The sequence below is a fragment of the Coturnix japonica genome, chromosome 4 (genome assembly GCF_054131305.1).
Source record: "Coturnix japonica strain WE chromosome 4, WE-NBRP24, whole genome shotgun sequence".
NCBI classification, from domain to species: Eukaryota; Metazoa; Chordata; class Aves; order Galliformes; family Phasianidae; genus Coturnix; species Coturnix japonica.
Genome location: NC_140666.1, coordinates 7,882,379 through 8,459,094, shown reverse-complemented (window position 1 = coordinate 8,459,094; position 576,716 = coordinate 7,882,379). Strand labels below are relative to the sequence as shown.

Genomic DNA, 576,716 nt, shown 5'->3' with positions numbered 1-576,716 from the left:
CTGACTGCAGAATCCTGTAGGCACATCCCTGTATCTGTTTTCATCTCACGTAACAGTTTCTCCCACAGGGAGAGTGGTAGCGACCCATCTATGGAGCTTGGACTTCACGACTTAGCTATTTCTAATTCTAGTTTTGTTACCAACATGGTTGATCTGTGGAACTCTATATTATTTTCACTAACTTCAGGATACAGGGAATTCCTGTTTGCATTTGTGTGTCCCCTTCCTACCCCCCTCCCTCCCTTTTATTTTAGACCAAGTTTTCTTCTACTACTATACTAGCATTGTGATGTTGGCAAAATCTGCTTGTTAAAAAAGAAGAATGAAGCCCTGAGTCACTGGTCAGAACTATTCCATATGGTGAGGATTGTATAAATTCACACAAAATGATTTTACTGTCCAAGTCACATATATTGCCAATAATTTCTGAACTCTGACATAAAATACACAAGTGTTTTATTGACTGTAGTCCTATAATTTATGCCAAGCTCAGTCAGTATTCTCCCATTTTAATGTTTCATAACCAAATAAATATCTGTAAGCAGGGCAGACAGAATGTTGACTATGTGCCACTGAAAAGATGTAAAGAATGAATTCTGAAAGCTCTTTTACCCAGGGTTACTTACTGGGAGTTAGTGATGATGGAGAATGGTGTGACCTGATGCTTCCTTTACCACATGGCAGTAGTGCCCCAACTCTCTATGCATATTTCCTAACACAAACTGTGTTCTGGCTTTATATGTCAGAGAGACTGTATGCTGTACACCTTGCTCAGAGCAATTCCTGTTGAGATTGAAGGAAGATATACAAAGGGTTAAAGACCAGCATATGGACTCCTTCAATCTGCATGTATTAAAGCAGCATACTTTTGTGATAGATATTCTTAAATTTAAGAACTAGTGACATTGGAGAATGAGTGAATGGCTTGCAATGAAGTAGTGTGTGTAGAAGTGTAGTCTTTTAGAACTGATTTACAGTCCTGAAATAGATGGGGGTTAGTCCTAGCTGTTCTTATTTCACTATTGCTTTCTCAGGTTCTTTATTTCTTGGGGATCTCTAGAGTTCTAGACTGGAGCATGCTTAAGAATGCACCATTTCCTAATTTTGTATGACAGTTTAGTATTATTGCTTTTGTTTTAAACTACTCTCTTGTGCCCTTGTGTTGAACAAGGTTTTGTTATTTTAAAAAAGGAAAAAAAAATGTATATGACATACTGTATTTCTGTCGATCACGTATTACTGTTTATAAATCTGTTTGCACATCCTTTCTGAAGTTCAGTCATATGAAAAGCGAGTTTTGGTTGAGAAACAGTCAAACTCTTCCAATGAGACAAAAAATTCATGTTGTACATTAAAGGGTGTTCAGGGCAGAGGGATGGAGAGAAGCATCATCTTTCTTGGGGAAGTAGTAATCTGTTATCTGGCAGGCAGTTCTCTAGGGAAAGCTGAAGAGCTCTTCTGGTGACAGCCTTGGTGCTTTCCTCTCAGACAGCTTTCCTGAGAGACTTCAGAGACAATATCGATTCCTTGCTATGTCAGAGGAGGCAGCTGTCTGAAGAGCAATTTTTACTACAAAACTATGGTATTTCTGCAAAAATGGCCACTTCATTTGTACCTGAAGTTCTTTCAGGATGTTTCTTCACTTAAATTCATTCATATTCAGGTTAAATTATCTTAATAGCCACAAAGAAACCCTTGTCACATATGCCAAGAGGCTGTTTTAACCTTGAATCCTTTAGAAGACTTTTATATTTCTAACCCATGGTTTGGTCTCTGTCATTCCCTTTCCACATATATGCAAGTGGCAACAAAATCCCAGGATTTGCTGTAGTTGATTTCTGGGGTCCTTCCCCAGTTTTTCATCTACCCTGAATGGTGTAGTCGTGTTCTTCTGCAGCCAAATGGGAAAGAGTTCACAAGCATCTCCCTATCCCCACCACCCTATTTATGCTCACGTGAAAAGGATGAAAACATTTTACTGTGTAAAATGGCTTTACTATAAAAAATATTCATTTACTAAAACTTGACTGCCAAGGACTCCATTATGTATAAAGAAAATGGAAGCCAAATTCTAATAATTGCGCTTAATGAATTTAACTTTGGCTTCCTAAACAGTGCACGTGGCTTCAAGTTCCATTACCTGCTTTTAAACGAATAGCTGCTGGTGTGCTGTGCTGGGCACCAGGCTATTTAAGAAGGCAGGGCTGTACGAGCAGATCAAATGAAGAACAGAAGGTGCTTTTGCTTATTTTATGGTTTGCTATGTCCCTCGAAGTAGAGTTTTCTTTTAGCTTTTAGGTGTTTTAACGATACCTGGAGTGTTTAAATGGTTTCTGTGTTAATATATTTTGTTCCTCTGGCCGGGATTAACCTGTTAACTTCTCTGTACGATATTTTTAAATAAAATTTTCTTTTACGTCGCTCTTTCTTTTCCGCACGGATAAGCGGAGGTAGCGTCTCTGATACTAACCGCTCAGTGTGTGGCTGGCGCTGCGGTCCTCACCGCTACCCCCTGCTGAACGGAATCCGGTACTGCAGGTGCTGCCGTACATGCAGAAGAGGCGGGAAGCGAGCGGATGGACGGACTCCGTGGCAGCCGTGGGAAAGACCCCCGTTCATCGTCCCGTGTCTCCACTTACCCCCGTGCTGCGCCGCGTTGGAAAATCACATTTCCCACAATGGCCTGAAACCAATTTTGTTGACGGGCTGCTGGATACCCAGAGAGGTACAGGCACCACACACATACAAGTGAGCGCTCACCGTATGTGATAGTTCTGATAGCACCACAGAGGTTCTCAGTGTGCCCCTGAATGCCCCGTGTGGCCGGTGAGCTCTGGGAGCAGTCCTGAGTAGCTGTAGGAACCGCTGTGTGATCGGTGCCCTCATAGCAATGTTCCCCAATGGTGATCTGAATTACCCTACAGCTCGAAGTAGATGTCAAAGATTCACACCCAATGTGCTGGAGCAATTTCTGATGCTGAATCCACGAACACAAGTCCAGGTTGCATTCAGGAGTTATTCCAGGATGAGGAACTATTATTCAATAGTAGCACCACGTTCTGATTGGTCTGTCTGCAAAGGACAGGAAGCACTGATGCTCACAGTTTAATTGGGCTGAAAAGACCTGGAAGCAGAACCACGATCTGATTGGTTTGGTTATAAAGGTTGGGAAGCTATGTCAGGCTCTGGCTGGCTGTGCTGAAAAGGGTGTTGTGATATGCTTTGCTTGGATTGGTTGGGCTGTAAAGGGCAGGATGCAGCATTTTGCTCTGATTGGTTGGCCTAAAAAAGTCTGTTCTCTGGTACATTAGTCTGAAAAAGCCCAAAAACGATGTCATGCTCTGATTATTTGGGCTGAAAACGGCAGAATGCAGCAATGTGCTCTGATTGGTTGGGCTGAAAACAGCATAAAGCTGGACTGCACTAGTATTGGTTGGGCTGTTCTGCCCTCTGATTGGTGGGATTAAAAAAAGGAGGGAACTAGAGTCGTGCTCTGATTTGTTGTGCTGAGATTGACAGGAAGCTCTGTGTCATGGTTTAATAATTTTGTAATTTTGCTATCAGTATTCCACATCATAACATCATATAAAGCATGAATAATTTTACTGAATCTGCAACTTACAGAAGAAGACTACATCTCCCAGAGAACAACACGATAGGTCACGGGACCTGGACTCTATATTAACTTAGTCACAGAACAGACTGACGTCTTTCGAGTTCTGGCGTTCAGGGGAGTGTGTGGGAGCCTTCAGCCGTTCGCCTAGATTCACAGTAGGCCTCTCGGTTACGGGACTCATTCTCTCTCCTATTTTGCTTGATTCGTTAGCTCAATTTTCAATTATATTGTATTATATTGTGTTATCCTGTATTTCGATATAGTATTTAGCAAATAAGTGCGCCTCCTTAGATCGTTGCCGCTGTTTTCTTTTCCTAATTAACTTTTTTTCCTTTCGGCCTAGGACCCCTCCGGGGCCCACGGCCCCCTGTCATGGACGCAGGTGGATTTTTCGTTCAAACCGTGACACTCTGATGCACTCTGATTGGTTGGTTAGAAAAGAGCGCTATGTTGCTGTGCACTATGATTGTTTGGGCTGACAGCGGTGGGAGGTGGTAAAGTGCTACGATTGGTGGACCCAAAAAGGCCAGGATTGACTGCATTCTGATTGACTGGGCTGGAAAGGGAAAAAAGTCTTGCTGTCCTCTGATTGGTTGGGCTGAAAGATAGTGAGATCTGATAATGTTCTCTGATTAGCAGGGATAAAAAGAGGTGGGATGTAGCGCTGTACTCTGATTGAGCTGAAGGGAGGGGTGTGGGGTGGAAATGGGATATGTCAGTGCTTTCTGATTGGTAGATCTGAAAAGGGCAGAAAGCTATTCTGCACGATGATTTGTTGGGCTGAAGGTGGGGGAGAAGGGGGTAGGATCTGCAATGCTGAGGGATGGAATGTGGCACTGTGATCTGATTGGCTGAGTTGAAATAGGGCTGGATGTAGTGCTCTGCTGTTATTGGCTGGGCTGACAAGAGGTAGGAAGTAGTGCTACACTCTGATTGGTTGATCAGAAAAAGCCTGGAAGGTGTGCTATGCTCAGACTGGTAGTGGTGAAAAAGGTAGGGGGTAAATGGAAAGTTTTGTATTCAGTCAGTTACAGCACTGTGATCGGACCCTGCCAGAAGGAGCTGCCATAACAAGTGGTCTAACAGGGTAGAGCTCTGGTGGCTGGAAAACTCCAAGTGCTGTATAGAAAAAGCAACATAGTAGAACTAAGAAGTGTGTGTGCGTGACACCATACCATAAACAGACGGACACTCCATACTATAAAGATCTATATACAACAAGTTGTCTTCCCCCCTCCCCAACCCCACAGTATTTTGTATCTTGCATCTCCAGATGCAGCAGGAGCGAAGAAGGGCAGTCAAAAAGCTGCAGCAGATCCTGGTGGGCCTGTACAACTCTTGGCTGTCTTGCAAGAGGCAAGGTTTTCCATCTGTGAATTTAAGTGGAAAACCACTGTTTTCATTCATCTTTATGGAAATAACAATTGTCCACACAAAACTGCAGTTATGCGCAATGCCTGCCTACAGATGCATAGATGTGTTAGGGTCTAAAACTACCCATTTTATTGCATTAAAAAACCAAACCAAACCAAACCAAACCAAACCAAACCAAACCAAACCAAACCAAACCAAACCAAACCAAACCAAACCAAAAGAACCACACACACACACACACACACACAAAACAAAACAAAACAAAAAAACCAAAAAAACAAACAACATGGAGTGCAAGAAAGACATTTGTAAACAAATACATTAAAATATGAACAAGACAGAGGCTGAGAGAACATCATCCTGTGCTTTTGGCCAACATGAGGACAGCTCCCAGCACCAAGCCTCGGCCTGAATGAGATCTTCAGACACCCTTATCTATCCATATGTGAGCAGGTGTTTCTTCAGTCTTACCTAGTACTGAGAATGACTGTCTCATGTTTGCTTCACCAGTGTGATTCCCGTGTTTAATTTCCTATTGTGTTTGCAGGAGTTCTGGAGTAACACTGGATTAGGTCTTGCCTTGGTTACAAACTGTTCTAGTTGCTGATGTTCTCATAAGGAATGGCAGTAGTTACTGGAAAGGTGCTTTTTGAGCCAGTTGTGCACTGTGATTGGGTTCTGCTGGAAGAGGCTGCCTTATCTAAAACTCTGTCAGGGCGGAGCTGAGTTGGTTGACAAATATCCTGTGTTGTAGAGAAATGTTGTTGATAAACCAGCACCATAGTAGGACTGAGTGCAAAAAGGGTGTGCTGTCCCTGTACTGCATGAACACTCCATACCACAAAGGTCTCTGTGCGGAAAGTTGTGGGTTTTTGTTGTTGTTGTATCTTGTATTTGATGTATAGATACAGTGAGATATGTATGTCTAGATACAGTTTGTGTACACTCAGAGTTGCCTTGCTCTCTCTCTTACATCTGTTGTGAGTCACTAAACCCCTGACTGCCCAGGTCACCTGTCTCCTTGTGTCTGATGAATTTTCCTTAGGAATTACTAAAGCAGTACATGGCAGAGATATCAGCCGTACCCTGAGTGCCTTGTGCTCCATGGATTCACACCAGAATGTGTGGAGACATAGCAGCGAGAGCTGGCAGAACTCAAGAGAAGAAAAATGACAGTGGGTAAACCTGAAATAGCCAGCTGTTAGTGTAATAAATTCAAGATTATTGCATGTAGAATGGAAACCAAAGGGAAAAGTCTTTTGCGTTATGGGTGTCTTGTTGTTGGAATCTTGTGTTATTGAAAGCTGAGGCTGCAGCATAATCTGAATTCTTTATTTAAAAATTAATTAATTAATTAAAAATACGCAGGGGAAAATAAAAAGTTAACAGTAAAACATTCTCCATGTGTGTTGTGCTTAGGTAGTTCTTGTAGTTCACTGGGATCTCAGGCATTCCTTCTCTTGCTTAGAGGAAGGCACTCTGTGTATGTATTCCCTTGCAGTAACATTTGTATATGGGAAAGGTAGACATGTCTGCTTTCGACACACTGCTGTTTCTGCTTTTAGAAGGCAGTGGCAGTGAATGGGTGAGAGGAGGATGCCATTATCATAACTGGTAGACCAAAGAGGGAGGATGGGATGAACTGGCTGAATTTGTACAAAATGGCACAGCTGTCATGGGGAGGACACTTAGGTAGAATACATGCTCGTCATGGGTAGAGTACGTGCTCTTCTTCTCTTATGATGAAGTTGCCACATATAGCAGAAATGCTCAGTCATGGCCTGAAGCAGTGATGGAGCCACCTGGTGGGAAGGCAGAGCCAACCCAGGGAAGCTCAAGTGCATGCAGTGTCATTGTATGACTGGAAGGGATCGAGCCAGGATCCACCCCTTCCCAGACCTCATTTAAGAGTTGGCAGGGGAGATAAGGCTATCTTGCTGGAGATTCCTGCTTACCTGAGGCCTTCTAAGGGTAAGAACCTTTTTTTCCCTTTGTTTCTGTGTCCACATCTGCTCCCTTTGGGCTTATCCTCACTTGCTGAAGCCTAGGACTTTGCCACCCTGCTCTTATTGCTGTGTTTCTCCTCAAGTTATCGCATTGCACCACCATTTCAGTCCTTATTGCAACTTTAAGAGATGGTGTTTCACCACAATAGAGATGTTAACAAGCTTTGTACCTCATTTTGCTACCTTTGCACATGAAAACTGCTGTGTCTTGTTGCAGTAAACTTGTTCTGTTGCTTAAGGGGTGCAGGGTTGTGCTGTTGCTGTTTGTTGTCAGGCAACTTACATATTGAGCTCCATAGAGAAGTCACTGTGTAACATCCCTGATTATGAAGCTTCATGCTTACTGTCTAGGCTAGTACAGTGTAATGTAAGTAGGTCACATGAATATCAATACTTACCCCAGAAATGAAAAATACACTCTTAGGTATCACTCTTCATCCTTGCAAAACTATGGTTTTCTTCCCAAACTAACGCTTTTCATCCCTACAAATAGCACTTTCTTCCTAAATTACTGGTTTTATCCCCAAAAGAAGACACATTCTCTTTAAAATTATGCTTTGTAACAAATTATGAGTCATTGATTCCAGAATATCTGTCTTCCCCTACAAAATAATGACATTAACATAAGAATTATCCATTTCAGACAAATTTCCGATGTATTTCGCACTAATATCAAATTTTGCACCAGAAAAATATGTGTTCTCTCTTAGGTATCACTCTTGAATCTTGCAAAAAATTCATTTTCTTACCAATACAAAGCTTTTCATCATTACAAGTAGCATTTTCTACCCAAAAAAGTGGATTTCATCCCCAATAGAAATCCTTTTCTCTACAAATGGTCCCTTGTAGCAACATATGAAACACTGTTATTGGAATACCTCTTTCCCTCTTCAAAATAAGGACATTTCCAACAGAAATATCGATTTCTGACAAATTTTAGAAGAATGTCACACAAATATCAGTACCTATCCCAGAAATAAAGTTCTCTCCTAAGAATCATTGTTTATCCTTGCAAAAACATGGATTTCTCACCAAAACAATGCTTTTTATCCCTTTAAAATAGTGTTGTTTACCAGAAATACTGGTTTTCATCCCTAGAAGAAGACATTTTCTAAACAAAATGAAGCTTTTTAGCCAAATATGACACATTGTTTCCAGAATACCTTTTCTCTTCTACAAATTGAGGACATTACTAACAGAAATACCTTTGCTCCTCTACAAAATAAGGACATTTCCAACAGATATATACCTTTCTGACAGATTTGAGAAAAATTTCACAGGAATATCATTACTTATACCAGAAATAAAAAGGTCTCTCTTAGGTACCACTCTTTACCCTTGCAAAAATATGGTTTTCTTACCAAAATAATGTTTTTCATCTATACAAACAGCATTTTCTAAACAGAAAGGTGGTTTTCATCACCAAAAGAAATGGATTTCTCTACAAAATTATCGTTTGTAGCCAAATAGGACACATTGTTTCCAGATAAACTCTTTTCATCTAAAAAAGAATGACATTTCCAACAGAAATATCCATTTCTGACAAATTTTAGAAGTTGGTCACATGAATATCAATACTTATCCCAGAAATGAAAAGTACACTCTTAGGTATCACTCTTCATCCTTGCAAAACTATGGTTTTCTTCCCAAACTAACGCTTTCCATCCCTAGAAATAGCACTTTCTTCCTAAATTACTGGTTTTATCCCCAAAAGAAGACACATTCTCTTTAAAATGATGCTTTGTAACAAATTATGACTCACTGATTCAAGAATATCTGTCTTCCCCTACAAAATAATGACATTAACATAAGAATTATCCATTTCAGACAAATTTCCAATGTATTTCGCACTATCAATATCAAGATTTACACCAGAAAAATATGTGTTCTCTCTTAGGTATCACTCTTGAATCTTGCAAAAAATTCATTTTCTTACCAATACAAAGCTTTTCATCATTACAAGTAGCATTTTCTACCCAAAAAAGTGGATTTCATCCCCAATAGAAATCCTTTTCTCTACAAATGGTCCCTTGTAGCAACATATGAAACACTGTTATTGGAATACCTCTTTCCCTCTTCAAAATAAGGACATTTCCAACAGAAATATCGATTTCTGACAAATTTTAGAAGAATGTCACACAAATATCAGTACCTATCTCAGAAATAAAAAGTTCTCTCCTAAGAATCATTGTTTATCCTTGCAAAAACATGGATTTCTCACCAAAACAATGCTTTTTATCCCTTTAAAATAGCGTTGTTTCCCAGAAACACTGGTTTTCATCCCCAGAAGAAGACATTTTCTAAACAAAATGAAGCTTTGTAGCCAAATATGACACATTGTTTCCAGAATACCTTTTCTCTTCTACAAATTGAGGACATTACTAACAGAAATACCTTTGCTCCTCTACAAAATAAGGACATTTCCAACAGATATATACCTTTCTGACAGATTTGAGAAAAATTTCACAGGAATATCAATACTTATACCAGAAATAAAAAGGTCTCTCTTAGGTACCACTCTTTACCCTTGCAAAAATATGGTTTTCTTACCAAAATAATGTTTTTCATCTCTACAAACAGCATTTTCTAAACATAAAGGTGGTTTTCATCACCAAAAGAAATGGATTTCTCTACAAAATTATCGTTTGTAGCCAAATATGACACATTGTTTCCAGATAAACTCTTTTCATCTAAAAAAGAATGACATTTCCAACAGAAATATCCATTTCTGACAAATTTTAGAAGTTGGTCACATGAATATCAATACTTATCCCAGAAATGAAAAGTACACTCTTAGGTATCACTCTTCATCCTTGCAAAACTATGGTTTTCTTCCCAAACTAACGCTTTTCATCCCTACAAATAGCACTTTCTTCCTAAATTACTGGTTTTATCCCCAAAAGAAGACACATTCTCTTTAAAATTATGCTTTGTAACAAATTATGAGTCATTGATTCCAGAATATCTGTCTTCCCCTACAAAATAATGACATTAACATAAGAATTATCCATTTCAGACAAATTTCCGATGTATTTCGCACTAATATCAAATTTTGCACCAGAAAAATATGTGTTCTCTCTTAGGTATCACTCTTGAATCTTGCAAAAAATTCATTTTCTTACCAATACAAAGCTTTTCATCATTGCAAGTAGCATTTTCTACCCAAAAAAGTGGATTTCATCCCCAATAGAAATCCTTTTCTCTACAAATGGTCCCTTGTAGCAACATATGAAACACTGTTATTGGAATACCTCTTTCCCTCTTCAAAATAAGGACATTTCCAACAGAAATATCGATTTCTGACAAATTTTAGAAGAATGTCACACAAATATCAGTACCTATCCCAGAAATAAAGTTCTCTCCTAAGAATCATTGTTTATCCTTGCAAAAACATGGATTTCTCACCAAAACAATGCTTTTTATCCCTTTAAAATAGCGTTGTTTCCCAGAAATACTGGTTTTCATCCCCAGAAGAAGACATTTTCTCTACAAAATGAAGCATTTTAGCCAAATATGACACATTGTTTCCAGAATACCTTTTCTCTTCTACAAATTGAGGACATTACTAACAGAAATACCTTTGCTCCTCTACAAAATAAGGACATTTCCAACAGATATATACCTTTCTGACAGATTTGAGAAAAATTTCACAGGAATATCAATACTTATACCAGAAATAAAAAGGTCTCTCTTAGGTACCACTCTTTACCCTTGCAAAAATATGGTTTTCTTACCAAAATAATGTTTTTCAACTATACAAACAGCATTTTCTAAACATAAAGGTGGTTTTCATCACCAAAAGAAATGGATTTCTCTACAAAATTATCATTTGTAGCCAAATATGACACATTGTTTCCAGATAAACTCTTTTCATCTAAAAAAGAATGACATTTCCAACAGAAATATCCATTTCTGACAAATTTTAGAAGTTGGTCACATGAATATCAATACTTATCCCAGAAATGAAAAGTACACTCTTAGGTATCACTCTTCATCCTTGCAAAACTATGGTTTTCTTCCCAAACTAAGGCTTTCCATCCCTAGAAATAGCACTTTCTTCCTAAATTACTGGTTTTATCCCCAAAAGAAGACACATTCTCTTTAAAATTATGCTTTGTAACAAATTATGAGTCATTGATTCCAGAATATCTGTCTTCCCCTACAAAATAATGACATTAACATAAGAATTATCCATTTCAGACAAATTTCCAATGTATTTCGCACTACTATCAAGATTTACACCAGAAAAATATGTGTTCTCTCTTAGGTATCACTCTTGAATCTTGCAAAAAATTCATTTTCTTACCAATACAAAGCTTTTCATCATTACAAGTAGCATTTTCTACCCAAAAAAGTGGTTTTCGTCCTTAATAGAAATCCTTTTCTCTACAAATGGTCCCTTGTAGCAACATATGAAACACTGTTATTGGAATACCTCTTTCCCTCTTCAAAATAAGGACATTTCCAACAGAAATAGCGATTTCTGACAAATTTTAGAAGAATGTCACACAAATATCAGTACCTATCCCAGAAATAAAAAGTTCTCTCCTAAGAATCATTCTTTATCCTTGCAAAAACATGGATTTCTCACCAAAACAATGCTTTTTATCCCTTTAAAATAGCGTTGTTTCCAAGAAATACTGGTTTTCATCCCCAGAAGAAGACATTTTCTCAACAAAATGAAGCTTTGTAGCCAAATATGACACATTGTTTCCAGAATACCTTTTCTCTTCTACAAATTGAGGACATTACTAACAGAAATACCTTTGCTCCTCTACAAAATAAGGACATTTCCAACAGATATATACCTTTCTGACAGATTTGAGAAAAATTTCACAGGAATATCATTACTTATACCAGAAATAAAAAGGTCTCTCTTAGGTACCACTCTTTACCCTTGCAAAAATATGGTTTTCTTACCAAAATAATGTTTTTCATCTATACAAACAGCATTTTCTAAACAGAAAGGTGGTTTTCATCACCAAAAGAAATGGATTTCTCTACAAAATTATCGTTTGTAGCCAAATAGGACACATTGTTTCCAGATAAACTCTTTTCATCTAAAAAAGAATGACATTTCCAACAGAAATATCCATTTCTGACAAATTTTAGAAGTTGGTCACATGAATATCAATACTTATCCCAGAAATGAAAAGTACACTCTTAGGTATCACTCTTCATCCTTGCAAAACTATGGTTTTCTTCCCAAACTAACGCTTTTCATCCCTACAAATAGCACTTTCTTCCTAAATTACTGGTTTTATCCCCAAAAGAAGACACATTCTCTTTAAAATGATGCTTTGTAACAAATTATGAGTCATTGATTCCAGAATATCTGTCTTCCCCTACAAAATAATGACATTAACATAAGAATTATCCATTTCAGACAAATTTCCAATGTATTTCGCACTATCAATATCAAGATTTACACCAGAAAAATATGTGTTCTCTCTTAGGTATCACTCTTGAATCTTGCAAAAAATTCATTTTCTTACCAATACAAAGCTTTTCATCATTACAAGTAGCATTTTCTACCCAAAAAAGTGGATTTCATCCCCAATAGAAATCCTTTTCTCTACAAATGGTCCCTTGTAGCAACATATGAAACACTGTTATTGGAATACCTCTTTCCCTCTTCAAAATAAGGACATTTCCAACAGAAATATCGATTTCTGACAAATTTTAGAAGAATGTCACACAAATATCAGTACCTATCCCAGAAATAAAAAGTTCTCTCCTATGAATCATTGTTTATCCTTGCAAAAACATGGATTTCTCACCAAAATAATGCTTTTTATCCCTTTAAAATAGCATTGTTTCCCAGAAATACTGGTTTTCATCCCCAGAAGAAGACATTTTCTCTACAAAATGAAGCATTTTAGCCAAATATGACACATTGTTTCCAGAATACCTTTTCTCTTCTACAAATTGAGGACATTACTAACAGAAATACCTTTGCTCCTCTACAAAATAAGGACATTTCCAACAGATATATACCTTTCTGACAGATTTGAGAAAAATTTCACAGGAATATCAATACTTATACCAGAAATAAAAAGGTCTCTCTTAGGTACCACTCTTTACCCTTGCAAAAATATGGTTTTCTTACCAAAATAATGTCTTTCATCTCTACAAATAGCATTTTCTAAACATAAAGGTGGTTTTCATCACCAAAAGAAATGGATTTCTCTACAAAATTATCGTTTGTAGCCAAATATGACACACTGTTTCCAGAATAACTCTTTTCATCTAAAAAAGAATGACATTTCCAACAGAAATATCCATTTCTGACAAATTTTAGAAGTTGGTCACATGAATATCAATACTTATCCCAGAAATGAAAAGTACACTCTTAGGTATCACTCTTCATCCTTGCAAAACTATGGTTTTCTTCCCAAACTAAGGCTTTCCATCCCTAGAAATAGCACTTTCTTCCTAAATTACTGGTTTTATCCCCAAAAGAAGACACATTCTCTTTAAAATTATGCTTTGTAACAAATTATGAGTCATTGATTCCAGAATATCTGTCTTCCCCTACAAAATAATGACATTAACATAAGAATTATCCATTTCAGACAAATTTCCAATGTATTTCGCACTATCAATATCAAGATTTACACCAGAAAAATATGTGTTCTCTCTTAGGTATCACTCTTGAATCTTGCAAAAAATTCATTTTCTTACCAATACAAAGCTTTTCATCATTACAAGTAGCATTTTCTACCCAAAAAAGTGGATTTCATCCCCAATAGAAATCCTTTTCTCTACAAATGGTCCCTTGTAGCAACATATGAAACACTGTTATTGGAATACCTCTTTCCCTCTTCAAAATAAGGACATTTCCAACAGAAATATCGATTTCTGACAAATTTTAGAAGAATGTCACACAAATATCAGTACCTATCTCAGAAATAAAAAGTTCTCTCCTAAGAATCATTGTTTATCCTTGCAAAAACATGGATTTCTCACCAAAACAATGCTTTTTATCCCTTTAAAATAGCGTTGTTTCCCAGAAATACTGGTTTTCATCCCCAGAAGAAGACATTTTCTCTACAAAATGAAGCATTTTAGCCAAATATGACACATTGTTTCCAGAATACCTTTTCTCTTCTACAAATTGAGGACATTACTAACAGAAATACCTTTGCTCCTCTACAAAATAAGGACATTTCCAACAGATATATACCTTTCTGACAGATTTGAGAAAAATTTCACAGGAATATCAATACTTATACCAGAAATAAAAAGGTCTCTCTTAGGTACCACTCTTTACCCTTGCAAAATTATGGTTTTCTTACCAAAATAATGTTTTTCATCTCTACAAACAGCATTTTCTAAACATAAAGGTGGTTTTCATCACCAAAAGAAATGGATTTCTCTACAAAATTATCGTTTGTAGCCAAATATGACACATTGTTTCCAGATAAACTCTTTTCATCTAAAAAAGAATGACATTTCCAACAGAAATATCCATTTCTGACAAATTTTAGAAGTTGGTCACATGAATATCAATACTTATCCCAGAAATGAAAAGTACACTCTTAGGTATCACTCTTCATCCTTGCAAAACTATGGTTTTCTTCCCAAACTAACGCTTTTCATCCCTACAAATAGCACTTTCTTCCTAAATTACTGGTTTTATCCCCAAAAGAAGACACATTCTCTTTAAAATTATGCTTTGTAACAAATTATGAGTCATTGATTCCAGAATATCTGTCTTCCCCTACAAAATAATGACATTAACATAAGAATTATCCATTTCAGACAAATTTCCGATGTATTTCGCACTAATATCAAATTTTGCACCAGAAAAATATGTGTTCTCTCTTAGGTATCACTCTTGAATCTTGCAAAAAATTCATTTTCTTACCAATACAAAGCTTTTCATCATTACAAGTAGCATTTTCTACCCAAAAAAGTGGATTTCATCCCCAATAGAAATCCTTTTCTCTACAAATGGTCCCTTGTAGCAACATATGAAACACTGTTATTGGAATACCTCTTTCCCTCTTCAAAATAAGGACATTTCCAACAGAAATATCGATTTCTGACAAATTTTAGAAGAATGTCACACAAATATCAGTACCTATCCCAGAAATAAAGTTCTCTCCTAAGAATCATTGTTTATCCTTGCAAAAACATGGATTTCTCACCAAAACAATGCTTTTTATCCCTTTAAAATAGCGTTGTTTCCCAGAAATACTGGTTTTCATCCCTAGAAGAAGACATTTTCTAAACAAAATGAAGCTTTGTAGCCAAATATGACACATTGTTTCCAGAATACCTTTTCTCTTCTACAAATTGAGGACATTACTAACAGAAATACCTTTGCTCCTCTACAAAATAAGGACATTTCCAACAGATATATACCTTTCTGACAGATTTGAGAAAAATTTCACAGGAATATCAATACTTATACCAGAAATAAAAAGGTCTCTCTTAGGTACCACTCTTTACCCTTGCAAAAATATGGTTTTCATACCAAAATAATGTCTTTCATCTCTACAAATAGCATTTTCTAAACATAAAGGTGGTTTTCATCACCAAAAGAAATGGATTTCTCTACAAAATTATCGTTTGTAGCCAAATATGACACATTGTTTCCAGATAAACTCTTTTCATCTAAAAAAGAATGACATTTCCAACAGAAATATCCATTTCTGACAAATTTTAGAAGTTGGTCACATGAATATCAATACTTATCCCAGAAATGAAAAGTACACTCTTAGGTATCATTCTTCATCCTTGCAAAACTATGGTTTTCTTCCCAAAGTAAGGCTTTCCATCCCTAGAAATAACACTTTCTTCCTAAATTACTGGTTTTATCCCCAAAAGAAGACACATTCTCTTTAAAATTATGCTTTGTAACAAATTATGAGTCATTGATTCCAGAATATCTGTCTTCCCCTACAAAATAATGACATTAACATAAGAATTATCCATTTCAGACAAATTTCCGATGTATTTCGCACTACTATCAAGATTTACACCAGAAAAATATGTGTTCTCTCTTAGGTATCACTCTTGAATCTTGCAAAAAATTCATTTTCTTACCAATACAAAGCTTTTCATCATTACAAGTAGCATTTTCTACCCAAAAAAGTGGATTTCACCCCCAATAGAAATCCTTTTCTCTACAAATGGTCCCTTGTAGCAACATATGAAACACTGTTATTGGAATACCTCTTTCCCTCTTCAAAATAAGGACATTTCCAACAGAAATATCGATTTCTGACAAATTTTAGAAGAATGTCACACAAATATCAGTACCTATCTCAGAAATAAAAAGTTCTCTCCTAAGAATCATTGTTTATCCTTGCAAAAACATGGATTTCTCACCAAAACAATGCTTTTTATCCCTTTAAAATAGCGTTGTTTCCCAGAAATACTGGTTTTCATCCCTAGAAGAAAACATTTTCTAAACAAAATGAAGCTTTTTAGCCAAATATGACACATTGTTTCCATAATACCTTTTCTCTTCTACAAATTGAGGACATTACTAACAGAAATACCTTTGCTCCTCTACAAAACAAGGACATTTCCAACAGATATATACCTTTCTGACAGATTTGAGAAAAATTTCACAGGAATATCAATACTTATACCAGAAATAAAAAGGTCTCTCTTAGGTACCACTCTTTACCCTTGCAAAAATATGGTTTTCTTACCAAAATAATGTTTTTCATCTCTACAAACAGCATTTTCTAAACATAAAGGTGGTTTTCATCACCAAAAGAAATGGATTTCTCTACAAAATTATCGTTTGTAGCCAAATATGACACATTGTTTCCAGATAAACTCTTTTCATCTAAAAAAGAATGACATTTCCAACAGAAATATCCATTTCTGACAAATTTTAGAAGTTGGTCACATGAATATCAATACTTATCCCAGAAATGAAAAGTACACTCTTAGGTATCACTCTTCATCCTTGCAAAACTATGGTTTTCTTCCCAAACTAACGCTTTTCATCCCTACAAATAGCACTTTCTTCCTAAATTACTGGTTTTATCCCCAAAAGAAGACACATTCTCTTTAAAATTATGCTTTGTAACAAATTATGAGTCATTGATTCCAGAATATCTGTCTTCCCCTACAAAATAATGACATTAACATAAGAATTATCCATTTCAGACAAATTTCCGATGTATTTCGCACTAATATCAAATTTTGCACCAGAAAAATATGTGTTCTCTCTTAGGTATCACTCTTGAATCTTGCAAAAAATTCATTTTCTTACCAATACAAAGCTTTTCATCATTACAAGTAGCATTTTCTACCCAAAAAAGTGGAATTCATCCCCAATAGAAATCCTTTTCTCTACAAATGGTCCCTTGTAGCAACATATGAAACACTGTTATTGGAATACCTCTTTCCCTCTTCAAAATAAGGACATTTCCAACAGAAATATCGATTTCTGACAAATTTTAGAAGAATGTCACACAAATATCAGTACCTATCCCAGAAATAAAGTTCTCTCCTAAGAATCATTGTTTATCCTTGCAAAAACATGGATTTCTCACCAAAACAATGCTTTTTATCCCTTTAAAATAGCGTTGTTTCCCAGAAATACTGGTTTTCATCCCTAGAAGAAGACATTTTCTAAACAAAATGAAGCTTTTTAGCCAAATATGACACATTGTTTCCAGAATACCTTTTCTCTTCTACAAATTGAGGACATTACTAACAGAAATACCTTTGCTCCTCTACAAAATAAGGACATTTCCAACAGATATATACCTTTCTGACAGATTTGAGAAAAATTTCACAGGAATATCAATACTTATACCAGAAATAAAAAGGTCTCTCTTAGGTACCACTCTTTACCCTTGCAAAAATATGGTTTTCATACCAAAATAATGTCTTTCATCTCTACAAACAGCATTTTCTAAACATAAAGGTGGTTTTCATCACCAAAAGAAATGGATTTCTCTACAAAATTATCGTTTGTAGCCAAATATGACACATTGTTTCCAGAATAACTCTTTTCATCTAAAAAAGAATGACATTTCCAACAGAAATATCCATTTCTGACAAATTTTAGAAGTAGGTCACATGAATATCAATACTTATCCCAGAAATGAAAAGTACACTCTTAGGTATCACTCTTCATCCTTGCAAAACTCTGGTTTTCTTCCCAAACTAATGCTTTTCATCCCTACAAATAGCAATTTCTCCCTAAATTACTGGTTTTCATCCCCAAAAGAAGACACATTCTCTTTAAAATGATGCTTTGTAACAAATTATGACTCACTGATTCCAGAATATCTGTCTTCCCCTACAAAATAATGACATTAACATAAGGATTATCCATTTCAGACAAATTTCCCATGTATTTCACACTAATATCAAGACTTACACCAGAAAAAAATGTGTTCTCTCTTAGGTATCACTCTTGAATCTTGCAAAAAATTCATTTTCTTACCAATACAAAGCTTTTCATCATTACAAGTAGCATTTTCTACCCAAAAAAGTGGTTTTCATCCCCAACAGAAATCCTTTGCTCTACAAATGGTCCCTTGTAGCAACATATGAAACACTGTTATTGGAATACCTCTTTCCCTCTTCAACATAAGGACATTTCCAACAGAAATAGCGATTTCTGACAAATTTTAGAAGAATGTCACACAAATACCTATCCCAGAAATAAAAAGTTCTCTCCTAAGAATCATTCCTTATCCTTGCAAAAACATGGATTTCTCGCCAAAATAATGCTTTTTATCCCTTTAAAATAGCGTTGTTTCCCAGAAATACTGGTTTTCATCCCCAGAAGAAGACATTTTCTCTACAAAATTATTGCTTGTAGCCAAATATGACACACTGATTCCAGAATAACTCTTTTCATCTAAAAAAGAATGACATTTCCAACAGAAATATCGATTTCTGACAAATTTTAGAAGTTGGTCACATGAATATCAATACTTATCCCAGAAATGAAAAGTACACTCTTAGGTATCACTCTTCATCCTTGCAAAACTATGGTTTTCTTCCCAAACTAAGGCTTTTCATCCCTACAAATAGCACTTTCTTCCTAAATTACTGGTTTTATCCCCAAAAGAAGACACATTCTCTTTAAAATGATGCTTTGTTACAAATTATGACTCATTGATTCCAGAATATCTGTCTTCCCCTACAAAATAATGACATTAACATAAGAATTATCCATTTCAGACAAATTTCCGATGTATTTCGCACTAATATCAATATTTACACCAGAAAAATATGTGTTCTCTCTTAGGTATCACTCTTGAATCTTGCAAAAAATTCATTTTCTTCCCAATACAAAGCTTTTCATCATTACAAGTAGCATTTTCTACCCAAAAAAGTGGTTTTCATCCCCAATAGAAATCCTTTTCGCTACAAATGGTCCCTTGTAGTAACATATGAAACACTGTTATTGGAATACCTCTTTCCCTCTTCAAAATAAGGACATTTCCAACAGAAGTAGCGATTTCTGACAAATTTTAGAAGAATGTCACACAAATATCAGTACCTATCCCAGAAATAAAAAGTTCTCTCCTAAGAATCATTCTTTATCCTTGCAAAAACATGGATTTCTCACCAAAATAATGCATTTTATCCCTTTAAAATAGCGTTGTTTCCCAGAAATACTGGTTTTCATCCCCAGAAGAAGACATTTTCTCTGCAAAATTATCGTTAGTAGCCAAATATGACTCACTGTTTCCAGAATAACTCTTTTCATCTAAAAAAGAATGACATTTCCAACAGAAATATCCATTTCTGACAAATTTTAGAAGTTGGTCACATGAATATCAATACTTATCCCAGAAATGAAAAGTACACTCTTAGGTATCACTTCATCATTGCAAAACTATGGTTTTCTTCCCAAACTAAGGCTTTCCATCCCTAGAAATAGCACTTTCTTCCTAAATTACTGGTTTTATCCCCAAAAGAAGACACATTCTCTTTAAAATTATGCTTTGTAACAAATTATGACTCATTGATTCCAGAATATCTGTCTTCCCCTACAAAATAATGACATTAACATAAGAATTATCCATTTCAGACAAATTTCCGATGTATTTCGCACTACTATCAAGATTTACACCAGAAAAATATGTGTTCTCTCTTAGGTATCACTCTTGAATCTTGCAAAAAATTCATTTTCTTACCAATACAAAGCTTTTCATCATTACAAGTAGCATTTTCTACCCAAAAAAGTGGTTTTCGTCCTTAATAGAAATCCTTTTCTCTACAAATGGTCCCTTGTAGCAACATATGAAACACTGTTATTGGAATACCTCTTTCCCTCTTCAACATAAGGACATTTCCAACAGAAATAGCAATTTCTGACAAATTTTAGAAGAATGTCACACAAATATCAGTACCTATCCCAGAAATAAAAAGTTCTCTCCTAAGAATCATTCTTTATCCTTGCAAAAACATGGATTTCTCACCAAAACAATGCTTTTTATCCCTTTAAAATAGCGTTGTTTCCAAGAAATACTGGTTTTCATCCCCAGAAGAAGACATTTTCTCAACAAAATGAAGCTTTTTAGCCAAATATGACTCATTGTTTCCAGAATACCTTTTCTCTTCTACAAATTGAGGACATTACTAACAGAAATTCCTTTGCTCCTCTACAAAATAAGGACATTTCCAACAGATATATACCTTTCTGACAGATTTGAGAAAAATTTCACAGGAATATCAATACTTATACCAGAAATAAAAAGGTCTCTCTTAGGTACCACTCTTTACCCTTGCAAAAATATGGTTTTCTTACCAAAATAATGTTTTTCATCTATACAAACAGCATTTTCTAAACAGAAAGGTGGTTTTCATCACCAAAAGAAATGGATTTCTCTACAAAATTATCGTTTGTAGCCAAATATGACACATTGTTTCCAGAATAACTCTTTTCATCTAAAAAAGAATGACATTTCCAACAGAAATATCCATTTCTGACAAATTTTAGAAGTAGGTCACATGAATATCAATACTTATCCCAGAAATGAAAAGTACACTCTTAGGTATCACTCTTCATCCTTGCAAAACTATGGATTTCTTCCCAAATGAATGCTTTTCATCCCTACAAATAGCAATTTCTCCCTAAATTACTGGTTTTCATCCCCAAAAGAAGACACATTCTCTTTAAAATGATGCTTTGTAACAAATTATGACTCACTGATTCCAGAATATCTGTCTTCCCCTACAAAATAATGACATTAACATAAGGATTATCCATTTCAGACTAATTTCCCATGTATTTCACACTAATATCAAGACTTACACCAGAAAAAAATGTGTTCTCTCTTAGGTATCACTCTTGAATCTTGCAAAAAATTCATTTTCTTACCAATACAAAGCTTTTCATCATTGCAAGTAGCATTTTCTACCCAAAAAAGTGGTTTTCATCCCCAACAGAAATCCTTTGCTCTACAAATGGTCCCGTGTAGCAACATATGAAACACTGTTATTGGAATACCTCTTTCCCTCTTCAACATAAGGACATTTCCAACAGAAATATCGATTTCTGTCAAATTTTAGAAGAATGTCACACAAATACCTATCCCAGAAATAAAAAGTTCTCTCCTAAGAATCATTCCTTATCCTTGCAAAAACATGGATTTCTCACCAAAATAATGCTTTTTATCCCTTTAAAATAGCGTTGTTTCCCAGAAATACTGGTTTTCATCCCCAGAAGAAGACATTTTCTCTACAAAATTATTGCTTGTAGCCAAATATGACACACTGATTCCAGAATAACTCTTTTCATCTAAAGAAGAATGACATTTCCAACAGAAATATCCATTTCTGACAAATTTTAGAAGTAGGTCACGTGAATATCAATACTTATCCCAGAAATGAAAAGTACACTCTTAGGTATCACTCTTCATCCTTGCAAAACTATGGTTTTCTTCCCAAACTAACGCTTTTCATCCCTACAAATAGCACTTTCTTCCTAAATTACTGGTTTTATCCCCAAAAGAAGACACATTCTCTTTAAAATGATGCTTTGTAACAAATTATGACTCATTGATTCCAGAATATCTGTCTTCCCCTACAAAATAATGACATTAACATAAGAATTATCCATTTCAGACAAATTTCCGATGTATTTCGCACTAATATCAATATTTACACCAGAAAAATATGTGTTCTCACTTAGGTATCACTCTTGAATCTTGCAAAAAATTCATTTTCTTCCCAATACAAAGCTTTTCATCATTACAAGTAGCATTTTCTACCCAAAAAAGTGGTTTTCATCCCCAATAGAAATCCTTTTCGCTACAAATGGTCCCTTGTAGTAACATATGAAACACTGTTATTGGAATACCTCTTTCCCTCTTCAAAATAAGGACATTTCCAACAGAAGTAGCGATTTCTGACAAATTTTAGAAGAATGTCACACAAATATCAGTACCTATACCAGAAATAAAAAGTTCTCTCCTAAGAATCATTCTTTATCCTTGCAAAAACATGGATTTCTCACCAAAATAATGCATTTTATCCCTTTAAAATAGCGTTGTTTCCCAGAAATACTGGTTTTCATCCCCAGAAGAAGACATTTTCTCTGCAAAATTATCGTTAGTAGCCAAATATGACTCACTGTTTCCAGAATAACTCTTTTCATCTAAAAAAGAATGACATTTCCAACAGAAATATCGATTTCTGACAAATTTTAGAAGTAGGTCACATGAATATCAATACTTAACCCAGAAATGAAAAGTACACTCTTAGGTATCACTCTTCATCCTTGCAAAACTATGGATTTCTTCCCAAATGAATGCTTTTCATCCCTACAAATAGCACTTTCTCCCTAAATTACTGGTTTTCATCCCCAGAAGAAGACACATTCTCTTTAAAATGATGCTTTGTAACAAATTATGACTCATTGATTCCAGAATATCTGTCTTCCCCTACTAAATAATGACATTAACATAAGAATTATCCATTTCAGAAAAATTTCCAATGTATTTCGCACTACTATCAAGATTCACACCAGAAAAAAATGTGTTCTATCTTAGGTATCACTCTTGAATCTTGCAAAAAATTCATTTTCTTCCCAATAGAAAGCTTTTCATCATTACAAGTAGCATTTTCTACCCAAAAAAGTGGTTTTCATCCCCAATAGAAATCCTTTTCTCTACAAATGGTCCCTTGTAGCAACATATGAAACACTGTTATTGGAATACCTCTTTCCCTCTACAAAATAAGGACATTTCCAACAGAAATATCGATTTCTGACAAATTTTTGAAGTAGGTCACATGGATATCAATACTTATCCCAGAAATGAAAAGTACACTCTTAGGTATCGTTCTTCATCCTTGTAAAACTATGGTTTTCTTCCCAAACGAATGATTTTCATCCCTAGAAATAGCACTTTCTCCCTAAATTACTGCTTTTCATCCCCAAAAGAAGACATATTCTCCTTAAAATGATGCTTTGTAACAAATTATGACTCATTGATTCCAGAATATCTGTCTTCCCCTACAAAATAATGACATTAACATAAGAATTATCCATTTCAGACAAATTTCCAATGTATTTCGCACTAATATCAAGACTTACACCAGAAAATATGTCTTCTCTCTTAGGTATCACTCTTGAATCTTGCAAAAAATTCATTTTCTTACCAATACAAAGCTTTTCATCATTACAAGTAGCATTTTCTACCAAAAAAAGTGGATTTCATCCCCAATAGAAATCCTTTTCTCTACAAATGGTCCCTTGTAGCAACATATGAAACACTGTTATTGGAATACCTCTTTCCCTCTTCAAAATAAGGACATTTCCAACAGAAATATCGATTTCTGACAAATTTTAGAAGAATGTCACACAAATATCAGTACCTATCCCAGAAATAAAGTTCTCTCCTAAGAATCATTGTTTATCCTTGCAAAAACATGGATTTCTCACCAAAATAATGCTTTTTATCCCTTTAAAATAGCGTTGTTTCCCAGAAATACTGGTTTTCATCCCCAGAAGAAGACATTTTCTAAACAAAATGCAGCTTTTTAGCCAAATATGACACATTGTTTCCAGAATACCTTTTCTCTTCTACAAATTGAGGACATTACTAACAGAAATACCTTTGCTCCTCTACAAAATAAGGACATTTCCAACAGATATATACCTTTCTGACAGATTTGAGAAAAATTTCACAGGAATATCAATACTTATACCAGAAATAAAAAGGTCTCTCTTAGGTACCACTCTTTACCCTTGCAAAAATATGGTTTTCTTACCAAAATAATGTTTTTCATCTCTACAAACAGCATTTTCTAAACATAAAGGTGGTTTTCATCACCAAAAGAAATGGATTTCTCTACAAAATTATCGTTTGTAGCCAAATATGACACATTGTTTCCAGATAAACTCTTTTCATCTAAAAAAGAATGACATTTCCAACAGAAATATCCATTTCTGACAAATTTTAGAAGTTGGTCACATGAATATCAATACTTATCCCAGAAATGAAAAGTACACTCTTAGGTATCACTCTTCATCCTTGCAAAACTATGGTTTTCTTCCCAAACTAACGCTTTTCATCCCTACAAATAGCACTTTCTTCCTAAATTACTGGTTTTATCCCCAAAAGAAGACACATTCTCTTTAAAATTATGCTTTGTAACAAATTATGAGTCATTGATTCCAGAATATCTGTCTTCCCCTACAAAATAATGACATTAACATAAGAATTATCCATTTCAGACAAATTTCCGATGTATTTCGCACTAATATCAAATTTTGCACCAGAAAAATATGTGTTCTCTCTTAGGTATCACTCTTGAATCTTGCAAAAAATTCATTTTCTTACCAATACAAAGCTTTTCATCATTGCAAGTAGCATTTTCTACCCAAAAAAGTGGATTTCATCCCCAATAGAAATCCTTTTCTCTACAAATGGTCCCTTGTAGCAACATATGAAACACTGTTATTGGAATACCTCTTTCCCTCTTCAAAATAAGGACATTTCCAACAGAAATATCGATTTCTGACAAATTTTAGAAGAATGTCACACAAATATCAGTACCTATCCCAGAAATAAAGTTCTCTCCTAAGAATCATTGTTTATCCTTGCAAAAACATGGATTTCTCACCAAAATAATGCATTTTATCCCTTTAAAATAGCGTTGTTTCCCAGAAATACTGGTTTTCATCCCCAGAAGAAGACATTTTCTCTGCAAAATTATCGTTAGTAGCCAAATATGACTCACTGTTTCCAGAATAACTCTTTTCATCTAAAAAAGAATGACATTTCCAACAGAAATATCCATTTCTGACAAATTTTAGAAGTTGGTCACATGAATATCAATACTTATCCCAGAAATGAAAAGTACACTCTTAGGTATCACTTCATCATTGCAAAACTATGGTTTTCTTCCCAAACTAAGGCTTTCCATCCCTAGAAATAGCACTTTCTTCCTAAATTACTGGTTTTATCCCCAAAAGAAGACACATTCTCTTTAAAATTATGCTTTGTAACAAATTATGACTCATTGATTCCAGAATATCTGTCTTCCCCTACAAAATAATGACATTAACATAAGAATTATCCATTTCAGACAAATTTCCGATGTATTTCGCACTAATATCAAGATTTACACCAGAAAAATATGTGTTCTCTCTTAGGTATCACTCTTGAATCTTGCAAAAAATTCATCTTCTTACCAATACAAAGCTTTTCTTCATTACAAGTAGCATTTTCTACCCAAAAAAGTGGTTTTCGTCCTTAATAGAAATCCTTTTCTCTACAAATGGTCCCTTGTAGCAACATATGAAACACTGTTATTGGAATACCTCTTTCCCTCTTCAACATAAGGACATTTCCAACAGAAATAGCAATTTCTGACAAATTTTAGAAGAATGTCACACAAATATCAGTACCTATCCCAGAAATAAAAAGTTCTCTCCTAAGAATCATTCTTTATCCTTGCAAAAACATGGATTTCTCACCAAAACAATGCTTTTTATCCCTTTAAAATAGCGTTGTTTCCAAGAAATACTGGTTTTCATCCCCAGAAGAAGACAATTTCTCAACAAAATGAAGCTTTTTAGCCAAATATGACTCATTGTTTCCAGAATACCTTTTCTCTTCTACAAATTGAGGACATTACTAACAGAAATTCCTTTGCTCCTCTACAAAATAAGGACATTTCCAACAGATATATAGCTTTCTGACAGATTTGAGAAAAATTTCACAGGAATATCAATACTTATACCAGAAATAAAAAGGTCTCTCTTAGGTACCACTCTTTACCCTTGCAAAAATATGGTTTTCTTACCAAAATAATGTTTTTCATCTATACAAACAGCATTTTCTAAACAGAAAGGTGGTTTTCATCACCAAAAGAAATGGATTTCTCTACAAAATTATCGTTTGTAGCCAAATATGACACATTGTTTCCAGAATAACTCTTTTCATCTAAAAAAGAATGACATTTCCAACAGAAATATCCATTTCTGACAAATTTTAGAAGTAGGTCACATGAATATCAATACTTATCCCAGAAATGAAAAGTACACTCTTAGGTATCACTCTTCATCCTTGCAAAACTATGGATTTCTTCCCAAATGAATGCTTTTCATCCCTACAAATAGCAATTTCTCCCTAAATTACTGGTTTTCATCCCCAAAAGAAGACACATTCTCTTTAAAATGATGCTTTGTAACAAATTATGACTCACTGATTCCAGAATATCTGTCTTCCCCTACAAAATAATGACATTAACATAAGGATTATCCATTTCAGACTAATTTCCCATGTATTTCACACTAATATCAAGACTTACACCAGAAAAAAATGTGTTCTCTCTTAGGTATCACTCTTGAATCTTGCAAAAAATTCATTTTCTTACCAATACAAAGCTTTTCATCATTACAAGTAGCATTTTCTACCCAAAAAAGTGGTTTTCATCCCCAACAGAAATCCTTTGCTCTACAAATGGTCCCGTGTAGCAACATATGAAACACTGTTATTGGAATACCTCTTTCCCTCTTCAACATAAGGACATTTCCAACAGAAATATCGATTTCTGTCAAATTTTAGAAGAATGTCACACAAATACCTATCCCAGAAATAAAAAGTTCTCTCCTAAGAATCATTCCTTATCCTTGCAAAAACATGGATTTCTCACCAAAATAATGCTTTTTATCCCTTTAAAATAGCGTTGTTTCCCAGAAATACTGGTTTTCATCCCCAGAAGAAGACATTTTCTCTACAAAATTATTGCTTGTAGCCAAATATGACACACTGATTCCAGAATAACTCTTTTCATCTAAAAAAGAATGACATTTCCAACAGAAATATCGATTTCTGACAAATTTTAGAAGTTGGTCACATGAATATCAATACTTATCCCAGAAATGAAAAGTACACTCTTAGGTATCACTCTTCATCCTTGCAAAACTATGGTTTTCTTCCCAAACTAACGCTTTTCATCCCTACAAATAGCACTTTCTTCCTAAATTACTGGTTTTATCCCCAAAAGAAGACACATTCTCTTTAAAATGATGCTTTGTAACAAATTATGACTCATTGATTCCAGAATATCTGTCTTCCCCTACAAAATAATGACATTAACATAAGAATTATCCATTTCAGACAAATTTCCGATGTATTTCGCACTAATATCAATATTTACACCAGAAAAATATGTGTTCTCACTTAGGTATCACTCTTGAATCTTGCAAAAAATTCATTTTCTTCCCAATACAAAGCTTTTCATCATTACAAGTAGCATTTTCTACCCAAAAAAGTGGTTTTCATCCCCAATAGAAATCCTTTTCTCTACAAATGGTCCCTTGTAGTAACATATGAAACACTGTTATTGGAATACCTCTTTCCCTCTTCAAAATAAGGACATTTCCAACAGAAGTAGCGATTTCTGACAAATTTTAGAAGAATGTCACACAAATATCAGTACCTATACCAGAAATAAAAAGTTCTCTCCTAAGAATCATTCTTTATCCTTGCAAAAACATGGATTTCTCACCAAAATAATGCATTTTATCCCTTTAAAATAGCGTTGTTTCCCAGAAATACTGGTTTTCATCCCCAGAAGAAGACATTTTCTCTGCAAAATTATCGTTAGTAGCCAAATATGACTCACTGTTTCCAGAATAACTCTTTTCATCTAAAAAAGAATGACATTTCCAACAGAAATATCGATTTCTGACAAATTTTAGAAGTAGGTCACATGAATATCAATACTTAACCCAGAAATGAAAAGTACACTCTTAGGTATCACTCTTCATCCTTGCAAAACTATGGATTTCTTCCCAAATGAATGCTTTTCATCCCTACAAATAGCACTTTCTCCCTAAATTACTGGTTTTCATCCCCAGAAGAAGACACATTCTCTTTAAAATGATGCTTTGTAACAAATTATGACTCATTGATTCCAGAATATCTGTCTTCCCCTACTAAATAATGACATTAACATAAGAATTATCCATTTCAGAAAAATTTCCAATGTATTTCGCACTACTATCAAGATTCACACCAGAAAAAAATGTGTTCTATCTTAGGTATCACTCTTGAATCTTGCAAAAAATTCATTTTCTTCCAAATAGAAAGCTTTTCATCATTACAAGTAGCATTTTCTACCCAAAAAAGTGGTTTTCATCCCCAATAGAAATCCTTTTCTCTACAAATGGTCCCTTGTAGCAACATATGAAACACTGTTATTGGAATACCTCTTTCCCTCTACAAAATAAGGACATTTCCAACAGAAATATCGATTTCTGACAAATTTTTGAAGTAGGTCACATGGATATCAATACTTATCCCAGAAATGAAAAGTACACTCTTAGGTATCGTTCTTCATCCTTGTAAAACTATGGTTTTCTTCCCAAACGAATGATTTTCATCCCTAGAAATAGCACTTTCTCCCTAAATTACTGCTTTTCATCCCCAAAAGAAGACATATTCTCCTTAAAATGATGCTTTGTAACAAATTATGACTCATTGATTCCAGAATATCTGTCTTCCCCTACAAAATAATGACATTAACATAAGAATTATCCATTTCAGACAAATTTCCAATGTATTTCGCACTAATATCAAGACTTACACCAGAAAATATGTCTTCTCTCTTAGGTATCACTCTTGAATCTTGCAAAAAATTCATGTTCTTACCAAGACAAAGCTTTTCATCATTACAAGTAGCATTTTCTACCCAAAAAAGTGGTTTTCATCCCCAACAGAAATCCTTTTCTCTACAAATGGTCCCTTGTAGCAACATATGAAACACTGTTATTGGAATACCTCTTTCCCTCTTCAATATAAGGACATTTCCAACAGAAATATCGATTTCTGACAAATTTTACAAGAATGTCACACAAATATCAGTACCTATCACAGAAATAAAAAGTTCTCTCCGAAGAATGATTCTTTATCCTTGCAAAAACATGGATTTCTCACCAAAATAATGCTTTTTATCCCTTTAAAATAGCGTTGTTTCCCAGAAATACTGGTTTTCATCACCAAACGAAATGGATTTCTCTACAAAATTATCGTTTGTAGCCAAATATGATACATTGTTTCCACAATAACTCTTTTCATCTAAAAAAGAATGACATTTCCAACAGAAATATCCATTTCTGACAAATTGTAGAAGTAGGGCACGTGAATATCAATACTTATCCCAGAAATGAAAAGTACACGCTTAGGTATCACTCTTCATCCTTGCAAAACTATGGTTTTCTTCCCAAACTAATGATTTTCATCCCTACAAATAGCACTTTCTCCCTAAATTACTGGTTTTCATCCCCAAAAGAAGACACATTCTCTTTAAAATGATGCTTTGTAACAAATTATGACTCATTGATTCCAGAATATCTGTCTTCCCCTACAAAATAATGACATTAACATAAGAATTATCCATTTCAGACAAATTTCCAATGTATTTCGCACTAATATCAAGACTTACACCAGAAAATATGTCTTCTCTCTTAGGTATCACTCTTGAATCTTGCAAAAAATTCATTTTCTTATCAAGACAAAGGTTTTCATCATTACAAGTAGCATTTTCTACCCAGAAAAGTGGTTTTCATCCCCATTAGAAATCCTTTTCTCTACAAATGGTCCCTTGTAGCAACATATGAAACACTGTTATTGGAATACCTCTTTCCCTCTTCAACGTAAGGACATTTCCAACAGAAATATCGATTTCTGACAAATTTTACAAGAATGTCACACAAATATCAGTACCTATCCCAGAAATAAAAAGTTCTCTCCTAAGAATCATTCTTTATCCTTGCAAAAACATGGATTTCTCACCAAAATAATGCTTTTTATCCCTTTAAAATAGCGTTGTTTCCCAGAAATACTGGTTTTCATCCCCAGAAGAAGACATTTTCACTACAAAATGAAGCTTTTTAGCCAAATACGACACATTGTTTCCAGAATACCTTTTCTCTTCTACAAATTGAGGACATTACTAACAGAAATACCTTTGCTCCTCTACAAAATAAGGACATTTCCAACAGATATATACCTTTCTGACAGATTTGAGAAAAATTTCACAGGAATATCAATACTTATACCAGAAATAAAAAGGTCTCTCTTAGGTACCACTCTTTACCCTTGCAAAAATATGGTTTTCTTACCAAAATAATGTTTTTCATCTCTACAAACAGCATTTTCTAAACATAAAGGTGGTTTTCATCACCAAAAGAAATGGATTTCTCTACAAAATTACCATTTGTAGCCAAATATGACACATTGTTTCCAGAATAACTCTTTTCATTTAAAAAAGAATGACATTTCCAACAGAAATATCCATTTCTGACAAATTTTAGAAGTAGGTCACATGAATATCAATACTTATCCCAGAAATGAAAAGTACACTCTTAGGTATCACTCTTCATCCTTGCAAAGCTATGGTTTTCTTCCCAAACTAACGCTTTTCATCCCTACAAATAGCACTTTCTCCCTAAATTACTGGTTTTCATCCCTAAAAGAAGACACATTCTCTTTAAAATGATGCTTTGTAACAAATTATGACTCATTGATTCCAGAATATCTGTCTTCCCCTACAAAATAATGACATTAACATAAGAATTATCCATTTCAGACAAATTTCCGATGTATTTCGCACTAATATCAAATTTTGCACCAGAAAAATATGTGTTCTCTCTTAATTATCACTCTTGAATCTTGCAAAAAATTCATTTTCTTACCAAGACAAAGCTTTTCATCATTACAAGTAGCATTTTCTACCCAAAAAAGTGGTTTTCATCCACAACAGAAATCCTTTTCTCTACAAATGGTCCCTTGTAGCAACATATGAAACACTGTTATTGGAATACCTCTTTCCCTCTTCTAAATAAGGACATTTCCAACAGAAATAGCGATTTCTGACAAATTTTACAAGAATGTCACACAAATATCAGTACCTACCCCAGAAATAAAAAGTTCTCTCCTAAGAATCATTCTTTATCCTTGCAAAAACATGGATTTCTCACCAAAATAATGCATTTTATCCCTTTAAAATAGCGTTGTTTCCCAGAAATACTGGTTTTCATACCCAGAAGAAGACATTTTCTCTACAAAATTATAGTTTGTAGCCAAATATAACACATTGTTTCCAGAATAACTCTTTTCATCTAAAAAAGAATGACATTTCCAACAGAAATATTGATTTCTGACAAATTTTAGAAGTAGGTCACGTGAATATCAATACTTATCCCAGAAATGAAAAGTACACTCTTAGGTATCACTCTTCATCCTTGCAAAACTATGGTTTTCTTCCCAAACTAATGCTTTTCATCCCTACAAATAGCACTTTCTCCCTAAATTACTGGTTTTCATCCCCAAAAGAAGACACATTCTCTTTAAAATGATGCTTTGTAACAAATTATGACTCATTGATTCCAGAATATCTGTCTTCCCCTACAAAATAATGACATTAACATAAGAATTATCCATTTCAGACAAATTTCCAATGTATTTTGCACTAATATCAAGACTTACACCAGAAAATATGTGTTCTCTCTTAGGTATCACTCTTGAATCTTGCAAAAAATTCATTTTCTTACCAATACAAAGCTTTTCATCATTACAAGTAGCATTTTCTACCCAAAAAAGTGGTTTTCATCCCCAATAGAAATACTTTTCTCTACAAATGGTCCCTTGTAGCAACATATGAAACACTGTTATTGGAATACCTCTTTCCCTCTTCAACATAAGGACATTTCCAACAGAAATATCGATTTCTGACAAATTTTAGAAGAATGTTACCCAAATATCAGTACCTATCCCAGAAATAAAAAGTTCTCTCCTAAGAATCATTCTTTATCCTTGCAAAAACATGGATTTCTCACCAAAATAATGCTTTTTATCCCTTTAAAATAGCGTTGTTTCCCAGAAATACTGGTTTTCATCACCAAACGAAATGGATTTCTCTACAAAATTATCATTTGTAGCCAAATATGACACATTGTTTCCAGATAAACTCTTTTCATCTAAAAAAGAATGACATTTCCAACAGAAATATCCATTTCTGACAAATTTTAGAAGTAGGTCACGTGAATATCAATACTTATCCCAGAAATGAAAAGTACACTCTTAGGTATCACTCTTCATCCTTGCAAAACTATGGTTTTCTTCCCAAACTAATGATTTTCATCCCTACAAATAGCACTTTCTCCCTAAATTACTGGTTTTCATCCCCAAAAGAAGACACATTCTCTTTAAAATTATGCTTTGTAACAAATTATGACTCATTGATTCCAGAATATCTGTCTTCCCCTACAAAATAATGACATTAACATAAGAATTATCCATTTCAGACAAATTTCCAATGTATTTTGCACTAATATCAAGACTTACACCAGAAAATATGTCTTCACTCTTAGGTATCACTCTTGAATCTTGCAAAAAATTCATTTTCTTACCAAGACAAATCTTTTCATCATTACAAGTAGCATTTTCTACCCAAAAAAGTGGTTTTCATCACAAATAGAAATACTTTTCTCTACAAATGGTCCCTTGTAGCAACATATGAAACACTGTTATTGGAATACCTCTTTCCCTCTTCAACATAAGGACATTTCCAACAGAAATATCGATTTCTGACAAATTTTAGAAGAATGTTACCCAAATATCAGTACCTATCCCAGAAATAAAAAGTTCTCTCCTAAGAATCATTCTTTATCCTTGCAAAAACATGGATTTTTCACCAAAATAATGCATTTTATCCCTTTAAAATAGCGTTGTTTCCCAGAAATACTGGTTTTCATCACCAAACGAAATGGATTTCACTACAAAATTATCGTTTGTAGCCACATATGATACATTGTTTCCACAATAACTCTTTTCATCTAAAGAAGAATGACATTTCCAACAGAAATATCCATTTCTGACAAATTTTAGAAGTAGGTCACGTGAATATCAATACTTATCCCAGAAATGAAAAGTACACTCTTAGGTATCACTCTTCATCCTTGCAAAACTATGGTTTTCTTCCCAAACTAATGATTTTCATCCCTACAAATAGCACTTTCTCCCTAAATTACTGGTTTTCATCCCCAAAAGAAGACACATTCTCTTTAAAATGATGCTTTGTAACAAATTATGACTCATTGATTCCAGAATATCTGTCTTCCCCTACAAAATAATGACATTAACATAAGAATTATCCATTTCAGACAAATTTCCAATGTATTTCGCACTAATATCAAGACTTACACCAGAAAATATGTCTTCTCTCTTAGGTATCACTCTTGAATCTTGCAAAAAATTCATTTTCTTACCAAGACAAATCTTTTCATCATTACAAGTAGCATTTTCTACCCAAAAAAGTGGTTTTCATTCCCAACAGAAATCCTTTTCTCTACAAATGGTCCCTTGTAGCAACATATGAAACACTGTTATTGGAATACCTCTTTCCCTCTTCAATATAAGGACATTTCCAACAGAAATAGCGATTTCTGACAAATTTTAGAAGAATGTCACACAAATATCTGTACCTATCTCAGAAATAAAAAGTTCTCTCCTAAGAATCATTCTTTATCCTTGCAAAAACATGGATTTCTCACCAAAATAATGCTTTTTATCCCTTTAAAATAGCGTTGTTTCCCAGAAATACTGGTTTTCATCCCCAGAAGAAGACATTTTCTCTACAAAATTATCGTTTGTTATCAAATATGACACATTGTTTCCAGAATAACTCTTTTCATCTAAAAAAGAATGAAATTTCCAACAGAAATATCCATTTCTGACAAATTGTAGAAGTAGGTCACGTGAATATCAATACTTGTCAGAGAAATGGAAAGTACACTCTTAGGTATCACTCTTCATCCTTGCAAAACTATGGTTTTCTTCCCAAACTAATGATTTTCATCCATACAAATAGCACTTTCTCCCTAAATTACTGGTTTTCATCCCCAAAAGAAGACACATTCTCTTTAAAATGATGCTTTGTAACAAATTATGACTCACTGATTCCAGAATATCTGTCTTCCCCTACAAAATAATGACATTAACATAAGAATTATCCATTTCAGACAAATTTCTGATGTATTTCGCACTAATATCAAGACTTACACCAGAAAATATGTCTTCTCTCTTAGGTATCACTCTTGAATCTTACAAAAAATTCATTTTCTTACCAAGACAAAGCTTTTCATCATTACAAGTAGCATTTTCTACCCAAAAAAGTGGTTTTCATCCCCACTAGAAATCCTTTTCTCTACAAATGGTCCCTTGTAGCAACATATGAAACACTGTTATTGGAATACCTCTTTCCCTCTTCAATATAAGGACATTTCCAACAGAAATATCGATTTCTGACAAATTTTAGAAGAATGTCACACAAATATCAGTACCTATCCCAGAAATAAAAAGTTCTCTCCTAAGAATCATTCTTTATCCTTGCAAAAACATGGATTTCTCACCAAAATAATGCTTTTTATCCCTTTAAAATAGCGTTGTTTCCCAGAAATACTGGTTTTCATCACCAAACGAAATGGATTTCTCTACAAAATTATCATTTGTAGCCAAATATGACACATTGTTTCCAGATAAACTCATTTCATCTAAAAAAGAATGACATTTCCAACAGAAATATCCATTTCTGACAAATTTTAGAAGTAGGTCACGTGAATATCAATACTTATCCCAGAAATGAAAAGTACACTCTTAGGTATCACTCTTCATCCTTGCAAAACTATGGTTTTCTTCCCAAACTAATGATTTTCATCCCTACAAATAGCACTTTCTCCCTAAATTACTGGTTTTCATCCCCAAAAGAAGACACATTCTCTTTAAAATGATGCTTTGTAACAAATTATGACTCATTGATTCCAGAATATCTGTCTTCCCCTACAAAATAATGACATTAACATAAGAATTATCCATTTCAGACAAATTTCCAATGTATTTTGCACTAATATCAAGACTTACACCAGAAAATATGTCTTCACTCTTAGGTATCACTCTTGAATCTTGCAAAAAATTAATTTTCTTACCAATACAAAGCTTTTCATCATTACAAGTAGCATTTTCTACCCAAAAAAGTGGTTTTCATACCCAACAGAAATCCTTTTCTCTACAAATGGTCCCTTGTAGCAACATATGAAACACTGTTATTGGAATACCTCTTTCCCTCTTCAACATAAGGACATTTCCAACAGAAATATCGATTTCTGACAAATTTTAGAAGAATGTTACACAAATATCAGTACCTATACCAGAAATAAAAAGTTCTCTCCTAAGAATCATTCTTTATCCTTGCAAAAACATGGATTTCTCACCAAAATAATGCTTTTTATCCCTTTAAAATAGCGTTGTTTCCCAGAAATACTGGTTTTCATCACCAAACGAAATGGATTTCTCTACAAAATTATCGTTTGTAGCCAAATATGATACATTGTTTCCACAATAACTCTTTTCATCTAAAGAAGAATGACATTTCCAACAGAAATATCCATTTCTGACAAATTTTAGAAGTAGGTCACGTGAATATCAATACTTATCCCAGAAATGAAAAGTACACTCTTAGGTATCACTCTTCATCCTTGCAAAACTATGGTTTTCTTCCCAAACTAATGATTTTCATCCCTACAAATAGCACTTTCTCCCTAAATTACTGGTTTTCATCCCCAAAAGAAGACACATTCTCTTTAAAATGATGCTTTGTAACAAATTATGACTCACTGATTCCAGAATATCTGTCTTCCCCTACAAAATAATGACATTAACATAAGAATTATCCATTTCAGACAAATTTCTGATGTATTTCGCACTAATATCAAGACTTACACCAGAAAATATGTCTTCTCTCTTAGGTATCACTCTTGAATCTTGCAAAAAATTCATTTTCTTACCAAGACAAAGCTTTTCATCATTACAAGTAGCATTTTCTACCCAAAAAAGTGTTTTTCATCCCCAACAGAAATCCTTTTCTCTACAAATGGTCCCTTGTAGCAACATATGAAACACTGTTATTGGAATACCTCTTTCCCTCTTCAATATAAGGACATTTCCAACAGAAATATCGATTTCTGACAAATTTTAGAAGAATGTCACACAAATATCAGTACCTATCCCAGAAATAAAAAGTTCTCTCCTAAGAATCATTCTTTATCCTTGCAAAAACATGGATTTCTCACCAAAATAATGCTTTTTATCCCTTTAAAATAGCGTTGTTTCCCAGAAATACTGGTTTTCATCACCAAACGAAATGGATTTCTCTACAAAATTATTATTTGTAGCCAAATATGACACATTGTTTCCAGATAAACTCTTTTCATCTAAAAAAGAATGACATTTCCAACAGAAATATCCATTTCTGACAAATTTTAGAAGTAGGTCACGTGAATATCAATACTTATCCCAGAAATGAAAAGTACACTCTTAGGTATCACTCTTCATCCTTGCAAAACTATGGTTTTCTTCCCAAACTAATGATTTTCATCCCTACAAATAGCACTTTCTCCCTAAATTACTGGTTTTCATCCCCAAAAGAAGACACATTCTCTTTAAAATGATACTTTGTAACAAATTATGACTCATTGATTCCAGAATATCTGTCTTCCCCTACAAAATAATGACATTAACATAAGAATTATCCATTTCAGACAAATTTCCCATGTATTTCGCACTAATATCAAGACTTACACCAGAAAATACGTCTTCTCTCTTTGGTATCACTCTTGAATCTTGCAAAAAATTAATTTTCTTCCCAAGACAAAGCTTTTCATCATTACAAGTAGCATTTTCTACCCAAAAAAGTGGTTTTCATCCCCATTAGAAATCCTTTTCTCTACAAATGGTCCCTTGTAGCAACATATGAAACACTGTTATTGGAATACCTCTTTCCCTCTTCAACATAAGGACATTTCCAACAGAAATATCGATTTCTGACAAATTTTAGAAGAATGTTATACAAATATCAGTACCTATACCAGAAATAAAAAGTTCTCTCCTAAGAATCATTCTTTATCCTTGCAAAAACATGGATTTCTCACCAAAATAATGCTTTTTATCCCTTTAAAATAGCGTTGTTTCCCAGAAATACTGGTTTTCATCCCCAGAAGAAGACATTTTCTCTACATAATTATCGTTTGTAGCCAAATATGACACATTGTTTCCAGATAAACTCTTTTCATCTAAAAAAGAATGACATTTCCAACAGAAATATCCATTTCTGACAAATTTTAGAAGTAGGTCACATGAATATCAATACTTATCCCAGAAATGAAAAGTACACTCTTAGGTATCACTCTTCATCCTTGCAAAACTATGGTTTTCTTCCCAAACTAATGCTTTTCATCCCTACAAATAACACTTTCTCCCTAAATTACTGGTTTTCATCCCCAAAAGAAGACACATTCTCTTTAAAATGATGCTTTGTAACAAATTATGACTCATTGATTCCAGAATATCTGTCTTCCCCTACAAAATAATGACATTAACATAAGAATTATCCATTTCAGACAAATTTCCAATGTATTTCACACTAATATCAGGATTTACACCAGAAAAATATGTGTTCTCTCTTAGGTATCACTCTTGAATCTTGCAAAAAATTCATTTTCTTACCAATACAAAGCTTTTCATCATTACAAGTAGCATTTTCTACCCAAAAAATTGGTTTTCATCCCCAATAGAAATACTTTTCTCTACAAATGGTCCCTTGTAGCAACATATGAAACACTGTTATTGGAATACCTCTTTCCCTCTTCAACATAAGGACATTTCCAACAGAAATAGCGATTTCTGACAAATTTTAGAAGAATGTCACACAAATATCAGTACCTATCCCAGAAATAAAAAGTTCTCTCCTAAGAATCATTCTTTATCCTTGCAAAAACATGGATTTCTCACCAAAATAATGCTTTTTATCCCTTTAAAATAGCGTTGTTTCCCAGAAATACTGGTTTTCATCACCAAACGAAATGGATTTCTCTACAAAATTATTGTTTGTAGCCAAATATGACACATTGTTTCCAGATAAACTCTTTTCATCTAAAAAAGAATGACATTTCCAACAGAAATATCCATTTCTGACAAATTTTAGAAGTAGGTCACGTGAATATCAATACTTATCCCAGAAATGAAAAGTACACTCTTAGGTATCACTCTTCATCCTTGCAAAACTATGGTTTTCTTCCCAAACTAATGATTTTCATCCCTACAAATAGCACTTTCTCCCTAAATTACTGGTTTTCATCCCCAAAAGAAGACACATTCTCTTTAAAATGATGCTTTGTAACAAATTATGACTCATTGATTCCAGAATATCTGTCTTCCCCTACAAAATAATGACATTAACATAAGAATTATCCATTTCAGACAAATTTCCCATGTATTTTGCACTAATATCAAGACTTACACCAGAAAATACGTCTTCTCTCTTTGGTATCACTCTTGAATCTTGCAAAAAATTCATTTTCTTACCAAGACAAAGCTTTTCATCATTACAAGTAGCATTTTCTACCCAAAAAAGTGGTTTTCATCCCCATTAGAAATCCTTTTCTCTACAAATGGTCCCTTGTAGCAACATATGAAACACTGTTATTGGAATACCTCTTTCCCTCTTCAATATAAGGACATTTCCAACAGAAATAGCGATTTCTGACAAATTTTAGAAGAATGTCACACAAATATCAGTACCTATCCCAGAAATAAAAAGTTCTCTCCTAAGAATCATTCTTTATCCTTCCAAAAACATGGATTTCTCACCAAAATAATGCTTTTTATCCCTTTAAAATAGCGTTGTTTCCCAGAAATACTGGTTTTCATCCCCAGATGAAGACATTTTCTCTACATAATTATCGTTTGTAGCCAAATATGACACATTGTTTCCAGAATAACTCTTTTCATTTAAAAAAAATGACATTTCTAACAGAAATATCCATTTCTGACAAATTTTAGAAGTAGGTCACATGAATATCAATACTTATCCCAGAAATGAAAAGTACACTCTTAGCTATCACTCTTCATCCTTGCAAAACTATGGTTTTCTTCCCAAACTAATGCTTTTCATCCCTACAAATAGCACTTTCTCCCTAAATTACTGGTTTTCATCCCCAAAAGAAGACACATTCTCTTTAAAATGATGCTTTGTAACAAATTATGACTCATTGATTCCAGAATATCTGTCTTCCCCTACAAAATAATGACATTAACATAAGAATTATCCATTTCAGACAAATTTCCAATGTATTTCGCACTAATATCAAGACTTACACCAGAAAATATGTCTTCTCTCTTAGGTATCACTCTTGAATCTTGCAAAAAATTCATTTTCTTACCAATACAAAGCTTTTCATCATTACAAGTAGCATTTTCTACCCAAAAAAGTGGTTTTCATCCCCAACAGAAATCCTTTTCTCTACAAATGGTCCCTTGTAGCAACATATGAAACACTGTTATTGGAATACCTCTTTCCCTCTTCAATATAAGGACATTTCTAACAGAAATATCGATTTCTGACAAATTTCAGAAGAATGTTACACAAATATCAGTACCTATCCCAGAAATAAAACGTTCTCTCCTAAGAATCATTCTTTATCCTTGCAAAAACATGGATTTCTCACCAAAATAATGCTTTTTATCCCTTTAAAATAGCGTTGTTTCCCAGAAATACTGGTTTTCATCACCAAACGAAATGGATTTCTCTACAAAATTATTGTTTGTAGCCAAATATGACACATTGTTTCCAGATAAACTCTTTTCATCTAAAAAAGAATGACATTTCCAACAGAAATATCCATTTCTGACAAATTTTAGAAGTAGGTCACGTGAATATCAATACTTATCCCAGAAATGAAAAGTACACTCTTAGGTATCACTCTTCATCCTTGCAAAACTATGGTTTTCTTCCCAAACTAATGATTTTCATCCCTACAAATAGCACTTTCTCCCTAAATTACTGGTTTTCATCCCCAAAAGAAGACACATTCTCTTTAAAATGATGCTTTGTAACAAATTATGACTCATTGATTCCAGAATATCTGTCTTCCCCTACAAAATAATGACATTAACATAAGAATTATCCATTTCAGACAAATTTCCAATGTATTTCGCACTAATATCAAGACTTACACCAGAAAATACATCTTCTCTCTTAGGTATCACTCTTGAATCTTGCAAAAAATTCATTTTCTTACCAAGACAAATCTTTTCATCATTACAAGTAGCATTTTCTACCCAAAAAAGTGGTTTTCATCCCCAATAGAAATACTTTTCTCTACAAATGGTCCCTTGTAGCAACATATGAAACACTGTTATTGGAATACCTCTTTCCCTCTTCAACATAAGGACATTTCCAACAGAAATAGCGATTTCTGACAAATTTTAGAAGAATGTCACACAAATATCAGTACCTATCCCAGAAATAAAAAGTTCTCTCCTAAGAATCATTCTTTATCCTTGCAAAAACATGGATTTCTCACCAAAATAATGCTTTTTATCCCTTTAAAATAGCGTTGTTTCCCAGAAATACTGGTTTTCATCACCAAACGAAATGGATTTCTCTACAAAATTATTGTTTGTAGCCAAATATGACACATTGTTTCCAGATAAACTCTTTTCATCTAAAAAAGAATGACATTTCCAACAGAAATATCCATTTCTGACAAATTTTAGAAGTAGGTCACGTGAATATCAATACTTATCCCAGAAATGAAAAGTACACTCTTAGGTATCACTCTTCATCCTTGCAAAACTATGGTTTTCTTCCCAAACTAATGATTTTCATCCCTACAAATAGCACTTTCTCCCTAAATTACTGGTTTTCATCCCCAAAAGAAGACACATTCTCTTTAAAATGATGCTTTGTAACAAATTATGACTCATTGATTCCAGAATATATGTCTTCCCCTACAAAATAATGACATTAACATAAGAATTATCCATTTCAGACAAATTTCCCATGTATTTTGCACTAATATCAAGACTTACACCAGAAAATACGTCTTCTCTCTTTGGTATCACTCTTGAATCTTGCAAAAAATTCATTTTCTTACCAAGACAAAGCTTTTCATCATTACAAGTAGCATTTTCTACCCAAAAAAGTGGTTTTCATCCCCATTAGAAATCCTTTTCTCTACAAATGGTCCCTTGTAGCAACATATGAAACACTGTTATTGGAATACCTCTTTCCCTCTTCAATATAAGGACATTTCCAACAGAAATAGCGATTTCTGACAAATTTTAGAAGAATGTCACACAAATATCAGTACCTATCCCAGAAATAAAAAGTTCTCTCCTAAGAATCATTCTTTATCCTTCCAAAAACATGGATTTCTCACCAAAATAATGCTTTTTATCCCTTTAAAATAGCGTTGTTTCCCAGAAATACTGGTTTTCATCCCCAGATGAAGACATTTTCTCTACATAATTATCGTTTGTAGCCAAATATGACACATTGTTTCCAGAATAACTCTTTTCATTTAAAAAAAATGACATTTCTAACAGAAATATCCATTTCTGACAAATTTTAGAAGTAGGTCACATGAATATCAATACTTATCCCAGAAATGAAAAGTACACTCTTAGCTATCACTCTTCATCCTTGCAAAACTATGGTTTTCTTCCCAAACTAATGCTTTTCATCCCTACAAATAGCACTTTCTCCCTAAATTACTGGTTTTCATCCCCAAAAGAAGACACATTCTCTTTAAAATGATGCTTTGTAACAAATTATGACTCATTGATTCCAGAATATCTGTCTTCCCCTTCAAAATAATGACATTAACATAAGAATTATCCATTTCAGACAAATTTCCAATGTATTTCGCACTAATATCAAGACTTACACCAGAAAATATGTCTTCTCTCTTAGGTATCACTCTTGAATCTTGCAAAAAATTCATTTTCTTACCAATACAAAGCTTTTCATCATTACAAGTAGCATTTTCTACCCAAAAAAGTGGTTTTCATCCCCAACAGAAATCCTTTTCTCTACAAATGGTCCCTTGTAGCAACATATGAAACACTGTTATTGGAATACCTCTTTCCCTCTTCAATATAAGGACATTTCTAACAGAAATATCGATTTCTGACAAATTTCAGAAGAATGTTACACAAATATCAGTACCTATCCCAGAAATAAAACGTTCTCTCCTAAGAATCATTCTTTATCCTTGCAAAAACATGGATTTCTCACCAAAATAATGCTTTTTATCCCTTTAAAATAGCGTTGTTTCCCAGAAATACTGGTTTTCATCACCAAACGAAATGGATTTCTCTACAAAATTATTGTTTGTAGCCAAATATGACACATTGTTTCCAGATAAACTCTTTTCATCTAAAAAAGAATGACATTTCCAACAGAAATATCCATTTCTGACAAATTTTAGAAGTAGGTCACGTGAATATCAATACTTATCCCAGAAATGAAAAGTACACTCTTAGGTATCACTCTTCATCCTTGCAAAACTATGGTTTTCTTCCCAAACTAATGATTTTCATCCCTACAAATAGCACTTTCTCCCTAAATTACTGGTTTTCATCCCCAAAAGAAGACACATTCTCTTTAAAATTATGCTTTGTAACAAATTATGACTCATTGATTCCAGAATATCTGTCTTCCCCTACAAAATAATGACATTAACATAAGAATTATCCATTTCAGACAAATTTCCAATGTATTTCGCACTAATATCAAGACTTACACCAGAAAATACGTCTTCTCTCTTAGGTATCACTCTTGAATCTTGCAAAAAATTCATTTTCTTACCAAGACAAATCTTTTCATCATTACAAGTAGCATTTTCTACCCAAAAAAGTGGTTTTCATCCCCATTAGAAATCCTTTTCTCTACAAATGGTCCCTTGTAGCAACATATGAAACACTGTTATTGGAATACCTCTTTCCCTCTTCAATATAAGGACATTTCCAACAGAAATATCGATTTCTGACAAATTTTAGAAGAATGTTACACAAATATCAGTACCTATCCCAGAAATAAAAAGTTCTCTCCTAAGAATCATTCTTTATCCTTGCAAAAACATGGATTTCTCACCAAAATAATGCTTTTTATCCCTTTAAAATAGCGTTGTTTCCCAGAAATACTGGTTTTCATCCCCAGAAGAAGACATTTTCTTTACAAAATTATCGTTTGTAGCCAAATATGACACATTGTTTCCAGAATAACTCTTTTCATCTAAAAAAGAATGACATTTCCAACAGAAATATCCATTTCTGACAAATTTTAGAAGTAGGTCACGTGAATATCAATACTTATCCCAGAAATGAAAAGTACACTCTTAGGTATCACTCTTCATCCTTGCAAAACTATGGTTTTCTTCCCAAACTAATGCTTTTCATCCCTACAAATAGCACTTTCTCCCTAAATTACTGGTTTTCATCCCCAAAAGAAGACACATTCTCTTTAAAATGATGCTTTGTAACAAATTATGACTCACTGATTCCAGAATATCTGTCTTCCCCTACAAAATAATGACATTAACATAAGAATTATCCATTTCAGACAAATTTCCGATGTATTTCGCACTAATATCAAGACTTACACCAGAAAATATGTCTTCTCTCTTAGGTATCACTCTTGAATCTTGCAAAAAATTCATTTTCTTATTAATACAAAGCTTTTCATCATTACAAGTAGCATTTTCTACCCAAAAAAGTGGTTTTCATACCCAACAGAAATCCTTTTCTCTACAAATGGTCCCTTGTAGCAACATATGAAACACTGTTATTGGAATACCTCTTTCCCTCTTCAACATAAGGACATTTCCAACAGAAATAGCGATTTCTGACAAATTTTAGAAGAATGTCACACAAATATCAGTACCTATCCCAGAAATAAAAAGTTCTCTCCTAAGAATCATTCTTTATCCTTGCAAAAACATGGATTTCTCACCAAAATAATGCTTTTTATCCCTTTAAAATAGCGTTGTTTCCCAGAAATACTGGTTTTCATCACCAAACGAAATGGATTTCTCTACAAAATTAACTTTTGTAGCCAAATATGACACATTGTTTCCAGATAAACTCTTTTCATCTAAAAAAGAATGACATTTCCAACAGAAATATCCATTTCTGACAAATTTTAGAAGTAGGTCACGTGAATATCAATACTTATCCCAGAAATGAAAAGTACACTCTTAGGTATCACTCTTTATCATTGCAAAACTATGGTTTTCTTCCCAAACTAATGATTTTCATCCCTACAAATAGCACTTTCTCCCTAAATTACTGGTTTTCATCCCCAAAAGAAGACACATTCTCTTTAAAATTATGCTTTGTAACAAATTATGACTCATTGATTCCAGAATATCTGTCTTCCCCTACAAAATAATGACATTAACATAAGAATTATCCATTTCAGACAAATTTCCGATGTATTTCGCACTACTATCAAGATTTACACCAGAAAAATATGTGTTCTCTCTTAGGTATCACTCTTGAATCTTGCAAAAAATTCATTTTCTTACCAATACAAAGCTTTTCATCATTACAAGTAGCATTTTCTACCCAAAAAAGTGGTTTTCATCCCCATTAGAAATCCTTTTCTCTACAAATGGTCCCTTGTAGCAACATATGAAACACTGTTATTGGAATACCTCTTTCCCTCTTCTAAATAAGGACATTTCCAACAGAAATAGCGATTTCTGACAAATTTTAGAAGAATGTCACACAAATATCAGTACCTATCCCAGAAATAAAAAGTTCTCTCCTAAGAATCATTCTTTATCCTTGCAAAAACATGGATTTCTCACCAAAATAATGCTTTTTATCCCTTTAAAATAGCGTTGTTTCCCAGAAATACTGGTTTTCATCCCCAGAAGAAGACATTTTCTTTACAAAATTATCGTTTGTAGCCAAATATGACACATTGTTTCCAGAATAACACTTTTCATCTAAAAAAGAATGACATTTCCAACAGAAATATCCATTTCTGACAAATTTTAGAAGTAGGTCACGTGAATATCAATACTTATCCCAGAAATGAAAAGTACACTCTTAGGTATCACTCTTCATCCTTGCAAAACTATGGTTTTCTTCCCAAACTAATGATTTTCATCCCTACAAATAGCACTTTCTCCCTAAATTACTGGTTTTCATCCCCAAAAGAAGACACATTCTCTTTAAAATGATGCTTTGTAACAAATTATGACTCACTGATTCCAGAATATCTGTCTTCCCCTACAAAATAATGACATTAACATAAGAATTATCCATTTCAGACAAATTTCCGATGTATTTCGCACTAATATCAAGACTTACACCAGAAAATATGTCTTCTCTCTTAGGTATCACTCTTGAATCTTGCAAAAAATTCATTTTCTTATTAATACAAAGCTTTTCATCATTACAAGTAGCATTTTCTACCCAAAAAAGTGGTTTTCATACCCAACAGAAATCCTTTTCTCTACAAATGGTCCCTTGTAGCAACATATGAAACACTGTTATTGGAATACCTCTTTCCCTCTTCAACATAGGGACATTTCCAACAGAAATAGCGATTTCTGACAAATTTTAGAAGAATGTCACACAAATATCAGTACCTATCCCAGAAATAAAAAGTTCTCTCCTAAGAATCATTCTTTATCCTTGCAAAAACATGGATTTCTCACCAAAATAATGCTTTTTATCTCTTTAAAATAGCATTGTTTCCCAGAAATACTGGTTTTCATCACCAAACGAAATGGATTTCTCTACAAAATTATCTTTTGTAGCCAAATATGACACATTGTTTCCAGAATAACTCTTTTCATCTAAAAAAGAATGACATTTCCAACAGAAATATCCATTTCTGACAAATGTTAGAAGTAGGTCACGTGAATATCAATACTTATCCCAGAAATGAAAAGTACACTCTTAGGTATCACTCTTCATCCTTGCAAAACTATGGTTTTCTTCCCAAACTAATGATTTTCATCCCTACAAATAGCACTTTCTCCCTAAATTACTGGTTTTCATCCCCAAAAGAAGACACATTCTCTTTAAAATGATGCTTTGTAACAAATTATGACTCACTGATTCCAGAATATCTGTCTTCCCCTACAAAATAATGACATTAACATAAGAATTATCCATTTCAGACAAATTTCCGATGTATTTCGCACTAATATCAAGACTTACACCAGAAAATATGTCTTCTCTCTTAGGTATCACTCTTGAATCTTGCAAAAAATTCATTTTCTTATTAATACAAAGCTTTTCATCATTACAAGTAGCATTTTCTACCCAAAAAAGTGGTTTTCATACCCAACAGAAATCCTTTTCTCTACAAATGGTCCCTTGTAGCAACATATGAAACACTGTTATTGGAATACCTCTTTCCCTCTTCAACATAGGGACATTTCCAACAGAAATAGCGATTTCTGACAAATTTTAGAAGAATGTCACACAAATATCAGTACCTATCCCAGAAATAAAAAGTTCTCTCCTAAGAATCATTCTTTATCCTTGCAAAAACATGGATTTCTCACCAAAATAATGCTTTTTATCCCTTTAAAATAGCATTGTTTCCCAGAAATACTGGTTTTCATCACCAAACGAAATGGATTTCTCTACAAAATTATCTTTTGTAGCCAAATATGACACATTGTTTCCAGACAAACTCTTTTCATCTAAAAAAGAATGACATTTCCAACAGAAATATCCATTTCTGACAAATTTTAGAAGTAGGTCACGTGAATATCAATACTTATCCCAGAAATGATAAGTACACTCTTAGGTATCACTCTTCATCCTTGCAAAACTATGGTTTTCTTCCCAAACTAATGATTTTCATCCCTACAAATAGCACTTTCTCCCTAAATTACTGGTTTTCATCCCCAAAAGAAGACACATTCTCTTTAAAATGATGCTTTGTAACAAATTATGACTCACTGATTCCAGAATATCTGTCTTCCCCTACAAAATAATGACATTAACATAAGAATTATCCATTTCAGACAAATTTCCGATGTATTTCGCACTAATATCAAGACTTACACCAGAAAATATGTCTTCTCTCTTAGGTATCACTCTTGAATCTTGCAAAAAATTCATTTTCTTATTAATACAAAGCTTTTCATCATTACAAGTAGCATTTTCTACCCAAAAAAGTGGTTTTCATACCCAACAGAAATCCTTTTCTCTACAAATGGTCCCTTGTAGCAACATATGAAACACTGTTATTGGAATACCTCTTTCCCTCTTCAACATAGGGACATTTCCAACAGAAATAGCGATTTCTGACAAATTTTAGAAGAATGTCACACAAATATCAGTACCTATCCCAGAAATAAAATGTTCTCTCCTAAGAATCATTCTTTATCCTTGCAAAAACATGGCTTTCTCACCAAAATAATGCTTTTTATCCCTTTAAAATAGCATTGTTTCCCAGAAATACTGGTTTTCATCACCAAACGAAATGGATTTCTCTACAAAATTATCTTTTGTAGACAAATATGACACATTCTTTCCAGACAAACTCTTTTCATCTAAAAAAGAATGACATTTCCAACAGAAATATCCATTTCTGACAAATTTTAGAAGTTGGTCACATGAATATCAATACTTATCCCAGAAATGAAAAGTACACTCTTAGGTATCACTCTTCATCCTTGCAAAACTATGGTTTTCTTCCCAAACTAATGCTTTTCATCCCTACAAATAGCACTTTCTCCCTAAATTACTGGTTTTCATCCCCAAAAGAAGACACATTCTCTTTAAAATGATGCTTTGTAACAAATTATGACTCACTGATTCCAGAATATCTGTCTTCCCCTACAAAATAATGACATTAACATAAGAATTATCCATTTCAGACAAATTTCCAATGTATTTCGCACTAATATCAAGACTTACACCAGAAAATATGTCTTCTCTCTTAGGTATCACTCTTGAATCTTGCAAAAAATTCATTTTCTTACCAATACAAAGCTTTTCATCATTACAAGTAGCATTTTCTACCCAAAAAAGTGGTTTTCATCCCCATTAGAAATCCTTTTCTCTACAAATGGTCCCTTGTAGCAACATATGAAACACTGTTATTGGAATACCTCTTTCCCTCTTCAATATAAGGACATTTCCAACAGAAATATCGATTTCTGACAAATTTTAGAAGAATGTTACACAAATATCAGTACCTATCCCAGAAATAAAAAGTTCTCTCCTAAGAATCATTCTTTATCCTTGCAAAAACATGGATTTCTCACCAAAATAATGCTTTTTATCCCTTTAAAATAGCGTTGTTTCCCAGAAATACTGGTTTTCATCCCCAGAAGAAGACATTTTCTTTACAAAATTATCGTTTGTAGCCAAATATGACACATTGTTTCCAGATAAACTCTTTTCATCTAAAAAAGAATGACATTTCCAACAGAAATATCCATTTCTGACAAATTTTAGAAGTAGGTCACGTGAATATCAATACTTATCCCAGAAATGAAAAGTACACTCTTAGGTATCACTCTTCATCCTTGCAAAACTATGGTTTTCTTCCCAAACTAATGCTTTTCATCCCTACAAATAGCACTTTCTCCCTAAATTACTGGTTTTCATCCCCAAAAGAAGACACATTCTCTTTAAAATGATGCTTTGTAACAAATTATGACTCATTGATTCCAGAATATCTGTCTTCCCCTACAAAATAATGACATTAACATAAGAATTATCCATTTCAGACAAATTTCCAATGTATTTCGCACTAATATCAAGACTTACACCAGAAAATATGTCTTCTCTCTTAGGTATCACTCTTGAATCTTGCAAAAAATTCATTTTCTTACCAATACAAAGCTTTTCATCATTACAAGTAGCATTTTCTACCCAAAAAAGTGGTTTTCATACCCAACAGAAATCCTTTTCTCTACAAATGGTCCCTTGTAGCAACATATGAAACACTGTTATTGGAATACCTCTTTCCCTCTTCAATATAAGGACATTTCCAACAGAAATATCGATTTCTGACAAATTTTAGAAGAATGTTACACAAATATCAGTACCTATCCCAGAAATAAAAAGTTCTCTCCTAAGAATCATTCTTTATCCTTGCAAAAACATGGATTTCTCACCAAAATAATGATTTTTATCCCTTTAAAATAGCGTTGTTTCCCAGAAATATTGGTTTTCATCCCCAGAAGAAGACATTTTCTTTACAAAATTATCGTTTGTAGCCAAATATGACACATTGTTTCCAGATAAACTCTTTTCATCTAAAAAAGAATGACATTTCCAACAGAAATATCCATTTCTGACAAATTTTAGAAGTAGGTCACGTGAATATCAATACTTATCCCAGAAATGAAAAGTACACTCTTCGGTATCTCTCTTCATCCTTGCAAAACTATGGTTTTCTTCCCAAACTAATGATTTTCATCCCTACAAATAGCACTTTCTCCCTAAATTACTGGTTTTCATCCCCAAAAGAAGACACATTCTCTTTAAAATGATGCTTTGTAACAAATCATGACTCATTGATTCCAGAATATCTGTCTTCCCCTACAAAATAATGACATTAACATAAGAATTATCCATTTCAGACAAATTTCCAATGTATTTCGCACTAATATCAAGACTTACACCAGAAAATATGTCTTCTCTCTTAGGTATCACTCTTGAATCTTGCAAAAAATTCATTTTCTTACCAATACAAACCTTTTCATCATTACAAGTAGCATTTTCTACCCAAAAATTGGTTTTCATCCCCAACAGAAATCCTTTTCTCTACAAATGGTCCCTTGTAGCAACATATGAAACACTGTTATTGGAATACCTCTTTCCCTCTTCAATATAAGGACATTTCCAACAGAAATAGCGATTTCTGACAAATTTTAGAAGAATGTTACACAAATATCAGTACCTATCCCAGAAATAAAAAGTTCTCTCCTAAGAATCATTCTTTATCCTTGCAAAAACATGGATTTCTCACCAAAATAATGCTTTTTATCCCTTTAAAATAGCGTTGTTTCCCAGAAATACTGGTTTTCATCACCAAACGAAATGGATTTCTCTACAAAATTATCGTTTGTAGACAAATATGACACATTGTTTCCAGATAAACTCTTTTCATTTAAAAAAGAATGACATTTCCAACAGAAATATCCATTTCTGACAAATTTTAGAAGTAGGTCACATGAATATCAATACTTATCAGAGAAATGGAAAGTACACTCTTAGGTATCACTGTTCATCCTTGCAAAACTATGGTTTTCTTCCCAAACTAATGATTTTCATCCCTACAAATAGCACTTTCTCCCTAAATTACTGGTTTTCATCCCCAAAAGAAGACACATTCTCTTTAAAATGATGCTTTGTAACAAATTATGACTCACTGATTCCAGAATATCTGTCTTCCCCTACAAAATAATGACATTAACATAAGAATTATCCATTTCAGACAAATTTCCAATGTATTTCGCACTAATATCAAGACTTACACCAGAAAATACGTCTTCTCTCTTAGGTATCACTCTTGAATCTTGCAAAAAATTCATTTTCTTACCAATACAAAGCTTTTCATCATTACAAGTAGCATTTTCTACCCAAAAAAGTGGTTTTCATCCCCAACAGAAATCCTTTTCTCTACAAATGGTCCCTTGTAGCAACATATGAAACACTGTTATTGGAATACCTCTTTCCCTCTTCAATATAAGGACATTTCCAACAGAAATAGCGATTTCTGACAAATTTTAGAAGAATGTCACACAAATATCAGTACCTATCCCAGAAATAAAAAGTTCTCTCCTAAGAATCATTCTTTATCCTTGCAAAAACATGGATTTCTCACCAAAATAATGCTTTTTATCCCTTTAAAATAGCGTTGTTTCCCAGAAATACTGGTTTTCATCCCCAGAAGAAGACATTTTCTTTACAAAATAATCGTTTGTAGCCAAATATGACACATTGTTTCCAGATAAACTCTTTTCATTTAAAAAAGAATGACATTTCCAACAGAAATATCCATTTCTGACAAATTTTAGAAGTAGGTCACATGAATATCAATACTTATCAGAGAAATGGAAAGTACACTCTTAGGTATCACTCTTCATCCTTGCAAAACTATGGTTTTCTTCCCAAACTAATGATTTTCATCCCTACAAATAGCACTTTCTCCCTAAATTACTGGTTTTCATCCCCAAAAGAAGACACATTCTCTTTAAAATGATGCTTTGTAACAAATTATGACTCATTGATTCCAGAATATCTGTCTTCCCCTACAAAATAATGACATTAACATAAGAATTATCCATTTCAGACAAATTTCCAATGTATTTCGCACTAATATCAAGATTTACACCAGAAAATATGTCTTCTCTCTTAGGTATCACTCTTGAATCTTGCAAAAAATTCATTTTCTTACCAATACAAAGCTTTTCATCATTACAAGTAGCATTTTCTACCCAAAAATTGGTTTTCATCCCCAACAGAAATCCTTTTCTCTACAAATGGTCCCTTGTAGCAACATATGAAACACTGTTATTGGAATACCTCTTTCCCTCTTCAATATAAGGACATTTCCAACAGAAATAGCGATTTCTGACAAATTTTAGAAGAATGTTACACAAATATCAGTACCTATTCCAGAAATAAAAAGTTCTCTCCTAAGAATCATTCTTTATCCTTGCAAAAACATGGATTTCTCACCAAAATAATGCTTTTTATCCCTTTAAAATAGCGTTGTTTCCCAGAAATACTGGTTTTCATCACCAAACGAAATGGATTTCTCTACAAAATTATTGTTTGTAGCCAAATATGAACATTGTTTCGAGATAAACTCTTTTCATCTAAAAAAGAATGACATTTCCAACAGAAATATCCATTTCTGACAAATTTTAGAAGTAGGTCACGTGAATATCAATACTTATCCCAGAAATGAAAAGTACACTCTTAGGTATCACTCTTCATCCTTGCAAAACTATGGTTTTCTTCCCAAACTAATGATTTTCATCCCTACAAATAGCACTTTCTCCCTAAATTACTGGTTTTCATCCCCAAAAGAAGACACATTCTCTTTAAAATGATGCTTTGTAACAAATTATGACTCATTGATTCCAGAATATCTGTCTTCCCCTACAAAATAATGACATTAACATAAGAATTATCCATTTCAGACAAATTTCCAATGTATTTCGCACTAATATCAAGACTTACACCAGAAAGTACGTCTTCTCTCTTTGGTATCACTCTTGAATCTTGCAAAAAATTCATTTTCTTACCAAGACAAATCTTTTCATCATTACAAGTAGCATTTTCTACCCAAAAAAGTGGTTTTCATCCCCACTAGAAATCCTTTTCTCTACAAATGGTCACTTGTAGCAACATATGAAACACTGTTATTGGAATACCTCTTTCCCTCTTCAACATAAGGACATTTCCAACAGAAATAGCGATTTCTGACAAATTTTAGAAGAATGTCACACAAATATCAGTACCTATCCCAGAAATAAAAAGTTCTCTCCTAAGAATCATTCTTTATCCTTGCAAAAACATGGATTTCTCACCAAAATAATGCTTTTTATCCCTTTAAAATAGCGTTGTTTCCCAGAAATACTGGTTTTCATCCCCAGAAGAAGACATTTTCTTTACAAAATTATCGTTTGTAGACAAATATGACACATTGTTTCCAGATAAACTCTTTTCATTTAAAAAAGAATGACATTTCCAACAGAAATATCCATTTCTGACAAATTTTAGAAGTAGGTCACATGAATATCAATACTTATCCCAGAAATGAAAAGTACACTCTTAGGTATCACTGTTCATCCTTGCAAAACTATGGTTTTCTTCCCAAACTAATGATTTTCATCCCTACAAATAGCACTTTCTCCCTAAATTACTGGTTTTCATCCCCAAAAGAAGACACATTCTCTTTAAAATGATGCTTTGTAACAAATTATGACTCATTGATTCCAGAATATCTGTCTTCCCCTACAAAATAATGACATTAACATAAGAATTATCCATTTCAGACAAATTTCCAATGTATTTCGCACTAATATCAAGACTTACACCAGAAAGTACGTCTTCTCTCTTAGGTATCACTCTTGAATCTTGCAAAAAATTCATTTTCTTACCAATACAAAGCTTTTCATCATTACAAGTAGCATTTTCTACCCAAAAAAGTGGTTTTCATCACCATTAGAAATCCTTTTCTCTACAAATGGTCCCTTGTAGCAACATATGAAACACTGTTATTGGAATACCTCTTTCCCTCTTCAACATAAGGACATTTCCAACAGAAATAGCGATTTCTGACAAATTTTAGAAGAATGTCACACAAATATCAGTACCTATCCCAGAAATAAAAAGTTCTCTCCTAAGAATCATTCTTTATCCTTGCAAAAACATGGATTTCTCACCAAAATAATGCTTTTTATCCCTTTAAAATAGCGTTGTTTCCCAGAAATACTGGTTTTCATCCCCAGAAGAAGACATTTTCTTTACAAAATAATCATTTGTAGCCAAATATGACACATTGTTTCCAGATAAACTCTTTTCATTTAAAAAAGAATGACATTTCCAACAGAAATATCCATTTCTGACAAATTTTAGAAGTAGGTCACATGAATATCAATACTTATCAGAGAAATGAAAAGTACACTCTTAGGTATCACTCTTCATCCTTGCAAAACTATGGTTTTCTTCCCAAACTAATGATTTTCATCCCTACAAATAGCACTTTCTCCCTAAATTACTGGTTTTCATCCCCAAAAGAAGACACATTCTCTTTAAAATGATGCTTTTTAACAAATTATGACTCATTGATTCCAGAATATCTGTCTTCCCCTACAAAATAATGACATTAACATAAGAATAATCCATTTCAGACAAATATCCAATGTATTTCGCACTAATATCAAGACTTACACCAGAAAATATGTCTTCTCTCTTAGGTATCACTCTTGAATCTTGCAACAAATTCATTTTCTTACCAATACAAAGCTTTTCATCATTACAAGTAGCATTTTCTACCCAAAAAAGTGGTTTTCATCCCCAACAGAAATCCTTTTCTCTACAAATGGTCCCTTGTAGCAACATATGAAACACTGTTATTGGAATACCTCTTTCCCTCTTCAATATAAGGACATTTCCAACAGAAATAGCGATTTCTGACAAATTTTAGAAGAATGTCACACAAATATCAGTACCTATCCCAGAAATAAAAAGTTCTCTCCTAAGAATCATTCTTTATCCTTGCAAAAACATGGATTTCTCACCAAAATAATGCTTTTTATCCCTTTAAAATAGCGTTGTTTCCCAGAAATACTGGTTTTCATCACCAAACGAAATGGATTTCTCTACAAAATTACCATTTGTAGCCAAATATGACACATTGTTTCCAGATAAACTCTTTTCATCTAAAAAAGAATGACATTTCCAACAGAAATATCCATTTCTGACAAATTTTAGAAGTAGGTCACGTGAATATCAATACTTATCCCAGAAATGAAAAGTACACTCTTAGGTATCACTCTTCATCCTTGCAAAACTATGGTTTTCTTCCCAAACTAATGGTTTTCATCCCTACAAATAGCACTTTCTCCCTAAATTACTGGTTTTCATCCCCAAAAGAAGACACATTCTCTTTAAAATGATGCTTTGTAACAAATTATGACTCATTGATTCCAGAATATCTGTCTTCCCCTACAAAATAATGACATTAACATAAGAATTATCCATTTCAGACAAATTTCCAATGTATTTCGCACTAATATCAAGACTTACACCAGAAATTTTGTCTTCTCTCTTAGGTATCACTCTTGAATCTTGCAAAAAATTCATTTTCTTACCAAGACAAAGCTTTTCATCATTACAAGTAGCATTTTCTACCCAAAAATTGGTTTTCATCCCCAACAGATATCCTTTTCTCTACAAATGGTCCCTTGTAGCAACATATGAAACACTGTTATTGGAATACCTCTTTCCCTCTTCAATATAAGGACATTTCCAACAGAAATAGCGATTTCTGACAAATTTTAGAAGAATGTTACACAAATATCAGTACCTATCCCAGAAATAAAAAGTTCTCTCCTAAGAATCATTCTTTATCCTTTCAAAAACATGGATTTCTCACCAAAATAATGCTTTTTATCCCTTTAAAATAGCGTTGTTTCCCAGAAATACTGGTTTTCATCACCAAACGAAATGGATTTCTCTACAAAATTATTGTTTGTAGCCAAATATGACACATTGTTTCCAGATAAACTCTTTTCATTTAAAAAAGAATGACATTTCCAACAGAAATATCCATTTCTGACAAATTTTAGAAGTAGGTCACATGAATATCAATACTTATCAGAGAAATGAAAAGTACACTCTTAGGTATCACTCTTCATCCTTGCAAAACTATGGTTTTCTTCCCAAACTAATGATTTTCATCCCTACAAATAGCACTTTCTCCCTAAATTACTGGTTTTCATCCCCAAAAGAAGACACATTCTCTTTAAAATGATGCTTTGTAACAAATTATGACTTATTGATTCCAGAATATCTGTCTTCCCCTACAAAATAATGACATTAACATAAGAATTATCCATTTCAGACAAATTTCCAATGTATTTCGCACTAATATCAAGACTTACACCAGAAAATACGTCTTCTCTCTTAGGTATCACTCTTGAATCTTGCAAAAAATTCATTTTCTTACCAATACAAAGCTTTTCATCATTACAAGTAGCATTTTCTACCCAAAAATTGGTTTTCATCCCCAACAGAAATCCTTTTCTCTACAAATGGTCCCTTGTAGCAACATATGAAACACTGTTATTGGAATACCTCTTTCCCTCTTAAATATAAGGACATTTCCAACAGAAATAGCGATTTCTGACAAATTTTAGAAGAATGTTACACAAATATCAGTACCTATCCCAGAAATAAAAAGTTCTCTCCTAAGAATCATTCTTTATCCTTGCAAAAACATGGATTTCTCACCAAAATAATGCTTTTTATCCCTTTAAAATAGCGTTGTTTCCCAGAAATACTGGTTTTCATCCCCAGAAGAAGACATTTTCTTTACAAAATTATCGTTGGTAGCCAAATATGACACATTGTTTCCAGATAAACTCTTTTCATTTAAAAAAGAATGACATTTCCAACAGAAATATCCATTTCTGACAAATTTTAGAAGTAGGTCACATGAATATCAATACTTATCAGAGAAATGGAAAGTACACTCTTAGGTATCACTCTTCATCCTTGCAAAACTATGGTTTTCTTCCCAAACTAATGATTTTCATCCCTACAAATAGCACTTTCTCCCTAAATTACTGGTTTTCATCCCCAAAAGAAGACACATTCTCTTTAAAATGATGCTTTGTAACAAATTATGACTCATTGATTCCAGAATATCTGTCTTCCCCTACAAAATAATGACATTAACATAAGAATTATCCATTTCAGACAAATTTCCCATGTATTTCGCACTAATATCAAGACTTACACCGGAAAATACGTCTTCTCTCTTTGGTATCACTCTTGAATCTTGCAAAAAATTCATTTTCTTACCAATACAAAGCTTTTCATCATTACAAGTAGCATTTTCTACCCAAAAAAGTGGTTTTCATCCCCATTAGAAATTCTTTTCTCTACAAATGGTCCCTTGTAGCAACATATGAAACACTGTTATTGGAATACCTCTTTCCCTCTTCAACATAAGGACATTTCCAACAGAAATAGCGATTTCTGACAAATTTTAGAAGAATGTCACACAAATATCAGTACCTATCCCAGAAATAAAAAGTTCTCTCCTAAGAATCATTCTTTATCCTTGCAAAAACATGGATTTCTCACCAAAATAATGCTTTTTATCCCTTTAAAATAGCGTTGTTTCCCAGAAATACTGGTTTTCATCCCCAGAAGAAGACATTTTCTTTACAAAATTATCGTTGGTAGCCAAATATGACACATTGTTTCCAGATAAACTCTTTTCATTTAAAAAAGAATGACATTTCCAACAGAAATATCCATTTCTGACAAATTTTAGAAGTAGGTCACATGAATATCAATACTTATCAGAGAAATGGAAAGTACACTCTTAGGTATCACTCTTCATCCTTGCAAAACTATGGTTTTCTTCCCAAACGAATGATTTTCATCCCTACAAATAGCACTTTCTCCCTAAATTACTGGTTTTCATCCCCAAAAGAAGACACATTCTCTTTAAAATGATGCTTTGTAACAAATTATGACTTATTGATTCCAGAATATCTGTCTTCCCCTACAAAATAATGACATTAACATAAGAATTATCCATTTCAGACAAATTTCCAATGTATTTCGCACTAATATCAAGACTTACACCAGAAAATACGTCTTCTCTCTTAGGTATCACTCTTGAATCTTGCAAAAAATTCATTTTCTTACCAATACAAAGCTTTTCATCATTACAAGTAGCATTTTCTACCCAAAAATTGGTTTTCATCCCCAACAGAAATCCTTTTCTCTACAAATGGTCCCTTGTAGCAACATATGAAACACTGTTATTGGAATACCTCTTTCCCTCTTAAATATAAGGACATTTCCAACAGAAATAGCGATTTCTGACAAATTTTAGAAGAATGTTACACAAATATCAGTACCTATCCCAGAAATAAAAAGTTCTCTCCTAAGAATCATTCTTTATCCTTGCAAAAACATGGATTTCTCACCAAAATAATGCTTTTTATCCCTTTAAAATAGCGTTGTTTCCCAGAAATACTGGTTTTCATCCCCAGAAGAAGACATTTTCTTTACAAAATTATCGTTGGTAGCCAAATATGACACATTGTTTCCAGATAAACTCTTTTCATTTAAAAAAGAATGACATTTCCAACAGAAATATCCATTTCTGACAAATTTTAGAAGTAGGTCACATGAATATCAATACTTATCAGAGAAATGGAAAGTACACTCTTAGGTATCACTCTTCATCCTTGCAAAACTATGGTTTTCTTCCCAAACTAATGATTTTCATCCCTACAAATAGCACTTTCTCCCTAAATTACTGGTTTTCATCCCCAAAAGAAGACACATTCTCTTTAAAATGATGCTTTGTAACAAATTATGACTCATTGATTCCAGAATATCTGTCTTCCCCTACAAAATAATGACATTAACATAAGAATTATCCATTTCAGACAAATTTCCCATGTATTTCGCACTAATATCAAGACTTACACCGGAAAATACGTCTTCTCTCTTTGGTATCACTCTTGAATCTTGCAAAAAATTCATTTTCTTACCAATACAAAGCTTTTCATCATTACAAGTAGCATTTTCTACCCAAAAAAGTGGTTTTCATCCCCATTAGAAATTCTTTTCTCTACAAATGGTCCCTTGTAGCAACATATGAAACACTGTTATTGGAATACCTCTTTCCCTCTTCAACATAAGGACATTTCCAACAGAAATAGCGATTTCTGACAAATTTTAGAAGAATGTCACACAAATATCAGTACCTATCCCAGAAATAAAAAGTTCTCTCCTAAGAATCATTCTTTATCCTTGCAAAAACATGGATTTCTCACCAAAATAATGCTTTTTATCCCTTTAAAATAGCGTTGTTTCCCAGAAATACTGGTTTTCATCCCCAGAAGAAGACATTTTCTTTACAAAATTATCGTTGGTAGCCAAATATGACACATTGTTTCCAGATAAACTCTTTTCATTTAAAAAAGAATGACATTTCCAACAGAAATATCCATTTCTGACAAATTTTAGAAGTAGGTCACATGAATATCAATACTTATCAGAGAAATGGAAAGTACACTCTTAGGTATCACTCTTCATCCTTGCAAAACTATGGTTTTCTTCCCAAACGAATGATTTTCATCCCTACAAATAGCACTTTCTCCCTAAATTACTGGTTTTCATCCCCAAAAGAAGACACATTCTCTTTAAAATGATGCTTTGTAACAAATTATGACTCATTGATTCCAGAATATCTGTCTTCCCCTACAAAATAATGACATTAACATAAGAATTATCCATTTCAGACAAATTTCCAATGTATTTCGCACTAATATCAAGACTTACACCAGAAAATATGTCTTCTCTCTTAGGTATCACTCTTGAATCTTGCAAAAAATTCATTTTCTTACCAAGACAAAGCTTTTCATCATTACAAGTAGCATTTTCTACCCAAAAATTGGTTTTCATCCCCAACAGAAATCCTTTTCTCTACAACTGGTCCCTTGTAGCAACATATGAAACACTGTTATTGGAATACCTCTTTCCCTCTTCAATATAAGGACATTTCCAACAGAAATAGCGATTTCTGACAAATTTTAGAAGAATGTTACACAAATATCAGTACCTATCCCAGAAATAAAAAGTTCTCTCCTAAGAATCATTCTTTATCCTTGCAAAAACATGGATTTCTCACCAAAATAATGCTTTTTATCCCTTTAAAATAGCGTTGTTTCCCAGAAATACTGGTTTTCATCACCAAACGAAATGGATTTCTCTACAAAATTATTGTTTGTAGCAAAATATTGTTTCCAGATAAACTCTTTTCATCTAAAAAAGAATGACATTTCCAACAGAAATATCCATTTCTGACAAATTTTAGAAGTAGGTCACGTGAATATCAATACTTATCCCAGAAATGAAAAGTACACTCTTAGGTATCACTCTTCATCCTTGCAAAACTATGGTTTTCTTCCCAAACTAATGCTTTTCATCCCTACAAATAGCACTTTCTCCCTAAATTACTGGTTTTCATCCCCAAAAGAAGACACATTCTCTTTAAAATGATGCTTTGTAACAAATTATGACTCACTGATTCCAGAATATCTGTCTTCCCCTACAAAATAATGACATTAACATAAGAATTATCCATTTCAGACAAATTTCCCATGTATTTCGCACTAATATCAAGACTTACACCGGAAAATACGTCTTCTCTCTTTGGTATCACTCTTGAATCTTGCAAAAAATTCATTTAATTACCAAGACAAAGCTTTTCATCATTACAAGTAGCATTTTCTACCCAAAAATTGGTTTTCATCCCCAACAGATATCCTTTTCTCTACAAATGGTCCCTTGTAGCAACATATGAAACACTGTTATTGGAATACCTCTTTCCCTCTTCAACATAAGGACATTTCCAACAGAAATAGCGATTTCTGACAAATTTTAGAAGAATGTCACACAAATATCAGTACCTATCCCAGAAATAAAAAGTTCTCTCCTAAGAATCATTCTTTATCCTTGCAAAAACATGGATTTCTCACCAAAATAATGCTTTTTATCCCTTTAAAATAGCGTTGTTTCCCAGAAATACTGGTTTTCATCACCAAACGAAATGGATTTCTCTACAAAATTATTGTTTGTAGCCAAATATGACACATTGTTTCCAGATAAACTCTTTTCATCTAAAAAAGAATGACATTTCCAACAGAAATATCCATTTCTGACAAATTTTAGAAGTAGGTCACGTGAATATCAATACTTATCCCAGAAATGAAAAGTACACTCTTAGGTATCACTCTTCATCCTTGCAAAACTATGGTTTTCTTCCCAAACTAATGCTTTTCATCCCTACAAATAGCACTTTCTCCCTAAATTACTGGTTTTCATCCCCAAAAGAAGACACATTCTCTTTAAAATGATGCTTTGTAACAAATTATGACTCATTGATTCCAGAATATCTGTCTTCCCCTACAAAATAATGACATTAACATAAGAATTATCCATTTCAGACAAATTTCCAATGTATTTCGCACTAATATCAAGACTTACACCAGAAAATATGTCTTCTCTCTTAGGTATCACTCTTGAATCTTGCAAAAAATTCATTTTCTTACCAAGACAAAGCTTTTCATCATTACAAGTAGCATTTTCTACCCAAAAATTGGTTTTCATCCCCAACAGAAATCCTTTTCTCTACAACTGGTCCCTTGTAGCAACATATGAAACACTGTTATTGGAATACCTCTTTCCCTCTTCAATATAAGGACATTTCCAACAGAAATAGCGATTTCTGACAAATTTTAGAAGAATGTTACACGAATATCAGTACCTATCCCAGAAATAAAAAGTTCTCTCCTAAGAATCATTCTTTATCCTTGCAAAAACATGGATTTCTCACCAAAATAATGCTTTTTATCCCTTTAAAATAGCGTTGTTTCCCAGAAATACTGGTTTTCATCACCAAACGAAATGGATTTCTCTATAAAATTATCATTTGTAGCCAAATATGACACATTGTTTCCAGATAAACTCTTTTCATCTAAAAATGAATGACATTTCCAACAGAAATTATCCATTTCTGACAAATTTTAGAAGTAGGTCACGTGAATATCAATACTTATCCCAGAAATGAAAAGTACACTCTTAGGTATCACTCTTCATCCTTGCAAAACTATGGTTTTCTTCCCAAACTAATGGTTTTCATCCCTACAAATAGCACTTTCTCCCTAAATTACTGGTTTTCATCCCCAAAAGAAGACACATTCTCTTTAAAATGATGCTTTGTAACAAATTATGACTCATTGATTCCAGAATATCTGTCTTCCCCTACAAAATAATGACATTAACATAAGAATTATCCATTTCAGACAAATTTCCCATGTATTTCGCACTAATATCAAGACTTACACCAGAAAATACGTCTTCTCTCTTTGGTATCACTCTTGAATCTTGCAAAAAATTCATTTTCTTACCAATACAAAGCTTTTCATCATTACAAGTAGCATTTTCTACCCAAAAAAGTGGTTTTCATCCCCATTAGAAATTCTTTTCTCTACAATTGGTCCCTTGTAGCAACATATGAAACACTGTTATTGGAATACCTCTTTCCCTCTTCAACATAAGGACATTTCCAACAGAAATAGCGATTTCTGACAAATTTTAGAAGAATGTCACACAAATATCAGTACCTATCCAAGAAATAAAAAGTTCTCTCCTAAGAATCATTCTTTATCCTTGCAAAAACATGGATTTCTCACCAAAATAATGCTTTTTATCCCTTTAAAATAGCGTTGTTTCCCAGAAATACTGGTTTTCATCACCAAACAAAATGGATTTCTCTACAAAATTATCGTTGGTAGCCAAATATGACACATTGTTTCCAGATAAACTCTTTTCATTTAAAAAAGAATGACATTTCCAACAGAAATATCCATTTCTGACAAATTTTAGAAGTAGGTCACATGAATATCAATACTTATCAGAGAAATGAAAAGTAAACTCTTAGGTATCACTCTTCATCCTTGCAAAACTATGGTTTTCTTCCCAAACTAATGATTTTCATCCCTACAAATAGCACTTTCTCCCTAAATTACTGGTTTTCATCCCCAAAAGAAGACACATTCTCTTTAAAATGATGCTTTGTAACAAATTATGACTCATTGATTCCAGAATATCTGTCTTCCCCTACAAAATAATGACATTAACATAAGAATTATCCATTTCAGACAAATTTCCAATGTATTTCGCACTAATATCAAGACTTACACCAGAAAATACGTCTTCTCTCTTAGGTATCACTCTTGAATCTTGCAAAAAATTCATTTTCTTACCAATACAAAGCTTTTCATCATTACAAGTAGCATTTTCTACCCAAAAAAGTGGTTTTCATCACCATTAGAAATCCTTTTCTCTACAAATGGTCCCTTGTAGCAACATATGAAACACTGTTATTGGAATACCTCTTTCCCTCTTCAACATAAGGACATTTCCAACAGAAATATCGATTTCTGACAAATTTTAGAAGAATGTCACACAAATATCAGTACCTATCCCAGAAATAAAAAGTTCTCTCCTAAGAATCATTCTTTATCCTTGCAAAAAAAGGGATATCTCACCAAAATAATGCTTTTTATCCCTTTAAAATAGCGTTGTTTCCCAGAAATACTGGTTTTCATCACCAAATGAAACGGATTTCTCTACAAAATTATCTTTTGTAGCCAAATATGACTCATTGTTTCCAGATAAACTCTTTTCATCTAAAAAAGTATGACATTTCCAACAGAAATATCCATTTCTGACAAATTTTAGAAGTAGGTCACGTGAATATCAATACTTATCCCAGAAATGAAAAGTACACTCTTAGGTATCACTCTTCATCCTTGCAAAACTATGGTTTTCTTCCCAAACTAATGGTTTTCATCCCTACAAATAGCACTTTCTCCCTAAATTACTGGTTTTCATCCCCAAAAGAAGACACATTCTCTTTAAAATGATGCTTTGTAACAAATTATGACTCATTGATTCCAGAATATCTGTCTTCCCCTACAAAATAATGACATTAACATAAGAATTATCCATTTCAGACAAATTTCCCATGTATTTCGCACTAATATCAAGACTTACACCAGAAAATACGTCTTCTCTCTTTGGTATCACTCTTGAATCTTGCAAAAAATTCATTTTCTTACCAATACAAAGCTTTTCATCATTACAAGTAGCATTTTCTACCCAAAAAAGTGGTTTTCATCCCCATTAGAAATTCTTATCTCTAGAAATGGTCCCTTGTAGCAACATATGAAACACTGTTATTGGAATACCTCTTTCCCTCTTCAACATAAGGACATTTCCAACAGAAATAGCGATTTCTGACAAATTTTAGGAGAATGTCACACAAATATCAGTACCTATCCCAGAAATAAAAAGTTCTCTCCTAAGAATCATTCTTTATCCTTGCAAAAACATGGATTTCTCACCAAAATAATGCTTTTTATCCCTTTAAAATAGCGTTGTTTCCCAGAAATACTGGTTTTCATCCCCAGAAGAAGACATTTTCTTTACAAAATTATCGTTTGTAGACAAATATGACACATTGTTTCCAGATAAACTCTTTTCATTTAAAAAAGAATGACATTTCCAACAGAAATATCCATTTCTGACAAATTTTAGAAGTAGGTCACATGAATATCAATACTTATCAGAGAAATGGAAAGTACACTCTTAGGTATCACTCTTCATCCTTGCAAAACTATGGTTTTCTTCCCAAACTAATGATTTTCATCCCTACAAATAGCACTTTCTCCCTAAATTACTGGTTTTCATCCCCAAAAGAAGACACATTCTCTTTAAAATGATGCTTTGTAACAAATTATGACTCATTGATTCCAGAATATCTGTCTTCCCCTACAAAATAATGACATTAACATAAGAATTATCCATTTCAGACAAATTTCCCATGTATTTCGCACTAATATCAAGACTTACACCGGAAAATACGTCTTCTCTCTTTGGTATCACTCTTGAATCTTGCAAAAAATTCATTTTCTTACCAATACAAAGCTTTTCATCATTACAAGTAGCATTTTCTACCCAAAAAAGTGGTTTTCATCTCCATTAGAAATTCTTTTCTCTACAAATGGTCCCTTGTAGCAACATATGAAACACTGTTATTGGAATACCTCTTTCCCTCTTCAACATAAGGACATTTCCAACAGAAATATCGATTTCTGACAAATTTTAGAAGAATGTCACACAAATATCAGTACCTATCCCAGAAATAAAAAGTTCTCTCCTAAGAATCATTCTTTATCCTTGCAAAAACATGGATTTCTCACCAAAATAATGCTTTTTATCCCTTTAAAATAGCATTGTTTCCCAGAAATACTGGTTTTCATCACCAAATGAAACGGATTTCTCTACAAAATTATCTTTTGTAGCCAAATATGACTCATTGTTTCCAGATAAACTCTTTTCATCTAAAAAAGTATGACATTTCCAACAGAAATATCCATTTCTGACAAATTTTAGAAGTAGGTCACGTGAATATCAATACTTATCCCAGAAATGAAAAGTACACTCTTAGGTATCACTCTTCATCCTTGCAAAACTATGGTTTTCTTCCCAAACTAATGCTTTTCATCCCTACAAATAGCACTTTCTCCCTAAATTACTGGTTTTCATCCCCAAAAGAAGACACATTCTCTTTAAAATGATGCTTTGTAACAAATTATGACTCATTGATTCCAGAATATCTGTCTTCCCCTACAAAATAATGACATTAACATAAGAATTATCCATTTCAGACAAATTTCCCATGTATTTCGCACTAATATCAAGACTTACACCAGAAAATACGTCTTCTCTCTTTGGTATCACTCTTGAATCTTGCAAAAAATTCATTTTCTTACCAATACTAAGCTTTTCATCATTACAAGTAGCATTTTCTACCCAAAAAAGTGGTTTTCATCCCCATTAGAAATCCTTTTCTCTACAAATGGTCCCTTGTAGCAACATATGAAACACTGTTATTGGAATACCTCTTTCCCTCTTCTAAATAAGGACATTTCCAACAGAAATATCGATTTCTGACAAATTTTACAAGAATGTCACACAAATATCAGTACCTATCCCAGAAAAAAAAATTCTCTCCTAAGAATCATTCTTTATCCTTGCAAAAACATGGATTTCTCACCAAAATAATGCTTTTTATCCCTTTAAAATAGCATTGTTTCCCAGAAATACTGGTTTTCATCCCCAGAAGAAGACATTTTCTCTACATAATTATCGTTTGTAGCCAAATATGACACATTGTTTCCAGATAAACTCTTTTCATCTAAAAAAGAACGACATTTCCAACAGAAATATCCATTTCTGACAAATTTTAGAAGTAGGTCACATGAATATCAATACTTATCCCAGAAATGAAAAGTACACTCTTAGGTATCACTCTTCATCCTTGCAAAACTATGGTTTTCTTCCCAAACTAATGATTTTCATCCCTACAAATAGCACTTTCTCCCTAAATTACTGGTTTTCATCCCCAAAAGAAGACACATTCTCTTTAAAATGATGCTTTGTAACAAATTATGACTCATTGATTCCAGAATATCTGTCTTCCCCTACAAAATAATGACATTAACATAAGAATTATCCATTTCAGACAAATTTCCAATGTATTTCGCACTAATATCAAGACTTACACCAGAAAATATGTCTTCTCTCTTAGGTATCACTCTTGAATTTTGCAAAAAATTCATTTTCTTACCAATACAAAGCTTTTCATCATTACAAGTAGCATTTTCTACCCAAAAAAGTGGTTTTCATCCCCATTAGAAATCCTTTTCTCTACAAATGGTCCCTTGTAGCAACATATGAAACACTGTTATTGGAATACCTCTTTCCCTCTTCAACATAAGGACATTTCCAACAGAAATATCGATTTCTGACAAATTTTAGAAGAATGTCACACAAATATCAGTACCTATCCCAGAAATAAAAAGTTCTCTCCTAAGAATCATTCTTTATCCTTGCAAAAACATGGATTTCTCACCAAAATAATGCTTTTTATCCCTTTAAAATAGCGTTGTTTCCCAGAAATACTGGTTTTCATCCCCAGAAGAAGACATTTTCTCTACAAAATGATGCTATTTAGCCAAATATGACACATTGTTTCCAGAATACCTTTTCTCTTCTACAAATTGAGGACATTACTAACAGAAATACCTTTGCTCCTCTACAAAATAAGGACATTTCCAACAGATATATACCTTTCTGACAGATTTGAGAAAAATTTCACAGGAATATCAATAATTATACCAGAAATAAAAAGGTCTCTCTTAAGTACCACTCTTTACCCTTGCAAAAATATGGTTTTCTTACCAGAATAATGTTTTTCATCTCTACAAACAGCATTTTCTAAACATAAAGGTGGTTTTCATCACAAAAAGAAATGGATTTCTCTACAAAATTATCGTTTGTAGCCAAATATGACACATTGTTTCCAGAATAACTCTTTTCATCTAAAAAAGAATGACATTTCCAACAGAAATATCCATTTCTGACAAATTTTAGATGTAGGTCACGTGAATATCAATACTTATCCCAGAAATGAAAAGTACACTCTTAGGTATCACTCTTCATCCTTGCAAAACTATGGTTTTCTTCCCAAACTAATGATTTTCATCCCTACAAATAGCACTTTCTCCCTAAATTACTGGTTTTCATCCCCAAAAGAAGACACATTCTCTTTAAAATGATGCTTTGTAACAAATTATGACTCATTGATTCCAGAATATCTGTCTTCCCCTACAAAATAATGACATTAACATAAGAATTATCCATTTCAGACAAATTTCCGATGTATTTCCCACTAATATCAAGACTTACACCGGAGAAAAATGTCTTCTCTCTTAGGTATCACTCTTGAATCTTGCAAAAAATTCATTTTCTTACCAAGACAAAGCTTTTCATCAATACAAGTAGCATTTTCTACCCAAAAAAGTGGTTTTCATACCCAACAGAAATCCTTTTCTCTACAAATAGTCCCTTGTAGCAACATATGAAACACTGTTATTGGAATACCTCTTTCCCTCTTCAACATAAGGACATTTCCAACAGAAATAGCGATTTCTGACAAATTTTAGAAGAATGTCACACAAATATCTGTACCTATCTCAGAAATAAAAAGTTCTCTCCTAAGAATCATTCCTTATCCTTGCAAAAACATGGATTTCTCACCAAAATAATGCATTTTATCCCTTTAAAATAGCATTGTTTCCCAGAAATACTGGTTTTCATCACCAAACGAAACGGATTTCTCTACAAAATTATCTTTTGTAGCCAAATATGACTCATTGTTTCCAGATAAACTCTTTTCATCTAAAAAAGAATGACATTTCCAACAGAAATATCCATTTCTGACAAATTTTAGAAGTAGGTCACGTGAATATCAATACTTATCCCAGAAATGAAAAGTACACTGTTAGGTATCACTCTTCATCCTTGCAAAACTATGGTTTTCTTCCCAAACTAATGGTTTTCATCCCTACAAATAGCACTTTCTCCCTAAATTACTGGTTTTCATCCCCAAAAGAAGACACATTCTCTTTAAAATGATGCTTTGTAACAAATTATGACTCATTGATTCCAGAATATCTGTCTTCCCCTACAAAATAATGACATTAACATAAGAATTATCCATTTCAGACAAATTTCCCATGTATTTCGCACTAATATCAAGACTTACACCAGAAAATACGTCTTCTCTCTTTGGTATCACTCTTGAATCTTGCAAAAAATTAATTTTCTTACCAATACAAAGCTTTTCATCATTACAAGTAGCATTTTCTACCCAAAAAAGTGGTTTTCATCCCCATTAGAAATCCTTTTCTCTACAAATGGTCCCTTGTAGCAACATATGAAACACTGTTATTGGAATACCTCTTTCCCTCTTCTAAATAAGGACATTTCCAACAGAAATATCGATTTCTGACAAATTTTACAAGAATGTCACACAAATATCAGTACCTATCCCAGAAAAAAAAATTCTCTCCTAAGAATCATTCTTTATCCTTGCAAAAACATGGATTTCTCACCAAAATAATGCTTTTTATCCCTTTAAAATAGCGTTGTTTCCCAGAAATACTGGTTTTCATCCCCAGAAGAAGACATTTTCTCTACATAATTATCGTTTGTAGCCAAATATGACACATTGTTTCCAGATAAACTCTTTTCATCTAAAAAAGAATGACATTTCCAACAGAAATATCCATTTCTGACAAATTTTAGAAGTAGGTCACATGAATATCAATACTTATCCCAGAAATGAAAAGTACACTCTTAGGTATCACTCTTCATCCTTGCAAAACTATGGTTTTCTTCCCAAACTAATGATTTTCATCCCTACAAATAGCACTTTCTCCCTAAATTACTGGTTTTCATCCCCAAAAGAAGACACATTCTCTTTAAAATGATGCTTTGTAACAAATTATGACTCATTGATTCCAGAATATCTGTCTTCCCCTACAAAATAATGACATTAACATAAGAATTATCCATTTCAGACAAATTTCCAATGTATTTCGCACTAATATCAAGACTTACACCAGAAAATACGTCTTCTCTCCTAGGTATCACTCTTGAATTTTGCAAAAAATTCATTTTCTTACCAATACAAAGCTTTTCATCATTACAAGTAGCATTTTCTACCCAAAAAAGTGGTTTTCATCCCCATTAGAAATCCTTTTCTCTACAAATGGTCCCTTGTAGCAACATATGAAACACTGTTATTGGAATACCTCTTTCCCTCTTCAACATAAGGACATTTCCAACAGAAATATCGATTTCTGACAGATTTTAGAAGAATGTCACCCAAATATCAGTACCTATCCCAGAAATAAAAAGTTCTCTCCTAAGAATCATTCTTTATCCTTGCAAAAACATGGATTTCTCACCAAAATAATGCTTTTTATCCCTTTAAAATAGCGTTGTTTCCCAGAAATACTGGTTTTCATCCCCAGAAGAAGACATTTTCTCTACATAATTATCGTTTGTAGCCAAATATGACACATTGTTTCCAGATAAACTCTTTTCATCTAAAAAAGAATGACATTTCCAACAGAAATATCCATTTCTGACAAATTTTAGAAGTAGGTCACATGAATATCAATACTTATCCCAGAAATGAAAAGTACACTCTTAGGTATCACTCTTCATCCTTGCAAAACTATGGTTTTCTTCCCAAACTAATGATTTTCATCCCTACAAATAGCACTTTCTCCCTAAATTACTGGTTTTCATCCCCAAAAGAAGACACATTCTCTTTAAAATGATGCTTTGTAACAAATTATGACTCATTGATTCCAGAATATCTGTCTTCCCCTACAAAATAATGACATTAACATAAGAATTATCCATTTCAGACAAATTTCCAATGTATTTCGCACTAATATCAAGACTTACACCAGAAAATATGTCTTCTCTCTTAGGTATCACTCTTGAATTTTGCAAAAAATTCATTTTCTTACCAATACAAAGCTTTTCATCATTACAAGTAGCATTTTCTACCCAAAAAAGTGGTTTTCATCCCCATTAGAAATCCTTTTCTCTACAAATGGTCCCTTGTAGCAACATATGAAAAACTGTTATTGGAATACCTCTTTCCCTCTTCAACATAAGGATATTTCCAACAGAAATATCGATTTCTGACAAATTTTAGAAGAATGTCACCCAAATATCAGTACCTATCCCAGAAATAAAAAGTTCTCTCCTAAGAATCATTCTTTATCCTTGCAAAAACATGGATTTCTCACCAAAATAATGCATTTTATCCCTTTAAAATAGCGTTGTTTCCCAGAAATACTGGTTTTCATCCCCAGAAGAAGACATTTTCTCTACAAAATGATGCTATTTAGCCAAATATGACACATTGTTTCCAGAATACCTTTTCTCTTCTACAAATTGAGGACATTACTAACAGAAATACCTTTGCTCCTCTACAAAATAAGGACATTTCCAACAGATATATACCTTTCTGACAGATTTGAGAAAAATTTCACAGGAATATCAATAATTATACCAGAAATAAAAAGGTCTCTCTTAAGTACCACTCTTTACCCTTGCAAAAATATGGTTTTCTTACCAAAATAATGTTTTTCATCTCTACAAACAGCATTTTCTAAACATAAAGGTGGTTTTCATCACCAAAAGAAATGGATTTCTCTACAAAATTATCGTTTGTAGCCAAATATGACACATTGTTTCCAGAATAACTCTTTTCATCTAAAAAAGAATGACATTTCCAACAGAAATATCCATTTCTGACAAATTTTAGATGTAGGTCACGTGAATATCAATACTTATCCCAGAAATGAAAAGTACACTCTTAGGTATCACTCTTCATCCTTGCAAAACTATGGTTTTCTTCCCAAACTAATGATTTTCATCCCTACAAATAGCACTTTCTCCCTAAATTACTGGTTTTCATCCCCAAAAGAAGACACATTCTCTTTAAAATGATGCTTTGTAACAAATTATGACTCATTGATTCCAGAATATCTGTCTTCCCCTACAAAATAATGACATTAACATAAGAATTATCCATTTCAGACAAATTTCCCATGAATTTCCCACTAATATCAAGACTTACACCGGAGAAAAATGTCTTCTCTCTTAGGTATCACTCTTGAATCTTGCAAAAAATTCATTTTCTTACCAAGACAAAGCTTTTCATCAATACAAGTAGCATTTTCTACCCAAAAAAGTGGTTTTCATACCCAACAGAAATCCTTTTCTCTACAAATGGTCCCTTGTAGCAACATATGAAACACTGTTATTGGAATACCTCTTTCCCTCTTCAACATAAGGACATTTCCAACAGAAATAGCGATTTCTGACAAATTTTAGAAGAATGTCACACAAATATCAGTACCTATCCCAGAAATAAAAAGTTCTCTCCTAAGAATCATTCTTTATCCTTGCAAAAACATGGATTTCTCACCAAAATAATGCATTTTATCCCTTTAAAATAGCGTTGTTTCCCAGAAATACTCGTTTTCATCACCAAACGAAATGGATTTCTCTACATAATTATCGTTTGTAGCCAAATATGACACATTGTTTCCAGATAAACTCTTTTCATTTAAAAAAAATGACATTTCCAACAGAAATATCCATTTCTGACAAATTTTAGAAGTAGGTCACGTGAATATCAATACTTATCCCAGAAATGAAAAGTACACTGTTAGGTATCACTCTTCATCCTTGCAAAACTATGGTTTTCTTCCCAAACTAATGATTTTCATCCCTACAAATAGCACTTTCTCCCTAAATTACTGGTTTTCATCCCCAAAAGAAGACACATTCTCTTTAAAATGATGCTTTGTAACAAATTATGACTCATTGATTCCAGAATATCTGTCTTCCCCTACAAAATAATGACATTAACATAAGAATTATCCATTTCAGACAAATTTCCAATGTATTTCGCACTAATATCAAGACTTACACCAGAAAATATGTCTTCTCTCTTAGGTATCACTCTTGAATTTTGCAAAAAATTCATTTTCTTACCAATACAAAGCTTTTCATCATTACAAGTAGCATTTTCTACCCAAAAAAGTGGTTTTCATCCCCATTAGAAATCCTTTTCTCTACAAATGGTCCCTTGTAGCAACATATGAAACACTGTTATTGGAATACCTCTTTCCCTCTTCAACATAAGGACATTTCCAACAGAAATATCGATTTCTGACAGATTTTAGAAGAATGTCACCCAAATATCAGTACCTATCCCAGAAATAAAAAGTTCTCTCCTAAGAATCATTCTTTATCCTTGCAAAAACATGGATTTCTCACCAAAATAATGCATTTTATCCCTTTAAAATAGCGTTGTTTCCCAGAAATACTGGTTTTCATCCCCAGAAGAAGACATTTTCTCTACAAAATGATGCTATTTAGCCAAATATGACACATTGTTTCCAGAATACCTTTTCTCTTCTACAAATTGAGGACATTACTAACAGAAATACCTTTGCTCCTCTACAAAATAAGGACATTTCCAACAGATATATACCTTTCTGACAGATTTGAGAAAATTTTCACAGGAATATCAATAATTATACCAGAAATAAAAAGGTCTCTCTTAAGTACCACTCTTTACCCTTGCAAAAATATGGTTTTCTTACCAAAATAATGTTTTTCATCTCTACAAACAGCATTTTCTAAACATAAAGGTGGTTTTCATCACCAAAAGAAATGGATTTCTCTACAAAATTATTGTTTGTAGCCAAATATGACAGATTGTTTCCAGATAAACTCTTTTCATCTAAAAAAGAATGACATTTCCAACAGAAATATCCATTTCTGACAAATTTTAGATGTAGGTCACGTGAATATCAATACTTATCCCAGAAATGAAAAGTACACTCTTAGGTATCACTCTTCATCCTTGCAAAACTATGGTTTTCTTCCCAAACTAATGATTTTCATCCCTACAAATAGCACTTTCTCCCTAAATTACTGGTTTTCATCCCCAAAAGAAGACACATTCTCTTTAAAATGATGCTTTGTAACAAATTATGACTCATTGATTCCAGAATATCTGTCTTCCCCTACAAAATAATGACATTAACATAAGAATTATCCATTTCAGACAAATTTCCGATGTATTTCCCACTAATATCAAGACTTACACCGGAGAAAAATGTCTTCTCTCTTAGGTATCACTCTTGAATCTTGCAAAAAATTCATTTTCTTACCAAGACAAAGCTTTTCATCAATACAAGTAGCATTTTCTACCCAAAAAAGTGGTTTTCATACCCAACAGAAATCCTTTTCTCTACAAATGGTCCCTTGTAGCAACATATGAAACACTGTTATTGGAATACCTCTTTCCCTCTTCAACATAAGGACATTTCCAACAGAAATAGCGATTTCTGACAAATTTTAGAAGAATGTCACACAAATATCAGTACCTATCCCAGAAATAAAAAGTTCTCTCCTAAGAATCATTCTTTATCCTTGCAAAAACATGGATTTCTCACCAAAATAATGCATTTTATCCCTTTAAAATAGCGTTGTTTCCCAGAAATACTCGTTTTCATCACCAAACGAAATGGATTTCTCTACATAATTATCGTTTGTAGCCAAATATGACACATTGTTTCCAGATAAACTCTTTTCATTTAAAAAAAATGACACTTCCAACAGAAATATCCATTTCTGACAAAGTTTAGAAGTAGGTCACGTGAATATCAATACTTATCCCAGAAATGAAAAGTACACTGTTAGGTATCACTCTTCATCCTTGCAAAACTATGGTTTTCTTCCCAAACTAATGATTTTCATCCCTACAAATAGCACTTTCTCCCTAAATTACTGGTTTTCATCCCCAAAAGAAGACACATTCTCTTTAAAATGATGCTTTGTAACAAATTATGACTCATTGATTCCAGAATATCTGTCTTCCCCTACAAAATAATGACATTAACATAAGAATTATCCATTTCAGACAAATTTCCAATGTATTTCGCACTAATATCAAGACTTACACCAGAAAATATGTCTTCTCTCTTAGGTATCACTCTTGAATTTTGCAAAAAATTCATTTTCTTCCCAAGACAAAGCTTTTCATCATTACAAGTAGCATTTTCTACCCAAAAAAGTGGTTTTCATCCCCAACAGAAATCCTTTTCTCTACAAATGGTCCCTTGTAGCAACATATGAAACACTGTTATTGGAATACCTCTTTCCCTCTTCAACATAAGGACATTTCCAACAGAAATAGCGATTTCTGACAAATTTTAGGAGAATGTCACACAAATATCAGTACCTATCCCAGAAATAAAAAGTTCTCTCCTAAGAATCATTCTTTATCCTTGCAAAAACATGGATTTCTCACCAAAATAATGCTTTTTATCCCTTTAAAATAGCATTGTTTCTCAGAAATACTGGTTTACATCCCCAGAAGAAGACATTTTCTCTACAAAATGATGCTATTTAGCCAAATATGACACATTGTTTCCAGAATACCTTTTCTCTTCTACAAATTGAGGACATTACTAACAGAAATACCTTTGCTCCTCTACAAAATAAGGACATTTCCAACAGATATATACCTTTCTGACAGATTTGAGAAAAATTTCACAGGAATATCAATAATTATACCAGAAATAAAAAGGTCTCTCTTAAGTACCACTCTTTACCCTTGCAAAAATATGGTTTTCTTACCAAAATAATGTTTTTCATCTCTACAAACAGCATTTTCTAAACATAAAGGTGGTTTTCATCACCAAAAGAAATGGATTTCTCTACAAAATTATCGTTTGTAGCCAAATATGACAGATTGTTTCCAGATAAACTCTTTTCATCTAAAAAAGAATGACATTTCCAACAGAAATATCCATTTCTGACAAATTTTAGATGTAGGTCACGTGAATATCAATACTTATCCCAGAAATGAAAAGTACACTCTTAGGTATCACTCTTCATCCTTGCAAAACTATGGTTTTCTTCCCAAACTAATGATTTTCATCCCTACAAATAGCACTTTCTCCCTAAATTACTGGTTTTCATCCCCAAAAGAAGACACATTCTCTTTAAAATGATGCTTTGTAACAAATTATGACTCATTGATTCCAGAATATCTGTCTTCCCCTACAAAATAATGACATTAACATAAGAATTATCCATTTCAGACAAATTTCCGATGTATTTCGCAGTAATATCAAGACTTACACCGGAGAAAAATTTCTTCTCTCTTAGGTATCACTCTTGAATCTTGCAAAAAATTCATTTTCTTACCAAGACAAAGCTTTTCATCAATACAAGTAGCATTTTCTACCCAAAAAAGTGGTTTTCATCCCCAATAGAAATCCTTTTCTCTACAAATGGTCCCTTGTAGCAACATATGAAACACTGTTATTGGAATACCTCTTTCCCTCTTCAACATAAGGACATTTCCAACAGAAATAGCGATTTCTGACAAATTTTAGAAGAATGTCACACAAATATCAGTACCTATACCAGAAATAAAAAGTTCTCTCCTAAGAATCATTCTTTATCCTTGCAAAAACATGGATTTCTCACCAAAATAATGCATTTTATCCCTTTAAAATAGCGTTGTTTCCCAGAAATACTGGTTTTCATCACCAAACGAAATGGATTTCTCTACATAATTATCGTTTGTAGCCAAATATGACACATTGTTTCCAGATAAACTCTTTTCATCTAAAAAAGAACGACATTTCCAACAGAAATATCCATTTCTGACAAATTTTAGATGTAGGTCACGTGAATATCAATACTTATCCCAGAAATGAAAAGTACACTGTTAGGTATCACTCTTCATCCTTGCAAAACTATGGTTTTCTTCCCAAACTAATGATTTTCATCCCTACAAATAGCACTTTCTCCCTAAATTACTGGTTTTCATCCCCAAAAGAAGACACATTCTCTTTAAAATGATGCTTTGTAACAAATTATGACTCATTGATTCCAGAATATCTGTCTTCCCCTACAAAATAATGACATTAACATAAGAATTATCCATTTCAGACAAATTTCCAATGTATTTCGCACTAATATCAAGACTTACACCAGAAAATATGTCTTCTCTCTTAGGTATCACTCTTGAATTTTGCAAAAAATTCATTTTCTTACCAATACAAAGCTTTTCATCATTACAAGTAGCATTTTCTACCCAAAAAAGTGGTTTTCATCCCCATTAGAAATCCTTTTCTCTACAAATGGTCCCTTGTAGCAACATATGAAACACTGTTATTGGAATACCTCTTTCCCTCTTCAACATAAGGACATTTCCAACAGAAATATCGATTTCTGACAGATTTTAGAAGAATGTCACCCAAATATCAGTACCTATCCCAGAAATAAAAAGTTCTCTCCTAAGAATCATTCTTTATCCTTGCAAAAACATGGATTTCTCACCAAAATAATGCATTTTATCCCTTTAAAATAGCGTTGTTTCCCAGAAATACTGGTTTTCATCCCCAGAAGAAGACATTTTCTCTACAAAATGATGCTATTTAGCCAAATATGACACATTGTTTCCAGAATACCTTTTCTCTTCTACAAATTGAGGACATTACTAACAGAAATACCTTTGCTCCTCTACAAAATAAGGACATTTCCAACAGATATATACCTTTCTGACAGATTTGAGAAAAATTTCACAGGAATATCAATAATTATACCAGAAATAAAAAGGTCTCTCTTAAGTACCACTCTTTACCCTTGCAAAAATATGGTTTTCTTACCAAAATAATGTTTTTCATCTCTACAAACAGCATTTTCTAAACATAAAGGTGGTTTTCATCACCAAAAGAAATGGATTTCTCTACAAAATTATCGTTTGTAGCCAAATATGACAGATTGTTTCCAGATAAACTCTTTTCATCTAAAAAAGAATGACATTTCCAACAGAAATATCCATTTCTGACAAATTTTAGATGTAGGTCACGTGAATATCAATACTTATCCCAGAAATGAAAAGTACACTGTTAGGTATCACTCTTCATCCTTGCAAAACTATGGTTTTCTTCCCAAACTAATGATTTTCATCCCTACAAATAGCACTTTCTCCCTAAATTACTGGTTTTCATCCCCAAAAGAAGACACATTCTCTTTAAAATGATGCTTTGTAACAAATTATGACTCATTGATTCCAGAATATCTGTCTTCCCCTACAAAATAATGACATTAACATAAGAATTATCCATTTCAGACAAATTTCCGATGTATTTCGCAGTAATATCAAGACTTACACCGGAGAAAAATTTCTTCTCTCTTAGGTATCACTCTTGAATCTTGCAAAAAATTCATTTTCTTACCAAGACAAAGCTTTTCATCAATACAAGTAGCATTTTCTACCCAAAAAAGTGGTTTTCATCCCCAATAGAAATCCTTTTCTCTACAAATGGTCCCTTGTAGCAACATATGAAACACTGTTATTGGAATACCTCTTTCCCTCTTCAACATAAGGACATTTCCAACAGAAATAGCGATTTCTGACAAATTTTAGAAGAATGTCACACAAATATCAGTACCTATACCAGAAATAAAAAGTTCTCTCCTAAGAATCATTCTTTATCCTTGCAAAAACATGGATTTCTCACCAAAATAATGCATTTTATCCCTTTAAAATAGCGTTGTTTCCCAGAAATACTGGTTTTCATCACCAAACGAAATGGATTTCTCTACATAATTATCGTTTGTAGCCAAATATGACACATTGTTTCCAGATAAACTCTTTTCATCTAAAAAAGAACGACATTTCCAACAGAAATATCCATTTCTGACAAATTTTAGATGTAGGTCACGTGAATATCAATACTTATCCCAGAAATGAAAAGTACACTGTTAGGTATCACTCTTCATCCTTGCAAAACTATGGTTTTCTTCCCAAACTAATGATTTTCATCCCTACAAATAGCACTTTCTCCCTAAATTACTGGTTTTCATCCCCAAAAGAAGACACATTCTCTTTAAAATGATGCTTTGTAACAAATTATGACTCATTGATTCCAGAATATCTGTCTTCCCCTACAAAATAATGACATTAACATAAGAATTATCCATTTCAGACAAATTTCCAATGTATTTCGCACTAATATCAAGACTTACACCAGAAAATATGTCTTCTCTCTTAGGTATCACTCTTGAATTTTGCAAAAAATTCATTTTCTTACCAATACAAAGCTTTTCATCATTACAAGTAGCATTTTCTACCCAAAAAAGTGGTTTTCATCCCCATTAGAAATCCTTTTCTCTACAAATGGTCCCTTGTAGCAACATATGAAACAATGTTATTGGAATACCTCTTTCCCTCTTCAACATAAGGACATTTCCAACAGAAATATCGATTTCTGACAGATTTTAGAAGAATGTCACCCAAATATCAGTACCTATCCCAGAAATAAAAAGTTCTCTCCTAAGAATCATTCTTTATCCTTGCAAAAACATGGATTTCTCACCAAAATAATGCATTTTATCCCTTTAAAATAGCGTTGTTTCCCAGAAATACTGGTTTTCATCCCCAGAAGAAGACATTTTCTCTACAAAATGATGCTATTTAGCCAAATATGACACATTGTTTCCAGAATACCTTTTCTCTTCTACAAATTGAGGACATTACTAACAGAAATACCTTTGCTCCTCTACAAAATAAGGACATTTCCAACAGATATATACCTTTCTGACAGATTTGAGAAAAATTTCACAGGAATATCAATAATTATACCAGAAATAAAAAGGTCTCTCTTAAGTACCACTCTTTACCCTTGCAAAAATATGGTTTTCTTACCAAAATAATGTTTTTCATCTCTACAAACAGCATTTTCTAAACATAAAGGTGGTTTTCATCACCAAAAGAAATGGATTTCTCTACAAAATTATCGTTTGTAGCCAAATATGACAGATTGTTTCCAGATAAACTCTTTTCATCTAAAAAAGAATGACATTTCCAACAGAAATATCCATTTCTGACAAATTTTAGATGTAGGTCACGTGAATATCAATACTTATCCCAGAAATGAAAAGTACACTCTTAGGTATCACTCTTCATCCTTGCAAAACTATGGTTTTCTTCCCAAACTAATGATTTTCATCCCTACAAATAGCACTTTCTCCCTAAATTACTGGTTTTCATCCCCAAAAGAAGACACATTCTCTTTAAAATGATGCTTTGTAACAAATTATGACTCATTGATTCCAGAATATCTGTCTTCCCCTACAAAATAATGACATTAACATAAGAATTATCCATTTCAGACAAATTTCCGATGTATTTCCCACTAATATCAAGACTTACACCGGAGAAAAATGTCTTCTCTCTTAGGTATCACTCTTGAATCTTGCAAAAAATTCATTTTCTTACCAAGACAAAGCTTTTCATCAATACAAGTAGCATTTTCTACCCAAAAAAGTGGTTTTCATACCCAACAGAAATCCTTTTCTCTACAAATGGTCCCTTGTAGCAACATATGAAACACTGTTATTGGAATACCTCTTTCCCTCTTCAACATAAGGACATTTCCAACAGAAATAGCGATTTCTGACAAATTTTAGAAGAATGTCACACAAATATCAGTACCTATCCCAGAAATAAAAAGTTCTCTCCTAAGAATCATTCTTTATCCTTGCAAAAACATAGATTTCTCACCAAAATAATGCATTTTATCCCTTTAAAATAGCGTTGTTTCCCAGAAATACTGGTTTTCATCACCAAACGAAATGGATTTCTCTACATAATTATCGTTTGTAGCCAAATATGACACATTGTTTCCAGATAAACTCTTTTCATTTAAAAAAAATGACATTTCCAACAGAAATATCCATTTCTGACAAATTTTAGAAGTAGGTCACGTGAATATCAATACTTATCCCAGAAATGAAAAGTACACTGTTAGGTATCACTCTTCATCCTTGCAAAACTATGGTTTTCTTCCCAAACTAATGATTTTCATCCCTACAAATAGCACTTTCTCCCTAAATTACTGGTTTTCATCCCCAAAAGAAGACACATTCTCTTTAAAATGATGCTTTGTAACAAATTATGACTCATTGATTCCAGAATATCTGTCTTCCCCTACAAAATAATGACATTAACATAAGAATTATCCATTTCAGACAAATTTCCAATGTATTTCGCACTAATATCAAGACTTACACCAGAAAATATGTCTTCTCTCTTAGGTATCACTCTTGAATCTTGCAAAAAATTCATTTTCTTACCAAGACAAAGCTTTTCATCATTACAAGTAGCATTTTCTACCCAAAAAAGTGGTTTTCATCCCCAACAGAAATCCTTTTCTCTACAAATGGTCCCTTGTAGCAACATATGAAACACTGTTATTGGAATACCTCTTTCCCTCTTCAACATAAGGACATTTCCAACAGAAATATCGATTTCTGACAAATTTTAGAAGAATGTCACACAAATATCAGTACCTATCCCAGAAATAAAAAGTTCTCTCCTAAGAATCATTCTTTATCCTTGCAAAAACATGGATTTCTCACCAAAATAATGCTTTTTATCCCTTTAAAATAGCATTGTTTCTCAGAAATACTGGTTTTCATCCCCAGAAGAAGACATTTTCTCTACAAAATGATGCTATTTAGCCAAATATGACACATTGTTTCCAGAATAACTTTTCTCTTCTACAAATTGAGGACATTACTAACAGAAATACCTTTGCTCCTCTACAAAATAAGGACATTTCAAACAGATATATACCTTTCTGACAGATTTGAGAAAAATTTCACAGGAATATCAATAATTATACCAGAAATAAAAAGGTCTCTCTTAAGTACCACTCTTTACCCTTGCAAAAATATGGTTTTCTTACCAAAATAATGTTTTTCATCTCTACAAACAGCATTTTCTAAACATAAAGGTGGTTTTCATCACCAAAAGAAATTGATTTCTCTACAAAATTATCGTTTGTAGCCAAATATGACACATTGTTTCCAGATAAACTCTTTTCATCTAAAAAAGAATGACATTTCCAACAGAAATATCCATTTCTGACAAATTTTAGATGTAGGTCACGTGAATATCAATACTTATCCCAGAAATGAAAAGTACACTCTTAGGTATCACTCTTCATCCTTGCATAACTATGGTTTTCTTCCCAAACTAATGATTTTCATCCCTACAAATAGCACTTTCTCCCTAAATTACTGGTTTTCATCCCCAAAAGAAGACACATTCTCTTTAAAATGATGCTTTGTAACAAATTATGACTCATTGATTCCAGAATATCTGTCTTCCCCTACAAAATAATGAAATTAACATAGGAATTATCCATTTCAGACAAATTTCCAATGTATTTCGCACTAATATCAAGACTTACACCAGAAAATATGTCTTCTCTCTTAGGTATCACTCTTGAATTTTGCAAAAAATTCATTTTCTTACCAATACAAAGCTTTTCATCATTACAAGTAGCATTTTCTACCCAAAAAAGTGGTTTTCATCCCCAACAGAAATCCTTTTCTGTACAAATGGTCCCTTGTAGCAACATATGAAACACTGTTATTGGAATACCTCTTTCCCTCTTCAACATAAGGACATTTCCAACAGAAATATCGATTTCTGACAGATTTTAGAAGAATGTCACCCAAATATCAGTACCTATCCCAGAAATAAAAAGTTCTCTCCTAAGAATCATTCTTTATCCTTGCAAAAACATGGATTTCTCACCAAAATAATGCATTTTATCCCTTTAAAATAGCGTTGTTTCCCAGAAATACTGGTTTTCATCCCCAGAAGAAGACATTTTCTCTACAAAATGATGCTATTTAGCCAAATATGACACATTGTTTCCAGAATACCTTTTCTCTTCTACAAATTGAGGACATTACTAACAGAAATACCTTTGCTCCTCTACAAAATAAGGACATTTCCAACAGATATATACCTTTCTGACAGATTTGAGAAAAATTTCACAGGAATATCAATAATTATACCAGAAATAAAAAGGTCTCTCTTAAGTACCACTCTTTACCCTTGCAAAAATATGGTTTTCTTACCAAAATAATGTTTTTCATCTCTACAAACAGCATTTTCTAAACATAAAGGTGGTTTTCATCACCAAAAGAAATGGATTTCTCTACAAAATTATCGTTTGTAGCCAAATATGACAGATTGTTTCCAGATAAACTCTTTTCATCTAAAAAAGAATGACATTACCAACAGAAATATCCATTTCTGACAAATTTTAGATGTAGGTCACGTGAATATCAATACTTATCCCAGAAATGAAAAGTACACTCTTAGGTATCACTCTTCATCCTTGCAAAACTATGGTTTTCTTCCCAAACTAATGGTTTTCATCCCTACAAATAGCACTTTCTCCCTAAATTACTGGTTTTCATCCCCAAAAGAAGACACATTCTCTTTAAAATGATGCTTTGTAACAAATTATGACTCATTGATTCCAGAATATCTGTCTTCCCCTACAAAATAATGACATTAACATAAGAATTATCCATTTCAGACAAATTTCCGATGTATTTCCCACTAATATCAAGACTTACACCAGAAAATATGTCTTCTCTCTTAGGTATCACTCTTGAATTTTGCAAAAAATTAATTTTCTTACCAATACAAAGCTTTTCATCATTACAAGTAGCATTTTCTACCCAAAAAAGTGGTTTTCATCCCCATTAGAAATCCTTTTCTCTACAAATGGTCCCTTGTAGCAACATATGAAACACTGTTATTGGAATACCTCTTTCCCTCTTCAACATAAGGACATTTCCAACAGAAATATCGATTTCTGACAGATTTTAGAAGAATGTCACCCGAATATCAGTACCTATCCCAGAAATAAAAAGTTCTCTCCTAAGAATCATTCTTTATCCTTGCAAAAAAAGGGATATCTCACCAAAATAATGCTTTTTATCCCTTTAAAATAGCGTTGTTTCCCAGAAATACTGGTTTTCATCCCCAGAAGAAGACATTTTCTCTACAAAATGATGCTATTTAGCCAAATATGACACATTGTTTCCAGAATACCTTTTCTCTTCTACAAATTGAGGACATTACTAACAGAAATACCTTTGCTCCTCTACAAAATAAGGACATTTCCAACAGATATATACCTTTCTGACAGATTTGAGAAAAATTTCACAGGAATATCAATAATTATACCAGAAATAAAAAGGTCTCTCTTAAGTACCACTCTTTACCCTTGCAAAAATATGGTTTTCTTACCAAAATAATGTTTTTCTTCTCTACAAACAGCATTTTCTAAACAGAAAGGTGGTTTTCATCACAAAAAGAAATTGATTTCTCTACAAAATTATCGTTTGTAGCCAAATATGACACATTGTTTCCAGATAAACTCTTTTCATTTAAAAAAAATGACATTTCCAACAGAAATATCCATTTCTGACAAATTTTAGAAGTAGGTCACGTGAATATCAATACTTATCCCAGAAAGGAAAAGTACACTCTTAGGTATCACTCTTCATCCTTGCAAAACTATGGTTTTCTTCCCAAACTAATGCTTTTCATCCCTACAAATAGCACTTTCTCCCTAAATTACTGGTTTTCATCCCCAAAAGAAGACACATTCTCTTTAAAATGATGCTTTGTAACAAATTATGACTCATTGATTCCAGAATATCTGTCTTCCCCTACAAAATAATGACATTAACATAAGAATTATCCATTTCAGACAAATTTCCAATGTATTTCGCACTAATATCAAGACTTACACCAGAAAATATGTCTTCTCTCCTAGGTATCACTCTTGAATTTTGCAAAAAATTCATTTTCTTACCAATACAAACCTTTTCATCATTACAAGTAGCATTTTCTACCCAAAAAAGTGTTTTTCATACCCAACAGAAATCCTTTTCTCTACAAATGGTCCCTTGTAGCAACATATGAAACACTGTTATTGGAATACCTCTTTCCCTCTTCAACATAAGGACATTTCAAACAAAAATATCGATTTCTGACAAATTTTAGAAGAATGTCACACAAATATCAGTACCTATCCCAGAAATAAAAAGTTCTCTCCTAAGAATCATTCTTTATCCTTGCAAAAACATGGATTTCTCACCAAAATAATACTTTTTATCCCCTAAAATAGCGTTGTTTCCCAGAAATACTGGTTTTCATCACCAAACGAAATGGATTTCTCTACAAAATTATCGTTTGTAGCCAAATATGACACATTGTTTCCAGATAAACTCTTTTCATTTAAAAAAAATGACATTTCCAACAGAAATATCCATTTCTGACAAATTTTAGAAGTAGGTCACGTGAATATCAATACTTATCCCAGAAATGAAAAGTACACTCTTAGGTATCACTCTTCATCCTTGCAAAACTATGGTTTTCTTCCCAAACTAATGATTTTCATCCCTACAAATAGCACTTTCTCCCTAAATTACTGGTTTTCATCCCCAAAAGAAGACACATTCTCTTTAAAATGATGCTTTGTAACAAATTATGACTCATTGATTCCAGAATATCTGTCTTCCCCTACAAAATAATGACATTAACATAAGAATTATCCATTTCAGACAAATTTCCAATGTATTTCGCACTAATATCAAGACTTACACCAGAAAATACGTCTTCTCTCTTAGGTATCACTCTTGAATCTTGCAAAAAATTAATTTTCTTACCAATACAAAGCTTTTCATCATTACAAGTAGCATTTTCTACCCAAAAAAGTGGTTTTCATCCCCATTAGAAATCCTTTTCTCTACAAATGGTCCCTTGTAGCAACATATGAAACACTGTTATTGGAATACCTCTTTCCCTCTTCAACATAAGGACATTTCCAACAGAAATAGCGATTTCTGACAAATTTTAGAAGAATGTCACCCAAATATCAGTACCTATCCCAGAAATAAAAAGTTCTCTCCTAAGAATCATTCTTTATCCTTGCAAAAACATGGATTTCTCACCAAAATAATGCTTTTTATCCCTTTAAAATAGCGTTGTTTCCCAGAAATACTGGTTTTCATCCCCAGAAGAAGACATTTTCTTTACAAAATTATCGTTTGTAGCCAAATATGACACATTGTTTCCAGATAAACTCTTTTCATTTAAAAAAAATGACATTTCCAACAGAAATATCCATTTCTGACAAATTTTAGAAGTAGGTCACGTGAATATCAATACTTATCCCAGAAATGAAAAGTACACTGTTAGGTATCACTCTTCATCCTTGCAAAACTATGGTTTTCTTCCCAAACTAATGATTTTCATCCCTACAAATAGCACTTTCTCCCTAAATTACTGGTTTTCATCCCCAAAAGAAGACACATTCTCTTTAAAATGATGCTTTGTAACAAATTATGACTCATTGATTCCAGAATATCTGTCTTCCCCTACAAAATAATGACATTAACATAAGAATTATCCATTTCAGACAAATTTCCAATGTATTTCGCACTAATATCAAGACTTACACCAGAAAATATGTCTTCTCTCTTAGGTATCACTCTTGAATCTTGCAAAAAATTCATTTTCTTCCCAAGACAAAGCTTTTCATCATTACAAGTAGCATTTTCTACCCAAAAAAGTGGTTTTCATCCCCAACAGAAATCCTTTTCTCTACAAATGGTCCCTTGTAGCAACATATGAAACACTGTTATTGGAATACCTCTTTCCCTCTTCAACATAAGGACATTTCCAACAGAAATATCGATTTCTGACAAATTTTAGAAGAATGTCACACAAATATCAGTACCTATCCCAGAAATAAAAAGTTCTCTCCTAAGAATCATTCTTTATCCTTGCAAAAACATGGATTTCTCACCAAAATAATGCTTTTTATCCCTTTAAAATAGCATTGTTTCTCAGAAATACTGGTTTTCATCCCCAGAAGAAGACATTTTCTCTACAAAATGATGCTATTTAGCCAAATATGACACATTGTTTCCAGAATACCTTTTCTCTTCTACAAATTGAGGACATTACTAACAGAAATACCTTTGCTCCTCTACAAAATAAGGACATTTCAAACAGATATATACCTTTCTGACAGATTTGAGAAAAATTTCACAGGAATATCAATAATTATACCAGAAATAAAAAGGTCTCTCTTAAGTACCACTCTTTACCCTTGCAAAAATATGGTTTTCTTACCAAAATAATGTTTTTCATCTCTACAAACAGCATTTTCTAAACATAAAGGTGGTTTTCATCACCAAAAGAAATTGATTTCTCTACAAAATTATCGTTTGTAGCCAAATATGACACATTGTTTCCAGATAAACTCTTTTCATCTAAAAAAGAATGACATTTCCAACAGAAATATCCATTTCTGACAAATTTTAGATGTAGGTCACGTGAATATCAATACTTATCCCAGAAATGAAAAGTACACTCTTAGGTATCACTCTTCATCCTTGCATAACTATGGTTTTCTTCCCAAACTAATGATTTTCATCCCTACAAATAGCACTTTCTCCCTAAATTACTGGTTTTCATCCCCAAAAGAAGACACATTCTCTTTAAAATGATGCTTTGTAACAAATTATGACTCATTGATTCCAGAATATCTGTCTTCCCCTACAAAATAATGAAATTAACATAGGAATTATCCATTTCAGACAAATTTCCAATGTATTTCGCACTAATATCAAGACTTACACCAGAAAATATGTCTTCTCTCTTAGGTATCACTCTTGAATTTTGCAAAAAATTCATTTTCTTACCAATACAAAGCTTTTCATCATTACAAGTAGCATTTTCTACCCAAAAAAGTGGTTTTCATCCCCAACAGAAATCCTTTTCTGTACAAATGGTCCCTTGTAGCAACATATGAAACACTGTTATTGGAATACCTCTTTCCCTCTTCAACATAAGGACATTTCCAACAGAAATATCGATTTCTGACAGATTTTAGAAGAATGTCACCCAAATATCAGTACCTATCCCAGAAATAAAAAGTTCTCTCCTAAGAATCATTCTTTATCCTTGCAAAAACATGGATTTCTCACCAAAATAATGCATTTTATCCCTTTAAAATAGCGTTGTTTCCCAGAAATACTGGTTTTCATCCCCAGAAGAAGACATTTTCTCTACAAAATGATGCTATTTAGCCAAATATGACACATTGTTTCCAGAATACCTTTTCTCTTCTACAAATTGAGGACATTACTAACAGAAATACCTTTGCTCCTCTACAAAATAAGGACATTTCCAACAGATATATACCTTTCTGACAGATTTGAGAAAAATTTCACAGGAATATCAATAATTATACCAGAAATAAAAAGGTCTCTCTTAAGTACCACTCTTTACCCTTGCAAAAATATGGTTTTCTTACCAAAATAATGTTTTTCATCTCTACAAACAGCATTTTCTAAACATAAAGGTGGTTTTCATCACCAAAAGAAATGGATTTCTCTACAAAATTATCGTTTGTAGCCAAATATGACAGATTGTTTCCAGATAAACTCTTTTCATCTAAAAAAGAATGACATTTCCAACAGAAATATCCATTTCTGACAAATTTTAGATGTAGGTCACGTGAATATCAATACTTATCCCAGAAATGAAAAGTACACTCTTAGGTATCACTCTTCATCCTTGCAAAACTATGGTTTTCTTCCCAAACTAATGGTTTTCATCCCTACAAATAGCACTTTCTCCCTAAATTACTGGTTTTCATCCCCAAAAGAAGACACATTCTCTTTAAAATGATGCTTTGTAACAAATTATGACTCATTGATTCCAGAATATCTGTCTTCCCCTACAAAATAATGACATTAACATAAGAATTATCCATTTCAGACAAATTTCCGATGTATTTCCCACTAATATCAAGACTTACACCAGAAAATATGTCTTCTCTCTTAGGTATCACTCTTGAATTTTGCAAAAAATTCATTTTCTTACCAATACAAAGCTTTTCATCATTACAAGTGGCATTTTCTACCCAAAAAAGTGGTTTTCATCCCCATTAGAAATCCTTTTCTCTACAAATGGTCCCTTGTAGCAACATATGAAACACTGTTATTGGAATACCTCTTTCCCTCTTCAACATAAGGACATTTCCAACAGAAATATCGATTTCTGACAGATTTTAGAAGAATGTCACCCGAATATCAGTACCTATCCCAGAAATAAAAAGTTCTCTCCTAAGAATCATTCTTTATCCTTGCAAAAAAAGGGATATCTCACCAAAATAATGCTTTTTATCCCTTTAAAATAGCGTTGTTTCCCAGAAATACTGGTTTTCATCCCCAGAAGAAGACATTTTCTCTACAAAATGATGCTATTTAGCCAAATATGACACATTGTTTCCAGAATACCTTTTCTCTTCTACAAATTGAGGACATTACTAACAGAAATACCTTTGCTCCTCTACAAAATAAGGACATTTCCAACAGATATATACCTTTCTGACAGATTTGAGAAAAATTTCACAGGAATATCAATAATTATACCAGAAATAAAAAGGTCTCTCTTAAGTACCACTCTTTACCCTTGCAAAAATATGGTTTTCTTACCAAAATAATGTTTTTCTTCTCTACAAACAGCATTTTCTAAACAGAAAGGTGGTTTTCATCACAAAAAGAAATTGATTTCTCTACAAAATTATCGTTTGTAGCCAAATATGACACATTGTTTCCAGATAAACTCTTTTCATTTAAAAAAAATGACATTTCCAACAGAAATATCCATTTCTGACAAATTTTAGAAGTAGGTCACGTGAATATCAATACTTATCCCAGAAATGAAAAGTACACTCTTAGGTATCACTCTTCATCCTTGCAAAACTATGGTTTTCTTCCCAAACTAATGCTTTTCATCCCTACAAATAGCACTTTCTCCCTAAATTACTGGTTTTCATCCCCAAAAGAAGACACATTCTCTTTAAAATGATGCTTTGTAACAAATTATGACTCATTGATTCCAGAATATCTGTCTTCCCCTACAAAATAATGACATTAACATAAGAATTATCCATTTCAGACAAATTTCCAATGTATTTCGCACTAATATCAAGACTTACACCAGAAAATATGTCTTCTCTCCTAGGTATCACTCTTGAATTTTGCAAAAAATTCATTTTCTTACCAATACAAACCTTTTCATCATTACAAGTAGCATTTTCTACCCAAAAAAGTGTTTTTCATACCCAACAGAAATCCTTTTCTCTACAAATGGTCCCTTGTAGCAACATATGAAACACTGTTATTGGAATACCTCTTTCCCTCTTCAACATAAGGACATTTCAAACAAAAATATCGATTTCTGACAAATTTTAGAAGAATGTCACACAAATATCAGTACCTATCCCAGAAATAAAAAGTTCTCTCCTAAGAATCATTCTTTATCCTTGCAAAAACATGGATTTCTCACCAAAATAATGCTTTTTATCCCCTTAAAATAGCGTTGTTTCCCAGAAATACTGGTTTTCATCACCAAACGAAATGGATTTCTCTACAAAATTATTGTTTGTAGCCAAATATGACACATTGTTTCCAGATAAACTCTTTTCATTTAAAAAAAATGACATTTCCAACAGAAATATCCATTTCTGACAAATTTTAGAAGTAGGTCACGTGAATATCAATACTTATCCCAGAAATGAAAAGTACACTCTTAGGTATCACTCTTCATCCTTGCAAAACTATGGTTTTCTTCCCAAACTAATGATTTTCATCCCTACAAATAGCACTTTCTCCCTAAATTACTGGTTTTCATCCCCAAAAGAAGACACATTCTCTTTAAAATGATGCTTTGTAACAAATTATGACTCATTGATTCCAGAATATCTGTCTTCCCCTACAAAATAATGACATTAACATAAGAATTATCCATTTCAGACAAATTTCCAATGTATTTCGCACTAATATCAAGACTTACACCAGAAAATACGTCTTCTCTCTTAGGTATCACTCTTGAATCTTGCAAAAAATTAATTTTCTTACCAATACAAAGCTTTTCATCATTACAAGTAGCATTTTCTACCCAAAAAAGTGGTTTTCATCCCCATTAGAAATCCTTTTCTCTACAAATGGTCCCTTGTAGCAACATATGAAACACTGTTATTGGAATACCTCTTTCCCTCTTCAACATAAGGACATTTCCAACAGAAATAGCGATTTCTGACAAATTTTAGAAGAATGTCACCCAAATATCAGTACCTATCCCAGAAATAAAAAGTTCTCTCCTAAGAATCATTCTTTATCCTTGCAAAAACATGGATTTCTCACCAAAATAATGCTTTTTATCCCTTTAAAATAGCGTTGTTTCCCAGAAATACTGGTTTTCATCCCCAGAAGAAGACATTTTCTTTACAAAATTATCGTTTGTAGCCAAATATGACACATTGTTTCCAGATAAACTCTTTTCATTTAAAAAAAATGACATTTCCAACAGAAATATCCATTTCTGACAAATTTTAGAAGTAGGTCACGTGAATATCAATACTTATCCCAGAAATGAAAAGTACACTCTTAGGTATCACTCTTCATCCTTGCAAAACTATGGTTTTCTTCCCAAACTAATGATTTTCATCCCTACAAATAGCACTTTCTCCCTAAATTACTGGTTTTCATCCCCAAAAGAAGACACATTCTCTTTAAAATGATGCTTTGTAACAAATTATGACTCATTGATTCCAGAATATCTGTCTTCCCCTACAAAATAATGACATTAACATAAGAATTATCCATTTCAGACAAATTTCCAATGTATTTCGCACTAATATCAAGACTTACACCAGAAAATATGTCTTCTCTCTTAGGTATCACTCTTGAATCTTGCAAAAAATTCATTTTCTTACCAATACAAACCTTTTCATCATTACAAGTAGCATTTTCTACCCAAAAAAGTGTTTTTCATACCCAACAGAAATCCTTTTCTCTACAAATGGTCCCTTGTAGCAACATATGAAACACTGTTATTGGAATACCTCTTTCCCTCTTCAACATAAGGACATTTCAAACAAAAATATCGATTTCTGACAAATTTTAGAAGAATGTCACACAAATATCAGTACCTATCCCAGAAATAAAAAGTTCTCTCCTAAGAATCATTCCTTATCCTTGCAAAAACATGGATTTCTCACCAAAATAATGCTTTTTATCCCCTTAAAATAGCGTTGTTTCCCAGAAATACTGGTTTTCATCCCCAGAAGAAGACATTTTCTCTACGAAATGATGCTATTTAGCCAAATATGACACATTGTTTCCAGAATATCTTTTCTCTTCTACATATTGAGGACATTACTAACAGAAATACCTTTGCTCCTCTACAAAATAAGGACATTTCCAACAGATATATACCTTTCTGACAGATTTGAGAAAAATTTCACAGGAATATCAATAATTATACCAGAAATAAAAAGGTCTCTCTTAAGTACCACTCTTTACCCTTGCAAAAATATGGTTTTCTTACCAAAATAATGTTTTTCATCTCTACAAACAGCATTTTCTAAACATAAAGGTGGTTTTCATCACCAAAAGAAATGGATTTCTCTACAAAATTATCGTTTGTAGCCAAATATGACAGATTGTTTCCAGATAAACTCTTTTCATCTAAAAAAGAATGACATTTCCAACAGAAATATCCATTTCTGACAAATTTTAGAAGTAGGTTACGTGAATATCAATACTTATCCCAGAAATGAAAAGTACACTCTTAGGTATCACTCTTCATCCTTGCAAAACTATGGTTTTCTTCCCAAACTAATGATTTTCATCCCTACAAATAGCACTTTCTCCCTAAATTACTGGTTTTCATCCCCAAAAGAAGACACATTCTCTTTAAAATGATGCTTTGTAACAAATTATGACTCATTGATTCCAGAATATCTGTCTTCCCCTACAAAATAATGACATTAACATAAGAATTATCCATTTCAGACAAATTTCCAATGTATTTCGCACTAATATCAAGACTTACACCAGAAAATATGTCTTCTCTCTTAGGTATCACTCTTGAATCTTGCAAAAAATTCATTTTCTTACCAATACAAAGCTTTTCATCATTACAAGTAGCATTTTCTACCCAAAAAAGTGGTTTTCATCCCCAACAGAAATCCTTTTCTCTACAAATGGTCCCTTGTAGCAACATATGAAACACTGTTATTGGAATACCTCTTTCCCTCTTCAACATAAGGACATTTCCAACAGAAATAGCGATTTCTGACAAATTTTAGAAGAATGTTACACAAATATCAGTACCTATCCCAGAAATAAAAAGTTCTCTCCTAAGAATCATTCTTTATCCTTGCAAAAACATGGATTTCTCACCAAAATAATGCTTTTTATCCCTTTAAAATAGCGTTGTTTCCCAGAAATACTGGTTTTCATCACCAAACGAAATGGATTTCTCTACAAAATTATTGTTTGTAGCCAAATATGACACATTGTTTCCAGATAAACTCTTTTCATTTAAAAAAAATGACATTTCCAACAGAAATATCCATTTCTGAAAATTTTAGAAGTAGGTCACGTGAATATCAATACTTATCCCAGAAATGAAAAGTACACTCTTAGGTATCACTCTTCATCCTTGCAAAACTATGGTTTTCTTCCCAAACTAATGATTTTCATCCCTACAAATAGCACTTTCTCCCTAAATTACTGGTTTTCATCCCCAAAAGAAGACACATTCTCTTTAAAATGATGCTTTGTAACAAATTATGACTCATTGATTCCAGAATATCTGTCTTCCCCTACAAAATAATGACATTAACATAAGAATTATCCATTTCAGACAAATTTCCAATGTATTTCTCACTAATATCAAGACTTACACCAGAAAATATGTCTTCTCTCTTAGGTATCACTCTTGAATCTTGCAAAAAATTCATTTTCTTACCAATACAAAGCTTTTCATCATTACAAGTAGCATTTTCTACCCAAAAAAGTGTTTTTCATACCCAACAGAAATCCTTTTCTCTACAAATGGTCCCTTGTAGCAACATATGAAACACTGTTATTGGAATACCTCTTTCCCTCTTCAACATAAGGACATTTCAAACAAAAATATCGATTTCTGACAAATTTTAGAAGAATGTCACACAAATATCAGTACCTATCCCAGAAATAAAAAGTTCTCTCCTAAGAATCATTCTTTATCCTTGCAAAAACATGGATTTCTCACCAAAATAATGCTTTTTATCCCCTTAAAATAGCGTTGTTTCCCAGAAATACTGGTTTTCATCACCAAACGAAATCGATTTCTCTACAAAATTATTGTTTGTAGCCAAATATGACACATTGTTTCCAGATAAACTCTTTTCATTTAAAAAAAATGACATTTCCAACAGAAATATCCATTTCTGACAAATTTTAGAAGTAGGTCACGTGAATATCAATACTTATCCCAGAAATGAAAAGTACACTCTTAGGTATCACTCTTCATCCTTGCAAAACTATGGTTTTCTTCCCAAACTAATGATTTTCATCCCTACAAATAGCACTTTCTCCCTAAATTACTGGTTTTCATCCCCAAAAGAAGACACATTCTCTTTAAAATGATGCTTTGTAACAAATTATGACTCATTGATTCCAGAATATCTGTCTTCCCCTACAAAATAATGACATTAACATAAGAATTATCCATTTCAGACAAATTTCCGATGTATTTCGCACTAATATCAAGACTTACACCAGAAAATATGTCTTCTCTCTTAGGTATCACTCTTGAATCTTGCAAAAAATTCATTTTCTTACCAAGACAAAGCTTTTCATCATTACAAGTAGCATTTTCTACCCAAAAAAGTGGTTTTCATCCCCAACAGAAATCCTTTTCTCTACAAATGGTCCCTTGTAGCAACATATGAAACACTGTTATTGGAATACCTCTTTCCCTCTTCAACATAAGGACATTTCCAACAGAAATAGCGATTTCTGACAAATTTTAGAAGAATGTTACACAAATATCAGTACCTATCCCAGAAATAAAAAGTTCTCTCCTAAGAATCATTCTTTATCCTTGCAAAAACATGGATTTCTCACCAAAATAATGCTTTTTATCCCTTTAAAATAGCGTTGTTTCCCAGAAATACTGGTTTTCATCACCAAACGAAATGGATTTCTCTACAAAATTATTGTTTGTAGCCAAATATGACACATTGCTTCCAGATAAACTCTTTTCATCTAAAAAAGAATGTCATTTCCAACAGAAATATCCATTTCTGACAAATTTTAGAAGTAGGTCACGTGAATATCAATACTTATCCCAGAAATGAAAAGTACACTCTTAGGTATCACTCTTCATCCTTGCAAAACTATGGTTTTCTTCCCAAACTAATGATTTTCATCCCTACAAATAGCACTTTCTCCCTAAATTACTGGTTTTCATCCCCAAAAGAAGACACATTCTCTTTAAAATGATGCTTTGTAACAAATTATGACTCATTGATTCCAGAATATCTGTCTTCCCCTACAAAATAATGACATTAACATAAGAATTATCCATTTCAGACAAATTTCCCATGTATTTCGCACTAATATCAAGACTTACACCAGAAAATACGTCTTCTCTCTTAGGTATCACTCTTGAATCTTGCAAAAAATTAATTTTCTTACCAATACAAAGCTTTTCATCATTACAAGTAGCATTTTCTACCCAAAAAAGTGGTTTTCATCCCCATTAGAAATCCTTTTCTCTACAAATGGTCCCTTGTAGCAACATATGAAACACTGTTATTGGAATACCTCTTTCCCTCTTCAACATAAGGACATTTCCAACAGAAATAGCGATTTCTGACAAATTTTAGAAGAATGTCACCCAAATATCAGTACCTATCCCAGAAATAAAAAGTTCTCTCCTAAGAATCATTCTTTATCCTTGCAAAAACATGGATTTCTCACCAAAATAATGCTTTTTATCCCTTTAAAATAGCGTTGTTTCCCAGAAATACTGGTTTTCATCCCCAGAAGAAGACATTTTCTTTACAAAATTATCGTTTGTAGCCAAATATGACACATTGTTTCCAGATAAACTCTTTTCATCTAAAAAAGAATGACATTTCCAACAGAAATATCCATTTCTGACAAATTTTAGATGTAGGTCACGTGAATATCAATACTTATCCCAGAAATGAAAAGTACACTCTTAGGTATCACTCTTCATCCTTGCATAACTATGGTTTTCTTCCCAAACTAATGATTTTCATCCCTACAAATAGCACTTTCTCCCTAAATTACTGGTTTTCATCCCCAAAAGAAGACACATTCTCTTTAAAATGATGCTTTGTAACAAATTATGACTCATTGATTCCAGAATATCTGTCTTCCCCTACAAAATAATGACATTAACATAAGAATTATCCATTTCAGACAAATTTCCAATGTATTTCGCACTAATATCAAGACTTACACCAGAAAATATGTCTTCTCTCTTAGGTATCACTCTTGAATCTTGCAAAAAATTCATTTTCTTACCAATACAAAGCTTTTCATCATTACAAGTAGCATTTTCTACCCAAAAAAGTGGTTTTCATACCCAACAGAAATCCTTTTCTCTACAAATGGTCCCTTGTAGCAACATATGAAACACTGTTATTGGAATACCTCTTTCCCTCTTCAACATAAGGACATTTCCAACAGAAATAGCGATTTCTGACAAATTTTAGAAGAATGTTACACAAATATCAGTACCTATCCCAGAAATAAAAAGTTCTCTCCTAAGAATCATTCTTTATCCTTGCAAAAACATGGATTTCTCACCAAAATAATGCTTTTTATCCCTTTAAAATAGCGTTGTTTCCCAGAAATACTGGTTTTCATCACCAAACGAAATGGATTTCTCTACAAAATTAACTTTTGTAGCCAAATATGACACATTGTTTCCAGATAAACTCTTTTCATTTAAAAAAAATGACATTTCCAACAGAAATATCCATTTCTGAAAATTTTAGAAGTAGGTCACGTGAATATCAATACTTATCCCAGAAATGAAAAGTACACTCTTAGGTATCACTCTTCATCCTTGCAAAACTATGGTTTTCTTCCCAAACTAATGATTTTCATCCCTACAAATAGCACTTTCTCCCTAAATTACTGGTTTTCATCCCCAAAAGAAGACACATTCTCTTTAAAATGATGCTTTGTAACAAATTATGACTCATTGATTCCAGAATATCTGTCTTCCCCTACAAAATAATGACATTAACATAAGAATTATCCATTTCAGACAAATTTCCAATGTATTTCGCACTAATATCAAGACTTACACCAGAAAATATGTCTTCTCTCTTAGGTATCACTCTTGAATCTTGCAAAAAATTCATTTTCTTACCAAGACAAAGCTTTTCATCATTACAAGTAGCATTTTCTACCCAAAAAAGTGGTTTTCATCCCCAACAGAAATCCTTTTCTCTACAAATGGTCCCTTGTAGCAACATATGAAACACTGTTATTGGAATACCTCTTTCCCTCTTCAACATAAGGACATTTCCAACAGAAATAGCGATTTCTGACAAATTTTAGAAGAATGTTACACAAATATCAGTACCTATCCCAGAAATAAAAAGTTCTCTCCTAAGAATCATTCTTTATCCTTGCAAAAACATGGATTTCTCACCAAAATAATGCTTTTTATCCCTTTAAAATAGCGTTGTTTCCCAGAAATACTGGTTTTCATCACCAAACGAAATGGATTTCTCTACAAAATTATTGTTTGTAGCCAAATATGACACATTGCTTCCAGATAAACTCTTTTCATTTAAAAAAAATGACATTTCCAACAGAAATATCCATTTCTGAAAATTTTAGAAGTAGGTCACGTGAATATCAATACTTATCCCAGAAATGAAAAGTACACTCTTAGGTATCACTCTTCATCCTTGCAAAACTATGGTTTTCTTCCCAAACTAATGATTTTCATCCCTACAAATAGCACTTTCTCCCTAAATTACTGGTTTTCATCCCCAAAAGAAGACACATTCTCTTTAAAATGATGCTTTGTAACAAATTATGACTCATTGATTCCAGAATATCTGTCTTCCCCTACAAAATAATGACATTAACATAAGAATTATCCATTTCAGACAAATTTCCAATGTATTTCGCACTAATATCAAGACTTACACCAGAAAATATGTCTTCTCTCTTAGGTATCACTCTTGAATCTTGCAAAAAATTCATTTTCTTACCAATACAAAGCTTTTCATCATTACAAGTAGCATTTTCTACCCAAAAAAGTGGTTTTCATACCCAACAGAAATCCTTTTCTCTACAAATGGTCCCTTGTAGCAACATATGAAACACTGTTATTGGAATACCTCTTTCCCTCTTCAACATAAGGACATTTCCAACAGAAATAGCGATTTCTGACAAATTTTAGAAGAATGTCACACAAATATCAGTACCTATCCCAGAAATAAAAAGTTCTCTCCTAAGAATCATTCTTTATCCTTGCAAAAACATGGATTTCTCACCAAAATAATGCTTTTTATCCCTTTAAAATAGCGTTGTTTCCCAGAAATACTGGTTTTCATCACCAAACGAAATGGATTTCTCTACAAAATTATCGTTTGTAGCCAAATATGACACATTGCTTCCAGATAAAATCTTTTCATCTAAAAAAGAATGACATTTCCAACAGAAATATCCATTTCTGACAAATTTTAGAAGTAGGTCACGTGAATATCAATACTTATCCCAGAAATGAAAAGTACACTCTTAGGTATCACTCTTCATCCTTGCAAAACTATGGTTTTCTTCCCAAACTAATGCTTTTCATCCCTACAAATAGCACTTTCTCCCTAAATTACTGGTTTTCATCCCCAAAAGAAGACACATTCTCTTTAAAATGATGCTTTGTAACAAATTATGACTCATTGATTCCAGAATATCTGTCTTCCCCTACAAAATAATGACATTAACATAAGAATTATCCATTTCAGACAAATTTCCAATGTATTTCGCACTAATATCAAGACTTACACCAGAAAATACGTCTTCTCTCTTAGGTATCACTCTTGAATCTTGCAAAAAATTCATTTTCTTACCAATACAAAGCTTTTCATCATTACAAGTAGCATTTTCTACCCAAAAAAGTGGTTTTCATACCCAACAGAAATCCTTTTCTCTACAAATGGTCCCTTGTAGCAACATATGAAACACTGTTATTGGAATACCTCTTTCCCTCTTCAACATAAGGACATTTCCAACAGAAATAGCGATTTCTGACAAATTTTAGAAGAATGTTACACAAATATCAGTACCTATCCCAGAAATAAAAAGTTCTCTCCTAAGAATCATTCTTTATCCTTGCAAAAACATGGATTTCTCACCAAAATAATGCTTTTTATCCCTTTAAAATAGCGTTGTTTCCCAGAAATACTGGTTTTCATCTCCAGAAGAAGACATTTTCTTTACAAAATTATCGTTTGTAGCCAAATATGACACATTGTTTCCAGATAAACTTTTTTCATTTAAAAAAGAATGATATTTCCAACAGAAATATCCATTTCTGACAAATTTTAGAAGTAGGTCACATGAATATCAATACTTATCAGAGAAATGAAAAGTACACTCTTAGGTATCACTCTTCATCCTTGCAAAACTATGGTTTTCTTCCCAAACTAATGATTTTCATCCCTACAAATAGCACTTTCTCCCTAAATTACTGGTTTTCATCCCCAAAAGAAGACACATTCTCTTTAAAATGATGCTTTGTAACAAATTATGACTCATTGATTCCAGAATATCTGTCTTCCCCTACAAAATAATGACATTAACATAAGAATTATCCATTTCAGACAAATTTCCAATGTATTTCGCACTAATATCAAGACTTACACCAGAAAATATGTCTTCTCTCTTAGGTATCACTCTTGAATCTTGCAAAAAATTCATTTTCTTACCAATACAAAGCTTTTCATCATTACAAGTAGCATTTTCTACCCAAAAAAGTGGTTTTCATCCCCAACAGAAATCCTTTTCTCTACAAATGGTCCCTTGTAGCAACATATGAAACACTGTTATTGGAATACCTCTTTCCCTCTTCAATATAAGGACATTTCCAACAGAAATATCGATTTCTGACAAATTTTAGAAGAATGTTACACAAATATCAGTACCTATCCCAGAAATAAAAAGTTCTCTCCTAAGAATCATTCTTTATCCTTGCAAAAACATGGATTTCTCACCAAAATAATGCTTTTTATCCCTTTAAAATAGCGTTGTTTCCCAGAAATACTGGTTTTCATCACCAAACGAAATGGATTTCTCTACAAAATTATCGTTTGTAGCCAAATATGACACATTGTTTCCAGATAAACTCTTTTCATCTAAAAAAGAATGTCATTTCCAACAGAAATATCCATTTCTGACAAATTTTAGAAGTAGGTCACGTGAATATCAATACTTATCCCAGAAATGAAAAGTACACTCTTAGGTATCACTCTTCATCCTTGCAAAACTATGGTTTTCTTCACAAACTAATGCTTTTCATCCCAACAAATAGCACTTTCTCCCTAAATTACTGGTTTTCATCCCCAAAAGAAGACACATTCTCTTTAAAATGATGCTTTGTAACAAATTATGACTCATTGATTCCAGAATATCTGTCTTTCCCTACAAAATAATGACATTAACATAAGAATTATCCATTTCAGACAAATTTCCAATGTATTTCGCACTAATATCAAGACTTACACCAGAAAATACGTCTTCTCTCTTAGGTATCACTCTTGAATCTTGCAAAAAATTAATTTTCTTACCAATACAAAGCTTTTCATCATTACAAGTAGCATTTTCTACCCAAAAAAGTGGTTTTCATACCCAACAGAAATCCTTTTCTCTACAAATGGTCCCTTGTAGCAACATATGAAACACTGTTATTGGAATACCTCTTTCCCTCTTCAACATAAGGACATTTCCAACAGAAATAGCGATTTCTGACAAATTTTAGAAGAATGTTACACAAATATCAGTACCTATCCCAGAAATAAAAAGTTCTCTCCTAAGAATCATTCTTTATCCTTGCAAAAACATGGATTTCTCACCAAAATAATGATTTTATCACTTTAAAATAGCGTTGTTTCCCAGAAATACTGGTTTTCATCACCAAAAGAAATGGATTTCTCTACAAAATTATTGTTTGTAGCCAAATATGACACATTGCTTCCAGAATACCATTTCTCTTCTACAAATTAAGGACATTACTAACAGAAATACCTTTGCTCCTATACAAAATAAGGACATTTCCAACAGATATATACCTTTCTGACAGATTTGAGAAAAATTTCACAGGAATATCAATACTTATACCAGAAATAAAAAGGTCTCTCTTAGGTACCACTCTTTACCCTTGCAAAAATATGGTTTTCTTACCAAAATAATGTTTTTCATCTCTACAAACAGCATTTTCTAAGCATAAAGGTGGTTTTCATCACCAAAAGAAATTGATTTCTCTACAAAATTATCGTTTGTAGCCAAATAGGACACATTGTTTCCAGATAAACTCTTTTCATCTAAAAAAGAATGACATTTCCAACAGAAATATCCATTTCTGACAAATTTTAGAAGTAGGTCACGTGAATATCAATACTTATCCCAGAAAGGAAAAGTACACTCTTAGGTATCACTCTTCATCCTTGCAAAACTATGGTTTTCTTCCCAAACTAATGATTTTCATCCCTACAAATAGCACTTTCTCCCTAAATTACTGGTTTTCATCCCCAAAAGAAGACACATTCTCTTTAAAATGATGCTTTGTAACAAATTATGACTCATTGATTCCAGAATATCTGTCTTCCCCTACAAAATAATGACATTAACATAAGAATTATCCATTTCAGACAAATTTCCCATGTATTTCACACTAATATCAAGAATTAAACCAGAAAAAATAGTCTTCTCTCTTAGGTATCACTCTTGAATCTTGCAAAAAATTCATTTTCTTCCCAATACAAAGCTTTTCATCATTACAAGTAGCATTTTCTACCCAAAAAAGTGGTTTTCATCCCCAATAGAAATCCTTTTCTCTACAAATGGTCCCTTGTAGCAACATATGAAACACTGTTATTGGAATACCTCTTTCCCTCTTCAAAATAAGCACATTTCCAACAGAAATATCGATTTCTGATAAATTTTAGAAAAATGTTACACAAATATCAGTACCTATCCCAGAAATAAAAAGTTCTCTCCTAAGAATCATTCTTTATCCTTGCAATAACATGGATTTCTCACCAAAATAATGCTTTTTATCTCTTTCAAATAGTGTTGTTTACCAGAAATACTGGTTTTCATCCCCAGAAGAAGACATTTTCTCTACAAAATGAAGCTTTGTAGCCAAATATGACACATTGTTTTCAGAATACCTTTTCTCTTCTAAAAATTGAGGACATTACTAACAGAAATACCTTTGCTCCTCTACAAAATAAGGACATTTCCAACAGATATATACCTTTCTGACAGATTTGAGAAAAATTTCACAGGAATATCAATAATTATACCAGAAATAAAAAGGTCTCTCTTAGGTACCACTCTTTACCCTTGCAAAAATATGGTTTTCTTACCAAAATAATGTTTTTCATCTCTACAAACAGCATTTTCTAAACATAAAGGTGGTTTTCATCAGCAAAAGAAATGGATTTCTCTACAAAATTATCGTTTGTAGCCAAATATGACACATTGCTTCCAGATAAACTCTTTTCATCTAAAAAAGAATGACATTTCCAACAGAAATATCCATTTCTGACAAATTTTAGAAGTAGGTCACGTGAATATCAATACTTATCCCAGAAATGAAAAGTACACTCTTAGGCATCACTCTTCATCCTTGCAAAACTATGGTTTTCTTCCCAAACTAATGATTTTCATCCCTACAAATAGCACTTTCTCCCTAAATTACTGGTTTTCATCCCCAAAAGAAGACACATTCTCTTTAAAATGATGCTTTGTAACAAATTATGACTCATTGATTCCAGAATATCTGTCTTCCCCTACAAAATAATGACATTAACATAAGAATTATCCATTTCAGACAAATTTCCCATGTATTTCACACTAATATCAAGAATTAAACCAGAAAAAATAGTCTTCTCTCTTAGGTATCACTCTTGAATCTTGCAAAAAATTCATTTTCTTCCCAATACAAAGCTTTTCATCATTACAAGTAGCATTTTCTACCCAAAAAAGTGGTTTTCATCCCCAATAGAAATCCTTTTCTCTACAAATGGTCCCTTGTAGCAACATATGAAACACTGTTATTGGAATACCTCTTTCCCTCTTCAAAATAAGCACATTTCCAACAGAAATATCGATTTCTGATAAATTTTAGAAAAATGTTACACAAATATCAGTACCTATCCCAGAAATAAAAAGTTCTCTCCTAAGAATCATTCTTTATCCTTGCAATAACATGGATTTCTCACCAAAATAATGCTTTTTATCTCTTTCAAATAGTGTTGTTTACCAGAAATACTGGTTTTCATCCCCAGAAGAAGACATTTTCTCTACAAAATGAAGCTTTGTAGCCAAATATGACACATTGTTTCCAGAATACCTTTTCTCTTCTAAAAATTGAGGACATTACTAACAGAAATACCTGTGCTTTTCTACAAAATAAGGACATTTCCAACAGATATATACCTTTCTGACAGATTTGAGAAAAATTTCACAGGAATATCAATACTTATACCAGAAATAAAAAGATCTCTCTTATGTACCACTATTTACCCTTGCAAAAATATGGTTTTCTTACCAAAATAATGTTTTTCATCTTTACAAACAGCATTTTCTAAACATAAAGGTGGTTTTCATCACCAAAAGAAATGGATTTCTCTACAAAATTATTGTTTGTAGCCAAATATGACACATTGTTTCCAGATAAACTCTTTTCATCTAAAAAAGAATGACATTTCCAACAGAAATATCCATTTCTGACAAATTTTAGAAGTAGGTCACGTGAATATCAATACTTATCCCAGAAATGAAAAGTACACTCTTAGGTATCACTCTTCATCCTTGCAAAACTATGGTTTTCTTCCCAAACTAATGCTTTTCATCCCTACAAATAGCACTTTCTCCCTAAATTACTGGTTTTCATCCCCAAAAGAAGACACATTCTCTTTAAAATGATGCTTTGTAACAAATTACGACTCATTGATTCCAGAATATCTGTCTTCCCCTACAAAATAATGACATTAACATAAGAATTATCCATTTCAGACAAATTTCCCATGTATTTCACACTAATATCAAGACTTACACCAGAAAAAAATGTCTTCTCTCTTAGGTATCACTCTTGAATCTTGCAAAATATTCATTTTCTTCCCAATACAGAGCTTTTCATCATTACAAGTAGCATTTTCTACCCAAAAAAGTGGTTTTCATCCCCATTAGAAATCCTTTTCTCTACAAATGGTACCTTGTAGCAACATATGAAACACTGTTATTGGAATACCTCTTTCCCTCTTCAACATAAGGACATTTCCAACAGAAATATCGATTTCTGACAAATTTTAGAAGAATGTCACACAAATATCAGTACCTATCCCAGAAAGAAAAAGTTCTCTCCTAAGAATCATTCTTTATCCTTGCAAAAAAAGGGATTTCTCACCAAAATAATGCATTTTATCCCTTAAAAATAGCGTTGTTTCCCAGAAATACTGGTTTTCATCACCAAAAGAAATGGATTTCTGTACAAAATTATCGTTCGTAGCCAAATATGACACATTGTTTCCAGATAAACTCTTTTCATTTAAAAAAGAATGACATTTCCAACAGAAATATCCATTTCTGACAAATTTTAAAAGTAGGTCACATGAATATCAATACTTATCAGAGAAATGAAAAGTACACTCTTAGGTATCACTCTTCATCCTTGCAAAACTGTGGTTTTCTTCCCAAACTAATGATTTTCATCCATACAAATAGCACTTTCTCCCTAAATTACTGGTTTTCATCCCCAAAAGAAGACACATTCTCTTTAAAATGATGCTTTGTAACAAATTATGACTCATTGATTCCAGAATATCTGTCTTCCCCTACAAAATAATGACATTAACATAAGAATTATCCATTTCAGACAAATTTCCGATGTATTTCACACTAATATCAAGACTTACACCAGAAAAAAATGTCTTCTCTCTTAGGTATCACTCTTGAATCTTGCAAAAAATTCATTTTCTTACCAAGACAAAGCTTTTCATCATTACAAGTAGCATTTTCTACCCAAAAAAGTGGTTTTCATCCCCAATAGAAATCCTTTTCTCTACAAATGGTCCCTTGTAGCAACATATGACACACTGTTATTGGAATACCTCTTTCCCTCTTCAACATAAGGACATTTCCAACAGAAATAGCGATTTCTGACAAATTTTAGAAGAATGTCACACAAATATCAGTACCTATCCCAGAAATAAAAAGTTCTCTCCTAAGAATCATTCTTTATCCTTGCTAAAAAAGGGATTTCTCACCAAAGTAATGCATTTTATCCCTTAAAAATAGCGTTGTTTCCCAGAAATACTGGTTTTCATCACCAAAAGAAATGGATTTCTCTACAAAATTATCGTTTGTAGCCAAATATGACACATTGTTTCCAGATAAACTCTTTTCATCTAAAAAAGAATGATATTTCCAACAGAAATATCCATTTCTGACAAATTTTAGAAGTAGGTCACGTGAATATCAATACTTATCCCAGAAATGAAAAGTACACTCTTAGGTATCACTCTTCATCCTTGCAAAACTATGGTTTTCTTCCCAAACTAATGCTTTTCATCCCTACAAATAGCACTTTCTCCCTAAATTACTGGTTTTCATCCAAAAAAGAAGACACATTCTCTTTAAAATGATGCTTTGTAACAAATTATGACTCATTGATTCCAGAATATCTGTCTTCCCCTACAAAATAATGACATTAACATAAGAATTATCCATTTCAGACAAATTTCCGATGTATTTCACACTAATATCAAGACTTACACCGGAAAAAAATGTCTTCTCTCTTAGGTATCACTCTTGAATCTTGCAAAAAATTCATTTTCTTCCCAAGACAAAGCTTTTCATCATTACAAGTTATATTTTCTACCCAAAAAAGTGGTTTTCATCCCCAATAGAAATCCTTTTCTCTACAAATGGTCCCCTGTAGCAACATATGAAACACTGTTATTGGAATACCTCTTTCCCTCTTCAAAATAAGCACATTTCCAACAGAAATATAGATTTCTGACAAATTTTAGAAGAATGTCACCCAAATATCAGTACCTATCCCAGAAATAAAAAGTTCTCTCCTAAGAATCATTCTTTATCCTTGCAAAAAAGGGATTTCTCACCAAAATAATGCATTTTATCCCTTTAAAATAGCGTTGTTTCCCAGATATACTGGTTTTCATCCCCAGAAGAATAGATTTTCTCTACAAAATGAAGCTTTGTAGCCAAATATGACACATTGCTTCCAGAATAGCTTTTCTCTTCTACAAAATGAGGACATTACTAACAGAAATACCTGTGCTCCTCTACAAAATAAGGACATTTCCAACAGATATATACCTTTCTGACAGATTTGAGAAAAATTTCACAGGAATATCAATACTTATACCAGAAATAAAAAGGTCTCTCTTAGGTACCACTATTTACCCTTGCAAAAATATGGTTTTCTTACCAAAATAATGTTTTTCATCTCTACAAACAGCATTTTCTAAACATAAAGGTGGTTTTCATCCCCAAAAGAAATGGATTTCTCTACAAAATTATTGTTTGTAGCCAAATATGACACATTGTTTCCAGATAAACTCTTTTCATCTAAAAAAGAATGACATTTCCAACAGAAATATCCATTTCTGACAAATTTTAGAAGTAGGTCACGTGAATATCAATACTTATCCCAGAAATGAAAAGTACACTCTTAGGTATCACTCTTCATCCTTGCAAAACTATGGTTTTCTTCCCAAACTAATGCTTTTCATCCCTACAAATAGCACTTTCTCCCTAAATTACTGGTTTTCATCCCCAAAAGAAGACACATTCTCTTTAAAATGATGCTTTGTAACAAATTACGACTCATTGATTCCAGAATATCTGTCTTCCCCTACAAAATAATGACATTAACATAAGAATTATCCATTTCAGACAAATTTCCGATGTATTTCACACTAATATCAAGACTTACACCGGAAAAAAATGTCTTCTCTCTTAGGTATCACTCTTGAATCTTGCAAAAAATTCATTTTCTTACCAATACAGAGCTTTTCATCATTACAAGTAGCATTTTCTACCCAAAAAAGTGGTTTTCATCCCCAGTAGAAATCTTTTTCTCTACAAATGGTCCCTTGTAGCAACATATGAAACACTGTTATTGGAATACCTCTTTCCCTGTTCAACATATGGACATTTCCAACAGAAATATCGATTTCTGACAAATTTTAGAAGAATGTCACCCGAATATCAGTACCTATCCCAGAAATAAAAAGTTCTCTCCTAAGAATCATTCTTTATCCTTGCAAAAAAAGGGATTTCTCACCAAAAAAAAGCATTTTATCCCTTTAAAATAGCGTTGTTTCCCAGAAATACTGGTTTTCATCCCCAGAAGAAGACATTTTCTCTACAAAATGAAGCTTTGTAGCCAAATATGACACATTGTTTCCAGAATACCTTTTCTCTTCTAAAAATTGAGGACATTACTAACAGAAATACCTTTGCTCCTATACAAAATAAGGACATTTCCAATAGATATATACCTTTCTGACAGATTTGAGAAAAATTTCACAGGAATATCAATACTTATACCAGAAATAAAAAGATCTCTCTTATGTACCACTCTTTACCCTTGCAAAAATATGGTTTTCTTACCAAAATAATGTTTTTCATCTTTACAAACAGCATTTTCTAAACATAAAGGTGGTTTTCATCCCCAAAATAAATGGATTTCTCTACAAAATTATCGTTTGTAGCCAAATAGGACACATTGTTTCCAGATAAACTCTTTTCATCTAAAAAAGAATGACATTTCCAACAGAAATATCCATTTCTGACAAATTTTAGAAGTAGGTCACGTGAATATCAATACTTATCCCAGAAATGAAAAGTACACTCTTAGGTATCACTCTTCATCCTTGCAAAACTATGGTTTTCTTCCCAAACTAATGCTTTTCATCCCTACAAATAGCACTTTCTCCCTAAATTACTGGTTTTCATCCCCAAAAGAAGACACATTCTCTTTAAAATGATGCTTTGTAACAAATTATGACTCATTGATTCCAGAATATCTGTCTTCCCCTACAAAATAATGACATTAACATAAGAATTATCCATTTCAGACAAATTACCGATGTATTTCACACTAATATCAAGACTTACACCAGAAAAAAATGTCTTCTCTCTTAGGTATCACTCTTGAATCTTGCAAAAAATTCATTTTCTTACCAAGACAAAGCTTTTCATCATTACAAGTAGCATTTCCTACCAAAAAAGTGGTTTTCATCCCCAATAGAAATCCTTTTCTCTACAAATGGTCCCTTGTAGCAACATATGAAACACTGTTATTGGAATACGTCTTTCCCCCTTCAACATAAGGACATTTCCAACAGAAATAGCGATTTCTGACAAATTTTAGAAGAATGTTACACAAATATCAGTACCTATCCCAGAAATAAAAAGTTCTCTCCTAAGAATCATTCTTTATCCTTGCAAAAACATGGATTTCTCACCAAAATAATGCATTTTATCCCTTTAAAATAGCGTTGTTTCCCAGAAATACTGGTTTTCATCACCAAACGAAATGGATTTCTCTACAAAATTATCGTTTGTAGCCAAATATGACACATTGTTTCCAGATAAACTCTTTTCATCTAAAAAAGAATGACATTTCCAACAGAAATATCCATTTCTGACAAATTTTAGAAGTAGGTCACGTGAATATCAATACTTATCCCAGAAATGAAAAGTACACTCTTAGGTATCACTCTTCATCCTTGCAAAACTATGGTTTTCTTCCCAAACTAATGATTTTCATCCCTACAAATAGCACTTTCTCCCTAAATTACTGGTTTTCATCCCCAAACGAAGACACATTCTCTTTAAAATGATGCTTTGTAACAAATTATGACTCATTGATTCCAGAATATCTGTCTTCCCCTACAGAATAATGACATTAACATAAGAATTATCCATTTCAGACAAATTTCCAATGTATTTCGCACTAATATCAAGACTTACACCAGAAAATATGTCTTCTCTCTTAGGTATCACTCTTGAATCTTGCAAAAAATTCATTTTCTTACCAAGACAAAGCTTTTCATCATTACAAGTAGCATTTTCTACCCAAAAAAGTGGTTTTCATCCCCAATAGAAATCCTTTTCTCTACAAATGGTCCCTTGTAGCAACATATGAAACACTGTTATTGGAATACCTCTCTCCCTCTTCAAAATAAGGACATTTCCAACAGAAATATTGATTTCTGACAGATTTTAGAAGAATGTTACACAAATATCAGTACCTATCCCAGAAATAAAAAGTTCTCTCCTAAGAATCATTCTTTATCCTTGCAAAAACATGGATTTCTCACCAAAATAATGCTTTTTATCCCTTTAAAATAGCGTTGTTTCCCAGAAATACTGGTTTTCATCCCCAGAAGAAGACATTTTCTCTACAAAATGAAGCTTTGTAGCCAAATATGACACATTGTTTCCAGAATACCTTTTCTCTTCTACACATTGAGGACATTACTAACAGAAATACCTGTGCTCCTCTACAAAATAAGGACATTTCCAACAGATATATACCTTTCTGACAGATTTGAGAAAAATTTCACAGGAATATCAATACTTATACCAGAAATAAAAAGATCTCTCTTATGTACCTCTCTTTACCCTTGCAAAAATATGGTTTTCTTACCAAAATAATGCTTTTCATCTCTAGAAACAGCATTTTCTAAACATAAAGGTGGTTTTCATCACCAAAAGAAATGGATTTCTCTACAAAATTATCGTTTGTAGCCAAATAGGACACATTGTTTCCAGATAAACTCTTTTCATCTAAAAAAGAATGACATTTCCAACAGAAATATCCATTTCTGACAAATTTTAGAAGTAGGTCACGTGAATATCAATACTTATCCCAGAAATGAAAAGTACACTCTTAGGTATCACTCTTCATCCTTGCAAAACTATGGTTTTCTTCCCAAACTAATGCTTTTCATCCCTACAAATAGCACTTTCTCCCTAAATTACTGGTTTTCATCCCCAAAAGAAGACACATTCTCTTTAAAATGATGCTTTGTAACAAATTATGACTCACTGATTCCAGAATATCTGTCTTCCCCTACAAAATAATGACATTAACATAAGAATTATCCATTTCAGAAAATTTCCGATGTATTTCACACTAATATCAAGACTTACACCAGAAAAAAATGTCTTCTCTCTTAGGTATCACTCTTGAATCTTGAAAAAAATTCATTTTCTTACCAAGACAAAGCTTTTCATCATTACAAGTAGCATTTTCTACCCAAAAAAGTGGTTTTCATCCCCAGTAGAAATCCTTTTCTCTACAAATGGTCCCTTGTAGCAACATATGAAACATTGTTATTGGAATACCTCTTTCCCTCTTCAACATAAGGACATTTCCAACAGAAATATCGATTTCTGACAGATTTTAGAAGAATGTCACACAAATATCAGTACCTATCCCAGAAATAAAAAGTTCTCTCCTAAGAATCATTCCTTATCCTTGCAAAAACATGGATTTCTCACCAAAATAATGCTTTTTATCCCTATAAAATAGCGTTGTTTCCCAGAAATACTGGTTTTCATCCCCAGAAGAAGACATTTTCTCTACAAAATGAAGCTTTTTAGCCAAATATGACACATTGTTTCCAGAATACCTTTTCTCTTCTACAAATTGAGGACATTACTAACAGAAATACCTTTGCTCCTCTACAAAATAAGGACATTTCCAACAGATTTATACCTTTCTGACAGATTTGAGAAAAATTTCACAGGAATATCAATAATTATACCAGAAATAAAAAGGTCTCTCTTAAGTACCACTCTTTACCCTTGCAAAAATATGGTTTTCTTACCAAAATAATGTTTTTCATCTCTACAAACAGCATTTTCTAAGCATAAAGGTGGTTTTCATCACCAAAAGAAATGGATTTCTCTACAAAATTATCGTTTGTAGCCAAATATGACACATTGTTTCCAGATAAACTCTTTTCATCTAAAAAAGAATGACATTTCCAACAGAAATATCCATTTCTGACAAATTTTAGAAGTAGGTCACGTGAATATCAATACTTATCCCAGAAAGGAAAAGTACACTCTTAGGTATCACTCTTCATCCTTGCAAAACTCTGGTTTTCTTCCCAAACTAATGCTTTTCATCCCTACAAATAGCACTTTTTCCCTAAATTACTGGTTTTCATCCCCAAAAGAAGACACATTCTCTTTAAAATGATGCATTGTAACAAATTATGACTCATTGATTCCAGAATATCTGTCTTCCCCTACAAAATAATGACATTAACATAAGAATTATCCATTTCAGACAAATTTCCGATGTATTTCACACTAATATCAAGACTTACACCAAAAAAAAATGTTATCTCTCTTAGGTATCACTATTGAATCTTGCAAAAAATTCATTTTCTTACCAAGACAAAGCTTTTCATCATTACAAGTAGCATTTTCTACCCAAAAAAGTGGTTTTCATCCCCAATAGAAATCCTTTTCTCTACAAATGGTCCCTTGTAGCAACATATGAAACACTGTTATTGGAATACCTCTTTCCCTCTTCAACATAAGGACATTTCAAACAAAAATATCGATTTCTGACAAATTTTAGAAGAATGTTACACAAATATCAGTACCTATCCCAGAAATAAAAAGTTCTCTCCTAAGAATCATTCTTTATCCTTGCAAAAAAAGGGATTTCTCACCAAAATAATGCTTTTTATCCCTTTAAAATAGCGTTGTTTCCCAGAAATACTGGTTTTCATCACCAAAAGAAATGGATTTCTCTACAAAATTATCGTTTGTAGCCAAATAGGACACATTGTTTCCAGATAAACTCTTTTCATCTAAAAAAGAATGACATTTCCAACAGAAATATCCATTTCTGACAAATTTTAGAAGTAGGTCACGTGAATATCAATACTTATCCCAGAAATGAAAAGTACACTCTTAGGTATCACTCTTCATCCTTGCAAAACTATGGTTTTCTTCCCAAACTAATGATTTTCATCCCTACAAATAGCACTTTCTCCCTAAATTACTGGTTTTCATCCCAAAAGAAGACACATTCTCTTTAAAATGATGCTTTGTAACAAATTATGACTCATTGATTCCAGAATATCTGTCTTCCCCTACAAAATAATGACATTAACATAAGAATTATCCAATTCAGACAAATTTCCGATGTATTTCACACTAATATCAAGACTTACACCGGAAAAAAAATGTCTTCTCTCTTAGATATCACTCTTGAATCTTGCAAAAAATTCATTTTCTTACCAAGACAAAGCTTTTCATCATTACAAGTAGCATTTTCTACCCAAAAAAGTGGTTTTCATCCCCAGTAGAAATCCTTTTCTCTACAAATGGTCCCTTGTAGCAACATATGAAACACTGTTATTGGAATACCTCTTTCCCTCTTCAACATAAGGACATTTCCAACAGAAATATTGATTTCTGACAGATTTTAGAAGAATGTTACACAAATATCAGTACCTATCCCAGAAATAAAAGGTTCTCTCCTAAGAATCATTCTTTATCCTTGCAAAAACATGGATTTCTCACCAAAATAATGCTTTTTATCCCTTTAAAATAGCGTTGTTTCCCAGAAATACTGGTTTTCATCACCAAAAGAAATGGATTTCTCTACAAAATTATCGTTTGTAGCCAAATAGGACACATTGTTTCCAGATAAACTCTTTTCATCTAAAAAAGAATGACATTTCCAACAGAAATATCCATTTCTGACAAATTTTAGAAGTAGGTCACGTGAATATCAATACTTATCCCAGAAATGAAAAGTACACTCTTAGGTATCACTCTTCATCCTTGCAAAACTATGGTTTTCTTCCCAAACTAATGCTTTTCATCCCTACAAATAGCACTTTCTCCCTAAATTACTGGTTTTCATCCCAAAAGAAGACACATTCTCTTTAAAATGATGCTTTGTAACAAATTATGACTCATTGATTCCAGAATATCTGTCTTCCCCTACAAAATAATGACATTAACATAAGAATTATCCAATTCAGACAAATTTCCGATGTATTTCACACTAATATCAAGACTTACACCGGAAAAAAATGTCTTCTCTCTTAGATATCACTCTTGAATCTTGCAAAAAATTCATTTTCTTCCCAAGACAAAGCTTTTCATCATTACAAGTAGCATTTTCTACCCAAAAAAGTGGTTTTCATCCCCAGTAGAAATCCTTTTCTCTACAAATGGTCCCTTGTAGCAACATATGAAACACTGTTATTGGAATACCTCTTTCCCTCTTCAACATAAGGACATTTCCAACAGAAATATTGATTTCTGACAGATTTTAGAAGAATGTTACACAAATATCAGTACCTATCCCAGAAATAAAAGGTTCTCTCCTAAGAATCATTCTTTATCCTTGCAAAAACATGGATTTCTCACCAAAATAATGCTTTTTATCCCTTTAAAATAGCGTTGTTTCCCAGAAATACTGGTTTTCATCACCAAAAGAAATGGATTTCTCTACAAAATTATCGTTTGTAGCCAAATAGGACACATTGTTTCCAGATAAACTCTTTTCATCTAAAAAAGAATGACATTTCCAACAGAAATATCCATTTCTGACAAATTTTAGAAGTAGGTCACGTGAATATCAATACTTATCCCAGAAATGAAAAGTACACTCTTAGGTATCACTCTTCATCCTTGCAAAACTATGGTTTTCTTCCCAAACTAATGCTTTTCATCCCTACAAATAGCACTTTCTCCCTAAATTACTGGTTTTCATCCCCTGAAGAAGACACATTCTCTTTAAAATGATGAATTGTAACAAATTATGACTCATTGATTCCAGAATATCTGTCTTCCCCTACAAAATAATGACATTAACATAAGAATTATCCATTTCAGACAAATTTCCGATGTATTTCACACTAATATCAAGACTTACACCAGAAAAAAATGTCTTCTCTCTTAGGTATCACTCTTGAATCTGGCAAAAAATTCATTTTCTTACCAAGACAAAGCTTTTCATCATTACAAGTAGCATTTTTTACCTAAAAAATTGGTTTTCATCACCAATAGAAATCCTTTTCTCTACAAATGGTCCCTTGTAGCAACATATGAAACACTGTTATTGGAATACCTCTTTCCCTCTTCAACATAAGGACATTTCCAACAGAAATATCGATTTCTGACAGATTTTAGATGAATGTCACACAAATATCAGTACCTATCACAGAAATAAAAAGTTCTCTCCTAAGAATCATTCTTTATCCTTGCAAAAACATGGATTTCTCACCAAAATAATGCTTTTTATCCCTTTAAAATAGCGTTGTTTCCCAGAAATACTGGTTTTCATACCCAGAAGAAGACATTTTCTCTACAAAATAAAGCTTTGTAGCCAAATATGACACATTGTTTCCAGATAAACTCTTTTCATCTAAAAAAGAATGACATTTCCAACAGAAATATCCATTTCTGACAAATTTTAGAAGTAGGTCACATGAATATCAATACTTATCCCAGAAATGAAAAGTACACTCTTAGGTATCACTCCTCATCCTTGCAAAACTATGGGTTTCTTCCCAAACTAATTATTTTCATCCCTACAAATAGCACTTTCTCCCTAAATTACTGGTTTTCATCCCCAAAAGAAGACACATTCTCTTTAAAATGATGCTTTGTAACAAATTATGACTCATTGATTCCAGAATATCTGTCTTCCCCTACAAAATAATGACATTAACATAAGAATTATCCATTTCAGACAAATTTCCAATGTATTTCGCACTAATATCAAGACTTACATCAGAAAATATGTCTTCTCTCTTAGGTATCACTCTTGAATCTTGCAAAAAATTCATTTTCTTCCCAAGACAAAGCTTTTCATCATTACAAGTAGCATTTTCTACCCAAAAAAGTGGTTTTCATCCCCAGTAGAAATCCTTTTCTCTACAAATGGTCCCTTGTAGCAACATATGAAACACTGTTATTGGAATACCTCTTTCCCTCTTCAAAATAAGGACATTTCCAACAGAAATATTGATTTCTGACAGATTTTAGAAGAATGTTACACAAATATCAGTACCTATCCCAGAAATAAAAAGTTCTCTCCTAAGAATCATTCTTTATCCTTGCAAAAACATGGATTTCTCACCAAAATAATGCTTTTTATCCCTTTAAAATAGCGTTGTTTCCCAGAAATACTGGTTTTCATCCCCAGAAGACATTTTCTCTACAAAATGAAGCTTTGTAGCCAAATATGACACATTGTTTCCAGAATACCTTTTCTCTTCTACAAATTGAGGACATTACTAACAGAAATACCTGTGCTCCTCTACAAAATAAGGACATTTCCAACAGATATGTACCTTTCTGACAGATTTGAGAAAAATTTCACAGGAATATCAATACTTATACCAGAAATAAAAAGATCTCTCTTATGTACCTCTCTTTACCCTTGCAAAAATATGGTTTTCTTACCAAAATAATGTTTTTCATCTCTACAAACAGCATTTTCTAAACATAAATGTGGTTTTCATCACCAAAAGAAATGGATTTCTCTACAAAATTATCGTTTGTAGCCAAATAGGACACATTGTTTCCAGATAAACTCTTTTCATCTAAAAAAGAATGACATTTCCAACAGAAATATCCATTTCTGACAAATTTTAGAAGTAGGTCACGTGAATATCAATACTTATCCCAGAAAGGAAAAGTACACTCTTAGGTATCACTCTTCATCCTTGCAAAACTATGGTTTTCTTCCCAAACTAATGCTTTTCATCCCTACAAATAGCACTTTCTCCATAAATTACTGGTTTTCATCCCCAAAAGAAGACACATTCTCTTTAAAATGATGCTTTGTAACAAATTATGACTCAATGATTCCAGAATATCTGTCTTCCCCTACAAAAAAATGACATTAACATAAGAATTATCCATTTCAGACAAATTTCCGATGTATTTCACACTAATATCAAGACTTACACCAGAAAAAAATGTCTTCTCTCTTAGGTATCACTCTTGAATCTTGCAAAAAATTCATTTTCTTCCCAAGACAAAGCTTTTCATCATTACAAGTAGCATTTTCTCCCCAAAAAAGTGGTTTTCATCCCCAATAGAAATCCTTTTCTCTACAAATGGTCCCTTGTAGCAACATATGAAACACTGTTATTGGAATACCTCTTTCCCTCTTCAACATAAGGACATTTCCAACAGAAATATTGATTTCTGACAGATTTTAGAAGAATGTTACACAAATATCAGTACCTATCCCAGAACTAAAAGGTTCTCTCCTAAGAATCATTCTTTATCCTTGCAAAAACATGGATTTCTCACCAAAATAATGCTTTTTATCCCTTTAAAATAGCGTTGTTTCCCAGAAATACTGGTTTTCATCACCAAAAGAAATGGATTTCTCTACAAAATTATCGTTTGTAGCCAAATAGGACACATTGTTTCCAGAATAACTCTTTTCATCTAAAAAAGAATGACATTTCCAACAGAAATATCCATTTCTGAAAAATTTTAGAAGTAGGTCACATGAATATCAATACTTATCCCAGAAATGAAAAGTACACTCTTAGGTATCACTCCTCATCCTTGCAAAACTATGGGTTTCTTCCCAAACTAATGATTTTCATCCCTACAAATAGCACTTTCTCCCTAAATTACTGGTTTTCATCCCCAAAAGAAGACACATTCTCTTTAAAATGATGCTTTGTAACAAATTATGACTCATTGATTCCAGAATATCTGTCTTCCCCTACAAAATAATGACATTAACATAAGAATTATTCATTTCAGACAAATTTCCGATGTATTTCACACTAATATCAAGACTTACACAAGAAAAAAATGTCTTCTCTCTTAGGTATCAAACTTGAATCTTGCAAAAAATTCATTTTCTTAACAAGACAAAGCTTTTCATCATTACAAGTAGCATTTTCTACCCAAAAAAGTGGTTTTCATCCCCAATAGAAATCCTTTTCTCTACAAATGGTCCCTTGTAGCAACATATGAAACACTGTTATTGGAATACCTCTTTCCCTCTTCAACATAAGGACATTTCCAACAGAAATATCGATTTCTGACAGATTTTAGAAGAATGTCACACAAATATCAGTACCTATCCCAGAAATAAAAAGTTCTCTCCTAAGAATCATTCTTTATCCTTGCAAAAAAAGGGATTTCTCACCAAAATAATGCTTTTTATCCCTTTAAAATAGCGTTGTTTCCCAGAAATACTGGTTTTCATCACCAAAAGAAATGGATTTCTCTACAAAATTATCGTTTGTAGCCAAATAGGACACATTGTTTCCAGATAAACTCTTTTCATCTAAAAAAGAATGACATTTCCAACAGAAATATCCATTTCTGACAAATTTTAGAAGTAGGTCACGTGAATATCAATACTTATCCCAGAAATGAAAAGTACACTCTTAGGTATCACTCTTCATCCTTGCAAAACTATGGTTTTCTTCCCAAACTAATGCTTTTCATCCCTACAAATAGCACTTTCTCCCTAAATTACTGGTTTTCATCCCCAAAAGAAGACACATTCTCTTTAAAATGATGCTTTGTAACAAATTATGACTCACTGATTCCAGAATATCTGTCTTCCCCTACAAAATAATGACATTAACATAAGAATTATCCATTTCAGACAAATTTCCGATGTATTTCACACTAATATCAAGACTTACACCAGAAAAAAATGTCTTCTCTCTTAGGTATCACTCTTGAATCTTGAAAAAAATTCATTTTCTTACCAAGACAAAGCTTTTCATCATTACAAGTAGCATTTTCTACCCAAAAAAGTGGTTTTCATCCCCAATAGAAATCCTTTTCTCTACAAATGGTCCCTTGTAGCAACATATGAAACACTGTTATTGGAATACCTCTTTCCCTCTTCAACATAAGGACATTTCCAACAGAAATATTGATTTCTGACAGATTTTAGAAGAATGTTACACAAATATCAGTACCTATCCCAGAACTAAAAGGTTCTCTCCTAAGAATCATTCTTTATCCTTGCAAAAACATGGATTTCTCACCAAAATAATGCTTTTTATCCCTTTAAAATAGCGTTGTTTCCCAGAAATACTGGTTTTCATCACCAAAAGAAATGGATTTCTCTACAAAATTATCGTTTGTAGCCAAATAGGAAACATTGTTTCCAGAATAACTCTTTTCATCTAAAAAAGAATGACATTTCCAACAGAAATATCCATTTCTGAAAAATTTTAGAAGTAGGTCACATGAATATCAATACTTATCCCAGAAATGAAAAGTACACTCTTAGGTATCACTCCTCATCCTTGCAAAACTATGGGTTTCTTCCCAAACTAATGATTTTCATCCCTACAAATAGCACTTTCTCCCTAAATTACTGGTTTTCATCCCCAAAAGAAGACACATTCTCTTTAAAATGATGCTTTGTAACAAATTATGACTCATTGATTCCAGAATATCTGTCTTCCCCTACAAAATAATGACATTAACATAAGAATTATTCATTTCAGACAAATTTCCGATGTATTTCACACTAATATCAAGACTTACACAAGAAAAAAATGTCTTCTCTCTTAGGTATCAAACTTGAATCTTGCAAAAAATTCATTTTCTTAACAAGACAAAGCTTTTCATCATTACAAGTAGCATTTTCTACCCAAAAAAGTGGTTTTCATCCCCAATAGAAATCCTTTTCTCTACAAATGGTCCCTTGTAGCAACATATGAAACACTGTTATTGGAATACCTCTTTCCCTCTTCAACATAAGGACATTTCCAACAGAAATATCGATTTCTGACAGATTTTAGAAGAATGTCACACAAATATCAGTACCTATCCCAGAAATAAAAAGTTCTCTCCTAAGAATCATTCTTTATCCTTGCAAAAACATGGATTTCTCACCAAAATAATGCTTTTTATCCCTATAAAATAGCGTTGTTTCCCAGAAATACTGGTTTTCATCCCCAGAAGAAGACATTTTCTCTACAAAATGAAGCTTTTTAGCCAAATATGACACATTGTTTCCAGAATACCTTTTCTCTTCTACAAATTGAGGACATTACTAACAGAAATACCTTTGCTCCTCTACAAAATAAGGACATTTCCAACAGATATATACCTTTCTGACAGATTTGAGAAAAATTTCACAGGAATATCAATAATTATACCAGAAATAAAAAGGTCTCTCTTAAGTACCACTCTTTACCCTTGCAAAAATATGGTTTTCTTACCAAAATAATGTTTTTCATCTCTACAAACAGCATTTTCTAAGCATAAAGGTGGTTTTCATCACCAAACGAAATGGATTTCTCTACAAAATTATCGTTTGTAGCCAAATAGGACACATTGTTTCCAGATAAACTCTTTTCATCTAAAAAAGAATGACATTTCCAACAGAAATATCCATTTCTGACAAATTTTAGAAGTAGGTCACGTGAATATCAATACTTATCCCAGAAATGAAAAGTACACTCTTAGGTATCACTCTTCATCCTTGCAAAACTATGGTTTTCTTCCCAAACTAATGCTTTTCATCCCTACAAATAGCACTTTCTCCCTAAATTACTGGTTTTCATCCCCAAAAGAAGACACATTCTCTTTAAAATGATGCTTTGTAACAAATTATGACTCATTGATTCCAGAATATCTGTCTTCCCCTACAAAATAATGACATTAACATAAGAATTATCCATTTCAGACAAATTTCCGATGTATTTCACACTAATATCAAGACTTACACCGGAAAAAAATGTCTTCTCTCTTAGGTATCACTCTTGAATCTTGCAAAAAATTCATTTTCTTCCCAAGACAAAGCTTTTCATCATTACAAGTAGCATTTTCTACCCAAAAAAGTGGTTTTCATCCCCAATAGAAATCCTTTTCTCTACAAATGGTCCCTTGTAGCAACATATGAAACACTGTTATTGGAATACCTCTTTCCCTCTTCAACATAAGGACATTTCAAACAGAAATAGCGATTTCTGACAGATTTTAGAAGAATGTCACACAAATATCAGTACCTATCCCAGAAATAAAAAGTTCTCTCCTAAGATTCATTCTTTATCCTTGCAAAAACATGGATTTCTCACCAAAATAATGCATTTTATCCCTTTAAAATAGCGTTGTTTCCCAGAAATACTGGTTTTCATCACCAAAAGAAATGGATTTCTCTACAAAATTATCGTTTGTAGCCAAATATGACACATTGTTTCCAGATAAACTCTTTTCATCTAAAAAAGAATGACATTTCCAACAGAAATATCCATTTCTGACAAATTTTAGAAGTAGGTCACGTGAATATCAATACTTATCCCAGAAATGAAAAGTACACTCTTAGGTATCACTCTTCATCCTTGCAAAACTATGGTTTTCTTCCCAAACTAATGCTTTTCATCCCTACAAATAGCACTTTCTCCCTAAATTACTGGTTTTCATCCCAAAAGAAGACACATTCTCTTTAAAATGATGCTTTGTAACAAATTATGACTCATTGATTCCAGAATATCTGTCTTCCCCTACAAAATAATGACATTAACATAAGAATTATCCATTTCAGACAAATTTCCGATGTATTTCACACTAATATCAAGACTTACACCAGAAAAAAATGTCTTCTCTCTTAGGTATCACTCTTGAATCTTGCAAAAAATTCATTTTCTTCCCAAGACAAAGCTTTTCATCATTACAAGTAGCATTTTCTACCCAAAAAAGTGGTTTTCATCCCCAATAGAAATCCTTTTCTCTACAAATGGTCCCTTGTAGCAACATATGAAACACTGTTTTTGGAATACCTCTTTCCCTCTTCAACATAAGGACATTTCCAACAGAAATAGCGATTTCTGACAGATTTTAGAAGAATGTCACACAAATATCAGTACCTATCCCAGAAATAAAAAGTTCTATCCTAAGATTCATTCTTTATCCTTGCAAAAACATGGATTTCTCACCAAAATAATGCATTTTATCCCTTTAAAATAGCGTTGTTTCCCAGAAATACTGGTTTTCATCACCAAAAGAAATGGATTTCTCTACAAAATTATCGTTTGTAGCCAAATATGACACATTGTTTCCAGATAAACTCTTTTCATCTAAAAAAGAATGACATTTCCAACAGAAATATCCATTTCTGACAAATTTTAGAAGTAGGTCACGTGAATATCAATACTTCTCCCAGAAATGAAAAGTACACTCTTAGGTATCACTCTTCATCCTTGCAAAACTATGGTTTTCTTCCCAAACTAATGCTTTTCATCCCTACAAATAGCACTTTCTCCCTAAATTACTGGTTTTCATCCCCAAAAGAAGACACATTCTCTTTAAAATGATGCATTGTAACAAATTATGACTCATTGATTCCAGAATATCTGTCTTCCCCTACAAAATAATGACATTAACATAAGAATTATCCATTTCAGACAAATTTCCGATGTATTTCACACTAATATCAAGACTTACACCGGAAAAAAATGTTATCTCTCTTAGGTATCACTATTGAATCTTGCAAAAAATTCATTTTCTTCCCAAGACAAAGCTTTTCATCATTACAAGTAGCATTTTCTACCCAAAAAAGTGGTTTTCATCCCCAATAGAAATCCTTTTCTCTACAAATGGTCCCTTGTAGCAACATATGAAACACTGTTATTGGAATACCTCTTTCCCTCTTCAACATAAGGACATTTCAAACAAAAATATCGATTTCTGACAAATTTTAGAAGAATGTTACACAAATATCAGTACCTATCCCAGAAATAAAAAGTTCTCTCCTAAGAATCATTCTTTATCCTTGCAAAAACATGGATTTCTCACCAAAATAATGCTTTTTATCCCTTTAAAATAGCGTTGTTTCCCAGAAATACTGGTTTTCATCACCAAAAGAAATGGATTTCTCTACAAAATTATCGTTTGTAGCCAAATATGACACATTGTTTCCAGATAAACTCTTTTCATCTAAAAAAGAATGACATTTCCAACAGAAATATCCATTTCTGACAAATTTTAGAAGTAGGTCACGTGAATATCAATACTTATCCCAGAAATGAAAAGTACACTCTTAGGTATCACTCTTCATCCTTGCAAAACTATGGTTTTCTTCCCAAACTAATGCTTTTCATCCCTACAAATAGCACTTTCTCCCTAAATTACTGGTTTTCATCCCAAAAGAAGACACATTCTCTTTAAAATGATGCTTTGTAACAAATTATGACTCATTGATTCCAGAATATCTGTCTTCCCCTACAAAATAATGACATTAACATAAGAATTATCCATTTCAGACAAATTTCCGATGTATTTCACACTAATATCAAGACTTACACCAGAAAAAAAATGTCTTCTCTCTTAGGTATCACTCTTGAATCTTGCAAAAAATTCATTTTCTTCCCAAGACAAAGCTTTTCATCATTACAAGTAGCATTTTCTACCCAAAAAAGTGGTTTTCATCCCCAATAGAAATCCTTTTCTCTACAAATGGTCCCTTGTAGCAACATATGAAACACTGTTATTGGAATACCTCTTTCCCTCTTCAACATAAGGACATTTCCAACAGAAATAGCGATTTCTGACAGATTTTAGAAGAATGTCACACAAATATCAGTACCTATCCCAGAAATAAAAAGTTCTATCCTAAGATTCATTCTTTATCCTTGCAAAAACATGGATTTCTCACCAAATTAATGCTTTTTATCCCTTTAAAATAGCGTTGTTTCCCAGAAATACTGGTTTTCATCACCAAAAGAAATGGATTTCTCTACAAAATTATCGTTTGTAGCCAAATATGACACATTGTTTCCAGATAAACTCTTTTCATCTAAAAAAGAATGACATTTCCAACAGAAATATCCATTTCTGACAAATTTTAGAAGTAGGTCACGTGAATATCAATACTTATCCCAGAAAGGAAAAGTACACTCTTAGGTATCACTCTTCATCCTTGCAAAACTCTGGTTTTCTTCCCAAACTAATGCTTTTCATCCCTACAAATAGCACTTTCTCCCTAAATTACTGGTTTTCATCCCCAAAAGAAGACACATTCTCTTTAAAATGATGCTTTGTAACAAATTATGACTCATTGATTCCAGAATATCTGTCTTCCCCTACAAAATAATGACATTAACATAAGAATTATCCATTTCAGACAAATTTCTGATGTATTTCACACTAATATCAAGACTTACACCGGAAAAAAATGTCTTCTCTCTTAGGTATCACTCTTGAATCTTGCAAAAAATTCATTTTCTTACCAAGACAAAGCTTTTCATCATTACAAGTAGCATTTTCTACCCAAAAAAGTGGTTTTCATCCCCAATAGAAATCCTTTTCTCTACAAATGGTCCCTTGTAGCAACATATGAAACACTGTTATTGGAATACCTCTTTCCCTCTTCAACATAAGGACATTTCAAACAGAAATAGCGATTTCTGACAGATTTTAGAAGAATGTCACACAAATATCAGTACCTATCCCAGAAATAAAAAGTTCTCTCCTAAGATTCATTCTTTATCCTTGCAAAAACATGGATTTCTCACCAAAATAATGCATTTTATCCCTTTAAAATAGCGTTGTTTCCCAGAAATACTGGTTTTCATCACCAAAAGAAATGGATTTCTCTACAAAATTATCGTTTGTAGCCAAATAGGACACATTGTTTCCAGATAAACTCTTTTCATCTAAAAAAGAATGACATTTCCAACAGAAATATCCATTTCTGACAAATTTTAGAAGTAGGTCACGTGAATATCAATACTTATCAGAGAAATGAAAAGTACACTCTTAGGTATCACTCTTCATCCTTGCAAAACTCTGGTTTTCTTCCCAAACTAATGCTTTTCATCCCTACAAATAGCACTTTCTCCCTAAATTACTGGTTTTCATCCCCAAAAGAAGACACATTCTCTTTAAAATAATGCTTTGTAACAAATTATGAGTCACTGATTCCAGAATATCTGTCTTCCCCTACAAAATAATGACATTAACATAAGAATTATCCATTTCAGACAAATTTCCGATGTATTTCACACTAATATCAAGACTTACACCGGAAAAAAATGTTATCTCTCTTAGGTATCACTCTTGAATCTTGCAAAAAATTCATTTTCTTACCAAGACAATGCTTTTCATCATTACAAGTAGCATTTTCTACCCAAAAAAGTGGTTTTCATCCCCAATAGAAATCCTTTTCTCTACAAATGGTCCCTTGTAGCAACATATGAAACACTGTTATTGGAATACCTCTTGCCCTCTTCAACATAAGGACATTTCAAACAGAAATAGCGATTTCTGACAGATTTTAGAAGAATGTCACACAAATATCAGTACCTATCCCAGAAATAAAAAGTTCTCTCCTAAGAATCATTCTTTATCCTTGCAAAAAAAGGGATTTCTCACCAAAATAATGCTTTTTATCCCTTTAAAATAGCGTTGTTTCCCAGAAATACTGGTTTTCATCACCAAAAGAAATGGATTTCTCTACAAAATTATCGTTTGTAGCCAAATAGGACACATTGTTTCCAGATAAACTCTTTTCATCTAAAAAAGAATGACATTTCCAACAGAAATATCCATTTCTGACAAATTTTAGAAGTAGGTCACATGAATATCAATACTTATCCCAGAAATGAAAAGTACACTCTTAGGTATCACTCTTCATCATTGCAAAACTCTGGTTTTCTTCCCAAACTAATGCTTTTCATCCCTACAAATAGCACTTTCTCCCTAAATTACTGGTTTTCATCCCCAAAAGAAGACACATTCTCTTTAAAATGATGCTTTGTAACAAATTATGACTCATTGATTCCAGAATATCTGTCTTCCCCTACAAAATAATGACATTAACATAAGAATTATCCATTTCAGACAAATTTCCGATGTATTTCACACTAATATCAAGACTTACACCAAAAAAATTGTCTTCTCTCTTAGGTATCACTCTTGAATCTAGCAAAAAATTCATTTTCTTCCCAAGACAAAGCTTTTCATCATTACAAGTAGCATTTTCTACCCAAAAAAGTGGTTTTCATCCCCAATAGAAATCCTTTTCTCTACAAATGGTCCCTTGTAGCAACATATGAAACACTGTTATTGGAATACCTCTTTCCCTCTTCAACATAAGGAAAATTCCAACAGAAATATCGATTTCTGACAGATTTTAGAAGAATGTTACACAAATATCAGTACCTATCCCAGAAATAAAAGGTGCTCTCCTAAGAATCATTCTTTATCCTTGCAAAAACATGGATTTCTCACCAAAATAATGCTTTTTATCCCTTTAAAATAGCGTTGTTTCCCAGAAATACTGGTTTTCATCACCAAAAGAAATGGATTTCTCTACAAAATTATCGTTTGTAGCCAAATAGGACACATTGTTTCCAGATAAACTCTTTTCATCTAAAAAAGAATGACATTTCCAACAGAAATATCCATTTCTGACAAATTTTAGAAGTAGGTCACGTGAATATCAATACTTATCCCAGAAATGAAAAGTACACTCTTAGGTACCACTCTTCATCCTTGCAAAACTATGGTTTTCTTCCCAAACTAATGCTTTTCATCCCTACAAATAGCACTTTCTCCCTAAATTACTGGTTTTCATCCCCAAAAGAAGACACATTCTCTTTAAAATGATGCTTTGTAACAAATTATGACTCATTGATTCCAGAATATCTGTCTTCCCCTACAAAATAATGACATTAACATAAGAATTATCCATTTCAGACAAATTTCCGATGTATTTCACACTAATATCAAGACTTACACCAAAAAAAAACTGTCTTCTCCCTTAGGTATCACTCTTGAATCTTGGAAAATATTCATTTTCTTCCCAATACAGAGCTTTTCATCATTACAAGTAGCATTTTCTACCCAAAAAAGTGGTTTTCATCCCCAATAGAAATCCTTTTCTCTACAAATGGTCCCTTGTAGCAACATATGAAACACTGTTATTGGAATACCTCTTTCCCTCTTCAACATAAGGACATTTCCAACAGAAATAGCGATTTCTGACAGATTTTAGAAGAATGTCACACAAATATCAGTACCTATCCCAGAAATAAAAAGTTCTCTCCTAAGAATCATTCTTTATCCTTGCAAAAACATGGATTTCTCACCAAAATAATGCTTTTTATCCCTTTAAAATAGCGTTGATTCCCAGAAATACTGGTTTTCATCACCAAAAGAAATGGATTTCTCTACAAAATTATCGTTTGTAGCCAAATAGGACACATTGTTTCCAGATAAACTCTTTTCATCTAAAAAAGAATGACATTTCCAACAGAAATATCCATTTCTGACAAATTTTAGAAGTAGGTCACGTGAATATCAATACTTATCCCAGAAATGAAAAGTACACTCTTAGGTATCACTCTTCATCCTTGCAAAACTATGGTTTTCTTCCCAAACTAATGCTTTTCATCCCTACAAATAGCACTTTCTCCCTAAATTACTGGTTTTCATCCCCAAAAGAAGACACATTCTCTTTAAAATGATGCTTTGTAACAAATTATGACTCATTGATTCCAGAATATCTGTCTTCCCCTACAAAATAATGACATTAACATAAGAATTATGCATTTCAGACAAATTTCCGATGTATTTCACACTAATATCAAGACTTACACCAGAAAAAAATGTCTTCTCCCTTAGGTATCACTCTTGAATCTTGCAAAAAATTCATTTTCATACCAAGACAAACCTTTTCATCATTACAAGTAGCATTTTCTACCCAAAAAAGTGGTTTTCATCCCCAATAGAAATCCTTTTCTCTACAAATGGTCCCTTGTAGCAACATATGAAACACTGTTATTGGAATACTTCTTTCCCTCTTCAACATAAGGACATTTCCAACAGAAATAGCGATTTCTGACAGATTTTAGAAGAATGTCACACAAATATCAGTACCTATCCCAGAAATAAAAAGTTCTCTCCTAAGAATCATTCTTTATCCTTGCAAAAACATGGATTTCTCACCAAAATAATGCATTTTTATCCCTTTAAAATAGCGTTGTTTCCCAGAAATACTGGTTTTCATCACCAAAAGAAATGGATTTCTCTACAAAATTATCGTTTGTAGCCAAATAGGACATATTGTTTCCAGATAAACTCTTTTCATCTAAAAAAGAATGACATTTCCAACAGAAATATCCATTTCTGACAAATTTTAGAAGTAGGTCACGTGAATATCAATACTTATCCCAGAAATGAAAAGTACACTCTTAGGTATCACTCTTCATCCTTGCAAAACTATGGTTTTCTTCCCAAACTAATGCTTTTCATCCCTACAAATAGCACTTTCTCCCTAAATTACTGGTTTTCATCCCCAAAAGAAGAAACATTCTCTTTAAAATGATGCTTTGTAACAAATTATGACTCATTGATTCCAGAATATCTGTCTTCCCCTACAAAATAATGACATTAACATAAGAATTATCCATTTCAGACAAATTTCCGATGTATTCCACACTAATATCAAGACTTACACCAGAAAAAATGTCTTCTCCCTTAGGTATCACTCTTGAATCTTGCAAAAAATTCATTTTCTTCCCAAGACAAAGCTTTTCATCATTACAAGTAGCATTTTCTACCCAAAAAAGTGGTTTTCATCCCCAATAGAAATCCTTTTCTCTACAAATGGTCCCTTGTAGCAACATATGAAACACTGTTATTGGAATACTTCTTTCCCTCTTCAACATAAGGACATTTCCAACAGAAATAGCGATTTCTGACAGATTTTAGAAGAATGTCACACAAATATCAGTACCTATCCCAGAAATAAAAAGTTCTCTCCTAAGAATCATTCTTTATCCTTGCAAAAACATGGATTTCTCACCAAAATAATGCATTTTTATCCCTTTAAAATAGCGTTGTTTCCCAGAAATACTGGTTTTCATCACCAAAAGAAATGGATTTCTCTACAAAATTATCGTTTGTAGCCAAATAGGACATATTGTTTCCAGATAAACTCTTTTCATCTAAAAAAGAATGACATTTCCAACAGAAATATCCATTTCTGACAAATTTTAGAAGTAGGTCACGTGAATATCAATACTTATCCCAGAAATGAAAAGTACACTCTTAGGTATCACTCTTCATCCTTGCAAAACTATGGTTTTCTTCCCAAACTAATGCTTTTCATCCCTACAAATAGCACTTTCTCCCTAAATTACTGGTTTTCATCCCCAAAAGAAGACACATTCTCTTTAAAATGATGCTTTGTAACAAATTATGAGTCACTGATTCCAGAATATCTGTCTTCCCCTACAAAATAATGACATTAACATAAGAATTATCCATTTCAGACGAATTTCCAATGTATTGCACATAATATCAAGACTTACACCAGAAAAAACTGTTTTCTCCCTTAGGTATCACTCTTGAATCTTGCAAAAAATTCATTTTCTTACCAAGACAATGCTTTTCGTCATTACAAGTAGCATTTTCTACCCAAAAAAGTGGTTTTCATCCCCAATAGAAATCCTTTTCTCTACAAATGGTCCCTTGTAGCAACATATGAAACACTGTTATTGGAATACCTCTTTCCCTCTTCAACATAAGGACATTTCCAACAGAAATAGCGATTTCTGACAGATTTTAGAAGAATGTCACACAAATATCAGTACCTATCCCAGAAATAAAAAGTTCTCTCCTAAGATTCATTCTTTATCCTTGCAAAAACATGGATTTCTCACCAAAATAATGCATTTTATCCCTTTAAAATAGCGTTGTTTCCCAGAAATACTGGTTTTCATCACCAAAAGAAATGGATTTCTCTACAAAATTATCGTTTGTAGCCAAATAGGACACATTGTTTCCAGATAAACTCTTTTCATCTAAAAAAGAATGACATTTCTAACAGAAATATCCATTTCTGACAAATTTTAGAAGTAGGTCACGTGAATATCAATACTTATCCCAGAAATGAAAAGTACACTCTTAGGTATCACTCTTCATCATTGCAAAACTCTGGTTTTCTTCCCAAACTAATGCTTTTCATCCCTACAAATAGCACTTTCTCCCTAAATTACTGGTTTTCATCCCCAAAAGAAGACACATTCTCTTTAAAATGATGCTTTGTAACAAATTATGACTCATTGATTCCAGAATATCTGTCTTCCCCTACAAAATAATGACATTAACATAAGAATTATCCATTTCAGACAAATTTCCGATGTATTTCACACTAATATCAAGACTTACACCAAAAAAATTGTCTTCTCTCTTAGGTATCACTCTTGAATCTAGCAAAAAATTCATTTTCTTCCCAAGACAAAGCTTTTCATCATTACAAGTAGCATTTTCTACCCAAAAAAGTGGTTTTCATCCCCAATAGAAATCCTTTTCTCTACAAATGGTCCCTTGTAGCAACATATGAAACACTGTTATTGGAATACCTCTTTCCCTCTTCAACATAAGGACATTTCCAACAGAAATATCGATTTCTGACAGATTTTAGAAGAATGTTACACAAATATCAGTACCTATCCCAGAAATAAAAGGTGCTCTCCTAAGAATCATTCTTTATCCTTGCAAAAACATGGATTTCTCACCAAAATAATGCATTTTATCCCTTTAAAATAGCGTTGTTTCCCAGAAATACTGGTTTTCATCACCAAAAGAAATGGATTTCTCTACAAAATTATCGTTTGTAGCCAAATAGGACACATTGTTTCCAGATAAACTCTTTTCATCTAAAAAAGAATGACATTTCCAACAGAAATATCCATTTCTGACAAATTTTAGAAGTAGGTCACGTGAATATCAATACTTATCCCAGAAATGAAAAGTACACTCTTAGGTATCACTCTTCATCCTTGCAAAACTATGGTTTTCTTCCCAAACTAATGATTTTCATCCCTACAAATAGCACTTTCTCCCTAAATTACTGGTTTTCATCCCCAAAAGAAGACACATTCTCTTTAAAATGATGCTTTGTAACAAATTATGACTCATTGATTCCAGAATATCTGTCTTCCCCTACAAAATAATGACATTAACATAAGAATTATCCATTTCAGACAAATTTCCGATGTATTTCACACTAATATCAAGACTTACACCAAAAAAAAACTGTCTTCTCCCTTAGGTATCACTCTTGAATCTTGCAAAAAATTCATTTTCTTACCAAGACAATGCTTTTCATCATTACAAGTAGCATTTTCTACCCAAAAAAGTGGTTTTCATCCCCAATAGAAATCCTTTTCTCTACAAATGGTCCCTTGTAGCAACATATGAAACACTGTTATTGGAATACCTCTTTCCCTCTTCAACATAAGGACATTTCAAACAGAAATAGCGATTTCTGACAGATTTTAGAAGAATGTCACACAAATATCAGTACCTATCCCAGAAATAAAAAGTTCTCTCCTAAGATTCATTCTTTATCCTTGCAAAAACATGGACTTCTCACCAAAATAATGCTTTTTATCCCTTTAAAATAGCATTGTTTCCCAGAAATACTGGTTTTCATCACCAAAAGAAATGGATTTCTCTACAAAATTATCGTTTGTAGCCAAATAGGACACATTGTTTCCAGATAAACTCTTTTCATCTAAAAAAGAATGACATTTCCAACAGAAATATCCATTTCTGACAAATTTTAGAAGTAGGTCACGTGAATATCAATACTTATCCCAGAAGTGAAAAGTACACTCTTAGGTATCACTCTTCATCCTTGCAAAACTATGGTTTTCTTCCCAAACTAATGCTTTTCATCCCTACAAATAGCACTTTCTCCCTAAATTACTGGTTTTCATCCCCAAAAGAAGACACATTCTCTTTAAAATGATGCTTTGTAACAAATTATGACTCATTGATTCCAGAATATCTGTCTTCCCCTACAAAATAATGACATTAACATAAGAATTATCCATTTCAGACAAATTTCCGATGTATTTCACACTAATATCAAGACTTACACCAGAAAAAAATGTCTTCTCCCTTAGGTATCACTCTTGAATCTTGCAAAAAATTCATTTTCTTCCCAATACAAAGCTTTTCATCATTACAAGTAGCATTTTCTACCCAAAAAAGTGGTTTTCATCCCCAATAGAAATCCTTTTCTCTACAAATGGTCCCTTGTAGCAACATATGAAACACTGTTATTGGAATACTTCTTTCCCTCTTCAACATAAGGACATTTCCAACAGAAATAGCGATTTCTGACAGATTTTAGAAGAATGTCACACAAATATCAGTACCTATCCCAGAAATAAAAAGTTCTCTCCTAAGAATCATTCTTTATCCTTGCAAAAACATGGATTTCTCACCAAAATAATGCATTTTTATCCCTTTAAAATAGCGTTGTTTCCCAGAAATACTGGTTTTCATCACCAAAAGAAATGGATTTCTCTACAAAATTATCGTTTGTAGCCAAATAGGACATATTGTTTCCAGATAAACTCTTTTCATCTAAAAAAGAATGACATTTCCAACAGAAATATACATTTCTGACAAATTTTAGAAGTAGTTCACGTGAATATCAATACTTATCCCAGAAATGAAAAGTACACTCTTAGGTATCACTCTTCATCCTTGCAAAACTCTGGTTTTCTTCCCAAACTAATGCTTTTCATCCCTACAAATAGCACTTTCTCCCTAAATTACTGGTTTTCATCCCCAAAAGAAGACACATTCTCTTTAAAATGATGCTTTGTAACAAATTATGAGTCACTGATTCCAGAATATCTGTCTTCCCCTACAAAATAATGACATTAACATAAGAATTATCCATTTCAGACGAATTTCCAATGTATTTCACACTAATATCAAGACTTACACCAGAAAAAACTGTTTTCTCCCTTAGGTATCACTCTTGAATCTTGCAAAAAATTCATTTTCTTACCAAGACAATGCTTTTCATCATTACAAGTAGCATTTTCTACCCAAAAAAGCGGTTTTCATCCCCAATAGAAATCCTTTTCTCTACAAATGGTCCCTTGTAGCAACATATGAAACACTGTTATTGGAATACCTCTTTCCCTCTTCAACATAAGGACATTTCCAACAGAAATAGCGATTTCTGACAGATTTTAGAAGAATGTCACACAAATATCAGTACCTATCCCAGAAATAAAAAGTTCTCTCCTAAGATTCATTCTTTATCCTTGCAAAAACATGGATTTCTCACCAAAATAATGCATTTTATCCTATTAAAATAGCGTTGATTCCCAGAAATACTGGTTTTCATCACCAAAAGAAATGGATTTCTCTACAAAATTATCGTTTGTAGCCAAATAGGACACATTGTTTCCAGATAAACTCTTTTCATCTAAAAAAGAATGACATTTCCAACAGAAATATCCATTTCTGAAAAATTTTAGAAGTAGGTCACGTGAATATCAATACTTATCCCAGAAATGAAAAGTACACTCTTAGGTATCACTCTTCATCCTTGCAAAACTATGGTTTTCTTCCCAAACTAATGCTTTTCATCCCTACAAATAGCACTTTCTCCCTAAATTACTGGTTTTCATCCCCAAAAGAAGACACATTCTCTTTAAAATGATGCTTTGTAACAAATTATGACTCATTGATTCCAGAATATCTGTCTTCCCCTACAAAATAATGACATTAACATAAGAATTATCCATTTCAGACAAATTTCCGATGTATTTCACACTAATATCAAGACTTACACCAGAAAAAAATGTCTTCTCTCTTAGGTATCACTCTTGAATCTAGCAAAAAATTCATTTTCTTCCCAATACAAAGCTTTTCATCATTACAAGTAGCATTTTCTACCCAAAAAAGTGGTTTTCATCCCCAATAGAAATCCTTTTCTCTACAAATGGTCCCTTGTAGCAACATATGAAACACTGTTATTGGAATACTTCTTTCCCTCTTCAACATAAGGACATTTCCAACAGAAATAGCGATTTCTGACAGATTTTAGAAGAATGTCACACAAATATCAGTACCTATCCCAGAAATAAAAAGTTCTCTCCTAAGAATCATTCTTTATCCTTGCAAAAACATGGATTTCTCACAAAAATAATGCATTTTTATCCCTTTAAAATAGCGTTGTTTCCCAGAAATACTGGTTTTCATCACCAGAAGAAATGGATTTCTCTACAAAATTATCGTTTGTAGCCAAATAGGACATATTGTTTCCAGATAAACTCTTTTCATCTAAAAAAGAATGACATTTCCAACAGAAATATCCATTTCTGACAAATTTTAGAAGTAGGTCACGTGAATATCAATACTTATCCCAGAAATGAAAAGTACACTCTTAGGTATCACTCTTCATCCTTGCAAAACTATGGTTTTCTTCCCAAACTAATGCTTTTCATCCCTACAAATAGCACTTTCTCCCTAAATTACTGGTTTTCATCCCCAAAAGAAGACACATTCTCTTTAAAATGATGCTTTGTAACAAATTATGAGTCACTGATTCCAGAATATCTGTCTTCCCCTACAAAATAATGACATTAACATAAGAATTATCCATTTCAGATGAATTTCCAATGTATTGCACACTAATATCAAGACTTACACCAGAAAAAACTGTTTTCTCCCTTAGGTATCACTCTTGAATCTTGCAAAAAATTCATTTTCTTACCAAGACAATGCTTTTCGTCATTACAAGTAGCATTTTCTACCCAAAAAATTGGTTTTCATCCCCAATAGTAATCCTTTTCTCTACAAATGGTCCCTTGTAGCAACATATGAAACACTGTTATTGGAATACCTCTTTCCCTCTTCAACATAAGGACATTTCCAACAGAAATAGCGATTTCTGACAGATTTTAGAAGAATGTCACACAAATATCAGTACCTATCCCAGAAATAAAAAGTTCTCTCCTATGATTCATTCTTTATCCTTGCAAAAACATGGATTTCTCACCAAAATAATGCATTTTATCCCTTTAAAATAGCGTTGATTCCCAGAAATACTGGTTTTCATCACCAAAAGAAATGGATTTCTCTACAAAATTATCGTTTGTAGCCAAATAGGACACATTGTTTCCAGATAAACTCTTTTCATCTAAAAAAGAATGACATTTCCAACAGAAATATCCATTTCTGACAAATTTTAGAAGTAGGTCACGTGAATATCAATACTTATCCCAGAAATGAAAAGTACACTCTTAGGTATCACTCTTCATCCTTGCAAAACTATGGTTTTCTTCCCAAACTAATGCTTTTCATCCCTACAAATAGCACTTTCTCCCTAAATTACTGGTTTTCATCCCCAAAAGAAGACACATTCTCTTTAAAATGATGCTTTGTAACAAATTATGACTCATTGATTCCAGAATATCTGTCTTCCCCTACAAAATAATGACATTAACATAAGAATTATCCATTTCAGACAAATTTCCGATGTATTTCACACTAATATCAAGACTTACACCAGAAAAAAATGTCTTCTCCCTTAGGTATCACTCTTGAATCTTGCAAAAAATTCATTTTCTTCCCAAGACAAAGCTTTTCATCATTACAAGTAGCATTTTCTACCCAAAAAAGTGGTTTTCATCCCCAATAGAAATCCTTTTCTCTACAAATGGTCCCTTGTAGCAACATATGAAACACTGTTATTGGAATACTTCTTTCCCTCTTCAACATAAGGACATTTCCAACAGAAATAGCGATTTCTGACAGATTTTAGAAGAATGTCACACAAATATCAGTACCTATCCCAGAAATAAAAAGTTCTCTCCTAAGAATCATTCTTTATCCTTGCAAAAACATGGATTTCTCACCAAAATAATGCTTTTTATCCCTTTAAAATAGCGTTGTTTCCCAGAAATACTGGTTTTCATCACCAAAAGAAATGGATTTCTCTACAAAATTATCGTTTGTAGCCAAATAGGACACATTGTTTCCAGATAAACTCTTTTCATCTAAAAAAGAATGACATTTCCAACAGAAATATCCATTTCTGACAAATTTTAGAAGTAGGTCACGTGAATATCAATACTTATCCCAGAAATGAAAAGTACACTCTTAGGTATCACTCTTCATCCTTGCAAAACTATGGTTTTCTTCCCAAACTAATGCTTTTCATCCCTACAAATAGCACTTTCTCCCTAAATTACTGGTTTTCATCCCCAAAAGAAGACACATTCTCTTTAAAATGATGCTTTGTAACAAATTATGAGTCACTGATTCCAGAATATCTGTCTTCCCCTACAAAATAATGACATTAACATAAGAATTATCCATTTCAGACGAATTTCCAATGTATTGCACACTAATATCAAGACTTACACCAGAAAAAACTGTTTTCTCCCTTAGGTATCACTCTTGAATCTTGCAAAAAATTCATTTTCTTACCAAGACAATGCTTTTCGTCATTACAAGTAGCATTTTCTACCCAAAAAAGTGGTTTTCATCCCCAATAGAAATCCTTTTCTCTACAAATGGTCCCTTGTAGCAACATATGAAACACTGTTATTGGAATACCTCTTTCCCTCTTCAACATAAGGACATTTCCAACAGAAATAGCGATTTCTGACAGATTTTAAAAGAATGTCACACAAATATCAGTACCTATCCCAGAAATAAAAAGTTCTCTCCTAAGATTCATTCTTTATCCTTGCAAAAACATGGATTTCTCACCAAAATAATGCATTTTATCCCTTTAAAATAGCGTTGTTTCCCAGAAATACTGGTTTTCATCACCAAAAGAAATGGATTTCTCTACAAAATTATCGTTTGTAGCCAAATAGGACACATTGTTTCCAGAATAACTCTTTTCATCTAAAAAAGAATGACATTTCTAACAGAAATATCCATTTCTGACAAATTTTAGAAGTAGGTCACGTGAATATCAATACTTATCCCAGAAATGAAAAGTACACTCTTAGGTATCACTCTTCATCCTTGCAAAACTATGGTTTTCTTCCCAAACTAATGATTTTCATCCCTACAAATAGCACTTTCTCCCTAAATTACTGGTTTTCATCCCCAAAAGAAGACACATTCTCTTTAAAATAATGCTTTGTAACAAATTATGACTCATTGATTCCAGAATATCTGTCTTCCCCTACAAAATAATGACATTAACATAAGAATTATCCATTTCAGACGAATTTCCGATGTATTTCACACTAATATCAAGACTTGCACCGGAAAAAAATGTTATCTCTCTTAGGTATCACTCTTGAATCTTGCAAAAAATTCATTTTCTTACGAAGACAAAGCTTTTCATCATTACAAGTAGCATTTTCTACCCAAAAAAGTGGTTTTCATCCCCAATAGAAATCCTTTTCTCTACAAATGGTCCCTTGTAGCAACATATGAAACACTGTTATTGGAATACCTCTTTCCCTCTTCAACATAAGGACATTTCAAACAGAAATAGCGATTTCTGACAGATTTTAGAAGAATGTCACACAAATATCAGTACCTATCCCAGAAATAAAAAGTTCTCTCCTAAGATTCATTCTTTATCCTTGCAAAAACATGGATTTCTCACCAAAATAATGCATTTTATCCCTTTAAAATAGCGTTGTTTCCCAGAAATACTGGTTTTCATCACCAAAAGAAATGGATTTCTCTACAAAATTATCGTTTGTAGCCAAATAGGACACATTGTTTCCAGATAAACTCTTTTCATCTAAAAAAGAATGACATTTCCAACAGAAATATCCATTTCTGACAAATTTTAGAAGTAGGTCACGTGAATATCAATACTTATCCCAGAAATGAAAAGTACACTCTTAGGTATCACTCTTCATCATTGCAAAACTCTGGTTTTCTTCCCAAACTAATGCTTTTCATCCCTACAAATAGCACTTTCTCCCTAAATTACTGGTTTTCATCCCCAAAAGAAGACACATTCTCTTTAAAATGATGCTTTGTAACAAATTATGACTCATTGATTCCAGAATATCTGTCTTCCCCTACAAAATAATGACATTAACATAAGAATTATCCATTTCAGACAAATTTCCGATGTATTTCACACTAATATCAAGACTTACACCAAAAAAATTGTCTTCTCTCTTAGGTATCACTCTTGAATCTAGCAAAAAATTCATTTTCTTCCCAAGACAAAGCTTTTCATCATTACAAGTCGCATTTTCTACCCAAAAAAGTGGTTTTCATCCCCAATAGAAATCCTTTTCTCTACAAATGGTCCCTTGTAGCAACATATGAAACACTGTTATTGGAATACCTCTTTCCCTCTTCAACATAAGGACATTTCCAACAGAAATATCGATTTCTGACAGATTTTAGAAGAATGTTACACAAATATCAGTACCTATCCCAGAAATAAAAGGTGCTCTCCTAAGAATCATTCTTTATCCTTGCAAAAACATGGATTTCTCACCAAAATAATGCATTTTATCCTATTAAAATAGCGTTGATTCCCAGAAATACTGGTTTTCATCACCAAAAGAAATGGATTTCTCTACAAAATTATCGTTTGTAGCCAAATAGGACACATTGTTTCCAGATAAACTCTTTTCATCTAAAAAAGAATGACATTTCCAACAGAAATATCCATTTCTGACAAATTTTAGAAGTAGGTCACGTGAATATCAATACTTATCCCAGAAATGAAAAGTACACTCTTAGGTATCACTCTTCATCCTTGCAAAACTATGGTTTTCTTCCCAAACTAATGCTTTTCATCCCTACAAATAGCACTTTCTCCCTAAATTACTGGTTTTCATCCCCAAAAGAAGACACATTCTCTTTAAAATGATGCTTTGTAACAAATTATGACTCATTGATTCCAGAATATCTGTCTTCCCCTACAAAATAATGACATTAACATAAGAATTATCCATTTCAGACAAATTTCCGATGTATTTCACACTAATATCAAGACTTACACCAAAAAAAAACTGTCTTCTCCCATAGGTATCACTCTTGAATCTTGCAAAAAATTCATTTTCTTACCAAGACAATGCTTTTCATCATTACAAGTAGCATTTTCTACCCAAAAAAGTGGTTTTCATCCCCAATAGAAATCCTTTTCTCTACAAATGGTCCCTTGTAGCAACATATGAAACACTGTTATTGGAATACCTCTTTCCCTCTTCAACATAAGGACATTTCCAACAGAAATATCGATTTCTGACAGATTTTAGAAGAATGTCACACAAATATCAGTACCTATCCCAGAAATAAAAAGTTCTCTCCTAAGAATCATTCTTTATCCTTGCAAAAACATGGATTTCTCACAAAAATAATGCATTTTTATCCCTTTAAAATAGCGTTGTTTCCCAGAAATACTGGTTTTCATCACCAAAAGAAATGGATTTCTCTACAAAATTATCGTTTGTAGCCAAATAGGACATATTGTTTCCAGATAAACTCTTTTCATCTAAAAAAGAATGACATTTCCAACAGAAATATCCATTTCTGACAAATTTTAGAAGTAGGTCACGTGAATATCAATACTTATCCCAGAAATGAAAAGTACACTCTTAGGTATCACTCTTCATCCTTGCAAAACTATGGTTTTCTTCCCAAACTAATGCTTTTCATCCCTACAAATAGCACTTTCTCCCTAAATTACTGGTTTTCATCCCCAAAAGAAGACACATTCTCTTTAAAATGATGCTTTGTAACAAATTATGAGTCACTGATTCCAGAATATCTGTCTTCCCCTACAAAATAATGACATTAACATAAGAATTATCCATTTCAGACGAATTTCCGATGTATTTCACACTAATATCAAGACTTACACCAGAAAAAACTGTTTTCTCCCTTAGGTATCACTCTTGAATCTTGCAAAAAATTCATTTTCTTACCAAGACAATGCTTTTCGTCATTACAAGTAGCATTTTCTACCCAAAAAAGTGGTTTTCATACCCAATAGTAATCCTTTTCTCTACAAATGGTCCCTTGTAGCAACATATGAAACACTGTTATTGGAATACCTCTTTCCCTCTTCAACATAAGGACATTTCCAACAGAAATAGCGATTTCTGACAGATTTTAGAAGAATGTCACACAAATATCAGTACCTATCCCAGAAATAAAAAGTTCTCTCCTAAGATTCATTCTTTATCCTTGCAAAAACATGGATTTCTCACCAAAATAATGCATTTTATCCCTTTAAAATAGCGTTGATTCCCAGAAATACTGGTTTTCATCACCAAAAGAAATGGATTTCTCTACAAAATTATCGTTTGTAGCCAAATATGACACATTGTTTCCAGAATAACACGTTTCTTCAAAAAAAGAATGACATTTCCAACAGAAATATCCATTTCTGACAAATTTTAGAAGTAGGTCACGTGAATATCAATACTTATCCCAGAAATGAAAAGTACACTCTTAGGTATCACTCTTCATCCTTGCAAAACTATGGTTTTCTTCCCAAACTAATTCTTTTCATCCCTACAAATAGCACTTTCTCCCTAAATTACTGGTTTTCATCCCCAAAAGAAGACACATTCTCTTTAAAATGATGCTTTGTAACAAATTATGACTCATTGATTCCAGAATATCTGTCTTCCCCTACAAAATAATGACATTAACATAAGAATTATCCATTTCAGACAAATTTCCGATGTATTTCACACTAAGATCAAGACTTACACCAGAAAAAAATGTCTTCTCCCTTAGGTATCACTCTTGAATCTTGCAAAAAATTCATTTTCTTCCCAAGACAAAGCTTTTCATCATTACAAGTAGCATTTTCTACCCAAAAAAGTGGTTTTCATCCCCAATAGAAATCCTTTTCTCTACAAATGGTCCCTTGTAGCAACATATGAAACACTGTTATTGGAATACTTCTTTCCCTCTTCAACATAAGGACATTTCCAACAGAAATAGCGATTTCTGACAGATTTTAGAAGAATGTCACACAAATATCAGTACCTATCCCAGAAATAAAAAGTTCTCTCCTAAGAATCATTCTTTATCCTTGCAAAAACATGGATTTCTCACAAAAATAATGCATTTTTATCCCTTTAAAATAGCGTTGTTTCCCAGAAATACTGGTTTTCATCACCAAAAGAAATGGATTTCTCTACAAAATTATCGTTTGTAGCCAAATAGGACATATTGTTTCCAGATAAACTCTTTTCATCTAAAAAAGAATGACATTTCCAACAGAAATATCCATTTCTGACAAATTTTAGAAGTAGGTCACGTGAATATCAATACTTATCCCAGAAATGAAAAGTACACTCTTAGGTATCACTCTTCATCCTTGCAAAACTATGGTTTTCTTCCCAAACTAATGCTTTTCATCCCTACAAATAGCACTTTCTCCCTAAATTACTGGTTTTCATCCCCAAAAGAAGACACATTCTCTTTAAAATGATGCTTTGTAACAAATTATGAGTCACTGATTCCAGAATATCTGTCTTCCCCTCCAAAATAATGACATTAACATAAGAATTATCCATTTCAGACGAATTTCCAATGTATTGCACACTAATATCAAGACTTACACCAGAAAAAACTGTTTTCTCCCTTAGGTATCACTCTTGAATCTTGCAAAAAATTCATTTTCTTACCAAGACAATGCTTTTCGTCATTACAAGTAGCATTTTCTACCCAAAAAAGTGGTTTTCATCCCCAATAGTAATCCTTTTCTCTACAAATGGTCCCTTGTAGCAACATATGAAACACTGTTATTGGAATACCTCTTTCCCTCTTCAACATAAGGACATTTCCAACAGAAATAGCGATTTCTGACAGATTTTACAAGAATGTCACACAAATATCAGTACCTATCCCAGAAATAAAAAGTTCTCTCCTAAGATTCATTCTTTATCCTTGCAAAAACATGGATTTCTCACCAAAATAATGCATTTTATCCCTTTAAAATAGCGTTGATTCCCAGAAATACTGGTTTTCATCACCAAAAGAAATGGATTTCTCTACAAAATTATCGTTTGTAGCCAAATAGGACACATTGTTTCCAGATAAACTCTTTTCATCTAAAAAAGAATGACATTTCCAACAGAAATATCCATTTCTGACAAATTTTAGAAGTAGGTCACGTGAATATCAATACTTATCCCAGAAATGAAAAGTACACTCTTAGGTATCACTCTTCATCCTTGCAAAACTATGGTTTTCTTCCCAAACTAATGCTTTTCATCCCTACAAATAGCACTTTCTCCCTAAATTACTGGTTTTCATCCCCAAAAGAAGACACATTCTCTTTAAAATGATGCTTTGTAACAAATTATGAGTCACTGATTCCAGAATATCTGTCTTCCCCTACAAAATAATGACATTAACATAAGAATTATCCATTTCAGACAAATTTCCGATGTATTTCACACTAATATCAAGACTTACACCAGAAATGAATGACTTCTCTCTTAGGTATCACTCTTGAATCTTGCAAAAAATTCATTTTCTTCCCAAGACAAAGCTTTTCATCATTACAAGTAGCATTTTCTACCCAAAATAGTGGTTTTCATCCCCAATAGAAATCCTTTTCTCTACAAATGGTCCATTGTAGCAACATATGAAACACTGTTATTGGAATACCTCTTTCCCTCTTCAACATAAGGACATTTCCAACAGAAATAGCGATTTCTGACAGATTTTAGAAGAATGTCACACAAATATCAGTACCTATCCCAGAAATAAAAAGTTCTCTCCTAATATTCATTCTTTATCCTTGCAAAAACATGGATTTCTCACCAAAATAATGCATTTTATCCCTTTAAAATAGCGTTGTTTCCCAGAAATACTGGTTTTCATCACCAAAAGAAATGGATTTCTCTACAAAATTATCGTTTGTAGCCAAATAGGACACATTGTTTCCAGATAAACTCTTTTCATCTAAAAAAGAATGACATTTCCAACAGAAATATCCATTTCTGACAAATTTTAGAAGTAGGTCACGTGAATATCAATACTTATCCCAGAAATGAAAAGTACACTCTTAGGCATCACTCTTCATCATTGCAAAACTCTGGTTTTCTTCCCAAACTAATGCTTTTCATCCCTACAAATAGCACTTTCTCCCTAAATTACTGGTTTTCATCCCCAGAAGAAGACACATTCTCTTTAAAATGATGCTTTGTAACAAATTATGACTCATTGATTCCAGAATATCTGTCTTCCCCTACAAAATAATGACATTAACATAAGAATTATCCATTTCAGACAAATTTCCGATGTATTTCACACTAATATCAAGACTTACACCAAAAAAAAATGTCTTCTCTCTTAGGTATCACTCTTGAATCTTGCAAAAAATTCATTTTCTTCCCAAGACAAAGCTTTTCATCATTACAAGTAGCATTTTCTACCCAAAAAAGTGGTTTTCATCCCCAATAGAAATCCTTTTCTCTACAAATGGTCCCTTGTAGCAACATATGAAACACTGTTATTGGAATACCTCTTTCCCTCTTCAACATAAGGACATTTCCAACAGAAATATCGATTTCTGACAAATTTTAGAAGAATGTTACACAAATATCAGTACCTATCCCAGAAATAAAAAGTTCTCTCCTAAGAATCATTCTTTATCCTTGCAAAAACATGGATTTCTTACCAAAATAACGCATTTTATCCCTTTAAAATAGCGTTGTTTCCCAGAAATACTGGTTTTCATCACCAAAAGAAATGGATTTCTCTACAAAATTATCGTTTGTAGCCAAATAGGACTCATTGTTTCCAGATAAACTCTTTTCATCTAAAAAAGAATGACATTTCCAACAGAAATATCCATTTCTGACAAATTTTAGAAGTAGGTCACGTGAATATCAATACTTATCCCAGAAATGAAAAGTACACTCTTAGGCATCACTCTTCATCCTTGCAAAACTATGGTTTTCTTCCCAAACTAATGCTTTTCATCCCTACAAATAGCACTTTCTCCCTAAATTACTGGTTTTCATCCCCAAAAGAAGACACATTCTCTTTAAAATGATGCTTTGTAACAAATTATGACTCATTGATTCCAGAATATCTGTCTTCCCCTACAAAATAATGACATTAACATAAGAATTATCCATTTCAGACAAATTTCCGATGTATTTCACACTAATATCAAGACTTACACCGGAAAAAAATGTCTTCTCTCTTAGATATCACTCTTGAATCTTGCAAAAAATTCATTTTCTTCCCAAGACAAAGCTTTTCATCATTACAAGTAGCATTTTCTACCCAAAATAGTGGTTTTCATCCCCAATAGAAATCCTTTTCTCTACAAATGGTCCCTTGTAGCAACATATGAAACACTGTTATTGGAATACCTCTTTCCCTCTTCAACATAAGGACATTTCCAACAGAAATAGCGATTTCTGACAGATTTTAGAAGAATGTCACACAAATATCAGTACCTATCCCAGAAATAAAAAGTTCTCTCCTAATATTCATTCTTTATCCTTGCAAAAACATGGATTTCTCACCAAAATAATGCATTTTATCCCTTTAAAATAGCGTTGTTTCCCAGAAATACTGGTTTTCATAACCAAAAGAAATGGATTTCTCTACAAAATTATCGTTTGTAGCCAAATAGGACACATTGTTTCCAGATAAACTCTTTTCATCTAAAAAAGAATGACATTTCCAACAGAAATATCCATTTCTGACAAATTTTAGAAGTAGGTCACGTGAATATCAATACTTATCCCAGAAATGAAAAGTACACTCTTAGGCATCACTCTTCATCATTGCAAAACTCTGGTTTTCTTCCCAAACTAATGCTTTTCATCCCTACAAATAGCACTTTCTCCCTAAATTACTGGTTTTCATCCCCAGAAGAAGACACATTCTCTTTAAAATGATGCTTTGTAACAAATTATGACTCATTGATTCCAGAATATCTGTCTTCCCCTACAAAATAATGACATTAACATAAGAATTATCCATTTCAGACAAATTTCCGATGTATTTCACACTAATATCAAGACTTACACCAAAAAAAAATGTCTTCTCTCTTAGGTATCACTCTTGAATCTTGCAAAAAATTCATTTTCTTCCCAAGACAAAGCTTTTCATCATTACAAGTAGCATTTTCTACCCAAAAAAGTGGTTTTCATCCCCAATAGAAATCCTTTTCTCTACAAATGGTCCCTTGTAGCAACATATGAAACACTGTTATTGGAATACCTCTTGCCCTCTTCAACATAAGGACATTTCCAACAGAAATAGCGATTTCTGACAAATTTTAGAAGAATGTTACACAAATATCAGTACCTATCCCAGAAATAAAAAGTTCTCTCCTATGAATCATTCTTTATCCTTGCAAAAACATGGATTTCTCACAAAAATAATGCATTTTATCCCTTTAAAATAGCGTTGTTTCCCAGAAATACTGGTTTTCATCACCAAAAGAAATGGATTTCTCTACAAAATTATCGTTTGTAGCCAAATAGGACACATTGTTTCCAGATAAACTCTTTTCATCTAAAAAAGAATGACATTTCCAACAGAAATATCCATTTCTGACAAATTTTAGAAGTAGGTCACGTGAATATCAATACTTATCCCAGAAATGAAAAGTACACTCTTAGGTATCACTCTTCATCCTTGCAAAACTATGGTTTTCTTCCCAAACTAATGCTTTTCATCCCTACAAATAGCACTTTCTCCCTAAATTACTGGTTTTCATCCCCAAAAGAAGACACATTCTCTTTAAAATGATGCTTTGTAACAAATTATGAGTCACTGATTCCAGAATATCTGTCTTCCCCTACAAAATAATGACATTAACATAAGAATTATCCATTTCAGACAAATTTCCGATGTATTTCACACTAATATCAAGACTTACACCAGAAATGAATGACTTCTCTCTTAGGTATCACTCTTGAATCTTGCAAAAAATTCATTTTCTTCCCAATACAAAGCTTTTCATCATTACAAGTAGCATTTTCTACCCAAAAAAGTGGTTTTCATCCCCAATAGAAATCCTTTTCTCTACAAATGGTCCCTTGTAGCAACATATGAAACACTGTTATTGGAATACCTCTTTCCCTCTTCAACATAAGGACATTTCCAACAGAAATAGCGATTTCTGACAGATTTTAGAAGAATGTCACACAAATATCAGTACCTATCCCAGAAATAAAAAGTTCTCTCCTAAGAATCATTCTTTATCCTTGCAAAAACATGGATTTCTCACCAAAATAATGCATTTTATCCCTTTAAAATAGCGTTGTTTCCCAGAAATACTGGTTTTCATCACCAAAAGAAATGGATTTCTCTACAAAATTATCGTTTGTAGCCAAATAGGACACATTGTTTCCAGATAAACTCTTTTCATCTAAAAAAGAATGACATTTTCAACAGATATACCAATTTCTGACAAATTTTAGAAGTAGGTCACGTGAATATCAATACTTATCCCAGAAATGAAAAGTACACTCTTAGGTATCACTCTTCATCATTGCAAAACTCTGGTTTTCTTCCCAAACTAATGCTTTTCATCCCTACAAATAGCACTTTCTCCCTAAATTACTGGTTTTCATCCCCAAAAGAAGACACATTCTCTTTAAAATGATGCTTTGTAACAAATTATGACTCATTGATTCCAGAATATCTGTCTTCCCCTACAAAATAATGACATTAACATAAGAATTATCCATTTCAGACAAATTTCCGATGTATTTCACACTAATATCAAGACTTACACCAAAAAAAAATGTCTTCTCTCTTAGGTATCACTCTTGAATCTTGCAAAAAATTCATTTTCGTCCCAAGACAAAGCTTTTCATCATTACAAGTAGCATTTTCTACCCAAAAAAGTGGTTTTCATCCCCAATAGAAATCCTTTTCTCTACAAATGCTCCCTTGTAGCAACATATGAAACACTGTTATTGGAATACCTCTTTCCCTCTTCAACATAAGGACATTTCCAACAGAAATAGCGATTTCTGACAGATTTTAGAAGAATGTCACACAAATATCAGTACCTATCCCAGAAATAAAAAGTTCTCTCCTAAGATTCAATCTTTATCCTTGCAAAAACATGGATTTCTCACCAAAATAATGCATTTTATCCCTTTAAAATAGCGTTGTTTCCCAGAAATACTGGTTTTCATCACCAAAAGAAATGGATTTCTCTACAAAATTATCGTTTGTAGCCAAATAGGACACATTGTTTCCAGAATAACTCTTTTCATCTAAAAAAGAATGACATTTCCAACAGAAATATCCATTTCTGACAAATTTTAGAAGTAGGTCACGTGAATATCAATACTTATCCCAGAAATGAAAAGTACAATCTTAGGCATCACTCTTCATCATTGCAAAACTCTGGTTTTCTTCCCAAACTAATGATTTTCATCCCTACAAATAGCACTTTCTCCCTAAATTACTGGTTTTCATCCCCAAAAGAAGACACATTCTCTTTAAAATGATGCTTTGTAACAAATTATGACTCATTGATTCCAGAATATCTGTCTTCCCCTACAAAATAATGACATTAACATAAGAATTATCCATTTCAGACAAATTTCCGATGTATTTCACACTAATATCAAGACTTACACCAAAATAAAATGTCTTCTCTCTTAGGTATCACTCTTGAATCTTGCAAAAAATTCATTTTCTTCCCAAGACAAAGCTTTTCATCATTACAAGTAGCATTTTCTCCCCAAAAAAGTGGTTTTCATCCCCAATAGAAATCCTTTTCTCTACAAATGGTCCCTTGTAGCAACATATGAAACACTGTTATTGGAATACCTCTTTCCCTCTTCAACATAAGGACATTTCCAACAGAAATATCGATTTCTGACAAATTTTAGAAGAATGTTACACAAATATCAGTACCTATCCCAGAAATAAAAAGTTCTCTCCTAAGAATCATTCTTTATCCTTGCAAAAACATGGATTTCTCACCAAAATAATGCATTTTATCCCTTTAAAATAGCGTTGTTTCCCAGAAATACTGGTTTTCATCACCAAAAGAAATGGATTTCTCTACAAAATTATCGTTTGTAGCCAAATAGGACACATTGTTTCCAGATAAACTCTTTTCATCTAAAAAAGAATGACATTTCCAACAGAAATATCCATTTCTGACAAATTTTAGAAGTAGGTCACGTGAATATCAATACTTATCCCAGAAATGAAAAGTACACTCTTAGGTATCACTCTTCATCCTTGCAAAACTATGGTTTTCTTCCCAAACTAATGCTTTTCATCCCTACAAATAGCACTTTCTCCCTAAATTACTGGTTTTCATCCCCAAAAGAAGACACATTCTCTTTAAAATGATGCTTTGTAACAAATTATGACTCATTGATTCCAGAATATCTGTCTTCCCCTACAAAATAATGACATTAACATAAGAATTATCCATTTCAGACAAATTTCCGATGTATTTCACACTAATATCAAGACTTACACCAGAAAAAAATGTCTTCTCTCTTAGGTATCACTCTTGAATCTTGCAAAAAATTCATTTTCTTCCCAAGACAAAGCTTTTCATCATTACAAGTAGCATTTTCTACCCAAAAAAGTGGTTTTCATCCCCAATAGAAATCCTTTTCTCTACAAATGGTCCCTTGTAGCAACATATGAAACACTGTTATTGGAATACCTCTTTCCCTCTTCAACATAAGGACATTTCCAACAGAAATAGCGATTTCTGACAGATTTTAGAAGAATGTCACACAAATATCAGTACCTATCCCAGAAATAAAAAGTTCTCTCCTAAGAATCATTCTTTATCCTTGCATAAAAAGGGATTTCTCACCAAAATAATGCATTTTTATCCCTTTAAAATAGCGTTGTTTCCCAGAAATACTGGTTTTCATCACCAAAAGAAATGGATTTCTCTACAAAATTATCGTTTGTAGCCAAATAGGACACATTGTTTCCAGATAAACTCTTTTCATCTAAAAAAGAATGACATTTCCAACAGAAATATCCATTTCTGACAAATTTTAGAAGTAGGTCACGTGAATATCAATACTTATCCCAGAAATGAAAAGTACACTCTTAGGTATCACTCTTCATCCTTGCAAAACTATGGTTTTCTTCCCAAACTAATGCTTTTCATCCCTACAAATAGCACTTTCTCCCTAAATTACTGGTTTTCATCCCCAAAAGAAGACACATTCTCTTTAAAATGATGCTTTGTAACAAATTATGACTCATTGATTCCAGAATATCTGTCTTCCCCTACAAAATAATGACATTAACATAAGAATTATCCATTTCAGACAAATTTCCGATGTATTTCACACTAATATCAAGACTTACACCAGAAAAAAATGTCTTCTCTCTTAGGTATCACTCTTGAATCTTGCAAAAAATTCATTTTCTTCCCAAGACAAAGCTTTTCATCATTACAAGTAGCATTTTCTACCCAAAAAAGTGGTTTTCATCCCCAATAGAAATCCTTTTCTCTACAAATGGTCCCTTGTAGCAACATATGAAACACTGTTATTGGAATACCTCTTTCCCTCTTCAACATAAGGACATTTCCAACAGAAATAGCGATTTCTGACAGATTTTAGAAGAATGTCACACAAATATCAGTACCTATCCCAGAAATAAAAAGTTCTCTCCTAAGAATCATTCTTTATCCTTGCAAAAACATGGATTTCTCACCAAAATAATGCATTTTATCCCTTTAAAATAGCGTTGTTTCCCAGAAATACTGGTTTTCATCACCAAAAGAAATGGATTTCTCTACAAAATTATCGTTTGTAGCCAAATAGGACACATTGTTTCCAGATAAACTCTTTTCATCTAAAAAAGAATGACATTTCCAACAGAAATATCCATTTCTGACAAATTTTAGAAGTAGGTCACGTGAATATCAATACTTATCCCAGAAATGAAAAGTACACTCTTAGGTATCACTCTTCATCCTTGCAAAACTCTGGTTTTCTTCCCAAACTAATGCTTTTCATCCCTACAAATAGCACTTTCTCCCTAAATTACTGGTTTTCATCCCCAAAAGAAGACACATTCTCTTTAAAATGATGCTTTGTAACAAATTATGACTCATTGATTCCAGAATATCTGTCTTCCCCTACAAAATAATGACATTAACATAAGAATTATCCATTTCAGACAAATTTCCGATGTATTTCACACTAATATCAAGACTTACACCAAAAAAAAATGTCTTCTCTCTTAGGTGTCACTCTTGAATCTTGCAAAAAATTCATTTTCTTCCCAAGACAAAGCTTTTCATCATTACAAGTAGCATTTTCTACCCAAAAAAGTGGTTTTCATCACCAATAGAAATCCTTTTCTCTACAAATGGTCCCTTGTAGCAACATATGAAACACTGTTATTGGAATACCTCTTTCCCTCTTCAACATAAGGACATTTCCAACAGAAATATCGATTTCTGACAGATTTTAGAAGAATGTCACACAAATATCAGTACCTATCCCAGAAATAAAAAGTTCTCTCCTAAGAATCATTCTTTATCCTTGCAAAAACATGGATTTCTCACCAAAATAATGCATTTTATCCCTTTAAAATAGCGTTGTTTCCCAGAAATACTGGTTTTCATCACCAAAAGAAATGGATTTCTCTACAAAATTATCGTTTGTAGCCAAATAGGACACATTGTTTCCAGATAAACTCTTTTCATCTAAAAAAGAATGACATTTCCAACAGAAATATCCATTTCTGACAAATTTTAGAAGTAGATCACATGAATATCAATACTTATCCCAGAAATGAAAAGTACACTCCTAGGTATCACTCTTCATCCTTGCAAAACTATGGTTTTCTTCCCCAACTAATGCTTTTCATCCCTACAAATAGCACTTTCTCCCTATATTACTGGTTTTCATCCCCAAAAGAAGACACATTCTTTTTAAAATGATGCTTTGTAACAAATTATGACTCATTGATTCCAGAATATCTGTCTTCCCCTACAAAATAATGACATTAACATAAGAATTATCCATTTCAGACAAATTTCCGATGTATTTCACACTAATATCAAGACTTACACCAGAAAAAAATGTCTTCTCTCTTAGGTATCACTCTTGAATCTTGCAAAAAATTCATTTTCTTACCCAGACAAAGCTTTTCATCATTACAAGTAGCATTTTCTACCCAAAAAAGTGGTTTTCATCCCCAATAGAAATCCTTTTCTCTACAAATGGTCCCTTGTAGCAACATATGAAACACTGTTATTGGAATACCTCTTTCCCTCTTCAACATAAGGACATTTCCAACAGAAATAGCGATTTCTGACAGATTTTAGAAGAATGTCACACAAATATCAGTACCTATCCCAGAAATAAAAAGTTCTCTCCTAAGAATCATTCTTTATCCTTGCAAAAAAAGGGATTTCTCACCAAAATAATCCATTTTATCCCTTTAAAATAGCGTTGTTTCCCAGAAATACTGGTTGTCATCACCTAAAGAAATGGAATTCTCTACAAAGTTATCGTTTGTAGCCAAATATGACACATTGTTTCCAGATAAACTCTTTTCATCTAAAAAAGAATGACATTTCTAACAGAAATATCCATTTCTGACAAATTTTAGAAGTAGGTCACGTGAATATCAATACTTATCCCAGAAATGAAAAGTACACTCTTAGGCATCACTCTTCATCCTTGCAAAACTATGGTTTTCTTCCCAAACTAATGCTTTTCATCCCTACAAATAGCACTTTCTCCCTAAATTACTGGTTTTCATCCCAAAAGAAGACACATTCTCTTTAAAATGATGCTTTGTTACAAATTATGACTCATTGATTCCAGAATATCTGTCTTCCCCTACAAAATAATGACATTAACATAAGAATTATCCATTTCAGACAAATTTCCGATGTATTTCACACTAATATCAAGACTTACACCAGAAAAAAATGTCTTCTCTCTTAGGTATCACTCTTGAATCTTGCAAAAAATTCATTTTCTTCCCAAGACAAAGCTATTCATCATTACAAGTAGCATTTTCTACCCAAAAAAGTGGTTTTCATCCCCAATAGAAATCCTTTTCTCTACAAATGGTCCCTTGTAGCAACATATGAAACACTGTTATTGGAATACCTCTTTCCCTCTTCAACATAAGGACATTTCCAACAGAAATAGCGATTTATGACAGATTTTAGAAGAATGTCACACAAATATCAGTACCTATCCCAGAAATAAAAAGTTCTCTCCTAAGAATCATTCTTTATCCTTGCAAAAACATGGATTTCTCACCAAAATAATGCATTTTATCCCTTTAAAATAGCGTTGTTTCCCAGAAATACTGGTTTTCATCACCAAAAGAAATGGATTTCTCTACAAAATTATCGTTTGTAGCCAAATAGGACACATTGTTTCCAGATAAACTCTTTTCATCTAAAAAAGAATGACATTTCCAACAGAAATATCCATTTCTGACAAATTTTAGAAGTAGGTCACGTGAATATCAATACTTATCCCAGAAATGAAAAGTACACTCTTAGGTTATCACTCTTCAACCTTGCAAAACTATGGTTTTCTTCCCAAACTAATGCTTTTCATCCCTACAAATAGCACTTTCTCCCTAAATTACTGGTTTTCATCCCCAAAAGAAGACACATTCTCTTTAAAATGATGCTTTGTAACAAATTATGACTCATTGATTCCAGAATATCTGTCTTCCCCTACAAAATAATGACATTAACATAAGAATTATCCATTTCAGACAAATTTCCGATGTATTTCACACTAATATCAAGACTTACACCGGAAAAAAATGTCTTCTCTCTTAGGTATCACTCTTGAATCTTGCAAAAAATTCATTTTCTTACGAAGACAAAGCTTTTCATCATTACAAGTAGCATTTTCTACCCAAAAAAGTGGTTTTCATCCCCAATAGAAATCCTTTTCTCTACAAATGGTCCCTTGTAGCAACATATGAAACACTGTTATTGGAATACCTCTTTCCCTCTTCAACATAAGGACATTTCCAACAGAAATAGCGATTTATGACAGATTTTAGAAGAATGTCACACAAATATCAGTACCTATCCCAGAAATAAAAAGTTCTCTCCTAAGAATCATTCTTTATCCTTGCAAAAACATGGATTTCTCACCAAAATAATGCATTTTATCCCTTTAAAATAGCGTTGTTTCCCAGAAATACTGGTTTTCATCACCAAAAGAAATGGATTTCTCTACAAAATTATCGTTTGTAGCCAAATAGGACACATTGTTTCCAGATAAACTCTTTTCATCTAAAAAAGAATGACATTTCCAACAGAAATATCCATTTCTGACAAATTTTAGAAGTAGGTCACGTGAATATCAATACTTATCCCAGAAATGAAAAGTACACTCTTAGGTTATCACTCTTCAACCTTGCAAAACTATGGTTTTCTTCCCAAACTAATGCTTTTCAACCCTACAAATAGCACTTTCTCCCTAAATTACTGGTTTTCATCCCCAAAAGAAGACACATTCTCTTTAAAATGATGCTTTGTAACAAATTATGACTCATTGATTCCAGAATATCTGTCTTCCCCTACAAAATAATGACATTAACATAAGAATTATCCATTTCAGACAAATTTCCGATGTATTTCACACTAATATCAAGACTTACACCGGAAAAAAATGTCTTCTCTCTTAGGTATCACTCTTGAATCTTGCAAAAAATTCATTTTCGTCCCAAGACAAAGATTTTCATCATTACAAGTAGCCTTTTCTACCCAAAAAAGTGGTTTTCATCCCCAATAGAAATCCTTTTCTCTACAAATGGTCCCTTGTAGCAACATATGAAACACTGTTATTGGAATACCTCTTTCCCTCTTCAACATAAGGACATTTCCAACAGAAATAGCGATTTATGACAGATTTTAGAAGAATGTCACACAAATATCAGTACCTATCCCAGAAATAAAAAGTTCTCTCCTAAGAATCATTCTTTATCCTTGCAAAAACATGGATTTCTCACCAAAATAATGCATTTTATCCCTTTAAAATAGCGTTGTTTCCCAGAAATACTGGTTTTCATCCCCAGAAGAAGACATTTTCTCTACAAAATGAAGCTTTTTAGCCAAATATGACACATTGTTTCCAGAATACCTTTTCTCTTCTACAAATTGAGGACATTACTAACAGAAATACCTTTGCTCCTCTACAAAATAAGGACATTTCCAACAGATATATACCTTTCTAACAGATTTGAGAAAAATTTCACAGGAATATCACTACTTATACCAGAAATAAAAAGGTCTCCCTTAGGTACCACTCTTTACCCTTGCAAAAATATGGTTTTCTTACCAAAATAATGTTTTTCAGCTCTACAAACAGCATTTTCTAAACATAAAGGTGGTTTTCATCACCAAAAGAAATGGATTTCTCTAAAAAATTATTGTTTGTACACAAATATGACACATTGTTTCCAGAATAACTCTTTTAATCTAAAAAAGAATGACATTTCCAACAGAAATATCCATTTCTGACAAATTTTAGAAGTAGGTCACGTGAATATCAATACTTATCCCAGAAATGAAAAGTACACTCTTAGGTATCACTCTTCATCCTTGCAAAACTATGGTTTTCTTCCCAAACTAATGCTTTTCATCCCTATAAATAGCACTTTCTCCCTAAATTACTGGTTTTCATCCCCAAAAGAAGACACATTCTCTTTAAAATGATGCTTTGTAACAAATTATGACTCATTGATTCCAGAATATCTGTCTTCCCCTACAAAATAATGACATTAACATAAGAATTATCCATTTCAGACAAATTTCCGATGTATTTCACACTAATATCAAGACTTACACCAAAAAAAAATGTCTTCTCTCTTAGGTATCACTCTTGAATCTTGCAAAAAATTCATTTTCGTCCCAAGACAAAGATTTTCATCATTACAAGTAGCATTTTCTACCCAAAAAAGTGGTTTTCATCCCCAATAGAAATCCTTTTCTCTACAAATGGTCCCTTGTAGCAACATATGAAACACTGTTATTGGAATACCTCTTTCCCTCTTCAACATAAGGACATTTCCAACAGAAATAGCGATTTATGACAGATTTTAGAAGAATGTCACACAAATATCAGTACCTATCCCAGAAATAAAAAGTTCTCTCCTAAGAATCATTCTTTATCCTTGCAAAAACATGGATTTCTCACCAAAATAATGCATTTTATCCCTTTAAAATAGCGTTGTTTCCCAGAAATACTGGTTTTCATCACCAAAAGAAATGGATTTCTCTACAAAATTATCGTTTGTAGCCAAATAGGACACATTGTTTCCAGATAAACTCTTTTCATCTAAAAAAGAATGACATTTCCAACAGAAATATCTATTTCTGACAAATTTTAGAAGTAGGTCACGTGAATATCAATACTTATCCCAGAAATGAAAAGTACACTCTTAGGTTATCACTCTTCAACCTTGCAAAACTATGGTTTTCTTCCCAAACTAATGCTTTTCATCCCTACAAATAGCACTTTCTCCCTAAATTACTGGTTTTCATCCCCAAAAGAAGACACATTCTCTTTAAAATGATGCTTTGTAACAAATTATGACTCATTGATTCCAGAATATCTGTCTTCCCCTACAAAATAATGACATTAACATAAGAATTATCCATTTCAGACAAATTTCCGATGTATTTCACACTAATATCAAGACTTACACCAAAAAAAAATGTCTTCTCTCTTAGGTATCACTCTTGAATCTTGCAAAAAATTCATTTTCGTCCCAAGACAAAGATTTTCATCATTACAAGTAGCATTTTCTACCCAAAAAAGTGGTTTTCATTCCCAATAGAATTCCTTTTCTCTACAAATGGTCCCTTGTAGCAACATATGAAACACTGTTATTGGAATACCTCTTTCCCTCTTCAACATAAGGACATTTCCAACAGAAATAGCGATTTATGACAGATTTTAGAAGAATGTCACACAAATATCAGTACCTATCCCAGAAATAAAAAGTTCTCTCCTAAGAATCATTCTTTATCCTTGCAAAAACATGGATTTCTCACCAAAATAATGCATTTTATCCCTTTAAAATAGCGTTGTTTCCCAGAAATACTGGTTTTCATCCCCAGAAGAAGACATTTTCTCTACAAAATGAAGCTTTTTAGCCAAATATGACACATTGTTTCCAGAATACCTTTTCTCTTCTACAAATTGAGGACATTACTAACAGAAATACCTTTGCTCCTCTACAAAATAAGGACATTTCCAACAGATATATACCTTTCTAACAGATTTGAGAAAAATTTCACAGGAATATCACTACTTATACCAGAAATAAAAAGGTCTCCCTTAGGTACCACTCTTTACCCTTGCAAAAATATGGTTTTCTTACCAAAATAATGTTTTTCAGCTCTACAAACAGCATTTTCTAAACATAAAGGTGGTTTTCATCACCAAAAGAAATGGATTTCTCTAAAAAATTATTGTTTGTACACAAATATGACACATTGTTTCCAGAATAACTCTTTTCATCTAAAAAAGAATGACATTTCCAACAGAAATATCCATTTCTGACAAATTTTAGAAGTAGGTCACGTGAATATCAATACTTATCCCAGAAATGAAAAGTACACTCTTAGGTATCACTCTTCATCCTTGCAAAACTATGGTTTTCTTCCCAAACTAATGCTTTTCATCCCTATAAATAGCACTTTCTCCCTAAATTACTGGTTTTCATCCCCAAAAGAAGACACATTCTCTTTAAAATGATGCTTTGTAACAAATTATGACTCATTGATTCCAGAATATCTGTCTTCCCCTACAAAATAATGACATTAACATAAGAATTATCCATTTCAGACAAATTTCCGATGTATTTCACACTAATATCAAGACTTTCACCGGAAAAAAATGTCTTCTCTCTTAGGTATCACTCTTGAATCTTGCAAAAAATTCATTTTCTTACCGAGACAAAGCTTTTCATCATTACAAGTAGCATTTTCTACCCAAAAAAGTGGTTTTCATTCCCAATAGAATTCCTTTTCTCTACAAATGGTCCCTTGTAGCAACATATGAAACACTGTTATTGGAATACCTCTTTCCCTCTTCAACATAAGGACATTTCCAACAGAAATAGCGATTTCTGACAAATTTTAGAAGAATGTCACACAAATATCAGTACCTATCCCAGAAATAAAAAGTTCTCTCCTAAGAATCATTCTTTATCCTTGCAAAAAAAGGGATTTCTCACCAAAATAATGCATTTTATCCCTTTAAAATAGCGTTGTTTCCCAGAAATACTGGTTTTCATCACCAAAAGAAGTGGATTTCTCTACAAAATTATCGTTTGTAGCCAAATAGGACACATTGTTTCCAGAATAACTCTTTTCATCTATAAAAGAATGACATTTCCAACAGAAATATCCATTTCTGACAAATTTTAGAAGTAGGTCACGTGAATATCAATACTTATCCCAGAAATGAAAAGTACACTCTTAGGTATCACTCTTCACCATTACAAAACTCTGGTTTTCTTCCCAAACTAATGCTTTTCATCCCTACAAATAGCACTTTCTCCCTAAATTACTGGTTTTCATCCCCAAAAGAAGACACATTCTCTTTAAAATGATGCTTGGTAACAAATTATGACTCATTGATTCCAGAATATCTGTCTTCCCCTACAAAATAATGATATTAACATAAGAATTATCCATTTCAGACAAATTTCCGATGTATTTCACACTAATATCAAGACTTACACCGGAAAAAAATGTCTTCTCTCTTAGGTATCACTCTTGAATCTTGCAAAAAATTCATTTTCTTCCCAAGACAAAGCTTTTCATCATTACAAGTAGCATTTTCTACCCAAAAAAGTGGTTTTCATCCCCAATAGAAATCCTTTTCTCTACAAATGGTCCCTTGTAGCAACATATGAAACACTGTTATTGGAATACCTCTTTCCCTCTTCAACATAAGGACATTTCCAACAGAAATATCGATTTCTGAGAGATTTTACAAGAATGTCACACAAATATCAGTACCTATCCCAGAAATAAAAAGTTCTCTCCTAAGATTCAATCTTTATCCTTGCAAAAACATGGATTTCTCACCAAAATAATGCATTTTATCCCTTTAAAATAGCGTTGTTTCCCAGAAATACTGGTTTTCATCACCAAACGAAATGGATTTCTCTACAAAATTATCGTTTGTAGCCAAATAGGACACATTGTTTCCAGATAAACTCTTTTCATCTAAAAAAGAATGACATTTCCAACAGAAATATCCATTTCTGACAAATTTTAGAAGTAGGTCACGTGAATATCAATACTTATCCCAGAAATGAAAAGTACACTCTTAGGTATCACTCTTCATCCTTGCAAAACTATGGTTTTCTTCCCCAACTAATGCTTTTCATCCCTACAAATAGCACTTTCTCCCTAAATTACTGGTTTTCATCCCCAAAAGAAGACACATTCTTTTTAAAATGATGCTTTGTAACAAATTATGACTCATTGATTCCAGAATATCTGTCTTCCCCTACAAAATAATGACATTAACATAAGAATTATCCATTTCAGACAAATTTCCGATGTATTTCACACTAATATCAAGACTTACACCAGGAAAAAATGTCTTCTCTCTTAGGTATCACTCTTGAATCTTGCAAAAAATTCATTTTCTTACCCAGACAAAGCCTTTCATCATTACAAGTAGCATTTTCTACCCAAAAAAGTGGTTTTCATCCCCAATAGAAATCCTTTTCTCTACAAATGGTCCCTTGTAGCAACATATGAAACACTGTTATTGGAATACCTCTTTCCCTCTTCAACATAAGGACATTTCCAACAGAAATAGCGATTTATGACAGATTTTAGAAGAATGTCACACAAATATCAGTACCTATCCCAGAAATAAAAAGTTCTCTCCTAAGAATCATTCTTTATCCTTGCAAAAACATGGATTTCTCACCAAAATAATGCATTTTATCCCTTTAAAATAGCGTTGTTTCCCAGAAATACTGGTTTTCATCACCAAAAGAAATGGATTTCTCTACAAAATTATCGTTTGTAGCCAAATAGGACACATTGTTTCCAGATAAACTCTTTTCATCTAAAAAAGAATGACATTTCCAACAGAAATATCCATTTCTGACAAATTTTAGAAGTAGGTCACGTGAATATCAATACTTATCCCAGAAATGAAAAGTACACTCTTAGGTTATCACTCTTCAACCTTGCAAAACTATGGTTTTCTTCCCAAACTAATGCTTTTCAACCCTACAAATAGCACTTTCTCCCTAAATTACTGGTTTTCATCCCCAAAAGAAGACACATTCTCTTTAAAATGATGCTTTGTAACAAATTATGACTCATTGATTCCAGAATATCTGTCTTCCCCTACAAAATAATGACATTAACATAAGAATTATCCATTTCAGACAAATTTCCGATGTATTTCACACTAATATCAAGACTTACACCGGAAAAAAATGTCTTCTCTCTTAGGTATCACTCTTGAATCTTGCAAAAAATTCATTTTCGTCCCAAGACAAAGCTTTTCATCATTACAAGTAGCATTTTCTACCCAAAAAAGTGGTTTTCATCCCCAATAGAAATCCTTTTCTCTACAAATGGTCCCTTGTAGCAACATATGAAACACTGTTATTGGAATACCTCTTTCCCTCTTCAACATAAGGACATTTCCAACAGAAATAGCGATTTATGACAGATTTTAGAAGAATGTCACACAAATATCAGTACCTATCCCAGAAATAAAAAGTTCTCTCCTAAGAATCATTCTTTATCCTTGCAAAAACATGGATTTCTCACCAAAATAATGCATTTTATCCCTTTAAAATAGCGTTGTTTCCCAGAAATGCTGGTTTTCATCCCCAGAAGAAGACATTTTCTCTACAAAATGAAGCTTTTTAGCCAAATATGACACATTGTTTCCAGAATACCTTTTCTCTTCTACAAATTGAGGACATTACTAACAGAAATACCTTTGCTCCTCTACAAAATAAGGACATTTCCAACAGATATATACCTTTCTAACAGATTTGAGAAAAATTTCACAGGAATATCACTACTTATACCAGAAATAAAAAGGTCTCCCTTAGGTACCACTCTTTACCCTTGCAAAAATATGGTTTTCTTACCAAAATAATGTTTTTCAGCTCTACAAACAGCATTTTCTAAACATAAAGGTGGTTTTCATCAGCAAAAGAAATGGATTTCTCTAAAAAATTATTGTTTGTACACAAATATGACACATTGTTTCCAGAATAACTCTTTTAATCTAAAAAAGAATGACATTTCCAACAGAAATATCCATTTCTGACAAATTTTAGAAGTAGGTCACGTGAATATCAATACTTATCCCAGAAATGAAAAGTACACTCTTAGGTATCACTCTTCATCCTTGCAAAACTATGGTTTTCTTCCCAAACTAATGCTTTTCATCCCTATAAATAGCACTTTCTCCCTAAATTACTGGTTTTCATCCCCAAAAGAAGACACATTCTCTTTAAAATGATGCTTTGTAACAAATTATGACTCATTGATTCCAGAATATCTGTCTTCCCCTACAAAATAATGACATTAACATAAGAATTATCCATTTCAGACAAATTTCCGATGTATTTCACACTAATATCAAGACTTACACCAAAAAAAAATGTCTTCTCTCTTAGGTATCACTCTTGAATCTTGCAAAAAATTCATTTTCGTCCCAAGACAAAGATTTTCATCATTACAAGTAGCATTTTCTACCCAAAAAAGTGGTTTTCATCCCCAATAGAAATCCTTTTCTCTACAAATGGTCCCTTGTAGCAACATATGAAACACTGTTATTGGAATACCTCTTTCCCTCTTCAACATAAGGACATTTCCAACAGAAATAGCGATTTATGACAGATTTTAGAAGAATGTCACACAAATATCAGTACCTATCCCAGAAATAAAAAGTTCTCTCCTAAGAATCATTCTTTATCCTTGCAAAAACATGGATTTCTCACCAAAATAATGCATTTTATCCCTTTAAAATAGCGTTGTTTCCCAGAAATACTGGTTTTCATCACCAAAAGAAATGGATTTCTCTACAAAATTATCGTTTGTAGCCAAATAGGACACATTGTTTCCAGATAAACTCTTTTCATCTAAAAAAGAATGACATTTCCAACAGAAATATCCATTTCTGACAAATTTTAGAAGTAGGTCACGTGAATATCAATACTTATCCCAGAAATGAATAGTACACTCTTAAGTTATCACTCTTCAACCTTGCAAAACTATGGTTTTCTTCCCAAACTAATGCTTTTCATCCCTACAAATAGCACTTTCTCCCTAAATTACTGGTTTTCATCCCCAAAAGAAGACACATTCTCTTTAAAATGATGCTTTGTAACAAATTATGACTCATTGATTCCAGAATATCTGTCTTCCCCTACAAAATAATGACATTAACATAAGAATTATCCATTTCAGACAAATTTCCGATGTATTTCACACTAATATCAAGACTTACACCGGAAAAAAATGTCTTCTCTCTTAGGTATCACTCTTGAATCTTGCAAAAAATTCATTTTCGTCCCAAGACAAAGATTTTCATCATTACAAGTAGCATTTTCTACCCAAAAAAGTGGTTTTCATCCCCAATAGAAATCCTTTTCTCTACAAATGGTCCCTTGTAGCAACATATGAAACACTGTTATTGGAATACCTCTTTCCCTCTTCAACATAAGGACATTTCCAACAGAAATAGCGATTTATGACAGATTTTAGAAGAATGTCACACAAATATCAGTACCTATCCCAGAAATAAAAAGTTCTCTCCTAAGAATCATTCTTTATCCTTGCAAAAACATGGATTTCTCACCAAAATAATGCATTTTATCCCTTTAAAATAGCGTTGTTTCCCAGAAATACTGGTTTTCATCCCCAGAAGAAGACATTTTCTCTACAAAATGAAGCTTTTTAGCCAAATATGACACATTGTTTCCAGAATACCTTTTCTCTTCTACAAATTGAGGACATTACTAACAGAAATACCTTTGCTCCTCTACAAAATAAGGACATTTCCAACAGATATATACCTTTCTAACAGATTTGAGAAAAATTTCACAGGAATATCACTACTTATACCAGAAATAAAAAGGTCTCCCTTAGGTACCACTCTTTACCCTTGCAAAAATATGGTTTTCTTACCAAAATAATGTTTTTCAGCTCTACAAACAGCATTTTCTAAACATAAAGGTGGTTTTCATCACCAAAAGAAATGGATTTCTCTAAAAAATTATTGTTTGTACACAAATATGACACATTGTTTCCAGAATAACTCTTTTCATCTAAAAAAGAATGACATTTCCAACAGAAATATCCATTTCTGACAAATTTTAGAAGTAGGTCACGTGAATATCAATACTTATCCCAGAAATGAAAAGTACACTCTTAGGTATCACTCTTCATCCTTGCAAAACTATGGTTTTCTTCCCAAACTAATGCTTTTCATCCCTAGAAATAGCACTTTCTCCCTAAATTACTGGTTTTCATCCCCAAAAGAAGACACATTCTCTTTAAAATGATGCTTTGTAACAAATTATGACTCATTGATTCCAGAATATCTGTCTTCCCCTACAAAATAATGACATTAACATAAGAATTATCCATTTCAGACAAATTTCCGATGTATTTCACACTAATATCAAGACTTTCACCGGAAAAAAATGTCTTCTCTCTTAGGTATCACTCTTGAATCTTGCAAAAAATTCATTTTCATACCAAGACAAAGATTTTCATCATTACAAGTAGCATTTTCTACCCAAAAAAGTGGTTTTCATCCCCAGTAGAAATCCTTTTCTCTACAAATGGTCCCTTCTAGCAACATATGAAACACTGTTATTGGAATACCTCTTTCCCTCTTCAACATAAGGACATTTCCAACAGAAATAGCGATTTCTGACAAATTTTAGAAGAATGTCACACAAATATCAGTACCTATCCCAGAAATAAAAAGTTCTCTCCTAAGAATCATTCTTTATCCTTGCAAAAAAAGGGATTTCTCACCAAAATAATGCATTTTATCCCTTTAAAATAGCGTTGTTTCCCAGAAATACTGGTTTTCATCACCAAAAGAAGTGGATTTCTCTACAAAATTATCGTTTGTAGCCAAATAGGACACATTGTTTCCAGAATAACTCTTTTCATCTATAAAAGAATGACATTTCCAACAGAAATATCCATTTCTGACAAATTTTAGAAGTAGGTCACGTGAATATCAATACTTATCCCAGAAATGAAAAGTACACTCTTAGGTATCACTCTTCACCATTACAAAACTCTGGTTTTCTTCCCAAACTAATGCTTTTCATCCCTACAAATAGCACTTTCTCCCTAAATTACTGGTTTTCATCCCCAAAAGAAGACACATTCTCTTTAAAATGATGCTTGGTAACAAATTATGACTCATTGATTCCAGAATATCTGTCTTCCCCTACAAAATAATGATATTAACATAAGAATTATCCATTTCAGACAAATTTCCGATGTATTTCACACTAATATCAAGACTTACACCGGAAAAAAATGTCTTCTCTCTTAGGTATCACTCTTGAATCTTGCAAAAAATTCATTTTCTTCCCAAGACAAAGCTTTTCATCATTACAAGTAGCATTTTCTACCCAAAAAAGTGGTTTTCATCCCCAATAGAAATCCTTTTCTCTACAAATGGTCCCTTGTAGCAACATATGAAACACTGTTATTGGAATACCTCTTTCCCTCTTCAACATAAGGACATTTCCAACAGAAATATCGATTTCTGAGAGATTTTACAAGAATGTCACACAAATATCAGTACCTATCCCAGAAATAAAAAGTTCTCTCCTAAGATTCAATCTTTATCCTTGCAAAAACATGGATTTCTCACCAAAATAATGCATTTTATCCCTTTAAAATAGCGTTGTTTCCCAGAAATACTGGTTTTCATCACCAAACGAAATGGATTTCTCTACAAAATTATCGTTTGTAGCCAAATAGGACACATTGTTTCCAGATAAACTCTTTTCATCTAAAAAAGAATGACATTTCCAACAGAAATATCCATTTCTGACAAATTTTAGAAGTAGGTCACGTGAATATCAATACTTATCCCAGAAATGAAAAGTACACTCTTAGGTATCACTCTTCATCCTTGCAAAACTATGGTTTTCTTCCCCAACTAATGCTTTTCATCCCTACAAATAGCACTTTCTCCCTATATTACTGGTTTTCATCCCCAAAAGAAGACACATTCTTTTTAAAATGATGCTTTGTAACAAATTATGACTCATTGATTCCAGAATATCTGTCTTCCCCTACAAAATAGTGACATTAACATAAGAATTATCCATTTCAGACGAATTCCCGATGTATTTCACACTAATATCAAGACTTACACCAGAAAAAAATGTCTTCTCCCTTAGGTATCACTCTTCAATCTTGCAAAAAATTCATTTTCATACCAAGACAAAGATTTTCATCATTACAAGTAGCATTTTCTACCCAAAAAAGTGGTTTTCATCCCCAGTAGAAATCCTTTTCTCTACAAATGGTCCCTTCTAGCAACATATGAAACACTGTTATTGGAATACCTCTTTCCCTCTTCAACATAAGGACATTTCCAACAGAAATAGCGATTTCTGACAAATTTTAGAAGAATGTCACACAAATATCAGTACCTATCCCAGAAATAAAAAGTTCTCTCCTAAGAATCATTCTTTATCCTTGCAAAAAAAGGGATTTCTCACCAAAATAATGCATTTTATCCCTTTAAAATAGCGTTGTTTCCCAGAAATACTGGTTTTCATCACCAAAAGAAGTGGATTTCTCTACAAAATTATCGTTTGTAGCCAAATAGGACACATTGTTTCCAGAATAACTCTTTTCATCTATAAAAGAATGACATTTCCAACAGAAATATCCATTTCTGACAAATTTTAGAAGTAGGTCACGTGAATATCAATACTTATCCCAGAAATGAAAAGTACACTCTTAGGTATCACTCTTCACCATTACAAAACTCTGGTTTTCTTCCCAAACTAATGCTTTTCATCCCTACAAATAGCACTTTCTCCCTAAATTACTGGTTTTCATCCCCAAAAGAAGACACATTCTCTTTAAAATGATGCTTGGTAACAAATTATGACTCATTGATTCCAGAATATCTGTCTTCCCCTACAAAATAATGATATTAACATAAGAATTATCCATTTCAGACAAATTTCCGATGTATTTCACACTAATATCAAGACTTACACCGGAAAAAAATGTCTTCTCTCTTAGGTATCACTCTTGAATCTTGCAAAAAATTCATTTTCTTCCCAAGACAAAGCTTTTCATCATTACAAGTAGCATTTTCTACCCAAAAAAGTGGTTTTCATCCCCAATAGAAATCCTTTTCTCTACAAATGGTCCCTTGTAGCAACATATGAAACACTGTTATTGGAATACTTCTTTCCCTCTTCAACATAAGGACATTTCCAACAGAAATATCGATTTCTGAGAGATTTTACAAGAATGTCACACAAATATCAGTACCTATCCCAGAAATAAAAAGTTCTCTCCTAAGATTCAATCTTTATCCTTGCAAAAACATGGATTTCTCACCAAAATAATGCATTTTATCCCTTTAAAATAGCGTTGTTTCCCAGAAATACTGGTTTTCATCACCAAACGAAATGGATTTCTCTACAAAATTATCGTTTGTAGCCAAATAGGACACATTGTTTCCAGATAAACTCTTTTCATCTAAAAAAGAATGACATTTCCAACAGAAATATCCATTTCTGACAAATTTTAGAAGTAGGTCACGTGAATATCAATACTTATCCCAGAAATGAAAAGTACACTCTTAGGTATCACTCTTCATCCTTGCAAAACTATGGTTTTCTTCCCCAACTAATGCTTTTCATCCCTACAAATAGCACTTTCTCCCTATATTACTGGTTTTCATCCCCAAAAGAAGACACATTCTTTTTAAAATGATGCTTTGTAACAAATTATGACTCATTGATTCCAGAATATCTGTCTTCCCCTACAAAATAGTGACATTAACATAAGAATTATCCATTTCAGACGAATTCCCGATGTATTTCACACTAATATCAAGACTTACACCAGAAAAAAATGTCTTCTCCCTTAGGTATCACTCTTCAATCTTGCAAAAAATTCATTTTCTTCACAAGACAAAGCTTTTCATCATTACAAGTAGCATTTTCTACCCAAAAAAGTGGTTTTCATCTACAATAGAAATCCTTTTCTCTACAAATGGTCCCTTGTAGCAACATATGAAACACTGTTATTGGAATACCTCTTTCCCTCTTCAACATAAGGACATTTCCAACAGAAATAGCGATTTCTGACAGATTTTAGAAGAATGTCACACAAATATCAGTACCTATCCCAGAAATAAAAAGTTCTCTCCTAAGAATCATTCTTTATCCTTGCAAAAACATGGATTTCTCACCAAAATAATGCATTTTATCCCTTTAAAATAGTGTTGTTTCCCAGAAATACTGGTTTTCATCACCAAAAGAAATGGATTTCTCTACAAAATTATAGTTTGTAGCCAAATATGACACATTGTTTCCAGCATAACTCTATTCATCTAAAAAAGAATGACATTTCAAACAGAAATATCCATTTCTGACAAATTTTAGAAGTAGGTCACGTGAATATCAATACTTATCCCAGAAATGAAAAGTACACTCTTAGGTATCACTCTTCATCCTTGCAAAACTATGGTTTTCTTCCCAAACTAATGCTTTTCATCCCTACAAATAGCACTTTCTCCCTAAATTACTGGTTTTCATCCCCAAAAGAAGACACATTCTCTTTAAAATGATGCTTTGTAACAAATTATGACTCATTGATTCCAGAATATCTGTCTTCCCCTACAAAATAATGACATTAACATAAGAATTATCCATTTCAGACAAATTTCCGATGTATTTCACACTAATATCAAGACTTTCACCGGAAAAAAATGTCTTCTCTCTTAGGTATCACTCTTGAATCTTGCAAAAAATTCATTTTCATACCAAGACAAAGATTTTCATCATTACAAGTAGCATTTTCTACCCAAAAAAGTGGTTTTCATCCCCAGTAGAAATCCTTTTCTCTACAAATGGTCCCTTGTAGCAACATATGAAACACTGTTATTGGAATACCTCTTTCCCTCTTCAACATAAGGACATTTCCAACAGAAATAGCGATTTCTGACAAATTTTAGAAGAATGTCACACAAATATCAGTACCTATCCCAGAAATAAAAAGTTCTCTCCTAAGAATCATTCTTTATCCTTGCAAAAAAAGGGATTTCTCACCAAAATAATGCATTTTATCCCTTTAAAATAGCGTTGTTTCCCAGAAATACTGGTTTTCATCACCAAAAGAAGTGGATTTCTCTACAAAATTATCGTTTGTAGCCAAATAGGACACATTGTTTCCAGAATAACTCTTTTCATCTATAAAAGAATGACATTTCCAACAGAAATATCCATTTCTGACAAATTTTAGAAGTAGGTCACGTGAATATCAATACTTATCCCAGAAATGAAAAGTACACTCTTAGGTATCACTCTTCACCATTACAAAACTCTGGTTTTCTTCCCAAACTAATGCTTTTCATCCCTACAAATAGCACTTTCTCCCTAAATTACTGGTTTTCATCCCCAAAAGAAGACACATTCTCTTTAAAATGATGCTTGGTAACAAATTATGACTCATTGATTCCAGAATATCTGTCTTCCCCTACAAAATAATGATATTAACATAAGAATTATCCATTTCAGACAAATTTCCGATGTATTTCACACTAATATCAAGACTTACACCGGAAAAAAATGTCTTCTCTCTTAGGTATCACTCTTGAATCTTGCAAAAAATTCATTTTCTTCCCAAGACAAAGCTTTTCATCATTACAAGTAGCATTTTCTACCCAAAAAAGTGGTTTTCATCCCCAATAGAAATCCTTTTCTCTACAAATGGTCCCTTGTAGCAACATATGAAACACTGTTATTGGAATACCTCTTTCCCTCTTCAACATAAGGACATTTCCAACAGAAATATCGATTTCTGAGAGATTTTACAAGAATGTCACACAAATATCAGTACCTATCCCAGAAATAAAAAGTTCTCTCCTAAGAATCATTCTTTATCCTTGCAAAAACATGGATTTCTCACCAAAATAATGCATTTTATCCCTTTAAAATAGTGTTGTTTCCCACAAATACTGGTTTTCATCACCAAAAGAAGTGGATTTCTCTACAAAATTATCGTTTGTAGCCAAATATGACACATTGTTTCCAGCATAACTCTATTCATCTAAAAAAGAATGACATTTCCAACAGAAATATCCATTTCTGACAAATTTTAGAAGTAGGTCACGTGAATATCAATACTTATCCCAGAAATGAAAAGTACACTCTTAGGTATCACTCTTCATCCTTGCAAAACTATGGTTTTCTTCCCAAACTAATGCTTTTCATCCCTACAAATAGCACTTTCTCCCTAAATTACTGGTTTTCATCCCCAAAAGAAGACACATTCTCTTTAAAATGATGCTTTGTAACAAATTATGACTCATTGATTCCAGAATATCTGTCTTCCCCTACAAAATAGTGACATTAACATAAGAATTATCCATTTCAGACGAATTCCCGATGTATTTCACACTAATATCAAGACTTACACCAGAAAAAAATGTCTTCTCCCTTAGGTATCACTCTTCAATCTTGCAAAAAATTCATTTTCTTCACAAGACAAAGCTTTTCATCATTACAAGTAGCATTTTCTACCCAAAAAAGTGGTTTTCATCCCCAATAGAAATCCTTTTCTCTACAAATGGTCCCTTGTAGCAACATATGAAACACTATTATTGGAATACCTCTTTCCCTCTTCAACATAAGGACATTTCCAACAGAAATAGCGATTTCTGACAAATTTTAGAAGAATGTCACACAAATATCAGTACCTATCCCAGAAATAAAAAGTTCTCTCCTAAGAATCATTCTTTATCCTTGCAAAAACATGGATTTCTCACCAAAATAATGCTTTTTATCCCTTTAAAATAGTGTTGTTTCCCAGAAATACTGGTTTTCATCACCAAAAGAAATGGATTTCTCTACAAAATTATCGTTTGTAGCCAAATATGACACATTGTTTCCAGATAAACTCTTTTCATCTAAAAAAGAATGACATTTCCAACAGAAATATCCATTTCTGACAAATTTTAGAAGTAGGTCACGTGAATATCAATACTTATCCCAGAAATGAAAAGTACACTCTTAGGTATCACTCTTCATCTTTGCAAAACTATGGTTTTCTTCCCAAACTAATGCTTTTCATCCCTACAAATAGCACTTTCTCCCTAAATTACTGGTTTTCATCCCCAAAAGAAGACACATTCTCTTTAAAATGATGCTTTGTAACAAATTATGACTCATTGATTCCAGAATATCTGTCTTCCCCTACAAAATAATGACATTAACATAAGAATTATCCATTTCAGACAAATTTCCGATGTATTTCACACTAACATCAAGACTTACACCAGAAAAAAATGTCTTCTCTCTTAGGTATCACTCTTGAATCTTGCAAAAAATTCATTTTCTTCCCAAGACAAAGCTTTTCATCATTACAAGTAGCATTTTCTACCCAAAAAAGTGGTTTTCATCCCCAATAGAAATCCTTTTCTCTACAAATGGTCCCTTGTAGCAACATATGAAACACTGTTATTGGAATACCTCTTTCCCTCTTCAACATAAGGACATTTCCAACAGAAATAGCGATTTCTGACAAATTTTAGAAGAATGTCACACAAATATCAGTACCTATCCCAGAAATAAAAAGTTCTCTCCTAAGAATCATTCTTTATCCTTGCAAAAACATGGTGTTCTCACCAAAATAATGCTTTTTATCCCTTTAAAATAGCGTTGTTTCCCAGAAATACAGGTTTTCATCCCCAGAAGAAGACATTTTCTCTACAAAATGAAGCTTTTTAGCCAAATACGACACACTGTTTCCAGAATACCTTTTCTCTTCTACAAATTGAGGACATTACTAACAGAAATACCTTTGCTCCTCTACAAAATAAGGACATTTCCAACAGATATATACCTTTCTGACAGATTTGAGAAAAATTTCACAGGAATATCAATACTTACACCAGAAATAAAAAGGTCTCTCTTAGGTACCACTATTTACCCTTGCAAAAATATGGTTTTCTTACCAAAATAATGTTTTTCATCTCTACAAACAGCATTTTCTAAACATAAAGGTGGTTTTCATCACCAAAAGAAATGGATTTCTCTACAAAATTATCGTTTGTAGCCAAATATGACACATTGTTTCCAGATAAACTCTTTTCATCTAAAAAAGAATGACATTTCCAACAGAAATATCTATTTCTGACAAATTTTAGAAGTAGGTCACGTGAATATCAATACTTATCCCAGAAATAAAAAGTACACTCTTAGGTATCACTCTTCATCTTTGCAAAACTATGGTTTTCTTCCCAAACTAATGCTTTTCATCCCTACAAATAGCACTTTCTCCCTAAATTACTGGTTTTCATCACCAAAAGAAATGGATTTCTCTACAAAATTATCGTTTGTAGCCAAATATGACACATTGTTTCCAGATAAACTCTTTTCATCTAAAAAAGAATGACATTTCCAACAGAAATATCCATTTCTGACAAATTTTAGAAGTAGGTCACGTGAATATCAATACTTATCCCAGAAATGAAAAGTACACTCTTAGGTATCACTCTTCATCTTTGCAAAACTATGGTTTTCTTCCCAAACTAATGCTTTTCATCCCTAGAAATAGCACTTTCTCCCTAAATTACTGGTTTTCATCCCCAAAAGAAGACACATTCTCTTTAAAATGATGCTTTGTAACAAATTATGACTCATTGATTCCAGAATATCTGTCTTCCCCTACAAAATAATGACATTAACATAAGAATTATCCATTTCAGACAAATTTCCGATGTATTTCACACTAACATCAAGACTTACACCAGAAAAAAATGTCTTCTCTCTTAGGTATCACTCTTGAATCTTGCAAAAAATTCCTTTTCTTACCAATACAAAGCTTTTCATCATTACAAGTAGCATTTTCTACCCAAAAAAGTGGTTTTCATCCCCAATAGAAATCCTTTTCTCTACAAATGGTCCCTTGTAGCAACATATGAAACACTGTTATTGGAATACCTCTTTCCCTCTTCAACATAAGGACATTTCCAACAGAAATAGCGATTTCTGACAAATTTTAGAAGAATGTCACACAAATATCAGTACCTATCCCAGAAATAAAAAGTTCTCTCCTAAGAATCATTCTTTATCCTTGCAAAAACATGGTGTTCTCACCAAAATAATGCTTTTTATCCCTTTAAAATAGCGTTGTTTCCCAGAAATACAGGTTTTCATCCCCAGAAGAAGACATTTTCTCTACAAAATGAAGCTTTTTAGCCAAATACGACACACTGTTTCCAGAATACCTTTTCTCTTCTACAAATTGAGGACATTACTAACAGAAATACCTTTGCTCCTCTACAAAATAAGGACATTTCCAACAGATATATACCTTTCTGACAGATTTGTGAAAAATTTCACAGGAATATCAATACTTACACCAGAAATAAAAAGGTCTCTCTTAGGTACCACTATTTACCCTTGCAAAAATATGGTTTTCTTACCAAAATAATGTTTTTCATCTCTACAAACAGCATTTTCTAAACATACAGGTGGTTTTCATCACCAAAAGAAATGGATTTCTCTACAAAATTATCGTTTGTAGCCAAATATGACACATTGTTTCCAGATAAACTCTTTTCATATAAAAAAGAATGACATTTCCAACAGAAATATCCATTTCTGACAAATTTTAGAAGTAGGTCACGTGAATATCAATACTTATCCCAGAAATGAAAAGTACACTCTTAGGTATCACTCTTCATCTTTGCAAAACTATGGTTTTCTTCCCAAACTAATGCTTTTCATCCCTACAAATAGCACTTTCTCCCTAAATTACTGGTTTTCATCCCCAAAAGAAGACACATTCTCTTTAAAATGATGCTTTGTAACAAATTATGACTCATTGATTCCACAATATCTGTCTTCCCCTACAAAATAATGACATTAACATAAGAATTATCCATTTCAGACGAATTCCCGTTGTATTTCACACTAATATCAAGACTTACACCAGAAAAAAATGTCTTCTCTCTTAGGTATCACTCTTGAATCTTGCAAAAAATTCATTTTCTTACCAAGACAAAGCTTTTCATCATTACAAGTAGCATTTTCTACCCAAAAAAGTGGTTTTCATCCCCAATAGAAATCCTTTTCTCTACAAATGGTCCCTTGTAGCAACATATGAAACACTGTTATTGGAATACGTCTTTCCCCCTTCAACATAAGGACATTTCCAACAGAAATAGCGATTTCTGACAAATTTTAGAAGAATGTCACACAAATATCTGTACCTATCCCAGAAATATAAAGTTCTCTCCTAAGAATCATTCTTTATCCTTGCTAAAACATGGATTTCTCACCAAAATAATGCTTTTTATCCCTTTAAAATAGTGTTGTTTCCCAGAAATACTGGTTTTCATCAACAAAAGAAATGGATTTCTCTACAAAATTATCGTTTGTAGCCAAATATGACACATTGTTTCCAGCATAACTCTATTCATCTAATAAAGAATGACATTTCCAACAGAAATATCCATTTCTGACAAATTTTAGAAGTAGGTCACGTGAATATCAATACTTATCGCAGAAATGAAAAGTACACTCTTAGGTATCACTCTTCATCCTTGCAAAACTATGGTTTTCTTCCCAAACTAATGCTTTTCATCCCTAGAAATAGCACTTTCTCCCTAAATTACTGGTTTTCATCCCCAAAAGAAGACACATTCTCTTTAAAATGATGCTTTGTAACAAATTATGACTCATTGATTCCAGAATATCTGTCTTCCCCTACAAAATAATGACATTAACATAAGAATTATCCATTTCAGACAAATTTCCGATGTATTTCACACTAATATCAAGACTTACACCAGAAAAAAATGTCTTCTCTCTTAGGTATCACTCTTGAATCTTGCAAAAAATTCGTTTTCTTCCCAAGACAAAGCTTTTCATCATTACAAGTAGAATTTTCTACCCAAAAAAGTGGTTTTCATCCCCAATAGAAATCCTTTTCTCTACAAATGGTCCCTTCTAGCAACATATGAAACACTGTTATTGGAATACCTCTTTCCCTCTTCAACATAAGGACATTTCCAACAGAAATAGTGATTTCTGACAAATTTTAGAAGAATGACACACAAATATCAGTACCTATCCCAGAAATAAAAAGTTCTCTCCTAAGAATCATTCTTTATCCTTGCAAAAACATGGATTTCTCACCAAAATAATGCATTTTATCCCTTTAAAATAGTGTTGTTTCCCAGAAATACTGGTTTTCATCACCAAAAGAAATGGATTTCTCTACAAAATTATCGTTTGTAGCCAAATATGACACATTGTTTCCAGATAAACTCTTTTCATCTAAAAAAGAATGACATTTCCAACAGAAATATCCATTTCTGACAAATTTTAGAAGTAGGTCACGTGAATATCAATACTTATCCCAGAAATGAAAAGTACACTCTTAGGTATCACTCTTCATCTTTGCAAAACTATGGTTTTCTTCCCAAACTAATGCTTTTCATCCCTAGAAATAGCACTTTCTCCCTAAATTACTGGTTTTCATCCCCAAAAGAAGACACATTCTCTTTAAAATGATGCTTTGTAACAAATTATGACTCATTGATTCCAGAATATCTGTCTTCCCCTACAAAATAATGACATTAACATAAGAATTATCCATTTCAGACAAATTTCCGATGTATTTCACACTAACATCAAGACTTACACCAGAAAAAAATGTCTTCTCTCTTAGGTATCACTCTTGAATCTTGCAAAAAATTCCTTTTCTTACCAATACAAAGCTTTTCATCATTACAAGTAGCATTTTCTACCCAAAAAAGTGGTTTTCATCCCCAATAGAAATCCTTTTCTCTACAAATGGTCCCTTGTAGCAACATATGAAACACTGTTATTGGAATACCTCTTTCCCTCTTCAACATAAGGACATTTCCAACAGAAATAGCGATTTCTGACAAATTTTAGAAGAATGTCACACAAATATCAGTACCTATCCCAGAAATATAAAGTTCTCTCCTAAGAATCATTCTTTATCCTTGCTAAAACATGGATTTCTCACCAAAATAATGCTTTTTATCCCGTTTAAAATAGTGTTGTTTCCCAGAAATACTGGTTTTCATCACCAAAAGAAATGGATTTCTCTACAAAATTATCGTTTGTAGCCAAATATGACACATTGTTTCCAGCATAACTCTATTCATCTAAAAAAGAATGACATTTCCAACAGAAATATCCATTTCTGACAAATTTTAGAAGTAGGTCACGTGAATATCAATACTTATCCCAGAAATGAAAAGTACACTCTTAGGTATCACTCTTCATCTTTGCAAAACTATGGTTTTCTTCCCAAACTAATGCTTTTCATCCCTACAAATAGCACTTTCTCCCTAAATTACTGGTTTTCATCCCCAAAAGAAGACACATTCTCTTTAAAATGATGCTTTGTAACAAATTATGACTCATTGATTCCACAATATCTGTCTTCCCCTACAAAATAATGACATTAACATAAGAATTATCCATTTCAGACGAATTCCCGTTGTATTTCACACTAATATCAAGACTTACACCAGAAAAAAATGTCTTCTCTCTTAGGTATCACTCTTGAATCTTGCAAAAAATTCATTTTCTTCCCAAGACAAAGCTTTTCATCATTACAAGTAGCATTTTCTACCCAAAAAAGTGGTTTTCATCCCCAATAGAAATCCTTTTCTCTACAAATGGTCCCTTGTAGCAACATATGAAACACTGTTATTGGAATACGTCTTTCCCCCTTCAACATAAGGACATTTCCAACAGAAATATCGATTTCTGACAAATTTTAGAAGAATGTCACACAAATATCAGTACCTATCCCAGAAATATAAAGTTCTCTCCTAAGAATCATTCTTTATCCTTGCTAAAACATGGATTTCTCACCAAAATAATGCTTTTTATCCCCTTAAAATAGTGTTGTTTCCCAGAAATACTGGTTTTCATCAACAAAAGAAATGGATTTCTCTACAAAATTATCGTTTGTAGCCAAATATGACACATTGTTTCCAGCATAACTCTATTCATCTAATAAAGAATGACATTTCCAACAGAAATATCCATTTCTGACAAATTTTAGAAGTAGGTCACGTGAATATCAATACTTATCCCAGAAATGAAAAGTACACTCTTAGGTATCACTCTTCATCCTTGCAAAACTATGGTTTTCTTCCCAAACTAATGCTTTTCATCCCTAGAAATAGCACTTTCTCCCTAAATTACTGGTTTTCATCCCCAAAAGAAGACACATTCTCTTTAAAATGATGCTTTGTAACAAATTATGACTCATTGATTCCAGAATATCTGTCTTCCCCTACAAAATAATGACATTAACATAAGAATTATCCATTTCAGACAAATTTCCGATGTATTTCACACTAATATCAAGACTTACACCAGAAAAAAATGTCTTCTCTCTTAGGTATCACTCTTGAATCTTGCAAAAAATTCCTTTTCTTACCAAGACAAAGCTTTTCATCATTACAAGTAGAATTTTCTACCCAAAAAAGTGGTTTTCATCCCCAATAGAAATCCTTTTCTCTACAAATCGTCCCTTCTAGCAACATATGAAACACTGTTATTGGAATACCTCTTTCACTCTTCAACATAAGGACATTTCCAACAGAAATAGTGATTTCTGACAAATTTTAGAAGAATGACACACAAATATCAGTACCTATCCCAGAAATAAAAAGTTCTCTCCTAAGAATCATTCTTTATCCTTGCAAAAACATGGATTTCTCACCAAAATAATGCATTTTATCCCTTTAAAATAGTGTTGTTTCCCAGAAATACTGGTTTTCATCACCAAAAGAAATGGATTTCTCTACAAAATTATCGTTTGTAGCCAAATATGACACATTGTTTCCAGATAAACTCTTTTCATCTAAAAAAGAATGACATTTCCAACAGAAATATCCATTTCTGACAAATTTTAGAAGTAGGTCACGTGAATATCAATACTTATCCCAGAAATGAAAAGTACACTCTTAGGTATCACTCTTCATCTTTGCAAAACTATGGTTTTCTTCCTAAACTAATGCTTTTCATCCCTACAAATAGCACTTTCTCCCTAAATTACTGGTTTTCATCCCCAAAAGAAGACACATTCTCTTTAAAATGATGCTTTGTAACAAATTATGACTCATTGATTCCAGAATATCTGTCTTCCCCTACAAAATAATGACATTAACATAAGAATTATCCATTTCAGACAAATTTCCGATGTATTTCACACTAATATCAAGACTTACACCAGAAAAAAATGTCTTCTCTCTTAGGTATCACTCTTGAATCTTGCAAAAAATTCCTTTTCTTACCAAGACAAAGCTTTTCATCATTACAAGTAGCATTTTCTACCCAAAAAAGTGGTTTTCATCCCCAATAGAAATCCTTTTCTCTACAAATGGTCCCTTGTAGCAACATATGAAACACTGTTATTGGAATACCTCTTCCCTCTTCAACATAAGGACATTTCCAACAGAAATAGCGATTTCTGACAAATTTTAGAAGAATGTCACACAAATATCAGTACCTATCCCAGAAATATAAAGTTCTCTCCTAAGAATCATTCTTTAACCTTGCAAAAACATGGATTTCTCACCAAAATAATGCATTTTATCCCTTAAAAATACTGTTGTTTCCCAGAAATACTGGTTTTCATCACCAAAAGAAATGTATTTCTCTACAAAATTAGCGTTTGTAGCCAAATATGACACATTGTTTCCAGCATAACTCTATTCATCTAAAAAAGAATGACATTTCCAACAGAAATATCCATTTCTGACAAATTTTAGAAGTAGGTCACGTGAATATCAATACTTATCCCAGAAATGTAAAGTACACTCTTAGGTATCACTCTTCATCCTTGCAAAACTATGGTTTTCTTCCCAAACTAATGCTTTTCATCCCTACAAATAGCAATTTCTCCCTAAATTACTGGTTTTCATCCCCAAAAGAAGACACATTCTCTTTAAAATGATGCTTTGTAACAAATTATGACTCATTGATTCCAGAATAACTGTCTTCCCCTACAAAATAATGACATTAACATAAGAATTATCCATTTCAGACAAATTTCCGATGTATTTCACACTAATATCAAGACTTACACCAGAAAAAAATGTCTTCTCTCTTAGGTATCACTCTTGAATCTTGCAAAAAATTCATTTTCTTACCAAGACAAAGCTTTTCATCATTACAAGTAGCATTTTCTACCCAAAAAAGTGGTTTTCATCCCCAATAGAAATCCTTTTCTCTACAAATGGTCCCTTGTAGCAACATATGAAACACTGTTATTGGAATACCTCTTTCCCTCTTCAACATAAGGACATTTCCAACAGAAATAGCGATTTCTGACAAATTTTAGAAGAATGTCACACAAATATCAGTACCTATCCCAGAAATAAAAAGTTCTCTCCTAAGAATCATTCTTTATCCTTGCAAAAACATGGATTTCTCACCAAAATAATGCATTTTATCCCTTTAAAATAGCGTTGTTTCCCAGATATACAGGTTTTCATCCCCAGAAGAAGACATTTTCTCTACAAAATGAAGCTTTTTAGCCAAATACGACACATTGTTTCCAGAATACCTTTTCTCTTCTACAAATTGAGGACATTACTAACAGAAATACCTTTGCTCCTCTATAAAATAAGGACATTTCCAACAGATATATACCTTTCTGACAGATTTCAGAAAAATTTCACAGGAATATCAATACTTATACCAGAAATAAAAAGGTCTCTCTTAGGTACCACTCTTTACCCTTGCAAAAATATGGTTTTCTTACCAAAATAATGTTTTCCATCTCTACAAACAGCATTTTCTAAACATAAAGGTGGTTTTCATCACCAAAAGAAATGGATTTCTCTACAAAATTAGCGTTTGTAGCTAAATAGGACACATTGTTTCCAGAATAACTCTTTCCATCTAAAAAAGAATGACATTTCCAACAGAAATACCCATTTCTGACAAATTTTAGAAGTAGGTCACGTGAATATCAATACTTATCCCAGAAATGAAAAGTACACTCTTAGGTATCACTCTTCATCCTTGCAAAACTATGGTTTTCTTCCCAAACTAATGCTTTTCATCCCTACAAATAGCAATTTCTCCCTAAATTACTGGTTTTCATCCCCAAAAGAAGACACATTCTCTTTAAAATGATGCTTTGTAACAAATTATGACTCATTGATTCCAGAATATCTGTCTTCCCCTACAAAATAATGACATTAACATAAGAATTATCCATTTCAGACAAATTTCCGATGTATTTCACACTAATATCAAGACTTACACCAGAAAAAAATGTCTTCCCTCTTAGGTATCACTCTTGAATCTTGCAAAAAATTCCTTTTCTTACCAAGACAAAGCTTTTCATCATTACAAGTAGCATTTTCTACCCAAAAAAGTGGTTTTCATCCCCAATAGAAATCCTTTTCTCTACAAATGGTCCCTTGTAGCAACATATGAAACACTGTTATTGGAATACCTCTTTCCCTCTTCAACATAAGGACATTTCCAACAGAAATATCGATTTCTGACAAATTTTAGAAGAATGTCACACAAATATCAGTACCTATCCCAGAAATAAAAAGTTCTCTCCTAAGAATCATTCTTTATCCTTGCAAAAACATGGATTTCTCACCAAAATAATGCTTTTTATCTCTTTGAAATAGCGTTGTTTCCCAGAAATACAGGTTTTCATCCCCAGAAGAAGACATTTTCTCTACAAAATGAAGCTTTTTAGCCAAATACGACACATTGTTTCCAGAATACCATTTCTCTTCTACAAATTGAGGACATTACTAACAGAAATACCTTTGCTCCTCTACAAAATAAGGACATTTCCAACAGATATATACCTTTCTGACATATTTCAGAAAAATTTCACAGGAATATCACTACTTATACCAGAAATAAAAAGGTCTCTCTTAGGTACCACTCTTTACCCTTGCAAAAATATGGTTTTCTTACCAAAATAATGTTTTTCATCTCTACAAACAGCATTTTCTAAACATAAAGGTGGTTTTCATCATCAAAAGAAATGGATTTCTCTACAAAATTATCGTTTGTAGCCAAATATGAAACATTGTTTCCAGATAAACTCTTTTCATCTAAAAAAGAATGACATTTCCAACAGAAATATCTATTTCTAACAAATTTTAGAAGTAGGTCACGTGAATATTGATACTTATCCCAGAAATGAAAAGTACACTCTTAGGTATCACTCTTCATCCTTGCAAAACTATGGTTTTCTTCCCAAACTAATGCTTTTCATCCCTACAAATAGCACTTTCTCCCTAAATTACTGGTTTTCATCCCCAAAAGAAGACACATTCTCTTTAAAATGATGCTTTGTAACAAATTATGACTCATTGATTCCAGAATATCTGTCTTCCCCTACAAAATAATGACATTAACATAAGAATTATCCATTTCAGACAAATTTCCGATGTATTTCACACTAATATCAAGACTTACACCGGAAAAAAATGTCTTCTCTCTTAGGTATCACTCTTGAATCTTGAAAAAAATTCATTTTCTTACCAATACAAAGCTTTTCATCATTACAAGTAGCATTTTCTACCCAAAAAAGTGGTTTTCATCCCCAATAGAAATCCTTTTCTCTACAAATGGTCCCTTCTAGCAACATATGAAACACTGTTATTGGAATACCTCTTTCCCTCTTCAACATAAGGACATTTCCAACAGAAATAGCGATTTCTGACAAATTTTAGAAGAATGTCACACAAATATCAGTACCTATCCCAGAAATAAAAAGTTCTCTCCTAAGAATCATTCTTTATCCTTGCAAAAACATGGATTTCTCACCAAAATAATGATTTTTATCCCTTTAAAATAGCGTTGTTTCCCAGAAATACAGGTTTTCATCCCCAGAAGAAGACATTTTCTCTACAAAATGAAGCTTTATAGCCAAATACGACACATTGTTTCCAGAATACGTTTACTCTTCTACAAATTGAGGATATTACTAACAGAAATACCTTTGCTCCTCTATAAAATAAGGACATTTCCAACAGATATATACCTTTCTGACATATTTCAGAAAAATTTCACAGGAATATCAATACTTATACCAGAAATAAAAAGGTCTCTCTTAGGTACCACTCTTTACCCTTGCAAAAATATGGTTTTCTTACAAAAATAATGTTTTTCATCTCTGCAAACAGCATTTTCTAAACATAAAGGTGGTTTTCATCACCAAAAGAAATGGATTTCTCTACAAAATTATCGTTTGTAGCCAAATATGACACATTGTTTCCAGATAAACTCTTTTCATCTAAAAAAGAATGACATTTCCAACAGAAATATCTATTTCTGACAAATTTTAGAAGTAGGTCACGTGAATATCAATACTTATCCCAGAAATGAAAAGTACACTCTTAGGTATCACTCTTCATCCTTGCAAAACTATGGTTTTCTTCCCAAACTAATGCTTTTCATCCCTACAAATAGCACTTTCTCCCTAAATTACTGGTTTTCATCCCCAAAAGAAGACACATTCTCTTTAAAATGATGCTTTGTAACAAATTATGACTCATTGATTCCAGAATATCTGTCTTCCCCTACAAAATAGTGACATTAACATAAGAATTATCCATTTCAGACGAATTCCCGATGTATTTCACACTAATATCAAGACTTACACCAGAAAAAAATGTCTTCTCCCTTAGGTATCACTCTTGAATCTTGCAAAAAATTCATTTTCTTCCCAAGACAAAGCTTTTCATCATTACAAGTAGCATTTTCTACCCAAAAAAGTGGTTTTCATCCCCAATAGAAATCCTTTTCTCTACAAATGGTCCCTTCTAGCAACATATGAAACACTGTTATTGGAATACCTCTTTCCCTCTTCAACATAAGGACATTTCCAACAGAAATAGCGATTTCTGACAAATTTTAGAAGAATGTCACACAAATATCAGTACCTATCCCAGAAATAAAAAGTTCTCTCCTAAGAATCATTCTTTATCCTTGCAAAAACATGGATTTCTCACCAAAATAATGCTTTTTATCCCTTTAAAATAGCGTTGTTTCCCAGAAATACTGGTTTTCATCACCAAAAGAAATGGATTTCTCTACAAAATTATCGTTTGTAGCCAAATATGACACATTGTTTCCAGATAAACTCTTTTCATCTAAAAAAGAATGACATTTCCAACAGAAATATCTATTTCTGACAAATTTTAGAAGTAGGTCACGTGAATATCAATACTTATCCCAGAAATGTAAAGTACACTCTTAGGTATCACTCTTCATCCTTGCAAAACTATGGTTTTCTTCCCAAACTAATGCTTTTCATCCCTACAAATAGCAATTTCTCCCTAAATTACTGGTTTTCATCCCCAAAAGAAGACACATTCTCTTTAAAATGATGCTTTGTAACAAATTATGACTCATTGATTCCAGAATAACTGTCTTCCCCTACAAAATAATGACATTAACATAAGAATTATCCATTTCAGACAAATTTCCGATGTATTTCACACTAATATCAAGACTTACACCGGAAAAAAATGTCTTCTCTCTTAGATATCACTCTTGAATTTTGAAAAAAATTCATTTTCTTACCAATACAAAGCTTTTCATCATTATAAGTAGCATTTTCTACCCAAAAAAGTGGTTTTCATCCCCAATAGAAATCCTTTTCTCTACAAATGGTCCCTTGTAGCAACATATGAAACACTGTTATTGGAATACCTCTTTCCCTCTTCAACATAAGGACATTTCCAACAGAAATAGCGATTTCTGACAAATTTTAGAAGAATGTCACACAAATATCAGTACCTATCCCAGAAATAAAAAGTTCTCTCCTAAGAATCATTCTTTATCCTTGCAAATAAAGGGATTTCTCACCAAAATAATGCATTTTATCCCTTTAAAATAGCGTTGTTTCCCAGAAATACAGGTTTTCATCCCCAGAAGAAGACATTTTCTCTACAAAATGAAGCTTTGTAGCCAAATAAGACACATTGTTTCCAGAATACCTTTTCTCTTCTACAAATTGAGGACATTACTAACAGAAATACCTTTGCTCCTCTACAAAATAAGGACATTTCCAACAGATATATACCTTTCTGACATATTTCAGAAAAATTTCACAGGAATATCAATACTTATACCAGAAATAAAAAGGTCTCTCTTAGGTACCACTCTTTACCCTTGCAAAAATATGGTTTTCTTACCAAAATAATGTTTTTCATCTCTACAAACAGCATTTTCTAAACATAAAGGTGGTTTTCATCATCAAAAGAAATGGATTTCTCTACAAAATTATCGTTTGTAGCCAAATATGACACATTGTTTCCAGATAAACACTTTTCATTTAAAAAAGAATGACATTTCCAACAGAAATATCTATTTCTGACAAATTTTAGAAGTAGGTCACGTGAATATCAATACTTATCCCAGAAATGAAAAGTACACTCTTAGGTATCACTCTCCATCCTTGCAAAACTATGGTTTTCTTCCCAAACTAATGCTATTCATCCCTAGAAATAGCACTTTCTCCCTAAATTACTGGTTTTCATCCCCAAAAGAAGACACATTCTCTTTAAAATGATGCTTTGTAACAAATTATGACTCATTGATTCCAGAATATCTGTCTTCCCCTACAAAATAATGACATTAACATAAGAATTATCCATTTCAGACAAATTTCCGATGTATTTCACACTAATATCAAGACTTACACCGGAAAAAAATGTCTTCTCTCTTAGGTATCACTCTTGAATCTTGAAAAAAATTCATTTTCTTCCCAATACAAAGCTTTTCATCATTACAAGTAGCATTTTCTACCCAAAAAAGTGGTTTTCATCCCCAATAGAAATCCTTTTCTCTACAAATGGTCCCTTGTAGCAACATATGAAACACTGTTATTGGAATACCTCTTTCCCTCTTCAACATAAGGACATTTCCAACAGAAATAGCGAATTCTGACAAATTTTAGAAGAATGTCACACAAATATCAGTACCTATCCCAGAAATAAAAAGTTCTCTCCTAAGAATCATTCTTTATCCTTGCAAAAACATGGATTTCTCACCAAAATAATGCTTTTTATCCCTTTAAAGTAGTGTTGTTTCCCAGAAATACTGGTTTTCATCACCAAAAGAAATGGATTTCTCTACAAAATTATCGTTTGTAGCCAAATATGACACATTGTTTCCAGATAAACTATTTTCATCTAAAAAAGAATGACATTTCCAACAGAAATATCTATTTCTGACAAATTTTAGAAGTAGGTCACGTGAATATCAATACTTATCCCAGAAATGTAAAGTACACTCTTAGGTATCACTCTTCATCCTTGCAAAACTATGGTTTTCTTCCCAAACTAATGCTTTTCATCCCTACAAATAGCACTTTCTCCCTAAATTACTGGTTTTCATCCCCAAAAGAAGACACATTCTCTTTAAAATGATGCTTTGTAACAAATTATGACTCATTGATTCCAGAATATCTGTCTTCCCCTACAAAATAATGACATTAACATAAGAATTATCCATTTCAGACAAATTTCCGATGTATTTCACACTAATATCAAGACTTACACCGGAAAAAGATGTCTTCTCTCTTAGGTATCACTATTGAATCTTGCAAAAAATTCATTTTCTTCCCAAGACAAAGCTTTTCATCATTATAAGTAGCATTTTCTACCCAAAAAAGTGGTTTTCATCCCCAATAGAAATCCTTTTCTCTACAAATGGTCCCTTGTATCAACATATGAAACACTGTTATTGGAATACCTCTTTCCCTCTTCAACATAAGGACATTTCCAACAGAAATAGCGGTTTCTGACAAATTTTAGAAGAATGTCACACAAATATCAGTACCTATCCCAGAAATAAAAAGTTCTCTCCTAAGAATCATTCTTTATCCTTGCAAAAACATGGATTTCTCACCAAAATAATGCATTTTATCCCTTTAAAATAGCGTTGTTTCCCAGAAATACAGGTTTTCATCCCCAGAAGAAGACATTTTCTCTACAAAATTAAGCTTTGAAGCCAAATACGACACATTGTTTCCAGAATACCTTTTCTCTTCTACAAATTGAGGACATTACTAACAGAAATACCTTTGCTCCTCTACAAAATAAGGACATTTCCAACAGATATATACCTTTCTGACAGATTTAAGAAAAATTTCACAGGAATATCAATACTTATACCAGAAATAAGAAGGTCTATCCTAGGTACCACTCTTTACCCTTGCAAAAATATGGTTTTCTTACCAAAATAATGTTTTTCATCTCTACAAACAGCATTTTCTAAACATAAAGGTGGTTTTCATCACCAAAAGGAATGGATTTCTCTACAAAATTATCGTTTTTAGCCAAATATGACACATTGTTTCCAGAATAACTCTTTTCATCTAAAAAAGAATGACATTTCCAACAGAAATATCCATTTCTGACAAATTTTAGAAGTAGGTCACGTGAATATCAATACTTATCCCAGAAATGAAAAGTACACTCTTAGGTATCACTCTTCATCCTTGCAAAACTATGGTTTTCTTCCCAAACTAATGCTTTTCATCCCTAGAAATAGCACTTTCTCCCTAAATTACTGGTTTTCATCCCCAAAAGAAGACACGTTCTCTTTAAAATGATGCTTTGTAACAAATTATGACTCATTGATTCCAGAATATCTGTCTTCCCCTACAAAATAATGACATTAACATAAGAATTATCCATTTCAGACAAATTTCCGATGTATTTCACACTAATATCAAGACTTACACCAGAAAAAAATGTCTTCTCTCTTAGGTATCACTCTTGAATCTTGCAAAAAATTCATTTTCTTCACAAGACAAAGCTTTTCATCATTACAAGTAGCATTTTCTACCCAAAAAAGTGGTTTTCATCCCCAATAGAAATCCTTTTCTCTACAAATGGTCCCTTCTAGCAACATATGAAACACTGTTATTGGAATACCTCTTTCCCTCTTCAACATAAGGACATTTCCAACAGAAATAGCGATTCCTGACAAATTTTAGAAGAATGTTACACAAATATCAGTACCTATCCCAGAAATAAAAAGTTCTCTCCTAAGAATCATTCTTTATCCTTGCAAAAACATGGATTTCTCACCAAAATAATGCTTTTTATCCCTTTAAAATAGCGTTGTTTCCCAGAAATACTGGTTTTCATCACCAAAAGAAATGGATTTCTCTACAAAATTATCGTTTATAGCCAAATATGACACATTGTTTCCAGCATAACTCTTTTCATCTAAAAATGAATGACATTTCCAACAGAAATATCCATTTCTGACAAATTTTAGAAGTAGGTCACGTGAATATCAATACTTATCCCAGAAATGAAAAGTACACTCTTAGGTATCACTCTTCATCCTTGCAAAACTGTGGTTTTCTTCCCAAACTAATGCTTTTCATCCCTACAAATAGCACTTTCTCCCTAAATTACTGGTTTTCATCCCCAAAAGAAGACACATTCTCTTTAAAATGATGCTTTGTAACAAATTATGACTCATTGATTCCAGAATATCTGTCTTCCCCTACAAAATTATGACATTAACATAAGAATTATCCATTTCAGACAAATTTCCGATGTATTTCACACTAATATCAAGACTTACACCGGAACAAAATGTCTTCTCTCTTAGGTATCACTCTTGAATCTTGCAAAAAATTCATTTTCTTACCAAGACAAAGCTTTTCATCATTACAAGTAGCATTTTCTACCCAAAAAAGTGGTTTTCATCCCCAATAGAAATCCTTTTCTCTACAAATGGTCCCTTCTAGCAACATATGAAACACTGTTATGGGAATAGCTCTTTCCCTCTTCAACATAAGGACATTTCCAACAGAAATAGCGATTTCTGACAAATTTTAGAAGAATGTTACACAAATATCAGTACCTATCCCAGAAATAAAAAATTCTCTCCTAAGAATCATTCTTTATCCTTGCAAAAACATGGATTTCTCACCAAAATAATGATTTTTATCCCTTTAAAATAGTGTTGTTTCCCAGAAATACTGGTTTTCATCACCAAAAGAAATGGATTTCTCTACAAAATTATCGTTTGTAGCCAAATATGACACATTGTTTCCAGAATTACTCGTTTCATCTAAAAAAGAATGACATTTCCAACAGAAATATCCATTTCTGACAAATTTTAGAAGTAGGTCACGTGAATATCAATCCTTATCCCAGAAATGAAAAGTACACTCTTAGGTATCACTCTTCATCCTTGCAAAACTATGGTTTTCTTCCCAAACTAATGCTTTTCATCCCTACAAATAGCACTTTCTCCCTAAATTACTGGTTTTCATCCCCAAAAGAAGACACATCACATTCTCTTTAAAATGATGCTTTGTAACAAATTATGACTCACTGATTCCAGAATATCTGTCTTCCCCTACAAAATAATGACATTAACATAAGAATTATCCATTTCAGACAAATTTCCGATGTATTTCACACTAATATCAAGACTTACACCAGAAAAAAATGTCTTCTCTCTTAGGTATCACTCTTGAATCTTGCAAAAAATTCATTTTCTTACCAAGACAAAGCTTTTCATCATTACAAGTAGCATTTTCTACCCAAAAAAGTGGTTTTCATCCCCAATAGAAATCCTTTTCTCTACAAATGGTCCCTTCTGGCAACATATGAAACACTGTTATTGGAATACCTCTTTCCCTCTTCAACATAAGGACATTTCCAACAGAAATAGCGATTTCTGACAAATTTTAGAAGAATGTCACACAAATATCAGTACCTATCCCAGAAATAAAAAGTTCTCTCCTAAGAATCATTCTTTATCCTTGCAAAAACATGGATTTCTCACCAAAATAATGCTTTTTATCTCTTTAAAATAGCGTTGTTTCCCAGAAATACTGGTTTTCATCCCCAGAAGAAGACATTTTCTCTACAAAATGAAGCTTTTTAGCCAAATACGACACATTGTTTCCAGAATACCTTTTCTCTTCTACAAATTGAGGACATTACTAACAGAAATAACTTTGCTCCTCTACAAAATAAGGACATTTCCAACAGATATATACCTTTCTGACAGATTTGAGAAAAATTTCACAGGAATATCAATACTTATACCAGAAATAAAAAGGTCTCTCTTAGGTACCACTCTTTACCCTTGCAAAAATATGGTTTTCTTACCAAAATAGTGTTTTTCATCTCTACAAACAGCATTTTCTAAACATAAAGGTGGTTTTCATCACCAAAAGAAATGGATTTCTCTACAAAATTATCGTTTGTAGCCAAATACGACACATTGTTTCCAGCATAACTCTATTCATCTAAAAAAGAATGACATTTCCAACAGAAATATCCATTTCTGACAAATTTTAGAAGCAGGTCACGTGAATATCAATACTTATCCCAGAAATGAAAAGTACACTCTTAGGTATCACTCTTCATCCTTGCAAAACTATGGTTTTCTTCCCAAACTAATGCTTTTCATCCCTACAAACAGAACTTTCTCCCTAAATTACTGGTTTTCATCCCCAAAAGAAGACACATTCTCTTTAAAATGATGCTTTGTAACAAATTATGACTCATTCATTCCAGAATATCTGTCTTCCCCTACAAAATAATGACATTAACATAAGAATTATCCATTTCAGACAAATTTCCGATGTATTTCACACTAATATCAAGACTTACACCAGAAAAAAATGTCTTCTCTCTTAGGTATCACTCTTGAATCTTGCAAAAAATTCATTTTCTTACCAAGACAAAGCTTTTCATCATTACAAGTAGAATTTTCTACCCAAAAAAGTGGTTTTCATCCCCAATAGAAATCCTTTTCTCTACAAATGGTCCCTTCTAGCAACATATGAAACACTGTTATTGGAATACCTCTTTCCCTCTTCAACATAAGGACATTTCCAACAGAAATAGCGATTTCTGACAAATTTTAGAAGAATGTTACACAAATGTCAGTACCTATCCCAGAAATAAAAAGTTCTCTCCTAAGAATCATTCTTTATCCTTGCAAAAACATGGATTTCTCACCAAAATAATGCTTTTTATCCCTTTAAAATAGCGTTGTTTCCCAGAAATACTGGTTTTCATCACCAAAAGAAATGGATTTCTCTACAAAATTATCGTTTATAGCCAAATATGACACATTGTTTCCAGAATAACTCTTTTCATCTAAAAATGAATGACATTTCCAACAGAAATATCCATTTCTGACAAATTTTAGAAGTAGGTCACGTGTATATCAATACTTATCCCAGAAATGAAAAGTACACTCTTAGGTATCACTCTTCATCCTTGCAAAACTATGGTTTTCTTCCCAAACTAATGCTTTTCATCCCTACAAATAGCACTTTCTCCCTAAATTACTGGTTTTCATCCCCAAAAGAAGACACATTCTCTTTAAAATGATGCTTTGTAACAAATTATGACTCATTGATTCCAGAATATCTGTCTTCCCCTACAAAATTATGACATTAACATAAGAATTATCCATTTCAGACAAATTTCCGATGTATTTCACACTAATATCAAGACTTACACAGGAAGAAAATGTCTTCTCTCTTAGGTATCACTCTTGAATCTTGCAAAAAATTCATTTTCTTACCAAGACAAAGCTTTTCATCATTACAAGTAGCATTTTCTACCCAAAAAAGTGGTTTTCATCCCCAATAGAAATCCTTTTCTCTACAAATGGTCCCTTGTAGCAACATATGAAACACTGTTATTGGAATACCACTTTCCCTCTTCAACATAAGGACATTTCCAACAGAAATAGCGATTTCTGACAAATTTTAGAAGAATGTCACACAAATATCAGTACCTATCCCAGAAATAAAAAGTTCTCTCCTAAGAATCATTCTTTATCCTTGCAAAAACATGGATTTCTCACCAAAATAATGCTTTTTATCCCTTTAAAATAGCGTTGTTTCCCAGAAATACTGGTTTTCATCACCAAAAGAAATGGATTTCTCTACAAAATTATCGTTTGTAGCCAAATATGACACATTGTTTCCAGATAAACTCTTTTCATCTAAAAAAGAATGACATTTCCAACAGAAATATCTATTTCTGACAAATTTTAGAAGTAGGTCACGTGAATATCAATACTTATCCCAGAAATGTAAAGTACACTCTTAGGTATCACTCTTCATCCTTGCAAAACTATGGTTTTCTTCCCAAACTAATGCTTTTCATCCCTACAAATAGCAATTTCTCCCTAAATTACTGGTTTTCATCCCCAAAAGAAGACACATTCTCTTTAAAATGATGCTTTGTAACAAATTATGACTCATTGATTCCAGAATAACTGTCTTCCCCTACAAAATAATGACATTAACATAAGAATTATCCATTTCAGACAAATTTCCGATGTATTTCACACTAATATCAAGACTTACACCAGAAAAAAATGTCTTCTCTCTTAGGTATCACTCTTGAATCTTGCAAAAAATTCATTTTCTTACCAAGACAAAGCTTTTCATCATTACAAGTAGCATTTTCTACCCAAAAAAGTGGTTTTCATCCCCAATAGAAATCCTTTTCTCTACAAATGGTCCCTTGTAGCAACATATGAAACACTGTTATTGGAATAGCTCTTTCCCTCTTCAACATAAGGACATTTCCAACAGAAATAGCGATTTCTGACAAATTTTAGAAGAATGTCACACAAATATCAGTACCTATCCCAGAAATAAAAAGTTCTCTCCTAAGAATCATTCTTTATCCTGGCAAATAAAGGGATTTCTCACCAAAATAATGCATTTTATCCCTTTAAAATAGCGTTGTTTCCCAGAAATACAGGTTTTCATCCCCAGAAGAAGACATTTTCTCTACAAAATGAAGCTTTGTAGCCAAATAAGACACATTGTTTCCAGAATACCTTTTCTCTTCTACAAATTGAGGACATTACTAACAGAAATACCTTTGCTCCCCTACAAAATAAGGACATTTCCAACAGATATATACCTTTCTGACAGATTTGAGAAAAATTTCACAGGAATATCAATACTTATACCAGAAATAAAAAGGTCTCTCTTAGGTACCACTCTTTACCCTTGCAAAAATATGGTTTTCTTACCAAAATAATGTTTTTCATCTCTACAAACAGCATTTTCTAAACATAAAGGTGGTTTTCATCACCAAAAGAAATGGATTTCTCTACGAAATTATCGTTTGTAGCCAAATACGACACATTGTTTCCAGAATAACTCTTTTCATCTAAAAAAGAATGACATTCCCAACAGAAATATCCATTTCTGACAAATTTTAGAAGTAGGTCACGTGAATATCAATACTTATCCCAGAAATGAAAAGTACACTCTTAGGTATCACTCTTCATCCTTGCAAAACTATGGTTTTCTTCCCCACCTAATGATTTTCATCCCTACAAATAGCACTTTCTCCCTAAATTACTGGTTTTCATCCCCAAAAGAAGACACATTCTCTTTAAAATGATGCTTTGTAACAAATTATGACTCATTGATTCCAGAGTATCTCTCTTCCCCTACAAAATAATGACATTAACATAAGAATTATCCATTTCAGACAAATTTCCGATGCATTTCACACTAATATCAAGACTTACACCTGAAAAAAATGTCTTCTCTCTTAGGTATCACTCTTGAATCTTTCAAAAAATTCATTTTCTTCCCAATACAAAGCTTTTCATCATTACAAGTAGCATTTTCTACCCAAAAAAGTGGTTTTCATTCCCAATAGAAATCCTTTTCTCTACAAATGGTCCCTTGTAGCAACATATGAAACACTGTTATTGGAATACCTCTTTCCCTCTTCAACATAAGGACATTTCCAACAGAAATAGCGATTTCTGACAAATTTTAGAAGAATGTCACACAAATATCAGTACCTATCCCAGAAATAAAAAGTTCTCTCCTAAGAATCATTCTTTATCCTTGCAAAAACATGGATTTCTCACCAAAATAATGCATTTTATCCCTTTAAAATAGCTTTGTTTCCCAGAAATACAGGTTTTCATCTTCAGAAGAAGACATTTTCTCTACAAAATGAAGCTTTTTATCCAAATACGACACATTGTTTCCAGAATACCTTTTCTCTTCTACAAATTGAGGACATTACTAACAGAAATACCTTTGCTCCTCTACAAAATAAGGACATTTCCAACAGATATATACCTTTCTGACAGATTTGAGAAAAATTTCACAGGAATATCAATACTTATACCAGAAATAAAAAGGTCTCTCTTAGGTACCACTCTTTACCCTTGCAAAAATATGGTTTTCTTACCAAAATAATGTTTTTCATCTCTACAAACAGCATTTTCTAAACATAAAGGTGGTTTTCATCACCAAAAGAAATGGATTTCTCTATGAAATTATCGTTTGTAGCCAAATAGGACACATTGTTTCCAGATAAACTCTTTTCATCTAAAAAAGAATGACATTTCCAACAGAAATATCCATTTCTGACAAATTTTAGAAGTAGGTCACGTGAATATCAATACTTATCCCAGAAATGAAAAGTACACTCTTAGGTATCACTCTTCATCCTTGCAAAACTATGGTTTTCTTCCCAAACTAATGCTTTTCATCCCTACAAATAGCACTTTCTCCCTAAATTACTGGTTTTCATCCCCAAAAGAAGACACATTCTCTTTAAAATGATGCTTTGTAACAAATTATGACTCATTGATTCCAGAATATCTGTCTTCCCCTACAAAATAATGACATTAACATAAGAATTATCCATTTCAGACAAATTTCCGATGCATTTCACACTAATATCAAGACTTACACCTGAAAAAAAATGTCTTCTCTCTTAGGTATCACTCTTGAATCTTGCAAAAAATTCATTTTCTTCCCAATACAAAGCTTTTCATCATTACAAGTAGCATTTTCTACCCAAAAAAGTGGTTTTCATCCCCAATAGAAATCCTTTTCTTTACATATGATCACTTGTAGCAACATATGAAACACTGTTATTGGAATACCTCTTTCCCTCTTCAACATAAGGACATTTCCAACAGAAATAGCGATTTCTGACAAATTTTAGAAGAATGTCACCCAAATATCAGTACCTATCCCAGAAATAAAAAGTTCTCTCCTAAGAATCATTCTTTATCCTTGCAAAAACATGGATTTCTCACCAAAATAATGCATTTTATCCCTTTAAAATAGATTTGTTTCCCAGAAATACAGGTTTTCATCTTCAGAAGAAGACATTTTCTCTACAAAATGAAGCTTTTTAGCCAAATACGACACATTGTTTCCAGAATAACTTTTCTCTTCTACAAATTGAGGACATTACTAACAGAAATACCTTTGCTCCTCTACAAAATAAGGACATTTCCAACAGATATATACCTTTCTGACAGATTTGAGAAAAATTTCACAGGAATATCAATACTTATACCAGAAATAAAAAGGTCTCTCTTAGGTACCACTCTTTACCCTTGCAAAAATATGGTTTTCTTACCAAAATAATGTTTTTCATCTCTACAAACAGCATTTTCTAAACATAAAGGTGGTTTTCATCACCAAAAGAAATGGAATTCTCTATGAAATTATCGTTTGTAGCCAAATATGACACATTGTTTCCAGATAAACTCTTTTCATCTAAAAAAGAATGACATTTCCAACAGAAATATCCATTTCTGACAAATTTTAGAAGTAGGTCACATGAATATCAATACTTATCCCAGAAATGAAAAGTACACTCTTAGGTATCACTCTTCATCCTTGCAAAACTATGGTTTTCTTCCCAAACTAATGCTTTTCATCCCTACAAATAGCACTTTCTCCCTAAATTACTGGTTTTCATCCCCAAAAGAAGACACATTCTCTTTAAAATGATGCTTTGTAACAAATTATGACTCATTGATTCCAGAATATCTGTCTTCCCCTACAAAATAATGACATTAACATAAGAATTATCCATTTCAGACAAATTTCCGATGTATTTCACACTAATATCAAGACTTACACCAGAAAAAAATGTCTTCTCTCTTAGGTATCACTCTTGAATCTTGCAAAAAATTCATTTTCTTCCCAAGACAAAGCTTTTCATCATTACAAGTAGCATTTTCTACCCAAAAAAGTGGTTTTCATCCCCAATAGAAATCCTTTTCTCTACAAATGGTCCCTTCTAGCAACATATGAAACACTGTTATTGGAATACCTCTTTCCCTCTTCAACATAAGGACATTTCCAACAGAAATAGCGATTTCTGACAAATTTTAGAAGAATGTCACACAAATATCAGTACCTATCCCAGAAATAAAAAGTTCTCTCCTAAGAATCATTCTTTATCCTTGCAAAAACATGGATTTCTCACCAAAATAATGCTTTTTATCCCTTTAAAATAGCTTTGTTTCCCAGAAGTACAGGTTTTCATCTTCAGAAGAAGACATTTTCTCTACAAAATGAAGCTTTTTAGCCAAATACGACACATTGTTTCCAGAATACCTTTTCTCTTCTACAAATTGAGGACATTACTAACAGAAATACCTTTGCTCCTCTACAAAATAAGGACATTTCCAACAGATATATACCTTTCTGACAGATTTGAGAAAAATTTCACAGGAATATCAATACTTATACCAGAAATAAAAAGGTCTCTCTTAGGTACCACTCTTTACCCTTGCAAAAATATGGTTTTCTTACCAAAATAATGTTTTTCATCTCTACAAACAGCATTTTCTAAACATAAAGGTGGTTTTCATCACCAAAAAAATGGATTTCTCTATGAAATTATCGTTTGTAGCCAAATATGACACATTGTTTCCAGATAAACTCTTTTCATCTAAAAAAGAATGACATTTCCAACAGAAATATCCATTTCTGACAAATTTTAGAAGTAGGTCACGTGAATATCAATACTTATCCCAGAAATGAAAAGTACACTCTTAGGTATCACTCTTCATCCTTGCAAAACTATGGTTTTCTTCCCAAACTAATGCTTTTCATCCCTACAAATAGCACTTTCTCCCTAAATTACTGGTTTTCATCCCCAAAAGAAGACACATTCTCTTTAAAATGATGCTTTGTAACAAATTATGACTCATTGATTCCAGAATATCTGTCTTCCCCTACAAAATAATGACATTAACATAAGAATTATCCATTTCAGACAAATTTCCGATGTATTTCACACTAATATCAAGACTTACACCAGAAAAAAATGTCTTCTCTCTTAGGTATCACTCTTGAATCTTGCAAAAAATTCATTTTCTTACCAAGACAAAGCTTTTCATCATTACAAGTAGCATTTTCTACCCAAAAAAGTGGTTTTCATCCCCAATAGAAATCCTTTTCTCTACAAATGGTCCCTTGTAGCAACATATGAAACACTGTTATTGGAATACCTCTTTCCCTCTTCAACATAAGGACATTTCCAACAGAAATAGCGATTTCTGACAAATTTTAGAAGAATGTCACCCAAATATCAGTACCTATCCCAGAAATAAAAAGTTCTCTCCTAAGAATCATTCTTTATCCTTGCAAAAACATGGATTTCTCACCAAAATAATGCATTTTATCCCTTTAAAATAGCTTTGTTTCCCAGAAATACAGGTTTTCATCTTCAGAAGAAGACATTTTCTCTACAAAATGAAGCTTTTTAGCCAAATACGACACACTGTTTCCAGAATACCTTTTCTCTTCTACAAATTGAGGACATTACTAACAGAAATACCTTTGCTCCTCTACAAAATAAGGACATTTCCAACAGATATATACCTTTCTGACAGATTTCAGAAAAATTTCACAGGAATATCAATACTTATACCAGAAATAAAAAGGTCTCTCTTAGGTACCACTCTTTACCCTTGCAAAAATATGGTTTTCTTACCAAAATAGTGTTTTTCATCTCTACAAACAGCATTTTCTAAACATAAAGGTGGTTTTCATCACCAAAAGAAATGGATTTCTCTACAAAATTATCGTTTGTAGCCAAATATGACACATTGTTTCCAGATAAACTCTTTTCATCTAAAAAAGAATGACATTTCCAACAGAAATATCCATTTCTGACAAATTTTAGAAGTAGGTCACGTGAATATCAATACTTATCCCAGAAATGAAAAGTACACTCTTAGGTATCACTCTTCATCCTTGCAAAACTATGGTTTTCTTCCCAAACTAATGCTTTTCATCCCTACAAATAGCACTTTCTCCCTAAATTACTGGTTTTCATCCCCAAAAGAAGACACATTCTCTTTAAAATGATGCTTTGTAACAAATTATGACTCATTGATTCCAGAATATCTGTCTTCCCCTACAAAATAATGACATTAACATAAGAATTATCCATTTCAGACAAATTTCCGATGTATTTCACACTAATATCATGACTTACACCGGAAAAAAATGTCTTCTCTCTTAGGTATCACTCTTGAATCTTGCAAAAAATTCATTTTCTTACCAAGACAAAGCTTTTCATCATTACAAGTAGCATTTTCTACCCAAAAAAGTGGTTTTCATTCCCAATAGAAATCCTTTTCTCTACAAATGGTCCCTTGTAGCAACATATGAAACACTGTTATTGGAATACCTCTTTCCCTCTTCAACATAAGGACATTTCCAACAGAAATATCGATTTCTGACAAATTTTAGAAGAATGTCACACAAATATCAGTACCTATCCCAGAAATAAAAAATTCTCTCCTAAGAATCATTCTTTATCCTTGCAAAAACATGGATTTCTCACCAAAATAATGCATTTTATCCCTTTAAAATAGCGTTGTTTCCCAGAAATACAGGTTTTCATCTTCAGAAGAAGACATTTTCTCTACAAAATGAAGCTTTTAGCCAAATACGACACATTGTTTCCAGAATACCTTTTCTCTTCTACAAATTGAGGACATTACTAACAGAAATACCTTTGCTCCTCTACAAAATAAGGACATTTCCAACAGATATATACCTTTCTGACAGATTTGAGAAAAATTTCACAGGAATATCAATACTTATACCAGAAATAAAAAGGTCTCTCTTAGGTACCACTCTTTACCCTTGCAAAAATATGGTTTTCTTACCAAAATAATGTTTTTCATCTCTACAAACAGCATTTTCTAAACATAAAGGTGGTTTTCATCACCAAAAGAAATGGATTTCTCTACAAAATTATCGTTTGTAGCCAAATATGACACATTGTTTCCAGATAAACTCTTTTCATCTAGAAAAGAATGACATTTCCAAAAGAAATATCCATTTCTGACAGATTTTAGAAGTAGGTCACGTGAATATCAATACTTATCCCAGAAATGAAAAGTACACTCTTAGGTATCACTCTTCATCCTTGCAAAACTATGGTTTTCTTCCCAAACTAATGCTTTTCATCCCTACAAATAGCACTTTCTCCCTAAATTACTGGTTTTCATCCCCAAAAGAAGACACATTCTCTTTAAAATGATGCTTTGTAACAAATTATGACTCATTGATTCCAGAATATCTGTCTTCCCCTACAAAATTATGACATTAACATAAGAATTATCCATTTCAGACAAATTTCCGATGTATTTCACACTAATATCAAGACTTACACCAGAAAAAAATGTCTTCTCTCTTAGGTATCACTCTTGAATCTTGCAAAAAATTCATTTTCTTACCAAGACAAAGCTTTTCATCATTACAAGTAGCATTTTCTACCCAAAAAAGTGGTTTTCATCCCCAATAGAAATCCTTTTCTCTACAAATGGTCCCTTGTAGCAACATATGAAACACTGTTATTGGAATACCTCTTTCCCTCTTCAACATAAGGACATTTCCAACAGAAATAGAGATTTCTGACAAATTTTAGAAGAATGTCACACAAATATCAGTACCTATCCCAGAAATAAAAAGTTCTCTCCTAAGAATCATTCTTTATCCTTGCAAAAACATGGATTTCTCACCAAAATAATGCATTTTATCCCTTTAAAATAGCGTTGTTTCCCAGAAATACAGGTTTTCATCCCCAGAAGAAGACATTTTCTCTACAAAATGAAGCTTTTTAGCCAAATACGACACACTGTTTCCAGAATACCTTTTCTCTTCTACAAATTGAGGACATTACTAACAGAAATACCTTTGCTCCTCTACAAAATAAGGACATTTCCAACAGATATATACCTTTCTGACAGATTTGAGAAAAATTTCACAGGAATATCAATACTTATACCAGAAATAAAAAGGTCTCTCTTAGGTACCACTCTTAACCCTTGCAAAAATATGGTTTTCTTACCAAAATAATGTTTTTCATCTCTACAAACAGCATTTTCTAAACATAAAGGTGGTTTTCATCACCAAAAGAAATGGATTTCTCTACAAAATTAGCGTTTGTAGCCAAATATGACACATTGTTTCCAGATAAACTCTTTTCATCTAAAAAAGAATGACATTCCCAACAGAAATATCCGTTTCTGACAAATTTTAGAAGTAGGTCACGTGAATATCAATACTTATCCCAGAAATGAAAAGTACACTCTTAGGTATCACTCTTCATCCTTGCAAAACTATGGTTTTCTTCCCAAACTAATGCTTTTCATCCCTACAAATAGCACTTTCTCCCTAAATTACTGGTTTTCATCCCCAAAAGAAGACACATTCTCTTTAAAATGATGCTTTGTAACAAATTATGACTCATTGATTCCAGAATATCTGTCTTCCCCTACAAAATAATGACATTAACATAAGAATTATCCATTTCAGACGAATTCCCGATGTATTTCACACTAATATCAAGACTTACACCGGAAAAAAATGTCTTCTCTCTTAGGTATCACTCTTGAATCTTGCAAAAAATTCATTTTCTTCACAAGACAGAGCTTTTCATCATTACAAGTAGCATTTTCTACCCAAAAAAGTGGTTTTCATCCCCAATAGAAATCCTTTTCTCTACAAATGGTCCCTTGTAGCAACATATGAAACACTGTTATTGGAATACCTCTTTCCCTCTTCAACATAAGGACATTTCCAACAGAAATAGCGATTTCTGACAAATTTTAGAAGAATGTCACACAAATATCAGTACCTATCCCAGAAATAAAAAGTTCTCTCCTAAGAATCATTCTTTATCCTTGCAAAAACATGGATTTCTCACCAAAATAATGCTTTTTATCCCTTTAAAATAGCGTTGTTTCCCAGAAATACTGGTTTTCATCACCAAAAGAAATGGATTTCTCTACAAAATTATCGTTTGTAGCCAAATATGACACATTGTTTCCAGATAAACTCTTTTCATCTAGAAAAGAATGACATTTCCAACAGAAATATCCATTTCTGACAAATTTTAGAAGTAGGTCACGTGAATATCAATACTTATCCCAGAAATGAAAAGTACACTCTTAGGTATCACTCTTCATCCTTGCAAAACTATGGTTTTCTTCCCAAACTAATGCTTTTCATCCCTACAAATAGCACTTTCTCCCTAAATTACTGGTTTTCATCCCCAAAAGAAGACACATTCTCTTTAAAATGATGCTTTGTAACAAATTATGACTCACTGATTCCAGAATATCTGTCTTCCCCTACAAAATAATGACATTAACATAAGAATTATCCATTTCAGACAAATTTCCGATGTATTTCACACTAATATCAAGACTTACACCAGAAAAAAATGTCTTCTCTCTTAGGTATCACTCTTGAATCTTGCAAAAAATTCATTTTCTTCACAAGACAAAGCTTTTCATCATTACAAGTAGCATTTTCTACCCAAAAAAGTGGTTTTCATCCCCAATAGAAATCCTTTTCTCTACAAATGGTCCCTTCTAGCAACATATGAAACACTGTTATTGGAATACCTCTTTCCCTCTTCAACATAAGGACATTTCCAACAGAAATAGAGATTTCTGACAAATTTTAGAAGAATGTCACACAAATATCAGTACCTATCCCAGAAATAAAAAGTTCTCTCCTAAGAATCATTCTTTATCCTTGCAAAAACATGGATTTCTCACCAAAATAATGCATTTTATCCCTTTAAAATAGCGTTGTTTCCCAGAAATACAGGTTTTCATCCCCAGAAGAAGACATTTTCTCTACAAAATGAAGCTTTTTAGCCAAATACGACACACTGTTTCCAGAATACCTTTTCTCTTCTACAAATTGAGGACATTACTAACAGAAATACCTTTGCTCCTCTACAAAATAAGGACATTTCCAACAGATATATACCTTTCTGACAGATTTGAGAAAAATTTCACAGGAATATCAATACTTATACCAGAAATAAAAAGGTCTCTCTTAGGTACCACTCTTTACCCTTGCAAAAATATGGTTTTCTTACCAAAATAATGTTTTTCATCTCTACAAACAGCATTTTCTAAACATAAAGGTGGTTTTCATCACCAAAAGAAATGGATTTCTCTACAAAATTATCGTTTGTAGCCAAATAGGACACATTGTTTCCAGATAAACTCTTTTCATCTAAAAAAGAATGACATTCCCAACAGAAATATCCGTTTCTGACAAATTTTAGAAGTAGGTCACGTGAATATCAATACTTATCCCAGAAATGAAAAGTACACTCTTAGGTATCACTCTTCATCCTTGCAAAACTATGGTTTTCTTCCCAAACTAATGCTTTTCATCCCTACAAATAGCACTTTCTCCCTAAATTACTGGTTTTCATCCCCAAAAGAAGACACATTCTCTTTAAAATGATGCTTTGTAACAAATTATGACTCATTGATTCCAGAATATCTGTCTTCCCCTACAAAATAATGACATTAACATAAGAATTATCCATTTCAGACGAATTCCCGATGTATTTCACACTAATATCAAGACTTACACCGGAAAAAAATGTCTTCTCTCTTAGGTATCACTCTTGAATCTTGCAAAAAATTCATTTTCTTCCCAAGACAAAGCTTTTCATCATTACAAGTAGCATTTTCTACCCAAAAAAGTGGTTTTCATCCCCAATAGAAATCCTTTTCTCTACAAATGGTCCCTTCTAGCAACATATGAAACACTGTTATTGGAATACCTCTTTCCCTCTTCAACATAAGGACATTTCCAACAGAAATAGCGATTTCTGACAAATTTTAGAAGAATGTCACACAAATATCAGTACCTATCCAAGAAATAAAAAGTTCTCTCCTAAGAATCATTCTTTATCCTTGCAAAAAAAGGGATTTCTCACCAAAATAATGAAATTTATCCCTTTAAAATAGCGTTGTTTCCCAGAAATAATGGTTTTCATCACCAAAAGAAATGGATTTCTCTACAAAATTATCGTTTGTAGCCAAATATGACACATTGTTTCCAGATAAACTCTTTTCATCTAGAAAAGAATGACATTTCCAACAGAAATATCCATTTCTGACAAATTTTAGAAGTAGGTCACGTGAATATCAATACTTATCCCAGAAATGAAAAGTACACTCTTAGGTATCACTCTTCATCCTTGCAAAACTATGGTTTTCTTCCCAAACTAATGCTTTTCATCCCTACAAATAGCACTTTCTCCCTAAATTACTGGTTTTCATCCCCAAAAGAAGACACATTCTCTTTAAAATGATGCTTTGTAACAAATTATGACTCATTGATTCCAGAATATCTGTCTTCCCCTACAAAATAATGACATTAACATAAGAATTATCCATTTCAGACAAATTTCCGATGTATTTCACACTAATATCAAGACTTACACCGGAAAAAAATGTCTTCTCTCTTAGGTATCACTCTTGAATCTTGCAAAAAATTCATTTTCTTCCCAAGACAAAGCTTTTCATCATTACAAGTAGCATTTTCTACCCAAAAAAGTGGTTTTCATCCCCAATAGAAATCCTTTTCTCTACAAATGGTCCCTTGTAGCAACATATGAAACACTGTTATTGGAATACCTCTTTCCCTCTTCAACATAAGGACATTTCCAACAGAAATAGAGATTTCTGACAAATTTTAGAAGAATGTCACACAAATATCAGTACCTATCCCAGAAATAAAAAGTTCTCTCCTAAGAATCATTCTTTATCCTTGCAAAAACATGGATTTCTCACCAAAATAATGCATTTTATCCCTTTAAAATAGCGTTGTTTCCCAGAAATACAGGTTTTCATCCCCAGAAGAAGACATTTTCTCTACAAAATGAAGCTTTTTAGCCAAATACGACACACTGTTTCCAGAATACCTTTTCTCTTCTACAAATTGAGGACATTACTAACAGAAATACCTTTGCTCCTCTACAAAAAAAAGGACATTTCCAACAGATATATACCTTTCTGACAGATTTGAGAAAAATTTCACAGGAATATCAATACTTATACCAGAAATAAAAAGGTCTCTCTTAGGTACCACTCTTTACCCTTGCAAAAATATGGTTTTCTTACCAAAATAATGTTTTTCATCTCTACAAACAGCATTTTCTAAACATAAAGGTGGTTTTCATCACCAAAAGAAATGGATTTCTCTACAAAATTATCGTTTGTAGCCAAATATGACACATTGTTTCCAGATAAACTCTTTTCATCTAAAAAAGAATGACATTCCCAACAGAAATATCCGTTTCTGACAAATTTTAGAAGTAGGTCACGTGAATATCAATACTTATCCCAGAAATGAAAAGTACACTCTTAGGTATCACTCTTCATCCTTGCAAAACTATGGTTTTCTTCCCAAACTAATGCTTTTCATCCCTACAAATAGCACTTTCTCCCTAAATTACTGGTTTTCATCCCCAAAAGAAGACACATTCTCTTTAAAATGATGCTTTGTAACAAATTATGACTCACTGATTCCAGAATATCTGTCTTCCCCTACAAAATAATGACATTAACATAAGAATTATCCATTTCAGACAAATTTCCGATGTATTTCACACTAATATCAAGACTTACACCAGAAAAAATGTCTTCTCTCTTAGGTATCACTCTTGAATCTTGCAAAAAATTCATTTTCTTCACAAGACAAAGCTTTTCATCATTACAAGTAGCATTTTCTACCCAAAAAAGTGGTTTTCATCCCCAATAGAAATCCTTTTCTCTACAAATGGTCCCTTCTAGCAACATATGAAACACTGTTATTGGAATACCTCTTTCCCTCTTCAACATAAGGACATTTCCAACAGAAATAGAGATTTCTGACAAATTTTAGAAGAATGTCACACAAATATCAGTACCTATCCCAGAAATAAAAAGTTCTCTCCTAAGAATCATTCTTTATCCTTGCAAAAACATGGATTTCTCACCAAAATAATGCATTTTATCCCTTTAAAATAGCGTTGTTTCCCAGAAATACAGGTTTTCATCCCCAGAAGAAGACATTTTCTCTACAAAATGAAGCTTTTTAGCCAAATACGACACACTGTTTCCAGAATACCTTTTCTCTTCTACAAATTGAGGACATTACTAACAGAAATACCTTTGCTCCTCTACAAAATAAGGACATTTCCAACAGATATATACCTTTCTGACAGATTTGAGAAAAATTTCACAGGAATATCAATACTTATACCAGAAATAAAAAGGTCTCTCTTAGGTACCACTCTTTACCCTTGCAAAAATATGGTTTTCTTACCAAAATAATGTTTTTCATCTCTACAAACAGCATTTTCTAAACATAAAGGTGGTTTTCATCACCAAAAGAAATGGATTTCTCTACAAAATTATCGTTTGTAGCCAAATATGACACATTGTTTCCAGAATAACTCTTTTCATCTAAAAAAGAATGACATTCCCAACAGAAATATCCGTTTCTGACAAATTTTAGAAGTACGTCACGTGAATATCAATACTTATCCCAGAAATGAAAAGTACACTCTTAGGTATCACTCTTCATCCTTGCAAAACTATGGTTTTCTTCCCAAACTAATGCTTTTCATCCCTACAAATAGCACTTTCTCCCTAAATTACTGGTTTTCATCCCCAAAAGAAGACACATTCTCTTTAAAATGATGCTTTGTAACAAATTATGACTCATTGATTCCAGAATATCTGTCTTCCCCTACAAAATAATGACATTAACATAAGAATTATCCATTTCAGACAAATTTCCGATGTATTTCACACTAATATCAAGACTTACACCGGAAAAAAATGTCTTCTCTCTTAGGTATCACTCTTGAATCTTGCAAAAAATTCATTTTCTTACCAAGACAAAGCTTTTCATCATTACAAGTAGCATTTTCTACCCAAAAAAGTGGTTTTCATCCCCAATAGAAATCCTTTTCTCTACAAATGGTCCCTTCTAGCAACATATGAAACACTGTTATTGGAATACCTCTTTCCCTCTTCAACATAAGGACATTTCCAACAGAAATAGCGATTTCTGACAAATTTTAGAAGAATGTCACACAAATATCAGTACCTATCCCAGAAATAAAAAGTTCTCTCCTAAGAATCATTCTTTATCCTTGCAAAAACATGGATTTCTCACCAAAATAATGCTTTTTATCCCTTTAAAATAGCGTTGTTTCCCAGAAATACAGGTTTCATCCCCAGAAGAAGACATTTTCTCTACAAAATGAAGCTTTTTAGCCAAATACGAAACATTGATTCCAGAATACCTTTTCTCTTCTACAAATTGAGGACATTACTAACAGAAATACCTTTGCTCCTCTACAAAATAAGGACATTTCCAACAGATATATACCTTTCTGACAGATTTGAGAAAAATTTCACAGGAATATCAATACTTATACCAGAAATAAAAAGGTCTCTCTTAGGTATCACTCTTTACCCTTGCAAAAATATGGTTTTCTTACCAAAATAATGTTTTTCATCTCTACAAACAGCATTTTCTAAACATAAAGGTGGTTTTCATCACCAAAAGAAATGGATTTCTCTACAAAATTATCGTTTGTAGCCATATATGACACATTGTTTCCAGAATAACTCTTTTCATCTAAAAAAGAATGACATTCCCAACAGAAATATCCGTTTCTGACAAATTTTAGAAGTAGGTCACGTGAATATCAATACTTATCCCAGAAATGAAAAGTACACTCTTAGGTATCACTCTTCATCCTTGCAAAACTATGGTTTTCTTCCCAAACTAATGCTTTTCATCCCTACAAATAGCACTTTCTCCCTAAATTACTGGTTTTCATCCCCAAAAGAAGACACATTCTCTTTAAAATGATGCTTTGTAACAAATTATGACTCATTGATTCCAGAATATCTGTCTTCCCCTACAAAATAATGACATTAACATAAGAATTATCCATTTCAGACGAATTCCCGATGTATTTCACACTAATATCAAGACTTACACCGGAAAAAAATGTCTTCTCTCTTAGGTATCACTCTTGAATCTTGCAAAAAATTCATTTTCTTCACAAGACAGAGCTTTTCATCATTACAAGTAGCATTTTCTACCCAAAAAAGTGGTTTTCATCCCCAATAGAAATCCTTTTCTCTACAAATGATCCCTTGTAGCAACATATGAAACACTGTTATTGGAATACCTCTTTCCCTCTTCAACATAAGGACATTTCCAACAGAAATAGCGATTTCTGACAAATTTTAGAAGAATGTCACACAAATATCAGTACCTATCCCAGAAATAAAAAGTTCTCTCCTAAGAATCATTCTTTATCCTTGCAAAAACATGGATTTCTCACCAAAATAATGCTTTTTATCCCTTTAAAATAGCGTTGTTTCCCAGAAATACTGGTTTTCATCACCAAAAGAAATGGATTTCTCTACAAAATTATCGTTTGTAGCCAAATATGACACATTGTTTCCAGATAAACTCTTTTCATCTAGAAAAGAATGACATTTCCAACAGAAATATCCATTTCTGACAAATTTTAGAAGTAGGTCACGTGAATATCAATACTTATCCCAGAAATGAAAAGTACACTCTTAGGTATCACTCTTCATCCTTGCAAAACTATGGTTTTCTTCCCAAACTAATGCTTTTCATCCCTACAAATAGCACTTTCTCCCTAAATTACTGGTTTTCATCCCCAAAAGAAGACACATTCTCTTTAAAATGATGCTTTGTAACAAATTATGACTCACTGATTCCAGAATATCTGTCTTCCCCTACAAAATAATGACATTAACATAAGAATTATCCATTTCAGACAAATTTCCGATGTATTTCACACTAATATCAAGACTTACACCAGAAAAAAATGTCTTCTCTCTTAGGTATCACTCTTGAATCTTGCAAAAAATTCATTTTCTTCACAAGACAAAGCTTTTCATCATTACAAGTAGCATTTTCTACCCAAAAAAGTGGTTTTCATCCCCAATAGAAATCCTTTTCTCTACAAATGGTCCCTTCTAGCAACATATGAAACACTGTTATTGGAATACCTCTTTCCCTCTTCAACATAAGGACATTTCCAACAGAAATAGAGATTTCTGACAAATTTTAGAAGAATGTCACACAAATATCAGTACCTATCCCAGAAATAAAAAGTTCTCTCCTAAGAATCATTCTTTATCCTTGCAAAAACATGGATTTCTCACCAAAATAATGCATTTTATCCCTTTAAAATAGCGTTGTTTCCCAGAAATACAGGTTTTCATCCCCAGAAGAAGACATTTTCTCTACAAAATGAAGCTTTTTAGCCAAATACGACACACTGTTTCCAGAATACCTTTTCTCTTCTACAAATTGAGGACATTACTAACAGAAATACCTTTGCTCCTCTACAAAATAAGGACATTTCCAACAGATATATACCTTTCTGACAGATTTGAGAAAAATTTCACAGGAATATCAATACTTATACCAGAAATAAAAAGGTCTCTCTTAGGTACCACTCTTTACCCTTGCAAAAATATGGTTTTCTTACCAAAATAATGTTTTTCATCTCTACAAACAGCATTTTCTAAACATAAAGGTGGTTTTCATCACCAAAAGAAATGGATTTCTCTACAAAATTATCGTTTGTAGCCAAATAGGACACATTGTTTCCAGATAAACTCTTTTCATCTAAAAAAGAATGACATTCCCAACAGAAATATCCGTTTCTGACAAATTTTAGAAGTAGGTCACGTGAATATCAATACTTATCCCAGAAATGAAAAGTACACTCTTAGGTATCACTCTTCATCCTTGCAAAACTATGGTTTTCTTCCCAAACTAATGCTTTTCATCCCTACAAATAGCACTTTCTCCCTAAATTACTGGTTTTCATCCCCAAAAGAAGACACATTCTCTTTAAAATGATGCTTTGTAACAAATTATGACTCATTGATTCCAGAATATCTGTCTTCCCCTACAAAATAATGACATTAACATAAGAATTATCCATTTCAGACAAATTTCCGATGTATTTCACACTAATATCATGACTTACACCGGAAAAAAATGTCTTCTCTCTTAGGTATCACTCTTGAATCTTGCAAAAAATTCATTTTCTTACCAAGACAAAGCTTTTCATCATTACAAGTAGCATTTTCTACCCAAAAAAGTGGTTTTCATCCCCAATAGAAATCCTTTTCTCTACAAATGGTCCCTTCTAGCAACATATGAAACACTGTTATTGGAATACCTCTTTCCCTCTTCAACATAAGGACATTTCCAACAGAAATAGCGATTTCTGACAAATTTTAGAAGAATGTCACACAAATATCAGTACCTATCCCAGAAATAAAAAGTTCTCTCCTAAGAATCATTCTTTATCCTTGCAAAAACATGGATTTCTCACCAAAATAATGCTTTTTATCCCTTTAAAATAGCGTTGTTTCCCAGAAATACAGGTTTCATCCCCAGAAGAAGACATTTTCTCTACAAAATGAAGCTTTTTAGCCAAATACGAAACATTGATTCCAGAATACCTTTTCTCTTCTACAAATTGAGGACATTACTAACAGAAATACCTTTGCTCCTCTACAAAATAAGGACATTTCCAACAGATATATACCTTTCTGACAGATTTGAGAAAAATTTCACAGGAATATCAATACTTATACCAGAAATAAAAAGGTCTCTCTTAGGTATCACTCTTTACCCTTGCAAAAATATGGTTTTCTTACCAAAATAATGTTTTTCATCTCTACAAACAGCATTTTCTAAACATAAAGGTGGTTTTCATCACCAAAAGAAATGGATTTCTCTACAAAATTATCGTTTGTAGCCATATATGACACATTGTTTCCAGAATAACTCTTTTCATCTAAAAAAGAATGACATTCCCAACAGAAATATCCGTTTCTGACAAATTTTAGAAGTAGGTCACGTGAATATCAATACTTATCCCAGAAATGAAAAGTACACTCTTAGGTATCACTCTTCATCCTTGCAAAACTATGGTTTTCTTCCCAAACTAATGCTTTTCATCCCTACAAATAGCACTTTCTCCCTAAATTACTGTTTTTCATCCCCAAAAGAAGACACATTCTCTTTAAAATGATGCTTTGTAACAAATTATGACTCATTGATTCCAGAATATCTGTCTTCCCCTACAAAATAATGACATTAACATAAGAATTATCCATTTCAGACAAATTTCCGATGTATTTCACACTAATATCAAGACTTACACCAGAAAAAAATGTCTTCTCTCTTAGGTATCACTCTTGAATCTTGCAAAAAATTCATTTTCTTCCCAATACAAAGCTTTTCATCATTACAAGTAGCATTTTCTACCCAAAAAGTGGTTTTCATCCCCAATAGAAATCCTTTTCTCTACAAATGGTCCCTTGTAGCAACATATGAAACGCTGTTATTGGAATACCTCTTTCCCTCTTAAACATAAGGACATTTCCAACAGAAATAGCGATTTCTGACAAATTTTAGAAGAATGTTACACAAATATCAGTACCTATCCCAGAAATAAAAAGTTCTCTCCTAAGAATCATTCTTTATCCTTGCAAAAACATGGATTTCTCACCAAAATAATGCATTTTATCCCTTTAAAATAGAGTTGTTTCCCAGAAATACAGGTTTTCATCCCCAGAAGAAGACATTTTCTCTACAAAATGAAGCTTTTTAGCCAAATACGACACACTGTTTCCAGAATACCTTTTCTCTTCTACAAATTGAGGACATTACTAACAGAAATACCTTTGCTCCTCTACAAAATAAGGACATTTCCAACAGATATATACCTTTCTGACAGATTTGAGAAAAATTTCACAGGAATATCAATACTTATACCAGAAATAAAAAGGTCTCTCTTAGGTACCACTCTTTACCCTTGCAAAAATATGGTTTTCTTACCAAAATAATGTTTTTCATCTCTACAAACAGCATTTTCTAAACATAAAGGTGGTTTTCATCACCAAAAGAAATGGATTTCTCTACAAAATCATCGTTTGTAGCCAAATATGACACATTGTTTCCAGATAAACTCTTTTCATCTAAAAAAGAATGACATTCCCAACAGAAATATCCGTTTCTGACAAATTTTAGAAGTAGGTCACGTGAATATCAATACTTATCCCAGAAATGAAAAGTACACTCTTAGGTATCACTCTTCATCCTTGCAAAACTATGGTTTTCTTCCCAAACTAATGCTTTTCATCCCTACAAATAGCACTTTCTCCCTAAATTACTGGTTTTCATCCCCAAAAGAAGACACATTCTCTTTAAAATGATGCTTTGTAACAAATTATGACTCATTGATTCCAGAATATCTGTCTTCCCCTACAAAATAATGACATTAACATAAGAATTATCCATTTCAGACGAATTCCCGATGTATTTCACACTAATATCAAGACTTACACCGGAAAAAAATGTCTTCTCTCTTAGGTATCACTCTTGAATCTTGCAAAAAATTCATTTTCTTCCCAAGACAAAGCTTTTCATCATTACAAGTAGCATTTTCTACCCAAAAAAGTGGTTTTCATCCCCAATAGAAATCCTTTTCTCTACAAATGGTCCCTTCTAGCAACATATGAAACACTGTTATTGGAATACCTCTTTCCCTCTTCAACATAAGGACATTTCCAACAGAAATAGCGATTTCTGACAAATTTTAGAAGAATGTCACACAAATATCAGTACCTATCCCAGAAATAAAAAGTTCTCTCCTAAGAATCATTCTTTATCCTTGCAAAAACATGGATTTCTCACCAAAATAATGCTTTTTATCCCTTTAAAATAGCGTTGTTTCCCAGAAATACAGGTTTTCATCCCCAGAAGAAGACATTTTCTCTACAAAATGAAGCTTTTTAGCCAAATACGACACATTGTTTCCAGAATACCTTTTCTCTTCTACAAATTGAGGACATTACTAACAGAAATACCTTTGCTCCTCTACAAAATAAGGACATTTCCAACAGATATATACCTTTCTGACAGATTTCAGAAAAATTTCACAGGAATATCAATACTTATACCAGAAATAAAAAGGTCTCTCTTAGGTACCACTCTTTACCCTTGCAAAAATATGGTTTTCTTACCAAAATAATGTTTTCCATCTCTACAAACAGCATTTTCTAAACATAAAGGTGGTTTTCATCACCAAAAGAAATGGATTTCTCTACAAAATTATCGTTTGTAGCCAAATATGACACATTGTTTCCAGATAAACACTTTTCATCTAAAAATGAATGACATTTCCAACAGAAATATCCGTTTCTGACAAATTTTAGAAGTAGGTCACGTGAATATCAATACTTATCCCAGAAATGAAAAGTACACTCTTAGGTATCACTCTTCATCCTTGCAAAACTATGGTTTTCTTCCCAAACTAATGCTTTTCATCCCTACAAATAGCACTTTCTCCATAAATTACTGGTTTTCATCCCCAAAAGAAGACACATTCTCTTTAAAATGATGCTTTGTAACAAATTATGACTCATTGATTCCAGAATATCTGTCTTCCCCTACAAAATAATGACATTAACATAAGAATTATCCATTTCAGACAAATTTCCGATGTATTTCACACTAATATCAAGACTTACACCAGAAAAAAATGTCTTCTCTCTTAGGTATCACTCTTGAATCTTGCAAAAAATTCATTTTCTTACCAAGACAAAGCTTTTCATCATTACAAGTAGCATTTTCTACCCAAAAAAGTGGTTTTCATCCCCAATAGAAATCCTTTTCTCTACAAATGGTCCCTTGTAGCAACATATGAAACGCTGTTATTGGAATACCTCTTTCCCTCTTCAACATAAGGACATTTCCAACAGAAATATGGATTTCTGATGAATTTTAGAAGAATGTCACACAAATATCAGTACCTATCCCAGAAATAAAAAGTTCTCTCCTAAGAATCATTCTTTATCCTTGCAAAAAAAGGGATTTCTCACCAAAATAATGCATTTTATCCCTTTAAAAAAGCATTGTTTCCCAGAAATACTGGTTTTCATCCCCAGAAGAAGACATTTTCTCTACAAAATGAAGCTTTTTAGCCAAATACGACACACTGTTTCCAGAATACCTTTTCTCTTCTGCAAATTGAGGACATTACTAACAGAAATACCTTTGCTCCTCTACAAAATAAGGACATTTCCAACAGATATATACCTTTCTGACAGATTTCAGAAAAAATTTCACAGGAATATCAATACTTTTACCAGAAATAAAAAGGTCTCTCTTACGTACCACTCTTTACCCTTGCAAAAATATGGTTTTCTTACCAAAATACTGTTTTCCATCTCTACAAACAGCATTTTCTAAACAGAAAGGTGGTTTTTATCACCAAAAGAAATGGATTTCTCTACAAAATTATCGTTTGTAGCCAAATATGACACATTGTTTCCAGAATAACTCTTTTCATCTAAAAAAGAATGACATTTCCAACAGAAATATCCATTTCTGACAAATTTTAGAAGTAGGTCACGTGAATATCAATACTTATCCCAGAAATGAAAAGTACACTCTTAGGTATCACTCTTCATCCTTGCAAAACTATGGTTTTCTTCCCAAACTAATGCTTTTCATCCCTACAAATAGCACTTTCTCCCTAAATTACTGGTTTTCATCCCCAAAAGAAGACACATTCTCTTTAAAATGATGCTTTGTAACAAATTATGACTCATTGATTCCAGAATATCTGTCTTCCCCTACAAAATAATGACATTAACATAAGAATTATCCATTTCAGACAAATTTCCGATGTATTTCACACTAATATCAAGACTTACACCAGAAGAAAATGTCTTCTCTCTTAGGTATCACTCTTGAATCTTGCAAAAAATTCATTTTCTTCACAAGACAAAGCTTTTCATCATTACAAGTAGCATTTTCTACCCAAAAAAGTGGTTTTCATCCCCAATAGAAATCCTTTTCTCTACAAATGGTCCCTTCTAGCAACATATGAAACACTGTTATTGGAATACCTCTTTCCCTCTTCAACATAAGGACATTTCCAACAGAAATAGCGATTTCTGACAAATTTTAGAAGAATGTCACACAAATATCAGTACCTATCCCAGAAATAAAAAGTTCTCTCCTAAGAATCATTCTTTATCCTTGCAAAAACATGGATTTCTCACCAAAATAATGCATTTTATCCCTTTAAAATAGCGTTGTTTCCCAGAAATACTGGTTTTCATCACCAAAAGAAATGGATTTCTCTACAAAATTATCGTTTGTAGCCAAATAGGACACATTGTTTCCAGAATAAATCTTTTCATCTAAAAAAGAATGACATTTCCAACAGAAATATCCATTTCTGACAAATTTTAGAAGTAGGTCACGTGAATATCAATACTTATCCCAGAAATGAAAAGTACACTCTTAGGTATCACTCTTCATCCTTGCAAAACTATGGTTTTCTTCCCAAACTAATGCTTTTCATCCCTAGAAATAGCACTTTCTCCCTAAATTACTGGTTTTCATCCCCAAAAGAAGACACATTCTCTTTAAAATGATGCTTTGTAACAAATTATGACTCATTGATTCCAGAATATCTGTCTTCCCCTACAAAATAATGACATTAACATAAGAATTATCCATTTCAGACAAATTTCCTATGTATTTCACACTAATATCAAGACTTACACCAGAAAAAATTGTCTTCTCTCTTAGGTATCACTCTTGAATCTTGCAAAAAATTCATTTTCTTCCCAAGACAAAGCTTTTCATCGTTACAAGTAGCATTTTCTACCCAAAAAAGTGGTTTTCATCCCCAATAGAAATCCTTTTCTCTACAAATGGTCCCTTGTAGCAACATATGAAACACTGTTATTGGAATACCTCTTTCCCTCTTCAACATAAGGACATTTCCAACAGAAATATCGATTTCTGATAAATTTTAGAAGAATGTAACACAAATATCAGTACCTATCCCAGAAATAAAAAGTTCTCTCCTAAGAATCATTCTTTATCCTTGCAAAAACATGGATTTCTCACCAAAATAATGCATTTTATCCCTTTAAAATAGTGTTGTTTCCCAGAAATACTGGTTTTCATCACCAAAAGAAATGGATTTCTCTACAAAATTATCGTTTGTAGCCAAATATGACACATTGTTTCCAGAATAACTCTTTTCATCTAAAAAAAAATTACATTTCCAACAGAATTATCCATTTCTGACAAATTTTAGAAGTAGGTCACGTGAATATCAATACTTATCCCAGAAATGAAAAGTACACTCTTAGGTAGCACTCTTCATCCTTGCAAAACTATGGTTTTCTTCCCAAACTAATGCTTTTCATCCCTACAAATAGCACTTTCTCCCTAAATTACTGGTTTTCATCCCCAGAAGAAGACACATTCTCTTTAAAATGATGCTTTGTAACAAATTATGACTCATTGATTCCAGAATATCTGTCTTCCCCTACAAAATAATGACATTAACATAAGAATTATCCATTTCAGACAAATTTCCGATGTATTTCACACTAATATCAAGACTTACACCAGAAAAAAATGTCTTCTCTCTTAGGTATCACTCTTGAATCTTGCAAAAAATTAATTTTCTTCACAAGACAAAGCTTTTCATCATTACAAGTAGCATTTTCTACCCAAAAAAGTGGTTTTCATCCCCAATAGAAATCCTTTTCTCTACAAATGGTCCCTTGTAGCAACATATGAAACACTGTTATAGGAATACCTCTTTCCCTCTTCAACATAAGGACATTTCCAACAGAAATAGCGATTTCTGACAGATTTTAGAAGAATGTCACACAAATATCAGTACCTATCCCAGAAATAAAAAGTTCTCTCCTAAGAATCATTCTTTATCCTTGCAAAAAAAGGGATTTCTCACCAAAATAATGCATTTTATCCCTTTAAAATAGCGTTGTTTCCCAGAAATACTGGTTTTCATCACCAAAAGAAATGGATTTCTCTACAAAATTATCGTTTGTAGCCAAATATGACACATTGTTTCCAGAATAACTCTTTTCATCTAAAAAAGAATGACATTTCCAACAGAAATATCCATTTCTGACAAATTTTAGAAGTAGGTCACGTGAATATCAATACTTATCCCAGAAATGAAAAGTACACTCTTAGGTAGCACTCTTCATCCTTGCAAAACTATGGTTTTCTTCCCAAACTAATGCTTTTCATCCCTACAAATAGCACTTTCTCCCTAAATTACTGGTTTTCATCCCCAAAAGAAGACACATTCTCTTTAAAATGATGCTTTGTAACAAATTATGACTCATTGATTCCAGAATATCTATCTTCCCCTACAAAATAATGACATTAACATAAGAATTATCCATTTCAGACAAATTTCCTATGTATTTCACACTAATATCAAGACTTACACCAGAAAAAAATGTCTTCTCTCTTAGGTATCACTCTTGAATCTTGCAAAAAATTCATTTTCTTACCAAGACAAAGCTTTTCATCATTACAAGTAGCATTTTCTACCCAAAAAAGTGGTTTTCATCCCCAATAGAAATCCTTTTCTCTACAAATGGTCCCTTGTAGCAACATATGAAACACTGTTATTGGAATACCTCTTTCCCTCTTCAACATAAGGACATTTCCAACAGAAATAGCGATTTCTGACAAATTTTAGAAGAATGTCACACAAATATCAGTACCTATCCCAGAAATAAAAAGTTCTCTCCTAAGAATCATTCTTTATCCTTGCAAAAAAAGGGATTTCTCACCAAAATAATGCATTTTATCCCTTTAAAATAGTGTTGTTTCCCAGAAATACTGGTTTTCATCACCAAAAGAAATGGATTTCTCTACAAAATTATCGTTTGTAGCCAAATATGACACATTGTTTCCAGAATTACTCGTTTCATCTAAAAAAGAATGACATTTCCAACAGAAATATCCATTTCTGACAAATTTTAGAAGTAGGTCACGTGAATATCAATCCTTATCCCAGAAATGAAAAGTACACTCTTAGGTATCACTCTTCATCCTTGCAAAACTATGGTTTTCTTCCCAAACTAATGCTTTTCATCCCTACAAATAGCACTTTCTCCCTAAATTACTGGTTTTCATCCCCAAAAGAAGACACATTCTCTTCAAAATGATGCTTTGTAACAAATTATGACTCATTGATTCCAGAATATCTGTCTTCCCCTACAAAATAATGACATTAACATAAGAATTATCCATTTCAGACAAATTTCCGATGTATTTCACACTAATATCAAGACTTACACCAGAAAAAAATGTCTTCTCTCTTAGGTATCACTCTTGAATCTTGCAAAAAATTCATTTTCTTACCAAGACAAAGCTTTTCATCATTACAAGTAGCATTTTCCACCCAAAAAAGTGGTTTTCATCCCCAATAGAAATCCTTTTCTCTACAAATGGTCCCTTGTAGCAACATATGAAACACTGTTATTGGAATACCTCTTTCCCTCTTCAACATAAGGACATTTCCAACAGAAATAGCGATTTCTGACAAATTTTAGAAGAATGTCACACAAATATCAGTACCTATCCCAGAAATAAAAAGTTCTCTCCTAAGAATCATTCTTTATCCTTGCAAAAAAAGGGATTTCTCACCAAAATAATGCATTTTATCCCTTTAAAATAGTGTTGTTTCCCAGAAATACTGGTTTTCATCACCAAAAGAAATGGATTTCTCTACAAAATTATCGTTTGTAGCCAAATATGACACATTGTTTCCAGAATAACTCTTTTCATCTAAAAAAGAATGACATTTCCAACAGAAATATCCATTTCTGACAAATTTTAGAAGTAGGTCACGTGAATATCAATACTTATCCCAGAAATGAAAAGTACACTCTTAGGTATCACTCTTCATCCTTGCAAAACTATGGTTTTCTTCCCAAACTAATGCTTTTCATCCCTACAAATAGCACTTTCTCCCTAAATTACTGGTTTTCATCCCCAAAAGAAGACACATTCTCTTTAAAATGATGCTTTGTAACAAATTATGACTCATTGATTCCAGAATATCTGTCTTCCCCTACAAAATAATGACATTAACATAAGAATTATCCATTTCAGACAAATTTCCTATGTATTTCACACTAATATCAAGACTTACACCAGAAAAAAATGTCTTCTCTCTTAGGTATCACTCTTGAATCTTGCAAAAAATTCATTTTCTTCCCAAGACAAAGATTTTCATCATTACAAGTAGCATTTTCTACCCAAAAAAGTGGTTTTCATCCCCAATAGAAATCCTTTTCTCTACAAATGGTCCCTTCTAGCAACATATGAAACACTGTTATTGGAATACCTCTTTCCCTCTTCAACATAAGGACATTTCCAACAGAAATAGCGATTTCTGACAAATTTTAGAAGAATGTCACACAAATATCAGTATCAATCCCAGAAATAAAAAGTTCTCTCCTAAGAATCATTCTTTATCCTTGCAAAAAAAGGGATTTCTCACCAAAATAATGCATTTTATCCCTTTAAAATAGTGTTGTTTCCCAGAAATACTGGTTTTCCTCACCAAAAGAAATGGATTTCTCTACAAAATTATCGTTTGTAGCCAAATATGACACATTGTTTCCAGAATAACTCTTTTCATCTAAAAAAGAATGACATTTCCAACAGAAATATCCATTTCTGACAAATTTTAGAAGTAGGTCACGTGAATATCAATCCTTATCCCAGAAATGAAAAGTACACTCTTAGGTATCACTCTTCATCCTTGCAAAACTATGGTTTTCTTCCCAAACTAATGCTTTTCATCCCTACAAATAGCACTTTCTCCCTAAATTACTGGTTTTCATCCCCAGAAGAAGACACATTCTCTTTAAAATGATGCTTTGTAACAAATTATGACTCATTGATTCCAGAATATCTGTCTTCCCCTACAAAATAATGACATTAACATAAGAATTATCCATTTCAGACAAATTCCCGATGTATTTCACACTAATATCAAGACTTACACCAGAAAAAAATGTCTTCTCTCTTAGGTATCACTCTTGAATCTTGCAAAAAATTCATTTTCTTCACAAGACAAAGCTTTTCATCATTACAAGTAGCATTTTCTACCCAAAAAAGTGGTTTTCATCCCCAATAGAAATCCTTTTCTCTACAAATGGTCCCTTTTAGCAACATATGAAACACTGTTATTGGAATACCTATTTCCCTCTTCAACATAAGGACATTTCCAACAGAAATAGCGATTTCTGACAAATTTTAGAAGAATGTTACACAAATATCAGTACCTATCCCAGAAATAAAAAGTTCTCTCCTAAGAATCATTCTTTATCCTTGCAAAAACATGGATTTCTCACCAAAATAATGCTTTTTATCCCTTTAAAATAGCGTTGTTTCCCAGAAATACAGGTTTTCATCCCCAGAAGAAGACATTTTCTCTACAAAATGAAGCTTTTTAGCCAAATACGACACACTGTTTCCAGAATACCTTTTCTCTTCTACAAATTGAGGACATTACTAACAGAAATACCTTTGCTCCTCTACAAAATAAGGACATTTCCAACAGATATATACCTTTATGACAGATTTGAGAAAAATTTCACAGGAATATCAATACTTATACCAGAAATAAAAAGGTCTCTCTTAGGTACCACTCTTTACCCTTGCAAAAATATGGTTTTCTTACCAAAATACTGTTTTTCATCTCTACAAACAGCATTTTCTAAACATAAAGGTGGTTTTCATCACCAAAAGAAATGGATTTCTCTACAAAATTATCGTTTGTAGCCAAATATGACACATTGTTTCCAGATAAACTCTTTTCATCTAAAAAAGAATGACATTTCCAACAGAAATACCCATTTCTGACAAATTTTAGAAGTAGGTCACGTGAATATCAATACTTATCCCAGAAATGAAAAGTACACTCTTAGGTATCACTCTTCATCCTTGCAAAACTATGGTTTTCTTCCCAAACTAATGCTTTTCATCCCTACAAATAGCACTTTCTCCCTAAATTACTGGTTTTCATCCCCAGAAGAAGACACATTCTCTTTAAAATGATGCTTTGTAACAAATTATGACTCATTGATTCCAGTATATCTGTCTTCCCCTACAAAATTATGACATTAACATAAGAATTATCCATTTCAGACAAATTTCCGATGTATTTCACACTAATATCAAGACTTACACCAGAAAAAAATGTCTTCTCTCTTAGGTATCACTCTTGAATCTTGCAAAAAATTCATTTTCTTCCCAAGACAAAGCTTTTCATCATTACAAGTAGCATTTTCTACCCAAAAAAGTGGTTTTCATCCCCAATAGAAATCCTTTTCTCTACAAATGGTCCCTTGTAGCAACATATGAAACACTGTTATTGGAATACCTCTTTCCCTCTTCAACATAAGGACATTTCCAACAGAAATAGCGATTTCTGACAAATTTTAGAAGAATGTTACCCAAATATCAGTACCTATCCCAGAAATAAAAAGTTCTCTCCTAAGAATCATTCTTTATCCTTGCAAAAACATGGATTTCTCACCAAAATAATGCTTTTTATCCCTTTAAAATAGCGTTGTTTCCCAGAAATACTGGTTTTCATCCCCAGAAGAAGACATTTTCTCTACAAAATGAAGCTTTTTAGCCAAATACGACACACTGTTTCCAGAATACCTTTTCTCTTCTACAAATTGAGGACATTACTAACAGAAATACCTTTGCTCCTCTACAAAATAAGGACATTTCCAACAGATATATACCTTTCTGACAGATTTCAGAAAAATTTCACAGGAATATCAATACTTATACCAGAAATAAAAAGGTCTCTCTTAGGTACCACTCTTTACCCTTGCAAAAATATGGTTTTCTTACCAAAATAATGTTTTTCATCTCTACAAACAGCATTTTCTAAACATAAAGGTGGTTTTCATCACCAAAAGAAATGGATTTCTCTACAAAATTATCGTTTGTAGCCAAATATGACACATTGTTTCCAGAGAAACTCTTTTCATCTAAAAAAGAATGACATTTCCAACAGAAATACCCATTTCCGACAAATTTTAGAAGTAGGTCACGTGAATATCAATACTTATCGCAGAAATGAAAAGTACACTCTTAGGTATCACTCTTCATCCTTGCAAAACTATGGTTTTCTTCCCAAACTAATGCTTTTCATCCATACAAATAGCACTTTCTCCCTAAATTACTGGTTTTCATCCCCAAAAGAAGACACATTCTCTTTAAAATGATGCTTTGTAACAAATTATGACTCATTGATTCCAGAATATCTGTCTTCCCCTACAAAATAATGACATTAACTTAAGAATTATCCATTTCAGACAAATTTCCTATGTATTTCACACTAATATCAAGACTTACACCAGAAAAAAATGTCTTCTCTCTTAGGTATCACTCTTGAATCTTGCAAAAAATTCATTTTCTTCCCAAGACAAAGCTTTTCATCATTACAAGTAGCATTTTCTACCCAAAAAAGTGGTTTTCATCCCCAATAGAAATCCTTTTCTCTACAAATGGTCCCTTGTAGCAACATATGAAACACTGTTATTGGAATACCTCTTTCCCTCTTCAACATAAGGACATTTCCAACAGAAATAGCGATTTCTGACAAATTTTAGAAGAATGTCACACAAATATCAGTACCTATCCCAGAAATAAAAAGTTCTCTCCTAAGAATCATTCTTTATCCTTGCAAAAACATGGATTTCTCACCAAAATAATGCTTTTTATCCCTTTAAAATAGCGTTGTTTCCCAGAAATACTGGCTTTCATCCCCAGAAGAAGACATTTTCTCTACAAAATGAAGCTTTTTAGCCAAATACGACACATTGTTTCCAGAATACCTTTTCTCTTCTACAAATTGAGGACTTTACTAACAGAAATACCTTTGCTCCTCTACAAAATAAGGACATTTCCAACAGATATATACCTTTCTGACAGATTTGAGAAAAATTTCACAGGAATATCAATACTTATACCAGAAATAAAAAGGTCTCTCTTAGGTACCACTCTTTACCCTTGCAAAAATATGGTTTTCTTACCAAAATACTGTTTTTCATCTCTACAAACAGCATTTTCTAAACATAAAGGTGGTTTTCATCACCAAAAGAAATGGATTTCTCTACAAAATTATCGTTTGTAGCCAAATATGACACATTGTTTCCAGAATAACTCTTTTCATCTAAAAAAGAATGACATTTCCAACAGAAATACCCATTTCTGACAAATTTTAGAAGTAGGTCACGTGAATATCAATACTTATCCCAGAAATGAAAAGTACACTCTTAGGTATCACTCTTCATCCTTGCAAAACTATGGTTTTCTTCCCAAACTAATGCTTTTCATCCCTACAAATAGCACTTTCTCCCTAAATTACTGGTTTTCATCCCCAGAAGAAGACACATTCTCTTTAAAATGATGCTTTGTAACAAATTATGACTCATTGATTCCAGAATATCTGTCTTCCCCTACAAAATAATGACATTAACATAAGAATTATCCATTTCAGACAAATTTCCGATGTATTTCACACTAATATCAAGGCTTACACCAGAAAAAAATGTCTTCTCTCGTAGGTATCACTCTTGAATCTTGCAAAAAATTCATTTTCTTCCCAAGACAAAGCTTTTCATCATTACAAGTAGCATTTTCTACCCAAAAAAGTGGTTTTCATCCCCAATAGAAATCCTTTTCTCTACAAATGGTCCCTTGTAGCAACATATGAAACACTGTTATTGGAATACCTCTTTCCCTCTTCAACATAAGGACATTTCCAACAGAAATAGCGATTTCTGACAAATTTTAGAAGAATGTCACACAAATATCAGTACCTATCCCAGAAATAAAAAGTTCTCTCCTAAGAATCATTCTTTATCCTTGCAAAAACATGGATTTCTCACCAAAATAATGCTTTTTATCCCTTTAAAATAGCGTTGTTTCCCAGAAATACTGGTTTTCATCACCAAAAGAAATGGATTTCTCTACAAAATTATCGTTTGTAGCCAAATATGACACATTGTTTCCAGAATAACTCTTTTCATCTAAAAAAGAATGACATTTCCAACAGAAATATCCATTTCTGACAAATTTTAGAAGTAGGTCACGTGAATATCAATACTTATCCCAGAAATGAAAAGTACACTCTTAGGTATCACTCTTCATCCTTGCAAAACTATGGTTTTCTTCCCAAACTAATGCTTTTCATCCCTACAAATAGCACTTTCTCCCTAAATTACTGGTTTTCATCCCCAGAAGAAGACACATTCTCTTTAAAATGATGCTTTGTAACAAATTATGACTCATTGATTCCAGAATATCTGTCTTCCCCTACAAAATAATGACATTAACATAAGAATTATCCATTTCAGACAAATTTCCGATGTATTTCACACTAATATCAAGACTTACACCAGAAAAAAATGTCTTCTCTCTTAGGTATCACTCTTGAATCTTGCAAAAAATTCATTTTCTTCCCAAGACAAAGCTTTTCATCATTACAAGTAGCATTTTCTACCCAAAAAAATGGTTTTCATCCCCAATAGAAATCCTTTTCTCTACAAATGGTCCCTTGTAGCAACATATGAAACACTGTTATTGGAATACCTCTTTCCCTCTTCAACATAAGGACATTTCCAACAGAAATAGCGATTTCTGACAAATTTTAGAAGAATGTTACACAAATATCAGTACCTATCCCAGAAATAAAAAGTTCTCTCCTAAGAATCATTCTTTATCCTTGCAAAAACATGGATTTCTCACCAAAATAATGCTTTTTATCCCTTTAAAATAGCGTTGTTTCCCAGAAATACTGGCTTTCATCCCCAGAAGAAGACATTTTCTCTACAAAATGAAGCTTTTTAGCCAAATACGACACATTGTTTCCAGAATACCTTTTCTCTTCTACAAATTGAGGACTTTACTAACAGAAATACCTTTGCTCCTCTACAAAATAAGGACATTTCCAACAGATATATACCTTTCTGACAGATTTGAGAAAAATTTCACAGGAATATCAATACTTATACCAGAAATAAAAAGGTCTCTCTTAGGTACCACTCTTTACCCTTGCAAAAATATGGTTTTCTTACCAAAATACTGTTTTTCATCTCTACAAACAGCATTTTCTAAACATAAAGGTGGTTTTCATCACCAAAAGAAATGGATTTCTCTACAAAATTATCGTTTGTAGCCAAATATGACACATTGTTTCCAGAATAACTCTTTTCATCTAAAAAAGAATGACATTTCCAACAGAAATACCCATTTCTGACAAATTTTAGAAGTAGGTCACGTGAATATCAATACTTATCCCAGAAATGAAAAGTACACTCTTAGGTATCACTCTTCATCCTTGCAAAACTATGGTTTTCTTCCCAAACTAATGCTTTTCATCCCTACAAATAGAACTTTCTCCCTAAATTACTGGTTTTCATCCCCAGAAGAAGACACATTCTCTTTAAAATGATGCTTTGTAACAAATTATGACTCATTGATTCCAGAATATCTGTCTTCCCCTACAAAATAATGACATTAACATAAGAATTATCCATTTCAGACAAATTTCCGATGTATTTCACACTAATATCAAGACTTACACCAGAAAAAAATGTCTTCTCTCGTAGGTATCACTCTTGAATCTTGCAAAAAATTCATTTTCTTCCCAAGACAAAGCTTTTCATCATTACAAGTAGCATTTTCTACCCAAAAAAGTGGTTTTCATCCCCAATAGAAATCCTTTTCTCTACAAATGGTCCCTTGTAGCAACATATGAAACACTGTTATTGGAATACCTCTTTCCCTCTTCAACATAAGGACATTTCCAACAGAAATAGCGATTTCTGACAAATTTTAGAAGAATGTCACACAAATATCAGTACCTATCCCAGAAATAAAAAGTTCTCTCCTAAGAATCATTCTTTATCCTTGCAAAAACATGGATTTCTCACCAAAATAATGCTTTTTATCCCTTTAAAATAGCGTTGTTTCCCAGAAATACTGGTTTTCATCCCCAGAAGAAGACATTTTCTCTACAAAATGAAGCTTTTTAGCCAAATACGACACATTGTTTCCAGAATACCTTTTCTCTTCTACAAATTGAGGACATTACTAACAGAAATACCTTTGCTCCTCTACAAAATAAGGACATTTCCAACAGATATACACCTTTCTGACAGATTTGAGAAAAATTTCACAGGAATATCAATACTTATACCAGAAATAAAAAGGTCTCTCTTAGGTACCACTCCTTACCCTTGCAAAAATATGGTTTTCTTACCAAAATAATGTTTTTCATCTCTACAAACAGCATTTTCTAAACATAAAGGTGGTTTTCATCACCAAAAGAAATGGATTTCTCTACAAAATTATCGTTTGTAGCCAAATATGACACATTGTTTCCAGATAAACTCTTTTCATCTAAAAAAGAATGACATTTCCAACAGAAATACCCATTTCTGACAAATTTTAGAAGTAGGTCACGTGAATATCAATACTTATCCCAGAAATGAAAAGTACACTCTTAGGTATCACTCTTCATCCTTGCAAAACTATGGTTTTCTTCCCAAACTAATGCTTTTCATCCCTACAAATAGCACTTTCTCCCTAAATTACTGGTTTTCATCCCCAAAAGAAGACACATTCTCTTTATAATGATGCTTTGTAACAAATTATGACTCATTGATTCCAGAATATCTATCTTCCCCAACAAAATAATGACATTAACATAAGAATTATCCATTTCAGACAAATTTCCGATGTATTTCACACTAATATCAAGACTTACACCAGAAAAAAATGTCTTCTCTCTTAGGTATCACTCTTGAATCTTGCAAAAAATTCATTTTCTTACCAAGAGAAAGCTTTTCATCATTACAAGTAGCATTTTCTACCCAAAAAAGTGGTTTTCATCCCCAATAGAAATCCTTTTCTCTACAAATGGTCCCTTGTAGCAACATATGAAACACTGTTATTGGAATACCTCTTTCCCTCTTCAACATAAGGACATTTCCAACAGAAATAGCGATTTCTGACAAATTTTAGAAGAATATCACACAAATATCAGTACCTATCCCAGAAATAAAAAGTTCTCTCCTAAGAATCATTCTTTATCCTTGCAAAAAAAGGGATTTCTCACCAAAATAATGCATTTTATCCCTTTAAAATAGCGTTGTTTCCCAGAAATACAGATTTTCATCCCCAGAAGAAGACATTTTCTCTACAAAATGAAGCTTTTTAGCCAAATACGACACATTGTTTCCAGAATACCTTTTCTCTTCTACAAATTGAGGACATTACTAACAGAAATACATTTGCTCCTCTACAAAATAAGGACATTTCCAACAGATATATACCTTTCTGACAGATTTAAGAAAAATTTCACAGGAATATCAATACTTATACCAGAAATAAAAAGGTCTCTCTTAGGTACCACTCTTTACCCTTCCAAAATACGGTTTTCTTACCAAAATAATGTTTTTCATCTCTACAAACAGCAGTTTCTAAACATAAAGGTGGTTTTCATCACCAAAAGAAATGGATTTCTCTACAAAATTATCGTTTGTAGCCAAATATGACACATTGTTTCCAGAATAACTCTTTTCATCTAAAAAAGAATGACATTTCCAACAGAAATATCCATTTCTGACAAATTTTAGAAGTAGGTCACGTGAATATCAATACTTATCCCAGAAATGAAAAGTACACTCTTAGGTATCACTCTTCATCCTTGCAAAACTATGGTTTTCTTCCCAAACTAATGCTTTTCATCCCTACAAATAGCACTTTCTCCCTAAATTACTGGTTTTCATCCCCAAAAGAAGACACATTCTCTTTAAAATGATGCTTTGTAACAAATTATGACTCATTGATTCCAGAATATCTGTCTTCCCCTACAAAATAATGACATTAACATAAGAATTATCCATTTCAGACAAATTTCCGATGTATTTCACACTAATATCAAGACTTACACCAGAAAAAAATGTCTTCTCTCTTAGGTATCACTCTTGAATCTTGCAAAAAATTCATTTTCTTACCAAGACAAAGCTTTTCATCATTACAAGTAGCATTTTCTACACAAAAAAAGTGGTTTTCATCCCCAATAGAAATCCTTTTCTCTACAAATGGTCCCTTGTAGCAACATATGAAACACTGTTATTGGAATACCTCTTTCCCTCTTCAACATAAGGACATTTCCAACAGAAATAGCGATTTCTGACAAATTTTAGAAGAATGTCACACAAATATCAGTACCTATCCCAGAAATAAAAAGTTCTCTCCTAAGAATCATTCTTTATCCTTGCAAAAACATGGATTTCTCACCAAAATAATGCTTTTTATCTCTTTAAAATAGCGTTGTTTCCCAGAAATACTGGTTTTCATCCCCAGAAGAAGACATTTTCTCTACAAAATGAAGCTTTTTAGCCAAATACGACACATTGTTTCCAGAATACCTTTTCTCTTCTACAAATTGAGGACATTACTAACAGAAATACCTTTGCTCCTCTACAAAATAAGGACATTTCCAACAGATATATACCTTTCTGACAGATTTGAGAAAAATTTCACAGGAATATCAATACTTATACCAGAAATAAAAAGGTCTCTCTTACGTACCACTCTTTACCCTTGCAAAAATATGGTTTTCTTACCAAAATACTGTTTTTCATCTCTACAAACAGCATTTTCTAAACATAAAGGTGGTTTTCATCACCAAAAGAAATGGATTTCTCTACAAAATTATCGTTTGTAGCCAAATATGACACATTGTTTCCAGAATAACTCTTTTCATCTAAAAAAGAATGACATTTCCAACAGAAATACCCATTTCTGACAAATTTTAGAAGTAGGTCACGTGAATATCAATACTTATCCCAGAAATGAAAAGTACACTCTTAGGTATCACTCTTCATCCTTGCAAAACTATGGTTTTCTTCCCAAACTAATGCTTTTCATCCATAGAAATATCACTTTCTCTGTAAATTACTGGTTTTCATCCCCAAAAGAAGACACATTCTCTTTAAAATGATGCTTTGTAACAAATTATGACTCATTGATTCCAGAATATCTGTCTTCCCCTACAAAATAATGACATTAACATAAGAATTATCCATTTCAGACAAATTTCCGATGTATTTCACACTAATATCAAGACTTACACCAGAAAAAAATGTCTTCTCTCTTAGGTATCACTCTTGAATCTTGCAAAAAATTCATTTTCTTACCAAGACAAAGCTTTTCATCATTACAAGTAGCATTTTCTACCCAAAAAAGTGGTTTTCATCCCCAATAGAAATCCTTTTCTCTACAAATGGTCCCTTCTAGCAACATATGAAACACTGTTATTGGAATACCTCTTTCCCTCTTCAACATAAGGACATTTCCAACAGAAATAGCGATTTCTGACAAATTTTAGAAGAATGTCACACAAATATCAGTACCTATCCCAGAAATAAAAAGTTCTCTCCTAAGAATCATTCTTTATCCTTGCAAAAAAAGGGATTTCTCACCAAAATAATGCTTTTTATCCCTTTAAAATAGTGTTGTTTCCCAGAAATACTGGTTTTCATCACCAAAAGAAATGGATTTCTCTACAAAATTATCGTTTGTAGCCAAATATGACACATTGTTTCCAGATAAACTCTATTCATCTAAAAAAGAATGACATTTCCGACAGAAATACCCATTTCTGACAAATTTTAGAAGTAGGTCACGTGAATATCAATACTTATCCCAGAAATGAAAAGTACACTCTTAGGTATCACTCTTCATCCTTGCAAAACTATGGTTTTCTTCCCAAACTAATGCTTTTCATCCCTACAAATAGCACTTTCTCCCTAAATTACTGGTTTTCATCCCCAAAAGAAGACACATTCTCTTTATAATGATGCTTTGTAACAAATTATGACTCATTGATTCCAGAATATCTATCTTCCCCTACAAAATAATGACATTAACATAAGAATTATCCATTTCAGACAAATTTCCGATGTATTTCACACTAATATCAAGACTTACACCAGAAAAAAATGTCTTCTCTCTTAGGTATCACTCTTGAATCTTGCAAAAAATTCATTTTCTTACCAAGACAAAGATTTTCATCATTACAAGTAGCATTTTCTACCCAAAAAAGTGGTTTTCATCCCCAATAGAAATCCTTTTCTCTACAAATGGTCCCTAGTAGCAACATATGAAACACTGTTATTGGAATACCTCTTTCCCTCTTCAACATAAGGACATTTCCAACAGAAATAGCGATTTCTGACAAATTTTAGAAGAATGTTACACAAATATCAGTACCTATCCCAGAAATAAAAAGTTCTCTCCTAAGAATCATTCTTTATCCTTGCAAAAAAAAGGATTTCTCACCAAAATAATGCATTTTATCCCTTTAAAATAGCGTTGTTTCCCAGAAATACAGATTTTCATCCCCAGAAGAAGACATTTTCTCTACAAAATGAAGCTTTTTAGCCTAATACGACACATTGTTTCCAGAATACCTTTTCTCTTCTACAAATTGAGGACATTACTAACAGAAATACCTTTGCTCCTCTACAAAATAAGGACATTTCCAACAGATATATACCTTTCTGACAGATTTAAGAAAAATTTCACAGGAATATCAATACTTATACCAGAAATAAAAAGGTCTCTCTTAGGTACCACTCTTTACCCTTCCAAAATACGGTTTTCTTACCAAAATAATGTTTTTCATCTCTACAAACAGCATTTTCTAAACATAAAGGTGGTTTTCATCACCAAAAGAAATGGATTTCTCTACAAAATTATCGTTTGTAGCCAAATATGACACATTGTTTCCAGAATAACTCTTTTCATCTAAAAAAGAATGACATTTCCAACAGAAATACCCATTTCTGACAAATTTTAGAAGTAGGTCACGTGAATATCAATACTTATCCCAGAAATGAAAAGTACACTCTTAGGTATCACTCTTCATCCTTGCAAAACTATGGTTTTCTTCCCAAACTAATGCTTTTCATCCCTACAAATAGCACTTTCTCCCTAAATTACTGGTTTTCATCCCCAAAAGAAGACACATTCTCTTTATAATGATGCTTTGTAACAAATTATGACTCATTGATTCCAGAATATCTATCTTCCCCAACAAAATAATGACATTAACATAAGAATTATCCATTTCAGACAAATTTCCGATGTATTTCACACTAATATCAAGACTTACACCAGAAAAAAATGTCTTCTCTCTTAGGTATCACTCTTGAATCTTGCAAAAAATTCATTTTCTTACCAAGACAAAGCTTTTCATCATTACAAGTAGCATTTTCTACCCAAAAAAGTGGTTTTCATCCCCAATAGAAATCCTTTTCTCTACAAATGGTCCCTTCTAGCAACATATGAAACACTGTTATTGGAATACCTCTTTCCCTCTTCAACATAAGGACATTTCCAACAGAAATAGCGATTTCTGACAAATTTTAGAAGAATGTCACACAAATATCAGTACCTATCCCAGAAATAAAAAGTTCTCTCCTAAGAATCATTCTTTATCCTTGCAAAAACATGGATTTCTCACCAAAATAATGCTTTTTATCTCTTTAAAATAGCGTTGTTTCCCAGAAATACTGGTTTTCATCCCCAGAAGAAGACATTTTCTCTACAAAATGAAGCTTTTTAGCCAAATACGACACATTGTTTCCAGAATACCTTTTCTCTTCTACAAATTGAGGACATTACTAACAGAAATACCTTTGCTCCTCTACAAAATAAGGACATTTCCAACAGATATATACCTTTCTGACAGATTTGAGAAAAATTTCACAGGAATATCAATACTTATACCAGAAATAAAAAGGTCTCTCTTACGTACCACTCTTTACCCTTGCAAAAATATGGTTTTCTTACCAAAATACTGTTTTTCATCTCTACAAAAAGCATTTTCTAAACATAAAGGTGGTTTTCATCACCAAAAGAAATGGATTTCTCTACAAAATTATCGTTTGTAGCCAAATATGACACATTGTTTCCAGAATAACTCTTTTCATCTAAAAAAGAATGACATTTCCAACAGAAATACCCATTTCTGACAAATTTTAGAAGTAGGTCACGTGAATATCAATACTTATCCCAGAAATGAAAAGTACACTCTTAGGTATCACTCTTCATCCTTGCAAAACTATGGTTTTCTTCCCAAACTAATGCTTTTCATCCATAGAAATATCACTTTCTCTGTAAATTACTGGTTTTCATCCCCAAAAGAAGACACATTCTCTTTAAAATGATGCTTTGTAACAAATTATGACTCATTGATTCCAGAATATCTGTCTTCCCCTACAAAATAATGACATTAACATAAGAATTATCCAATTCAGACAAATTTCCGATGTATTTCACACTAATATCAAGACTTACACCAGAAAAAAATGTCTTCTCTCTTAGGTATCACTCTTGAATCTTGCAAAAAATTCATTTTCTTACCAAGACAAAGCTTTTCATCATTACAAGTAGCATTTTCTACCCAAAAAAGTGGTTTTCATCCCCAATAGAAATCCTTTTCTCTACAAATGGTCCCTTCTAGCAACATATGAAACACTGTTATTGGAATACCTCTTTCCCTCTTCAACATAAGGACATTTCCAACAGAAATAGCGATTTCTGACAAATTTTAGAAGAATGTCACACAAATATCAGTACCTATCCCAGAAATAAAAACTTCTCTCCTAAGAATCATTCTTTATCCTTGCAAAAAAAGGGATTTCTCACCAAAATAATGCTTTTTATCCCTTTAAAATAGTGTTGTTTCCCAGAAATACTGGTTTTCATCACCAAAAGAAATGGATTTCTCTACAAAATTATCGTTTGTAGCCAAATATGACACATTGTTTCCAGATAAACTCTTTTCATCTAAAAAAGAATGACATTTCCGACAGAAATACCCATTTCTGACAAATTTTAGAAGTAGGTCACGTGAATATCAATACTTATCCCAGAAATGAAAAGTACACTCTTAGGTATCACTCTTCATCCTTGCAAAACTATGGTTTTCTTCCCAAACTAATGCTTTTCATCCCTACAAATAGCACTTTCTCCCTAAATTACTGGTTTTCATCCCCAAAAGAAGACACATTCTCTTTATAATGATGCTTTGTAACAAATTATGACTCATTGATTCCAGAATATCTATCTTCCCCTACAAAATAATGACATTAACATAAGAATTATCCATTTCAGACAAATTTCCGATGTATTTCACACTAATATCAAGACTTACACCAGAAAAAAATGTCTTCTCTCTTAGGTATCACTCTTGAATCTTGCAAAAAATTCATTTTCTTACCAAGACAAAGATTTTCATCATTACAAGTAGCATTTTCTACACAAAAAAGTGGTTTTCATCCCCAATAGAAATCCTTTTCTCTACAAATGGTCCCTAGTAGCAACATATGAAACACTGTTATTGGAATACCTCTTTCCCTCTTCAACATAAGGACATTTCCAACAGAAATAGCGATTTCTGACAAATTTTAGAAGAATGTTACACAAATATCAGTACCTATCCCAGAAATAAAAAGTTCTCTCCTAAGAATCATTCTTTATCCTTGCAAAAAAAAGGATTTCTCACCAAAATAATGCTTTTTATCCCTTTAAAATAGCGTTGTTTCCCAGAAATACAGATTTTCATCCCCAGAAGAAGACATTTTCTCTACAAAATGAAGCTTTTTAGCCTAATACGACACATTGTTTCCAGAATACCTTTTCTCTTCTACAAATTGAGGACATTACTAACAGAAATACCTTTGCTCCTCTACAAAATAAGGACATTTCCAACAGATATATACCTTTCTGACAGATTTAAGAAAAATTTCACAGGAATATCAATACTTATACCAGAAATAAAAAGGTCTCTCTTAGGTACCACTCTTTACCCTTCCAAAATACGGTTTTCTTACCAAAATAATGTTTTTCATCTCTACAAACAGCATTTTCTAAACATAAAGGTGGTTTTCATCACCAAAAGAAATGGATTTCTCTACAAAATTATCGTTTGTAGCCAAATATGACACATTGTTTCCAGAATAACTCTTTTCATCTAAAAAAGAATGACATTTCCAACAGAAATACCCATTTCTGACAAATTTTAGAAGTAGGTCACGTGAATATCAATACTTATCCCAGAAATGAAAAGTACACTCTTAGGTATCACTCTTCATCCTTGCAAAACTATGGTTTTCTTCCCAAACTAATGCTTTTCATCCCTACAAATAGCACTTTCTCCCTAAATTACTGGTTTTCATCCCCAAAAGAAGACACATTCTCTTTAAAATGATGCTTTGTAACAAATTATGACTCATTGATTCCAGAATATCTGTCTTCCCCTACAAAATAATGACATTAACATAAGAATTATCCATTTCAGACAAATTTCCGATGTATTTCACACTAATATCAAGACTTACACCAGAAAAAAATGTCTTCTCTCTTAGGTATCACTCTTGAATCTTGCAAAAAATTCATTTTCTTACCAAGACAAAGCTTTTCATCATTACAAGTAGCATTTTCTACCCAAAAAAGTGGTTTTCATCCCCAATAGAAATCCTTTTCTCTACAAATGGTCCCTTCTAGCAACATATGAAACACTGTTATTGGAATACCTCTTTCCCTCTTCAACATAAGGACATTTCCAACAGAAATAGCGATTTCTGACAAATTTTAGAAGAATGTCACACAAATATCAGTACCTATCCCAGAAATAAAAAGTTCTCTCCTAAGAATCATTCTTTATCCTTGCAAAAACATGGATTTCTCACCAAAATAATGCTTTTTATCTCTTTAAAATAGCGTTGTTTCCCAGAAATACTGGTTTTCATCCCCAGAAGAAGACATTTTCTCTACAAAATGAAGCTTTTTAGCCAAATACGACACATTGTTTCCAGAATACCTTTTCTCTTCTACAAATTGAGGACATTACTAACAGAAATACCTTTGCTCCTCTACAAAATAAGGACATTTCCAACAGATATATACCTTTCTGACAGATTTGAGAAAAATTTCACAGGAATATCAATACTTATACCAGAAATAAAAAGGTCTCTCTTACGTACCACTCTTTACCCTTGCAAAAATATGGTTTTCTTACCAAAATACTGTTTTTCATCTCTACAAACAGCATTTTCTAAACATAAAGGTGGTTTTCATCACCAAAAGAAATGGATTTCTCTACAAAATTATCGTTTGTAGCCAAATATGACACATTGTTTCCAGATAAACTCTTTTCATCTAAAAAAGAATGACATTTCCAACAGAAATACCCATTTCTGACAAATTTTAGAAGTAGGTCACGTGAATATCAATACTTATCCCAGAAATGAAAAGTACACTCTTAGGTATCACTCTTCATCCTTGCAAAACTATGGTTTTCTTCCCAAACTAATGCTTTTCATCCCTACAAATAGCACTTTCTCCCTAAATTACTGGTTTTCATCCCTAAAAGAAGACACATTCTCTTTAAAATGATGCTTTGTAACAAATTATGACTCATTGATTCCAGAATATCTGTCTTCCCCTACAAAATAATGACATTAACATAAGAATTATCCATTTCAGACAAATTTCCGATGTATTTCACACTAATATCAAGACTTACACCAGAAAAAAATGTCTTCTCTCTTAGGTATCACTCTTGAATCTTGCAAAAAATTCATTTTCTTACCAAGACAAAGCTTTTCATCATTACAAGTAGCATTTTCTACCCAAAAAAGTGGTTTTCATCCCCAATAGAAATCCTTTTCTCTACAAATGGTCCCTTCTAGCAACATATGAAACACTGTTATTGGAATACCTCTTTCCCTCTTCAACATAAGGACATTTCCAACAGAAATAGCGATTTCTGACAAATTTTAGAAGAATGTCACACAAATATCAGTACCTATCCCAGAAATAAAAAGTTCTCTCCTAAGAATCATTCTTTATCCTTGCAAAAACATGGATTTCTCACCAAAATAATGCTTTTTATCTCTTTAAAATAGCGTTGTTTCCCAGAAATACTGGTTTTCATCACCAAAAGAAATGGATTTCTCTACAAAATTATCGTTTGTAGCCAAATATGACACATTGTTTCCAGATAAACTCTTTTCATCTAAAAAAGAATGACATTTCCGACAGAAATCCCCATTTCTGACAAATTTTAGAAGTAGGTCACGTGAATATCAATACTTATCCCAGAAATGAAAAGTACACTCTTAGGTATCACTCTTCATCCTTGCAAAACTATGGTTTTCTTCCCAAACTAATGCTTTTCATCCCTACAAATAGCACTTTCTCCCTAAATTACTGGTTTTCATCCCCAAAAGAAGACACATTCTCTTTATAATGATGCTTTGTAACAAATTATGACTCATTGATTCCAGAATATCTATCTTCCCCTACAAAATAATGACATTAACATAAGAATTATCCATTGCAGACAAATTTCCGATGTATTTCACACTAATATCAAGACTTACACCAGAAAAAAATGTCTTCTCTCTTAGGTATCACTCTTGAATCTTGCAAAAAATTCATTTTCTTACCAAGACAAAGATTTTCATCATTACAAGTAGCATTTTCTACCCAAAAAAGTGGTTTTCATCCCCAATAGAAATCCTTTTCTCTACAAATGGTCCCTTCTAGCAACATATGAAACACTGTTATTGGAATACCTCTTTCCCTCTTCAACATAAGGACATTTCCAACAGAAATAGCGATTTCTGACAAATTTTAGAAGAATGTTACACAAATATCAGTACCTATCCCAGAAATAAAAAGTTCTCTCCTAAGAATCATTCTTTATCCTTGCAAAAAAAAGGATTTCTCACCAAAATAATGCATTTTATCCCTTTAAAATAGCGTTGTTTCCCAGAAATACAGATTTTCATCCCCAGAAGAAGACATTTTCTCTACAAAATGAAGCTTTTTAGCCAAATACGACACATTGTTTCCAGAATACCTTTTCTCTTCTACAAATTGAGGACATTACTAACAGAAATACCTTTGCTCCTCTACAAAATAAGGACATTTCCAACAGATATATACCTTTCTGACAGATTTAAGAAAAATTTCACAGGAATATCAATACTTATACCAGAAATAAAAAGGTCTCTCTTAGGTACCACTCTTTACCCTTCCAAAATACGGTTTTCTTACCAAAATAATGTTTTTCATCTCTACAAACAGCATTTTCTAAACATAAAGGTGGTTTTCATCACCAAAAGAAATGGATTTCTCTACAAAATTATCGTTTGTAGCCAAATATGACACATTGTTTCCAGATAAACTCTTTTCATCTAAAAAAGAATGACATTTCCAACAGAAATACCCATTTCTGACAAATTTTAGAAGTAGGTCACGTGAATATCAATACTTATCCCAGAAATGAAAAGTACACTCTTAGGTATCACTCTTCATCCTTGCAAAACTATGGTTTTCTTCCCAAACTAATGCTTTTCATCCATAGAAATATCACTTTCTCTGTAAATTACTGGTTTTCATCCCCAAAAGAAGACACATTCTCTTTAAAATGATGCTTTGTAACAAATTATGACTCATTGATTCCAGAATATCTGTCTTCCCCTACAAAATAATGACATTAACATAAGAATTATCCATTTCAGACAAATTTCCGATGTATTTCACACTAATATCAAGACTTACACCAGAAAAAAATGTCTTCTCTCTTAGGTATCACTCTTGAATCTTGCAAAAAATTCATTTTCTTACCAAGACAAAGCTTTTCATCATTACAAGTAGCATTTTCTACCCAAAAAAGTGGTTTTCATCCCCAATAGAAATCCTTTTCTCTACAAATGGTCCCTTCTAGCAACATATGAAACACTGTTATTGGAATACCTCTTTCCCTCTTCAACATAAGGACATTTCCAACAGAAATAGCGATTTCTGACAAATTTTAGAAGAATGTCACACAAATATCAGTACCTATCCCAGAAATAAAAAGTTCTCTCCTAAGAATCATTCTTTATCCTTGCAAAAACATGGATTTCTCACCAAAATAATGCTTTTTATCTCTTTAAAATAGCGTTGTTTCCCAGAAATACTGGTTTTCATCCCCAGAAGAAGACATTTGCTCTACAAAATGAAGCTTTTTAGCCAAATACGACACACTGTTTCCAGAATACCTTTTCTCTTCTACAAATTGAGGACATTACTAACAGAAATACCTTTGCTCCTCTACAAAATAAGGACATTTCCAACAGATATATACCTTTCTGACAGATTTAAGAAAAATTTCACAGGAATATCAATACTTATACCAGAAATAAAAAGGTCTCTCTTAGGTACCACTCTTTACCCTTCCAAAATACGGTTTTCTTACCAAAATAATGTTTTTCATCTCTACAAACAGCATTTTCTAAACATAAAGGTGGTTTTCATCACCAAAAGAAATGGATTTCTCTACAAAATTATCGTTTGTAGCCAAATATGACACATTGTTTCCAGAATAACTCTTTTCATCTAAAAAAGAATGACATTTCCAACAGAAATACCCATTTCTGACAAATTTTAGAAGTAGGTCACGTGAATATCAATACTTATCCCAGAAATGAAAAGTACACTCTTAGGTATCACTCTTCATCCTTGCAAAACTATGGTTTTCTTCCCAAACTAATGCTTTTCATCCCTACAAATAGCACTTTCTCCCTAAATTACTGGTTTTCATCCCCAAAAGAAGACACATTCTCTTTATAATGATGCTTTGTAACAAATTATGACTCATTGATTCCAGAATATCTGTCTTCCCCTACAAAATAATGACATTAACATAAGAATTATCCATTTCAGAGAAATTTCCGATGTATTTCACACTAATATCAAGACTTACACCAGAAAAAAATGTCTTCTCTCTTAGGTATCACTCTTGAATCTTGCAAAAAATTCATTTTCTTACCAAGACAAAGCTTTTCATCATTACAAGTAGCATTTTCTACCCAAAAAAGTGGTTTTCATCCCCAATAGAAATCCTTTTCTCTACAAATGGTCCCTTCTAGCAACATATGAAACACTGTTATTGGAATACCTCTTTCCCTCTTCAACATAAGGACATTTCCAACAGAAATAGCGATTTCTGACAAATTTTAGAAGAATGTCACACAAATATCAGTACCTATCCCAGAAATAAAAAGTTCTCTCCTAAGAATCATTCTTTATCCTTGCAAAAACATGGATTTCTCACCAAAATAATGCTTTTTATCTCTTTAAAATAGCGTTGTTTCCCAGAAATACTGGTTTTCATCCCCAGAAGAAGACATTTTCTCTACAAAATGAAGCTTTTTAGCCAAATACGACACATTGTTTCCAGAATAACTTTTCTCTTCTACAAATTGAGGACATTACTAACAGAAATACCTTTGCTCCTCTACAAAATAAGGACATTTCCAACAGATATATACCTTTCTGACAGATTTGAGAAAAATTTCACAGGAATATCAATACTTATACCAGAAATAAAAAGGTCTCTCTTACGTACCACTCTTTACCCTTGCAAAAATATGGTTTTCTTACCAAAATACTGTTTTTCATCTCTACAAACAGCATTTTCTAAACATAAAGGTGGTTTTCATCACCAAAAGAAATGGATTTCTCTACAAAATTATCGTTTGTAGCCAAATATGACACATTGTTTCCAGATAAACTCTTTTCATCTAATAAAGAATGACATTTCCAACAGAAATACCCATTTCTGACAAATTTTAGAAGTAGGTCACGTGAATATCAATACTTATCCCAGAAATGAAAAGTACACTCTTAGGTATCACTCTTCATCCTTGCAAAACTATGGTTTTCTTCCCAAACTAATGCTTTTCATCCCTACAAATAGCACTTTCTCCCTAAATTACTGGTTTTCATCCCCAAAAGAAGACACATTCTCTTTAAAATGATGCTTTGTAACAAATTATGACTCATTGATTCCAGAATATCTGTCTTCCCCTACAAAATAATGACATTAACATAAGAATTATCCATTTCAGACAAATTTCCGATGTATTTCACACTAATATCAAGACTTACACCAGAAAAAAATGTCTTCTCTCTTAGGTATCACTCTTGAATCTTGCAAAAAATTCATTTTCTTCCCAAGACAAAGCTTTTCATCATTACAAGTAGCATTTTCTACCCAAAAAAGTGGTTTTCATCCCCAATAGAAATCCTTTTCTCTACAAATGGTCCCTTCTAGCAACATATGAAACACTGTTATTGGAATACCTCTTTCCCTCTTCAACATAAGGACATTTCCAACAGAAATAGCGATTTCTGACAAATTTTAGAAGAATGTCACACAAATATCAGTACCTATCCCAGAAATAAAAAGTTCTCTCCTAAGAATCATTCTTTATCCTTGCAAAAACATGGATTTCTCACCAAAATAATGCTTTTCATCTCTTTAAAATAGCGTTGTTTCCCAGAAATACTGGTTTTCATCACCAAAAGAAATGGATTTCTCTACAAAATTATCGTTTGTAGCCAAATATGACACATTGTTTCCAGATAAACTCTTTTCATCTAAAAAAGAATGACATTTCCGACAGAAATCCCCATTTCTGACAAATTTTAGAAGTAGGTCACGTGAATATCAATACTTATCCCAGAAATGAAAAGTACACTCTTAGGTATCACTCTTCATCCTTGCAAAACTATGGTTTTCTTCCCAAACTAATGCTTTTCATCCCTACAAATAGCACTTTCTCCCTAAATTACTGGTTTTCATCCCCAAAAGAAGACACATTCTCTTTATAATGATGCTTTGTAACAAATTATGACTCATTGATTCCAGAATATCTATCTTCCCCTACAAAATAATGACATTAACATAAGAATTATCCATTTCAGACAAATTCCCGATGTATTTCACACTAAGATCAAGACTTACACCAGAAAAAAATGTCTTCTCTCTTAGGTATCACTCTTGAATCTTGCAAAAAATTCATTTTCTTACCAAGACAAAGATTTTCATCATTACAAGTAGCATTTTCTACCCAAAAAAGTGGTTTTCATCCCCAATAGAAATCCTTTTCTCTACAAATGGTCCCTAGTAGCAACATATGAAACACTGTTATTGGAATACCTCTTTCCCTCTTCAACATAAGGACATTTCCAACAGAAATAGCGATTTCTGACAAATTTTAGAAGAATGTTACACAAATATCAGTACCTATCCCAGAAATAAAAAGTTCTCTCCTAAGAATCATTCTTTATCCTTGCAAAAAAAAGGATTTCTCACCAAAATAATGCATTTTATCCCTTTAAAATAGCGTTGTTTCCCAGAAATACAGATTTTCATCCCCAGAAGAAGACATTTTCTCTACAAAATGAAGCTTTTTAGCCAAATACGACACATTGTTTCCAGAATACCTTTTCTCTTCTACAAATTGAGGACATTACTAACAGAAATACCTTTGCTCCTCTACAAAATAAGGACATTTCCAACAGATATATACCTTTCTGACAGATTTAAGAAAAATTTCACAGGAATATCAATACTTATACCAGAAATAAAAAGGTCTCTCTTAGGTACCACTCTTTACCCTTCCAAAATACGGTTTTCTTACCAAAATAATGTTTTTCATCTCTACAAACAGCATTTTCTAAACATAAAGGTGGTTTTCATCACCAAAAGAAATGGATTTCTCTACAAAATTATCGTTTGTAGCCAAATATGACACATTGTTTCCAGATAAACTCTTTTCATCTAAAAAAGAATGACATTTCCAACAGAAATACCCATTTCTGACAAATTTTAGAAGTAGGTCACGTGAATATCAATACTTATCCCAGAAATGAAAAGTACACTCTTAGGTATCACTCTTCATCCTTGCAAAACTATGGTTTTCTTCCCAAACTAATGCTTTTCATCCATAGAAATATCACTTTCTCTGTAAATTACTGGTTTTCATCCCCAAAAGAAGACACATTCTCTTTAAAATGATGCTTTGTAACAAATTATGACTCATTGATTCCAGAATATCTGTCTTCCCCTACAAAATAATGACATTAACATAAGAATTATCCATTTCAGACAAATTTCCGATGTATTTCACACTAATATCAAGACTTACACCGGAAAAAAATGTCTTCTCTCTTAGGTATCACTCTTGAATCTTGCAAAAAATTCATTTTCTTCCCAAGACAAAGCTTTTCATCATTACAAGTAGCATTTTCTACCCAAAAAAGTGGTTTTCATCCCCAATAGAAATCCTTTTCTCTAGAAATGGTCCCTTGTAGAAACATATGAAACACTGTTATTTGAATACCTCTTTCCCTCTTCAACGTAAGGACATTTCCAACAGAAATAGCGATTTCTGACAAATTTTAGAAGAATGTCACACAAATATCAGTACCTATCCCAGAAATAAAAAGTTCTCTCCTAAGAATCATTCTTTATCCTTGCAAAAACATGGATTTCTCACCAAAATAATGCTTTTTATCTCTTTAAAATAGCGTTGTTTCCCAGAAAGACAGGTTTTCATCCCCAGAAGAAGACATTTTCTCTACAAAATGAAGCTTTTTAGCCAAATACGACACATTGTTTCCAGAATACCTTTTCTCTTCTACAAATTGAGGACATTACTAACAGAAATACCTTTGCTCCTCTACAAAATAAGGACATTTCCAACAGATATATACCTTTCTGACAGATTTGAGAAAAATTTCACAGGAATATCAATACTTACACCAGAAATAAAAAGGTCTCTCTTAGGTACCACTCTTTACCCTTGCAAAAATATGGTTTTCTTACCAAAATAATGTTTTTCATCTCTACAAACAGCATTTTCTAAACATAAAGGTGGTTTTCATCATCAAAAGAAATGGATTTCACTACAAAATTAGCGTTTGTAGCCAAATATGACACATTGTTTCCAGATAAACTCTTTTCATCTAAAAAAGAATGACATTTCCAACAGAAATATCGATTTCTGACAAATTTTAGAAGTAGGTCACGTGAATATCAATACTTATCCCAGAAATGAAAAGTACACTCTTAGGTATCACTCTTCATCCTTGCAAAACTCTGCTTTTCTTCCCAAACTAATGCTTTTCATCCCTACAAATAGCACTTTCTCCCTAAATTACTGGTTTTCATCCCCAAAAGAAGACACATTCTCTTTAAAATGATGCTTTGTAACAAATTATGACTCATTGATTCCAGAATATCTGTCTTCCCCTACAAAATAATGACATTAACATAAGAATTATCCATTTCAGACAAATTTCCGATGTATTTCACACTAATATCAAGACTTACACCGGAAAAAAATGTCTTCTCTCTTAGGTATCACTCTTGAATCTTGCAAAAAATTCATTTTCTTCCCAAGACAAAGCTTTTCATCATTACAAGTAGCATTTTCTACCCAAAAAAGTGGTTTTCATCCCCAATAGAAATCCTTTTCTCTACAAATGGTCCCTTCTAGCAACATATGAAACACTGTTATTGGAATACCTCTTTCCCTCTTCAACATAAGGACATTTCCAACAGAAATAGCGATTTCTGACAAATTTTAGAAGAATGTCACACAAATATCAGTACCTATCCCAGAAATAAAAAGTTCTCTCCTAAGAATCATTCTTTATCCTTGCAAAAACATGGATTTCTCACCAAAATAATGCTTTTTATCCCTTTAAAATAGGGTTGTTTCCCAGAAATACTGGTTTTCATCACCAAAAGAAATGGATTTCTCTACAAAATTATCGTTTGTAGCCAAATATGACACATTGTTTCCAGATAAACTCTTTTCATCTAAAAAAGAATGACATTTCCAACAGAAATATCCATTTCTGACAAATTTTAGAAGTAGGTCACGTGAATATCAATACTTATCCCAGAAATGAAAAGTACACTCTTAGGTATCACTCTTCATCCCTGCAAAACTATGGTTTTCTTCCCAAACTAATGCTTTTCATCCCTAGAAATAGCACTTTCTCCCTAAATTACTGGTTTTCATCCCCAAAAGAAGACACATTCTCTTTAAAATGATGCTTTGTAACAAATTATGACTCATTGATTCCAGAATATCTGTCTTCCCCTACAAAATAATGACATTAACATAAGAATTATCCATTTCAGACAAATTTCCGATGCATTTCACACTAATATCAAGACTTACACCAGAAGAAAATGTCTTCTCTCTTAGGTATCACTCTTGAATCTTGCAAAAAATTCATTTTCTTACCAAGACAAAGCTTTTCATCATTACAAGTAGCATTTTCTACCCAAAAAAGTGGTTTTCATCCCCAATAGAAATCCTTTTCTCTACAAATGGTCCCTTCTAGCAACATATGAAACACTGTTATTGGAATACCTCTTTCCCTCTTCAACATAAGGACATTTCCAACAGAAATAGCGATTTCTGACAAATTTTAGAAGAATGTCACACAAATATCAGTACCTATCCCAGAAATAAAAAATTCTCTCATAAGCATCATTCTTTATCCTTGCAAAAACATGGATTTCTCACCAAAATAATGCTTTTTATCCCTTTAAAATAGCGTTGTTTCCCAGAAATTCTGGTTTTCATCACCAAAAGAAATGGATTTCTCTACAAAATTATCATTTGTAGCCAAATATGACACATTGTTTCCAGATAAACTCTTTTCATCTAAAAAAGAATGACATTTCCAACAGAAATATCTATTTCTGACAAATTTTAGAAGTAGGTCACGTGAATATCAATACTTATCCCAGAAATGAAAAGTACACTCTTAGGTATCACTCTTCATCCTTGCAAAACTATGGTTTTCTTCCCAAACTAATGCTTTTCATCCCTACAAATAGCACTTTCTCCCTAAATTACTGGTTTTCATCCCCAAAAGAAGACACATTCTCTTTAAAATGATGCTTTGTAACAAATTATGACTCATTGATTCCAGAATATCTTTCTTCCCCTACAAAATAATGACATTAACATAAGAATTATCCATTTCAGACAAATTTCCGATGTATTTCACACTAATATCAAGACTTACACCAGAAAAAAATGTCTTCTCTCTTAGGTATCACTCTTGAATCTTGCAAAAAATTCATTTTCTTACCAAGACAAAGCTTTTCATCATTACAAGTAGCATTTTCTACCCAAAAGAGTGGTTTTCATCCCCAATAGAAATCCTTTTCTCTACAAATGGTCCCTTCTAGCAACATATGAAACACTGTTATTGGAATACCTCTTTCCCTCTTCAACATAAGGACATTTCCAACAGAAATAGCGATTTCTGACAAATTTTAGAAGAATGTCACACAAATATTAGTACCTATCCCAGAAATAAAAAGTTCTCTCCTAAGAATCATTCTTTATCCTTGCAAAAACATGGATTTCTCACCAAAATAATGCTTTTTATCTCTTTAAAATAGCGTTGTTTCCCAGAAATACAGGTTTTCATCCCCAGAAGAAGACATTTTCTCTACAAAATGAAGCTTTTTAGCCAAATACGACACACTGTTTCCAGAATACCTTTTCTCTTCTACAAATTGAGGACATTACTAACAGAAATACCTTTGCTCCTCTACAAAATAAGGACATTTCCAACAGATATATACCTTTCTGACAGATTTGAGAAAAATTTCACAGGAATATCAATACTTATACCAGAAATAAAAAGGTCTCTCTTAGGTACCACTCTTTACCATTGCAAAAATATGGTTTTCTTACCAAAATAACGTTTTTTATCTTTACAAACAGCATTTTCTAAACATAAAGGTGGTTTTCATCACCAAAAGAAATGGATTTCTCTACAAAATTATCGTTTGTAGCCAAATATGACACATTGTTTCCAGAATAACTCTTTTCATTTAAAAAAGAATGACATTTCAAACAGAAATATCCATTTCTGACAAATTTTAGAAGTAGGTCACGTGAATATCAATACTTATCCCAGAAATGAAAAGTACACTCTTAGGTATCACTCTTCATCCTTGCAAAACTATGGTTTTCTTCCCAAACTAATGCTTTTCATCCCTACAAATAGCACTTTCTCCCTAAATTACTGGTTTTCATCCCCAAAAGAAGACACATTCTCTTCAAAATGATGCTTTGTAACAAATTATGACTCATTGATTCCAGAATATCTGTCTTCCCCTACAAAATAATGACATTAACATAAGAATTATCCATTTCAGACAAATTTCCCATGCATTTCACACTAATATCAAGACTTACACCAGAAGAAAATGTCTTCTCTCTTAGGTATCACTCTTGAATCTTGCAAAAAATTCATTTTCTTACCAAGACAAAGCTTTTCATCATTACAAGTAGCATTTTCTACCCAAAAAAGTGGTTTTCATCCCCAATAGAAATCCTTTTCTCTACAAATGGTCCCTTGTAGCAACATATGAAACACTGTTATTGGAATACCTCTTTCCCTCTTCAACATAAGGACATTTCCAACAGAAATAGCGATTTCTGACAAATTTTAGAAGAATGTCACACAAATATCAGTACCTATACCAGAAATAAAAACTTCTCTCATAAGAATCATTTTTTATCCTTGCAAAAACATGGATTTCTCACCAAAATAATGCTTTTTATCCCTTTAAAATAGCGTTGTTTCCCAGAAATACTGGTTTTCATCACCAAAAGAAATGGATTTCTCTACAAAATTATCGTTTGTAGCCAAATATGACACATTGTTTCCAGATAAACTCTTTTCATCTAAAAAAGAATGACATTTCCAACAGAAATATCTATTTCTGACAAATTTTAGAAGTAGGTCACGTGAATATCAATACTTATCCCAGAAATGAAAAGTACACTCTTAGGTATCACTCTTCATCCTTGCAAAACTATGGTTTTCTTCCCAAACTAATGCTTTTCATCCCTACAAATAGCACTTTCTCCCTAAATTACTGGTTTTCATCCCCAAAAGAAGACACATTCTCTTTAAAATGATGCTTTGTAACAAATTATGACTCATTGATTCCAGAATATCTTTCTTCCCCTACAAAATAATGACATTAACATAAGAATTATCCATTTCAGACAAATTTCCGATGTATTTCACACTAATATCAAGACTTACACCAGAAAAAAATGTCTTCTCTCTTAGGTATCACTCTTGAATCTTGCAAAAAATTCATTTTCTTACCAAGACAAAGCTTTTCATCATTACAAGTAGCATTTTCTACCCAAAAGAGTGGTTTTCATCCCCAATAGAAATCCTTTTCTCTACAAATGGTCCCTTCTAGCAACATATGAAACACTGTTATTGGAATACCTCTTTCCCTCTTCAACATAAGGACATTTCCAACAGAAATAGCGATTTCTGACAAATTTTAGAAGAATGTCACACAAATATTAGTACCTATCCCAGAAATAAAAAGTTCTCTCCTAAGAATCATTCTTTATCCTTGCAAAAACATGGATTTCTCACCAAAATAATGCTTTTTATCTCTTTAAAATAGCGTTGTTTCCCAGAAATACAGGTTTTCATCCCCAGAAGAAGACATTTTCTCTACAAAATGAAGCTTTTTAGCCAAATACGACACACTGTTTCCAGAATACCTTTTCTCTTCTACAAATTGAGGACATTACTAACAGAAATACCTTTGCTCCTCTACAAAATAAGGACATTTCCAACAGATATATACCTTTCTGACCGATTTGAGAAAAATTTCACAGGAATATCAATACTTATACCAGAAATAAAAAGGTCTCTCTTAGGTACCACTCTTTACCATTGCAAAAATATGGTTTTCTTACCAAAATAACGTTTTTTATCTTTACAAACAGCATTTTCTAAACATAAAGGTGGTTTTCATCACCAAAAGAAATGGATTTCTCTACAAAATTATCGTTTGTAGCCAAATATGACACATTGTTTCCAGATAAACTCTTTTCATCTAAAAAAGAATGACATTTCCAACAGAAATATCCATTTCTGACAGATTTTAGAAGTAGGTCACGTGAATATCAATACTTATCCCAGAAATGAAAAGTACACTCTTAGGTATCACTCTTCATCCTTGCAAAACTATGGTTTTCTTCCCAAACTAATGCTTTTCATCCCTACAAATAGCACTTTCTCCCTAAATTAATGGTTTTCATCCCCAAAAGAAGACACATTCTCTTTAAAATGATGCTTTGTAACAAATTATGACTCATTGATTCCAGAATATCTGTCTTCCCCTACAAAATAATGACATTAACATAAGAATTATCCATTTCAGACAAATTTCCCATGCATTTCACACTAATATCAAGACTTACACCAGAAGAAAATGTCTTCTCTCTTAGGTATCACTCTTGAATCTTGCAAAAAATTCATTTTCTTACCAAGACAAAGCTTTTCATCATTACAAGTAGCATTTTCTACCCAAAAAAGTGGTTTTCATCCCCAATAGAAATCCTTTTCTCTACAAATGGTCCCTTGTAGCAACATATGAAACACTGTTATTGGAATACCTCTTTCCCTCTTCAACATAAGGACATTTCCAACAGAAATAGCGATTTCTGACAAATTTTAGAAGAATGTTACACAAATATCAGTACCTATACCAGAAATAAAAACTTCTCTCATAAGAATCATTTTTTATCCTTGCAAAAACATGGATTTCTCACCAAAATAATGCTTTTTATCCCTTTAAAATAGCGTTGTTTCCCAGAAATACTGGTTTTCATCACCAAAAGAAATGGATTTCTCTACAAAATTATCGTTTGTAGCCAAATATGACACATTGTTTCCAGATAAACTCTTTTCATCTAAAAAAGAATGACATTTCCAACAGAAATATCTATTTCTGACAAATTTTAGAAGTAGGTCACGTGAATATCAATACTTATCCCAGAAATGAAAAGTACACTCTTAGGTATCACTCTTCATCCTTGCAAAACTATGGTTTTCTTCCCAAACTAATGCTTTTCATCCCTACAAATAGCACTTTCTCCCTAAATTACTGGTTTTCATCCCCAAAAGATAACACATTCTCTTTAAAATGATGCTTTGTAACAAATTATGACTCATTGATTCCAGAATATCTGTCTTCCCCTACAAAATAATGACATTAACATAAGAATTATCCATTTCAGACAAATTTCCGATGTATTTCACACTAATATCAAGACTTACACCAGAAGAAAATGTCTTCTCTCTTAGGTATCACTCTTGAATCTTGCAAAAAATTCATTTTCTTACCAAGACAAAGCTTTTCATCATTACAAGTAGCATTTTCTACCCAAAAAAGTGGTTTTCATCCCCAATAGAAATCCTTTTCTCTACAAATGGTCCCTTGTAGCAACATATGAAACACTGTTATTGGAATACCTCTTTCCCTCTTCAACATAAGGACATTTCCGACAGAAATAGCGATTTCTGACAAATTTTAGAAGAATGTCACACAAATATCAGTACCTATCCCAGAAATAAAAAGTTCTCTCCTAAGAATCATTCTTTATCCTTGCAAAAACATGGATTTCTCACTAAAATAATGCATTTTATCCCTTTAAAATAGTGTTGTTTCCCAGAAATACTGGTTTTCATCACCAAAAGATATGGATTTCTCTACAAAATTATCGTTTGTAGCCAAATATGACACATTGTTTCCAGAATAACTCTTTTCATCTAAAAAAGAATGACATTTCCAACAGAAATATCCATTTCTGACAAATTTTAGAAGTAGGTCACGTGAATATCAATACTTACCCCAGAAATGAAAAGTACACTCTTAGGTATCACTCTTCATCCTTGCAAAACTATGGTTTTCTTCCCAAACTAATGCTTTTCATCCCTACAAATAGCACTTTCTCCCTAAATTACTGGTTTTCATCCCCAAAAGAAGACACATTCTCTTTAAAATGATGCTTTGTAACAAATTATGACTCATTGATTCCAGAATATCTGTCTTCCCCTACAAAATAATGACATTAACATAAGAATTATCCATTTCAGACAAATTTCCGATGTATTTCACACTAATATCAAGACTTACACCAGAAAAAAATGTCTTCTCTCTTAGGTATCACTCTTGAATCTTGCAAAAAATTCATTTTCTTACCAAGACAAAGCTTTTCATCATTACAAGTAGCATTTTCTACCCAAAAAAGTGGTTTTCATCCCCAATAGAAATCCTTTTCTCTACAAATGGTCCCTTGTAGCAACATATGAAACACTGTTATTGGAATACCTCTTTCCCTCTTCAACATAAGGACATTTCCAACAGAAATAGCGATTTCTGACAAATTTTAGAAGAATGTCACACAAATATCAGTACCTATCCCAGAAATAAAAAGTTCTCTCCTAAGAATCATTCTTTATCCTTGCAAAAAAAGGGATTTCTCACCAAAATAATGCATTTTATCCCTTTAAAATAGCGTTGTTTCCCAGAAATACTGGTTTTCATCCCCAGAAGAAGACATTTTCTCTACAAAATGAAGCTTTTTAGCCAAATAAGACACATTGTTTCCAGAATACCTTTTCTCTTCTACAAATTGAGGACATTACTAACAGAAATACCTTTGCTCCTCTACAAAATAAGGACATTTCCAACAGATATATACCTTTCTGACAGATTTGAGAAAAATTTCACAGGAATATCAATACTTATACCAGAAATAAAAAGGTCTCTCTTACGTACCACTCTTTACCCTTGCAAAAATATGGTTTTCTTACCAAAATAATGTTTTTCATCTCTAGAAACAGCATTTTCTAAACATAAAGGTGGTTTTCATCACCAAAAGAAATGGATTTCTCTACAAAATTATCGTTTGTAGCCAAATATGACACATTGTTTCCAGAATAACTCTTTTCATCTAAAAAAGAATGACATTTCCAACAGAAATATCCATTTCTGACAAATTTTAGAAGTAGGTCACGTGAATATCAATACTTATCCCAGAAATGAAAAGTACACTCTTAGGTATCACTCTTCATCCTTGCAAAACTATGGTTTTCTTCCCAAACTAATGCTTTTCATCCCTACAAATAGCACTTTCTCCCTAAATTACTGGTTTTCATCCCCAAAAGAAGACACATTCTCTTTAAAATGATGCTTTGTAACAAATTATGACTCATTGATTCCAGAATATCTGTCTTCCCCTACAAAATAATGACATTAACATAAGAATTATCCATTTCAGACAAATTTCCGATGTATTTCACACTAATATCAAGACTTACACCAGAAAAAAATGTCTTCTCTCTTAGGTATCACTCTTGAATCTTGCAAAAAATTCATTTTCTTCCCGAGACAAAGCTTTTCATCATTACAAGTAGCATTTTCTACCCAAAAAAGTGGTTTTCATCCCCAATAGAAATCCTTTTCTCTACAAATGGTCCCTTCTAGCAACATATGAAACACTGTTATTGGAATACCTCTTTCCCTCTTCAACATAAGGACATTTCCAACAGAAATAGCGATTTCTGACAAATTTTAGAAGAATGTCACACAAATATCAGTACCTATCCCAGAAATAAAAAGTTCTCTCCTAAGAATCATTCTTTATCCTTGCAAAAACATGGATTTCTCACCAAAATAATGCTTTTTATCCCTTTAAAATAGCGTTGTTTCCCAGAAATACTGGTTTTCATCCCCAGAAGAAGACATTTTCTCTACAAAATGAAGCTTTTTAGCCAAATACGACACACTGTTTCCAGAATACCTTTTCTCTTCTACAAATTGAGGACATTACTAACAGAAATACCTTTGCTCCTCTACAAAATAAGGACATTTCCAACAGATATATACCTTTCTGACAGATTTGAGAAAAATTTCACAGGAATATCAATACTTATACCAGAAATAAAAAGGTCTCTCTTAGGTACCACTCTTTACCCTTGCAAAAATATGGTTTTCTTACCAAAATAATGTTTTTCATCTCTACAAACAGCATTTTCTAAACATAAAGGTGGTTTTCATCACCAAAAGAAATGGATTTCTCTACGAAATTATCGTTTGTAGCCAAATATGACACATTGTTTCCAGAATAACTCTTTTCATCTAAAAAAGAATGACATTTCCAACAGAAATATCCATTTCTGACAAATTTTAGAAGTAGGTCACGTGAATATCAATACTTATCCCAGAAATGAAAAGTACACTCTTAGGTATCACTCTTCATCCTTGCAAAACTATGGTTTTCTTCCCAAACTAATGCTTTTCATCCCTAGAAATAGCACTTTCTCCCTAAATTACTGGTTTTCATCCCCAAAAGAAGACACATTCTCTTTAAAATGATGCTTTGTAACAAATTATGACTCATTGATTCCAGAATATCTGTCTTCCCCTACAAAATAATGACATTAACATAAGAATTATCCATTTCAGACAAATTTCCCATGCATTTCACACTAATATCAAGACTTACACCAGAAGAAAATGTCTTCTCTCTTAGGTATCACTCTTGAATCTTGCAAAAAATTCATTTTCTTCCCGAGACAAAGCTTTTCATCATTACAAGTAGCATTTTCTACCCAAAAAAGTGGTTTTCATCCCCAATAGAAATCCTTTTCTCTACAAATGGTCCCTTGTAGCAACATATGAAACACTGTTATTGGAATACCTCTTTCCCTCTTCAACATAAGGACATTTCCAACAGAAATAGCGATTTCTGACAAATTTTAGAAGAATGTCACACAAATATCAGTACCTATCCCAGAAATAAAAAGTTCTCTCCTAAGAATCATTCTTTATCCTTGCAAAAACATGGATTTCTCACCAAAATAATGCTTTTTATCCCTTTAAAATAGCTTTGTTTCCCAGAAATACTGGTTTTCATCCCCAGAAGAAGACATTTTCTCTACAAAATGAAGCTTTTTAGTCAAATACGACACACTGTTTCCAGAATACCTTTTCTCTTCTACAAATTGAGGACATTACTAACAGAAATACCTTTGCTCCTCTACAAAATAAGGACATTTCCAACAGATATATACCTTTCTGACAGATTTGAGAAAAATTTCACAGGAATATCAATACTTATACCAGAAATAAAAAGGTCTCTCTTAGGTACCACTCTTTACCCTTGCAAAAATATGGTTTTCTTACCAAAATAATGTTTTTCATCTCTACAAACAGCATTTTCTAAACATAAAGGTGGTTTTCATCACCAAAAGAAATGGATTTCTTTACAAAATTATCGTTTGTAGCCAAATATGACACATTGTTTCCAGAGAAACTCTTTTCATCTAAAAAAGAATGACATTTCCAACAGAAATATCCATTTCTGACAAATTTTAGAAGTAGGTCACGTGAATATCAATACTTATCCCAGAAATGAAAAGTACACTCTTAGGTATCACTCTTCATCCTTGCAAAACTATGGTTTTCTTCCCAAACTAATGCTTTTCATCCCTAGAAATAGCACTTTCTCCCTAAATTACTGGTTTTCATCCCCAAAAGAAGACACATTCTCTTTAAAATGATGCTTTGTAACAAATTATGACTCATAGATTCCAGAATATCTGTCTTCCCCTACAAATTAATGACATTACATAAGAATTATCCATTTCAGAAAAATTTCCGATGTATTTCACACTAATATCAGGACTTACACCAGAAAAAAATGTCTTCTCTCTTAGGTATCACTCTTGAATCTTGCAAAAAATTCATTTTCTTACCAAGACAAAGCTTTTCATCATTACAAGTAGCATTTTCTACCCAAAAAAGTGGTTTTCATCCCCAATAGAAATCCTTTTCTCTACAAATGGTCCCTTCTAGCAACATATGAAACACTGTTATTGGAATACCTCTTTCCCTCTTCAACATAAGGACATTTCCAACAGAAATAGCGATTTCTGACAAATTTTAGAAGAATGTCACACAAATATCAGTACCTATCCCAGAAATAAAAAGTTCTCTCCTAAGAATCATTCTTTATCCTTGCAAAAACATGGATTTCTCACCAAAATAATGCTTTTTATCTCTTTAAAATAGCGTTGTTTCTCAGAAATACAGGTTTTCATCCCCAGAAGAAGACATTTTCTCTACAAAATGAAGCTTTTTAGCCAAATACGACACACTGTTTCCAGAATACCTTTTCTCTTCTACAAATTGAGGACATTACTAACAGAAATACCTTTGCTCCTCTACAAAATAAGGACATTTCCAACAGATATATACCTTTCTGACAGATTTGAGAAAAATTTCACAGGAATATCAATACTTATACCAGAAATAAAAAGGTCTCTCTTAGGTACCACTCTTTACCCTTGCAAAAATATGGTTTTCTTACCAAAATAATGTTTTTCATCTCTACAAACAGCATTTTCTAAACATAAAGGTGGTTTTCATCACCAAAAGAAATGGATTTCTCTACAAAATTATCGTTTGTAGCCAAATATGACACATTGTTTCCAGAATAACTCTTTTCATCTAAAAAAGAATGACATTTCCAACAGAAATATCCATTTCTGACAAATTTTAGAAGTAGGTCACGTGAATATCAATACTTATCCCAGAAATGAAAAGTACACTCTTAGGTATCACTCTTCATCCTTGCAAAACTATGGTTTTCTTCCCAAACTAATGCTTTTCATCCCTACAAATAGCACTTTCTCCCTAAATTACTGGTTTTCATCCCCAAAAGAAGACACATTCTCTTTAAAATGATGCTTTGTAACAAATTATGACTCATTGATTCCAGAATATCTGTCTTCCCCTACAAAATAATGACATTAACATAAGAATTATCCATTTCAGACAAATTTCCGATGTATTTCACACTAATATCAAGACTTACACCAGAAAAAAATGTCTACTCTCTTAGGTATCACTCTTGAATCTTGCAAAAAATTCATTTTCTTCCCGAGACAAAGCTTTTCATCATTACAAGTAGCATTTTCTACCCAAAAAAGTGGTTTTCATCCCCAATAGAAATCCTTTTCTCTACAAATGGTCCCTTGTAGCAACATATGAAACACTGTTATTGGAATACCTCTTTCCCTCTTCAACATAAGGACATTTCCAACAGAAATAGCGATTTCTGACAAATTTTAGAAGAATGTCACACAAATATCAGTACCTATCCCAGAAATAAAAAGTTCTCTCCTAAGAATCATTCTTTATCCTTGCAAAAACATGGATTTCTCACCAAAATAATGCTTTTTATCCCTTTAAAATAGCGTTGTTTCCCAGAAATACTGGTTTTCATCCCCAGAAGAAGACATTTTCTCTACAAAATGAAGCTTTTTAGCCAAATACGACACACTGTTTCCAGAATACCTTTTCTCTTCTACAAATTGAGGACATTACTAACAGAAATACCTTTGCTCCTCTACAAAATAAGGACATTTCCAACAGATATATACCTTTCTGACAGATTTGAGAAAAATTTCACAGGAATATCAATACTTATACCAGAAATAAAAAGGTCTCTCTTAGGTACCACTCTTTACCCTTGCAAAAATATGGTTTTCTTACCAAAATAATGTTTTTCATCTCTACAAACAGCATTTTCTAAACATAAAGGTGGTTTTCATCACCAAAAGAAATGGATTTCTCTACAAAATTATCGTTTGTAGCCAAATATGACACATTGTTTCCAGAATAACTCTTTTCATCTAAAAAAGAATGACATTTCCAACAGAAATATCCATTTCTGACAAATTTTAGAAGTAGGTCACGTGAATATCAATACTTATCCCAGAAATGAAAAGTACACTCTTAGGTATCACTCTTCATCCTTGCAAAACTATGGTTTTCTTCCCAAACTAATGCTTTTCATCCCTACAAATAGCACTTTCTCCCTAAATTTCTGGTTTTCATCCCCAAAAGAAGACACATTCTCTTTAAAATGATGCTTTGTAACAAATTATGACTCATTGATTCCAGAATATCTGTCTTCCCCTACAAAATAATGACATTAACATAAGAATTATCCATTTCAGACAAATTTCCGATGTATTTCACACTAAGATCAAGACTTACACCAGAAAAAAATGTCTTCTCTCTTAGGTATCACTCTTGAATCTTGCAAAAAATTCATTTTCTTCCCAAGACAAAGCTTTTCATCATTACAAGTAGCATTTTCTACCCAAAAAAGTGGTTTTCATCCCCAATAGAAATCCTTTTCTCTACAAATGGTCCCTTGTAGCAACATATGAAACACTGTTATTGGAATACCTCTTTCCCTCTTCAACATAAGGACATTTCCAACAGAAATAGCGATTTCTGACAAATTTTAGAAGAATGTCACACAAATATCAGTACCTATCCCAGAAATAAAAAGTTCTCTCCTAAGAATCATTCTTTATCCTTGCAAAAACATGGATTTCTCACCAAAATAATGCTTTTTATCCCTTTAAAATAGCGTTGTTTCCCAGAAATACTGGTTTTCATCCCCAGAAGAAGACATTTTCTCTACAAAATGAAGCTTTTTAGCCAAATACGACACACTGTTTCCGGAATACCTTTTCTCTTCTACAAATTGAGGACATTACTAACAGAAATACCTTTGCTCCTCTACAAAATAAGGACATTTCCAACAGATATATACCTTTCTGACAGATTTGAGAAAAATTTCACAGGAATATCAATACTTATACCAGAAATAAAAAGGTCTCTCTTATGTACCACTATTTACCCTTGCAAAAATATGGTTTTCTTACCAAAATAATGTTTTTCATCTCTACAAACAGCATTTTCTAAACATAAAGGTGGTTTTCATCACCAAAAGAAATGGATTTCTCTACAAAATTATCGTTTGTAGCCAAATATGACACATTGTTTCCAGAGAAACTCTTTTCATCTAAAAAAGAATGACATTTCCAACAGAAATATCCATTTCTGACAAATTTTAGAAGTAGGTCACGTGAATATCAATACTTATCCCAGAAATGAAAAGTACACTCTTAGGTATCACTCTTCATCCTTGCAAAACTATGGTTTTCTTCCCAAACTAATGCTTTTCATCCCTACAAATAGCACTTTCTCCCTAAATTACTGGTTTTCATCCCCAAAAGAAGACACATTCTCTTTAAAATGATGCTTTGTAACAAATTATGACTCATTGATTCCAGAATATCTGTCTTCCCCTACAAAATAATGACATTAACATAAGAATTATCCATTTCAGACAAATTCCCGATGTATTTCACACTAATATCAAGACTTACACCTGAAAAAAATGTCTTCTCTCTTAGGTATCACTCTTGAATCTTGCAAAAAATTCATTTTCTTACCAAGACAAAGCTTTTCATCATTACAAGTAGCATTTTCTACCCAAAAAAGTGGTTTTCATCCCCAATAGAAATCCTTTTCTCTACAAATGGTCCCTTCTAGCAACATATGAAACACTGTTATTGGAATACCTCTTTCCCTCTTCAACATAAGGACATTTCCAAAAGAAATAGCGATTTCTGACAAATTTTAGAAGAATGTCACACAAATATCAGTATATCCCAGAAATAAAAAGTTCTCTCCTAAGAATCATTCTTTATCCTTGCAAAAACATGGATTTCTCACCAAAATAATGCTTTTTATCCCTTTAAAATAGCGTTGTTTCCCAGAAATACTGGTTTTCATCCCCAGAAGAAGACATTTTCTCTACAAAATGAAGCTTTTTAGCCAAATACGACACACTGTTTCCGGAATACCTTTTCTCTTCTACAAATTGAGGACATTACTAACAGAAATACCTTTGCTCCTCTACAAAATAAGGACATTTCCAACAGATATATACCTTTCTGACAGATTTGAGAAAAATTTCACAGGAATATCAATACTTATACCAGAAATAAAAAGGTCTCTCTTATGTACCACTATTTACCCTTGCAAAAATATGGTTTTCTTACCAAAATAATGTTTTTCATCTCTACAAACAGCATTTTCTAAACATAAAGGTGGTTTTCATCACCAAAAGAAATGGATTTCTCTACAAAATTATCGTTTGTAGCCAAATATGACACATTGTTTCCAGAGAAACTCTTTTCATCTAAAAAAGAATGACATTTCCAACAGAAATATCCATTTCTGACAAATTTTAGAAGTAGGTCACGTGAATATCAATACTTATCCCAGAAATGAAAAGTACACTCTTAGGTATCACTCTTCATCCTTGCAAAACTATGGTTTTCTTCCCAAACTAATGCTTTTCATCCCTACAAATAGCACTTTCTCCCTAAATTACTGGTTTTCATCCCCAAAAGAAGACACATTCTCTTTAAAATGATGCTTTGTAACAAATTATGACTCATTGATTCCAGAATATCTGTCTTCCCCTACAAAATAATGACATTAACATAAGAATTATCCATTTCAGACAAATTCCCGATGTATTTCACACTAATATCAAGACTTACACCAGAAAAAAATGTCTTCTCTCTTAGGTATCACTCTTGAATCTTGCAAAAAATTCATTTTCTTACCAAGACAAAGCTTTTCATCATTACAAGTAGCATTTTCTACCCAAAAAAGTGGTTTTCATCCCCAATAGAAATCCTTTTCTCTACAAATGGTCCCTTCTAGCAACATATGAAACACTGTTATTGGAATACCTCTTTCCCTCTTCAACATAAGGACATTTCCAAAAGAAATAGCGATTTCTGACAAATTTTAGAAGAATGTCACACAAATATCAGTATATCCCAGAAATAAAAAGTTCTCTCCTAAGAATCATTCTTTATCCTTGCAAAAACATGGATTTCTCACCGAAATAATGCTTTTTATCTCTTTAAAATAGCGTTGTTTCTCAGAAATACAGGTTTTCATCCCCAGAAGAAGACATTTTCTCTACAAAATGAAGCTTTTTAGCCAAATACGACACACTGTTTCCAGAATACCTTTTCTCTTCTACAAATTGAGGACATTACTAACAGAAATACCTTTGCTCCTCTACAAAATAAGGACATTTCCAACAGATATATACCTTTCTGACAGATTTGAGAAAAATTTCACAGGAATATCAATACTTATACCAGAAATAAAAAGGTCTCTCTTAGGTACCACTCTTTACCCTTGCAAAAATATGGTTTTCTTACCAAAATAATGTTTTTCATCTCTACAAACAGCATTTTCTAAACATAAAGGTGGTTTTCATCACCAAAAGAAATGGATTTCTCTACAAAATTATCGTTTGTAGCCAAATATGACACATTGTTTCCAGAATAACTCTTTTCATCTAAAAAAGAATGACATTTCCAACAGAAATATCCATTTCTGACAAATTTTAGAAGTAGGTCACGTGAATATCAATACTTATCCCAGAAATGAAAAGTACACTCTTAGGTATCACTCTTCATCCTTGCAAAACTATGGTTTTCTTCCCAAACTAATGCTTTTCATCCCTACAAATAGCACTTTCTCCCTAAATTACTGGTTTTCATCCCCAAAAGAAGACACATTCTCTTTAAAATGATGCTTTGTAACAAATTATGACTCATAGATTCCAGAATATCTGTCTTCCCCTACAAATTAATGACATTACATAAGAATTATCCATTTCAGACAAATTTCCGATGTATTTCACACTAAGATCAAGACTTACACCTGAAAAAAATGTCTTCTCTCTTAGGTATCACTCTTGAATCTTGCAAAAAATTCATTTTCTTCCCAAGACAAAGCTTTTCATCATTACAAGTAGCATTTTCTACCCAAAAAAGTGGTTTTCATCCCCAATAGAAATCCTTTTCTCTACAAATGGTCCCTTCTAGCAACATATGAAACACTGTTATTGGAATACCTCTTTCCCTCTTCAACATAAGGACATTTCCAACAGAAATAGCGATTTCTGACAAATTTTAGAAGAATGTCACACAAATATCAGTACCTATCCCAGAAATAAAAAGTTCTCTCCTAAGAATCATTCTTTATCCTTGCAAAAACATGGATTTCTCACCAAAATAATGCATTTTATCCCTTTAAAATAGCGTTGTTTCCCAGAAATACTGGTTTTCATCCCCAGAAGAAGACATTTTCTCTACAAAATGAAGCTTTTTAGCCAAATACGACACACTGTTTCCAGAATACCTTTTCTCTTCTACAAATTGAGGACATTACTAACAGAAATACCTTTGCTCCTCTACAAAATAAGGACATTTCCAACAGATATATACCTTTCTGACAGATTTGAGAAAAATTTCACAGGAATATCAATACTTATACCAGAAATAAAAAGGTCTCTCTTATGTACCACTATTTACCCTTGCAAAAATATGGTTTTCTTACCAAAATAATGTTTTTCATCTCTACAAACAGCATTTTCTAAACATAAAGGTGGTTTTCATCACCAAAAGAAATGGATTTCTCTACAAAATTATCGTTTGTAGCCAAATATGACACATTGTTTCCAGAATAACACTTTTCATCTAAAAAAGAATGACATTTCCAACAGAAATATCCATTTCTGACAAATTTTAGAAGTAGGTCACGTGAATATCAATACTTATCCCAGAAATGAAAAGTACACTCTTAGGTATCACTCTTCATCCTTGCAAAACTATGGTTTTCTTCCCAAACTAATGCTTTTCATCCCTACAAATAGCACTTTCTCCCTAAATTACTGGTTTTCATCCCCAAAAGAAGACACATTCTCTTTAAAATGATGCTTTGTAACAAATTATGACTCATTGATTCCAGAATATCTGTCTTCCCCTACAAAATAATGACATTAACATAAGAATTATCCATTTCAGACAAATTTCCGATGTATTTCACACTAATATCAAGACTTACACCTGAAAAAAATGTCTTCTCTCTTAGGTATCACTCTTGAATCTTGCAAAAAATTCATTTTCTTCCCAAGACAAAGCTTTTCATCATTACAAGTAGCATTTTCTACCCAAAACAGTGGTTTTCATCCCCAATAGAAATCCTTTTCTCTACAAATGGTCCCTTGTAGCAACATATGAAACACTGTTATTGGAATACCTCTTTCCCTCTTCAACATAAGGACATTTCCAACAGAAATAGCGATTTCTGACAAATTTTAGAAGAATGTCACACAAATATCAGTACCTATCCCAGAAATAAAAAGTTCTCTCCTAAGAATCATTCTTTATCCTTGCAAAAACATGGATTTCTCACCAAAATAATGCTTTTTATCTCTTTAAAATAGCGTTGTTTCTCAGAAATACAGGTTTTCATCCCCAGAAGAAGACATTTTCTCTACAAAATGAAGCTTTTTAGCCAAATACGACACACTGTTTCCAGAATACCTTTTCTCTTCTACAAATTGAGGACATTACTAACAGAAATACCTTTGCTCCTCTACAAAATAAGGACATTTCCAACAGATATATACCTTTCTGACAGATTTCAGAAAAATTTCACAGGAATATCAATACTTATACCAGAAATAAAAAGGTCTCTCTTAGGTACCACTCTTTACCCTTGCAAAAATATGGTTTTCTTACCAAAATAATGTTTTTCATCTCTACAAACAGCATTTTCTAAACATAAAGGTGGTTTTCATCACCAAAAGAAATGGATTTCTCTACAAAATTATCGTTTGTAGCCAAATATGACACATTGTTTCCAGATAAACTCTTTTCATCTAAAAAAGAATGACATTTCCAACAGAAATATCCATTTCTGACAAATTTTAGAAGTAGGTCACGTGAATATCAATACTTATCCCAGAAATGAAAAGTACACTCTTAGGTATCACTCTTCATCCTTGCAAAACTATGGTTTTCTTCCCAAACTAATGCTTTTCATCCCTACAAATAGCACTTTCTCCCTAAATTTCTGGTTTTCATCCCCAAAAGAAGACACATTCTCTTTAAAATGATGCTTTGTAACAAATTATGACTCATTGATTCCAGAATATCTGTCTTCCCCTACAAAATAATGACATTAACATAAGAATTATCCATTTCAGACAAATTTCCGATGTATTTCACACTAAGATCAAGACTTACACCAGAAAAAAATGTCTTCTCTCTTAGGTATCACTCTTGAATCTTGCAAAAAATTCATTTTCTTACCAAGACAAAGCTTATCATCATTACAAGTAGCATTTTCTACCCAAAAAAGTGGTTTTCATCCCCAATAGAAATCCTTTTCTCTACAAATGGTCCCTTGTAGCAACATATGAAACACTGTTATTGGAATACCTCTTTCCCTCTTCAACATAAGGACATTTCCAACAGAAATAGCGATTTCTGACAAATTTTAGAAGAATGTCACACAAATATCAGTACCTATCCCAGAAATAAAAAGTTCTCTCCTAAGAATCATTCTTTATCCTTGCAAAAACATGGATTTCTCACCAAAATAATGCATTTCATCCCTTTAAAATAGCGTTGTTTCCCAGAAATACTGGTTTTCATCACCAAAAGAAATGGATTTCTCTACCAAATTATCATTTGTAGCCAAATATGACACATTGTTTCCAGAATAACTCTTTTCATCTAAAAAAGAATGACATTTCCAACAGAAATATCCATTTCTGACAAATTTTAGAAGTAGGTCACGTGAATATCAATACTTATCCCAGAAATGAAAAGTACACTCTTAGGTATCACTCTTCATCCTTGCAAAACTATGGTTTTCTTCCCAAACTAATGCTTTTCATCCCTACAAATAGCACTTTCTCCCTAAATCACTGGTTTTCATCCCCAAAAGAAGACACATTCTCTTTAAAATGATGCTTTGTAACAAGTTATGACTCATTGATTCCAGAATATCTGTCTTCCCCTACAAAATAATGACATTAACATAAGAATTATCCATTTCAGACAAATTTCCGATGCATTTCACACTAATATCAAGACTTACACCAGAAGAAAATGTCTTCTCTCTTAGGTATCACTCTTGAATCTTGCAAAAAATTCATTTTCTTCACAAGACAAAGCTTTTCATCATTACAAGTAGCATTTTCTACCCAAAAAAGTGGTTTTCATCCCCAATAGAAATCCTTTTCTCTACAAATGGTCCCTTGTAGCAACATATGAAACACTGTTATTGGAATACCTCTTTCCCTCTTCAACATAAGGACATTTCCAACAGAAATAGCGATTTCTGACAAATTTTAGAAGAATGTCACACAAATATCAGTACCTATCCCAGAAATAAAAAGTTCTCTCCTAAGAATCATTCTTTATCCTTGCAAAAACATGGATTTCTCACCAAAATAATGCTTTTTATCTCTTTAAAATAGCGTTGTTTCTCAGAAATACAGGTTTTCATCCCCAGAAGAAGACATTTTCTCTACAAAATGAAGCTTTTTAGCCAAATACGACACACTGTTTCCAGAATACCTTTTCTCTTCTACAAATTGAGGACATTACTAACAGAAATACCTTTGCTCCTCTACAAAATAAGGACATTTCCAACAGATATATACCTTTCTGACAGATTTGAGAAAAATTTCACAGGAATATCAATACTTATACCAGAAATAAAAAGGTCTCTCTTAGGTACCACTCTTTACCCTTGCAAAAATATGGTTTTCTTACCAAAATAATGTTTTTCATCTCTACAAACAGCATTTTCTAAACATAAAGGTGGTTTTCATCACCAAAAGAAATGGATTTCTCTACAAAATTATCGTTTGTAGCCAAATATGACACATTGTTTCCAGAGAAACTCTTTTCATCTAAAAAAGAATGACATTTCCAACAGAAATATCCATTTCTGACAAATTTTAGAAGTAGGTCACGTGAATATCAATACTTATCCCAGAAATGAAAAGTACACTCTTAGGTATCACTCTTCATCCTTGCAAAACTATGGTTTTCTTCCCAAACTAATGCTTTTCATCCCTACAAATAGCACTTTCTCCCTAAATTTCTGGTTTTCATCCCCAAAAGAAGACACATTCTCTTTAAAATGATGCTTTGTAACAAATTATGACTCATTGATTCCAGAATATCTGTCTTCCCCTACAAAATAATGACATTAACATAAGAATTATCCATTTCAGACAAATTTCCGATGTATTTCACACTAAGATCAAGACTTACACCAGAAAAAAATGTCTTCTCTCTTAGGTATCACTCTTGAATCTTGCAAAAAATTCATTTTCTTACCAAGACAAAGCTTATCATCATTACAAGTAGCATTTTCTACCCAAAAAAGTGGTTTTCATCCCCAATAGAAATCCTTTTCTCTACAAATGGTCCCTTGTAGCAACATATGAAACACTGTTATTGGAATACCTCTTTCCCTCTTCAACATAAGGACATTTCCAACAGAAATAGCGATTTCTGACAAATTTTAGAAGAATGTCACACAAATATCAGTACCTATCCCAGAAATAAAAAGTTCTCTCCTAAGAATCATTCTTTATCCTTGCAAAAACATGGATTTCTCACCAAAATAATGCATTTCATCCCTTTAAAATAGCGTTGTTTCCCAGAAATACTGGTTTTCATCACCAAAAGAAATGGATTTCTCTACCAAATTATCATTTGTAGCCAAATATGACACATTGTTTCCAGAATAACTCTTTTCATCTAAAAAAGAATGACATTTCCAACAGAAATATCCATTTCTGACAAATTTTAGAAGTAGGTCACGTGAATATCAATACTTATCCCAGAAATGAAAAGTACACTCTTAGGTATCACTCTTCATCCTTGCAAAACTATGGTTTTCTTCCCAAACTAATGCTTTTCATCCCTACAAATAGCACTTTCTCCCTAAATCACTGGTTTTCATCCCCAAAAGAAGACACATTCTCTTTAAAATGATGCTTTGTAACAAGTTATGACTCATTGATTCCAGAATATCTGTCTTCCCCTACAAAATAATGACATTAACATAAGAATTATCCATTTCAGACAAATTTCCGATGTATTTCACACTAATATCAAGACTTACACCTGAAAAAAATGTCTTCTCTCTTAGGTATCACTCTTGAATCTTGCAAAAAATTCATTTTCTTCCCAAGACAAAGCTTTTCATCATTACAAGTAGCATTTTCTACCCAAAAAAGTGGTTTTCATCCCCAATAGAAATCCTTTTCTCTACAAATGGTCCCTTCTAGCAACATATGAAACACTGTTATTGGAATACCTCTTTCCCTCTTCAACATAAGGACATTTCCAACAGAAATAGCGATTTCTGACAAATTTTAGAAGAATGTCACACAAATATCAGTACCTATCCCAGAAATAAAAAGTTCTCTCCTAAGAATCATTCTTTATCCTTGCAAAAACATGGATTTCTCACCAAAATAATGCATTTTATCCCTTTAAAATAGCGTTGTTTCCCAGAAATACTGGTTTTCATCCCCAGAAGAAGACATTTTCTCTACAAAATGAAGCTTTTTAGCCAAATACGACACACTGTTTCCAGAATACCTTTTCTCTTCTACAAATTGAGGACATTACTAACAGAAATACCTTTGCTCCTCTACAAAATAAGGACATTTCCAACAGATATATACCTTTCTGACAGATTTGAGAAAAATTTCACAGGAATATCAATACTTATACCAGAAATAAAAAGGTCTCTCTTATGTACCACTATTTACCCTTGCAAAAATATGGTTTTCTTACCAAAATAATGTTTTTCATCTCTACAAACAGCATTTTCTAAACATAAAGGTGGTTTTCATCACCAAAAGAAATGGATTTCTCTACAAAATTATCGTTTGTAGCCAAATATGACACATTGTTTCCAGAATAACACTTTTCATCTAAAAAAGAATGACATTTCCAACAGAAATATCCATTTCTGACAAATTTTAGAAGTAGGTCACGTGAATATCAATACTTATCCCAGAAATGAAAAGTACACTCTTAGGTATCACTCTTCATCCTTGCAAAACTATGGTTTTCTTCCCAAACTAATGCTTTTCATCCCTACAAATAGCACTTTCTCCCTAAATTACTGGTTTTCATCCCCAAAAGAAGACACATTCTCTTTAAAATGATGCTTTGTAACAAATTATGACTCATTGATTCCAGAATATCTGTCTTCCCCTACAAAATAATGACATTAACATAAGAATTATCCATTTCAGACAAATTTCCGATGTATTTCACACTAATATCAAGACTTACACCTGAAAAAAATGTCTTCTCTCTTAGGTATCACTCTTGAATCTTGCAAAAAATTCATTTTCTTCCCAAGACAAAGCTTTTCATCATTACAAGTAGCATTTTCTACCCAAAACAGTGGTTTTCATCCCCAATAGAAATCCTTTTCTCTACAAATGGTCCCTTCTAGCAACATATGAAACACTGTTATTGGAATACCTCTTTCCCTCTTCAACATAAGGACATTTCCAACAGAAATAGCGATTTCTGACAAATTTTAGAAGAATGTCAGACAAATATCAGTATATCCCAGAAATAAAAAGTTCTCTCCTAAGAATCATTCTTTATCCTTGCAAAAACATGGATTTCTCACCAAAATAATGCTTTTTATCTCTTTAAAATAGTGTTGTTTCCCAGAAATACAGGTTTTCATCCCCAGAAGAAGACATTTTCTCTACAAAATGAAGCTTTTTAGCCAAATACGACACACTGTTTCCAGAATACCTTTTCTCTTCTACAAATTGAGGACATTACTAACAGAAATACCTTTGCTCCTCTACAAAATAAGGACATTTCCAACAGATATATACCTTTCTGACAGATTTGAGAAAAATTTCACAGGAATATCAATACTTATACCAGAAATAAAAAGGTCTCTCTTAGGTACCACTCTTTACCCTTGCAAAAATATGGTTTTCTTACCAAAATAATGTTTTTCATCTCTACAAACAGCATTTTCTAAACATAAAGGTGGTTTTCATCACCAAAAGAAATGGATTTCTCTACAAAATTATCGTTTGTAGCCAAATATGACACATTGTTTCCAGAATAACTCTTTTCATCTAAAAAAGAATGACATTTCCAACAGAAATATCCATTTCTGACAAATTTTAGAAGTAGGTCACGTGAATATCAATACTTATCCCAGAAATGAAAAGTACACTCTTAGGTATCACTCTTCATCCTTGCAAAACTATGGTTTTCTTCCCAAACTAATGCTTTTCATCCCTACAAATAGCACTTTCTCCCTAAATTACTGGTTTTCATCCCCAAAAGAAGACACATTCTCTTTAAAATGATGCTTTGTAACAAATTATGACTCATAGATTCCAGAATATCTGTCTTCCCCTACAAATTAATGACATTACATAAGAATTATCCATTTCAGAAAAATTTCCGATGTATTTCACACTAATATCAGGACTTACACCTGAAAAAAATGTCTTCTCTCTTAGGTATCACTCTTGAATCTTGCAAAAAATTCATTTTCTTCACAAGACAAAGCTTTTCATCATTACAAGTAGCATTTTCTACCCAAAAAAGTGGTTTTCATCCCCAATAGAAATCCTTTTCTCTACAAATGGTCCCTTGTAGCAACATATGAAACACTGTTATTGGAATACCTCTTTCCCTCTTCAACATAAGGACATTTCCAACAGAAATAGCGATTTCTGACAAATTTTAGAAGAATGTCACACAAATATCAGTACCTATCCCAGAAATAAAAAGTTCTCTCCTAAGAATCATTCTTTATCCTTGCAAAAACATGGATTTCTCACCAAAATAATGCTTTTTATCTCTTTAAAATAGCGTTGTTTCTCAGAAATACAGGTTTTCATCCCCAGAAGAAGACATTTTCTCTACAAAATGAAGCTTTTTAGCCAAATACGACACACTGTTTCCAGAATACCTTTTCTCTTCTACAAATTGAGGACATTACTAACAGAAATACCTTTGCTCCTCTACAAAATAAGGACATTTCCAACAGATATATACCTTTCTGACAGATTTGAGAAAAATTTCACAGGAATATCAATACTTATACCAGAAATAAAAAGGTCTCTCTTAGGTACCACTCTTTACCCTTGCAAAAATATGGTTTTCTTACCAAAATAATGTTTTTCATCTCTACAAACAGCATTTTCTAAACATAAAGGTGGTTTTCATCACCAAAAGAAATGGATTTCTCTACAAAATTATCGTTTGTAGCCAAATATGACACATTGTTTCCAGAGAAACTCTTTTCATCTAAAAAAGAATGACATTTCCAACAGAAATATCCATTTCTGACAAATTTTAGAAGTAGGTCACGTGAATATCAATACTTATCCCAGAAATGAAAAGTACACTCTTAGGTATCACTCTTCATCCTTGCAAAACTATGGTTTTCTTCCCAAACTAATGCTTTTCATCCCTACAAATAGCACTTTCTCCCTAAATTTCTGGTTTTCATCCCCAAAAGAAGACACATTCTCTTTAAAATGATGCTTTGTAACAAATTATGACTCATTGATTCCAGAATATCTGTCTTCCCCTACAAAATAATGACATTAACATAAGAATTATCCATTTCAGACAAATTTCCGATGTATTTCACACTAAGATCAAGACTTACACCAGAAAAAAATGTCTTCTCTCTTAGGTATCACTCTTGAATCTTGCAAAAAATTCATTTTCTTACCAAGACAAAGCTTATCATCATTACAAGTAGCATTTTCTACCCAAAAAAGTGGTTTTCATCCCCAATAGAAATCCTTTTCTCTACAAATGGTCCCTTGTAGCAACATATGAAACACTGTTATTGGAATACCTCTTTCCCTCTTCAACATAAGGACATTTCCAACAGAAATAGCGATTTCTGACAAATTTTAGAAGAATGTCACACAAATATCAGTACCTATCCCAGAAATAAAAAGTTCTCTCCTAAGAATCATTCTTTATCCTTGCAAAAACATGGATTTCTCACCAAAATAATGCATTTCATCCCTTTAAAATAGCGTTGTTTCCCAGAAATACTGGTTTTCATCACCAAAAGAAATGGATTTCTCTACCAAATTATCATTTGTAGCCAAATATGACACATTGTTTCCAGAATAACTCTTTTCATCTAAAAAAGAATGACATTTCCAACAGAAATATCCATTTCTGACAAATTTTAGAAGTAGGTCACGTGAATATCAATACTTATCCCAGAAATGAAAAGTACACTCTTAGGTATCACTCTTCATCCTTGCAAAACTATGGTTTTCTTCCCAAACTAATGCTTTTCATCCCTACAAATAGCACTTTCTCCCTAAATCACTGGTTTTCATCCCCAAAAGAAGACACATTCTCTTTAAAATGATGCTTTGTAACAAGTTATGACTCATTGATTCCAGAATATCTGTCTTCCCCTACAAAATAATGACATTAACATAAGAATTATCCATTTCAGACAAATTTCCGATGCATTTCACACTAATATCAAGACTTACACCAGAAGAAAATGTCTTCTCTCTTAGGTATCACTCTTGAATCTTGCAAAAAATTCATTTTCTTCACAAGACAAAGCTTTTCATCATTACAAGTAGCATTTTCTACCCAAAAAAGTGGTTTTCATCCCCAATAGAAATCCTTTTCTCTACAAATGGTCCCTTGTAGCAACATATGAAACACTGTTATTGGAATACCTCTTTCCCTCTTCAACATAAGGACATTTCCAACAGAAATAGCGATTTCTGACAAATTTTAGAAGAATGTCACACAAATATCAGTACCTATCCCAGAAATAAAAAGTTCTCTCCTAAGAATCATTCTTTATCCTTGCAAAAACATGGATTTCTCACCAAAATAATGCTTTTTATCTCTTTAAAATAGCGTTGTTTCTCAGAAATACAGGTTTTCATCCCCAGAAGAAGACATTTTCTCTACAAAATGAAGCTTTTTAGCCAAATACGACACACTGTTTCCAGAATACCTTTTCTCTTCTACAAATTGAGGACATTACTAACAGAAATACCTTTGCTCCTCTACAAAATAAGGACATTTCCAACAGATATATACCTTTCTGACAGATTTGAGAAAAATTTCACAGGAATATCAATACTTATACCAGAAATAAAAAGGTCTCTCTTAGGTACCACTCTTTACCCTTGCAAAAATATGGTTTTCTTACCAAAATAATGTTTTTCATCTCTACAAACAGCATTTTCTAAACATAAAGGTGGTTTTCATCACCAAAAGAAATGGATTTCTCTACAAAATTATCGTTTGTAGCCAAATATGACACATTGTTTCCAGAGAAACTCTTTTCATCTAAAAAAGAATGACATTTCCAACAGAAATATCCATTTCTGACAAATTTTAGAAGTAGGTCACGTGAATATCAATACTTATCCCAGAAATGAAAAGTACACTCTTAGGTATCACTCTTCATCCTTGCAAAACTATGGTTTTCTTCCCAAACTAATGCTTTTCATCCCTACAAATAGCACTTTCTCCCTAAATTTCTGGTTTTCATCCCCAAAAGAAGACACATTCTCTTTAAAATGATGCTTTGTAACAAATTATGACTCATTGATTCCAGAATATCTGTCTTCCCCTACAAAATAATGACATTAACATAAGAATTATCCATTTCAGACAAATTTCCGATGTATTTCACACTAAGATCAAGACTTACACCAGAAAAAAATGTCTTCTCTCTTAGGTATCACTCTTGAATCTTGCAAAAAATTCATTTTCTTACCAAGACAAAGCTTATCATCATTACAAGTAGCATTTTCTACCCAAAAAAGTGGTTTTCATCCCCAATAGAAATCCTTTTCTCTACAAATGGTCCCTTGTAGCAACATATGAAACACTGTTATTGGAATACCTCTTTCCCTCTTCAACATAAGGACATTTCCAACAGAAATAGCGATTTCTGACAAATTTTAGAAGAATGTCACACAAATATCAGTACCTATCCCAGAAATAAAAAGTTCTCTCCTAAGAATCATTCTTCATCCTTGCAAAAACATGGATTTCTCACCAAAATAATGCATTTCATCCCTTTAAAATAGCGTTGTTTCCCAGAAATACTGGTTTTCATCACCAAAAGAAATGGATTTCTCTACCAAATTATCATTTGTAGCCAAATATGACACATTGTTTCCAGAATAACTCTTTTCATCTAAAAAAGAATGACATTTCCAACAGAAATATCCATTTCTGACAAATTTTAGAAGTAGGTCACGTGAATATCAATACTTATCCCAGAAATGAAAAGTACACTCTTAGGTATCACTCTTCATCCTTGCAAAACTATGGTTTTCTTCCCAAACTAATGCTTTTCATCCCTACAAATAGCACTTTCTCCCTAAATCACTGGTTTTCATCCCCAAAAGAAGACACATTCTCTTTAAAATGATGCTTTGTAACAAGTTATGACTCACTGATTCCAGAATATCTGTCTTCCCCTACAAAATAATGACATTAACATAAGAATTATCCATTTCAGACAAATTTCCGATGCATTTCACACTAATATCAAGACTTACACCAGAAGAAAATGTCTTCTCTCTTAGGTATCACTCTTGAATCTTGCAAAAAATTCATTTTCTTACCAAGACAAAGCTTTTCATCATTACAAGTAGCATTTTCTACCCAAAAAAGTGGTTTTCATCCCCAATAGAAATCCTTTTCTCTACAAATGGTCCCTTGTAGCAACATATGAAACACTGTTATTGGAATACCTCTTTCCCTCTTCAACATAAGGACATTTCCAACAGAAATAGCGATTTCTGACAAATTTTAGAAGAATGTCACACAAATATCAGTACCTATCCCAGAAATAAAAAGTTCTCTCCTAAGAATCATTCTTTATCCTTGCAAAAACATGGATTTCTCACCAAAATAATGCTTTTTATCCCTTTAAAATAGCGTTGTTTCCCAGAAATACTGGTTTTCATCACCAAAAGAAATGGATTTCTCTACAAAATTATCGTTTGTAGCCAAATATGACACGTTGTTTCCAGAATAACTCTTTTCATCTAAAAAAGAATGACATTTCCAACAGAAATACCCATTTCTGACAAATTTTAGAAGTAGGTCACGTGAATATCAATACTTATCCCAGAAATGAAAAGTACACTCTTAGGTATCACTCTTCATCCTTGCAAAACTATGGTTTTCTTCCCAAACTAATAATTTTCATCCCTACAAATAGCACTTTCTCCCTAAATTACTGGTTTTCATCCCCAAAAGAAGACACATTCTCTTTAAAATGATGCTTTGTAACAAATTATGACTCATTGATTCCAGAATATCTGTCTTCCCCTACAAAATAATGACATTAACATAAGAATTATCCATTTCAGACAAATTTCCGATGCATTTCACACTAATATCAAGACTTACACCAGAAGAAAATGTCTTCTCTCTTAGGTATCACTCTTGAATCTTGCAAAAAATTCATTTTCTTACCAAGACAAAGCTTTTCATCATTACAAGTAGCATTTTCTACCCAAAAAAGTGGTTTTCATCCCCAATAGAAATCCTTTTCTCTACAAATGGTCCCTTGTAGCAACATATGAAACACTGTTATTGGAATACCTCTTTCCCTCTTCAACATAAGGACATTTCCAACAGAAATAGCGATTTCTGACAAATTTTAGAAGAATGTCACACAAATATCAGTACCTATCCGAGAAATAAAAAGTTCTCTCCTAAGAATCATTCTTTATCCTTGCAAAAACATGGATTTCTCACCAAAATAACGCTTTTTATCCCTTTAAAATAGCATTGTATCCCCGAAATACAGGTTTTCGTCCCCAGAAGAAGACATTTTCTCTACAAAATGAAGCTTTTTAGCCAAATACGACACATTGTTTCCAGAATACCTTTTCTCTTCTACAAATTGAGGACATTACTAACAGAAATACCTTTGCTCCTCTACAAAATAAAAACATTTCCAACAGATATATACCTTTCTGACAGATTTGAGAAAAATTTCACAGGAATATCAATACTTATACCAGAAATAAAAAGGTCTCTCTTAGGTACCACTCTTTACCCTTGCAAAAATATGGTTTTCTTACCAAAATAATGTTTTTCATCTCTACAAACAGCATTTTCTAAACATAAAGGTGGTTTTCATCACCAAAAGAAATGGATTTCTCTACAAAATTATCGTTTGTAGCCAAATATGACACATTGTTTCCAGAGAAACTCTTTTCATCTAAAAAAGAATGACATTTCCAACAGAAATATCCATTTCTGACAAATTTTAGAAGTAGGTCACGTGAATATCAATACTTATCCCAGAAATGAAAAGTACACTCTTAGGTATCACTCTTCATCCTTGCAAAACTATGGTTTTCTTCCCAAACTAATGCTTTTCATCCCTACAAATAGCACTTTCTCCCTAAATTACTGGTTTTCATACCCAAAAGAAGACACATTCTCTTTAAAATGATGCTTTGTAACAAATTATGACTCATTGATTCCAGAATATCTGTCTTCCCCTACAAAATAATGACATTAACATAAGAATTATCCATTTCAGACGAATTCCCGATGTATTTCACACTAATATCAAGACTTACACCAGAAAAATATGTCTTCTCTCTTAGGTATCACTCTTGAATCTTGCAAAAAATTCATTTTCTTCACAAGACAAAGCTTTTCATCATTACAAGTAGCATTTTCTACCCAAAAAAAGTGGTTTTCATCCCCAATAGAAATCCTTTTCTCTACAAATGGTCCCTTGTAGCAACATATGAAACACTGTTATTGGAATACCTCTTTCCCTCCTCAACATAAGGACATTTCCAACAGAAATAGCGATTTCTGACAAATTTTAGAAGAATGTTACACAAATATCAGTACCTATCCCAGAAATAAAAAGTTCTCTCCTAAGAATCATTCTTTATCCTAGCAAAAACATGGATTTCTCACCAAAATAATGCATTTTATCCCTTTAAAATAGCTTTGTTTCCCAGAAATACAGGTTTTCATCTTCAGAAGAAGACATTTTCTCTACAAAATGAAGCTTTTTAGCCAAATACGACACATTGTTTCCAGAATACCTTTTCTCTTCTACAAATTGAGGACATTACTAACAGAAATACATTTGCTCCTCTACAAAATAAGGACATTTCCAACAGATATATACCTTTCTGACAGATTTGAGAAAAATTTCACAGGAATATCAATACTTATACCAGAAATAAAAAGGTCTCTCTTAGGTACCACTCTTTACCCTTGCAAAAATATGGTTTTCTTACCAAAATAATGTTTTTCATCTCTACAAACAGCATTTTCTAAACATAAAGGTGGTTTTCATCACCAAAAGAAATGGATTTCTCTACAAAATTATCGTTTGTAGCCAAATATGACACATTGTTTCCAGAGAAACTCTTTTCATCTAAAAAAGAATGACATTTCCAACAGAAATATCCATTTCTGACAAATTTTAGAAGTAGGTCACGTGAATATCAATAATTATCCCAGAAATGAAATGTACACTCTTAGGTATCACTCTTCATCCTTGCAAAACTATGGTTTTCTTCCCAAACTAATGCTTTTCATCCCTAGAAATAGCACTTTCTCCCTAAATTACTGGTTTTCATCCCCAAAAGAAGACACATTCTCTTTAAAATGATGCTTTGTAACAAATTATGACTCATTGATTCCAGAATATCTGTCTTCCCCTACAAAATAATGACATTAACATAAGAATTATCCATTTCAGACAAATTCCCGATGTATTTCACACTAAGATCAAGACTTACACCTGAAAAAAATGTCTTCTCTCTTAGGTATCACTCTTGAATCTTGCAAAAAATTCATTTTCTTACCAAGACAAAGCTTTTCATCATTACAAGTAGCATTTTCTACCCAAAAAAAGTGGTTTTCATCCCCAATAGAAATCCTTTTCTCTACAAATGGTCCCTTTTGCAAAATATAAAACACTGTTATTGGAATACCTCTTTCCCTCTTCAACATAAGGACATTTCCAACAGAAATAGTGATTTCTGACAAATTTTAGAAGAATGTTACCCAAATATCAGTACCTATCCCAGAAATAAAAAGTTCTCTCCTAAGAATCATTCTTTATCCTTGCAAAAACATGGATTTCTCACCAAAATAATGCTTTTTATCCCTTTAAAATAGCTTTGTTTCCCAGAAATACAGGTTTTCATCTTCAGAAGAAGACATTTTCTCTACAAAATGAAGCTTTTTAGCCAAATACGACACATTGTTTCCAGAATACCTTTTCTCTTCTACAAATTGAGGACATTACTAACAGAAATACCTTTGCTCCTCTACAAAATAAGGACATTTCCAACAGATATATACCTTTCTGACAGATTTGAGAAAAATTTCACAGGAATATCAATACTTATACCAGAAATAAAAAGGTCTCTCTTAGGTACCACTCTTTACCCTTGCAAAAATATGGTTTTCTTACCAAAATAATGTTTTTCATCTCTACAAACAGCATTTTCTAAACATAAAGGTGGTTTTCATCACCAAAAGAAATGGATTTCTCTACAAAATTATCGTTTGTAGCCAAATATGACACATTGTTTCCAGATAAACTCTTTTCATCTAAAAAAGAATGACATTTCCAACAGAAATATCCATTTCTGACAAATTTTAGAAGTAGGTCACGTGAATATCAATACTTATCCCAGAAATGAAAAGTACACTCTTAGGTATCACTCTTCATCCTTGCAAAACTATCTGGTTTTCTTCCCAAACTAATGCTTTTCATCCCTACAAATAGCACTTTCTCCCTAAATTACTGGTTTTCATCCCCAAAAGAAGACACATTCTCTTTAAAATGATGCTTTGTAACAAATTGTGACTCATTGATTCCAGAATATCTGTCTTCCCCTACAAAATAATGACATTAACATAAGAATTATCCATTTCAGCCAAATTCCCGATGTATTTCACACTAATATCAAGACTTACACCAGAAAAAAATGTCTTCTCTCTTAGGTATCACTCTTGAATCTTGCAAAAAATTCATTTTCTTACCAAGACAAAGCTTTTCATCATTACAAGTAGCATTTTCTACCCAAAAAAGTGGTTTTCATCCCCAATAGAAATCCTTTTCTCTACAAATGGTCCCTTGTAGCAACATATGAAACACTGTTATTGGAATACCTCTTTCCCTCTTCAACATAAGGACATTTCCAACAGAAATAGCGATTTCTGACAAATTTTAGAAGAATGTCACACAAATATCAGTACCTATCCCAGAAATAAAAAGTTCTCTCCTAAGAATCATTCTTTATCCTAGCAAAAACATGGATTTCTCACCAAAATAATGCATTTTATCCCTTTAAAATAGCTTTGTTTCCCAGAAATACAGGTTTTCATCTTCAGAAGAAGACATTTTCTCTACAAAATGAAGCTTTTTAGCCAAATACGACAAATTGTTTCCAGAATACCTTTTCTCTTCTACAAATTGAGGACATTACTAACAGAAATACCTTTGCTCCTCTACAAAATAAGGACATTTCCAACAGATATATACCTTTCTGACAGATTTGAGAAAAATTTCACAGGAATATCAATACTTATACCAGAAATAAAAAGGTCTCTCTTAGGTACCACTCTTTACACTTGCAAAAATATGGTTTTCTTACCAAAATAGTGTTTTTCATTTATACAAACAGCATTTTCTAAACATAAAGGTGGTTTTCATCACCAAAAGAAATGGATTTCTCTACAAAATTATCGTTTGTAGCCAAATATGACACATTGTTTCCAGATAAATTCTTTTCATCTAAAAAAGAATGACATTTCCAACAGAAATATCCATATCTGACAAATTTTAGAAGTAGGTCACGTGAATATCAATACTTATCCCAGAAATGAAAAGTACACTCTTAGGTATCACTCTTCATCCTTGCAAAACTATGGTTTTCTTCCCAAACTAATGCTTTTCATCCCTACAAATAGCACTTTCTCCCTAAATTACTGGTTTTCATCCCCAAAAGAAGACACATTCTCTTTAAAATGATTCTTTGTAACAAATTATGACTCATTGATTCCAGAATATCTGTCTTCCCCTACAAAATAATGACATTAACATAAGAATTATCCATTTCAGACAAATTCCCGATGTATTTCACACTAATATCAAGACTTACACCAGAAAAAAATGTCTTCTCTCTTAGGTATCACTCTTGAATCTTGCAAAAAATTCATTTTCTTACCAAGACAAAGCTTTTCATCATTACAAGTAGCATTTTCTACCCAAAAAAAGTGGTTTTCATCCCCAATAGAAATCCTTTTCTCTACAAATGGTCCCTTGTAGCAACATATGAAACACTGTTATTGGAATACCTCTTTCCCTCTTCAACATAAGGACATTTCCAACAGAAATAGCGATTTCTGACAAATTTTAGAAGAATGTTACCCAAATATCAGTACCTATCCCAGAAATAAAAAGTTCTCTCCTAAGAATCATTCTTTATCCTTGCAAAAACATGGATTTCTCACCAAAATAATGCTTTTTATCTCTTTAAAATAGCGTTGTTTCTCAGAAATACAGGTTTTCATCCCCAGAAGAAGACATTTTCTCTACAAAATGAAGCTTTTTAGCCAAATACGACACACTGTTTCCAGAATACCTTTTCTCTTCTACAAATTGAGGACATTACTAACAGAAATACCTTTGCTCCTCTACAAAATAAGGACATTTCCAACAGATATATACCTTTCTGACAGATTTGAGAAAAATTTCACAGGAATATCAATACTTATACCAGAAATAAAAAGGTCTCTCTTAGGTACCACTCTTTACCCTTGCAAAAATATGGTTTTCTTACCAAAATAATGTTTTTCAGCTCTACAAACAGCATTTTCTAAACATAAAGGTGGTTTTCATCACCAAAAGAAATGGATTTCTCTACAAAATTATCGTTTGTAGCCAAATATGACACATTGTTTCCAGAGAAACTCTTTTCATCTAAAAAAGAATGACATTTCCAACAGAAATATCCATTTCTGACAAATTTTAGAAGTAGGTCACGTGAATATCAATACTTATCCCAGAAATGAAAAGTACACTCTTAGGTATCACTCTTCATCCTTGCAAAACTATCTGGTTTTCTTCCCAAACTAATGCTTTTCATCCCTACAAATAGCACTTTCTCCCTAAATTACTGGTTTTCATCCCCAAAAGAAGACACATTCTCTTTAAAATGATGCTTTGTAACAAATTGTGACTCATTGATTCCAGAATATCTGTCTTCCCCTACAAAATAATGACATTAACATAAGAATTATCCATTTCAGACAAATTTCCGATGTATTTCACACTAATATCAAGACTTACACCAGAAAAATATGTCTTCTCTCTTAGGTATCACTCTTGAATCTTGCAAAAAATTCATTTTCTTCCCAAGACAAAGCTTTTCATCATTACAAGTAGCATTTTCTACCCAAAAAAGTGGTTTTCATCCCCAATAGAAATCCTTTTCTCTACAAATGGTCCCTTGTAGCAACATATGAAACACTGTTATTGGAATACCTCTTTCCCTCCTCAACATAAGGACATTTCCAACAGAAATAGCGATTTCTGACAAATTTTAGAAGAATGTCACACAAATATCAGTACCTATCCCAGAAATAAAAAGTTCTCTCCTAAGAATCATTCTTTATCCTAGCAAAAACATGGATTTCTCACCAAAATAATGCATTTTATCCCTTTAAAATAGCTTTGTTTCCCAGAAATACAGGTTTTCATCTTCAGAAGAAGACATTTTCTCTACAAAATGAAGCTTTTTAGCCAAATACGACACATTGTTTCCAGAATACCTTTTCTCTTCTACAAATTGAGGACATTACTAACAGAAATACCTTTGCTCCTCTACAAAATAAGGACATTTCCAACAGATATATACCTTTCTGACAGATTTGAGAAAAATTTCACAGGAATATCAATACTTATACCAGAAATAAAAAGGTCTCTCTTAGGTACCACTCTTTACCCTTGCAAAAATATGGTTTTCTTACCAAAATACTGTTTTTCATCTCTACAAACAGCATTTTCTAAACATAAAGGTGGTTTTCATCACCAAAAGAAATGGATTTCTCTACAAAATTATCGTTTGTAGCCAAATATGACACATTGTTTCCAGATAAACTCTTTTCATCTAAAAAAGAATGACATTTCCAACAGAAATATCCATATCTGACAAATTTTAGAAGTAGGTCACGTGAATATCAATACTTATCCCAGAAATGAAAAGTACACTCTTAGGTATCACTCTTCATCCTTGCAAAACTATGGTTTTCTTCCCAAACTAATGATTTTCATCCCTACAAATAGCACTTTCTCCCTAAATTACTGGTTTTCATCCCCAAAAGAAGACACATTCTCTTTAAAATGATTCTTTGTAACAAATTATGACTCATTGATTCCAGAATATCTGTCTTCCCCTACAAAATAATGACATTAACATAAGAATTATCCATTTCAGACAAATTCCCGATGTATTTCACACTAATATCAAGACTTACACCTGAAAAAAATGTCTTCTCTCTTAGGTATCACTCTTGAATCTTGCAAAAAATTCATTTTCTTCACAAGACAAAGCTTTTCATCATTACAAGTAGCATTTTCTACCCAAAAAAAGTGGTTTTCATCCCCAATAGAAATCCTTTTCTCTACAAATGGTCCCTTCTAGCAACATATGAAACACTGTTATTGGAATACCTCTTTCCCTCTTCAACATAAGGACATTTCCAACAGAAATAGCGATTTCTGACAAATTTTAGAAGAATGTTACCCAAATATCAGTACCTATCCCAGAAATAAAAAGTTCTCTCCTAAGAATCATTCTTTATCCTTGCAAAAACATGGATTTCTCACCAAAATAATGCTTTTTATCTCTTTAAAATAGCGTTGTTTCTCAGAAATACAGGTTTTCATCCCCAGAAGAAGACATTTTCTCTACAAAATGAAGCTTTTTAGCCAAATACGACACACTGTTTCCAGAATACCTTTTCTCTTCTACAAATTGAGGACATTACTAACAGAAATACCTTTGCTCCTCTACAAAATAAGGACATTTCCAACAGATATATACCTTTCTGACAGATTTGAGAAAAATTTCACAGGAATATCAATACTTATACCAGAAATAAAAAGGTCTCTCTTAGGTACCACTCTTTACCCTTGCAAAAATATGGTTTTCTTACCAAAATAATGTTTTTCATCTCTACAAACAGCATTTTCTAAACATAAAGGTGGTTTTCATCACCAAAAGAAATGGATTTCTCTACAAAATTATCGTTTGTAGCCAAATATGACACATTGTTTCCAGAGAAACTCTTTTCATCTAAAAAAGAATGACATTTCCAACAGAAATATCCATTTCTGACAAATTTTAGAAGTAGGTCACGTGAATATCAATACTTATCCCAGAAATGAAAAGTACACTCTTAGGTATCACTCTTCATCCTTGCAAAACTATGGTTTTCTTCCCAAACTAATGATTTTCATCCCTACAAATAGCACTTTCTCCCTAAATTACTGGTTTTCATCCCCAAAAGAAGACACATTCTCTTTAAAATGATGCTTTGTAACAAATTGTGACTCATTGATTCCAGAATATCTGTCTTCCCCTACAAAATAATGACATTAACATAAGAATTATCCATTTCAGACAAATTTCCGATGTATTTCACACTAATATCAAGACTTACACCAGAAAAATATGTCTTCTCTCTTAGGTATCACTCTTGAATCTTGCAAAAAATTCATTTTCTTACCAAGACAAAGCTTTTCATCATTACAAGTAGCATTTTCTACCCAAAAAAAGTGGTTTTCATCCCCAATAGAAATCCTTTTCTCTACAAATGGTCCCTTGTAGCAACATATGAAACACTGTTATTGGAATACCTCTTTCCCTCCTCAACATAAGGACATTTCCAACAGAAATAGCGATTTCTGACAAATTTTAGAAGAATGTCACACAAATATCAGTACCTATCCCAGAAATAAAAAGTTCTCTCCTAAGAATCATTCTTTATCCTTGCAAAAACATGGATTTCTCACCAAAATAATGCATTTTATCTCTTTAAAATAGCGTTGTTTCCCAGAAATACAGGTTTTCATCCCCAGAAGAAGACATTTTCTCTACAAAATGAAGCTTTTTAGCCAAATATGACACACTGTTTCCAGAATACCTTTTCTCTTCTACAAATTGAGGACATTACTAACAGAAATACCTTTGCCCCTCTACAATATAAGGACATTTCCAACAGATATATACCTTTCTGACAGATTTGAGAAAAATTTCACAGGAATATCAATACTTATACCAGAAATAAAAAGGTCTCTCTTAGGTACCACTCTTTACCCTTGCAAAAATATGGTTTTCTTACCAAAATAATGTTTTTCATCTCTACAAACAGCATTTTCTAAACATAAAGGTGGTTTTCATCACCAAAAGAAATGGATTTCTCTACAAAATTATCGTTTGTAGCCAAATATGACACATTGTTTCCAGATAAACTCTTTTCATCTAAAAAAGAATGACATTTCCAACAGAAATATCCATTTCTGACAAATTTTAGAAGTAGGTCACGTGAATATCAATACTTATCCCAGAAATGAAAAGTACACTCTTAGGTATCACTCTTCATCCTTGCAAAACTATCTGGTTTTCTTCCCAAACTAATGCTTTTCATCCCTACAAATAGCACTTTCTCCCTAAATTACTGGTTTTCATCCCCAAAAGAAGACACATTCTCTTTAAAATGATGCTTTGTAACAAATTATGACTCATTGATTCCAGAATATCTGTCTTCCCCTACAAAATAATGACATTAACATAAGAATTATCCATTTCAGACAAATTCCCGATGTATTTCACACTAATATCAAGACTTACACCAGAAAAAAATGTCTTCTCTCTTAGGTATCACTCTTGAATCTTGCAAAAAATTCATTTTCATCACAAGACAAAGCTTTTCATCATTACAAGTAGCATTTTCTACCCAAAAAAGTGGTTTTCATCCCCAATAGAAATCCTTTTCTCTACAAATGGTCCCTTGTAGCAACATATGAAACACTGTTATTGGAATACCTCTTTCCCTCTTCAACATAAGGACATTTCCAACAGAAATAGCGATTTCTGACAAATTTTAGAAGAATGTTACACAAATATCAGTACCTATCCCAGAAATAAAAAGTTCTCTCCTAAGAATCATTCTTTATCCTTGCAAAAACATGGATTTCTCACCAAAATAATGCATTTTATCTCTTTAAAATAGCGTTGTTTCCCAGAAATACAGGTTTTCATCCCCAGAAGAAGACATTTTCTCTACAAAATGAAGCTTTTTAGCCAAATATGACACACTGTTTCCAGAATACCTTTTCTCTTCTACAAATTGAGGACATTACTAACAGAAATACCTTTGCTCCTCTACAATATAAGGACATTTCCAACAGATATATACCTTTCTGACAGATTTGAGAAAAATTTCACAGGAATATCAATACTTATACCAGAAATAAAAAGGTCTCTCTTAGGTACCACTCTTTACCCTTGCAAAAATATGGTTTTCTTACCAAAATAATGTTTTTCATCTCTACAAACAGCATTTTCTAAACATAAAGGTGGTTTTCATCACCAAAAGAAATGGATTTCTCTACAAAATTATCGTTTGTAGCCAAATATGACACATTGTTTCCAGATAAACTCTTTTCATCTAAAAAAGAATGACATTTCCAACAGAAATATCCATTTCTGACAAATTTTAGAAGTAGGTCACGTGAATATCAATACTTATCCCAGAAATGAAAAGTACACTCTTAGGTATCACTCTTCATCCTTGCAAAACTATCTGGTTTTCTTCCCAAACTAATGCTTTTCATCCCTACAAATAGCACTTTCTCCCTAAATTACTGGTTTTCATCCCCAAAAGAAGACACATTCTCTTTAAAATGATGCTTTGTAACAAATTATGACTCATTGATTCCAGAATATCTGTCTTCCCCTACAAAATAATGACATTAACATAAGAATTATCCATTTCAGACAAATTCCCGATGTATTTCACACTAATATCAAGACTTACACCAGAAAAAAATGTCTTCTCTCTTAGGTATCACTCTTGAATCTTGCAAAAAATTCATTTTCTTCACAAGACAAAGCTTTTCATCATTACAAGTAGCATTTTCTACCCAAAAAAGTGGTTTTCATCCCCAATAGAAATCCTTTTCTCTACAAATGGTCCCTTGTAGCAACATATGAAACACTGTTATTGGAATACCTCTTTCCCTCTTCAACATAAGGACATTTCCAACAGAAATAGCGATTTCTGACAAATTTTAGAAGAATGTTACACAAATATCAGTACCTATCCCAGAAATAAAAAGTTCTCTCCTAAGAATCATTCTTTATCCTTGCAAAAACATGGATTTCTCACCAAAATAATGCATTTTATCTCTTTAAAATAGCGTTGTTTCCCAGAAATACAGGTTTTCATCCCCAGAAGAAGACATTTTCTCTACAAAATGAAGCTTTTTAGCCAAATATGACACACTGTTTCCAGAATACCTTTTCTCTTCTACAAATTGAGGACATTACTAACAGAAATACCTTTGCTCCTCTACAAAATAAGGACATTTCCAACAGATATATACCTTTCTGACAGATTTGAGAAAAATTTCAGAGGAATATCAATACTTATACCAGAAATAAAAAGGTCTCTCTTAGGTACCACTCTTTACCCTTGCAAAAATATGGTTTTCTTACCAAAATAATGTTTTTCATCTCTACAAACAGCATTTTCTAAACATAAAGGTGGTTTTCATCACCAAAAGAAATGGATTTCTCTACAAAATTATCGTTTGTAGCCAAATATGACACATTGTTTCCAGATAAACTCTTTTTATCTAAAAAGAATGACATTTCCAACAGAAATATCCATTTCTGACAAATTTTAGAAGTAGGTCACGTGAATATCAATACTTATCCCAGAAATGAAAAGTACACTCTTAGGTATCACTCTTCATCCTTGCAAAACTATCTGGTTTTCTTCCCAAACTAATGCTTTTCATCCCTACAAATAGCACTTTCTCCCTAAATTACTGGTTTTCATCCCCAAAAGAAGACACATTCTCTTTAAAATGATGCTTTGTAACAAATTATGACTCATTGATTCCAGAATATCTGTCTTCCCCTACAAAATAATGACATTAACATAAGAATTATCCATTTCAGACAAATTCCCGATGTATTTCACACTAATATCAAGACTTACACCAGAAAAAAATGTCTTCTCTCTTAGGTATCACTCTTGAATCTTGCAAAAAATTCATTTTCTTCACAAGACAAAGCTTTTCATCATTACAAGTAGCATTTTCTACCCAAAAAAGTGGTTTTCATCCCCAATAGAAATCCTTTTCTCTACAAATGGTCCCTTGTAGCAACATATGAAACACTGTTATTGGAATACCTCTTTCCCTCTTCAACATAAGGACATTTCCAACAGAAATAGCGATTTCTGACAAATTTTAGAAGAATGTTACACAAATATCAGTACCTATCCCAGAAATAAAAAGTTCTCTCCTAAGAATCATTCTTTATCCTTGCAAAAACATGGATTTCTCACCAAAATAATGCATTTTATCTCTTTAAAATAGCGTTGTTTCCCAGAAATACAGGTTTTCATCCCCAGAAGAAGACATTTTCTCTACAAAATGAAGCTTTTTAGCCAAATATGACACACTGTTTCCAGAATACCTTTTCTCTTCTACAAATTGAGGACATTACTAACAGAAATACCTTTGCTCCTCTACAAAATAAGGACATTTCCAACAGATATATACCTTTCTGACAGATTTGAGAAAAATTTCAGAGGAATATCAATACTTATACCAGAAATAAAAAGGTCTCTCTTAGGTACCACTCTTTACCCTTGCAAAAATATGGTTTTCTTACCAAAATAATGTTTTTCATCTCTACAAACAGCATTTTCTAAACATAAAGGTGGTTTTCATCACCAAAAGAAATGGATTTCTCTACAAAATTATCGTTTGTAGCCAAATATGACACATTGTTTCCAGATAAACTCTTTTTATCTAAAAATAATGACATTTCCAACAGAAATATCCATTTCTGACAAATTTTAGAAGTAGGTCACGTGAATATCAATACTTATCCCAGAAATGAAAAGTACACTCTTAGGTATCACTCTTCATCCTTGCAAAACTATCTGGTTTTCTTCCCAAACTAATGCTTTTCATCCCTACAAATAGCACTTTCTCCCTAAATTACTGGTTTTCATCCCCAAAAGAAGACACATTCTCTTTAAAATGATGCTTTGTAACAAATTATGACTCATTGATTCCAGAATATCTGTCTTCCCCTACAAAATAATGACATTAACATAAGAATTATCCATTTCAGACAAATTCCCGATGTATTTCACACTAATATCAAGACTTACACCTGAAAAAAATGTCTTCTCTCTTAGGTATCACTCTTGAATCTTGCAAAAAATTCATTTTCTTCACAAGACAAAGCTTTTCATCACTACAAGTAGCATTTTCTACCCAAAAAAGTGGTTTTCATCCCCAATAGAAATCCTTTTCTCTACAAATGGTCCCTTGTAGCAACATATGAAACACTGTTATTGGAATACCTCTTTCCCTCTTCAACATAAGGACATTTCCAACAGAAATAGCGATTTCTGACAAATTTTAGAAGAATGTCACAAAAATATCAGTACCTATCCCAGAAATAAAAAGTTCTCTCCTAAGAATCATTCTTTATCCTTGCAAAAACATGGATTTCTCACCAAAATAATGCTTTTTATCTCTTTAAAATAGCGTTGTTTCTCAGAAATACAGGTTTTCATCCCCAGAAGAAGACATTTTCTCTACAAAATGAAGCTTTTTAGCCAAATATGACACACTGTTTCCAGAATACCTTTTCTCTTCTACAAATTGAGGACATTACTAACAGAAATACCTTTGCTCCTCTACAATATAAGGACATTTCCAACAGATATATACCTTTCTGACAGATTTGAGAAAAATTTCACAGGAATATCAATACTTATACCAGAAATAAAAAGGTCTCTCTTAGGTACCACTCTTTACCCTTGCAAAAATATGGTTTTCTTACCAAAATAATGTTTTTCATCTCTACAAACAGCATTTTCTAAACATAAAGGTGGTTTTCATCACCAAAAGAAATGGATTTCTCTACAAAATTATCGTTTGTAGCCAAATATGACACATTGTTTCCAGATAAACTCTTTTCATCTAAAAAAGAATGACATTTCCAACAGAAATATCCATTTCTGACAAATTTTAGAAGTAGGTCACGTGAATATCAATACTTATCCCAGAAATGAAAAGTACACTCTTAGGTATCACTCTTCATCCTTGCAAAACTATCTGGTTTTCTTCCCAAACTAATGCTTTTCATCCCTACAAATAGCACTTTCTCCCTAAATCACTGGTTTTCATCCCCAAAAGAAGACACATTCTCTTTAAAATGATGCTTTGTAACAAATTATGACTCATTGATTCCAGAATATCTGTCTTCCCCTACAAAATAATGACATTAACATAAGAATTATCCATTTCAGACAAATTCCCGATGTATTTCACACTAATATCAAGACTTACACCAGAAAAAAATGTCTTCTCTCTTAGGTATCACTCTTGAATCTTGCAAAAAATTCATTTTCTTGACAAGACAAAGCTTTTCATCATTACAAGTAGCATTTTCTACCCAAAAAAGTGGTTTTCATCCCCAATAGAAATCCTTTTCTCTACAAATGGTCCCTTGTAGCAACATATGAAACACTGTTATTGGAATACCTCTTTCCCTCTTCAACATAAGGACATTTCCAACAGAAATAGCGATTTCTGACAAATTTTAGAAGAATGTCACACAAATATCAGTACCTATCCCAGAAATAAAAAGTTCTCTCCTAAGAATCATTCTTTATCCTTGCAAAAACATGGATTTCTCACCAAAATAATGCATTTTATCTCTTTAAAATAGCGTTGTTTCTCAGAAATACAGGTTTTCATCCCCAGAAGAAGACATTTTCTCTACAAAATGAAGCTTTTTAGCCAAATATGACACACTGTTTCCAGAATACCTTTTCTCTTCTACAAATTGAGGACATTACTAACAGAAATACCTTTGCTCCTCTACAATATAAGGACATTTCCAACAGATATATACCTTTCTGACAGATTTGAGAAAAATTTCACAGGAATATCAATACTTATACCAGAAATAAAAAGGTCTCTCTTAGGTACCACTCTTTACCCTTGCAAAAATATGGTTTTCTTACCAAAATAATGTTTTTCATCTCTACAAACAGCATTTTCTAAACATAAAGGTGGTTTTCATCACCAAAAGAAATGGATTTCTCTACAAAATTATCGTTTGTAGCCAAATATGACACATTGTTTCCAGATAAACTCTTTTCATCTAAAAAAGAATGACATTTCCAACAGAAATATCCATTTCTGACAAATTTTAGAAGTAGGTCACGTGAATATCAATACTTATCCCAGAAATGAAAAGTACACTCTTAGGTATCACTCTTCATCCTTGCAAAACTATCTGGTTTTCTTCCCAAACTAATGCTTTTCATCCCTACAAATAGCACTTTCTCCCTAAATCACTGGTTTTCATCCCCAAAAGAAGACACATTCTCTTTAAAATGATGCTTTGTAACAAATTATGACTCATTGATTCCAGAATATCTGTCTTCCCCTACAAAATAATGACATTAACATAAGAATTATCCATTTCAGACAAATTCCCGATGTATTTCACACTAATATCAAGACTTACACCAGAAAAAAATGTCTTCTCTCTTAGGTATCACTCTTGAATCTTGCAAAAAATTCATTTTCTTCACAAGACAAAGCTTTTCATCATTACAAGTAGCATTTTCTACCCAAAAAAGTGGTTTTCATCCCCAATAGAAATCCTTTTCTCTACAAATGGTCCCTTGTAGCAACATATGAAACACTGTTATTGGAATACCTCTTTCCCTCTTCAACATAAGGACATTTCCAACAGAAATAGCGATTTCTGACAAATTTTAGAAGAATGTTACACAAATATCAGTACCTATCCCAGAAATAAAAAGTTCTCTCCTAAGAATCATTCTTTATCCTTGCAAAAACATGGATTTCTCACCAAAATAATGCATTTTATCTCTTTAAAATAGCGTTGTTTCCCAGAAATACAGGTTTTCATCCCCAGAAGAAGACATTTTCTCTACAAAATGAAGCTTTTTAGCCAAATATGACACACTGTTTCCAGAATACCTTTTCTCTTCTACAAATTGAGGACATTACTAACAGAAATACCTTTGCTCCTCTACAAAATAAGGACATTTCCAACAGATATATACCTTTCTGACAGATTTGAGAAAAATTTCACAGGAATATCAATACTTATACCAGAAATAAAAAGGTCTCTCTTAGGTACCACTCTTTACCCTTGCAAAAATATGGTTTTCTTACCAAAATAATGTTTTTCATCTCTACAAACAGCATTTTCTAAACATAAAGGTGGTTTTCATCACCAAAAGAAATGGATTTCTCTACAAAATTATCGTTTGTAGCCAAATATGACACATTGTTTCCAGATAAACTCTTTTCATCTAAAAAAGAATGACATTTCCAACAGAAATATCCATTTCTGACAAATTTTAGAAGTAGGTCACGTGAATATCAATACTTATCCCAGAAATGAAAAGTACACTCTTAGGTATCACTCTTCATCCTTGCAAAACTATCTGGTTTTCTTCCCAAACTAATGCTTTTCATCCCTACAAATAGCACTTTCTCCCTAAATCACTGGTTTTCATCCCCAAAAGAAGACACATTCTCTTTAAAATGATGCTTTGTAACAAATTATGACTCATTGATTCCAGAATATCTGTCTTCCCCTACAAAATAATGACATTAACATAAGAATTATCCATTTCAGACAAATTCCCGATGTATTTCACACTAATATCAAGACTTACACCTGAAAAAAATGTCTTCTCTCTTAGGTATCACTCTTGAATCTTGCAAAAAATTCATTTTCTTCACAAGACAAAGCTTTTCATCATTACAAGTAGCATTTTCTACCCAAAAAAGTGGTTTTCATCCCCAATAGAAATCCTTTTCTCTACAAATGGTCCCTTGTAGCAACATATGAAACACTGTTATTGGAATACCTCTTTCCCTCTTCAACATAAGGACATTTCCAACAGAAATAGCGATTTCTGACAAATTTTAGAAGAATGTTACACAAATATCAGTACCTATCCCAGAAATAAAAAGTTCTCTCCTAAGAATCATTCTTTATCCTTGCAAAAACATGGATTTCTCACCAAAATAATGCATTTTATCTCTTTAAAATAGCGTTGTTTCCCAGAAATACAGGTTTTCATCCCCAGAAGAAGACATTTTCTCTACAAAATGAAGCTTTTTAGCCAAATATGACACACTGTTTCCAGAATACCTTTTCTCTTCTACAAATTGAGGACATTACTAACAGAAATACCTTTGCTCCTCTACAAAATAAGGACATTTCCAACAGATATATACCTTTCTGACAGATTTGAGAAAAATTTCACAGGAATATCAATACTTATACCAGAAATAAAAAGGTCTCTCTTAGGTACCACTCTTTACCCTTGCAAAAATATGGTTTTCTTACCAAAATAATGTTTTTCATCTCTACAAACAGCATTTTCTAAACATAAAGGTGGTTTTCATCACCAAAAGAAATGGATTTCTCTACAAAATTATCGTTTGTAGCCAAATATGACACATTGTTTCCAGATAAACTCTTTTTATCTAAAAATAATGACATTTCCAACAGAAATATCCATTTCTGACAAATTTTAGAAGTAGGTCACGTGAATATCAATCCTTATCCCAGAAATGAAAAGTACACTCTTAGGTATCACTCTTCATCCTTGCAAAACTATCTGGTTTTCTTCCCAAACTAATGCTTTTCATCCCTACAAATAGCACTTTCTCCCTAAATCACTGGTTTTCATCCCCAAAAGAAGACACATTCTCTTTAAAATGATGCTTTGTAACAAATTATGACTCATTGATTCCAGAATATCTGTCTTCCCCTACAAAATAATGACATTAACATAAGAATTATCCATTTCAGACAAATTCCCGATGTATTTCACACTAATATCAAGACTTACACCTGAAAAAAATGTCTTCTCTCTTAGGTATCACTCTTGAATCTTGCAAAAAATTCATTTTCTTCACAAGACAAAGCTTTTCATCATTACAAGTAGCATTTTCTACCCAAAAAAGTGGTTTTCATCCCCAATAGAAATCCTTTTCTCTACAAATGGTCCCTTGTAGCAACATATGAAACACTGTTATTGGAATACCTCTTTCCCTCTTCAACATAAGGACATTTCCAACAGAAATAGCGATTTCTGACAAATTTTAGAAGAATGTTACACAAATATCAGTACCTATCCCAGAAATAAAAAGTTCTCTCCTAAGAATCATTCTTTATCCTTGCAAAAACATGGATTTCTCACCAAAATAATGCATTTTATCTCTTTAAAATAGCGTTGTTTCCCAGAAATACAGGTTTTCATCCCCAGAAGAAGACATTTTCTCTACAAAATGAAGCTTTTTAGCCAAATATGACACACTGTTTCCAGAATACCTTTTCTCTTCTACAAATTGAGGACATTACTAACAGAAATACCTTTGCTCCTCTACAAAATAAGGACATTTCCAACAGATATATACCTTTCTGACAGATTTGAGAAAAATTTCACAGGAATATCAATACTTATACCAGAAATAAAAAGGTCTCTCTTAGGTACCACTCTTTACCCTTGCAAAAATATGGTTTTCTTACCAAAATAATGTTTTTCATCTCTACAAACAGCATTTTCTAAACATAAAGGTGGTTTTCATCACCAAAAGAAATGGATTTCTCTACAAAATTATCGTTTGTAGCCAAATATGACACATTGTTTCCAGATAAACTCTTTTTATCTAAAAATAATGACATTTCCAACAGAAATATCCATTTCTGACAAATTTTAGAAGTAGGTCACGTGAATATCAATACTTATCCCAGAAATGAAAAGTACACTCTTAGGTATCACTCTTCATCCTTGCAAAACTATCTGGTTTTCTTCCCAAACTAATGCTTTTCATCCCTACAAATAGCACTTTCTCCCTAAATTACTGGTTTTCATCCCCAAAAGAAGACACATTCTCTTTAAAATGATGCTTTGTAACAAATTATGACTCATTGATTCCAGAATATCTGTCTTCCCCTACAAAATAATGACATTAACATAAGAATTATCCATTTCAGACAAATTCCCGATGTATTTCACACTAATATCAGGACTTACACCTGAAAAAAATGTCTTCTCTCTTAGGTATCACTCTTGAATCTTGCAAAAAATTCATTTTCTTCCCAAGACAAAGATTTTCATCATTACAAGTAGCATTTTCTACCCAAAAAAAGTGGTTTTCATCCCCAATAGAAATCCTTTTCTCTACAAATGGTCCCTTGTAGCAACATATGAAACACTGTTATTGGAATACCTCTTTCCCTCTTCAACATAAGGACATTTCCAACAGAAATAGCGATTTCTGACAAATTTTAGAAGAATGTCACACAAATATCAGTACCTATCCCAGAAATAAAAAGTTCTCTCCTAAGAATCATTCTTTATCCTTGCAAAAACATGGATTTCTCACCAAAATAATGCATTTTATCTCTTTAAAATAGCGTTGTTTCTCAGAAATACAGGTTTTCATCCCCAGAAGAAGACATTTTCTCTACAAAATGAAGCTTTTTAGCCAAATATGACACACTGTTTCCAGAATACCTTTTCTCTTCTACAAATTGAGGACATTACTAACAGAAATACCTTTGCTCCTCTACAATATAAGGACATTTCCAACAGATATATACCTTTCTGACAGATTTGAGAAAAATTTCACAGGAATATCAATACTTATACCAGAAATAAAAAGGTCTCTCTTAGGTACCACTCTTTACCCTTGCAAAAATATGGTTTTCTTACCAAAATAATGTTTTTCATCTCTACAAACAGCATTTTCTAAACATAAAGGTGGTTTTCATCACCAAAAGAAATGGATTTCTCTACGAAATTATCGTTTGTAGCCAAATATGACACATTGTTTCCAGATAAACTCTTTTCATCTAAAAAAGAATGACATTTCCAACAGAAATATCCATTTCTGACAAATTTTAGAAGTAGGTCACGTGAATATCAATACTTATCCCAGAAATGAAAAGTACACTCTTAGGTATCACTCTTCATCCTTGCAAAACTATGGTTTTCTTCCCAAACTAATGCTTTTCATCCCTACAAATAGCACTTTCTCCCTAAATTACTGGTTTTCATCCCCAAAAGAAGACACATTCTCTTTAAAATGATGCTTTGTAACAAATTATGACTCATTGATTCCAGAATATCTGTCTTCCCCTACAAAATAATGATATTAACATAAGTATTATCCATTTCAGACAAATTCCCGATGTATTTCACACTAATATCAAGACTTACACCGGAAAAAAATGTCTTCTCTCTTAGTTATCACTCTTGAATCTTGCAAAAAATTCATTTTCTTACCAAGACAAAGCTTTTCATCATTACAAGTAGCATTTTCTACCCAAAAAAGTGGTTTTCATCCCCAATAGAAATCCTTTTCTCTACAAATGGTCCCTTGTAGCAACATATGAAACACTGTTATTGGAATACCTCTTTCCCTCTTCAACATAAGGACATTTCCAACAGAAATAGCGATTTCTGACAAATTTTAGAAGAATGTCACACAAATATCAGTACCTATCCCAGAAATAAAAAGTTCTCTCCTAAGAATCATTCTTTATCTTTGCAAAAACATGGATTTCTCACCAAAATAATGCATTTTATCTCTTTAAAATAGCGTTGTTTCCCAGAAATACTGGTTTTCATCCCCAGAAGAAGACATTTTCTCTACAAAATGAAGCTTTTTAGCCAAATACGACACACTGTTTCCAGAATACCTTTTCTCTTCTACAAATTGAGGACATTACTAACAGAAATACCTTTGCTCCTCTACAAAATAAGGACATTTCCAACAGATATATACCTTTCTGACAGATTTGAGAAAAATTTCACAGGAATATCAATACTTATACCAGAAATAAAAAGGTCTCTCTTAGGTACCACTCTTTACCCTTGCAAAAATATGGTTTTCTTACCAAAATAATGTTTTTCATCTCTACAAACAGCATTTTCTAAACATAAAGGTGGTTTTCATCACCAAAAGAAATGGATTTCTCTACAAAATTATCGTTTGTAGCCAAATATGACACATTGTTTCCAGATAAACTCTTTTCATCTAAAAAAGAATGACATTTCCAACAGAAATATCCATTTCTGACAAATTTTAGAAGTAGGTCACGTGAATATCAATACTTATCCCAGAAATGAAAAGTACACTCTTAGGTATCACTCTTCATCCTTGCAAAACTATCTGGTTTTCTTCCCAAACTAATGCTTTTCATCCCTACAAATAGCACTTTCTCCCTAAATTACTGGTTTTCATCCCCAAAAGAAGACACATTCTCTTTAAAATGATGCTTTGTAACAAATTATGACTCATTGATTCCAGAATATCTGTCTTCCCCTACAAAATAATGACATTAACATAAGAATTATCCATTTCAGACGAATTCCCGATGTATTTCACACTAATATCAAGACTTACACCAGAAAAAAATGTCTTCTCTCTTAGGTATCACTCTTGAATCTTGCAAAAAATTCATTTTCTTACCAAGACAAAGCTTTTCATCATTACAAGTAGCATTTTCTACCCAAAAAAGTGGTTTTCAACCCCAATAGAAATCCTTTTCTCTACAAATGGTCCCTTGTAGCAACATATGAAACACTGTTATTGGAATACCTCTTTCCCTCTTCAACATAAGGACATTTCCAACAGAAATAGCGATTTCTGACAAATTTTAGAAGAATGTTACCCAAATATCAGTACCTATCCCAGAAATAAAAAGTTCTCTCCTAAGAATCATTCTTTATCCTTGCAAAAACATGGATTTCTCACCAAAATAATGCTTTTTATCTCTTTAAAATAGCGTTGTTTCTCAGAAATACAGGTTTTCATCTTCAGAAGAAGACATTTTCTCTACAAAATGAAGCTTTTTAGCCAAATACGACACATTGTTTCCAGAATACCTTTTCTCTTCTACAAATTGAGGACATTACTAACAGAAATACCTTTGCTCCTCTACAAATTAAGGACATTTCCAACAGATATATACCTTTCTGACAGATTTGAGAAAAATTTCACAGGAATATCAATACTTATACCAGAAATAAAAAGGTCTCTCTTAGGTACCACTCTTTACCCTTGCAAAAATATGGTTTTCTTACCAAAATAGTGTTTTTCATCTATACAAACAGCATTTTCTAAACATAAAGGTGGTTTTCATCACCAAAAGAAATGGATTTCTCTACAAAATTATCGTTTGTAGCCAAATATGACACATTGTTTCCAGATAAACTCTTTTCATTTAAAAAAGAATGACATTTCCAACAGAAATATCCATTTCTGACAAATTTTAGAAGTAGGTCACGTGAATATCAATACTTATCCCAGAAATGAAAAGTACACACTTAGGTATCACTCTTCATCCTTGCAAAACTATGGTTTTCTTCCCAAACTAATGCTTTTCATCCCTACAAATAGCACTTTCTCCCTAAATTACTGGTTTTCATCCCCAAAAGAAGACACATTCTCTTTAAAATGATGCTTTGTAACAAATTATGACTCATTGATTCCAGAATATCTGTCTTCCCCTACAAAATAATGACATTAACATAAGAATTATCCATTTCAGACAAATTCCCGATGTATTTCACACTAATATCAAGACTTACACCTGAAAAAAATGTCTTCTCTCTTAGGTATCACTCTTGAATCTTGCAAAAAATTCATTTTCTTCACAAGACAAAGCTTTTCATTATTACAAGTAGCATTTTCTACCCAAAAAAGTGGTTTTCATCCCCAATAGAAATCCTTTTCTCTACAAATGGTCCCTTGTAGCAACATATGAAACACTGTTATTGGAATACCTCTTTCCCTCTTCAACATAAGGACATTTCCAACAGAAATAGCGATTTCTGACAAATTTTAGAAGAATGTTACCCAAATATCAGTACCTATCCCAGAAATAAAAAGTTCTCTCCTAAGAATCATTCTTTATCCTTGCAAAAACATGGATTTCTCACCAAAATAATGCTTTTTATCTCTTTAAAATAGCGTTGTTTCTCAGAAATACAGGTTTTCATCCCCAGAAGAAGACATTTTCTCTACAAAATGAAGCTTTTTAGCCAAATACGACACACTGTTTCCAGAATACCTTTTCTCTTCTACAAATTGAGGACATTACTAACAGAAATACCTTTGCTCCTCTACAAAATAAGGACATTTCCAACAGATATATACCTTTCTGACAGATTTGAGAAAAATTTCACAGGAATATCAATACTTATACCAGAAATAAAAAGGTCTCTCTTAGGTACCACTCTTTACCCTTGCAAAAATATGGTTTTCTTACCAAAATAGTGTTTTTCATCTATACAAACAGCATTTTCTAAACATAAAGGTGGTTTTCATCACAAAAAAAAATGGATTTCTCTACAAAATTATCGTTTGTAGCCAAATATGACACATTGTTTCCAGATAAACTCTTTTCATCTAAAAAAGAATGACATTTCCAACAGAAATATCCATTTCTGACAAATTTTAGAAGTAGGTCACGTGAATATCAATACTTATCCCAGAAATGAAAAGTACACTCTTAGGTATCACTCTTCATCCTTGCAAAACTATCTGGTTTTCTTCCCAAACTAATGCTTTTCATCCCTACAAATAGCACTTTCTCCCTAAATTACTGGTTTTCATCCCCAAAAGAAGACACATTCTCTTTAAAATGATGCTTTGTAACAAATTATGACTCATTGATTCCAGAATATCTGTCTTCCCCTACAAAATAATGACATTAACATAAGAATTATCCATTTCAGACGAATTCCCGATGTATTTCACACTAATATCAAGACTTACACCAGAAAAAAATGTCTTCTCTCTTAGGTATCACTCTTGAATCTTGCAAAAAATTCATTTTCTTACCAAGACAAAGCTTTTCATCATTACAAGTAGCATTTTCTACCCAAAAAAGTGGTTTTCAACCCCAATAGAAATCCTTTTCTCTACAAATGGTCCCTTGTAGCAACATATGAAACACTGTTATTGGAATACCTCTTTCCCTCTTCAACATAAGGACATTTCCAACAGAAATAGCGATTTCTGACAAATTTTAGAAGAATGTTACACAAATATCAGTACCTATCCCAGAAATAAAAAGTTCTCTCCTAAGAATCATTCTTTATCCTTGCAAAAACATGGATTTCTCACCAAAATAATGCTTTTTATCTCTTTAAAATAGCGTTGTTTCTCAGAAATACAGGTTTTCATCTTCAGAAGAAGACATTTTCTCTACAAAATGAAGCTTTTTAGCCAAATACGACACATTGTTTCCAGAATACCTTTTCTCTTCTACAAATTGAGGACATTACTAACAGAAATACCTTTGCTCCTCTACAAATTAAGGACATTTCCAACAGATATATACCTTTCTGACAGATTTGAGAAAAATTTCACAGGAATATCAATACTTATACCAGAAATAAAAAGGTCTCTCTTAGGTACCACTCTTTACCCTTGCAAAAATATGGTTTTCTTACCAAAATAGTGTTTTTCATCTATACAAACAGCATTTTCTAAACATAAAGGTGGTTTTCATCACCAAAAGAAATGGATTTCTCTACAAAATTATCGTTTGTAGCCAAATATGACACATTGTTTCCAGATAAACTCTTTTCATCTAAAAAAGAATGACATTTCCAACAGAAATATCCATTTCTGACAAATTTTAGAAGTAGGTCACGTGAATATCAATACTTATCCCAGAAATGAAAAGTACACACTTAGGTATCACTCTTCATCCTTGCAAAACTATGGTTTTCTTCCCAAACTAATGCTTTTCATCCCTACAAATAGCACTTTCTCCCTAAATTACTGGTTTTCATCCCCAAAAGAAGACACATTCTCTTTAAAATGATGCTTTGTAACAAATTATGACTCATTGATTCCAGAATATCTGTCTTCCCCTACAAAATAATGACATTAACATAAGAATTATCCATTTCAGACAAATTCCCGATGTATTTCACACTAATATCAAGACTTACACCTGAAAAAAATGTCTTCTCTCTTAGGTATCACTCTTGAATCTTGCAAAAAATTCATTTTCTTACCAAGACAAAGCTTTTCATCATTACAAGTAGCATTTTCTACCCAAAAAAGTGGTTTTCATCCCCAATAGAAATCCTTTTCTCTACAAATGGTCCCTTGTAGCAACATATGAAACACTGTTATTGGAATACCTCTTTCCCTCTTCAACATAAGGACATTTCCAACAGAAATAGCGATTTCTGACAAATTTTAGAAGAATGTTACCCAAATATCAGTACCTATCCCAGAAATAAAAAGTTCTCTCCTAAGAATCATTCTTTATCCTTGCAAAAACATGGATTTCTCACCAAAATAATGCTTTTTATCTCTTTAAAATAGCGTTGTTTCTCAGAAATACAGGTTTTCATCCCCAGAAGAAGACATTTTCTCTACAAAATGAAGCTTTTTAGCCAAATACGACACACTGTTTCCAGAATACCTTTTCTCTTCTACAAATTGAGGACATTACTAACAGAAATACCTTTGCTCCTCTACAAAATAAGGACATTTCCAACAGATATATACCTTTCTGACAGATTTGAGAAAAATTTCACAGGAATATCAATACTTATACCAGAAATAAAAAGGTCTCTCTTAGGTACCACTCTTTACCCTTGCAAAAATATGGTTTTCTTACCAAAATAGTGTTTTTCATCTATACAAACAGCATTTTCTAAACATAAAGGTGGTTTTCATCACAAAAAAAAATGGATTTCTCTACAAAATTATCGTTTGTAGCCAAATATGACACATTGTTTCCAGATAAACTCTTTTCATCTAAAAAAGAATGACATTTCCAACAGAAATATCCATTTCTGACAAATTTTAGAAGTAGGTCACGTGAATATCAATACTTATCCCAGAAATGAAAAGTACACTCTTAGGTATCACTCTTCATCCTTGCAAAACTATCTGGTTTTCTTCCCAAACTAATGCTTTTCATCCCTACAAATAGCACTTTCTCCCTAAATTACTGGTTTTCATCCCCAAAAGAAGACACATTCTCTTTAAAATGATGCTTTGTAACAAATTATGACTCATTGATTCCAGAATATCTGTCTTCCCCTACAAAATAATGACATTAACATAAGAATTATCCATTTCAGACAAATTCCCGATGTATTTCACACTAATATCAAGACTTACACCAGAAAAAAATGTCTTCTCTCTTAGGTATCACTCTTGAATCTTGCAAAAAATTCATTTTCTTACCAAGACAAAGCTTTTCATCATTACAAGTAGCATTTTCTACCCAAAAAAGTGTTTTTCATCCCCAATAGAAATCCTTTTCTCTACAAATGGTCCCTTGTAGCAACATATGAAACACTGTTATTGGAATACCTCTTTCCCTCTTCAACATAAGGACATTTCCAACAGAAATAGCGATTTCTGACAAATTTTAGAAGAATGTTACGCAAATATCAGTACCTATCCCAGAAATAAAAAGTTCTCTCCGAAGAATCATTCTTTATCCTTGCAAAAACATGGATTTCTCACCAAAATAATGCTTTTTATCTCTTTAAAATAGCGTTGTTTCTCAGAAATACAGGTTTTCATCCCCAGAAGAAGACATTTTCTCTACAAAATGAAGCTTTTTAGCCAAATATGACACACTGTTTCCAGAATACCTTTTCTCTTCTACAAATTGAGGACATTACTAACAGAAATACCTTTGCTCCTCTACAAAATAAGGACATTTCCAACAGATATATACCTTTCTGACAGATTTGAGAAAAATTTCACAGGAATATCAATACTTATACCAGAAATAAAAAGGTCTCTCTTAGGTACCACTCTTTACCCTTGCAAAAATATGGTTTTCTTACCAAAATAGTGTTTTTCATCTATACAAACAGCATTTTCTAAACATAAAGGTGGTTTTCATCACCAAAAGAAATGGATTTCTCTACAAAATTATCGTTTGTAGCCAAATATGACACATTGTTTCCAGATAAACTCTTTTCATCTAAAAAAGAATGACATACCCAACAGAAATATCCATTTCTGACAAATTTTAGAAGTAGGTCACGTGAATATCAATACTTATCCCAGAAATGAAAAGTACACTCTTAGGTATCACTCTTCATCCTTGCAAAACTATCTGGTTTTCTTCCCAAACTAATGCTTTTCATCCCTACAAATAGCACTTTCTCCCTAAATTACTGGTTTTCATCCCCAAAAGAAGACACATTCTCTTTAAAATGATGCTTTGTAACAAATTATGACTCATTGATTCCAGAATATCTGTCTTCCCCTACAAAATAATGACATTAACATAAGAATTATCCATTTCAGACAAATTTCCGATGTATTTCACACTAATATCAAGACTTACACCTGAAAAAAATGTCTTCTCTCTTAGGTATCACTCTTGAATCTTGCAAAAAATTCATTTCCTTACCAAGACAAAGCTTTTCATCATTACAAGTAGCATTTTCTACCCAAAAAAGTGGTTTTCATCCCCAATAGAAATCCTTTTCTCTACAAATGGTCCCTTGTAGCAACATATGAAACACTGTTATTGGAATACCTCTTTCCCTCTTCAACATAAGGACATTTCCAACAGAAATAGCGATTTCTGACAAATTTTAGAAGAATGTTACGCAAATATCAGTACCTATCCCAGAAATAAAAAGTTCTCTCCGAAGAATCATTCTTTATCCTTGCAAAAACATGGATTTCTCACCAAAATAATGCATTTTATCTCTTTAAAATAGCGTTGTTTCTCAGAAATACAGGTTTTCATCCCCAGAAGAAGACATTTTCTCTACAAAATGAAGCTTTTTAGCCAAATATGACACACTGTTTCCAGAATACCTTTTCTCTTCTACAAATTGAGGACATTACTAACAGAAATACCTTTGCTCCTCTACAAAATAAGGACATTTCCAACAGATATATACCTTTCTGACAGATTTGAGAAAAATTTCACAGGAATATCAATACTTATACCAGAAATAAAAAGGTCTCTCTTAGGTACCACTCTTTACCCTTGCAAAAATATGGTTTTCTTACCAAAATAGTGTTTTTCATCTATACAAACAGCATTTTCTAAACATAAAGGTGGTTTTCATCACCAAAAGAAATGGATTTCTCTACAAAATTATCGTTTGTAGCCAAATATGACACATTGTTTCCAGATAAACTCTTTTTATCTAAAAATAATGACATTTCCAACAGAAATATCCATTTCTGACAAATTTTAGAAGTAGGTCACGTGAATATCAATACTTATCCCAGAAATGAAAAGTACACTCTTAGGTATCACTCTTCATCCTTGCAAAACTATCTGGTTTTCTTCCCAAACTAATGCTTTTCATCCCTACAAATAGCACTTTCTCCCTAAATTACTGGTTTTCATCCCCAAAAGAAGACACATTCTCTTTAAAATGATGCTTTGTAACAAATTATGACTCATTGATTCCAGAATATCTGTCTTCCCCTACAAAATAATGACATTAACATAAGTATTATCCATTTCAGACAAATTCCCGATGTATTTCACACTAATATCAAGACTTACACCGGAAAAAAATGTCTTCTCTCTTAGTTATCACTCTTGAATCTTGCAAAAAATTCATTTTCTTACCAAGACAAAGCTTTTCATCATTACAAGTAGCATTTTCTACCCAAAAAAGTGGTTTTCATCCCCAATAGAAATCCTTTTCTCTACAAATGGTCCCTTGTAGCAACATATGAAACACTGTTATTGGAATACCTCTTTCCCTCTTCAACATAAGGACATTTCCAACAGAAATAGCGATTTCTGACAAATTTTAGAAGAATGTCACACAAATATCAGTACCTATCCCAGAAATAAAAAGTTCTCTCCTAAGAATCATTCTTTATCTTTGCAAAAACATGGATTTCTCACCAAAATAATGCCTTTTATCTCTTTAAAATAGCGTTGTTTCCCAGAAATACTGGTTTTCATCCCCAGAAGAAGACATTTTCTCTACAAAATGAAGCTTTTTAGCCAAATATGACACACTGTTTCCAGAATACCTTTTCTCTTCTACAAATTGAGGACATTACTAACAGAAATACCTTTGCTCCTCTACAAAATAAGGACATTTCCAACAGATATATACCTTTCTGACAGATTTGAGAAAAATTTCACAGGAATATCAATACTTATACCAGAAATAAAAAGGTCTCTCTTAGGTACCACTCTTTACCCTTGCAAAAATATGGTTTTCTTACCAAAATAGTGTTTTTCATCTATACAAACAGCATTTTCTAAACATAAAGGTGGTTTTCATCACCAAAAGAAATGGATTTCTCTACAAAATTATCGTTTGTAGCCAAATATGACACATTGTTTCCAGATAAACTCTTTTTATCTAAAAATAATGACATTTCCAACAGAAATATCCATTTCTGACAAATTTTAGAAGTAGGTCACGTGAATATCAATACTTATCCCAGAAATGAAAAGTACACTCTTAGGTATCACTCTTCATCCTTGCAAAACTATCTGGTTTTCTTCCCAAACTAATGCTTTTCATCCCTACAAATAGCACTTTCTCCCTAAATTACTGGTTTTCATCCCCAAAAGAAGACACATTCTCTTTAAAATGATGCTTTGTAACAAATTATGACTCATTGATTCCAGAATATCTGTCTTCCCCTACAAAATAATGACATTAACATAAGTATTATCCATTTCAGACAAATTCCCGATGTATTTCACACTAATATCAAGACTTACACCGGAAAAAAATGTCTTCTCTCTTAGTTATCACTCTTGAATCTTGCAAAAAATTCATTTTCTTCACAAGACAAAGCTTTTCATCATTACAAGTAGCATTTTCTACCCAAAAAAGTGGTTTTCATCCCCAATAGAAATCCTTTTCTCTACAAATGGTCCCTTGTAGCAACATATGAAACACTGTTATTGGAATACCTCTTTCCCTCTTCAACATAAGGACATTTCCAACAGAAATAGCGATTTCTGACAAATTTTAGAAGAATGTCACACAAATATCAGTACCTATCCCAGAAATAAAAAGTTCTCTCCTAAGAATCATTCTTTATCTTTGCAAAAACATGGATTTCTCACCAAAATAATGCCTTTTATCTCTTTAAAATAGCGTTGTTTCCCAGAAATACTGGTTTTCATCCCCAGAAGAAGACATTTTCTCTACAAAATGAAGCTTTTTAGCCAAATACGACACACTGTTTCCAGAATACCTTTTCTCTTCTACAAATTGAGGACATTACTAACAGAAATACCTTTGCTCCTCTACAAAATAAGGACATTTCCAACAGATATATACCTTTCTGACAGATTTGAGAAAAATTTCACAGGAATATCAATACTTATACCAGAAATAAAAAGGTCTCTCTTAGGTACCACTCTTTACCCTTGCAAAAATATGGTTTTCTTACCAAAATAGTGTTTTTCATCTATACAAACAGCATTTTCTAAACATAAAGGTGGTTTTCATCACCAAAAGAAATGGATTTCTCTACAAAATTATCGTTTGTAGCCAAATATGACACATTGTTTCCAGATAAACTCTTTTCATCTAAAAAAGAATGACATACCCAACAGAAATATCCATTTCTGACAAATTTTAGAAGTAGGTCACGTGAATATCAATACTTATCCCAGAAATGAAAAGTACACTCTTAGGTATCACTCTTCATCCTTGCAAAACTATCTGGTTTTCTTCCCAAACTAATGCTTTTCATCCCTACAAATAGCACTTTCTCCCTAAATTACTGGTTTTCATCCCCAAAAGAAGACACATTCTCTTTAAAATGATGCTTTGTAACAAATTATGACTCATTGATTCCAGAATATCTGTCTTCCCCTACAAAATAATGACATTAACATAAGAATTATCCATTTCAGACAAATTTCCGATGTATTTCACACTAATATCAAGACTTACACCTGAAAAAAATGTCTTCTCTCTTAGGTATCACTCTTGAATCTTGCAAAAAATTCATTTCCTTACCAAGACAAAGCTTTTCATCATTACAAGTAGCATTTTCTACCCAAAAAAGTGGTTTTCATCCCCAATAGAAATCCTTTTCTCTACAAATGGTCCCTTGTAGCAACATATGAAACACTGTTATTGGAATACCTCTTTCCCTCTTCAACATAAGGACATTTCCAACAGAAATAGCGATTTCTGACAAATTTTAGAAGAATGTTACGCAAATATCAGTACCTATCCCAGAAATAAAAAGTTCTCTCCGAAGAATCATTCTTTATCCTTGCAAAAACATGGATTTCTCACCAAAATAATGCTTTTTATCTCTTTAAAATAGCGTTGTTTCTCAGAAATACAGGTTTTCATCCCCAGAAGAAGACATTTTCTCTACAAAATGAAGCTTTTTAGCCAAATACGACACACTGTTTCCAGAATACCTTTTCTCTTCTACAAATTGAGGACATTACTAACAGAAATACCTTTGCTCCTCTACAAAATAAGGACATTTCCAACAGATATATACCTTTCTGACAGATTTGAGAAAAATTTCACAGGAATATCAATACTTATACCAGAAATAAAAAGGTCTCTCTTAGGTACCACTCTTTACCCTTGCAAAAATATGGTTTTCTTACCAAAATAGTGTTTTTCATCTATACAAACAGCATTTTCTAAACATAAAGGTGGTTTTCATCACAAAAAAAAATGGATTTCTCTACAAAATTATCGTTTGTAGCCAAATATGACACATTGTTTCCAGATAAACTCTTTTCATCTAAAAAAGAATGACATTTCCAACAGAAATATCCATTTCTGACAAATTTTAGAAGTAGGTCACGTGAATATCAATACTTATCCCAGAAATGAAAAGTACACTCTTAGGTATCACTCTTCATCCTTGCAAAACTATCTGGTTTTCTTCCCAAACTAATGCTTTTCATCCCTACAAATAGCACTTTCTCCCTAAATTACTGGTTTTCATCCCCAAAAGAAGACACATTCTCTTTAAAATGATGCTTTGTAACAAATTATGACTCATTGATTCCAGAATATCTGTCTTCCCCTACAAAATAATGACATTAACATAAGAATTATCCATTTCAGACAAATTCCCGATGTATTTCACACTAATATCAAGACTTACACCAGAAAAAAATGTCTTCTCTCTTAGGTATCACTCTTGAATCTTGCAAAAAATTCATTTTCTTCACAAGACAAAGCTTTTCATCATTACAAGTAGCATTTTCTACCCAAAAAAGTGGTTTTCATCCCCAATAGAAATCCTTTTCTCTACAAATGGTCCCTTGTAGCAACATATGAAACACTGTTATTGGAATACCTCTTTCCCTCTTCAACATAAGGACATTTCCAACAGAAATAGCGATTTCTGACAAATTTTAGAAGAATGTTACGCAAATATCAGTACCTATCCCAGAAATAAAAAGTTCTCTCCGAAGAATCATTCTTTATCCTTGCAAAAACATGGATTTCTCACCAAAATAATGCATTTTATCTCTTTAAAATAGCGTTGTTTCTCAGAAATACAGGTTTTCATCCCCAGAAGAAGACATTTTCTCTACAAAATGAAGCTTTTTAGCCAAATATGACACACTGTTTCCAGAATACCTTTTCTCTTCTACAAATTGAGGACATTACTAACAGAAATACCTTTGCTCCTCTACAAAATAAGGACATTTCCAACAGATATATACCTTTCTGACAGATTTGAGAAAAATTTCACAGGAATATCAATACTTATACCAGAAATAAAAAGGTCTCTCTTAGGTACCACTCTTTACCCTTGCAAAAATATGGTTTTCTTACCAAAATAGTGTTTTTCATCTATACAAACAGCATTTTCTAAACATAAAGGTGGTTTTCATCACCAAAAGAAATGGATTTCTCTACAAAATTATCGTTTGTAGCCAAATATGACACATTGTTTCCAGATAAACTCTTTTCATCTAAAAAAGAATGACATACCCAACAGAAATATCCATTTCTGACAAATTTTAGAAGTAGGTCACGTGAATATCAATACTTATCCCAGAAATGAAAAATACACTCTTAGGTATCACTCTTCATCCTTGCAAAACTATCTGGTTTTCTTCCCAAACTAATGCTTTTCATCCCTACAAATAGCACTTTCTCCCTAAATTACTGGTTTTCATCCCCAAAAGAAGACACATTCTCTTTAAAATGATGCTTTGTAACAAATTATGACTCATTGATTCCAGAATATCTGTCTTCCCCTACAAAATAATGACATTAACATAAGAATTATCCATTTCAGAGAAATTTCCGATGTATTTCACACTAATATCAAGACTTACACCAGAAAAAAATGTCTTCTCTCTTAGGTATCACTCTTGAATCTTGCAAAAAATTCATTTTCTTACCAAGACAAAGCTTTTCATCATTACAAGTAGCATTTTCTACCCAAAAAAGTGTTTTTCATCCCCAATAGAAATCCTTTTCTCTACAAATGGTCCCTTGTAGCAACATATGAAACACTGTTATTGGAATACCTCTTTCCCTCTTCAACATAAGGACATTTCCAACAGAAATAGCGATTTCTGACAAATTTTAGAAGAATGTCACACAAATATCAGTACCTATCCCAGAAATAAAAAGTTCTCTCCTAAGAATCATTCTTTATCCTTGCAAAAACATGGATTTCTCACCAAAATAATGCATTTTATCCCTTTAAAATAGCGTTGTTTCCCAGAAATACAGGTTTTCATCTTCAGAAGAAGACATTTTCTCTACAAAATGAAGCTTTTTAGCCAAATAAGACACACTGTTTCCAGAATACCTTTTCTCTTCTACAAATTGAGGACATTACTAACAGAAATACCTTTGCTCCTCTACAAAATAAGGACATTTCCAACACATATATACCTTTCTGACAGATTTGAGAAAAATTTCACAGGAATATCAATACTTATACCAGAAATAAAAAGGTCTCTCTTAGGTACCACTCTTTACCCTTGCAAAAATATGGTTTTCTTACCAAAATAGTGTTTTTCATCTCTACAAACAGCATTTTCTAAACATAAAGGTGGTTTTCATCACCAAAAGAAATGGATTTCTCTACAAAATTATCGTTTGTAGCCAAATATGACACATTGTTTCCAGATAAACTCTTTTCATCTAAAAAAGAATGACATTCCCAACAGAAATATCCATTTCTGACAAATTTTAGAAGTAGGTCACGTGAATATCAATCCTTATCCCAGAAATGAAAAGTACACACTTAGGTATCACTCTTCATCCTTGCAAAACTATGGTTTTCTTCCCAAACTAATGCTTTTCATCCCTACAAATAGCACTTTCTCCCTAAATTACTGGTTTTCATCCCCAAAAGAAGACACATTCTCTTTAAAATGATGCTTTGTAACAAATTATGACTCATTGATTCCAGAATATCTGTCTTCCCCTACAAAATAATGACATTAACATAAGAATTATCCATTTCAGACAAATTCCCGATGTATTTCACACTAATATCAAGACTTACACCAGAAAAAAATGTCTTCTCTCTTAGGTATCACTCTTGAATCTTGCAAAAAATTCATTTTCTTCACAAGACAAAGCTTTTCATCATTACAAGTAGCATTTTCTACCCAAAAAAGTGGTTTTCATCCCCAATAGAAATCCTTTTCTCTACAAATGGTCCCTTGTAGCAACATATGAAACACTGTTATTGGAATACCTCTTTCCCTCTTCAACATAAGGACATTTCCAACAGAAATAGCGATTTCTGACAAATTTTAGAAGAATGTTACGCAAATATCAGTACCTATCCCAGAAATAAAAAGTTCTCTCCGAAGAATCATTCTTTATCCTTGCAAAAACATGGATTTCTCACCAAAATAATGCATTTTATCTCTTTAAAATAGCGTTGTTTCTCAGAAATACAGGTTTTCATCCCCAGAAGAAGACATTTTCTCTACAAAATGAAGCTTTTTAGCCAAATATGACACACTGTTTCCAGAATACCTTTTCTCTTCTACAAATTGAGGACATTACTAACAGAAATACCTTTGCTCCTCTACAAAATAAGGACATTTCCAACAGATATATACCTTTCTGACAGATTTCAGAAAAATTTCACAGGAATATCAATACTTATACCAGAAATAAAAAGGTCTCTCTTAGGTACCACTCTTTACCCTTGCAAAAATATGGTTTTCTTACCAAAATAGTGTTTTTCATCTATACAAACAGCATTTTCTAAACATAAAGGTGGTTTTCATCACCAAAAGAAATGGATTTCTCTACAAAATTATCGTTTGTAGCCAAATATGACACATTGTTTCCAGATAAACTCTTTTCATCTAAAAAAGAATGACATTTCCAACAGAAATATCCATTTCTGACAAATTTTAGAAGTAGGTCACGTGAATATCAATACTTATCCCAGAAATGAAAAGTACACTCTTAGGTATCACTCTTCATCCTTGCAAAACTATGGTTTTCTTCCCAAACTAATGCTTTTCATCCCTACAAATAGCACTTTCTCCCTAAATTACTGGTTTTCATCCCCAAAAGAAGACACATTCTCTTTAAAATGATGCTTTGTAACAAATTATGACTCATTGATTCCAGAATATCTGTCTTCCCCTACAAAATAATGACATTAACATAAGAATTATCCATTTCAGACAAATTCCCGATGTATTTCACACTAATATCAAGACTTACACCTGAAAAAAATGTCTTCTCTCTTAGGTATCACTCTTGAATCTTGCAAAAAATTCATTTTCTTACCAAGACAAAGCTTTTCATCATTACAAGTAGCATTTTCTACCCAAAACAGTGGTTTTCATCCCCAATAGAAATCCTTTTCTCTACAAATGGTCCCTTGTAGCAACATATGAAACACTGTTATTGGAATACCTCTTTCCCTCTTCAACATAAGGACATTTCCAACAGAAATAGCGATTTCTGACAAATTTTAGAAGAATGTTACGCAAATATCAGTACCTATCCCAGAAATAAAAAGTTCTCTCCTAAGAATCATTCTTTATCCTTGCAAAAACATGGATTTCTCACCAAAATAATGCTTTTTATCTCTTTAAAATAGCGTTGTTTCTCAGAAATACAGGTTTTCATCTTCAGAAGAAGACATTTTCTCTACAAAATGAAGCTTTTTAGCCAAATACGACACACTGTTTCCAGAATACCTTTTCTCTTCTACAAATTGAGGACATTACTAACAGAAATACCTTTGCTCCTCTACAAAATAAGGACATTTCCAACAGATATATACCTTTCTGACAGATTTCAGAAAAATTTCACAGGAATATCAATACTTATACCAGAAATAAAAAGGTCTCTCTTAGGTACCACTCTTTACCCTTGCAAAAATATGGTTTTCTTACCAAAATAATGTTTTTCATCTCTACAAACAGCATTTTCTAAACATAAAGGTGGTTTTCATCACAAAAAAAAATGGATTTCTCTACAAAATTATCGTTTGTAGCCAAATATGACACATTGTTTCCAGATAAACTCTTTTCATCTAAAAAAGAATGACATTTCCAACAGAAATATCCATTTCTGACAAATTTTAGAAGTAGGTCACGTGAATATCAATACTTATCCCAGAAATGAAAAGTACACTCTTAGGTATCACTCTTCATCCTTGCAAAACTATCTGGTTTTCTTCCCAAACTAATGCTTTTCATCCCTACATATAGCACTTTCTCCCTAAATTACTGGTTTTCATCCCCAAAAGAAGACACATTCTCTTTAAAATGATGCTTTGTAACAAATTATGACTCATTGATTCCAGAATATCTGTCTTCCCCTACAAAATAATGACATTAACATAAGAATTATCCATTTCAGACGAATTCCCGATGTATTTCACACTAATATCAAGACTTACACCTGAAAAATTGTCTTCTCTCTTAGGTATCACTCTTGAATCTTGCAAAAAATTCATTTTCTTCACAAGACAAAGCTTTTCATCATTACAAGTAGCATTTTCTACCCAAAAAAGTGGTTTTCAACCCCAATAGAAATCCTTTTCTCTACAAATGGTCCCTTGTAGCAACATATGAAACACTGTTATTGGAATACCTCTTTCCCTCTTCAACATAAGGACATTTCCAACAGAAATAGCGATTTCTGACAAATTTTAGAAGAATGTTACCCAAATATCAGTACCTATCCCAGAAATAAAAAGTTCTCTCCTAAGAATCATTCTTTATCCTTGCAAAAACATGGATTTCTCACCAAAATAATGCTTTTTATCTCTTTAAAATAGCGTTGTTTCTCAGAAATACAGGTTTTCATCTTCAGAAGAAGACATTTTCTCTACAAAATGAAGCTTTTTAGCCAAATACGACACATTGTTTCCAGAATACCTTTTCTCTTCTACAAATTGAGGACATTACTAACAGAAATACCTTTGCTCCTCTACAAATTAAGGACATTTCCAACAGATATATACCTTTCTGACAGATTTGAGAAAAATTTCACAGGAATATCAATACTTATACCAGAAATAAAAAGGTCTCTCTTAGGTACCACTCTTTACCCTTGCAAAAATATGGTTTTCTTACCAAAATAGTGTTTTTCATCTATACAAACAGCATTTTCTAAACATAAAGGTGGTTTTCATCACCAAAAGAAATGGATTTCTCTACAAAATTATCGTTTGTAGCCAAATATGACACATTGTTTCCAGATAAACTCTTTTCATCTAAAAAAGAATGACATTTCCAACAGAAATATCCATTTCTGACAAATTTTAGAAGTAGGTCACGTGAATATCAATACTTATCCCAGAAATGAAAAGTACACACTTAGGTATCACTCTTCATCCTTGCAAAACTATGGTTTTCTTCCCAAACTAATGCTTTTCATCCCTACAAATAGCACTTTCTCCCTAAATTACTGGTTTTCATCCCCAAAAGAAGACACATTCTCTTTAAAATGATGCTTTGTAACAAATTATGACTCATTGATTCCAGAATATCTGTCTTCCCCTACAAAATAATGACATTAACATAAGAATTATCCATTTCAGACAAATTCCCGATGTATTTCACACTAATATCAAGACTTACACCTGAAAAAAATGTCTTCTCTCTTAGGTATCACTCTTGAATCTTGCAAAAAATTCATTTTCTTACCAAGACAAAGCTTTTCATCATTACAAGTAGCATTTTCTACCCAAAAAAGTGGTTTTCATCCCCAATAGAAATCCTTTTCTCTACAAATGGTCCCTTCTAGCAACATATGAAACACTGTTATTGGAATACCTCTTTCCCTCTTCAACATAAGGACATTTCCAACAGAAATAGCGATTTCTGACAAATTTTAGAAGAATGTTACCCAAATATCAGTACCTATCCCAGAAATAAAAAGTTCTCTCCTAAGAATCATTCTTTATCCTTGCAAAAACATGGATTTCTCACCAAAATAATGCTTTTTATCTCTTTAAAATAGCGTTGTTTCTCAGAAATACAGGTTTTCATCCCCAGAAGAAGACATTTTCTCTACAAAATGAAGCTTTTTAGCCAAATACGACACACTGTTTCCAGAATACCTTTTCTCTTCTACAAATTGAGGACATTACTAACAGAAATACCTTTGCTCCTCTACAAAATAAGGACATTTCCAACAGATATATACCTTTCTGACAGATTTGAGAAAAATTTCACAGGAATATCAATACTTATACCAGAAATAAAAAGGTCTCTCTTAGGTACCACTCTTTACCCTTGCAAAAATATGGTTTTCTTACCAAAATAGTGTTTTTCATCTATACAAACAGCATTTTCTAAACATAAAGGTGGTTTTCATCACAAAAAAAAATGGATTTCTCTACAAAATTATCGTTTGTAGCCAAATATGACACATTGTTTCCAGATAAACTCTTTTCATCTAAAAAAGAATGACATTTCCAACAGAAATATCCATTTCTGACAAATTTTAGAAGTAGGTCACGTGAATATCAATACTTATCCCAGAAATGAAAAGTACACTCTTAGGTATCACTCTTCATCCTTGCAAAACTATCTGGTTTTCTTCCCAAACTAATGCTTTTCATCCCTACAAATAGCACTTTCTCCCTAAATTACTGGTTTTCATCCCCAAAAGAAGACACATTCTCTTTAAAATGATGCTTTGTAACAAATTATGACTCATTGATTCCAGAATATCTGTCTTCCCCTACAAAATAATGACATTAACATAAGAATTATCCATTTCAGACAAATTCCCGATGTATTTCACACTAATATCAAGACTTACACCAGAAAAAAATGTCTTCTCTCTTAGGTATCACTCTTGAATCTTGCAAAAAATTCATTTTCTTCACAAGACAAAGCTTTTCATCATTACAAGTAGCATTTTCTACCCAAAAAAGTGGTTTTCATCCCCAATAGAAATCCTTTTCTCTACAAATGGTCCCTTGTAGCAACATATGAAACACTGTTATTGGAATACCTCTTTCCCTCTTCAACATAAGGACATTTCCAACAGAAATAGCGATTTCTGACAAATTTTAGAAGAATGTCACACAAATATCAGTACCTATCCCAGAAATAAAAAGTTCTCTCCTAAGAATCATTCTTTATCCTTGCAAAAACATGGATTTCTCACCAAAATAATGCATTTTATCCCTTTAAAATAGCGTTGTTTCCCAACAATACAGGTTTTCATCTTCAGAAGAAGACATTTTCTCTACAAAATGAAGCTTTTTAGCCAAATAAGACACACTGTTTCCAGAATACCTTTTCTCTTCTACAAATTGAGGACATTACTAACAGAAATACCTTTGCTCCTCTACAAAATAAGGACATTTCCAACACATATATACCTTTCTGACAGATTTGAGAAAAATTTCACAGGAATATCAATACTTATACCAGAAATAAAAAGGTCTCTCTTAGGTACCACTCTTTACCCTTGCAAAAATATGGTTTTCTTACCAAAATAATGTTTTTCATCTCTACAAACAGCATTTTCTAAACATAAAGGTGGTTTTCATCACCAAAAGAAATGGATTTCTCTACAAAATTATCGTTTGTAGCCAAATATGACACATTGTTTCCAGATAAACTCTTTTCATCTAAAAAAGAATGACATTCCCAACAGAAATATCCATTTCTGACAAATTTTAGAAGTAGGTCACGTGAATATCAATCCTTATCCCAGAAATGAAAAGTACACTCTTAGGTATCACTCTTCATCCTTGCAAAACTATGGTTTTCTTCCCAAACTAATGCTTTTCATCCCTACAAATAGCACTTTCTCCCTAAATTACTGGTTTTCATCCCCAAAAGAAGACGCATTCTCTTTAAAATGATGCTTTGTAACAAATTATGACTCATTGATTCCAGAATATCTGTCTTCCCCTACAAAATAATGACATTAACATAAGAATTATCCATTTCAGACAAATTCCCGATGTATTTCACACTAATATCAAGACTTACACCAGAAAAAAATGTCTTCTCTCTTAGGTATCACTCTTGAATCTTGCAAAAAATTCATTTTCTTCACAAGACAAAGCTTTTCATCATTACAAGTAGCATTTTCTACCCAAAAAAGTGGTTTTCATCCCCAATAGAAATCCTTTTCTCTACAAATGGTCCCTTGTAGCAACATATGAAACACTGTTATTGGAATACCTCTTTCCCTCTTCAACATAAGGACATTTCCAACAGAAATAGCGATTTCTGACAAATTTTAGAAGAATGTCACACAAATATCAGTACCTATCCCAGAAATAAAAAGTTCTCTCCTAAGAATCATTCTTTATCCTTGCAAAAACATGGATTTCTCACCAAAATAATGCATTTTATCCCTTTAAAATAGCGTTGTTTCCCAACAATACAGGTTTTCATCTTCAGAAGAAGACATTTTCTCTACAAAATGAAGCTTTTTAGCCAAATAAGACACACTGTTTCCAGAATACCTTTTCTCTTCTACAAATTGAGGACATTACTAACAGAAATACCTTTGCTCCTCTACAAAATAAGGACATTTCCAACACATATATACCTTTCTGACAGATTTGAGAAAAATTTCACAGGAATATCAATACTTATACCAGAAATAAAAAGGTCTCTCTTAGGTACCACTCTTTACCCTTGCAAAAATATGGTTTTCTTACCAAAATAATGTTTTTCATCTCTACAAACAGCATTTTCTAAACATAAAGGTGGTTTTCATCACCAAAAGAAATGGATTTCTCTACAAAATTATCGTTTGTAGCCAAATATGACACATTGTTTCCAGATAAACTCTTTTCATCTAAAAAAGAATGACATTCCCAACAGAAATATCCATTTCTGACAAATTTTAGAAGTAGGTCACGTGAATATCAATCCTTATCCCAGAAATGAAAAGTACACTCTTAGGTATCACTCTTCATCCTTGCAAAACTATGGTTTTCTTCCCAAACTAATGCTTTTCATCCCTACAAATAGCACTTTCTCCCTAAATTACTGGTTTTCATCCCCAAAAGAAGACGCATTCTCTTTAAAATGATGCTTTGTAACAAATTATGACTCATTGATTCCAGAATATCTGTCTTCCCCTACAAAATAATGACATTAACATAAGAATTATCCATTTCAGACAAATTCCCGATGTATTTCACACTAATATCAAGACTTACACCAGAAAAAAATGTCTTCTCTCTTAGGTATCACTCTTGAATCTTGCAAAAAATTCATTTTCTTCACAAGACAAAGCTTTTCATCATTACAAGTAGCATTTTCTACCCAAAAAAGTGGTTTTCATCCCCAATAGAAATCCTTTTCTCTACAAATGGTCCCTTGTAGCAACATATGAAACACTGTTATTGGAATACCTCTTTCCCTCTTCAACATAAGGACATTTCCAACAGAAATAGCGATTTCTGACAAATTTTAGAAGAATGTTACGCAAATATCAGTACCTATCCCAGAAATAAAAAGTTCTCTCCGAAGAATCATTCTTTATCCTTGCAAAAACATGGATTTCTCACCAAAATAATGCATTTTATCTCTTTAAAATAGCGTTGTTTCTCAGAAATACAGGTTTTCATCCCCAGAAGAAGACATTTTCTCTACAAAATGAAGCTTTTTAGCCAAATATGACACACTGTTTCCAGAATACCTTTTCTCTTCTACAAATTGAGGACATTACTAACAGAAATACCTTTGCTCCTCTACAAAATAAGGACATTTCCAACAGATATATACCTTTCTGACAGATTTCAGAAAAATTTCACAGGAATATCAATACTTATACCAGAAATAAAAAGGTCTCTCTTAGGTACCACTCTTTACCCTTGCAAAAATATGGTTTTCTTACCAAAATAGTGTTTTTCATCTATACAAACAGCATTTTCTAAACATAAAGGTGGTTTTCATCACCAAAAGAAATGGATTTCTCTACAAAATTATCGTTTGTAGCCAAATATGACACATTGTTCCCAGATAAACTCTTTTCATCTAAAAAAGAATGACATACCCAACAGAAATATCCATTTCTGACAAATTTTAGAAGTAGGTCACGTGAATATCAATACTTATCCCAGAAATGAAAAGTACACACTTAGGTATCACTCTTCATCCTTGCAAAACTATGGTTTTCTTCCCAAACTAATGCTTTTCATCCCTACAAATAGCACTTTCTCCCTAAATTACTGGTTTTCATCCCCAAAAGAAGACACATTCTCTTTAAAATGATGCTTTGTAACAAATTATGACTCACTGATTCCAGAATATCTGTCTTCCCCTACAAAATAATGACATTAACATAAGAATTATCCATTTCAGACAAATTCCCGATGTATTTCACACTAATATCAAGACTTACACCAGAAAAAAATGTCTTCTCTCTTAGGTATCACTCTTGAATCTTGCAAAAAATTCATTTTCTTACCAAGACAAAGCTTTTCATCATTACAAGTAGCATTTTCTACCCAAAAAAGTGGTTTTCATCCCCAATAGAAATCCTTTTCTCTACAAATGGTCCCTTGTAGCAACATATGAAACACTGTTATTGGAATACCTCTTTCCCTCTTCAACATGAGGACATTTCCAACAGAAATAGCGATTTCTGACAAATTTTAGAAGAATGTTACCCAAATATCAGTACCTATCCCAGAAATAAAAAGTTCTCTCCTAAGAATCATTCTTTATCCTTGCAAAAACATGGATTTCTCACCAAAATAATGCTTTTTATCTCTTTAAAATAGCGTTGTTTCTCAGAAATACAGGTTTTCATCCCCAGAAGAAGACATTTTCTCTACAAAATGAAGCTTTTTAGCCAAATACGACACACTGTTTCCAGAATACCTTTTCTCTTCTACAAATTGAGGACATTACTAACAGAAATACCTTTGCTCCTCTACAAAATAAGGACATTTCCAACAGATATATACCTTTCTGACAGATTTCAGAAAAATTTCACAGGAATATCAATACTTATACCAGAAATAAAAAGGTCTCTCTTAGGTACCACTCTTTACCCTTGCAAAAATATGGTTTTCTTACCAAAATAGTGTTTTTCATCTATACAAACAGCATTTTCTAAACATAAAGGTGGTTTTCATCACCAAAAGAAATGGATTTCTCTACAAAATTATCGTTTGTAGCCAAATATGACACATTGTTTCCAGATAAACTCTTTTCATCTAAAAAAGAATGACATTTCCAACAGAAATATCCATTTCTGACAAATTTTAGAAGTAGGTCACGTGAATATCAATACTTATCCCAGAAATGAAAAGTACACTCTTAGGTATCACTCTTCATCCTTGCAAAACTATGGTTTTCTTCCCAAACTAATGCTTTTCATCCCTACAAATAGAACTTTCTCCCTAAATTACTGGTTTTCATCCCCAAAAGAAGACACATTCTCTTTAAAATGAAGCTTTGTAACAAAATATGACTCATTGATTCCAGAATATCTGTCTTCCCCTACAAAATAATGACATTAACATAAGAATTATCCATTTCAGACAAATTCCCGATGTATTTCACACTAATATCAAGACTTACACCAGAAAAAAATGTCTTCTCTCTTAGGTATCACTCTTGAATCTTGCAAAAAATTCATTTTCTTACCAAGACAAAGCTTTTCATCATTACAAGTAGCATTTTCTACCCAAAAAAGTGGTTTTCATCCCCAATAGAAATCCTTTTCTCTACAAATGGTCCCTTCTAGCAACATATGAAACACTGTTATTGGAATACCTCTTTCCCTCTTCAACATAAGGACATTTCCAACAGAAATAGCGATTTCTGACAAATTTTAGAAGAATGTTACGCAAATATCAGTACCTATCCCAGAAATAAAAAGTTCTCTCCGAAGAATCATTCTTTATCCTTGCAAAAACATGGATTTCTCACCAAAATAATGCTTTTTATCTCTTTAAAATAGCGTTGTTTCTCAGAAATACAGGTTTTCATCCCCAGAAGAAGACATTTTCTCTACAAAATGAAGCTTTTTAGCCAAATATGACACACTGTTTCCAGAATACCTTTTCTCTTCTACAAATTGAGGACATTACTAACAGAAATACCTTTGCTCCTCTACAAAATAAGGACATTTCCAACAGATATATACCTTTCTGACAGATTTGAGAAAAATTTACTGGAATATCAATACTTATACCAGAAATAAAAAGGTCTCTCTTAGGTACCACTCTTTACCCTTGCAAAAATATGGTTTTCTTACCAAAATAGTGTTTTTCATCTATACAAACAGCATTTTCTAAACATAAAGGTGGTTTTCATCTCCAAAAGAAATGGATTTCTCTACAAAATTATCGTTTGTAGCCAAATATGACACATTGTTTCCAGATAAACTCTTTTCATCTAAAAAAGAATGACATACCCAACAGAAATATCCATTTCTGACAAATTTTAGAAGTAGGTCACGTGAATATCAATACTTATCCCAGAAATGAAAAGTACACTCTTAGGTATCACTCTTCATCCTTGCAAAACTATGGTTTTCTTCCCAAACTAATGCTTTTCATCCCTACAAATAGCACTTTCTCCCTAAATTACTGGTTTTCATCCCCAAAAGAAGACACATTCTCTTTAAAATGATGCTTTGTAACAAAATATGACTCATTGATTCCAGAATATCTGTCTTCCCCTACAAAATAATGACATTAACATAAGAATTACCCATTTCAGACAAATTCCCGATGTATTTCACACTAATATCAAGACTTACACCAGAAAAAAAATGTCTTCTCTCTTAGGTATCACTCTTGAATCTTGCAAAAAATTCATTTTCTTACCAAGACAAAGCTTTTCATCATTACAAGTAGCATTTTCTACCCAAAAAAAGTGGTTTTCATCCCCAATAGAAATCCTTTTCTCTACAAATGGTCCCTTGTAGCAACATATGAAACACTGTTATTGGAATACCTCTTTCCCTCTTCAACATAAGGACATTTCCAACAGAAATAGCGATTTCTGACAAATTTTAGAAGAATGTTACGCAAATATCAGTACCTGTCCCAGAAATAAAAAGTTCTCTCCGAAGAATCATTCTTTATCCTTGCAAAAACATGGATTTCTCACCAAAATAATGATTTTATCTCTTTAAAATAGCGTTGTTTCTCAGAAATACAGGTTTTCATCCCCAGAAGAAGACATTTTCTCTACAAAATGAAGCTTTTTAGCCAAATATGACACACTGTTTCCAGAATACCTTTTCTCTTCTACAAATTGAGGACATTACTAACAGAAATACCTTTGCTCCTCTACAAAATAAGGACATTTCCAACAGATATATACCTTTCTGACAGATTTCAGAAAAATTTCACAGGAATATCAATACTTATACCAGAAATAAAAAGGTCTCTCTTAGGTACCACTCTTTACCCTTGCAAAAATATGGTTTTCTTACCAAAATAGTGTTTTTCATCTATACAAACAGCATTTTCTAAACATAAAGGTGGTTTTCATCACCAAAAGAAATGGATTTCTCTACAAAATTATCGTTTGTAGCCAAATATGACACATTGTTTCCAGATAAACTCTTTTCATCTAAAAAAGAATGACATTTCCAACAGAAATATCCATTTCTGACAAATTTTAGAAGTAGGTCACGTGAATATCAATACTTATCCCAGAAATGAAAAGTACACTCTTAGGTATCACTCTTCATCCTTGCAAAACTATGGTTTTCTTCCCAAACTAATAATTTTCATCCCTACAAATAGCACTTTCTCCCTAAATTACTGGTTTTCATCCCCAAAAGAAGACACATTCTCTTTAAAATGATGCTTTGTAACAAATTATGACTCATTGATTTCAGAATATCTGTCTTCCCCTACAAAATAATGACATTAACATAAGAATTATCCATTTCAGACAAATTCCCGATGTATTTCACACTAATATCAAGACTTACACCTGAAGAAAATGTCTTCTCTCTTAGGTATCACTCTTGAATCTTGCAAAAAATTCATTTTCTTACCAAGACAAAGCTTTTCATCATTACAAGTAGCATTTTCTACCCAAAAAAGTGGTTTTCATCCCCAATAGAAATCCTTTTCTCTACAAATGGTCCCTTGTAGCAACATATGAAACACTGTTATTGGAATACCTCTTTCCCTCTTCAACATAAGGACATTTCCAACAGAAATAGCGATTTCTGACAAATTTTAGAAGAATGTTACGCAAATATCAGTACCTATCCCAGGAATAAAAAGTTCTCTCCTAAGAATCATTCTTTATCCTTGCAAAAACATGGATTTCTCACCAAAATAATGCATTTTATCTCTTTAAAATAGCGTTGTTTCTCAGAAATACAGGTTTTCATCCCCAGAAGAAGACATTTTCTCTACAAAATGAAGCTTTTTAGCCAAATACGACACACTGTTTCCAGAATACCTTTTCTCTTCTACAAATTGAGGACATTACTAACAGAAATACCTTTGCTCCTCTACAAAATAAGGACATTTCCAACAGATATATACCTTTCTGACAGATTTCAGAAAAATTTCACAGGAATATCAATACTTATACCAGAAATAAAAAGGTCTCTCTTAGGTACCACTCTTTACTATTGCAAAAATATGGTTTTCTTACCAAAATAATGTTTTTCATCTCTACAAACAGCATTTTCTAAACATAAAGGTGGTTTTCATCACCAAAAGAAATGGATTTCTCTACAAAATTATCGTTTGTAGCCAAATATGACACATTGTTTCCAGATAAACTCTTTTCATCTAAAAAAGAATGACATTTCCAACAGAAATATCCATTTCTGACAAATTTTAGAAGTAGGTCACGTGAATATCAATACTTATCCCAGAAATGAAAAGTACACTCTTAGGTATCACTCTTCATCCTTGCAAAACTATCTGGTTTTCTTCCCAAACTAATGCTTTTCATCCCTACAAATAGCACTTTCTCCCTAAATTACTGGTTTTCATCCCCAAAAGAAGACACATTCTCTTTAAAATGATGCTTTGTAACAAATTATGACTCATTGATTCCAGAATATCTGTCTTCCCCTACAAAATAATGACATTAACATAAGAATTATCCATTTCAGACAAATTCCCGATGTATTTCACACTAATATCAAGACTTACACCAGAAAAAAATGTCTTCTCTCTTAGGTATCACTCTTGAATCTTGCAAAAAATTCATTTTCTTCACAAGACAAAGCTTTTCATCATTACAAGTAGCATTTTCTACCCAAAAAAGTGGTTTTCATCCCCAATAGAAATCCTTTTCTCTACAAATGGTCCCTTGTAGCAACATATGAAACACTGTTATTGGAATACCTCTTTCCCTCTTCAACATAAGGACATTTCCAACAGAAATAGCGATTTCTGACAAATTTTAGAAGAATGTTACGCAAATATCAGTACCTATCCCAGAAATAAAAAGTTCTCTCCGAAGAATCATTCTTTATCCTTGCAAAAACATGGATTTCTCACCAAAATAATGCTTTTTATCTCTTTAAAATAGCGTTGTTTCTCAGAAATACAGGTTTTCATCCCCAGAAGAAGACATTTTCTCTACAAAATGAAGCTTTTTAGCCAAATATGACACACTGTTTCCAGAATACCTTTTCTCTTCTACAAATTGAGGACATTACTAACAGAAATACCTTTGCTCCTCTACAAAATAAGGACATTTCCAACAGATATATACCTTTCTGACAGATTTCAGAAAAATTTCACAGGAATATCAATACTTATACCAGAAATAAAAAGGTCTCTCTTAGGTACCACTCTTTACTATTGCAAAAATATGGTTTTCTTACCAAAATAATGTTTTTCATCTCTACAAACAGCATTTTCTAAACATAAAGGTGGTTTTCATCACCAAAAGAAATGGATTTCTCTACAAAATTATCGTTTGTAGCCAAATATGACACATTGTTTCCAGATAAACTCTTTTCATCTAAAAAAGAATGACATTTCCAACAGAAATATCCATTTCTGACAAATTTTAGAAGTAGGTCACGTGAATATCAATACTTATCCCAGAAATGAAAAGTACACTCTTAGGTATCACTCTTCATCCTTGCAAAACTATCTGGTTTTCTTCCCAAACTAATGCTTTTCATCCCTACAAATAGCACTTTCTCCCTAAATTACTGGTTTTCATCCCCAAAAGAAGACACATTCTCTTTAAAATGATGCTTTGTAACAAATTATGACTCATTGATTCCAGAATATCTGTCTTCCCCTACAAAATAATGACATTAACATAAGAATTATCCATTTCAGACAAATTCCCGATGTATTTCACACTAATATCAAGACTTACACCAGAAAAAAATGTCTTCTCTCTTAGGTATCACTCTTGAATCTTGCAAAAAATTCATTTTCTTCACAAGACAAAGCTTTTCATCATTACAAGTAGCATTTTCTACCCAAAAAAGTGGTTTTCATCCCCAATAGAAATCCTTTTCTCTACAAATGGTCCCTTGTAGCAACATATGAAACACTGTTATTGGAATACCTCTTTCCCTCTTCAACATAAGGACATTTCCAACAGAAATAGCGATTTCTGACAAATTTTAGAAGAATGTTACGCAAATATCAGTACCTATCCCAGAAATAAAAAGTTCTCTCCGAAGAATCATTCTTTATCCTTGCAAAAACATGGATTTCTCACCAAAATAATGCTTTTTATCTCTTTAAAATAGCGTTGTTTCTCAGAAATACAGGTTTTCATCCCCAGAAGAAGACATTTTCTCTACAAAATGAAGCTTTTTAGCCAAATACGACACACTGTTTCCAGAATACCATTTCTCTTCTACAAATTGAGGACATTACTAACAGAAATACCTTTGCTCCTCTACAAAATAAGGACATTTCCAACAGATATATACCTTTCTGACAGATTTCAGAAAAATTTCACAGGAATATCAATACTTATACCAGAAATAAAAAGGTCTCTCTTAGGTACCACTCTTTACCCTTGCAAAAATATGGTTTTCTTACCAAAATAGTGTTTTTCATCTATACAAACAGCATTTTCTAAACATAAAGGTGGTTTTCATCACCAAAAGAAATGGATTTCTCTACAAAATTATCGTTTGTAGCCAAATATGACACATTGTTTCCAGATAAACTCTTTTCATCTAAAAAAGAATGACATACCCAACAGAAATATCCATTTCTGACAAATTTTAGAAGTAGGTCACATGAATATCAATACTTATCCCAGAAATGAAAAGTACACTCTTAGGTATCACTCTTCATCCTTGCAAAACTATGGTTTTCTTCCCAAACTAATGCTTTTCATCCCTACAAATAGCACTTTCTCCCTAAATTACTGGTTTTCATCCCCAAAAGAAGACACATTCTCTTTAAAATGAAGCTTTGTAACAAAATATGACTCATTGATTCCAGAATATCTGTCTTCCCCTACAAAATAATGACATTAACATAAGAATTATCCATTTCAGACAAATTCCCGATGTATTTCACACTAATATCAAGACTTACACCAGAAAAAAATGTCTTCTCTCTTAGGTATCACTCTTGAATCTTGCAAAAAATTCATTTTCTTACCAAGACAAAGCTTTTCATCATTACAAGTAGCATTTTCTACCCAAAAAAGTGGTTTTCATCCCCAATAGAAATCCTTTTCTCTACAAATGGTCCCTTCTAGCAACATATGAAACACTGTTATTGGAATACCTCTTTCCCTCTTCAACATAAGGACATTTCCAACAGAAATAGCGATTTCTGACAAATTTTAGAAGAATGTTACCCAAATATCAGTACCTATCCCAGAAATAAAAAGTTCTCTCCTAAGAATCATTCTTTATCCTTGCAAAAACATGGATTTCTCACCAAAATAATGCTTTTTATCTCTTTAAAATAGCGTTGTTTCTCAGAAATACAGGTTTTCATCCCCAGAAGAAGACATTTTCTCTACAAAATGAAGCTTTTTAGCCAAATATGACACACTGTTTCCAGAATACCTTTTCTCTTCTACAAATTGAGGACATTACTAACAGAAATACCTTTGCTCCTCTACAAAATAAGGACATTTCCAACAGATATATACCTTTCTGACAGATTTGAGAAAAATTTCACAGGAATATCAATACTTATACCAGAAATAAAAAGGTCTCTCTTAGGTACCACTCTTTACCCTTGCAAAAATATGGTTTTCTTACCAAAATAGTGTTTTTCATCTATACAAACAGCATTTTCTAAACATAAAGGTGGTTTTCATCTCCAAAAGAAATGGATTTCTCTACAAAATTATCGTTTGTAGCCAAATATGACACATTGTTTCCAGATAAACTCTTTTCATCTAAAAAAGAATGACATACCCAACAGAAATATCCATTTCTGACAAATTTTAGAAGTAGGTCACGTGAATATCAATACTTATCCCAGAAATGAAAAGTACACTCTTAGGTATCACTCTTCATCCTTGCAAAACTATGGTTTTCTTCCCAAACTAATGCTTTTCATCCCTACAAATAGCACTTTCTCCCTAAATTACTGGTTTTCATCCCCAAAAGAAGACACATTCTCTTTAAAATGATGCTTTGTAACAAAATATGACTCATTGATTCCAGAATATCTGTCTTCCCCTACAAAATAATGACATTAACATAAGAATTACCCATTTCAGACAAATTCCCGATGTATTTCACACTAATATCAAGACTTACACCAGAAAAAAAATGTCTTCTCTCTTAGGTATCACTCTTGAATCTTGCAAAAAATTCATTTTCTTACCAAGACAAAGCTTTTCATCATTACAAGTAGCATTTTCTACCCAAAAAAAGTGGTTTTCATCCCCAATAGAAATCCTTTTCTCTACAAATGGTCCCTTGTAGCAACATATGAAACACTGTTATTGGAATACCTCTTTCCCTCTTCAACATAAGGACATTTCCAACAGAAATAGCGATTTCTGACAAATTTTAGAAGAATGTTACGCAAATATCAGTACCTGTCCCAGAAATAAAAAGTTCTCTCCGAAGAATCATTCTTTATCCTTGCAAAAACATGGATTTCTCACCAAAATAATGCATTTTATCTCTTTAAAATAGCGTTGTTTCTCAGAAATACAGGTTTTCATCCCCAGAAGAAGACATTTTCTCTACAAAATGAAGCTTTTTAGCCAAATACGACACACTGTTTCCAGAATACCTTTTCTCTTCTACAAATTGAGGACATTACTAACAGAAATACCTTTGCTCCTCTACAAAATAAGGACATTTCCAACAGATATATACCTTTCTGACAGATTTCAGAAAAATTTCACAGGAATATCAATACTTATACCAGAAATAAAAAGGTCTCTCTTAGGTACCACTCTTTACTATTGCAAAAATATGGTTTTCTTACCAAAATAATGTTTTTCATCTCTACAAACAGCATTTTCTAAACATAAAGGTGGTTTTCATCACCAAAAGAAATGGATTTCTCTACAAAATTATCGTTTGTAGCCAAATATGACACATTGTTTCCAGATAAACTCTTTTCATCTAAAAAAGAATGACATTTCCAACAGAAATATCCATTTCTGACAAATTTTAGAAGTAGGTCACGTGAATATCAATACTTATCCCAGAAATGAAAAGTACACTCTTAGGTATCACTCTTCATCCTTGCAAAACTATCTGGTTTTCTTCCCAAACTAATGCTTTTCATCCCTACAAATAGCACTTTCTCCCTAAATTACTGGTTTTCATCCCCAAAAGAAGACACATTCTCTTTAAAATGATGCTTTGTAACAAATTATGACTCATTGATTCCAGAATATCTGTCTTCCCCTACAAAATAATGACATTAACATAAGAATTATCCATTTCAGACAAATTCCCGATGTATTTCACACTAATATCAAGACTTACACCAGAAAAAATGTCTTCTCTCTTAGGTATCACTCTTGAATCTTGCAAAAAATTCATTTTCTTCACAAGACAAAGCTTTTCATCATTACAAGTAGCATTTTCTACCCAAAAAAGTGGTTTTCATCCCCAATAGAAATCCTTTTCTCTACAAATGGTCCCTTGTAGCAACATATGAAACACTGTTATTGGAATACCTCTTTCCCTCTTCAACATAAGGACATTTCCAACAGAAATAGCGATTTCTGACAAATTTTAGAAGAATGTTACGCAAATATCAGTACCTATCCCAGAAATAAAAAGTTCTCTCCGAAGAATCATTCTTTATCCTTGCAAAAACATGGATTTCTCACCAAAATAATGCTTTTTATCTCTTTAAAATAGCGTTGTTTCTCAGAAATACAGGTTTTCATCCCCAGAAGAAGACATTTTCTCTACAAAATGAAGCTTTTTAGCCAAATATGACACACTGTTTCCAGAATACCTTTTCTCTTCTACAAATTGAGGACATTACTAACAGAAATACCTTTGCTCCTCTACAAAATAAGGACATTTCCAACAGATATATACCTTTCTGACAGATTTCAGAAAAATTTCACAGGAATATCAATACTTATACCAGAAATAAAAAGGTCTCTCTTAGGTACCACTCTTTACTATTGCAAAAATATGGTTTTCTTACCAAAATAATGTTTTTCATCTCTACAAACAGCATTTTCTAAACATAAAGGTGGTTTTCATCACCAAAAGAAATGGATTTCTCTACAAAATTATCGTTTGTAGCCAAATATGACACATTGTTTCCAGATAAACTCTTTTCATCTAAAAAAGAATGACATTTCCAACAGAAATATCCATTTCTGACAAATTTTAGAAGTAGGTCACGTGAATATCAATACTTATCCCAGAAATGAAAAGTACACTCTTAGGTATCACTCTTCATCCTTGCAAAACTATCTGGTTTTCTTCCCAAACTAATGCTTTTCATCCCTACAAATAGCACTTTCTCCCTAAATTACTGGTTTTCATCCCCAAAAGAAGACACATTCTCTTTAAAATGATGCTTTGTAACAAATTATGACTCATTGATTCCAGAATATCTGTCTTCCCCTACAAAATAATGACATTAACATAAGAATTATCCATTTCAGACAAATTCCCGATGTATTTCACACTAATATCAAGACTTACACCAGAAAAAAATGTCTTCTCTCTTAGGTATCACTCTTGAATCTTGCAAAAAATTCATTTTCTTCACAAGACAAAGCTTTTCATCATTACAAGTAGAATTTTCTACCCAAAAAAGTGGTTTTCATCCCCAATAGAAATCCTTTTCTCTACAAATGGTCCCTTGTAGCAACATATGAAACACTGTTATTGGAATACCTCTTTCCCTCTTCAACATAAGGACATTTCCAACAGAAATAGCGATTTCTGACAAATTTTAGAAGAATGTTACGCAAATATCAGTACCTATCCCAGAAATAAAAAGTTCTCTCCGAAGAATCATTCTTTATCCTTGCAAAAACATGGATTTCTCACCAAAATAATGCTTTTTATCTCTTTAAAATAGCGTTGTTTCTCAGAAATACAGGTTTTCATCCCCAGAAGAAGACATTTTCTCTACAAAATGAAGCTTTTTAGCCAAATACGACACACTGTTTCCAGAATACCATTTCTCTTCTACAAATTGAGGACATTACTAACAGAAATACCTTTGCTCCTCTACAAAATAAGGACATTTCCAACAGATATATACCTTTCTGACAGATTTCAGAAAAATTTCACAGGAATATCAATACTTATACCAGAAATAAAAAGGTCTCTCTTAGGTACCACTCTTTACCCTTGCAAAAATATGGTTTTCTTACCAAAATAGTGTTTTTCATCTATACAAACAGCATTTTCTAAACATAAAGGTGGTTTTCATCACCAAAAGAAATGGATTTCTCTACAAAATTATCGTTTGTAGCCAAATATGACACATTGTTTCCAGATAAACTCTTTTCATCTAAAAAAGAATGACATACCCAACAGAAATATCCATTTCTGACAAATTTTAGAAGTAGGTCACATGAATATCAATACTTATCCCAGAAATGAAAAGTACACTCTTAGGTATCACTCTTCATCCTTGCAAAACTATGGTTTTCTTCCCAAACTAATGCTTTTCATCCCTACAAATAGCACTTTCTCCCTAAATTACTGGTTTTCATCCCCAAAAGAAGACACATTCTCTTTAAAATGATGCTTTGTAACAAATTATGACTCATTGATTCCAGAATATCTGTCTTCCCCTACAAAATAATGACATTAACATAAGAATTATCCATTTCAGACAAATTCCCGATGTATTTCACACTAATATCAAGACTTACACCTGAAAAAAATGTCTTCTCTCTTAGGTATCACTCTTGAATCTTGCAAAAAATTCATTTTCTTCACAAGACAAAGCTTTTCATCATTACAAGTAGCATTTTCTACCCAAAAAAGTGGTTTTCATCCCCAATAGAAATCCTTTTCTCTACAAATGGTCCCTTGTAGCAACATATGAAACACTGTTATTGGAATACCTCTTTCCCTCTTCAACATAAGGACATTTCCAACAGAAATAGCGATTTCTGACAAATTTTAGAAGAATGTTACCCAAATATCAGTACCTATCCCAGAAATAAAAAGTTCTCTCCTAAGAATCATTCTTTATCCTTGCAAAAACATGGATTTCTCACCAAAATAATGCTTTTTATCTCTTTAAAATAGCGTTGTTTCTCAGAAATACAGGTTTTCATCCCCAGAAGAAGACATTTTCTCTACAAAATGAAGCTTTTTAGCCAAATATGAAACACTGTTTCCAGAATACCTTTTCTCTTCTACAAATTGAGGACATTACTAACAGAAATACCTTTGCTCCTCTACAAAATAAGGACATTTCCAACAGATATATACCTTTCTGACAGATTTCAGAAAAATTTCACAGGAATATCAATACTTATACCAGAAATAAAAAGGTCTCTCTTAGGTACCACTCTTTACTATTGCAAAAATATGGTTTTCTTACCAAAATAATATTTTTCATCTCTACAAACAGCATTTTCTAAACATAAAGGTGGTTTTCATCACCAAAAGAAATGGATTTCTCTACAAAATTATCGTTTGTAGCCAAATATGACACATTGTTTCCAGATAAACTCTTTTCATCTAAAAAAGAATGACATTTCCAACAGAAATATCCATTTCTGACAAATTTTAGAAGTAGGTCACGTGAATATCAATACTTATCCCAGAAATGAAAAGTACACTCTTAGGTATCACTCTTCATCCTTGCAAAACTATCTGGTTTTCTTCCCAAACTAATGCTTTTCATCCCTACAAATAGCACTTTCTCCCTAAATTACTGGTTTTCATCCCCAAAAGAAGACACATTCTCTTTAAAATGATGCTTTGTAACAAATTATGACTCATTGATTCCAGAATATCTGTCTTCCCCTACAAAATAATGACATTAACATAAGAATTATCCATTTCAGACAAATTCCCGATGTATTTCACACTAATATCAAGACTTACACCAGAAAAAAATGTCTTCTCTCTTAGGTATCACTCTTGAATCTTGCAAAAAATTCATTTTCTTCACAAGACAAAGCTTTTCATCATTACAAGTAGAATTTTCTACCCAAAAAAGTGGTTTTCATCCCCAATAGAAATCCTTTTCTCTACAAATGGTCCCTTGTAGCAACATATGAAACACTGTTATTGGAATACCTCTTTCCCTCTTCAACATAAGGACATTTCCAACAGAAATAGCGATTTCTGACAAATTTTAGAAGAATGTTACGCAAATATCAGTACCTATCCCAGAAATAAAAAGTTCTCTCCGAAGAATCATTCTTTATCCTTGCAAAAACATGGATTTCTCACCAAAATAATGCTTTTTATCTCTTTAAAATAGCGTTGTTTCTCAGAAATACAGGTTTTCATCCCCAGAAGAAGACATTTTCTCTACAAAATGAAGCTTTTTAGCCAAATACGACACACTGTTTCCAGAATACCATTTCTCTTCTACAAATTGAGGACATTACTAACAGAAATACCTTTGCTCCTCTACAAAATAAGGACATTTCCAACAGATATATACCTTTCTGACAGATTTCAGAAAAATTTCACAGGAATATCAATACTTATACCAGAAATAAAAAGGTCTCTCTTAGGTACCACTCTTTACCCTTGCAAAAATATGGTTTTCTTACCAAAATAGTGTTTTTCATCTATACAAACAGCATTTTCTAAACATAAAGGTGGTTTTCATCACCAAAAGAAATGGATTTCTCTACAAAATTATCGTTTGTAGCCAAATATGACACATTGTTTCCAGATAAACTCTTTTCATCTAAAAAAGAATGACATACCCAACAGAAATATCCATTTCTGACAAATTTTAGAAGTAGGTCACATGAATATCAATACTTATCCCAGAAATGAAAAGTACACTCTTAGGTATCACTCTTCATCCTTGCAAAACTATGGTTTTCTTCCCAAACTAATGCTTTTCATCCCTACAAATAGCACTTTCTCCCTAAATTACTGGTTTTCATCCCCAAAAGAAGACACATTCTCTTTAAAATGATGCTTTGTAACAAATTATGACTCATTGATTCCAGAATATCTGTCTTCCCCTACAAAATAATGACATTAACATAAGAATTATCCATTTCAGACAAATTCCCGATGTATTTCACACTAATATCAAGACTTACACCTGAAAAAAATGTCTTCTCTCTTAGGTATCACTCTTGAATCTTGCAAAAAATTCCTTTTCTTCACAAGACAAAGCTTTTCATCATTACAAGTAGCATTTTCTACCCAAAAAAGTGGTTTTCATCCCCAATAGAAATCCTTTTCTCTACAAATGGTCCCTTGTAGCAACATATGAAACACTGTTATTGGAATACCTCTTTCCCTCTTCAACATAAGGACATTTCCAACAGAAATAGCGATTTCTGACAAATTTTAGAAGAATGTTACCCAAATATCAGTACCTATCCCAGAAATAAAAAGTTCTCTCCTAAGAATCATTCTTTATCCTTGCAAAAACATGGATTTCTCACCAAAATAATGCTTTTTATCTCTTTAAAATAGCGTTGTTTCTCAGAAATACAGGTTTTCATCCCCAGAAGAAGACATTTTCTCTACAAAATGAAGCTTTTTAGCCAAATATGAAACACTGTTTCCAGAATACCTTTTCTCTTCTACAAATTGAGGACATTACTAACAGAAATACCTTTGCTCCTCTACAAAATAAGGACATTTCCAACAGATATATACCTTTCTGACAGATTTCAGAAAAATTTCACAGGAATATCAATACTTATACCAGAAATAAAAAGGTCTCTCTTAGGTACCACTCTTTACTATTGCAAAAATATGGTTTTCTTACCAAAATAATATTTTTCATCTCTACAAACAGCATTTTCTAAACATAAAGGTGGTTTTCATCACCAAAAGAAATGGATTTCTCTACAAAATTATCGTTTGTAGCCAAATATGACACATTGTTTCCAGATAAACTCTTTTCATCTAAAAAAGAATGACATTTCCAACAGAAATATCCATTTCTGACAAATTTTAGAAGTAGGTCACGTGAATATCAATACTTATCCCAGAAATGAAAAGTACACTCTTAGGTATCACTCTTCATCCTTGCAAAACTATCTGGTTTTCTTCCCAAACTAATGCTTTTCATCCCTACAAATAGCACTTTCTCCCTAAATTACTGGTTTTCATCCCCAAAAGAAGACACATTCTCTTTAAAATGATGCTTTGTAACAAATTATGACTCATTGATTCCAGAATATCTGTCTTCCCCTACAAAATAATGACATTAACATAAGAATTATCCATTTCAGACAAATTCCCGATGTATTTCACACTAATATCAAGACTTACACCAGAAAAAAATGTCTTCTCTCTTAGGTATCACTCTTGAATCTTGCAAAAAATTCATTTTCTTCACAAGACAAAGCTTTTCATCATTACAAGTAGCATTTTCTACCCAAAAAAGTGGTTTTCATCCCCAATAGAAATCCTTTTCTCTACAAATGGTCCCTTGTAGCAACATATGAAACACTGTTATTGGAATACCTCTTTCCCTCTTCAACATAAGGACATTTCCAACAGAAATAGCGATTTCTGACAAATTTTAGAAGAATGTTACGCAAATATCAGTACCTATCCCAGAAATAAAAAGTTCTCTCCGAAGAATCATTCTTTATCCTTGCAAAAACATGGATTTCTCACCAAAATAATGCTTTTTATCTCTTTAAAATAGCGTTGTTTCTCAGAAATACAGGTTTTCATCCCCAGAAGAAGACATTTTCTCTACAAAATGAAGCTTTTTAGCCAAATATGACACACTGTTTCCAGAATACCTTTTCTCTTCTACAAATTGAGGACATTACTAACAGAAATACCTTTGCTCCTCTACAAAATAAGGACATTTCCAACAGATATATACCTTTCTGACAGATTTCAGAAAAATTTCACAGGAATATCAATACTTATACCAGAAATAAAAAGGTCTCTCTTAGGTACCACTCTTTACCCTTGCAAAAATATGGTTTTCTTACCAAAATAGTGTTTTTCATCTCTACAAACAGCATTTTCTAAACATAAAGGTGGTTTTCATCACCAAAAGAAATGGATTTCTCTACAAAATTATCGTTTGTAGCCAAATATGACACATTGTTTCCAGATAAACTCTTTTCATCTAAAAAAGAATGACATTTCCAACAGAAATATCCATTTCTGACAAATTTTAGAAGTAGGTCACGTGAATATCAATACTTATCCCAGAAATGAAAAGTACACTCTTAGGTATCACTCTTCATCCTTGCAAAACTATCTGGTTTTCTTCCCAAACTAATGCTTTTCATCCCTACAAATAGCACTTTCTCCCTAAATTACTGGTTTTCATCCCCAAAAGAAGACACATTCTCTTTAAAATGATGCTTTGTAACAAATTATGACTCATTGATTCCAGAATATCTGTCTTCCCCTACAAAATAATGACATTAACATAAGAATTATCCATTTCAGACAAATTCCCGATGTATTTCACACTAATATCAAGACTTACACCAGAAAAAAATGTCTTCTCTCTTAGGTATCACTCTTGAATCTTGCAAAAAATTCATTTTCTTCACAAGACAAAGCTTTTCATCATTACAAGTAGCATTTTCTACCCAAAAAAGTGGTTTTCATCCCCAATAGAAATCCTTTTCTCTACAAATGGTCCCTTGTAGCAACATATGAAACACTGTTATTGGAATACCTCTTTCCCTCTTCAACATAAGGACATTTCCAACAGAAATAGCGATTTCTGACAAATTTTAGAAGAATGTTACCCAAATATCAGTACCTATCCCAGAAATAAAAAGTTCTCTCCTAAGAATCATTCTTTATCCTTGCAAAAACATGGATTTCTCACCAAAATAATGCTTTTTATCTCTTTAAAATAGCGTTGTTTCTCAGAAATACAGGTTTTCATCCCCAGAAGAAGACATTTTCTCTACAAAATGAAGCTTTTTAGCCAAATATGACACACTGTTTCCAGAATACCTTTTCTCTTCTACAAATTGAGGACATTACTAACTGAAATACCTTTGCTCCTCTACAAAATAAGGACATTTCCAACAGATATATACCTTTCTGACAGATTTCAGAAAAATTTCACAGGAATATCAATACTTATACCAGAAATAAAAAGGTCTCTCTTAGGTACCACTCTTTACTATTGCAAAAATATGGTTTTCTTACCAAAATAATATTTTTCATCTCTACAAACAGCATTTTATAAACATAAAGGTGGTTTTCATCACCAAAAGAAATGGATTTCTCTACAAAATTATCGTTTGTAGCCAAATATGACACATTGTTTCCAGATAAACTCTTTTCATCTAAAAAAGAATGACATTTCCAACAGAAATATCCATTTCTGACAAATTTTAGAAGTAGGTCACGTGAATATCAATACTTATCCCAGAAATGAAAAGTACACTCTTAGGTATCACTCTTCATCCTTCCAAAACTATCTGGTTTTCTTCCCAAACTAATGCTTTTCATCCCTACAAATAGCACTTTCTCCCTAAATTACTGGTTTTCATCCCCAAAAGAAGACACATTCTCTTTAAAATGATGCTTTGTAACAAATTATGACTCATTGATTCCAGAATATCTGTCTTCCCCTACAAAATAATGACATTAACATAAGAATTATCCATTTCAGACAAATTCCCGATGTATTTCACACTAATATCAAGACTTACACCAGAAAAAAATGTCTTCTCTCTTAGGTATCACTCTTGAATCTTGCAAAAAATTCATTTTCTTCACAAGACAAAGCTTTTCATCATTACAAGTAGCATTTTCTACCCAAAAAAGTGGTTTTCATCCCCAATAGAAATCCTTTTCTCTACAAATGGTCCCTTGTAGCAACATATGAAACACTGTTATTGGAATACCTCTTTCCCTCTTCAACATAAGGACATTTCCAACAGAAATAGCGATTTCTGACAAATTTTAGAAGAATGTTACGCAAATATCAGTACCTATCCCAGAAATAAAAAGTTCTCTCCGAAGAATCATTCTTTATCCTTGCAAAAACATGGATTTCTCACCAAAATAATGCTTTTTATCTCTTTAAAATAGCGTTGTTTCTCAGAAATACAGGTTTTCATCCCCAGAAGAAGACATTTTCTCTACAAAATGAAGCTTTTTAGCCAAATATGACACACTGTTTCCAGAATACCTTTTCTCTTCTACAAATTGAGGACATTACTAACAGAAATACCTTTGCTCCTCTACAAAATAAGGACATTTCCAACAGATATATACCTTTCTGACAGATTTCAGAAAAATTTCACAGGAATATCAATACTTATACCAGAAATAAAAAGGTCTCTCTTAGGTACCACTCTTTACCCTTGCAAAAATATGGTTTTCTTACCAAAATAGTGTTTTTCATCTCTACAAACAGCATTTTCTAAACATAAAGGTGGTTTTCATCACCAAAAGAAATGGATTTCTCTACAAAATTATCGTTTGTAGCCAAATATGACACATTGTTTCCAGATAAACTCTTTTCATCTAAAAAAGAATGACATACCCAACAGAAATATCCATTTCTGACAAATTTTAGAAGTAGGTCACGTGAATATCAATACTTATCCCAGAAATGAAAAGTACACTCTTAGGTATCACTCTTCATCCTTGCAAAACTATGGTTTTCTTCCCAAACTAATGCTTTTCATCCCTACAAATAGCACTTTCTCCCTAAATTACTGGTTTTCATCCCCAAAAGAAGACACATTCTCTTTAAAATGATGCTTTGTAACAAATTATGACTCATTGATTCCAGAATATCTGTCTTCCCCTACAAAATAATGACATTAACATAAGAATTATCCATTTCAGACAAATTCCCGATGTATTTCACACTAATATCAAGACTTACACCTGAAAAAAATGTCTTCTCTCTTAGGTATCACTCTTGAATCTTGCAAAAAATTCATTTTCTTACCAAGACAAAGCTTTTCATCATTACAAGTAGCATTTTCTACCCAAAAAAGTGGTTTTCATCCCCAATAGAAATCCTTTTCTCTACAAATGGTCCCTTGTAGCAACATATGAAACACTGTTATTGGAATACCTCTTTCCCTCTTCAACATAAGGACATTTCCAACAGAAATAGTGATTTCTGACAAATTTTAGAAGAATGTTACCCAAATATCAGTACCTATCCCAGAAATAAAAAGTTCTCTCCTAAGAATCATTCTTTATCCTTGCAAAAACATGGTGGATTTCTCACCAAAATAATGCTTTTTATCTCTTTAAAATAGCGTTGTTTCTCAGAAATACAGGTTTTCATCCCCAGAAGAAGACATTTTCTCTACAAAATGAAGCTTTTTAGCCAAATACGACACACTGTTTCCAGAATACCTTTTCTCTTCTACAAATTGAGGACATTACTAACAGAAATACCTTTGCTCCTCTACAAAATAAGGACATTTCCAACAGATATATACCTTTCTGACAGATTTCAGAAAAATTTCACAGGAATATCAATACTTATACCAGAAATAAAAAGGTCTCTCTTAGGTACCACTATTTACCCTTGCAAAAATATGGTTTTCTTACCAAAATAATGTTTTTCATCTCTACAAACAGCATTTTCTAAACATAAAGGTGGTTTTCATCACCAAAAGAAATGGATTTCTCTACAAAATTATCGTTTGTAGCCAAATATGACACATTGTTTCCAGATAAACTCTTTTCATCTAAAAAAGAATGACATTTCCAACAGAAATATCCATTTCTGACAAATTTTAGAAGTAGGTCACGTGAATATCAATACTTATCCCAGAAATGAAAAGTACACTCTTAGGTATCACTCTTCATCCTTGCAAAACTATCTGGTTTTCTTCCCAAACTAATGCTTTTCATCCCTACAAATAGCACTTTCTCCCTAAATTACTGGTTTTCATCCCCAAAAGAAGACACATTCTCTTTAAAATGATGCTTTGTAACAAATTATGACTCATTGATTCCAGAATATCTGTCTTCCCCTACAAAATAATGACATTAACATAAGAATTATCCATTTCAGACAAATTCCCGATGTATTTCACACTAATATCAAGACTTACACCTGAAAAAAATGTCTTCTCTCTTAGGTATCACTCTTGAATCTTGCAAAAAATTCATTTTCTTACCAAGACAAAGCTTTTCATCATTACAAGTAGCATTTTCTACCCAAAAAAGTGGTTTTCATCCCCAATAGAAATCCTTTTCTCTACAAATGGTCCCTTGTAGCAACATATGAAACACTGTTATTGGAATACCTCTTTCCCTCTTCAACATAAGGACATTTCCAACAGAAATAGCGATTTCTGACAAATTTTAGAAGAATGTTACGCAAATATCAGTACCTATCCCAGAAATAAAAAGTTCTCTCCGAAGAATCATTCTTTATCCTTGCAAAAACATGGATTTCTCACCAAAATAATGCTTTTTATCTCTTTAAAATAGCGTTGTTTCTCAGAAATACAGGTTTTCATCCCCAGAAGAAGACATTTTCTCTACAAAATGAAGCTTTTTAGCCAAATACGACACACTGTTTCCAGAATACCTTTTCTCTTCTACAAATTGAGGACATTACTAACAGAAATACCTTTGCTCCTCTACAAAATAAGGACATTTCCAACAGATATATACCTTTCTGACAGATTTCAGAAAAATTTCACAGGAATATCAATACTTATACCAGAAATAAAAAGGTCTCTCTTAGGTACCACTCTTTACCCTTGCAAAAATATGGTTTTCTTACCAAAATAGTGTTTTTCATCTCTACAAACAGCATTTTCTAAACATAAAGGTGGTTTTCATCACCAAAAGAAATGGATTTCTCTACAAAATTATCGTTTGTAGCCAAATATGACACATTGTTTCCAGATAAACTCTTTTCATCTAAAAAAGAATGACATTTCCAACAGAAATATCCATTTCTGACAAATTTTAGAAGTAGGTCACGTGAATATCAATACTTATCCCAGAAATGAAAAGTACACTCTTAGGTATCACTCTTCATCCTTGCAAAACTATGGTTTTCTTCCCAAACTAATGCTTTTCATCCCTACAAATAGCACTTTCTCCCTAAATTACTGGTTTTCATCCCCAAAAGAAGACACATTCTCTTTAAAATGATGCTTTGTAACAAATTATGACTCATTGATTCCAGAATATCTGTCTTCCCCTACAAAATAATGACATTAACATAAGAATTATCCATTTCAGACAAATTCCCGATGTATTTCACACTAATATCAAGACTTACACCTGAAAAAAATGTCTTCTCTCTTAGGTATCACTCTTGAATCTTGCAAAAAATTCATTTTCTTCACAAGACAAAGCTTTTCATCATTACAAGTAGCATTTTCTACCCAAAAAAAGTGGTTTTCATCCCCAATAGAAATCCTTTTCTCTACAAATGGTCCCTTGTAGCAACATATGAAACACTGTTATTGGAATACCTCTTTCCCTCTTCAACATAAGGACATTTCCAACAGAAATAGCGATTTCTGACAAATTTTAGAAGAATGTTACCCAAATATCAGTACCTATCCCAGAAATAAAAAGTTCTCTCCTAAGAATCATTCTTTATCCTTGCAAAAACATGGATTTCTCACCAAAATAATGCTTTTTATCTCTTTAAAATAGCGTTGTTTCTCAGAAATACAGGTTTTCATCCCCAGAAGTAGATATTTTCTCTACAAAATGAAGCTTTTTAGCCAAATATGACACACTGTTTCCAGAATACCTTTTCTCTTCTACAAATTGAGGACATTACTAACAGAAATACCTTTGCTCCTCTACAAAATAAGGACATTTCCAACAGATATATACCTTTCTGACAGATTTCAGAAAAATTTCACAGGAATATCAATACTTATACCAGAAATAAAAAGGTCTCTCTTAGGTACCACTCTTTACCCTTGCAAAAATATGGTTTTCTTACCAAAATAATGTTTTTCATCTCTACAAACAGCATTTTCTAAACATAAAGGTGGTTTTCATCACCAAAAGAAATGGATTTCTCTACAAAATTATCGTTTGTAGCCAAATATGACACATTGTTTCCAGATAAACTCTTTTCATCTAAAAAAGAATGACATTTCCAACAGAAATATCCATTTCTGACAAATTTTAGAAGTAGGTCACGTGAATATCAATACTTATCCCAGAAATGAAAAGTACACTCTTAGGTATCACTCTTCATCCTTGCAAAACTATCTGGTTTTCTTCCCAAACTAATGCTTTTCATCCCTACAAATAGCACTTTCTCCCTAAATTACTGGTTTTCATCCCCAAAAGAAGACACATTCTCTTTAAAATGATGCTTTGTAACAAATTATGACTCATTGATTCCAGAATATCTGTCTTCCCCTACAAAATAATGACATTAACATAAGAATTATCCATTTCAGACAAATTCCCGATGTATTTCACACTAATATCAAGACTTACACCTGAAAAAAATGTCTTCTCTCTTAGGTATCACTCTTGAATCTTGCAAAAAATTCATTTTCTTCACAAGACAAAGCTTTTCATCATTACAAGTAGCATTTTCTACCCAAAAAAGTGGTTTTCATCCCCAATAGAAATCCTTTTCTCTACAAATGGTCCCTTGTAGCAACATATGAAACACTGTTATTGGAATACCTCTTTCCCTCTTCAACATAAGGACATTTCCAACAGAAATAGCGATTTCTGACAAATTTTAGAAGAATGTTACCCAAATATCAGTACCTATCCCAGAAATAAAAAGTTCTCTCCTAAGAATCATTCTTTATCCTTGCAAAAACATGGATTTCTCACCAAAATAATGCTTTTTATCTCTTTAAAATAGCGTTGTTTCTCAGAAATACAGGTTTTCATCCCCAGAAGAAGACATTTTCTCTACAAAATGAAGCTTTTTAGCCAAATACGACACACTGTTTCCAGAATACCTTTTCTCTTCTACAAATTGAGGACATTACTAACAGAAATACCTTTGCTCCTCTACAAAATAAGGACATTTCCAACAGATATATACCTTTCTGACAGATTTCAGAAAAATTTCACAGGAATATCAATACTTATACCAGAAATAAAAAGGTCTCTCTTAGGTACCACTCTTTACCCTTGCAAAAATATGGTTTTCTTACCAAAATAGTGTTTTTCATCTCTACAAACAGCATTTTCTAAACATAAAGGTGGTTTTCATCACCAAAAGAAATGGATTTCTCTACAAAATTATCGTTTGTAGCCAAATATGACACATTGTTTCCAGATAAACTCTTTTCATCTAAAAAAGAATGACATACCCAACAGAAATATCCATTTCTGACAAATTTTAGAAGTAGGTCACGTGAATATCAATACTTATCCCAGAAATGAAAAGTACACTCTTAGGTATCACTCTTCATCCTTGCAAAACTATGGTTTTCTTCCCAAACTAATGCTTTTCATCCCTACAAATAGCACTTTCTCCCTAAATTACTGGTTTTCATCCCCAAAAGAAGACACATTCTCTTTAAAATGATGCTTTGTAACAAATTATGACTCATTGATTCCAGAATATCTGTCTTCCCCTACAAAATAATGACATTAACATAAGAATTATCCATTTCAGACAAATTCCCGATGTATTTCACACTAATATCAAGACTTACACCAGAAAAAAATGTCTTCTCTCTTAGGTATCACTCTTGAATCTTGCAAAAAATTCATTTTCTTCACAAGACAAAGCTTTTCATCATTACAAGTAGCATTTTCTACCCAAAAAAAGTGGTTTTCATCCCCAATAGAAATCCTTTTCTCTACAAATGGTCCCTTGTAGCAACATATGAAACACTGTTATTGGAATACCTCTTTCCCTCTTCAACATAAGGACATTTCCAACAGAAATAGCGATTTCTGACAAATTTTAGAAGAATGTTACCCAAATATCAGTACCTATCCCAGAAATAAAAAGTTCTCTCCTAAGAATCATTCTTTATCCTTGCAAAAACATGGTGGATTTCTCACCAAAATAATGCTTTTTATCTCTTTAAAATAGCGTTGTTTCTCAGAAATACAGGTTTTCATCCCCAGAAGAAGACATTTTCTCTACAAAATGAAGCTTTTTAGCCAAATATGACACACTGTTTCCAGAATACCTTTTCTCTTCTACAAATTGAGGACATTACTAACAGAAATACCTTTGCTCCTCTACAAAATAAGGACATTTCCAACAGATATATACCTTTCTGACAGATTTCAGAAAAATTTCACAGGAATATCAATACTTATACCAGAAATAAAAAGGTCTCTCTTAGGTACCACTCTTTACCCTTGCAAAAATATGGTTTTCTTACCAAAATAATGTTTTTCATCTCTACAAACAGCATTTTCTAAACATAAAGGTGGTTTTCATCACCAAAAGAAATGGATTTCTCTACAAAATTATCGTTTGTAGCCAAATATGACACATTGTTTCCAGAGAAACTCTTTTCATCTAAAAAAGAATGACATTTCCAACAGAAATATCCATTTCTGACAAATTTTAGAAGTAGGTCACGTGAATATCAATACTTATCCCAGAAATGAAAAGTACACTCTTAGGTATCACTCTTCATCCTTGCAAAACTATCTGGTTTTCTTCCCAAACTAATGCTTTTCATCCCTACAAATAGCACTTTCTCCCTAAATTACTGGTTTTCATCCCCAAAAGAAGACACATTCTCTTTAAAATGATGCTTTGTAACAAATTATGACTCATTGATTCCAGAATATCTGTCTTCCCCTACAAAATAATGACATTAACATAAGAATTATCCATTTCAGACAAATTCCCGATGTATTTCACACTAATATCAAGACTTACACCAGAAAAAAATGTCTTCTCTCTTAGGTATCACTCTTGAATCTTGCAAAAAATTAATTTTCTTCCCAAGACAAAGCTTTTCATCATTACAAGTAGCATTTTCTACCCAAAAAAGTGGTTTTCATCCCCAATAGAAATCCTTTTCTCTACAAATGGTCCCTTCTAGCAATATATGAAACACTGTTATTGGAATACCTCTTTCCCTCTTCAACATAAGGTCATTTCCAACAGAAATATCGATTTCTGACAAATTTTAGAAGAATGTCACACAAATATCAGTACCTATCCCAGAAATAAAAAATTCTCTCCTAAGAATCATTCTTAACCCTGGCAAAAACATGGATTTCTCACAACAATAATGCTTTTTATCCCTTTAAAATAGCGTTGTCCCAGAAATACTTGTTTTCATCACCAAAAGAAATGGATTTCTCTACAAAATTATCGTTTGTAGCCAAATATGACACATTGTTTCCAGATAAACTCTTTTCATCTAAAAAAGAATGACATTTCCAACAGAAATATCCATTTCTGACAAATTTTAGAAGTAGGTCACGTGAATATCAATACTTATCCCAGAAATGAAAAGTACACTCTTAGGTATCACTCTTCATCCTTGCAAAACTATGGTTTTCTTCCCAAACTAATGCTTTTCATCCCTACAAATAGCACTTTCTCCCTAAATTACTGGTTTTCATCCCCAAAAGAAGACACATTCTCTTTAAAATGATGCTTTGTAACAAATTATGACTCATTGATTCCAGAATATCTGTCTTCCCCTACAAAATAATGACATTAACATAAGAATTATCCATTTCAGACAAATTTCCGATGTATTTCACACTAATATCAAGACTTACACCTGAAAAAAATGTCTTCTCTCTTAGGTATCACTCTTGAATCTTGCAAAAAATTCATTTTCTTCACAAGACAAAGCTTTTCATCATTACAAGTAGCATTTTCTACCCAAAAAAGTGGTTTTCATCCCCAATAGAAATCCTTTTCTCTACAAATGGTCCCTTGTAGCAACATATGAAACACTGTTATTGGAATACCTCTTTCCCTCTTCAACATAAGGACATTTCCAACAGAAATAGCGATTTCTGACAAATTTTAGAAGAATGTCACACAAATATCAGTACCTATCCCAGAAATAAAAAGTTCTCTCCTAAGAATCATTCTTTATCCTTGCAAAAACATGGATTTCTCACCAAAATAATGCTTTTTATCTCTTTAAAATAGCGTTGTTTCTCAGAAATACAGGTTTTCATCCCCAGAAGAAGACATTTTCTCTACAAAATGAAGCTTTTTAGCCAAATATGACACACTGTTTCCAGAATACCTTTTCTCTTCTACAAATTGAGGACATTACTAACAGAAATACCTTTGCTCCTCTACAAAATAAGGACATTTCCAACAGATATATACCTTTCTGACAGATTTCAGAAAAATTTCACAGGAATATCAATACTTATACCAGAAATAAAAAGGTCTCTCTTAGGTACCACTCTTTACCCTTGCAAAAATATGGTTTTCTTACCAAAATAATGTTTTTCATCTCTACAAACAGCATTTTCTAAACATAAAGGTGGTGTTCATCACCAAAAGAAATGGATTTCTCTACAAAATTATCGTTTGTAGCCAAATATGACACATTGTTTCCAGACAAACTCTTTTCATCTAAAAAAGAATGACATTTCCAACAGAAATATCCATTTCTGAAAAATTTTAGAAGTAGGTCACGTGAATATCAATACTTATCCCAGAAATGAAAAGTACACTCTTAGGTATCACTCTTCATCCTTGCAAAACTATCTGGTTTTCTTCCCAAACTAATGCTTTTCATCCCTACAAATAGCACTTTCTCCCTAAATTACTGGTTTTCATCCCCAAAAGAAGACACATTCTCTTTAAAATGATGCTTTGTAACAAATTATGACTCATTGATTCCAGAATATCTGTCTTCCCCTACAAAATAATGACATTAACATAAGAATTATCCATTTCAGACAAATTCCCGATGTATTTCACACTAATATCAAGACTTACACCAGAAAAAAATGTCTTCTCTCTTAGGTATCACTCTTGAATCTTGCAAAAAATTCATTTTCTTCCCAAGACAAAGCTTTTCATCATTACAAGTAGCATTTTCTACCCAAAAAAGTGGTTTTCATCCCCAATAGAAATCCTTTTCTCTACAAATGGTCCCTTGTAGCAACATATGAAACACTGTTATTGGAATACCTCTTTCCCTCTTCAACATAAGGACATTTCCAACAGAAATAGCGATTTCTGACAAATTTTAGAAGAATGTCACAAAAATATCAGTACCTATCCCAGAAATAAAAAGTTCTCTCCTAAGAATCATTCTTTATCCTTGCAAAAACATGGATTTCTCACCAAAATAATGCATTTTATCCCTTTAAAATAGCGTTGTTTCCCAGAAATACTGGTTTTCATCCCCAGAAGAAGACATTTTCTCTACAAAATGAAGCTTTTTAGCCAAATACGACACACTGTTTCCAGAATACCTTTTCTCTTCTACAAATTGAGGACATTACTAACAGAAATACCTTTGCTCCTCTACAAAATAAGGACATTTCCAACAGATATATACCTTTCTGACAGATTTCAGGAAAATTTCACAGGAATATCAATACTTATACCAGAAATAAAAAGGTCTCTCTTAGGTACCACTCTTTACCCTTGCAAAAATATGGTTTTCTTACCAAAATAGTGTTTTTCATCTCTACAAACAGCATTTTCTAAACATAAAGGTGGTTTTCATCACCAAAAGAAATGGATTTCTCTACAAAATTATCGTTTGTAGCCAAATATGACACATTGTTTCCAGATAAACTCTTTTCATCTAAAAAAGAATGACATTTCCAACAGAAATATCCATTTCTGACAAATTTTAGAAGTAGGTCACGTGAATATCAATACTTATCCCAGAAATGAAAAGTACACTCTTAGGTATCACTCTTCATCCTTGCAAAACTATGGTTTTCTTCCCAAACTAATGATTTTCATCCCTACAAATAGCACTTTCTCCCTAAATTACTGGTTTTCATCCCCAAAAGAAGACACATTCTCTTTAAAATGATGCTTTGTAACAAATTATGACTCATTGATTCCAGAATATCTGTCTTCCCCTACAAAATAATGACATTAACATAAGAATTATCCATTTCAGACAAATTCCCGATGTATTTCACACTAATATCAAGACTTACACCTGAAAAAAATGTCTTCTCTCTTAGGTATCACTCTTGAATCTTGCAAAAAATTCATTTTCTTCACAAGACAAAGCTTTTCATCATTACAAGTAGCATTTTCTACCCAAAAAAGTGGTTTTCATCCCCAATAGAAATCCTTTTCTCTACAAATGGTCCCTTGTAGCAACATATGAAACACTGTTATTGGAATACCTCTTTCCCTCTTCAACATAAGGACATTTCCAACAGAAATAGCGATTTCTGACAAATTTTAGAAGAATGTTACCCAAATATCAGTACCTATCCCAGAAATAAAAAGTTCTCTCCTAAGAATCATTCTTTATCCTTGCAAAAACATGGATTTCTCACCAAAATAATGCTTTTTATCTCTTTAAAATAGCGTTGTTTCTCAGAAATACAGGTTTTCATCCCCAGAAGAAGACATTTTCTCTACAAAATGAAGCTTTTTAGCCAAATATGACACACTGTTTCCAGAATACCTTTTCTCTTCTACAAATTGAGGACATTACTAACAGAAATACCTTTGCTCCTCTACAAAATAAGGACATTTCCAACAGATATATACCTTTCTGACAGATTTGAGAAAAATTTCACAGGAATATCAATACTTATACCAGAAATAAAAAGGTCTCTCTTAGGTACCACTCTTTACCCTTGCAAAAATATGGTTTTCTTACCAAAATAATGTTTTTCATCTCTACAAACAGCATTTTCTAAACATAAAGGTGGTTTTCATCACCAAAAGAAATGGATTTCTCTACAAAATTATCGTTTGTAGCCAAATATGACACATTGTTTCCAGAATAACTCTTTTCATCTAAAAAAGAATGACATTCCCAACAGAAATATCCGTTTCTGACAAATTTTAGAAGTAGGTCACGTGAATATCAATCCTTATCCCAGAAATGAAAAGTACACTCTTAGGTATCACTCTTCATCCTTGCAAAACTATGGTTTTCTTCCCAAACTAATGCTTTTCATCCCTACAAATAGCACTTTCTCCCTAAATTACTGGTTTTCATCCCCAAAAGAAGACACATTCTCTTTAAAATGATTCTTTGTAACAAATTATGACTCATTGATTCCAGAATATCTGTCTTCCCCTACAAAATAATGACATTAATATAAGAATTATCCATTTCAGAGAAATTTCCGATGTATTTCACACTAATATCAAGACTTACACCAGAAAAAAATGTCTTCTCTCTTAGGTATCACTCTTGAATCTTGCAAAAAATTCATTTTCTTACCAAGACAAAGATTTTCATCATTACAAGTAGCATTTTCTACCCAAAAAAGTGGTTTTCATCCCCAATAGAAATCCTTTTCTCTACAAATGGTCCCTTCTAGCAACATATGAAACACTGTTATTGGAATACCTCTTTCCCTCTTCAACATAAGGACATTTCCAACAGAAATAGCGATTTCTGACAAATTTTAGAAGAATGTCACACAAATATCAGTACCTATCCCAGAAATAAAAAGTTCTCTCCTAAGAATCATTCTTTATCCTTGCAAAAACATGGATTTCTCACCAAAATAATGCTTTTTATCTCTTTAAAATAGCGTTGTTTCCCAGAAATACAGGTTTTCATCCCCAGAAGAAGACATTTTCTCTACAAAATGAAGCTTTTTAGCCAAATACGACACACTGTTTCCAGAATACCTTTTCTCTTCTACAAATTGAGGACATTACTAACAGAAATACCTTTGCTCCTCTACAAAATAAGGACATTTCCAACAAATATATACCTTTCTGACAGATTTCAGAAAAATTTCACAGGAATATCAATACTTACACCAGAAATAAAAAGGTCTCTCTTAGGTACCACTCTTTACCCTTGCAAAAATATGGTTTTCTTACCAAAATAATGTTTTTCATCTCTACAAACAGCATTTTCTAAACATAAAGGTGGTTTTCATCACCAAAAGAAATGGATTTCTCTACAAAATTATCGTTTGTAGCCAAATATGACACATTGTTTCCAGAATAACTCTTTTCATCTAAAAAAGAATGACATTCCCAACAGAAATATCCGTTTCTGACAAATTTTAGAAGTAGGTCACGTGAATATCAATCCTTATCCCAGAAATGAAAAGTACACTCTTAGGTATCACTCTTCATCCTTGCAAAACTATGGTTTTCTTCCCAAACTAATGCTTTTCATCCCTACAAATAGCACTTTCTCCCTAAATTACTGGTTTTCATCCCCAAAAGAAGACACATTCTCTTTAAAATGATTCTTTGTAACAAATTATGACTCATTGATTCCAGAATATCTGTCTTCCCCTACAAAATAATGACATTAACATAAGAATTATCCATTTCAGACAAATTTCCGATGTATTTCACACTAATATCAAGACTTACACCAGAAAAAAATGTCTTCTCTCTTAGGTATCACTCTTGAATCTTGCAAAAAATTCATTTTCTTACCAAGACAAAGATTTTCATCATTACAAGTAGCATTTTCTACCCAAAAAAGTGGTTTTCATCCCCAATAGAAATCCTTTTCTCTACAAATGGTCCCTTCTAGCAACATATGAAACACTGTTATTGGAATACCTCTTTCCCTCTTCAACATAAGGACATTTCCAACAGAAATAGCGATTTCTGACCAATTTTAGAAGAATGTCACACAAATATCAGTACCTATCCCAGAAATAAAAAGTTCTCTCCTAAGAATCATTCTTTATCCTTGCAAAAACATGGATTTCTCACCAAAATAATGCTTTTTATCTCTTTAAAATAGCGTTGTTTCCCAGAAATACAGGTTTTCATCCCCAGAAGAAGACATTTTCTCTACAAAATGAAGCTTTTTAGCCAAATACGACACACTGTTTCCAGAATACCTTTTCTCTTCTACAAATTGAGGACATTACTAACAGAAATACCTTTGCTCCTCTACAAAATAAGGACATTTCCAACAGATATATACCTTTCTGACAGATTTGAGAAAAATTTCACAGGAATATCAATACTTACACCAGAAATAAAAAGGTCTCTCTTAGGTACCACTCTTTACCCTTGCAAAAATATGGTTTTCTTACCAAAATAATGTTTTTCATCTCTACAAACAGCATTTTCTAAACATAAAGGTGGTTTTCATCACCAAAAGAAATGGATTTCTCTACAAAATTATCGTTTGTAGCCAAATATGACACATTGTTTCCAGATAAACACTTTTCATCTAAAAAAAGAATGAAATTCATAACAGAAATATCCATTTCTGACAAATTTAAGAAGTAGGTCACGTGAATATCAATACTTATCCCAGAAATGAAAAGTACACTCTTAGGTATCACTCTTCATCCTTGCAAAACTATGGTTTTCTTCCCAAACTAATAATTTTCATCCCTACAAATAGCACTTTCTCCCTAAATTACTGGTTTTCATCCCCAAAAGAAGACACATTCTCTTTAAAATGATGCTTTGTAACAAATTATGACTCATTGATTCCAGAATATCTGTCTTCCCCTACAAAATAATGACATTAACATAAGAATTATCCATTTCAGAGAAATTTCCGATGTATTTCACACTAATATCAAGACTTACACCAGAAAAAAATGTCTTCTCTCTTAGGTATCACTCTTGAATCTTGCAAAAAATTCATTTTCTTACCAAGACAAAGCTTTTCATCATTACAAGTAGCATTTTCTACCCAAAAAAGTGGTTTTCATCCCCAATAGAAATCCTTTTCTCTACAAATGGTCCCTTGTAGCAACATATGAAACACTGTTATTGGAATACCTTTTTCCCTCCTCAACATAAGGACATTTCCAACAGAAATAGCGATTTCTGACAAATTTTAGAAGAATGTCACACAAATATCAGTACCTATCCGAGAAATAAAAAGTTCTCTCCTAAGAATCATTCTTTATCTTTGCAAAAACATGGATTTCTCACCAAAATAATGCATTTCATCCCTTTAAAATAGAGTTGCTTCCCAGAAATACTGGTTTTCATCACCAAAAGAAATGGATTTCTCTACAAAATTATCGTTTGTAGCCAAATATGACACATTGTTTCCAGAATAACTCTTTTCATCTAAAAAAGAATGACATTTCCAACAGAAATATCTATTTCTGACAAATTTTAGAAGTAGGTCACGTGAATATCAATACTTATCCCAGAAATGAAAAGTACACTCTTAGGTATCACTCTTCATCCTTGCAAAACTATGGTTTTCTTCCCAAACTAATGCTTTTCATCCCTACAAATAGCACTTTCTCCCTAAATTACTGGTTTTCATCCCCAAAAGAAGACACATTCTCTTTAAAATGATGCTTTGTAACAAATTATGACTCATTGATTCCAGAATATCTGTCTTCCCCTACAAAATAATGACATTAACATAAGAATTATCCATTTCAGACAAATTCCCGATGTATTTCACACTAATATCAAGACTTACACCTGAAAAAAATGTCTTCTCTCTTAGGTATCACTCTTGAATCTTGCAAAAAATTCATTTTCTTCACAAGACAAAGCTTTTCATCATTACAAGTAGCATTTTCTACCCAAAACAGTGGTTTTCATCCCCAATAGAAATCCTTTTCTCTACAAATGGTCCCTTCTAGCAACATATGAAACACTGTTATTGGAATACCTCTTTCCCTCTTCAACATAAGGACATTTCCAACAGAAATATCGGTTTCTGATAAATTTTAGAAGAACGTTACACAAATATCAGTACATATCCCAGAAATAAAAAGTTCTCTCCTAAGAATCATTCTTTATCCTTGCAAAAACATGGATTTCTCACCAAAATAATGCATTTTGTCCCTTTAAAATAGCGTTGCTTCCCAGAAACACTGGTTTTCATCACCAAAAGAAATGGATTTCTCTACAAAATTATCGTATGTAGCCAAATATGACACATTGTTTCCAGATAAACTCTTTTCATCTAAAAAAGAATGACATTTCCAACAGAAATATCTATTTCTGACAAATTTTAGAAGTAGGTCACGTGAATATCAATACTTATCCCAGAAATGAAAAGTACACTCTTAGGTATCACTCTTCATCCTTGCAAAACTATGGTTTTCTTCCCAAACTAATGATTTTCATCCCTACAAATAGCACTTTCTCCCTAAATTACTGGTTTTCATCCCCAAAAGAAGACACATTCTCTTTAAAATGATGCTTTGTAACAAATTATGACTCATTGATTCCAGAATATCTGTCTTCCCCTACAAAATAATGACATTAACATAAGAATTATCCATTTCAGACGAATTTTCGATGTATTTCACACTAATATCAAGACTTACACCAGAAGAAAATGTCTTCTCCCTTAGGTATCACTCTTGAATCTTGCAAAAAATTCATTTTCTTCACAAGACAAAGCTTTTCATCATTACAAGTAGCATTTTCTACCCAAAAAAGTGGTTTTCATCCCCAATAGAAATCCTTTTCTCTACAAATGGTCCCTTGTAGCAACATATGAAACACTGTTATTGGAATAGCTCTTTCCCTCTTCAACATAAGGACATTTCCAACAGAAATAGCGATTTCTGACAAATTTTAGAAGAATGTCACACAAATATCAGTACCTATCCCAGAAATAAAAAGTTCTCTCCTAAGAATCATTCTTTATCCTTGCAAAAACATGGATTTCTCACCAAAATAATGCTTTTTATCTCTTTAAAATAGCGTTGTTTCCCAGAAATACAGGTTTTCATCCCCAGAAGAAGACATTTTCTCTACAAAATGAAGCTTTTTAGCCAAATATGACACACTGTTTCCAGAATACCTTTTCTCTTCTACAAATTGAGGACATTACTAACAGAAATACCTTTGCTCCTCTACAAAATAAGGACATTTCCAACAGATATATAACTTTCTGACAGATTTCAGAAAAATTTCACAGGAATATCAATACTTATACCAGAAATAAAAAGGTCTCTCTTAGGTACCACTCTTTACCCTTGCAAAAATATGGTTTTCTTACCAAAATAATGTTTTTCATCTCTACAAACAGCATTTTCTAAACATAAAGGTGGTTTTCATCGCCAAAAGAAATGGATTTCTCTACAAAATTATCGTTTGTAGCCAAATATGACACATTGTTTCCAGATAAACTCTTTTCATCTAAAAAAAGAATGACATTCCCAACAGAAATATCCATTTCTGACAAATTTTAGAAGTAGGTCACGTGAATATCAATACTTATCCCAGAAATGAAAAGTACACTCTTAGGTATCACTCTTCATCCTTGCAAAACTATGGTTTTCTTCCCAAACTAATGCTTTTCATCCCTACAAATAGCACTTTCTCCCTAAATTACTGGTTTTCATCCCCAAAAGAAGACACATTCTCTTTAAAATGATGCTTTGTAACAAATTATGACTCATTGATTCCAGAATATCTGTCTTCCCCTACAAAATAATGACATTAACATAAGAATTATCCATTTCAGACAAATTCCCGATGTATTTCACACTAATATCAAGACTTACACCAGAAAAAAATGTCTTCTCTCTTAGGTATCACTCTTGAATCTTGCAAAAAATTCATTTTCTTACCAAGACAAAGCTTTTCATCATTACAAGTAGCATTTTCTACCCAAAACAGTGGTTTTCATCCCCAATAGAAATCCTTTTCTTTACAAATGGTCCCTTCTAGCAACATATGAAACACTGTTATTGGAATACCTCTTTCCCTCTTCAACATAAGGACATTTCCAACAGAAATATCGATTTCTGATAAATTTTAGAAGAATGTTACACAAGTATCAGTACATATCCCAGAAATAAAAAGTTCTCTCCTAAGAATCATTCTTTATCCTTGCAAAAACATGGATTTCTCACCAAAATAATGCATTTTATCCCTTTAAAATAGCGTTGCTTCCCAGAAACACTGGTTTTCATCACCAAAAGAAATGGATTTCTCTACAAAATTATCGTATGTAGCCAAATATGACACATTGTTTCCAGATAAACTCTTTTCATCTAAAAAAGAATGACATTTCCAACAGAAATATCTATTTCTGACAAATTTTAGAAGTAGGTCACGTGAATATCAATACTTATCCCAGAAATGAAAAGTACACTCTTAGGTATCACTCTTCATCCTTGCAAAACTATGGTTTTCTTCCCAAACTAATGCTTTTCATCCCTACAAATAGCACTTTCTCCCTAAATTACTGGTTTTCATCCCCAAAAGAAGACACATTCTCTTTAAAATGATGCTTTGTAACAAATTATGACTCACTGATTCCAGAATATCTGTCTTCCCCTACAAAATAATGACATTAACATAAGAATTATCCATTTCAGACGAATTTTCGATGTATTTCACACTAATATCAAGACTTACACCAGAAGAAAATGTCTTCTCTCTTAGGTATCACTCTTGAATCTTGCAAAAAATTCATTTTCTTACCAAGACAAAGCTTTTCATCATTACAAGTAGCATTTTCTACCCAAAAAAGTGGTTTTCATTCCCAATAGAAATCCTTTTCTCTACAAATGGTCCCTTGTAGCAACATATGAAACACTGTTATTGGAATACCTCTTTCCCTCTTCAACATAAGGACATTTCCAACAGAAATAGCGATTTCTGACAAATTTTAGAAGAATGTCACACAAATATCAGTACCTATCCCAGAAATAAAAAGTTCTCTCCTAAGAATCATTCTTTATCCTTGCAAAAACATGGATTTCTCATCAAAATAATGCTTTTTATCCCTTTAAAATAGCGTAGTTTCCCAGAAATACTGGTTTTCATCCCCAAAAGAATTGGATTTCTCTACAAAATTATCGTTTGTAGCCAAATATGACACGTTGTTTCCAGAATAACGCTTTTCATCTAAAAAAGAATGACATTTCCAACAGAAATACCCATTTCTGACAAATTCTAGAAGTATGTCACGTGAATATCAATACTTATCCCAGAAATGAAAAGTACACTCTTAGGTATCACTCTTCATCCTTGCAAAACTATGGTTTTCTTCCCAAACTAATGTTTTTCATCCCTACAAATAGCACTTTCTCCCTAAATTACTGGTTTTCATCCCCAAAAGAAGACACATTCTCTTTAAAATGATGCTTTGTAACAAATTATGACTCACTGATTCCAGAATATCTGTCTTCCCCTACAAAATAATGACATTAACATAAGAATTATCCATTTCAGACGAATTTCCGATGTATTTCACACTAATATCAAGACTTACACCAGAAAAAAATGTCTTCTCTCTTAGGTATCACTCTTGAATCTTGCAAAAAATTCATTTTCTTACCAAGACAAAGCTTTTCATCATTACAAGTAGCATTTTCTACCCAAAAAAGTGGTTTTCATCCCCAATAGAAATCCTTTTCTCTACAAATGGTCCCTTGTAGCAACATATGAAACACTGTTATTGGAATACCTCTTTCCCTCTTCAACATAAGGACATTTCCAACAGAAATAGCGATTTCCGACAAATTTTAGAAGAATGTCACACAAATATCAGTACCTATCCGAGAAATAAAAAGTTCTCTCCTAAGAATCATTCTTTATCCTTGCAAAAACATGGATTTCTCACCAAAATAATGCATTTTATCCCTTTAAAATAGCGTTGCTTCCCAGAAATACTGGTTTTCATCACCAAAAGAAATGGATTTCTCTACAAAATTATCGTTTGTAGCCAAATATGACACATTGTTTCCAGAATAACTCTTTTCATCTAAAAAAGAATGACATTTCCAACAGAAATATCTATTTCTGACAAATTTTAGAAGTAGGTCACGTGAATATCAATCCTTATCCCAGAAATGAAAAGTACACTCTTAGGTATCACTCTTCATCCTTGCAAAACTATGGTTTTCTTCCCAAACTAATGCTTTTCATCCCTACAAATAGCACTTTCTCCCTAAATTACTGGTTTTCATCCCCAAAAGAAGACACATTCTCTTTAAAATGATGCTTTGTAACAAATTATGACTCACTGATTCCAGAATATCTGTCTTCCCCTACAAAATAATGACATTAACATAAGAATTATCCATTTCAGACGAATTTCCGATGTATTTCACACTAATATCAAGACTTACACCAGAAAAAAATGTCTTCTCTCTTAGGTATCACTCTTGAATCTTGCAAAAAATTCATTTTCTTACCAAGACAAAGCTTTTCATCATTACAAGTAGCATTTTCTACCCAAAAAAGTGGTTTTCATCCCCAATAGAAATCCTTTTCTCTACAAATGGTCCCTTGTAGCAACATATGAAACACTGTTATTGGAATAGCTCTTTCCCTCTTCAACATAAGGACATTTCCAACAGAAATAGCGATATCTGACAAATTTTAGAAGAACGTCACACAAATATCAGTACCTATCCCAGAAATAAAAAGTTCTCTCCTAAAAATCATTCTTTATCCTTGCCAAAACATGGATTTCTCACCAAAATAATGCTTTTTATCTCTTTAAAATAGCGTTGTTTCTCAGAAATACAGGTTTTCATCCCCAGAAGAAGACATTTTCTCTACAAAATGAAGATTTATAGCCAAATACGACACACTGTTTCCAGAATACCTTTTCTCTTCTACAAATTGAGGACATTACTAACAGAAATACCTTTGCTCCTCTACAAAATAAGGACATTTCCAACAAATATATACCTTTCTGACAGATTTGAGAAAAATTTCACAGGAATATCAATACTTATACCAGAAATAAAAAGGTCTCTCTTAGGTACCACTCTTTACCCTTGCAAAAATATGGTTTTCTTACCAAAATAATGTTTTTCATCTCTACAAACAGCATTTTCTAAACATAAAGGTGGTTTTCATCACCAAAAGAAATGGATTTCTCTACAAAATTATCGTTTGTAGCCAAATATGACACATTGTTTCCAGAATAACTCTTTTCATCTAAAAAAGAATGACATTTCCAACAGAAATATCCATTTCTGACAAATTTTAGAAGTAGGTCACGTGAATATCAATCCTTATCCCAGAAATGAAAAGTACACTCTTAGGTATCACTCTTCATCCTTGCAAAACTATGGTTTTCTTCCCAAACTAATGCTTTTCATCCCTACAAATAGCACTTTCTCCCTAAATTACTGGTTTTCATCCCCAAAAGAAGACACATTCTCTTTAAAATGATGCTTTGTAACAAATTATGACTCATTGATTCCAGAATATCTGTCTTCCCCTACAAAATAATGACATTAACATAAGAATTATCCATTTCAGACAAATTCCCAATGTATTTCACACTAATATCAAGACTTACACCAGAAAAAAATGTCTTCTCTCTTAGGTATCACTCTTGAATCTTGCAAAAAATTCATTTTCTTACCAAGACAAAGCTTTTCATCATTACAAGTAGCATTTTCTACACAAAACAGTGGTTTTCATCCCCAATAGAAATCCTTTTCTCTACAAATGGTCCCTTGTAGCAACATATGAAACACTGTTATTGGAATACCTCTTTCCCTCTTCAACATAAGGACATTTCCAACAGAAATAGCGATTTCTGACAAATTTTAGAAGAATGTCACACAAATATCAGTACCTATCCCAGAAATAAAAAGTTCTCTCCTAAGAATCATTCTTTATCTTTGCAAAAACATGGATTTCTCACCAAAATAATGCATTTTATCCCTTTAAAATAGCGTTGCTTCCCAGAAATACTGGTTTTCATCACCAAAAGAAATGGATTTCTCTACAAAATTATCGTTTGTAGCCAAATATGACACATTGTTTCCAGATAAACTCTTTTCATCTAAAAAAGAATGACATTTCCAACAGTAATATATCTATTTTTGGCAAATTTTAGAAGTAGGTCACGTGAATATCAATCCTTATCCCAGAAATGAAAAGTACACTCTTAGGTATCACTCTTCATCCTTGCAAAACTATGGTTTTCTTCCCAAACTAATGCTTTTCATCCCTACAAATAGCACTTTCTCCCTAAATTACTGGTTTTCATCCCCAAAAGAAGACACATTCTCTTTAAAATGATGCTTTGTAACAAATTATGATTCATTGATTCCAGAATATCTGTCTTCCCCTACAAAATAATGACATTAACATAAGAATTATCCATTTCAGACGAATTTTCGATGTATTTCACACTAATATCAAGACTTACACCAGAAGAAAATGTCTTCTCTCTTAGGTATCACTCTTGAATCTTGCAAAAAATTCATTTTCTTACCAAGACAAAGCTTTTCATCATTACAAGTAGCATTTTCTACCCAAAAAAGTGGTTTTCATCCCCAATAGAAATCCTTTTCTCTACAAATGGTCCCTTGTAGCAACATATGAAACACTGTTATTGGAATACCTCTTTCCCTCTTCAACATAAGGACATTTCCAACAGAAATAGCGATTTCTGACAAATTTTAGAAGAATGTCACACAAATATCAGTACCTATCCCAGAAATAAAAAGTTCTCTCCTAAGAATCATTCTTTATCCTTGCAAAAACATGGATTTCTCACCAAAATAATGCATTTTATCCCTTTAAAATAGCGTTGTTTCCCAGAAATACAGGTTTTCATCCCCAGAAGAAGACATTTTCTCTACAAAATGAAGCTTTTTAGCCAAATATGACACACTGTTTCCAGAATACCTTTTCTCTTCTACAAATTGAGGACATTACTAACAGAAATACCTTTGCTCCTCTACAAAATAAGGACATTTCCAACAAATATATACCTTTCTGACAGATTTCAGAAAAATTTCACAGGAATATCAATACTTATACCAGAAATAAAAAGGTCTCTCTTAGGTACCACTCTTTACCCTTGCAAAAATATGGTTTTCTTACCAACATAATGTTTTTCATCTCTACAAACAGCATTTTCTAAACATAAAGGTGGTTTTCATCACCAAAAGAAATGGATTTCTCTACAAAATTATCGTTTGTAGCCAAATATGACACGTTGTTTCCAGAATAACGCTTTTCATCTAAAAAAGAATGACATTTCCAACAGAAATACCCATTTCTGACAAATTTTAGAAGTAGGTCACGTGAATATCAATACTTATCCCAGAAATGAAAAGTACACTCTTAGGTATCACTCTTCATCCTTGCAAAACTATGGTTTTCTTCCCAAACTAATGCTTTTCATCCCTACAAATAGCACTTTCTCCCTAAATTACTGGTTTTCATCCCCAAAAGAAGACACATTCTCTTTAAAATGATGCTTTGTAACAAATTATGACTCACTGATTCCAGAATATCTGTCTTCCCCTACAAAATAATGACATTAACATAAGAATTATCCATTTCAGACGAATTTCCGATGTATTTCACACTAATATCAAGACTTACACCAGAAAAAAATGTCTTCTCTCTTAGGTATCACTCTTGAATCTTGCAAAAAATTCATTTTCTTCACAAGACAAAGCTTTTCATCATTACAAGTAGCATTTTCTACCCAAAAAAGTGGTTTTCATCCCCAATAGAAATCCTTTTCTCTACAAATGGTCCCTTGTAGCAACATATGAAACACTGTTATTGGAATACCTCTTTCCCTCTTCAACATAAGGACATTTCCAACAGAAATAGCGATTTCTGACCAATTTTAGAAGAATGTCACACAAATATCAGTACCTATCCCAGAAATAAAAAGTTCTCTCCTAAGAATCATTCTTTATCCTTGCAAAAACATGGATTTCTCACCAAAATAATGCTTTTTATCCCTTTAAAATAGCGTTGTTTCCCAGAAATACTGGTTTTCATCACCAAAAGAAATGGATTTCTCTACAAAATTATCGTTTGTAGCCAAATATGACACATTGTTTCCAGATAGACTCTTTTCATCTAAAAAAGAATGACATTTCCAACAGAAATATCCATTTCTGACAAATTTTAGAAGTAGGTCTCGTGAATATCAATACTTATCCCAGAAATGAAAAGTACACTCTTAGGTATTGTTATGGTTTTGCAATTTGGTTGGTGTTGGTATTCCACATCAGAACACCATGCTAATAATGGGAGTAAAGGGGACAAGTTTTTTTTTTTCTGTGAACTGCCTTAATGGGCATGTGGGGTGGGGCACCGGAAGGGAAGTGAGGAAGGGGACGGCGTTGCTGGACCGGCTCCCTGCGAGGAGACAACGTGGTCAGAGCTTCCTGCCTTCCACAGCTCCATCGGTGAGATTTGGGACTTGGTATTCTCTTTGTTGAAACTCTCTTGTTGTTGTTTAGCGTTATTGGGTTATTAAACTGCCATTCGTTCTCAGATCACCTTTTTTCCTCCCTCATTTTTTTGTTAGACCTAATCGCAATCTCCCTTCCCTTCCCCGTCTCCCTAAACGCACGTGGCCGGGCCGGGCCACGCCGCACTTTGCCGTACCGTGCCGTGAGAGAAAAGGGGGGGGGCTTTTGTTCCTGCTGCCCTGGGTTTGTGCACACTGTCCCGGAGTGAGCTCTAGAGAGAACTCCGTGACATTTTTTGGTGGAGAATGCGGGCAGAGCTCAGGGCAATGTTTTGGGCAGTCATTAGGTGGTTTTTTTCAGCAGCCCTGTATGTAGGACTGATAGTCCCTAGGTTCCTGTGGTCCTGGCTTAAGGACTTCCTGATGTTGGGGGTAGGGGTAGATTTATTAAGCCGATGGCTGGCAGGGATAGAGATATCTGCCTGGCTCCTTTCCAGACTAATGAACATCACAGGCACCGTGCTTGAACTGGCTCACGAATGCTCTGAATTCCTTAAGTATGACTGGGGTGTCAATTGGAATACTGTGTTGTTAGTCTCTCTTATTGTAGTAGTTTACTATAAATTGCAGAGAGACTTGCAAAGAATAGTGCAGAGAGACTCAGGAAAAGGGCCAGAAGCATCGGGACCCCCAGTATCAGGTAATCTCACCCCTGAACACCAGAGGGACCTTGGGAAATTAATAGAACCCCTGAGTGAGTGTGGGAGATCAGGGGGATCTCAGATCGAATGGCTTATGAAAAAGATAGAGAGTCTCGAGAATGAGATCCAAGTCCTAAGGGGAAGGCAACAAGTTAATCCCAGCCGACCACAGGAAGCACCAGCATCAGTGTCAGTTGCCCCAGTGGAAGGCCAGAGATGGGAACGTGTGTCCTCACGTCTGGAACGGATGGAGGAAGTAGAGGAAGATCCGGGCGAGGGACCCTCCCCAAAACCACCAAGGAAGGCAACTCAGAAGACTAACAGACATGGAGAAGATAGTGACGATGAAGGCCAGAGATGGGAACGTGTGCCCTCACGTCTGGAACGGATGGAGGAAGTAGAGGAAGATCCTGGTGAGGGACCCTCCCCAAAACCACCGAGAAAGGCAACCCAGAAGACTAACAGACGCGGAGAAGATAGTGATGATGAGGGAAAAGTCACTGCTTCCTCTACTCGTAAACCTCTGAAAATTACTGAAATCCAAAGTGCGAGAAAGGAGTTTGCCCGACTCCCAGGTGAACGCCTTGTCACTTGGCTGCTCCGGTGTTGGGACAATGGGGCCTCCTGCATGTCCCTAAGCTGCGATGAGGCTCGTCAATTAGGAAACATTGCTCGAGACTCATCTATTGATAGAGGGATCAGCAGATGTCTCGATGGAGTTGCCAATCTCTGGGAGAGGATTCTATCAGCTGTAAAGGCAACCTGTCTTCTCAAAAATGATTTGGAGCCTGTACTGGAAAAATGGAGTACAGCTGAGGAAGGTATCCAGTACCTGAGAGAAATGGCTGTGGCAGAAATGCTGTTTGATCCCACGTTTGTCCCTGGGGATCCAGAGGATTACCATGACCCAGAAAAGGTGAGCGGTACTCCGGAAATATGCAAGAAACTCATACGGTCAGCACCAGTGAAGTATTCCAGTATACTATTAACGAACTCTAACAGGTATGATGAGCTGGATAGGAGACCTGAAATTTTTGAGCTCATCCTTTCACTGCAAAATATCGAATACTCACTACTGCCACACCGTACCACCATCGCAGCCATCTGTAAAATGGTGGATAGAATGGACCAAATGGAGAGAAGACAGGACAACATGCAGAAGAGCTGGTCTGCGGCAAGGAACCACAGTGAACCTGTGGCAGTCTCAGCTGTCAGACGCAAACGCACACCTGTCCGAGTGAAGGACCGCAGTGAGCCTATGTCACGTGGTGCCATGTGGAACTACCTGCGTGACCATGGAGAGGACATGAAGAAGTGGCATGACGAACCCAATTTTGTACTGCGAGCACGGGTAAGAAAATTACAAAAGAGGTCAGCCACTACTGAGGTTGCCTCTACCGCCTCAGACAACCAATAGAGGGGCCCTGCCCTCAGCCAGGGGGGGGAAAGGGATAATAGAGTGTATTGGACTGTGTGGATTCGGTGGCCTGGCACATCCGAACCACAAAAATATAAAGCACTGGTGGATACTGGTGCCCAGTGCACTCTGATACCCTCAGGTTTCGAAGGGACAGAACGGATACATATACATGGGGTGACTGGGGGTTCGCAGGAACTGTCTGTATTGGAGGCCGAGATAAGCCTCACTGGTAGAGACTGGCAGAAACATCGTATAGTGACTGGCCAGGGGGCTCCTTGCATACCTGGAGGGGTGTTCAGTACACTTGGAATCATTTGCCCCAGGGGTGGAAACACAGCCCGACCATCTGCCATGGGCTGATCCAAGCCACGTTGGAACAGGGCGGTGCTCCAGAGCACCTGCAGTATATAGATGATATCGTTGTGTGGGGTGATACAGCGACGGAGGTTTTTAAAAAAGGAGAACGGATAATCCAAATCCTCCTGTCTGCTGGTTTCGCTATTAAGCGAGACAAAGTGAAGGGCCCTGCCCAAGAGATCCAGTTTCTAGGGGTGAAATGGCAAGATGGGCGTCGCCATAGAGTGGATCTATCACATCCCCTATCACGCACCAGCCGCTGGTAAGATCGAGCGCCACAATGGTTTGCTGAAAACCACGCTGAAAGCAATGGGTGGTGGAACATTTAAGAACTGGGAGAAACATCTAGCAGAAGCCACCTGGCTGGTAAACACCCGAGGATCAGCCAACCGAGACGGCCCTACACAGTCCAACTCCCTGCATACCGTGGAGGGAGACAAGGTTCCTGTGGTACATGTAAAGAATATGCTGGGAAAAGCGGTTTGGGTCCTTCCAGCCTCTGGAAAGGGGAGGCCCCTCCGTGGAACTGTCTTTGCACAGGGACCTGGGTGCACCTGGTGGGTGATGCAGAAGGATGGGGATGTTCAGTGTGTGCCACAGGGAAATCTGATGCTGGGGGAGTGCAGCCTGTGATTCCATGTGTATATATATATATATATATATATACCTGTATGTACATATATAATGCATGTTAACTACTGTTCTGTTTATATGTTGATAAAAGTTAGGCATGATGTGATGATGTGTAATAAGGGGTGGAATGTTATGGTTTTGCAATTTGGTTGGTGTTGGTATTCCACATCAGAACACCATGCTAATAATGGGAGTAAAGGGGACAAGTTTTTTTTTTTCTGTGAACTGCCTTAATGGGCATGTGGGGTGGGGCACCGGAAGGGAAGTGAAGAAGGGGACGGCGTTGCTGGACCGGCTCCCTGCGAGGAGACAACGTGGTCAGAGCTTCCTGCCTTCCACAGCTCCATCGGTGAGATTTGGGACTTGGTATTCTCTTTGTTGAAACTCTCTTGTTGTTGTTTAGCGTTATTGGGTTATTAAACTGCCATTCGTTCTCAGATCACCTTTTTTCCTCCCTCATTTTTTTGTTAGACCTAATCGCAATCTCCCTTCCCTTCCCCGTCTCCCTAAACGCACGTGGCCGGGCCGGGCCACGCAGCACTTTGCCGTACCGTGCCGTGAGAGAAAAGGGGGGGGGCTTTTGTTCCTGCTGCCCTGGGTTTGTGCACACTGTCCCGGAGTGAGCTCTAGAGAGAACTCCGTGACAGGTATCACTCTTCATCCTTGCAAAACTATGGTTTTTTCCCAAACTAATGCTTTTCATCCCTACAAATAGCACTTTCTCCCTAAATTACTGGTTTTCATCCCCAAAAGAAGACACATTCTCTTTAAAATGATGCTTTGTAACAAATTATGACTCACTGATTCCAGAATATCTGTCTTCCCCTACAAAATAATGACATTAACATAAGAATTATCCATTTCAGACGAATTTCCGATGTATTTCACACTAATATCAAGACTTACACCAGAAAAAAAATGTCTTCTCTCTTAGGTATCACTCTTGAATCTTGCAAAAAATTCATTTTCTTACCAAGACAAAGCTTTTCATCATTACAAGTTGCATTTTCTACCCAAAACAGTGGTTTTCATCCCCAGTAGAAATCCTTTTCTCTACAAATGGTCCCTTGTAGCAACATATGAAACACTGTTATTGGAATACCTCTTTCCCTCTTCAACATAAGGACATTTCCAACAGAAATAGCGATTTCTGACCAATTTTAGAAGAATGTCACACAAATATCAGTACCTATCCCAGAAATAAAAAGTTCTCTCCTAAGAATCATTCTTTATCCTTGCAAAAACATGGATTTCTCACCAAAATAATGCTTTTTATCCCTTTAAAATAGCGTTGTTTCCCAGAAATACTGGTTTTCATCACCAAAAGAAATGGATTTCTCTACAAAATTATCGTTTGTAGCCAAATATGACACATTGTTTCCAGATAGACTCTTTTCATCTAAAAAAGAATGACATTTCCAACAGAAATATCCATTTCTGACAAATTTTAGAAGTAGGTCTCGTGAATATCAATACTTATCCCAGAAATGAAAAGTACACTCTTAGGTATTGTTATGGTTTTGCAATTTGGTTGGTGTTGGTATTCCACATCAGAACACCATGCTAATAATGGGAGTAAAGGGGACAAGTTTTTTTTTTTCTGTGAACTGCCTTAATGGGCATGTGGGGTGGGGCACCGGAAGGGAAGTGAGGAAGGGGACGGCGTTGCTGGACCGGCTCCCTGCGAGGAGACAACGTGGTCAGAGCTTCCTGCCTTCCACAGCTCCATCGGTGAGATTTGGGACTTGGTATTCTCTTTGTTGAAACTCTCTTGTTGTTGTTTAGCGTTATTGGGTTATTAAACTGCCATTCGTTCTCAGATCACCTTTTTTCCTCCCTCATTTTTTTGTTAGACCTAATCGCAATCTCCCTTCCCTTCCCCGTCTCCCTAAACGCACGTGGCCGGGCCGGGCCACGCCGCACTTTGCCGTACCGTGCCGTGAGAGAAAAGGGGGGGGGCTTTTGTTCCTGCTGCCCTGGGTTTGTGCACACTGTCCCGGAGTGAGCTCTAGAGAGAACTCCGTGACATTTTTTGGTGGAGAATGCGGGCAGAGCTCAGGGCAATGTTTTGGGCAGTCATTAGGTGGTTTTTTTCAGCAGCCCTGTATGTAGGACTGATAGTCCCTAGGTTCCTGTGGTCCTGGCTTAAGGACTTCCTGATGTTGGGGGTAGGGGTAGATTTATTAAGCCGATGGCTGGCAGGGATAGAGATATCTGCCTGGCTCCTTTCCAGACTAATGAACATCACAGGCACCGTGCTTGAACTGGCTCACGAATGCTCTGAATTCCTTAAGTATGACTGGGGTGTCAATTGGAATACTGTGTTGTTAGTCTCTCTTATTGTAGTAGTTTACTATAAATTGCAGAGAGACTTGCAAAGAATAGTGCAGAGAGACTCAGGAAAAGGGCCAGAAGCATCGGGACCCCCAGTATCAGGTAATCTCACCCCTGAACACCAGAGGGACCTTGGGAAATTAATAGAACCCCTGAGTGAGTGTGGGAGATCAGGGGGATCTCAGATCGAATGGCTTATGAAAAAGATAGAGAGTCTCGAGAATGAGATCCAAGTCCTAAGGGGAAGGCAACAAGTTAATCCCAGCCGACCACAGGAAGCACCAGCATCAGTGTCAGTTGCCCCAGTGGAAGGCCAGAGATGGGAACGTGTGTCCTCACGTCTGGAACGGATGGAGGAAGTAGAGGAAGATCCGGGCGAGGGACCCTCCCCAAAACCACCAAGGAAGGCAACTCAGAAGACTAACAGACATGGAGAAGATAGTGACGATGAAGGCCAGAGATGGGAACGTGTGCCCTCACGTCTGGAACGGATGGAGGAAGTAGAGGAAGATCCTGGTGAGGGACCCTCCCCAAAACCACCGAGAAAGGCAACCCAGAAGACTAACAGACGCGGAGAAGATAGTGATGATGAGGGAAAAGTCACTGCTTCCTCTACTCGTAAACCTCTGAAAATTACTGAAATCCAAAGTGCGAGAAAGGAGTTTGCCCGACTCCCAGGTGAACGCCTTGTCACTTGGCTGCTCCGGTGTTGGGACAATGGGGCCTCCTGCATGTCCCTAAGCTGCGATGAGGCTCGTCAATTAGGAAACATTGCTCGAGACTCATCTATTGATAGAGGGATCAGCAGATGTCTCGATGGAGTTGCCAATCTCTGGGAGAGGATTCTATCAGCTGTAAAGGCAACCTGTCTTCTCAAAAATGATTTGGAGCCTGTACTGGAAAAATGGAGTACAGCTGAGGAAGGTATCCAGTACCTGAGAGAAATGGCTGTGGCAGAAATGCTGTTTGATCCCACGTTTGTCCCTGGGGATCCAGAGGATTACCATGACCCAGAAAAGGTGAGCGGTACTCCGGAAATATGCAAGAAACTCATACGGTCAGCACCAGTGAAGTATTCCAGTATACTATTAACGAACTCTAACAGGTATGATGAGCTGGATAGGAGACCTGAAATTTTTGAGCTCATCCTTTCACTGCAAAATATCGAATACTCACTACTGCCACACCGTACCACCATCGCAGCCATCTGTAAAATGGTGGATAGAATGGACCAAATGGAGAGAAGACAGGACAACATGCAGAAGAGCTGGTCTGCGGCAAGGAACCACAGTGAACCTGTGGCAGTCTCAGCTGTCAGACGCAAACGCACACCTGTCCGAGTGAAGGACCGCAGTGAGCCTATGTCACGTGGTGCCATGTGGAACTACCTGCGTGACCATGGAGAGGACATGAAGAAGTGGCATGACGAACCCAATTTTGTACTGCGAGCACGGGTAAGAAAATTACAAAAGAGGTCAGCCACTACTGAGGTTGCCTCTACCGCCTCAGACAACCAATAGAGGGGCCCTGCCCTCAGCCAGGGGGGGGAAAGGGATAATAGAGTGTATTGGACTGTGTGGATTCGGTGGCCTGGCACATCCGAACCACAAAAATATAAAGCACTGGTGGATACTGGTGCCCAGTGCACTCTGATACCCTCAGGTTTCGAAGGGACAGAACGGATACATATACATGGGGTGACTGGGGGTTCGCAGGAACTGTCTGTATTGGAGGCCGAGATAAGCCTCACTGGTAGAGACTGGCAGAAACATCGTATAGTGACTGGCCAGGGGGCTCCTTGCATACCTGGAGGGGTGTTCAGTACACTTGGAATCATTTGCCCCAGGGGTGGAAACACAGCCCGACCATCTGCCATGGGCTGATCCAAGCCACGTTGGAACAGGGCGGTGCTCCAGAGCACCTGCAGTATATAGATGATATCGTTGTGTGGGGTGATACAGCGACGGAGGTTTTTAAAAAAGGAGAACGGATAATCCAAATCCTCCTGTCTGCTGGTTTCGCTATTAAGCGAGACAAAGTGAAGGGCCCTGCCCAAGAGATCCAGTTTCTAGGGGTGAAATGGCAAGATGGGCGTCGCCATAGAGTGGATCTATCACATCCCCTATCACGCACCAGCCGCTGGTAAGATCGAGCGCCACAATGGTTTGCTGAAAACCACGCTGAAAGCAATGGGTGGTGGAACATTTAAGAACTGGGAGAAACATCTAGCAGAAGCCACCTGGCTGGTAAACACCCGAGGATCAGCCAACCGAGACGGCCCTACACAGTCCAACTCCCTGCATACCGTGGAGGGAGACAAGGTTCCTGTGGTACATGTAAAGAATATGCTGGGAAAAGCGGTTTGGGTCCTTCCAGCCTCTGGAAAGGGGAGGCCCCTCCGTGGAACTGTCTTTGCACAGGGACCTGGGTGCACCTGGTGGGTGATGCAGAAGGATGGGGATGTTCAGTGTGTGCCACAGGGAAATCTGATGCTGGGGGAGTGCAGCCTGTGATTCCATGTGTATATATATATATATATATATATACCTGTATGTACATATATAATGCATGTTAACTACTGTTCTGTTTATATGTTGATAAAAGTTAGGCATGATGTGATGATGTGTAATAAGGGGTGGAATGTTATGGTTTTGCAATTTGGTTGGTGTTGGTATTCCACATCAGAACACCATGCTAATAATGGGAGTAAAGGGGACAAGTTTTTTTTTTTCTGTGAACTGCCTTAATGGGCATGTGGGGTGGGGCACCGGAAGGGAAGTGAAGAAGGGGACGGCGTTGCTGGACCGGCTCCCTGCGAGGAGACAACGTGGTCAGAGCTTCCTGCCTTCCACAGCTCCATCGGTGAGATTTGGGACTTGGTATTCTCTTTGTTGAAACTCTCTTGTTGTTGTTTAGCGTTATTGGGTTATTAAACTGCCATTCGTTCTCAGATCACCTTTTTTCCTCCCTCATTTTTTTGTTAGACCTAATCGCAATCTCCCTTCCCTTCCCCGTCTCCCTAAACGCACGTGGCCGGGCCGGGCCACGCAGCACTTTGCCGTACCGTGCCGTGAGAGAAAAGGGGGGGGGCTTTTGTTCCTGCTGCCCTGGGTTTGTGCACACTGTCCCGGAGTGAGCTCTAGAGAGAACTCCGTGACAGGTATCACTCTTCATCCTTGCAAAACTATGGTTTTTTCCCAAACTAATGCTTTTCATCCCTACAAATAGCACTTTCTCCCTAAATTACTGGTTTTCATCCCCAAAAGAAGACACATTCTCTTTAAAATGATGCTTTGTAACAAATTATGACTCACTGATTCCAGAATATCTGTCTTCCCCTACAAAATAATGACATTAACATAAGAATTATCCATTTCAGACGAATTTCCGATGTATTTCACACTAATATCAAGACTTACACCAGAAAAAAATGTCTTCTCTCTTAGGTATCACTCTTGAATCTTGCAAAAAATTCATTTTCTTACCAAGACAAAGCTTTTCATCATTACAAGTAGCATTTTCTACCCAAAAAAGTGGTTTTCATCCCCAATAGAAATCCTTTTCTCTACAAATGGCCCCTTCTAGCAACATATGAAACACTGTTATTGGAATACCTCTTTCCCTCTTCAACATAAGGACATTTCCAACAGAAATAGCGATTTCTGACAAATTTTAGAAGAATGTTACACAAATATCAGTACCTATCCCAGAAATAAAAAGTTCTCTCCTAAGAATCATTCTTTATCCTTGCAAAAAAATGGATTTCTCACCAAAATAATGCATTTCATCCCTTTAAAATAGCGTTGTTTCCCAAAAATACTGGTTTTAATCACCAAAAGAAATGGATTTCTCTACAAAATTATCGTTTGTAGCCAAATATGACACATTGTTTCCAGAATAACTCTTTTCATCTAAAAAAGAATGACATTTCCAACAGAAATATCCATTTCTGACAAATTTTAGAAGTAGGTCACGTGAATATCAATCCTTATCCCAGAAATGAAAAGTACACTCTTAGGTATCACTCTTCATCCTTGCAAAACTATGGTTTTCTTCCCAAACTAATGCTTTTCATCCCTACAAATAGCACTTTCTCCCTAAATTACTGGTTTTCATCCCCAAAAGAAGACACATTCTCTTTAAAATGATGCTTTGTAACAAATTATGACTCATTGATTCCAGAATATCTGTCTTCCCCTACAAAATAATGACATTAACATAAGAATTATCCATTTCAGACAAATTTCCGATGTATTTCACACTAATATCAAGACTTACACCAGAAAAAAATGTCTTCTCTCTTAGGTATCACTCTTGAATCTTGCAAAAAATTCATTTTCTTACCAAGACAAAGCTTTTCATCATTACAAGTAGCATTTTCTACCCAAAACAGTGGTTTTCATCCCCAATAGAAATCCTTTTCTCTACAAATGGTCCCTTGTAGCAACATATGAAACACTGTTATTGGAATACCTCTTTCCCTCTTCAACATAAGGACATTTCCAACAGAAATAGCGATTTCTGACAAATTTTAGAAGAATGTCACACAAATATCAGTACCTATCCCAGAAATAAAAAGTTCTCTCCTAAGAATCATTCTTTATCCTTGCAAAAACATGGATTTCTCACCAAAATAATGCATTTTATCCCTTTAAAATAGCGTTGTTTCCAAGAAATACAGGTTTTCATCCCCAGAAGAAGACATTTTCTCTACAAAATGAAGCTTTTTAGCCAAATACGACACACTGTTTCCAGAATACCTTTTCTCTTCTACAAATTGAGGACATTACTAACAGAAATACCTTTGCTCCTCTACAAAATAAGGACATTTCCAACAGATATATACCTTTCTGACAGATTTCAGAAAAATTTCACAGGAATATCAATACTTATACCAGAAATAAAAAGGTCTCTCTTAGGTACCACTCTTTACCCTTGCAAAAATATGGTTTTCTTACCAAAATAATGTTTTTCATCTCTACAAACAGCATTTTCTAAACATAAAGGTGGTTTTCATCACCAAAAGAAATGGATTTCTCTACAAAATTGTCGTTTGTAGCCAAATATGACACATTGTTTCCAGAATAACTCTTTTCATCTAAAAAAGAATGACATTTCCAACAGAAATATCCATTTCTGACAAATTTTAGAACTAGGTCACGTGAATATCAATACTTATCCCAGAAATGAAAAGTACACTCTTAGGTATCACTCTTCATCCTTGCAAAACTATGGTTTTCTTCCCAAACTAATGCTTTTCATCCCTACAAATAGCACTTTCTCCCTAAATTACTGGTTTTCATCCCCAAAAGAAGACACATTCTCTTTAAAATTATGCTTTGTAACAAATTATGACTCATTGATTCCAGTATATCTGTCTTCCCCTACGAAATAATGACATTAACATAAGAATTATCCATTTCAGACGAATTTCCGATGTATTTCACACTAATATCAAGACTTACACCAGAAAAAAATGTCTTCTCTCTTAGGTATCACTCTTGAATCTTGCAAAAAATTCATTTTCTTCACAAGACAAAGCTTTTCATCATTACAAGTAGCATTTTCTACCCAAAAAAGTGGTTTTCATCCCCAATAGAAATCCTTTTCTCTACAAATGGTCCCTTCTAGCAACATATGAAACATTGTTATTGGAATACCTCTTTCACTCTTCAACATAAGGACATTTCCAACAGAAATAGCGATTTCTGATAAATTTTAGAAGAATGTTACACAAATATCAGTACCTATCCCAGAAATAAAAAGTTCTCTCCTAAGAATCATTCTTTATCCTTGCAAAAACATGGATTTCTCACCAAAATAATGCATTTCATCCCTTTAAAATAGCGTTGTTTCCCAGAAATACTGGTTTTCATCACCAAAAGAAATGGATTTCTCTACAAAATTATCGTTTGTAGCCAAATATGACACATTGTTTCCAGATAAACTCTTTTCATCTAAAAAAGAATGACATTTCCAACAGAAATATCCATTTCTGACAAATTTTAGAAGTAGCTCACATGAATATCAATACTTATCCCAGAAATGAAAAGTACACTCTTAGGTATCACTCTTCATCCTTGCAAAACTATGGTTTTCTTCCCAAACTAATGCTTTTCATCCCTACAAATAGCACTTTCTCCCTAAATTACTGGTTTTCATCCCCAAAAGAAGACACATTCTCTTTAAAATGATGCTTTGTAACAAATTATGACTCACTGATTCCAGAATATCTGTCTTCCCCTACAAAATAATGACATTAACATAAGAATTATCCATTTCAGACGAATTTCCGATGTATTTCACACTAATATCTAGACTTACACCAGAAAAAAATGTCTTCTCTCTTAGGTATCACTCTTGAATCTTGCAAAAAATTCATTTTCTTCACAAGACAAAGCTTTTCATCATTACAAGTAGCATTTTCTACCCAAAAAAGTGGTTTTCATCCCCAATAGAAATCCTTTTCTCTACAAATGGTCCCTGGTAGCAACATATGAAACACTGTTATTGGAATACCTCTTTCCCTCTTCAACATAAGGACATTTCCAACAGAAATAGCGATTTCTGACAAATTTTAGAAGAATGTCACACAAATATCAGTACCTATCCCAGAAATAAAAAGTTCTCTCCTAAGAATCATTCTTTATCCTTGCAAAAACATGGATTTCTCACCAAAATAATGCTTTTTATCCCTTTAAAATAGCGTTGTTTCCCAGAAATACTGGTTTTCATCACCAAAAGAAATGGATTTCTCTACAAAATTATCGCTTGTAGCCAAATATGACACATTGTTTCCAGATAAACTCTTTTCATCTAAAAAAGAATGACATTTCCAACAGAAATATCCATTTCTGACAAATTTTAGAAGTAGGTCACATGAATATCAATACTTATCCCAGAAATGAAAAGTACACTCTTAGGTATCACTCTTCATCCTTGCAAAACTATGGTTTTCTTCCCAAACTAATGATTTTCATCCCTACAAATAGCACTTTCTCCCTAAATTACTGGTTTTCATCCCCAAAAGAAGACACATTCTCTTTAAAATGATGCTTTGTAACAAATTATGACTCACTGATTCCAGAATATCTGTCTTCCCCTACAAAATAATGACATTAACATAAGAATTATCCATTTCAGACGAATTTCCGATGTATTTCACACTAATATCAAGACTTACACCAGAAAAAAAATGTCTTCTCTCTTAGGTATCACTCTTGAATCTTGCAAAAAATTCATTTTCTTACCAAGACAAAGCTTTTCATCATTACAAGTTGCATTTTCTACCCAAAACAGTGGTTTTCATCCCCAGTAGAAATCCTTTTCTCTACAAATGGTCCCTTGTAGCAACATATGAAACACTGTTATTGGAATACCTCTTTCCCTCTTCAACATAAGGACATTTCCAACAGAAATAGCGATTTCTGACCAATTTTAGAAGAATGTCACACAAATATCAGTACCTATCCCAGAAATAAAAAGTTCTCTCCTAAGAATCATTCTTTATCCTTGCAAAAACATGGATTTCTCACCAAAATAATGCTTTTTATCCCTTTAAAATAGCGTTGTTTCCCAGAAATACTGGTTTTCATCACCAAAAGAAATGGATTTCTCTACAAAATTATCGTTTGTAGCCAAATATGACACATTGTTTCCAGATAGACTCTTTTCATCTAAAAAAGAATGACATTTCCAACAGAAATATCCATTTCTGACAAATTTTAGAAGTAGGTCTCGTGAATATCAATACTTATCCCAGAAATGAAAAGTACACTCTTAGGTATTGTTATGGTTTTGCAATTTGGTTGGTGTTGGTATTCCACATCAGAACACCATGCTAATAATGGGAGTAAAGGGGACAAGTTTTTTTTTTTCTGTGAACTGCCTTAATGGGCATGTGGGGTGGGGCACCGGAAGGGAAGTGAGGAAGGGGACGGCGTTGCTGGACCGGCTCCCTGCGAGGAGACAACGTGGTCAGAGCTTCCTGCCTTCCACAGCTCCATCGGTGAGATTTGGGACTTGGTATTCTCTTTGTTGAAACTCTCTTGTTGTTGTTTAGCGTTATTGGGTTATTAAACTGCCATTCGTTCTCAGATCACCTTTTTTCCTCCCTCATTTTTTTGTTAGACCTAATCGCAATCTCCCTTCCCTTCCCCGTCTCCCTAAACGCACGTGGCCGGGCCGGGCCACGCCGCACTTTGCCGTACCGTGCCGTGAGAGAAAAGGGGGGGGGCTTTTGTTCCTGCTGCCCTGGGTTTGTGCACACTGTCCCGGAGTGAGCTCTAGAGAGAACTCCGTGACATTTTTTGGTGGAGAATGCGGGCAGAGCTCAGGGCAATGTTTTGGGCAGTCATTAGGTGGTTTTTTTCAGCAGCCCTGTATGTAGGACTGATAGTCCCTAGGTTCCTGTGGTCCTGGCTTAAGGACTTCCTGATGTTGGGGGTAGGGGTAGATTTATTAAGCCGATGGCTGGCAGGGATAGAGATATCTGCCTGGCTCCTTTCCAGACTAATGAACATCACAGGCACCGTGCTTGAACTGGCTCACGAATGCTCTGAATTCCTTAAGTATGACTGGGGTGTCAATTGGAATACTGTGTTGTTAGTCTCTCTTATTGTAGTAGTTTACTATAAATTGCAGAGAGACTTGCAAAGAATAGTGCAGAGAGACTCAGGAAAAGGGCCAGAAGCATCGGGACCCCCAGTATCAGGTAATCTCACCCCTGAACACCAGAGGGACCTTGGGAAATTAATAGAACCCCTGAGTGAGTGTGGGAGATCAGGGGGATCTCAGATCGAATGGCTTATGAAAAAGATAGAGAGTCTCGAGAATGAGATCCAAGTCCTAAGGGGAAGGCAACAAGTTAATCCCAGCCGACCACAGGAAGCACCAGCATCAGTGTCAGTTGCCCCAGTGGAAGGCCAGAGATGGGAACGTGTGTCCTCACGTCTGGAACGGATGGAGGAAGTAGAGGAAGATCCGGGCGAGGGACCCTCCCCAAAACCACCAAGGAAGGCAACTCAGAAGACTAACAGACATGGAGAAGATAGTGACGATGAAGGCCAGAGATGGGAACGTGTGCCCTCACGTCTGGAACGGATGGAGGAAGTAGAGGAAGATCCTGGTGAGGGACCCTCCCCAAAACCACCGAGAAAGGCAACCCAGAAGACTAACAGACGCGGAGAAGATAGTGATGATGAGGGAAAAGTCACTGCTTCCTCTACTCGTAAACCTCTGAAAATTACTGAAATCCAAAGTGCGAGAAAGGAGTTTGCCCGACTCCCAGGTGAACGCCTTGTCACTTGGCTGCTCCGGTGTTGGGACAATGGGGCCTCCTGCATGTCCCTAAGCTGCGATGAGGCTCGTCAATTAGGAAACATTGCTCGAGACTCATCTATTGATAGAGGGATCAGCAGATGTCTCGATGGAGTTGCCAATCTCTGGGAGAGGATTCTATCAGCTGTAAAGGCAACCTGTCTTCTCAAAAATGATTTGGAGCCTGTACTGGAAAAATGGAGTACAGCTGAGGAAGGTATCCAGTACCTGAGAGAAATGGCTGTGGCAGAAATGCTGTTTGATCCCACGTTTGTCCCTGGGGATCCAGAGGATTACCATGACCCAGAAAAGGTGAGCGGTACTCCGGAAATATGCAAGAAACTCATACGGTCAGCACCAGTGAAGTATTCCAGTATACTATTAACGAACTCTAACAGGTATGATGAGCTGGATAGGAGACCTGAAATTTTTGAGCTCATCCTTTCACTGCAAAATATCGAATACTCACTACTGCCACACCGTACCACCATCGCAGCCATCTGTAAAATGGTGGATAGAATGGACCAAATGGAGAGAAGACAGGACAACATGCAGAAGAGCTGGTCTGCGGCAAGGAACCACAGTGAACCTGTGGCAGTCTCAGCTGTCAGACGCAAACGCACACCTGTCCGAGTGAAGGACCGCAGTGAGCCTATGTCACGTGGTGCCATGTGGAACTACCTGCGTGACCATGGAGAGGACATGAAGAAGTGGCATGACGAACCCAATTTTGTACTGCGAGCACGGGTAAGAAAATTACAAAAGAGGTCAGCCACTACTGAGGTTGCCTCTACCGCCTCAGACAACCAATAGAGGGGCCCTGCCCTCAGCCAGGGGGGGGAAAGGGATAATAGAGTGTATTGGACTGTGTGGATTCGGTGGCCTGGCACATCCGAACCACAAAAATATAAAGCACTGGTGGATACTGGTGCCCAGTGCACTCTGATACCCTCAGGTTTCGAAGGGACAGAACGGATACATATACATGGGGTGACTGGGGGTTCGCAGGAACTGTCTGTATTGGAGGCCGAGATAAGCCTCACTGGTAGAGACTGGCAGAAACATCGTATAGTGACTGGCCAGGGGGCTCCTTGCATACCTGGAGGGGTGTTCAGTACACTTGGAATCGTTTGCCCCAGGGGTGGAAACACAGCCCGACCATCTGCCATGGGCTGATCCAAGCCACGTTGGAACAGGGCGGTGCTCCAGAGCACCTGCAGTATATAGATGATATCGTTGTGTGGGGTGATACAGCGACGGAGGTTTTTAAAAAAGGAGAACGGATAATCCAAATCCTCCTGTCTGCTGGTTTCGCTATTAAGCGAGACAAAGTGAAGGGCCCTGCCCAAGAGATCCAGTTTCTAGGGGTGAAATGGCAAGATGGGCGTCGCCATAGAGTGGATCTATCACATCCCCTATCACGCACCAGCCGCTGGTAAGATCGAGCGCCACAATGGTTTGCTGAAAACCACGCTGAAAGCAATGGGTGGTGGAACATTTAAGAACTGGGAGAAACATCTAGCAGAAGCCACCTGGCTGGTAAACACCCGAGGATCAGCCAACCGAGACGGCCCTACACAGTCCAACTCCCTGCATACCGTGGAGGGAGACAAGGTTCCTGTGGTACATGTAAAGAATATGCTGGGAAAAGCGGTTTGGGTCCTTCCAGCCTCTGGAAAGGGGAGGCCCCTCCGTGGAACTGTCTTTGCACAGGGACCTGGGTGCACCTGGTGGGTGATGCAGAAGGATGGGGATGTTCAGTGTGTGCCACAGGGAAATCTGATGCTGGGGGAGTGCAGCCTGTGATTCCATGTGTATATATATATATATATATATATACCTGTATGTACATATATAATGCATGTTAACTACTGTTCTGTTTATATGTTGATAAAAGTTAGGCATGATGTGATGATGTGTAATAAGGGGTGGAATGTTATGGTTTTGCAATTTGGTTGGTGTTGGTATTCCACATCAGAACACCATGCTAATAATGGGAGTAAAGGGGACAAGTTTTTTTTTTTCTGTGAACTGCCTTAATGGGCATGTGGGGTGGGGCACCGGAAGGGAAGTGAAGAAGGGGACGGCGTTGCTGGACCGGCTCCCTGCGAGGAGACAACGTGGTCAGAGCTTCCTGCCTTCCACAGCTCCATCGGTGAGATTTGGGACTTGGTATTCTCTTTGTTGAAACTCTCTTGTTGTTGTTTAGCGTTATTGGGTTATTAAACTGCCATTCGTTCTCAGATCACCTTTTTTCCTCCCTCATTTTTTTGTTAGACCTAATCGCAATCTCCCTTCCCTTCCCCGTCTCCCTAAACGCACGTGGCCGGGCCGGGCCACGCCGCACTTTGCCGTACCGTGCCGTGAGAGAAAAGGGGGGGGGCTTTTGTTCCTGCTGCCCTGGGTTTGTGCACACTGTCCCGGAGTGAGCTCTAGAGAGAACTCCGTGACAGGTATCACTCTTCATCCTTGCAAAACTATGGTTTTTTCCCAAACTAATGCTTTTCATCCCTACAAATAGCACTTTCTCCCTAAATTACTGGTTTTCATCCCCAAAAGAAGACACATTCTCTTTAAAATGATGCTTTGTAACAAATTATGACTCACTGATTCCAGAATATCTGTCTTCCCCTACAAAATAATGACATTAACATAAGAATTATCCATTTCAGACGAATTTCCGATGTATTTCACACTAATATCAAGACTTACACCAGAAAAAAATGTCTTCTCTCTTAGGTATCACTCTTGAATCTTGCAAAAAATTAATTTTCTTACCAAGACAAAGCTTTTCATCATTACAAGTAGCATTTTCTACCCAAAACAGTGGTTTTCATCCCCAATAGAAATCCTTTTCTCTACAAATGGCCCCTTCTAGCAACATATGAAACACTGTTATTGGAATACCTCTTTCCCTCTTCAACATAAGGACATTTCCAACAGAAATATCGATTTCTGATAGATTTTAGAAGAATGTCACACAAATATCAGTACCTATCCCAGAAATAAAAAGTTCTCTCCTAAGAATCATTCTTTATCCTTGCAAAAACATGGATTTCTCACCAAAATAATGCTTTTTATCCCTTTAAAATAGCGTTGTTTCCCAGAAATACTGGTTTTCATCACCAAAAGAAATGGATTTCTCTACAAAATTATCGTTTGTAGCCAAATATGACACATTGTTTCCAGATAAACTCTTTTCATCTAAAAAAGAATGACATTTCCAACAGAAATATCCATTTCTGACAAATTTTAGAAGTAGGTCACGTGAATATCAATACTTATCCCAGAAATGAAAAGTACACTCTTAGGTATCACTCTTCATCCTTGCAAAACTATGGTTTTCTTCCCAAACTAATGCTTTTCATCCCTACAAATAGCACTTTCTCCCTAAATTACTGGTTTTCATCCCCAAAAGAAGACACATTCTCTTTAAAATGATGCTTTGTAACAAATTATGACTCACTGATTCCAGAATATCTGTCTTCCCCTACAAAATAATGACATTAACATAAGAATTATCCATTTCAGACGAATTTCCGATGTATTTCACACTAATATCAAGACTTACACCAGAAAAAAATGTCTTCTCTCTTAGGTATCACTCTTGAATCTTGCAAAAAATTCATTTTCTTACCAAGACAAAGCTTTTCATCATTACAAGTTGCATTTTCTACCCAAAAAAAGTGGTTTTCATCCCCAATAGAAATCCTTTTCTCTACAAATGGCCCCTTCTAGCAACATATGAAACACTGTTATTGGAATACCTCTTTCCCTCTTCAACATAAGGACATTTCCAACAGAAATAGCGATTTCTGACAAATTTTAGAAGAATGTTACACAAATATCAGTACCTATCCCAGAAATAAAAAGTTCTCTCCTAAGAATCATTCTTTATCCTTGCAAAAACATGGATTTCTCACCAAAATAATGCATTTCATCCCTTTAAAATAGCGTTGTTTCCCAGAAATACTGGTTTTAATCACCAAAAGAAATGGATTTCTCTACAAAATTATCGTTTGTAGCCAAATATGACACATTGTTTCCAGATAAACTCTTTTCATCTAAAAAAGAATGACATTTCCAACAGAAATATCCATTTCTGACAAATTTTAGAAGTAGGTCACGTGAATATCTATACTTATCCCAGAAATGAAAAGTACACTCTTAGGTATCACTCTTCATCCTTGCAAAACTATGGTTTTCTTCCCAAACTAATGCTTTTCATCCCTACAAATAGCACTTTCTCCCTAAATTACTGGTTTTCATCCCCAAAAGAAGACACATTCTCTTTAAAATGATGCTTTGTAACAAATTATGACTCATTGATTCCAGAATATCTGTCTTCCCCTACAAAATAATGACGTTAACATAAGAATTATCCATTTCAGACGAATTTCCGATGTATTTCACACTAATATCAAGACTTACACCAGAAAAAAATGTCTTCTCTCTTAGGTATCACTCTTGAATCTTGCAAAAAATTCATTTTCTTCACAAGACAAAGCTTTTCATCATTACAAGTAGCATTTTCTACCCAAAACAGTGGTTTTCATCCCCAATAGAAATCCTTTTCTCTACAAATGGTCCCTTCTAGCAACATATGAAACACTGTTATTGGAATACCTCTTTCCCTCTTCAACATAAGGACATTTCCAACAGAAATAGCGATTTCTGACAAATTTTAGAAGAATGTCACACAAATATCAGTACCTATCCCAGAAATAAAAAGTTCTCTCCTAAGAATCATTCTTTATCCTTGCAAAAACATGGATTTCTCACCAAAATAATGCATTTCATCCCTTTAAAATAGCGTTGTTTCCCAGAAATACTGGTTTTCATCACCAAAAGAAATGGATTTCTCTACAAAATTATCGTTTGTTGCCAAATATGACATATTGTTTCCAGATAAACTCTTTTCATCTAAAAAAGAATGACATTTCCAACAGAAATATCCATTTCTGACAAATTTTAGAAGTAGGTCACGTGAATATCAATCCTTATCCCAGAAATGAAAAGTACACTCTTAGGTATCACTCTTCATCCTTGCAAAACTATGCTTTTCTTCCCAAACTAATGCTTTTCATCCCTACAAATAGCACTTTCTCCCTAAATTACTGGTTTTCATCCCCAAAAGAAGACACATTCTCTTTAAAATGATGCTTTGTAACAAATTATGACTCATTGATTCCAGAATATCTGTCTTCCCATACAAAATAATGTCGTTAACATAAGAATTATACATTTCAGACAAATTTCCGATGTATTTCACACTAATATCAAGACTTACACCAGAAAAAAATGTCTTCTCTCTTAGGTATCACTCTTGAATCTTGCAAAAAATTCATTTTCTTACCAAGACAAAGATTTTCATCATTACAAGTAGCATTTTCTACCCAAAACAGTGGTTTTCATCCCCAATAGAAATCCTTTTCTCTACAAATGGTCCCTTGTAGCAACATATGAAACACTGTTATTGGAATACCTCTTTCCCTCTTCAACATAAGGACATTTCCAACAGAAATAGCGATTTCTGACAAATTTTAGAAGAATGTCACACAAATATCAGTACCTATCCCAGAAATAAAAAGTTCTCTCCTAAGAATCATTCTTTATCCTTGCAAAAACATGGATTTCTCACAAAAATAATGCTTTTTATCACATTAAAATAGCGTTGTTTCCCAGAAATACAGGTTTTCATCCCCAGAAGAAGACATTTCCTCTACAAAATGAAGCTTTTTAGCCAAATACGACACATTGTTTCCAGAATACCTTTTCTCTTCTACAAATTGAGGACATTACTAACAGAAATACCTTTGCTCCTCTACAAAATAAGGACATTTCCAACAGATATATACCTTTCTGACAGATTTGAGAAAAATTTCACAGGAATATCAATACTTATACCAGAAATAAAAAGGTCTCTCTTATGTACCACTCTTTACCCTTGTAAAAATATGGTTTTCTTACCAAAATAATGTTTTTCATCTCTACAAACAGCATTTTCTAAACATAAAGGTGGTTTTCATCACCAAAAGAAATGGATTTCTCTACAAAATTATCGTTTGTAGCCAAATATGACACATTGTTTCCAGAATAACTCTTTTCATCTAAAAACGAATGACATTTCCAACAGAAATATCCATTTCTGACAAATTTTAGAAGTAGGTCACGTGAATATCAATACTTATCCCAGAAATGAAAAGTACACTCTTAGGTATCACTCTTCATCCTTGCAAAACTATGGTTTTCTTCCCAAACTAATGCTTTTCATCCCTACAAATAGCACTTTCTCCCTAAATTACTGGTTTTCATCCCCAAAAGAAGACACATTCTCTTTAAAATGATGCTTTGTAACAAATTATGACTCATTGATTCCAGAATATCTGTCTTCCCCTACAAAATAATGACATTAACATAAGAATTATCCATTTCAGACAAATTCCCGATGTATTTCACACTAATATCAAGACTTACACCAGAAAAAAAATGTCTTCTCTCTTAGGTATCACTCTTGAATCTTGCAAAAAATTCATTTTCTTCCCAAGACAAAGCTTTTCATCATTACAAGTAGCATTTTCTACCCAAAAAAGTGGTTTTCATCCCCAATAGAAATCCTTGTCTCTACAAATGGCCCCTTCTAGCAACATATGAAACACTGTTATTGGAATACCTCTTTCCCTCTTCAACATAAGGACATTTCCAACAGAAATAGCGATTTCTGACAAATTTTAGAAGAATGTCACACAAATATCAGTACCTATCCCAGAAATAAAAAGTTCTCTCCTAAGAATCATTCTTTATCCTTGCAAAAACATGGATTTCTCACCAAAATAATGCATTTCATCCCTTTAAAATAGCGTTGTTTCCCAGAAATACTGGTTTTCATCACCAAAAGAAATGGATTTCTCTACAAAATTATCGTTTGTAGCCAAATATGACACATTGTTTCCAGATAAACTCTTTTCATCTAAAAAAGAATGACATTTCCAACAGAAATATCCATTTCTGACAAATTTTAGAAGTAGGTCACGTGAATATCAATACTTATCCCAGAAATGAAAAGTACACTCTTAGGTATCACTCTTCATCCTTGCAAAACTATGGTTTTCTTCCCAAACTAATGCTTTTCATCCCTACAAATAGCACTTTCTCCCTAAATTACTGGTTTTCATCCCCAAAAGAAGACACATTCTCTTTAAAATGATGCTTTGTAACAAATTATGACTCATTGATTCCAGAATATCTGTCTTCCCCTACAAAATAATGACATTAACATAAGAATTATCCATTTCAGACAAATTTCCGATGTATTTCACACTAATATCAAGACTTACACCAGAAAAAAGTGTCTTCTCTCTTAGGTATCACTCTTGAATCTTGCAAAAAATTCATTTTCTTACCAAGACAAAGCTTTTCATCATTACAAGTAGCATTTTCTACCCAAAAAAGTGGTTTTCATCCCCAATAGAAATCCTTTTCTCTACAAATGGTCCCTTGTAGCAACATATGAAACACTGTTATTGGAATACCTCTTTCCCTCTTCAACATAAGGACATTTCCAACAGAAATATCGATTTCTGACAAATTTTAGAAGAATGTCACACAAATATCAGTACCTATCCCAGAAATAAAAAGTTCTCTCCTAAGAATCATTCTTTATCCTTGCAAAAACATGGATTTCTCACCAAAATAATGCTTTTTATCACTTTAAAATAGCGTTGTTTCCCAGAAATACAGGTTTTCATCCCCAGAAGAAGACATTTTCTCTACAAAATGAAGCTTTTTAACCAAATACGACACACTGTTTCCAGAATACCTTTTCTCTTCTACAAATTGAGGACATTACAAACAGAAATACCTTTGCTCCTCTACAAAACAAGAGCAGCAGAAATCCAAGTGTGCCCCGGTGGCGCAGTGGTTAAAGATGCCGCCATGCAACACTGGGGCCCGGAGTTCAAATCCCCCCTGTGGCGCAAGTGGTAGAAGTGCCGCTCTGCTACACAGAGGCTCGAATCCCGGGGGCCGGACTCGATGATCTCTAAAGTCCCTTCCAACCCGCACGAAATTATGAAACTATGAAATTAGTTTCTGCTGCTCTAACCGCGCTTTTCTTTGTTTTCTTCCTCTCTAACTTCTTTTTATTGGTTTTCCTCCGCTCTAACCCCGATTATCTTGGTTTTCCTGCTCTCTAACCCCGCTTTTCTTGGTTTTCTTCCGTTCTAACTCTACTTTTCTTGGTTTTCCTCTGCTCTAACCCCTCATTTCTTGGTTTTCATCCGCATGAACCTCTCTTTTCTTGGTTTTCCTCCGCTCTAACCCAGCGGAAGAAAACCAAGGAAAGCGAAGTTAGAGCAGCGGAAATCCAAGAAAAGCATGGTTAGAGTGGAGAAAAACCAAGAAAAGCTGGGTTAGAGCGGAGGAAAACCAAGAGAAGCGGGATAAGAGCGGAGAAAATCCAAGATAATCGGGGTTAGAGCGAAGGAAAACCAATAAAAAGAAATTAGAGAGGAAGAAAGCAAAGAAAAGCGCGGTTAGAGCAGCAGAAATCCAAGAAAAGCATGGTTAGAGTGGAGAAAAACCAAGAAAAGCTGGGTTAGAGTGGAGAAAAAGCAAGAAAAGCAGAGTGAGAGCGGAGGAAAACCAAGAAAAGCGAAGTTACAGCAAAGGAAAACCAAGAAAAGCGAAGTTAGAGTGGTGTAAAACCAAGAAAAGCGGAATAAGTGCGGAGGAAAACCAAGAAAAGCAGGGTTAGAGCGGAGGAAAACCAAGTAAAGCGAAGTTAGAGCAGCGGAAATCCAAGAAATCTATGGTTAGAATGGAGAAAAACCAAGAAAAGCTGGGTTAGAGCAGAGGAAAACCAAGAAAAGCGGGGTTAGAGCGGAGAAAAACCAAGAAAAGCGGGGTTAGAGCGGAGGAAAACCATGAAAAGCGGGATTAGAGAGGAGGAAAACCGAGAAAAGTGAACTTAGAGCGGAGGAAAACGAAGAAAACCGGGGATAGAGTGTAGGAAAACCAAGAAAAGCGATGGTAGAGCGGCGGAAAACCAATATAATCAAGGTTAGAGCGAAGGAAAACCAAGAAAAGCGGGGTTAGAGCGGTGGAAAACCAAGAAAAGCTAGGTTAGAGCGGAGGAAAACCAAGAAAAGAGAGGTTCATGCGGATGAAAACCAAGAAATGAGGGGTTAGAGCGGAGGAAAACCAAGAAAAGCAGAGTTAGAACGGAAGAAAACCAAGAAAAGCGGGTTTAGAGAGCAGGAAAACCAAGATAATCGGGTTTAGAGCCGAGGAAAACCAATAAAAAGAAGTTAGAGAGGAAGAAAACAAAGAAAAGCGCGGTTAGAGCAGCAGAAATCCAAGTGTGCCCCGGTGGCGCAGTGGTTAAAGATGCCGCCATGCAACACTGGGGCCCGGAGTTCGAATCCCCCCTGTGGCGCAAGTGGTAGAAATGCCGCTCTGCTACACAGAGGCTCGAATCCCGGGGGCCGGATTCGATGATCTCTAAAGTCCCTTCCAACCTGCACGAAATTATGAAACTATGAAACTATGAAAAGCGTGGTTAGAGTGGACTAAAACCAGGAAAAGCGGGGTTAAAGCAGAGGAAAACTAAGAAAAGCGAGGTTAGAAAGGAGGAAAACCAAGAAAAGCGGGGTTAGAGCGGAAGAAAACCAAGGAAAGCGAAGTTAGAGCAGCGGAAATCCAAGAAAAGCATGGTTAGGGTGGAGAAAAACCAAGAAAAGCTGGGTTAGAGCGGAGGAAAACCAAGAAAAGCGGGGTTAGAGCGGAGGAAAACCAAGAAAAGCGGGGTTAGAGCGGAGGAAAACCAAGAGAAACGGGGTTAGAGCGGAGAAAAACCAAGAAAAGCGAAGTTACAGCGGAGGAAAACCAAGAAAAGCGGGATTAGAGTGGAGGAAAGCCAAGATAATCAAGGTTAGAGCGGAGGAAAACCAAGAGAAACGGGGTTAGAGCGGAGAAAAACCAAGAAAAGCGAAGTTACAGCGGAGGAAAACCAAGAAAAGCGGGATTAGAGTGGAGGAAAGCCAAGATAATCAAGGTTAGAGCGAAGGAAAACCAAGAGAAACGGAGTTAGAGCGGAGAAAAACCAAGAGAAGCGAAGATACAGCGGAGGTAAACCAAGAAAAGCGGGGTTAGTGCGTTGTAAAACAAAGAAAAGCGGGGTTAGTGCGGAGGAAAACCAAGAAAAGTGGGATAAGAGCGGAGAAAAACCAAGATAATCGGGGTTAGAGCGAAGGAAAACCAATAAAAAGAAGTTAGAGAGGAAGAAAGCAAAGAAAAGCGCGGTTAGAGCAGCAGAAATCCAAGAAAAGCATGGTTAGAGTGGAGAAAAACCAAGAAAAGCTGGGTTACAGTGGAGAAAAACCAAGATAATCGGGGTTAGAGCGGAGGAAAACCAAGAAAAGCGAAGTTAGAGCGGAGGAAATCCAAGAAAAGCATGGTTAGAGTGGAGAAAAACCAAGAAAAGCTGGGTTAGAGCAGAGGAAAACCAAGAAAAGCAGGGTTAGAGCGGAGGAAAACCAAGAAAAGCGGGGTTAGAGCGGAGAAAAACCAAGAAAAGCGGGGTTAGAGCGGAGGAAAACCATGAAAAGCGGGATTAGAGAGGAGGAAAACCGAGAAAAGTGAACTTAGAGCGGAGGAAAACCAAGAAAACCGGGGATAGAGTGTAGGAAAACCAAGAAAAGCGATGGTAGAGCGGCGGAAAACCAATATAATCAAGGTTAGAGCGAAGGAAAATCAAGAAAAGCGGGGTTAGAGCGGTGGAAAACCAAGAAAAGCTGGGTTAGAGCGGAGGAAAACCAAGAAAAGAGAGGTTCATGCGGATGAAAACCAAGAAATGAGGGGTTAGAGCGGAGGAAAACCAAGAAAAGCAGAGTTAGAACGGAAGAAAACCAAGAAAAGCGGGTTTAGAGAGCAGGAAAACCAAGATAATCGGGTTTAGAGCCGAGGAAAACCAATAAAAAGAAGTTAGAGAGGAAGAAAACAAAGAAAAGCGCGGTTAGAGCAGCAGAAATCCAAGTGTGCCCCGGTGGCGCAGTGGTTAAAGATGCCGCCATGCAACACTGGGGCCCGGAGTTCAAATCCCCCCTGTGGCGCAAGTGGTAGAAATGCCGCTCTGCTACACAGAGGCTCGAATCCCGGGGGCCGGATTCGATGATCTCTAAAGTCCCTTCCAACCTGCACGAAATTATGAAACTATGAAACTATGAAAAGCGTGGTTAGAGTGGACTAAAACCAGGAAAAGCGGGGTTAAAGCAGAGGAAAACTAAGAAAAGCGAGGTTAGAAAGGAGGAAAACCAAGAAAAGCGGGGTTAGAGCGGAAGAAAACCAAGGAAAGCGAAGTTAGAGCAGCGGAAATCCAAGAAAAGCATGGTTAGGGTGGAGAAAAACCAAGAAAAGCTGGGTTAGAGCGGAGGAAAACCAAGAAAAGCGGGGTTAGAGCGGAGGAAAACCAAGAAAAGCGGGGTTAGAGCGGAGGAAAACCAAGAAAAGCGATGGTAGAGCGGCGGAAAACCAAGAAAAGCGGGGTTAGAGCGGAGGAAAACCAAGAAAAGGGGGTTAGGGCGGAGGAAAACCCAGAAAAGCGAAGTTAGAGCGGAGTAAAACCCAGAATAGCGAGGTTGGAGCGGAGGAAAACCAAGAAAAGCGGGGTTAGAGCGGAGGAAAGCCAAGATAATCAAGGTTAGAGCGGAGGAAAACCAAGAGAAACGGGGTTAGATCGGAGAAAAACGAAGAAAAGCGAAGTTACAGCGGAGGAAAACCAAGAAAAGCGGGGTTAGAGTGGAGGAAAGCCAAGATAATCAAGGTTAGAGCGAAAGAAAACCAAGAGAAACGGAGTTAGAGCGGAGAAAAACCAAGAAAAGCGAAGATACAGCGGAGGTAAACCAAGAAAAGCGGGGTTAGTGCGTTGTAAAACAAAGAAAAGCGGGGTTAGTGCGGAGGAAAACCAAGAAAAGTGGGATAAGAGCGGAGAAAAACCAAGATAATCGGGGTTAGAGCGAAGGAAAACCAATAAAAAGAAGTTAGAGAGGAAGAAAGCAAAGAAAAGCGCGGTTAGAGCAGCAGAAATCCAAGAAAAGCATGGTTAGAGTGGAGAAAAACCAAGAAAAGCTGGGTTACAGTGGAGAAAATCCAAGATAATCGGGGTTAGAGCGGAGGAAAACCAAGAAAAGCGAAGTTAGAGCGGAGGAAATCCAAGAAAAGCATGGTTAGAGTGGAGAAAAACCAAGAAAAGCTGGGTTAGAGCAGAGGAAAACCAAGAAAAGCAGGGTTAGAGCGGAGGAAAACCAAGAAAAGCGGGGTTAGAGCGGAGAAAAACCAAGAAAAGCGGGGTTAGAGCGGAGGAAAACCATGAAAAGCGGGATTAGAGAGGAGGAAAACCGAGAAAAGTGAACTTAGAGCGGAGGAAAACCAAGAAAACCGGGGATAGAGTGTAGGAAAACCAAGAAAAGCGATGGTAGAGCGGCGGAAAACCAATATAATCAAGGTTAGAGCGAAGGAAAACCAAGAAAAGCGGGGTTAGAGCGGTGGAAAACCAAGAAAAGCTGGGTTAGAGCGGAGGAAAACCAAGAAAAGAGAGGTTCATGCGGATGAAAACCAAGAAATGAGGGGTTAGAGCGGAGGAAAACCAAGAAAAGCAGAGTTAGAACGGAAGAAAACCAAGAAAAGCGGGTTTAGAGAGCAGGAAAACCAAGATAATCGGGTTTAGAGCCGAGGAAAACCAATAAAAAGAAGTTAGAGAGGAAGAAAACAAAGAAAAGCGCGGTTAGAGCAGCAGAAATCCAAGTGTGCCCCGGTGGCGCAGTGGTTAAAGATGCCGCCATGCAACACTGGGGCCCGGAGTTCGAATCCCCCCTGTGGCGCAAGTGGTAGAAATGCCGCTCTGCTACACAGAGGCTCGAATCCCGGGGGCCGGATTCGATGATCTCTAAAGTCCCTTCCAACCTGCACGAAATTATGAAACTATGAAACTATGAAAAGCGTGGTTAGAGTGGACTAAAACCAGGAAAAGCGGGGTTAAAGCAGAGGAAAACTAAGAAAAGCGAGGTTAGAAAGGAGGAAAACCAAGAAAAGCGGGGTTAGAGCGGAAGAAAACCAAGGAAAGCGAAGTTAGAGCAGCGGAAATCCAAGAAAAGCATGGTTAGGGTGGAGAAAAACCAAGAAAAGCTGGGTTAGAGCGGAGGAAAACCAAGAAAAGCGGGGTTAGAGCGGAGGAAAACCAAGAAAAGCGGGGTTAGAGCGGAGGAAAACCAAGAAAAGCGATGGTAGAGCGGCGGAAAACCAAGAAAAGCGGGGTTAGAGCGGAGGAAAACCAAGAAAAGGGGGTTAGGGCGGAGGAAAACCCAGAAAAGCGAAGTTAGAGCGGAGTAAAACCCAGAATAGCGAGGTTGGAGCGGAGGAAAACCAAGAAAAGCGGGGTTAGAGCGGAGGAAAGCCAAGATAATCAAGGTTAGAGCGGAGGAAAACCAAGAGAAACGGGGTTAGAGCGGAGAAAAACGAAGAAAAGCGAAGTTACAGCGGAGGAAAACCAAGAAAAGCGGGGTTAGAGTGGAGGAAAGCCAAGATAATCAAGGTTAGAGCGAAAGAAAACCAAGAGAAACGGAGTTAGAGCGGAGAAAAACCAATAAAAGCGAAGATACAGCGGAGGTAAACCAAGAAAAGCGGGGTTAGTGCGTTGTAAAACAAAGAAAAGCGGGGTTAGTGCGGAGGAAAACCAAGAAAAGTGGGATAAGAGCGGAGAAAAACCAAGATAATCGGGGTTAGAGTGAAGGAAAACCAATAAAAAGAAGTTAGAGAGGAAGAAAGCAAAGAAAAGCGCGGTTAGACCAGCAGAAATCCAAGAAAAGCATGGTTAGAGTGGAGAAAAACCAAGAAAAGCTGGGTTACAGTGGAGAAAAACCAAGATAATCAGGGTTAGAGCGGAGGAAAACCAAGAAAAGCGAAGTTAGAGCGGAGGAAATCCAAGAAAAGCATGGTTAGAGTGGAGAAAAACCAAGAAAAGCTGGGTTAGAGCAGAGGAAAACCAAGAAAAGCAGGGTTAGAGCGGAGGAAAACCAAGAAAAGCGGGGTTAGAGCGGAGGAAAACCAAGAAAAGCGGGATTAGAGAGGAGGAAAACTGAGAAAAGTGAACTTAGAGCGGAGGAAAACCAAGAAAACCGGGGATAGAGTGTAGGAAAACCAAGAAAAGTGATGGTAGAGCGGCGGAAAACCAATATAATCAAGGTTAGAGCGAAGGAAAACCAAGAAAAGCTGGGTTAGAGCGGAGGAAAACCAAGAAAAGCTGGGTTAGAGGGGAGGAAAACCAAGAAAAGAGAGGTTCATGCGGATGAAAACCAAGAAATGAGGGGTTAGAGCGGAGGAAAACCAAGAAAAGCAGAGTTAGAACGGAAGAAAACCAAGAAAAGCGGGGTTAGAGAGCAGGAAAACCAAGATAATCGGGGTTAGAGCGGAGGAAAACCAATAAAAAGAAGTTAGAGAGGAAGAAAACAAAGAAATACGCAGTTAGAGCAGCAGAAATCCAAGTGTGCCCCGGTGGCGCAGTGGTTAAAGATGCCGCCATGCAACACTGGGGCCCGGAGTTCGAATCCCCCCTGTGGCGCAAGTGGTAGAAGTGCCGCTCTGTTACACAGAGGCTCGAATCCCGGGGGCCGGACTCGATGATCTCTAAAGTCCCTTCCAACCCGCACGAAATTATGAAACTATGAAACTATGAAAAGCGTGGTTAGAGTGGACTAAAACCAGGAAAAGCGGGGTTAGAGCAGAGGAAAACCAAGAAAAGCGAGGTTAGAAAAGAGGAAAACCAAGAAAAGCGGGGTTAGAGCGGAAGAAAACAAAGGAAAGCGAAGTTAGAGCAGCGGAAATCCAAGAAAAGCATGGTTAGAGTGGAGAAAAACCAAGAAAAGCTGGGTTAGAGCGGAGGAAAACCAAGAAAAGCGGGGTTAGAGCGGAGGAAAACCAAGAGAAGCGGGGTTAGAGAGGAGGAAAACCAAGAAAAGCGATGGTAGAGCGGAGTAAAACCCAGAATAGCGAGGTTGGAGCGGAGGAAAACCAAGAAAAGCGGGGTTAGAGCGGAGGAAAGCCAAGATAATCAAGGTTAGAGCGGAGGAAAACCAAGAGAAACGGGGTTAGAGCGGAGAAAAACCAAGAAAAGCGAAGTTAAAGAGGAGGAAAACCAAGAAAAATGGGTTTAGAGTGGAGGAAAGCCAAGATAATCAAGGTTAGAGCAGAAGAAAACCAAGACAAACGGGGTTAGAGCGAAGAAAAACCAAGAAAAGCGAAGTTACAGCGGAGGAAAACCAAGAAAAGCGGGGTTAGTGCGGTGTAAAACAAAGAAAAGTGGGGTTAGTGCGGAGGAAAATCAAGAAAAGCTGGGTTAGAGCGGAGGAAAACCAAGAAAAGAGAGGTTCATGCGGATGAAAACCAAGAAATGAGGGGTTAGAGCGGAGGAAAACCAAGAAAAGGAGAGTTAGAACGGAGGAAAACCAAGAAAAGCGGGTTTAGAGAGCAGGAAAACCAAGATAATCGGGGTTAGAGCGGAGGAAAACCAATAAAAAGAAGTTAGAGAGGAAGAAAACAAAGAAAAGCGCGGTTAGAGCAGCAGAAATCCAAGTGTGCCCCGGTGGCGCAGTGGTTAAAGATGCCGCCATGCAACACTGGGGCCCGGAGTTCGAATCCCCCCTGTGGCGCAAGTGGTAGAAATGCCGCTCTGCTACACTGAGGCTCGAATCCCGGGGGCCGGACTCGATGATCTCTAAAGTCCCTTCCAACCCGCACGAAATTATGAAACTATGAAACTATGAAAAGCGTGGTTAGAGTGGACTAAAACCAGGAAAAGCGGGGTTAGAGCAGAGGAAAACCAAGAAAAGCTTGGTTAGAAAGGAGGAAAACCAAGAAAAGCGGGGTTAGAGCGGGAGAAAACCAAGGAAAGCGAAGTTAGAGCAGCGGAAATCCAAGAAAAGCATGGTTAGAGTTGGGAAAAACCAAGAAAAGCTGGGTTAGAGCGGAGGAAAACCAAGAAAAGCGGGGTTAGAGTGGAGGAAAACCAAGAAAAGCGATGGTAGAGCGGTGGAAAACCAAGAAAAGTGGGGTTAGAGCGGAGGAAAACCAAGAAAAGGGGGTTAGGGCGGAGGAAAACCCAGAAAAGCGAAGTTAGAGCGGAGTAAAACCCAGAATAGCGAGGTTGGAGCGGAGGAAAACCAAGAAAAGTGGGGTTAGAGCGGAGGAAAGCCAAGATAATCAAGGTTAGAGTGGAGGAAAACCAAGAGAAACGGGGTTAGAGCGGAGAAAAACCAAGAAAAGCGAAGTTACAGCGGAGGAAAACCAAGAAAAGCGGGGTTAGAGTGGAGGAAAGCCAAGATAATCAAGGTTAGAGCGAAAGAAAACCAAGAGAAACGGAGTTAGAGCGGAGAAAAACCAAGAAAAGCGAAGTTACAGCGGAGGAAAACCAAGAAAAGCGGGGTTAGTGCGTTGTAAAACAAAGAAAATCGGGGTTAGTGAGGAGGAAAACCAAGAAAAGTGGGATAAGGTCGGAGAAAAACCAAGATAATCGGGGTTAGAGCGAAGGAAAACCAATAAAAAGAAGTTAGAGAGGAAGAAAGCAAAGAAAAGCGCGGTTAGAGCAGCAGAAATCCAAGAAAAGCATGGTTAGAGTGGAGAAAAACCAAGAAAAGCTGGGTTACAGTGGAGAAAAACCAAGATAATCGGGGTTAGAGCGGAGGAAAACCAAGAAAAGCGAAGTTAGAGCGGAGGAAATCCAAGAAAAGCATGGTTAGAGTGGAGAAAAACCAAGAAAAGCTGGGTTAGAGCAGAGGAAAACCAAGAAAAGCAGGGTTAGAGCGGAGGAAAACCAAGAAAAGCGGGGTTAGAGCGGAGGAAAACCAAGAAAAGCGGGATTAGAGAGGAGGAAAACCGAGAAAAGTGAACTTAGAGCGGAGGAAAACCAAGAAAACCGGGGATAGAGTGTAGGAAAACCAAGAAAAGCGATGGTAGAGCGGCGGAAAACCAATATAATCAAGGTTAGAGCGAAGGAAAACCAAGAAAAGCGGGGTTAGAGCGGTGGAAAACCAAGAAAAGCTGGGTTAGAGCGGAGGAAAACCAAGAAAAGAGAGGTTCATGCGGATGAAAACCAAGAAATTAAGGGTTAGAGCGGAGGAAAACCAAGAAAAGCAGAGTTAGAACGGAAGAAAACCAAGAAAAGCGGGGTTAGAGAGCAGGAAAACCAAGATAATCGGGGTTAGAGCGGAGGAAAACCAATAAAAAGAAGTTAGAGAGGAAGAAAACAAAGAAAAGCGCGGTTAGAGCAGCAGAAATCCAAGTGTGCCCCGGTGGCGCAGTGGTTAAAGATGCCGCCATGCAACACTGGGGCCCGGAGTTCGAATCCCCCCTGTGGCGCAAGTGGTAGAAATGCCGCTCTGCTACACAGATGCTCGAATCCCGGGGGCCGGACTCGATGATCTCTAAAGTCCCTTCCAACCCGCACGAAATTATGAAACTATGAAACTATGAAAAGCGTGGTTAGAGTGGACTAAAACCAGGAAAAGCGGGGTTAGAGCAGAGGAAAACCAAGAAAAGCTTGGTTAGAAAGGAGGAAAACCAAGAAAAGCGGGGTTAGTGCGTTGTAAAACAAAGAAAAGCGGGGTTAGTGCGGAGGAAAACCAAGAAAAGTGGGATAAGAGCAAAGAAAAACCAAGATAATCGGGGTTAGAGCGAAGGAAAACCAATAAAAAGAAGTTAGAGAGGAAGAAAGCAAAGAAAAGCGCGGTTAGAGCAGCAGAAATCCAAGAAAAGCATGGTTAGAGTGGAGAAAAACCAAGAAAAGCTGGGTTACAGTGGAGAAAAACCAAGATAATCGGGGTTAGAGCGGAGGAAAACCAAGAAAAGCGAAGTTAGAGCGGAGGAAATCCAAGAAAAGCATGGTTAGAGTGGAGAAAAACCAAGAAAAGCTGGGTTAGAGCAGAGGAAAACCAAGAAAAGCAGGGTTAGAGCGGAGGAAAACCAAGAAAAGCGGGGTTAGAGCGGAGGAAAACCAAGAAAAGCGGGATTAGAGAGGAGGAAAACCGAGAAAAGTGAACTTAGAGCGGAGGAAAACCAAGAAAACTGGGGATAGAGTGTAGGAAAACCAAGAAAAGCGATGGTAGAGCGGCGGAAAACCAATATAATCAAGGTTAGAGCGAAGGAAAACCAAGAAAAGCGGGGTTAGAGCGGTGGAAAACCAAGAAAAGCTGGGTTAGAGCGGAGGAAAACCAAGAAAAGAGAGGTTCATGCGGATGAAAACCAAGAAACTAAGGGTTAGAGCGGAGGAAAACCAAGAAAAGCAGAGTTAGAACGGAAGAAAACCAAGAAAAGCGGGGTTAGAGAGCAGGAAAACCAAGATAATCGGGGTTAGAGCGGAGGAAAACCAATAAAAAGAAGTTAGAGAGGAAGAAAACAAAGAAAAGCGCGGTTAGAGCAGCAGAAATCCAAGTGTGCCCCGGTGGCGCAGTGGTTAAAGATGCCGCCATGCAACACTGGGGCCCGGAGTTCGAATCCCCCCTGTGGCGCAAGTGGTAGAAATGCCGCTCTGCTACACAGAGGCTCGAATCCCGGGGGCCGGACTCGATGATCTCTAAAGTCCCTTCCAACCCGCACGAAATTATGAAACTATGAAACTATGAAAAGCGTGGTTAGAGTGGACTAAAACCAGGAAAAGCGGGGTTAGAGCAGAGGAAAACCAAGAAAAGCTTGGTTAGAAAGGAGGAAAACCAAGAAAAGCGGGGTTAGAGCGGAGGAAAACCAAGAAAAGCGAGGTTAGAAAGGAGGAAAACCAAGAAAAGCGGGGTTAGAGCGGAAGAAAACCAAGGAAAGCGAAGTTAGAGCAGCGAAAATCCAAGAAAAGCATGGTTAGAGTGGAGAAAAACCAAGAAAAGCTGGGTTAGAGCGGAGGAAAACCAAGAAAAGCGGGATTAGAGCGGAGGAAAACCAAGAAAAGCGATGGTAGAGCGGCGGAAAACCAAGAAAAGCGGGGTTAGAGCGGAGGAAAACCAAGAAAAGGGGGTTAGGGCGGAGGAAAACCAAGAAAAGCGAAGTTAGAGCGGAGTAAAACCCAGAATAGCGAGGTTGGAGCGGAGGAAAACCAAGAAAAGCGGGGTTAGAGCGGAGGAAAGCCAAGATAATCAAGGTTAGAGTGGAGGAAAACCAAGAGAAACGGGGTTAGAGCAGAGAAAAACCAAGAAAAGCGAAGTTACAGAGGAGGAAAACCAAGAAAAGTGGGGTTAGAGTGGAGGAAAGCCAAGATAATCAAGGTTAGAGCAGAAGAAAACCAAGAGAAACGGGGTTAGAGCGGAGAAAAACCAAGAAAAGCGAAGTTACAGCGGAGGAAAACCAAGAAAAGCGGGGTTAGTGCGGTGTAAAACAAAGAAAAGCGGGGTTAGTGCGGAGGAAAACCAAGAAAAGCTGGGTTAGAGCGGAGGAAAACCAAGAAAAGAGAGGTTCATGCGGATGAAAACCAAGAAATGAGGGGTTAGAGCGGAGGAAAACCAAGAAAAGGAGAGTTAGAACGGAGGAAAACCAAGAAAAGCGGGTTTAGAGAGCAGGAAAACCAAGATAATCGGGGTTAGAGCGGAGGAAAACCAATAAAAAGAAGTTAGAGAGGAAGAAAACAAAGAAAAGCGCGGTTAGAGCAGCAGAAATCCAAGTGTGCCCCGGTGGCGCAGTGGTTAAAGATGCCGCCAGGCAACACTGGGGCCCGGAGTTCGAATCCCCCCTGTGGCGCAAGTGGTAGAAGTGCCGCTCTGCTACACAGAGGCTGGAATCCCGGGGGCCGGACTCGATGATCTCTAAAGTCCCTTCCAACCCGCACGAAATTATGAAACTATGAAACTATGAAAAGCGTGGTTAGAGTGGACTAAAACCAGGAAAAGCGGGGTTAGAGCAGAGGAAAACCAAGAAAAGCGAGGTTAGAAAGGAGGAAAACCAAGAAAAGCGGGGTTAGAGCGGAAGAAAACCAAGGAAAGCGAAGTTAGAGCAGCGGAAATCCAAGAAAAGCATGGTTAGAGTGGAGAAAAACCAAGAAAAGCTGGGTTAGAGCGGAGGAAAACCAAGAAAAGCGGGGTTAGAGCGGAGGAAAACCAAGAAAAGCGGGGTTAGAGCGGAGGAAAACCAAGAAAAGCGGGGTTAGAGCGGAGGAAAACCAAGAAAAGCGGGGTTAGAGCGGAGGAAAACCAAGAAAAGGGGGTTAGGGCGGAGGAAAACCCAGAAAAGCGAAGTTAGAGCGGAGTAAAACCCAGAATAGCGAGGTTGGAGCGGAGGAAAACCAAGAAAAGCGGGGTTAGAGCGGAGGAAAGCCAAGATAATCAAGGTTAGAGCGGAGGAAAACCAAGAGAAACGGGGTTAGAGCGGAGAAAAACCAAGAAAAACGAAGTTACAGCGGAGGAAAACCAAGAAAAGCGGGCTTAGAATGGAGGAAAGCCAAGATAATCAAGGTTAGAGCGAAAGAAAACCAAGAGAAACGGAGTTAGAGCGGAGAAAAACCAAGAAAAGCGAAGTTACAGCGGAGGAAAACCAAGAAAAGCGGGGTTAGTGCGGTGTAAAACAAAGAAAAGCGGGGTTAGTGCGGAGGAAAACCAAGAAAAGTGGGATAAGAGCGGAGAAAAACCAAGATAATCGGGGTTAGAGCGAAGGAAAACCAATAAAAAGAAGTTAGAGAGGAAGAAAGCAAAGAAAAGCGCGGTTAGAGCAGCAGAAATCCAAGAAAAGCATGGTTAGAGTGGAGAAAAACCAAGAAAAGCTGGGTTAGAGTGGAGAAAAAGCAAGAAAAGTGGGGTTAGAGCGGAGGAAAACCAAGAAAAGCGAAGTTACAGCGGAGGAAAACCAAGAAAAGCGAAGTTAGAGTGGAGTAAAACCAAGAAAAGCGGAATAAGTGCTGATGAAAACCAAGAAAAGCAGGGTTAGAGCGGAGGAAAACGAAGTAAAGCGAAGTTAGAGCAGCGGAAATCCAAGAAATCTATGGTTAGAATGGAGAAAAACCAAGAAAAGCTGGGTTAGAGTAGAGGAAAACCAAGAAAAGCGGGGTTAGAGCGGAGGAAAACCAAGAAAAGCGGGGTTAGAGCGGAGGAAAACCAAGAAAACCGGGGATAGAGTGTAGGAAAACCAAGAAAAGCGATGGTAGAGCGGCGGAAAACAAATATAATCAAGGTTAGAGCGAAGGAAAACCAAGAAAAGCGGGGTTAGAGCGGAGGAAAACCATGAAAAGCTGGGTTAGAGCGGAGGAAAACCAAGAAAAGAGAGGTTCATGCGGATGAAAACCAAGAAATGAGGGGTTAGAGCGGAGGAAAACCAAGAAAAGCAGAGTTAGAACGGAAGAAAACCAAGAAAAGCGGGGTTAGAGAGCAGGAAAACCAAGATAATCGGGGTTAGAGCGGAGGAAAACCAATAAAAAGAAGTTAGAGAGGAAGAAAACAAAGAAAAGCGCGGTTAGAGCAGCAGAAATCCAAGTGTGCCCCGGTGGCGCAGTGGTTAAAGATGCCGCCATGCAACACTGGGGCCCGGAGTTCGAATCCCCCCTGTGGCGCAAGTGGTAGAAATGCCGCTCTGCTACACAAAGGCTCGAATCCCGGGGGCCGGACTCGATGATCTCTAAAGTCCCTTCCAACCCGCACGAAATTATGAAACTATGAAACTATGAAAAGCGTGGTTAGAGTGGACTAAAACCAGGAAAAGCGGGGTTAGAGCAGAGGAAAACCAAGAAAAGCTTGGTTAGAAAGGAGGAAAACCAAGAAAAGCGGGGTTAGAGCGGGAGAAAACCAAGGAAAGCGAAGTTAGAGCAGCGGAAATCCAAGAAAAGCATGGTTAGAGTTGAGAAAAACCAAGAAAAGCTGGGTTAGAGCGGAGGAAAACCAAGAAAAGCGGGGTTAGAGCGGAGGAAAACCAAGAAAAGCGATGGTAGAGCGGCGGAAAACCAAGAAAAGCGGGGTTAGAGCGGAGGAAAACCAAGAAAAGGGGGTTAGGGCGGAGGAAAACCCAGAAAAGCGAAGTTAGAGCGGAGTAAAACCCAGAATAGCGAGGTTGGAGCGGAGGAAAACGAAGAAAAGCGGGGTTAGGGCGGAGGAAAACCAAGAAAAGCGGGGTTAGAGCGGAGGAAAACCAAGAAAAGCGGGGTTAGAGAGGAGGAAAACCGAGAAAAGCGATGGTAGAGCAGCGGAAAACCAAGAAAAGCGGGGTTAGAGCGGAGGAAAACCAAGAAAAGCGAGGTTAGAAAGGAGGAAAACCAAGAAAAGCGGGGTTAGAGCGGAAGAAAACCAAGGAAAGCGAAGTTAGAGCAGCGGAAATCCAAGAAAAGCATGGTTAGAGTGGAGAAAAACCAAGAAAAGCTGGGTTAGAGCGGAGGAAAACCAAGAAAAGCGGGGTTAGAGCGGAGGAAAACCAAGAAAAGCGGGGTTAGAGCGGAGGAAAACCAAGAAAAGCGGGGTTAGAGCGGAGGAAAACCAAGAAAAGCGATGGTAGAGCGGCGGAAAACCAAGAAAAGCGGGGTTAGAGCGGAGGAAAACCAAGAAAATGGGGTTAGGGCGGAGGAAAACCCAGAAAAGCGAAGTTAGAGCGGAGTAAAACCCAGAATAGCGAGGTTGGAGCGGAGGAAAACCAAGAAAAGCGGGGTTAGAGCGGAGGAAAGCCAAGATAATCAAGGTTAGAGCGGAGGAAAACCAAGAGAAACGGGGTTAGAGCGGAGAAAAACCAAGAAAAACGAAGTTACAGCGGAGGAAAACCAAGAAAAGCGGGCTTAGAGTGGAGGAAAGCCAAGATAATCAAGGTTAGAGCGAAAGAAAACCAAGAGAAACGGAGTTAGAGCGGAGAAAAACCAAGAAAAGCGAAGTTACAGCGGAGGAAAACCAAGAAAAGCGGGGTTAGTGCGGTGTAAAACAAAGAAAAGCGGGGTTAGTGCGGAGGAAAACCAAGAAAAGTGGGATAAGAGCGGAGAAAAACCAAGATAATCGGGGTTAGAGCGAAGGAAAACCAATAAAAAGAAGTTAGAGAGGAAGAAAGCAAAGAAAAGCGCGGTTAGAGCAGCAGAAATCCAAGAAAAGCATGGTTAGAGTGGAGAAAAACCAAGAAAAGCTGGGTTAGAGTGGAGAAAAAGCAAGAAAAGTGGGGTTAGAGCGGAGGAAAACCAAGAAAAGCGAAGTTACAGCGGAGGAAAACCAAGAAAAGCGAAGTTAGAGTGGAGTAAAACCAAGAAAAGCGGAATAAGTGCTGATGAAAACCAAGAAAAGCAGGGTTAGAGCGGAGGAAAACGAAGTAAAGCGAAGTTAGAGCAGCGGAAATCCAAGAAATCTATGGTTAGAATGGAGAAAAACCAAGAAAAGCTGGGTTAGAGTAGAGGAAAACCAAGAAAAGCGGGGTTAGAGCGGAGGAAAACCAAGAAAAACGGGGTTAGAGCGGAGGAAAACCAAGAAAACCGGGGATAGAGTGTAGGAAAACCAAGAAAAGCGATGGTAGAGCGGCGGAAAACAAATATAATCAAGGTTAGAGCGAAGGAAAACCAAGAAAAGCGGGGTTAGAGCGGAGGAAAACCAAGAAAACCGGGGATAGAGTGTAGGAAAACCAAGAAAAGCGATGGTAGAGCGGCGGAAAACAAATATAATCAAGGTTAGAGCGAAGGAAAACCAAGAAAAGCGGGGTTAGAGCGGAGGAAAACCATGAAAAGCTGGGTTAGAGCGGAGGAAAACCAAGAAAAGCGATGGTAGAGCGGCGGAAAACAAATATAATCAAGGTTAGAGCGAAGGAAAACCAAGAAAAGCGGGGTTAGAGCGGAGGAAAACCAAGAAAAGCGATGGTAGAGCGGCGGAAAACCAAGAAAAGCGGGGTTAGAGCGGAGGAAAACCAAGAAAATGGGGTTAGGGCGGAGGAAAACCCAGAAAAGCGAAGTTAGAGCGGAGTAAAACCCAGAATAGCGAGGTTGGAGCGGAGGAAAACCAAGAAAAGCGGGGTTAGAGCGGAGGAAAGCCAAGATAATCAAGGTTAGAGCGGAGGAAAACCAAGAGAAACGGGGTTAGAGCGGAGAAAAACCAAGAAAAACGAAGTTACAGCGGAGGAAAACCAAGAAAAGCGGGCTTAGAGTGGAGGAAAGCCAAGATAATCAAGGTTAGAGCGAAAGAAAACCAAGAGAAACGGAGTTAGAGCGGAGAAAAACCAAGAAAAGCGAAGTTACAGCGGAGGAAAACCAAGAAAAGCGGGGTTAGTGCGGTGTAAAACAAAGAAAAGCGGGGTTAGTGCGGAGGAAAACCAAGAAAAGTGGGATAAGAGCGGAGAAAAACCAAGATAATCGGGGTTAGAGCGAAGGAAAACCAATAAAAAGAAGTTAGAGAGGAAGAAAGCAAAGAAAAGCGCGGTTAGAGCAGCAGAAATCCAAGAAAAGCATGGTTAGAGTGGAGAAAAACCAAGAAAAGCTGGGTTAGTGTGGAGAAAAAGCAAGAAAAGTGGGGTTAGAGCGGAGGAAAACCAAGAAAAGCGAAGTTACAGCGGAGGAAAACCAAGAAAAGCGAAGTTAGAGTGGAGTAAAACCAAGAAAAGCGGAATAAGTGCTGATGAAAACCAAGAAAAGCAGGGTTAGAGCGGAGGAAAACGAAGTAAAGCGAAGTTAGAGCAGCGGAAATCCAAGAAATCTATGGTTAGAATGGAGAAAAACCAAGAAAAGCTGGGTTAGAGTAGAGGAAAACCAAGAAAAGCGGGGTTAGAGCGGAGGAAAACCAAGAAAAGCGGGGTTAGAGCGGAGGAAAACCAAGAAAACCGGGGATAGAGTGTAGGAAAACCAAGAAAAGCGATGGTAGAGCGGCGGAAAACAAATATAATCAAGGTTAGAGCGAAGGAAAACCAAGAAAAGCGGGGTTAGAGCGGAGGAAAACCATGAAAAGCTGGGTTAGAGCGGAGGAAAACCAAGAAAAGAGAGGTTCATGCGGATGAAAACCAAGAAATGAGGGGTTAGAGCGGAGGAAAACCAAGAAAAGCAGAGTTAGAACGGAAGAAAACCAAGAAAAGCGGGGTTAGAGAGCAGGAAAACCAAGATAATCGGGGTTAGAGCGGAGGAAAACCAATAAAAAGAAGTTAGAGAGGAAGAAAACAAAGAAAAGCGCGGTTAGAGCAGCAGAAATCCAAGTGTGCCCCGGTGGCGCAGTGGTTAAAGATGCCGCCATGCAACACTGGGGCCCGGAGTTCGAATCCCCCCTGTGGCGCAAGTGGTAGAAATGCCGCTCTGCTACACAAAGGCTCGAATCCCGGGGGCCGGACTCGATGATCTCTAAAGTCCCTTCCAACCCGCACGAAATTATGAAACTATGAAACTATGAAAAGCGTGGTTAGAGTGGACTAAAACCAGGAAAAGCGGGGTTAGAGCAGAGGAAAACCAAGAAAAGCTTGGTTAGAAAGGAGGAAAACCAAGAAAAGCGGGGTTAGAGCGGGAGAAAACCAAGGAAAGCGAAGTTAGAGCAGCGGAAATCCAAGAAAAGCATGGTTAGAGTTGAGAAAAACCAAGAAAAGCTGGGTTAGAGCGGAGGAAAACCAAGAAAAGCGGGGTTAGAGCGGAGGAAAACCAAGAAAAGCGATGGTAGAGCGGCGGAAAACCAAGAAAAGCGGGGTTAGAGCGGAGGAAAACCAAGAAAAGGGGGTTAGGGCGGAGGAAAACCCAGAAAAGCGAAGTTAGAGCGGAGTAAAACCCAGAATAGCGAGGTTGGAGCGGAGGAAAACGAAGAAAAGCGGGGTTAGAGCGGAGGAAAACCAAGAAAAGCGGGGTTAGAGCGGAGGAAAACCAAGAAAAGCGATGGTAGAGCAGCGGAAAACCAAGAAAAGCGGGGTTAGAGCGGAGGAAAACCAAGAAAAGCGAGGTTAGAAAGGAGGAAAACCAAGAAAAGCGGGGTTAGAGCGGAAGAAAACCAAGGAAAGCGAAGTTAGAGCAGCGGAAATCCAAGAAAAGCATGGTTAGAGTGGAGAAAAACCAAGAAAAGCTGGGTTAGAGTGGAGGAAAACCAAGAAAAGCGGGGTTAGAGCGGAGGAAAACCAAGAAAAGCGGGGTTAGAGCGGAGGAAAACCAAGAAAAGCGGGGTTAGAGCGGAGGAAAACCAAGAAAAGCGATGGTAGAGCGGCGGAAAACCAAGAAAAGCGGGGTTAGAGCGGAGGAAAACCAAGAAAATGGGGTTAGGGCGGAGGAAAACCCAGAAAAGCGAAGTTAGAGCGGAGTAAAACCCAGAATAGCGAGGTTGGAGCGGAGGAAAACCAAGAAAAGCGGGGTTAGAGCGGAGGAAAGCCAAGATAATCAAGGTTAGAGCGGAGGAAAACCAAGAGAAACGGGGTTAGAGCGGAGAAAAACCAAGAAAAACGAAGTTACAGCGGAGGAAAACCAAGAAAAGCGGGCTTAGAGTGGAGGAAAGCCAAGATAATCAAGGTTAGAGCGAAAGAAAACCAAGAGAAACGGAGTTAGAGCGGAGAAAAACCAAGAAAAGCGAAGTTACAGCGGAGGAAAACCAAGAAAAGCGGGGTTAGTGCGGTGTAAAACAAAGAAAAGCGGGGTTAGTGCGGAGGAAAGCCAAGAAAAGTGGGATAAGAGCGGAGAAAAACCAAGATAATCGGGGTTAGAGCGAAGGAAAACCAATAAAAAGAAGTTAGAGAGGAAGAAAGCAAAGAAAAGCGCGGTTAGAGCAGCAGAAATCCAAGAAAAGCATGGTTAGAGTGGAGAAAAACCAAGAAAAGCTGGGTTAGAGTGGAGAAAAAGCAAGAAAAGTGGGGTTAGAGCGGAGGAAAACCAAGAAAAGCAGGGTTAGAGCGGAGGAAAACCAAGAAAAGCGAAGTTAGAGTGGAGTAAAACCAAGAAAAGCGGAATAAGTGCTGATGAAAACCAAGAAAAGCAGGGTTAGAGCGGAGGAAAACGAAGTAAAGCGAAGTTAGAGCAGCGGAAATCCAAGAAATCTATGGTTAGAATGGAGAAAAACCAAGAAAAGCTGGGTTAGAGTAGAGGAAAACCAAGAAAAGCGGGGTTAGAGCGGAGGAAAACCAAGAAAACCGGGGATAGAGTGTAGGAAAACCAAGAAAAGCGATGGTAGAGCGGCGGAAAACAAATATAATCAAGGTTAGAGCGAAGGAAAACCAAGAAAAGCGGGGTTAGAGCGGAGGAAAACCAAGAAAACCGGGAATAGAGTGTAGGAAAACCAAGAAAAGCGATGGTAGAGCGGCGGAAAACAAATATAATCAAGGTTAGAGCGAAGGAAAACCAAGAAAAGCGGGGTTAGAGCGGAGGAAAACCATGAAAAGCTGGGTTAGAGCGGAGGAAAACCAAGAAAAGAGAGGTTCATGCGGATGAAAACCAAGAAATGAGGGGTTAGAGCGGAGGAAAACCAAGAAAAGCAGAGTTAGAACGGAAGAAAACCAAGAAAAGCGGGGTTAGAGAGCAGGAAAACCAAGATAATCGGGGTTAGAGCGGAGGAAAACCAATAAAAAGAAGTTAGAGAGGAAGAAAACAAAGAAATACGCAGTTAGAGCAGCAGAAATCCAAGTGTGCCCCGGTGGCGCAGTGGTTAAAGATGCCACCATGCAACACTGGGGCCCGGAGTTCGAATCCCCCCTGTGGCGCAAGTGGTAGAAATGCCGCTCTGCTACACAGAGGCTCGAATCCCGGGGGCCGGACTCGATGATCTCTAAAGTCCCTTCCAACCCGCACGAAATTATGAAACTATGAAACTATGAAAAGCGTGGTTAGAGTGGACTAAAACCAGGAAAAGCGGGGTTAGAGCAGAGGAAAACCAAGAAAAGCTTGGTTAGAAAGGAGGAAAACCAAGAAAAGCGGGGTTATAGCGGGAGAAAACCAAGGAAAGCGAAGTTAGAGCAGCGGAAATCCAAGAAAAGCATGGTTAGAGTTGAGAAAAACCAAGAAAAGCTGGGTTAGAGCGGAGGAAAACCAAGAAAAGCGGGGTTAGAGCGGAGGAAAACCAAGAAAAGCGATGGTAGAGCGGCGGAAAACCAAGAAAAGCGGGGTTAGAGCGGAGGAAAACCAAGAAAATGGGGTTAGGGCGGAGGAAAACCCAGAAAAGCGAAGTTAGAGCGGAGTAAAACCCAGAATAGCGAGGTTGGAGCGGAGGAAAACGAAGAAAAGCGGGGTTAGAGCGGAGGAAAACCAAGAAAAGCGGGGTTAGAGCGGAGGAAAACCAAGAAAAGCGGGCTTAGAGTGGAGGAAAGCCAAGATAATCAAGGTTAGAGCGAAAGAAAACCAAGAGAAACGGAGTTAGAGCGGAGAAAAACCAAGAAAAGCGAAGTTACAGCGGAGGAAAACCAAGAAAAGCGGGGTTAGTGCGGTGTAAAACAAAGAAAAGCGGGGTTAGTGCGGAGGAAAACCAAGAAAAGTGGGATAAGAGCGGAGAAAAACCAAGATAATCGGGGTTAGAGCGAAGGAAAACCAATAAAAAGAAGTTAGAGAGGAAGAAAGCAAAGAAAAGCGCGGTTAGAGCAGCAGAAATCCAAGAAAAGCATGGTTAGAGTGGAGAAAAACCAAGAAAAGCTGGGTTAGAGTGGAGAAAAAGCAAGAAAAGTGGGGTTAGAGCGGAGGAAAACCAAGAAAAGCGAAGTTACAGCGGAGGAAAACCAAGAAAAGCGAAGTTAGAGTGGAGTAAAACCAAGAAAAGCGGAATAAGTGCTGATGAAAACCAAGAAAAGCAGGGTTAGAGCGGAGGAAAACGAAGTAAAGCGAAGTTAGAGCAGCGGAAATCCAAGAAATCTATGGTTAGAATGGAGAAAAACCAAGAAAAGCTGGGTTAGAGTAGAGGAAAACCAAGAAAAGCGGGGTTAGAGCGGAGGAAAACCAAGAAAAACGGGGTTAGAGCGGAGGAAAACCAAGAAAACCGGGGATAGAGTGTAGGAAAACCAAGAAAAGCGATGGTAGAGCGGCGGAAAACAAATATAATCAAGGTTAGAGCGAAGGAAAACCAAGAAAAGCGGGGTTAGAGCGGAGGAAAACCAAGAAAACCGGGGATAGAGTGTAGGAAAACCAAGAAAAGCGATGGTAGAGCGGCGGAAAACAAATATAATCAAGGTTAGAGCGAAGGAAAACCAAGAAAAGCGGGGTTAGAGCGGAGGAAAACCATGAAAAGCTGGGTTAGAGCGGAGGAAAACCAAGAAAAGCGATGGTAGAGCGGCGGAAAACAAATATAATCAAGGTTAGAGCGAAGGAAAACCAAGAAAAGCGGGGTTAGAGCGGAGGAAAACCATGAAAAGCTGGGTTAGAGCGGAGGAAAACCAAGAAAAGCGAGGTTAGAAAGGAGGAAAACCAAGAAAAGCGGGGTTAGAGCGGAAGAAAACCAAGGAAAGCGAAGTTAGAGCAGCGAAAATCCAAGAAAAGCATGGTTAGAGTGGAGAAAAACCAAGAAAAGCTGGGTTAGAGCGGAGGAAAACCAAGAAAAGCGGGATTAGAGCGGAGGAAAACCAAGAAAAGCGATGGTAGAGCGGCGGAAAACCAAGAAAAGCGGGGTTAGAGCGGAGGAAAACCAAGAAAAGGGGGTTAGGGCGGAGGAAAACCAAGAAAAGCGAAGTTAGAGCGGAGTAAAACCCAGAATAGCGAGGTTGGAGCGGAGGAAAACCAAGAAAAGCGGGGTTAGAGCGGAGGAAAGCCAAGATAATCAAGGTTAGAGTGGAGGAAAACCAAGAGAAACGGGGTTAGAGCAGAGAAAAACCAAGAAAAGCGAAGTTACAGAGGAGGAAAACCAAGAAAAGTGGGGTTAGAGTGGAGGAAAGCCAAGATAATCAAGGTTAGAGCAGAAGAAAACCAAGAGAAACGGGGTTAGAGCGGAGAAAAACCAAGAAAAGCGAAGTTACAGCGGAGGAAAACCAAGAAAAGCGGGGTTAGTGCGGTGTAAAACAAAGAAAAGCGGGGTTAGTGCGGAGGAAAACCAAGAAAAGCTGGGTTAGAGCGGAGGAAAACCAAGAAAAGAGAGGTTCATGCGGATGAAAACCAAGAAATGAGGGGTTAGAGCGGAGGAAAACCAAGAAAAGGAGAGTTAGAACGGAGGAAAACCAAGAAAAGCGGGTTTAGAGAGCAGGAAAACCAAGATAATCGGGGTTAGAGCGGAGGAAAACCAATAAAAAGAAGTTAGAGAGGAAGAAAACAAAGAAAAGCGCGGTTAGAGCAGCAGAAATCCAAGTGTGCCCCGGTGGCGCAGTGGTTAAAGATGCCGCCAGGCAACACTGGGGCCCGGAGTTCGAATCCCCCCTGTGGCGCAAGTGGTAGAAGTGCCGCTCTGCTACACAGAGGCTCGAATCCCGGGGGCCGGACTCGATGATCTCTAAAGTCCCTTCCAACCCGCACGAAATTATGAAACTATGAAACTATGAAAAGCGTGGTTAGAGTGGACTAAAACCAGGAAAAGCGGGGTTAGAGCAGAGGAAAACCAAGAAAAGCGAGGTTAGAAAGGAGGAAAACCAAGAAAAGCGGGGTTAGAGCGGAAGAAAACCAAGGAAAGCGAAGTTAGAGCAGCGGAAATCCAAGAAAAGCATGGTTAGAGTGGAGAAAAACCAAGAAAAGCTGGGTTAGAGCGGAGGAAAACCAAGAAAAGCGGGGTTAGAGCGGAGGAAAACCAAGAAAAGCGGGGTTAGAGCGGAGGAAAACCAAGAAAAGCGGGGTTAGAGCGGAGGAAAACCAAGAAAAGCGGGGTTAGAGCGGAGGAAAACCAAGAAAAGGGGGTTAGGGCGGAGGAAAACCCAGAAAAGCGAAGTTAGAGCGGAGTAAAACCCAGAATAGCGAGGTTGGAGCGGAGGAAAACCAAGAAAAGCGGGGTTAGAGCGGAGGAAAGCCAAGATAATCAAGGTTAGAGCGGAGGAAAACCAAGAGAAACGGGGTTAGAGCGGAGAAAAACCAAGAAAAACGAAGTTACAGCGGAGGAAAACCAAGAAAAGCGGGCTTAGAATGGAGGAAAGCCAAGATAATCAAGGTTAGAGCGAAAGAAAACCAAGAGAAACGGAGTTAGAGCGGAGAAAAACCAAGAAAAGCGAAGTTACAGCGGAGGAAAACCAAGAAAAGCGGGGTTAGTGCGGTGTAAAACAAAGAAAAGCGGGGTTAGTGCGGAGGAAAACCAAGAAAAGTGGGATAAGAGCGGAGAAAAACCAAGATAATCGGGGTTAGAGCGAAGGAAAACCAATAAAAAGAAGTTAGAGAGGAAGAAAGCAAAGAAAAGCGCGGTTAGAGCAGCAGAAATCCAAGAAAAGCATGGTTAGAGTGGAGAAAAACCAAGAAAAGCTGGGTTAGAGTGGAGAAAAAGCAAGAAAAGTGGGGTTAGAGCGGAGGAAAACCAAGAAAAGCGAAGTTACAGCGGAGGAAAACCAAGAAAAGCGAAGTTAGAGTGGAGTAAAACCAAGAAAAGCGGAATAAGTGCTGATGAAAACCAAGAAAAGCAGGGTTAGAGCGGAGGAAAACGAAGTAAAGCGAAGTTAGAGCAGCGGAAATCCAAGAAATCTATGGTTAGAATGGAGAAAAACCAAGAAAAGCTGGGTTAGAGTAGAGGAAAACCAAGAAAAGCGGGGTTAGAGCGGAGGAAAACCAAGAAAAGCGGGGTTAGAGCGGAGGAAAACCAAGAAAACCGGGGATAGAGTGTAGGAAAACCAAGAAAAGCGATGGTAGAGCGGCGGAAAACAAATATAATCAAGGTTAGAGCGAAGGAAAACCAAGAAAAGCGGGGTTAGAGCGGAGGAAAACCATGAAAAGCTGGGTTAGAGCGGAGGAAAACCAAGAAAAGAGAGGTTCATGCGGATGAAAACCAAGAAATGAGGGGTTAGAGCGGAGGAAAACCAAGAAAAGCAGAGTTAGAACGGAAGAAAACCAAGAAAAGCGGGGTTAGAGAGCAGGAAAACCAAGATAATCGGGGTTAGAGCGGAGGAAAACCAATAAAAAGAAGTTAGAGAGGAAGAAAACAAAGAAAAGCGCGGTTAGAGCAGCAGAAATCCAAGTGTGCCCCGGTGGCGCAGTGGTTAAAGATGCCGCCATGCAACACTGGGGCCCGGAGTTCGAATCCCCCCTGTGGCGCAAGTGGTAGAAATGCCGCTCTGCTACACAAAGGCTCGAATCCCGGGGGCCGGACTCGATGATCTCTAAAGTCCCTTCCAACCCGCACGAAATTATGAAACTATGAAACTATGAAAAGCGTGGTTAGAGTGGACTAAAACCAGGAAAAGCGGGGTTAGAGCAGAGGAAAACCAAGAAAAGCTTGGTTAGAAAGGAGGAAAACCAAGAAAAGCGGGGTTAGAGCGGGAGAAAACCAAGGAAAGCGAAGTTAGAGCAGCGGAAATCCAAGAAAAGCATGGTTAGAGTTGAGAAAAACCAAGAAAAGCTGGGTTAGAGCGGAGGAAAACCAAGAAAAGCGGGGTTAGAGCGGAGGAAAACCAAGAAAAGCGATGGTAGAGCGGCGGAAAACCAAGAAAAGCGGGGTTAGAGCGGAGGAAAACCAAGAAAAGGGGGTTAGGGCGGAGGAAAACCCAGAAAAGCGAAGTTAGAGCGGAGTAAAACCCAGAATAGCGAGGTTGGAGCGGAGGAAAACGAAGAAAAGCGGGGTTAGGGCGGAGGAAAACCAAGAAAAGCGGGGTTAGAGCGGAGGAAAACCAAGAAAAGCGGGGTTAGAGAGGAGGAAAACCGAGAAAAGCGATGGTAGAGCAGCGGAAAACCAAGAAAAGCGGGGTTAGAGCGGAGGAAAACCAAGAAAAGCGAGGTTAGAAAGGAGGAAAACCAAGAAAAGCGGGGTTAGAGCGGAAGAAAACCAAGGAAAGCGAAGTTAGAGCAGCGGAAATCCAAGAAAAGCATGGTTAGAGTGGAGAAAAACCAAGAAAAGCTGGGTTAGAGCGGAGGAAAACCAAGAAAAGCGGGGTTAGAGCGGAGGAAAACCAAGAAAAGCGGGGTTAGAGCGGAGGAAAACCAAGAAAAGCGGGGTTAGAGCGGAGGAAAACCAAGAAAAGCGATGGTAGAGCGGCGGAAAACCAAGAAAAGCGGGGTTAGAGCGGAGGAAAACCAAGAAAATGGGGTTAGGGCGGAGGAAAACCCAGAAAAGCGAAGTTAGAGCGGAGTAAAACCCAGAATAGCGAGGTTGGAGCGGAGGAAAACCAAGAAAAGCGGGGTTAGAGCGGAGGAAAGCCAAGATAATCAAGGTTAGAGCGGAGGAAAACCAAGAGAAACGGGGTTAGAGCGGAGAAAAACCAAGAAAAACGAAGTTACAGCGGAGGAAAACCAAGAAAAGCGGGCTTAGAGTGGAGGAAAGCCAAGATAATCAAGGTTAGAGCGAAAGAAAACCAAGAGAAACGGAGTTAGAGCGGAGAAAAACCAAGAAAAGCGAAGTTACAGCGGAGGAAAACCAAGAAAAGCGGGGTTAGTGCGGTGTAAAACAAAGAAAAGCGGGGTTAGTGCGGAGGAAAACCAAGAAAAGTGGGATAAGAGCGGAGAAAAACCAAGATAATCGGGGTTAGAGCGAAGGAAAACCAATAAAAAGAAGTTAGAGAGGAAGAAAGCAAAGAAAAGCGCGGTTAGAGCAGCAGAAATCCAAGAAAAGCATGGTTAGAGTGGAGAAAAACCAAGAAAAGCTGGGTTAGAGTGGAGAAAAAGCAAGAAAAGTGGGGTTAGAGCGGAGGAAAACCAAGAAAAGCGAAGTTACAGCGGAGGAAAACCAAGAAAAGCGAAGTTAGAGTGGAGTAAAACCAAGAAAAGCGGAATAAGTGCTGATGAAAACCAAGAAAAGCAGGGTTAGAGCGGAGGAAAACGAAGTAAAGCGAAGTTAGAGCAGCGGAAATCCAAGAAATCTATGGTTAGAATGGAGAAAAACCAAGAAAAGCTGGGTTAGAGTAGAGGAAAACCAAGAAAAGCGGGGTTAGAGCGGAGGAAAACCAAGAAAAACGGGGTTAGAGCGGAGGAAAACCAAGAAAACCGGGGATAGAGTGTAGGAAAACCAAGAAAAGCGATGGTAGAGCGGCGGAAAACAAATATAATCAAGGTTAGAGCGAAGGAAAACCAAGAAAAGCGGGGTTAGAGCGGAGGAAAACCAAGAAAACCGGGGATAGAGTGTAGGAAAACCAAGAAAAGCGATGGTAGAGCGGCGGAAAACAAATATAATCAAGGTTAGAGCGAAGGAAAACCAAGAAAAGCGGGGTTAGAGCGGAGGAAAACCATGAAAAGCTGGGTTAGAGCGGAGGAAAACCAAGAAAAGCGATGGTAGAGCGGCGGAAAACAAATATAATCAAGGTTAGAGCGAAGGAAAACCAAGAAAAGCGGGGTTAGAGCGGAGGAAAACCAAGAAAAGCGATGGTAGAGCGGCGGAAAACCAAGAAAAGCGGGGTTAGAGCGGAGGAAAACCAAGAAAATGGGGTTAGGGCGGAGGAAAACCCAGAAAAGCGAAGTTAGAGCGGAGTAAAACCCAGAATAGCGAGGTTGGAGCGGAGGAAAACCAAGAAAAGCGGGGTTAGAGCGGAGGAAAGCCAAGATAATCAAGGTTAGAGCGGAGGAAAACCAAGAGAAACGGGGTTAGAGCGGAGAAAAACCAAGAAAAACGAAGTTACAGCGGAGGAAAACCAAGAAAAGCGGGCTTAGAGTGGAGGAAAGCCAAGATAATCAAGGTTAGAGCGAAAGAAAACCAAGAGAAACGGAGTTAGAGCGGAGAAAAACCAAGAAAAGCGAAGTTACAGCGGAGGAAAACCAAGAAAAGCGGGGTTAGTGCGGTGTAAAACAAAGAAAAGCGGGGTTAGTGCGGAGGAAAACCAAGAAAAGTGGGATAAGAGCGGAGAAAAACCAAGATAATCGGGGTTAGAGCGAAGGAAAACCAATAAAAAGAAGTTAGAGAGGAAGAAAGCAAAGAAAAGCGCGGTTAGAGCAGCAGAAATCCAAGAAAAGCATGGTTAGAGTGGAGAAAAACCAAGAAAAGCTGGGTTAGTGTGGAGAAAAAGCAAGAAAAGTGGGGTTAGAGCGGAGGAAAACCAAGAAAAGCGAAGTTACAGCGGAGGAAAACCAAGAAAAGCGAAGTTAGAGTGGAGTAAAACCAAGAAAAGCGGAATAAGTGCTGATGAAAACCAAGAAAAGCAGGGTTAGAGCGGAGGAAAACGAAGTAAAGCGAAGTTAGAGCAGCGGAAATCCAAGAAATCTATGGTTAGAATGGAGAAAAACCAAGAAAAGCTGGGTTAGAGTAGAGGAAAACCAAGAAAAGCGGGGTTAGAGCGGAGGAAAACCAAGAAAAGCGGGGTTAGAGCGGAGGAAAACCAAGAAAACCGGGGATAGAGTGTAGGAAAACCAAGAAAAGCGATGGTAGAGCGGCGGAAAACAAATATAATCAAGGTTAGAGCGAAGGAAAACCAAGAAAAGCGGGGTTAGAGCGGAGGAAAACCATGAAAAGCTGGGTTAGAGCGGAGGAAAACCAAGAAAAGAGAGGTTCATGCGGATGAAAACCAAGAAATGAGGGGTTAGAGCGGAGGAAAACCAAGAAAAGCAGAGTTAGAACGGAAGAAAACCAAGAAAAGCAGGGTTAGAGAGCAGGAAAACCAAGATAATCGGGGTTAGAGCGGAGGAAAACCAATAAAAAGAAGTTAGAGAGGAAGAAAACAAAGAAAAGCGCGGTTAGAGCAGCAGAAATCCAAGTGTGCCCCGGTGGCGCAGTGGTTAAAGATGCCGCCATGCAACACTGGGGCCCGGAGTTCGAATCCCCCCTGTGGCGCAAGTGGTAGAAATGCCGCTCTGCTACACAAAGGCTCGAATCCCGGGGGCCGGACTCGATGATCTCTAAAGTCCCTTCCAACCCGCACGAAATTATGAAACTATGAAACTATGAAAAGCGTGGTTAGAGTGGACTAAAACCAGGAAAAGCGGGGTTAGAGCAGAGGAAAACCAAGAAAAGCTTGGTTAGAAAGGAGGAAAACCAAGAAAAGCGGGGTTAGAGCGGGAGAAAACCAAGGAAAGCGAAGTTAGAGCAGCGGAAATCCAAGAAAAGCATGGTTAGAGTTGAGAAAAACCAAGAAAAGCTGGGTTAGAGCGGAGGAAAACCAAGAAAAGCGGGGTTAGAGCGGAGGAAAACCAAGAAAAGCGATGGTAGAGCGGCGGAAAACCAAGAAAAGCGGGGTTAGAGCGGAGGAAAACCAAGAAAAGGGGGTTAGGGCGGAGGAAAACCCAGAAAAGCGAAGTTAGAGCGGAGTAAAACCCAGAATAGCGAGGTTGGAGCGGAGGAAAACGAAGAAAAGCGGGGTTAGAGCGGAGGAAAACCAAGAAAAGCGGGGTTAGAGCGGAGGAAAACCAAGAAAAGCGATGGTAGAGCAGCGGAAAACCAAGAAAAGCGGGGTTAGAGCGGAGGAAAACCAAGAAAAGCGAGGTTAGAAAGGAGGAAAACCAAGAAAAGTGGGGTTAGAGCGGAAGAAAACCAAGGAAAGCGAAGTTAGAGCAGCGGAAATCCAAGAAAAGCATGGTTAGAGTGGAGAAAAACCAAGAAAAGCTGGGTTAGAGTGGAGGAAAACCAAGAAAAGCGGGGTTAGAGCGGAGGAAAACCAAGAAAAGCGGGGTTAGAGCGGAGGAAAACCAAGAAAAGCGGGGTTAGAGCGGAGGAAAACCAAGAAAAGCGATGGTAGAGCGGCGGAAAACCAAGAAAAGCGGGGTTAGAGCGGAGGAAAACCAAGAAAATGGGGTTAGGGCGGAGGAAAACCCAGAAAAGCGAAGTTAGAGCGGAGTAAAACCCAGAATAGCGAGGTTGGAGCGGAGGAAAACCAAGAAAAGCGGGGTTAGAGCGGAGGAAAGCCAAGATAATCAAGGTTAGAGCGGAGGAAAACCAAGAGAAACGGGGTTAGAGCGGAGAAAAACCAAGAAAAACGAAGTTACAGCGGAGGAAAACCAAGAAAAGCGGGCTTAGAGTGGAGGAAAGCCAAGATAATCAAGGTTAGAGCGAAAGAAAACCAAGAGAAACGGAGTTAGAGCGGAGAAAAACCAAGAAAAGCGAAGTTACAGCGGAGGAAAACCAAGAAAAGCGGGGTTAGTGCGGTGTAAAACAAAGAAAAGCGGGGTTAGTGCGGAGGAAAGCCAAGAAAAGTGGGATAAGAGCGGAGAAAAACCAAGATAATCGGGGTTAGAGCGAAGGAAAACCAATAAAAAGAAGTTAGAGAGGAAGAAAGCAAAGAAAAGCGCGGTTAGAGCAGCAGAAATCCAAGAAAAGCATGGTTAGAGTGGAGAAAAACCAAGAAAAGCTGGGTTAGAGTGGAGAAAAAGCAAGAAAAGTGGGGTTAGAGCGGAGGAAAACCAAGAAAAGCAGGGTTAGAGCGGAGGAAAACCAAGAAAAGCGAAGTTAGAGTGGAGTAAAACCAAGAAAAGCGGAATAAGTGCTGATGAAAACCAAGAAAAGCAGGGTTAGAGCGGAGGAAAACGAAGTAAAGCGAAGTTAGAGCAGCGGAAATCCAAGAAATCTATGGTTAGAATGGAGAAAAACCAAGAAAAGCTGGGTTAGAGCGGAGGAAAACCAAGAAAAGCGGGGTTAGAGCGGAGGAAAACCAAGAAAACCGGGGATAGAGTGTAGGAAAACCAAGAAAAGCGATGGTAGAGCGGCGGAAAACAAATATAATCAAGGTTAGAGCGAAGGAAAACCAAGAAAAGCGGGGTTAGAGCGGAGGAAAACCAAGAAAACCGGGAATAGAGTGTAGGAAAACCAAGAAAAGCGATGGTAGAGCGGCGGAAAACAAATATAATCAAGGTTAGAGCGAAGGAAAACCAAGAAAAGCGGGGTTAGAGCGGAGGAAAACCATGAAAAGCTGGGTTAGAGCGGAGGAAAACCAAGAAAAGAGAGGTTCATGCGGATGAAAACCAAGAAATGAGGGGTTAGAGCGGAGGAAAACCAAGAAAAGCAGAGTTAGAACGGAAGAAAACCAAGAAAAGCGGGGTTAGAGAGCAGGAAAACCAAGATAATCGGGGTTAGAGCGGAGGAAAACCAATAAAAAGAAGTTAGAGAGGAAGAAAACAAAGAAATACGCAGTTAGAGCAGCAGAAATCCAAGTGTGCCCCGGTGGCGCAGTGGTTAAAGATGCCACCATGCAACACTGGGGCCCGGAGTTCGAATCCCCCCTGTGGCGCAAGTGGTAGAAATGCCGCTCTGCTACACAGAGGCTCGAATCCCGGGGGCCGGACTCGATGATCTCTAAAGTCCCTTCCAACCCGCACGAAATTATGAAACTATGAAACTATGAAAAGCGTGGTTAGAGTGGACTAAAACCAGGAAAAGCGGGGTTAGAGCAGAGGAAAACCAAGAAAAGCTTGGTTAGAAAGGAGGAAAACCAAGAAAAGCGGGGTTATAGCGGGAGAAAACCAAGGAAAGCGAAGTTAGAGCAGCGGAAATCCAAGAAAAGCATGGTTAGAGTTGAGAAAAACCAAGAAAAGCTGGGTTAGAGCGGAGGAAAACCAAGAAAAGCGGGGTTAGAGCGGAGGAAAACCAAGAAAAGCGATGGTAGAGCGGCGGAAAACCAAGAAAAGCGGGGTTAGAGCGGAGGAAAACCAAGAAAATGGGGTTAGGGCGGAGGAAAACCCAGAAAAGCGAAGTTAGAGCGGAGTAAAACCCAGAATAGCGAGGTTGGAGCGGAGGAAAACGAAGAAAAGCGGGGTTAGAGCGGAGGAAAACCAAGAAAAGCGGGGTTAGAGCGGAGGAAAACCAAGAAAAGCGGGCTTAGAGTGGAGGAAAGCCAAGATAATCAAGGTTAGAGCGAAAGAAAACCAAGAGAAACGGAGTTAGAGCGGAGAAAAACCAAGAAAAGCGAAGTTACAGCGGAGGAAAACCAAGAAAAGCGGGGTTAGTGCGGTGTAAAACAAAGAAAAGCGGGGTTAGTGCGGAGGAAAACCAAGAAAAGTGGGATAAGAGCGGAGAAAAACCAAGATAATCGGGGTTAGAGCGAAGGAAAACCAATAAAAAGAAGTTAGAGAGGAAGAAAGCAAAGAAAAGCGCGGTTAGAGCAGCAGAAATCCAAGAAAAGCATGGTTAGAGTGGAGAAAAACCAAGAAAAGCTGGGTTAGAGTGGAGAAAAAGCAAGAAAAGTGGGGTTAGAGCGGAGGAAAACCAAGAAAAGCGAAGTTACAGCGGAGGAAAACCAAGAAAAGCGAAGTTAGAGTGGAGTAAAACCAAGAAAAGCGGAATAAGTGCTGATGAAAACCAAGAAAAGCAGGGTTAGAGCGGAGGAAAACGAAGTAAAGCGAAGTTAGAGCAGCGGAAATCCAAGAAATCTATGGTTAGAATGGAGAAAAACCAAGAAAAGCTGGGTTAGAGTAGAGGAAAACCAAGAAAAGCGGGGTTAGAGCGGAGGAAAACCAAGAAAAGCGGGGTTAGAGCGGAGGAAAACCAAGAAAACCGGGGATAGAGTGTAGGAAAACCAAGAAAAGCGATGTTAGAGCGGCGGAAAACAAATATAATCAAGGTTAGAGCGAAGGAAAACCAAGAAAAGCGGGGTTAGAGCGGAGGAAAACCATGAAAAGCTGGGTTAGAGCGGAGGAAAACCAAGAAAAGAGAGGTTCATGCGGATGAAAACCAAGAAATGAGGGGTTAGAGCGGAGGAAAACCAAGAAAAGCAGAGTTAGAACGGAAGAAAACCAAGAAAAGCGGGGTTAGAGAGCAGGAAAACCAAGATAATCGGGGTTAGAGCGGAGGAAAACCAATAAAAAGAAGTTAGAGAGGAAGAAAACAAAGAAAAGCGCGGTTAGAGCAGCAGAAATCCAAGTGTGCCCCGGTGGCGCAGTGGTTAAAGATGCCACCATGCAACACTGGGGCCCGGAGTTCGAATCCCCCCTGTGGCGCAAGTGGTAGAAATGCCGCTCTGCTACACAGAGGCTCGAATCCCGGGGGCCGGACTCGATGATCTCTAAAGTCCCTTCCAACCCGCACGAAATTATGAAACTATGAAACTATGAAAAGCGTGGTTAGAGTGGACTAAAACCAGGAAAAGCGGGGTTAGAGCAGAGGAAAACCAAGAAAAGCGAGGTTAGAAAGGAGGAAAACCAAGAAAAGCGGGGTTATAGCGGGAGAAAACCAAGGAAAGCGAAGTTAGAGCAGCGGAAATCCAAGAAAAGCATGGTTAGAGTTGAGAAAAACCAAGAAAAGCTGGGTTAGAGCGGAGGAAAACCAAGAAAAGCGGGGTTAGAGCGGAGGAAAACCAAGAAAAGCGATGGTAGAGCGGCGGAAAACCAAGAAAAGCGGGGTTAGAGCGGAGGAAAACCAAGAAAAGGGGGTTAGGGCGGAGGAAAACCCAGAAAAGCGAAGTTAGAGCGGAGTAAAACCCAGAATAGCGAGGTTGGAGAGGAGGAAAACGAAGAAAAGCGGGGTTAGAGCGGAGGAAAACCAAGAAAAGCGGGGTTAGAGCGGAGGAAAACCAAGAAAAGCGGGGTTAGAGCGGAGGAAAACCAAGAAAAGCGATGGTAGAGCAGCGGAAAACCAAGAAAAGCGGGGTTAGAGCGGAAGAAAACCAAGGAAAGCGAAGTAAGAGCAGCGGAAATCCAAGAAAAGCATGGTTAGAGTGGAGAAAAACCAAAAAAAGCTGGGTTAGAGCGGAGGAAAACCAAGAAAAGCGGGGTTAGAGCGGAGGAAAACCAAGAAAAGCGAAGTTACAGCGGAGGAAAACGAAGAAAAGCGGGGTTAGTGCGGTGTAAAACAAAGAAAAGCGGGGTTAGTGCGGAAGAAAACCAAGAAAAGCTGGGTTAGAGCGGAGGAAAACCAAGAAAAGAGAGGTTCATGCGGATGAAAACCAAGAAATGAGGGGTTAGAGCGGAGGAAAACCAAGAAAAGGAGAGTTAGAACGGAGGAAAACCAAGAAAAGCGGGTTTAGAGAGCAGGAAAACCAAGATAATCGGGGTTAGAGCGGAGGAAAACCAATAAAAAGAAGTTAGAGAGGAAGAAAACAAAGAAAAGCGCGGTTAGAGCAGCAGAAATCCAAGTGTGCCCCGGTGGCGCAGTGGTTAAAGATGCCGCCATGCAACACTGGGGCCCGGAGTTCGAATCCCCCCTGTGGCGCAAGTGGTAGAAGTGCCGCTCTGCTACACAGAGGCTCGAATCCCGGGGGCCGGACTCGATGATCTCTAAAGTCCCTTCCAACCCGCACGAAATTATGAAACTATGAAACTATGAAAAGCGTGGTTAGAGTGGACTAAAACCAGGAAAAGCGGGGTTAGAGCAGAGGAAAACCAAGAAAAGCGAGGTTAGAAAGGAGGAAAACCAAGAAAAGCGGGGTTAGAGCGGAAGAAAACCAAGGAAAGCGAAGTTAGAGCAGCGGAAATCCAAGAAAAGCATGGTTAGAGTGGAGAAAAACCAAGAAAAGCTGGGTTAGAGCGGAGGAAAACCAAGAAAAGCGGGGTTAGAGCGGAGGAAATCCAAGAAAAGCGGGGTTAGAGCGGCGGAAAACCAAGAAAAGCGATGGTAGAGCGACGGAAAACCAAGAAAAGCGGGGTTAGAGCGGAGGAAAACCAAGAAAAGGGGGTTAGGGCGGAGGAAAACCCAGAAAAGCGAAGTTAGAGCGGAGTAAAACCCAGAATAGCGAGGTTGGAGCGGAGGAAAACCAAGAAAAGCGGGCTTAGAGCGGAGGAAAGCCAAGAAAAGCGGGGTTAGAGCGGAGGAAAACCAAGAAAAGCGGGGTTAGAGCGGAGGAAAACCAAGAAAAGCGATGGTAGAGCGGCGGAAAACCAAGAAAAGCGGGGTTAGAGCGGAGGAAAACCAAGAAAAGGGGGTTAGGGCGGAGGAAAACCCAGAAAAGCGAAGTTAGAGCGGAGTAAAACCCAGAATAGCGAGGTTGGAGCAGAGGAAAACCAAGAAAAGCGGGGTTAGAGCGGAGGAAAGCCAAGATAATCAAGGTTAGAGCGGAGGAAAACCAAGAGAAACGGGGTTAGAGAGGAGAAAAACCAAGAAAAGCGAAGTTAAAGAGGAGGAAAACCAAGAAAAATGGGGTTAGAGTGGAGGAAAGCCAAGATAATCAAGGTTAGAGCAGAAGAAAACCAAGAGAAACGGGGTTAGAGCGGAGAAAAACCAAGAAAAGCGAAGTTACAGCGGAGGAAAACCAAGAAAAGCGGGGTTAGTGCGGTGTAAAACAAAGAAAAGCAGGGTTAGTGCGGAGGAAAACCAAGAAAAGCTGGGTTAGAGCGGAGGAAAACCAAGAAAAGAGAGGTTCATGCGGATGAAAACCAAGAAATGAGGGGTTAGAGCGGAGGAAAACCAAGAAAAGGAGAGTTAGAACGGAGGAAAACCAAGAAAAGCGGGTTTAGAGAGCAGGAAAACCAAGATAATCGGGGTTAGAGCGGAGGAAAACCAATAAAAAGAAGTTAGAGAGGAAGAAAACAAAGAAAAGCGCGGTTAGAGCAGCAGAAATCCAAGTGTGCCCCCGTGGCGCAGTGGTTAAAGATGCCGCCATGCAACACTGGGGCCCGGAGTTCGAATCCCCCCTGTGGCGCAAGTGGTAGAAATGCCGCTCTGCTACACAGAGGCTCGAATCCCGGGGGCCGGACTCGATGATCTCTAAAGTCCCTTCCAACCCGCACGAAATTATGAAACTATGAAACTATGAAAAGCGTGGTTAGAGTGGACTAAAACCAGGAAAAGCGGGGTTAGAGCAGAGGAAAACCAAGAAAAGCTTGGTTAGAAAGGAGGAAAACCAAGAAAAGCGGGGTTAGAGCGGGAGAAAACCAAGGAAAGCGAAGTTAGAGCAGCGGAAATCCAAGAAAAGCATGGTTAGAGTTGAGAAAAACCAAGAAAAGCTGGGTTAGAGCGGAGGAAAACCAAGAAAAGCGGGGTTAGAGCGGAGGAAAACCAAGAAAAGCGATGGTAGAGCGGCGGAAAACCAAGAAAAGCGGGGTTAGAACGGAGGAAAACCAAGAAAAGGGGGTTAGGGCGGAGGAAAACCCAGAAAAGCGAAGTTAGAGCGGAGTAAAACCCAGAATAGCAAGGTTGGAGCGGAGGAAAACGAAGAAAAGCGGGGTTAGAGCGGAGGAAAACCAAGAAAAGCGGGGTTAGAGCGGAGGAAAACCAAGAAAAGCGGGGTTAGAGCGGAGGAAAACCAAGAAAAGCGATGGTAGAGCAGCGGAAAACCAAGAAAAGCGGGGTTAGAGCAGAAGAAAACCAAGGAAAGCGAAGTAAGAGCAGCGGAAATCCAAGAAAAGCATGGTTAGAGTGGAGAAAAACCAAGAAAAGCTGGGTTAGAGCGGAGGAAAACCAAGAAAAGCGGGGTTAGAGCGGAGGAAAACCAAGAAAAGCGAAGTTACAGCGGAGGAAAACGAAGAAAAGCGGGGTTAGTGCGGTGTAAAACAAAGAAAAGCGGGGTTAGTGCGGAAGAAAACCAAGAAAAGCTGGGTTAGAGCGGAGGAAAACCAAGAAAAGAGAGGTTCATGCGGATGAAAACCAAGAAATGAGGGGTTAGAGCGGAGGAAAACCAAGAAAAGGAGAGTTAGAACGGAGGAAAACCAAGAAAAGCGGGTTTAGAGAGCAGGAAAACCAAGATAATCGGGGTTAGAGCGGAGGAAAACCAATAAAAAGAAGTTAGAGAGGAAGAAAACAAAGAAAAGCGCGGTTAGAGCAGCAGAAATCCAAGTGTGCCCCGGTGGCGCAGTGGTTAAAGATGCCGCCATGCAACACTGGGGCCCGGAGTTCGAATCCCCCCTGTGGCGCAAGTGGTAGAAGTGCCGCTCTGCTACACAGAGGCTCGAATCCCGGGGGCCGGACTCGATGATCTCTAAAGTCCCTTCCAACCCGCACGAAATTATGAAACTATGAAACTATGAAAAGCGTGGTTAGAGTGGACTAAAACCAGGAAAAGCGGGGTTAGAGCAGAGGAAAACCAAGAAAAGCGAGGTTAGAAAGGAGGAAAACCAAGAAAAGCGGGGTTAGAGCGGAAGAAAACCAAGGAAAGCGAAGTTAGAGCAGCGGAAATCCAAGAAAAGCATGGTTAGAGTGGAGAAAAACCAAGAAAAGCTGGGTTAGAGCGGAGGAAAACCAAGAAAAGCGGGGTTAGAGCGGAGGAAAACCAAGAAAAGCGGGGTTAGAGCGGAGGAAAACCAAGAAAAGCGATGGTAGAGCGGCGGAAAACCAAGAAAAGCGGGGTTAGAGCGGAGGAAAACCAAGAAAAGGGGGTTAGGGCGGAGGAAAACCCAGAAAAGCGAAGTTAGAGCGGAGTAAAACCCAGAATAGCGAGGTTGGAGCAGAGGAAAACCAAGAAAAGCGGGGTTAGAGCGGAGGAAAGCCAAGATAATCAAGGTTAGAGCGGAGGAAAACCAAGAGAAACGGGGTTAGAGAGGAGAAAAACCAAGAAAAGCGAAGTTAAAGAGGAGGAAAACCAAGAAAAATGGGGTTAGAGTGGAGGAAAGCCAAGATAATCAAGGTTAGAGCAGAAGAAAACCAAGAGAAACGGGGTTAGAGCGGAGAAAAACCAAGAAAAGCGAAGTTACAGCGGAGGAAAACCAAGAAAAGCGGGGTTAGTGCGGTGTAAAACAAAGAAAAGCAGGGTTAGTGCGGAGGAAAACCAAGAAAAGCTGGGTTAGAGCGGAGGAAAACCAAGAAAAGAGAGGTTCATGCGGATGAAAACCAAGAAATGAGGGGTTAGAACGGAGGAAAACCAAGAAAAGCGGGTTTAGAGAGCAGGAAAACCAAGATAATCGGGGTTAGAGCGGAGGAAAACCAATAAAAAGAAGTTAGAGAGGAAGAAAACAAAGAAAAGCGCGGTTAGAGCAGCAGAAATCCAAGTGTGCCCCCGTGGCGCAGTGGTTAAAGATGCCGCCATGCAACACTGGGGCCCGGAGTTCGAATCCCCCCTGTGGCGCAAGTGGTAGAAATGCCGCTCTGCTACACAGAGGCTCGAATCCCGGGGGCCGGACTCGATGATCTCTAAAGTCCCTTCCAACCCGCACGAAATTATGAAACTATGAAACTATGAAAAGCGTGGTTAGAGTGGACTAAAACCAGGAAAAGCGGGGTTAGAGCAGAGGAAAACCAAGAAAAGCTTGGTTAGAAAGGAGGAAAACCAAGAAAAGCGGGGTTAGAGCGGGAGAAAACCAAGGAAAGCGAAGTTAGAGCAGCGGAAATCCAAGAAAAGCATGGTTAGAGTTGAGAAAAACCAAGAAAAGCTGGGTTAGAGCGGAGGAAAACCAAGAAAAGCGGGGTTAGAGCGGAGGAAAACCAAGAAAAGCGATGGTAGAGCGGCGGAAAACCAAGAAAAGCAGGGTTAGAGCGGAGGAAAACCAAGAAAAGGGGGTTAGGACGGAGGAAAACCCAGAAAAGCGAAGTTAGAGCGGAGTAAAACCCAGAATAGCGAGGTTGGAGCGGAGGAAAACCAAGAAAAACGGGGTTAGAGCGGAGGAAAGCCAAGATAATCAAGGTTAGAGAGGAGGAAAACCAAGAGAAACGGGGTTAGAGCGGAGAAAAACCAAGAAAAGCGAAGTTACAGCGGAGGAAAACCAAGAAAAGCGGGGTTAGAGTGGAGGAAAGCCAAGATAATCAAGGTTAGAGCGAAAGAAAACCAAGAGAAACGGAGTTAGAGCGGAGAAAAACCTAGAAAAGCGAAGTTACAGTGGAGGAAAACCAAGAAAAGCGGGGTTAGTGCGTTGTAAAACAAAGAAAAGCGGGGTTAGTGCGGAGGAAAACCAAGAAAAGTGGGATAAGAGCGGAGAAAAACCAAGATAATCGGGGTTAGAGCGAAGGAAAACAAATAAAAAGAAGTTAGAGAGGAAGAAAGCAAAGAAAAGCGCGGTTAGAGCAGCAGAAATCCAAGAAAAGCATGGTTAGAGTGGAGAAAAACCAAGAAAAGCTGGGTTACAGTGGAGAAAAACCAAGATAATCGGGGTTAGAGCGGAGGAAAACCAAGAAAAGCGAAGTTAGAGCGGAGGAAATCCAAGAAAAGCATGGTTAGAGTGGAGAAAAACCAAGAAAAGCTGGGTTAGAGCAGAGGATAACCAAGAAAAGCAGGGTTAGAGCGGAGGAAAACCAAGAAAAGCGGGGTTAGAGCGGAGAAAAACCAAGAAAAGTGGGTTAGAGCGGAGGAAAACCATGAAAAGCGGGGTTAGAGCGGAGGAAAACCAAGAAAAGCGGGATTAGAGAGGAGGAAAACCTAGAAAAGTGAACTTAGAGCGGAGGAAAACCAAGAAAACCGGGGATAGAGTGTAGGAAAACCAAGAAAAGCGATGGTAGAGCGGCGGAAAACCAATATAATCAAGGTTAGAGCGAAGGAAAACCAAGAAAAGCGGGGTTAGAGCGGTGGAAAACCAAGAAAAGCTGGGATAGAGCGGAGGAAAACCAAGAAAAGAGAGGTTCATGCGGATGAAAACCAAGAAATGAGGGGTTAGAGCGGAGGAAAACCAAGAAAAGCAGAGTTAGAACGGAAGAAAACCAAGAAAAGCGGGGTTAGAGAGCAGGAAAACCAAGATAATCGGGGTTAGAGCGGAGGAAAACCAATAAAAAGAAGTTAGAGAGGAAGAAAACAAAGAAAAGCACGGTTAGAGCAGCAGAAATCCAAGTGTGCCCCGGTGGCGCAGTGGTTAAAGATGCCGCCATGCAACACTGGGGCCCGGAGTTCGAATCCCCCCTGTGGCGCAAGTGGTAGAAATGCCGCTCTGCTACACAGAGGCTCGAATCCCGGGGGCCGGACTCGATGATCTCTAAAGTCCCTTCCAACCCGCACGAAATTATGAAACTATGAAACTATGAAAAGCGTGGTTAGAGTGGACTAAAACCAGGAAAAGCGGGGTTAGAGCAGAGGAAAACCAAGAAGAGCTTGGTTAGAAAGGAGGAAAACCAAGAAAAGCGGGGTTAGAGCGGGAGAAAACCAAGGAAAGCGAAGTTAGAGCAGCAGAAATCCAAGAAAAGCATGGTTAGAGTTGAGAAAAACCAAGAAAAGCTGGGTTAGAGCGGAGGAAAACCAAGAAAAGCGGGGTTAGAGCGGAGGAAAACCAAGAAAAGCGATGGTAGAGCGGCGGAAAACCAAGAAAAGCGGGGTTAGAGCGGAGGAAAACCAAGAAAAGGGTGTTAGGGCGGAGGAAAACCCAGAAAAGCGAAGTTAGAGCGGAGTAAAACCCAGAATAGCGAGGTTGGAGCGGAGGAAAACGAAGAAAAGCGGGGTTAGAGCGGAGGAAAGCCAAGATAATCAAGGTTAGAGCGGAGGAAAACCAAGAGAAACGGGGTTAGAGCGGAGAAAAACCAAGAAAAGCGAAGTTACAGCGGAGGAAAACCAAGAAAAGCGGGGTTAGAGTGGAGGAAAGCCAAGATAATCAAGGTTAGAGCGGAAGAAAACCAAGAGAAACGAGGTTAGAGCGGAGAAAAACCAAGAAAAGCGAAGTTACAGCGGAGGAAAACCAAGAAAAGCGGGGTTAGTGTGTTGTAAAACAAAGAAAAGCGGGGTTAGTGCGGAGGAAAACCAAGAAAAGTGGGATAAGAGCGGAGAAAAACCAAGATAATCGGGGTTAGAGCGAAGGAAAACCAATAAAAAGAAGTTAGAGAGGAAGAAAGCAAAGAAAAGCGCGGTTAGAGCAGCAGAAATCCAAGAAAAGCATGGTTAGAGTGGAGAAAAACCAAGAAAAGCTGGGTTACAGTGGAGAAAAACCAAGATAATCGGGGTTAGAGCGGAGGAAAACCAAGAAAAGCGAAGTTAGAGCGGAGGAAATCCAAGAAAAGCATGGTTAGAGTGGAGAAAAACCAAGAAAAGCTGGGTTAGAGCAGAGGAAAACCAAGAAAAGCAGGGTTAGAGCGGAGGAAAACCAAGAAAAGCGGGATTAGAGAGGAGGAAAACCGAGAAAAGTGAACTTAGAGCGGAGGAAAACCAAGAAAACCGGGGATAGAATGTAGGAAAACCAAGAAAAGCGATGGTAGAGCGGTGGAAAACCAATATAATCAAGGTTAGAGCGAAGGAAAACCAAGAAAAGCGGGGTTAGAGCGGAGGAAAACCAAGAAAAGCTGGGTTAGAGCGGAGGAAAACCAAGAAAAGAGAGGTTCATGCGGATGAAAACCAAGAAATGAGGGGTTAGAGCGGAGGAAAACCAAGAAAAGCAGAGTTAGAACGGAAGAAAACCATGAAAAGCGGGGTTAGAGAGCAGGAAAACCAAGATAATCGGGGTTAGAGCGGAGGAAAACCAATAAAAAGAAGTTAGAGAGGAAGAAAACAAAGAAAAGCGCGGTTAGAGCAGCAGAAATCCAAGTGTGCCCCGGTGGCGCAGTGGTTAAAGATGCCGCCATGCAACACTGGGGCCCGGAGTTCGAATCCCCCCTGTGGCGCAAGTGGTAGAAATGCCGCTCTGCTACACAGAGGCTCGAATCCCGGGGGCCGGACTCGATGATCTCTAAAGTCCCTTCCAACCCGCACGAAATTATGAAACTATGAAACTATGAAAAGCGTGGTTAGAGTGGACTAAAACCAGGAAAAGCGGGGTTAGAGCAGAGGAAAACCAAGAAAAGCTTGGTTAGAAAGGAGGAAAACCAAGAAAAGCGGGGTTAGAGCGGGAGAAAACCAAGGAAAGCGAAGTTAGAGCAGCGGAAATCCAAGAAAAGCATGGTTAGAGTTGAGAAAAACCAAGAAAAGCTGGGTTAGAGCGGAGGAAAACCAAGAAAAGCGGGGTTAGAGCGGAGGAAAACCAAGAAAAGCGATGGTAGAGCGGCGGAAAACCAAGAAAAGCGGGGTTAGAGCGGAGGAAAACCAAGAAAAGGGGGTTAGGGCGGAGGAAAACCAAGAAAAGCGAAGTTAGAGCGGAGTAAAACCCAGAATAGCGAGGTTGGAGCGGAGGAAAACCAAGAAAAGCGGGGTTAGAGCGGAGGAAAGCCAAGATAATCAAGGCTAGAGCGGAGGAAAACCAAGAGAAACGGAGTTAGAGCGGAGAAAAACCAAGAAAAGCGAAGTTACAGAGGAGGAAAACCAAGAAAAGTGGGGTTAGAGTGGAGGAAAGCCAAGATAATCAAGGTTAGAGCAGAAGAAAACCAAGAGAAACGGGGTTAGAGCGAAGAAAAACCAAGAAAAGCGAAGTTACAGCGGAGGAAAACCAAGAAAAGCGGGGTTAGTGCGGTGTAAAACAAAGAAAAGCGGGGTTAGTGCAGAGGAAAACCAAGAAAAGCTGGGTTAGAGCGGAGGAAAACCAAGAAAAGAGAGGTTCATGCGGATGAAAACCAAGAAATGAGGGGTTAGAGCGGAGGAAAACCAAGAAAAGGAGAGTTAGAACGGAGGAAAACCAAGAAAAGCGGGTTTAGAGAGCAGGAAAACCAAGATAATCGGGGTTAGAGCGGAGGAAAACCAATAAAAAGAAGTTAGAGAGGAAGAAAACAAAGAAAAGCGCGGTTAGAGCAGCAGAAATCCAAGTGTGCCCCGGTGGCGCAGTGGTTAAAGATGCCGCCATGCAACACTGGGGCCCGGAGTTCGAATCCCCCCTGTGGCGCAAGTGGTAGAAGTGCCGCTCTGCTACACAGAGGCTCGAATCCCGGGGGCCGGACTCGATGATCTCTAAAGTCCCTTCCAACCCGCACGAAATTATGAAACTATGAAACTATGAAAAGCGTGGTTAGAGTGGACTAAAACCAGGAAAAGCGGGGTTAGAGCAGAGGAAAACCAAGAAAAGCGAGGTTAGAAAGGAGGAAAACCAAGAAAAGCGGGGTTAGAGCGGAAGAAAACCAAGGAAAGCGAAGTTAGAGCAGCGGAAATCCAAGAAAAGCATGGTTAGAGTGGAGAAAAACCAAGAAAAGCTGGGTTAGAGCGGAGGAAAACCAAGAAAAGCGGGGTTAGAGCGGAGGAAATCCAAGAAAAGCGGGGTTAGAGCGGCGGAAAACCAAGAAAAGCGATGGTAGAGCGACGGAAAACCAAGAAAAGCGGGGTTAGAGCGGAGGAAAACCAAGAAAAGGGGGTTAGGGCGGAGGAAAACCCAGAAAAGCGAAGTTAGAGCGGAGTAAAACCCAGAATAGCGAGGTTGGAGCGGAGGAAAACCAAGAAAAGCGGGCTTAGAGCGGAGGAAAGCCAAGATAATCAAGGTTAGAGCGAAAGAAAACCAAGAGAAACGGGGTTAGAGCGGAGAAAAACCAAGAAAAACGAAGTTACAGCGGAGGAAAACCAAGAAAAGCGGGGTTAGTGCGTTGTAAAACAAAGAAAAGCGGGGTTAGTGCGGAGGAAAACCAAGAAAAGTGGGATAAGAGCGGAGAAAAACCAAGATAATCGGGGTTATAGCGAAGGAAAACCAATAAAAAGAAGTTAGAGAGGAAGAAAGCAAAGAAAAGCGCGGTTAGAGCAGCAGAAATCCAAGAAAAGCATGGTTAGAGTGGATAAAAACCAAGAAAAGCTGGGTTACAGTGGAGAAAAACCAAGATAATCGGGGTTAGAGCGGAGGAAAACCAAGAAAAGCGAAGTTAGAGCGGAGGAAATCCAAGAAAAGCATGGTTAGAGTGGAGAAAAACCAAGAAAAGCTGGGTTAGAGCAGAGGAAAACCAAGAAAAGCAGGGTTAGAGCGGAGGAAAACCAAGAAAAGCGGGGTTAGAGCGGAGGAAAACCAAGAAAAGCGGGATTAGAGAGGAGGAAAACCGAGAAAAGTGAACTTAGAGCGGAGGAAAACCAAGAAAACCGGGGATAGAGTGTAGGAAAACCAAGAAAAGCGATGGTAGAGCGGCGGAAAACCAATATAATCAAGGTTAGAGCGAAGGAAAACCAAGAAAAGCGGGGTTAGAGCGGAGGAAAACCAAGAAAAGCTGGGTTAGAGCGGAGGAAAACCAAGAAAAGAGAGGTTCATGCGGATGAAAACCAAGAAATGAGGGGTTAGAGCGGAGGAAAACCAAGAAAAGCAGAGTTAGAACGGAAGAAAACCAAGAAAAGCGGGGTTAGAGAGCAGGAAAACCAAGATAATCGGGGTTAGAGCGGAGGAAAACCAATAAAAAGAAGTTAGAGAGGAAGAAAACAAAGAAAAGCGCGGTTAGAGCAGCAGAAATCCAAGTGTGCCCCGGTGGCGCAGTGGTTAAAGATGCCGCCATGCAACACTGGGGCCCGGAGTTCGAATCCCCCCTGTGGCGCAAGTGGTAGAAGTGCCGCTCTGCTACACAGAGGCTCGAATCCCGGGGGCCGGACTCGATGATCTCTAAAGTACCTTCCAATCCGCACGAAATTATGAAACTATGAAACTATGAAAAGCGTGGTTAGAGTGGACTAAAACCAGGAAAAGCGGGGTTAGAGCAGAGGAAAACCAAGAAAAGCGAGGTTAGAAAGGAGGAAAACCAAGAAAAGCGGGGTTAGAGCGGAAGAAAACCAAGGAAAGCGAAGTTAGAGCAGCGGAAATCCAAGAAAAGCATGGTTAGAGTGGAGAAAAACCAAGAAAAGCTGGGTTAGAGCGGAGGAAAACCAAGAAAAGCGGGGTTAGAGCAAAGGAAAACCAAGAAAAGCGGGGTTAGAGCGGAGGAAAACCAAGAAAAGCGGGGTTAGAGCGGAGGAAAACCAAGAAAAGCGATGGTAGAGCGGCGGAAAACCAAGAAAAGCGGGGTTAGAGCGGAGGAAAACCAAGAAAAGGGGGTTATGGCGGAGGAAAACCCAGAAAAGCGAAGTTAGAGCGGAGTAAAACCCAGAATAGCGAGGTTGGAGCGGAGGAAAACCAAGAAAAGCGGGGTTAGAGCGGAGGAAAGCCAAGATAATCAAGGTTAGTGCGGAGGAAAACCAAGAGAAACGGGGTTAGAGCGGAGAAAAACCAAGAAAAGCAAAGTTACAGAGGAGGAAAACCAAGAAAAGTGGGGTTAGAGTGGAGGAAAGCCAAGATAATCAAGGTTAGAGCAGAAGAAAACCAAGAGAAACGGGGTTAGAGCGGAGAAAAACCAAGAAAAGCGAAGTTACAGCGGAGGAAAACCAAGAAAAGCGGGGTTAGTGCGGTGTAAAACAAAGAAAAGCGGGGTTAGTGCAGAGGAAAACCAAGAAAAGCTGGGTTAGAGCGGAGGAAAACCAAGAAAAGAGAGGTTCATGCGGATGAAAACCAAGAAATGAGGGGTTAGAGCGAAGGAAAACCAAGAAAAGGAGAGTTAGAACGGAGGAAAACCAAGAAAAGCGGGTTTAGAGAGCAGGAAAACCAAGATAATCGGGGTTAGAGCGGAGGAAAACCAATAAAAAGAAGTTAGAGAGGAAGAAAACAAAGAAAAGCGCGGTTAGAGCAGCAGAAATCCAAGTGTGCCCCGGTGGCGCAGTGGTTAAAGATGCCGCCATGCAACACTGGGGCCCGGAGTTCGAATCCCCCCTGTTGCGCAAGTGGTAGAAGTGCCGCTCTGCTACACAGAGGCTCGAATCCCGGGGGCCGGACTCGATGATCTCTAAAGTCCCTTCCAACCCGCACGAAATTATGAAACTATGAAACTATGAAAAGCGTGGTTAGAGTGGACTAAAACCAGGAAAAGCGGGGTTAGAGCAGAGGAAAACCAAGAAAAGCGAGGTTAGAAAGGAGGAAAACCAAGAAAAGCGGGGTTAGAGCGGAAGAAAACCAAGAAAAGCGGGGTTAGAGCGGAGGAAAACCAAGAAAAGCGATGGTAGAGCGGCGGAAAACCAAGAAAAGCGGGGTTAGAGCGGAGGAAAACCAAGAAAAGGGGGTTAGGGCGGAGGAAAACCCAGAAAAGCGAAGTTAGAGCGGAGTAAAACCCAGAATAGCGAGGTTGGAGCGGAGGAAAACCAAGAAAAGCGGGGTTAGAGCGGAGGAAAGCCAAGATAATCAAGGTTAGAGCGGAGGAAAACCAAGAGAAACGGGGTTAGAGCGGAGAAAAACCAAGAAAAACGAAGTTACAGCGGAGGAAAACCAAGAAAAGCGGGCTTAGAGTGGAGGAAAGCCAAGATAATCAAGGTTAGAGCGAAAGAAAACCAAGAGAAACGGAGTTAGAGCGGAGAAAAACCAAGAAAAGCGAAGTTACAGCGGAGGAAAACCAAGAAAAGCGGGGTTAGTGCGTTGTAAAACAAAGAAAAGCGGGGTTAGTGCGGAGGAAAACCAAGAAAAGTGGGATAAGAGCGGAGAAAAACCAAGATAATCGGGGTTAGAGCGAAGGAAAACCAATAAAAAGAAGTTAGAGAGGAAGAAAGCAAAGAAAAGCGCGGTTAGAGCAGCAGAAATCCAAGAAAAGCATGGTTAGAGTGGAGAAAAACCAAGAAAAGCTGGGTTAGAGTGGAGAAAAAGCAAGAAAAGTGGGGTTAGAGCGGAGGAAAACCAAGAAAAGCGAAGTTACAGCGGAGGAAAACCAAGAAAAGCGAAGTTAGAGTGGAGTAAAACCAAGAAAAGCGGAATAAGTGCTGATGAAAACCAAGAAAAGCAGGGTTAGAGCGGAGGAAAACGAAGTAAAGCGAAGTTAGAGCAGCGGAAATCCAAGAAATCTATGGTTAGAATGGAGAAAAACCAAGAGAAGCTGGGTTAGAGTAGAGGAAAACCAAGAAAAGCGGGGTTAGAGCGGAGGAAAACCAAGAAAAGCGGGGTTAGAGCGGAGGAAAACCAAGAAAACCGGGGATAGAGTGTAGGAAAACCAAGAAAAGCGATGGTAGAGCGGCGGAAAACAAATATAATCAAGGTTAGAGCGAAGGAAAACCAAGAAAAGCGGGGTTAGAGCGGAGGAAAACCATGAAAAGCTGGGTTAGAGCGGAGGAAAACCAAGAAAAGAGAGGTTCATGCGGATGAAAACCAAGAAATGAGGGGTTAGAGCGGAGGAAAACCAAGAAAAGCAGAGTTAGAACGGAAGAAAACCAAGAAAAGCGGGGTTAGAGAGCAGGAAAACCAAGATAATCGGGGTTAGAGCGGAGGAAAACCAATAAAAAGAAGTTAGAGAGGAAGAAAACAAAGAAAAGCGCGGTTAGAGCAGCAGAAATCCAAGTGTGCCCCGGTGGCGCAGTGGTTAAAGATGCCGCCATGCAACACTGGGGCTCGGAGTTCGAATCCCCCCTGTGGCGCAAGTGGTAGAAATGCCGCTCTGCTACACAGAGGCTCGAATCCCGGAGGCCGGACTCGGTGATCTCTAAAGTCCCTTCCAACCCGCACGAAATTATGAAACTATGAAACTATGAAAAGCGTGGTTAGAGTGGACTAAAACCAGGAAAAGCGGGGTTAGAGCAGAGGAAAACCAAGAAGAGCTTGGTTAGAAAGGAGGAAAACCAAGAAAAGCGGGGTTAGAGCGGGAGAAAACCAAGGAAAGCGAAGTTAGAGCAGCGGAAATCCAAGAAAAGCATGGTTAGAGTTGAGAAAAACCAAGAAAAGCTGGGTTAGAGCGGAGGAAAACCAAGAAAAGCGGGGTTAGAGCGGAGGAAAACCAAGAAAAGCGATGGTAGAGCGGCGGAAAACCAAGAAAAGCGGGGTTAGAGCGGAGGAAAACCAAGAAAAAGGGGTTAGGGCGGAGGAAAACCCAGAAAAGCGAAGTTAGAGCGGAGTAAAACCCAGAATAGCGAGGTTGGAGCGGAGGAAAACCAAGAAAAGCGGGGTTAGAGCGGAGGAAAGCCAAGATAATCAAGGTTAGAGCGGAGGAAAACCAAGAGAAACGGGGTTAGAGCGGAGAAAAACCAAGAAAAGCGAAGTTAGAGCGGAGGAAAACCAAGAAAAACGGGGTTAGAGTGGAGGAAAGCCAAGATAATCAAGGTTAGAGCGAAAGAAAACCAAGAGAAACGGAGTTAGAGCGGAGAAAAACCAAGAAAAGCGAAGTTACAGCGGAGGAAAACCAAGAAAAGCGGGGTTAGTGCGTTGTAAAACAAAGAAAAGCGGGGTTAGTGCGGAGGAAAACCAAGAAAAGTGGGATAAGAGCGGAGAAAAACCAAGATAATCGGGGTTAGAGCGAAGGAAAACCAATAAAAAGAAGTTAGAGAGGAAGAAAGCAAAGAAAAGCGCTGTTAGAGCAGCAGAAATCCAAGAAAAGCATGGTTAGAGTGGAGAAAAACCAAGAAAAGCTGGGTTACAGTGGAGAAAAACCAAGATAATCGGGGTTAGAGCGGAGGAAAACCAAGAAAAGCGAAGTTAGAGCGGAGGAAATCCAAGAAAAGCATGGTTAGAGTGGAGAAAAACCAAGAAAAGCTGGGTTAGAGCAGAGGAAAACCAAGAAAAGCAGGGTTAGAGCGGAGGAAAACCAAGAAAAGCGAGGTTAGAGCGGAGGAAAACCAAGAAAAGCGGGATTAGAGAGGAGGAAAACCTAGAAAAGTGAACTTAGAGCGGAGGAAAACCAAGAAAACCGGGGATAGAGTGTAGGAAAACCAAGAAAAGCGATGGTAGAGCGGCGGAAAACCAATATAATCAAGGTTAGAGCGAAGGAAAACCAAGAAAAGCGAGGTTAGTGCGGTGTAAAACCAAGAAAAGCGGGATTAGAGAGGAGGAAAACCTAGAAAAGTGAACTTAGAGCGGAGGAAAACCAAGAAAACCGGGGATAGAGTGTAGGAAAACCAAGAAAAGCGATGGTAGAGCGGCGGAAAACCAATATAATCAAGGTTAGAGCGAAGGAAAACCAAGAAAAGCGGGGTTAGAGTGGAGGAAAACCAAGAAAAGCTGGGTTAGAGCGGAGAAAAACCAAGATAATCGGGGTTAGAGCGGAGGAAAACCAATAAAAAGAAGTTAGAGAGGAAGAAAACAAAGAAAAGCGCGGTTAGAGCAGCAGAAATCCAAGTGTGCCCCGGTGGCGCAGTGGTTAAAGATGCCGCCATACAACACTGGGGCCCGGAGTTCGAATCCCCCCTGTGGCGCAAGTGGTAGAAGTGCCGCTCTGCTACAGAGAGGCTCGAATCCCGGGGGCCGGACTCGATGATCTCTAAAGTCCCTTCCAACCCGCACGAAATTATGAAACTATGAAACTATGAAAAGCGTGGTTAGAGTGGACTAAAACCAGGAAAAGCGGGGTTAGAGCGAAGGAAAGCCAAGATAATCAAGGTTAGAGCGGAGGAAAACCAAGAGAAACGGGGTTAGAGCGGAGAAAAACCAAGAAAAGCGAAGTTACAGCGGAGGAAAACCAAGAAAAGCGGGGTTAGAGTGGAGGAAAGCCAAGATAATCAAGGTTAGAGCGGAAGAAAACCAAGAGAAACGGGGTTAGAGCGGAGAAAAACCAAGAAAAGCGAAGTTACAGCGCAGGAAAACCAAGAAAAGCGGGGTTTGTGCGGAGGAAAACCGAGAAAAGTGGGATAAGAGCGGAGAAAAACCAAGATAATCGGGGTTAGAGCGAAGGAAAACCAATAAAAAGAAGTTAGAGAGGAAGAAAGCAAAGAAAAGCGCGGTTAGAGCAGCAGAAATCCAAGAAAAGCATGGTTAGAGTGGAGAAAAACCAAGAAAAGCTGGGTTAGAGTGGAGAAAAAGCAAGAAAAGTGGGGTTAGAGCGGAGGAAAACCAAGAAAAGCGAAGTTACAGCGGAGGAAAACCAAGAAAAGCGAAGTTAGAGTGGAGTAAAACCAAGAAAAGCGGAATAAGTGCTGAGGAAAACCAAGAAAAGCAGGGTTAGAGCGGAGGAAAACCAAGTAAAGCGAAGTTAGAGCAGCGGAAATCCAAGAAAACTATGGTTAGAATGGAGAAAAACCAAGAAAAGCTGGGTTAGAGCAGAGGAAAACCAAGAAAAGCGGGGTTAGAGCGGAGGAAAACCAAGAAAAGCGGGGTTAGAGCGGAGGAAAACCAAGAAAAACGGGATTAGAGAGGAGGAAAACCAAGAAAAGTGAACTTAGAGCGGAGGAAAACCAAGAAAACCGGGGATAGAGTGTAGGAAAACCAAGAAAAGCGATGGTAGAGCGGCGGAAAACCAATATAATCAAGGTTAGAGCGAAGGAAAACAAAGAAAGGCGGGGTTAGAGCGGAGGAAAACCAAGAAAAGCTGGGTTAGAGCGGAGAAAAACCAAGATAATCGGGGTTAGAGCAAAGGAAAACCAATAAAAAGAATTTAGAGAGGAAGAAAGCAAAGAAAAGCGCGGTTAGAGCAGCAGAAATCCAAGAAAAGCATGGTTAGAGTGGAGAAAAACCAAGAAAAGCTTGGTTACAGTGGAGAAAAACCAAGATAATCGGGGTTAGAGCGGAGGAAAACCAAGAAAAGCGAAGTTAGAGCAAAGGAAATCCAAGAAAAGCATGGTTAGAGTGGAGAAAAACCAAGAAAAGCTGGGTTAGAGCAGAGGAAAACCAAGAAAAGCAGGGTTAGAGCGGAGGAAAACCAAGAAAAGCGGGGTTGGAGCGGAGGAAAACCAAGAAAAGCGGGATTAGAGAGGAGGAAAACCGAGAAAAGTGAACTTAGAGCGGAGGAAAACCAAGAAAACCGGGGATAGAGCGTAGGAAAACCAAGAAAAGCGATGGTAGAGCGGCGGAAAACCAGTATAATCAAGGTTAGAGCGAAGGAAAACCAAGAAAAGCGGGGTTAGAGCGGAGGAAAACCAAGAAAAGCAGGGTTAGAGCGGAGGAAAACCAGGAAAAGAGAGGTTCATGCGGATGAAAACCAAGAAATGAGGGGTTAGAGCGGAGGAAAACCAAGAAAAGCAGAGTTAGAACGGAAGAAAACCAAGAAAAGCGGGGTTAGAGAGCAGGAAAACCAAGATAATCGGGGTTAGAGCGGAGGAAAACCAATAAAAAGAAGTTAGAGAGGAAGAAAACAAAGAAAAGCGCGGTTAGAGCAGCAGAAATCCAAGTGTGCCCCGGTGGCGCAGTGGTTAAAGATGCCGCCATGCAACACTGGGGCCCGGAGTTCGAATCCCCCCTGTGGCGCAAGTGGTAGAAATGCCGCTCTGCTACACAGAGGCTCGAATCCCGGGGGCCGGACTCCATGATCTCTAAAGTCCCTTCCAACCCGCACGAAATTATGAAACTATGAAACTATGAAAAGCGTGGTTAGAGTGGACTAAAACCAGGAAAAGCGGGGTTAGAGCAGAGGAAAACCAAGAAAAGCGAGGTTAGAAAGGAGGAAAACCAAGAAAAGCGGGGTTAGAGCGGAAGAAAACCAAGGAAAGCGAAGTTAGAGCAGCCGAAATCCAAGAAAAGCATGGTTAGAGTGGAGAAAAACCAAGAAAAGCTGGGTTAGAGCGGAGGAAAACGAAGAAAAGCGGGGTTAGAGCGGAGGAAAACCAAGAAAAGCGGGGTTAGAGCGGAGGAAAACCAAGAAAAGCGATGGTAGAGCGGCGGAAAACCAAGAAAAGCGGGGTTAGAGCGGAGGAAAACCAAGAAAAAAGGGTTAGGGCGGAGGAAAACCCAGAAAAGCGAAGTTAGAGCGGAGTAAAACCCAGAATAGCGAGGTTGGAGCGGAGGAAAACCAAGAAAAGCGGGGTTAGAGCGGAGGAAAGCCAAGATAATCAAGGTTAGAGCGGAGGAAAACCAAGAGAAACAGGGTTAGAGCGGAGAAAAACCAAGAAAAGCATAGTTACAGAGGAGGAAAACCAAGAAAAGTGGGGTTAGAGTGGAGGAAAGCCAAGATAATCAAGGTTAGAGCAGAAGAAAACCAAGAGAAACGGGGTTAGAGCGGAGAAAAACCAAGAAAAGCGAGGTTACAGCGGAGGAAAACCAAGAAAAGAGAGGTTCATGCGGATGAAAACCAAGAAATGAGGGGTTAGAGCGGAGGAAAACAAAGAAAAGGAGAGTTAGAACGGAGGAAAACCAAGAAAAGCGGGTTTAGAGAGCAGGAAAACCAAGATAATCGGGGTTAGAGCGGAGGAAAACCAATAAAAAGAAGTTAGAGAAGAAGAAAACAAAGAAAAGCGCGGTTAGAGCAGCAGAAATCCAAGAAAAGCATGGTTAGAGTGGAGAAAAACCAAGAAAAGCTGGGTTAGAGTGGAGAAAAAGCAAGAAAAGTGGGGTTAGAGCGGAGGAAAACCAAGAAAAGCGAAGTTACAGCGGAGGAAAACCAAGAAAAGCGAAGTTAGAGTGGAGTAAAACCAAGAAAAGCGGAATAAGTGCTGAGGAAAACCAAGAAAAGCAGGGTTAGAGCGGAGGAAAACGAAGTAAAGCGAAGTTAGAGCAGCGGAAATCCAAGAAATCTATGGTTAGAATGGAGAAAAACCAAGAAAAGCTGGGTTAGAGTAGAGGAAAACCAAGAAAAGCGGGGTTAGAGCGGAGGAAAACCAAGAAAAGCGGGGTTAGAGCGGAGGAAAACCAAGAAAAGCGGGGTTAGAGCGGAGGAAAACCAAGAAAAGCGATGGTAGAGCGGCGGAAAACCAAGAAAAGCGGGGTTAGAGCGGAGGAAAACCAAGAAAAGGGGGTTATGGCGGAGGAAAACCCAGAAAAGCGAAGTTAGAGCGGAGTAAAACCCAGAATAGCGAGGTTGGAGCGGAGGAAAACCAAGAAAAGCGGGGTTAGAGCGGAGGAAAGCCAAGATAATCAAGGTTAGTGCGGAGGAAAACCAAGAGAAACGGGGTTAGAGCGGAGAAAAACCAAGAAAAGCAAAGTTACAGAGGAGGGAAACCAAGAAAAGTGGAGTTAGAGTGGAGGAAAGCCATGATAATCAAGGTTAGAGCAGAAGAAAACCAAGAGAAACGGGGTTAGAGCGGAGAAAAACCAAGAAAAGCGAGGTTACAGCGGAGGAAAACCAAGAAAAGCGGGGTTAGTGCGGTGTAAAACAAAGAAAAGCGGGGTTAGTGCGGAGGAAAACCAAGAAAAGCTGGGTTAGAGCGGAGGAAAACCAAGAAAAGAGAGGTTCATGCGGATGAAAACCAAGAAATGAGGGGTTAGAGCGGAGGAAAACCAAGAAAAGGAGAGTTAGAACGGAGGAAAACCAAGAAAAGCGGGTTTAGAGAGCAGGAAAACCAAGATAATCGGGGTTAGAGCGGAGGAAAACCAATAAAAAGAAGTTAGAGAGGAAGAAAACAAAGAAAAGCGCGATTACAGCAGCAGAAATCCAAGAAAAGCATGGTTAGAGTGGAGAAAAACCAAGAAAAGCTGGGTTAGAGTGGAGAAAAAGCAAGAAAAGTGGGGTTAGAGCGGAGGAAAACCAAGAAAAGCGAAGTTACAGCGGAGGAAAACCAAGAAAAGCGAAGTTAGAGTGGAGTAAAACCAAGAAAAGCGGAATAAGTGCTGAGGAAAACCAAGAAAAGCAGGGTTAGAGCGGAGGAAAACCAAGTAAAGCGAAGTCAGAGCAGCGGAAATCCAAGAAATCTATGGTTAGAATGGAGAAAAACCAAGAAAAGCTGGGTTAGAGCAGAGGAAAACCAAGAAAACCGGGGATAGAGTGTAGGAAAACCAAGAAAAGCGATGGTAGAGCGAAGGAAAACCAAGAAAAGCGGGGTTAGAGTGGAGGAAAACCAAGAAAAGCTGGGTTAGAGCGGAGAAAAACCAAGATAATCGGGGTTAGAGCGAAGGAAAACCAATAAAAAGAAGTTAGAGAGGAAGAAAGCAAAGAAAAGCGCGGTTAGAGCAGCAGAAATCCAAGAAAAGCATGGTTAGAGTGGAGAAAAACCAAGAAAAGCTGGGTTACAGTGGAGAAAAACCAAGATAATCGGGGTTAGAGCGGAGGAAAACCAAGAAAAGCGAAGTTAGAGCGGAGGAAATCCAAGAAAAGCGAAGTTAGAGTGGAGAAAAACCAAGAAAAGCTGGGTTAGAGCGGAGGAAAACCAAGAAAAGCGGGGTTAGAGCGGAGGAAAACCAAGAAAAGCGGGATTAGACAGGAGGAAAACCGAGAAAAGTGAACTTAGAGCGGAGGAAAACCAAGAAAACCGGGGATAGAGTGTAGGAAAACCAAGAAAAGCGATGGTAGAGCGGCGGAAAACCAATATAATCAAGGTTAGAGCGAAGGAAAACCAAGAAAAGCGGGGTTAGAGCGGAGGAAAACCAAGAAAAGCTGGGTTAGAGCGGAGGAAAACCAAGAAAAGAGAGGTTCATGCGGATGAAAACCAAGAAATGAGGGGTTAGAGCGGAGGAAAACCAAGAAAAGCAGAGTTAGAACGGAAGAAAACCAAGAAAAGCGGGGTTAGAGAGCAGGAAAACCAAGATAATCGGGGTTAGAGCGGAGGAAAACCAATAAAAAGAAGTTAGAGAGGAAGAAAACAAAGAAAAGCGCGGTTAGAGCAGCAGAAATCCAAGTGTGCCCCGGTGGCGCAGTGGTTAAAGATGCCGCCATGCAACACTGGGGCCCGGAGTTCGAATCCCCCCTGTGGCGCAAGTGGTAGAAATGCCGCTCTGCTACACAGAGGCTCGAATCCCGGGGGCCAGACTCGATGATCTCTAAAGCCCCTTCCAACCCGCACGAAATTATGAAACTATGAAACTATGAAAAGCGTGGTTAGAGTGGACTAAAACCAGGAAAAGCGGGGTTAGAGCAGAGGAAAACCAAGAAAAGCGAGGTTAGAAAGGAGGAAAACCAAGAAAAGCGGGGTTAGAGCGGAAGAAAACCAAGGAAAGCGAAGTTAGAGCAGCGGAAATCCAAGAAAAGCATGGTTAGAGTGGAGAAAAACCAAGAAAAGCTGGGTTAGAGCGAAGGAAAACCAAGAAAAGCGGGGTTAGAGCAAAGGAAAACCAAGAAAAGCGGGGTTAGAGCGGAGGAAAAGCCAAGAAAAGCGGGGTTAGAGCGGAGGAAAACCAAGAAAAGCGATGGTAGAGCGGCGGAAAACCAAGAAAAGCGGGGTTAGAGCGGAGGAAAACCAAGAAAAGCTGGGTTATGGCGGAGGAAAACCCAGAAAAGCGAAGTTAGAGCGGAGTAAAACCCAGAATAGCGAGGTTGGAGAGGAGGAAAGCCAAGATAATCAAGGTTAGAGCAGAAGAAAACCAAGAGAAACGGGGTTAGAGCGGAGAAAAACCAAGAAAAGCGAGGTTACAGCGGAGGAAAACCAAGAAAAGCGGGGTTAGTGCGGTGTAAAACAAAGAAAGGCGGGGTTAGTGCGGAGGAAAACCAAGAAAAGCTGGGTTAGAGCGGAGGAAAACCAAGAAAAGAGAGGTTCATGCGGATGAAAACCAAGAAATGAGGGGTTAGAGCGGAGGAAAACCAAGAAAAGGAGAGTTAGAACGGAGGAAAACCAAGAAAAGCGGGTTTAGAGAGCAGGAAAACCAAGATAATCGGGGTTAGAGCGGAGGAAAACCAATAAAAAGAAGTTAGAGAGGAAGAAAAGAAAGAAAAGCGCGGTTAGAGCAGCAGAAATCCAAGTGTGCCCCGGTGGCGCAGTGGTTAAAGATGCCGCCATGCAACACTGGGGCCCGGAGTTCGAATCCCCCCTGTGGCGCAAGTGGTAGAAGTGCCGCTCTGCTACACAGAGGCTCGAATCCCGGGGGCCGGACTCGATGATCTCTAAAGTACCTTCCAACCCGCACGAAATTATGAAACTATGAAACTATGAAAAGCGTGGTTAGAGTGGACTAAAACCAGGAAAAGCGGGGTTAGAGCAGAGGAAAACCAAGAAAAGCGAGGTTAGAAAGGAGGAAAACCAAGAAAAGCGGGGTTAGAGCGGAAGAAAACCAAGGAAAGCGAAGTTAGAGCAGCGGAAATCCAAGAAAAGCATGGTTAGAGTGGAGAAAAACGAAGAAAAGCTGGGTTAGAGCGAAGGAAAACCAAGAAAAGCGGGGTTAGAGCAAAGGAAAACCAAGAAAAGCGGGGTTAGAGCGGAGGAAAACCAAGAAAAGCGGGGTTAGAGCGGAGGAAAACCAAGAAAAGCGATGGTAGAGCGGCGGAAAACCAAGAAAAGCGGGGTTAGAGCGGAGGAAAACCAAGAAAAGCTGGGTTATGGCGGAGGAAAACCCAGAAAAGCGAAGTTAGTCGGAGTAAAACCCAGAATAGCGAGGTTGGAGAGGAGGAAAGCCAAGATAATCAAGGTTAGAGCAGAAGAAAACCAAGAGAAACGGGGTTAGAGCGGAGAAAAACCAAGAAAAGCGAGGTTACAGCGGAGGAAAACCAAGAAAAGCGGGGTTAGTGCGGTGTAAAACAAAGAAAAGCGGGGTTAGTGCGGAGGAAAACCAAGAAAAGCTGGGTTAGAGCGGAGGAAAACCAAGAAAAGAGAGGTTCATGCGGATGAAAACCAAGAAATGAGGGGTTAGAGCGGAGGAAAACCAAGAAAAGGAGAGTTAGAACGGAGGAAAACCAAGAAAAGCGGGTTTAGAGAGCAGGAAAACCAAGATAATCGGGGTTAGAGCGGAGGAAAACCAATAAAAAGAAGTTAGAGAGGAAGAAAAGAAAGAAAAGCGCGGTTAGAGCAGCAGAAATCCAAGTGTGCCCCGGTGGCGCAGTGGTTAAAGATGCCGCCATGCAACACTGGGGCCCGGAGTTCGAATCCCCCCTGTGGCGCAAGTGGTAGAAGTGCCGCTCTGCTACACAGAGGCTCGAATCCCGGGGGCCGGACTCGATGATCTCTAAAGTACCTTCCAACCCGCACGAAATTATGAAACTATGAAACTATGAAAAGCGTGGTTAGAGTGGACTAAAACCAGGAAAAGCGGGGTTAGAGCAGAGGAAAACCAAGAAAAGCGAGGTTAGAAAGGAGGAAAACCAAGAAAAGCGGGGTTAGAGCGGAAGAAAACCAAGGAAAGCGAAGTTAGAGCAGCGGAAATCCAAGAAAAGCATGGTTAGAGTGGAGAAAAACGAAGAAAAGCTGGGTTAGAGCGAAGGAAAACCAAGAAAAGCGGGGTTAGAGCAAAGGAAAACCAAGAAAAGCGGGGTTAGAGCGGAGGAAAACCAAGAAAAGCGGGGTTAGAGCGGAGGAAAACCAAGAAAAGCGATGGTAGAGCGGCGGAAAACCAAGAAAAGCGGGGTTAGAGCGGAGGAAAACCAAGAAAAGCTGGGTTATGGCGGAGGAAAACCCAGAAAAGCGAAGTTAGTCGGAGTAAAACCCAGAATAGCGAGGTTGGAGAGGAGGAAAGCCAAGATAATCAAGGTTAGAGCAGAAGAAAACCAAGAGAAACGGGGTTAGAGCGGAGAAAAACCAAGAAAAGCGAGGTTACAGCGGAGGAAAACCAAGAAAAGCGGGGTTAGTGCGGTGTAAAACAAAGAAAAGCGGGGTTAGTGCGGAGGAAAACCAAGAAAAGCTGGGTTAGAGCGGAGGAAAACCAAGAAAAGAGAGGTTCATGCGGATGAAAACCAAGAAATGAGGGGTTAGAGCGGAGGAAAACCAAGAAAAGGAGAGTTAGAACGGAGGAAAACCAAGAAAAGCGGGTTTAGAGAGCAGGAAAACCAAGATAATCGGGGTTAGAGCGGAGGAAAACCAATAAAAAGAAGTTAGAGAGGAAGAAAACAAAGAAAAGCGCGGTTAGAGCAGCAGAAATCCAAGAAAAGCATGGTTAGAGTGGAGAAAAACCAAGAAAAGCTGGGTTAGAGTGGAGAAAAAGCAAGAAAAGTGGGGTTAGAGCGGAGGAAAACCAAGAAAAGCGAAGTTACAGCGGAGGAAAACCAAGAAAAGCGAAGTTAGAGTGGAGTAAAACCAAGAAAAGCGGAATAAGTGCTGAGGAAAACCAAGAAAAGCAGGGTTAGAGCGGAGGAAAACCAAGTAAAGCGAAGTTAGAGCAGCGGAAATACAAGAAAAGCATGGTTAGAGTGGAGAAAAACCAAGAAAAGCGGGGTTAGAGCGGAGGAAAACCAAGAAAAGCGGGGTTAGAGCAAAGGAAAACCAAGAAAAGCGGGGTTAGAGCGGAGGATAACCAAGAAAAGCGGGGTTAGAGCGGAGGAAAACCAAGAAAAGCGATGGTAGAGTGGCGGAAAACCAAGAAAAGCGGGGTTAGAGCGGAGGAAAACCAAGAAAAGGGGGTTATGGCGGAGGAAAACCCAGAAAAGCGAAGTTAGAGCGGAGTAAAACCCAGAATAGCGAGGTTGGAGCGGAGGAAAACCAAGAAAAGCGGGGTTAGAGCGGAGGAAAGCCAAGATAATCATGGTTAGTGCGGAGGAAAACCAAGAGAAACGGGGTTAGAGTGGAGAAAAACCAAGAAAAGCAAAGTTACAGAGGAGGAAAACCAAGAAAAGTGGAGTTAGAGTGGAGGAAAGCCAAGATAATCAAGGTTAGAGCAGAAGAAAACCAAGAGAAACGGGGTTAGAGCGGAGAAAAACCAAGAAAAGCGAGGTTACAGCGGAGGAAAACCAAGAAAAGCGGGGTTAGTGCGGTGTAAAACAAAGAAAAGCGGGGTTAGTGCGGAGGAAAACCAAGAAAAGCTGGGTTAGAGCGGAGGAAAACCAAGAAAAGAGAGGTTCATGCGGATGAAAACCAAGAAATGAGGGGTTAGAGCGGAGGAAAACCAAGAAAAGAGAGGTTCATGCGGATGAAAACCAAGAAATGAGGGGTTAGAACGGAGGAAAACCAAGAAAAGCGGGTTTAGAGAGCAGGAAAACCAAGATAATCGGGGTTAGAGCGGAGGAAAACCAATAAAAAGAAGTTAGAGAGGAAGAAAACAAAGAAAAGCGCGATTACAGCAGCAGAAATCCAAGAAAAGCATGGTTAGAGTGGAGAAAAACCAAGAAAAGCTGGGTTAGAGTGGAGAAAAAGCAAGAAAAGTGGGGTTAGAGTGGAGGAAAACCAAGAAAAGCGAAGTTACAGCGGAGGAAAACCAAGAAAAGCGAAGTTAGAGTGGAGTAAAACCAAGAAAAGCGGAATAAGTGCTGAGGAAAACCAAGAAAAGCAGGGTTAGAGCAGAGGAAAACCAAGTAAAGCGAAGTCAGAGCAGCGGAAATCCAAGAAATCTATGGTTAGAATGGAGAAAAACCAAGAAAAGCTGGGTTAGAGCAGAGGAAAACCAAGAAAAGCGGGGTTTGAGCGGAGGAAAACCAAGAAAAGCGGGGTTAGAGCGGAGGAAAACCAAGAAAAGCGGGATTAGAGAGGAGGAAAACCAAGAAAAGTGAACTTAGAGCGGAGGAAAACCAAGAAAACCGGGGATAGAGTGTAGGAAAACCAAGAAAAGCGATGGTAGAGCGGCGGAAAACCAATATAATCAAGGTTAGAGCGAAGGAAAACCAAGAAAAGCGGGGTTAGAGCGGAGGAAAACCAAGAAAAGCTGGGTTAGAGCGGAGAAAAACCAAGAAAAGCTAGGTTAGAGCAAAGGAAAACCAAGAAAAGCGGGGTTAGAGCGGAGGAAAACCAAGAAAAGCGATGGTAGAGCGGCGGAAAACCAAGAAAAGCGGGGTTAGAGCGGAGGAAAACCAAGAAAAGGGGGTTATGGCGGAGGAAAACCCAGAAAAGCGACGTTAGAGCGGAGTAAAACCCAGAATAGCGAGGTTGGAGCGGAGGAAAACCAAGAAAAGCGGGGTTAGAGCGGAGGAAAGCCAAGATAATCAAGGTTAGTGCGGAGGAAAACCAAGAGAAACGGGGTTAGAGCGGAGAAAAACCAAGAAAAGCAAAGTTACAGAGGAGGAAAACCAAGAAAAGTGGGGTTAGAGTGGAGGAAAGCCAAGATAATCAAGGTTAGAGCAGAAGAAAACCAAGAGAAACGGGGTTAGAGCGGAGAAAAACCAAGAAAAGCGAGGTTACAGCGGAGGAAAACCAAGAAAAGCGGGGTTAGTGCGGTGTAAAACAAAGAAAAGCGGGGTTAGTGCGGAGGAAAACCAAGAAAAGCTGGGTTAGAGCGGAGGAAAACCAAGAAAAGAGAGGTTCATGCGGATGAAAACCAAGAAATGAGGGGTTAGAGCGGAGGAAAACCAAGAAAAGGAGAGTTAGAACAGAGGAAAACCAAGAAAAGCGGGTTTAGAGAGCAGGAAAACCAAGATAATCGGGGTTAGAGCGGAGGAAAACCAATAAAAAGAAGTTAGAGAGGAAGAAAACAAAGAAAAGCGCGATTAGAGCAGCAGAAATCCAAGAAAAGCATGGTTAGAGTGGAGAAAAACCAAGAAAAGCTGGGTTAGAGTGGAGAAAAAGCAAGAAAAGTGGGGTTAGAGCGGAGGAAAACCAAGAAAAGCGAAGTTACAGCGGAGGAAAACCAAGAAAAGCGAAGTTAGAGTGGAGTAAAACCAAGAAAAGCGGAATAAGTGCTGAGGAAAACCAAGAAAAGCAGGGTTAGAGAGGAGGAAAACCAAGTAAAGCGAAGTCAGAGCAGCGGAAATCCAAGAAATCTATGGTTAGAATGGAGAAAAACCAAGAAAAGCTGGGTTAGAGCAGAGGAAAACCAAGAAAAGCGGGGTTTGAGCGGAGGAAAACCAAGAAAAGCGGGGTTAGAGCGGAGGAAAACCAAGAAAAGCGGGATTAGAGAGGAGGAAAACCAAGAAAAGTGAACTTAGAGCGGAGGAAAACCAAGAAAACCGGGGATAGAGTGTAGGAAAACCAAGAAAAGCGATGGTAGAGCGGCGGAAAACCAATATAATCAAGGTTAGAGCGAAGGAAAACCAAGAAAAGCGGGGTTAGAGTGGAGGAAAACCAAGAAAAGCTGGGTTAGAGCGGAGAAAAACCAAGATAATCGGGGTTAGAGCGAAGGAAAACCAATAAAAAGAAGTTAGAGAGGAAGAAAGCAAAGAAAAGCGCGGTTAGAGCAGCAGAAATCCAAGAAAAGCATGGTTAGAGTGGAGAAAAACCAAGAAAAGCTGGGTTACAGTGGAGAAAAACCAAGATAATCGGGGTTAGAGCGGAGGAAAACCAAGAAAAGCGAAGTTAGAGCGGAGGAAATCCAAGAAAAGCATGGTTAGAGTGGAGAAAAACCAAGAAAAGCTGGGTTAGAGCGGAGGAAAACCAAGAAAAGCGGGGTTAGAGCGGAGGAAAACCAAGAAAAGCGGGATTAGACAGGAGGAAAACCGAGAAAAGTGAACTTAGAGCGGAGGAAAACCAAGAAAACCGGGGATAGAGTGTAGGAAAACCAAGAAAAGCGATGGTAGAGCGGCGGAAAACCAATATAATCAAGGTTAGAGCGAAGGAAAACCAAGAAAAGCGGGGTTAGAGCGGAGGAAAACCAAGAAAAGCTGGGTTAGAGCGGAGGAAAACCAAGAAAAGAGAGGTTCATGCGGATGAAAACCAAGAAATGAGGGGTTAGAGCGGAGGAAAACCAAGAAAAGCAGAGTTAGAACGGAAGAAAACCAAGAAAAGCGGGGTTAGAGAGCAGGAAAACCAAGATAATCGGGGTTAGAGCGGAGGAAAACCAATAAAAAGAAGTTAGAGAGGAAGAAAACAAAGAAAAGCGCGGTTAGAGCAGCAGAAATCCAAGTGTGCCCCGGTGGCGCAGTGGTTAAAGATGCCGCCATGCAACACTGGGGCCCGGAGTTCGAATCCCCCCTGTGGCGCAAGTGGTAGAAATGCCGCTCTGCTACACAGAGGCTCGAATCCCGGGGGCCGGACTCGATGATCTCTAAAGCCCCTTCCAACCCGCACGAAATTATGAAACTATGAAACTATGAAAAGCGTGGTTAGAGTGGACTAAAACCAGGAAAAGCGGGGTTAGAGCAGAGGAAAACCAAGAAAAGCGAGGTTAGAAAGGAGGAAAACCAAGAAAAGCGGGGTTAGAGCGGAAGAAAACCAAGGAAAGCGAAGTTAGAGCAGCGGAAATACAAGAAAAGCATGGTTAGAGTGGAGAAAAACCAAGAAAAGCGGGGTTAGAGCGGAGGAAAACCAAGAAAAGCGGGGTTAGAGCAAAGGAAAACCAAGAAAAGCGGGGTTAGAGCGGAGGAAAACCAAGAAAAGCGGGGTTAGAGCGGAGGAAAACCAAGAAAAGCGATGGTAGAGCGGCGGAAAACCAAGAAAAGCGGGGTTAGAGCGGAGGAAAACCAAGAAAAGGGGGTTATGGCGGAGGAAAACCCAGAAAAGCGAAGTTAGAGCGGAGTAAAACCCAGAATAGCGAGGTTGGAGCGGAGGAAAACCAAGAAAAGCGGGGTTAGAGCGGAGGAAAGCCAAGATAATCAAGGTTAGTGCGGAGGAAAACCAAGAGAAACGGGGTTAGAGCGGAGAAAAACCAAGAAAAGCAAAGTTACAGAGGAGGAAAACCAAGAAAAGTGGAGTTAGAGTGGAGGAAAGCCAAGATAATCAAGGTTAGAGCAGAAGAAAACCAAGAGAAACGGGGTTAGAGCGGAGAAAAACCAAGAAAAGCGAGGTTACAGCGGAGGAAAACCAAGAAAAGCGGGGTTAGTGCGGTGTAAAACAAAGAAAAGCGGGGTTAGTGCGGAGGAAAACCAAGAAAAGCTGGGTTAGAGCGGAGGAAAACCAAGAAAAGAGAGGTTCATGCGGATGAAAACCAAGAAATGAGGGGTTAGAGCGGAGGAAAACCAAGAAAAGGAGAGTTAGAACGGAGGAAAACCAAGAAAAGCGGGTTTAGAGAGCAGGAAAACCAAGATAATCGGGGTTAGAGCGGAGGAAAACCAATAAAAAGAAGTTAGAGAGGAAGAAAACAAAGAAAAGCGCGATTACAGCAGCAGAAATCCAAGAAAAGCATGGTTAGAGTGGAGAAAAACCAAGAAAAGCTGGGTTAGAGTGGAGAAAAAGCAAGAAAAGTGGGGTTAGAGCGGAGGAAAACCAAGAAAAGCGAAGTTACAGCGGAGGAAAACCAAGAAAAGCGAAGTTAGAGTGGAGTAAAACCAAGAAAAGCGGAATAAGTGCTGAGGAAAACCAAGAAAAGCAGGGTTAGAGCGGAGGAAAACCAAGTAAAGCGAAGTCAGAGCAGCGGAAATCCAAGAAATCTATGGTTAGAATGGAGAAAAACCAAGAAAAGCTGGGTTAGAGCAGAGGAAAACCAAGAAAAGCGGGGTTATAGCGGAGGAAAACCAAGAAAAGCGGGGTTAGAGCGGAGGAAAACCAAGAAAAGCGGGATTAGAGAGGAGGAAAACCAAGAAAAGTGAACTTAGAGCGGAGGAAAACCAAGAAAACCGAGGATAGAGTGTAGGAAAACCAAGAAAAGCGATGGTAGAGCGGCGGAAAACCAATATAATCAAGGTTAGAGCGAAGGAAAACCAAGAAAAGCGGGGTTAGAGTGGAGGAAAACCAAGAAAAGCTGGGTTAGAGCGGAGAAAAACCAAGATAATCGGGGTTAGAGCGAAGGAAAACCAATAAAAAGAAGTTAGAGAGGAAGAAAGCAAAGAAAAGCGCGGTTACAGCAGCAGAAATCCAAGAAAAGCATGGTTAGAGTGGAGAAAAACCAAGAAAAGCTGGGTTACAGTGGAGAAAAACCAAGATAATCGGGGTTAGAGCGGAGGAAAACCAAGAAAAGCGAAGTTAGAGCGGAGGAAATCCAAGAAAAGCATGGTTAGAGTGGAGAAAAACCAAGAAAAGCTGGGTTAGAGCGGAGGAAAACCAAGAAAAGCGGGGTTAGAGCGGAGGAAAACCAAGAAAAGCGGGATTAGACAGGAGGAAAACCGAGAAAAGTGAACTTAGAGCGGAGGAAAACCAAGAAAACCGGGGATAGAGTGTAGGAAAACCAAGAAAAGCGATGGTAGAGCGGCGGAAAACCAATATAATCAAGGTTAGAGCGAAGGAAAACCAAGAAAAGCGGGGTTAGAGCGGAGGAAAACCAAGAAAAGCTGGGTTAGAGCGGAGGAAAACCAAGAAAAGAGAGGTTCATGCGGATGAAAACCAAGAAATGAGGGGTTAGAGCGGAGGAAAACCAAGAAAAGCAGAGTTAGAACGGAAGAAAACCAAGAAAAGCGGGGTTAGAGAGCAGGAAAACCAAGATAATCGGGGTTAGAGCGGAGGAAAACCAATAAAACGAAGTTAGAGAGGAAGAAAACAAAGAAAAGCGCGGTTAGAGCAGCAGAAATCCAAGTGTGCCCCGGTGGCGCAGTGGTTAAAGATGCCGCCATGCAACACTGGGGCCCGGAGTTCGAATCCCCCCTGTGGCGCAAGTGGTAGAAATGCCGCTCTGCTACACAGAGGCTCGAATCCCGGGGGCCGGACTCGATGATCTCTAAAGCCCCTTCCAACCCGCACGAAATTATGAAACTATGAAACTATGAAAAGCGTGGTTAGAGTGGACTAAAACCAGGAAAAGAAGGGTTAGAGCAGAAAAAAACCAAGAAAAGCGAGGTTAGAAAGGAGGAAAACCAAGAAAAGCGGGGTTAGAGCGGAAGAAAACCAAGGAAAGCGAAGTTAGAGCAGCGGAAATCCAAGAAAAGCATGGTTAGAGTGGAGAAAAACCAAGAAAAGTTGGGTTAGAGCGAAGGAAAACCAAGAAAAGCGGGGTTAGAGCAAAGGAAAACCAAGAAAAGCGGGGTTAGAGCGGAGGAAAACCAAGAAAAGCGGGGTTAGAGCGGAGGAAAACCAAGAAAAGCGATGGTAGAGCGGCGGAAAACCAAGAAAAGCGGGGTTAGAGCGGAGGAAAACCAAGAAAAGCTGGGTTATGGCGGAGGAAAACCCAGAAAAGCGAAGTTAGAGCGGAGTAAAACCCAGAATAGCGAGGTTGGAGAGGAGGAAAGCCAAGATAATCAAGGTTAGAGCAGAAGAAAACCAAGAGAAACGGGGTTAGAGCGGAGAAAAACCAAGAAAAGCGAGGTTACAGCGGAGGAAAACCAAGAAAAGCGGGGTTAGTGCGGTGTAAAACAAAGAAAAGCGGGGTTAGTGCGGAGGAAAACCAAGAAAAGCTGGGTTAGAGCGGAGGAAAACCAAGAAAAGAGAGGTTCATGCGGATGAAAACCAAGAAATGAGGGGTTAGAGCGGAGGAAAACCAAGAAAAGGAGAGTTAGAACGGAGGAAAACCAAGAAAAGCGGGTTTAGAGAGCAGGAAAACCAAGATAATCGGGGTTAGAGCGGAGGAAAACCAATAAAAAGAAGTTAGAGAGGAAGAAAACAAAGAAAAGCGCGGTTAGAGCAGCAGAAATCCAAGTGTGCCCCGGTGGCGCAGTGGTTAAAGATGCCGCCATGCAACACTGGGGCCCGGAGTTCGAATCCCCCCTGTGGCGCAAGTGGTAGAAGTGCCGCTCTGCTACACAGAGGCTCGAATCCCGGGGGCCGGACTCGATGATCTCTAAAGTACCTTCCAACCCGCACGAAATTATGAAACTATGAAACTATGAAAAGCGTGGTTAGAGTGGACTAAAACCAGGAAAAGCGGGGTTAGAGCAGAGGAAAACCAAGAAAAGCGAGGTTAGAAAGGAGGAAAACCAAGAAAAGCGGGGTTAGAGCGGAAGAAAACCAAGGAAAGCGAAGTTAGAGCAGCGGAAATCCAAGAAAAGCGTGGTTAGATTGGAGAAAAACCAAGAAAAGCTGGGTTAGAGCGAAGGAAAACCAAGAAAAGCGGGGTTAGAGCAAAGGAAAACCAAGAAAAGCGGGGTTAGAGCGGAGGAAAACCAAGAAAAGCGGGGTTAGAGCGGAGGAAAACCAAGAAAAGCGATGGTAGAGCGGCGGAAAACCAAGAAAAGCGGGGTTAGAGCGGAGGAAAACCAAGAAAAGCTGGGTTATGGCGGAGGAAAACCCAGAAAAGCGAAGTTAGAGCGGAGTAAAAACCAGAATAGCGAGGTTGGAGAGGAGGAAAGCCAAGATAATCAAGGTTAGAGCAGAAGAAAACCAAGAGAAACGGGGTTAGAGCGGAGAAAAACCAAGAAAAGCGAGGTTACAGCGGAGGAAAACCAAGAAAAGCGGGGTTAGTGCGGTGTAAAACAAAGAAAAGCGGGGTTAGTGCGGAGGAAAACCAAGAAAAGCTGGGTTAGAGCGGAGGAAAACCAAGAAAAGAGAGGTTCATGCGGATGAAAACCAAGAAATGAGGGGTTAGAGCGGAGGAAAACCAAGAAAAGGAGAGTTAGAACGGAGGAAAACCAAGAAAAGCGGGTTTAGAGAGCAGGAAAACCAAGATAATCGGGGTTAGAGCGGAGGAAAACCAATAAAAAGAAGTTAGAGAGGAAGAAAACAAAGAAAAGCGCGGTTAGAGCAGCAGAAATCCAAGTGTGCCCCGGTGGCGCAGTGGTTAAAGATGCCGCCATGCAACACTGGGGCCCGGAGTTCGAATCCCCCCTGTGGCGCAAGTGGTAGAAGTGCCGCTCTGCTACACAGAGGCTCGAATCCCGGGGGCCGGACTCGATGATCTCTAAAGTCCCTTCCAACCCGCACGAAATTATGAAACTATGAAACTATGAAAAGCGTGGTTAGAGTGGACTAAAGCCAGGAAAAGCGGGGTTAGAGCAGAGGAAAACCAAGAAAAGCGAGGTTAGAAAGGAGGAAAACCAAGAAAAGCGGGGTTAGAGCGGAAGAAAACCAAGGAAAGCGAAGTTAGAGCAGCGGAAATCCAAGAAAAGCATGGTTAGAGTGGAGAAAAACCAAGAAAAGCTGGGTTAGAGCGAAGGAAAACCAAGAAAAGCGGGGTTAGAGCAAAGGAAAACCAAGAAAAGCGGGGTTAGAGCGGAGGAAAACCAAGAAAAGCGCGGTTAGAGCGGAGGAAAACCAAGAAAAGCGATGGTAGAGCGGCGGAAAACCAAGAAAAGCGGGGTTAGAGCGGAGGAAAACCAAGAAAAGCTGGGTTATGGCGGAGGAAAACCCAGAAAAGCGAAGTTAGAGCGGAGTAAAACCCAGAATAGCGAGGTTGGAGAGGAGGAAAGCCAAGATAATCAAGGTTAGAGCAGAAGAAAACCAAGAGAAACGGGGTTAGAGCGGAGAAAAACCAAGAAAAGCGAGGTTACAGCGGAGGAAAACCAAGAAAAGCGGGGTTAGTGCGGTGTAAAACAAAGAAAAGCGGGGTTAGTGCGGAGGAAAACCAAGAAAAGCTGGGTTAGAGCGGAGGAAAACCAAGAAAAGAGAGGTTCATGCGGATGAAAACCAAGAAATGAGGGGTTAGAGCGGAGGAAAACCAAGAAAAGGAGAGTTAGAACGGAGGAAAACCAAGAAAAGCGGGTTTAGAGAGCAGGAAAACCAAGATAATCGGGGTTAGAGCGGAGGAAAACCAATAAAAAGAAGTTAGAGAGGAAGAAAACAAAGAAAAGCGCGGTTAGAGCAGCAGAAATCCAAGAAAAGCATGGTTAGAGTGGAGAAAAACCAAGAAAAGCTGGGTTAGAGTGGAGAAAAAGCAAGAAAAGTGGGGTTAGAGCGGAGGAAAACCAAGAAAAGCGAAGTTACAGCGGAGGAAAACCAAGAAAAGCGAAGTTAGAGTGGAGTAAAACCAAGAAAAGCGGAATAAGTGCTGAGGAAAACCAAGAAAAGCAGGGTTAGAGCGGAGGAAAACCAAGTAAAGCGAAGTTAGAGCAGCGGAAATCCAAGAAATCTATGGTTAGAATGGAGAAAAACCAAGAAAAGCTGGGTTAGAGCAGAGGAAAACCAAGAAAAGCGGGGTTTGAGCGGAGGAAAACCAAGAAAAGCGGGGTTAGAGCGGAGGAAAACCAAGAAAAGCGGGATTAGAGAGGAGGAAAACCAAGAAAAGTGAACTTAGAGCGGAGGAAAACCAAGAAAACCGGGGATAGAGTGTAGGAAAACCAAGAAAAGCGATGGTAGAGCGGCGGAAAACCAATATAATCAAGGTTAGAGCGAAGGAAAACCAAGAAAAGCGGGGTTAGAGCGGAGGAAAACCAAGAAAAGCTGGGTTAGAGCGGAGAAAAACCAAGATAATCGGGGTTAGAGCGAAGGAAAACCAATAAAAAGAAGTTAGAGAGGAAGAAAGCAAAGAAAAGCGCGGTTAGAGCAGCAGAAATCCAAGAAAAGCATGGTTAGAGTGGAGAAAAACCAAGAAAAGCTGGGTTACAGTGGAGAAAAACCAAGATAATCGGGGTTAGAGCGGAGGAAAACCAAGAAAAGCGAAGTTAGAGCGGAGGAAATCCAAGAAAAGCATGGTTAGAGTGGAGAAAAACCAAGAAAAGCTGGGTTAGAGCAGAGGAAAACCAAGAAAAGCAGGGTTAGAGCGGAGGAAAACCAAGAAAAGCGGGGTTAGAGCGGAGGAAAACCAAGAAAAGCGGGATTAGACAGGAGGAAAACCGAGAAAAGTGAACTTAGAGCGGAGGAAAACCAAGAAAACCGGGGATAGAGTGTAGGAAAACCAAGAAAAGCGATGGTAGAGCGGCGGAAAACCAGTATAATCAAGGTTAGAGCGAAGGAAAACCAAGAAAAGCGGGGTTAGAGCGGAGGAAAACCAAGAAAAGCTGGGTTAGAGCGGAGGAAAACCAAGAAAAGAGAGGGTCATGCGGATGAAAACCAAGAAATGAGGGGTTAGAGCGGAGGAAAACCAAGAAAAGCAGAGTTAGAACGGAAGAAAACCAAGAAAAGCGGGGTTAGAGAGCAGGAAAACCAAGATAATCGGGGTTAGAGCGGAGGAAAACCAATAAAAAGAAGTTAGAGAGGAAGAAAACAAAGAAAAGCGCGGTTAGAGCAGCAGAAATCCAAGTGTGCCCCGGTGGCGCAGTGGTTAAAGATGCCGCCATGCAACACTGGGGCCCGGAGTTCGAATCCCCCCTGTGGCGCAAGTGGTAGAAATGCCGCTCTGCTACACAGAGGCTCGAATCCCGGGGGCCGGACTCGATGATCTCTAAAGTCCCTTCCAACCCGCACAAAATTATGAAACTATGAAACTATGAAAAGCGTGGTTAGAGTGGACTAAAACCAGGAAAAGCGGGGTTAGAGCAGAGGAAAACCAAGAAAAGCGAGGTTAGAAAAGAGGAAAACCAAGAAAAGCGGGGTTAGAGCGGAAGAAAACCAAGGAAAGCGAAGTTAGAGCAGCGGAAATCCAAGAAAAGCATGGTTAGAGTGGAGAAAAACCAAGAAAAGCTGGGTTAGAGCGGAGGAAAACCAAGAAAAGCGGGGTTAGAGTGGAGGAAAACCAAGAAAAGCGATGGTAGAGCGGTGGAAAACCAAGAAAAGCGGGGTTAGAGCGGAGGAAAACCAAGAAAAGGGGGTTAGGGCGGAGGAAAACCCAGAAAAGGGAAGTTAGAGCGGAGTAAAACCGAGAATAGCGAGGTTGGAGCGGAGGAAAACCAAGAAAAGCGGGGTTAGAGCGGAGGAAAGCCAAGATAATCAAGGTTAGAGCGGAGGAAAACCAAGAGAAACGGGGTTAGAGCGGAGAAAAACCAAGAAAAGCGAAGTTACAGCGGAGCAAAACCAAGAAAAGAGGGGTTAGAATGGAGGAAAGCCAAGATAATCAAGGTTAGAGCGGAAGAAAACCAAGAGAAACGGGGATAGAGCGGAGAAAAACCAAGAAAAGCGAAGTTACAGCGGAGGAAAACCAAGAAAAGCGGGGTTAGTGCGTTGTAAAACAAAGAAAAGCGGGGTTAGTGCGGAGGAAAACCAAGAAAAGTGGGATAAGAGCGGAGAAAAACCAAGATAATCGGGGTTAGAGCGAAGGAAAACCAATAAAAAGAAGTTAGAGAGGAAGAAAGCAAAGAAAAGCGCGGTTAGAGCAGCAGAAATCCAAGAAAAGCATGGTTAGAGTGGAGAAAAACCAAGAAAAGCTGGGTTACAGTGGAGAAAAACCAAGATAATCGGGGTTAGAGCGGAGGAAAACCAAGAAAAGCGAAGTTAGAGCGGAGGAAATCCAAGAAAAGCATGGTTAGAGTGGAGAAAAACCAAGAAAAGCTGGGTTAGAGCAGAGGAAAACCAAGAAAAGCAGGGTTAGAGCGGAGGAAAACCAAGAAAAGCGGGGTTAGAGCGGAGGAAAACCAAGAAAAGCGGGATTAGAGAGGAGGAAAACCGAGAAAAGTGAACTTAGAGCGGAGGAAAACCAAGAAAACCGGGGATAGAGTGTAGGAAAACCAAGAAAAGCGATGGTAGAGCGGCGGAAAACCAATATAATCAAGGTTAGAGCGAAGGAAAACCAAGAAAAGCGGGGTTAGAGCGGAGGAAAACCAAGAAAAGCTGGGTTAGAGCGGAGGAAAACCAAGAAAAGAGAGGTTCATGCGGATGAAAACCAAGAAATGAGGGGTTAGAGCGGAGGAAAACCAAGAAAAGCAGAGTTAGAACGGAAGAAAACCAAGAAAAGCGGGGTTAGAGAGCAGGAAATCCAAGATAATCGGGGTTAGAGCGGAGGAAAACCAATAAAAAGAAGTTAGAGAGGAAGAAAACAAAGAAAAGCGTGGTTAGAGCAGCAGAAATCCAAGTGTGCCCCGGTGGCGCAGTGGTTAAAGATGCCGCCATGCAACACTGGGGCCCGGAGTTCGAATCCCCCCTGTGGCGCAAGTGGTAGAAGTGCCGCTCTGCTACACAGAGGCTCGAATCCCGGGGGCCGGACTCGATGATCTCTAAAGTACCTTCCAACCCGCACGAAATTATGAAACTATGAAACTATGAAAAGCGTGGTTAGAGTGGACTAAAACCAGGAAAAGCGGGGTTAGAGCAGAGGAAAACCAAGAAAAGCGAGGTTAGAAAGGAGGAAAACCAAGAAAAGCAGGGTTAGAGCGGAAGAAAACCAAGGAAAGCGAAGTTAGAGCAGCGGAAATCCAAGAAAAGCATGGTTAGAGTGGAGAAAAACCAAGAAAAGCTGGGTTAGAGCAGAGGAAAACCAAGAAAAGCCGGGTTAGAGCGGAGGAAAACCAAGAAAAGCGGGGTTAGAGCGGAGGAAAACCAAGAAAAGCGATGGTAGAGCGGCGGAAAACCAAGAAAAGCGGGGTTAGAGCAAAGGAAAACCAAGAAAAGGGGGTTAGGGCGGAGGAAAACCCAGAAAAGCGAAGTTAGAGCGGTATAAAACCCAGAATAGCGAGGTTGGAGCGGAGGAAAACCAAGAAAAGCGGGGTTAGAGCGGAGGAAAGCCAAGATAATCAAGGTTAGAGCGGAGGAAAACCAAGAAAAACGGGGTTAGAGCGGAGAAAAACCAAGAAAAGCAAAGTTACAGAGGAGGAAAACCAAGAAAAGTGGGGTTAGAGTGGAGGAAATCCAAGATAATCAAGGTTAGAGCAGAAGAAAACCAAGAGAAACGGGGTTAGAACGGAGAAAAACCAAGAAAAGCGAGGTAACAGCGGAGGAAAACCAAGAAAAGTGGGGTTAGTGCGGTGTAAAACAAAGAAAAGCGGGGTTAGTGCGGGGGAAAACCAAGAAAAGCTGGGTTAGAGCGGAGGAAAACCAAGAAAAGAGAGGTTCATGCGGATGAAAACCAAGAAATGAGGGGTTAGAGCGGAGGAAAACCAAGAAAAGGAGAGTTAGAACGGAGGAAAACCAAGAAAAGCGGGTTTAGAGAGCAGGAAAACCAAGATAATCGGGGTTAGAGCGGAGGAAAACCAATAAAAAGAAGTTAGAGAGGAAGAAAACAAAGAAAAGCGCGGTTAGAGCAGCAGAAATCCAAGTGTGCCCCGGTGGCGCAGTGGTTAAAGATGCCGCCATGCAACACTGGGGCCCGGAGTTCGAATCCCCCCTGTGGCGCAAGTGGTAGAAGTGCCGCTCTGCTACACAGAGGCTCAAATCCCGGGGGCCGGACGCGATGATCTCTAAAGTCCCTTCCAACCCGCACGAAATTATGAAACTATGAAACTATGAAAAGCGTGGTTAGAGTGGACTAAAACCAGGAAAAGCGGGGTTAGAGCAGAGGAAAACCAAGAAAAGCGAGGTTAGAAAGGAGGAAAACCAAGAAAAGCGGGGTTAGAGCGGAAGAAAACCAAGGAAAGCGAAGTTAGAGCAGCGGAAATCCAAGAAAAGCATGGTTAGAGTGGAGAAAAACCAAGAAAAGCGGGGTTAGAGCGGAGGAAAACCAAGAAATGCGGGGTTAGAGCGGAGGAAAACCAAGAAAAGCGGGGTTAGAGTGAAGGAAAACCAAGAAAAGCGATGGTAGAGCGAAGGAAAACCAAGAAAAGCGGGGTTAGAGCGGAGGAAAACCAAGAAAAGGGGGTTAGGGCGGAGGAAAACCCAGAAAATCGAAGTTAGAGCGGAGTAAAACCCAGAATAGCGAGGTTGGAGCGGAGGAAAACCAAGATAATCAAGGTTAGAGCGGAGGAAAACCAAGAGAAACGGGGTTAGAGCGGAGAAAAACCAAGAAAAGCGAAGTTACAGAGGAGGAAAACCAAGAAAAGTGGGGTTAGAGTGGAGGAAAGCCAAGATAATCAAGGTTAGAGCAGAAGAAAACCAAGAGAAACGGGGTTAGAGCGGAGAAAAACCAAGAAAAGCGAGGTTACAGCGGAGGAAAATCAAGAAAAGCGGGGTTAGTGCGGTGTAAAACAAAGAAAAGCGGGGTTAGTGCGGAGGAAAACCAAGAAAAGCTGGGTTAGAGCGGAGGAAAACCAAGAAAAGAGAGGTTCATGCGGATGAAAACCAAGAAATGAGGGGTTAGAGCGGAGGAAAACCAAGAAAAGGAGAGTTAGAACGGAGGAAAACCAAGAAAAGCGGGTTTAGAGAGCAGGAAAACCAAGATAATCGGGGTTAGAGCGGAGGAAAACCAATAAAAAGAAGTTAGAGAGGAAGAAAACAAAGAAAAGCGCGGTTAGAGCAGCAGAAATCCAAGAAAAGCATGGTTAGAGTGGAGAAAAACCAAGAAAAGCTGGGTTAGAGTGGAGAAAAAGCAAGAAAAGTGGGGTTAGAGCGGAGGAAAACCAAGAAAAGCGAAGTTACAGCGGAGGAAAACCAAGAAAAGCGAAGTTAGAGTGGAGTAAAACCAAGAAAAGCGGAATAAGTGCTGAGGAAAACCAAGAAAAGCAGGGTTAGAGCGGAGGAAAACAAAGTAAAGGGAAGTTAGAGCAGCGGAAATCCAAGAAATCTATGGTTAGAATGGAGAAAAACCAAGAAAAGCAGGGTTAGAGCAGAGGAAAACCAAGAAAAGCGGGGTTAGAGCGGAGGAAAACCAAGAAAAGCGGGGTTAGAGAGGAGGAAAACCAAGAAAAGCGGGATTAGAGAGGAGGAAAACCAAGAAAAGTGAACTTAGAGCGGAGGAAAACCAAGAAAACCGGGGATAGAGTGTAGGAAAACCAAGAAAAGCGATGGTAGAGCAGCGGAAAACCAATATAATCAAGGTTAGAGCGAAGGAAAACAAAGAAAAGCGGGGTTAGAGCGGAGGAAAACCAAGAAAAGCTGGGTTAGAGCGGAGAAAAACCAAGATAATCGGGGTTAGAGCGAAGGAAAACCAAGAAAAGCGAAGTTAGAGCGGAGGAAATCCAAGAAAAGCATGGTTAGAGTGGAGAAAAACCAAGAAAAGCTGGGTTACAGTGGAGAAAAACCAAGATAATCGGGGTTAGAGCGGAGGAAAACCAAGAAAAGCGAAGTTAGAGCGGAGGAAATCCAAGAAAAGCATGGTTAGAGTGGAGAAAAACCAAGAAAAGCTGGGTTAGAGCGGAGGAAAACCAAGAAAAGCGGGGTTAGAGCGGAGGAAAACCAAGAAAAGCGGGGTTAGAGCGGAGGAAAACCAAGAAAAGCGATGGTAGAGCGGCGGAAAACCAAGAAAAGCGGGGTTAGAGCGGAGGAAAACCAAGAAAAGGGGGTTAGGGCGGAGGAAAACCCAGAAAAGCGAAGTTAGAGCGGAGTAAAACGCAGAATAGCGAGGTTGGATCGGAGGAAAACCAAGAAAAGCGGGGTTAGAGCGGAGGAAAGCCAAGATAATCAAGGTTAGAGCGGAGGAAAACCAAGAGAAAAAGGGTTTGAGCGGAGAAAAACCAAGAAAAGCAAAGTTACAGAGGAGGAAAACCAAGAAAAGTGGGGTTAGAGTGGAGGAAAGCCAAGATAATCAAGGTTAGAGCAGAAGAAAACCAAGAGAAACGGGGTTAGAGCGGAGAAAAACCAAGAAAAGCGAGGTTACAGCGGAGGAAAACCAAGAAAAGCGGGGTTAGTGCGGTGTAAAACAAAGAAAAGCGGGGTTAGTGCGGAGGAAAACCAAGAAAAGCTGGGTTAGAGCGGAGGAAAACCAAGAAAAGAGAGGTTCATGCGGATGAAAACCAAGAAATGAGGGGTTAGAGCGGAGGAAAACCAAGAAAAGGAGAGTTAGAACGGAGGAAAACCAAGAAAAGCGGGTTTAGAGAGCAGGAAAACCAAGATAATCAGGGTTAGAGCGGAGGAAAACCAATAAAAAGAAGTTAGAGAGGAAGAAAACAAAGAAAAGCGCGGTTAGAGCAGCAGAAATCCAAGAAAAGCATGGTTAGAGTGGAGAAAAACCAAGAAAAGCTGGGTTAGAGTGGAGAAAAAGCAAGAAAAGTGGGGTTAGAGCGGAGGAAAACCAAGAAAAGCGAAGTTACAGCGGAGGAAAACCAAGAAAAGCGAAGTTAGAGTGGAGTAAAACCAAGAAAAGCGGAATAAGTGCTGAGGAAAACCAAGAAAAGCAGTGTTAGAGCGGAGGAAAACCAAGAAAAGCGGGATTAGAGAGGAGGAAAACCAAGAATAGTGAACTTAGAGCGGAGGAAAACCAAGAAAACCGGGGATAGAGTGTAGGAAAACCAAGAAAAGCGATGGTAGAGCGGCGGAAAACCAATATAATCAAGGTTAAAGCGAAGGAAAACAAAGAAAAGCGGGGTTAGAGCGGAGGAAAACCAAGAAAAGCTGGGTTAGAGCGGAGAAAAACCAAGATAATCGGGGTTAGAGCGAAGGAAAACCAATAAAAAGAAGTTAGAGAGGAAGAAAGCAAAGAAAAGCGCGGTTAGAGCAGCAGAAATCCAAGAAAAGCATGGTTAGAGTGGAGAAAAACCAAGAAAAGCTGGGTTACAGTGGAGAAAAACCAAGATAATCGGGGTTAGAGCGGAGGAAAACCAAGAAATGCGAAGTTAGAGCGGAGGAAATCCAAGAAAATCATGGTTAGAGTGGAGAAAAACCAAGAAAAGCTGGGTTAGAGCAGAGGAAAACCAAGAAAAGCAGGGTTAGAGCGGAGGAAAACCAAGAAAAGCGGGGTTAGAGCGGAGGAAAACCAAGAAAAGCGGGATTAGAGAGGAGGAAAACCGAGAAAAGTGAACTTAGAGCGGAGGAAAACCAAGAAAACCGGGGATAGAGTGTAGGAAAACCAAGAAAAGCGATGGTAGAGCGGCGGAAAACCAGTATAATCAAGGTTAGAGCGAAGGAAAACCAAGAAAAGCGGGGTTAGAGCGGAGGAAAACCAAGAAAAGCTGGGTTAGAGCGGAGGAAAACCAAGAAAAGAGAGGTTCATGCGGATGAAAACCAAGAAATGAGGGGTTAGAGCGGAGGAAAACCAAGAAAAGCAGAGTTAGAACGGAAGAAAACCAAGAAAAGCGGGGTTAGAGAGCAGGAAAACCAAGATAATCGGGGTTAGAGCGGAGGAAAACCAATAAAAAGAAGTTAGAGAGGAAGAAAACAAAGAAAAGCGCGGTTAGAGCAGCAGAAATCCAAGTGTGCCCCGGTGGCGCAGTGGTTAAAGATGCCGCCATGCAACACTGGGGCCCGGAGTTCGAATCCCCCCTGTGGCGCAAGTGGTAGAAATGCCGCTCTGCTACACAGAGGCTCGAATCCCGGGGGCCGGACTCGATGATCTCTAAAGTCCCTTCCAACCCGCACGAAATTATGAAACTATGAAACTATGAAAAGCGTGGTTAGAGTGGACTAAAACCAGGAAAAGCGGGGTTAGAGCAGAGGAAAACCAAGAAAAGCGAGGTTAGAAAAGAGGAAAACCAAGAAAAGCGGGGTTAGAGCGGAAGAAAACCAAGGAAAGCGAAGTTAGAGCAGCGGAAATCCAAGAAAAGCATGGTTAGAGTGGAGAAAAACCAAGAAAAGCGGGGTTAGAGCGGAGGAAAACCAAGAAAAGCGGGGTTAGAGCGGAGGAAAACCAAGAAAAGCGGGGTTAGAGTGGAGGAAAACCAAGAAAAGCGATGGTAGAGCGGCGGAAAACCAAGAAAAGCGGGGTTAGAGCGGAGGAAAACCAAGAAAAGAGAGGTTCATGCGGATGAAAACCAAGAAATGAGGGGTTAGAGCGGAGGAAAACCAAGAAAAGCAGAGTTAGAACGGAAGAAAACCAAGAAAAGCGGGGTTAGAGAGCAGGAAAACCAAGATAATCGGGGTTAGAGCGGAGGAAAACCAATAAAAAGAAGTTAGAGAGGAAGAAAACAAAGAAAAGCGCGGTTAGAGCAGCAGAAATCCAAGTGTGCCCCGGTGGCGCAGTGGTTAAAGATGCCGCCATGCAACACTGGGGCCCGGAGTTCGAATCCCCCCTGTGGCGCAAGTGGTAGAAATGCCGCTCTGCTACACAGAGGCTCGAATCCCGGGGGCCGGACTCGATGATCTCTAAAGTCCCTTCCAACCCGCACGAAATTATGAAACTATGAAACTATGAAAAGCGTGGTTAGAGTGGACTAAAACCAGGAAAAGCGGGGTTAGAGCAGAGGAAAACCAAGAAAAGCAGGGTTAGAGCGGAGGAAAACCCAGAAAAGCGAAGTTAGAGCGGAGTAAAACCCAGAATAGCGAGGTTGGAGAGGAGGAAAGCCAAGATAATCAAGGTTAGAGCAGAAGAAAACCAAGAGAAACGGGGTTTGAGCGGAGAAAAACCAAGAAAAGCGAGGTTACAGCGGAGGAAAACCAAGAAAAGCGGGGTTAGTGCGGTGTAAAACAAAGAAAAGCGGGGTTAGTGCGGAGGAAAACCAAGAAAAGCTGGGTTAGAGCGGAGGAAAACCAAGAAAAGAGAGGTTCATGCGGATGAAAACCAAGAAATGAGGGGTTAGAGCGGAGGAAAACCAAGAAAAGGAGAGTTAGAACGGAGGAAAACCAAGAAAAGCGGGTTTAGAGAGCAGGAAAACCAAGATAATCGGGGTTAGAGCGGAGGAAAACCAATAAAAAGAAGTTAGAGTGGAAGAAAACAAAGAAAAGCGCGGTTAGAGCAGCAGAAATCCAAGTGTGCCCCGGTGGCGCAGTGGTTAAAGATGCCGCCATGCAACACTGGGGCCCGGAGTTCGAATCCCCCCTGTGGCGCAAGTGGTAGAAGTGCCGCTCTGCTACACAGAGGCTCAAATCCCGGGGGCCGGACGCGATGATCTCTAAAGTCCCTTCCAACCCGCACGAAATTATGAAACTATGAAACTATGAAAAGCGTGGTTAGAGTGGACTAAAACCAGGAAAAGCGGGGTTAGAGCAGAGGAAAACCAAGAAAAGCGAGGTTAGAAAGGAGGAAAACCAAGAAAAGCGGGGTAAGAGCGGAAGAAAACCAAGGAAAGCGAAGTTAGAGCAGCGGAAATCCAAGAAAAGCATGGTTAGAGTGGAGAAAAACCAAGAAAAGCTGAATTAGAGCGAAGGAAAACCAAGAAAAGCGGGGTTAGAGCAAAGGAAAACCAAGAAAAGCGGGGTTAGAGCGGAGGAAAACCAAGAAAAGCGGGGTTAGAGCGGAGGAAAACCAAGAAAAGCGATGGTAGAGCGGCGGAAAACCAAGAAAAGCGGGGTTAGAGCGGAGGAAAACCAAGAAAAGCTGGGTTATGGCAAAGGAAAACCCAGAAAAGCGAAGTTAGAGCGGAGTAAAACCCAGAATAGCGAGGTTGGAGAGGAGGAAAGCCAAGATAATCAAGGTTAGAGCAGAAGAAAACCAAGAGAAACGGTGTTAGAGCGGAGAAAAACCAAGAAAAGCGAGGTTACAGCGGAGGAAAACCAAGAAAAGCGGGGTTAGTGCGGTGTAAAACAAAGAAAAGCGGGGTTAGTGCGGAGGAAAACCAAGAAAAGCTGGGTTAGAGCGGAGGAAAACCAAGAAAAGAGAGGTTCATGCGGATGAAAACCAAGAAATGAGGGGTTAGAGCGGAGGAAAACCAAGAAAAGGAGAGTTAGAATGGAGGAAAACCAAGAAAAGCGGGTTTAGAGAGCAGGAAAACCAAGATAATCGGGGTTAGAGCGGAGGAAAACCAATAAAAAGAAGTTAGAGAGGAAGAAAACAAAGAAAAGCGCGGTTAGAGCAGCAGAAATCCAAGTGTGCCCCGGTGGCGCAGTGGTTAAAGATGCCGCCATGCAACACTGGGGCCCGGAGTTCGAATCCCCCCTGTGGCGCAAGTGGTAGAAGTGCCGCTCTGCTACACAGAGGCTCGAATCCCGGGGGCCGGACTCGATGATCTCTAAAGTCCCTTCCAACCCGCACGAAATTATGAAACTATGAAACTATGAAAAGCGTGGTTAGAGTGGACTAAAACCAGGAAAAGCGGGGTTAGAGCAGAGGAAAACCAAGAAAAGCGAGGTTAGAAAGGAGGAAAACCAAGAAAAGCGGGGTTAGAGCGGAAGAAAACCAAGGAAAGCGAAGTTAGAGCAGCGGAAATCCAAGAAAAGCATGGTTAGAGTGGAGAAAAACCAAGAAAAGCTGGGTTAGAGCGAAGGAAAACCAAGAAAAGCGGGGTTAGAGCAAAGGAAAACCAAGAAAAGCGGGGTTAGAGCGGAGGAAAACCAAGAAAAGCGGGGTTAGAGCGGAGGAAAACCAAGAAAAGCGATGGTAGAGCGGCGGAAAACCAAGAAAAGCGGGGTTAGAGCGGAGGAAAACCAAGAAAAGCTGGGTTATGGCGGAGGAAAACCCAGAAAAGCGAAGTTAGAGCGGAGTAAAACCCAGAATAGCGAGGTTGGAGAGGAGGAAAGCCAAGATAATCAAGGTTAGAGCAGAAGAAAACCAAGAGAAACGGGGTTAGAGCGGAGAAAAACCAAGAAAAGCGAGGTTACAGCGGAGGAAAACCAAGAAAAGCGGGGTTAGTGCGGTGTAAAACAAAGAAAAGCGGGGTTAGTGCGGAGGAAAACCAAGAAAAGCTGGGTTAGAGCGGAGGAAAACCAAGAAAAGAGAGGTTCATGCGGATGAAAACCAAGAAATGAGGGGTTAGAGCGGAGGAAAACCAAGAAAAGGAGAGTTAGAACGGAGGAAAACCAAGAAAAGCGGGTTTAGAGAGCAGGAAAACCAAGATAATCGGGGTTAGAGCGGAGGAAAACCAATAAAAAGAAGTTAGAGAGGAAGAAAACAAAGAAAAGCGCGGTTAGAGCAGCAGAAATCCAAGAAAAGCATGGTTAGAGTGGAGAAAAACCAAGAAAAGCTGGGTTAGAGTGGAGAAAAAGCAAGAAAAGTGGGGTTAGAGCGGAGGAAAACCAAGAAAAGCGAAGTTACAGCGGAGGAAAACCAAGAAAAGCGAAGTTAGAGTGGAGTAAAACCAAGAAAAGCGGAATAAGTGCTGAGGAAAACCAAGAAAAGCAGGGTTAGAGCGGAGGAAAACCAAGTAAAGCGAAGTTAGAGCAGCGGAAATCCAAGAAATCTATGGTTAGAATGGAGAAAAACCAAGAAAAGCTGGGTTAGAGCAGAGGAAAACCAAGAAAAGCGGGGTTAGAGCGGAGGAAAACCAAGAAAAGCGGGGTTAGAGCGGAGGAAAACCAAGAAAAGCGGGATTAGAGAGGAGGAAAACCTAGAAAAGTGAACTTAGAGCGGAGGAAAACCAAGAAAACCGGGGATAGAGTGTAGGAAAACCAAGAAAAGCGATGGTAGAGCGGCGGAAAACCAATATAATCAAGGTTAGAGCGAAGGAAAACCAAGAAAAGCGGGGTTAGAGCGGAGGAAAACCAAGAAAAGCTGGGTTAGAGCGGAGAAAAACCAAGATAATCGGGGTTAGAGCGAAGGAAAACCAATAAAAAGAAGTTAGAGAAAAAGAAAGCAAAGAAAAGCGCAGTTAGAGCAGCAGAAATCCAAGAAAAGCATGGTTAGAGTGGAGAAAAACCAAGAAAAGCTGGGTTACAGTGGAGAAAAACCAAGATAATCGGGGTTAGAGCGGAGGAAAACCAAGAAAAGCGAAGTTAGAGCGGAGGAAATCCAAGAAAAGCATGGTTAGAGTGGAGAAAAACCAAGAAAAGCTGGGTTAGAGCAGAGGAAAACCAAGAAAAGCAGGGTTAGAGCGGAGGAAAACCAAGAAAAGCGGGGTTAGAGCGGAGGAAAACCAAGAAAAGCGGGATTAGAGAGGAGGAAAACCGAGAAAAGTGAACTTAGAGCGGAGGAAAACCAAGAAAACCGGGGATAGAGTGTAGGAAAACCAAGAAAAGCGATGGTAGAGCGGCGGAAAACCAGTATAATCAAGGTTAGAGCGAAGGAAAACCAAGAAAAGCGGGGTTAGAGCGGAGGAAAACCAAGAAAAGCTGGGTTAGAGCGGAGGAAAACCAAGAAAAGAGAGGTTCATGCGGATGAAAACCAAGAAATGAGGGGTTAGAGCGGAGGAAAACCAAGAAAAGCAGAGTTAGAACGGAAGAAAACCAAGAAAAGCGGGGTTAGAGAGCAGGAAAACCAAGATAATCGGGGTTAGAGCGGAGGAAAACCAATAAAAAGAAGTTAGAGAGGAAGAAAACAAAGAAAAGCGCGGTTAGAGCAGCAGAAATCCAAGTGTGCCCCGGTGGCGCAGTGGTTAAAGATGCCGCCATGCAACACTGGGGCCCGGAGTTCGAATCCCCCCTGTGGCGCAAGTGGTAGAAATGCCGCTCTGCTACACAGAGGCTCGAATCCCGGGGGCCGGACTCGATGATCTCTAAAGTCCCTTCCAACCCGCACGAAATTATGAAACTATGAAACTATGAAAAGCGTGGATAGAGTGGACTAAAACCAGGAAAAGCGGGGTTAGAGCAGAGGAAAACCAAGAAAAGCGAGGTTAGAAAAGAGGAAAACCAAGAAAAGTGGGGTTAGAGCGGAAGAAAACCAAGGAAAGCGAAGTTAGAGCAGCGGAAATCCAAGAAAAGCATGGTTAGAGTGGAGAAAAACCAAGAAAAGCTGGGTTAGAGCGGAGGAAAACCAAGAAAAGCGGGGTTAGAGCGGAGGAAAACCAAGAAAAGCGATGGTAGAGCGGTGGAAAACCAAGAAAAGCGGGGTTAGAGCGGAGGAAAACCAAGAAAAGGGGGTTAGGGCGGAGGAAAACCCAGAAAAGGGAAGTTAGAGCGGAGTAAAACCGAGAATAGCGAGGTTGGAGCGGAGGAAAACCAAGAAAAGCGGGGTTAGAGCGGAGGAAATCCAAGATAATCAAGGTTAGAGCGGAGGAAAACCAAGAGAAACGGGGTTAGAGCGGAGAAAAACCAAGAAAAGCGAAGTTACAGCGGAGGAAAACCAAGAAAAGAGGGGTTAGAATGGAGGAAAGCCAAAATAATCAAGGTTAGAGCGGAAGAAAACCAAGAGAAACGGGGTTAGAGCGGAGAAAAACCAAGAAAAGCGAAGTTACAGCGGAGGAAAACCAAGAAAAGCGGGGTTAGTGCGTTGTAAAACAAAGAAAAGCGGGGTTAGTGCGGAGGAAAACCAAGAAAAGTGGGATAAGAGCGGAGAAAAACCAAGATAATCGGGGTTAGAGCGAAGGAAAACCAATAAAAAGAAGTTAGAGAGGAAGAAAGCAAAGAAAAGCGCGGTTAGAGCAGCAGAAATCCAAGAAAAGCATGGTTAGAGTGGAGAAAAACCAAGAAAAGCTGGGTTACAGTGGAGAAAAACCAAGATAATCGGGGTTAGAGCGGAGGAAAACCAAGAAAAGCTGGGTTAGAGCGGAGGAAAACCAAGAAAAGAGAGGTTCATGCGGATGAAAACCAAGAAATGAGGGGTTAGAGCGGAGGAAAACCAAGAAAAGCAGAGTTAGAACGGAAGAAAACCAAGAAAAGCGGGGTTAGAGAGCAGGAAAACCAAGATAATCGGGGTTAGAGCGGAGGAAAACCAATAAAAAGAAGTTAGAGAGGAAGAAAACAAAGAAAAGCGCGGTTAGAGCAGCAGAAATCCAAGTGTGCCCCGGTGGCGCAGTGGTTAAAGATGCCGCCATGCAACACTGGGGCCCGGAGTTCGAATCCCCCCTGTGGCGCAAGTGGTAGAAATGCCGCTCTGCTACACAGAGGCTCGAATCCCGGGGGCCGGACTCGATGATCTCTAAAGTCCCTTCCAACCCGCACGAAATTATGAAACTATGAAACTATGAAAAGCGTGGTTAGAGTGGACTAAAACCAGGAAAAGCGGGGTTAGAGCAGAGGAAAACCAAGAAAAGCGAGGTTAGAAAAGAGGAAAACCAAGAAAAGTGGGGTTAGAGCGGAAGAAAACCAAGGAAAGCGAAGTTAGAGCAGCGGAAATCCAAGAAAAGCATGGTTAGAGTGGAGAAAAACCAAGAAAAGCTGGGTTAGAGCGGAGGAAAACCAAGAAAAGCGGGGTTAGAGCGGAGGAAAACCAAGAAAAGCGATGGTAGAGCGGTGGAAAACCAAGAAAAGCGGGGTTAGAGCGGAGGAAAACCAAGAAAAGGGGGTTAGGGCGGAGGAAAACCCAGAAAAGGGAAGTTAGAGCGGAGTAAAACCGAGAATAGCGAGGTTGGAGCGGAGGAAAACCAAGAAAAGCGGGGTTAGAGCGGAGGAAAGCCAAGATAATCAAGGTTAGAGCGGAGGAAAACCAAGAGAAACGAGGTTAGAGCGGAGAAAAACCAAGAAAAGCGAAGTTACAGCGGAGGAAAACCAAGAAAAGAGGGGTTAGAATGGAGGAAAGCCAAGATAATCAAGGTTAGAGCGGAAGAAAACCAAGAGAAACGGGGTTAGAGCGGAGAAAAACCAAGAAAAGCGAAGTTACAGCGGAGGAAAACCAAGAAAAGCGGGGTTAGTGCGTTGTAAAACAAAGAAAAGCGGGGTTAGTGCGGAGGAAAACCAAGAAAAGTGGGATAAGAGCGGAGAAAAACCAAGATAATCGGGGTTAGAGCGAAGGAAAACCAATAAAAAGAAGTTAGAGAGGAAGAAAGCAAAGAAAAGCGCGGTTAGAGCAGCAGAAATCCAAGAAAAGCATGGTTAGAGTGGAGAAAAACCAAGAAAAGCTGGGTTACAGTGGAGAAAAACCAAGATAATCGGGGTTAGAGCGGAGGAAAACCAAGAAAAGCGAAGTTAGAGCGGGGGAAATCCAAGAAAAGCATGGTTAGAGTGGAGAAAAACCAAGAAAAGCTGGGTTAGAGCAGAGGAAAACCAAGAAAAGCAGGGTTAGAGCGGAGGAAAACCAAGAAAAGCGGGGTTAGAGCGGAGGAAAACCAAGAAAAGCGGGATTAGAGAGGAGGAAAACAGAGAAAAGTGAACTTAGAGCGGAGGAAAACCAAGAAAACCGGGGATAGAGTGTAGGAAAACCAAGAAAAGCGATGGTAGAGCGGCGGAAAACCAATATAATCAAGGTTAGAGCGAAGGAAAACCAAGAAAAGCGGGGTTAGAGCGGAGGAAAACCAAGAAAAGCTGGGTTAGAGCGGAGGAAAACCAAGAAAAGAGAGGTTCATGCGGATGAAAACCAAGAAATGAGGGGTTAGAGCGGAGGAAAACCAAGAAAAGCAGAGTTAGAACGGAAGAAAACCAAGAAAAGCGGGGTTAGAGAGCAGGAAAACCAAGATAATCGGGGTTAGAGCGGAGGAAAACCAATAAAAAGAAGTTAGAGAGGAAGAAAACAAAGAAAAGCGCGGTTAGAGCAGCAGAAATCCAAGTGTGCCCCGGTGGCGCAGTGGTTAAAGATGCCGCCATGCAACACTGGGGCCCGGAGTTCGAATCCCCCCTGTGGCGCAAGTGGTAGAAGTGCCGCTCTGCTACACAGAGGCTCGAATCCCGGGGGCCGGACTCGATGATCTCTAAAGTACCTTCCAACCCGCACGAAATTATGAAACTATGAAACTATGAAAAGCGTGGTTAGAGTGGACTAAAACCAGGAAAAGCGGGGTTAGAGCAGAGGAAAACCAAGAAAAGCGAGGTTAGAAAGGAGGAAAACCAAGAAAAGCAGGGTTAGAGCGGAAGAAAACCAAGGAAAGCGAAGTTAGAGCAGCGGAAATCCAAGAAAAGCATGGTTAGAGTGGAGAAAAACCAAGAAAAGCTGGGTTAGAGCAGAGGAAAACCAAGAAAAGCGGGGTTAGAGCGAAGGAAAACCAAGAAAAGCGGGGTTAGAGCGGAGGAAAACCAAGAAAAGCGGGGTTAGAGCGGAGGAAAACCAAGAAAAGCGATGGTAGAGCGGCGGAAAACCAAGAAAAGCGGGGTTAGAGCGGAGGAAAACCAAGAAAAGCTGGGTTATGGCAAAGGAAAACCCAGAAAAGCGAAGTTAGAGCGGAGTAAAACCCAGAATAGCGAGGTTGGAGAGGAGGAAAGCCAAGATAATCAAGGTTAGAGCAGAAGAAAACCAAGAGAAACGGGGTTAGAGCGGAGAAAAACCAAGAAAAGCGAGGTTACAGCGGAGGAAAACCAAGAAAAGCGGGGTTAGTGCGGTGTAAAACAAAGAAAAGCGGGGTTAGTGCGGAGGAAAACCAAGAAAAGCTGGGTTAGAGCGGAGGAAAACCAAGAAAAGAGAGGTTCATGCGGATGAAAACCAAGAAATGAGGGGTTAGAGCGGAGGAAAACCAAGAAAAGGAGAGTTAGAACGGAGGAAAACCAAGAAAAGCGGGTTTAGAGAGCAGGAAAACCAAGATAATCGGGGTTAGAGCGGAGGAAAACCAATAAAAAGAAGTTAGAGAGGAAGAAAACAAAGAAAAGCGCGGTTAGAGCAGCAGAAATCCAAGTGTGCCCCGGTGGCGCAGTGGTTAAAGATGCCGCCATGCAACACTGGGGCCCGGAGTTCGAATCCCCCCTGTGGCGCAAGTGGTAGAAGTGCCGCTCTGCTACACAGAGGCTCGAATCCCGGGGGCCGGACTCGATGATCTCTAAAGTCCCTTCCAACCCGCACGAAATTATGAAACTATGAAACTATGAAAAGCGTGGTTAGAGTGGACTAAAACCAGGAAAAGCGGGGTTAGAGCAGAGGAAAACCAAGAAAAGCGAGGTTAGAAAGGAGGAAAACCAAGAAAAGCGGGGTTAGAGCGGAAGAAAACCAAGGAAAGCGAAGTTAGAGCAGCGGAAATCCAAGAAAAGCATGGTTAGAGTGGAGAAAAACCAAGAAAAGCTGGGTTAGAGCAGAGGAAAACCAAGAAAAGCGGGGTTAGAGCGAAGGAAAACCAAGAAAAGCGGGGTTAGAGCGGAGGAAAACCAAGAAAAGCGGGGTTAGAGCGGAGGAAAACCAAGAAAAGCGATGGTAGAGCGGCGGAAAACCAAGAAAAGCGGGGTTAGAGCGGAGGAAAACCAAGAAAAGCTGGGTTATGGCAAAGGAAAACCCAGAAAAGCGAAGTTAGAGCGGAGTAAAACCCAGAATAGCGAGGTTGGAGAGGAGGAAAGCCAAGATAATCAAGGTTAGAGCAGAAGAAAACCAAGAGAAACGGGGTTAGAGCGGAGAAAAACCAAGAAAAGCGAGGTTACAGCGGAGGAAAACCAAGAAAAGCGGGGTTAGTGCGGTGTAAAACAAAGAAAAGCGGGGTTAGTGCGGAGGAAAACCAAGAAAAGCTGGGTTAGAGCGGAGGAAAACCAAGAAAAGAGAGGTTCATGCGGATGAAAACCAAGAAATGAGGGGTTAGAGCGGAGGAAAACCAAGAAAAGGAGAGTTAGAACGGAGGAAAACCAAGAAAAGCGGGTTTAGAGAGCAGGAAAACCAAGATAATCGGGGTTAGAGCGGAGGAAAACCAATAAAAAGAAGTTAGAGAGGAAGAAAACAAAGAAAAGCGCGGTTAGAGCAGCAGAAATCCAAGAAAAGCATGGTTAGAGTGGAGAAAAACCAAGAAAAGCTGGGTTACAGTGGAGAAAAAGCAAGAAAAGTGGGGTTAGAGCGGAGGAAAACCAAGAAAAGCGAAGTTACAGCGGAGGAAAACCAAGAAAAGCGAAGTTAGAGTGGAGTAAAACCAAGAAAAGCGGAATAAGTGCTGAGGAAAACCAAGAAAAGCAGGGTTAGAGCGGAGGAAAACCAAGTAAAGCGAAGTTAGAGCAGCGGAAATCCAAGAAATCTATGGTTAGAATGGAGAAAAACCAAGAAAAGCTGGGTTAGAGCAGAGGAAAACCAAGAAAAGCGGGGTTTGAGCGGAGGAAAACCAAGAAAAGCGGGGTTAGAGCGGAGGAAAACCAAGAAAAGCGGGATTAGAGAGGAGGAAAACCAAGAAAAGTGAACTTAGAGCGGAGGAAAACCAAGAAAACCGGGGATAGAGTGTAGGAAAACCAAGAAAAGCGATGGTAGAGCGGCGGAAAACCAATATAATCAAGGTTAGAGCGAAGGAAAACCAAGAAAAGCGGGGTTAGAGCGGAGGAAAACCAAGAAAAGCTGGGTTAGAGCGGAGAAAAACCAAGATAATCGGGGTTAGAGCGAAGGAAAACCAATAAAAAGAAGTTAGAGAGGAAGAAAGCAAAGAAAAGCGCAGTTAGAGCAGCAGAAATCCAAGAAAAGCATGGTTAGAGTGGAGAAAAACCAAGAAAAGCTGGGTTACAGTGGAGAAAAACCAAGATAATCGGCGTTAGAGCGGAGGAAAACCAAGAAAAGCGAAGTTAGAGCGGAGGAAATCCAAGAAAAGCATGGTTAGAGTGGAGAAAAACCAAGAAAAGCTGGGTTAGAGCAGAGGAAAACCAAGAAAAGCAGGGTTAGAGCGGAGGAAAACCAAGAAAAGCGGGGTTAGAGCGGAGGAAAACCAAGAAAAGTGGGATTAGAGAGGAGGAAAACCGAGAAAAGTGAACTTAGAGCGGAGGAAAACCAAGAAAACCGGGGATAGAGTGTAGGAAAACCAAGAAAAGCGATGGTAGAGCGGCGGAAAACCAGTATAATCAAGGTTAGAGCGAAGGAAAACCAAGAAAAGCGGGGTTAGAGCGGAGGAAAACCAAGAAAAGCTGGGTTAGAGCGGAGGAAAACCAAGAAAAGAGAGGTTCATGCGGATGAAAACCAAGAAATGAGGGGTTAGAGCGGAGGAAAACCAATAAAAAGAAGTTAGAGAGGAAGAAAACAAAGAAAAGCGCGGTTAGAGCAGCAGAAATCCAAGTGTGCCCCGGTGGCGCAGTGGTTAAAGATGCCGCCATGCAACACTGTGGCCCGGAGTTCGAATCCCCCCTGTGGCGCAAGTGGTAGAAATGCCGCTCTGCTACACAGAGGCTCGAATCCCGGGGGCCGGACTCGATGATCTCTAAAGTCCCTTCCAACCCGCACGAAATTATGAAACTATGAAACTATGAAAAGCGTGGATAGAGTGGACTAAAACCAGGAAAAGCGGGGTTAGAGCAGAGGAAAACCAAGAAAAGCGAGGTTAGAAAAGAGGAAAACCAAGAAAAGTGGGGTTAGAGCGGAAGAAAACCAAGGAAAGCGAAGTTAGAGCAGCGGAAATCCAAGAAAAGCATGGTTAGAGTGGAGAAAAACCAAGAAAAGCTGGGTTAGAGCGGAGGAAAACCAAGAAAAGCGGGGTTAGAGCGGAGGAAAACCAAGAAAAGCGATGGTAGAGCGGTGGAAAACCAAGAAAAGCGGGGTTAGAGCGGAGGAAAACCAAGAAAAGGGGGTTAGGGCGGAGGAAAACCCAGAAAAGGGAAGTTAGAGCGGAGTAAAACCGAGAATAGCGAGGTTGGAGCGGAGGAAAACCAAGAAAAGCGGGGTTAGAGCGGAGGAAAGCCAAGATAATCAAGGTTAGAGCGGAGGAAAACCAAGAGAAACGGAGTTAGAGCGGAGAAAAACCAAGAAAAGCGAAGTTACAGCGGAGGAAAACCAAGAAAAGAGGGGTTAGAATGGAGGAAAGCCAAGATAATCAAGGTTAGAGCGGAAGAAAACCAAGAGAAACGGGGTTAGAGCGGAGAAAAACCAAGAAAAGCGAAGTTACAGCGGAGGAAAACCAAGAAAAGCGGGGTTAGTGCGTTGTAAAACAAAGAAAAGCGGGGTTAGTGCGGAGGAAAACCAAGAAAAGTGGGATAAGAGCGGAGAAAAACCAAGATAATCGGGGTTAGAGCGAAGGAAAACCAATAAAAAGAAGTTAGAGAGGAAGAAAGCAAAGAAAAGCGCGGTTAGAGCAGCAGAAATCCAAGAAAAGCATGGTTAGAGTGGAGAAAAACCAAGAAAAGCTGGGTTACAGTGGAGAAAAACCAAGATAATCGGGGTTAGAGCGGAGGAAAACCAAGAAAAGCTGGGTTAGAGCGGAGGAAAACCAAGAAAAGAGAGGTTCATGCGGATGAAAACCAAGAAATGAGGGGTTAGAGCGGAGGAAAACCAAGAAAAGCAGAGTTAGAACGGAAGAAAACCAAGAAAAGCGGGGTTAGAGAGCAGGAAAACCAAGATAATCGGGGTTAGAGCGGAGGAAAACCAATAAAAAGAAGTTAGAGAGGAAGAAAACAAAGAAAAGCGCGGTTAGAGCAGCAGAAATCCAAGTGTGCCCCGGTGGCGCAGTGGTTAAAGATGCCGCCATGCAACACTGGGGCCCGGAGTTCGAATCCCCCCTGTGGCGCAAGTGGTAGAAATGCCGCTCTGCTACACAGAGGCTCGAATCTCGGGGGACGGACTCGATGATCTCTAAAGTCCCTTCCAACCCGCACGAAATTATGAAACTATGAAACTATGAAAAGCGTGGTTAGAGTGGACTAAAACCAGGAAAAGCGGGGTTAGAGCAGAGGAAAACCAAGAAAAGCGAGGTTAGAAAAGAGGAAAACCAAGAAAAGTGGGGTTAGAGCGGAAGAAAACCAAGGAAAGCGAAGTTAGAGCAGCGGAAATCCAAGAAAAGCATGGTTAGAGTGGAGAAAAACCAAGAAAAGCTGGGTTAGAGCGGAGGAAAACCAAGAAAAGCGGGGTTAGAGCGGAGGAAAACCAAGAAAAGCGATGGTAGAGCGGTGGAAAACCAAGAAAAGCGGGGTTAGAGCGGAGGAAAACCAAGAAAAGGGGGTTAGGGCGGAGGAAAACCCAGAAAAGGGAAGTTAGAGCGGAGTAAAACCGAGAATAGCGAGGTTGGAGCGGAGGAAAACCAAGAAAAGCGGGGTTAGAGCGGAGGAAAGCCAAGATAATCAAGGTTAGAGCGGAGGAAAACCAAGAGAAACGGGGTTAGAGCGGAGAAAAACCAAGAAAAGCGAAGTTACAGCGGAGGAAAACCAAGAAAAGAGGGGTTAGAATGGAGGAAAGCCAAGATAATCAAGGTTAGAGCGGAAGAAAACCAAGAGAAACGGGGTTAGAGCGGAGAAAAACCAAGAAAAGCGAAGTTACAGCGGAGGAAAACCAAGAAAAGCGGGGTTAGTGCGTTGTAAAACAAAGAAAAGCGGGGTTAGTGCGGAGGAAAACCAAGAAAAGTGGGATAAGAGCGGAGAAAAACCAAGATAATCGGGGTTAGAGCGAAGGAAAACCAATAAAAAGAAGTTAGAGAGGAAGAAAGCAAAGAAAAGCGCGGTTAGAGCAGCAGAAATCCAAGAAAAGCATGGTTAGAGTGGAGAAAAACCAAGAAAAGCTGGGTTACAGTGGAGAAAAACCAAGATAATCGGGGTTAGAGCGGAGGAAAACCAAGAAAAGTGAAGTTAGAGCGGGGGAAATCCAAGAAAAGCATGGTTAGAGTGGAGAAAAACCAAGAAAAGCTGGGTTAGAGCAGAGGAAAACCAAGAAAAGCAGGGTTAGAGCGGAGGAAAACCAAGAAAAGCGGGGTTAGAGCGGAGGAAAACCAAGAAAAGCGGGATTAGAGAGGAGGAAAACCGAGAAAAGTGAACTTAGAGCGGAGGAAAACCAAGAAAACCGGGGATAGAGTGTAGGAAAACCAAGAAAAGCGATGGTAGAGCGGCGGAAAACCAATATAATCAAGGTTAGAGCGAAGGAAAACCAAGAAAAGCGGGGTTAGAGCGGAGGAAAACCAAGAAAAGCTGGGTTAGAGCGGAGGAAAACCAAGAAAAGAGAGGTTCATGCGGATGAAAACCAAGAAATGAGGGGTTAGAGCGGAGGAAAACCAAGAAAAGCAGAGTTAGAACGGAAGAAAACCAAGAAAAGCGGGGTTAGAGAGCAGGAAAACCAAGATAATCGGGGTTAGAGCGGAGGAAAACCAATAAAAAGAAGTTAGAGAGGAAGAAAACAAAGAAAAGCGCGGTTAGAGCAGCAGAAATCCAAGTGTGCCCCGGTGGCGCAGTGGTTAAAGATGCCGCCATGCAACACTGGGGCCCGGAGTTCGAATCCCCCCTGTGGCGCAAGTGGTAGAAGTGCCGCTCTGCTACACAGAGGCTCGAATCCCGGGGGCCGGACTCGATGATCTCTAAAGTACCTTCCAACCCGCACGAAATTATGAAACTATGAAACTATGAAAAGCGTGGTTAGAGTGGACTAAAACCAGGAAAAGCGGGGTTAGAGCAGAGGAAAACCAAGAAAAGCGAGGTTAGAAAGGAGGAAAACCAAGAAAAGCAGGGTTAGAGCGGAAGAAAACCAAGGAAAGCGAAGTTAGAGCAGCGGAAATCCAAGAAAAGCATGGTTAGAGTGGAGAAAAACCAAGAAAAGCTGGGTTAGAGCAGAGGAAAACCAAGAAAAGCGGGGTTAGAGCGAAGGAAAACCAAGAAAAGCGGGGTTAGAGCGGAGGAAAACCAAGAAAAGCGATGGTAGAGCGGCGGAAAACCAAGAAAAGCGGGGTTAGAGCGGAGGAAAACCAAGAAAAGGGGGTTAGGGCGGAGGAAAACCCAGAAAAGCGAAGTTAGAGCGGAGTAAAACCCAGAATAGCGAGGTTGGAGCGGAGGAAAACCAAGAAAAGCGGGGTTAGAGCGGAGGAAAGCCAAGATAATCAAGGTTAGAGCGGAGGAAAACCAAGAGAAACGGGGTTAGAGCGGAGAAAAACCAAGAAAAGCAAAGTTACAGAGGAGGAAAACCAAGAAAAGTGGGGTTAGAGTGGAGGAAATCCAAGATAATCAAGGTTAGAGCAGAAGAAAACCAAGAGAAACGGGGTTAGAACGGAGAAAAACCAAGAAAAGCGAGGTAACAGCGGAGGAAAACCAAGAAAAGTGGGGTTAGTGCGGTGTAAAACAAAGAAAAGCGGGGTTAGTGCGGAGGAAAACCAAGAAAAGCTGGGTTAGAGCGGAGGAAAACCAAGAAAAGAGAGGTTCATGCGGATGAAAACCAAGAAATGAGGGGTTAGAGCGGAGGAAAACCAAGAAAAGGAGAGTTAGAACGGAGGAAAACCAAGAAAAGCGGGTTTAGAGAGCAGGAAAACCAAGATAATCGGGGTTAGAGCGGAGGAAAACCAATAAAAAGAAGTTAGAGAGGAAGAAAACAAAGAAAAGTGCGGTTAGAGCAGCAGAAATCCAAGTGTGCCCCGGTGGCGCAGTGGTTAAAGATGCCGCCATGCAACACTGGGGCCCGGAGTTCGAATCCCCCCTGTGGCGCAAGTGGTAGAAGTGCCGCTCTGCTACACAGAGGCTCGAATCCCGGGGGCCGGACGCGATGATCTCTAAAGTCCCTTCCAACCCGCACGAAATTATGAAACTATGAAACTATGAAAAGCGTGGTTAGAGTGGACTAAAACCAGGAAAAGCGGGGTTAGAGCAGAGGAAAACCAAGAAAAGCGAGGTTAGAAAGGAGGAAAACCAAGAAAAGCGGGGTTAGAGCGGAAGAAAACCAAGAAAAGCGAAGTTAGAGCAGCGGAAATCCAAGAAAAGCATGGTTAGAGTGGAGAAAAACCAAGAAAAGCGGGGTTAGAGCGGAGGAAAACCAAGAAAAGCGGGGTTAGAGCGGAGGAAAACCAAGAAAAGCGGGGTTAGAGTGGAGGAAAACCAAGAAAAGCGATGGTAGAGCGGCGGAAAACCAAGAAAAGCGGGGTTAGAGCGGAGGAAAACCAAGAAAAGGGGGTTAGGGCGGAGGAAAACCCAGAAAAGCGAAGTTAGAGCGGAGTAAAACCCAGAATAGCGAGGTTGGAGCGGAGGAAAACCAAGATAATCAAGGTTAGAGCGGAGGAAAACCAAGAGAAACGGGGTTAGAGCGGAGAAAAACCAAGAAAAGCGAAGTTACAGAGGAGGAAAACCAAGAAAAGTGGGGTTAGAGTGGAGGAAAGCCAAGATAATCAAGGTTAGAGCAGAAGAAAACCAAGAGAAACGGGGTTAGAGCGGAGAAAAACCAAGAAAAGCGAGGTTACAGCGGAGGAAAACCAAGAAAAGCGGGGTTAGTGCGGTGTAAAACAAAGAAAAGCGGGGTTAGTGCGGAGGAAAACCAAGAAAAGCTGGGTTAGAGCGGAGGAAAACCAAGAAAAGAGAGGTTCATGCGGATGAAAACCAAGAAATGAGGGGTTAGAGCGGAGGAAAACCAAGAAAAGGAGAGTTAGAACGGAGGAAAACCAAGAAAAGCGGGGTTAGAGAGCAGGAAAACCAAGATAATCGGGGTTAGAGCGGAGGAAAACCAATAAAAAGAAGTTAGAGAGGAAGAAAACAAAGAAAAGCGCGGTTAGAGCAGCAGAAATCCAAGAAAAGCATGGTTAGAGTGGAGAAAAACCAAGAAAAGCTGGGTTAGAGTGGAGAAAAAGCAAGAAAAGTGGGGTTAGAGCGGAGGAAAACCAAGAAAAGCGAAGTTACAGCGGAGGAAAACCAAGAAAAGCGAAGTTAGAGTGGAGTAAAACCAAGAAAAGCGGAATAAGTGCTGAGGAAAACCAAGAAAAGCAGGGTTAGAGCGGAGGAAAACCAAGTAAAGGGAAGTTAGAGCAGCGGAAATCCAAGAAATCTATGGTTAGAATGGAGAAAAACCAAGAAAAGCTGGGTTAGAGCAGAGGAAAACCAAGAAAAGCGGGGTTAGAGCGGAGGAAAACCAAGAAAAGCGGGGTTACAGAGGAGGAAAACCAAGAAAAGCGGGATTAGAGAGGAGGAAAACCAAGAAAAGTGAACTTAGAGCGGAGGAAAACCAAGAAAACCGGGGATAGAGTGTAGGAAAACCAAGAAAAGCGATGGTAGAGCGGCGGAAAACCAATATAATCAAGGTTAGAGCGAAGGAAAACAAAGAAAAGCGGGGTTAGAGCGGAGGAAAACCAAGAAAAGCTGGGTTAGAGCGGAGAAAAACCAAGATAATCGGGGTTAGAGCGAAGGAAAACCAAGAAAAGCGAAGTTAGAGCGGAGGAAATCCAAGAAAAGCATGGTTAGAGTGGAGAAAAACCAAGAAAAGCTGGGTTACAGTGGAGAAAAACCAAGATAATCGGGGTTAGAGCGGAGGAAAACCAAGAAAAGCGAAGTTAGAGCGGAGGAAATCCAAGAAAAGCATGGTTAGAGTGGAGAAAAACCAAGAAAAGCTGGGTTAGAGCGGAGGAAAACCAAGAAAAGCGGGGTTAGAGCGGAGGAAAACCAAGAAAAGCGGGGTTAGAGCGGAGGAAAACCAAGAAAAGCGATGGTAGAGCGGCGGAAAACCAAGAAAAGCGGGGTTAGAGCGGAGGAAAACCAAGAAAAGGGGGTTAGGGCGGAGGAAAACCCAGAAAAGCGAAGTTAGAGCGGAGTAAAACCCAGAATAGCGAGGTTGGAGCGGAGGAAAACCAAGAAAAGCGGGGTTAGAGCGGAGGAAAGCCAAGATAATCAAGGTTAGAGCGGAGGAAAACCAAGAGAAACAGGGTTTGAGCGGAGAAAAACCAAGTAAAGCAAAGTTACAGAGGAGGAAAACCAAGAAAAGTGGGGTTAGAGTGGAGGAAAGCCAAGATAATCAAGGTTAGAGCAGAAGAAAACCAAGAGAAACGGGGTTAGAGCGGAGAAAAACCAAGAAAAGCGAGGTTACAGCGGAGGAAAACCAAGAAAAGCGGGGTTAGTGCGGTGTAAAACAAAGAAAAGCGGGGTTAGTGCGGAGGAAAACCAAGAAAAGCTGGGTTAGAGCGGAGGAAAACCAAGAAAAGAGAGGTTCATGCGGATGAAAACCAAGAAATGAGGGGTTAGAGCGGAGGAAAACCAAGAAAAGGAGAGTTAGAACGGAGGAAAACCAAGAAAAGCGGGTTTAGAGAGCAGGAAAACCAAGATAATCGGGGTTAGAGCGGAGGAAAACCAATAAAAAGAAGTTAGAGAGGAAGAAAACAAAGAAAAGCGCGGTTAGAGCAGCAGAAATCCAAGAAAAGCATGGTTAGAGTGGAGAAAAACCAAGAAAAGCTGGGTTAGAGTGGAGAAAAAGCAAGAAAAGTGGGGTTAGAGCGGAGGAAAACCAAGAAAAGCGAAGTTACAGCGGAGGAAAACCAAGAAAAGCGAAGTTAGAGTGGAGTAAAACCAAGAAAAGCGGAATAAGTGCTGAGGAAAACCAAGAAAAGCAGTGTTAGAGCGGAGGAAAACCAAGAAAAGCGGGATTAGAGAGGAGGAAAACCAAGAAAAGTGAACTTAGAGCGGAGGAAAACCAAGAAAACCGGGGATAGAGTGTAGGAAAACCAAGAAAAGCGATGGTAGAGCGGCGGAAAACCAATATAATCAAGGTTAGAGCGAAGGAAAACAAAGAAAAGCGGGGTTAGAGCGGAGGAAAACCAAGAAAAGCTGGGTTAGAGCGGAGAAAAACCAAGATAATCGGGGTTAGAGCGGAGGAAAACCAAGAAAAGCGAAGTTAGAGCGGAGGAAATCCAAGAAAAGCATGGTTAGAGTGGAGAAAAACCAAGAAAAGCTGGGTTAGAGCAGAGGAAAACCAAGAAAAGCAGGGTTAGAGCGGAGGAAAACCAGGAAAAGCGGGGTTAGAGCGGAGGAAAACCAAGAAAAGCGGGATTAGAGAGGAGGAAAACCGAGAAAAGTGAACTTAGAGTGGAGGAAAACCAAGAAAACCGGGGATAGAGTGTAGGAAAACCAAGAAAAGCGATGGTAGAGCGGCGGAAAACCAGTATAATCAAGGTTAGAGCGAAGGAAAACCAAGAAAAGCGGGGTTAGAGCGGAGGAAAACCAAGAAAAGCTGGGTTAGAGCGGAGGAAAACCAAGAAAAGAGAGGTTCATGCGGATGAAAACCAAGAAATGAGGGGTTAGAGCGGAGAAAAACCAAGAAAAGCAGAGTTAGAACGGAAGAAAACCAAGAAAAGCGGGGTTAGAGAGCAGGAAAACCAAGATAATCGGGGTTAGAGCGGAGGAAAACCAATAAAAAGAAGTTAGAGAGGAAGAAAACAAAGAAAAGCGCGGTTAGAGCAGCAGAAATCCAAGTGTGCCCTGGTGGCGCAGTGGTTAAAGATGCCGCCATGCAACACTGGGGCCCGGAGTTCGAATCCCCCCTGTGGCGCAAGTGGTAGAAATGCCGCTCTGCTACACAGAGGCTCGAATCCCGGGGGCCGGACTCGATGATCTCTAAAGTCCCTTCCAACCCGCACGAAATTATGAAACTATGAAACTATGAAAAGCGTGGTTAGAGTGGACTAAAACCAGGAAAAGCGGGGTTAGAGCAGAGGAAAACCAAGAAAAGCGAGGTTAGAAAAGAGGAAAACCAAGAAAAGCGGGGTTAGAGCGGAAGAAAACCAAGGAAAGCGAAGTTAGAGCAGCGGAAATCCAAGAAAAGCATGGTTAGAGTGGAGAAAAACCAAGAAAAGCTGGGTTAGAGCGGAGGAAAACCAAGAAAAGCGAGGTTAGAGCGGAGGAAAACCAAGAAAAGCGATGGTAGAGCGGTGGAAAACCAAGAAAAGCGGGGTTAGAGCGGAGGAAAACCAAGAAAAGGGGGTTAGGGCAGAGGAAAACCCAGAAAAGGGAAGTTAGAGCGGAGTAAAACCCAGAATAGCGAGGTTGGAGCGGAGGAAAACCAAGAAAAGCGGGGTTAGAGCGGAGGAAAGCCAAGATAATCAAGGTTAGAGCGGAGGAAAACCAAGAGAAACGGGGTTAGAGCGGAGAAAAACCAAGAAAAGCGAAGTTACAGCGGAGGAAAACCAAGAAAAGAGGGGTTAGAATGGAGGAAAGCCAAGATAATCAAGGTTAGAGCGGAAGAAAACCAAGAGAAACGGGGTTAGAGCGGAGAAAAACCAAGAAAAGCGAAGTTACAGCGGAGGAAAACCAAGAAAAGTGGGGTTAGTGCGGTGTAAAACAAAGAAAAGCGGGGTTAGTGCGGAGGAAAACCAAGTAAAGTGGGATAAGAGCGGAGAAAAACCAAGATAATCGGGGTTAGAGCGAAGGAAAACCAATAAAAAGAAGTTAGAGAGGAAGAAAGCAAAGAAAAGCGCGGTTAGAGCAGCAGAAATCCAAGAAAAGCATGGTTAGAGTGGAGAAAAACCAAGAAAAGCTGGGTTACAGTGGAGAAAAACCAAGATAATCGGGGTTAGAGCGGAGGAAAACCAAGAAAAGCGAAGTTAGAGCGGAGGAAATCCAAGAAAAGCATGGTTAGAGTGGAGAAAAACCAAGAAAAGCTGGGTTAGAGCAGAGGAAAACCAAGAAAAGCTGGGTTAGAGCGGAGGAAAACCAAGAAAAGCGGGGTTAGAGCGGAGGAAAACCAAGAAAAGCGGGATTAGAGAGGAGGAAAACCGAGAAAAGTGAACTTAGAGCGGAGGAAAACCAAGAAAACCGGGGATAGAGTGTAGGAAAACCAAGAAAAGCGATGGTAGAGCGGCGGAAAACCAATATAATCAAGGTTAGAGCGAAGGAAAACCAAGAAAAGCGGGGTTAAAGCGGAGGAAAACCAAGAAAAGCTGGGTTAGAGCGGAGGAAAACCAAGAAAAGAGAGGTTCATGCGGATGAAAACCAAGAAATGAGGGGTTAGAGCGGAGGAAAACCAAGAAAAGCAGAGTTAGAACGGAAGAAAACCAAGAAAAGCGGGGTTAGAGAGCAGGAAAACCAAGATAATGGGGGTTAGAGCGGAGGAAAACCAATAAAAAGAAGTTAGAGAGGAAGAAAACAAAGAAAAGCGCGGTTAGAGCAGCAGAAATCCAAGTGTGCCCCGGTGGCGCAGTGGTTAAAGATGCCGCCATGCAACACTGGGGCCCGGAGTTCGAATCCCCCCTGTGGCGCAAGTGGTAGAAATGCCGCTCTGCTACACAGAGGCTCGAATCCCGGGGGCCGGACTCGATGATCTCTAAAGTACCTTCCAACCCGCACGAAATTATGAAACTATGAAACTATGAAAAGCGTGGTTAGAGTGGACTAAAACCAGGAAAAGCGGGGTTAGAGTAGAGGAAAACCAAGAAAAGCGAGGTTAGAAAGGAGGAAAACCAAGAAAAGCAGGGTTAGAGCGGAAGAAAACCAAGGAAAGCGAAGTTAGAGCAGCGGAAATCCAAGAAAAGCATGGTTAGAGTGGAGAAAAACCAAGAAAAGCTGGGTTAGAGCGGAGGAAAACCAAGAAAAGCGGGGTTAGAGCGGAGGAAAACCAAGAAAAGCGGGGTTAGAGCGGAGGAAAACCAAGAAAAGCGATGGTAGAGAGGCGGAAAACCAAGAAAAGCGATGGTAGAGCGGAGGAAAACCAAGAAAAGGGGGTTAGGGCGGAGGAAAACCCAGAAAAGCGAAGTTAGAGCGGAGTAAAACCCAGAATAGCGAGGTTGGAGCGGAGGAAAACCAAGAAAAGCGGGGTTAGAGCGGAGGAAAGCCAAGATAATCAAGGTTAGAGCGGAGGAAAACCAAGAGAAACGGGGTTAGAGCGGAGAAAAACCAAGAAAAGCAAAGTTAGAGCGGAGGAAAACCAAGAAAAGTGGGGTTAGAGTGGAGGAAATCCAAGATAATCAAGGTTAGAGCAGAAGAAAACCAAGAGAAACGGGGTTAGAACGGAGAAAAACCAAGAAAAGCGAGGTTACAGCGGAGGAAAACCAAGAAAAGCGGGGTTAGTGCGGTGTAAAACAAAGAAAAGCGGGGTTAGTGCGGAGGAAAACCAAGAAAATCTGGGTTAGAGCGGAGGAAAACCAAGAAAAGAGAGGTTCATGCGGATGAAAACCAAGAAATGAGGGGTTAGAGCGGAGGAAAACCAAGAAAAGGAGAGTTAGAACGGAGGAAAACCAAGAAAAGCGGGTTTAGAGAGCAGGAAAACCAAGATAATCGGGGTTAGAGCGGAGGAAAACCAATAAAAAGAAGTTAGAGAGGAAGAAAACAAAGAAAAGCGCGGTTAGAGCAGCAGAAATCCAAGTGTGCCCCGGTGGCGCAGTGGTTAAAGATGCCGCCATGCAACACTGGGGCCCGGAGTTCGAATCCCCCCTGTGGCGCAAGTGGTAGAAGTGCCGCTCTGCTACAGAGAGGCTCGAATCCCGGGGGCCGGACTCGATGATCTCTAAAGTCCCTTCCAACCCGCACGAAATTATGAAACTATGAAACTATGAAAAGCGTGGTTAGAGTGGACTAAAACCAGGAAAAGCGGGGTTAGAGCAGAGGAAAACCAAGAAAAGCGAGGTTAGAAAGGAGGAAAACCAAGAAAAGCGGGGTTAGAGCGGAAGAAAACCAAGGAAAGCGAAGTTAGAGCAGCGGAAATCCAAGAAAAGCATGGTTAGAGTGGAGAAAAACCAAGAAAAGCGGGGTTAGAGCGGAGGAAAACCAAGAAAAGCGGGGTTAGAGCGGAGGAAAACCAAGAAAAGCGGGGTTAGAGTGGAGGAAAACCAAGAAAAGCGATGGTAGAGCGGCGGAAAACCAAGAAAAGCGGGGTTAGAGCGGAGGAAAACCAAGAAAAGGGGGTTAGGGCGGAGGAAAACCCAGAAAAGCGAAGTTAGAGCGGAGTAAAACCCAGAATAGCGAGGTTGGAGCGGTGGAAAACCAAGATAATCAAGGTTAGAGCGGAGGAAAACCAAGAGAAACGGGGTTAGAGCGGAGAAAAACCAAGAAAGGCGAAGTTACAGAGGAGGAAAACCAAGAAAAGTGGGGTTAGAGTGGAGGAAAGCCAAGATAATCAAGGTTAGAGCAGAAGAAAACCAAGAGAAACGGGGTTAGAGCGGAGAAAAACCAAGAAAAGCGAGGTTACAGCGGAGGAAAACCAAGAAAAGCGGGGTTAGTGCGGTGTAAAACAAAGAAAAGCGGGGTTAGTGCGGAGGAAAACCAAGAAAAGCTGGGTTAGAGCGGAGGAAAACCAAGAAAAGAGAGGTTCATGCGGATGAAAACCAAGAAATGAGGGGTTAGAGCGGAGGAAAACCAAGAAAAGGAGAGTTAGAACGGAGGAAAACCAAGAAAAGCGGGTTTAGAGAGCAGGAAAACCAAGATAATCGGGGTTAGAGCGGAGGAAAACCAATAAAAAGAAGTTAGAGAGGAAGAAAAGAAAGAAAAGCGCGGTTAGAGCAGCAGAAATCCAAGAAAAGCATGGTTAGAGTGGAGAAAAACCAAGAAAAGCTGGGTTAGAGTGGAGAAAAAGCAAGAAAAGTGGGGTTAGAGCGGAGGAAAACCAAGAAAAGCGAAGTTACAGCGGAGGAAAACCAAGAAAAGCGAAGTTAGAGTGGAGTAAAACCAAGAAAAGCGGAATAAGTGCTGAGGAAAACCAAGAAAAGCTGGGTTAGAGCGGAGGAAAACCAAGAAAAGCGGGATTAGAGAGGAGGAAAACCAAGAAAAGTGAACTTAGAGCGGAGGAAAACCAAGAAAACCGGGGATAGAGTGTAGGAAAACCAAGAAAAGCGATGGTAGAGCGGCGGAAAACCAATATAATCAAGGTTAGAGCGAAGGAAAACAAAGAAAAGCGGGGTTAGAGCGGAGGAAAACCAAGAAAAGCTGGGTTAGAGCGGAGAAAAACCAAGATAATCGGGGTTAGAGCGAAGGAAAACCAATAAAAAGAAGTTAGAGAGGAAGAAAGCAAAGAAAAGCGCGGTTAGAGCAGCAGAAATCCAAGAAAAGCATGGTTAGAGTGGAGAAAAACCAAGAAAAGCTGGGTTACAGTGGAGAAAAACCAAGATAATCGGGGTTAGAGCGGAGGAAAACCAAGAAAAGCGAAGTTAGAGCGGAGGAAATCCAAGAAAAGCATGGTTAGAGTGGAGAAAAATCAAGAAAAGCTGGGTTAGAGCAGAGGAAAACCAAGAAAAGCAGGGTTAGAGCGGAGGAAAACCAAGAAAAGCGGGGTTAGAGCGGAGGAAAACCAAGAAAAGCGGGATTAGAGAGGAGGAAAACCGAGAAAAGTGAACTTAGAGCGGAGGAAAACCAAGAAAACCGGGGATAGAGTGTAGGAAAACCAAGAAAAGCGATGGTAGAGCGGCGGAAAACCAATATAATCAAGGTTAGAGCGAAGGAAAACAAAGAAAAGCGGGTTTAGAGCGGAGGAAAACCAAGAAAAGCTGGGTTAGAGCGGAGAAAAACCAAGATAATCGGGGTTAGAGCGAAGGAAAACCAAGAAAAGCGAAGTTAGAGCGGAGGAAATCCAAGAAAAGCATGGTTAGAGTGGAGAAAAACTAAGAAAAGCTGGGTTACAGTGGAGAAAAACCAAGATAATCGGGGTTAGAGCGGAGGAAAACCAAGAAAAGCGAAGTTAGAGCGGAGGAAATCCAAGAAAAGCATGGTTAGAGTGGAGAAAAACCAAGAAAAGCTGGGTTAGAGCGGAGGAAAACCAAGAAAAGCGGGGTTAGAGCGGAGGAAAACCAAGAAAAGCGGGGTTAGAGCGGAGGAAAACCAAGAAAAGCGATGGTAGAGCGGCGGAAAACCAAGAAAAGCGGGGTTAGAGCGGAGGAAAACCAAGAAAAGGGGGTTAGGGCGGAGGAAAACCCAGAAAAGCGAAGTTAGAGCGGAGTAAAACCCAGAATAGCGAGGTTAGAGCGGAGGAAAACCAAGAAAAGCGGGGTTAGAGCGGAGGAAAGCCAAGATAATCAAGGTTAGAGCGGAGGAAAACCAAGAGAAACAGGGTTTGAGCGGAGAAAAACCAAGAAAAGCAAAGTTACAGCGGAGGAAAACCAAGAAAAGTGGGGTTCATGCGGATGAAAACCAAGAAATGAGGGGTTAGAGCGGAGGAAAACCAAGAAAAGCAGAGTTAGAACGGAAGAAAACCAAGAAAAGCGGGGTTAGAGAGCAGGAAAACCAAGATAATCGGGGTTAGAGCGGAGGAAAACCAATAAAAAGAAGTTAGAGAGGAAGAAAACAAAGAAAAGCGCGGTTAGAGCAGCAGAAATCCAAGTGTGCCCCGGTGGCGCAGTGGTTAAAGATGCCGCCATGCAACACTGGGGCCCGGAGTTCGAATCCCCCCTGTGGCGCAAGTGGTAGAAATGCCGCTCTGCTACACAGAAGCTCGAATCCCGGGGGCCGGACTCGATGATCTCTAAAGTCCCTTCCAACCCGCACGAAATTATGAAATTATGAAACTATGAAAAGCGTGGTTAGAGTGGACTAAAACCAGGAAAAGCGGGGTTAGAGCAGAGGAAAACCAAGAAAAGCGAGGTTAGAAAAGAGGAAAACCAAGAAAAGCGGGGTTAGAGCGGAAGAAAACCAAGGAAAGCGAAGTTAGAGCAGCGGAAATCCAAGAAAAGCATGGTTAGAGTGGAGAAAAACCAAGAAAAGCTGGGTTAGAGCGGAGGAAAACCAAGAAAAGCGGGGTTAGAGCGGAGGAAAACGAAGAAAAGCGATGGTAGAGCGGCGGAAAACCAAGAAAAGCGGGGTTAGAGCGGAGGAAAACCAAGAAAAGGGGGTTAGGGCGGAGGAAAACCCAGAAAAGGGAAGTTAGAGCGGAGTAAAACCCAGAATAGCGAGGTTGGAGCGGAGGAAAACCAAGAAAATTGGGGTTAGAGCGGAGGAAAGCCAAGATAATCAAGGTTAGAGCGAAAGAAAACCAAGAGAAACGGGGTTAGAGCGGAGAAAAACCAAGAAAAACGAAGTTACAGTGGAGGAAAACCAAGAAAAGCGGGGTTAGTGCGGTGTAAAACAAAGAAAAGCGGGGTTAGTGCGGAGGAAAACCAAGAAAAGTGGGATAAGAGCGGAGAAAAACCAAGATAATCGGGGTTAGAGCGAAGGAAAACCAATAAAAAGAAGTTAGAGAGGAAGAAAGCAAAGAAAAGCGCGGTTAGAGTAGCAGAAATCCAAGAAAAGCATGGTTAGAGTGGAGAAAAACCAAGAAAAGCTGGGTTACAGTGGAGAAAAACCAAGATAATCGGGGTTAGAGCGGAGGAAAACCAAGAAAAGCGAAGTTAGAGCGGAGGAAATCCAAGAAAAGCATGGTTAGAGTGGAGAAAAACCAAGAAAAGCTGGGTTAGAGCAGAGGAAAACCAAGAAAAGCAGGGTTAGAGCGGAGGAAAACCAAGAAAAGCGGGGTTAGAGCGGAGGAAAACCAAGAAAAGCGGGATTAGAGAGGAGGAAAACCTAGAAAAGTGAACTTAGAGCGGAGGAAAACCAAGAAAACCGGGGATAGATTGTAGGAAAACCAAGAAAAGCGATGGTAGAGCGGCGGAAAACCAATATAATCAAGGTTAGAGCGAAGGAAAACCAAGAAAAGCGGGGTTAGAGCGGAGGAAAACCAAGAAAAGCTGGGTTAGAGCGGAGGAAAACCAAGAAAAGAGAGGTTCATGCGGATGAAAACCAAGAAATGAGGGGTTAGAGCGGAGGAAAACCAAGAAAAGCAGAGTTAGAACGGAAGAAAACCAAGAAAAGCGGGGTTAGAGAGCAGGAAAACCAAGATAATCGGGGTTAGAGCGGAGGAAAACCAATAAAAAGAAGTTAGAGAGGAAGAAAACAAAGAAAAGCGCGGTTAGAGCAGCAGAAATCCAAGTGTGCCCCGGTGGCGAAGTGGTTAAAGATGCCGCCATGCAACACTGGGGCCCGGAGTTCGAATCCCCCCTGTGGCGCAAGTGGTAGAAGTGCCGCTCTGCTACACAGAGGCTCGAATCCCGGGGGCCGGACTCGATGATCTCTAAAGTCCCTTCCAACCCGCACGAAATTATGAAACTATGAAAAGCGTGGTTAGAGTGGACTAAAACCAGGAAAAGCGGGGTTAGAGCAGAGGAAAACCAAGAAAAGCGAGGTTAGAAAGGAGGAAAACCAAGAAAAGCGGGGTTAGAGCGGAAGAAAACCAAGGAAAGCGAAGTTAGAGCAGCGGAAATCCAAAAAAAGCATGGTTAGAGTGGAGAAAAACCAAGAAAAGCGGGGTTAGAGCGGAGGAAAACCAAGAAAAGCGGGGTTAGAGCGGAGGAAAACCAAGAAAAGCGGGGTTATAGTGGAGGAAATCCAAGAAAAGCGATGGTAGAGCGGCGGAAAACCAAGAAAAGCGGGGTTAGAGCGGAGGAAAACCAAGAAAAGGGGGTTAGGGCGGAGGAAAACCCAGAAAAGCGAAGTTAGAGCGGAGTAAAACCCAGAATAGCGAGGTTGGAGCGGAGGAAAACCAAGATAATCAAGGTTAGAGCGGAGGAAAACCAAGAGAAACGGTGTTAGAGCGGAGAAAAACCAAGAAAAGCGAAGTTACAGAGGAGGAAAACCAAGAAAAGTGGGGTTAGAGTGGAGGAAAGCCAAGATAATCAAGGTTAGAGCAGAAGAAAACCAAGAGAAACGGGGTTAGAGCGGAGAAAAACCAAGAAAAGCGAGGTTACAGCGGAGGAAAACCAAGAAAAGCGGGGTTAGTGCGGTGTAAAACAAAGAAAAGCGGGGTTAGTGCGGAGGAAAACCAAGAAAATCTGGGTTAGAGCGGAGGAAAACCAAGAAAAGAGAGGTTCATGCGGATGAAAACCAAGAAATGAGGGGTTAGAGCGGAGGAAAACCAAGAAAAGGAGAGTTAGAACGGAGGAAAACCAAGAAAAGCGGGTTTAGAGAGCAGGAAAACCAAGATAATCGGGGTTAGAGTGGAGGAAAACCAATAAAAAGAAGTTAGAGAGGAAGAAAACAAAGAAAAGCGCGGTTAGAGCAGCAGAAATCCAAGTGTGCCCCGGTGGCGCAGTGGTTAAAGATGCCGCCATGCAACACTGGGGCCCGGAGTTCGAATCCCCCCTGTGGCGCAAGTGGTAGAAGTGCCGCTCTGCTACACAGAGGCTCGAATCCCGGGGGCCGGACTCGATGATCTCTAAAGTCCCTTCCAACCCGCACGAAATTATGAAACTATGAAACTATGAAAAGCGTGGATAGAGTGGACTAAAACCAGGAAAAGCGGGGTTAGAGCAGAGGAAAACCAAGAAAAGCGAGGTTAGAAAGGAGGAAAACCTAGAAAAGCGGGTTTAGAGCGGAAGAAAACCAAGGAAAGCGAAGTTAGAGCAGCGGAAAACCAAGAAAAGCATGGTTAGAGTTGAGAAAAACCAAGAAAAGCTGTGTTAGAGCGGAGGAAAACCAAGAAAAGGGGGTTAGGGCGGAGGAAAACCCAGAAAAGGGAAGTTAGAGCGGAGTAAAACCCAGAATAGCGAGGTTGGAGCGGAGGAAAACCAAGAAAAGCGGGGTTAGAGCGGAGGAAAGCCAAGATAATCAAGGTTAGAGCGGAGGAAAACCAAGAGAAACGGGGTTAGAGCGGAGAAAAACCAAGAAAAACGAAGTTACAGTGGAGGAAAACCAAGAAAAGCGGGGTTAGTGCGGTGTAAAACAAAGAAAAGCAGAGTTAGAACGGAAGAAAACCAAGAAAAGCGGGGTTAGAGAGCAGGAAAACCAAGATAATCGGGGTTAGAGCGGAGGAAAACCAATAAAAAGAAGTTAGAGAGGAAGAAAACAAAGAAAAGCGCGGTTAGAGCAGCAGAAATCCAAGTGTGCCCCGGTGGCGCAGTGGTTAAAGATGCCGCCATGCAACACTGGGGCCCGGAGTTCGAATCCCCCCTGTGGCGCAAGTGGTAGAAGTGCCGCTCTGCTACACAGAGGCTCGAATCCCGGGGGCCGGACTCGATGATCTCTAAAGTCCCTTCCAACCCGCACGAAATTATGAAACTATGAAAAGCGTGGTTAGAGTGGACTAAAACCAGGAAAAGCGGGGTTAGAGCAGAGGAAAACCAAGAAAAGCGAGGTTAGAAAGGAGGAAAACCAAGAAAAGCGGGGTTAGAGCGGAAGAAAACCAAGGAAAGCGAAGTTAGAGCAGCGGAAATCCAAAAAAAGCATGGTTAGAGTGGAGAAAAACCAAGAAAAGCGGGGTTAGAGTGGAGGAAAACCAAGAAAAGCGATGGTAGAGCGGCGGAAAACCAAGAAAAGCGGGGTTAGAGCGGAGGAAAACCAAGAAAAGGGAGTTAGGGCGGAGGAAAACCCAGAAAAGCGAAGTTAGAGCGGAGTAAAACCCAGAATAGCGAGGTTGGAGCGGAGGAAAACCAAGATAATCAAGGTTAGAGCGGAGGAAAACCAAGAGAAACGGTGTTAGAGCGGAGAAAAACCAAGAAAAGCGAAGTTACAGAGGAGGAAAACCAAGAAAAGTGGGGTTAGAGTGGAGGAAAGCCAAGATAATCAAGGTTAGAGCAGAAGAAAACCAAGAGAAACGGGGTTAGAGCGGAGAAAAACCAAGAAAAGCGAGGTTACAGCGGAGGAAAACCAAGAAAAGCGGGGTTAGTGCGGTGTAAAACAAAGAAAAGCGGGGTTAGTGCGGAGGAAAACCAAGAAAAGCAGAGTTAGAACGGAAGAAAACCAAGAAAAGCGGGGTTAGAGAGCAGGAAAACCAAGATAATCGGGGTTAGAGCGGAGGAAAACCAATAAAAAGAAGTTAGAGAGGAAGAAAACAAAGAAAAGCGCGGTTAGAGCAGCAGAAATCCAAGTGTGCCCCGGTGGCGCAGTGGTTAAAGATGCCGCCATGCAACCCTGGGGCCCGGAGTTCGAATCCCCCCTGTGGCGCAAGTGGTAGAAGTGCCGCTCTGCTACACAGAGGCTCGAATCCCGGGGGCCGGACTCGATGATCTCTAAAGTCCCTTCCAACCCGCACGAAATTATGAAACTATGAAAAGCGTGGTTAGAGTGGACTAAAACCAGGAAAAGCGGGGTTAGAGCAGAGGAAAATCAAGAAAAGCGAGGTTAGAAAGGAGGAAAACCAAGAAAAGCGGGGTTAGAGCGGAAGAAAACCAAGGAAAGCGAAGTTAGAGCAGCGGAAATCCAAAAAAAGCATGGTTAGAGTGGAGAAAAACCAAGAAAAGCTGGGTTAGAGCGGAGGAAAACCAAGAAAAGCGGGGTTAGAGCGGAGGAAAACCAAGAAAAGCGGGGTTAGAGTGGAGGAAAACCAAGAAAAGCGATGGTAGAGCGGCGGAAAACCAAGAAAAGCGGGGTTAGAGCGGAGGAAAACCAAGAAAAGGGGGTTAGGGCGGAGGAAAACCAAGAAAAGCGAAGTTAGAGCGGAGTAAAACCCAGAATAGCGAGGTTGGAGCGGAGGAAAACCAAGATAATCAAGGTTAGAGCGGAGGAAAACCAAGAGAAACGGTGTTAGAGCGGAGAAAAACCAAGAAAAGCGAAGTTACAGAGGAGGAAAACCAAGAAAAGTGGGGTTAGAGTGGAGGAAAGCCAAGATAATCAAGGTTAGAGCAGAAGAAAACCAAGAGAAACGGGGTTAGAGCGGAGAAAAACCAAGAAAAGCGAGGTTACAGCGGAGGAAAACCAAGAAAAGCGGGGTTAGTGCGGTGTAAAACAAAGAAAAGTGGGGTTAGTGCGGAGGAAAACCAAGAAAATCTGGGTTAGAGCGGAGGAAAACCAAGAAAAGAGAGGTTCATGCGGATGAAAAACAAGAAATGAGGGGTTAGAGCGGAGGAAAACCAAGAAAAGGAGAGTTAGAATGGAGGAAAACCAAGAAAAGCGGGTTTAGAGAGCAGGAAAACCAAGATAATCGGGGTTAGAGTGGAGGAAAACCAATAAAAAGAAGTTAGAGAGGAAGTAAACAAAGAAAAGCGCGGTTAGAGCAGCAGAAATCCAAGTGTGCCCCGGTGGCACAGTGGTTAAAGATGCCGCCATGCAACACTGGGGCCCGGAGTTCGAATCCCCCCTGTGGCGCAAGTGGTAGAAGTGCCGCTCTGCTACACAGAGGCTCGAATCCCGGGGGCCGGACTCGATGATCTCTAAAGTCCCTTCCAACCCGCACGAAATTATGAAACTATGAAACTATGAAAAGCGTGGTTAGAGTGGACTAAAACCAGGAAAAGCGGGGTTAGAGCAGAGGAAAACCAAGAAAAGCGAGGTTAGAAAGGAGGAAAACCTAGAAAAGCGGGTTTAGAGCGGAAGAAAACCAAGGAAAGCGAAGTTAGAGCAGCGGAAAACCAAGAAAAGCATGGTTAGAGTTGAGAAAAACCAAGAAAAGCTGTGTTAGAGCGGAGGAAAACCAAGAAAAGGGGGTTAGGGCGGAGGAAAACCCAGAAAAGGGAAGTTAGAGCGGAGTAAAACCCAGAATAGCGAGGTTGGAGCGGAGGAAAACCAAGAAAAGCGGGGTTAGAGCGGAGGAAAAGCAAGAAAAGCGGGATTAGAGAGGAGGAAAACCAAGAAAAGTGAACTTAGTGCGGAGTAAAATTAAGAAAACCGGGGATAGAGTGTAGGAAAACCAAGAAAAGCGATGGTAGAGCGGCGGAAAACCAATATAATCAAGGTTAGAGCGAAGGAGAACAAAGAAAAGCTGGGTTAGAGCGGAGAAAAACCAAGATAATCGGGGTTAGAGCGAAGGAAAACCAATAAAAAGAAGTTAGAGAGGAAGAAAGCAAAGAAAAGCGCGGTTAGAGCAGCAGAAATCCAAGAAAAGCATGGTTAGAGTGGAGAAAAACCAAGAAAAGCTGGGTTAGAGCGGAGGAAAACCAAGAAAAGCGAAGTTAGTGCGGAGGAAATCCAAGATAAGCATGGTTAGAGTGGAGAAAAACCAAGAAAAGCTGGGTTAGAGCAGAGGAAAACCAAGAAAAGCGGGGTTAGAGCGGAGGAAAACCAAGAAAAGCGGGGTTAGAGCGGAGGAAAAGCAAGAAAAGCGGGATTAGAGAGGAGGAAAACCAAGAAAAGTGAACTTAGTGCGGAGTAAAACCAAGAAAACCGGGGATAGAGTGTAGGAAAACCAAGAAAAGCGATGGTAGAGCGGCGGAAAACCAATATAATCAAGGTTAGAGCGAAGGAGAACAAAGAAAAGCTGGGTTAGAGCGGAGAAAAACCAAGATAATCGGGGTTAGAGCGAAGGAAAACCAATAAAAAGAAGTTAGAGAGGAAGAAAGCAAAGAAAAGCGCGGTTAGAGCAGCAGAAATCCAAGAAAAGCATGGTTAGAGTGGAGAAAAACCAAGAAAAGCTGGGTTAGAGCGGAGGAAAACCAAGAAAAGCGAAGTTAGTGCGGAGGAAATCCAAGATAAGCATGGTTAGAGTGGAGAAAAACCAAGAAAAGCTGGGTTAGAGCAGAGGAAAACCAAGAAAAGCGGGGTTAGAGCGGAGGAAAACCAAGAAAAGCGGGGTTAGAGCGGAAGAAAACCAAGAAAAGCGGGATTAGAGAGGAGAAAAACCGAGAAAAGTGAACTTAGAGCGGAGGAAAACCAAGAAAACCGGTGTTAGAGTGTAGGAAAACCAAGAAAAGCGATGGTAGAGCGGCGGAAAACCAGTATAATCAAGGTTAGAGCGAAGGAAAACCAAGAAAAGCGGGGTTAGAGCGGAGGAAAACCAAGAAAAGAGAGGTTCATGCGGATGAAAACCAAGAAATGAGGGGTTAGAGCGGAGAAAAACCAAGATAATCGGGGTTAGAGCGAAGGAAAACCAATAGAAAATAATTAGAGAGGAAGAAAGCAGAGAAAAGCGCGGTTAGAGCAGCAGAAATCCAAGAAAAGCATGGTTAGAGTGGAGAAAAACCAAAAAAAGCTGGGTTAGAGTGGAGAAATAACATAATGTTCCAATAAGAGTGTTTCATATGTTGCTACAAGGGACCATTTGTAGAGAAAAGGATATCTATTGGGGAAGAAAACCACTTTTTTGGGTAGAAAATGCTACTTGTAATGATGAATAGCTTTGTCTTGGTAAGAAAATGAATTTTTTGCAAGATTCAAGAGTGATATCTAAGAGAGAAGACATTTCTTTCTGGTGTAAGCCTTGATATTAGTTTGATATACATCGGAAATTGAACAGGAAAGGAACAAGATTTTATCAAACTTTGTCCATTTTATGAACCCCCCTCCCACCCCATTATGTCCCTCTCCAAGTCCTTTATGGACATGGAACACCCAGTTAAATTACTCCACCCTTTTAAATCCTCCCGCCCATTTAAACGGCACCCCCCCATTTATAGCCACCCCCCCATTGAAGGACCCACTGCATTTAAGTACCCCCCCATTTAAGGACACCCCTACATTTAAAGAACTCCTCCCATTTTAACCCACCCCCTTTAAGTTCCTCCCTTTTTATGGTGTCCCCCAAATTAACGAACACACATTTATATAAATCCCCCCAATTTAAGGGACTCCTCCCATTTTAAAACACCTCCATTTCAATGTCCCCCTCTATTTTAGAACCCACCCATTTAAATTCCTCCCCCTTTTAAAGGACGCCCCCCCTATTTCAACGCCTCCCACCCATTATTGTTTCCAGCTCAATATAAGGTCTCCCCCCATTTTTGGACCGCCCCCCATTTTTTAAGGTCCCCCCCATTTAAAGACCCTCCGCATTTAAACACCTCCCCCCATTTTAAGAGCCTCTTCAGCCGGCTCCCGTCTTTAAAATGAGAGGAGTCCTTTAGAAGGCTGAAGACGCACTCCCCGAGTGCAACGGAGATGTTGGAACCACGGTTCCCTGGGAATGCCGCTTGAGAGAGAAAAGAGCGGTTGCAGACAAATCGGTAGCCGAAGAAGTGCGACTTTAGCCGGCTGCATTCTTCCGCTGAGGGGGGTTTCTCTCTGTAGCCCGGAAAGGAGCACTTTTGTCCTCAACTTCTTTTCTTGCTGAAAGCACAACTCCTAGCACTCTATCTAGCAGTTCTCTTTCCACTGGGGAGAAATAAGTAGGGGTACTCCAAATCAGACACAAAATACCCTAAATCAGACAAAAAATCGAAACCCCCCCATTTTATCAACCCTCCCATTTAAGGATCCCCCTCCCTTTTTTATGTCCTTCCCCATCTTAACCCCCTTCACACATTATAGTGTCCCCCCCATTTAAGTACACCACCCCCCATTTAAAGAACACCTCCCATTTTAACCCACCCCCTTTAAGTCCCTCCCTTTTTATGGTCTCCCCCAAATTAACGAACACACATTTATATCAATCCCCCAATTTAAGGGACTCCTCCCATTTTAAAACACCTCCATTTCAATGTCCCCCTCTCTTTTAGAACCCCACATTTAAATTCCTACCCCTTTTAAACGACGCCCCCCCATTTCAACGCCTCTCAACCATTATTGTTTCCAGCTCAATTTAAGGTCTCCCCCCTATTTTTGGACCGCCCCCCATTTTTTAAGGTCCCCCCCATTTAAAGACCCTCCACATTTAAACACCTCCCCCCATTTTAAGAGCCTCTTCAGCCGGCTCCCGTCTTTAAAATCGGATGAGTCCTTTAGAAGGCTGAAGAGGCACTCCCCGAGTGCAACGGAGATGTTGGAACCACGGTTCCTTGGGAATGCCGCTTGAGAGAGAAAAGAGCGGTTGCGGACAAATCGGTAGCCGTAGAAGTGCGACTTTAGCCGGCTGCTTTCTTCCGCTGAGGGGGGTTTCTCTCTGTAGCCCGGAAAGGAGCACTTTTGTCCTCAACTTCTTTTCTTGCTGAAAGCACAACTCCTAGCACTCTATCTAGCAGTTCTCTTTCCACTGGGGAGAAATAAGTAGGGGTACTCCAAATCAGACACAAAATACCCTAAATCAGACAAAAAATCGAAACCCCCCCATTTTATCAACCCTCCCATTTAAGGATCCCCCTCCCTTTTTTATGTCCTTCCCCATCTTAACCCCCTTCACACATTATAGTGTCCCCCCCATTTAAGTACACCACCCCCCATTTAAAGAACACCTCCCATTTTAACCCACCCCCTTTAAGTCCCTCCCTTTTTATGGTCTCCCCCAAATTAACGAACACACATTTATATCAATCCCCCAATTTAAGGGACTCCTCCCATTTTAAAACACCTCCATTTCAATGTCCCCCTCTCTTTTAGAACCCCACATTTAAATTCCTACCCCTTTTAAAGGACGCCCCCCCATTTCAACGCCTCTCAACCATTATTGTTTCCAGCTCAATTTAAGGTCTCCCCCCTATTTTTGGACCGCCCCCCATTTTTTAAGGTCCCCCCCATTTAAAGACCCTCCACATTTAAACACCTCCCCCCATTTTAAGAGCCTCTTCAGCCGGCTCCCGTCTTTAAAATCGGATGAGTCCTTTAGAAGGCTGAAGAGGCACTCCCCGAGTGCAACGGAGATGTTGGAACCACGGTTCCTTGGGAATGCCGCTTGAGAGAGAAAAGAGCGGTTGCGGACAAATCGGTAGCCGAAGAAGTGCGACTTTAGCCGGCTGCTTTCTTCCGCTGAGGGGGGTTTCTCTCTGTAGCCCGGAAAGGAGCACTTTTGTCCTCAACTTCTTTTCTTGCTGAAAGCACAACTCCTAGCACTCTATCTAGCAGTTCTCTTTCCACTGGGGAGAAATAAGTAGGGGTACTCCAAATCAGACACAAAATACCCTAAATCAGACAAAAAATCGAAACCCCCCCATTTTATCAACCCTCCCATTTAAGGATCCCCCTCCCTTTTTTATGTCCTTCCCCATCTTAACCCCCTTCACACATTATAGTGTCCCCCCCATTTAAGTACACCCCCCCCCCCATTTAAAGAACACCTCCCATTTTAACCCACCCCCTTTAAGTCCCTCCCTTTTTATGGTCTCCCCCAAATTAACGAACACACATTTATATTAATCCCCCAATTTAAGGGACTCCTCCCATTTTAAAACACCTCCATTTCAATGTCCCCCTCTCTTTTTGAAACCCACATTAAAATTCCTCCCCCTTTTAAAGGACGCCCCCCCCATTTCAACGCCTCCCAACCATTATTGTTTCCAGCTCAATTTAAGATCTCCCCCTATTTTTTGGACCGCCCCCCATTTTTTAAGGTCCCCCCATTTAAAGACCCTCCGCATTTAAACACCTCCCCCCATTTTAAGAGCCTCTTCAGCCGGCTCCCGTCTTTAAAATGAGAGGAGTCCTTTAGAAGGCTGAAGAGGCACTCCCCGAGTGCAACGGAGATGTTGGAACCACGGTTCCTTGGGAATGCCGCTTGAGAGAGAAAAGAGCGGTTGCGGACAAATCGGTAGCCGAAGAAGTGCGACTTTAGCCGGCTGCTTTCTTCCGCTGAGGGGGGTTTCTCTCTGTAGCCCGGAAAGGAGCACTTTTGTCCTCAACTTCTTTTCTTGCTGAAAGCACAACTCCTAGCACTCTATCTAGCAGTTCTCTTTCCACTGGGGAGAAATAAGTAGGGGTACTACAAATCAGACACAAAATACCCTAAATCAGACAAAAAATCGAAACCCCCCCATTTTATCAACCCTCCCATTTAAGGATCCCCCTCCCTTTTTTATGTCCTTCCCCATCTTAATACCCTTCACACATTATAGTGTCCCCCCCATTTAAATACACCACCCCCCATTTAAAGAACACCTCCCATTTTAACCCACCCCCTTTAAGTCCCTCCCTTTTTATGGTCTCCCCCAAATTAACGAACACACATTTATATTAATCCCCCAATTTAAGGGACTCCTCCCATTTTAAAACACCTCCATTTCAATGTCCCCCTCTCTTTTAGAACCCACCCATTTAAATTCCTCCCCCTTTTAAAGGAGGCCCCCCCATTTCAATGCCTCCCAACCATTATTGTTTCCAGCTCAATTTAAGATCTCCCCCCATTTTTTGGACCGCCCCCCATTTTTTAAGGTCCCCCCATTTAAAGACCCTCCGCATTTAAACACCTCCCCCCATTTTAAGAGCCTCTTCAGCCGTCTCCCGTCTTTAAAATGAGAGGAGTCCTTTCGAAGGCTGAAGACGCACTCCCCGAGTGCAACGGAGGTGTTGGATCCCCGGTTCCCTGGGACTGCAACTTGAGAGAGAAAAGAGCGGTTGCGGACAAATCGGTAGCCGAAGAAGTGCGACTTTAGCCGGCTGCTTTCTTCCGCTGAGGGGGGTTTCTCTCTGTAGCCCGGAAAGGAGCACTTTTGTCCTCAACTTCTTTTCTTGCTGAAAGCACAACTCCTAGCACTCTATCTAGCAGTTCTCTTTCCACTGGGGAGAAATAAGTAGGGGTACTCCAAATCAGACACAAAATACCCTAAACCAGACAAAAAATCGAAACCCCCCCATTTTATCAACCCTCCCATTTAAGGATCCCCCTCCCTTTTTTATGTCCTTCCCCATCTTAACCCCCTTCACACATTATAGTGTCCCCCCCATTTAAGTACACCACCCCCCATTTAAAGAACACCTCCCATTTTAACCCACCCCCTTTAAGTCCCTCCCTTTTTATGGTCTCCCCCAAATTAACGAACACACATTTATATCAATCCCCCAATTTAAGGGACTCCTCCCATTTTAAAACACCTCCATTTCAATGTCCCCCTCTCTTTTAGAACCCCACATTTAAATTCCTACCCCTTTTAAAGGACGCCCCCCCATTTCAACGCCTCTCAACCATTATTGTTTCCAGCTCAATTTAAGGTCTCCCCCCTATTTTTGGACCGCCCCCCATTTTTTAAGGTCCCCCCCATTTAAAGACCCTCCACATTTAAACACCTCCCCCCATTTTAAGAGCCTCTTCAGCCGGCTCCCGTCTTTAAAATCGGATGAGTCCTTTAGAAGGCTGAAGAGGCACTCCCCGAGTGCAACGGAGATGTTGGAACCACGGTTCCTTGGGAATGCCGCTTGAGAGAGAAAAGAGCGGTTGCGGACAAATCGGTAGCCGAAGAAGTGCGACTTTAGCCGGCTGCTTTCTTCCGCTGAGGAGGGTTTCTCTCTGTAGCCCGGAATGGAGCACTTTTGTCCTCAACTTCTTTTCTTGCTGAAAGCACAGCTCCTAGCACTCTATCTAGCAGTTCTCTTTCCACTGGGGAGAAATAAGTAGGGGTACTCCAAATCAGACACAAAATACCCTAAACCAGACAAAAAATCGAAACCCCCCCATTTTATCAACCCTCCCATTTAAGGATCCCCCTCCCTTTTTTATGTCCTTCCCCATCTTAACCCCCTTCACACATTATAGTGTCCCCCCCATTTAAGTACACCACCCCCCATTTAAAGATCACCTCCCATTTTAACCCACCCCCTTTAAGTCCCTCCCTTTTTATGGTCTCCCCCAAATTAACGAACACACATTTATATCAATCCCCCAATTTAAGGGACTCCTCCCATTTTAAAACACCTCCATTTCAATGTCCCCCTCTCTTTTAGAAACCCACATTTAAATTCCTACCCCTTTTAAAGGACGCCCCCCCATTTCAACGCCTCTCAACCATTATTGTTTCCAGCTCAATTTAAGGTCTCCCCCCATTTTTTGGACCGCCCCCCATTTTTTAAGGTCCCCCCCATTTAAAGACCCTCCACATTTAAACACCTCCCCCCATTTTAAGAGCCTCTTCAGCCGGCTCCCGTCTTTAAAATCGGATGAGTCCTTTAGAAGGCTGAAGAGGCACTCCCCGAGTGCAACGGAGATGTTGGAACCACGGTTCCTTGGGAATGCCGCTTCAGAGAGAAAAGAGCGGTTGCGGACAAATCGGTAGCCTAAAAAGTGCGACTTTAGCCGGCTGCTTTCTTCCGCTTTTTTCTTCGCACTTTTTCGGCTACCGATTTGTCGGCAACCGCTCTTAAAATTTAAATGTGGGGTTCTAAAAGAGAGGGGGACATTGAAATGGAGGTGTTTTAAAATGGGAGGAGTCCCTTAAATTGGGGGATTGATATAAATGTGTGTTCGTTAATTTGGGGGAGACCATAAAAAGGGAGGGACTTAAAGGGGGTGGGTTAAAATGGGAGGAGTGCTTTAAATGTGAGGGTGTCCTTAAATGAGGGGTGGGTGCTTCAATGGGGGGGTGGCTATAAATGGGGGGAGTGCCGTTTAAATGGGGGGGAGGATTTAAAAGGGTGGAGTAATTTAACTGGGTGTTCCATGTCCATAAAGGACTTGGAGAGGGACATAATGGGGTGGGAGGGGGTTTCATAAAATGGACAAGGTTTGATAAAATCTTGTTCCTTTGCTGTTCAATTTCCGATGTATATCAAACTAATATCAAGACTTACACCAGAAAGAAATGTCTTCTCTCTTAGATATCACTCTTGAATCTTGCAAAAAATTCATTTTCTTACCAAGACAAAGCTATTCATCATTACAAGTAGCATTTTCTACCCAAAAAAGTGGTTTTCATCCCCAGTAGAAATCCTTTTCTCTACAAATGGTCCCTTGTAGCAACATATGAAACACTGTTATTGGAACATTATGTTATTTCTCCACTCTAACCCAGCTTTTCTTGTTTTTTCTCCACTCTAACCATGCTTTTCTTGGATTTCTGCTGCTCTAACCGCGCTTTTCTTTGCTTTCTTCCTCTCTAACTTCTTTTTATTGGTTTTCCTTCGCTCTAACCCCGATTATCTTGGTTTTTCTCCGCTCTTATCCCACTTTTCTTGGTTTTCCTCCGCACTAACCCCGCTTTTCTTTGTTTTACACCGCACTAACCCCGCTTTTCTTGGTTTTCCTCCGCTGTAACTTCGCTTTTCTTGATTTTTCTCCGCTCTAACCCCGCTTTTCTTGGTAACCCTCCGCTCTAACCCCGCTTTTCTTGGCTTTCCTCCGCTCTAACCCCGCTTTTCTTGGTTTTCCTCCGCTGTAACTTCGCTTTTCTTGATTTTTATCCGCTCTAACCCCGCTTTTCTAGGTAACCCTCCGCTCTAACCCCGCTTTTCTTGGCTTTCCTCCGCTCTAACCCCGCTTTTCTTGGTTTTCCTCCGCTCCAACCTCGCTATTCTGGGTTTTACTCCGCTCTAACTACGCTTTTCTGGGTTTTCCTCCGCCCTAACCCCCTTTTCTTGGTTTTCCTCCGCCCTAACCCCCTTTTCTTGGTTTTCCTCCGCTCTAACCCCGCTTTTCTTGGTTTTCCTCCGCTCTAACCCAGCTTTTCTTGGTTTTCCTACACTCTATCCCCGGTTTTCTTGGTTTTCCTCCGCTCTAAGCTCACTTTTCTCGGTTTTCCTCCTCTCTAATCCCGCTTTTCTTGGTTTTCCTCTGCTCTAACCCCGCTTTTCCTGGGTTTAGTCCACTCTAACCACGCTTTTCATAGTTTCATAGTTTCATAATTTCGTGCGGGTTGGAAGGGACTTTAGAGATCATCGAGTCCGGCCCCCGGGATTCGAGCCTCTGTGTAGCAGAGCGGCATTTCTACCACTTGCGCCACAGGGGGGATTCGAACTCCGGGCCCCAGTGTTGCATGGCGGCATCTTTAACCACTGCGCCACCGGGGCACACTTGGATTTCTGCTGCTCTAACCGCGCTTTTCTTTGTTTTCTTCCTCTCTAACTTCTTTTTATTGGTTTTCCTCCGCTCTAACCCCGATTATCTTGGTTTTCCTGCTCTCTAACCCCGCTTTTCTTGGTTTTCTTCCGTTCTAACTCTGCTTTTCTTGGTTTTCCTCCGCTCTAACCCCTCATTTCTTGGTTTTCATCCGCATGAACCTCTCTTTTCTTGGTTTTCCTCCACTCTAACCCAGCTTTAATTGGTTTTCCTCCGCTCTAACCCCGCTTTTCTTGGTTTTCCTTCGCTCTAACCTTGATTATATTGGTTTTCCGCCGCTCTACCATCGCTTTTCTTGGTTTTCCTACACTCTATCCCCGGTTTTCTTGGTTTTCATAGTTTCATAGTTTCATAGTTTCATAATTTCGTGCGGGTTGGAAGGGACTTTAGAGATCATCGAGTCCGGCCCCCGGGATTCGAGCCTCTCTGTAGCAGAGCGGCACTTCTACCACTTGCACCACAGGGGGGATTCGAACTCCGGGCCCCAGTGTTGCATGGCGGCATCTTTAACCACTGCGCCACCGGGGCACACTTGGATTTCTGCTGCTCTAACCGCGCTTTTCTTTGTTTTCTTCCTCTCTAACTTCTTTTTATTTGATTTCCTCCGCTCTAACCCCGATTATCTTGGTTTTCCTGCTCTCTAACCCCGCTTTTCTTGGTTTTCTTCCGTTCTAACTCTGCTTTTCTTGGTTTTCCTCCGCTCTAACCCCTCATTTCTTGGTTTTCATCCGCATGAACCTCTCTTTTCTTGGGTTTCCTCCGCTCCAACCTCGCTATTCTGGGTTTTACTCCGCTCTAACTTCGCTTTTCTGGGTTTTCCTCCGCTCTAACCCAGCTTTTCTTGGTTTTCCTCCGCTCTAACCCCGCTTTTCTTGGTTTTCCTCCGCTCTAACCCCGCTTTTCTTGGTTTTCCTCCGCTCTAACCCAGCTTTTCTTGGTTTTTCTCCACTCTAACCATGCTTTTCTTGGATTTCCGCTGCTCTAACTTCGCTTTCCTTGGTTTTCTTCCCCTCTAACCCCGCTTTTCTTGGTTTTCCTCCTTTCTAACCTCGCTTTTCTTGGTTTTCCTCTGCTCTAACCCTGCTTTTCCTGGGTTTAGTCCACTCTAACCACGCTTTTCATAGTTTCATAGTTTCATAATTTCGTGCGGGTTGGAAGGGACTTTAGAGATCATCGAGTCCGGCCCCCGGGATTCGAGCCTCTGTGTAGCAGAGCGGCACTTCTACCACTTGCACCACAGGGGGGATTCGAACTCCGGGCCCCAGTGTTGCATGGCGGCATCTTTAACCACTGCGCCACCGGGGCACACTTGGATTTCTGCTGCTCTAACCGCGCTTTTCTTTGTTTTCTTCCTCTCTAACTTCTTTTTCTTGGTTTTCCTCCACTCTAACCCAGCTTTAATTGGTTTTCCTCCGCTCTAACCCCGCTTTTCTTGGTTTTCCTTCGCTCTAACCTTGATTATATTGGTTTTCCGCCGCTCTACCATCGCTTTTCTTGGTTTTCCTACACTCTATCCCCGGTTTTCTTGGTTTTCCTCCGCTCTAAGCTCACTTTTCTCGGTTTTCCTCCTCTCTAATCCCGCTTTTCTTGGATTTCCTCCGCTCTAACCCAGCTTTTCTTGGTTTTTCTCCACTCTAACCATGCTTTTCTTGGATTTCCGCTGCTCTAACTTCGCTTTCCTTGGTTTTCTTCCGCTCTAACCCCGCTTTTCTTGGTTTTCCTCCTTTCTAACCTCGCTTTTCTTGGTTTTCCTCTGCTCTAACCCCGCTTTTCCTGGTTTTAGTCCACTCTAACCACGCTTTTCATAGTTTCATAGTTTCATAATTTCGTGCGGGTTGGAAGGGACTTTAGAGATCATCGAGTCCGGCCCCCGGGATTCGAGCCTCTCTGTAGCAGAGCGGCACTTCTACCACTTGCACCACAGGGGGGATTCGAACTCCGGGCCCCAGTGTTGCATGGCGGCATCTTTAACCACTGCGCCACCGGGGCACACTTGGATTTCTGCTGCTCTAACCGCGCTTTTCTTTGTTTTCTTCCTCTCTAACTTCTTTTTATTTGATTTCCTCCGCTCTAACCCCGATTATCTTGGTTTTCCTGCTCTCTAACCCCGCTTTTCTTGGTTTTCTTCCGTTCTAACTCTGCTTTTCTTGGTTTTCCTCCGCTCTAACCCCTCATTTCTTGGTTTTCATCCGCATGAACCTCTCTTTTCTTGGTTTTCCTCCGCTCCAACCTCGCTATTCTGGGTTTTACTCCGCTCTAACTTCGCTTTTCTGGGTTTTCCTCCGCTCTAACCCAGCTTTTCTTGGTTTTCCTCCGCTCTAACCCCGCTTTTCTTGGTTTTCCTCCGCTCTAACCCCGCTTTTCTTGGTTTTCCTCCGCTCTAACCCAGCTTTTCTTGGTTTTTCTCCACTCTAACCATGCTTTTCTTGGATTTCCGCTGCTCTAACTTCGCTTTCCTTGGTTTTCTTCCCCTCTAACCCCGCTTTTCTTGGTTTTCCTCCTTTCTAACCTCGCTTTTCTTGGTTTTCCTCTGCTCTAACCCCGCTTTTCCTGGGTTTAGTCCACTCTAACCACGCTTTTCATAGTTTCATAGTTTCATAATTTCGTGCGGGTTGGAAGGGACTTTAGAGATCATCGAGTCCGGCCCCCGGGATTCGAGCCTCTGTGTAGCAGAGCGGCACTTCTACCACTTGCACCACAGGGGGGATTCGAACTCCGGGCCCCAGTGTTGCATGGCGGCATCTTTAACCACTGCGCCACCGGGGCACACTTGGATTTCTGCTGCTCTAACCGCGCTTTTCTTTGTTTTCTTCCTCTCTAACTTCTTTTTATTGGTTTTCCTCCGCTCTAACCCCGATTATCTTGGTTTTCCTGCTCTCTAAACCCGCTTTTCTTGGTTTTCTTCCGTTCTAACTCTCTTTTTCTTGGTTTTCCTCCGCTCTAACCCCTCATTTCTTGGTTTTCATCCGCATGAACCTCTCTTTTCTTGGTTTTCCTCCGCTCTAATCCCGCTTTTCTTGGTTTTCCCCCGCTCTAACCCCGCTTTTCTTGGTTTTCCTCCGCTCTAACCCAGCTTTTCTTGGTTTTTCTCCACTCTAACCATGCTTTTCTTGGATTTCCGCTGCTCTAACTTCGCTTTCCTTGGTTTTCTTCCCCTCTAACCCCGCTTTTCTTGGTTTTCCTCCTTTCTAACCTCGCTTTTCTTGGTTTTCCTCTGCTCTAACCCCGCTTTTCCTGGGTTTAGTCCACTCTAACCACGCTTTTCATAGTTTCATAGTTTCATAATTTCGTGCGGGTTGGAAGGGACTTTAGAGATCATCGAGTCCGGCCCCCGGGATTCGAGCCTCTGTGTAGCAGAGCGGCACTTCTACCACTTGCACCACAGGGGGGATTCGAACTCCGGGCCCCAGTGTTGCATGGCGGCATCTTTAACCACTGCGCCACCGGGGCACACTTGGATTTCTGCTGCTCTAACCGCGCTTTTCTTTGTTTTCTTCCTCTCTAACTTCTTTTTATTGGTTTTCCTCCGCTCTAACCCCGATTATCTTGGTTTTCCTGCTCTCTAACCCCGCTTTTCTTGGTTTTCTTCCGTTCTAACTCTGCTTTTCTTGGTTTTCCTCCGCTCTAACCCCTCATTTCTTGGTTTTCATCCGCATGAACCTCTCTTTTCTTGGTTTTCCTCCACTCTAACCCAGCTTTAATTGGTTTTCCTCCGCTCTAACCCCGCTTTTCTTGGTTTTCCTTCGCTCTAACCTTGATTATATTGGTTTTCCGCCGCTCTACCATCGCTTTTCTTGGTTTTCCTACACTCTATCCCCGGTTTTCTTGGTTTTCCTCCGCTCTAAGCTCACTTTTCTCGGTTTTCCTCCTCTCTAATCCCGCTTTTCTTGGTTTTCCTCCGCTCTAACCCAGCTTTTCTTGGTTTTTCTCCACTCTAACCATGCTTTTCTTGGATTTCCGCTGCTCTAACTTCGCTTTCCTTGGTTTTCTTCCGCTCTAACCCCGCTTTTCTTGGTTTTCCTCCTTTCTAACCTCGCTTTTCTTGGTTTTCCTCTGCTCTAACCCCGCTTTTCCTGGGTTTAGTCCACTCTAACCACGCTTTTCATAGTTTCATAGTTTCATAATTTCGTGCGGGTTGGAAGGGACTTTAGAGATCATCGAGTCCGGCCCCCGGGATTCGAGCCTCTGTGTAGCAGAGCGGCACTTCTACCACTTGCACCACAGGGGGGATTCGAACTCCGGGCCCCAGTGTTGCATGGCGGCATCTTTAACCACTGCGCCACCGGGGCACACTTGGATTTCTGCTGCTCTAACCGCGCTTTTCTTTGTTTTCTTCCTCTCTAACTTCTTTTTATTTGATTTCCTCCGCTCTAACCCCGATTATCTTGGTTTTCCTGCTCTCTAACCCCGCTTTTCTTGGTTTTCTTCCGTTCTTACTCTGCTTTTCTTGGTTTTCCTCCGCTCTAACCCCTCATTTCTTGGTTTTCATCCGCATGAACCTCTCTTTTCTTGGTTTTCCTCCGCTCTAACCCCGCTTTTCTTGGTTTTCCTCCGCTCTAACCCCGCTTTTCTTGGTTTTCCTCCGCTCTAACCCAGCTTTTCTTGGTTTTTCTCCACTCTAACCATGCTTTTCTTGGATTTCCGCTGCTCTAACTTCGCTTTCCTTGGTTTTCTTCCCCTCTAACCCCGCTTTTCTTGGTTTTCCTCCTTTCTAACCTCGCTTTTCTTGGTTTTCCTCTGCTCTAACCCCGCTTTTCCTGGGTTTAGTCCACTCTAACCACGCTTTTCATAGTTTCATAGTTCCATAATTTCGTGCGGGTTGGAAGGGACTTTAGAGATCATCGAGTCCGGCCCCCGGGATTCGAGCCTCTGTGTAGCAGAGCGGCACTTCTACCACTTGCACCACAGGGGGGATTCGAACTCCGGGCCCCAGTGTTGCATGGCGGCATCTTTAACCACTGCGCCACCGGGGCACACTTGGATTTCTGCTGCTCTAACCGCGCTTTTCTTTGTTTTCTTCCTCTCTAACTTCTTTTTATTGGTTTTCCTCCGCTCTAACCCCGATTATCTTGGTTTTCCTGCTCTCTAACCCCGCTTTTCTTGGTTTTCTTCCGTTCTAACTCTGCTTTTCTTGGTTTTCCTCCGCTCTAACCCCTCATTTCTTGGTTTTCATCCGCATGAACCTCTCTTTTCTTGGTTTTCCTCCACTCTAACCCAGCTTTAATTGGTTTTCCTCCGCTCTAACCCCGCTTTTCTTGGTTTTCCTTCGCTCTAACCTTGATTATATTGGTTTTCCGCCGCTCTACCATCGCTTTTCTTGGTTTTCCTACACTCTATCCCCGGTTTTCTTGGTTTTCCTCCGCTCTAAGCTCACTTTTCTCGGTTTTCCTCCTCTCTAATCCCGCTTTTCTTGGTTTTCCTCCGCTCTAACCCAGCTTTTCTTGGTTTTTCTCCACTCTAACCATGCTTTTCTTGGATTTCCGCTGCTCTAACTTCGCTTTCCTTGGTTTTCTTCCGCTCTAACCCCGCTTTTCTTGGTTTTCCTCCTTTCTAACCTCGCTTTTCTTGGTTTTCCTCTGCTCTAACCCCGCTTTTCCTGGTTTTAGTCCACTCTAACCACGCATTTCATAGTTTCATAGTTTCATAATTTCGTGCGGGTTGGAAGGGACTTTAGAGATCATCGAGTCCGGCCCCCGGGATTCGAGCCTCTCTGTAGCAGAGCGGCACTTCTACCACTTGCACCACCGGGGGGATTCGAACTCCGGGCCCCAGTGTTGCATGGCGGCATCTTTAACCACTGCGCCACCGGGGCACACTTGGATTTCTGCTGCTCTAACCGCGCTTTTCTTTGTTTTCTTCCTCTCTAACTTCTTTTTATTTGATTTCCTCCGCTCTAACCCCGATTATCTTGGTTTTCCTGCTCTCTAACCCCGCTTTTCTTGGTTTTCTTCCGTTCTAACTCTGCTTTTCTTGGTTTTCCTCCGCTCTAACCCCTCATTTCTTGGTTTTCATCCGCATGAACCTCTCTTTTCTTGGTTTTCCTCCGCTCCAACCTCGCTATTCTGGGTTTTACTCCGCTCTAACTTCGCTTTTCTGGGTTTTCCTCCGCTCTAACCCAGCTTTTCTTGGTTTTCCTCCGCTCTAACCCCGCTTTTCTTGGTTTTCCTTCGCTCTAACCCCGCTTTTCTTGGTTTTCCTCCGCTCTAACCCAGCTTTTCTTGGTTTTTCTCCACTCTAACCATGCTTTTCTTGGATTTCCGCTGCTCTAACTTCGCTTTCCTTGGTTTTCTTCCGCTCTAACCCCGCTTTTCTTGGTTTTCCTCCTTTCTAACCTCGCTTTTCTTGGTTTTCCTCTGCTCTAACCCCGCTTTTCCTGGGTTTAGTCCACTCTAACCACGCTTTTCATAGTTTCATAGTTTCATAATTTCGTGCGGGTTGGAAGGGACTTTAGAGATCATCGAGTCCGGCCCCCGGGATTCGAGCCTCTGTGTAGCAGAGCGGCACTTCTACCACTTGCACCACAGGGGGGATTCGAACTCCGGGCCCCAGTGTTGCATGGCGGCATCTTTAACCACTGCGCCACCGGGGCACACTTGGATTTCTGCTGCTCTAACCGCGCTTTTCTTTGTTTTCTTCCTCTCTAACTTCTTTTTATTTGATTTCCTCCGCTCTAACCCCGATTATCTTGGTTTTCCTGCTCTCTAACCCCGCTTTTCTTGGTTTTCTTCCGTTCTAACTCTGCTTTTCTTGGTTTTCCTCCGCTCTAACCCCTCATTTCTTGGTTTTCATCCGCATGAACCTCTCTTTTCTTGGTTTTCCTCCGCTCCAACCTCGCTATTCTGGGTTTTACTCCGCTCTAACTTCGCTTTTCTGGGTTTTCCTCCGCTCTAACCCAGCTTTTCTTGGTTTTCCTCCGCTCTAACCCCGCTTTTCTTGGTTTTCCTCCGCTCTAACCCCGCTTTTCTTGGTTTTCCTCCGCTCTAACCCAGCTTTTCTTGGTTTTTCTCCACTCTAACCATGCTTTTCTTGGATTTCCGCTGCTCTAACTTCGCTTTCCTTGGTTTTCTTCCCCTCTAACCCCGCTTTTCTTGGTTTTCCTCCTTTCTAACCTCGCTTTTCTTGGTTTTCCTCTGCTCTAACCCCGCTTTTCCTGGGTTTAGTCCACTCTAACCACGCTTTTCATAGTTTCATAGTTTCATAATTTCGTGCGGGTTGGAAGGGACTTTAGAGATCATCGAGTCCGGCCCCCGGGATTCGAGCCTCTGTGTAGCAGAGCGGCACTTCTACCACTTGCACCACAGGGGGGATTCGAACTCCGGGCCCCAGTGTTGCATGGCGGCATCTTTAACCACTGCGCCACCGGGGCACACTTGGATTTCTGCTGCTCTAACCGCGCTTTTCTTTGTTTTCTTCCTCTCTAACTTCTTTTTATTGGTTTTCCTCCGCTCTAACCCCGATTATCTTGGTTTTCCTGCTCTCTAAACCCGCTTTTCTTGGTTTTCTTCCGTTCTAACTCTCTTTTTCTTGGTTTTCCTCCGCTCTAACCCCTCATTTCTTGGTTTTCATCCGCATGAACCTCTCTTTTCTTGGTTTTCCTCCGCTCTAATCCCGCTTTTCTTGGTTTTCCCCCGCTCTAACCCCGCTTTTCTTGGTTTTCCTCCGCTCTAACCCAGCTTTTCTTGGTTTTTCTCCACTCTAACCATGCTTTTCTTGGATTTCCGCTGCTCTAACTTCGCTTTCCTTGGTTTTCTTCCGCTCTAACCCCGCTTTTCTTGGTTTTCCTCCTTTCTAACCTCGCTTTTCTTGGTTTTCCTCTGCTCTAACCCCGCTTTTCCTGGGTTTAGTCCACTCTAACCACGCTTTTCATAGTTTCATAGTTTCATAATTTCGTGCGGGTTGGAAGGGACTTTAGAGATCATCGAGTCCGGCCCCCGGGATTCGAGCCTCTGTGTAGCAGAGCGGCACTTCTACCACTTGCACCACAGGGGGGATTCGAACTCCGGGCCCCAGTGTTGCATGGCGGCATCTTTAACCACTGCGCCACCGGGGCACACTTGGATTTCTGCTGCTCTAACCGCGCTTTTCTTTGTTTTCTTCCTCTCTAACTTCTTTTTATTTGATTTCCTCCGCTCTAACCCCGATTATCTTGGTTTTCCTGCTCTCTAACCCCGCTTTTCTTGGTTTTCTTCCGTTCTAACTCTGCTTTTCTTGGTTTTCCTCCGCTCTAACCCCTCATTTCTTGGTTTTCATCCGCATGAACCTCTCTTTTCTTGGTTTTCCTCCGCTCCAACCTCGCTATTCTGGGTTTTACTCCGCTCTAACTTCGCTTTTCTGGGTTTTCCTCCGCTCTAACCCAGCTTTTCTTGGTTTTCCTCCGCTCTAACCCCGCTTTTCTTGGTTTTCCTCCGCTCTAACCCCGCTTTTCTTGGTTTTCCTCCGCTCTAACCCAGCTTTTCTTGGTTTTTCTCCACTCTAACCATGCTTTTCTTGGATTTCCGCTGCTCTAACTTCGCTTTCCTTGGTTTTCTTCCCCTCTAACCCCGCTTTTCTTGGTTTTCCTCCTTTCTAACCTCGCTTTTCTTGGTTTTCCTCTGCTCTAACCCCGCTTTTCCTGGGTTTAGTCCACTCTAACCACGCTTTTCATAGTTTCATAGTTCCATAATTTCGTGCGGGTTGGAAGGGACTTTAGAGATCATCGAGTCCGGCCCCCGGGATTCGAGCCTCTGTGTAGCAGAGCGGCACTTCTACCACTTGCACCACAGGGGGGATTCGAACTCCGGGCCCCAGTGTTGCATGGCGGCATCTTTAACCACTGCGCCACCGGGGCACACTTGGATTTCTGCTGCTCTAACCGCGCTTTTCTTTGTTTTCTTCCTCTCTAACTTCTTTTTATTGGTTTTCCTCCGCTCTAACCCCGATTATCTTGGTTTTCCTGCTCTCTAACCCCGCTTTTCTTGGTTTTCTTCCGTTCTAACTCTGCTTTTCTTGGTTTTCCTCCGCTCTAACCCCTCATTTCTTGGTTTTCATCCGCATGAACCTCTCTTTTCTTGGTTTTCCTCCACTCTAACCCAGCTTTAATTGGTTTTCCTCCGCTCTAACCCCGCTTTTCTTGGTTTTCCTTCGCTCTAACCTTGATTATATTGGTTTTCCGCCGCTCTACCATCGCTTTTCTTGGTTTTCCTACACTCTATCCCCGGTTTTCTTGGTTTTCCTCCGCTCTAAGCTCACTTTTCTCGGTTTTCCTCCTCTCTAATCCCGCTTTTCTTGGTTTTCCTCCGCTCTAACCCAGCTTTTCTTGGTTTTTCTCCACTCTAACCATGCTTTTCTTGGATTTCCGCTGCTCTAACTTCGCTTTCCTTGGTTTTCTTCCGCTCTAACCCCGCTTTTCTTGGTTTTCCTCCTTTCTAACCTCGCTTTTCTTGGTTTTCCTCTGCTCTAACCCCGCTTTTCCTGGTTTTAGTCCACTCTAACCACGCATTTCATAGTTTCATAGTTTCATAATTTCGTGCGGGTTGGAAGGGACTTTAGAGATCATCGAGTCCGGCCCCCGGGATTCGAGCCTCTGTGTAGCAGAGCGGCACTTCTACCACTTGCACCACAGGGGGGATTCGAACTCCGGGCCCCAGTGTTGCATGGCGGCATCTTTAACCACTGCGCCACCGGGGCACACTTGGATTTCTGCTGCTCTAACCGCGCTTTTCTTTGTTTTCTTCCTCTCTAACTTCTTTTTATTTGATTTCCTCCGCTCTAACCCCGATTATCTTGGTTTTCCTGCTCTCTAACCCCGCTTTTCTTGGTTTTCTTCCGTTCTAACTCTGCTTTTCTTGGTTTTCCTCCGCTCTAACCCCTCATTTCTTGGTTTTCATCCGCATGAACCTCTCTTTTCTTGGTTTTCCTCCGCTCCAACCTCGCTATTCTGGGTTTTACTCCGCTCTAACTTCGCTTTTCTGGGTTTTCCTCCGCTCTAACCCAGCTTTTCTTGGTTTTCCTCCGCTCTAACCCCGCTTTTCTTGGTTTTCCTCCGCTCTAACCCCGCTTTTCTTGGTTTTCCTCCGCTCTAACCCAGCTTTTCTTGGTTTTTCTCCACTCTAACCATGCTTTTCTTGGATTTCCGCTGCTCTAACTTCGCTTTCCTTGGTTTTCTTCCCCTCTAACCCCGCTTTTCTTGGTTTTCCTCCTTTCTAACCTCGCTTTTCTTGGTTTTCCTCTGCTCTAACCCCGCTTTTCCTGGGTTTAGTCCACTCTAACCACGCTTTTCATAGTTTCATAGTTTCATAATTTCGTGCGGGTTGGAAGGGACTTTAGAGATCATCGAGTCCGGCCCCCGGGATTCGAGCCTCTGTGTAGCAGAGCGGCACTTCTACCACTTGCACCACAGGGGGGATTCGAACTCCGGGCCCCAGTGTTGCATGGCGGCATCTTTAACCACTGCGCCACCGGGGCACACTTGGATTTCTGCTGCTCTAACCGCGCTTTTCTTTGTTTTCTTCCTCTCTAACTTCTTTTTATTTGATTTCCTCCGCTCTAACCCCGATTATCTTGGTTTTCCTGCTCTCTAACCCCGCTTTTCTTGGTTTTCTTCCGTTCTAACTCTGCTTTTCTTGGTTTTCCTCCGCTCTAACCCCTCATTTCTTGGTTTTCATCCGCATGAACCTCTCTTTTCTTGGTTTTCCTCCGCTCCAACCTCGCTATTCTGGGTTTTACTCCGCTCTAACTTCGCTTTTCTGGGTTTTCCTCCGCTCTAACCCAGCTTTTCTTGGTTTTCCTCCGCTCTAACCCCGCTTTTCTTGGTTTTCCTCCGCTCTAACCCCGCTTTTCTTGGTTTTCCTCCGCTCTAACCCAGCTTTTCTTGGTTTTTCTCCACTCTAACCATGCTTTTCTTGGATTTCCGCTGCTCTAACTTCGCTTTCCTTGGTTTTCTTCCCCTCTAACCCCGCTTTTCTTGGTTTTCCTCCTTTCTAACCTCGCTTTTCTTGGTTTTCCTCTGCTCTAACCCCGCTTTTCCTGGGTTTAGTCCACTCTAACCACGCTTTTCATAGTTTCATAGTTTCATAATTTCGTGCGGGTTGGAAGGGACTTTAGAGATCATCGAGTCCGGCCCCCGGGATTCGAGCCTCTGTGTAGCAGAGCGGCACTTCTACCACTTGCACCACAGGGGGGATTCGAACTCCGGGCCCCAGTGTTGCATGGCGGCATCTTTAACCACTGCGCCACCGGGGCACACTTGGATTTCTGCTGCTCTAACCGCGCTTTTCTTTGTTTTCTTCCTCTCTAACTTCTTTTTATTGGTTTTCCTCCGCTCTAACCCCGATTATCTTGGTTTTCCTGCTCTCTAACCCCGCTTTTCTTGGTTTTCTTCCGTTCTAACTCTGCTTTTCTTGGTTTTCCTCCGCTCTAACCCCTCATTTCTTGGTTTTCATCCGCATGAACCTCTCTTTTCTTGGTTTTCCTCCACTCTAACCCAGCTTTAATTGGTTTTCCTCCGCTCTAACCCCGCTTTTCTTGGTTTTCCTTCGCTCTAACCTTGATTATATTGGTTTTCCGCCGCTCTACCATCGCTTTTCTTGGTTTTCCTACACTCTATCCCCGGTTTTCTTGGTTTTCCTCCGCTCTAAGCTCACTTTTCTCGGTTTTCCTCCTCTCTAATCCCGCTTTTCTTGGTTTTCCTCCGCTCTAACCCAGCTTTTCTTGGTTTTTCTCCACTCTAACCATGCTTTTCTTGGATTTCCGCTGCTCTAACTTCGCTTTCCTTGGTTTTCTTCCGCTCTAACCCCGCTTTTCTTGGTTTTCCTCCTTTCTAACCTCGCTTTTCTTGGTTTTCCTCTGCTCTAACCCCGCTTTTCCTGGGTTTAGTCCACTCTAACCACGCATTTCATAGTTTCATAGTTTCATAATTTCGTGCGGGTTGGAAGGGACTTTAGAGATCATCGAGTCCGGCCCCCGGGATTCGAGCCTCTCTGTAGCAGAGCGGCACTTCTACCACTTGCACCACCGGGGGGATTCGAACTCCGGGCCCCAGTGTTGCATGGCGGCATCTTTAACCACTGCGCCACCGGGGCACACTTGGATTTCTGCTGCTCTAACCGCGCTTTTCTTTGTTTTCTTCCTCTCTAACTTCTTTTTATTTGATTTCCTCCGCTCTAACCCCGATTATCTTGGTTTTCCTGCTCTCTAACCCCGCTTTTCTTGGTTTTCTTCCGTTCTAACTCTGCTTTTCTTGGTTTTCCTCCGCTCTAACCCCTCATTTCTTGGTTTTCATCCGCATGAACCTCTCTTTTCTTGGTTTTCCTCCGCTCCAACCTCGCTATTCTGGGTTTTACTCCGCTCTAACTTCGCTTTTCTGGGTTTTCCTCCGCTCTAACCCAGCTTTTCTTGGTTTTCCTCCGCTCTAACCCCGCTTTTCTTGGTTTTCCTCCGCTCTAACCCCGCTTTTCTTGGTTTTCCTCCGCTCTAACCCAGCTTTTCTTGGTTTTCCTCCGCTCTAACCCAGCTTTTCTTGGTTTTTCTCCACTCTAACCATGCTTTTCTTGGATTTCCGCTGCTCTAACTTCGCTTTCCTTGGTTTTCTTCCCCTCTAACCCCGCTTTTCTTGGTTTTCCTCCTTTCTAACCTCGCTTTTCTTGGTTTTCCTCTGCTCTAACCCCGCTTTTCCTGGGTTTAGTCCACTCTAACCACGCTTTTCATAGTTTCATAATTTCGTGCGGGTTGGAAGGGACTTTAGAGATCATCGAGTCCGGCCCCCGGGATTCGAGCCTCTGTGTAGCAGAGCGGCACTTCTACCACTTGCACCACAGGGGGGATTCGAACTCCGGGCCCCAGTGTTGCATGGCGGCATCTTTAACCACTGCGCCACCGGGGCACACTTGGATTTCTGCTGCTCTAACCGCGCTTTTCTTTGTTTTCTTCCTCTCTAACTTCTTTTTATTGGTTTTCCTCCGCTCTAACCCCGATTATCTTGGTTTTCCTGCTCTCTAACCCCGCTTTTCTTGGTTTTCTTCCATTCTAACTCTGCTTTTCTTGGTTTTCCTCCGCTCTAACCCCTCATTTCTTGGTTTTCATCCGCATGAACCTCTCTTTTCTTGGTTTTCCTCCACTCTAACCCAGCTTTAATTGGTTTTCCTCCGCTCCAACCCCGCTTTTCTTGGTTTTCCTTCGCTCTAACCTTGATTATATTGGTTTTCCGCCGCTCTACCATCGCTTTTCTTGGTTTTCCTACACTCTATCCCCGGTTTTCTTGGTTTTCCTCCGCTCTAAGCTCACTTTTCTCGGTTTTCCTCCTCTCTAATCCCGCTTTTCTTGGTTTTCCTCCGCTCTAACCCAGCTTTTCTTGGTTTTTCTCCACTCTAACCATGCTTTTCTTGGATTTCCGCTGCTCTAACTTCGCTTTCCTTGGTTTTCTTCCGCTCTAACCCCGCTTTTCTTGGTTTTCCTCCTTTCTAACCTCGCTTTTCTTGGTTTTCCTCTGCTCTAACCCCGCTTTTCCTGGGTTTAGTCCACTCTAACCACGCTTTTCATAGTTTCATAGTTTCATAATTTCGTGCGGGTTGGAAGGGACTTTAGAGATCATCGAGTCCGGCCCCCGGGATTCGAGCCTCTGTGTAGCAGAGCGGCACTTCTACCACTTGCACCACAGGGGGGATTCGAACTCCGGGCCCCAGTGTTGCATGGCGGCATCTTTAACCACTGCGCCACCGGGGCACACTTGGATTTCTGCTGCTCTAACCGCGCTTTTCTTTGTTTTCTTCCTCTCTAACTTCTTTTTATTTGATTTCCTCCGCTCTAACCCCGATTATCTTGGTTTTCCTGCTCTCTAACCCCGCTTTTCTTGGTTTTCTTCCGTTCTAACTCTGCTTTTCTTGGTTTTCCTCCGCTCTAACCCCTCATTTCTTGGTTTTCATCCGCATGAACCTCTCTTTTCTTGGTTTTCCTCCGCTCCAACCTCGCTATTCTGGGTTTTACTCCGCTCTAACTTCGCTTTTCTGGGTTTTCCTCCGCTCTAACCCAGCTTTTCTTGGTTTTCCTCCGCTCTAACCCCGCTTTTCTTGGTTTTCCTCCGCTCTAACCCCGCTTTTCTTGGTTTTCCTCCGCTCTAACCCAGCTTTTCTTGGTTTTTCTCCACTCTAACCATGCTTTTCTTGGATTTCCGCTGCTCTAACTTCGCTTTCCTTGGTTTTCTTCCCCTCTAACCCGGCTTTTCTTGGTTTTCCTCCTTTCTAACCTCGCTTTTCTTGGTTTTCCTCTGCTCTAACCCCGCTTTTCCTGGGTTTAGTCCACTCTAACCACGCTTTTCATAGTTTCATAGTTTCATAATTTCGTGCGGGTTGGAAGGGACTTTAGAGATCATCGAGTCCGGCCCCCGGGATTCGAGCCTCTCTGTAGCAGAGCGGCACTTCTACCACTTGCACCACAGGGGGGATTCGAACTCCGGGCCTCAGTGTTGCATGGCGGCATCTTTAACCACTGCGCCACCGGGGCACACTTGGATTTCTGCTGCTCTAACCGCGCTTTTCTTTGTTTTCTTCCTCTCTAACTTCTTTTTATTTGATTTCCTCCGCTCTAACCCGGATTATCTTGGTTTTCCTGCTCTCTAACCCCGCTTTTCTTGGTTTTCTTCCGTTCTAACTCTGCTTTTCTTGGTTTTCCTCCGCTCTAACCCCTCATTTCTTGGTTTTCATCCGCATGAACCTCTCTTTTCTTGGTTTTCCTCCGCTCCAACCTCGCTATTCTGGGTTTTCCTCCGCTCTAACTTCGCTTTTCTGGGTTTTCCTCCGCTCTAACCCAGCTTTTCTTGGTTTTCCGCTGCTCTACCATCGCTTTTCTTGGTTTTCCTCCGCTCTAACCCCGCTTTTCTTGGTTTTCCTCCGCTCTAACCCCGCTTTTCTTGGTTTTCCTCCGCTCTAACCCAGCTTTTCTTGGTTTTTCTCCTCTCTAACCATGCTTTTCTTGGATTTCCGCTGCTCTAACTTCGCTTTCCTTGGTTTTCTTCCCCTCTAACCCCGCTTTTCTTGGTTTTCCTCCTTTCTAACCTCGCTTTTCTTGGTTTTCCTCTGCTCTAACCCCGCTTTTCCTGGGTTTAGTCCACTCTAACCACGCTTTTCATAGTTTCATAATTTCGTGCGGGTTGGAAGGGACTTTAGAGATCATCGAGTCCGGCCCCCGGGATTCGAGCCTCTGTGTAGCAGAGCGGCACTTCTACCACTTGCACCACAGGGGGGATTCGAACTCCGGGCCCCAGTGTTGCATGGCGGCATCTTTAACCACTGCGCCACCGGGGCACACTTGGATTTCTGCTGCTCTAACCGCGCTTTTCTTTGTTTTCTTCCTCTCTAACTTCTTTTTATTGGTTTTCCTCCGCTCTAACCCCGATTATCTTGGTTTTCCTGCTCTCTAACCCCGCTTTTCTTGGTTTTCTTCCGTTCTAACTCTGCTTTTCTTGGTTTTCCTCTGCTCTAACCCCTCATTTCTTGGTTTTCATCCGCATGAACCTCTCTTTTCTTGGTTTTCCTCCACTCTAACCCAGCTTTAATTGGTTTTCCTCCGCTCTAACCCCGCTTTTCTTGGTTTTCCTTCGCTCTAACCTTGATTATATTGGTTTTCCGCCGCTCTACCATCGCTTTTCTTGGTTTTCCTACACTCTATCCCCGGTTTTCTTGGTTTTCCTCCGCTCTAAGCTCACTTTTCTCGGTTTTCCTCCTCTCTAATCCCGCTTTTCTTGGTTTTCCTCCGCTCTAACCCAGCTTTTCTTGGTTTTTCTCCACTCTAACCATGCTTTTCTTGGATTTCTGCTGCTCTAACTTCGCTTTCCTTGGTTTTCTTCCGCTCTAACCCCGCTTTTCTTGGTTTTCCTCCTTTCTAACCTCGCTTTTCTTGGTTTTCCTCTGCTCTAACCCCGCTTTTCCTGGGTTTAGTCCACTCTAACCACGCTTTTCATAGTTTCATAGTTTCATAATTTCGTGCGGGTTGGAAGGGACTTTAGAGATCATCGAGTCCGGCCCCCGGGATTCGAGCCTCTGTGTAGCAGAGCGGCATTTCTACCACTTGCGCCACAGGGGGGATTCGAACTCCGGGCCCCAGTGTTGCATGGCGGCATCTTTAACCACTGCGCCACCGGGGCACACTTGGATTTCTGCTGCTCTAACCGCGCTTTTCTTTGTTTTCTTCCTCTCTAACTTCTTTTTATTGGTTTTCCTCCGCTCTAACCCCGATTATCTTGGTTTTCCTGCTCTCTAACCCCGCTTTTCTTGGTTTTCTTCCGTTCTAACTCTGCTTTTCTTGGTTTTCCTCCGCTCTAACCCCTCATTTCTTGGTTTTCATCCGCATGAACCTCTCTTTTCTTGGTTTTCCTCCGCTCTAACCCAGCTTTTCTTGGTTTTACTCCGCTCTAACTTCGCTATTCTTTGTTTTCCTTCGCTCTAACCTTGATTATATTGGTTTTCCGCCGCTCTACCATCGCTTTTCTTGGTTTTCCTACACTCTATCCCCGGTTTTCTTGGTTTTCCTCCGCTCTAAGTTCACTTTTCTTGGTTTTCCTCCTCTCTAATCCCGCTTTCCTTGGTTTTCTTCCGCTCTAACCCCGCTTTTCTTGGTTTTCCTCCTTTCTAACCTCGCTTTTCTTGGTTTTCCTCTGCTCTAACCCCGCTTTTCCTGGTTTTAGTCCACTCTAACCACGCTTTTAATAGTTTCATAGTTTCATAATTTCGTGCGGGTTGGAAGGGACTTTAGAGATCATCGAGTCCGGCCCCCGGGATTCGAGCCTCTCTGTAGCAGAGCGGCACTTCTACCACTTGCACCACAGGGGGGATTCGAACTCCGGGCCTCAGTGTTGCATGGCGGCATCTTTAACCACTGCGCCACCGGGGCACACTTGGATTTCTGCTGCTCTAACCGCGCTTTTCTTTGTTTTCTTCCTCTCTAACTTCTTTTTATTTGATTTCCTCCGCTCTAACCCCGATTATCTTGGTTTTCCTGCTCTCTAACCCCGCTTTTCTTGGTTTTCTTCCGTTCTAACTCTGCTTTTCTTGGTTTTCCTCCGCTCTAACCCCTCATTTCTTGGTTTTCATCCGCATGAACCTCTCTTTTCTTGGTTTTCCTCCGCTCCAACCTCGCTATTCTGGGTTTTCCTCCGCTCTAACTTCGCTTTTCTGGGTTTTCCTCCGCTCTAACCCAGCTTTTCTTGGTTTTCCGCTGCTCTACCATCGCTTTTCTTGGTTTTCCTCCGCTCTAACCCCGCTTTTCTTGGTTTTCCTCCGCTCTAACCCCGCTTTTCTTGGTTTTCCTCCGCTCTAACCCAGCTTTTCTTGGTTTTTCTCCACTCTAACCATGCTTTTCTTGGATTTCCGCTGCTCTAACTTCGCTTTCCTTGGTTTTCTTCCCCTCTAACCCCGCTTTTCTTGGTTTTCCTCCTTTCTAACCTCGCTTTTCTTGGTTTTCCTCTGCTCTAACCCCGCTTTTCCTGGGTTTAGTCCACTCTAACCACGCTTTTCATAGTTTCATAGTTTCATAATTTCGTGCGGGTTGGAAGGGACTTTAGAGATCATCGAGTCCGGCCCCCGGGATTCGAGCCTCTGTGTAGCAGAGCGGCACTTCTACCACTTGCACCACAGGGGGGATTCGAACTCCGGGCCCCAGTGTTGCATGGCGGCATCTTTAACCACTGCGCCACCGGGGCACACTTGGATTTCTGCTGCTCTAACCGCGCTTTTCTTTGTTTTCTTCCTCTCTAACTTCTTTTTATTGGTTTTCCTCCGCTCTAACCCCGATTATCTTGGTTTTCCTGCTCTCTAACCCCGCTTTTCTTGGTTTTCTTCCGTTCTAACTCTGCTTTTCTTGGTTTTCCTCCGCTCTAACCCCTCATTTCTTGGTTTTCATCCGCATGAACCTCTCTTTTCTTGGTTTTCCTCCACTCTAACCCAGCTTTAATTGGTTTTCCTCCGCTCTAACCCCGCTTTTCTTGGTTTTCCTTCGCTCTAACCTTGATTATATTGGTTTTCCGCCGCTCTACCATCGCTTTTCTTGGTTTTCCTACACTCTATCCCCGGTTTTCTTGGTTTTCCTCCGCTCTAAGCTCACTTTTCTCGGTTTTCCTCCGCTCTAATCCCGCTTTTCTTGGATTTCCTCCGCTCTAACCCAGCTTTTCTTGGTTTTTCTCCACTCTAACCATGCTTTTCTTGGATTTCCGCTGCTCTAACTTCGCTTTCCTTGGTTTTCTTCCGCTCTAACCCCGCTTTTCTTGGTTTTCCTCCTTTCTAACCTCGCTTTTCTTGGTTTTCCTCTGCTCTAACCCCGCTTTTCCTGGTTTTAGTCCACTCTAACCACGCTTTTCATAGTTTCATAGTTTCATAATTTCGTGCGGGTTGGAAGGGACTTTAGAGATCATCGAGTCCGGCCCCCGGGATTCGAGCCTCTCTGTAGCAGAGCGGCACTTCTACCACTTGCACCACAGGGGGGATTCGAACTCCGGGCCCCAGTGTTGCATGGCGGCATCTTTAACCACTGCGCCACCGGGGCACACTTGGATTTCTGCTGCTCTAACCGCGATTTTCTTTGTTTTCTTCCTCTCTAACTTCTTTTTATTTGATTTCCTCCGCTCTAACCCCGATTATCTTGGTTTTCCTGCTCTCTAACCCCGCTTTTCTTGGTTTTCTTCCGTTCTAACTCTGCTTTTCTTGGTTTTCCTCCGCTCTAACCCCTCATTTCTTGGTTTTCATCCGCATGAACCTCTCTTTTCTTGGTTTTCCTCCGCTCCAACCTCGCTATTCTGGGTTTTACTCCGCTCTAACTTCGCTTTTCTGGGTTTTCCTCCGCTCTAACCCAGCTTTTCTTGGTTTTCCTCCGCTCTAACCCCGCTTTTCTTGGTTTTCCTCCGCTCTAACCCCGCTTTTCTTGGTTTTCCTCCGCTCTAACCCAGCTTTTCTTGGTTTTTCTCCACTCTAACCATGCTTTTCTTGGATTTCCGCTGCTCTAACTTCGCTTTCCTTGGTTTTCTTCCCCTCTAACCCCGCTTTTCTTGGTTTTCCTCCTTTCTAACCTCGCTTTTCTTGGTTTTCCTCTGCTCTAACCCCGCTTTTCCTGGGTTTAGTCCACTCTAACCACGCTTTTCATAGTTTCATAGTTTCATAATTTCGTGCGGGTTGGAAGGGACTTTAGAGATCATCGAGTCCGGCCCCCGGGATTCGAGCCTCTCTGTAGCAGAGCGGCACTTCTACCACTTGCACCACAGGGGGGATTCGAACTCCGGGCCCCAGTGTTGCATGGCGGCATCTTTAACCACTGCGCCACCGGGGCACACTTGGATTTCTGCTGCTCTAACCGCGCTTTTCTTTGTTTTCTTCCTCTCTAACTTCTTTTTATTGGTTTTCCTCCGCTCTAACCCCGATTATCTTGGTTTTCCTGCTCTCTAACCCCGCTTTTCTTGGTTTTCTTCCGTTCTAACTCTGCTTTTCTTGGTTTTCCTCCGCTCTAACCCCTCATTTCTTGGTTTTCATCCGCATGAACCTCTCTTTTCTTGGTTTTCCTCCACTCTAACCCAGCTTTAATTGGTTTTCCTCCGCTCTAACCCCGCTTTTCTTGGTTTTCCTTCGCTCTAACCTTGATTATATTGGTTTTCCGCCGCTCTACCATCGCTTTTCTTGGTTTTCCTACACTCTATCCCCGGTTTTCTTGGTTTTCCTCCGCTCTAAGCTCACTTTTCTCGGTTTTCCTCCTCTCTAATCCCGCTTTTCTTGGTTTTCCTCCGCTCTAACCCAGCTTTTCTTGGTTTTTCTCCACTCTAACCATGCTTTTCTTGGATTTCCGCTGCTCTAACTTCGCTTTCCTTGGTTTTCTTCCGCTCTAACCCCGCTTTTCTTGGTTTTCCTCCTTTCTAACCTCGCTTTTCTTGGTTTTCCTCTGCTCTAACCCCGCTTTTCCTGGGTTTAGTCCACTCTAACCACGCTTTTCATAGTTTCATAGTTTCATAATTTCGTGCGGGTTGGAAGGGACTTTAGAGATCATCGAGTCCGGCCCCCGGGATTCGAGCCTCTGTGTAGCAGAGCGGCACTTCTACCACTTGCACCACAGGGGGGATTCGAACTCCGGGCCCCAGTGTTGCATGGCGGCATCTTTAACCACTGCGCCACCGGGGCACACTTGGATTTCTGCTGCTCTAACCGCGCTTTTCTTTGTTTTCTTCCTCTCTAACTTCTTTTTATTTGATTTCCTCCGCTCTAACCCCGATTATCTTGGTTTTCCTGCTCTCTAACCCCGCTTTTCTTGGTTTTCTTCCGTTCTAACTCTGCTTTTCTTGGTTTTCCTCCGCTCTAACCCCTCATTTCTTGGTTTTCATCCGCATGAACCTCTCTTTTCTTGGTTTTCCTCCGCTCCAACCTCGCTATTCTGGGTTTTACTCCGCTCTAACTTCGCTTTTCTGGGTTTTCCTCCGCTCTAACCCAGCTTTTCTTGGTTTTCCTCCGCTCTAACCCCGCTTTTCTTGGTTTTCCTCCGCTCTAACCCCGCTTTTCTTGGTTTTCCTCCGCTCTAACCCAGCTTTTCTTGGTTTTTCTCCACTCTAACCATGCTTTTCTTGGATTTCCGCTGCTCTAACTTCGCTTTCCTTGGTTTTCTTCCCCTCTAACCCCGCTTTTCTTGGTTTTCCTCCTTTCTAACCTCGCTTTTCTTGGTTTTCCTCTGCTCTAACCCCGCTTTTCCTGGGTTTAGTCCACTCTAACCACGCTTTTCATAGTTTCATAGTTTCATAATTTCGTGCGGGTTGGAAGGGACTTTAGAGATCATCGAGTCCGGCCCCCGGGATTCGAGCCTCTGTGTAGCAGAGCGGCACTTCTACCACTTGCACCACAGGGGGGATTCGAACTCCGGGCCCCAGTGTTGCATGGCGGCATCTTTAACCACTGCGCCACCGGGGCACACTTGGATTTCTGCTGCTCTAACCGCGCTTTTCTTTGTTTTCTTCCTCTCTAACTTCTTTTTATTGGTTTTCCTCCGCTCTAACCCCGATTATCTTGGTTTTCCTGCTCTCTAACCCCGCTTTTCTTGGTTTTCTTCCGTTCTAACTCTGCTTTTCTTGGTTTTCCTCCGCTCTAACCCCTCATTTCTTGGTTTTCATCCGCATGAACCTCTCTTTTCTTGGTTTTCCTCCACTCTAACCCAGCTTTAATTGGTTTTCCTCCGCTCTAACCCCGCTTTTCTTGGTTTTCCTTCGCTCTAACCTTGATTATATTGGTTTTCCGCCGCTCTACCATCGCTTTTCTTGGTTTTCCTACACTCTATCCCCGGTTTTCTTGGTTTTCCTCCGCTCTAAGCTCACTTTTCTCGGTTTTCCTCCTCTCTAATCCCGCTTTTCTTGGTTTTCCTCCGCTCTAACCCAGCTTTTCTTGGTTTTTCTCCACTCTAACCATGCTTTTCTTGGATTTCCGCTGCTCTAACTTCGCTTTCCTTGGTTTTCTTCCGCTCTAACCCCGCTTTTCTTGGTTTTCCTCCTTTCTAACATCGCTTTTCTTGGTTTTCCTCTGCTCTAACCCCGCTTTTCCTGGTTTTAGTCCACTCTAACCACGCATTTCATAGTTTCATAGTTTCATAATTTCGTGCGGGTTGGAAGGGACTTTAGAGATCATCGAGTCCGGCCCCCGGGATTCGAGCCTCTCTGTAGCAGAGCGGCACTTCTACCACTTGCACCACCGGGGGGATTCGAACTCCGGGCCCCAGTGTTGCATGGCGGCATCTTTAACCACTGCGCCACCGGGGCACACTTGGATTTCTGCTGCTCTAACCGCGCTTTTCTTTGTTTTCTTCCTCTCTAACTTCTTTTTATTTGATTTCCTCCGCTCTAACCCCGATTATCTTGGTTTTCCTGCTCTCTAACCCCGCTTTTCTTGGTTTTCTTCCGTTCTAACTCTGCTTTTCTTGGTTTTCCTCCGCTCTAACCCCTCATTTCTTGGTTTTCATCCGCATGAACCTCTCTTTTCTTGGTTTTCCTCCGCTCCAACCTCGCTATTCTGGGTTTTACTCCGCTCTAACTTCGCTTTTCTGGGTTTTCCTCCGCTCTAACCCAGCTTTTCTTGGTTTTCCTCCGCTCTAACCCCGCTTTTCTTGGTTTTCCTCCGCTCTAACCCCGCTTTTCTTGGTTTTCCTCCGCTCTAACCCAGCTTTTCTTGGTTTTTCTCCACTCTAACCATGCTTTTCTTGGATTTCCGCTGCTCTAACTTCGCTTTCCTTGGTTTTCTTCCCCTCTAACCCCGCTTTTCTTGGTTTTCCTCCTTTCTAACCTCGCTTTTCTTGGTTTTCCTCTGCTCTAACCCCGCTTTTCCTGGGTTTAGTCCACTCTAACCACGCTTTTCATAGTTTCATAGTTTCATAATTTCGTGCGGGTTGGAAGGGACTTTAGAGATCATCGAGTCCGGCCCCCGGGATTCGAGCCTCTGTGTAGCAGAGCGGCACTTCTACCACTTGCACCACAGGGGGGATTCGAACTCCGGGCCCCAGTGTTGCATGGCGGCATCTTTAACCACTGCGCCACCGGGGCACACTTGGATTTCTGCTGCTCTAACCGCGCTTTTCTTTGTTTTCTTCCTCTCTAACTTCTTTTTATTGGTTTTCCTCCGCTCTAACCCCGATTATCTTGGTTTTCCTGCTCTCTAACCCCGCTTTTCTTGGTTTTCTTCCGTTCTAACTCTGCTTTTCTTGGTTTTCCTCCGCTCTAACCCCTCATTTCTTGGTTTTCATCCGCATGAACCTCTCTTTTCTTGGTTTTCCTCCACTCTAACCCAGCTTTAATTGGTTTTCCTCCGCTCTAACCCCGCTTTTCTTGGTTTTCCTTCGCTCTAACCTTGATTATATTGGTTTTCCGCCGCTGTACCATCGCTTTTCTTGGTTTTCCTACACTCTATCCCCGGTTTTCTTGGTTTTCCTCCGCTCTAAGCTCACTTTTCTCGGTTTTCCTCCGCTCTAATCCCGCTTTTCTTGGATTTCCTCCGCTCTAACCCAGCTTTTCTTGGTTTTTCTCCACTCTAACCATGCTTTTCTTGGATTTCCGCTGCTCTAACTTCGCTTTCCTTGGTTTTCTTCCGCTCTAACCCCGCTTTTCTTGGTTTTCCTCCTTTCTAACCTCGCTTTTCTTGGTTTTCCTCTGCTCTAACCCCGCTTTTCCTGGTTTTAGTCCACTCTAACCACGCTTTTCATAGTTTCATAGTTTCATAATTTCGTGCGGGTTGGAAGGGACTTTAGAGATCATCGAGTCCGGCCCCCGGGATTCGAGCCTCTCTGTAGCAGAGCGGCACTTCTACCACTTGCACCACAGGGGGGATTCGAACTCCGGGCCCCAGTGTTGCATGGCGGCATCTTTAACCACTGCGCCACCGGGGCACACTTGGATTTCTGCTGCTCTAACCGCGCTTTTCTTTGTTTTCTTCCTCTCTAACTTCTTTTTATTTGATTTCCTCCGCTCTAACCCCGATTATCTTGGTTTTCCTGCTCTCTAACCCCGCTTTTCTTGGTTTTCTTCCGTTCTAACTCTGCTTTTCTTGGTTTTCCTCCGCTCTAACCCCTCATTTCTTGGTTTTCATCCGCATGAACCTCTCTTTTCTTGGTTTTCCTCCGCTCCAACCTCGCTATTCTGGGTTTTACTCCGCTCTAACTTCGCTTTTCTGGGTTTTCCTCCGCTCTAACCCAGCTTTTCTTGGTTTTCCTCCGCTCTAACCCCGCTTTTCTTGGTTTTCCTCCGCTCTAACCCCGCTTTTCTTGGTTTTCCTCCGCTCTAACCCAGCTTTTCTTGGTTTTTCTCCACTCTAACCATGCTTTTCTTGGATTTCCGCTGCTCTAACTTCGCTTTCCTTGGTTTTCTTCCCCTCTAACCCCGCTTTTCTTGGTTTTCCTCCTTTCTAACCTCGCTTTTCTTGGTTTTCCTCTGCTCTAACCCCGCTTTTCCTGGGTTTAGTCCACTCTAACCACGCTTTTCATAGTTTCATAGTTTCATAATTTCGTGCGGGTTGGAAGGGACTTTAGAGATCATCGAGTCCGGCCCCCGGGATTCGAGCCTCTGTGTAGCAGAGCGGCACTTCTACCACTTGCACCACAGGGGGGATTCGAACTCCGGGCCCCAGTGTTGCATGGCGGCATCTTTAACCACTGCGCCACCGGGGCACACTTGGATTTCTGCTGCTCTAACCGCGCTTTTCTTTGTTTTCTTCCTCTCTAACTTCTTTTTATTGGTTTTCCTCCGCTCTAACCCCGATTATCTTGGTTTTCCTGCTCTCTAACCCCGCTTTTCTTGGTTTTCTTCCGTTCTAACTCTGCTTTTCTTGGTTTTCCTCCGCTCTAACCCCTCATTTCTTGGTTTTCATCCGCATGAACCTCTCTTTTCTTGGTTTTCCTCCACTCTAACCCAGCTTTAATTGGTTTTCCTCCGCTCTAACCCCGCTTTTCTTGGTTTTCCTTCGCTCTAACCTTGATTATATTGGTTTTCCGCCGCTCTACCATCGCTTTTCTTGGTTTTCCTACACTCTATCCCCGGTTTTCTTGGTTTTCCTCCGCTCTAAGCTCACTTTTCTCGGTTTTCCTCCTCTCTAATCCCGCTTTTCTTGGTTTTCCTCCGCTCTAACCCAGCTTTTCTTGGTTTTTCTCCACTCTAACCATGCTTTTCTTGGATTTCCGCTGCTCTAACTTCGCTTTCCTTGGTTTTCTTCCGCTCTAACCCCGCTTTTCTTGGTTTTCCTCCTTTCTAACATCGCTTTTCTTGGTTTTCCTCTGCTCTAACCCCGCTTTTCCTGGTTTTAGTCCACTCTAACCACGCATTTCATAGTTTCATAGTTTCATAATTTCGTGCGGGTTGGAAGGGACTTTAGAGATCATCGAGTCCGGCCCCCGGGATTCGAGCCTCTCTGTAGCAGAGCGGCACTTCTACCACTTGCACCACCGGGGGGATTCGAACTCCGGGCCCCAGTGTTGCATGGCGGCATCTTTAACCACTGCGCCACCGGGGCACACTTGGATTTCTGCTGCTCTAACCGCGCTTTTCTTTGTTTTCTTCCTCTCTAACTTCTTTTTATTTGATTTCCTCCGCTCTAACCCCGATTATCTTGGTTTTCCTGCTCTCTAACCCCGCTTTTCTTGGTTTTCTTCCGTTCTAACTCTGCTTTTCTTGGTTTTCCTCCGCTCTAACCCCTCATTTCTTGGTTTTCATCCGCATGAACCTCTCTTTTCTTGGTTTTCCTCCGCTCCAACCTCGCTATTCTGGGTTTTACTCCGCTCTAACTTCGCTTTTCTGGGTTTTCCTCCGCTCTAACCCAGCTTTTCTTGGTTTTCCTCCGCTCTAACCCCGCTTTTCTTGGTTTTCCTCCGCTCTAACCCCGCTTTTCTTGGTTTTCCTCCGCTCTAACCCAGCTTTTCTTGGTTTTTCTCCACTCTAACCATGCTTTTCTTGGATTTCCGCTGCTCTAACTTCGCTTTCCTTGGTTTTCTTCCCCTCTAACCCCGCTTTTCTTGGTTTTCCTCCTTTCTAACCTCGCTTTTCTTGGTTTTCCTCTGCTCTAACCCCGCTTTTCCTGGGTTTAGTCCACTCTAACCACGCTTTTCATAGTTTCATAGTTTCATAATTTCGTGCGGGTTGGAAGGGACTTTAGAGATCATCGAGTCCGGCCCCCGGGATTCGAGCCTCTGTGTAGCAGAGCGGCACTTCTACCACTTGCACCACAGGGGGGATTCGAACTCCGGGCCCCAGTGTTGCATGGCGGCATCTTTAACCACTGCGCCACCGGGGCACACTTGGATTTCTGCTGCTCTAACCGCGCTTTTCTTTGTTTTCTTCCTCTCTAACTTCTTTTTATTGGTTTTCCTCCGCTCTAACCCCGATTATCTTGGTTTTCCTGCTCTCTAACCCCGCTTTTCTTGGTTTTCTTCCGTTCTAACTCTGCTTTTCTTGGTTTTCCTCCGCTCTAACCCCTCATTTCTTGGTTTTCATCCGCATGAACCTCTCTTTTCTTGGTTTTCCTCCACTCTAACCCAGCTTTAATTGGTTTTCCTCCGCTCTAACCCCGCTTTTCTTGGTTTTCCTTCGCTCTAACCTTGATTATATTGGTTTTCCGCCGCTGTACCATCGCTTTTCTTGGTTTTCCTACACTCTATCCCCGGTTTTCTTGGTTTTCCTCCGCTCTAAGCTCACTTTTCTCGGTTTTCCTCCGCTCTAATCCCGCTTTTCTTGGATTTCCTCCGCTCTAACCCAGCTTTTCTTGGTTTTTCTCCACTCTAACCATGCTTTTCTTGGATTTCCGCTGCTCTAACTTCGCTTTCCTTGGTTTTCTTCCGCTCTAACCCCGCTTTTCTTGGTTTTCCTCCTTTCTAACCTCGCTTTTCTTGGTTTTCCTCTGCTCTAACCCCGCTTTTCCTGGTTTTAGTCCACTCTAACCACGCTTTTCATAGTTTCATAGTTTCATAATTTCGTGCGGGTTGGAAGGGACTTTAGAGATCATCGAGTCCGGCCCCCGGGATTCGAGCCTCTCTGTAGCAGAGCGGCACTTCTACCACTTGCACCACAGGGGGGATTCGAACTCCGGGCCCCAGTGTTGCATGGCGGCATCTTTAACCACTGCGCCACCGGGGCACACTTGGATTTCTGCTGCTCTAACCGCGCTTTTCTTTGTTTTCTTCCTCTCTAACTTCTTTTTATTTGATTTCCTCCGCTCTAACCCCGATTATCTTGGTTTTCCTGCTCTCTAACCCCGCTTTTCTTGGTTTTCTTCCGTTCTAACTCTGCTTTTCTTGGTTTTCCTCCGCTCTAACCCCTCATTTCTTGGTTTTCATCCGCATGAACCTCTCTTTTCTTGGTTTTCCTCCGCTCCAACCTCGCTATTCTGGGTTTTACTCCGCTCTAACTTCGCTTTTCTGGGTTTTCCTCCGCTCTAACCCAGCTTTTCTTGGTTTTCCTCCGCTCTAACCCCGCTTTTCTTGGTTTTCCTCCGCTCTAACCCCGCTTTTCTTGGTTTTCCTCCGCTCTAACCCAGCTTTTCTTGGTTTTTCTCCACTCTAACCATGCTTTTCTTGGATTTCCGCTGCTCTAACTTCGCTTTCCTTGGTTTTCTTCCCCTCTAACCCCGCTTTTCTTGGTTTTCCTCCTTTCTAACCTCGCTTTTCTTGGTTTTCCTCTGCTCTAACCCCGCTTTTCCTGGGTTTAGTCCACTCTAACCACGCTTTTCATAGTTTCATAGTTTCATAATTTCGTGCGGGTTGGAAGGGACTTTAGAGATCATCGAGTCCGGCCCCCGGGATTCGAGCCTCTGTGTAGCAGAGCGGCACTTCTACCACTTGCACCACAGGGGGGATTCGAACTCCGGGCCCCAGTGTTGCATGGCGGCATCTTTAACCACTGCGCCACCGGGGCACACTTGGATTTCTGCTGCTCTAACCGCGCTTTTCTTTGTTTTCTTCCTCTCTAACTTCTTTTTATTGGTTTTCCTCCGCTCTAACCCCGATTATCTTGGTTTTCCTGCTCTCTAACCCCGCTTTTCTTGGTTTTCTTCCGTTCTAACTCTGCTTTTCTTGGTTTTCCTCCGCTCTAACCCCTCATTTCTTGGTTTTCATCCGCATGAACCTCTCTTTTCTTGGTTTTCCTCCACTCTAACCCAGCTTTAATTGGTTTTCCTCCGCTCTAACCCCGCTTTTCTTGGTTTTCCTTCGCTCTAACCTTGATTATATTGGTTTTCCGCCGCTGTACCATCGCTTTTCTTGGTTTTCCTACACTCTATCCCCGGTTTTCTTGGTTTTCCTCCGCTCTAAGCTCACTTTTCTCGGTTTTCCTCCGCTCTAATCCCGCTTTTCTTGGATTTCCTCCGCTCTAACCCAGCTTTTCTTGGTTTTTCTCCACTCTAACCATGCTTTTCTTGGATTTCCGCTGCTCTAACTTCGCTTTCCTTGGTTTTCTTCCGCTCTAACCCCGCTTTTCTTGGTTTTCCTCCTTTCTAACCTCGCTTTTCTTGGTTTTCCTCTGCTCTAACCCCGCTTTTCCTGGTTTTAGTCCACTCTAACCACGCTTTTCATAGTTTCATAGTTTCATAATTTCGTGCGGGTTGGAAGGGACTTTAGAGATCATCGAGTCCGGCCCCCGGGATTCGAGCCTCTGTGTAGCAGAGCGGCACTTCTACCACTTGCACCACAGGGGGGATTCGAACTCCGGGCCCCAGTGTTGCATGGCGGCATCTTTAACCACTGCGCCACCGGGGCACACTTGGATTTCTGCTGCTCTAACCGCGCTTTTCTTTGTTTTCTTCCTCTCTAACTTCTTTTTATTTGATTTCCTCCGCTCTAACCCCGATTATCTTGGTTTTCCTGCTCTCTAACCCCGCTTTTCTTGGTTTTCTTCCGTTCTAACTCTGCTTTTCTTGGTTTTCCTCCGCTCTAACCCCTCATTTCTTGGTTTTCATCCGCATGAACCTCTCTTTTCTTGGTTTTCCTCCGCTCCAACCTCGCTATTCTGGGTTTTACTCCGCTCTAACTTCGCTTTTCTGGGTTTTCCTCCGCTCTAACCCAGCTTTTCTTGGTTTTCCTCCGCTCTAACCCCGCTTTTCTTGGTTTTCCTCCGCTCTAACCCCGCTTTTCTTGGTTTTCCTCCGCTCTAACCCAGCTTTTCTTGGTTTTTCTCCACTCTAACCATGCTTTTCTTGGATTTCCGCTGCTCTAACTTCGCTTTCCTTGGTTTTCTTCCCCTCTAACCCCGCTTTTCTTGGTTTTCCTCCTTTCTAACCTCGCTTTTCTTGGTTTTCCTCTGCTCTAACCCCGCTTTTCCTGGGTTTAGTCCACTCTAACCACGCTTTTCATAGTTTCATAGTTTCATAATTTCGTGCGGGTTGGAAGGGACTTTAGAGATCATCGAGTCCGGCCCCCGGGATTCGAGCCTCTGTGTAGCAGAGCGGCACTTCTACCACTTGCACCACAGGGGGGATTCGAACTCCGGGCCCCAGTGTTGCATGGCGGCATCTTTAACCACTGCGCCACCGGGGCACACTTGGATTTCTGCTGCTCTAACCGCGCTTTTCTTTGTTTTCTTCCTCTCTAACTTCTTTTTATTGGTTTTCCTCCGCTCTAACCCCGATTATCTTGGTTTTCCTGCTCTCTAACCCCGCTTTTCTTGGTTTTCTTCCGTTCTAACTCTGCTTTTCTTGGTTTTCCTCCGCTCTAACCCCTCATTTCTTGGTTTTCATCCGCATGAACCTCTCTTTTCTTGGTTTTCCTCCACTCTAACCCAGCTTTAATTGGTTTTCCTCCGCTCTAACCCCGCTTTTCTTGGTTTTCCTTCGCTCTAACCTTGATTATATTGGTTTTCCGCCGCTCTACCATCGCTTTTCTTGGTTTTCCTACACTCTATCCCCGGTTTTCTTGGTTTTCCTCCGCTCTAAGCTCACTTTTCTCGGTTTTCCTCCTCTCTAATCCCGCTTTTCTTGGTTTTCCTCCGCTCTAACCCAGCTTTTCTTGGTTTTTCTCCACTCTAACCATGCTTTTCTTGGATTTCCGCTGCTCTAACTTCGCTTTCCTTGGTTTTCTTCCGCTCTAACCCCGCTTTTCTTGGTTTTCCTCCTTTCTAACCTCGCTTTTCTTGGTTTTCCTCTGCTCTAACCCCGCTTTTCCTGGGTTTAGTCCACTCTAACCACGCTTTTCATAGTTTCATAGTTTCATAATTTCGTGCGGGTTGGAAGGGACTTTAGAGATCATCGAGTCCGGCCCCCGGGATTCGAGCCTCTGTGTAGCAGAGCGGCACTTCTACCACTTGCACCACAGGGGGGATTCGAACTCCGGGCCCCAGTGTTGCATGGCGGCATCTTTAACCACTGCGCCACCGGGGCACACTTGGATTTCTGCTGCTCTAACCGCGCTTTTCTTTGTTTTCTTCCTCTCTAACTTCTTTTTATTTGATTTCCTCCGCTCTAACCCCGATTATCTTGGTTTTCCTGCTCTCTAACCCCGCTTTTCTTGGTTTTCTTCCGTTCTAACTCTGCTTTTCTTGGTTTTCCTCCGCTCTAACCCCTCATTTCTTGGTTTTCATCCGCATGAACCTCTCTTTTCTTGGTTTTCCTCCGCTCCAACCTCGCTATTCTGGGTTTTACTCCGCTCTAACTTCGCTTTTCTGGGTTTTCCTCCGCTCTAACCCAGCTTTTCTTGGTTTTCCTCCGCTCTAACCCCGCTTTTCTTGGTTTTCCTCCGCTCTAACCCCGCTTTTCTTGGTTTTCCTCCGCTCTAACCCAGCTTTTCTTGGTTTTTCTCCACTCTAACCATGCTTTTCTTGGATTTCCGCTGCTCTAACTTCGCTTTCCTTGGTTTTCTTCCCCTCTAACCCCGCTTTTCTTGGTTTTCCTCCTTTCTAACCTCGCTTTTCTTGGTTTTCCTCTGCTCTAACCCCGCTTTTCCTGGGTTTAGTCCACTCTAACCACGCTTTTCATAGTTTCATAGTTTCATAATTTCGTGCGGGTTGGAAGGGACTTTAGAGATCATCGAGTCCGGCCCCCGGGATTCGAGCCTCTGTGTAGCAGAGCGGCACTTCTACCACTTGCACCACAGGGGGGATTCGAACTCCGGGCCCCAGTGTTGCATGGCGGCATCTTTAACCACTGCGCCACCGGGGCACACTTGGATTTCTGCTGCTCTAACCGCGCTTTTCTTTGTTTTCTTCCTCTCTAACTTCTTTTTATTTGATTTCCTCCGCTCTAACCCCGATTATCTTGGTTTTCCTGCTCTCTAACCCCGCTTTTCTTGGTTTTCTTCCGTTCTAACTCTGCTTTTCTTGGTTTTCCTCCGCTCTAACCCCTCATTTCTTGGTTTTCATCCGCATGAACCTCTCTTTTCTTGGTTTTCCTCCGCTCCAACCTCGCTATTCTGGGTTTTACTCCGCTCTAACTTCGCTTTTCTGGGTTTTCCTCCGCTCTAACCCAGCTTTTCTTGGTTTTCCTCCGCTCTAACCCCGCTTTTCTTGGTTTTCCTCCGCTCTAACCCCGCTTTTCTTGGTTTTCCTCCGCTCTAACCCAGCTTTTCTTGGTTTTTCTCCACTCTAACCATGCTTTTCTTGGATTTCCGCTGCTCTAACTTCGCTTTCCTTGGTTTTCTTCCCCTCTAACCCCGCTTTTCTTGGTTTTCCTCCTTTCTAACCTCGCTTTTCTTGGTTTTCCTCTGCTCTAACCCCGCTTTTCCTGGGTTTAGTCCACTCTAACCACGCTTTTCATAGTTTCATAGTTTCATAATTTCGTGCGGGTTGGAAGGGACTTTAGAGATCATCGAGTCCGGCCCCCGGGATTCGAGCCTCTCTGTAGCAGAGCGGCACTTCTACCACTTGCACCACAGGGGGGATTCGAACTCCGGGCCTCAGTGTTGCATGGCGGCATCTTTAACCACTGCGCCACCGGGGCACACTTGGATTTCTGCTGCTCTAACCGCGCTTTTCTTTGTTTTCTTCCTCTCTAACTTCTTTTTATTTGATTTCCTCCGCTCTAACCCGGATTATCTTGGTTTTCCTGCTCTCTAACCCCGCTTTTCTTGGTTTTCTTCCGTTCTAACTCTGCTTTTCTTGGTTTTCCTCCGCTCTAACCCCTCATTTCTTGGTTTTCATCCGCATGAACCTCTCTTTTCTTGGTTTTCCTCCGCTCCAACCTCGCTATTCTGGGTTTTCCTCCGCTCTAACCCAGCTTTTCTTGGTTTTCCGCTGCTCTACCATCGCTTTTCTTGGTTTTCCTCCGCTCTAACCCCGCTTTTCTTGGTTTTCCTCCGCTCTAACCCCGCTTTTCTTGGTTTTCCTCCGCTCTAACCCAGCTTTTCTTGGTTTTTCTCCTCTCTAACCATGCTTTTCTTGGATTTCCGCTGCTCTAACTTCGCTTTCCTTGGTTTTCTTCCCCTCTAACCCCGCTTTTCTTGGTTTTCCTCCTTTCTAACCTCGCTTTTCTTGGTTTTCCTCTGCTCTAACCCCGCTTTTCCTGGGTTTAGTCCACTCTAACCACGCTTTTCATAGTTTCATAATTTCGTGCGGGTTGGAAGGGACTTTAGAGATCATCGAGTCCGGCCCCCGGGATTCGAGCCTCTGTGTAGCAGAGCGGCACTTCTACCACTTGCACCACAGGGGGGATTCGAACTCCGGGCCCCAGTGTTGCATGGCGGCATCTTTAACCACTGCGCCACCGGGGCACACTTGGATTTCTGCTGCTCTAACCCCGCTTTTCTTTGTTTTCTTCCTCTCTAACTTCTTTTTATTGGTTTTCCTCCGCTCTAACCCCGATTATCTTGGTTTTCCTGCTCTCTAACCCCGCTTTTCTTGGTTTTCTTCCGTTCTAACTCTGCTTTTCTTGGTTTTCCTCTGCTCTAACCCCTCATTTCTTGGTTTTCATCCGCATGAACCTCTCTTTTCTTGGTTTTCCTCCACTCTAACCCAGCTTTAATTGGTTTTCCTCCGCTCTAACTTCGCTTTTCTGGGTTTTCCTCCGCTCTAACCCCGCTTTTCTTGGTTTTCCTTCGCTCTAACCTTGATTATATTGGTTTTCCGCCGCTCTACCATCGCTTTTCTTGGTTTTCCTACACTCTATCCCCAGTTTTCTTGGTTTTCCTCCGCTCTAAGCTCACTTTTCTCGGTTTTCCTCCTCTCTAATCCCGCTTTTCTTGGTTTTCCTCCGCTCTAACCCAGCTTTTCTTGGTTTTTCTCCACTCTAACCATGCTTTTCTTGGATTTCTGCTGCTCTAACTTCGCTTTCCTTGGTTTTCTTCCGCTCTAATTCCGCTTTTCTTGGTTTTCCTCCTTTCTAACCTCGCTTTTCTTGGTTTTCCTCTGCTCTAACCCCGCTTTTCCTGGGTTTAGTCCACTCTAACCACGCTTTTCATAGTTTCATAGTTTCATAATTTCGTGCGGGTTGGAAGGGACTTTAGAGATCATCGAGTCCGGCCCCCGGGATTCGAGCCTCTGTGTAGCAGAGCGGCATTTCTACCACTTGCGCCACAGGGGGGATTCGAACTCCGGGCCCCAGTGTTGCATGGCGGCATCTTTAACCACTGCGCCACCGGGGCACACTTGGATTTCTGCTGCTCTAACCGCGCTTTTCTTTGTTTTCTTCCTCTCTAACTTCTTTTTATTGGTTTTCCTCCGCTCTAACCCCGATTATCTTGGTTTTCCTGCTCTCTAACCCCGCTTTTCTTGGTTTTCTTCCGTTCTAACTCTGCTTTTCTTGGTTTTCCTCCGCTCTAACCCCTCATTTCTTGGTTTTCATCCGCATGAACCTCTCTTTTCTTGGTTTTCCTCCGCTCTAACCCAGCTTTTCTTGGTTTTACTCCGCTCTAACTTCGCTATTCTTTGTTTTCCTTCGCTCTAACCTTGATTATATTGGTTTTCCGCCGCTCTACCATCGCTTTTCTTGGTTTTCCTACACTCTATCCCCGGTTTTCTTGGTTTTCCTCCGCTCTAAGTTCACTTTTCTTGGTTTTCCTCCTCTCTAATCCCGCTTTCCTTGGTTTTCTTCCGCTCTAACCCCGCTTTTCTTGGTTTTCCTCCTTTCTAACCTCGCTTTTCTTGGTTTTCCTCTGCTCTAACCCCGCTTTTCCTGGTTTTAGTCCACTCTAACCACGCTTTTAATAGTTTCATAGTTTCATAATTTCGTGCGGGTTGGAAGGGACTTTAGAGATCATCGAGTCCGGCCCCCGGGATTCGAGCCTCTCTGTAGCAGAGCGGCACTTCTACCACTTGCACCACAGGGGGGATTCGAACTCCGGGCCCCAGTGTTGCATGGCGGCATCTTTAACCACTGCGCCACCGGGGCACACTTGGATTTCTGCTGCTCTAACCGCGCTTTTCTTTGTTTTCTTCCTCTCTAACTTCTTTTTATTTGATTTCCTCCGCTCTAACCCCGATTATCTTGGTTTTCCTGCTCTCTAACCCCGCTTTTCTTGGTTTTCTTCCGTTCTAACTCTGCTTTTCTTGGTTTTCCTCCGCTCTAACCCCTCATTTCTTGGTTTTCATCCGCATGAACCTCTCTTTTCTTGGTTTTCCTCCGCTCCAACCTCGCTATTCTGGGTTTTACTCCGCTCTAACTTCGCTTTTCTGGGTTTTCCTCCGCTCTAACCCAGCTTTTCTTGGTTTTCCTCCGCTCTAACCCCGCTTTTCTTGGTTTTCCTCCGCTCTAACCCCGCTTTTCTTGGTTTTCCTCCGCTCTAACCCAGCTTTTCTTGGTTTTTCTCCACTCTAACCATGCTTTTCTTGGATTTCCGCTGCTCTAACTTCGCTTTCCTTGGTTTTCTTCCCCTCTAACCCCGCTTTTCTTGGTTTTCCTCCTTTCTAACCTCGCTTTTCTTGGTTTTCCTCTGCTCTAACCCCGCTTTTCCTGGGTTTAGTCCACTCTAACCACGCTTTTCATAGTTTCATAGTTTCATAATTTCGTGCGGGTTGGAAGGGACTTTAGAGATCATCGAGTCCGGCCCCCGGGATTCGAGCCTCTGTGTAGCAGAGCGGCACTTCTACCACTTGCACCACAGGGGGGATTCGAACTCCGGGCCCCAGTGTTGCATGGCGGCATCTTTAACCACTGCGCCACCGGGGCACACTTGGATTTCTGCTGCTCTAACCGCGCTTTTCTTTGTTTTCTTCCTCTCTAACTTCTTTTTATTTGATTTCCTCCGCTCTAACCCCGATTATCTTGGTTTTCCTGCTCTCTAACCCCGCTTTTCTTGGTTTTCTTCCGTTCTAACTCTGCTTTTCTTGGTTTTCCTCCGCTCTAACCCCTCATTTCTTGGTTTTCATCCGCATGAACCTCTCTTTTCTTGGTTTTCCTCCGCTCCAACCTCGCTATTCTGGGTTTTACTCCGCTCTAACTTCGCTTTTCTGGGTTTTCCTCCGCTCTAACCCAGCTTTTCTTGGTTTTCCTCCGCTCTAACCCCGCTTTTCTTGGTTTTCCTCCGCTCTAACCCCGCTTTTCTTGGTTTTCCTCCGCTCTAACCCAGCTTTTCTTGGTTTTTCTCCACTCTAACCATGCTTTTCTTGGATTTCCGCTGCTCTAACTTCGCTTTCCTTGGTTTTCTTCCCCTCTAACCCCGCTTTTCTTGGTTTTCCTCCTTTCTAACCTCGCTTTTCTTGGTTTTCCTCTGCTCTAACCCCGCTTTTCCTGGGTTTAGTCCACTCTAACCACGCTTTTCATAGTTTCATAGTTTCATAATTTCGTGCGGGTTGGAAGGGACTTTAGAGATCATCGAGTCCGGCCCCCGGGATTCGAGCCTCTCTGTAGCAGAGCGGCACTTCTACCACTTGCACCACAGGGGGGATTCGAACTCCGGGCCTCAGTGTTGCATGGCGGCATCTTTAACCACTGCGCCACCGGGGCACACTTGGATTTCTGCTGCTCTAACCGCGCTTTTCTTTGTTTTCTTCCTCTCTAACTTCTTTTTATTTGATTTCCTCCGCTCTAACCCGGATTATCTTGGTTTTCCTGCTCTCTAACCCCGCTTTTCTTGGTTTTCTTCCGTTCTAACTCTGCTTTTCTTGGTTTTCCTCCGCTCTAACCCCTCATTTCTTGGTTTTCATCCGCATGAACCTCTCTTTTCTTGGTTTTCCTCCGCTCCAACCTCGCTATTCTGGGTTTTCCTCCGCTCTAACTTCGCTTTTCTGGGTTTTCCTCCGCTCTAACCCAGCTTTTCTTGGTTTTCCGCTGCTCTACCATCGCTTTTCTTGGTTTTCCTCCGCTCTAACCCCGCTTTTCTTGGTTTTCCTCCGCTCTAACCCCGCTTTTCTTGGTTTTCCTCCGCTCTAACCCAGCTTTTCTTGGTTTTTCTCCTCTCTAACCATGCTTTTCTTGGATTTCCGCTGCTCTAACTTCGCTTTCCTTGGTTTTCTTCCCCTCTAACCCCGCTTTTCTTGGTTTTCCTCCTTTCTAACCTCGCTTTTCTTGGTTTTCCTCTGCTCTAACCCCGCTTTTCCTGGGTTTAGTCCACTCTAACCACGCTTTTCATAGTTTCATAATTTCGTGCGGGTTGGAAGGGACTTTAGAGATCATCGAGTCCGGCCCCCGGGATTCGAGCCTCTGTGTAGCAGAGCGGCACTTCTACCACTTGCACCACAGGGGGGATTCGAACTCCGGGCCCCAGTGTTGCATGGCGGCATCTTTAACCACTGCGCCACCGGGGCACACTTGGATTTCTGCTGCTCTAACCCCGCTTTTCTTTGTTTTCTTCCTCTCTAACTTCTTTTTATTGGTTTTCCTCCGCTCTAACCCCGATTATCTTGGTTTTCCTGCTCTCTAACCCCGCTTTTCTTGGTTTTCTTCCGTTCTAACTCTGCTTTTCTTGGTTTTCCTCTGCTCTAACCCCTCATTTCTTGGTTTTCATCCGCATGAACCTCTCTTTTCTTGGTTTTCCTCCACTCTAACCCAGCTTTAATTGGTTTTCCTCCGCTCTAACTTCGCTTTTCTGGGTTTTCCTCCGCTCTAACCCCGCTTTTCTTGGTTTTCCTTCGCTCTAACCTTGATTATATTGGTTTTCCGCCGCTCTACCATCGCTTTTCTTGGTTTTCCTACACTCTATCCCCAGTTTTCTTGGTTTTCCTCCGCTCTAAGCTCACTTTTCTCGGTTTTCCTCCTCTCTAATCCCGCTTTTCTTGGTTTTCCTCCGCTCTAACCCAGCTTTTCTTGGTTTTTCTCCACTCTAACCATGCTTTTCTTGGATTTCTGCTGCTCTAACTTCGCTTTCCTTGGTTTTCTTCCGCTCTAATTCCGCTTTTCTTGGTTTTCCTCCTTTCTAACCTCGCTTTTCTTGGTTTTCCTCTGCTCTAACCCCGCTTTTCCTGGGTTTAGTCCACTCTAACCACGCTTTTCATAGTTTCATAGTTTCATAATTTCGTGCGGGTTGGAAGGGACTTTAGAGATCATCGAGTCCGGCCCCCGGGATTCGAGCCTCTGTGTAGCAGAGCGGCATTTCTACCACTTGCGCCACAGGGGGGATTCGAACTCCGGGCCCCAGTGTTGCATGGCGGCATCTTTAACCACTGCGCCACCGGGGCACACTTGGATTTCTGCTGCTCTAACCGCGCTTTTCTTTGTTTTCTTCCTCTCTAACTTCTTTTTATTGGTTTTCCTCCGCTCTAACCCCGATTATCTTGGTTTTCCTGCTCTCTAACCCCGCTTTTCTTGGTTTTCTTCCGTTCTAACTCTGCTTTTCTTGGTTTTCCTCCGCTCTAACCCCTCATTTCTTGGTTTTCATCCGCATGAACCTCTCTTTTCTTGGTTTTCCTCCGCTCTAACCCAGCTTTTCTTGGTTTTACTCCGCTCTAACTTCGCTATTCTTTGTTTTCCTTCGCTCTAACCTTGATTATATTGGTTTTCCGCCGCTCTACCATCGCTTTTCTTGGTTTTCCTACACTCTATCCCCGGTTTTCTTGGTTTTCCTCCGCTCTAAGTTCACTTTTCTTGGTTTTCCTCCTCTCTAATCCCGCTTTCCTTGGTTTTCTTCCGCTCTAACCCCGCTTTTCTTGGTTTTCCTCCTTTCTAACCTCGCTTTTCTTGGTTTTCCTCTGCTCTAACCCCGCTTTTCCTGGTTTTAGTCCACTCTAACCACGCTTTTAATAGTTTCATAGTTTCATAATTTCGTGCGGGTTGGAAGGGACTTTAGAGATCATCGAGTCCGGCCCCCGGGATTCGAGCCTCTCTGTAGCAGAGCGGCACTTCTACCACTTGCACCACAGGGGGGATTCGAACTCCGGGCCCCAGTGTTGCATGGCGGCATCTTTAACCACTGCGCCACCGGGGCACACTTGGATTTCTGCTGCTCTAACCGCGCTTTTCTTTGTTTTCTTCCTCTCTAACTTCTTTTTATTTGATTTCCTCCGCTCTAACCCCGATTATCTTGGTTTTCCTGCTCTCTAACCCCGCTTTTCTTGGTTTTCTTCCGTTCTAACTCTGCTTTTCTTGGTTTTCCTCCGCTCTAACCCCTCATTTCTTGGTTTTCATCCGCATGAACCTCTCTTTTCTTGGTTTTCCTCCGCTCCAACCTCGCTATTCTGGGTTTTACTCCGCTCTAACTTCGCTTTTCTGGGTTTTCCTCCGCTCTAACCCAGCTTTTCTTGGTTTTCCTCCGCTCTAACCCCGCTTTTCTTGGTTTTCCTCCGCTCTAACCCCGCTTTTCTTGGTTTTCCTCCGCTCTAACCCAGCTTTTCTTGGTTTTTCTCCACTCTAACCATGCTTTTCTTGGATTTCCGCTGCTCTAACTTCGCTTTCCTTGGTTTTCTTCCCCTCTAACCCCGCTTTTCTTGGTTTTCCTCCTTTCTAACCTCGCTTTTCTTGGTTTTCCTCTGCTCTAACCCCGCTTTTCCTGGGTTTAGTCCACTCTAACCACGCTTTTCATAGTTTCATAGTTTCATAATTTCGTGCGGGTTGGAAGGGACTTTAGAGATCATCGAGTCCGGCCCCCGGGATTCGAGCCTCTGTGTAGCAGAGCGGCACTTCTACCACTTGCACCACAGGGGGGATTCGAACTCCGGGCCCCAGTGTTGCATGGCGGCATCTTTAACCACTGCGCCACCGGGGCACACTTGGATTTCTGCTGCTCTAACCGCGCTTTTCTTTGTTTTCTTCCTCTCTAACTTCTTTTTATTTGATTTCCTCCGCTCTAACCCCGATTATCTTGGTTTTCCTGCTCTCTAACCCCGCTTTTCTTGGTTTTCTTCCGTTCTAACTCTGCTTTTCTTGGTTTTCCTCCGCTCTAACCCCTCATTTCTTGGTTTTCATCCGCATGAACCTCTCTTTTCTTGGTTTTCCTCCGCTCCAACCTCGCTATTCTGGGTTTTACTCCGCTCTAACTTCGCTTTTCTGGGTTTTCCTCCGCTCTAACCCAGCTTTTCTTGGTTTTCCTCCGCTCTAACCCCGCTTTTCTTGGTTTTCCTCCGCTCTAACCCCGCTTTTCTTGGTTTTCCTCCGCTCTAACCCAGCTTTTCTTGGTTTTTCTCCACTCTAACCATGCTTTTCTTGGATTTCCGCTGCTCTAACTTCGCTTTCCTTGGTTTTCTTCCCCTCTAACCCCGCTTTTCTTGGTTTTCCTCCTTTCTAACCTCGCTTTTCTTGGTTTTCCTCTGCTCTAACCCCGCTTTTCCTGGGTTTAGTCCACTCTAACCACGCTTTTCATAGTTTCATAGTTTCATAATTTCGTGCGGGTTGGAAGGGACTTTAGAGATCATCGAGTCCGGCCCCCGGGATTCGAGCCTCTCTGTAGCAGAGCGGCACTTCTACCACTTGCACCACAGGGGGGATTCGAACTCCGGGCCTCAGTGTTGCATGGCGGCATCTTTAACCACTGCGCCACCGGGGCACACTTGGATTTCTGCTGCTCTAACCGCGCTTTTCTTTGTTTTCTTCCTCTCTAACTTCTTTTTATTTGATTTCCTCCGCTCTAACCCGGATTATCTTGGTTTTCCTGCTCTCTAACCCCGCTTTTCTTGGTTTTCTTCCGTTCTAACTCTGCTTTTCTTGGTTTTCCTCCGCTCTAACCCCTCATTTCTTGGTTTTCATCCGCATGAACCTCTCTTTTCTTGGTTTTCCTCCGCTCCAACCTCGCTATTCTGGGTTTTCCTCCGCTCTAACTTCGCTTTTCTGGGTTTTCCTCCGCTCTAACCCAGCTTTTCTTGGTTTTCCGCTGCTCTACCATCGCTTTTCTTGGTTTTCCTCCGCTCTAACCCCGCTTTTCTTGGTTTTCCTCCGCTCTAACCCCGCTTTTCTTGGTTTTCCTCCGCTCTAACCCAGCTTTTCTTGGTTTTTCTCCTCTCTAACCATGCTTTTCTTGGATTTCCGCTGCTCTAACTTCGCTTTCCTTGGTTTTCTTCCCCTCTAACCCCGCTTTTCTTGGTTTTCCTCCTTTCTAACCTCGCTTTTCTTGGTTTTCCTCTGCTCTAACCCCGCTTTTCCTGGGTTTAGTCCACTCTAACCACGCTTTTCATAGTTTCATAATTTCGTGCGGGTTGGAAGGGACTTTAGAGATCATCGAGTCCGGCCCCCGGGATTCGAGCCTCTGTGTAGCAGAGCGGCACTTCTACCACTTGCACCACAGGGGGGATTCGAACTCCGGGCCCCAGTGTTGCATGGCGGCATCTTTAACCACTGCGCCACCGGGGCACACTTGGATTTCTGCTGCTCTAACCCCGCTTTTCTTTGTTTTCTTCCTCTCTAACTTCTTTTTATTGGTTTTCCTCCGCTCTAACCCCGATTATCTTGGTTTTCCTGCTCTCTAACCCCGCTTTTCTTGGTTTTCTTCCGTTCTAACTCTGCTTTTCTTGGTTTTCCTCTGCTCTAACCCCTCATTTCTTGGTTTTCATCCGCATGAACCTCTCTTTTCTTGGTTTTCCTCCACTCTAACCCAGCTTTAATTGGTTTTCCTCCGCTCTAACCCCGCTTTTCTTGGTTTTCCTTCGCTCTAACCTTGATTATATTGGTTTTCCGCCGCTCTACCATCGCTTTTCTTGGTTTTCCTACACTCTATCCCCGGTTTTCTTGGTTTTCCTCCGCTCTAAGCTCACTTTTCTCGGTTTTCCTCCTCTCTAATCCCGCTTTTCTTGGTTTTCCTCCGCTCTAACCCAGCTTTTCTTGGTTTTTCTCCACTCTAACCATGCTTTTCTTGGATTTCTGCTGCTCTAACTTCGCTTTCCTTGGTTTTCTTCCGCTCTAACCCCGCTTTTCTTGGTTTTCCTCCTTTCTAACCTCGCTTTTCTTGGTTTTCCTCTGCTCTAACCCCGCTTTTCCTGGGTTTAGTCCACTCTAACCACGCTTTTCATAGTTTCATAGTTTCATAATTTCGTGCGGGTTGGAAGGGACTTTAGAGATCATCGAGTCCGGCCCCCGGGATTCGAGCCTCTGTGTAGCAGAGCGGCATTTCTACCACTTGCGCCACAGGGGGGATTCGAACTCCGGGCCCCAGTGTTGCATGGCGGCATCTTTAACCACTGCGCCACCGGGGCACACTTGGATTTCTGCTGCTCTAACCGCGCTTTTCTTTGTTTTCTTCCTCTCTAACTTCTTTTTATTGGTTTTCCTCCGCTCTAACCCCGATTATCTTGGTTTTCCTGCTCTCTAACCCCGCTTTTCTTGGTTTTCTTCCGTTCTAACTCTGCTTTTCTTGGTTTTCCTCCGCTCTAACCCCTCATTTCTTGGTTTTCATCCGCATGAACCTCTCTTTTCTTGGTTTTCCTCCGCTCTAACCCAGCTTTTCTTGGTTTTACTCCGCTCTAACTTCGCTATTCTTTGTTTTCCTTCGCTCTAACCTTGATTATATTGGTTTTCCGCCGCTCTACCATCGCTTTTCTTGGTTTTCCTACACTCTATCCCCGGTTTTCTTGGTTTTCCTCCGCTCTAACCCCGCTTTTCTTGGTTTTCCTCCGCTCTAACCCAGCTTTTCTTGGTTTTTCTCCTCTCTAACCATGCTTTTCTTGGATTTCCGCTGCTCTAACTTCGCTTTCCTTGGTTTTCTTCCCCTCTAACCCCGCTTTTCTTGGTTTTCCTCCTTTCTAACCTCGCTTTTCTTGGTTTTCCTCTGCTCTAACCCCGCTTTTCCTGGGTTTAGTCCACTCTAACCACGCTTTTCATAGTTTCATAATTTCGTGCGGGTTGGAAGGGACTTTAGAGATCATCGAGTCCGGCCCCCGGGATTCGAGCCTCTGTGTAGCAGAGCGGCACTTCTACCACTTGCACCACAGGGGGGATTCGAACTCCGGGCCCCAGTGTTGCATGGCGGCATCTTTCACCACTGCGCCACCGGGGCACACTTGGATTTCTGCTGCTCTAACCCCGCTTTTCTTTGTTTTCTTCCTCTCTAACTTCTTTTTATTGGTTTTCCTCCGCTCTAACCCCGATTATCTTGGTTTTCCTGCTCTCTAACCCCGCTTTTCTTGGTTTTCTTCCGTTCTAACTCTGCTTTTCTTGGTTTTCCTCTGCTCTAACCCCTCATTTCTTGGTTTTCATCCGCATGAACCTCTCTTTTCTTGGTTTTCCTCCACTCTAACCCAGCTTTAATTGGTTTTCCTCCGCTCTAACCCCGCTTTTCTTGGTTTTCCTTCGCTCTAATCTTGATTATATTGGTTTTCCGCCGCTCTACCATCGCTTTTCTTGGTTTTCCTACACTCTATCCCCGGTTTTCTTGGTTTTCCTCCGCTCTAAGCTCACTTTTCTCGGTTTTCCTCCTCTCTAATCCCGCTTTTCTTGGTTTTCCTCCGCTCTAACCCAGCTTTTCTTGGTTTTTCTCCACTCTAACCATGCTTTTCTTGGATTTCTGCTGCTCTAACTTCGCTTTCCTTGGTTTTCTTCCGCTCTAACCCCGCTTTTCTTGGTTTTCCTCCTTTCTAACCTCGCTTTTCTTGGTTTTCCTCTGCTCTAACCCCGCTTTTCCTGGGTTTAGTCCACTCTAACCACGCTTTTCATAGTTTCATAGTTTCATAATTTCGTGCGGGTTGGAAGGGACTTTAGAGATCATCGAGTCCGGCCCCCGGGATTCGAGCCTCTGTGTAGCAGAGCGGCATTTCTACCACTTGCGCCACAGGGGGGATTCGAACTCCGGGCCCCAGTGTTGCATGGCGGCATCTTTAACCACTGCGCCACCGGGGCACACTTGGATTTCTGCTGCTCTAACCGCGCTTTTCTTTGTTTTCTTCCTCTCTAACTTCTTTTTATTGGTTTTCCTCCGCTCTAACCCCGATTATCTTGGTTTTCCTGCTCTCTAACCCCGCTTTTCTTGGTTTTCTTCCGTTCTAACTCTGCTTTTCTTGGTTTTCCTCCGCTCTAACCCCTCATTTCTTGGTTTTCATCCGCATGAACCTCTCTTTTCTTGGTTTTCCTCCGCTCTAACCCAGCTTTTCTTGGTTTTACTCCGCTCTAACTTCGCTATTCTTTGTTTTCCTTCGCTCTAACCTTGATTATATTGGTTTTCCGCCGCTCTACCATCGCTTTTCTTGGTTTTCCTACACTCTATCCCCGGTTTTCTTGGTTTTCCTCCGCTCTAAGTTCACTTTTCTTGGTTTTCCTCCTCTCTAATCCCGCTTTCCTTGGTTTTCTTCCGCTCTAACCCCGCTTTTCTTGGTTTTCCTCCTTTCTAACCTCGCTTTTCTTGGTTTTCCTCTGCTCTAACCCCGCTTTTCCTGGTTTTAGTCCACTCTAACCACGCTTTTAATAGTTTCATAGTTTCATAATTTCGTGCGGGTTGGAAGGGACTTTAGAGATCATCGAGTCCGGCCCCCGGGATTCGAGCCTCTCTGTAGCAGAGCGGCACTTCTACCACTTGCACCACAGGGGGGATTCGAACTCCGGGCCTCAGTGTTGCATGGCGGCATCTTTAACCACTGCGCCACCGGGGCACACTTGGATTTCTGCTGCTCTAACCGCGCTTTTCTTTGTTTTCTTCCTCTCTAACTTCTTTTTATTTGATTTCCTCCGCTCTAACCCCGATTATCTTGGTTTTCCTGCTCTCTAACCCCGCTTTTCTTGGTTTTCTTCCGTTCTAACTCTGCTTTTCTTGGTTTTCCTCCGCTCTAACCCCTCATTTCTTGGTTTTCATCCGCATGAACCTCTCTTTTCTTGGTTTTCCTCCGCTCCAACCTCGCTATTCTGGGTTTTACTCCGCTCTAACTTCGCTTTTCTGGGTTTTCCTCCGCTCTAACCCAGCTTTTCTTGGTTTTCCGCTGCTCTACCATCGCTTTTCTTGGTTTTCCTCCGCTCTAACCCCGCTTTTCTTGGTTTTCCTCCGCTCTAACCCCGCTTTTCTTGGTTTTCCTCCGCTCTAACCCAGCTTTTCTTGGTTTTTCTCCACTCTAACCATGCTTTTCTTGGATTTCCGCTGCTCTAACTTCGCTTTCCTTGGTTTTCTTCCCCTCTAACCCCGCTTTTCTTGGTTTTCCTCCTTTCTAACCTCGCTTTTCTTGGTTTTCCTCTGCTCTAACCCCGCTTTTCCTGGGTTTAGTCCACTCTAACCACGCTTTTCATAGTTTCATAGTTTCATAATTTCGTGCGGGTTGGAAGGGACTTTAGAGATCATCGAGTCCGGCCCCCGGGATTCGAGCCTCTGTGTAGCAGAGCGGCACTTCTACCACTTGCACCACAGGGGGGATTCGAACTCCGGGCCCCAGTGTTGCATGGCGGCATCTTTAACCACTGCGCCACCGGGGCACACTTGGATTTCTGCTGCTCTAACCGCGCTTTTCTTTGTTTTCTTCCTCTCTAACTTCTTTTTATTGGTTTTCCTCCGCTCTAACCCCGATTATCTTGGTTTTCCTGCTCTCTAACCCCGCTTTTCTTGGTTTTCTTCCGTTCTAACTCTGCTTTTCTTGGTTTTCCTCCGCTCTAACCCCTCATTTCTTGGTTTTCATCCGCATGAACCTCTCTTTTCTTGGTTTTCCTCCACTCTAACCCAGCTTTAATTGGTTTTCCTCCGCTCTAACCCCGCTTTTCTTGGTTTTCCTTCGCTCTAACCTTGATTATATTGGTTTTCCGCCGCTCTACCATCGCTTTTCTTGGTTTTCCTACACTCTATCCCCGGTTTTCTTGGTTTTCCTCCGCTCTAAGCTCACTTTTCTCGGTTTTCCTCCGCTCTAATCCCGCTTTTCTTGGATTTCCTCCGCTCTAACCCAGCTTTTCTTGGTTTTTCTCCACTCTAACCATGCTTTTCTTGGATTTCCGCTGCTCTAACTTCGCTTTCCTTGGTTTTCTTCCGCTCTAACCCCGCTTTTCTTGGTTTTCCTCCTTTCTAACCTCGCTTTTCTTGGTTTTCCTCTGCTCTAACCCCGCTTTTCCTGGTTTTAGTCCACTCTAACCACGCTTTTCATAGTTTCATAGTTTCATAATTTCGTGCGGGTTGGAAGGGACTTTAGAGATCATCGAGTCCGGCCCCCGGGATTCGAGCCTCTCTGTAGCAGAGCGGCACTTCTACCACTTGCACCACCGGGGGGATTCGAACTCCGGGCCCCAGTGTTGCATGGCGGCATCTTTAACCACTGCGCCACCGGGGCACACTTGGATTTCTGCTGCTCTAACCGCGCTTTTCTTTGTTTTCTTCCTCTCTAACTTCTTTTTATTTGATTTCCTCCGCTCTAACCCCGATTATCTTGGTTTTCCTGCTCTCTAACCCCGCTTTTCTTGGTTTTCTTCCGTTCTAACTCTGCTTTTCTTGGTTTTCCTCCGCTCTAACCCCTCATTTCTTGGTTTTCATCCGCATGAACCTCTCTTTTCTTGGTTTTCCTCCGCTCCAACCTCGCTATTCTGGGTTTTACTCCGCTCTAACTTCGCTTTTCTGGGTTTTCCTCCGCTCTAACCCAGCTTTTCTTGGTTTTCCTCCGCTCTAACCCCGCTTTTCTTGGTTTTCCTCCGCTCTAACCCCGCTTTTCTTGGTTTTCCTCCGCTCTAACCCAGCTTTTCTTGGTTTTTCTCCACTCTAACCATGCTTTTCTTGGATTTCCGCTGCTCTAACTTCGCTTTCCTTGGTTTTCTTCCCCTCTAACCCCGCTTTTCTTGGTTTTCCTCCTTTCTAACCTCGCTTTTCTTGGTTTTCCTCTGCTCTAACCCCGCTTTTCCTGGGTTTAGTCCACTCTAACCACGCTTTTCATAGTTTCATAGTTTCATAATTTCGTGCGGGTTGGAAGGGACTTTAGAGATCATCGAGTCCGGCCCCCGGGATTCGAGCCTCTGTGTAGCAGAGCGGCACTTCTACCACTTGCACCACAGGGGGGATTCGAACTCCGGGCCCCAGTGTTGCATGGCGGCATCTTTAACCACTGCGCCACCGGGGCACACTTGGATTTCTGCTGCTCTAACCGCGCTTTTCTTTGTTTTCTTCCTCTCTAACTTCTTTTTATTGGTTTTCCTCCGCTCTAACCCCGATTATCTTGGTTTTCCTGCTCTCTAACCCCGCTTTTCTTGGTTTTCTTCCGTTCTAACTCTGCTTTTCTTGGTTTTCCTCCGCTCTAACCCCTCATTTCTTGGTTTTCATCCGCATGAACCTCTCTTTTCTTGGTTTTCCTCCACTCTAACCCAGCTTTAATTGGTTTTCCTCCGCTCTAACCCCGCTTTTCTTGGTTTTCCTTCGCTCTAACCTTGATTATATTGGTTTTCCGCCGCTCTACCATCGCTTTTCTTGGTTTTCCTACACTCTATCCCCGGTTTTCTTGGTTTTCCTCCGCTCTAAGCTCACTTTTCTCGGTTTTCCTCCTCTCTAATCCCGCTTTTCTTGGTTTTCCTCCGCTCTAACCCAGCTTTTCTTGGTTTTTCTCCACTCTAACCATGCTTTTCTTGGATTTCCGCTGCTCTAACTTCGCTTTCCTTGGTTTTCTTCCGCTCTAACCCCGCTTTTCTTGGTTTTCCTCCTTTCTAACCTCGCTTTTCTTGGTTTTCCTCTGCTCTAACCCCGCTTTTCCTGGGTTTAGTCCACTCTAACCACGCTTTTCATAGTTTCATAGTTTCATAATTTCGTGCGGGTTGGAAGGGACTTTAGAGATCATCGAGTCCGGCTCCCGGGATTCGAGCCTCTGTGTAGCAGAGCGGCACTTCTACCACTTGCACCACAGGGGGGATTCGAACTCCGGGCCCCAGTGTTGCATGGCGGCATCTTTAACCACTGCGCCACCGGGGCACACTTGGATTTCTGCTGCTCTAACCGCGCTTTTCTTTGTTTTCTTCCTCTCTAACTTCTTTTTATTGGTTTTCCTCCGCTCTAACCCCGATTATCTTGGTTTTCCTGCTCTCTAACCCCGCTTTTCTTGGTTTTCTTCCGTTCTAACTCTGCTTTTCTTGGTTTTCCTCCGCTCTAACCCCTCATTTCTTGGTTTTCATCCGCATGAACCTCTCTTTTCTTGGTTTTCCTCCACTCTAACCCAGCTTTAATTGGTTTTCCTCCGCTCTAACCCCGCTTTTCTTGGTTTTCCTTCGCTCTAACCTTGATTATATTGGTTTTCCGCCGCTCTACCATCGCTTTTCTTGGTTTTCCTACACTCTATCCCCGGTTTTCTTGGTTTTCCTCCGCTCTAAGCTCACTTTTCTCGGTTTTCCTCCTCTCTAATCCCGCTTTTCTTGGTTTTCCTCCGCTCTAACCCAGCTTTTCTTGGTTTTTCTCCACTCTAACCATGCTTTTCTTGGATTTCCGCTGCTCTAACTTCGCTTTCCTTGGTTTTCTTCCGCTCTAACCCCGCTTTTCTTGGTTTTCCTCCTTTCTAACCTCGCTTTTCTTGGTTTTCCTCTGCTCTAACCCCGCTTTTCCTGGGTTTAGTCCACTCTAACCACGCTTTTCATAGTTTCATAGTTTCATAATTTCGTGCGGGTTGGAAGGGACTTTAGAGATCATCGAGTCCGGCCCCCGGGATTCGAGCCTCTGTGTAGCAGAGCGGCACTTCTACCACTTGCACCACAGGGGGGATTCGAACTCCGGGCCCCAGTGTTGCATGGCGGCATCTTTAACCACTGCGCCACCGGGGCACACTTGGATTTCTGCTGCTCTAACCGCGCTTTTCTTTGTTTTCTTCCTCTCTAACTTCTTTTTATTTGATTTCCTCCGCTCTAACCCCGATTATCTTGGTTTTCCTGCTCTCTAACCCCGCTTTTCTTGGTTTTCTTCCGTTCTAACTCTGCTTTTCTTGGTTTTCCTCCGCTCTAACCCCTCATTTCTTGGTTTTCATCCGCATGAACCTCTCTTTTCTTGGTTTTCCTCCGCTCCAACCTCGCTATTCTGGGTTTTACTCCGCTCTAACTTCGCTTTTCTGGGTTTTCCTCCGCTCTAACCCAGCTTTTCTTGGTTTTCCTCCGCTCTAACCCCGCTTTTCTTGGTTTTCCTCCGCTCTAACCCCGCTTTTCTTGGTTTTCCTCCGCTCTAACCCAGCTTTTCTTGGTTTTTCTCCACTCTAACCATGCTTTTCTTGGATTTCCGCTGCTCTAACTTCGCTTTCCTTGGTTTTCTTCCCCTCTAACCCCGCTTTTCTTGGTTTTCCTCCTTTCTAACCTCGCTTTTCTTGGTTTTCCTCTGCTCTAACCCCGCTTTTCCTGGGTTTAGTCCACTCTAACCACGCTTTTCATAGTTTCATAGTTTCATAATTTCGTGCGGGTTGGAAGGGACTTTAGAGATCATCGAGTCCGGCCCCCGGGATTCGAGCCTCTGTGTAGCAGAGCGGCACTTCTACCACTTGCACCACAGGGGGGATTCGAACTCCGGGCCCCAGTGTTGCATGGCGGCATCTTTAACCACTGCGCCACCGGGGCACACTTGGATTTCTGCTGCTCTAACCGCGCTTTTCTTTGTTTTCTTCCTCTCTAACTTCTTTTTATTGGTTTTCCTCCGCTCTAACCCCGATTATCTTGGTTTTCCTGCTCTCTAACCCCGCTTTTCTTGGTTTTCTTCCGTTCTAACTCTGCTTTTCTTGGTTTTCCTCCGCTCTAACCCCTCATTTCTTGGTTTTCATCCGCATGAACCTCTCTTTTCTTGGTTTTCCTCCACTCTAACCCAGCTTTAATTGGTTTTCCTCCGCTCTAACCCCGCTTTTCTTGGTTTTCCTTCGCTCTAACCTTGATTATATTGGTTTTCCGCCGCTCTACCATCGCTTTTCTTGGTTTTCCTACACTCTATCCCCGGTTTTCTTGGTTTTCCTCCGCTCTAAGCTCACTTTTCTCGGTTTTCCTCCTCTCTAATCCCGCTTTTCTTGGTTTTCCTCCGCTCTAACCCAGCTTTTCTTGGTTTTTCTCCACTCTAACCATGCTTTTCTTGGATTTCCGCTGCTCTAACTTCGCTTTCCTTGGTTTTCTTCCGCTCTAACCCCGCTTTTCTTGGTTTTCCTCCTTTCTAACCTCGCTTTTCTTGGTTTTCCTCTGCTCTAACCCCGCTTTTCCTGGGTTTAGTCCACTCTAACCACGCTTTTCATAGTTTCATAGTTTCATAATTTCGTGCGGGTTGGAAGGGACTTTAGAGATCATCGAGTCCGGCCCCCGGGATTCGAGCCTCTGTGTAGCAGAGCGGCACTTCTACCACTTGAACCACAGGGGGGATTCGAACTCCGGGCCCCAGTGTTGCATGGCGGCATCTTTAACCACTGCGCCACCGGGGCACACTTGGATTTCTGCTGCTCTAACCGCGCTTTTCTTTGTTTTCTTCCTCTCTAACTTCTTTTTATTTGATTTCCTCCGCTCTAACCCCGATTATCTTGGTTTTCCTGCTCTCTAACCCCGCTTTTCTTGGTTTTCTTCCGTTCTAACTCTGCTTTTCTTGGTTTTCCTCCGCTCTAACCCCTCATTTCTTGGTTTTCATCCGCATGAACCTCTCTTTTCTTGGTTTTCCTCCGCTCCAACCTCGCTATTCTGGGTTTTACTCCGCTCTAACTTCGCTTTTCTGGGTTTTCCTCCGCTCTAACCCAGCTTTTCTTGGTTTTCCTCCGCTCTAACCCCGCTTTTCTTGGTTTTCCTCCGCTCTAACCCCGCTTTTCTTGGTTTTCCTCCGCTCTAACCCAGCTTTTCTTGGTTTTTCTCCACTCTAACCATGCTTTTCTTGGATTTCCGCTGCTCTAACTTCGCTTTCCTTGGTTTTCTTCCCCTCTAACCCCGCTTTTCTTGGTTTTCCTCCTTTCTAACCTCGCTTTTCTTGGTTTTCCTCTGCTCTAACCCCGCTTTTCCTGGGTTTAGTCCACTCTAACCACGCTTTTCATAGTTTCATAGTTTCATAATTTCGTGCGGGTTGGAAGGGACTTTAGAGATCATCGAGTCCGGCCCCCGGGATTCGAGCCTCTGTGTAGCAGAGCGGCACTTCTACCACTTGCACCACAGGGGGGATTCGAACTCCGGGCCACAGTGTTGCATGGCGGCATCTTTAACCACTGCGCCACCGGGGCACACTTGGATTTCTGCTGCTCTAACCGCGCTTTTCTTTGTTTTCTTCCTCTCTAACTTCTTTTTATTTGATTTCCTCCGCTCTAACCCCGATTATCTTGGTTTTCCTGCTCTCTAACCCCGCTTTTCTTGGTTTTCTTCCGTTCTAACTCTGCTTTTCTTGGTTTTCCTCCGCTCTAACCCCTCATTTCTTGGTTTTCATCCGCATGAACCTCTCTTTTCTTGGTTTTCCTCCGCTCCAACCTCGCTATTCTGGGTTTTACTCCGCTCTAACTTCGCTTTTCTGGGTTTTCCTCCGCTCTAACCCAGCTTTTCTTGGTTTTCCTCCGCTCTAACCCCGCTTTTCTTGGTTTTCCTCCGCTCTAACCCCGCTTTTCTTGGTTTTCCTCCGCTCTAACCCAGCTTTTCTTGGTTTTTCTCCACTCTAACCATGCTTTTCTTGGATTTCCGCTGCTCTAACTTCGCTTTCCTTGGTTTTCTTCCCCTCTAACCCCGCTTTTCTTGGTTTTCCTCCTTTCTAACCTCGCTTTTCTTGGTTTTCCTCTGCTCTAACCCCGCTTTTCCTGGGTTTAGTCCACTCTAACCACGCTTTTAATAGTTTCATAGTTTCATAATTTCGTGCGGGTTGGAAGGGACGTTAGAGATCATCGAGTCCGGCCCCCGGGATTCGAGCCTCTCTGTAGCAGAGCGGCACTTCTACCACTTGCACCACAGGGGGGATTCGAACTCCGGGCCTCAGTGTTGCATGGCGGCATCTTTAACCACTGCGCCACCGGGGCACACTTGGATTTCTGCTGCTCTAACCGCGCTTTTCTTTGTTTTCTTCCTCTCTAACTTCTTTTTATTTGATTTCCTCCGCTCTAACCCGGATTATCTTGGTTTTCCTGCTCTCTAACCCCGCTTTTCTTGGTTTTCTTCCGTTCTAACTCTGCTTTTCTTGGTTTTCCTCCGCTCTAACCCCTCATTTCTTGGTTTTCATCCGCATGAACCTCTCTTTTCTTGGTTTTCCTCCGCTCCAACCTCGCTATTCTGGGTTTTCCTCCGCTCTAACTTCGCTTTTCTGGGTTTTCCTCCGCTCTAACCCAGCTTTTCTTGGTTTTCCGCTGCTCTACCATCGCTTTTCTTGGTTTTCCTCCGCTCTAACCCCGCTTTTCTTGGTTTTCCTCCGCTCTAACCCCGCTTTTCTTGGTTTTCCTCCGCTCTAACCCAGCTTTTCTTGGTTTTTCTCCTCTCTAACCATGCTTTTCTTGGATTTCCGCTGCTCTAACTTCGCTTTCCTTGGTTTTCTTCCCCTCTAACCCCGCTTTTCTTGGTTTTCCTCCTTTCTAACCTCGCTTTTCTTGGTTTTCCTCTGCTCTAACCCCGCTTTTCCTGGGTTTAGTCCACTCTAACCACGCTTTTCATAGTTTCATAATTTCGTGCGGGTTGGAAGGGACTTTAGAGATCATCGAGTCCGGCCCCCGGGATTCGAGCCTCTGTGTAGCAGAGCGGCACTTCTACCACTTGCACCACAGGGGGGATTCGAACTCCGGGCCCCAGTGTTGCATGGCGGCATCTTTAACCACTGCGCCACCGGGGCACACTTGGATTTCTGCTGCTCTAACCCCGCTTTTCTTTGTTTTCTTCCTCTCTAACTTCTTTTTATTGGTTTTCCTCCGCTCTAACCCCGATTATCTTGGTTTTCCTGCTCTCTAACCCCGCTTTTCTTGGTTTTCTTCCGTTCTAACTCTGCTTTTCTTGGTTTTCCTCTGCTCTAACCCCTCATTTCTTGGTTTTCATCCGCATGAACCTCTCTTTTCTTGGTTTTCCTCCACTCTAACCCAGCTTTAATTGGTTTTCCTCCGCTCTAACCCCGCTTTTCTTGGTTTTCCTTCGCTCTAACCTTGATTATATTGGTTTTCCGCCGCTCTACCATCGCTTTTCTTGGTTTTCCTACACTCTATCCCCAGTTTTCTTGGTTTTCCTCCGCTCTAAGCTCACTTTTCTCGGTTTTCCTCCTCTCTAATCCCGCTTTTCTTGGTTTTCCTCCGCTCTAACCCAGCTTTTCTTGGTTTTTCTCCACTCTAACCATGCTTTTCTTGGATTTCTGCTGCTCTAACTTCGCTTTCCTTGGTTTTCTTCCGCTCTAATTCCGCTTTTGTTGGTTTTCCTCCTTTCTAACCTCGCTTTTCTTGGTTTTCCTCTGCTCTAACCCCGCTTTTCCTGGGTTTAGTCCACTCTAACCACGCTTTTCATAGTTTCATAGTTTCATAATTTCGTGCGGGTTGGAAGGGACTTTAGAGATCATCGAGTCCGGCCCCCGGGATTCGAGCCTCTGTGTAGCAGAGCGGCATTTCTACCACTTGCGCCACAGGGGGGATTCGAACTCCGGGCCCCAGTGTTGCATGGCGGCATCTTTAACCACTGCGCCACCGGGGCACACTTGGATTTCTGCTGCTCTAACCGCGCTTTTCTTTGTTTTCTTCCTCTCTAACTTCTTTTTATTGGTTTTCCTCCGCTCTAACCCCGATTATCTTGGTTTTCCTGCTCTCTAACCCCGCTTTTCTTGGTTTTCTTCCGTTCTAACTCTGCTTTTCTTGGTTTTCCTCCGCTCTAACCCCTCATTTCTTGGTTTTCATCCGCATGAACCTCTCTTTTCTTGGTTTTCCTCCGCTCTAACCCAGCTTTTCTTGGTTTTACTCCGCTCTAACTTCGCTATTCTTTGTTTTCCTTCGCTCTAACCTTGATTATATTGGTTTTCCGCCGCTCTACCATCGCTTTTCTTGGTTTTCCTACACTCTATCCCCGGTTTTCTTGGTTTTCCTCCGCTCTAAGTTCACTTTTCTTGGTTTTCCTCCTCTCTAATCCCGCTTTCCTTGGTTTTCTTCCGCTCTAACCCCGCTTTTCTTGGTTTTCCTCCTTTCTAACCTCGCTTTTCTTGGTTTTCCTCTGCTCTAACCCCGCTTTTCCTGGTTTTAGTCCACTCTAACCACGCTTTTAATAGTTTCATAGTTTCATAATTTCGTGCGGGTTGGAAGGGACTTTAGAGATCATCGAGTCCGGCCCCCGGGATTCGAGCCTCTCTGTAGCAGAGCGGCACTTCTACCACTTGCACCACAGGGGGGATTCGAACTCCGGGCCCCAGTGTTGCATGGCGGCATCTTTAACCACTGCGCCACCGGGGCACACTTGGATTTCTGCTGCTCTAACCGCGCTTTTCTTTGTTTTCTTCCTCTCTAACTTCTTTTTATTTGATTTCCTCCGCTCTAACCCCGATTATCTTGGTTTTCCTGCTCTCTAACCCCGCTTTTCTTGGTTTTCTTCCGTTCTAACTCTGCTTTTCTTGGTTTTCCTCCGCTCTAACCCCTCATTTCTTGGTTTTCATCCGCATGAACCTCTCTTTTCTTGGTTTTCCTCCGCTCCAACCTCGCTATTCTGGGTTTTACTCCGCTCTAACTTCGCTTTTCTGGGTTTTCCTCCGCTCTAACCCAGCTTTTCTTGGTTTTCCTCCGCTCTAACCCCGCTTTTCTTGGTTTTCCTCCGCTCTAACCCCGCTTTTCTTGGTTTTCCTCCGCTCTAACCCAGCTTTTCTTGGTTTTTCTCCACTCTAACCATGCTTTTCTTGGATTTCCGCTGCTCTAACTTCGCTTTCCTTGGTTTTCTTCCCCTCTAACCCCGCTTTTCTTGGTTTTCCTCCTTTCTAACCTCGCTTTTCTTGGTTTTCCTCTGCTCTAACCCCGCTTTTCCTGGGTTTAGTCCACTCTAACCACGCTTTTCATAGTTTCATAGTTTCATAATTTCGTGCGGGTTGGAAGGGACTTTAGAGATCATCGAGTCCGGCCCCCGGGATTCGAGCCTCTGTGTAGCAGAGCGGCACTTCTACCACTTGCACCACAGGGGGGATTCGAACTCCGGGCCACAGTGTTGCATGGCGGCATCTTTAACCACTGCGCCACCGGGGCACACTTGGATTTCTGCTGCTCTAACCGCGCTTTTCTTTGTTTTCTTCCTCTCTAACTTCTTTTTATTTGATTTCCTCCGCTCTAACCCCGATTATCTTGGTTTTCCTGCTCTCTAACCCCGCTTTTCTTGGTTTTCTTCCGTTCTAACTCTGCTTTTCTTGGTTTTCCTCCGCTCTAACCCCTCATTTCTTGGTTTTCATCCGCATGAACCTCTCTTTTCTTGGTTTTCCTCCGCTCCAACCTCGCTATTCTGGGTTTTACTCCGCTCTAACTTCGCTTTTCTGGGTTTTCCTCCGCTCTAACCCAGCTTTTCTTGGTTTTCCTCCGCTCTAACCCCGCTTTTCTTGGTTTTCCTCCGCTCTAACCCCGCTTTTCTTGGTTTTCCTCCGCTCTAACCCAGCTTTTCTTGGTTTTTCTCCACTCTAACCATGCTTTTCTTGGATTTCCGCTGCTCTAACTTCGCTTTCCTTGGTTTTCTTCCCCTCTAACCCCGCTTTTCTTGGTTTTCCTCCTTTCTAACCTCGCTTTTCTTGGTTTTCCTCTGCTCTAACCCCGCTTTTCCTGGGTTTAGTCCACTCTAACCACGCTTTTCATAGTTTCATAGTTTCATAATTTCGTGCGGGTTGGAAGGGACTTTAGAGATCATCGAGTCTGGCCCCCGGGATTCGAGCCTCTCTGTAGCAGAGCGGCACTTCTACCACTTGCACCACAGGGGGGATTCGAACTCCGGGCCTCAGTGTTGCATGGCGGCATCTTTAACCACTGCGCCACCGGGGCACACTTGGATTTCTGCTGCTCTAACCGCGCTTTTCTTTGTTTTCTTCCTCTCTAACTTCTTTTTATTTGATTTCCTCCGCTCTAACCCGGATTATCTTGGTTTTCCTGCTCTCTAACCCCGCTTTTCTTGGTTTTCTTCCGTTCTAACTCTGCTTTTCTTGGTTTTCCTCCGCTCTAACCCCTCATTTCTTGGTTTTCATCCGCATGAACCTCTCTTTTCTTGGTTTTCCTCCGCTCCAACCTCGCTATTCTGGGTTTTCCTCCGCTCTAACTTCGCTTTTCTGGGTTTTCCTCCGCTCTAACCCAGCTTTTCTTGGTTTTCCGCTGCTCTACCATCGCTTTTCTTGGTTTTCCTCCGCTCTAACCCCGCTTTTCTTGGTTTTCCTCCGCTCTAACCCCGCTTTTCTTGGTTTTCCTCCGCTCTAACCCAGCTTTTCTTGGTTTTTCTCCTCTCTAACCATGCTTTTCTTGGATTTCCGCTGCTCTAACTTCGCTTTCCTTGGTTTTCTTCCCCTCTAACCCCGCTTTTCTTGGTTTTCCTCCTTTCTAACCTCGCTTTTCTTGGTTTTCCTCTGCTCTAACCCCGCTTTTCCTGGGTTTAGTCCACTCTAACCACGCTTTTCATAGTTTCATAATTTCGTGCGGGTTGGAAGGGACTTTAGAGATCATCGAGTCCGGCCCCCGGGATTCGAGCCTCTGTGTAGCAGAGCGGCACTTCTACCACTTGCACCACAGGGGGGATTCGAACTCCGGGCCCCAGTGTTGCATGGCGGCATCTTTAACCACTGCGCCACCGGGGCACACTTGGATTTCTGCTGCTCTAACCCCGCTTTTCTTTGTTTTCTTCCTCTCTAACTTCTTTTTATTGGTTTTCCTCCGCTCTAACCCCGATTATCTTGGTTTTCCTGCTCTCTAACCCCGCTTTTCTTGGTTTTCTTCCGTTCTAACTCTGCTTTTCTTGGTTTTCCTCTGCTCTAACCCCTCATTTCTTGGTTTTCATCCGCATGAACCTCTCTTTTCTTGGTTTTCCTCCACTCTAACCCAGCTTTAATTGGTTTTCCTCCGCTCTAACCCCGCTTTTCTTGGTTTTCCTTCGCTCTAACCTTGATTATATTGGTTTTCCGCCGCTCTACCATCGCTTTTCTTGGTTTTCCTACACTCTATCCCCGGTTTTCTTGGTTTTCCTCCGCTCTAAGCTCACTTTTCTCGGTTTTCCTCCTCTCTAATCCCGCTTTTCTTGGTTTTCCTCCGCTCTAACCCAGCTTTTCTTGGTTTTTCTCCACTCTAACCATGCTTTTCTTGGATTTCTGCTGCTCTAACTTCGCTTTCCTTGGTTTTCTTCCGCTCTAACCCCGCTTTTCTTGGTTTTCCTCCTTTCTAACCTCGCTTTTCTTGGTTTTCCTCTGCTCTAACCCCGCTTTTCCTGGGTTTAGTCCACTCTAACCACGCTTTTCATAGTTTCATAGTTTCATAATTTCGTGCGGGTTGGAAGGGACTTTAGAGATCATCGAGTCCGGCCCCCGGGATTCGAGCCTCTGTGTAGCAGAGCGGCATTTCTACCACTTGCGCCACAGGGGGGATTCGAACTCCGGGCCCCAGTGTTGCATGGCGGCATCTTTAACCACTGCGCCACCGGGGCACACTTGGATTTCTGCTGCTCTAACCGCGCTTTTCTTTGTTTTCTTCCTCTCTAACTTCTTTTTATTGGTTTTCCTCCGCTCTAACCCCGATTATCTTGGTTTTCCTGCTCTCTAACCCCGCTTTTCTTGGTTTTCTTCCGTTCTAACTCTGCTTTTCTTGGTTTTCCTCCGCTCTAACCCCTCATTTCTTGGTTTTCATCCGCATGAACCTCTCTTTTCTTGGTTTTCCTCCGCTCTAACCCAGCTTTTCTTGGTTTTACTCCGCTCTAACTTCGCTATTCTTTGTTTTCCTTCGCTCTAACCTTGATTATATTGGTTTTCCTCCGCTCTACCATCGCTTTTCTTGGTTTTCCTACACTCTATCCCCGGTTTTCTTGGTTTTCCTCCGCTCTAAGTTCACTTTTCTTGGTTTTCCTCCTCTCTAATCCCGCTTTCCTTGGTTTTCTTCCGCTCTAACCCCGCTTTTCTTGGTTTTCCTCCTTTCTAACCTCGCTTTTCTTGGTTTTCCTCTGCTCTAACCCCGCTTTTCCTGGTTTTAGTCCACTCTAACCACGCTTTTAATAGTTTCATAGTTTCATAATTTCGTGCGGGTTGGAAGGGACTTTAGAGATCATCGAGTCCGGCCCCCGGGATTCGAGCCTCTCTGTAGCAGAGCGGCACTTCTACCACTTGCACCACAGGGGGGATTCGAACTCCGGGCCTCAGTGTTGCATGGCGGCATCTTTAACCACTGCGCCACCGGGGCACACTTGGATTTCTGCTGCTCTAACCGCGCTTTTCTTTGTTTTCTTCCTCTCTAACTTCTTTTTATTTGATTTCCTCCGCTCTAACCCCGATTATCTTGGTTTTCCTGCTCTCTAACCCCGCTTTTCTTGGTTTTCTTCCGTTCTAACTCTGCTTTTCTTGGTTTTCCTCCGCTCTAACCCCTCATTTCTTGGTTTTCATCCGCATGAACCTCTCTTTTCTTGGTTTTCCTCCGCTCCAACCTCGCTATTCTGGGTTTTCCTCCGCTCTAACTTCGCTTTTCTGGGTTTTCCTCCGCTCTAACCCAGCTTTTCTTGGTTTTCCGCTGCTCTACCATCGCTTTTCTTGGTTTTCCTCCGCTCTAACCCCGCTTTTCTTGGTTTTCCTCCGCTCTAACCCCGCTTTTCTTGGTTTTCCTCCGCTCTAACCCAGCTTTTCTTGGTTTTTCTCCACTCTAACCATGCTTTTCTTGGATTTCCGCTGCTCTAACTTCGCTTTCCTTGGTTTTCTTCCCCTCTAACCCCGCTTTTCTTGGTTTTCCTCCTTTCTAACCTCGCTTTTCTTGGTTTTCCTCTGCTCTAACCCCGCTTTTCCTGGGTTTAGTCCACTCTAACCACGCTTTTCATAGTTTCATAGTTTCATAATTTCGTGCGGGTTGGAAGGGACTTTAGAGATCATCGAGTCCGGCCCCCGGGATTCGAGCCTCTGTGTAGCAGAGCGGCACTTCTACCACTTGCACCACAGGGGGGATTCGAACTCCGGGCCCCAGTGTTGCATGGCGGCATCTTTAACCACTGCGCCACCGGGGCACACTTGGATTTCTGCTGCTCTAACCGCGCTTTTCTTTGTTTTCTTCCTCTCTAACTTCTTTTTATTGGTTTTCCTCCGCTCTAACCCCGATTATCTTGGTTTTCCTGCTCTCTAACCCCGCTTTTCTTGGTTTTCTTCCGTTCTAACTCTGCTTTTCTTGGTTTTCCTCCGCTCTAACCCCTCATTTCTTGGTTTTCATCCGCATGAACCTCTCTTTTCTTGGTTTTCCTCCACTCTAACCCAGCTTTAATTGGTTTTCCTCCGCTCTAACCCCGCTTTTCTTGGTTTTCCTTCGCTCTAACCTTGATTATATTGGTTTTCCGCCGCTCTACCATCGCTTTTCTTGGTTTTCCTACACTCTATCCCCGGTTTTCTTGGTTTTCCTCCGCTCTAAGCTCACTTTTCTCGGTTTTCCTCCGCTCTAATCCCGCTTTTCTTGGATTTCCTCCGCTCTAACCCAGCTTTTCTTGGTTTTTCTCCACTCTAACCATGCTTTTCTTGGATTTCCGCTGCTCTAACTTCGCTTTCCTTGGTTTTCTTCCGCTCTAACCCCGCTTTTCTTGGTTTTCCTCCTTTCTAACCTCGCTTTTCTTGGTTTTCCTCTGCTCTAACCCCGCTTTTCCTGGGTTTAGTCCACTCTAACCACGCTTTTCATAGTTTCATAGTTTCATAATTTCGTGCGGGTTGGAAGGGACTTTAGAGATCATCGAGTCCGGCCCCCGGGATTCGAGCCTCTGTGTAGCAGAGCGGCACTTCTACCACTTGCACCACAGGGGGGATTCGAACTCCGGGCCCCAGTGTTGCATGGCGGCACCTTAACCACTGCGCCACCGGGGCACACTTGGATTTCTGCTGCTCTAACCGCGCTTTTCTTTGTTTTCTTCCTCTCTAACTTCTTTTTATTTGATTTCCTCCGCTCTAACCCCGATTATCTTGGTTTTCCTGCTCTCTAACCCCGCTTTTCTTGGTTTTCTTCCGTTCTAACTCTGCTTTTCTTGGTTTTCCTCCGCTCTAACCCCTCATTTCTTGGTTTTTATCCGCATGAACCTCTCTTTTCTTGGTTTTCCTCCGCTCCAACCTCGCTATTCTGGGTTTTACTCCGCTCTAACTTCGCTTTTCAGGGTTTTCCTCCGCTCTAACCCAGCTTTTCTTGGTTTTCCTCCGCTCTAACCCCGCTTTTCTTGGTTTTCCTCCGCTCTAACCCCGCTTTTCTTGGTTTTCCTCCGCTCTAACCCAGCTTTTCTTGGTTTTTCTCCACTCTAACCATGCTTTTCTTGGATTTCCGCTGCTCTAACTTCGCTTTCCTTGGTTTTCTTCCCCTCTAACCCCGCTTTTCTTGGTTTTCCTCCTTTCTAACCTCGCTTTTCTTGGTTTTCCTCTGCTCTAACCCCGCTTTTCCTGGGTTTAGTCCACTCTAACCACGCATTTCATAGTTTCATAGTTTCATAATTTCGTGCGGGTTGGAAGGGACTTTAGAGATCATCGAGTCCGGCCCCCGGGATTCGAGCCTCTCTGTAGCAGAGCGGCACTTCTACCACTTGCACCACAGGGGGGATTCGAACTCCGGGCCTCAGTGTTGCATGGCGGCATCTTTAACCACTGCGCCACCGGGGCACACTTGGATTTCTGCTGCTCTAACCGCGCTTTTCTTTGTTTTCTTCCTCTCTAACTTCTTTTTATTTGATTTCCTCCGCTCTAACCCGGATTATCTTGGTTTTCCTGCTCTCTTACCCCGCTTTTCTTGGTTTTCTTCCGTTCTAACTCTGCTTTTCTTGGTTTTCCTCCGCTCTAACCCCTCATTTCTTGGTTTTCATCCGCATGAACCTCTCTTTTCTTGGTTTTCCTCCGCTCCAACCTCGCTATTCTGGGTTTTCCTCCGCTCTAACTTCGCTTTTCTGGGTTTTCCTCCGCTCTAACCCAGCTTTTCTTGGTTTTCCGCTGCTCTACCATCGCTTTTCTTGGTTTTCCTCCGCTCTAACCCCGCTTTTCTTGGTTTTCCTCCGCTCTAACCCCGCTTTTCTTGGTTTTCCTCCGCTCTAACCCAGCTTTTCTTGGTTTTTCTCCTCTCTAACCATGCTTTTCTTGGATTTCCGCTGCTCTAACTTCGCTTTCCTTGGTTTTCTTCCCCTCTAACCCCGCTTTTCTTGGTTTTCCTCCTTTCTAACCTCGCTTTTCTTGGTTTTCCTCTGCTCTAACCCCGCTTTTCCTGGGTTTAGTCCACTCTAACCACGCTTTTCATAGTTTCATAATTTCGTGCGGGTTGGAAGGGACTTTAGAGATCATCGAGTCCGGCCCCCGGGATTCGAGCCTCTGTGTAGCAGAGCGGCACTTCTACCACTTGCACCACAGGGGGGATTCGAACTCCGGGCCCCAGTGTTGCATGGCGGCATCTTTAACCACTGCGCCACCGGGGCACACTTGGATTTCTGCTGCTCTAACCCCGCTTTTCTTTGTTTTCTTCCTCTCTAACTTCTTTTTATTGGTTTTCCTCCGCTCTAACCCCGATTATCTTGGTTTTCCTGCTCTCTAACCCCGCTTTTCTTGGTTTTCTTCCGTTCTAACTCTGCTTTTCTTGGTTTTCCTCTGCTCTAACCCCTCATTTCTTGGTTTTCATCCGCATGAACCTCTCTTTTCTTGGTTTTCCTCCACTCTAACCCAGCTTTAATTGGTTTTCCTCCGCTCTAACCCCGCTTTTCTTGGTTTTCCTTCGCTCTAACCTTGATTATATTGGTTTTCCGCCGCTCTACCATCGCTTTTCTTGGTTTTCCTACACTCTATCCCCGGTTTTCTTGGTTTTCCTCCGCTCTAAGCTCACTTTTCTCGGTTTTCCTCCTCTCTAATCCCGCTTTTCTTGGTTTTCCTCCGCTCTAACCCAGCTTTTCTTGGTTTTTCTCCACTCTAACCATGCTTTTCTTGGATTTCTGCTGCTCTAACTTCGCTTTCCTTGGTTTTCTTCCGCTCTAACCCCGCTTTTCTTGGTTTTCCTCCTTTCTAACCTCGCTTTTCTTGGTTTTCCTCTGCTCTAACCCCGCTTTTCCTGGGTTTAGTCCACTCTAACCACGCTTTTCATAGTTTCATAGTTTCATAATTTCGTGCGGGTTGGAAGGGACTTTAGAGATCATCGAGTCCGGCCCCCGGGATTCGAGCCTCTGTGTAGCAGAGCGGCATTTCTACCACTTGCGCCACAGGGGGGATTCGAACTCCGGGCCCCAGTGTTGCATGGCGGCATCTTTAACCACTGCGCCACCGGGGCACACTTGGATTTCTGCTGCTCTAACCGCGCTTTTCTTTGTTTTCTTCCTCTCTAACTTCTTTTTATTGGTTTTCCTCCGCTCTAACCCCGATTATCTTGGTTTTCCTGCTCTCTAACCCCGCTTTTCTTGGTTTTCTTCCGTTCTAACTCTGCTTTTCTTGGTTTTCCTCCGCTCTAACCCCTCATTTCTTGGTTTTCATCCGCATGAACCTCTCTTTTCTTGGTTTTCCTCCGCTCTAACCCAGCTTTTCTTGGTTTTACTCCGCTCTAACTTCGCTATTCTTTGTTTTCCTTCGCTCTAACCTTGATTATATTGGTTTTCCGCCGCTCTACCATCGCTTTTCTTGGTTTTCCTACACTCTATCCCCGGTTTTCTTGGTTTTCCTCCGCTCTAAGTTCACTTTTCTTGGTTTTCCTCCTCTCTAATCCCGCTTTCCTTGGTTTTCTTCCGCTCTAACCCCGCTTTTCTTGGTTTTCCTCCTTTCTAACCTCGCTTTTCTTGGTTTTCCTCTGCTCTAACCCCGCTTTTCCTGGTTTTAGTCCACTCTAACCACGCTTTTAATAGTTTCATAGTTTCATAATTTCGTGCGGGTTGGAAGGGACTTTAGAGATCATCGAGTCCGGCCCCCGGGATTCGAGCCTCTCTGTAGCAGAGCGGCACTTCTACCACTTGCACCACAGGGGGGATTCGAACTCCGGGCCTCAGTGTTGCATGGCGGCATCTTTAACCACTGCGCCACCGGGGCACACTTGGATTTCTGCTGCTCTAACCGCGCTTTTCTTTGTTTTCTTCCTCTCTAACTTCTTTTTATTTGATTTCCTCCGCTCTAACCCCGATTATCTTGGTTTTCCTGCTCTCTAACCCCGCTTTTCTTGGTTTTCTTCCGTTCTAACTCTGCTTTTCTTGGTTTTCCTCCGCTCTAACCCCTCATTTCTTGGTTTTCATCCGCATGAACCTCTCTTTTCTTGGTTTTCCTCCGCTCCAACCTCGCTATTCTGGGTTTTCCTCCGCTCTAACTTCGCTTTTCTGGGTTTTCCTCCGCTCTAACCCAGCTTTTCTTGGTTTTCCGCTGCTCTACCATCGCTTTTCTTGGTTTTCCTCCGCTCTAACCCCGCTTTTCTTGGTTTTCCTCCGCTCTAACCCCGCTTTTCTTGGTTTTCCTCCGCTCTAACCCAGCTTTTCTTGGTTTTTCTCCACTCTAACCATGCTTTTCTTGGATTTCCGCTGCTCTAACTTCGCTTTCCTTGGTTTTCTTCCCCTCTAACCCCGCTTTTCTTGGTTTTCCTCCTTTCTAACCTCGCTTTTCTTGGTTTTCCTCTGCTCTAACCCACTTTTCCTGGGTTTAGTCCACTCTAACCACGCTTTTCATAGTTTCATAGTTTCATAATTTCGTGCGGGTTGGAAGGGACTTTAGAGATCATCGAGTCCGGCCCCCGGGATTCGAGCCTCTGTGTAGCAGAGCGGCACTTCTACCACTTGCACCACAGGGGGGATTCGAACTCCGGGCCCCAGTGTTGCATGGCGGCATCTTTAACCACTGCGCCACCGGGGCACACTTGGATTTCTGCTGCTCTAACCCCGCTTTTCTTTGTTTTCTTCCTCTCTAACTTCTTTTTATTGGTTTTCCTCCGCTCTAACCCCGATTATCTTGGTTTTCCTGCTCTCTAACCCCGCTTTTCTTGGTTTTCTTCCGTTCTAACTCTGCTTTTCTTGGTTTTCCTCCGCTCTAACCCCTCATTTCTTGGTTTTCATCCGCATGAACCTCTCTTTTCTTGGTTTTCCTCCACTCTAACCCAGCTTCTCTTGGTTTTCCTCCGCTCTAACCCCGCTTTTCTTGGTTTTCCTTCGCTCTAACCTTGATTATATTGGTTTTCCGCCGCTCTACCATCGCTTTTCTTGGTTTTCCTACACTCTATCCCCGGTTTTCTTGGTTTTCCTCCGCTCTAAGCTCACTTTTCTCGGTTTTCCTCCTCTCTAATCCCGCTTTTCTTGGTTTTCCTCCGCTCTAACCCAGCTTTTCTTGGTTTTTCTCCACTCTAACCATGCTTTTCTTTGATTTCCGCTGCTCTAACTTCGCTTTCCTTGGTTTTCTTCCCCTCTAACCCCGCTTTTCTTGGTTTTCCTCCTTTCTAACCTCGCTTTTCTTGGTTTTCCTCTGCTCTAACCCCGCTTTTCCTGGGTTTAGTCCACTCTAACCACGCTTTTCATAGTTTCATAGTTTCATAATTTCGTGCGGGTTGGAAGGGACTTTAGAGATCATCGAGTCCGGCCCCCGGGATTCGAGCCTCTCTGTAGCAGAGCGGCACTTCTACCACTTGCGCCACAGGGGGGATTCGAACTCCGGGCCCCAGTGTTGCATGGCGGCATCTTTAACCACTGCGCCACCGGGGCACACTTGGATTTCTGCTGCTCTAACCGCGCTTTTCTTTGTTTTCTTCCTCTCTAACTTCTTTTTATTTGATTTCCTCCGCTCTAACCCGGATTATCTTGGTTTTCCTGCTCTCTAACCCCGCTTTTCTTGGTTTTCTTCCGTTCTAACTCTGCTTTTCTTGGTTTTCCTCCGCTCTAACCCCTCATTTCTTGGTTTTCATCCGCATGAACCTCTCTTTTCTTGGTTTTCCTCCGCTCCAACCTCGCTATTCTGGGTTTTACTCCGCTCTAACTTCGCTTTTCTGGGTTTTCCTCCGCTCTAACCCAGCTTTTCTTGGTTTTCCGCTGCTCTACCATCGCTTTTCTTGGTTTTCCTCCGCTCTAACCCCGCTTTTCTTGGTTTTCCTCCGCTCTAACCCCGCTTTTCTTGGTTTTCCTCCGCTCTAACCCAGCTTTTCTTGGTTTTTCTCCTCTCTAACCATGCTTTTCTTGGATTTCCGCTGCTCTAACTTCGCTTTCCTTGGTTTTCTTCCCCTCTAACCCCGCTTTTCTTGGTTTTCCTCCTTTCTAACCTCGCTTTTCTTGGTTTTCCTCTGCTCTAACCCCGCTTTTCCTGGTTTTAGTCCACTCTAACCACGCTTTTCATAGTTTCATAGTTTCATAATTTCGTGCGGGTTGGAAGGGACTTTAGAGATCATCGAGTCCGGCCCCCGGGATTCGAGCCTCTGTGTAGCAGAGCGGCACTTCTACCACTTGCACCACAGGGGGGATTCGAACTCCGGGCCCCAGTGTTGCATGGCGGCATCTTTAACCACTGCGCCACCGGGGCACACTTGGATTTCTGCTGCTCTAACCGCGCTTTTCTTTGTTTTCTTCCTCTCTAACTTCTTTTTATTTGATTTCCTCCGCTCTAACCCCGATTATCTTGGTTTTCCTGCTCTCTAACCCCGCTTTTCTTGGTTTTCTTCCGTTCTAACTCTGCTTTTCTTGGTTTTCCTCCGCTCTAACCCCTCATTTCTTGGTTTTCATCCGCATGAACCTCTCTTTTCTTGGTTTTCCTCCGCTCCAACCTCGCTATTCTGGGTTTTACTCCGCTCTAACTTCACTTTTCTGGGTTTTCCTCCGCTCTAACCCAGCTTTTCTTGGTTTTCCTCCGCTCTAACCCCGCTTTTCTTGGTTTTCCTCCGCTCTAACCCCGCTTTTCTTGGTTTTCCTCCGCTCTAACCCAGCTTTTCTTGGTTTTTCTCCACTCTAACCATGCTTTTCTTGGATTTCCGCTGCTCTAACTTCGCTTTCCTTGGTTTTCTTCCCCTCTAACCCCGCTTTTCTTGGTTTTCCTCCTTTCTAACCTCGCTTTTCTTGGTTTTCCTCTGCTCTAACCCCGCTTTTCCTGGGTTTAGTCCACTCTAACCACGCTTTTCATAGTTTCATAGTTTCATAATTTCGTGCGGGTTGGAAGGGACTTTAGAGATCATCGAGTCCGGCCCCCGGGATTCGAGCCTCTGTGTAGCAGAGCGGCATTTCTACCACTTGCGCCACAGGGGGGATTCGAACTCCGGGCCCCAGTGTTGCATGGCGGCATCTTTAACCACTGCGCCACCGGGGCACACTTGGATTTCTGCTGCTCTAACCGCGCTTTTCTTTGTTTTCTTCCTCTCTAACTTCTTTTTATTTGATTTCCTCCGCTCTAACCCCGATTATCTTGGTTTTCCTGCTCTCTAACCCCGCTTTTCTTGGTTTTCTTCCGTTCTAACTCTGCTTTTCTTGGTTTTCCTCCGCTCTAACCCCTCATTTCTTGGTTTTCATCCGCATGAACCTCTCTTTTCTTGGTTTTCCTCCGCTCCAACCTCGCTATTCTGGGTTTTCCTCCGCTCTAACTTCGCTTTTCTGGGTTTTCCTCCGCTCTAACCCAGCTTTTCTTGGTTTTCCGCTGCTCTACCATCGCTTTTCTTGGTTTTCCTCCGCTCTAACCCCGCTTTTCTTGGTTTTCCTCCGCTCTAACCCCGCTTTTCTTGGTTTTCCTCCGCTCTAACCCAGCTTTTCTTGGTTTTTCTCCTCTCTAACCATGCTTTTCTTGGATTTCCGCTGCTCTAACTTCGCTTTCCTTGGTTTTCTTCCCCTCTAACCCCGCTTTTCTTGGTTTTCCTCCTTTCTAACCTCGCTTTTCTTGGTTTTCCTCTGCTCTAACCCCGCTTTTCCTGGTTTTAGTCCACTCTAACCACGCTTTTCATAGTTTCATAGTTTCATAATTTCGTGCGGGTTGGAAGGGACTTTAGAGATCATCGAGTCCGGCCCCCGGGATTCGAGCCTCTGTGTAGCAGAGCGGCACTTCTACCACTTGCACCACAGGGGGGATTCGAACTCCGGGCCCCAGTGTTGCATGGCGGCATCTTTAACCACTGCGCCACCGGGGCACACTTGGATTTCTGCTGCTCTAACCGCGCTTTTCTTTGTTTTCTTCCTCTCTAACTTCTTTTTATTTGATTTCCTCCGCTCTAACCCCGATTATCTTGGTTTTCCTGCTCTCTAACCCCGCTTTTCTTGGTTTTCTTCCGTTCTAACTCTGCTTTTCTTGGTTTTCCTCCGCTCTAACCCCTCATTTCTTGGTTTTCATCCGCATGAACCTCTCTTTTCTTGGTTTTCCTCCGCTCCAACCTCGCTATTCTGGGTTTTACTCCGCTCTAACTTCACTTTTCTGGGTTTTCCTCCGCTCTAACCCAGCTTTTCTTGGTTTTCCTCCGCTCTAACCCCGCTTTTCTTGGTTTTCCTCCGCTCTAACCCCGCTTTTCTTGGTTTTCCTCCGCTCTAACCCAGCTTTTCTTGGTTTTTCTCCACTCTAACCATGCTTTTCTTGGATTTCCGCTGCTCTAACTTCGCTTTCCTTGGTTTTCTTCCCCTCTAACCCCGCTTTTCTTGGTTTTCCTCCTTTCTAACCTCGCTTTTCTTGGTTTTCCTCTGCTCTAACCCCGCTTTTCCTGGGTTTAGTCCACTCTAACCACGCTTTTCATAGTTTCATAGTTTCATAATTTCGTGCGGGTTGGAAGGGACTTTAGAGATCATCGAGTCCGGCCCCCGGGATTCGAGCCTCTCTGTAGCAGAGCGGCACTTCTACCACTTGCACCACAGGGGGGATTCGAACTCCGGGCCTCAGTGTTGCATGGCGGCATCTTTAACCACTGCGCCACCGGGGCACACTTGGATTTCTGCTGCTCTAACCGCGCTTTTCTTTGTTTTCTTCCTCTCTAACTTCTTTTTATTTGATTTCCTCCGCTCTAACCCGGATTATCTTGGTTTTCCTGCTCTCTAACCCCGCTTTTCTTGGTTTTCTTCCGTTCTAACTCTGCTTTTCTTGGTTTTCCTCCGCTCTAACCCCTCATTTCTTGGTTTTCATCCGCATGAACCTCTCTTTTCTTGGTTTTCCTCCGCTCCAACCTCGCTATTCTGGGTTTTCCTCCGCTCTAACTTCGCTTTTCTGGGTTTTCCTCCGCTCTAACCCAGCTTTTCTTGGTTTTCCGCTGCTCTACCATCGCTTTTCTTGGTTTTCCTCCGCTCTAACCCCGCTTTTCTTGGTTTTCCTCCGCTCTAACCCAGCTTTTCTTGGTTTTTCTCCTCTCTAACCATGCTTTTCTTGGATTTCCGCTGCTCTAACTTCGCTTTCCTTGGTTTTCTTCCCCTCTAACCCCGCTTTTCTTGGTTTTCCTCCTTTCTAACCTCGCTTTTCTTGGTTTTCCTCTGCTCTAACCCCGCTTTTCCTGGGTTTAGTCCACTCTAACCACGCTTTTCATAGTTTCATAATTTCGTGCGGGTTGGAAGGGACTTTAGAGATCATCGAGTCCGGCCCCCGGGATTCGAGCCTCTGTGTAGCAGAGCGGCACTTCTACCACTTGCACCACAGGGGGGATTCGAACTCCGGGCCCCAGTGTTGCATGGCGGCATCTTTAACCACTGCGCCACCGGGGCACACTTGGATTTCTGCTGCTCTAACCCCGCTTTTCTTTGTTTTCTTCCTCTCTAACTTCTTTTTATTGGTTTTCCTCCGCTCTAACCCCGATTATCTTGGTTTTCCTGCTCTCTAACCCCGCTTTTCTTGGTTTTCTTCGGTTCTAACTCTGCTTTTCTTGGTTTTCCTCTGCTCTAACCCCTCATTTCTTGGTTTTCATCCGCATGAACCTCTCTTTTCTTGGTTTTCCTCCACTCTAACCCAGCTTTAATTGGTTTTCCTCCGCTCTAACCCCGCTTTTCTTGGTTTTCCTTCGCTCTAACCTTGATTATATTGGTTTTCCGCCGCTCTACCATCGCTTTTCTTGGTTTTCCTACACTCTATCCCCGGTTTTCTTGGTTTTCCTCCGCTCTAAGCTCACTTTTCTCGGTTTTCCTCCTCTCTAATCCCGCTTTTCTTGGTTTTCCTCCGCTCTAACCCAGCTTTTCTTGGTTTTTCTCCACTCTAACCATGCTTTTCTTGGATTTCCGCTGCTCTAACTTCGCTTTCCTTGGTTTTCTTCCGCTCTAACCCCGCTTTTCTTGGTTTTCCTCCTTTCTAACCTCGCTTTTCTTGGTTTTCCTCTGCTCTAACCCCGCTTTTCCTGGGTTTAGTCCACTCTAACCACGCTTTTCATAGTTTCATAGTTTCATAATTTCGTGCGGGTTGGAAGGGACTTTAGAGATCATCGAGTCCGGCCCCCGGGATTCGAGCCTCTGTGTAGCAGAGCGGCATTTCTACCACTTGCGCCACAGGGGGGATTCGAACTCCGGGCCCCAGTGTTGCATGGCGGCATCTTTAACCACTGCGCCACCGGGGCACACTTGGATTTCTGCTGCTCTAACCGCGCTTTTCTTTGTTTTCTTCCTCTCTAACTTCTTTTTATTGGTTTTCCTCCGCTCTAACCCCGATTATCTTGGTTTTCCTGCTCTCTAACCCCGCTTTTCTTGGTTTTCTTCCGTTCTAACTCTGCTTTTCTTGGTTTTCCTCCGCTCTAACCCCTCATTTCTTGGTTTTCATCCGCACGAACCTCTCTTTTCTTGGTTTTCCTCCGCTCTAACCCAGCTTTTCTTGGTTTTACTCCGCTCTAACTTCGCTATTCTTTGTTTTCCTTCGCTCTAACCTTGATTATATTGGTTTTCCGCCGCTCTACCATCGCTTTTCTTGGTTTTCCTACACTCTATCCCCGGTTTTCTTGGTTTTCCTCCGCTCTAAGTTCACTTTTCTTGGTTTTCCTCCTCTCTAATCCCGCTTTCCTTGGTTTTCTTCCGCTCTAACCCCGCTTTTCTTGGTTTTCCTCCTTTCTAACCTCGCTTTTCTTGGTTTTCCTCTGCTCTAACCCCGCTTTTCCTGGTTTTAGTCCACTCTAACCACGCTTTTAATAGTTTCATAGTTTCATAATTTCGTGCGGGTTGGAAGGGACTTTAGAGATCATCGAGTCCGGCCCCCGGGATTCGAGCCTCTCTGTAGCAGAGCGGCACTTCTACCACTTGCACCACAGGGGGGATTCGAACTCCGGGCCCCAGTGTTGCATGGCGGCATCTTTAACCACTGCGCCACCGGGGCACACTTGGATTTCTGCTGCTCTAACCGCGCTTTTCTTTGTTTTCTTCCTCTCTAACTTCTTTTTATTTGATTTCCTCCGCTCTAACCCGGATTATCTTGGTTTTCCTGCTCTCTAACCCCGCTTTTCTTGGTTTTCTTCCGTTCTAACTCTGCTTTTCTTGGTTTTCCTCCGCTCTAACCCCTAATTTCTTGGTTTTCATCCGCATGAACCTCTCTTTTCTTGGTTTTCCTCCGCTCCAACCTCGCTATTCTGGGTTTTCCTCCGCTCTAACTTCGCTTTTCTGGGTTTTCCTCCGCTCTAACCCAGCTTTTCTTGGTTTTCCGCTGCTCTACCATCGCTTTTCTTGGTTTTCCTCCGCTCTAACCCCGCTTTTCTTGGTTTTCCTCCGCTCTAACCCCGCTTTTCTTGGTTTTCCTCCGCTCTAACCCAGCTTTTCTTGGTTTTTCTCCACTCTAACCATGCTTTTCTTGGATTTCCGCTGCTCTAACTTCGCTTTCCTTGGTTTTCTTCCCCTCTAACCCCGCTTTTCTTGGTTTTCCTCCTTTCTAACCTCGCTTTTCTTGGTTTTCCTCTGCTCTAACCCCGCTTTTCCTGGGTTTAGTCCACTCTAACCACGCTTTTCATAGTTTCATAGTTTCATAATTTCGTGCGGGTTGGAAGGGACTTTAGAGATCATCGAGTCCGGCCCCCGGGATTCGAGCCTCTGTGTAGCAGAGCGGCACTTCTACCACTTGCACCACAGGGGGGATTCGAACTCCGGGCCCCAGTGTTGCATGGCGGCATCTTTAACCACTGCGACACCGGGGCACACTTGGATTTCTGCTGCTCTAACCCCGCTTTTCTTTGTTTTCTTCCTCTCTAACTTCTTTTTATTGGTTTTCCTCCGCTCTAACCCCGATTATCTTGGTTTTCCTGCTCTCTAACCCCGCTTTTCTTGGTTTTCTTCCGTTCTAACTCTGCTTTTCTTGGTTTTCCTCCGCTCTAACCCCTCATTTCTTGGTTTTCATCCGCATGAACCTCTCTTTTCTTGGTTTTCCTCCGCTCTAACCCAGCTTTTCTTGGTTTTACTCCGCTCTAACTTCGCTATTCTTTGTTTTCCTTCGCTCTAACCTTGATTATATTGGTTTTCCGCCGCTCTACCATCGCTTTTCTTGGTTTTCCTACACTCTATCCCCGGTTTTCTTGGTTTTCCTCCGCTCTAAGTTCACTTTTCTTGGTTTTCCTCCTCTCTAATCCCGCTTTCCTTGGTTTTCTTCCGCTCTAACCCCGCTTTTCTTGGTTTTCCTCCTTTCTAACCTCGCTTTTCTTGGTTTTCCTCTGCTCTAACCCCGCTTTTCCTGGTTTTAGTCCACTCTAACCACGCTTTTAATAGTTTCATAGTTTCATAATTTCGTGCGGGTTGGAAGGGACTTTAGAGATCATCGAGTCCGGCCCCCGGGATTCGAGCCTCTCTGTAGCAGAGCGGCACTTCTACCACTTGCACCACAGGGGGGATTCGAACTCCGGGCCTCAGTGTTGCATGGCGGCATCTTTAACCACTGCGCCACCGGGGCACACTTGGATTTCTGCTGCTCTAACCGCGCTTTTCTTTGTTTTCTTCCTCTCTAACTTCTTTTTATTTGATTTCCTCCGCTCTAACCCCGATTATCTTGGTTTTCCTGCTCTCTAACCCCGCTTTTCTTGGTTTTCTTCCGTTCTAACTCTGCTTTTCTTGGTTTTCCTCCGCTCTAACCCCTCATTTCTTGGTTTTCATCCGCATGAACCTCTCTTTTCTTGGTTTTCCTCCGCTCCAACCTCGCTATTCTGGGTTTTCCTCCGCTCTAACTTCGCTTTTCTGGGTTTTCCTCCGCTCTAACCCAGCTTTTCTTGGTTTTCCGCTGCTCTACCATCGCTTTTCTTGGTTTTCCTCCGCTCTAACCCCGCTTTTCTTGGTTTTCCTCCGCTCTAACCCCGCTTTTCTTGGTTTTCCTCCGCTCTAACCCAGCTTTTCTTGGTTTTTCTCCACTCTAACCATGCTTTTCTTGGATTTCCGCTGCTCTAACTTCGCTTTCCTTGGTTTTCTTCCCCTCTAACCCCGCTTTTCTTGGTTTTCCTCCTTTCTAACCTCGCTTTTCTTGGTTTTCCTCTGCTCTAACCCCGCTTTTCCTGGTTTTAGTCCACTCTAACCACGCTTTTCATAGTTTCATAGTTTCATAATTTCGTGCGGGTTGGAAGGGACTTTAGAGATCATCGAGTCCGGCCCCCGGGATTCGAGCCTCTGTGTAGCAGAGCGGCACTTCTACCACTTGCACCACAGGGGGGATTCGAACTCCGGGCCCCAGTGTTGCATGGCGGCATCTTTAACCACTGCGCCACCGGGGCACACTTGGATTTCTGCTGCTCTAACCGCGCTTTTCTTTGTTTTCTTCCTCTCTAACTTCTTTTTATTGGTTTTCCTCCGCTCTAACCCCGATTATCTTGGTTTTCCTGCTCTCTAACCCCGCTTTTCTTGGTTTTCTTCCGTTCTAACTCTGCTTTTCTTGGTTTTCCTCCGCTCTAACCCCTCATTTCTTGGTTTTCATCCGCATGAACCTCTCTTTTCTTGGTTTTCCTCCGCTCCAACCTCGCTATTCTGGGTTTTACTCCGCTCTAACTTCACTTTTCTGGGTTTTCCTCCGCTCTAACCCAGCTTTTCTTGGTTTTCCTCCGCTCTAACCCCGCTTTTCTTGGTTTTCCTCCGCTCTAACCCCGCTTTTCTTGGTTTTCCTCCGCTCTAACCCAGCTTTTCTTGGTTTTTCTCCACTCTAACCATGCTTTTCTTGGATTTCCGCTGCTCTAACTTCGCTTTCCTTGGTTTTCTTCCCCTCTAACCCCGCTTTTCTTGGTTTTCCTCCTTTCTAACCTCGCTTTTCTTGGTTTTCCTCTGCTCTAACCCCGCTTTTCCTGGGTTTAGTCCACTCTAACCACGCTTTTCATAGTTTCATAGTTTCATAATTTCGTGCGGGTTGGAAGGGACTTTAGAGATCATCGAGTCCGGCCCCCGGGATTCGAGCCTCTCTGTAGCAGAGCGGCACTTCTACCACTTGCACCACAGGGGGGATTCGAACTCCGGGCCTCAGTGTTGCATGGCGGCATCTTTAACCACTGCGCCACCGGGGCACACTTGGATTTCTGCTGCTCTAACCGCGCTTTTCTTTGTTTTCTTCCTCTCTAACTTCTTTTTATTTGATTTCCTCCGCTCTAACACGGATTATCTTGGTTTTCCTGCTCTCTAACCCCGCTTTTCTTGGTTTTCTTCCGTTCTAACTCTGCTTTTCTTGGTTTTCCTCCGCTCTAACCCCTCATTTCTTGGTTTTCATCCGCATGAACCTCTCTTTTCTTGGTTTTCCTCCGCTCCAACCTCGCTATTCTGGGTTTTCCTCCGCTCTAACTTCGCTTTTCTGGGTTTTCCTCCGCTCTAACCCAGCTTTTCTTGGTTTTCCGCTGCTCTACCATCGCTTTTCTTGGTTTTCCTCCGCTCTAACCCCGCTTTTCTTGGTTTTCCTCCGCTCTAACCCCGCTTTTCTTGGTTTTCCTCCGCTCTAACCCAGCTTTTCTTGGTTTTTCTCCTCTCTAACCATGCTTTTCTTGGATTTCCGCTGCTCTAACTTCGCTTTCCTTGGTTTTCTTCCCCTCTAACCCCGCTTTTCTTGGTTTTCCTCCTTTCTAACCTCGCTTTTCTTGGTTTTCCTCTGCTCTAACCCCGCTTTTCCTGGGTTTAGTCCACTCTAACCACGCTTTTCATAGTTTCATAATTTCGTGCGGGTTGGAAGGGACTTTAGAGATCATCGAGTCCGGCCCCCGGGATTCGAGCCTCTGTGTAGCAGAGCGGCACTTCTACCACTTGCACCACAGGGGGGATTCGAACTCCGGGCCCCAGTGTTGCATGGCGGCATCTTTAACCACTGCGCCACCGGGGCACACTTGGATTTCTGCTGCTCTAACCCCGCTTTTCTTTGTTTTCTTCCTCTCTAACTTCTTTTTATTGGTTTTCCTCCGCTCTAACCCCGATTATCTTGGTTTTCCTGCTCTCTAACCCCGCTTTTCTTGGTTTTCTTCCGCTCTAACCCCGCTTTTCTTGGTTTTCCTCCTTTCTAACCTCGCTTTTCTTGGTTTTCCTCTGCTCTAACCCCGCTTTTCCTGGTTTTAGTCCACTCTAACCACGCTTTTAATAGTTTCATAGTTTCATAATTTCGTGCGGGTTGGAAGGGACTTTAGAGATCTTCGAGTCCGGCCCCCGGGATTCGAGCCTCTCTGTAGCAGAGCGGCACTTCTACCACTTGCACCACAGGGGGGATTCGAACTCCGGGCCTCAGTGTTGCATGGCGGCATCTTTAACCACTGCGCCACCGGGGCACACTTGGATTTCTGCTGCTCTAACCGCGCTTTTCTTTGTTTTCTTCCTCTCTAACTTCTTTTTATTTGATTTCCTCCGCTCTAACCCCGATTATCTTGGTTTTCCTGCTCTCTAACCCCGCTTTTCTTGGTTTTCTTCTGTTCTAACTCTGCTTTTCTTGGTTTTCCTCCGCTCTAACCCCTCATTTCTTGGTTTTCATCCGCATGAACCTCTCTTTTCTTGGTTTTCCTCCACTCTAACCCAGCTTTTCTTGGTTTTCCTCCGCTCTAACCCCGCTTTTCTTGGTTTTCCTTCGCTCTAACCTTGATTATATTGGTTTTCCGCCGCTCTACCATCGCTTTTCTTGGTTTTCCTACACTCTATCCCCGGTTTTCTTGGTTTTCCTCCGCTCTAAGCTCACTTTTCTCGGTTTTCCTCCTCTCTAATCCCGCTTTTCTTGGTTTTCCTCCGCTCTAACCCAGCTTTTCTTGGTTTTTCTCCACTCTAACCATGCTTTTCTTGGATTTCCGCTGCTCTAACTTCGCTTTCCTTGGTTTTCTTCCCCTCTAACCCCGCTTTTCTTGGTTTTCCTCCTTTCTAACCTCGCTTTTCTTGGTTTTCCTCTGCTCTAACCCCGCTTTTCCTGGGTTTAGTCCACTCTAACCACGCTTTTCATAGTTTCATAGTTTCATAATTTCGTGCGGGTTGGAAGGGACTTTAGAGATCATCGAGTCCGGCCCCCGGGATTCGAGCCTCTGTGTAGCAGAGCGGCATTTCTACCACTTGCGCCACAGGGGGGATTCGAACTCCGGGCCCCAGTGTTGCATGGCGGCATCTTTAACCACTGCGCCACCGGGGCACACTTGGATTTCTGCTGCTCTAACCGCGCTTTTCTTTGTTTTCTTCCTCTCTAACTTCTTTTTATTTGATTTCCTCCGCTCTAACCCGGATTATCTTGGTTTTCCTGCTCTCTAACCCCGCTTTTCTTGGTTTTCTTCCGTTCTAACTCTGCTTTTCTTGGTTTTCCTCCGCTCTAACCCCTCATTTCTTGGTTTTCATCCGCATGAACCTCTCTTTTCTTGGTTTTCCTCCGCTCCAACCTCGCTATTCTGGGTTTTACTCCGCTCTAACTTCGCTTTTCTGGGTTTTCCTCCGCTCTAACCCAGCTTTTCTTGGTTTTCCGCTGCTCTACCATCGCTTTTCTTGGTTTTCCTCCGCTCTAACCCCGCTTTTCTTGGTTTTCCTCCGCTCTAACCCCGCTTTTCTTGGTTTTCCTCCGCTCTAACCCAGCTTTTCTTGGTTTTTCTCCTCTCTAACCATGCTTTTCTTGGATTTCCGCTGCTCTAACTTCGCTTTCCTTGGTTTTCTTCCCCTCTAACCCCGCTTTTCTTGGTTTTCCTCCTTTCTAACCTCGCTTTTCTTGGTTTTCCTCTGCTCTAACCCCGCTTTTCCTGGTTTTAGTCCACTCTAACCACGCTTTTCATAGTTTCATAGTTTCATAATTTCGTGCGGGTTGGAAGGGACTTTAGAGATCATCGAGTCCGGCCCCCGGGATTCGAGCCTCTGTGTAGCAGAGCGGCACTTCTACCACTTGCACCACAGGGGGGATTCGAACTCCGGGCCCCAGTGTTGCATGGCGGCATCTTTAACCACTGCGCCACCGGGGCACACTTGGATTTCTGCTGCTCTAACCGCGCTTTTCTTTGTTTTCTTCCTCTCTAACTTCTTTTTATTTGATTTCCTCCGCTCTAACCCCGATTATCTTGGTTTTCCTGCTCTCTAACCCCGCTTTTCTTGGTTTTCTTCCGTTCTAACTCTGCTTTTCTTGGTTTTCCTCCGCTCTAACCCCTCATTTCTTGGTTTTCATCCGCATGAACCTCTCTTTTCTTGGTTTTCCTCCGCTCCAACCTCGCTATTCTGGGTTTTACTCCGCTCTAACTTCACTTTTCTGGGTTTTCCTCCGCTCTAACCCAGCTTTTCTTGGTTTTCCTCCGCTCTAACCCCGCTTTTCTTGGTTTTCCTCCGCTCTAACCCCGCTTTTCTTGGTTTTCCTCCGCTCTAACCCAGCTTTTCTTGGTTTTTCTCCACTCTAACCATGCTTTTCTTGGATTTCCGCTGCTCTAACTTCGCTTTCCTTGGTTTTCTTCCCCTCTAACCCCGCTTTTCTTGGTTTTCCTCCTTTCTAACCTCGCTTTTCTTGGTTTTCCTCTGCTCTAACCCCGCTTTTCCTGGGTTTAGTCCACTCTAACCACGCTTTTCATAGTTTCATAGTTTCATAATTTCGTGCGGGTTGGAAGGGACTTTAGAGATCATCGAGTCCGGCCCCCGGGATTCGAGCCTCTCTGTAGCAGAGCGGCACTTCTACCACTTGCACCACAGGGGGGATTCGAACTCCGGGCCTCAGTGTTGCATGGCGGCATCTTTAACCACTGCGCCACCGGGGCACACTTGGATTTCTGCTGCTCTAACCGCGCTTTTCTTTGTTTTCTTCCTCTCTAACTTCTTTTTATTTGATTTCCTCCGCTCTAACCCGGATTATCTTGGTTTTCCTGCTCTCTAACCCCGCTTTTCTTGGTTTTCTTCCGTTCTAACTCTGCTTTTCTTGGTTTTCCTCCGCTCTAACCCCTCATTTCTTGGTTTTCATCCGCATGAACCTCTCTTTTCTTGGTTTTCCTCCGCTCCAACCTCGCTATTCTGGGTTTTCCTCCGCTCTAACTTCGCTTTTCTGGGTTTTCCTCCGCTCTAACCCAGCTTTTCTTGGTTTTCCGCTGCTCTACCATCGCTTTTCTTGGTTTTCCTCCGCTCTAACCCCGCTTTTCTTGGTTTTCCTCCTCTCTAACCCCGCTTTTCTTGGTTTTCCTCCGCTCTAACCCAGCTTTTCTTGGTTTTTCTCCTCTCTAACCATGCTTTTCTTGGATTTCCGCTGCTCTAACTTCGCTTTCCTTGGTTTTCTTCCCCTCTAACCCCGCTTTTCTTGGTTTTCCTCCTTTCTAACCTCGCTTTTCTTGGTTTTCCTCTGCTCTAACCCCGCTTTTCCTGGGTTTAGTCCACTCTAACCACGCTTTTCATAGTTTCATAATTTCGTGCGGGTTGGAAGGGACTTTAGAGATCATCGAGTCCGGCCCCCGGGATTCGAGCCTCTGTGTAGCAGAGCGTCACTTCTACCACTTGCACCACAGGGGGGATTCGAACTCCGGGCCCCAGTGTTGCATGGCGGCATCTTTAACCACTGCGCCACCGGGGCACACTTGGATTTCTGCTGCTCTAACCCCGCTTTTCTTTGTTTTCTTCCTCTCTAACTTCTTTTTATTGGTTTTCCTCCGCTCTAACCCCGATTATCTTGGTTTTCCTGCTCTCTAACCCCGCTTTTCTTGGTTTTCTTCCGTTCTAACTCTGCTTTTCTTGGTTTTCCTCTGCTCTAACCCCTCATTTCTTGGTTTTCATCCGCATGAACCTCTCTTTTCTTGGTTTTCCTCCACTCTAACCCAGCTTTTCTTGGTTTTCCTCCGCTCTAACCCCGCTTTTCTTGGTTTTCCTTCGCTCTAACCTTGATTATATTGGTTTTCCGCCGCTCTACCATCGCTTTTCTTGGTTTTCCTACACTCTATCCCCGGTTTTCTTGGTTTTCCTCCGCTCTAAGCTCACTTTTCTCGGTTTTCCTCCTCTCTAATCCCGCTTTTCTTGGTTTTCCTCCGCTCTAACCCAGCTTTTCTTGGTTTTTCTCCACTCTAACCATGCTTTTCTTGGATTTCCGCTGCTCTAACTTCGCTTTCCTTGGTTTTCTTCCGCTCTAACCCCGCTTTTCTTGGTTTTCCTCCTTTCTAACCTCGCTTTTCTTGGTTTTCCTCTGCTCTAACCCCGCTTTTCCTGGGTTTAGTCCACTCTAACCACGCTTTTCATAGTTTCATAGTTTCATAATTTCGTGCGGGTTGGAAGGGACTTTAGAGATCATCGAGTCCGGCTCCCGGGATTCGAGCCTCTGTGTAGCAGAGCGGCATTTCTACCACTTGCGCCACAGGGGGGATTCGAACTCCGGGCCCCAGTGTTGCATGGCGGCATCTTTAACCACTGCGCCACCGGGGCACACTTGGATTTCTGCTGCTCTAACCGCGCTTTTCTTTGTTTTCTTCCTCTCTAACTTCTTTTTATTGGTTTTCCTCCGCTCTAACCCCGATTATCTTGGTTTTCCTGCTCTCTAACCCCGCTTTTCTTGGTTTTCTTCCGTTCTAACTCTGCTTTTCTTGGTTTTCCTCCGCTCTAACCCCTCATTTCTTGGTTTTCATCCGCATGAACCTCTCTTTTCTTGGTTTTCCTCCGCTCTAACCCAGCTTTTCTTGGTTTTACTCCGCTCTAACTTCGCTATTCTTTGTTTTCCTTCGCTCTAACCTTGATTATATTGGTTTTCCGCCGCTCTACCATCGCTTTTCTTGGTTTTCCTACACTCTATCCCCGGTTTTCTTGGTTTTCCTCCGCTCTAAGTTCACTTTTCTTGGTTTTCCTCCTCTCTAATCCCGCTTTCCTTGGTTTTCTTCCGCTCTAACCCCGCTTTTCTTGGTTTTCCTCCTTTCTAACCTCGCTTTTCTTGGTTTTCCTCTGCTCTAACCCCGCTTTTCCTGGTTTTAGTCCACTCTAACCACGCTTTTAATAGTTTCATAGTTTCATAATTTCGTGCGGGTTGGAAGGGACTTTAGAGATCATCGAGTCCGGCCCCCGGGATTCGAGCCTCTCTGTAGCAGAGCGGCACTTCTACCACTTGCACCACAGGGGGGATTCGAACTCCGGGCCTCAGTGTTGCATGGCGGCATCTTTAACCACTGCGCCACTGGGGCACACTTGGATTTCTGCTGCTCTAACCGCGCTTTTCTTTGTTTTCTTCCTCTCTAACTTCTTTTTATTTGATTTCCTCCGCTCTAACCCGGATTATCTTGGTTTTCCTGCTCTCTAACCCCGCTTTTCTTGGTTTTCTTCCGTTCTAACTCTGCTTTTCTTGGTTTTCCTCCGCTCTAACCCCTCATTTCTTGGTTTTCATCCGCATGAACCTCTCTTTTCTTGGTTTTCCTCCGCTCCAACCTCGCTATTCTGGGTTTTCCTCCGCTCTAACTTCGCTTTTCTGGGTTTTCCTCCGCTCTAACCCAGCTTTTCTTGGTTTTCCGCTGCTCTACCATCGCTTTTCTTTGTTTTCCTCCGCTCTAACCCCGCTTTTCTTGGTTTTCCTCCGCTCTAACCTTGCTTTTCTTGGTTTTCCTCCGCTCTAACCCAGCTTTTCTTGGTTTTTCTCCACTCTAACCATGCTTTTCTTGGATTTCCGCTGCTCTAACTTCGCTTTCCTTGGTTTTCTTCCCCTCTAACCCCGCTTTTCTTGGTTTTCCTCCTTTCTAACCTCGCTTTTCTTGGTTTTCCTCTGCTCTAACCCCGCTTTTCCTGGGTTTAGTCCACTCTAACCACGCTTTTCATAGTTTCATAGTTTCATAATTTCGTGCGGGTTGGAAGGGACTTTAGAGATCATCGAGTCCGGCCCCCGGGATTCGAGCCTCTGTGTAGCAGAGCGGCACTTCTACCACTTGCACCACAGGGGGGATTCGAACTCCGGGCCCCAGTGTTGCATGGCGGCATCTTTAACCACTGCGCCACCGGGGCACACTTGGATTTCTGCTGCTCTAACCGCGCTTTTCTTTGTTTTCTTCCTCTCTAACTTCTTTTTATTGGTTTTCCTCCGCTCTAACCCCGATTATCTTGGTTTTCCTGCTCTCTAACCCCGCTTTTCTTGGTTTTCTTCCGTTCTAACTCTGCTTTTCTTGGTTTTCCTCCGCTCTAACCCCTCATTTCTTGGTTTTCATCCGCATGAACCTCTCTTTTCTTGGTTTTCCTCCACTCTAACCCAGCTTTTCTTGGTTTTCCTCCGCTCTAACCCCGCTTTTCTTGGTTTTCCTTCGCTCTAACCTTGATTATATTGGTTTTCCGCCGCTCTACCATCGCTTTTCTTGGTTTTCCTACACTCTATCCCCGGTTTTCTTGGTTTTCCTCCGCTCTAAGCTCACTTTTCTCGGTTTTCCTCCTCTCTAATCCCGCTTTTCTTGGTTTTCCTCCGCTCTAACCCAGCTTTTCTTGGTTTTTCTCCACTCTAACCATGCTTTTCTTGGATTTCCGCTGCTCTAACTTCGCTTTCCTTGGTTTTCTTCCCCTCTAACCCCGCTTTTCTTGGTTTTCCTCCTTTCTAACCTCGCTTTTCTTGGTTTTCCTCTGCTCTAACCCCGCTTTTCCTGGGTTTAGTCCACTCTAACCACGCTTTTCATAGTTTCATAGTTTCATAATTTCGTGCGGGTTGGAAGGGACTTTAGAGATCATCGAGTCCGGCCCCCGGGATTCGAGCCTCTGTGTAGCAGAGCGGCATTTCTACCACTTGCGCCACAGGGGGGATTCGAACTCCGGGCCCCAGTGTTGCATGGCGGCATCTTTAACCACTGCGCCACCGGGGCACACTTGGATTTCTGCTGCTCTAACCGCGCTTTTCTTTGTTTTCTTCCTCTCTAACTTCTTTTTATTTGATTTCCTCCGCTCTAACCCCGATTATCTTGGTTTTCCTGCTCTCTAACCCCGCTTTTCTTGGTTTTCTTCCGTTCTAACTCTGCTTTTCTTGGTTTTCCTCCGCTCTAACCCCTCATTTCTTGGTTTTCATCCGCATGAACCTCTCTTTTCTTGGTTTTCCTCCGCTCCAACCTCGCTATTCTGGGTTTTACTCCGCTCTAACTTCGCTTTTCTGGGTTTTCCTCCGCTCTAACCCAGCTTTTCTTGGTTTTCCGCTGCTCTACCATCGCTTTTCTTGGTTTTCCTCCGCTCTAACCCCGCTTTTCTTGGTTTTCCTCCGCTCTAACCCCGCTTTTCTTGGTTTTCCTCCGCTCTAACCCAGCTTTTCTTGGTTTTTCTCCACTCTAACCATGCTTTTCTTGGATTTCCGCTGCTCTAACTTCGCTTTCCTTGGTTTTCTTCCCCTCTAACCCCGCTTTTCTTGGTTTTCCTCCTTTCTAACCTCGCTTTTCTTGGTTTTCCTCTGCTCTAACCCCGCTTTTCCTGGGTTTAGTCCACTCTAACCACGCTTTTCATAGTTTCATAGTTTCATAATTTCGTGCGGGTTGGAAGGGACTTTAGAGATCATCGAGTCCGGCCCCCGGGATTCGAGCCTCTGTGTAGCAGAGCGGCATTTCTACCACTTGCGCCACAGGGGGGATTCAAACTCCGGGCCCCAGTGTTGCATGGCGGCATCTTTAACCACTGCGCCACCGGGGCACACTTGGATTTCTGCTGCTCTAACCGCGCTTTTCTTTGTTTTCTTCCTCTCTAACTTCTTTTTATTGGTTTTCCTCCGCTCTAACCCCGATTATCTTGGTTTTCCTGCTCTCTAACCCCGCTTTTCTTGGTTTTCTTCCGTTCTAACTCTGCTTTTCTTGGTTTTCCTCCGCTCTAACCCCTCATTTCTTGGTTTTCATCCGCATGAACCTCTCTTTTCTTGGTTTTCCTCCGCTCTAACCCAGCTTTTCTTGGTTTTCCTCCGCTCTAACCCCGCTATTCTTTGTTTTCCTTCGCTCTAACCTTGATTATATTGGTTTTCCGCCGCTCTACCATCGCTTTTCTTGGTTTTCCTACACTCTATCCACGGTTTTCTTGGTTTTCCTCCGCTCTAAGTTCACTTTTCTTGGTTTTCCTCCTCTCTAATCCCGCTTTCCTTGGTTTTCTTCCGCTCTAACCCCGCTTTTCTTGGTTTTCCTCCTTTCTAACCTCGCTTTTCTTGGTTTTCCTCTGCTCTAACTCCGCTTTTCCTGGTTTTAGTCCACTCTAACCACGCTTTTCATAGTTTCATAGTTTCATAATTTCGTGCGGGTTGGAAGGGACTTTAGAGATCATCGAGTCCGGCCCCCGGGATTCGAGCCTCTCTGTAGCAGAGCGGCACTTCTACCACTTGCACCACAGGGGGGATTCGAACTCCGGGCCTCAGTGTTGCATGGCGGCATCTTTAACCACTGCGCCACCGGGGCACACTTGGATTTCTGCTGCTCTAACCGCGCTTTTCTTTGTTTTCTTCCTCTCTAACTTCTTTTTATTGGTTTTCCTCCGCTCTAACCCCGATTATCTTGGTTTTCCTGCTCTCTAACCCCGCTTTTCTTGGTTTTCTTCCGTTCTAACTCTGCTTTTCTTGGTTTTCCTCCGCTCTAACCCCTCATTTCTTGGTTTTCATCCGCATGAACCTCTCTTTTCTTGGTTTTCCTCCGCTCTAACCCAGCTTTTCTTGGTTTTCCTCCGCTCTAACCCCGCTATTCTTTGTTTTCCTTCGCTCTAACCTTGATTATATTGGTTTTCCGCCGCTCTACCATCGCTTTTCTTGGTTTTCCTACACTCTATCCACGGTTTTCTTGGTTTTCCTCCGCTCTAAGTTCACTTTTCTTGGTTTTCCTCCTCTCTAATCCCGCTTTCCTTGGTTTTCTTCCGCTCTAACCCCGCTTTTCTTGGTTTTCCTCCTTTCTAACCTCGCTTTTCTTGGTTTTCCTCTGCTCTAACTCCGCTTTTCCTGGTTTTAGTCCACTCTAACCACGCTTTTCATAGTTTCATAGTTTCATAATTTCGTGCGGGTTGGAAGGGACTTTAGAGATCATCGAGTCCGGCCCCCGGGATTCGAGCCTCTCTGTAGCAGAGCGGCACTTCTACCACTTGCACCACAGGGGGGATTCGAACTCCGGGCCTCAGTGTTGCATGGCGGCATCTTTAACCACTGCGCCACCGGGGCACACTTGGATTTCTGCTGCTCTAACCGCGCTTTTCTTTGTTTTCTTCCTCTCTAACTTCTTTTTATTTGATTTCCTCCGCTCTAACCCCGATTATCTTGGTTTTCCTGCTCTCTAACCCCGCTTTTCTTGGTTTTCTTCCGTTCTAACTCTGCTTTTCTTGGTTTTCCTCCGCTCTAACCCCTCATTTCTTGGTTTTCATCCGCATGAACCTCTCTTTTCTTGGTTTTCCTCCGCTCCAACCTCGCTATTCTGGGTTTTACTCCGCTCTAACCCCGCTTTTCTTGGTTTTCCTCCGCTCTAACCCCGCTTTTCTTGGTTTTCCTCCGCTCTAACCCAGCTTTTCTTGGTTTTTCTCCACTCTAACCATGCTTTTCTTGGATTTCCGCTGCTCTAACTTCGCTTTCCTTGGTTTTCTTCCCCTCTAACCCCGCTTTTCTTGGTTTTCCTCCTTTCTAACCTCGCTTTTCTTGGTTTTCCTCTGCTCTAACCCCGCTTTTCCTGGGTTTAGTCCACTCTAACCACGCTTTTCATAGTTTCATAGTTTCATAATTTCGTGCGGGTTGGAAGGGACTTTAGAGATCATCGAGTCCGGCCCCCGGGATTCGAGCCTCTGTGTAGCAGAGCGGCACTTCTACCACTTGCACCACAGGGGGGATTCGAACTCCGGGCCCCAGTGTTGCATGGCGGCATCTTTAACCACTGCGCCACCGGGGCACACTTGGATTTCTGCTGCTCTAACCCCGCTTTTCTTTGTTTTCTTCCTCTCTAACTTCTTTTTATTGGTTTTCCTCCGCTCTAACCCCGATTATCTTGGTTTTCCTGCTCTCTAACCCCGCTTTTCTTGGTTTTCTTCCGTTCTAACTCTGCTTTTCTTGGTTTTCCTCCGCTCTAACCCCTCATTTCTTGGTTTTCATCCGCATGAACCTCTCTTTTCTTGGTTTTCCTCCACTCTAACCCAGCTTTTCTTGGTTTTCCTCCTCTCTAACCCCGCTTTTCTTGGTTTTCCTTCGCTCTAACCTTGATTATATTGGTTTTCCGCCGCTCTACCATCGCTTTTCTTGGTTTTCCTACACTCTATCCCCGGTTTTCTTGGTTTTCCTCCGCTCTAAGCTCACTTTTCTCGGTTTTCCTCCTCTCTAATCCCGCTTTTCTTGGTTTTCCTCTGCTCTAACCCAGCTTTTCTTGGTTTTTCTCCACTCTAACCATGCTTTTCTTGGATTTCCGCTGCTCTAACTTCGCTTTCCTTGGTTTTCTTCCCCTCTAACCCCGCTTTTCTTGGTTTTCCTCCTTTCTAACCTCGCTTTTCTTGGATTTCCTCTGCTCTAACCCCGCTTTTCCTGGTTTTAGTCCACTCTAACCACGCTTTTCATAGTTTCATAGTTTCATAATTTCGTGCGGGTTGGAAGGGACTTTAGAGATCATCGAGTCCGGCCCCCGGGATTCGAGCCTCTCTGTAGCAGAGCGGCACTTCTACCACTTGCACCACAGGGGGGATTCGAACTCCGGGCCTCAGTGTTGCATGGCGGCATCTTTAACCACTGCGCCACCGGGGCACACTTGGATTTCTGCTGCTCTAACCGCGCTTTTCTTTGTTTTCTTCCTCTCTAACTTCTTTTTATTGGATTTCCTCCGCTCTAACCCCGATTATCTTGGTTTTCCTGCTCTCTAACCCCGCTTTTCTTGGTTTTCTTCCGTTCTAACTCTGCTTTTCTTGGTTTTCCTCCGCTCTAACCCCTCATTTCTTGGTTTTCATCCGCATGAACCTCTCTTTTCTTGGTTTTCCTCCGCTCCAACCTCGCTATTCTGGGTTTTACTCCGCTCTAACTTCGCTTTTCTGGGTTTTCCTCCGCTCTAACCCAGCTTTTCTTGGTTTTCCGCTGCTCTACCATTGCTTTTCTTGGTTTTCCTCCGCTCTAACCCCGCTTTTCTTGGTTTTCCTCCGCTCTAACCCCGCTTTTCTTGGTTTTCCTCCGCTCTAACCCAGCTTTTCTTGGTTTTTCTCCACTCTAACCATGCTTTTCTTGGATTTCCGCTGCTCTAACTTCGCTTTCCTTGGTTTTCTTCCGCTCTAACCCCGCTTTTCTTGGTTTTCCTCCTTTCTAACCTCGCTTTTCTTGGTTTTCCTCTGCTCTAACCCCGCTTTTCCTGGGTTTAGTCCACTCTAACCACGCTTTTCATAGTTTCATAGTTTCATAATTTCGTGCGGGTTGGAAGGGACTTTAGAGATCATCGACTCCTGCCCCTGGGATTCGAGCCTCTCTGTAGCAGAGCGGCACTTCTACCACTTGCACCACAGGGGGGATTCGAACTCCGGGCCCCAGTGTTGCATGGCGGCATCTTTAACCACTGCGCCACCGGGGCACACTTGGATTTCTGCTGCTCTAACCCCGCTTTTCTTTGTTTTCTTCCTCTCTAACTTCTTTTTATTGGTTTTCCTCCGCTCTAACCCCGATTATCTTGGTTTTCCTGCTCTCTAACCCCGCTTTTCTTGGTTTTCTTCTGTTCTAACTCTGCTTTTCTTGGTTTTCCTCCGCTCTAACCCCTCATTTCTTGGTTTTCATCCGCATGAACCTCTCTTTTCTTGGTTTTCCTCCACTCTAACCCAGCTTTTCTTGGTTTTCCTCCGCTCTAACCCCGCTTTTCTTGGTTTTCCTTCGCTCTAACCTTGATTATATTGGTTTTCCGCCGCTCTACCATCGCTTTTCTTGGTTTTCCTACACTCTATCCCCGGTTTTCTTGGTTTTCCTCCGCTCTAAGCTCACTTTTCTCGGTTTTCCTCCTCTCTAATCCCGCTTTTCTTGGTTTTCCTCCGCTCTAACCCAGCTTTTCTTGGTTTTTCTCCACTCTAACCATGCTTTTCTTGGATTTCCGCTGCTCTAACTTCGCTTTCCTTGGTTTTCTTCCGCTCTAACCCCGCTTTTCTTGGTTTTCCTCCTTTCTAACCTCGCTTTTCTTGGTTTTCCTCTGCTCTAACCCCGCTTTTCCTGGTTTTAGTCCACTCTAACCACGCTTTTCATAGTTTCATAGTTTCATAATTTCGTGCGGGTTGGAAGGGACTTTAGAGATCATCGAGTCCGGCCCCCGGGATTCGAGCCTCTGTGTAGCAGAGCGGCATTTCTACCACTTGCGCCACAGGGGGGATTCGAACTCCGGGCCCCAGTGTTGCATGGCGGCATCTTTAACCACTGCGCCACCGGGGCACACTTGGATTTCTGCTGCTCTAACCGCGCTTTTCTTTGTTTTCTTCCTCTCTAACTTCTTTTTATTGGTTTTCCTCCGCTCTAACCCCGATTATCTTGGTTTTCCTGCTCTCTAACCCCGCTTTTCTTGGTTTTCTTCCGTTCTAACTCTGCTTTTCTTGGTTTTCCTCCGCTCTAACCCCTCATTTCTTGGTTTTCATCCGCATGAACCTCTCTTTTCTTGGTTTTCCTCCGCTCTAACCCAGCTTTTCTTGGTTTTCCTCCGCTCTAACCCCGCTATTCCTTGTTTTCCTTCGCTCTAACCTTGATTATATTGGTTTTCCGCCGCTCTACCATCGCTTTTCTTGATTTTCCTACACTCTATCCCCGGTTTTCTTGGTTTTCCTCCGCTCTAAGTTCACTTTTCTTGGTTTTCCTCCTCTCTAATCCCGCTTTCCTTGGTTTTCTTCCGCTCTAACCCCGCTTTTCTTGGTTTTCCTCCTTTCTAACCTCGCTTTTCTTGGTTTTCCTCTGCTCTAACCCCGCTTTTCCTGGTTTTAGTCCACTCTAACCACGCTTTTCATAGTTTCATAGTTTCATAATTTCGTGCGGGTTGGAAGGGACTTTAGAGATCATCGAGTCCGGCCCCCGGGATTCGAGCCTCTGTGTAGCAGAGCGGCATTTCTACCACTTGTGCCACAGGGGGGATTCGAACTCCGGGCCCCAGTGTTGCATGGCGGCATCTTTAACCACTGCGCCACCGGGGCACACTTGGATTTCTGCTGCTCTAACCGCGCTTTTCTTTGTTTTCTTCCTCTCTAACTTCTTTTTATTGGTTTTCCTCCGCTCTAACCCTCATTATCTTGGTTTTCCTGCTCTCTAACCCCGGTTTTTATGGTTTTCTTCCGTTCTAACTCTGCTTTTCTTGGTTTTCCTCCGCTCTAACCCCTCATTTCTTGGTTTTCATCCGCATGAACCTCTCTTTTCTTGGTTTTCCTCCGCTCTAACCCAGCTTTTCTTGGTTTTCCTCCGCTCTAACCCCGCTATTCTTTGTATTCCTTCGCTCTAACCTTGATTATATTGGTTTTCCGCCGCTCTACCATCGCTTTTCTTGGTTTTCCTACACTCTATCCCCGGTTTTCTTGGTTTTCCTCCGCTCTAAGTTCACTTTTCTTGGTTTTCCTCCTCTCTAATCCCGCTTTCCTTGGTTTTTCTCCGCTCTAACCCCGCTTTTCTTGGTTTTCCTCCTTTCTAACCTCGCTTTTCTTGGTTTTCCTCTGCTCTAACCCCGCTTTTCCTGGTTTTAGTCCACTCTAACCACGCTTTTCATAGTTTCATAGTTTCATAATTTCGTGCGGGTTGGAAGGGACTTTAGAGATCATCGAGTCCGGCCCCTGGGATTCGAGCCTCTCTGTAGCAGAGCGGCACTTCTACCACTTGCACCACAGGGGGGATTCGAACTCCGGGCCTCAGTGTTGCATGGCGGCATCTTTAACCACTGCGCCACCGGGGCACACTTGGATTTCTGCTGCTCTAACCGCGCTTTTCTTTGTTTTCTTCCTCTCTAACTTCTTTTTATTTGATTTCCTCCGCTCTAACCCCGATTATCTTGGTTTTCCTGCTCTCTAACCCCGCTTTTCTTGGTTTTCTTCCGTTCTAACTCTGCTTTTCTTGGTTTTCCTCCGCTCTAACCCCTCATTTCTTGGTTTTCATCCGCATGAACCTCTCTTTTCTTGGTTTTCCTCCGCTCCAACCTCGCTATTCTGGGTTTTACTCCGCTCTAACTTCGCTTTTCTGGGTTTTCCTCCGCTCTAACCCAGCTTTTCTTGGTTTTCCGCTGCTCTACCATCGCTTTTCTTGGTTTTCCTCCGCTCTAACCCCGCTTTTCTTGGTTTTCTTCCGCTCTAACCCCGCTTTTCTTGGTTTTCCTCCGCTCTAACCCAGCTTTTCTTGGTTTTTCTCCACTCTAACCATGCTTTTCTTGGATTTCCGCTGCTCTAACTTCGCTTTCCTTGGTTTTCTTCCCCTCTAACCCCGCTTTTCTTGGTTTTCCTTTTTTCTAACCTCGCTTTTCTTGGTTTTCCTCTGCTCTAACCCCGCTTTTCCTGGGTTTAGTCCACTCTAACCACGCTTTTCATAGTTTCATAGTTTCATAATTTCGTGCGGGTTGGAAGGGACTTTAGAGATCATCGAGTCCGGCCCCCGGGATTCGAGCCTCTGTGTAGCAGAGCGGCACTTCTACCACTTGCACCACAGGGGGGATTCGAACTCCGGGCCCCAGTGTTGCATGGCGGCATCTTTAACCACTGCGCCACCGGGGCACACTTGGATTTCTGCTGCTCTAACCCCGCTTTTCTTTGTTTTCTTCCTCTCTAACTTCTTTTTATTGGTTTTCCTCCGCTCTAACCCCGATTATCTTGGTTTTCCTGCTCTCTAACCCCGCTTTTCTTGGTTTTCTTCCGTTCTAACTCTGCTTTTCTTGGTTTTCCTCCGCTCTAACCCCTCATTTCTTGGTTTTCATCCGCATGAACCTCTCTTTTCTTGGTTTTCCTCCGCTCTAACCCAGTTTTTCTTGGTTTTCCTCCGCTCTAACCCCGCTTTTCTTGGTTTTCCTTCGCTCTAACCTTGATTATATTGGTTTTCCGCCGCTCTACCATCGCTTTTCTTGGATTTCCTACACTCTATCCCCGGTTTTCTTGGTTTTCCTCCGCTCTAAGCTCACTTTTCTCGGTTTTCCTCCTCTCTAATCCCGCTTTTCTTGGTTTTCCTCCGCTCTAACCCAGCTTTTCTTGGTTTTTCTCCACTCTAACCATGCTTTTCTTGGATTTCCGCTGCTCTAACTTCGCTTTCCTTGGTTTTCCTGCTCTCTAACCCCGCTTTTCTTGGTTTTCTTCCATTCTAACTCTGCTTTTCTTGGTTTTCCTCCGCTCTAACCCCTCATTTCTTGGTTTTCAACCGCATGACCCTCTCTTTTCTTGGTTTTCCTCCGCTCCAACCTCGCTATTCTGGGTTTTACTCCGCTCTAACTTCGCTTTTCTGGGATTTCCTCCGCTCTAACCCAGCTTTTCTTGGTTTTCCGCTGCTCTACCATCGCTTTTCTTGGTTTTCCTCCGCTCTAACCCCGCTTTTCTTGGTTTTCCTCCGCTCTAACCCCGCTTTTCTTGGTTTTCCTCTGCTCTAACCCAGCTTTTCTTGGTTTTTCTCCACTCTAACCATGCTTTTCTTGGATTTCCGCTGCTCTAACTTCGCTTTCCTTGGTTTTCTTCCCCTCTAACCCCGCTTTTCTTGGTTTTCCTCCTTTCTAACCTTGCTTTTCTTGGTTTTCCTCTGCTCTAACCCCGCTTTTCCTGGGTTTAGTCCACTCTAACCACGCTTTTCATAGTTTCATAGTTTCATAATTTCGTGCGGGTTGGAAGGGACTTTAGAGATCATCGAGTCCGGCCCCCAGGATTCGAGCCTCTGTGTAGCAGAGCGGCACTTCTACCACTTGCACCACAGGGGGGATTCGAACTCCGGGCCCCAGTGTTGCATGGCGGCATCTTTAACCACTGCGCCACCGGGGCACACTTGGATTTCTGCTGCTCTAACCCCGCTTTTCTTTGTTTTCTTCCTCTCTAACTTCTTTTTATTGGTTTTCCTCTGCTCTAACCCCGATTATCTTGGTTTTCCTGCTCTCTAACCCCGCTTTTCTTGGTTTTCTTCCGTTCTAACTCTGCTTTTCTTGGTTTTCCTCCGCTCTAACCCCTCATTTCTTGGTTTTCATCCGCATGAACCTCTCTTTTCTTGGTTTTCCTCCACTCTAACCCAGCTTTTCTTGGTTTTCCTCCGCTCTAACCCCTCATTTATTGGTTTTCATCCGCATGAGCCTCTCTTTTCTTGGTTTTCCTCCGCTCCAACCTCGCTATTCTGGGTTTTACTCCGCTCTAACTTCGCTTTTCTGGGTTTTCCTCCGCCCTAACCCCCTTTTCTTGGATTTCCTCCGCTCTAACCCC

General features: G+C 38.1%; 1 protein-coding gene across 3 annotated transcripts in view; it reads left to right on the top strand.

Moving 5' to 3' along the window:
- Positions 1 to 2,420, top strand: part of ZC4H2 (zinc finger C4H2-type containing) — an 11,705-nt gene extending 9,285 nt beyond the window's left edge. For 2 of the 3 annotated variants that reach the window (XM_015860222.3, XM_015860221.3), the window contains one exon: positions 1 to 2,420. This exon is cut by the window's left edge and continues 1,490 nt beyond it. The gene's annotated coding sequence lies outside the window, so the exon portion shown is untranslated. The other variant, XR_014945054.1, reaches the window with a different exon arrangement.
- The last annotated feature ends 574,296 nt before the right edge of the window (positions 2,421 to 576,716 follow it).